Genomic DNA, 495000 nt, shown 5'->3' on the forward strand with positions numbered 1-495000 from the left:
CCACCTCCTTCACTTCTCACTACATCCATCTGCCGCCTACCGAAAGTTCTCACGTTAACTGAACAAGCAAACTAGAACAGATCATTCCATCTACTACGAATATCAAATTATTCAGTTATTCTATCAACTGGAAAGATAAAAAAAAATGATAGAAACCTATAACGCTAAATTAAACTCTTGAGATGAAACTTTGACGATGAGCAAGCGAACCCCACCCCACAACACCCCACCCCATCCCACCCCTCTCGTCAATATATAGTTTACAAAGGCCATAGTCAGGATTTATAAAGGAGACGTGTAACCTCGGGGGCCATTGAAGACGACCTTTAATAATAATTTAAAAATAATAAAAAATGCATATTTAAAGTTCAAAATAGTGCATAATTAGGTCTAAACGTATGGTTGTGCTATAGTAACTCCTTTTGAAAGGTTTGTGTGAAGTTGAAGGCGAAAAAAAAAGTGAGTGAGGATTCACGACACCCCAACCCCCACCCCTTTGATAAACACTTTTGCTCTTTTTTAGCGCTTCTCCTGCTATACCTAACTTACACTTTACAAATTTTGAAATTATTATCGACGGTGAGAAGTTCATATATTCAAATGAACGCTTGCTTTTCATCTCAAGTTATAGTTAACATTCATCTGATGTGATAATGCCTTATACCCTTTAAGTTTCTTTTAACAAACACACACACAGGCAGGTGTGGGATTTCGCCTGGTCTCGTGGCGCTATTGTTAACTTGTAATATACAACCCATATGAGGTCACGCGCCAGCGCGACAACGCATGCTTGCGTCTTCTGGTCTTGTTTTTTTGATCAAATGTCATTTTCAATCAAAGCAATGATTCATCTCCTCCAAGAAAAAGAGAAGGTTGTTTGTATAAATATTGTCTGAATAAGTTATATTAAGTAAGCTATTATGTCCTCATGCATAATATAAGTTTAAGAGAATTACAAATTGCCTTCTTCATGAAAACTGAACCCCCCCAATTTTGTTTTGCCCATATCAACCTCTTTCGCGTCCTTGAGAAAAGTCGTTTACCAAATGGATTTTTATTTCTTAGTATATATCTGTATAATTTGCCGTGTTGGTTTTTTGACTGATTGGAATTTTATAAAAAAAACTAACAAAGTTTTATAAAATAGAAATTTGATATTGTTGTTATTTTTAACATCTATATATTTTTTAATAAATTGGCTATTTTTTTATATTTTCCTTTTTGACATTATATATGAGAGGTTTCGTTGTTCCAAAGTTGTTTCTAAGCTTCTTTTGATCTTTTCTATATAGGCCCGCCAAGATCCTTCAATTGGTCTTAAAGAAAAGAAAGTCGGTGTCCCCTATTAATGGTCAATATGCCAAGGTACGTCATATTAGACCCATCTGCCGATTCGCCAGAAACTGGGGAATGCAGCTCCTACACGTACAGTCATTTTCGTACTACTACTACTACTACTGCGTCCACCGACGGTACATCACCGCTGAACCGCGATAGTGCGAAGCTTGGCTTTCCAAGTGACCTTAGCCAAGATCACGGTCAGTTTACTTCGTCAAGTAATCTGTTTTGTGAAAATCATAAAAATTCCACTTATGTTAATGGAATGTCGAACGGACATGAGAATGTCATGATAGGTAAAACCGTTTTCAGTGCTCCGAAATGTTACGATACCGAAGACGATTTTATCGTGTCTTGTGCGATGCCGGTTGAAAACGATGGCGATATATCGAAAAAGCTACCGTATCCACGAAACGTAGACTCGTGCGATATTGACGATGACAACGGCGTGCATTATTCTACTAATTCTACTATAGACTATACAGCAGATGTATTTTTAGAAGACGATAATGACCTATCTGATTCGCTCTGTCCATTGAATAACGAAGAGAATACCGTCTTTTCCGAGAAACGGCGACTGCTTGTCAATTCAAGGGAAAGAGACCGCATGAAACGGTTGAATGAAGCGATGGATAAACTAAGGAAAGTCGTGCCACATTACCCCTCTCGTAAAAAGCTAAGCAAAATGGAGACGCTGCTGATGGCGCAGAACTACATCCTCGCTCTAACTAGCCTCTTACAACAAGATGACGCAGGCGAGGGATGTTGCAGGGATGCAGAAAAATTGGCAGCTAGTATCACAAAGAAGGCTATCGCCAAGTAGGAAATGAAGGGGTGAAGATAGACGCACAGATACACCGGCTACATCGATACCGTTATAACTACGATAGATACCGGCAATTCACGGTATGAATCATTTGTATATGGCATATGTAACACAACATATCATAATTACATATATATGTATGTATGTATGTATGTATATATATATATATATATATATATGTATGTATGTATATATATATATATATATATATATATATATATATATATATATATATATATATATATATATAGATCATACCATGGGACTAAAGCCATTGGTTACAAACGCTCCCCCACTTGCCTTCAACCTGTCACTTGGCCTTCAACAAGACTTAACTTTCAATTCATTATTACTGTTATTAGTATTCTTATCATTACTATTATCATTATTATTATTACCACTATTACTACTATTTTTATGATTATCATCATTAATATTATTATTATGATGATGATGATCGTGAAGCCCGCATGTGGAATATTTTGCATAGTATCAAATAATGGTATTTTCTCCATGCATTGCCTTATTCCAAAGCGTCAAAGATCATTAAGAGATGGGGGAATATAGTGTACAGCGTTCAAAGTATACAACGGAAAAAAACCAAGTTTTTAAGACTGACATGGAATTGTGGCTAGTTTCATTGTAACTTTATTGAACCAAAAATGACTGCCAGTTAAGAATTGATGCCATCTTTGTTCGTTCAGCACCCCCCCCCCCCTTCCTCCATATTATGTCCCTGTTGAATCTTCTTACAATTAAAAGTTAATACAGCTTTAAGCTGTCGGGTTGTTTTCCCCCCTTCTTTTTCTTTTTCTTCTACTTCTTCTCCTTCTTCAATAACTTCACGTTAGCATGAATAACAGACGTCAAAAAAAAAAAAAAAAAAAAAAAACTCGGCAGACAAAGGATATCTGAGACGTTACGTTAAAAACCTTTTGTCAAAGTAAAATGCAAGCGAAACTTAATACTAGCCTGGGTAATAGGCTACACCACTTGAAAAATATACCTCAATAATTACATGGAAAGTGAAATATAGTTAGGTGTTAAACCAAAGTTGCGGCCTGTAAATCCTTCATAGTGTCAGTTTTAACTAAGTGGCTTCTAGCAAACACGGAAACGACCGACCGTATAACTGAAATACACAGGAAACTGACATAAAGCGAAAACAGAAAAATGAAGCTATTGTAATCTATAGTACAGTGTTATGTGTACACACGCTACTGTTTTCATGTATAAAAGTATACTATATGACTATATGTGTATCATGTACTAGTGTTATAAAAATTATATATGATACAAAGCCAACAACCAGTATAGGCTTTTTCTAAGCGATGTTTTGAGGTGCTTCACCCATCACCCCAAACTCAACCCATATTGGGTTATATTGGGGGGGGGGGAGGGGGGTGGATATACCTTACTTATGTTCCTTAGAACTATTATACACGGATGAAAGTTTGTTTAGGTGATGATATGTGAAATAGATTTGTTGACAAGCTAATAATAACAGAACTCTGAAATTAGATTCCACCACGCTAACATCAGACATACCGGCGCCGTCTCCATGGGAGAAGAACTTGGTTTGGGGGTGGGGGTGGGGATATATAACCCAAACCATCTTCCTTCGCTCATAGACAGAGATTTGTGACGAGCAACTCCATCAAACAGCTAGAGAAAAATCCTTGACATATCCCACATTGAATCAGATTTTTTCTTAGCTGTTTGTGGACTGTATCAGCTGTGTTAGCTGGTTTTTTTTCCAATATAGTTATCTCTCTCACATAGATTAATAACGATAGGCCTATTTGGATTTTTGTTTGATATCTTTTAGTAACTATGTAGAAAAGAGGGTGATTTTGACGGTGGCTCTCTGTATAAGGTTCTGGTTCTACCGCTTACTGATGTAAATGATAACAAACCTATTCATTTTGATGATAGTGGCAAAATGAGAGAGTACGGTGGTTGAAAAGTGCTATACAATCTTCGGAAGTCACTGACACAATTACTGACTCTTTTTGATGGACAGCTTTTGATTAAAAAAATACCAAACATGGATACGGAAATACATGGAGGCGATTGCTATTAGTAATCAAAAAGAAAAGAAAGATGACAGTGACAAATTAAGCCTAATTTTGATACATATTTTACTCTGTTAGTTTTCATATTAGACGGCAAAGACTATTACCGCGCATAGTGATTCAACTACTGCATGGTTATACACGGTAGCATAAAACAAAACGGGTTTCCCAAAGATTCTAACAGAAATAGAAGGAAAAAGAGAGCAATAAATAGTGTTCGAAAGACACTTATTTTGGTACTTCCTATAGCCTGGATATGGATTTCGTCAGGAAGCACAAATAGCCTACGTTTTGGTCATATTATCGTACGGTATTTTGGCGAAATATTCACTCTATGGATGTACCCGGTATATATATTATCATGTATCGTGTTATTATTTTTATTATTATTATTATTTTTATACCGTACGGCCCGAAGAAAATTGATGCACATCCATAATTCTAAACACGAAGTTATACCAAAATAATCCATCAATTGAATAATTATGAAATAATTTTAGTTGATGACCTCATTTAGTAGCTTTTGTAATTATTATTTGTAATTTTTGTTTTGTTTTTTGTAATGCTGCAATGGGGAATGATTTTGTGTATTTTCTTACGTACGGGGTTTCCTTTTATCAAAATAATGTAATATAATCCCTATTTATTTATTTATTTTTTCTTAGTGTCTTAAAACAAATCTTTTTACAGAGTGCCTTCTATTCATGATTTGTCTTTCACTCTAAGACTTCTTTTTCATTGAAAAGACATAAAAGTAAGAACCAGAATTAGAATGTAAAACTGACTGAATTCAGCTATTTAACGACTTTTGTAACTGAGTTAACAAATTTAATGTAGAAAAATGGCCAAACTGTTTCGATAGCCGCCTTGGTTGTATGCACAGCCGAATCCTGTCTGTAGTTAAGTTAATCGACCGTAAACTAAATAGCACATGTAGTAGAACTTCGCAACTATTAAAGCATGCAGTTCTTTAAAGTAAAACTTTTGGAGTAACATTAAGTTTTTTCGATTTTTCGAAGTTATAGAAATTCAAACTCGTTGACTATGCCTGTCATTCGAAAATAATAAACAATGAAATATCTGCGAATTAAGATAAACAGTTATTTGGGTGTGTTTACTTTAATTAGGGAGTTTGCCACAACTCACTGATGTACTAATATCTACAGTGTATTGAAATCTCATTTTTAAGGGATACGTTGAAGACCTGACTACACATACTGCTTTAAAATAAACCATCGAACAAGTTTTGAAACTGGAACACACACACACACACATATATATATATAATTATATATATATGTATATATGTTTATATATATATATGTATATATATATATATGTATATATGTATGTATGTATATAATGTATATATATATATTTCAAATATATATATATTCAAATATATATATTTATATTTATACGTATAGGCCTATATATATGCGATATACATAGACATACTGTCACGAAGTCTGACAGTGCTGCATACCAGACGTGAACTTCCATAGACCAATAGCCGCACGTGCTTGTAGCATTTGATCAAGCCCGGTCACACTTACTGAATGAACCAGTCACACTTACTGAATGGACCAGTCACACTCACTGAATGGACCGTGCGTTTAATCATCGTACCTTAATTGTTTTTCGATGAGAGATCCGTGTCTTCATACTTGAGAATTGTGCCTTTTAAAACAAATTCATTAATATTTAAGAAACGAAAAGGTTTATGTAATATATTCAATCCACTTAACGGCTTTTTGTAAAGCTGTCAACTTTTGCAACACACCTATTAATGCCTTTGTGAGACGGTGGCAGTGTTACAGTGTGTCTCTTTTAAATCTTTCACAAACTCTGGGCTGCGGGACTGAAGAGGTTTCAAGAGCTCTAGTTTTAGCAAACCATATGGAAACAACGCTATTAGCTTCTTTTTTTATAGTTTGGCCTATATATATATGCCGATGATTAATTGAAAAATACTAAGTGTTTTAAACACAAAGTAATTTACTAACATGTGTTACTGCTATGCGTGGTATGTAGTTTCTACGTAATGCATTCTTCCCTCGTAGAGGTTTGATTATATCAAGATCAAATTATATTATGACGTCATGTAAGCTGTTAGTTCAATATTTTCTTAGAGCAACCAACAAGAACGGTTTTCTTATCATTTATCGATAACTAAGTTACCGGGAAATTCAAAAACAAATCTTTGAAGTTAACTCATGCAGTATAGTATTTATGTTTGGCCTGTACAAAAAGGGAAAAAATCGTTGAGTTGATCTTTCCAATGTTCTTTAGAAATTAAAAACAATTTGGAGATGAATTACGTACATTAAAGTGCTATATCATATAGGCCAGCGATGGGGTTCGAAGTGGCCAATGAAATACTGACACATGCCTTATTTGCTTGAAATACTGTTCCAATGACGTCACAAGATGTTTTGTTTTGTTTTGCATATTCATGTCGTAGTAATATTTGTTTGCATATTCATGTCGTAGTAATATATGTCCAGCCATTTAAGACAAGTTTCTAATACTAATACCACTATATGATAGCCTTCTATATCATGCTTCAAATCAGTCATACTGACAGTATGAACAGTTCCTAACCTTGATCTGACTCTAATGCTAATACCACTCTATGCTGTCCTCCCATATCATGCTTCAAAGCAGTCACACTGACAGTATGAACAGTTCCTAACACGCATGCATTTGTGCATAGGATGTTCATACTGCTCGTACTGTCAGTACAAGTGCTTTGAAAGCATGGTATGAAGTACAGTATAGAAAAGCTTGTCCCAAGAAAAGAGTGTATATGTGTCGTGTGAAAGTGGAAGTCTAACTTGCAGTGGGAGGACAAATCAAAGAGATCACTTTATTTGCGCCCGGGCCATTTTTTTTTATACATTTTACTTCATTACTTAGCCTAATGCTTTGTAACAATTGTCAGAAAATGTGGACACTCGGTAAGGCAAAACTCACATCCTCTTCATGCCCCCTCTCCCTCTCCCCTCATCCACTTCCTGTCAACCCACTCCTTTAAAATATATCCACTTGTGTGATTAATATTACATTAACGTTTTCACGTTCTTTTGTTTCATATTTGTAAATTATTAAGAAATAACAGTCATTGTAGTCAAGAACATATCATGATTTTTCTTTTAAATTCAACCATTTGTTTTCTTATACACCTTGATATTATTTAATTTCTTTCTTGTAATATTCTTCGACATTCCATTTTTATTAAACATTCCTTAAATTGTAGCAAATATAAATAAGTGCTGAAAGCCTTTATTCCTTTGTTTCAAACGGTTTATTTTTCTGCGTTTTTTTGTTTCCTCTTGAAAAGAGCTTTGCAATCAAGTGCAGTTGGTATACATCGAAACCAATGTTAACTTGTTGAGGAACTAACCTTTAAACATTTAAAGTTCAATAATGAAAATGGCTGAACTACTTAGTCTAACTCACAAGTCATTATAATTAAGATGCAACACATAACACATAAATAGAATTACAATTAGACCTAAATGAACAAAAATGTACAATAAAAAAAAAGAAAAAAAAATGCGAAGAATCACAAAGTTTTCAAGTACAAATGGTATTAAATACCATCTAGTGATGCATATTGCTGATATGAATGTAAAAGACCCCCCAAAAGGTCTGCTTTAGTTCAATACATCGACAACAATTTATTTAAATAAAAACAGGGGATTAAAATGTTACGATTAGACTGAGATGACGACGTCATAATCAATTTAACATTAAAGGAGCGTTTCAGAGAGTTAACATATCTTAAAGCTGAATATGTTGAAAGCTAGAATATTTCTAGAAAGATTTCTATAGCATTCATTTCCCCCCTTTTACTATGACATATCAAAACTAAGATTGTCTATAGTCTTCCTTTAAAGGTGCCAATTTTTTTGCTTGCAAGGAAGTGCTAAAACTTTTCCAAAGTGCTTTCATGCATGGATTTTCTGACACTCAGTGGTATTCCCAAACGGTTACGATAGACTCCATTAAACAATGAAATGTCTTGATAAGGAAACGTGAATTGCCACGAGAGTAAAATTCAGGTTGATTTGATTTGATCACAGCTGATCATTTTTAACTTTCTAGCTTTGGGTGGGGGTGGGGGTGGGGGTGGGGAGCAATATTGATAACCTCTGACCCAGTGTGATTCTTCTCATCATTAATGGAAATGTCTCGTGAAAAAAGTGATCATGTGACCGAGATTATTGTCACAAGATGGCTTTATTAATAATGATGCGAGGTATTATACATAAGCGCGGAAGACGAGGCTATTGGAGAGTTGAACGGTGTACACCCCATGAACACCCCCCCCCCCAACTCCAACCCTCCTATGATTACGATCGGGCAATGAATTTGGCAAATTCATCATCTTCGTCATACTAAAGGAGGATATGGTGTTGGCTTAAAGATGTTGAGTATTTTTTTCCATCAATGTTAAAAGTTATCAACTTTAACCTTTGAGAACACCAGTCGGGTACAAAAACATACCCTTAACTTTTTCTAGACAGGTTCCATGCAAGACGCTGACAAACCGATATAAAAAAAAATGAAAAAAGTTACAAAGTATAGACGGTGAAAAAGCTGGATTATCTAGGACACCCGCATAATGCCATCAATTGTTAATACCAATAGTTTTATAAATAGTTATACCTCAAGTCATGAATGCTGGCGCATTGTTCGTTCAAGGGAGCATCGATTGTGAAATAAACAGGTACGGTATACTATATAGGCCATTGTTAATGATGGATGTTTGTTAATATGTATGTATCTTAGGCCTATATAGTCTGTATATACGTTTAATTTAACCTACCATCAACTACGAACAAACCCTACAACAGAAAGAGATAGAGAGAGCGAGAGGTGGAGAGCGAGGTGGGGAGAACAAGAAGAAGAAGAAGAAGCATATGGGGGAGAGTAACAATGTAACAGTGGGGTACTTTGTGGGCTGGCACCTACATGGAACTGCTTTCCAAGAAATTAAACATTTGACGTCGCGACATCTGCGTGTCGCTGCATGTATAGTACCGGCATATATACTTTATTTTTTATGTATTTATTTTTTAAATTTATTTATTTTTTATTTATTTATTTATTTATTTTTTTATTTATTTATTCGTTTTGCCACAAAAAAACAAAGTGGAGGGAAGTCTTCCATAAAGCTTAAAAGCTTAACAGCGTGGAAGACTCCCTGAAGAAAGAAAAGAAAAGAAAAAATATATATATTTGTATAAATACATATACATAAATATAAATATATATATACCTTCAACTATAACTGTTCAGTTTTTGTTTCTTAAAACAAAAATTTACTTGTATAGTCCCATATGTCTGAATATAAAGGTACAAGGGTATAAGTTACGTTAGTTCATGTGGTAAACTCTATATTCATGGTGTAAAGGCATTTGTGTGTGTATTAAATCGCGCACAGAACGCACACACAGTTTCTGTGGGTAAGGGGCCACTTTTACACTGCCCTTCCCCATCCCCTCCGCACTTCAGTCCACAACCTCCGCACTCCTGGCCACACCCCCGATGCCAAGACCCTTGTCTGTTTCGGCGCAACAAATCTTCAGTCGGGAAAATGTTTAAAAAGGTTAGCGCTCTCATGTAATCTATATACTGCACCATCATCCCAGACACTGAGTTTTACGTTGCCTCGAGCGACAAATTAATTAGTACCATTAGTGCCTACACTCATTACGTTCTTCACTTGGACCGATATAATAGCTTACAACTGTGTTAATCATTCAACGAAGTTCCTGGTTAATCGTTATTTAGTCGAGTACACGGACTACTTATCGTTTCGTAAACACGCGAGTATAATACTCAACAATCACATTCTATTCGAGCATTTACATCATTATATAGTATACGAGGAATTTGTACATCATTGTTCAAGTCTTTGAATTTGTCACCTACCCCACCACCTTTTCTTTACTTATCACAGCCAGATAACATGTTTGTCTGTCTGAGTCGCGAATCGTTCATAAGCCTACTCATGTTTCAAATCAGATACGAAAGAAAAGAAAAGACAAAATCGACTTTTCGGGAATTTATCCTCTTCTTCCTCTTCTTCTCCTGGTTCGTTGTCTCATGAAACAGGTATTTACCAGTGGTATACACTGATGATGTTTTTAAGCAGGTATCATAAAGCCAGATCGATAGCAACAAGTTACCGAGGATCGATAAATAAAGTCAGTTCTTCCTTTCTCTTCAGACAGCAATTAACTGGTCATAATCACAGCGGATCCACTGTCCACGTGCCCCTAGCTGTTTCACAACTATTGTGTTAGAGTCACCGTGTGATAACGGTTAGACTGCGTCAGAGACTCTGACTGTGTTTCTTCGATGAGATTTCCTTAGTACAAAAAATATATCAATCGCTTGATAAGTTGCCGATATATATAATATATATATATATATATATATATATATATATATATATATATATATATATTTATATATATATATATATATATATATTTATATATATATATATATATATTTATATATATATATATATATATATATATATATATATATATATATATATATATATATATATATATATATATATAAATATATATATATATATACATACTTCCCTGGGGTTACTTTTCATTCCAACACTACATTAAAGTTTTTGTGTTATTAATGTCTGTTATTTTTTATTCTTCGATTCAACTATACGGATTTTGACTAAATATTCTATTGATGAATGAAAAAAAAATAACCCAAGGCAGTCGACTTTGTTACTGGTTGTCAGGAATATAAATTGACAAAATAAGCAACAAGTAATCTAATATGGTAATGTGGTATAAATATATGTATCTGTATGTATGTATTTATGTATATATATATATATTAAATATATATATATATATATTTATATTTATATTTATACTTGTTGATCTGAAGATATCAATAAAAGAGATGTTCATGCAAACCAAATCAGAGACAAACAGCTTGTACAATGGATTTGGCTCTGCTTTGGTACAGTTTTAAGACTGCCCTCACTTTACAATGACCGGGCATCAACTTAGGTGAGGAGGGGAGATAAAGCTTACGTAAAATGCATATATATATACCCTTAACGTTCTAATACAAAGACTTGTTTAAACGCCACAAATTTCGACAGGAATTTTTAAGAAGTATAATAATAACGGAGAAAATGCACAGGAACGCAATCAATCCATCAAATCAAGACAAGATGGTCCTCCGAAGAGACGGGTTTATATTTCGAACGAAAGGAGTAGCTCTTTGTGAGACACAGCAGTAATCACAATACATTTTGTTTATTTCTATTGAAGTCATTGTGTATTGCTTCTTATAATCACAACGAGTTATATGTTAAGTGGTCCCACCCCCCCCCCACCCATGTTATGATAATCTATACATACTTTAAGGCAAGAACTGGCATAACAAGGAGAAGAAGAGGAAAGGGGAAAAGAACATTTCTTTGTCACCCACTGTTGACAAGAATTGTTGACCACTTACTTCAGTAACTAAAATATGCCGTGATAATATCCGAAAACTGTACAATCAATTGGGGTTACAAATAAATGTACCTGTGTGTGAATAATATATCCACTTATGACACAAAATTAACGTTTCAAATAACAGATAATTGAGATAATTATTGGCTGCCAGGCAACGAGGAGGGCGCCACCGATCCCACGCATGATTTTGGACAAAAGTAAAAATGTCACGATTTTGGCCAAAATTTGAATAAATCATAAAGCCTTGCAAAACAGCCAAATTTGGCCGAAAACTGAAACGTTTCACGTTTCATTATAGATGCTTCAATTTGAGAATGTTTTTGTCTGGCGGTAATCATTTATTTACAAAATGATCAAATTTGGCCGAAAGAAATGACACTTCTAAAATTTCAGCTGGGACGCACATTTCGCACTCCCGTAGCTCATAAGCTGCTTTTCATGAAGTTACAATGGGCATTGAATGGAATTTTAGGCCCTATAAATATGAAAATAGTATTCGAATTTCTTTTATAAAAGTGGTCTATTTTGGCAACAAAGAGATGGATTATGAGATTATCATTGACTGACAGGTCATCAGAAGGGCGCCAACAAACCTACGCATGGTTTTGAAAAGAAATAAAAAAGTCACGATTTTTGCCAAAATTGAATAAAAATCATAACCAAATTTAGGCCCTCTAAATATGAAAAAACAGCCAAATTTAGGCCCTCTAAATATGAAAACCTTACAAAATGATCAGAAGGGCGCCAACAAACCCACGCATGGTTTTGAAAAGAAATAAAAAAGTCACGATTTTGGCCAAAATTTAAAAAAAATCATAGCCAAATTTAGGCCCTCTAAATAAGACAAAAAATAGTCAAATTTAGGCCGTCTAAATATAAAAACCTTACAAAATGATCACATTTGGCCGAAAAATGACACTTCTAAAATTTCATTTGGGACGCACATTTCGGTTTCCCTTAGAGCATAAGCTGCTTTTCATGAAGTTAAAAGTGGCATTAAATGGAATTTAAGCCCTCTAAATATGAAAATAATGTTCGAATTCATTTTATAAAAATGGTCTATTTTGGCAACAAAGAGACGAATTATGAGATTATCATTAACTGACAGGCCATCAGAAGGGCGCCAACAAACCCACGCATGGTTTTTAAAAGAAATAAGTCACGATTTAAGCCAAAAATGAGAAAAATCATTAGGGTATAGCCTTACAAAGTGATCAAATTTGGCCGAAAAATGACACTCCTCATATTTCAGTTGGGACGCACATTTCGGATTCCCGTAGCTCATAAGCTGCTTTTCATGAAGTTAAAAGTGACATTGAATGGAATTTTAGGCCCTCTAAATATGAAAATAATATTCGAATTTCTTTTCAAATTATGGTCTATTTTGGCAACAAAGAGACGAATTATGAGATAATCATTGACTGACAGGTCGTCAGAAGGGCGCCAACAAACCCACGCATGGTTTTGAGAAGAAATAAAAAAGTCACGATTTTGGCCAAAAATGAGAAAAATCATAAGGGTATAGCCTTACAAAATGATCAAACTTGGCCGAAAAATGACACTCCTCATATTTCAGTTGGGACGCACATTTCGGATTCCCGTAGCTCATAAGCTGCTTTTCATGAAGTTAAAAGTGACATTTAAGCCCTCTAAATATGAAAATAATATTCGAATTTCTTTTATAAAAATGGTCTATTTTGGCAACAAAAAGACGAATTATGAGATAACCATTGACTGACAGGTCATCAGAAGGGCGCCAACAAACCCACGCATAGTTTTGAAAAGAAATAAAAAAGTCACGATTTAAGCCAAAAATGAGAAAAATCATAAGGGTATAGCCTTACAAAGTGATCAAATTTGGCCGAAAAATGACACTCCTCATATTTCAGTTGGGACGCACATTTCGGATTCCCGGGACGCACATTTCGGATTATGATTTTGTTCGATTTTGGCCAAAATCACGACTTTTTTAATTCTTCCCAAAATTGCACCTGGGATATGTGGCGCCCTTTAGATTCCTTTTCATGTGATCAGAGCAGAATAAACAGTCATATATCGGTGAAAAATGAAATTTAAAAACCATATCTTGACGTGATTTTCATATCAAATTTAAATGACTGAAACTTCGTCGAATTCCACTTTTGTCGCAAGAGAAGCGTTTATTTGGGTTCTGGGAACCCTTATAAGTATCCTGAGAGAAATTTGAGAACTTTCATTTTTGGCCGAAATTTGGCAATTTTGTAAGGCTATACCCTTATGATTTTGTTCGATTTTGGCCAAAATCACGACTTTTTTAATTCTTCTCAAAATTGTACCTGGGATGTGTGGCGCCCTTTTGATTCATTTCCATGTGATCAGAGCAGAATAAACAGCCATACTTCGATGAAAAATATGAAATTTAAAACAACCATGTCTTGACGTGATTTCATATCAAATTTAAATGACTAAAACTTGGTCGAATTCCACTTTTGTTGCGAGAGAATCGTTTATTTGGGTTCTGGGAACCCGTATAAGTATCCTGAGAGAAATTTGAGAACTTTCATTTTTGGCCAAAATTTGGCAATTTTGTAAGGCTTTGACTTATGACTTATGACTTTGGCTTATGACTTTGTTCGATTTTGGCCAAAATCACGACTTTTTTTCATTCTTCCCAAAATTGTACCTGGGGAGTATGGCGCCCTTTTGATTCCTTTCCATGTGATCAAAGCAGAATAAACACTCATATTTCGGTGAAAAATGAAATTTAAAAACCACATCTTGACGTGATTTCATATCAAATTTAAATGACTAAAACTTCGTCGAATTCCACTTTTGTCACAAGAGAAGCGTTTATTTAGGTTCTGGGAACCCGTATAAGTATCCTGAGAGAAATTTGAGAACTTTCATTTATGGCCGAATTTTGGCAATTTTGTAAGGCTATACCCTTATGATTTTGTTGGATTTTGGCCAAAATCACGACTTTTTTAATTCTTCCCAAAATTGTACCTGGGATATGTGGCGCCCTTTTGATTCATTTCCATGTGATCAGAGCAGAATAAACAGTCATATTTCGGTGAAAAATGAAATTTAAAAACCATATCTTGACGTGATTTCATATCAAATTTAAATGACTAAAACTTCGTCGAATTCCACTTTTGTTGCGAGAGAAGCGTTTATTTATGTTCTGGGAACCCGTATAAGTATCCTGAGAGAAGTTTCAGAACTTTCATTTTTGGCCGAAATTTGGCAATTTTGTAAGGCTATACCCTTATGATTTTGTTCGATTTTGGCCATAATCACGACTTTTTTAATTCTTCCCAAAATTGTACCTGGGATGTGTAGCGCCCTTTTGATTCCTTTCCATGTGATCAGAGCAGAATAAACACTCATATTTCAATGAAAAATATGAAATTTAAAAAATAAATCAATAAATATAAATATAAATATAAAAAAATATAAATATAATTCTTCCCAATTCTTCCCAATTCCCAATTCTTCCCAAAATTGTACCTGGGATGTGTAGCGCCCTTTTGATTCCTTTCCATGTGATCAGAGCAGAATAAACAGCCATATGTCGGTGAAAAATGAAATTTAAAAACCACATCTTGAGGTGATTTCATATCAAATTTAAATGACTAAAACTTCGTCGAATGCCACTTTTGTTGCGAGAGAAGCGTTTATTTGGGTTCTGGGAACCCGTATAAGTATCCTGAGAGAAATTTGAGAACTTTCATTTTTGGCCGAAATTTGGCAATTTTGTAAGGCTATATACCCTTATGACTTTGTTGGATTTTGGCCAAAATCACGACTTTTTTCATTCTTCTCAAAATTGTACCTGGGGAGTATGGCGCCCTTTTGATTCCTTTCCATGTGATCAAAGCAGAATAAACACTCATATTTCGGTGAAAAATGAAATTTAAAAACCACATCTTGACGTGATTTCATATCAAATTTAAATGACTAAAACTTCGTCGAATTCCACTTTTGTCACAAGAGAAGCGTTTATTTAGGTTCTGGGAACCCGTATAAGTATCCTGAGAGAAATTTGAGAACTTTCATTTATGGCCGAATTTTGGCAATTTTGTAAGGCTATACCCTTATGATTTTGTTGGATTTTGGCCAAAATCACGACTTTTTTAATTCTTCCCAAAATTGTACCTGGGATATGTGGCGCCCTTTTGATTCATTTCCATGTGATCAGAGCAGAATAAACAGTCATATTTCGGTGAAAAATGAAATTTAAAAACCATATCTTGACGTGATTTCATATCAAATTTAAATGACTAAAACTTCGTCGAATTCCACTTTTGTTGCGAGAGAAGCGTTTATTTATGTTCTGGGAACCCGTATAAGTATCCTGAGAGAAGTTTCAGAACTTTCATTTTTGGCCGAAATTTGGCAATTTTGTAAGGCTATACCCTTATGATTTTGTTCGATTTTGGCCATAATCACGACTTTATTAATTCTTCCCAAAATTGTACCTGGGATGTGTAGCGCCCTTTTGATTCCTTTCCATGTGATCAGAGCAGAATAAACACTCATATTTCAATGAAAAATATGAAATTTAAAAAATAAATCAATAAATATAAATATAAATATAAAAAAATATAAATATAATTCTTCCCAATTCTTCCCAATTCCCAATTCTTCCCAAAATTGTACCTGGGATGTGTAGCGCCCTTTTGATTCCTTTCCATGTGATCAGAGCAGAATAAACAGCCATATGTCGGTGAAAAATGAAATTTAAAAACCACATCTTGAGGTGATTTCATATCAAATTTAAATGACTAAAACTTCGTCGAATGCCACTTTTGTTGCGAGAGAAGCGTTTATTTGGGTTCTGGGAACCCGTATAAGTATCCTGAGAGAAATTTGAGAACTTTCATTTTTGGCCGAAATTTGGCAATTTTGTAAGGCTATATACCCTTATGACTTTGTTGGATTTTGGCCAAAATCACGACTTTTTTCATTCTTCTCAAAATTGTACCTGGGGAGTATGGCGCCCTTTTGATTCCTTTCCATGTGATCAAAGCAGAATAAACACTCATATTTCGGTGAAAAATGAAATTTAAAAACCACATCTTGAGGTGATTTCATATCAAATTTGAATGACTAAAACTTCGTCGAATTCCACTTTTGTCACAAGAGAAGCGTTTATTTAGGTTCTGGGAACCCGTATAAGTATCCTGAGAGAAATTTCAGAACTTTCATTTTTGGCCGAAATTTGGCAATTTTGTAAGGCCCTTATGATTTTGTTGGAGTTTGGCCAAAATCACGACTTTTTTAATTCTTCCCAAAATTGTACCTGGGATGTGTGGCGCCCTTTTGATTCCTTTTCATGTGATCAGAGCAGAATAAACACTCATATTTCGATGAAAAATATGAAATTTAAAAAAAAACATATCTTGAACGTGATTTCATATCAAATTTAAATGACTAAAACTTCGTCGAATGCCACTTTTGTTGCGAGAGAAGCGTTTATTTGGGTTCTGGGAACCCGTATAAGTATCCTGAGAGAAATTTGAGAACTTTCATTTTTGGCCGAAATTTGGCAATTTTGTAAGGCTATACCCTTATGATTTTGTTCGATTTTGGCCATAATCATGCCTTTTTTAATTCTTCCCAAAATTGTACCTGGGATGCGTAGCGCCCGTTTGATTCCTTTCCATGTGATCAAAGCAGAATAAACACTCATATTTCAATGAAAAATATGAAATTTAAAAAATAAATCAATAAATATAAATATAAATATAAAAAAATATAAATATAATTCTTCCCAATTCTTCCCAATTCCCAATTCTTCCCAAAATTGTACCTGGGATGTGTAGCGCCCTTTTGATTCCTTTCCATGTGATCAGAGCAGAATAAACAGCCATATGTCGGTGAAAAATGAAATTTAAAAACCACATCTTGAGGTGATTTCATATCAAATTTAAATGACTAAAACTTCGTCGAATTCCACTTTTGTTGCGAGAGAAGCGTTTATTTGGGTTCTGGGAACCCGTATAAGTATCCTGAGAGAAATTTGAGAACTTTCATTTTTGGCCGAAATTTGGCAATTTTGTAAGGCTATATACCCTTATGACTTTGTTGGATTTTGGCCAAAATCACGACTTTTTTCATTCTTCTCAAAATTGTACCTGGGGAGTATGGCGCCCTTTTGATTCCTTTCCATGTGATCAAAGCAGAATAAACACTCATATTTCGGTGAAAAATGAAATTTAAAAACCACATCTTGAGGTGATTTCATATCAAATTTGAATGACTAAAACTTCGTCGAATTCCACTTTTGTCACAAGAGAAGCGTTTATTTAGGTTCTGGGAACCCGTATAAGTATCCTGAGAGAAATTTCAGAACTTTCATTTTTGGCCGAAATTTGGCAATTTTGTAAGGCCCTTATGATTTTGTTGGAGTTTGGCCAAAATCACGACTTTTTTAATTCTTCCCAAAATTGTACCTGGGATGTGTGGCGCCCTTTTGATTCCTTTTCATGTGATCAGAGCAGAATAAACACTCATATTTCGATGAAAAATATGAAATTTAAAAAAAAACATATCTTGAACGTGATTTCATATCAAATTTAAATGACTAAAACTTCGTCGAATGCCACTTTTGTTGCGAGAGAAGCGTTTATTTGGGTTCTGGGAACCCGTATAAGTATCCTGAGAGAAATTTGAGAACTTTCATGTTTGGCCGAAATTTGGCAATTTTGTAAGGCTATACCCTTATGATTTTGTTCGATTTTGGCCAAAATCATGCCTTTTTTAATTCTTCCCAAAATTGTACCTGGGATGCGTAGCGCCCGTTTGATTCCTTTCCATGTGATCAAAGCAGAATAAACACTCATATTTCAATGAAAAATATGAAATTTAAAAAATAAATCAATAAATATAAATATAAATATAAAAAAATATAAATATAATTCTTCCCAATTCTTCCCAATTCCCAATTCTTCCCAAAATTGTACCTGGGATGTGTAGCGCCCTTTTGATTCCTTTCCATGTGATCAGAGCAGAATAAACAGCCATATGTCGGTGAAAAATGAAATTTAAAAACCACATCTTGAGGTGATTTCATATCAAATTTAAATGACTAAAACTTCGTCGAATTCCACTTTTGTTGCGAGAGAAGCGTTTATTTGGGTTCTGGGAACCCGTATAAGTATCCTGAGAGAAATTTGAGAACTTTCATTTTTGGCCGAAATTTGGCAATTTTGTAAGGCTATATACCCTTATGACTTTGTTCGATTTTGGCCAAAATCACGACTTTTTTCATTCTTCTCAAAATTGTACCTGGGGAGTATGGCGCCCTTTTGATTCCTTTCCATGTGATCAAAGCAGAATAAACACTCATATTTCGGTGAAAAATGAAATTTAAAAACCACATCTTGAGGTGATTTCATATCAAATTTGAATGACTAAAACTTCGTCGAATTCCACTTTTGTCACAAGAGAAGCGTTTATTTAGGTTCTGGGAACCCGTATAAGTATCCTGAGAGAAATTTCAGAACTTTCATTTTTGGCCGAAATTTGGCAATTTTGTAAGGCCCTTATGATTTTGTTGGAGTTTGGCCAAAATCACGACTTTTTTAATTCTTCCCAAAATTGTACCTGGGATGTGTGGCGCCCTTTTGATTCCTTTTCATGTGATCAGAGCAGAATAAACACTCATATTTCGATGAAAAATATGAAATTTAAAAAAAAACATATCTTGAACGTGATTTCATATCAAATTTAAATGACTAAAACTTCGTCGAATGCCACTTTTGTTGCGAGAGAAGCGTTTATTTGGGTTCTGGGAACCCGTATAAGTATCCTGAGAGAAATTTGAGAACTTTCATTTTTGGCCGAAATTTGGCAATTTTGTAAGGCTATACCCTTATGATTTTGTTCGATTTTGGCCATAATCATGCCTTTTTTAATTCTTCCCAAAATTGTACCTGGGATGCGTAGCGCCCGTTTGATTCCTTTCCATGTGATCAAAGCAGAATAAACTCTCATATTTCAATGAAAAATATGAAATTTAAAAAATAAATCAATAAATATAAATATAAATATAAAAAAATATAAATATAATTCTTCCCAATTCTTCCCAATTCCCAATTCTTCCCAAAATTGTACCTGGGATGTGTAGCGCCCTTTTGATTCCTTTCCATGTGATCAGAGCAGAATAAACAGCCATATGTCGGTGAAAAATGAAATTTAAAAACCACATCTTGAGGTGATTTCATATCATATTTAAATGACTAAAACTTCGTCGAATTCCACTTTTGTTGCGAGAGAAGCGTTTATTTGGGTTCTGGGAACCCGTATAAGTATCCTGAGAGAAATTTGAGAACTTTCATTTTTGGCCGAAATTTGGCAATTTTGTAAGGCTATATACCCTTATGACTTTGTTGGATTTTGGCCAAAATCACGACTTTTTTCATTCTTCTCAAAATTGTACCTGGGGAGTATGGCGCCCTTTTGATTCCTTTCCATGTGATCAAAGCAGAATAAACACTCATATTTCGGTGAAAAATGAAATTTAAAAACCACATCTTGAGGTGATTTCATATCAAATTTGAATGACTAAAACTTCGTCGAATTCCACTTTTGTCACAAGAGAAGCGTTTATTTAGGTTCTGGGAACCCGTATAAGTATCCTGAGAGAAATTTCAGAACTTTCATTTTTGGCCGAAATTTGGCAATTTTGTAAGGCTATACCCTTATGATTTTGTTCGATTTTGGCCATAATCATGCCTTTTTTAATTCTTCCCAAAATTGTACCTGGGATGTGTAGCGCCCGTTTGATTCCTTTCCATGTGATCAGAGCAGAATAAACACTCATATTTCGGTGAAAAATGAAATTTAAAAACCACATCTTGACGTGATTTCATATCAAATTTAAATGACTAAAACTTCGTCGAATGCCACTTTTGTTGCGAGAGAAGCGTTTATGTGGGTTCTGGGAACCCGTATAAGTATCCTGAGAGAAATTTGAGAACTTTCATTTTTGGCCGAAATTTGGCAATTTTGTAAGGCTATATACCCTTATGACTTTGTTCGATTTTGGCCAAAATCACGACTTTTTTTCATTCTTCTCAAAATTGTACCTGGGGAGTATGGCGCCCTTTTGATTCCTTTCCATGTGATCAAAGCAGAATAAACACTCATATTTCGGTGAAAAATGAAATTTAAAAACCACATCTTGAGGTGATTTCATATCAAATTTGAATGACTAAAACTTCGTCGAATTCCACTTTTGTCACAAGAGAAGCGTTTATTTAGGTTCTGGGAACCCGTATAAGTATCCTGAGAGAAATTTGAGAACTTTCATTTTTGGCCGAAATTTGTAAGGCTATACCCTTATGATTTTGTTGGATTTTGGCCAAAATCACGACTTTTTTAATTCTTCCCAAAATTGTACCTGGGATGTGTGGCGCCCTTTTGATTCCTTTCCATGTGATCAAAGCAGAATAAACACTCATATTTCGGTGAAAAATGAAATTTAAAAAAACCACATCTTGACGTGATTTCATATCAAATTTAAATGGCTAAAACTTCGTCGAATTCCACTTTTGTTGCGAGAGAAGCGTTTATTTGGGTTCTGGGAACCCGTATAAGTATCCTGAGAGAAATTTGAGAACTTTCATTTTTGGCCGAAATTTGGCAATTTTGTAAGGCCCTTATGATTTTGTTGGAGTTTTGCCAAAATCACGACTTTTTTTAATTCTTCCCAAAATTGTACCTGGGATGTGTGGCGCCCTTTTGATTCCTTTTCATGTGATCAGAGCATAATAAGTAGTCATATTTCGATGAAAAATATGAAATTTAAAAAAAAACATATCTTGAACGTGATTTCATATCAAATTTAAATGACTAAAACTTCGTCGAATGCCACTTTTGTTGCGAGAGAAGCGTTTATTTGGGTTCTGGGAACCCGTATAAGTATCCTGAGAGAAATTTGAGAACTTTCATTTTTGGCCGAAATTTGGCAATTTTGTAAGGCTATACCCTTATGATTTTGTTCGATTTTGGCCATAATCATGCCTTTTTTAATTCTTCCCAAAATTGTACCTGGGATGTGTAGCGCCCGTTTGATTCCTTTCCATGTGATCAGAGCAGAATAAACACTCATATTTCGGTGAAAAATGAAATTTAAAAACCACATCTTGACGTGATTTCATATCAAATTTAAATGACTAAAACTTCGTCGAATGCCACTTTTGTTGCGAGAGAAGCGTTTATGTGGGTTCTGGGAACCCGTATAAGTATCCTGAGATAAATTTGAGAACTTTCATTTTTGGCCGAAATTTGGCAATTTTGTAAGGCTATATACCCTTATGACTTTGTTGGATTTTGGCCAAAATCACGACTTTTTTTCATTCTTCTCAAAATTGTACCTGGGGAGTATGGCGCCCTTTTGATTCCTTTCCATGTGATCAAAGCAGAATAAACACTCATATTTCGGTGAAAAATGAAATTTAAAAACCACATCTTGAGGTGATTTCATATCAAATTTGAATGACTAAAACTTCGTCGAATTCCACTTTTGTCACAAGAGAAGCGTTTATTTAGGTTCTGGGAACCCGTATAAGTATACTGAGAGAAATTTGAGAACTTTCATTTTTGGCCGAAATTTGTAAGGCTATACCCTTATGATTTTGTTGGATTTTGGCCAAAATCACGACTTTTTTAATTCTTCCCAAAATTGTACCTGGGATGTGTGGCGCCCTTTTGATTCCTTTCCATGTGATCAAAGCAGAATAAACACTCATATTTCGGTGAAAAATGAAATTTAAAAAAACCACATCTTGACGTGATTTCATATCAAATTTAAATGGCTAAAACTTCGTCGAAATCCACTTTTGTTGCGAGAGAAGCGTTTATTTGGGTTCTGGGAACCCGTATAAGTATCCTGAGAGAAATTTGAGAACTTTCATTTTTGGCCGAAATTTGGCAATTTTGTAAGGCCCTTATGATTTTGTTGGAGTTTTGCCAAAATCACGACTTTTTTTAATTCTTCCCAAAATTGTACCTGGGATGTGTGGCGCCCTTTTGATTCCTTTTCATGTGATCAGAGCAGAATAAACACTCATATTTCGATGAAAAATATGAAATTTTAAAAAAACCATATCTTGACGTGATTTCATATCAAATTTAAATGACTAAAACTACGTCGAATTCCACTTTTGTCACAAGAGAAGCGTTTATTTAGGTTCTGGGAACCCGTATAAGTATCCTGAGAGAAATTTCAGAACTTTCATTTTTGGCCGAAATTTGGCAATTTTGTAAGGCCCTTATGATTTTGTTGGAGTTTGGCCAAAATCACGACTTTTTTAATTCTTCCCAAAATTGTACCTGGGATGTGTGGCGCCCTTTTGATTCCTTTTCATGTGATCAGAGCAGAATAAACACTCATATTTCGATGAAAAATATGAAATTTAAAAAAAAACATATCTTGAACGTGATTTCATATCAAATTTAAATGACTAAAACTTCGTCGAATTCCACTTTTGTCACAAGAGAAGCGTTTATTTAGGTTCTGGGAACCCGTATAAGTATACTGAGAGAAATTTCAGAACTTTCATTTTTGGCCGAAATTTGGCAATTTTGTAAGGCCCTTATGATTTTGTTGGAGTTTTGCCAAAATCACGACTTTTTTTAATTCTTCCCAAAATTGTACCTGGGATGTGTGGCGCCCTTTTGATTCCTTTTCATGTGATCAGAGCATAATAAGTAGTCATATTTCGATGAAAAATATGAAATTTAAAAAAAAACATATCTTGAACGTGATTTCATATCAAATTTAAATGACTAAAACTTCGTCGAATGCCACTTTTGTTGCGAGAGAAGCGTTTATTTGGGTTCTGGGAACCCGTATAAGTATCCTGAGAGAAATTTGAGAACTTTCATTTTTGGCCGAAATTTGGCAATTTTGTAAGGCTATACCCTTATGATTTTGTTCGATTTTGGCCATAATCATGCCTTTTTTAATTCTTCCCAAAATTGTACCTGGGATGTGTAGCGCCCGTTTGATTCCTTTCCATGTGATCAGAGCAGAATAAACACTCATATTTCGGTGAAAAATGAAATTTAAAAACCACATCTTGACGTGATTTCATATCAAATTTAAATGACTAAAACTTCGTCGAATGCCACTTTTGTTGCGAGAGAAGCGTTTATGTGGGTTCTGGGAACCCGTATAAGTATCCTGAGAGAAATTTGAGAACTTTCATTTTTGGCCGAAATTTGGCAATTTTGTAAGGCTATATACCCTTATGACTTTGTTGGATTTTGGCCAAAATCACGACTTTTTTTCATTCTTCTCAAAATTGTACCTGGGGAGTATGGCGCCCTTTTGATTCCTTTCCATGTGATCAAAGCAGAATAAACACTCATATTTCGGTGAAAAATGAAATTTAAAAACCACATCTTGAGGTGATTTCATATCAAATTTGAATGACTAAAACTTCGTCGAATTCCACTTTTGTCACAAGAGAAGCGTTTATTTAGGTTCTGGGAACCCGTATAAGTATACTGAGAGAAATTTGAGAACTTTCATTTTTGGCCGAAATTTGTAAGGCTATACCCTTATGATTTTGTTGGATTTTGGCCAAAATCACGACTTTTTAATTCTTCCCAAAATTGTACCTGGGATGTGTGGCGCCCTTTTGATTCCTTTCCATGTGATCAAAGCAGAATAAACACTCATATTTCGGTGAAAAATGAAATTTAAAAAAACCACATCTTGACGTGATTTCATATCAAATTTAAATGGCTAAAACTTCGTCGAAATCCACTTTTGTTGCGAGAGAAGCGTTTATTTGGGTTCTGGGAACCCGTATAAGTATCCTGAGAGAAATTTGAGAACTTTCATTTTTGGCCGAAATTTGGCAATTTTGTAAGGCCCTTATGATTTTGTTGGAGTTTTGCCAAAATCACGACTTTTTTTAATTCTTCCCAAAATTGTACCTGGGATGTGTGGCGCCCTTTTGATTCCTTTTCATGTGATCAGAGCAGAATAAACACTCATATTTCGATGAAAAATATGAAATTTTAAAAAAACCATATCTTGACGTGATTTCATATCAAATTTAAATGACTAAAACTACGTCGAATTCCACTTTTGTCACAAGAGAAGCGTTTATTTAGGTTCTGGGAACCCGTATAAGTATCCTGAGAGAAATTTGAGAACTTTCATTTTTGGCCGAAATTTGGCAATTTTGTAAGGCCCTTATGATTTTGTTGGAGTTTGGCCAAAATCACGACTTTTTTAATTCTTCCCAAAATTGTACCTGGGATGTGTGGCGCCCTTTTGATTCCTTTTCATGTGATCAGAGCAGAATAAACACTCATATTTCGATGAAAAATATGAAATTTTAAAAAAAACATATCTTGAACGTGATTTCATATCAAATTTAAATGACTAAAACTACGTCGAATTCCACTTTTGTCACAAGAGAAGCGTTTATTTAGGTTCTGGGAACCCGTATAAGTATCCTGAGAGAAATTTCAGAACTTTCATTTTTGGCCGAAATTTGGCAATTTTGTAAGGCCCTTATGATTTTGTTGGAGTTTGGCCAAAATCACGACTTTTTTAATTCTTCCCAAAATTGTACCTGGGATGTGTGGCGCCCTTTTGATTCCTTTTCATGTGATCAGAGCAGAATAAACACTCATATTTCGATGAAAAATATGAAATTTAAAAAAAAACATATCTTGAACGTGATTTCATATCAAATTTAAATGACTAAAACTTCGTCGAATTCCACTTTTGTCACAAGAGAAGCGTTTATTTAGGTTCTGGGAACCCGTATAAGTATACTGAGAGAAATTTCAGAACTTTCATTTTTGGCCGAAATTTGGCAATTTTGTAAGGCTATACCCTTATGATTTTGTTGGATTTTGGCCAAAATCACGACTTTTTTAATTCTTCCCAAAATTGTACCTGGGATGTGTGGCGCCCTTTTGATTCCTTTCCATGTGATCAGAGCAGAATAAACAGCCATATTTCAATGAAAAATATGAAATTTAAAAAATAAATCAATAAATATAAATATAAATATAAAAAAATATAAATATAATTCTTCCCAATTCTTCCCAATTCCCAATTCTTCCCAAAATTGTACCTGGGATGTGTAGCGCCCTTTTGATTCCTTTCCATGTGATCAGAGCAGAATAAACAGCCATATGTCGGTGAAAAATGAAATTTAAAAACCACATCTTGAGGTGATTTCATATCAAATTTAAATGACTAAAACTTCGTCGAATTCCACTTTTGTTGCGAGAGAAGCGTTTATTTGGGTTCTGGGAACCCGTATAAGTATCCTGAGAGAAATTTGAGAACTTTCATTTTTGGCCGAAATTTGGCAATTTTGTAAGGCTATATACCCTTATGACTTTGTTCGATTTTGGCCAAAATCACGACTTTTTTCATTCTTCTCAAAATTGTACCTGGGGAGTATGGCGCCCTTTTGATTCCTTTCCATGTGATCAAAGCAGAATAAACACTCATATTTCGGTGAAAAATGAAATTTAAAAACCACATCTTGAGGTGATTTCATATCAAATTTGAATGACTAAAACTTCGTCGAATTCCACTTTTGTCACAAGAGAAGCGTTTATTTGGGTTCTGGGAACCCGTATAAGTATCCTGAGAGAAATTTCAGAACTTTCATTTTTGGCCGAAATTTGGCAATTTTGTAAGGCCCTTATGATTTTGTTGGAGTTTGGCCAAAATCACGACTTTTTTAATTCTTCCCAAAATTGTACCTGGGATGTGTGGCGCCCTTTTGATTCCTTTTCATGTGATCAGAGCAGAATAAACACTCATATTTCGATGAAAAATATGAAATTTAAAAAAAAACATATCTTGAACGTGATTTCATATCAAATTTAAATGACTAAAACTTCGTCGAATTCCACTTTTGTTGCGAGAGAAGCGTTTATTTGGGTTCTGGGAACCCGTATAAGTATCCTGAGAGAAATTTGAGAACTTTCATTTTTGGCCGAAATTTGGCAATTTTGTAAGGCTATATACCCTTATGACTTTGTTCGATTTTGGCCAAAATCACGACTTTTTTCATTCTTCTCAAAATTGTACCTGGGGAGTATGGCGCCCTTTTGATTCCTTTCCATGTGATCAAAGCAGAATAAACACTCATATTTCGGTGAAAAATGAAATTTAAAAACCACATCTTGAGGTGATTTCATATCAAATTTGAATGACTAAAACTTCGTCGAATTCCACTTTTGTCACAAGAGAAGCGTTTATTTGGGTTCTGGGAACCCGTATAAGTATCCTGAGAGAAATTTGAGAACTTTCATTTTTGGCCGAAATTTGGCAATTTTGTAAGGCCCTTATGATTTTGTTGGAGTTTGGCCAAAATCACGACTTTTTTAATTCTTCCCAAAATTGTACCTGGGATGTGTGGCGCCCTTTTGATTCCTTTTCATGTGATCAGAGCAGAATAAACACTCATATTTCGATGAAAAATATGAAATTTAAAAAAAAACATATCTTGAACGTGATTTCATATCAAATTTAAATGACTAAAACTTCGTCGAATGCCACTTTTGTTGCGAGAGAAGCGTTTATTTGGGTTCTGGGAACCCGTATAAGTATCCTGAGAGAAATTTGAGAACTTTCATTTTTGGCCGAAATTTGGCAATTTTGTAAGGCTATACCCTTATGATTTTGTTCGATTTTGGCCATAATCATGCCTTTTTTAATTCTTCCCAAAATTGTACCTGGGATGTGTAGCGCCCGTTTGATTCCTTTCCATGTGATCAGAGCAGAATAAACACTCATATTTCGATGAAAAATGAAATTTAAAAACCACATCTTGAGGTGATTTCATATCAAATTTAAATGACTAAAACTTCGTCGAATGCCACTTTTGTTGCGAGAGAAGCGTTTATGTGGGTTCTGGGAACCCGTATAAGTATCCTGAGAGAAATTTCAGAACTTTCATTTTTGGCCGAAATTTGGCAATTTTGTAAGGCTATATACCCTTATGACTTTGTTCGATTTTGGCCAAAATCACGACTTTTTTTCATTCTTCTCAAAATTGTACCTGGGGAGTATGGCGCCCTTTTGATTCCTTTCCATGTGATCAAAGCAGAATAAACACTCATATTTCGGTGAAAAATGAAATTTAAAAACCACATCTTGACGTGATTTCATATCAAATTTGAATGACTAAAACTTCGTCGAATTCCACTTTTGTCACAAGAGAAGCGTTTATTTAGGTTCTGGGAACCCGTATAAGTATCCTGAGAGAAATTTGAGAACTTTCATTTTTGGCCGAAATTTGTAAGGCTATACCCTTATGATTTTGTTGGATTTTGGCCAAAATCACGACTTTTTTAATTCTTCCCAAAATTGTACCTGGGATGTGTGGCGCCCTTTTGATTCCTTTCCATGTGATCAAAGCAGAATAAACACTCATATTTCGGTGAAAAATGAAATTTAAAAAAACCACATCTTGACGTGATTTCATATCAAATTTAAATGGCTAAAACTTCGTCGAATTCCACTTTTGTTGCGAGAGAAGCGTTTATTTGGGTTCTGGGAACCAGTATAAGTATCCTGAGAGAAATTTGAGAACTTTCATTTTTGGCCGAAATTTGGCAATTTTGTAAGGCCCTTATGATTTTGTTGGAGTTTTGCCAAAATCACGACTTTTTTTAATTCTTCCCAAAATTGTACCTGGGATGTGTGGCGCCCTTTTGATTCCTTTTCATGTGATCAGAGCATAATAAGTAGTCATATTTCGATGAAAAATATGAAATTTAAAAAAAAACATATCTTGAACGTGATTTCATATCAAATTTAAATGACTAAAACTTCGTCGAATGCCACTTTTGTTGCGAGAGAAGCGTTTATTTGGGTTCTGGGAACCCGTATAAGTATCCTGAGAGAAATTTGAGAACTTTCATTTTTGGCCGAAATTTGGCAATTTTGTAAGGCTATACCCTTATGATTTTGTTCGATTTTGGCCATAATCATGCCTTTTTTAATTCTTCCCAAAATTGTACCTGGGATGTGTAGCGCCCGTTTGATTCCTTTCCATGTGATCAGAGCAGAATAAACACTCATATTTCGGTGAAAAATGAAATTTAAAAACCACATCTTGACGTGATTTCATATCAAATTTAAATGACTAAAACTTCGTCGAATGCCACTTTTGTTGCGAGAGAAGCGTTTATGTGGGTTCTGGGAACCCGTATAAGTATCCTGAGAGAAATTTGAGAACTTTCATTTTTGGCCGAAATTTGGCAATTTTGTAAGGCTATATACCCTTATGACTTTGTTCGATTTTGGCCAAAATCACGACTTTTTTTCATTCTTCTCAAAATTGTACCTGGGGAGTATGGCGCCCTTTTGATTCCTTTCCATGTGATCAAAGCAGAATAAACACTCATATTTCGGTGAAAAATGAAATTTAAAAACCACATCTTGAGGTGATTTCATATCAAATTTGAATGACTAAAACTTCGTCGAATTCCACTTTTGTCACAAGAGAAGCGTTTATTTAGGTTCTGGGAACCCGTATAAGTATACTGAGAGAAATTTGAGAACTTTCATTTTTGGCCGAAATTTGTAAGGCTATACCCTTATGATTTTGTTGGATTTTGGCCAAAATCACGACTTTTTTAATTCTTCCCAAAATTGTACCTGGGATGTGTGGCGCCCTTTTGATTCCTTTCCATGTGATCAAAGCAGAATAAACACTCATATTTCGGTGAAAAATGAAATTTAAAAAAACCACATCTTGACGTGATTTCATATCAAATTTAAATGGCTAAAACTTCGTCGAAATCCACTTTTGTTGCGAGAGAAGCGTTTATTTGGGTTCTGGGAACCCGTATAAGTATCCTGAGAGAAATTTGAGAACTTTCATTTTTGGCCGAAATTTGGCAATTTTGTAAGGCCCTTATGATTTTGTTGGAGTTTTGCCAAAATCACGACTTTTTTTAATTCTTCCCAAAATTGTACCTGGGATGTGTGGCGCCCTTTTGATTCCTTTTCATGTGATCAGAGCAGAATAAACACTCATATTTCGATGAAAAATATGAAATTTAAAAAAAACCATATCTTGACGTGATTTCATATCAAATTTAAATGACTAAAACTACGTCGAATTCCACTTTTGTCACAAGAGAAGCGTTTATTTAGGTTCTGGGAACCCGTATAAGTATCCTGAGAGAAATTTCAGAACTTTCATTTTTGGCCGAAATTTGGCAATTTTGTAAGGCCCTTATGATTTTGTTGGAGTTTGTCCAAAATCACGACTTTTTTAATTCTTCCCAAAATTGTACCTGGGATGTGTAGCGCCCGTTTGATTCCTTTCCATGTGATCAGAGCAGAATAAACACTCATATTTCGGTGAAAAATGAAATTTAAAAACCACATCTTGACGTGATTTCATATCAAATTTAAATGACTAAAACTTCGTCGAATGCCACTTTTGTTGCGAGAGAAGCGTTTATGTGGGTTCTGGGAACCCGTATAAGTATCCTGAGAGAAATTTGAGAACTTTCATTTTTGGCCGAAATTTGGCAATTTTGTAAGGCTATATACCCTTATGACTTTGTTCGATTTTGGCCAAAATCACGACTTTTTTTCATTCTTCTCAAAATTGTACCTGGGGAGTATGGCGCCCTTTTGATTCCTTTCCATGTGATCAAAGCAGAATAAACACTCATATTTCGGTGAAAAATGAAATTTAAAAACCACATCTTGAGGTGATTTCATATCAAATTTGAATGACTAAAACTTCGTCGAATTCCACTTTTGTCACAAGAGAAGCGTTTATTTAGGTTCTGGGAACCCGTATAAGTATACTGAGAGAAATTTGAGAACTTTCATTTTTGGCCGAAATTTGTAAGGCTATACCCTTATGATTTTGTTGGATTTTGGCCAAAATCACGACTTTTTTAATTCTTCCCAAAATTGTACCTGGGATGTGTGGCGCCCTTTTGATTCCTTTCCATGTGATCAAAGCAGAATAAACACTCATATTTCGGTGAAAAATGAAATTTAAAAAAACCACATCTTGACGTGATTTCATATCAAATTTAAATGGCTAAAACTTCGTCGAAATCCACTTTTGTTGCGAGAGAAGCGTTTATTTGGGTTCTGGGAACCCGTATAAGTATCCTGAGAGAAATTTGAGAACTTTCATTTTTGGCCGAAATTTGGCAATTTTGTAAGGCCCTTATGATTTTGTTGGAGTTTTGCCAAAATCACGACTTTTTTTAATTCTTCCCAAAATTGTACCTGGGATGTGTGGCGCCCTTTTGATTCCTTTTCATGTGATCAGAGCAGAATAAACACTCATATTTCGATGAAAAATATGAAATTTTAAAAAAACCATATCTTGACGTGATTTCATATCAAATTTAAATGACTAAAACTACGTCGAATTCCACTTTTGTCACAAGAGAAGCGTTTATTTAGGTTCTGGGAACCCGTATAAGTATCCTGAGAGAAATTTCAGAACTTTCATTTTTGGCCGAAATTTGGCAATTTTGTAAGGCCCTTATGATTTTGTTGGAGTTTGTCCAAAATCACGACTTTTTTAATTCTTCCCAAAATTGTACCTGGGATGTGTGGCGCCCTTTTGATTCCTTTTCATGTGATCAGAGCAGAATAAACACTCATATTTCGATGAAAAATATGAAATTTAAAAAAAAACATATCTTGAACGTGATTTCATATCAAATTTAAATGACTAAAACTTCGTCGAATTCCACTTTTGTCACAAGAGAAGCGTTTATTTAGGTTCTGGGAACCCGTATAAGTATACTGAGAGAAATTTGAGAACTTTCATTTTTGGCCGAAATTTGGCAATTTTGTAAGGCTATACCCTTATGATTTTGTTGGATTTTGGCCAAAATCACGACTTTTTTAATTCTTCCCAAAATTGTACCTGGGATGTGTGGCGCCCTTTTGATTCCTTTCCATGTGATCAGAGCAGAATAAACACTCATATTTCGGTGAAAAATGAAATTTAAAAACCATATCTTGACGTGATTTCATATCAAATTTAAATGACTAAAACTTCGTCGAATGCCACTTTTGTTGCGAGAGAAGCGCTTATTTATGTTCTGGGAACCCGTATAAGTATCCTGAGATAAATTTGAGAACTTTCATTTTTGGCCGAAATTTGGCAATTTTGTAAGGCTATATACCCTTATGACTTTGTTGGATTTTGGCCAAAATCACGACTTTTTTTCATTCTTCTCAAAATTGTACCTGGGGAGTATGGCGCCCTTTTGATTCCTTTCCATGTGATCAAAGCAGAATAAACACTCATATTTCGGTGAAAAATGAAATTTAAAAACCACATCTTGAGGTGATTTCATATCAAATTTGAATGACTAAAACTTCGTCGAGTTCCACTTTTGTCACAAGAGAAGCGTTTATTTAGGTTCTGGGAACCCGTATAAGTATCCTGAGAGAAATTTGAGAACTTTCATTTTTGGCCGAAATTTGTAAGGCTATATATACCCTTATGATTTTGTTGGATTTTGGCCAAAATCACGACTTTTTTAATTCTTCCCAAAATTGTACCTGGGATGTGTGGCGCCCTTTTGATTCCTTTCCATGTGATCAAAGCAGAATAAACACTCATATTTCGGTGAAAAATGAAATTTAAAAACCACATCTTGACGTGATTTCATATCAAATTTAAATGACTAAAACTACGTCGAATTCCACTTTTGTTGCGAGAGAAGCGTTTATTTCGGTTCTGGGAACCCGTATAAGTATCCTGAGAGAAATTTCAGAACTTTCATTTTTGGCCGAAATTTGGCAATTTTGTAAGGCCCTTATGATTTTGTTGGAGTTTGGCCAAAATCACGACTTTTTTAATTCTTCCCAAAATTGTACCTGGGATGTGTGGCGCCCTTTTGATTCCTTTCCATGTGATCAGAGCAGAATAAACACTCATATTTCGATGAAAAATATGAAATTTAAAAAAAACCATATCTTGAACGTGATTTCATATCAAATTTAAATGACTAAAACTACGTCGAATTCCACTTTTGTTGCGAGAGAAGCGTTTATTTGGGTTCTGGGAACCCGTATAAGTATCCTGAGAGAAATTTGAGAACTTTCATTTTTGGCCGAAATTTGGCAATTTTGTAAGGCTATACCCTTATGATTTTGTTGGATTTTGGCCAAAATCACGACTTTTTTAATTCTTCCCAAAATTGTACCTGGGATGTGTGGCGCCCTTTTGATTCCTTTCCATGTGATCAGAGCAGAATAAACACTCATATTTCAATGAAAAATATGAAATTTAAAAAATAAATAAATAAATATAAATATAAATATAAAAAAATATAAATATAATTCTTCCCAATTCTTCCCAATTCCCAATTCTTCCCAAAATTGTACCTGGGATGTGTAGCGCCCTTTTGATTCCTTTCCATGTGATCAGAGCAGAATAAACAGCCATATGTCGGTGAAAAATGAAATTTAAAAACCACATCTTGACGTGATTTCATATCAAATTTAAATGACTAAAACTTCGTCGAATGCCACTTTTGTTGCGAGAGAAGCGTTTATTTCGGTTCTGGGAACCCGTATAAGTATCCTGAGATAAATTTGAGAACTTTCATTTTTGGCCGAAATTTGGCAATTTTGTAAGGCTATATACTCTTATGACTTTGTTCGATTTTGGCCAAAATCACGACTTTTTTAATTCTTTCCAAAATTGTACCTGGGGAGTATGGCGCCCTTTTGATTCCTTTCCATGTGATCAAAGCAGAATAAACACTCATATTTCGGTGAAAAATGAAATTTAAAAACCACATCTTGAGGTGATTTTATATCAAATTTGAATGACTAAAACTTCGTCGAATTCCACTTTTGTCACAAGAGAAGCGTTTATTTAGGTTCTGGGAACCCGTATAAGTATCCTGAGAGAAATTTGAGAACTTTCATTTTTGGCCGAAATTTGTAAGGCTATATATACCCTTATGATTTTGTTGGATTTTGGCCAAAATCACGACTTTTTTAATTCTTCCCAAAATTGTACCTGGGATGTGTGGCGCCCTTTTGATTCCTTTCCATGTGATCAAAGCAGAATAAACACTCATATTTCGGTGAAAAATGAAATTTAAAAACCACATCTTGACGTGATTTCATATCAAATTTAAATGACTAAAACTACGTCGAATTCCACTTTTGTCACAAGAGAAGCGTTTATTTATGTTCTGGGAACCCGTATAAGTATCCTGAGAGAAATTTCAGAACTTTCATTTTTGGCCGAAATTTGGCAATTTTGTAAGGCTATAATACCCTTATGATTTTGTTGGATTTTGGCCAAAATCACGACTTTTTTTCATTCTTCTCAAAATTGTACCTGGGGAGTATGGCGCCCTTTTGATTCCTTTCCATGTGATCAAAGCAGAATAAACACTCATATTTCGGTGAAAAATGAAATTTAAAAACCACATCTTGAGGTGATTTCATATCAAATTTGAATGACTAAAACTTCGTCGAATTCCACTTTTGTCACAAGAGAAGCGTTTATTTAGGTTCTGGGAACCCGTATAAGTATCCTGAGAGAAATTTCAGAACTTTCATTTTTGGCCGAAATTTGTAAGGCTATATATACCCTTATGACTTTGTTCGATTTTGGCCAAAATCACGACTTTTTTTCATTCTTCCCAAAATTGTACCTGGGGAGTATGGCGCCCTTTTGATTCCTTTCCATGTGATCAAAGCAGAATAAACACTCATATTTCGGTGAAAAATGAAATTTAAAAACCACATCTTGAGGTGATTTCATATCAAATTTAAATGACTAAAACTTCGTCGAATTTCACTTTTGTCACAAGAGAAGCGTTTATTTAGGTTCTGGGAACCCGTATAAGTATACTGAGAGAAATTTCAGAACTTTCATTTTTGGCCGAAATTTGGCAATTTTGTAAGGCCCTTATGATTTTGTTGGAGTTTGGCCAAAATCACGACTTTTTTAATTCTTCCCAAAATTGTACCTGGGATGTGTGGCGCCCTTTTGATTCCTTTCCATGTGATCAGAGCAGAATAAACACTCATATTCCGATGAAAAATATGAAATTTAAAAAAAACACATCTTGAACGTGATTTCATATCAAATTTAAATGACTAAAACTTCGTCGAATTCCACTTTTGTTGCGAGAGAAGCGTTTATTTGGGTTCTGGGAACCCGTATAAGTATACTGAGAGAAATTTGAGAACTTTCATTTTTGGCCGAAATTTGGCAATTTTGTAAGGCTATATACCCTTATGACTTTGTTCGATTTTGGCCAAAATCACGACTTTTTTTCATTCTTCCCAAAATTGTACCTGGGGAGTATGGCGCCCTTTTGATTCCTTTCCATGTGATCAAAGCAGAATAAACACTCATATTTCGGTGAAAAATGAAATTTAAAAACCACATCTTGACGTGATTTCATATCAAATTTAAATGACTAAAACTTCGTCGAATTCCACTTTTGTCACAAGAGAAGCGTTTATTTAGGTTCTGGGAACCCGTATAAGTATCCTGAGAGAAATTTGAGAACTTTCATTTTTGGCCGAAATTTGGCAATTTTGTAAGGCCCTTATGATTTTGTTGGAGTTTGGCCAAAATCACGACTTTTTTAATTCTTCCCAAAATTGTACCTGGGATGTGTGGCGCCCTTTTGATTCCTTTCCATGTGATCAGAGCAGAATAAACAGCCATATTCCGATGAAAAATATGAAATTTAAAAAAAACACATCTTGACGTGATTTCATATCAAATTTAAATGACTAAAACTTCGTCGAATTCCACTTTTGTTGCGAGAGAAGCGTTTATTTGGGTTCTGGGAACCCGTATAAGTATCCTGAGATAAATTTGAGAACTTTCATTTTTGGCCGAAATTTGGCAATTTTGTAAGGCTATATACCCTTATGACTTTGTTCGATTTTGGCCAAAATCACGACTTTTTTTCATTCTTCCCAAAATTGTACCTGGGGAGTATGGCGCCCTTTTGATTCCTTTCCATGTGATCAAAGCAGAATAAACACTCATATTTCGGTGAAAAATGAAATTTAAAAACCACATCTTGACGTGATTTCATATCAAATTTAAATGACTAAAACTTCGTCGAATTCCACTTTTGTCACAAGAGAAGCGTTTATTTAGGTTCTGGGAACCCGTATAAGTATCCTGAGAGAAATTTGAGAACTTTCATTTTTGGCCGAAATTTGGCAATTTTGTAAGGCTATACCCTTATGATTTTGTTCGATTTTGGCAAAAATCACGACTTTTTTAATTCTTTCCAAAATTGTACCTGGGGAGTATGGCGCCCTTTTGATTCCTTTCCATGTGATCAGAGCAGAATAAACACTCATATTTCGATGAAAAATATGAATTTAAAAAAACCATATCTTGACGTGATTTCATATCAAATTTAAATGACTAAAACTTCGTCGAATTCCACTTTTGTTGCGAGAGAAGCGTTTATTTAGGTTCTGGGAACCCGTATAAGTATCCTGAGAGAAATTTGAGAACTTTCATTTTTGGCCGAATTTGGCAATTTTGTAAGGCTATAATACCCTTATGATTTTGTTGGATTTTGGCCAAAATCACGACTTTTTTTCATTCTTCCCTAAATTGTACCTGGGGAGTCTGGCGCCCTTTTGATTCCTTTCCATGTGATCAAAGCCGAATAAACACTCATATTTCGATGAAAAATGAAATTTAAAAACCATATCTTGACGTGATTTCATATCAAATTTAAATGTCTAAAACTTCGTCGAATTCCACTTTTGTTGCGAGAGAAGCGTTTATTTAGGTTCTGGGAACCCGTATAAGTATTCTGAGAGAAATTTGAGAACTTTCATTTTTGGCCCAGATTTGGCAATTTTGTAAGGTTGATTTTGTACTTATGATTTTGTTCGATTTTGGGATTCTGGATTGTTCGATTCTGTTAGGTTCTGGGAACCCGTATAAGTATCCTGAGAGAAATTTGAGAACTTTCATTTTTGTCCGAAATTTGGCAATTTTGTAAGGCGCCCTTTTGATTTCTTTCCATGTGATCGGATATGTGAACAGTCATATTTCGGTGAAAATTGAAATTTAAAAACCATATCTTGACGTGATTTCATATCAAATTTAAATGACTGAAAATTCGTCGAATTCCACTGTTGTTGCGAGAGAAGCGTTTATTTAGGTTCTGGGAAACCGTATAAGTATCCTGAGAGAAATTTGAGAACTTTGATTTTTGGCCGAGATTTGGCAATTTTGTAAGGGATTATAATACCCTTATGATTTTGTTCGATTTTGGCCAAAATCACGACTTTCTTAATTCTTCCCAAAATTGTACCTGGGATGTGTGGCGCCCTTTTGATTCCTTTCCATGTGATCAGAGCAGAATAAATAGTCATATTTCGGTGTAAAATGAAATTTAAAAACCATATCTTGACGTGATTTCATATCAAATTGTTCCCGAAACAGACTTATATGATAGAGCGGCTCATTCTTTTACCAACCAGGCAATAAAACTGCGATAATAGGTCCATATCTTATAGGAAAATGATATAATATTGATGTCAATGTTCAAATGTCATTTTTAAGAAAATAATAGCTCAGTCAACCGATTTTTTTTGTTGGATTAAATGACAAGGAATCGATATAATCCATCCTGATCGAAATCGGAAAGATTCGATTTTTGGTCGAAATTTGACATTTTGATAAGGGTATATGACTTTTTAGTATGTCTTTTTCAAATTTGGTCGAAATCGTGATTTTTTTAATTGTTCCCTAAACAGGCCTATGTGATAGAGCGGCCCATTCTGCTTCCAACCAGGCAATAAAACTTCGATAATAGGTCCATATCTTAGAGGAAAATTAATAATATTGATATAAATTGTCAGTTTTAAGAGCACAAGGGATGCACCTTGTACAATCATACCATTTGCGTAATACGCTCTCATAGAGAGTTATTTATAGCTATTCATACGCATTCACAGTAGTTGAATTACTGTGGTCGAGGGTTGCGTTATTCGGTCTGTGGCGAGAAAGTCCGGTGTTCGATTCCTACCTTCGCCTGATAAGTCCCAATAGGACGAAACCGGTCGTGAAGTGGATTTGTTTCTGGTGTGTGAATTTAACATAGCGATTGATTCTTGAGAAAGGAAGTGTCCAATAGAGAAGCAGTGATTGAGAGCCCACAAAGTCGTTGTATAATGTCTCTGTATACTGCAATTATTTTGCCGTAGTTGAGTTTTGACTTGCAACACACTATTCACTGATGACTTGTCGACATTTTTGCTATAAAAAATTGTACTGTACTTCTATCGGATCTTAAACGCTCATGTTCAAACGACCAATTATAATTGTCTTCATACAAGAAATTCAAAAAGGAGATACTATTTGCCGCTAATTTTTTTTTACGCTGGGTTCAAACATTTCTTTATTTTTAAAATAAATGAATAACTTAAAGTGAAATTACATTAATGGAGAATCTGTAATTTAAAAGATTAATTGGATACAAAATGAAAACTTGTCTGCTTTCTATTAACCAGTGGCACATTTATATTTTAACGATTACGCATAATTTGAGAAATGCTGACTTTGGTCTCCGATGTTAACAGATTGTACTTCGTATGCCTCTACGTTAGATATCGTATATAACACCCCAGGATTAGTGCAAACTTAACTAATATCGACATTATTCGAATTAGACGTAAATGAATTTTAATTTGAAAGGACAAGTCTCCGAGTAAAACTGAAAAAGACGCATTGCTAGTCTTTGTGGGAGGAAAGTTTCAAAACATTTCCTAAATAAATGTTCATTCATCCAAAATAAGGAAAAGGATAATATTGTTGTTGTCCATTATCAAATATATAGCAAAACTTTGACGATATGCGTGTAGTATAGTAAAGTAAAGCAGTGTGATTAACTTGATGGTTATATAGCAAAATAAGTAATGAAGTTTGGAAGTGTACATGATGTTTAATGAACCTTTCAGACTTGTCACTTTATAGTTCGCTTGACTGTGCAGCTCGTTGTGTGGAGTTACTTTCACCTGTACGACGTGTCTTAGAGCTAGATTTATTCTTCTCGTTACTCCATTCACTAAGGTAGGCCCTAGTTTTCTTGAATCTATTTACCACCTCTGGATTTTTCAAGCAGATGAAAATGAATAAAATGAATCCTTGAAGGGACGTAAACAGGCAAAACAAATATTCAAATACAACAGACTCTCGGTTAGGAATCATTGCCAAAAAACCAAAAATCCATGACATTCCTAGGAGAAACCAGAATACGACGAACTGCTGCAACCTTGAGAACATCTCTTTCTTCTTGTATTCCTTGGCATTACTTGACATTATCGGACGGAAGACGATGTTACGAAGAAGAAGAATAAATACAACCAAGTTAAACAAGACCATTACCAGTACTTCCAAAATAAGTCCAAAAAGTAGTCCTTGACCCGAGGGCAAAAAACAACTGCGAAGTATGAAACAATAAAATACTTCAGATTACCAAATATTCCTTTTAATAGGACCAGATATGAATCCACATTTATCATGTATCACCAGTAGTATTCGTTAAATATCTTTGTCAAATTGAATTTGTTCTGTTATCACTGCATACTTTCTCTTCCTATTAAATGTTAACAATATTTGAGTAGTTAAACGCATTAAGTTTGCAATACAATTAACAGAAAACGGAATTCGACATAGTATATTGAATTTGTCATCTAATTTAACGCTGCATTTTTCATTCCTTGATATGAAAATAGTAAGAAAAAACACCCGATACCTTACCCATGACAAGCTATTAAACTACTGTTCTTTTTATATTAAATAACAAATAAACATAACCATCTTGAACAAAAGGTCCAATTATATTGATTTTGCACAGTTGTTAGGCAAGATATTGAAGAAACTTTAAGCTACAATATCTCATTCTACATATATTCGAATGTTGTTACTTAAAACAAATTATATAAATGGAACTATTATGATATTTTGACAACAACAAAACAACTTACTATCCATCTACTTCTTGAGATGAAAGGAAGAGCACACTCAAAACAGGGATCAAGCACAGGCCTTTGGAGGAAAATTTACATTTTTTAAATTTGGTCTTGAAATATTAATAATGAAGTAAACAGAGATAAAAAAATACAAAAATAATGTTTCGTTTTACAGCAAAATCAAATCAAAATTGTATAAACAAATTATTCATCAACAGATTCGTTCATTGAAGTAAGTTATCAGAATGATAATTTTCATCAAATATAAGAACACTGGAAATTAAAATTTCGAAGTCACAACCAACTGAATATTGGCACAGAAGCAAGATACTAAAGGGTTTTCATTACCCTTTTTTTATTTATTTATGCTATTATCACTGTGATACAGTGTGTCTTTAGCTATTTCAGTGTCATTCACCCTTGAATCTTTATCACAAAATGTTTATGTATAGAAGAAAATATAGATATCTGAGTAAATTAAGTCATCCACCCTTCCTGTTTCAGTCACTCTCATTCATCCCTCTAGTTTCATTCACCCCACGATAACTTCATTCACCCTTCGGTGAACCATTCACCTGTTTAAGAAGCACTGTGCTTCCGATACATATGATCAATTTATGTGTTACAACCTTAAGCAAATTTATCGCTTCCTAACGATACATCTAATTAGAAATAATTGAATTTTGAAACGGAAGGTGATAGTGAATTCACTATAGATAAGTAACACGACGAAGAGCACACTGCACCCTGACTAGACGAACTGATGAAAGTTCTAAGTTAGTGTCGTTTACCATGTTAGTCAATAAAAATAACACACATTTTAATGTTAAGTGTAATCCAAATCAATGATACAACTTTCATAACAGAAAATGCATCAATTCTGACAATGCATTAGCTAGAAATAAATGCAAAACTTTTGATTGTGGATCACCTTGATATGATATCATTGTCTCCAAGACAAAAGTCTGTTTTGGGACAATTATTTAGTAACGTATTATCAAATTCAATTAACCTTTATTCGGTAAGAGTTTCATTAATTGGTATTCTGTAAGGAAAGCGTAAATTGGTATGCACAGATGATTACAGTGACTCAGCCAAAGAGCGATCATCACCTTTTTTTTCTTCATAGACTGAAAACTAAACTTTTAACAATGCAGTTTGAAACCTCAGAGAACAAAACACGAACTTTTCATTAGCATCAAATGGAAATGTAACAAAATACTTCACACAATACATACCGTATACGGACACAGCAGACACGGAAACAAAATACTTTAGTTTCAACTGAAACAATTTGGGTGTTTTAAATTTGACAAACAGCAAGTACATGTGCAATGCTTCTACAGACATCCACGCTACAGTCGTCAAACATAAGTAGTGTATCGTTGTAGCAATATTATTGCAATGTCTTGGCTTGTCGATGACGAAATCTCCCACCAGGAAAACTACGTAGAAAGCTAACAAGCATAGGCAAAGATTGAGATGGATTTGTGATGCTTGCTTCGTTCGTAGTCCTCTGTAAGAACGGAAATATAAATCAAGATGAATCAATACAATTTACCAAGTCCCGTATGATGACAAAAATCCGCGATTTCTTTACAAAATTAATAAGCCAAATGGAGGATTAAAATGTTTGTTAAATATCGGCGTATTTTAAAGTAATTGATAAGTCAATGCTAACTGAAAATTAAAGTTTATTGTAGGGTCAATACTTTACTACAACAACCTAACAACATTCGATTCATTGAGCTACATCAGACCATGAAATATTCGAGAGAAAAACACATTAACGTAGACAATATGAGTTTCATTCCACTACCGTAATAATTATATATTAAACATCATTATTATCGTATATAATATTCAAACTGTGCTTTTTGATACTCAGTAACCAATTTAAGTATATATATATATGAGATAAATTTAATGAGGAATCTTCTATTTTATAGTACAGTATTGCATGGGATTTGGAATGTTCCTGTTATTAGAATCAAGAAGACGAAGACTGAGTCATTACCAGATTGATACCGGAACATCACACAAATAGAAGGTACTTACAAGCTGAGAAAATAATGCACTTACCCTATTAGTGATAATGATGAGATGCAAAGAATTAAGCCACTTATCGAAAGAGATGACCCTACTACGGTTATAATTGAAAGGGCTTCTGGAAGATCTGAGCCAATTCCCTTTAGACAAGTGTAGAAATAAATACAAATTCAAACTAGTTACGCTCGAATGATTTCTCAGATAAGGTTGGGGCAAAGCATCCTGATTGCCCAGGCAGCGGGGATTATACATTATACATTTGATATGCGCATGAGCACAAATTGTTCTTCATAGACAATCCGTCACAATCCGTAACTAAATTTCATTCAGTAACATATATCAAAGTTATCTATAGAGAAGGGCATATGATTAAACCTAGAAATATAGGAGAGTTATGTTGTGACTTCAGACGTAGGCTAAAGAACGGTTAAATCAAGGTGAATTAAGTATATTACGTTACATTAACTATGGATTAACGTATAAACACAAATTATGTTAAGCTACACGTCAACACAACTCATAGAACGTGTCAATGCCTGCATTTTTCTTCTGTCTAATACGTAACTTACGACGAGCACGGCGAAGCTGGTAAGATGGTTACATGTGCACACTGTCTGATTCTTGTCTTTGGTTAATGTGCAACCTTCAGCGGACCATGTTCCTCCATTGCCTTCCTCTGAAACTGACCAGAAGACGCACTTTTCTTCTTTTACAACTTCGTTTTGTCCAAGAGGCTAAATTTAAAATTAAAAATACAAGATATTACCTCTCTTTTGATAGAGTTTACTTTTCTGCCCTAAATATAACCAAAAATATAATTATACATATTTCTTATTTTCTTTAACATTTGAAGTGCAGTAAAAGATTTGTTAGGAAGAAATGTTTCAGCTTAAACCTGGAACTGCAGGTCCACGTGAACTGTTAACAGAAAATGTGTATTTCTCTATTAACTAAACACTAAAGCATCGCAAACAAGTATGCGACAGAATGTTGGCTGAATATTAGTTACAAGACAAGGATAGAATTCGTTATGAACAATACAAGTGTTTACTTTGTAATTAGTGGACAGTAAATGCCCTATATGGACTTACGGGTGCTATTGTAAACCTGGTAACGATAGAATTTTCAGGCGGTAGATCCTTAATGACAACGTTAGCTACCTCTAAGGTCGCTGCAATAACTTGACTAGCAATTTCTTGTCTGTTCTTGCTTCTATCTTTCTCGGGTGCAGAAGTCGATGAAGCTTGACTCGTTTGAAATAATCGGGAATCCTTGTAAATGAAGAAGCTAATTGGAACGTGAGTAATAGTTGGATCAACTGAAACCGGAGAAAAAGTTAATAATTACTTTCTAAGATGTTGCACGAGGTATATGTGAGTATTTATGATTTAGAAAAATAAAACAAAACATTGGACTCATATTATGACATGTGTGTTTGGTTCGATATGTCATTTCATGCGAAACATATTGCAAAAGGCATCTTCTCAAATGAACAGTAAATTCAATTCCCAAGATTTTTGATTACGTTTTTGTGACAGCCCTCAATGTTTGTCCAATGTACATCGTTCATTGTTAATTCAATATTGTAAAATGATTATTATATTGTGTAATGGGTTTTGAAGAAAGAATTGACATGACTGACGTTTGATTGAAATCGGAGTTTGCAGTGATACTTCGTCGTAAATTAATAGCATAAATACATCGCTTCAATAGTGACCTTTACCTTCCAATGCTAGTTCCAATATCATTGATGGTACATAAATCGATGTTGTGCTGTTATCTGTTCGTACTTCCTGCTCATCGTTATATAGCCGTGTGTTTTCCTCGGCAAGATCAGCATTCAAAGCATCTCGGCCAGTGGTATTACTTGGCGGTAAATTGATAAATGTGACCGCCTTGGTTATGTCTGGGTCTAACTTAACTGCTTGAACGCCAACGTTATGTTGTACGTCCGTAAAGTTGTTAGGATTTTTTTGAACATTAGATATTTGCTGTTCCAAGGATACAATGACACTACTAGATACGACAGTTTGTTCCAAACTTCTTTCATGTACTTCCATTAGGTTGTTCACCGTCCCTACTACGGACTCTGTAACCTTTAAAATGAATACAAACGAATAGGTAATGTTTATTGTGAAATTATAGGATTCTGTAAAAGAAATCCTTTCATATGCTTGAAATCAGAAATACTTGTTATTGAAATACTGATGTTAAATTTCACCGTTGAATTTTAACGATGGTAGCAGAGCCATGTGCATGTAATCGGTGCTACACACTAAAATCGTCGGGCTAATGCCGGCATTATCTGGACGCAAAATATTTCCATAAGAGGCAATTGACATCGAAGTTTATGCAACTGAGCGGAGATTGACAGTGGTAAATGGTTTCTCTTTTGATATAAATGGTAACCTGCGGCGATGTATCTAATGTGTTCAAACTGCTATCTCTGATTTCACAAATATAAATTCAATTCAGCAAAATAAGTCTATGATAGGATACCATTATTTAAGATAAATGTAAAAACAGGTAAAAACGAACATCTTCACAGCTTTACCGGCGTAGACATAAACAATGAATTGCACCTAATGTATAATCAGGCATTACTTACTTCTGGTGAAGAACTATTGACATTAGCAATGTTTCGTAATGACTCGGCCACATCTTCTACCTCTGATACGTCAAGATCTTCCGTCTGAGTTGTTACAAGTGCTAGATCGCTGGCAACCTCATCGACATTTTCCTCGGTTACAGTCGTCTGCGAGATAAGTCAATGTATTGCTATTAAAATGATCATTGTGACTACGGTAACTAAATTTTAATTTAATATTGTAAATAAAAAATCAAACGTATAAAATTATGCCCATCGATCTCTTTCAAAGGCAGCCTAAAAAGCAGAGGACACAACTTCAATTTCAGACAGATGAAACAGTTAATTGGAGTAAGGAGATGGTGGCAAGTCAAAGGGTTGCATGGCCAATAAGACATCATTGACAACAGAATCGATGTCTTATGAAATACACGAGTCCATCTCAAAAGCCACTGTACTGTTTTCATTCTATTCATTTTAATGCAGAGCTGGGGAAATTAAGTGTCCACATCGAGCAATGTAACTTCACAAACTCACATTAGCAATTCTCTCCACCACATCTGCCGCGTCTTCTGGAGTGTAACATGATGTGAGAACTGGTTCCTCCCATCCATCCTCATCGCAAAATCTCATGGCCAAAGGCTGGTATGCTAATTATAAGAGAGAGCCCCATATAAGGCTGGATGAAACACTGCATTAAGTTACGTATTAGCATATCACAGACAAGAGGAAAGGAAGCAAACTCAAAATATGTTGCCAATTTAAACCAATTTCCTTTTTTCTAATAACTGAGAAATGAACCCAAACTTTTCAAGTTCACTTTGCACCTGTTACAATAATCAATGTAACCACCGGCAATAAGCTATGGGAACATTTCTGGAAGAGGAAAGGAGCATTTACCGTTTGAAGATTCTTCACTGCAGTTTTGTATTGAGTTAACATGTGATCCAGGGTAAGTAGCCCGAAATGTAAGTTGCACACCAGAAAAAGAAAGACTTTGAAATGGACACATTGTGGGAAGTATCTCTGAAATTGTAAAAGAGCATGACTACAATAACCATATGATCATATTGAAGTTTCTGATATCACAACGTAACTTAATGTTATAGGTTATACATAATGATGGATAACAGAGTTGTGGAGATCACTCGTTGTAACAAAAAAGGAATAAGGAGTAATAATACAATCCATTAATCAGTGATATTATGTAAATGATATGCAAATGTTTAGAAAATGAATTATATGGTTGGAAAGCAATGAAGATAAATAACACTGCTTCGGTGCGTTATAAAATATGTCGCTCTTACTAACCTTGGCAAAACGCATCTTCAGAAGTCCACTCTCCATAAAGACACACTGCACTATCATTACCGTTGAATTTCCATCCTTCCGGACATTCATACATGATTTCAGTGCCATTTAGATACAACTCCCCGTCTGGTAAATCAGGAATGTGAGAAACCAATTCATCTGGTGGATGTGGTTCAGCACACGGTAAAGCTTGTAGGAGGAATAATACAATCCATTAATCAGTGATATTATGAAAATAATATGTCAATGTTAAGACAATGAATTATATGGATGGAAAGCAATCGATGATAAAAAACACTGCTTCGGTGCGTTATAAAATATGTCGCTCTTACTAACCTTGGCAAAACGCATCTTCAGAAGTCCACTCTCCATAAAGACACACTGCACTATCATTACCGTTGAATTTCCATCCTTCCGGACATTCATACATGATTTTAGTGCCATTTAGATACAACTCCCCGTCTGGTAAATCGGGAATGTGAGAAACCAATTCATCTGGTGGATGTGGTTCAGCACACGGTAAAGCTTGTAGGAGGAATAATACAATCCACTGATAAGTGATATTATGTAAATGATATGTAAATGTTTAGACAATGAATTCTATGGATGGAAAGCAATGAATTGCTGATAAATAACACTGCTTCGGTGCATTATGAAACACGTCGCTTTTACTAACCTTGGCAAAACGCATCTTCAGAAGTCCACTCTGCATAAAGACACACTGCACTATCACTACCGTACAATTTCCATCCTTCCGGACATTCATACATGATTTCAGTGCCATTTGGATACAACTGCTCTTCTGGTAAATCGGGACTGTGGAGCACAACGGTATCGTTCGATAAAGGCTCGCTACACGATGAAGCTTTTGAGAAAAAGAAAAGACAACTTGATATCCTCACTTTTAGTTACATACTGTAGTATAATATAAAGCAATGGATCAAGAAATGAAATATCAAAAGCATTTACATTAAAAATTGGTTAATTTATCAAACTCACCTTCACAGAAAGCATCTTCAGAAGTCCATTCTCCATAAAGACACACTGCACTATCATTACCCTTAGAATCCCATCCTTTCGGACATTCATAGATGATTTCAGTTCCATTTGGATACAACTCCCCGTCTGGTAAATCAGGAATGTGAGAAACCAATTCATCTGGTGGATGTGGTTCAGCACACGGTAAAGCTTGTAGGAGGAATAATACAATCCATTAATCAGTGATAATATGAAAATAATATGTCAATGTTAAGACAATGAATTATATGGATGGAAAGCAATCGATGATAAAAAACACTGCTTCGGTGCGTTATGAAACACGTCGCTTTTACTAACCTTGGCAAAACGCATCTTCAGAAGTCCACTCTCCATAAAGACACACTGCACTATCACTACCGTACAATTTCCATCCTTCCGGACATTCATACATGATTTTCAGTGCCATTTGGATACAACTGCTCTTCTGGTAAATCGGGACTGTGGAGCACAACGGTATCGTTCGATAAAGGCTCGCTACACGATGAAGCTTTTGAGAAAAAGAAAAGACAACTTGATATCCTCACTTTTAGTTACATACTGTAATATAATATATAGCAATGGATCGAGAAATGAAATATCAAAAGCATTTACATTTAAAAATTGGTTAATTTATCAAAGTCACCTTCACAGAAAGCATCTTCAGAAGTCCATTCTCCATAAAGACACACTGCACTATCATTACCCTTAGAATCCCATCCTTTCGGACATTCATAGATGATTTCAGTTCCATTTGGATACAACTCCCCGTCTGGTAAATCAGGAATGTGAGAAACCAATTCATCTGGTGGATGTGGTTCAGCACACGGTAAAGCTTGTAGGAGGAATAATACAATCCATTAATCAGTGGTATTATGTCAATGACATGTAAATGTTAAGACAATGAATTATATGGATGGAAACCAAATGCTGATAAATAACACTGCTTCAGTGCATTATACAATATGTCGCTCTTCCTAACCATTGCAAAACGCATCTTCAGAAATCCACTCTCCATAAAGACACACTGCACTATCATTACCGTTGAATTTCCATCCGAAAATCTTTTTAGTTTAAGATAACTTAAACTTGAAATGAAACGGCATTTAACCTTAGTTTTAAAATGAGAGTTGCTTGTTACTGTCGAGAGAATTCAAACTAATCATATATATTTAAGACAATTCCGCACTGTATTAAAACAGCAACGACATCCACAATTCAACGAAGGTTATCTGAAGCCGTGCCTAAAGTTGATTTTTGAGGACATGTGAAATACACAACAGACCCATGCACCAACATAAAACCTGATCAGAAAGAAATGCAGATCTTTACAATAACAGTCCCCCGATATCACGTAGCATGGAGAAAAGACTAATCCTAATCGAGTATATATTTAACGACCTTTTACGATCATTGAGATTCAATCCTTCGGGTAAGTTACATTATCATTCCATTTCTCCTTTACATGTCAATGCTAAAATCGATGTTATGTAATTACTGTTAACTTGAGTCAACCTGCTTCGTCATATCCATTTGAACAATTGTGTCGCACAACTACGCTATTGATATACACGCCCAGTTCTTACAATTAAAGTTACTTTCCACAGTTTAATTCTGCAGGTAAAGGGAATGAAGTTATTTCTCTCCATCCAGTTTCATCCATCTACGATCTGATCGTGGTTTCTGTTCTGCTGTTATGATAAAATACTTTTATGTAGTATTTTTTTTTTTGGCAAAAGAGTTTGACGACTATAAATGACACATTCTATTATATGATTATCAATCACAAAGAACATTTTGCTGGAATCTATTAATCGATCACAAAACGGGTTTTCTTTCTAAATTTAATATAACTTATATTTTTTATATAACCAACGTTAGGGAGAACATTACTTTTTATAGTTATCAGCTTTCCTGCAAAGTCATAACTTATCATTCGGAAACTTGATGCCTTTGAAACGAGCGTAAAAACAAACTAATAAGCACTAAGACTTTCTTCAAAGGTCACTAAATCTTATATAAGTTACTAATAAACCATATTGCTCTTTTCACGAAAATTGGGACGAAAATGAATTCACTTACTGTCTGCTGTTGCATTTACTGATTTTACAAAACCTCTGAAACCTATAGAATTAACAGAACCGTCCGCAAGGAGTGTCAACCACATCATGGTTCCTTCTGATAATATTTCTATTTCATTAACAAATGGTCCTCCAGAATACTCTCGAAGAAGTCCTTGTCTGATATCATTACCGTTGCCAATTCTCAGCACATCATACAGTTCCTCCGTAAATAGATATTCAATAGTTAGGAGAATATTGAGTCCGTCGGGTGCGATGAAAAACTCCTCTTGTTGCAGCTTGCACGGGTACCCGCCAGAGTCAAACATATACGAACTCACGTTGTAGCTTGTGTTGACATATGTAGTTTCTGTAAAAAGAACATATGTATGTATATAAGTAGCCGTTGATTTGTGTTACAATATAATTAGATACATCTGCTAACATGTTAAGTATTAGTCAATATTTTATTCTTTATCATGGATTAAATAGTTTTTCTTCTCATATTCAAAGTATGAGTTCGCACATGAAATATATAAAGTATTTATATATATTTTTTGATATAAATATATATATATAAATATATATATATATATATATATATATATATATATATAAATATATATATAAATATATATATATATATAAATATAAATATATATATAGATATATATATATATATATTTATATTTTTATATATATATAGATATATATATATATATATATGTATATATATATATATATATATATAGATATATATTTATTTATAAGTGAATCTGTTCATAGAAACCCGTAATTTGATAAAGTTAACATATTTATCGTTTTTGTGTGTTCCAATAGTCAGAGAATAGACAACATTTAAGCGAAATACATTTGTTACGCTGTTAGTCATATAACATGTCGTAATAATAGTGGATACCATGTGAAACTGACAGGGTAAAATTGAACGTCTCTGGTTGAAATGTGAATATGGTAAAATAAAGCTCCGTCTTATCATAAGGCCCCTTGCTTACTAAGCTCCATCCTTTGGCAATTTGGAGGAAATCTCCATTAGGGAGGAATATATCACTTTTGTATACTTCGCCCGGAAAGTACGTGCTATCTGGAGATGACGACTATGGCCTCAATTCGGTATGTTTTTGTAGTTAATGTGGGATGTTACCTTTCTAAATATCCTTAGGGGACACAACACGACCACCATCTTTGGTTTATATGACAGCATTTGTTAAAGGTCAACCGACAGAGAGTAGTCTGTTAATCTAGTAGCATGTTCTGTATTTATTTAATGCATTAAGCAGAATGCGATTTTTTTTTTATTTGATACCCTAGTTTCATTATTAATTCTTGTTTATTTTGATCTTAGCAAGAAAGCAGTCGTAATCGCTTACCTGAAAGGCTAACACTAGTGTCGAGACCATTAGCACAGTTCTCTTCATTGTCGCAAACGGAGCTTTGTGCTATGCAAGCTCCGTTTAAGCAATTAAACTGGTTTTCACAATCTAGTTCTGTTGAAAAAAATATTGAAGGCAGGTAGTATACTGAACGATTCTGCATATCAGTTTTAAACATTAGAAAGAACCTGCAGTATCTTGACAGCATAAATTTGTCATAACGAACTGAAGTCGAAGACAAACAAATCTTATGTAATATTGTGTCTACCGCGTTAGCGAACTTCAGGAAGCCGAAATATCTAAACAGACCTAAATAGTGCGAACGCGTGTTTTTCGTCATCTCTGATACCTTTACGGTTCGCATTGCAGTCCTTCCGATCTTTTTATTTAACTAATATTTTTTATTTATTATAGCGGATATTCTACTCACCATCAACGGTAGTGCTAACTGGTCTTATGAATCCACTAAACCCACCACCATTGTAGTCATTATCCGTGGTAAATCTCAACCACATCACATTTGTTTCTGATAAAACCTTTATCTCATCATTGAATGGTCCACCCGAGTACTTTAAAATGTGTCCCTCAGTTGTGATGTTCCCGTTGCCTACTCTCAGAATGTCAGTGAAATAACCAGTTTGCAGGTAATCGATGGTAAGGAGCAGCCTTAGTCCATCTGGTGCATAGAAAACCTGCTCTTGAACAAGGTTACATGGGTAATCCTTGTTCGCAAAATTGTCCGATGTTATGTTGCGAAGGGTTGTGATACTCCAAACATCTGCACACATAAAAGATGTTTTATAAGAAAATATGTTTATAAGATGTTCGTAAACGTTTCATTGAATTTTACACTCACTAATTGATAAACCGTCATTTGTAACAGTTCAGCCTTGAAAAGTTTATATGATTTTGTCAATTGGAAATAATTACAGTTGTTTATGGTTTCCCGCTATAAAATGGGGGAAAGTTATAAGTCCATATTTTGTTTGATTTACTTACTAAAACTATTGTGTTCTATGCAAACTAATTTTGATGGTAGGGCGGACATTACAAAACTAATTAAACGAGACCAGCAGAGGGATATATTGTTTTAAACCATCACTAAGTGTTATCCACACAATATAACCGACATTTCCCGCAACTGTTAACTGAAAAGTTCTCTGTATGGCTCTATGCAGTAGTATTATTATTATATATTCATTAAGTAAGTTAGAATATACACAGGTAGGCTTGGTACAATACGCGAGTATAGTCAAATGGGCTCGGGCTTTTTACCTATTTTATTTTCTTTCATAAAGCATCAGTGTACAATTGGATGCTCCCAGATTGCACGAATTATATTGGACCATATTTTCAAAATACTAGCGTAAACTTTCACAGCTGACAGCATTAGTTTCATAATAAAATACCCATACCTGACATAGTTACTCCTGTCCTGTCGACATCGTTAGCACAATTTTGACGATTGTCGTTGCAAGTAGATGTATGTGGTATACATGCGCCGTTCTGACAATTGAATTCGTTTCCGCAATGGAGCTCTGTTGGTAAATATTTCACACAGAAGAAACAGGCGCTGTAGTTACTTGCTCATATTTCTAAATCAGTCATCACCTGAATGTGTTGTGAACTCGACATTCAATCAATTGGTATATAATGTAAAACTATAGTAAGAATAATCAGATGACTACGGAAAGGAATTACTTTCAAGTTAAAACATTGGATCGAAATAGATTTACCCTAGTTAACGGTTTTTTAAATGTTAAGAGCATTGTAATATCGTATTCAAGTAAAATGAATGTAATTCGACCGAAAAATACATATTGATGGAAACGCATGTGGCAATGGAGATTCTGAAAGAGCAAACGTACACTATTTATAAGCTGAAAGACAAAATGTAGTTTCAACTGCACAGAATTTTATATAGACGTAATTCAAATTTAAATTTTGCATGTCACAAACTTCTTGTAAAACTATGGTTTTGACACGTTATGTGCAGGACTAACATTGCAATAATCGCGATGTAATAATAGTTTCATATGTTGTAATGTAGTGTGGAGCAAAGTAGATCCTTATAATCAGGTGTCATGTTTGGGTCTTGTTTTGAGAACATATGCATGGCCAGGTATTGCAATTGATATTAAATTGGTAACTTAAAAAGCGATATCTAGGACTTAAAAAATCGAAATAATGTACACGGTAACGATTTCAAAACATTTACCATGAATATTCATTTCCACCTATTTGGCTTGTCACTTCTGAGAAATTGAACAAGAAAGGGAAGTATGATGTATCTTACCTTCTAGCGTCATGTTAACCGGTTCCACGAAACCACTAAATCCGACCTCCACGTTGTTATCATGATCTGTTATGAAGGTCAACCACATAATGTTTTCCTCTGATAAAACACGAATTTCATTATAAAATGGCCCTCGATCGTACAGCAGAATATTTCTTTCGTTTGTTACATTCCCATTGCCAACTCTAAGGTAGTCTCCGTATTCAGTGTTGAAAGACTCAATGGTGAAAAGCAGATGCAGACCATCGGGTGCGATGTAAACCTCCTCTTGATAAAGGTTGCATAGATATGATCCAGTATCATTATTGTGCGATTTTATGTTATGACGTGATGTAACATTGTAAATATCTGGAAAGGAATATAAGGATCCTCAGAAGGTAAAAAAAAGGAACGTATGATTTATCTTACCATATAACGTCATATTAACTGGTTCCACGAAACCGCTGAAACCATCATAACTGTAATAGCTATCAGATGTGAAGCTTGGTCAATCACATAACGTTTTACTATGGTAAAACACGAATTTAATTTTTAATTTCCCTTGATCGTACAGTAGAATATTTCTTTCGTTTGGAAAAATGCCATTGCCAACTTTGAGGTAGTCTTCGTACTCTGTGTTGAAATACTCAATGTTGAGAAGCAGATGCACACCATCGGGTGCGATGAAAGTTGCCCGGATATGTCCTCGTATCGAAATTGTATGATATAACGTTAAAGCGGCCAGTTACAACATAGACAGCTGCATGATAAATATTTCATTTATTTTTATATTTAACAATTCATTAAAATGTTACAAAACGATCTGGTTTGGTATTTGAAAACTGTTCCAAACGTAACACATTCAAATTGGTTTCAGATGTATCCATTTTATTATACTCCAATAATGCGTTGATTGGATTACTGTCATATTGCCGGAAAAGCAAGTAATTTTTACAAATCAATTTCTTTGAAGAGAAATCTAAAGAGGCTATATTTGCATGGGGAAACAAAAACACCCGCTTGAACTTATATACCAACAGAGAACAATCCTGTGGAATAAAGTGTTATATTAACTTAAAGACAGTTCATTCAAACGTTGCCAAAGTATACCGGACTTTAATACCAATAGATGGACAATAGATACAAATTCAAATTCAAATAAACTTTATTAAGCACCAAATATAGGCAAGTACAGCAAACAATCAAGATCGACTAAGACTAGATAAAACAGAATAAATGACAGATACGATCAAAGGTTTAAATCACAAAGAATTAATTTAAACCATTTATTGCACTAAGGGGGAAAAAAGAAAGAAGGAAACGCATATTTCAAAACAGAAATAAACCTGACTACCTAGTGTAAGTACTATTAAATTAATTAAACCTTATGAAATCCCGAATACCTAGTGTAAAAACTGTGACAATATGTGATAGCCATCGGGACGAAGGTATGTTTGTAACGGTTTGTACTAGTAATTGGGATCTCATCCTTCCACTTTAACCAATAATTCGCCCAGAGAAATGATCATGCAACGGATGATCTGGGTCATCCTGGACAACAAAGCTTACGTTGTCCAGCTTGGGCAGATGGTGATTCTCAATTAGATTTTCCGACATTCGGTTATAAACATAATATTGTTAGGTTGGAGGATATCATTTCCATTATTATCTCTGTGTTGCATTTTAAAACTGAGCGGCAATGTTGTAGAGTCACAATTCCAATACCGGGCTTTTACTTTGGTGCGCATTATCAGTTACTACGAAGTATTGTACGGCGACTTTATTTAACATGTCTGCATTAACAGGTTGCATACACCTGCCATACTATAGTTCAGTCTATGATATAAATTATCAGTCAAATGTTACAGTGACTCTTGGTGTACTTTCCCGTTTCGTTTGCAAGTAATAAACAGAAAGTAAACAGACAAAATAACATATTTTGTTATATACTGTATATATAACTGTTATCCTAGTACATGACTCACCTGAGAGGATGAAACCTATCGTATCAAAACCGTTAGCACAGTTATCACGATTGTCGCAAACAGACCTCTGAGATATACAAGCTCCATTCTTACAATTAAAATCGTTTCCACAATCGAGTTCTGATGGCAAATACAAATAATAATACGATATTACTGCACATTCACTTTTAAGACCAACCTATGTGACTACATGAACATTGCACGTACACTATTTATAAGCTAAAACACAGAATGGGTTTCAACTGCACAGAATAACGCTTATAGACGTAATTCAAATTAAAAGTTTGCATGTGACAGGCTTCTTGCTAAACTATGATTTTCACCCGACGATTGACCAACTTTATTTAATACGCTATGTAATTTAACTAATTTATTATGCTCTTAATTTCATTTCATTGATTGTTCCATGTTACAGTTTATGCCGTTATCGTTTATAAATGTATTGTTTTCCCTTTTTATTGCCATCATATCATTCACGATTGTATTCTTATTGTTTTTTCTTTTTCTACTTTGCTTTTGGATTTCAGGGCCTCAGGGTAGATAAGCGTTACGCTAACCGAGTTTACCCTATAGTGTAAAATAAATACATAAATATGTGCAGGACTAACATCGCGATGATCGTGTGCAGCAAAGTGGATCCTTATTATCGGGTGTCATGTTTGGGTCTGGTTTTGAGAACATATGCATGGCCAGGTATTGCAATTGTTATTAATATTAACTTAAAAAGCGACATCTAGAACTTAAAAAAATCGAGAATAATGTACACGGTAACGATTTCAAAACATTTACCATTAATATTCATTTCTACCTATTTGGCTTGTCACTTATAAGAAATTGAACAAGAACAGGAAAATATGATGTATCTTACCTTCTAACGTCATGTTAACCGGTTCCACAAAACCACTAAATCCGACCCTCACGTTGTTATCATGATCTGTTATGAAGGTCAACCACATAATGTTTTCCTCTGATAAAACACGTATTTCATTATTAAATGGCCCTTGATCGTACAGCAGAATATTTCTTTCGTTTGATACATTCCCATTGCCAACTCTAAGGTAGTCTCCGTAGTCAGTGTTGAAATACTCAATGGTGAGAAGCAGATGCAGACCATCGGGTGCGATGTAAACCTCCTCTTGATGAAGGTTGCATAGATATGATCCAGTATCAGTATTGTGCGACGTTATGTTATGACGTGATGTAACATTGTAAATATCTGGAAAGAAATATGAGGATCCTCAGTTTTCAAATTCAGTTTCCTTCAGTGTTGATTTTACCAATACGGTTCAGTCTATAACAATCCCACATGCTTTAAATCAAAACATTATAAACTGTGCTGCCTTCTTTATCTAATTACTGATGCTATAATTTGTTACCTTTGCTATAATGTGTTACTTATGACATGATGTATTTCTGATGACATTATACGTTCCTTACAACATATTGTGTTACTAAGGACATAATGTGTTCCTTATAACAAAAGGTGTTACCAATGACATTATAAAAATTATAATAAAACGTCTTTTTTTATGACATAATGTGTCACTTATGACAAAATGTATTACTTGTAACATAATTCTTTATCTATGAACTAATGTGTTAATATATTACTTTTATGCGATTCAGTTGTATATGATGTATATATAATATAATGTTTACATATCGTTGTCGACAATTCATCGTGCGGAATTTTGAAATATCATAGTACCGAACTAAACGAAAATTCCGAGTTCACTCAAGCTCTGGCCATGTAGCCCAACACTGAGCACCATCCACGACGACTATATGAAGAATAATCATTGATGGAAAGTTTTTCACACAATTTCAATACAATTTAATAGGCTATATAATGTTCTTGATCTTTCTATAAATTAACTTTCTCTGTTGTATTTTGAAATGAACGTTGAATGTGTCAGGGGTCTTGGGACATGTATTATCCTCCTCAACCCACTCCCGTAAAGTGGGGCAATTAAGGCATCAAACGGTGCATTCTGACGTGTAGCTAGACTATAAATTAGGTGTATTATAGGGTCAAAATTCAAACAAGATCTTTCCTTCAGAGGACCAGAAATAGGGTATTGCTCCACTAGGGGACACAAAGTGGGCTGGGGCCACGGCCCCGTGTGGTATGTTGAAAGTAGGCTCTGCTATAATATTGAGGAAGGTGTATTAAAGCATCTTATATTGTACCGGCCTGGCAGCACGGGCATTATAAAGAAAGTTACACACGAGGCTTAGAAAGATCCAAATACAATATTTATAGTTGTATGTCTATGTTCGAATACAATTCGCAAGATTTCATTTACAGAATTAAAAAAAAAATCAACTAGAGTATGACATGTTTCCATGTTGAAAGGAAGTGAAGGCGGTAGTGAAGAACATAGCATGTGTAGACTCCGGTTGTGTGACCTGATTAATTCACTTTGGTTTTGGCTTTGATTACAAAATGTCTGTATCCTGCTGCTTTAGACGAATCTAGCGGTAACAGTAATTACCGACTTCGCGATCCGTGTTAGTCCTCACCGACTTCTCAATCCGTGGGCCCCTTACAGTTGTGCGAGGTCAGTAAGAGTGACCACATAATGTTCCCTATTGGGAAAGCTAGAAACGAACACGATGTACAACTCAGTGACATATGATGCTATGCCATAGTGCTCTATAAACATAAAAAGCGACTCACCTGAGAGGATAACCCTTTCACGATCAGCCCCATTTGCACAGTTTTCGTGATAATCACAAACAGACCTCTGTGATATACACGCACCGTTTTGACAGTCAAAATCGTTTCCACAATCGAGCTCTAATAGGTAATATTGAAAATATACTTGTAAATTAAATTTAAAAAAAAGTAATATAGGCAGATAAACAATGATTTTGATAAAATGGTCTAAACGTTTTCATTCAATTTCGAAATTGGAAATCGGAGAAGTAAAAATGTCGGTATCAATTGCTGTTACTGTTCTGTCCTTAACGGTATCCGCAAGTTTCCTGCTAAAACTCCCGTTGGAAATGATGATAAATGACACATAATCTCCGATCTTTGACAATTCCGCTGACATGCATTTCAAAATTTTGTAAACACGGAAATGGCTTTGAACATTTTGAATATAAAGGTCAGCGTGGAAGTCACTATGGGTGTAGCCATTCCATTTGCGACAGTATAACGAGTATGGAGGCTCGGTATAGATTTGGTAATTAAAAAGGATTTACGAAAAAATGAGCCATACGAATTATTACAGAAAATAAATTCAGATAGAGGCAACAAACTTCGGGTTTTCCATAAATCGTTAACTGTCCAAGAAACTGAACCAACGCCCGGTTTGCAAAACGAAGTGAGGCATCCAGTGGTGTAGCAAGAAACAACAGAGTGCCGTTGTAGAAATACGAAGGGACCCGAAGGAGAGTTCGCATTACTCTCTATAATTACTCCAAGGAAGCACGCGAGAGCATCTTAGATATTTGACTGTTCTAGATACCCGGATATGGTACTCTTAAGTGTTCTCTGTGAGGGATTGGACGACAGATTAAAGAATGAGTCCGTCTTGAAACCTAGATGAATAAGCAATGTGCCTTAAAGAGTAATGGGGCCTACTGGGTTTACTGACTGCACATTTATTATCAATACTATTCGCTTCAAGTCTTGCTTGGTTACGTTCTCTAAGGTTCTGGTCTACGACTCAGCTCAAGCGAGTACCCCGTGGCGGCCACCGTGGCCTAGCTACTGACCATGTTGAGATTGAGGGTTTTTCTCCAGATAAATTACTGCATTTACGGTCAACCGCAAAGAAGTTCTAACCGACCAGGTATTTTTTCTAAACTCTTATTAATGGACAATTCTAGAAAAGTCCCCATCATAAGCACCCTATGTGGTAATTTGGCCAACAGCTATGCTACTTGACAAGCAATCCCCTGAAGTTGGCATATGAAACCACCTGCAACTTGGCAACCCTATTGAGATCTTTCAGACGTATGTTGCAGTGCAAAGTGCATACAAAGTCTTTCCAAAGGTGGTATCGATCGACTGCGAGACCAAGCAGAGTTTTTAGATGGACATTAGTGACTCGTTTTAACAAAATAAGCCCGCAAACGGTCATTTCTTTTATATAGTACAGCAGAAGAGGCGAAATGAAATTAATTCCGATTGTGTACACTGTTATTAGCTAAGAATGCAGGGATGGGGCAAGTGTACATGAAGCTGTGTCATTATTTAGATAGTTTTTGTCCGTTCTTAGTAAGCACCAACACATATGTCAGAAAGAGGAATTGCTCGTAAACGACAGTAGGGTCCGGGCAAACTTCCGAGAGGTGCAACGTATTTCTTGGTCCCTCGTTGAGAGTTTAAAGTACAAGAAAAAATGTCAGAGAGGGGAATTACTGTGATATGTTGATAACTTGGACTGGTTGTTTAGCCCCCCCCCACCCCATGTCAAAGTAAAACTTCAAAATTCACTGAAACAACTACCAGTCTGTCCTAAGCTTGATTGAGAACGTAACTTGGGTAGGATCAACAAATCAATACAAGCGCAGGACCACCAACCATTGAAAAATATGTTTACCGTATTAGCTTCGAATGATACCTCCAACGTAACAGTTACCAGAGCGAACATCACATGTCTTTCAGACCATGAAACAGACGAGAACGTTTTTTTAACATGGGCACACTAACTGCAGTAAGAAGGGAAGGGTCACTTTTTGACCTTCAACATGCATAGGGAAGTCGTAATATCTCACCCCTTCCTAATTCATTGATAAAGTACGGGCGGGGGGGGGGGGAGCAATTGTACAATAGTTTAGACACAATTTCAAAAGTATAATTGAGTAAATTTCTTATACCCCATCATGCCCATTACCTAGACAGATCCAGGATTTTTGTTTCACTTCCATTCATATTTTGTCAGCAAAAATCAAATGGAAAACACGGTTACTCGAAAACAAAATGTAAATTTATGTATATTTGACGGGAAATATGAGGAGCTGAGTTCTGCATGGTAAATGATTATCTTTTTTGATTATCATCTATCGCTGGTTATGCTGTTGCTAGAGGAGCTTCGAGCCGCCGGATGTGGACTGGGCCTCACCAGCTGGTATCATTGAAAGCCAATGTGCCAAGAACCATGAATTTATATATGGTATTAGGAGTCGGTGTTACGGCTCTGAAGAAATAATTTGTAAATAATTGCATGATATTATGAGAAAATAAGAATAGGAAAGTATGATTTATCTTACCATCTAACGTCGTGGTAACTGGTTCCACGAAACCTCTGAAACCGGTAGAACTATATCTGCTATCCGATGTGAAGGTTAACCACAGAACGTTTTCCTCTGATAAAACACGTATTTCATGATTAAATGTCCCTTGATCGTACAGTACATTTCTTTCGTTTGATATATTTCCATTGCCAACTCTAAGGTAGTCTCCGTAGTTAGTGTTGAAAGACTCAATGGTGAGAAGCAGATGCAGACCATCGGGTGCGATGTAAACCTCCTCTTGATGAAGGTTGCATGGATATGTTCCAGAATCATCATCATTGTATGAATTTATGTTACGTCGGGCCGTAACATTCCAAACATCTACAACGAAAAACGGATCCTCTGCTTCTGATCTTTGTGTTGTTCACATAAGGTAAACTTACTTTTCATTGACGTTATTGGGAATATATTTTACTTTTATCAAATTGATTTAAAATTCCTGACATAACTACATTAAAAATGACATTAAGCCCTCCTAAACATCATTTGCAGAACTTATGGGATATGAATATTTCAGAACATTGGCTGTTGCCTCATAATGACTAATAAAAATGTTTAAACTTGTTTTTCAATTAAACCGTTTTTCACAAAATTGCGTATCGCAACATAAATGAATAAAATAACATACTAGCACTTTTTACAAGTGTGTGTAATAGATGAAAAGTTTCAAAATACAAAAATTACTTGATCAGGGATAGACTCTTTCAATTTGTTATTAGGGTAATTTTACTATATGGTGTTCTTTTTTAATTTAGTGTTTGGAATAGCGTATCTCCGTGTTCAGCAGAATAACAACATGGACGCAACATATCATAAAAAAACAAGGAAAATAAATTTAGACATGATTCAATTGTAAGGGGTATACTTATCTTAAACTCAGAGCTACATTAGATTCCTGTACACCAAGGTTGGATACTATATGATCGATATTGATCAAACGTCTTTCAATTTAAGCCACTGTGATACACCGCACAATAGCACGTAGAATGATAAGAAAAAAACTGTAACGACCAGCCAGAGGTGTAATATAATGACGCTGCTTAATTCATTCAGCCAGCACATTTCACTGACACGGCATCATGCATCGTCAACATATGTGAGAGACCTACCAATAATGTAGACACTATGGACAATGCATTTCTACACGGCAATTGTTTCCCCTCTATATTTTTAATATGAAATATATCATCATTTAAGGTTTAAACATGAAATCTGCGTAAACACAAAAAGCAGGAAATACGTCGAAAAAACTATACCTGAAATCACCATTAGCTCAAAATCTTTGTTATTTGCACAAATTGGCTGATTTCGTGAGTCTGTGTCACAACGAGAAGCAGTGGGTATACACGCTCCGTTTTGACAGTTGAACTCATTTCCACAATCGAAATCTGAAGTTAAAAAGAAGACAAAGAAGAAAGTCTAACATTATGGCACCTTATGGCACTAAATTGATCTCCCAAACCACACTTTGCCCTCAAAAATTCGAACTGCAATCGACCCCGAAATTATGCGTTGCGTACGAAATAAATGACAGGGACTTTTACATGCGCAAGGAAAAAGAGAGGGAGAAGGAGAAGGAGAAGGAGAAGGGGAAGAGCTAGGGGGAAGAGGTGGAGGGAGAGGTAGAGGGAGAGGTGGAGGAAAAGGTGGGGGAGAGGTGGAGGGAGAGGGAAAGGAGACAGGGAGAAGGAGATGGGGAAGAGCTGGAGGGAAGAGGTGGAGGAAGAGGTAGAGGTGGAGGGAGAGGTGGAGGGAAAGGTGGAGGGAGAGAGAATGGAGAGAGAAGGAGACAACACTTTTGAACGATCTTACCATCGGATGTTATATTAACAGGTTGAACAATTCCCTTATAACCTTTCTTGGTTGTCCCGTGATTCGTTGTAAATCTCATCCAAATACTGTTTCCCTCTGATAAATATCGTAGTTCGTTGATATACGGTCCTCCTGAAAAGTTCATTGCAGTGCTGCCACCTATGATGTTTCCGTCTCCAATCGCCAAAAAGTCACAACAACTTTCGGTATTGATTTCAATTATGTTTAGTAGAAGGTGGAGTCCTTCTGGGCCTATGAAGATCGTTTCTTCAACAAGGTTGTTCTGATAATCTCCATTCCCAAAGTTCTGAGACTTGAAGTTGTAAGGAGTACTAACGTATACAGTACCTGAACAAATGAACAATTTATCATTTATACATTTTTCATATTCGAACATTCTAAGCTACTAACAAAATATTTACTACACACTGCAGTAACGTCAAAATAGTTACAATCTTGTGTGTACTTTTTTGTTAATTTCGTTGAGTACTCAAAACATGATTGGAACAATCCGAAACTCATTTTAATAAGTAAACTGTGAATACTTAAATGAGAAAATCACTACTTATTTTCAAAATGGTCGTAAGTCATGACAGTTCTTCCATTCACATTACACTTAACATGTCAAGTTTGACATCACAAACACCATTTGTTAAAAAAAAACAATGGTGGCTGTTTAGCGTTGCGAGGTTTTCGTAAATTTTAAAAGAAAATCAACCATAATTATTTCACCCGATACACATAGAGAACACAGTTACTACTGTAAATCTTACAGTTTTGTACCACATTAAAGACTGGATCGTGCTATAATTCAGTAGCATTGCTATTAGGATTGCAGTAAGAACTGAGGATATGTGTGAATCCAACAAATCCAGTTGTTTGGGATTTGTTGGAATTACAAATATCCTCAGTCGTTATTGTAAAGTTAATAGCACCTGCTACCGATTTATCAGCACGATCCAGTAATTACTGTGGTACAAAAATTTATATTTACGGTAGTTACTGTAATCTCTGTGTGAATCGGCTGGTTATTTTGGTAACAGTAACGTTCAAGAGAGCGTTCTATGTAAATGTTTGGTTTTGTTTTTGTAAATTACTAATCATTTGTACAAGTTAAACTTATTTCTATCATAAAAAATACGTCATATTTGTAAATCTAAAAACTAAGAGCGTCTGATATCCTTTACAAGGTTCGTCATACTAATCATATGCATGCTGACACTAACCCGTTTTTAAAAAAAATATATTTCTGATTGCAATGAAAAATGAGACAATAATGTGAAGTGCGTAAGAGCTGCATATCTCGCCGATGGGGATAATATATTCTAAAACACTTGTTAACACAAAGAAACCTAATGGTAATGTATGATGAACTGACCTCTTTAATATTACACTGTTGCACAGTAACCTTTGAGCTAGGTTTACGTGCATACTGTCAAATGGTTAACGCGTTTACGCTGCAAAATAAAGATCGCACATTGCCATATTTACATTACTAAAAGCTAACATTGTCTGGATATGACAGTATGAGTAGAACACTTCATAGCCATTGCAAGGAATACATCTGATTACAAAACGATTTGGACCAAGTAGGCTATCATGTTGGGAAGTTATTTATTGGCATATACACTATAAATAATAGATACATCGCAGCTTTCAGCTTGTATTAGATCGGACGATTAAACATTCATCACTATCGCCGATGCAATGCAAACATACAGTGGTTATAATTCATGATGTAAGACTGATAATACCAATAAATTTGCTTATTTTGGAATGTCGGTAAGAACGACTAGTCAGTAAGAATCTTTTACAAAGTCATTTATTTTACAATACCAACAATGTAACGAAGGGTTTATAATAATGGATTGACATGAATGTCGTAAACAAAGATTGAAAGGTTACTCTTGAATTTGATACGTGGCTTTTGTCATGCCTATAGAAACTTGGCGGGCATCGGTACAGCTGTACCTAGATGGAAAATGTAGTCGTTTACAATGCCTAAATTAATTAAAATTTTAGTTACATTGCCAAAGATATATTATTAGCGTATTCATAATTCCTGGATCTCTTATTTGTTACCTATCCTATACAACCAAACAAACAATTGTAAATTTCAAGACGTTCGAACATGTTCTATACCGCACAATTAACGCTATAGTTGAACTGTCATTTCAATTATGTTACGAGAGAGAGAGTTACGGAAGACTTCTTACAATAACTACATTAATTGTTGTCATTCGACTGATGCAGGCATTTGCATTACACATTTGTAAGCCATGTCACGTTGACTGCTTTAATGGATGTCAACATTTGTCGAATTAGCTAGCAAAAGATGCTAGCAAACGATTCATCGTTAGGAGTTTCGTCTGACAGTGTGCGACAACCGCGAACATAACGTTAGCTATTAGCATTAATTTGGATGGGAAAACAACAGTTCGTAGAGTGTTTGCAGAACATGGCACCAGTTACTTTGGTTTACCGGATGCCTACCGTCCCGCTTAACTAGGTAGACATAGAATAAGTTGATGGACACCGCGGTAGCTAAGTCTTGGAGACAAAAACTGTAAAGAAAAACGTTTGTTATAAATTCCGAACGAGAGAGCTTCTATACATGTTTTACATAAAAGCAACCATTAGAACAGAAGTTTAACCTTGAAGAAATATATCTTCTACAGAAAAAAAGTTAAGTGTACATTTTTAACAAAACCGTGCAAGCAAATGTAGAACGTATATTCCTTTACATGCAAAACAAATGTAAAGTATTCTCTTAGAAATATCCCATGGTATGTTCCCCTCAATTTACATTTCGTTTGATTCTGACTATCTTCATATCAGTATAAAAAATGTGCTTTCTTTTTAGAAAAGGTTAGGATTTTAAAACACGGTTAATATTTTTCCTGCTTTCTGAATTTCATAAAATTGGTTCAAAGATTTACCATTCTGAAAATTGAAAATTGTATAAGTATGAAACAGATGGAAAAAATAAACATATGAATTTAAATTAAATTTTGCATTAACAGCTTTAATTGACCAACCGAAGTAAAACATATCAATATCAGTGAAACTATTTACATTTTGTTGTAAACGTATTACACTAAACAAATTCTTAAAAAGGAAACACACACATTTACAACTCTGGCATATGTGACATTCATAAGACGTTACCATAACTTTAAAGGATACACGATTAGTCAGTGGGTTCCCATTTCACTGTTGATATTGTTTAATAATCAATAATGCTTCAAAATCAACCAATACTTTTTTCAAGATGCTTTCAACCATGCTTTTCGACAGAAAATGTTTTTGAACCTAACGTGCGTTATTTTTTTTTTTAATTCACATGAATTGTTATAATGCCAAAAGACATTTGAGAAGGAAGCTCATAGGAGCATACCAGTGTTCTGTTGAATGCATAGCAAAGTTTTCATATGTAAGTCATGTATATGCCAGTAACAACCAACAAATTTACATACATGGCATGTACGAATCCAAAATCCAAAAGATAAAAACTAAAGATCACAAAACTGAATACTGCTACTCACCGATGGGAATAATATTTGCTATGAAAATCGCACAAATCAAAAGAAAACTTGGATGTAATTTTTTAGTGACTTCCATCTTTAATGTTACGGAGATGCCAAATACCCAATTTTTTCCACTAGGTTAACAATCAGGCATGGAATTTGTACTGCCAATTGTCCCCTGAACAGCAATAAATATACCACTGTGTCATATCGTACATTTATCACATTTGTTTGCAAACGGTTATATTTACAGTTCACTTTATGCTCTTCTTACTTCTTTCTCTGATTACGGAACTCAGCATCATAGTTCCTTATCCACGACAGACTGACACCCCTGGTAACTGCTGTCTCCCATTTCATCATAAATATTGCTTGATAGGGTTGAAATGGCATTAATAGGCATATGCCACACATCGTTATCCTTTTATGCTTATGAAACAACTAATAAGTGTGAACGAAAACGGTGACTTTGGATGGCATTTATAAATTACTTGAAATTAAGTTTTTATTGACAAAATTAGAAAGAAAGCAAAACTTTCCATATCGCGAATTAACGTTTTTTGAAATTGTTAGTTTAATTGAATAAAAAAAAACAGTTTCACATAATATATATATATTTTTGGCAATAGGGACTCGTTAGGGTTATTACTATTAAAAGAGATCAAATCAGCTGACACTCAATTAAATGGCGATTTAGTGGCTAGCTTTGACAAGGTATTGGTGTGGCGCTGCACAGTGGCGACATCCTGTTAGCAAAACTCGGTGTTCAACTCACATTTTATCATGGATATTTGTCGTTTTAATATTTTGTTTGGTGGTAGGTGCTGTTATATGTTCAAAGTGGTGTATGTTGTGTTCTTTTTCGTGCTTTTGACTCTCCCTGGAGCATTTTCTAATGATGTTGGCCTTGTATCGAGGCCTACTTACAGCGCTGCTGAACTCATACGGCTACAGCCTAAGCGGATGCTTAGGCCGTTTGATTACGACTATTACCCAAAGGACATAAAGAAGCGTAAAAGAGGTAGGAAAGGTGGCGTACGAGCTCGTTTAAGACGTGTAAGTCATAACACCCCTCTACCCTCGATTATACTCGGGAACGTCAGTTCCCTTCAGAATAAAATTGACGAACTTTTAATCTCAACGCGAGGTAAGCATGAGTTCCACGACTCCAATGTCATGTGCTGAGACGTGGCTTAACCCGAACATACCCGACAGTGCAGTTGACATTGATAATTTTACTCCTATCAGGGCGGATCATTCTCACAACTCCGGAAAATCTAAGGGAGGTGGTGTTTGTCTTTAATTTAATAATCACTGGTGCAATAATTACGTTGTAAAGGAGAAGTTCTGCTGTGAAGATATTGAATTACTCACCGTCGGACTGCGGCCATTTTACCTTCCCCGGGAATTTAACCAGTTGTTCATCACTGTTGTTTATGTTCACCCGAAGGCGAATAATAGTAGAGCGATTGAAGCCCTTTCTGATAGAATCCAGAATATCAACACATCAAATCCTGAGGCTGTACAACTTATAATGGGAGAGTTCAATAAATGTGACTTTAGTTATCCTAACTTTGTACAGTACATTGACAAATGTACAAGAAGGAATGCTATCCTAGATAAATGTTTTGGCAACGTTTAAACTCAATTCAAGGTCAAACTCTGCTCACCCCTTGGGAATTCCGATCACAATACCATGTACTTACTTCCACTTTACAGACAGAGGGTCAAACAAAAGAAACCGATTAAGACTACATACCATGAGTGGTCGGATGAAGTCACTGAGACGTTGCGTGGGTGCTTTGAAAGCACCGACTGGGGCGTGTTTCAAGATGACGACACCAACAATAGGGTTACAGCTGTCAGTGAATACATTAACTTTTGTGTTGAATCCATTGTACCAACTAAAACAAGATGGGTATTCCCGAACAGTAAACCGTGGTTATCTAAGGATTTGAAGGTATTGATGAAACAGAAACACGTGGCCTACCATAACAAAGATTACGAAACAGCGAGAACTCGTCAAAGGGAAATTAAAAGAGAAATCAAACGGTGTAAATATCAGTATGGAAAGAAACTTGAACGTAAATTTCAGTGCAACGATAGTCGAGCGGCGTGGAAAGTCATGTCCACCATCACTGGTCATAAACTGAAAAAGTCAGACACTGCACATGCTACTATGGACTTCATTAATGAACTCAATCAGTTTTATTGTAGATTTGACGAGATCGATTTTAATGAAGAACAGCTTTCTCTTCGTGCAATTCTATTTGATAAGTGCAATGATTTAAACAGGGTTATTTTATCAGTTGACGAGGTCCATACGCTATTTTCTCGGGTAAATGTACATAAAGCTAGCGGACCGGATCGTATTAGTAACAAAGTAATTAAGTTATGCTCTGCCCAGTTAGCTCCCATCTTTACTGAAATTTTTCAAGATACAATTGATACTGGTGAGATCCCTGTTATTTGGAAAACATCTGCAATCACCCCAGTTCCAAAATCACGTACAGTCATTACCTTAAATGATTATCGTCCAGTGGCACTTACTTCTACCGTAATGAAATGTCTCGAAAAATTTATCCTTAGGACTTTGTTAAATGAGAGTGGCGTTACCATAGATCCCATGCAATTTGCATATAGAGCTAATAGAAGTGTTGATGACGCAGTCCTATTGTTTTTGCGTAAATTTTTCAACACTTGGAAACTCCAAATTCTTTTGTTAGGGCTACATTTGTTGACTTTTCGAGTGCCTTCAACTCCATTCAGCCGCACTTACTAATTAATAAACTGTTAGCTATGGGTGTAAATTGCAGGTTACTGTTGTGGATTTTAAACTATTTAAGAGACAGACCACAGTTTGTTAAATTAAATGGCATTTGCTCTGATGTTCGATCCGTTAGTACTGGTGCCCCCCAGGGATGCTGTCTATCTCCTGTCCTTTTCTGCTTATACACTAACGATTGCAGAAGTAAACACGATGTCTGTTCTATTATTAAATATGCTGATGATACAGTGATAACCGGTTACCTGCACAACGATGTTGTTGCTCCGTATGAGAAGGAAATCGAGGATTTTGTTACTTGGTGCAACCAAAACTACCTAAAATTGAATGGCAAAAAACTAAGGAGATAGTATTTGACTTCAGAAAACAGCCACATGATCATGCTCAAATCAGGGTTAATGATGAGATTGTCGAAAAGGTGCACCACTATAAATATCTTGGTACTATCATTGAGTGTAAACTTAACTTCAAAGACCAGGTTGATGCAATTAGATCAAAAGCTTGCCAACGATTGTACTTTTTACGTAAACTGAAATATTTTAATGTCGACAACACTATTCATTTACTTTTTTACCAGTCAGTGATACAAAGCGTGCTGACTTTTAGTATTATTTGTTTTTACGGGCTGCTTACAAAGGATTCTTCGATTAAATTAGAGAAGGTTGTAAGGCCTGCCAGCCGTACTATTGGGAGGGATATTTGTTTAAAAACTATTTACGAACTCTACATTGATATGGTGCACCAGAAAACCCATGGAATATTAAAAGACCATACACATCCTCTTTTCGAAATCTATGTATTCTGCCGTTCAGGCAGCAGACTTCGCATGCCACGGTCTAAGCATAACAGATTCAGGTTTCCTTTTGTACCCAGTTCTGTTTCTCTTTTCAACCTGAGGGCTGTTAGATGGGTTTCTTTTGTTTTATAATCTTGTTTATATATGTATATATGTGTATATCTTTCTCACATGTGATATTGTTGCTGTTATTATTCTTACCTTTTCATTCAACTTCTCTGTGTTTTGTTTATACTAATATTTTACTGTATTCTGAATGTAACTTTATAACTTTGATTTATATGTGTTTTGCTGCAGGGCGACAAATTTCCATATCCATCCATCCATCCATCCATCCATCCATCCATCCATCCATCCATCCATCCATCCATCCATCCATCCATCCATCCATCCATCCATCCATCCATCCATCCATCCATCCATCCATCCATCCATCCATCCATCCATCCATCCATCCATCCATCCATCCATCCATCCATCCATCCATCCATCCATCCATCCATCCATCCATCCATCCATCCATCCATCCATCCATCCATCCATCCATCCATCCATTGTTCAAATACATTTGATAATATCCTGTATTCATTTAAATGCCTAGTTTTAGAGCTAACAATTACAACTTTCAGTTGTGATACCGTCCTGCATTGAACAAGGGAGTTGTTATGGAAACTCCCTGGTATAACTAGGCAATTTAAACACAGTAAGTTTTCAATGTTAAAAGCGACCATTTGGTCTTTATTCCATTGTGGTTTCGGTCGAGTGGTTTTGCTGAAAAAGAGGAACTTTCATCTGGGATCTAAGCCGTAAAAGCAGACAAAAAGGAGGAAATTCTGTACCCCGTTTCATCCATTGTAGCCTCTCGTTAAGATGTTTTTGAATGCGCTTAACTGTCTCAAGTGGTATCAGTGGCTTAGGCGCGTTAATCTATAAGGCTAACAAAGCTGTCTTTAGATTTTGCTGGGGAAGGAGTTTGCTGATATTGCTGCAAGTTGTATATCCGTTGGATGGGTCCGGATTCCTGTATCATTGGTATCGAGATAGTGATAGCAGTGACGATTAGACGGATATCAATTACACTCGTAATGTAAGCCCGATAGAATGATTAAGAACAATGAAGAAATTATTATTATGTAACAATTATAATAGTTACATTGTTAACGTTTAATAATAATATTCAAGGTAATGAACTTCGTTACATATTTGCCTTCGTGTAAAGGAAAACAATATTTGATCTTGATTCTCTCGTCTGGAGTATTGTCATTATATAGGTCTATGGAGTGGGATCGTAATTGAGCTCAGTGCAAGTATAGCATAAAAATGTATATCCACATGAAACTTTACGTTTATTTTACGTTTATTAGACGTTGCTTTCCTTCTTAAACAAGTAGTCAGTTTAGTACCAGAATGGATACCGACCATTCACCGAAATTGCCAAATATCAAATAGGAAGCACGACTGCATGTCTACATAATTATACAATCTTGCTATGAAGTCATACACAAACTATAACTTTAAAACGTTATTAAAATATCCGGTAGCAGCAACATGACATATTGGGATATAAAAAAAAACTTCCATCTGTAACCAAGGAAGGTATGGCGGGCAACCTACCACAGCGTTACTCATATTTCAGTTGGGACGCACATTTCGGATTCACGTAGCTCATAAGCTGCTTCTCATGAAGTTAAAAAGTGGCATTGAATGGAATTTTAGGCCCTCTAAATATGAAAATAATGTTCGAATTTCTTTTATAAAAATGGTCTGTTTTGGCAACAAAGAGACGAATTATGAGATTATCATTGACTGACAGGTCGTCAAAAGGGCCCCAACAAAGCCACGCATGGTTTTGAAAAGAAATAAAAAAAGTCAGGATTTTGGCCAAAAAATGAGAAAAATCATAAGGGTATAGCCTTAAGAAATGATCAAATTTGGCCGAAAAATGACACTCCTGAAATTTCAGTTGGGACGCACATTTCAGATTCTGGGACGCACAATATCGGATTATGATTTTGTTCGAATTTGGCCAAAATCACGACTTTTTTAATTCTTCCCAAAATTGTACCTGGGGAGTGTGGCGCCCTTTTGATTCCTTTCCATGTGATCAGAGCAGAATAAACAGTCATATTTCGGTGAAAAATGAAATTTAAAAACCATATCTTGACGTGATTTCATATCAAATTTAAATGACTAAAACTTCGTCGAATTCCACTTTTGTTGCGAGAGAAGCGTTCACTTAGGTTCTGGGAACCCGTATAAGTATCCTGAGAGAAATTTGAGAACTTTCATTTTTGGCCGAAATTTGGCAATTTTGTAAGGCTATTATATACCCTCATGATTTATTTCGATTTTGGCCAAAATCACGACTTTTTTAATTCTTCCCAAAATTGTACCTGGGGAGTATGGCGCACTTTTGATTCCTTTCCATGTGATCAGAGCAGAATAAACAGTCATATTTCGGTGAAAAATGAAATTTAAAAACCATATCTTGACGTGATTTCATATCAAATTTAAATGAGTGAAACTTCGTCGAATTCCACTTTTGTCACAAGAGAATTTCAATTTCAATTTTCAATTTCAATTTCTTTATTCCAGTGTAAATGATAACATTTATAAATAGGACACATAAAAAAGTGATACATAAAAGACGTAAACATGTACAAAAATGAAAGCATGAAACAAAAACAAGAAATAAGATAGAGGAATAGAAGTTTTAAAGATTAAAGATTAAAAGGATTATAACAGAGATTCTAAGAACCCATTTTGAATATAAATGGCTGCTCTGTAGATAAATGAGTTCTATAAAGCATAATTCTAAAAGATGGCAAGATAGTAGGATTACGTAGATTGTACTTCCTGATTCTATTGCACAGAGAGATCAACTCGGAGTGAAGTGGGTGATCTTTAGAACTATGTATATTCTTAGCTAGTCTTATGAATTCATTTTTAGCAGCAGTGTTTACTTTACCAACAAGGCTTTCATAGTCGAGATTAAATATTTTGGAGCAGTATTTCAAGAAACTTCTAATTCTTTTCTTGTCCTTTTCAATTAGAAAGTGATACCAGACAGGAACTGCATACACAATCACTGGCAGAATTGATGAGCTGAAAACCTTATCTCTTACATTAGAATGAAAATAAGGAGTAATATATGCCAACGTTGATACAATATAATACACCTTAGACATCGATTTAGATATATGTTTAGTAAAGGTTAACTTGGCGTCAATATCAACTCCTAAGTACATAGTATGAGACACCCGCTCAACAATGGAGCCTTGAACATAAGTTTTCTGATCCCTGGTCTGAATGAGACCTTGATGTTTAATGTTAATGTTTTCAAAAATTATTTCTTTAGATTTCTTTGGATTAAGTAAGAGGTTCTTCTGCTCACACAAATTGACCATATTATCAATACAGTATTTATAGTCATTTTGATTTTCAAGGTGTATCCGCTTTGAAATGTTACAGGATATGGCTATATCATCAGCGTACTTAATTACATCACACCCCATTGAAGAACGTATATCATCTGTGTATATTGTAAAAAGTAACGCAGATAGAGGACCTCCCTGGGGGACTCCCACTGTAATATTTGATTCCTCTGAATAACCTTTCTGTAGCTTGACTTGTCGAGACCATCCTTGTAAAAAATTAGCCAACCAATTTATAAGCCAAGGCTCATTGATAAAACTACACAAACTTTGGATTAACCGATTTGGTAAAACCGTATTAAAAGCACTTGAAAAATCTAAGAATAAAACTTTAGTGACTGTTGTGTCACTCTGATTTAAACCAGAAACAACACAATGTACGAGCTTGAGTATAGCATCTGTGCAGGACACGCCTTTTTTGTAGGCAAACTGATTTTTATCACCGTGTGATACGATGGCCTGCGTCAAGTATGGAAATAATAATTTTTGCATACAGTTAAAACCAATGTTGGACATGTCAATTGGTCTAAAATCGTTTACAGATGTTGGAATAGAGATTTTAGGCACAGGTGATGTTTTAGCATGCTTCCATTGGGACGGAATTGAATTCTCATTTAAACTTACATTATATAAATTAGTGAATATGCCAGCTAATTCTTCAGAGCAATACTTGTACACCCACCAGGGAATTTGATCAAAACCAGACGCAATTCCTATCTTAACAAGTCCAAATTGTCTTTTTACATCTTTCTTTAGTATTACTGGTGGTTCAGCAGTTGATAGGTCTGGTAGTATAAGTGAAATATCTTTGCTCGAAGCATCATTAAAACGTCCGAAGTGTTGACTTAATTTTTGGCCAAACTCATCAGTTACCAAGTTTCTTTGCTGTTCATCTGGTTTCCGTATTGATTTGAGTAGATCCCACAGAGAAGCGTTTATTTGGGTTCTGGGAACCCGTATAAGTATCCTGAGAGAAATTTGAGAACTTTCATTTTTGGCCGAAATTTGGCAATTTTGTAAGGCTATACCCTTATGATTTTGTTCGATTTTGGCCAAAATCACGACTTTTTAATTCTTCCCAAAATTGTACCTGGGATGTGTGGCGCCCTTTTGATTCCTTTCCATGTGATCAGAGCAGAATAAACAGTCATATTTCGGTGAAAAATGAAATTTAAAAACCATATCTTGACGTGATTTCATATCAAATTTAAATGAGTGAAACTTCGTCGAATTCCACTTTTGTTGCGAGAGAAGCGTTTATTTAGGTTCTGGGAACCCGTATAAGTATACCCTTATGATATTGTTCGATTTTGGCCAAAATCACGACTTTTTTAATTCTTCCCAAAATTGTACCTGGGGAGTATGGCGCCCTTTTGATTCCTTTCCATGTGATCAGAGCAGAATAAACAGTCATATTTCGGTGAAAAATGAAATTTAAAAACCATATCTTGACGTGATTTCATATCAATTTAAATGACTAAAACTTCGTCGAATTCCACTTTTGTCGCGAGCGAAGCGTTCATTTAGGTTCTGGGAACCCGTATAAGTATCCTGAGAGAAATTTGAGAACTTTCATTTTTGGCCGAAATTTGGCAATTTTGTAAGGCTATTATATACCCTCATGATTTATTTCGATTTTGGCCAAACTCACGACTTTTTTAATTCTTCCCAAAATTGTACCTGGGGAGTGTGGCGCACTTTTGATTCCTTTCCATGTGATCAGAGCAGAATAAACAGTCATATTTCGGTGAAAAATGAAATTTAAAAACCATATCTTGACGTGATTTCATATCAAATTTAAATGACTAAAACTTCGTCGAATTCCACTTTTGTCACAAGAGAAGCGTTTATTTGGGTTCTGGGAACCCGTATAAGTATCCTGAGAGAAATTTGAGAACTTTCGTTTTTGGCCGAAATTTGGCAATTTTGTAAGGCTATACCCTTATGATATTGTTCGATTTTGGCCAAAATCACGACTTTTTTTAATTCTTCCCAAAATTGTACCTGGGATGTGTGGCGCCCTTTTGATTCCTTTCCATGTGATCATAGCAGAACAAACAGTCAAATTTCGGTGAAAAATGAAATTTAAAAACCATATCTTGACGTGATTTCATATCAAATTAAATGAGTGAAACTTCGTCGAATTCCACTTTTGTTGCGAGAGAAGCGTTTATTTAGGTTCTGGGAACCCGTATAAGTATACCCTTATGATATTGTTCGATTTTGGCCAAAATCACGACTTTTTTAATTCTTCCCAAAATTGTACCTGGGGAGTATGGTGCCCTTTTGATTCCTGTCCATGTGATCAGAGCAGAATAAACAGTCATATTTCGGTGAAAAATGAAATTTAAAAACCATATCTTGACGTGATTTCATATCAAATTTAAATGACTAAAACTTCGTCGAATTCCACTTTTGTCACAAGAGAAGCGTTAATTTGGGTTCTGGGAACCCGTATAAGTATCCTGAGAGAAATTTGAGAACTTTCATTTTTGGCCGAAATTTGGCATTTTTGTAAGGCTATTATATACCCTTATGATATTGTTCGATTTTGGCCAAAATCACGACTTTTTTTAATTCTTCCCAAAATTGTACCTGGGGAGTGTGGCGCACTTTTGATTCCTTTCCATGTGATCAGAGCAGAATAAACAGTCATATTTCGGTGAAAAATGAAATTTAAAAACCATATCTTGACGTGATTTCATATCAATTTAAATGACTAAAACTTCGTCGAATTCCACTTTTGTCGCGAGCGAAGCGTTCATTTAGGTTCTGGGAACCCGTATAAGTATCCTGAGAGAAATTTGAGAACTTTCATTTTTGGCCGAAATTTGGCAATTTTGTAAGGCTATTATATACCCTTATGATATTGTTCGATTTTGGCCAAAATCACGACTTTTTTTAATTCTTCCCAAAATTGTACCTGGGGATGTGTGGCGCCCTTTTGATTCCTTTCCATGTGATCATAGCAGAATAAACAGTCAAATTTCGGTGAAAAATGAAATTTAAAAACCATATCTTGACGGGATTTCATATCAAATTTAAATGAATAAAACTTCGTCGAATTCCACTTTTGTTGCGAGAGAAGCGTTTATTTGGGTTCTGGGAACCCGTATAAGTATCCTGAGAGAAATTTGAGAACTTTCATTTTTGGCCGAAATTTGGCAATTTTGTAAGGCTATACCCTTATGATATTGTTCGATTTAGGCCAAAATCACGACTTTTTTAATCCTTCCCAAAATAGTACCTGTGATGTGTGGCGCACTTTCGATTCCTTTCCATGTGATCAGAGCAGAATAAACAGTCATATTTCGGTGAAAAATATGAAGTTTAAAAAACCATATCTTGACGTGATTTCATATCAATTTAAATGACTAAAACTTCGTCGAATTCCACTTTTGTTGCGAGAGAAGCGTTCATTTAGGTTCTGGGAACCCGTATAAGTATCCTGAGAGAAATTTGAGAACTTTCATTTTTGGCCGAAATTTGGCATTTTTGTAAGGCTATTATATACCCTCATGATTTTGTTCGATTTTGGCCAAAATCACGACTTTTTTAATTCTTCCCAAAATTGTACCTGGGGGAGTATGGCGCCCTTTTGATTCCTTTCCATGTTATCAGAGCAGAATAAACAGTCATATTTCGGTGAAAAATATGAAATTTAAAAACCATATCTTGACGTGATTTCATATCAAATTTAAATGAATAAAACTTCGTCGAATTCCACTTTTGTTGCAAGAGAAGCGTTTATTTGGGTTCTGGGAACCCGTATAAGTATCCTGAGAGAAATTTGAGAACTTTCATTTTTGGCCGAAATTTGGCAATTTTGTAAGGCTATACCCTTATGATATTGTTCGATTTAGGCCAAAATCACGACTTTTTTAATCCTTCCCAAAATAGTACCTGTGATGTGTGGCGCACTTTCGATTCCTTTCCATGTGATCAGAGCAGAATAAACAGTCATATTTCGGTGAAAAATATGAAGTTTAAAAAACCATATCTTGACGTGATTTCATATCAATTTAAATGACTAAAACTTCGTCGAATTCCACTTTTGTTGCGAGAGAAGCGTTCATTTAGGTTCTGGGAACCCGTATAAGTATCCTGAGAGAAATTTGAGAACTTTCATTTTTGGCCGAAATTTGGCATTTTTGTAAGGCTATTATATACCCTCATGATTTTGTTCGATTTTGGCCAAAATCACGACTTTTTTAATTCTTCCCAAAATTGTACCTGGGGGAGTATGGCGCCCTTTTGATTCCTTTCCATGTTATCAGAGCAGAATAAACAGTCATATTTCGGTGAAAAATATGAAATTTAAAAACCATATCTTGACGTGATTTCATATCAAATTTAAATGAATAAAACTTCGTCGAATTCCACTTTTGTTGCGAGAGAAGCGTTTATTTGGGTTCTGGGAACCCGTATAAGTATCCTGAGAGAAATTTGAGAACTTTCATTTTTGGCCGAAATTTGGCAATTTTGTAAGGCTATACCCTTATGATATTGTTCGATTTAGGCCAAAATCACGACTTTTTTAATCCTTCCCAAAATAGTACCTGTGATGTGTGGCGCACTTTCGATTCCTTTCCATGTGATCAGAGCAGAATAAACAGTCATATTTCGGTGAAAAATATGAAGTTTAAAAAACCATATCTTGACGTGATTTCATATCAATTTAAATGACTAAAACTTCGTCGAATTCCACTTTTGTTGCAAGAGAAGCGTTCATTTAGGTTCTGGGAACCCGTATAAGTATCCTGAGAGAAATTTGAGAACTTTCATTTTTGGCCGAAATTTGGCATTTTTGTAAGGCTATTATATACCCTCATGATTTTGTTCGATTTTGGCCAAAATCACGACTTTTTTAATTCTTCCCAAAATTGTACCTGGGGGAGTATGGCGCCCTTTTGATTCCTTTCCATGTTATCAGAGCAGAATAAACAGTCATATTTCGGTGAAAAATATGAAATTTAAAAACCATATCTTGACGTGATTTCATATCAAATTTAAATGAATAAAACTTCGTCGAATTCCACTTTTGTTGCGAGAGAAGCGTTCATTTAGGTTTTGGGAACCCGTATAAGTATCCTGAGAGAAATTGAGAACTTTCATTTTTTCGGCGAAATTCGGCAATTTTGTAAGGCTATACCCTTATGATATCGTTCGATTTTGGCCAAAATCACGACTTTTTAATCCTTCCCAAAATAGTACCTGTGATGTGTGGCGCACTTTTGATTCCTTTCCATGTGATCAGAGCAGAATAAACAGTCATATTTCGGTGAAAAATATGAAGTTTAAAAAACCATATCTTGACGTGATTTCATATCAATTTAAATGACTAAAACTTCGTCGAATTCCACTTTTGTTGCGAGAGAAGCGTTCATTTAGGTTCTGGGAACCCGTATAAGTATCCTGAGAGAAATTTGAGAACTTTCATTTTTGGCCAAAATTTGGCATTTTTGTAAGGCTATTATATACCCTTATGATTTTGTTCGATTTTGGCCAAAATCACGACTTTTTTAATTCTTCCCAAAATTGTACCTGGGGGAGTATGGCGCCCTTTTGATTCCTTTCCATGTTATCAGAGCAGAATAAACAGTCATATTTCGGTGAAAAATATGAAATTTAAAAACCATATCTTGACGTGATTTCATATCAAATTTAAATGAATAAAACTTCGTCGAATTCCACTTTTGTTGCGAGAGAAGCGTTCATTTAGGTTTTGGGAACCCGTATAAGTATCCTGAGAGAAATTGAGAACTTTCATTTTTTCGGCGAAATTTGGCAATTTTGTAAGGCTATACCCTTATGATATCGTTCGATTTTGGCCAAAATCACGACTTTTTAATCCTTCCCAAAATAGTACCTGTGATGTGTGGCGCACTTTTGATTCCTTTCCATGTGATCAGAGCAGAATAAACAGTCATATTTCGGTGAAAAATATGAAGTTTAAAAAACCATATCTTGACGTGATTTCATATCAATTTAAATGACTAAAACTTCGTCGAATTCCACTTTTGTTGCGAGAGAAGCGTTCATTTAGGTTCTGGGAACCCGTATAAGTATCCTGAGAGAAATTTGAGAACTTTCATTTTTGGCCAAAATTTGGCATTTTTGTAAGGCTATTATATACCCTTATGATTTTGTTCGATTTTGGCCAAAATCACGACTTTTTTAATTCTTCCCAAAATTGTACCTGGGGGAGTATGGCGCCCTTTTGATTCCTTTCCATGTGATCAAAGCAGAATAAACAGTCATATTTCGGTGAAAAATATGAAATTTAAAAACCATATCTTGACGTGATTTCATATCAAATTTAAATGACTGAAACTTCGTCGAATTCCACTTTTGTTGCAAGAGAAGCGTTCATTTAGGTTTTGGGAACCCATATAAGTATCCTGAGAGAAATTGAGAACTTTCATTTTTTCGGCGAAATTCGGCAATTTTGTAAGGCTATACCCTTATGATTTTGTTCGATTTTGGCCAAAATCACGACTTTTTAATTTTTCCCAAAATTGTACCTGGGATGTGTGGCGCCCTTTTGATTCCTTTCCATGTGATCAGAGCAGAATAAACAGTCATATTTAGGTGAAAAATGAAATTTAAAAACCATATCTTGACGTGATTTCATATCAAATTTAAATGAGTGAAACTTCGTCGAATTCCACTTTTGTTGCGAGAGAAGCGTTTATTTAGGTTCTGGGAACCCGTATAAGTATACCCTTATGATATTGTTCGATTTTGGCCAAAATCACGACTTTTTTAATTCTTCCCAAAATTGTACCTGGGGAGTATGGCGCCCTTTTGATTCCTTTCCATGTGATCAGAGCAGAATAAACAGTCATATTTCGGTGAAAAATGAAATTTAAAAACCATATCTTGACGTGATTTCATATCAAATTTAAATGAGTGAAACTTCGTCGAATTCCACTTTTGTTGCGAGAGAAGCGTTTATTTAGGTTCTGGGAACCCGTATAAGTATCCTGAGAGAAATTTGAGAACTTTCATTTTTGGCCGAAATTTGGCAATTTTGTAAGGCTATTATATACCCTCATGATTTTGTTCGATTTTGGCCAAAATCACGACTTTTTTAATTCTTCCCAAAATTGTACCTGGGATGTGTGGCGCCCTTTTGATTCCTTTCCATGTGATCATAGCATAATAAATAGTCATATTTCAGTGTAAAATGAAAAAAAAAACCATATCTTGACGTGATTTCATATCAAATTGTTCCCGAAACAGACCTATATGATAGAGCGGCCCATTCTGTTACCAACCAGGCAATAAAACTGCGATAATAGGTCCATATCTTATAGGAAAATGAAATAATATTGATGTCAATGTTCAAATGTCATTTTTAAGAAAATAATAGTCAACCGATTTTTTGTTGTTGGATTAAACGACAGGGAATTGATATAATCCATCCTGATCAAAATCGGAAAGATTCGATTTTTGGTCGAGATTTGACATTTTGATAAGGGTATATGACTTTTTAGTATGACTTTTTCAAATTTGGTCGAAATCGTGACTTTTTTAATTGTTCCCTAAACAGGCCTATGTAATAGAGCGGCCCATTCTGCTTCCAACCAGGCAATAAAACTTCGATAATAGGTCCATATCTTAGAGGAAAATTAATAATATTGATATGAATTGTCAGTTTCAAGAGCACAAGGGATGCACCCTGAACAATCACACCATTTGCGTAATACGCTCTCATAGAGAGTTATTTATAGCTATTCATACGCATTCACAGTAGTTGAATTACTGTGGTCGAGTGTTGCGTTATTCAGTCTGTGGCGAGAAAGTCCGGTGTTCGATTCCTACCTTCGCCTGATAAGTCCCAAAAGGACGAAACCGGTCATGAAGTGGATTTGTTTCTGGTGTGTGAATTTAACATAGCGATTGATTCTTGAGAAAGGAAGTGTCCAATAGAGAAGCAGTGATTGAGAGCCCACAAAGTCGTTGTATAATGTCTCTGCATGCTGCACTTATTTTGCCGTAGTTGGGTTTTGACTTGCAACACACTATTCACTGATGACTTGTCGACATTTTTGCTATAAAAAATTATACTGTACTTCTATCGGATCTTAAACGCTCATGTTCAAGCGACAAATTGTAACTGTCTTCATACAAGAAATTCAAAAAAGGAGATACTATTTGCCGCTAATTTTACTCTAGGTTCAAACATTTCTTTATTTTGAAAATAAATGAATAACTTTAAGTGAAATTACATTGATGGAGAATCTGTAATTTAAAAGATTAAAATGGATACAAAAAGAAAACTTGTCTGCTTACTATTAACCAGTGGCACTTTTATATTATAACGATTACGCATAATTTAAGAAATCCTGACTTTAGTCTCCGATGTTAACAGATTGTACTTCGTATGCCTCTACGTTAAATATCGTATATAACACCCCATGATTAGTGCAAACTTAACCAATATCAACATTATTCGAATTAGACGTAAATGACTTTAAATTTGAAAGGACAAGTCTCCGAGTAAAACTGATAACGACGCATTGCTAGCCTTTGTGGGAGAAAAGTTTCAAAAAATTTCTTAGATAAATGTTCATTCATCCAAAATAAGGAAAAGGATAATATTGTTGTTGTCCATTATCAAATATATAGCAAAACTTTGACGATATGCGTGTAGTATAGTAAAGTAAAGCAGTGTGATTAACTTGATGGTTATATAGCAAAATAAGTAATGGAGTTTGGAAGTGTACATGATGTTTAATGAACCTTTCAGACTTGTCACTTTATAGTTCGCTTGACTGTGCAGCTCGTTGTGTGGAGTTACTTTCACCTGTACGAAGTGTCTTAAGGCTAGATTTATTCTTCTCGTTACTCCATTCACTAAGGTATTCCCTAGTTTTCTTGAATCTATTTACCACTTCTGGGTTTTTCAAGCATATGAAAATGAATAAAAAGAATCCTTGAAGGGACGTAAACAGGCAAAACAAATATTCAAATACAACAGACTCTCGGTTAGGAATCATTGCGAAGAAACCAAAAATCCATGACATTCCTAGGAGAAACCAGAATACGACGAACTGCTGCAACCTTGAGAACATCTCTTTCTTCTTGTATCGTTTGGCATTACTTGGCATTATCGGACGAAAGACGATGTTACGAAGAAGAAGACTAAATACAACCAAGTTAAACAAGACCATTACCAGTACTTCCAAAATAAGTCCAAAAAGTAGTCCTTGACCCGAGGGCAAAAAACAACTGTGAAGTATGAAACAATAAAATACTTCAGATTACCAAATATTCCTTTTAATAGGACCAGATATGAATCCACATTTATCATGCATCACCAGTAATATTCGTTAAATATCTTTGTCAAATTTAATTTGTTCTGTTATCACTTCATACTTCCTCTTCCTATTAAATGTTAACAATATTTGAGTAGTTAAACGCATTAAGTTTGCAATACCATTAACAGAAAACGGAATTCGACATAGTATATTGAATTTGTCATCTAATTTAACGCTGCATTTTTCATACTTGATATTAAAACAGTAAGAAAAAGCCCTGAATACCTTATCCATGATAAGCTATTGAACTACTGTTCTTCATATTAAATAACAAATAAAAATAACAATCTTGAACAACGGTCCAATTATATTGCTCTTGCACAGTTGTAAGGCAAGATATTAAAGAAGCTTTAAGCTACAATATCTCATTCTCGATATATTCGAATGTTGTTATTTAAAACAAATTATATAAATGGAACTATTATGAGATTTTGACAACAACAAAACAACTTACTATCCATCTACTTCTTGAGATGAAAGGAAGAGCACACTCAAAACAGGGATCAAGCACAGGCCTTTGGAGGAAAATTTATATCGTTTAAATTTGGTCTTTAAATATTAATATTGAAGTAAACAGAGATAAAAACATACAAAAATAATGTTTCGTTTTACGGCGAAATAAAATCAAAATTATATAAACAAATAATTCATCAACAGATTCGTTCATTGAAGTAAGTTATCAGAATGATAATTTTCATGAAATATAAGAACACTGGAAAATGAAAATTTCGAAGTCACAACCAACTGAATATTGGCACAGAAGCAAGATACTATAGAGTTTTCATTACCCTTTTCTCATCTTTATGCTATTATGACTGTGATACAGTGTGTCTTAAACTATTTCAGTGTAGTTTCACCCTTGAGTGTTTATCACAAAATGTTTATGTATAGAAGAAAATATAGATATCTGAGTAAATTAAGTCATCCACCCTTCCTGTTTCATTCGCTCTCATTCATCCCTCTAGTTTCATTCACCTCACGATAACTTCATTCACCCTTCAGGTGAACCATTCACCTGTTTAAGAAGCACTGTGCTTCCGATACATATGATCAATTTATGTGTGAAAACCTTAAGCACATGTTTTATTTATCTGACATTTATCGCTTCCTAACGATACATCTAATTAGAAATAATTGAATTTTGAAACGGAAGGTGATAGTGAGTTCACTATAGATAAGTAACACGACGAAGAGCACACTGCACCCTGGCTAGACGTACTGATGAAAGTTCTACGTAATCCAAATCAATGATACAACTTTCATAACAGAAAATGCATCAATTCTGACAATGCATTAGCTAGAAATAAAATGCAAAACTTTTCATTGTTGATCACCTTGATGTGATATCATTGTCTCCAAGACAAAAGTCTGTTTTGGGACAATAATTTAGTAACGTATTATGGAATTCAATTAACCTTTATTCGGTAAGAGTTTCATTAATTGGTATTCTGTAAGGAAAGTGTAAATTGGTATGCACAGATGATTACAGTGACTCAGCCAAAGAGCGTTCATCACCTTTTTTTCCTTCAGAGAGTGAAAACTAAACTTTTAACAATGCAGTTTGAAACTTCAGAGAACAAAACACGAACTTTTCATTAGCATCAAATGGAAATGTAACAAAATACTTCACACAATACATACCGTATACGGACACAGCAGACACGGGAACAAAATACCTTAGTTTCAACTGAAACAATTTGGGTGTTTTAAATTTGACAAACAGCAAGTACATGTGCAATGCTTCTACAGACATCCACGCTACAGTCGTCAAACATAAGTAGTGTATCGTTGTAGCAATATTATTGCAATGTCTTGGCTTGTCGATGACGAAATCTCCCACCAGGAAAACTACGTAGAAAGCTAACAAGCATAGGCAAAGATTGAGATGGATTTGTGATGCTTGCTTCGTTCGTAGTCCTCTGTAAGAATGGAAATATAAATCAAGATGAATCAATACAATTTACCAAGTCCCGTATGATGACAAAAATCCGCGATTTCTTTACAAAATTAATAAGCCAAGTGGAGGATTAACATGTTTGTTAAATATCGGCGTATTTTAAAGTAATTGATAAGTCAATGCTAACTGAAAAATTAAAGTTTATTGTAGGGTCAATACTTTACTTCAACAACCTAACAACATTCGATTCATTGAGCTACAGCAGACCATGATATATTCGAGAGAAAAAACTTTAACGTAGACAATATAAGTTTACTTCCACTATCGTAATAATTATATATTAAACATTATTATCGTATTTAATATTCAAACTTTGTTTTTTGAAACTCAGTAACCAATTCAAGTATATATATATATATATGAGAAAAATTTAATGAGGAATCTCCTATTTTATAGTACAGTATTGCATGGGATTTGGTTCCTGTTATTAAAATCAAGAAGACGAAGACTGAGTCATTTACCAGATTGATACCGGAACATCACACCAATAGAAGGTACTTACAAGCTGAGAAAATAATGCACTTACCCTATGAGTGATAATGATGAGATGCAAAGAATTAAGCCACTTATCGAAAGAGATGACCCTACCACGGTTATAATTGAAAGGGCTTCTGGAAGATCTGAGCCAATTCCCTTTAGACAAATGTAGAAATAAATACAAATTCAAACTAGTTACGCTCGAATGATTCCTCAGATAAGGTTGGGGCAAAGCATACTGATTGCCCAGGCAGCGGGGATTATACATTATACATTTGATATGCGCATGAGCACAAATTGTTCTTCATAGACAATCCATCACAATCCGTAACTAAATTTCATTCAGTAACATATATCAAAGTTATCTATAGAGAAGGGCATATGATTAAACCTAGAAATATAGAAGCGTTATGTTGTGACTTCAGACGTAGGCTAAAGAACGGTTAAATCAAGGTGAATTAAGTATATTACGTTACATTAACTATGGATTAACGTATAAACTCAAATTATGTTAAGCTACACGTCAACACAACTCATAGAACATGTCAATGCCTGCATTTTTCTTCTGTCTAGTACGTAACTTACGACGAGCACGGCGAAGCTGGTAAGATGGTTACATGTGCACACTGTCTGATTCTTGTCTTTGGTTAATGCGCAACCTTCAGCGGACCATGTTCCTCCATTGCCTTCCTCTGAAACTGACCAGAAGACGCACTTTTCTTCTTTTACAACTTCGTTTTGTCCAAGAGGCTAAATTTAAAATTAAAAATACAAGATATTACGTCTCTTTTGATAGAGTTTACTTTTCTGCCCTAAATATAACCAAAAATATAATTATACATATTTCTTATTTTCTTTAACATTTGAAGTGCAGTAAAAGATTTGTTAGGAAGAAATGTTTCAGCTTAAACCTGGAACTGCAGGTCCACGTGAACTGTTAACAGAAAATGTGTATTTCTCTATTAACTAAAAGCATCGCAAACAAGTATGCGACAGAATGTTGGCTGGATATTAGTTACAAGACAAGGATAGAATTCGTTATGAACAATACAAGTGTTTACTTTGTACTTAGTGGACAGTAAATGCCCTATATGGACTTACGGGTGCTATTGTAAACCTGGTAACGATAGAATTTTCAGGTGGTAGATCCTTAATGACAACGTTAGCTACCTCTAAGGTCGCTGCAATAACTTGACTAGCAATTTCTTGTCTGTTCTTGCTTCTATCTTTCTCGGGTGCAGAAGTCGATGAAGCTTGACTCGTTTGAAATAATCGGGAATCCTTGTAAATGAAGAAGCTAATTGGAACGTGAGTAATAGTTGGATCAACTGAAACCGGAGAAAAAGTTAATAATTACTTTCTAAGATGTTGCACGAGGTATATGTGAGTATTTATGATTTAGAAAAATAAAACAAAACATTGGACTCATATTATGACATGTGTGTTTGGTTCGATATGTCATTTCATGCGAAACATATTGCAAAAGGCATCTTCTCAAATGAACAGTAATTCAATTCCCAAGATTTTTTATTACGTTTTTGTGACAGCCTCTCAATTGTTTGTCCAATATACATCGTTCATTGTTAATTCAATATTGTAAAATGATTAGTATATTGTGTAATGGGTTTTGAAGAAAGAATTGACATGACTGACGTTTGATTGAAATCGGAGTTTGCAGTGATACTTCGTCGTAAATTAATAGTATGAATAGGTCTTCTTCAATAGTGACCGTTACCTTCCAATGCTAGTTCCAATATCATTGATGGTACATAAATCGATGTTGTGCTGTTATCTGTTCGTACTTCCTGCTTATCGTTAAATAGCCGTGTGTTTTCCTCGGCAAGATCAGCATTCACAGCATCTCGGCCAGTGGTATTACTTGGCGGTAAATTGATAAATGTGACCGCCTTGGTTATGTCTGGGTCTAACTTAACTGCTTGAACGCCAACGTTATGTTGTACGTCCGTAAAGTTGTTAGGATTTTTTTGAACATTAGATATTTGCTGTTCCAAGGATACAATGACACTACTAGATCCGACAGTTTGTTCCAAACTTCTTTCATTTACTTCCATTAGGTTGTTCACCGTCCCTACTACGGACTCTGTAACCTTTAAAATGAATACAAATGAGCGGGTAATGTTTATAGTGAAATTAGGGGAAATCCTTTCATATGCTCTAAATCAGAAATATTTGTTAATGAAATACTGATATTAAATTTGACCGTTGAATTTTAACGATGGTAGCAGACCCATGTGCATCGGTGCTACACACTAAAATCGTTGTATAGCCGAGCTGTCGGCTAATGCCGGCGTTATCTGTAAGCAAAATATTTCCATAAGAGGCAATTCACATCGAAGTTTATGCAACTGAGCGGAGATTGACAGTGGTAAATGGTTTCTCTTTTGATATAAATGGTAACCTGCGGCGATGGATCTAATGCGTTCAAACTGCTATCTCTGATTTAACAAATAAAAATTAAATTCAGCAAAATTAGTCTATGATAGGATACCATTATTTAAGATAAATGTAAAAACAGGTAAAAAACGAACATCTTCACAGCTTTACCGGCGTAGACATAAACAATGAATTGCACCTAATGTATAATCAGGCATTACTTACTTCTGGTGAAGAACTATTGACATTAGCAATGTCCCGTAATGACTCGGCTACATCTTCTACCTCTGATACGTCAAGATCTTCTGTCTGAGTTGTTACAAGTGCTAGATCGCTGGCAACCTCATCGACATTTTCCTCGGTTACAGTCGTCTGCGAGATACGTAAACGTATTGCTATTAAAATGATCACTGGGGCTATGGTAACTAAATTTTAATTTAATATTGTAAAGAAAAAATCAAACGTATAAAATTATGCCCATCGATCTCTTTCAAAGGCAGCCTAAAAAAGCAGGGGACACAACTTCAATTTCAGACAGATGAAACAGTTAATTGGAGTAAGGAGATGGTGGCAAATCAAAGGGTTGCATGGCAAATAAGACATCATTGACAACAGAATCAATGTCTTATGAAATACACGAGTCCATCTCAAAAGCCATTGTACTGTTTTCATTCTATTCATATTAATGCAGAGCTGGGGAAATTAAGTGTCCACATCGAGCAATGTAACTTCACAAACTCACATTAGCAATTCTCTCCACCACATCTGCCGCGTCTTCTGGAGTGTAACATGATGTGAGAACTGGTTCCTCCCATCCATCCTCATCGCAAAATCTCATGGCCAAAGGCTGGTATGCTAATTATAAGAGAGAGCCCCATATAAGGCTGGATGAAATACTGCATTAAGTTAAGTATTAGCATATCACAGACAAGAGGAAAAGAAGCCTACTCAAAATATGTTGCCAATTTGGACCAATTTCCTATTTTCTAATAACTGAGAATTTAACCAAAACTGCTCAAGTTCACATTGCACGTGTTACAGTAATCAATTTAACCACCGGCAATAAGCTATGGGAACATTTCTGGAGGAAAGGTGCATTTACCATTAGAAGATTCTTCACTGCAGTTTTGTATTGAGTTAACACGTGATCCAGGGTCAGTGGCCCGAAATGTAAGTTGCACACCAGAAAAAGAAAGACTTTGAAATGGACACATTGTGGGAAGTATCTCTGAAATTGTAAAAGAGCAAGACTCCAATAAACATATGATCATATTCAGTGGCGTAGCTACGGGGGGGGGGGCGTGGGGGGTGACAGTCCCCCATGAAAGCCTGTTGCCCCCCAGTGGCCCCCCACTGGGATTTTGGGTGTCAAAAAAAAATTACATGTGCGAAAAATATATCATTGGTCTGAATGGTCTCGAATCTCCATGATGACCACCCATGAACGACCCTTCGACCGGGGACCGGCAGTAGGCTATAGTTGCTGAAAAACCTGACGTGACATAGCGCATATAGGCCGAGAAGTCTACAGTAGTCGCACTGTACTGAAAACGCATGTTAACGACCGTCGAATAATATAATTCCTGCTCTACAAGACTACAACACACATAATGTTTACTAATGAATCTGTGTGTTCGACTGTTCGGGCAAACTTTGCCTTTGTCACTCTTTTTTAAAATATCCATTATCCCTAACATACAAATAAATACTAATACAAACAGCCAATCAGTATCTTGTAACCAGTGCGCATTAACTGATCAAACAAGCTAGTGAGCAATACTATACCCTTATAGAAAGGTGGTTTCCAGGTACTTAAATGCCAAAGAAGATGTTAAAAGGTAAAAAATGCTGACATCATACACATGTTTCTCACATCATTGCTCGCGTCATTGCATCGATACCCTGTTACATTTTCAATCGGGTTTTCACTTCTGGGACGTACCCTGATGCTCTTAAAACCGCTAAAAAAACAAATTTTCAAGAAAGGAGACAACACTACCGCTGAGAACTACCGGCCAACAGTGGCGGAGCGTCCAAACAGTCAGGGGGCGGATGCCCCCCCTCCCCGACGGACTCAAATGGACTGCTGGCGCCCTTTTCAGCTTTTTAGCACTTTTTACTTATTTCGCGATTATTGACTTTTTTATTGCACTCTCATCTACCTATTGACATTTGTCACATTTTGTTGGTGTAGTTTACTGACAAAATGCTCTAACGTACGGCGGTATTTAATTTATCGGCACTTAGTTCTGTTGTACGAAACTCTTTCCAAGAACAGGGGGGGGGGGGGGTTCGATCTATTTTTTCGAAAACATGAGCACTCACAAAGATACTACAAGGATTGTGATGAAGCGCATGTACTTTCAACATCCATATAAACTTCCGACTTGTCACAAATGGCGATGACACATATTTATTCTTCGTTTATCTGCAAATTAGCAAGGCCCGGAAAGGGTCATTTCCGGCGATCTAGGGAATATCTTTACTCAAAAAAATTCTATACGCTCCGCGCCAACCTGTGGTGGCGCTCCGCTTAGATAGTGTCGAAAGCGCCCCTACAGGCCATTCTCGCCCCCCCCCCCTGACCAATACCCCTAGCTCCGCCACTGCCGGCCAATCAGTCTATCACCCTAATAATATTTCAGACGCAATCTTTGATGTCAGTTTGACATATAGTTCGGTCATTTCAGTATGTTATTTGGCTGAAAGCCCAGTCAATCTTTCTTTATTTTCCACGCGTAATTTGCAGATTTGTCGAAAAATGTCAATGCCGGTGTCAAACTCACAAAAGATATGTCATGATATTTCAAAGTAACTTTTTTTCTATTTCACTAAACTATTTGATGACCATATCAAAACATGGGATCTCAAAATAAAGGATGTTGAGAAAACTTTAGAGCAGCTTAGAAGGCCTGGGAAGTGTTATTTCCAACGATCTAGGAGGCCTTTTTAGCTAAAAATTCCTTGTACGCTGCGCGCCAACTCATGGTGGCGCTCCGCTTATATAGTAACAAAAACTGGTCAAGCCCCCACAGGAAATGTTCAAGCCCCCCAGCGCCCCCACTGAAAGAATCCTGGCTACGCCACTGATCATATTGAAGTTTCTGATATCATAACGAAAACGTTATTGGTAATATATTATGATGGATATCAGAGTTGTAGAGATCACTCATTGTAACAAACAAACAAAATTAACTTAACCATATACTTAAATCGAAATGGATATGTTTCATATGTACTCACTAAAATTTTGAGCCTTTCGCTATACTACTAAAAACTAATAATTGATATAAGCATTTCGAGTTTCAACGAGACCACATGCATGTTTAGAATTCGATAATAAATTATATAGCTGTATACTGAGTGACTGAGAAAATGACAGTACTTCAATTGCCGTAAGGCGCTTTGACTGACCTGAGCAAACGGCATTTTCGTTCGTCCACATTCCGTAGAGACACACTGCTTTCGTATTGCCATTTAAATTCCATCCGTCTGGACATTCATACATGATTTCAGTTCCATTTGGATACAACTCCCCGTCTGGTAAATCAGGAATGTGAGAAACCAATTCATCTGGTGGATGTGGTTCAGCACACGGTAAAGCTTGTAGGAGTAATAATACAATCCATTAATCAGTGATATTATGTAAATGATATGTAAATGTTTAGAAAATGAATTATATGGATGGAAAGCAAATGATGATAAATAACACTGCTTCGGTGCATTATAAAACATGTCGCTCTTGCTAACCTTCGCAAAACGCATCTTCAGAAGTCCACTCTCCATAAAGACACACTGCACTATTATTACCATTAGAATCCCATCCTTTCGGACATTCATACATGATTTCAGTTCCATTTGGATACAACTCCCCGTCTGGTAAATCAGGAATGTGAGAAACCAATTCATCTGGTGGATGTGGTTCAGCACACGGTAAAGCTTGTAGGAGGAATAATACAATCCATTAATAAGTGATATTATGAATAAAATAAGTCAATGTTAAGATAATGAATTATATGGATGGAAAGCAATTGATGATGACAAACACTGCTTCGGTGCGTTATAAAATATGTCGCTCTTACCAACCTTGGCAAAACGCATCTTCAGAAGTCCACTCTCCATAAAGACACACTGCACTATCATTACCGTTGAATTTCCATCCTTCCGGACATTCATACATGATTTCAGTGCCATTTAGATACAACTCCCCGTCTGGTAAATCAGGAATGTGAGAAACCAATTCATCTGGTGGATGTGGTTCAGCACACGGTAAAGCTTGTAGGAGGAATAATACAATCCACTGATAAGTGATATTATGTAAATGATATGTAAATGTTTAGACAATGAATTCTATGGGTGGAAAGCAATTAATTGCTGATAAATAACACTGCTTCGGTGCACTATGAAACACGTCGCTTTTACTAACCTTGGCAAAACGCATCTTCAGAGGTCCACTCTCCATAAAGACACACTGCAATATCACTACCGTACAATTTCCATCCTTCCGGACATTCATACATGATTTCAGTGCCATTTGGATACAACTGCTCTTCTGGTAAATCAGGACTGTGGAGCACAACGGTATCGTTCGATAAAGGCTCGTTACACGATAAAGCTTTTGAGAAAAAGAAAAGACAACTTGATATCCTTACTTTGAGTTACATACTGTAATATAATCTAATGCAATGGATCAGGAAATGAAATATCAAAATCATTTACATTTAAAAATTGGTTAATTTATCAAACTCACCTTCGCAGAAAGCATCTTCAGAAGTCCACTCTCCATAAAGACACACTGCACTATCATTACCCTTAGAATCCCATCCTTTCGGACATTCATAGATGATTTCAGTTCCATTTGGATACAACTCCCCGTCTGGTAAATCAGGAATGTGAGAAACCAATTCATCTGGTGGATGTGGTTCAGCACACGGTAAAGCTTGTAGGAGGAATAATACAATCCATTAATCAGTGATGTTATGAAAATAATACGTCAATGTTAAGACAATGAATTATATGGATGGAAAGCAATCGATGATAAATAACACTGCTTCGGTGCATTATAGAACATGTCGCTCTTACTAACCTTCGCAAAACGCATCTTCAGAAGTCCACTCTCCATAAAGACACACTGCACTATCATTACCGTTGAATTTCCACCCTACCGGACATTCATACATGATTTCAGTGCCATTTAGATACAACTCCCCGTCTGGTAAATCAGGAATGTGAGAAACCAATTCATCTGGTGGATGTGGTTCAGCACACGGTAAAGCTTGTAGGAGGAATAATACAATCCACTGATAAGTGATATTATGTAAATGATATGTAAATGTTTAGACAATGAATTCTAGGGATGGAAAGCAATTAATTGCTGATAAATAACACTGCTTCGGTGCATTATGAAACACGTCGCTTTTACTAACCTTGGCAAAACGCATCTTCAGAGGTCCACTCTCCATAAAGACACACTGCAATATCACTACCGTACAATTTCCATCCTTCCGGACATTCATACATGATTTCAGTGCCATTTGGATACAACTGCTCTTCTGGTAAATCAGGACTGTGGAGCACAACGGTATCGTTCGATAAAGGCTCGTTACACGATAAAGCTTTTGAGAAAAAGAAAAGACAACTTGATATCCTTACTTTGAGTTACATACTGTAATATAATCTAATGCAATGGATCAGGAAATGAAATATCAAAATCATTTACATTTAAAAATTGTTTAATTTATCAAACTCACCTTCGCAGAAAGCATCTTCAGAAGTCCACTCTCCATAAAGACACACTGCACTATCATTACCCTTAGAATCCCATCCTTTCGGACATTCATAGATGATTTCAGTTCCATTTGGATACAACTCCCCGTCTGGTAAATCAGGAATGTGAGAAACCAATTCATCTGGTGGATGTGGTTCAGCACACGGTAAAGCTTGTAGGAGGAATAATACAATCCATTAATCAGTGATATTATGAAAATAATAAGTCAATGTTAAGACAATGAATTATATGGATGGAAAGCAATCGATGATAAAATACACTGCTTCGGTGCATTATAAAACATGTCGCTCTTACTAACCTTCGCAAAACGCATCTTCAGAAGTCCACTCTCCATAAAGACACACTGCACTATCATTACCGTTGAATTTCCATCCTTCCGGACATTCATACATGATTTCAGTGCCATTTGGATACAACTCCCCGTCTGGTAAATCAGGAATGTGAGAAACCAATTCATCTGGTGGATGTGGTTCAGCACACGGTAAAGCTTGTAGGAGGAATAATACAATCCATTAATCAGTGATGTTATGAAAATAATATGTCAATGTTAAGACAATGAATTATATGGATGGAAAGCAATCGATGATAAATAACACTTCTTCGGTGCATTATAGAACATGTCGCTCTTACTAACCTTCGCAAAACGCATCTTCAGAAGTCCACTCTCCATGAAGACACACTGCACTATCATTACCGTTGAATTTCCACCCTACCGGACATTCATACATGATTTCAGTGCCATTTAGATACAACTCCCCGTCTGGTAAATCAGGAATGTGAGAAACCAATTCATCTGGTGGATGTGGTTCAGCACACGGTAAAGCTTGTAGGAGGAATAATACAATCCACTGATAAGTGATATTATGTAAATGATATGTAAATGTTTAGACAATGAATTCTAGGGATGGAAAGCAATTAATTGCTGATAAATAACACTGCTTCGGTGTATTATGAAACACGTCGCTTTTACTAACCTTGGCAAAACGCATCTTCAGAGGTCCACTCTCCATAAAGACACACTGCAATATCACTACCGTACAATTTCCATCCTTCCGGACATTCATACATGATTTCAGTGCCATTTGGATACAACTGCTCTTCTGGTAAATCAGGACTGTGGAGCACAACGGTATCGTTCGATAAAGGCTCGTTACACGATAAAGCTTTTGAGAAAAAGAAAAGACAACTTGATATCCTTACTTTGAGTTACATACTGTAATATAATCTAATGCAATGGATCAGGAAATGAAATATCAAAATCATTTACATTTAAAAATTGTTTAATTTATCAAACTCACCTTCGCAGAAAGCATCTTCAGAAGTCCACTCTCCATAAAGACACACTGCACTATCATTACCCTTAGAATCCCATCCTTTTGGACATTCATAGATGATTTCAGTTCCATTTGGATACAACTCCCCGTCTGGTAAATCAGGAATGTGAGAAACCAATTCATCTGGTGGATGTGGTTCAGCACACGGTAAAGCTTGTAGGAGGAATAATACAATCCATTAATCAGTGATATTATGAAAATAATAAGTCAATGTTAAGACAATGAATTCTATGGATGGAAAGCAATTAATTGCTGATAAATAACACTGCTTCGGTGCACTATGAAACACGTCGCTTTTACTAACCTTGGCAAAACGCATCTTCAGAGGTCCACTCTCCATAAAGACACACTGCAATATCACTACCGTACAATTTCCATCCTTCCGGACATTCATACATGATTTCAGTGCCATTTGGATACAACTGCTCTTCTGGTAAATCAGGACTGTGGAGCACAACGGTATCGTTCGATAAAGGCTCGTTACACGATAAAGCTTTTGAGAAAAAGAAAAGACAACTTGATATCCTTTCTTTTAGTTACATACTGTAATATAATCTAAAGCAATGGATCAAGAAATGAAATATCAAAAGCACTTACATTTAAAAATTGGTTAATTTATCAAACTCACCTTCGCAGAAAGCATCTTCAGAAGTCCATTCTCCATAAAGACACACTGCACTATCATTACCCTTAGAATCCCATCCTTTCGGACATTCATAGATGATTTCAGTTCCATTTGGATACAACTCCCCGTCTGGTAAATCAGGAATGTGAGAAACCAATTCATCTGGTGGATGTGGTTCAGCACACGGTAAAGCTTGTAGAAGGAATAATACAATCCATTAATCAGTGATAATATGAAAGTAATATGTCAATGTTAAGACACTGAATTATATGGATGGAAAGCAAATGCTAATAAATAACACTGCTTCAGTGTATTATAAAATATGTCGCTCTTCCTAACCATTGCAAAACGCATCTTCAGAAATCCTCTCTCCATAAAGACACACTAGCACTATCATTACCGTTGAATTTCCATCCGAAAATCTTTTAAGTTTAAGATAACTTAAACTTGAAATGAAAGTGTAACGGCATTTAACCTCAGTTTTAAAATGAGAGTTGCTTGTTACTGTCGAGAGAATTCAAACTAATCATATATATTTAAGACAATTCCGCACTGTATTAAAACAGCAACGACATCCACAATTCCTCGAAGGTTATCTGAAGCTGTGCCTAAAGTTGATTTGTGAGGACATGTGAAATACACAACAGACGCATGCACCAACATAAAACCTGATCAGAAAGGACAAAGAAGTGCAGATCTTTACAATAACAGTCCCCCGATATCACGTAGCATGGAAATAGACTGCATATAAACTATCCTAATCGAGTATATATTTAACGATCTTTTACGATCATTGAGATTCAATCCTTCGGGTAAGTTACATTATCATTCCATTTCTCCTTTACATGTCAATGCTAAAATCGATGTTATGTAATTACTGTTATGCAATTAACTTGAGTCAACCTGCTTCGTCGTATCCATTTGAACAATTGTGTCGAACAACCACGCTATTGATATACACGCCCAGTTCTTACAATTAAAGTTACTTTCCACAGTTTAATTCTGCAGGTAAAGAGAATGAAGTTATTTCTCTCCATCCACAGTTTCATCCATCTACGATCTGATCGTGGTTTCTGTTCTGCTGTTATGATAAAATACTTATATGTAGTATTTTGTTTTGGCAAAAGAGTTTGACGACTATAAATGACACATTCTATTATATGATTATCAATCACAAAGAACATTTTGCTGGAATCTATTAATCGATCACAAAACGGGTTTTCTTTCGTAATTTAATATAACTTATATTTTTTTATATAACCAACGTTAGGGAGAACATTACTTTTTTGAATGTTATCAACTTTCCTGCAAAGTCATAACTTATCATTCGGAAACTTGATGCCTTTGAAACGAGCGTAAAAACAAACTAATAAGCACTAAGACTTTCTTCAAAGTTCACTAAATCTTATATAAGTTACTAATAAACCATATTGCTCTTTTCACGAAAATTGGGATGAAAATGAATTCACTTACTGTCTGCTGTTGCATTTACTGATTTTACAAAACCTCTGAAACCTATAGAATTAACAGAACCGTCCGCAATGAGTGTCAACCACATCATGGTTCCTTCTGATAATATTTCTATTTCATTAACAAATGGTCCTCCAGAATATTCCCGAAGAAGTCCTTGTCTGATATCATTACCGTTGCCAATTCTCAGCACATCATACAGTTCCTCCGTAAATAGATATTCAATAGTTAGGAGAATATTGAGTCCGTCGGGTGCGATGAAAAACTCCTCTTGTTGCAGCTTGCATGGGTACCCTCCAGAGTCAAACATATACGAACTCACGTTGTAGCTTGTGTTGACATATGTAGTTTCTGTAAGAAGAACATATGTATGTATATAAGTAGTTGATTTGTGTTTCAATATAATTAGATACATCTGCTAACATGTTAAGTATTGGTCAATATTTTATTCTTTATCATGGATTAAATAGTTTTTCTTCTTATATTCAAAGTATGAGTTCGCACATGAAATATATAAAGTATTTATATATATTTTTTGATATAAATATATATATAAAGATATATATATACATATATATATATATATATATATATATATATATATATAAATATATATATATATATATATATATATATATATATATATATTTATTTATTTATAAGTGAATCTGTTCATAGAAACCCGTAATTTGATAAAGTTAACATATTTATCGTTTTTGTGTGTTCCAATGGTCAGAGAATAGCCTACATTTAAGCGAAATAAATTTGTTACGCTGTAAGTCATATAACATGTCGTAATAATAGTGGATACCATGTGAAACTGACAGGGTAAAATTGAACGTCTCTGGTTGAAATGTGAATATGGTAAAATAAAGCTCCGTCTTATCATAAGGCCCCTTGCTTAATAAGCTCCATCCTTTGGCAATTTGGAGGAAATCTCCATTAGGGAGGAATATATCACTTTTGTATACTTCGCCCGGAAAGTACGTGCTATCTGGAGATGACGACTATGGCCTCAATTCGGTATGTTTTTGTAGTTAATGTGGGATGGTACGTTTCATAATATATTTAGGGGACACAACACGACCACCATCTTTGGTTTATATGACAGCATTTGTTAAAGGTCAACCGACAGAGAGTAGTCTGTTAATCTAGCAGCATGTTCTGTATTTATTTAATGCATTAAGCAGAATGCGATTTTTTTTATTTGATACCCTAGTTTCATTATTAATTCTTGTTTATTTTTACATTAGCAAGAAAACAGTCGTAATCGCTTACCTGCAAGGCTAACACTAGTGTCGAGACCATTAGCACAATTCTCTTCATTGTCGCAAACGGAGCTTTGTGCTATGCAAGCTCCGTTTAAGCAATTAAACTGGTTTTCACAATCGAGTTCTGTTGAAAAAAATATTGAAGGCAGGTAGTATACTGAAAGATTCTCCATAACAGTTTTAAACATAAGAAAAGAATCTGCAGTATCAGTGACAGCATAAATTTGTCATAACGAACTGAAATCGAAGACAAACAAATGTTATGTAATATTATGTCTACCGCGTTAGCGAACTTCAGAAGCCGAAATATCTAAACAGACCTAAATAGTGCGAACGCGTGTTTTTCGTCATCTCTGATACCTGTACGGTTCGCATTGCAGTCCTTCCGATCTTTTGATTTAACTAATATTTTTTTTGTTTATTATAGCGGATATTCTACTTACCATCAACGGTAGTGCTAACTGGTCTTATGAATCCACTAAACCCACCACCATTGTAGTTATTATCCGTGGTAAATCTCAACCACATCACATTTGTTTCTGATAAAACCTTTATCTCATCATTGAATGGTCCACCCGAGTACTTTAAAATGTGTCTCTCAGTTGTGATGTTCCCGTTGCCTACTCTCAGAAAGTCAGTGAAATAACCAGTTTGTAGGTAATCGATGGTTAGGAGTAGCCTTAGTCCATCTGGTGCATAGAATACCTGCTCTTGAACAAGGTTACATGGGTAATCCTTGTTCGCGAAATTGTCCGATGTTATGTTGCGAAGGGTTGTGATACTCCAAACATCTGCACACAGAAAAGATGTTTTATAAGAAAATATGTTTATAAGATGTTCGTAAACGTTTCATTGAATTTTGCACTCACTAATTGATAAACCGCCATTTGTAACAGTTCAGCCTTGAAAAGTTTATTTGATTTTGTCAATTGGAAATAATTACAGTTGTTTATGGTTTCCTGTTAAGAAATGGGGGAAAGTTATAAGTCCATATTTTGTTTGATTTACTTACTAAAACTATTGTGTTCTATGCAAAGTAATTTTGATGGTATAGGGCTGACGTTACAAAAATAATGAAAAGAAACCAGCAGCAAAATAGCAATTTTTTAATACCATTACTAAGCGTTATCCACACAATATAACCAACATTTTCCGCATTTGCTAACTATAATGTTCTTTGTATGGCTCTATACAGGATTACACTATATTACATATTCATTATGTAAGTTGGAATATACACAGGCAGGGTTTGGTACAATACGCTTGAATAGTTAAAAGGGCTCGGGCTTTTTACCTATTCTACTTGCGTACATAAAACATCAGTGTATAATTGGATGCTCTCAGATTGCACGGATTATATTGGATCTTATTTAAAATAAAATAAAAACAAGCGCAAACAAACACAGCTGTTTTACTTGACAAAATTAGTTTCATAATAAAATACCCATACCTGACATGGTTACTCCTGTCCTGTCGAAATCGTTAGCACAGTTTTGACGATAGTCGTTGCAAGTAGATTCCTGTGGTATACAAGCGCCGTTCTGACAATTGAATTCGTTGCCGCAACGGAGATCTGTGGGTAAATATTTCATGCAGAAGTAACAGGCGCTGTAGTTACTTGCTCACATTTCTAAATCAGTCACCACATGTAGGTGTTGAGACTGTTAGTTGTGTGCTCCCAAGTCACGTGTTTTTGTCATACTATTAACGTTGTAAATACACACGAGTTCGTTAGATCATTCCCTCGGAGAAATGTCGTTTCTTATGTCGCTTCTAAAGCCATTAAAATCACCGCACTTTCAATACAACGATGGCAGATCCAACAGGTTATGGGCCCAGGCGTGATCCAGGAAGTCGATGGCAGAGACTTTGCTTCAACGGGGACGAAAATGAATACGAATTGTGGGAAACGAAATTTCTCGGACATCTACGTATGATGAAACTGAAAGATACCATACTAGGTCTAGACGTACCGCCCGAAGGTGAGGCTGGCAGTGGACAGCCTAACGTTAATGATGTCGTAGGTAAGAAAGAAGAATGCTATGCTGAACTGATACAGTTTTTAGATGATAAAAGCCTGTCGTTGGTAATGAGAGATGCTGCCGATGATGGAAGGAAAGCCCTACAGATACTGAGAGAACATTACTCGAACCAGGGAAAGCCCCGTATCATTACTCTGTATACTGAGCTAACATCTCTCAAGAAAGGACCAAACGAGAGCATGATTACATAATTAGGGCAGAAAACGCCATTACAGCCCTACGTAATGCAAAAGAGACCCTAAGTGATGGGTTATTGATAGCAATGATTTTAAAAGGATTGCCAGACTCTTTCAAACCCTTTGCTATTCACATCACACAGAGCAACGATGAGATTACTTTTACCAAATTCAAAAGCAAATTGAGAAGTTTTGAGGAGACTGAGAAATTCCGAGTCGAGTCGCATGACAAATCTGACAACGTCATGAAGGCAGGAAGTACAGGTACAGTACCCACTGGAAGTAGACGAATTAAGGGGAGGCTTACATGTTATCAGTGTGGAAATGAGGGACATATTGCTAGATTGTGCCCGTATAAGCTTCAAACAAGTAACAAGTCTCAAACCAAATTGCCAAGATGGTGTAATTACCATAACAGTTCCACACACAGTGATGAAACTTGCAGAAGACATAATCGCAAGGACAAGGCAAAGCAAACAGCGGAACAGACCGAAACTAGAGAAGAAGATCACACATTCTCATTCAAGGCTGGCAACAATACAAGCAACATACGTCAAAGAGGAGGGCCAGGAACCTTAATGGTAGATTGTGGAGCTACATCACATATAATCACAGATCTATCAAAATTTGTTTCTTTTGACAATACATTCCATCCAGAAAACCACTACATGGAGCAAGCTGATGGGACAAGAGAAAATAATGTAGCGCTAAAACGTGGAAACGCCCAAGTTACCTTGCTAAGTACAGAAGGCAAGAATGTAGAATCTATGCTGGAAGCGGCACTGTACATCCCTTCCTACCCACAGGACATGTTTTCTGTTAAAGCTGCCACAAACAATGGAGCCACAGTGACCTTCAAGCAAGGATGCAACATACTTACCCACAAAGATGGTACTACGTTCAACATTAAAGAACAAGGAAGATTGTACTACCTGCACGTTGTGGACGAAGAAATAGTAGGTGACAGAGTTAACGCTGTATATGATGTTCATACATGGCATGAAATTTTAGGACACTGTAATTTTGAAGATATTCTTAAATTACAAGATGTAGTCAAAGGTATGAAAATTAAAGGTGTAGTTGATTAGTCAACATTTGATTGTGACACATGCACTCAAGGAAAATTTGTAAACAGTAGGAGTAGAAAACTAGATGCTAAGGCCACCACACCCCTGGAGTTGGTTCACACAGACCTAGCAGGAACTGTTAACCCTGTAGCTAAGGATGGGTTCAAATATGCAGCAACATTCACCGATGATTATTCAGGAGCCATATTTGTTTATTTCATTAGAAACAAGGGTGGCACTGCATTAGTATTGGAAAAGTTTTTGGCAGATTGTGCACCTTATGGCAAAGTAAAGTGTATCAGGTCTGACAATGGTTCAGAATTCACAGGAAATGCTTTTGAGTCAGTACTAAGGAAAATGGGCATAAGGCATGAAACCTCTTCACCGTACTCTCTCCACCAAAATGGTACCGCTGAAAGGCAGTGGAGAACTCTTTTTGAAATGGGGAGGTGTCTATTGATAGACAAGGGTTTGCCCAAGTTCTTGTGGACATACGCAGTCCAAACAGCTGCCCATATTAGAAACAGATGTTTCAACAACCGCATTAAGCAAACCCCTTATCACATGTTAACAGGGAACCAACCTGATCTATCCAAAATGGGGATATTTGGATCAGAATGTTATGCGTATAAGCACGACCCAAAGAAACTAGATTCTAGGTGTGAGAAAGGAATTTTTGTTGGGTATGACAAGAATAGTCCTGCATACCTAGTGTATCATGCAAACAGTGGAAAGGTGTCTAAAAACAGGCTGGTCAAGTTCTGTAAGAAAAGAGGTATTGAGAAACAAACCCAAACTGATGTATTGGATGATGAAGTTGAGTTGTTTCCTCAACAATACACATGTGGGGAGTCTAGTGGTGATGCTCATGTTCCTGAAAACAATAATGGAAGTAAGACAAATGTGTCTCAAAGAGAAATAACAAGGGAAAGTTTAAAGGAAAGTGGTTCAGAGGAAAACCACAGTGAAAGAAGTAAGGGTGATATAAGTCAAGGACGTTACTATTTTGTTACGTTGGAATGCGAGAACTCTCGATAAGTAATTTTTAACGAGACACAAGCCTGGGTTTGTTTCCGTAAGGAACACAGACAAATTAACGAGTCTAGAGATTTTAAATGACAACGTAAACTATATTGAACAATGGATTCCGAACCAACAACAAGTGGTAATTACAAATATATAGAAAATTACTCACAAACTTAACAAGACAGGATACACTTTAAAACACGCTGGTCTCTTCCAACGGCGATATCCCTCAGCGGCCACGACCTTGATGACGACGATTCTCGGTCCGTTGTACCGCGAAATTCACTGGTCCTCGACGATCTTTCTCGCGATCCCAGAAACAGCAGTCACCTTCTTTCCGGCGATGCTCCAAAATAGAAGACGGACTTCCAGCCACAATAGAGTGAAGCACAAGTCGAACTTCTCGCCGACTAAATATTACCAGGGTCAGTCCAAAAATCAGCTTTATAGCCACCAACTCCTGGCGTAACGAACTTCCTCAACGGAGACAGAAATTCTTCACCTTCTCCGAAATAAAGACTGAAAAACTGTATTTTCACAGCAAAGTCCTCTTCAAACTTCTGAATGGAAGTGTAGAATCAATCTTGGTATCGATATCTCAATCCTTCAGAAAATACTGGTAGTTGAGCACTGACGATATATAGTAGAATGATATAATATGTGTCGTCGCTTGTATTCGTACAGAAACTGAGAAACTCTCCGATCTGGGCAGGTTTATATACGATTCGCCATGTCAAGAATCATCTAGATCTCTCTCGATACACCTGACCCAGTTTCTCTATTCTTGGAAGTCCTTTGCATATCTCGCGTACGTTCCAGAGAATCCACGAAAATGTGTGCACACCGCAACGGGACTTCACGTAAACCGACGCTAACCCGAGACCAGGGCGTCATCATAAGGAATATACCAGAACAATCGTGTATTATAACATTGTGACACGGTAACCCGACCTAATTTCTCAAATACTGATTTATCACGTAGGCAATTTCAATTACTCTCCACATTATAACATTAGGTTTCTCACTAGCAGTGACTAGCGTTAGGCTACAATGGGCCCTCGTAACAACCTCAAGAGGGAGAGAAAATCTCCCAAATACTTAGATGAGTATGTATCACATGTTGAAGATGGAGATTCTATTATGACTGGTATTGATTACTGTTATAAAATATGTGGAATTCCCCAAACGTACAAGGAAGCAGTAAATTCACCTTATATATCAACATGGAAAAATGCCATGGAAGAAGAGCTAAATTCATTAAGGGAGAATGATACATTTGAGATAACAACTTTACCTGAAGGTAAACATCCAGTAGGGGGAAAATGGGTGTATGCAATTAAAGAGGATTTTGAAGGTACAAGGAGATTTAAGGCAAGATATGTCGCCAAGGGTTACAATCAAGTGAAGGGGATAGATTACAAAGAAACATTTGCCCCGACAGCTAATATCACATCAATTAGGATTTTAATGCAACTGGTAGTGCAAAACGATCTGATTGTTCATCAGATGGATGTCAAAACTGCTTACCTGCATGCTCTTATTGCTGAAGAAATCTATTTAGAGCAACCAGAAGGCTTTGAAGTTTTATCAGACACAGGAGAAAAGTTGGTTTATAAGTTAAAGAAATCACTGTATGGGTTGAAACAGTCGGGTAGAAATTGGAATAAAGTATTACATGAGTACCTTGTTGAAAATGATTTTGTTCAAAATTCATCAGATCATTGTGTCTACAAGAAGCAGATTAAAAATGACATGATCATAGTCATTATTTGGGTTGATGATCTGATTATGGCAGCTAGTGACACACACTTGCTAAATCAGTTCAAGGAAGTTATGCAGAAGAAATTTAGAATGACAGATTTGGGTAAGGGATATCATATTTTCTTGGAATCCATTTTGAGCAAAAAGAGGGAGAAATCAAGATGAGCCAGGACAAATATATCAACAAAATGCTAGAAAGATTTGGAATGGTAAACTGTAAGCCCAGGTCCACTCCATGTGAACAGAAATTGGAATATAACAGTAGTGAAGCTGTTGATCCAAAGAATTACCGTGAAATAGTTGGTAGTTTGATTTATGCCATGATATGCACTAGACCAGACCTAAGTTGGGTGGTAAGTAGATTGTCACAGCATTTGTCAGAACCTAAAGCAGAGAACATGAATACTGCCAAACATGTTCTTAGGTATCTAAAAGGTACAATTGATCACAAATTATGCTTCAAGAAATCAAGTCAACCCTTAAGGTTACTTGCTTACAGTGATTCAGATTGGGCATCTTCAGTGGATGACAGAAGAAGTACAACTGGTTATTGTTTTAGTTTGACTGGGGATGGTCCACTCGTTTCATGGAAATCTAAGAAGCAACCCACAGTTGTGAGGCTGAATACATGGCATTGGCAGCTACAACACAAGAAAGTTTGTACTTAACTCAGTTGTTGAATGGTATGGACAAGAAAATTTATGACTGTACTAATATTCTTGAAGATAACCAGGGTGCTATTTCATTAAGTAAAGTACCTGTTCACCGACAAAGATCAAAACACATTGATGTCAAGTACCATTTTATTCGTACAATGGTCAATGAGGGTAAGGTTAACATTACATATTGCCCAACAGAGGATATGGTTGCAGATAATTTTACAAAACCAGCAACAAAATCAAAGATCAACAAGTTCAAGCGATTCCTGTTTGGTAACTGATGTATTTAACATTCGAACACTCTGAACACAAGAAGTTACAATATGCATATTGCTTTAAAGTAATTTTCATACAAGATGTTTATTATTATGAGAGCAAGTGGGGGTGTTAGTTGTGTGCTCCCAAGTCACGTGTTTTTGTCATACTATTAACGTTGTAAATACACACGAGTTCGTTAGATCATTCCCTCGGAGAAATGTCGTTTCTTATGTCGCTTCTAAAGCCATTAAAATCACCGCACTTTCAATACAACGATGGCAGATCCAACAGAGACATCGACCGCCAATCAATTGTTTTATAATGTAAGACAATAGTAAGAAGAATCAGATGACTACGAAAATAGTAGCTGAAGTTGTAACATTGGATCGAAATACAATTACCATACCTAACGGTTCTTTAAATGTTAAGAACATTGTAATATCGAATTCAAGTAAATGAATGCAATTCGACCGAAAAATGCATATTGATGGAAATGCATGGAGATTCTGAAAGAGCAAACGTACACTATGTATAAGCTGAAATACAAAATGTAGTTTCAACTGTACAGAATTTTATATAGACGTAATTTAAATTCAAATTTTGCATGTAACAAGCTTCTTTTAAAACTATGGTTTTGACTCGGCGATTGAATAACTTTATATTGTACGTTATGTGCAGGACTAACATTGCAATAATCGCGATGTAGTAATAGTTTCATATGTTATAATGTAGTGTGGAGCAAAGTGGATCCTTTTTATCAGGTGTTATGTTCAGTCGGTCTGGTTTTAAGAAGATATGCATGACCATGTATTGCAATTGATATTAATGTTAACTTAATAAGCGACATCTAGGATTTAAAATATCGAGAATAAGGTACATGTTAATGATTTGAAAACGTTTGCAATGAATATTCATTCCACTTATTTGGCTTAAATTAAAAAACAAGAACAGGAAAGTATGATGTATCTTACCTTCTAACGTCATGTTAATCGGTTCCACGAAACCACTAAATCCGACCCTCACGTAGATATCATGATTTGTTATGAAGGTCAACCACATAATGTTTTCTTCTGATAAAACACGTATTTCATTATTATATGGCCCTCGATCGTACAGAAGAATATTTCTTTCGTTTGATACATTCCCATTGCCAACTTTAAGGTAGTCTCCGGATTCAGTGTTGAAAGACTCAATGGTGAGAAGCAGATGCAGACCATCGGGTGCGATGTAAACCTCCTCTTGGTAAAGGTTGCATAGATATGTCCCAGTATCATAATTGTGCGACGTTACGTTATGACGTGATGTAACATTGTAAATATCTGGAAAGGAAGATAAGGATCCTAAGAAGGTAAAAATAAGGTAAGAACAGGAACGTATGATTTATCTTACCATCTAACGTCATCTTAACTGGTTCCACGAAACCGCTGAAACCATCATAACTGTAATAGCTATCCGATGTGAAGGTCAACCACATAACGTTTTACTCTGGTTAAACACGTATTTAATTTTTAATTGCCCTTGGTCGTACAGTATAATATTTCTTTCGTTTTTGAAATGCCATTGCCAACTTTGAGGTAGTCTTCGTACTCAGTGTAGAAATACTCAATGGTGAGAAGCAGATGTAGACCATCGGGTGCGATGAAGGTTGCCGGATATGTCCTCGTATCAAAATTGTGGGAAATAACGTTAAAGTGGTCCGTTACTACATAGACAGCTGCATCATAAATATTTCATTTATTTTTATAATTATTTAACAAAATCATTACAATGTTAAAAAACGATCTGGTTTTGGTATTTGAAAACTGTTCCAAACGTAACACATTCAAATTGGTTTCTTCTGATGTATCCGTTAGATTATACTCCAATAATGTGTTGATTAGATTACTGTCATATTAACGGAAAAAACAAGTAATTTTTACAAATCGATTCCTTTGAAGAGAAATCCAAGGAGGCTATATTTGCAAGGGGAAGCAAAAACACCCGCTTGAACTTATATACCAACAGAGAATATATCCTGTGGAATATATAGCGTTATATTAACTTAAAGACAGTTCATTCAAACGTTGCCAAAGTATACCGCACTTTAATACCAATAGATGGACAATAGATATAAATTCAAATTCAAATAAACCTTATTAAGCACCAAATATAGGCAAGTACAGATCACTAGCAAACAATCAAGATCAACTAAGACTAGATAAATAAGAATAAATGACAGATACGATCAAAGGTTTAAATCACAAAGAATTCATTTAAACCATTTATTGCACTAAGGAAAAAAAAGGAAGAAGGAAAAACGCATATTTCACAACAGAAATAAACCTGACTACCTAGTGTAAGTACTATTAAAATAATTAAACCTTATCAAACCCCGAATACCTAGTGTAAAAACTGTGACAATATGTGTTAACCATCGGGACAAAGGTATGTTTGTAACGGTTTGTACTAGCAGTTGGGATCTCATCCTTCCACTTTGACCAATAATTCGCCCAGAGAGATCATCATGCAACGGATGATCTGGGTCATCCTGGACAACAAAGCTTACGTTGTCCAGCTTGGGCAGATTGTGATTCTCAATTACATATTCCGACATTCGGTTATAAACATAATATTGTTAGGTTGGAGGATATCATTTTCATTACTATCTCTGTGTTGCATTTTAAAACTTGAGCAGCAGTTTTCGTACAAATGCAATTCCAATGCTGGGCTTGTACCTTGGTGCGCAGAGACAGTTACTACAAAGTATTGTACGGCGACTGTATTTAACATGCCTGAATTCAACAGGTTGCATGCACCTGTCATACTAGCTCAGTCTGTGATATAATTGATCAGTCAGTGTTACAGTGGCTCTTGGTGTACTTTTCCGTTGCGTTTGCAGTGTAAGTAATATACAGTAAAGTAAGGAAGTAAACAGACAAAATAACATATTTTGTTATATACTGTATATATATATTATTGTTATTCTAGTACATGACTCACCTGAGAGGATGGCACCTATCGTATCTAAACCGTTAGCACAGTTATCAAGATTGTCGCAAACAGACCTTTGCGATATACATGCTCCATTATTACAGTTGAACTCGTTTCCGCAATCTAGTTCTGAAGGCAAATAATAATACGGTATTTCTTCACGTTCACTTCAGAGACGAGGAGCAGACCGAACTATGTGACTACCCAGTATATACGTACACATACATACGTACACTATGTATAAGCTAAAAGACAGATTGTATTTCAAATGCACAGAATAATGCTAAAGACGTAATTCAAATTCAAACTTTGCATGTCACAAGCTTCTTGTTAAACCATGGCCTTGATCCGGTGCTTGACTTACTTTATATTGTACGCTATGTGATGACTAACATCGCGATAACCGCGATATACTCATAATTTCATAGCCTATGTTGCGATGGTGATCCTTATTATCGGGTCTCATTGTTGGGTCTGGTTTTAAGAACGCATGCATGCCCAAGTATTGCAATTGCTATTTATGTTAATTTAATATGCGACATATATGACTTTAATTATTGAGATTAAGGTAATTGTAAGTAATGTTTTCAAAAACATTTGCCATGAATATTCCTTTCTTCTTTAGTAGTCACTCTGGAGAAAGTGAAAAAAGTGATGTATTTTACCATCTAACGTCGTGGTCACTGGTTCCACGAAACCGCTGAAACCATCATAACTGTAATAGCTATCCGATGTGAAGGTCAACCACATGATGTTTTCCTCTGATAAAACACGTATTTCATTATTAAATCGCCCTTGATCGTACAACAGAATGTTTCTTTCGTTTGTTACATTCCCATTGCCAACTCTAAGGTAGTCTCCGTATTCAGTGTAGAAATACTCAATGGTGAGAAGCAGATGCAGACCATCGGGTGCAATGTAAACCTCCTCTTGATGAAGGTTGCATAGATATGTTCCAGTATCATAATTGTGCGACGTTACGTTATGACGTGCTGTAACATTGTAAATATCTGGAAAGAAATATAAGGATCCTGTGTTTTAAATTCAGTTCCTCAATAATTGTTGTTGATTTACCAATACGGCGCAGGCTTAAAATCCCACTTGCTTCAAATCAAAACAATATAATTTATGCTGCCTGCTTTATCCAAATTACTTATGCTTTAATTGTAATTGGGAAATTAGTAGCCGAACTTAGAAGAACTTAGCATGCGTAGACTCCGAATGTGTGACCTGAATAATTCACTTTGGTTTCGGCTTGAATACGACAGTTCTGTACCCTGCCGTGTTGAACGAATTTAACGGTACTAGTCTCATTGCCGACTTTGCAATCCATGGTTCCCCATTAACAATTTTGCAAGATCAGTACGGGTGACACCATAGTTTTCTCTATTGGGAAAGCAAAAGTTAGCATGATGTACAACTCTGCGACATTTTATATGCTATGTCATACTGCTCTATAAGCCTATATAGTGACTCACCTGAGACGGTAGGACCTGCATTATCAAACCCATTTGCACAGTTTTGTCGATAATCACAAACAGATCTCTGTGATATACACGCACCATTTTGGCAGTCAAAATCGTTCCCGCAATCGAGCTCTGATAGGAATATTGATAACATATTAGTAAATTAAAAAAAATAGTAATAAATAAGGACAGAACCTCGATTAAATGGTTCAAATTGTTTAATCAAATCTTCGAAATTAAATACAATTGGCCATGTTCCGATATTAAATATCGGAAAAGTAAAAATGTTGGTTTCAAAGGTACTTTTTACTTCCGGCATTGCCGTTATAGTGCTCCCCTTAAGCGTATCCGCAAGTTTTATTCTAAAAAATTCCAGTGGGAAATGATGCAAAAGTAGCGCCAAAGTTCCTATATATCTTTGAAAATTACGCTGACATAATTTTACACTTTTGTAAGCACTGAAGTGGCTTTAAACAGTTTTTCTTTTAATTTGATAAAGGCCAGCAGTGACGTCACATGGTGTAACCATTCCATTTGCGACAGTATAATGAGTATAGGAGCTCGGTATAGTTCTGGCAATCAAAAAGGATTTACGGAAAAAAGAAATCATACGAATTATTTTTTGGCTACCGGCCATGTTGGGGTCTTCCTCCATAACTGCATTTACGGTCATCCGCAAAGAAATTCTTCCGGACAGGTTCTTTTTTATAAAAATCACATTCCTGGATAATTCTAGAAAAATCCAGATTATCTGTACACTATGTGGCCATTCGACCAACAGCTATCCGAATTGACCAGCAATTCCCCCAAATTTGGCATATGAAACCACCTGCAACTTGGCAACCCTAATGAGATCTTTCAGGAGTACGTTTGCAGTGTTCTACATACAATGTCTTTTAATAGGTGGTGCAGATCGACGTTGAGACCAAGCAGCTTTTTTTTTTGAGACGGTCAGTAGTGACTCGTTTGAAAAAATAAGCCAAATAACGGCCATTTGTTTAGTATTACAGCTGTAGACTCGTAAAGAAATTATTTCCGATTGTGTACACTGCTATTTACTGGGAATATAGGGGTGCGGTGGGCGCCCAGGGAGCTGTATCATCATTCCGATAGTTATTTTCTGTTTTAAGTGAGCACAAATACATATATCAGAAAGAGGACAGTAGGATCCCGGTCGAAGTTCCTTAGAGGTGCAGCGTTTCCGATATTTCTTGTTCCCTCGTTACGATTTTGAAGCACAAGAATAAAAGTCGGCGAGAAGAATTATTGTGAAATTTTGATATTTGTTTAATTCCCCCCCCCCCTCCCATGCGAAAATAAATAAATGCAAACTCACTGAAGTTAGATGTTGTGATATCTGTTCTTTGACTAGAAATTGATAAAATAAAGTCGAAGAGGACATTAGATCCGTGATCGACGAATTTTTACACTAAATTTGAAATTCGTAGAAGAAATGTTCCTTTGACGAGTATAGCAACCGATTCAGAATATGACACACCGGTAGCAAGTGATATTAGTATTACAGTAATAACGGAGGATATGCTATGCATAAACAACAGTAACAAAAACAATAGCAATAACAAAACAAAACAAAAATAACGATAACAAAAACAATAACAATAACACATCATCATCATCATTGTCTTCATCATTACCATCATAATCATAATCGTGCATAATACATATTATCATAATCATAATACAGTACATTTATATGGAACGTTTAAAGGAGTTCATAGATGTGCGCACTATGTGATGGTAAGCTGTTCCATATTGCTGGAGCTGCGACAGAAAATGACCATGGTCACCGTAATGCATTGGTACTATGCCGTGTAACGCCTTGTGTGTTAGCAATACGATGTTGTACTTCGCAATGGGTATCCAATGAAGTTCTTGAAGAATTGGTTTGTTATGTTGATGCTTCTTTGTTCTTACTGTAATCCTAATATCACATTCTATCGATTTATTAGCACGGTCTAGTTTAAACTGAGGTACAAAAATTTAAGATTTACAGTAGTTACTGTGTACTCTGTGTGTTTTCGTTGTATTCAGTGTGCGTAATCTGTAGTAAATGATACATACTGAGTAATATACTATACGAAATTGGTTCCACTATACACACGCTGCACTCCATTTATTTTCAATAGTACATGGTGCTCTCATGATTCGTGTGCTTGCTCAGGTCTTGCAGAACAATGATGTACGTGCAGATTGACCAACATTTCGATGAACTCAACACCAGTCACCAAGCGTTTTCACATCAAGGTGTAAACTATAAAGGTAATCGGCTGAGAAATCTGCTTCAAGCAATTCCCTGTTCTAGAGAACATCTACCTGCCTGCTTTAAGCTTGTTTGAGAACCAACCGTTGCAAAATATGTTAACTGTAACAACTTCGAATAATACTTCCAATGCAACAGTTACCATAGTGACCAACACATACGTCTTCCGGCTCATGAAACAGACGAGAATGTTATATAAACATGGACACAGTAACTGCAGCACGAAGGGACGAATCACTTTTCGCTTTCAATACGCATAGGAAAGTCATGTGAAGATCCCATTCCTTTCCTCCTGCACCGTATTGAAAAAAATCAAACCGATGAGAGGGTGAGGGCGGGAGTAGGTGTCGGTGCAATGGTAAAATATTTTAGTCACAGTTTCAAAATAATTTCGACTTAAGTCCTCTTGCTCTATTATGCCTATTACAAAGACGGATCCAGGATTTTCTCTTCACTTCCATCCATATTTTGTCAGCGAAAACCGAATGACGAATACGAGATAATTGAGCAACACGGTAACTCGAAATATCACCATAGTTGATAATTAAGGAAAATGATTCTCTCTCCAAGGTTAAGATACGTGACCGTCTGTCATATGTCAGGGATGGTGATATTATGGTAATTTTCATGTGAATTTATGTACATTTGACGGGAATATGAGAAGCTGAGAAGATCTGCATGATTAATGCGTATATAATAATCTTGTTTGGTTACCATCTATATTGCTGGCTATGCTATTGCTACAGGAGTTTCGAGCCGGAAGACAGGGACTGAGCCTCACCGGCTGGAATCATTGCAAGACCATGTGCCAATAAACATGAACTTATCTAAGATATTAGGAGTCGTTGTTACGGCTCTGAAGAAATAATTTGTAATAATTACATGGTATTAAGGTAAGAACAGAAATGTGATGTATCTTACCATCTAACGTCGTGGTCACTGGTTCCACGAAACCGCTGAAACCATCATAACTATATCTCCTATCCGATGTGAAGGTCAACCACATGATGTTTTCCTCTGATAAAACACGTATTTCATTATTAAATCGCCCTTGATCGTACAGCAGAATATTTCTTTCGTTTGTTACATTCCCATTGCCAACCCTAAGGTAGTCTCCGTATTGAGTGTAGAAATACTCAATGGTGAGAAGCAGTTGAAGACCAACGGGCGCGATGTAAATCTCCTCTTGATGAAGGTTGCATGGATATGTCCCAGTATCATAGTTGTATGAAGTTATGTTACGTCGGGCCGTAACATTCCAAACATCTACAACGATAAAAGGATCATCGGTTTCTGTTCTTTATGTTGTACTTATTTTCCATTGATGTTATTGGGTATATATTTTACTTTTATTAAAATGAATAACAATTCATGACATATCTACAATAAAAGCGGCATGAAACCGCTCGTAAACACCATTCGCACAACCGTTTCGATATGGATGCTTCAAAACAGTCATGGCTATTGCGTCATAATTACTAATAAAGATGTTGAAACTTGTTTTTCAATAAAAATGTTTCTCACAAAATTGCGTAACTCAACATAAACGACTAAAAGAACATACTAGCACTTTTCAGGATTTTGCTACACGGTAGGCAAGTTTGTGTAAGAAGTGACACATTTCAAGAAAATGATTGGGAATGAACCATTTCAATCTTTTACTAGGGTCATTTAAAGATATGCGTATCTTTGTTTTTTAATTAAGCGTTTGGAACAGTGTATCTCCGTGTTCAGCGGGATGCAAGGAAAATAAATTGAGAACTAAATAACATTCCCGTTAACCAAGGATGAATTCTATAGTGATCAAATGTCGCTCTAACATTTTCAATTTAAGCCACTCTGATACACAGCACAGTACGTAGAATGGTAAGAAAATTACTGTAACGACCAGCTAGAGATATAATACAATGAGGCTGCTTAATTCATTAACATGGCACTGGCAAGACATAATGCATCGTGAATATGATATGTATTATCATGTAAGATTTAAACATTACATCTGCGTAAACACAAATACCAGAAAAAAGTCAAAAAACTGTACCTGAAATCACCATAAGTTCCCAATCTTTGTTATTTGCACAAATTGGTTGATTTCTTGAGTCTGAGTCACATCGAGACACAGTGGGTATACACGCTCCATTTTGACAGTTGAACTCGCTCCCACAATCGAAATCGGAAGCTAAAAAATAAGACAATGAAGGAAGTCAAACAATATGGCACCGTAGGTGAATGTAATCGTAGGATCCATACGTAAAAACACATTGGATACATCTGCATACGACCAATATTTTTTTTTTCTGTTTACGACCTGGTGTGGACGACATTGAGTTTTTACTCTAAAATTCTAACTGCAATCTATCCCGCGATTATACATTTCGTACGAAATAGATGACATGGAATATCTACATGCGCATTGTGAGAACTTGGCCATACACACAAACTCTCCAAAATGTGCATTTCATGTAATCATCATCAGTCCTTTGAGTGAGTAGAAGGAGGAGAAGGAGAAGGAGAAGGAGGAGAAGTAGAAGGAGAAGGAGAAGAAGGAGATGGAGACAACACTATCTTACGATCTTACCGTCGGATGTTATATTTACAGGTTGAACAATACCCCTATAACCGTTACTGGTTGTCCTTTGATTCGTTGTAAATCTCATCCAAATAGTGTTTCCCTCTGATAAATATCGTAGTTCGTCAATATACGGTCCTCCTGAAACGGTCATTGCAGTGCTGCCGCCAGTGATGTTTCCGCTTCCAATTGCCAACAAGTCGCAACAACTTTCGGTCTTGATGTAAGTTATGTTTAGTAGAAGGTGGAGTCCTTCTGGGCCTATGAAGACCGTTTCTTCAACAAGGTTGTTCTGATAGCCTCCATTCCCAAAGTTCTGAGACTTGAAGTTGTAAGGAGTATTTACATATACAGAACCTGAACAAATGACCGAAATAATATTAACACAAAACCACACATATCGTTCATGCATTATTCATCTTCGAACATTTAAAAGCTAGTATCAAACAATTTAATACACACTATAGTAACGCCAACATATTTACAATCTGGTGTGAGTATCAACTATAGCATATAGCAGTTGAGTACTAATCGATTACAGAGTTCACTGAAAAATGTTCACAAACATCTTCATTTAGTTGAGTAATAACCATCCGACGGGACCAATCCGAAACTCATTATAAGTAAACAGTGAATATACTTTGATGGGTAAGTCCATTATTATTTTCAGCATAGCAATAAGTCATTACAGTGCTTCCATTCAAATTACATTCAACATATCAAATGTTGACATCACAAACATCAATTTCTAAAAACAATGGTGGATGTTTTAGCGTTTCTAGTTTTCCTTAAATGTTTAGGTGTGGTAGATGCGGTTCAAGTGCCACTTGATTTCCATTCGCTAATGCCATATTTATAAGAAAATCAACCATAATTATTCTTGTAACAGTAACGTCTGTTCAAGAGAGCGTTCGATGTAAATGTATGTTTCGTTTCTGTAAATTAATAAACATTTGTACAAGTTTAACTGCTGCGCCTTCTCTTTGGAACGAACTCCCATTTCACGTTCGTGACTCTCCCTTCCTTTGTATTTTCAAGAGACAACTTAAAACATTTCTGTTTGATTCCAAGTATTTTATCCCTTGATTTCCTTTGTCTCTTTACTACTTTGTAAAGCGCTTTGAAACACTGTATTAAGTGCTATATAAATGTAATTTATTATTATTATTATTTCTACTATAACAATATGTCATATATAAAAACACAGAGCGTCTGATATCGAGTGTATACTTAATAAGTTCTGTCAGGCAAATCATATGCATGCTGACAATAAACCGCTTTTTTAATTTTTTATTGCAATGAACAATGAAAAAATAAAGTATCAAAAACCGCATATCCCACCGATGAGAATAAAATATTCTATTAGAAATGCAAAAACACAAAGGAAACCTAATCGTAATGTCACACGGATGCACAGTTACCTTTGAGCTAGTTTTACTGGCCGCGGTGGAATACATACTGCCAATGGTTTACGCTACAGAATAATGATCACACATTGCCATATTGACATTACTAAAAGCTAACATTGTATGGATATGACAGTATGAGTAGAATACTTCATAGCAATTGTATGGTCTACATCTGATTACAAAACTCTTTGGATCAAGTAGGCTACCACATTGAGAAGTTATTTATTGGCATATACACTAAAAATGATAGATATATTTCAGCTTTTAGCTTGTACTGATTCGGACGATTAAACATTCATCATTACGGTCGATGCAATGCAAACATACAGAGGTTATAATTCATGATGTAAGACTGATAATACCAATAAATTTACTTATTTTGGAATGTCGGTAAGAATGACTACTAAGTAAGAATCTGCTACAAAGTCATATATTTTACAATACCAACAATGTAACGAAGGGTTTATAGTAACGGATTGTGATAAATGACGTAAAACAAAGATTGAAAGGATACTCTTGGAGTTGATACGTGTTTTTTTTTGGCATGCCTGGAGAAACTTGACGGGCATCGGTACAGCTGTATCCAAGGGGAAAATGTAGTCGTTTACAATGCCTAAATCAATTATATAAATTTTAGTTACTTTGCCAAAGATATATTATTAGCGTATTCATAATTCCTGGATCCCTTGTTTGTTACCTATCCTATACAAACAAACAAACAATTGTAAATTACAAGACGTTCGAACATGTTGTACCGCACAATTAACGCTATAGTTGAACTGCCATTTTAATTAGGCTACGAGAGATAGTTACGGAGGACTTCTTACAATAATAACATTAATTGTTGTCATTCGACTGATGCCAGGCATTGACATTACACATTTGTAAGCCATGTCACGTTGACTGCTTTAATGGAATGTTAACATTTGTCGAATTAGCTAGCAAAAGATGCGAGATTACCGTTGGTTGACTAAAATATTTCAAATAATTTCCTAGGAAATTTCAGCTTCATGCAAATACCTCATCCTCCAAGTAAGCAAACCAACGATTCCTCATTAGGAGTTTAATTTGACTAAGATGGTACTACAACCGCGAATATAAAGTTAGCTATTTGCATTAATTTGGATGAGAAAACAACAGCAACAGCAAACAAAAACAACGTAGAGTTAACAGAACACGGCACCAGTTACTTTGGTTTACCGGATGCCTCCCGTCCCGCTTAACCAGATGGATATAGAATAAGTTCATGGACACTACGGTAGCTAATTTTTGAAGAAAAAACTGTAAAGAAAAACGTTTGTAATAAATTCCGAATGAGAGAGCCTTTATACATGTTTTACATAATAGCAACATTTGGAACAGACGTTTACCTTTGAAGAAATAACTTCTACAGAGAAAAGATTTAAGTGTTACATTTTAACAAAACCGTGCCAGCAATTGTATAACTTATAGTCCCTTATATGCACAAACATATATAAAACCCTTCGTAAAGTATTCTCATGGAAATATCCCATGGTATGTTCCCCTCAATTTACATTTCATTTGATTCTGACTATCTTCATAACAGTATAAAAAAAGGTGCTTTCTTTTTTGAAAGGTAAGGATACAGGCACGGTTAATATATATCCTGCTTTCTGAATTCCATAAAATTGATTCAAAGGAATGGATAAGTCTATAAAGATTTACCATTCTGAAAATTGTGTTAGTATTAAAACGAAAGCAATTGTATGGTCTACATCTGATTACAAAACTATTTGGATCAAGTAGCTATAATATTGGGAAGTTATTTATTGGCATAAACACTATAAATAATAGATACAAATAAGCTTTCAGCTTGTATTAGATCGGACGATTAAACATTCATCATTACGGTCGATGCAATGCAAACATACAGAGGTTATAACTCACGATGTAAGACTGATAATACCAATAAATTTACTTATTTTGGAATGTCCGTAAGAATGACTAGTAAGTAAGAATCTGTTACAAAGTCATATATTTTACATTATTTTGCATTACACATTTGTAAGCCATGTCACGTTGACTGCTTTAATGGATGTCCAAATTTGTCGAATTAGGTAGCAAAAGATGCGAGGTTAACATTGAAGTACCTTTCTAGCAACTTTCAGCTTCGTACATATACCCCATTATCCAAGTAAGCAAAAAAGGATTCCTCATTAGGAGTTTAGTCTGACATGGTACGACAACCGTGAATATAACGTTAGCTATTTGCATTAATTTGGATGGGAAAACAACAGTTCGTAGAGTGTTTACAGAACACGGCACCAGGTACTTTGGTTTACCGGATGCCTCCCGTCCCGCTTAACCAGATGGATATAGAATAAGTTCATGGATACTACGGTAGCTACTTTTTGAAGAAAAAACTGTAAAGAAAAACGTTTGTAATAAATTCCGAATGAGAGAGCCTTTATACATGTTTCACATAATAGCAACATTTGGAACAGAAGTTTACCCTTGAAGAAACAACTTCTACAGAGAAAACATTTAAGTATTAAAGTTTTAACAAAACCTTGCCAGCAATTGTAGAACGTATAGTCCTTTCCATGCACAAACATATATAAAATCCTATCTTCGCAAAGTATTCTCTTGGAAATATCCCAAGGTATGTTCCCCTCAATTTACATTCTATTTGATTCTGACTATCTTCATAAAAGTATAAAAAGGTGCCTTCTTTTTTGAAAAGGTTGGAATTTTGAAACACGGTTAACATTTTTCATGCTTTCTGAATTCCATAAAATTGGTTCAAAGATTTACCATTCTGAAAATTGAAAACTGTATAAGTATTAAACCGATGGACAAAATAAACATATGAATTTAAATTAAATTTCGCATTAACAGCTTTAATTGACCAACCGAAGTAATACATATCAATATCGGAGAAACTATTTATCTGTTTTACACGTATAAAACTAAACAAATTCTTAGAAAGGAAACACACACATTTACAACTCTGGCATATGTGACATTCATAAGACGTTACCATAACTTTAAATGATACACGGTTAGTCAGTGGGTTCCCATTTCATTGTTGATATTATTTAATGATCAATAATGCTTCAAAATTAACCAATACTTTTTTAAATATGCTTTTCAATCATGCTTTGCGACAGAAAATGTTTTTGAACCTAACGTGCATAATTTTTTAAATTCACATGAATAAAACTTCAGTGCTTTGTTATATTGCCAAAAGACCTTTGAGAAGGAAGCTCATAAGAGCATACCAGTGTTCTGTTGAATGCATAGCAAAGTTTTCGTATGTAAGTCACGTATATGCCAGTAACAACCATGATCTTAAATTTACATACATGGCATGTACGAATCCAAAATCCAAAAGATGAAAACTAAAGATCACAAAACTGAATTCTGCTATACTCACCGGTGGGAATAACATTTTTTATGAAAATCGCACAAATCCAAAGAAAACTTGGACGTAATTTGTTAGTAACTTCCATCTTTAATGTAATGCAGATCCCAATTCCCCAATATGTTTCCACTAGGTTAAAAATCAGGCTGGACTTTGTACTGTCAATTGTCTCCTCAACCACTCTTGATATTTGTGGCAACAATAAACATACCACTGGGTCATATCGTACATTTAAAGTACTATTCACATTTGTTTGCAAACGGTTATATTTACAGTTGACTTAATGCTCTTCTTACTTCTTTCTCTGATTACGGAACTCAGCATCATAGTTCCTTATCCACGACAGACTGACACCCCTGGTAACTGCTGTCTCCCATTTCATCATAAATATTGCTTGATAGGGTTGAAATGGCATTAATAGGTATATGCCACACATCGTTATCCTTTTATGCTAATGAAACAACTAATAAGTGTGAACGAAAACTGTGACTTTGGATGGCATTTATAAATTACTTGAAATTAAGTTTTTATTGACAAAATTAGAAAGAAAGCAAAACTTTCCATATCGCGAATTAACGTTTTTTGAAATTGTTAGTTTAATTGAATAAAAAAAAACAGTTTCACATAATATATATATATATTTGGCAATAGGGACTCGTTAAGGTTATTACTATTAAAAGAGATCAAATCAGCTGACACTCAATTAAATGGCGATTTAGTGGCTAGCTTACTTTTCTTTAAGCAAATTTATACTAATTGAAAAGTATTTTCTTCGATGGTCTTTCTTTCCCATTGCAAATCTTCATTCCTATCTCATTTCGTATCTTGTTCTTTTTCTTGATTTCTTTCTGTTCTATTTTTTTCCTTTCCTGCTTCACAGTGTTCTAATTTTTTTAGCCATGAGGCTTCTTTCACAACTAAATATGCACGCTGTATATTGAAATTATATCAAGTATGAGCGTACATTGTATATTGTTGTGATGAAAACATATAAATGAAATGAATACGCACATATTCATTCCTGATCATCATAGTGATGATGATACTTCATCTTGATTTTCTTACCCTGAAATGAATTTTAATTCATCTTGCCTAGATGTAGGAATAGACTTTAGAAATAGATTTAAAAATAATTCTCAGAATTCTACCCAACCAATCAGAAAATTCGTTTCATAATAAGGTAGTTGCCTCATAATACTATCCCACGTTTTATTGTTTTCAACGAAATTAACCTGACCACGAATCCGACAGCTGCTCTCAATTTCAGGAAGTTCTTGTCCTGCTATTGGCCTAGTGCGTAAAACTGTAACACGAAAAAGCCGAAATTATAGAGGTGAAAGAAACAATTGGGAAAGTAAAACGCTAAGGGTATTTTTTATCGTTATTGGTTTCATAACCCTATCTTTGAATGAAACCCGACTAGTTGCATTTAAGCTGTTTCTACGAATCGTCCATCTTGTGTGTGAGTCGTAGACCTATACTTGCTCACAACTACGTATGGGTTGGTACATGTAAGTGCGTATTTAATGGAACAAACTTTTTATTTGATAAGTAATACCTTATCCCTCACAACTGTCTGCAGGTGATCCATCAACTTCAGCGATGATGTTGATAAAATGATAAAATACTAACCACTCTTCGTTCATGCAAACACTATGTACTAACAATGAATGGTAAGATTTATACCAATAATAGATCGTCATTGGTATACGCTTTATTGACAAATGACAACATAAGACTATCATAGGAATCATTTAAATAAAGGCTAATGTTTCCATATAGCAAATATTGCAAATGTGTAAAGTGTTACATTGTGCAATATACTGATTGGTACGTTATAATCAAAATGTAAAAAGAAGCATTTGAAGTGATTATTTGCCAGTATTCCGAGGAAACGGCGCTAGGTATTAATACATGTTCATCAACCCTCACCACTCCCCCCCCCCCCCAAGAAAAAGTACAGATTGATGAAACGAATTATGAAAATTAAGTTAGGATTCTAAATTTTCTAAAATCAGCTACTATTTCAACAGATTCTGGAAGACGTTTAACAATTTGTGGATCTGCACTTTGTTGCAACACCGCTCCTAAAAAATGAAAGGGTAAGATTAGGCGATTAATTAGAGTAGAGTAGTCAAATACTTATCATATTTAAATCGATGTTATCTGGAATACTAGTTCCATTGAGACTAGTGACAGACTACGGTAATATCAGACGTCGATATCAAACTGATGCAAATTCAGTGTAGTATAACCGTTACAAAAAAAAACAAGGCGGTGACCCTTATTAAATACATCTAAAACTTCCAGAAAAGGTAACTTTGAAAAATCAATTACTTTCTAGCTGCACCACATTGTTGTGTTCACGAATATCGAATGATAAACTACTAACTTCAGAAACTGAAGCAACTGAACCGCATGTGTCTATAACTATCCAATTATAATACAGCCAATTTAATCCTCCAGATACCGATTCACATCATGAAGTGTATGCTCTTTGTTTTTTTGTGTGATATCTCCGTCATTTTCACAACAATTTTTAAGCATTAAGGTTACTCTCCTTGCAAAACATTAGTTACAATCTCCATATAATGAGCGAATGTCATAAGTCGTATCCTTTTTTCTCGACAAAATTATCCGTTATTATTACGTAAATGGTAATATTAGGTATTGTCAGCTATGTAATGATGGCAACAAACATTATGTTTTGTGTTAAAATTTCAAGACTTGATGTTCAGCGTATCTGTACGAAAGAGATAACACGAGGAAGAAAAATAAATCAAAACTTCGTCTTCTTTACGATCTATTTGACATGTTTTGTGACGAGCTGCTTCCGCTTGTAGGAAGTATTTTAGCTCTGGCTCTACTCCTTTCGATACTCCACTCACTAAGGTATATTCTTGACTTCTTGAATGCTTTCTTCACTTCTGGGTTTTTCGCGCAAAGAAAAATGAATAAAACGAAACCTTCAAGAGACGTAAACAGACAAAAAAGGATTTCAAACGCAAACGTCTTCCGGTTCGGGATAACAGCGAGGAAACCGAATATCCATGATAAACCTAGAAGAACCCAAAACAGTACAAATTGTTGCATCCGTGTGAACATCTCTTTCTTTTTGTTTCGGTTGGAACTACTTGGAACCATTCGACGAAAGACGATATTTCGAAGAAGCAGGCTAAAAACACCAACGTTAAAGACAACCATGATCAACAATTCTATGAGAAGGCCAAAGTACAATCCTCTCCCAGTTGGTAAGAAGCAGCTGTAAATTATGGAAGAAGACAATTAAAGTTGTAGTACGATTGAATTTTCCTATGCTAGTAACGCCCAATATATATATATATAAATATATATATATATATATATATATATATATATATATATATATATATATATATATCGTTGAAATAAATCCGGATGGACGGATATTAAGGAAACATGCTAAAACGCTGCATAATCTCCAACATTGGTAACGACACATTTACGCTGTGTCGTCATATATATGTTGCTCTTATTTCTAACATACCAATATGAAGGGAATTGTTGCTTTTGATCAGTTGATATATCTATTTACATATTAAACATGTCATGGTGCGTAGTCACAAAGCAAGGTACATTAATACCACATGTTCTTTGGTTAGTTATTACTTATGGGTGAACCGACTTCAATTATCAGGCTAATTTTAACCATATTGCTAAATGTTACTCTGTTTAATGGAACAACCTCAATCTTAACCCAAAACGGTATAAAATTGTCAATGTATTTAAATGAATCATTTTATATTGTCGCTTATTTCTATTTTAAATAAAAGCATTACATACTTTAGTATCTTCTTTTTAACAACTGATCCTTTTGTTAAAAATGATTACTTTTTAGTGGGTTACAAAAGACAGGGAATGATGAGCCAAATATGTAAAATAGACTGCCTTCATGTTGGTATTACAGATATTTCTACTACATTATTTGAATATACAGATGTCATTTATTTAACAGTTCAAACGACATTAAATGTCAGTTTTCTTCTATGCCATGATTTAATATTATATTCACTTTTATCTTGTTCGCCACTGTAAGTTGCAAAACAAATATTGAACTAATGTTTAATATTTTAAATAAATATTTACTTACTATCCAGAAAGTTGATCAGTTGAAATGAAGAACACGCACAAAACAGGTATTAAGGAGAGACCTTGAGAGAAACGGGTAATGTGATTATTGACCATTTAATTACTAGTTCACTAAAATGACGAAGTGTAAAAGCGACTATGAAGTGATCAAAATATTAAGTAAACTTCAGTTAATACAACCCAAAGTTCAGTTCCTAAATTAAAGGATTTATCCATGATATTATATGTTTTAGCACTTCTCATGGAAACCTTGTACTGTCACTGACGAAGAAAAATTAGTAGCTAATCTATCACTACGGCAACTTGATATGTATGAGACGCTATAGATTACAAAAATAAGTTGGCTATATTTCACAGGAGAAGCATTTAAATAAAATAACGCAATACTTACTATATACCAATGCAGCCGACACATGAAGAAAATACTTAGCTTTCATTTGTAACACCTTGGGTGTTTTAAATATCACAAAAAGCAAGTACATGTGCACTGCCTCGACAGTCATCCAGCCCATGGTTGTAAGGCAGAAGTAATGGATCGCTGTTGCAATGTTTCGGCAATGAATTGGATTATCTTTGGCTAAATCCCCAGATAAAAATGTCATGTAGAAAGCAATAAGGCACAGGCATAGGTTAATGTGTATCTGTGAGGCAATCGTCTGACGCAATGCCCTGAAAAGGGAAAATTTAATAGCATTGTAGGGAGACGAGAACATTAAACATAGTTTCATAATTTAGGTATAACAGAGAAATAAGAAAGGACTGATCAAAAACTTTCACTGGTACTCTAAAATATTACATAAGCATAAAACTTTCATATTACTCTCATTACTGCTAGACTTTGTAAAGAAAAAATGCTGAGTGATGGAAACTAAAACGTTGTTTCATTCATTCATTCAAAATTCGAATAATTAACCCATGACAAGATTCAAATGTACCACTGTAAACACGTCGTAAATAAGTACATGATTTATGCTTTTTAATTCAATGTCAATGTTTGAAAGGTTCTATGTCGTTTTCTTATTTTTATCGCTTTTTATTTTTATCGTCTTTTCACGCTAGGGAGGATTCTCTCTGAGGAATCACTAATTTTACTTTAACATTAGTACAAGCCGAAAGGATAAACAATGTGCTGACACGGAGGAATAAACTGATGTAATGGAGAAAGTAAACCATTAACTTAATTTCCTTTATGATTATTTTTTATAAGTAGAGATAAAGCAATATGTGCACATAAACGACATCCTCGGTAAACTATCTTTACTGACCCAATTAATGACACAGTTAAGACATATGCCAGTAGACCAGCTATGGATAGAGTTGATCCAATCCACGTGATGATGTTTAGGGTCGTGCTGATCGCAGGTGGAATGTCCAGACCAATTCCCTGTTATTTCAGGTAAAGATATTCCATAGTAATTAGTGATTGAAATTAACTGCAAGATTATAATATATATATATATATATATATATATATATATATATATATATATATATATATATATATATATATATATATATATATATAAGATAACAATAAAGAGAAAAGTAAAGAGACACAAAAAAAAGGAGGATGTCCTGTTGTATCTTTGCAGTATATATAAGTATATTATAACAATATCACAAAGTTACCTTTCGTAAAATTGATTACAACTGCTGGGATTTAAGATATATTTCAGCAATAGAGACTTTAAGGAAGATATAAACTATATCTTCCCTCATTCTAGCAGTATAGGCGTTTACTTTTGTTGCTTACTCTTCAAATTTAATGCACAAGTTATTTCTCAGACTATTCTTTGTGATATCCTGGCGCAACTTACCACGAGCACAGCAAAACTAGTGAGATGGTTACATATGCAAATTATCTCATTGTCGTCTGTCGATAAAGAACAACCGTCTTCAGACCAAGTTCCCTCCTTGCTTCCCTCGGGCACAAACCAGAATACGCATCGCAGTTCCTTGACCACTTCGTTGTCTACTAACGACTATCAATAAAGTTTAAAAAAAAAACATGAATCAATAAAATGAATAGTTTGCGAAGATTTGCAGTGCATATATATTTATTTATATATATATTTATATATATATATATATATATATATATATATATATATATATATTATGTGCAATGTTACAATACAATGCTAAAGACAGAAGCTTGAACTGGACTTAACATATTTTATAGGAAGATAGCTTAGAATCAGTTGCTTTTCTTTAGAGTTTCTTGACCGATAAGGAATACTTTCTTTCAATTCGTGAAAAGATGTGCGTTTCTATTACTGGGAAGTATCTTAGCAAATATAAGCCATGAACTTCGAAATAGGAAAAGAAGATTGTAGGTGTAATAAACATAAGACCATCATTAAGAAGTATTCTGTTTGATGAAAAAATGTCTGAAACTTACAGGGAATACAGAAAACCTTGTTACTATACTATCATCCGGTGGGAGATCTGTAACGTCAACGTCAACTTCTAAAGTGGCCGCAATAACCTGGCTTGCAATTTCTTCTCTGTGTATGTTACTGTCTTTAATAAGTGTATCGGTTGTTTGAAAAAGCCGCGAATCCTTGTAGATGAAAAAGCTAATTGGAACGTGGGTAATTGTCGGATAAGCTGAAAGCGAAACATTGTTAAAGCATTTCATGTATTAGAGTGACGATTCTATGTAATTACATAATATCTCAACTGTTAAGATATATCTGAAATTTTCGGAAACTTTATGATTATTATGAATACATTGATGTAAGGTTTACTAAAACAGTGAATACGGTTAATTGTTTCCACTTTAAACCTACCGTTTATTTGCATTTGAAACGATTACGGGACGAGCCCTAAATGTAAATGGCACAATTAAATATGGAATGTAAGCAAACATGATAGTGAGAATCATTCGTTTATCCTTTTTTTGAAAGAGTACCTTCTATAGCTATTTCCAATATCCTTGATGGTACGTAGATCGATGAGGTGCTGTTGAATGTTCGTACTTCCTGCTGATCATTATATAGCCGTGTGTTTTCTTTAGAAAGATCAGCATTCAATGCATCTTGCAATGTGATATTATTTGGCGGTAGATTGAGAAATGTAATCGCCTTTGTAATATCTGGATCTAATTTTACTGCTTGAACGCCAACGTTATCCTGAATGTCCGTAAAGTTGTCTTGATTTTCTTGAACATTGGAGACTTGTTGCTCAAGAGAGTTTACCACAGAGCTGGTCCCCTGAGTTTCATCCAGCTTGTCCTCATCAACCTCCATCAGATTATTGACTGTCCCTACCACCGACTCTGTAACCTGAAACAAGTAGGGCCAATATTTGGTGTTCATTAACTTTGGGGGGGGGGGGGGTAGGGGAGCAGGACGTACGCGGGTTACTAAACTCATTCGATGAATTTATCACTCATTTTAACAGTTTAACAGAACACACAAATTTACAAGGTAGCCATGTTTTCAAACAAAAGAGTGTTCCTTTCATTTTGGGGCATATATCTATAAACTGGACAACTTTTGTAATACGACAACAATTCTAGGTAATTTATTTCTTTTCAAGTTATTATGTGACAAAATTTGAATCACACTGGTCATCTCTCAATAAATAATGCATATTATGTTGTGGAAGTGTAGACAGATACTGAATACCTAGTTCAATGGTGATAAATATATACCATATGACATTGCAAGAGGTTAAGTCGTTGGAGAGGCTACCGTTAGAAATCCCAATTTCTGTTTCATGTCTATACACTTATGATTATATTTCGTACAACATATTGAGCGTTCGTAACTATTGACATTAATTAAAAATGTTACTTACGTCTGGCGAGGAACTATTAGCATTTGCGATTTCATCTAATGATTCAGCCACATTCTCTACCTCTGATACGTCAAGATCTTCCGTCTGAGTTGTTACAAGTGCTAGATCGCTGGCAACCTCATCGACATTTTGCTCCGTTACTGTCGTCTGAGAAAAGTAAATTCGATTCATATACTTCATTATGGACGACTTAGGAGAGAGTTTCCAGAATTGATGTAGGGTACAGAGATTAACAAGTGAACGTGTCTATTCGAATGTGCGAATGTCTCTATAATGGGAGCTGTAGAAGCAAATTATACTATGCACTATATGATAAACAATTGAGTTTCAGGTACGTACGTTAGCTATTCTTTCAATTTCCTCTGCTGCGTCTTCAGGGCTATAGCAATTTCTTAATACCGGTTCCTCCCATCCATCTTTAGTGCAAAACCTTTCTGCCAGAGGTTGGAGACCTGCGTTTCAGGAACAACAAAAAAGAGCCAACAACATATTTGTTACAGTCTCTCTATAATCCAAAAATATGAAAAGTATTTGATCTCCTGTTTCAAAGAAAGTAATAGCAGAATGCGATCCGATAACACGCTATGCATAAGAACAATGCTATGTGCATGGATGGAAAGAAGATATTAATAATCATCAAATTTATACTCCAAGCAAACGAGGAACTCAGAGAGAACGATTTGGTTATTTAGAGTGATCACAATTCTGAATTACTTCTTTCATTGAAAAGGGAACGAAGATATTAATCATCATCAAATATATATTCCAAGCAAACGAGGACCTCAGAAAGAACAATTTGGTTATTAAGAGTGATCAGAATTGTGAATTACTTCTTTTATTGAAAAGAGAAACAGTATCAACTAACTGTTAATCTACTTCCAAAAAGGTGTTCTGATAAATGTTTCACTTACAGAGCTTGACGTTTCGGTCGTAGCAGGATCTACTCCAAAGGTTATGATTTGCTTTTGATGAAGATCCTACTAGGATCGAAACGACTGGTGGTCTTATTTCTACAGATTTTCTTAAAACATAAACTTGTACTTACAATTTGATGATAATTCACCACATACTTGGGTTGAGTTGACAAATGTTCCAGTAGTAGCAGCTCGAAATGTAAGTTGAACACCAGAATAAGAGAGCATTTCAAATGGGCACTCTTCGATGAAGATATCTGCAAAAAAAGATTAAGAGGAAATTTATTACTACAAAGAAATCATAGCCCTTACTTTGTCGTTACCTCATGTTATGAATTATGAAATTACCGAGCATGGCATCTGTTTTACTTTCTATTCTTATAAAATAAGTTGTGTATTACTCGTTTTAGCATACAAAATCCTGTGGATACACTCAATAGATAAAAGAATTATTTATTTTGCTTGATATTCTTTGATATTTGTACTTCTCTCTTGCGGTTTATCTATGTTGCATTAAAATATTCCATCTTATAACTTAAAGAGCCAGACAAATACAAAATATTATGTGTTAAGATACACACCTGTGTTAAAATCATATGCAGCGTAAAGCTCTTTATTGAGGATGGCCAAGAGTTTAGAGTTCGCATTGTATGAGGATATCACGTGGTAACCTGAACGAACAGTTGTTTCGACCACGACGGATTCTTTGCTGTTGTTTTGCACAATATTCCAAGAAGCTGTTTGGTTATCTATCAGTAAACTCTGATAGTCCTTATTCGACACCCATACTCTCAGATTATCTTCAGACATTTCGGCAGCTTTCACATAAACCGGAATGTCTTTCCCTTTCGCTTTTTCTGTTGATGGTACAACCATAGTCTTGCACTTCCGTTGTGCTGAATGTTCATTTAAAAGGACCATGATGGGTTTGGAAGATGTTAAAGAGATGAAACAGTTCATAAAGCTATTAAAGTCACGTTTCTCCCATGCATTCAGGTAGAATGCTTCAGATACTTGGTTACACAGTTGAACGGCAGGGTCCATCGTAATCGCTGTTCCATCATACGCGGCTATTACTCTGAACGAAAGCAAATTATTTTCCGATGCGGCAAAGGAATATTCGTAGCCCCATTTACTCACAGGAGGAAGATAAAAAAGCGAAGAACACGATAGTGATGTGTCGTTCGATCGAAGGTCCATCAGAATCGCTACATGCTTTGACGATCTAACAAAAGTACCAGTTGGGTCAAATGGTGTATGTACAATGACAGTCTCTAAATCATTTAGAGAGAACTTTAAAGGGACGTTCACACTGTAATTTCTACCTTCTAAAAGATACTGTTCATTAAATAATATAACGACTTCGGTGCCTGCCTCTGTCGCAGCGATTATGAATGTGGATGTATTATGCGATGACGTTGCTATTACGTAATCTGTTTCAAGGTATTCTATTGGAAAAGAAAGACATAAATTGCCGTCCTCTGGTATCGATAAATACAAGTAAATGCCATTTTCGCTCATGAATTCAAGTGAGTGTCGATTTAAAGTGTTGCTATAGTTCCAAGAATGACTATACGAAAGTTTGTTCTGGATGCCTCCGTGATATGTACCGTACATTGTACCAGTTGAATCCTGTATGCGAACTCGAGTAGTATTAGAGACATCGTAATCCATGAAACCAAATAGGTATTTTACAACAACACTCGGCCATGGTGATAAGGCTGGGACTACAAATTGGCGTTGAAAATATCCACCTGAAGGATAAAAGGAAAGAACACCAATGATGAAAATCTTAACTTTAACTGTCACAAGGAACCTGTGTTGCTATAGGCTAATGTTTCTTTTTAGAAAAAAAGTAGAGAAAATACGTTTTATATTGATTTTTGTAGAACAATAAGACTTTTACTTCTATTGATTACTTGTGAGTGCTTATATAAAGAACGTTAAACACTCTAGATGAGGGGATAGAATGTGAATCGTTAAAACATCATGTATAAGATGGGATAGGAATTACATAAAATGTTACAATAGGATTGATAAATTTTCAGATTTAGTCATTCATCATATTCCAATACTTGTTGACTTTGATATCGTTTGGTAATATAACTTAGCAAACATACTTGTCGTTACTAAAACGTCCGTTGTTTGGAAAACATCTTCCGTTGATGTAACTGTCGTTTCTACTTTTGCTGTGCTTAAATCGTCTGGCAAATCGGTTTTAGATGTGATTGTCGAAACTTTCGTTTCGGTGGTGTATTCAAATGCTAGAAATGCAACATAATTAAGTTAAATAAGACTTTGAAAGCGTAATAAAATAATAGAACAAAGACACTCCTGAAAGAGTAAGCATATCAATTTGATAGTTTAGTTCTACTTACGAGCCTCTGTTGCAATTTGTGGTTGATGATCGTTATTTAGTTGGGTAAAATATTACAAAGCTTTCTAACTATCTATCGGTATGCAACCTACTTGATCGTTTTGAAATCTTCTTAGTTGCATAACAGTTTTAAATTTAAATATATGTATAATTAAGACCACTCAAAGCAGACGAAATATGTTACAACTTAAATCCCAAAGCAACTATGAACATGTTTCTACAAACCAAAAATGCCAAATATATCATTAATTTAGAAAAGTGTGATGGATGAAAAGTATTTCCCACAACATAATTATCATCATAATTCATAAAGAATTTCAAAATAAGTTGATGTATTTAAAAAAAAAATACATAAAGCAAACATATGCTAAGCAAGGATAAAGCAAACGAAGTAAGTTCAAAGAGATAAATCTCACCGAAACAAACCTCATGTTCTTCATCCCTTCCGTTTGCACAGTTTGCGTTGTAGTCGCAGGCTAACCGATGTGGTATACATGCACCATTCTCACAATTAAACCTGTTACCACAGTCCATTCCTACAAAACATATTAAAAAAATTATTGTTTTATGTGCTGTATGTTGTACCAGTTAATGAGTAAAATTATGTTGAGCTGCATGGCATATTCAAAGTCGCTGTCATAGGTTGACGAAGTTCTTCGAAAATTAATGTCAATTAGAAATTGAAAATGTTAACCTGGTATGTAATTCGGTTTAACTACAGTGCTCCTACTACGGAGGTTGTAACTATGCTTGAATGTGCTTTCTGTGGTTTAGGAGAATTAATAAACATCACAGCTTTGTTATTTACCTGTTGGCACCATCCACGGTTTAATTTCTGAAGTAGTTTCTATCATATTTTATTCTGGAAGATTGAAACTTTAGATAACCAGCCCTACATATATAGTAATCTACGCATGGTAACTGACATATGGCATGTTATAAGTTACAGTAATGAAGTTGTTTCAGCTCAATATAATTGAATATACTACTTTTATTTGAGAGACACATAACATATAATAAGGATCAGATTTAGTGTGAAAGGACCGTCATTTTAAGACAATACATATAAATTTATTTGAGTACAATACTGCTAGTGGTGTTAGTGAAGTCATCCTTCAATTAGTGTTCTATTCTTTCATGTGTTACCTACTAAAGTTAAAACGGGTCTGATATATAGGCCTAAGTTACAATGGTACTGTTAGAATGATGCATATATGTTATATAAAAAAGCAGAATTTCTCTTGAAATTGGTAGAGTTGGTAGAGCGCTTGGCTTGTAATCCATAAGTCACTGGTTAGCATCCCGTTCAAGTCATAAATGTCTTTGCTCTTATCCATTGTCTAAATTTTCCCACTCAGTTTTCCGTTACTCCATGTCTTATAAAAGACATATTGAAATGAAAACAATTTTTGTGGTAAAACAGAAACATTACTCACTGTGCAAACGTAACTGTTATGCCAAGTGTTATTTACCTTTATTCAGGACTAATCTAAAAAAAAAGGACTAGATTACGTTCTATTAATTACACCCGTTATCTTTATGTGGATGGACGAATGGATCCAAATGAAACAAATTCCGAGATGCAATGAAAATCAAACAACACCAAGTCTCATGAAACTTACGGTAATGCACTGAACCTCATTTTACCACGTTGTGCAAGCACAATAAACGAAGCCATTCCCTAAAACGAAGTATGGTTCAACACCGTGTATTTAGTGTGTTGCTTAGGAATCCAATTCGTCATTAAACTGTCTTCCGAAACGTCATAAAGTGATGACTTATGTTACCGACAAAAGAGACAATTACAGTTTTTTATTTTACATCCATTTCTTAATGAAAAACCAAACAATATTCCATATCAGTTTAAAACAGCTTACCGTCGATCGTCATATTTACCGCTTCGATAAAACCGATCAAATTTCCATCACTTGAATTTGCATCGGATGTAAAGGTCAGCCACATCATGTTTCCTTCTGACAACACTTTTATTTCTTCATCATGTCCTATATAGGAATCTGTGTATTCAACAATGTTCCTTTCGTTTGAGACATTTCCGTTTCCAACTACCAAGTAGTCTCCCCAACCAATCTCCATATGTGCGATTGTAAGTAAAAGATTAAGTTTCCCGGGTGCAATGAAAATCTCCGTTTGAGTTAACCTACATGGATATTCTCCATTGTAAGAAATGTTGTGACGAGACGAGTTGACGTAAGACACATCTGAAAGTAGAGGGCATGATCTTCAATTATCATTTTATTAATGGAAGAAATATCTGAAATATTCGAATGAAACCATTTAAAGCACAAAACTGTGGGAATATTTAAAACTAGCTTTTAATTGTGCGAAATCTCTAGAACAATTAGCAACGTGTTATACACAGAGACCCAAAGGTATACGAGTTATAATTTGATTAAAAAATAAACTCGACTGCTTAAATTCTTCTACATTATTCTAACGATTTTATCGTATGTTATCTTCGTGTGATTGAATGTTTGTATGTTGTATATGATAATGGTTCAGTGACTGTAGCGTGCTCTCGTTAGTGTGCTAATAAGTTTAGTACTATTCTCTTAAGGAAAAACACTTTTTCTACTATTTTGTCTGTATTTTGTCAGATTTTGGAAAGTCTGAGCACGGTCAAACAAACTTTTATATCTTTTTCTAATTTACTCCCATTTCAAACGGATTCTCGATGATCATATATTTACTTAACGGATGTGAAGCCCTCCGTGATGCTTCCAAACAACGACCCGTTTTTCAACGCACAGAAAATGAAAACACTCCCTTAGCAACGTCTTTGGATTCTACTATTTTGCTACAACGAATAATGAAGCTGCACGTATATTATTTGAAATTATTTCATTTCCACTCGGTACATCAGTCTCCAGCAGTGGTCTTACAATGTTCAAGAATCCGCCACTCTCATATCATCACATATTATCACCGGTGGTTTAGATATTTAGTTACTCAACCTACCCCCCTCCCCTCCCCCAAGAAAAACAACACCGTTCCCCGTACTCTACATCATGCTAAACATCATTCCCCGTACTCTACATCATGCTAAACATCAACAACACAGTTCCCCGTACTCTACATCATGCTAAACATCATTCCCCGTACTCTGCATCATGCTAAACATCATGCTAAACATCAACAACACCGTTCCCCGTACTCTACATCATGCTAAACATCATGCATCTGGTCAAATCATCTGCGTTGCTTATAAAGTTAGGATACACAATTCAAGAATACGATCGTTTAATTACAAGTTCAACTCTACCAGAAATATGTTTCGTACCAGGATATTCGAAGAGTTAAAATGTTATATGTGGGTGTGTGTGTGCATGCCCTTTTTTAGCATTCGAATTTGAAGAATATAATATCTAACATCGGCTTAAATAGTTGCGTGTACTGTCATATATTCTGTATACAAGGCCCAAATGCTGCTTTCTTTTTTGTACTTGACCTAGGAGCCTATGACGTTATGAATCACGCAGGCATAACATCCCCTGCCCAGGCACCATTTAGCAATGAATATATTTCGTATATGTTTATGCACGAGAAATGCCTTCATCAATCGACTGATTAAGTGCCGTATTAACGATCCATTACAATAAGCACTAACCCTATATAATGCCCCATTATAGTATTACTTATACCCCCGAAGTGGCCATCTATTTTTAAGGGTATGCCAGCGGCATAGTCCCGGTTAACAAACGAAATGTGCCCGCATATAATATTCTACATTTATCCAAGCCCAACCATGGTTTAAGCTTGGGTAAGCATTTTTCTAAGCATATTTGGCACCTCTTACACCCCCGGATATGGCTCTCTCGTGATTTCTCTTGTGAGGAAAGGATTTTGCTTGAGTTCCCAATGGGTATAGTGCATGTTGAACAGTATTTTAGGGAAACCATATGTTGCATGTTTAATATCAATAATAAACTCTCCGTCGGCTGTATTCAGTAAAAGAGTGTTTATTTTTTCGGTACTTGTCATAGGCGCTCCCTTGCAGCCCGGACCCGGTGCGTTCATACCTGCGTGTCAACGTCACATACTGTATCTATGTCTATTTGGAGATATAGGATATATGCTGAATAACAAGAAAATTAAATGCAATGTTCAGTTACTTACCAGAAGTAAATTTCCGCTTCATGTCCTGACTGTTTGCGCAGACTGGATCTTGGCCACATCTTTGACCTTGTGGTACACAAGCACCATTTTGGCAGTTAAACTCCTTCCCACAGTCAAATTCTGAAAAGTAATAAGGTTTACGTATTCGGAATATGTGTCAAGTGTTATATAATTCCACCAACAATTGCAAACATCAAAGATAAGAATTTCTTACTACATCATAGTGCGCTAGTTTGACTAAATTGACCAAAAATATTGCGTGGAGATGGTTCTAACGCAATATACGTTTGTTAACCTCATATATATATATATATATATTAGTATGTCAGACACATGTATATCATGTTAAACAGTAAGAACAGCATTTGGTTGGTTTCACAGGGCCAACTACCTGAAGTTAACAACTTAATCATGCGACTGAATAATTGATAATGACTTATATTATTATTGAAAACAATCACAGCTGTAAGAACGATTGAAACGCAAATTATTTATATGTGTTATGTCAATCATTTTACATAGCTTTGGCAAAATTCATAAAAGTTCACAGTCTTCCATCAACATCAAGTTGGCATAACCAGGTTGACGGTGTAACCGTGGAGCCTATGTTATACATTTGTAGCTTGGTTTAGTCGATATAACTTATATAACTTATTAGTCAATATATAATATATAAATATTAGTTAGATATTACTTTAATTACAGAGAAACTGTACCATCAGATGTCAAATTGACAGGTTCAACAATGCCATAAAATCCGTGATCGGTGGCGCTTCCATCAGTAGTGAATGTAACCCACAAGTTGGTACCATTTGATAAAACTCGTAATTCGTTCATAGCAGGTCCCCCAGAATACGACAAAAGAGTTCCTTCGTCTACGATATTACCGTTACCAATTGTTAAATAGTCATGTGAGTATTCAGTCTTAACATAAATAATGTTAAGCAGGAGATGCAATCCTTCTGGCGCTGAGAATATAAACTCTTCATAGAGATCGTTTGGGTATTGTCCGTTGCTAAAGTTTTGTGACGTAAAGTTGTAAGGAGAACTAACGATTACACCATCTGAAATGTCTAGAAAAGAATAAGTAATGTCATTTTGTGGTTTGATAAGCAAACTGTTTTGATAAATTCTTCATAATATAATGTAATTTTATGTTATATAATATTAGTTATTACGGAGTTACTGGTTACAAAGAAACAGTGAAATCAGGAATATTTTCCAACGAAAACCATTCAGCATCTTGAATTTTGGTAAGAATATTAATTTTGCGATTAATTTAATGGTAATTTCCTTACACATTAATTATGATCATATACAGTGAAATATTGCAAAAGAGACCATCACAATAATTATTGATCAAAAATATCACAATTTGACTTTCGAGACTACTCTGCAGATATAACGTTCATGGTACAGTAAACCCGGTGGATGCTCTTATCTGATTTGTATTTCAGGTTTTGAGTCTTAGTCGCAAATAAATTACTTGTTTGAGTTTGAGTAAATCAGGAATGTGAGAAACCAATTCATCTGGTGGATGTGGTTCAGCACACGGTAAAGCTTGTAGGAGGAATAATACAATCCACTGATAAGTGATATTATGTAAATGATATGTAAATGTTTAGACAATGAATTCTATGGATGGAAAGCAATTAATTGCTGATAAATAACACTGCTTCGGTGCATTATGAAACACGTCGCTTTTACTAACCTTGGCAAAACGCATCTTCAGAAGTCCACTCTCCATAAAGACACACTGCACTATCACTACCGTACAATTTCCATCCTTCCGGACATTCATACATGATTTCAGTGCCATTTGGATACAACTGCTCTTCTGGTAAATCAGGACTGTGGAGCACAACGGTATCGTTCGATAAAGGCTCCTTACAAGATGAAGCTTTTGAGAAAAAGAAAAGACAACTTGATATCCTTACTTTGAGTTACATACTGTAATATAATCTAAAGCAATGGATCAAGAAATGAAATATCAAAATCATTTACATTTAAAAATTGGTTAATTTATCAAACTCACCTTCGCAGAACGCATCTTCAGAAGTCCATTCTCCATAAAGACACACTGCACTATCATTACCCTTAGAATCCCATCCTTTCGGACATTCATAGATGATTTCAGTTCCATTTGGATACAACTCCCCGTCTGGTAAATCAGGAATGTGAGAAACCAATTCATCTGGTGGATGTGGTTCAGCACACGGTAAAGCTTGTAGGAGGAATAATACAATCCATTAATCAGTGATAATATGAAAATAATATGTCAATGCTAAGACAATGAATTATATGGATGGAAAGCAATCGATGATAAAAAACACTGCTTCGGTACATTATAAAACATGTCGCTCTTACTAACCTTCGCAAAACGCATCTTCAGAAGTCCACTCTCCATAAAGACACACTGCACTATCATTACCGTTGAATTTCCACCCTACCGGACATTCATACATGATTTCAGTGCCATTTAGATACAACTCCCCGTCTGGTAAATCAGGAATGTGAGAAACCAATTCATCTGGTGGATGTGGTTCAGCACACGGTAAAGCTTGTAGGAGGAATAATACAATCCATTAATCAGTGATAATATGAAAATAATATGTCAATGCTAAGACAATGAATTATATGGATGGAAAGCAATCGATGATAAAAAACACTGCTTCGGTACATTATAAAACATGTCGCTCTTACTTACCTTCGCAAAACGCATCTTCAGAAGTCCACTCTCCATAAAGACACACTGCACTATCATTACCGTTGAATTTCCACCCTACCGGACATTCATAGATGATTTCAGTGCCATTTGGATACAACTCCCCGTCTGGTAAATCAGGAATGTGAGAAACCAATTCATCTGGTGGATGTGGTTCAGCACACGGTAAAGCTTGTAGGAGGAATAATACAATCCATTAATCAGTGATAATATGAAAATAATATGTCAATGCTAAGACAATGAATTAAGTATGGATGGAAAGCAAATGCTAATAAATAACACTGCTTCAGTGCATTATAAAATATGTCGCTCTTACTAACCTTCGCAAAACGCATCTTCAGAAGTCCACTCTCCATAAAGACACACTGCACTATCATTACCCTTAGAATCCCATCCTTTCGGACATTCATAGATGATTTCAGTTCCATTTGGATACAACTCCCCGTCTGGTAAATCAGGAATGTGAGAAACCAATTCATCTGGTGGATGTGGTTCAGCACACGGTAAAGCTTGTAGGAGGAATAATACAATCCATTAATCAGTGATAATATGAAAATAATATGTCAATGCTAAGACAATGAATTATATGGATGGAAAGCAATCGATGATAAAAAACACTGCTTCGGTACATTATAAAACATGTCGCTCTTACTAACCTTCGCAAAACGCATCTTCAGAAGTCCACTCTCCATAAAGACACACTGCACTATCATTACCGTTGAATTTCCACCCTACCGGACATTCATACATGATTTCAGTGCCATTTGGATACAACTCCCCGTCTGGTAAATCAGGAATGTGAGAAACCAATTCATCTGGTGGATGTGGTTCAGCACACGGTAAAGCTTGTAGGAGGAATAATACAATCCATTAATAAGTGATAATATGAAAGAAATATGTCAATGCTAAGACAATGAATTATATGGATGGAAAGCAATCGATGATAAAAAACACTGCTTCGGTGCATTATAAAACATGTCGCTCTTACTAACCTTCGCAAAACGCATCTTCAGAAGTCCACTCTCCATAAAGACACACTGCACTATCATTACCCTTAGAATCCCATCCTTTCGGACATTCATAGATGATTTCAGTTCCATTTGGATACAACTCCCCGTCTGGTAAATCAGGAATGTGAGAAACCAATTCATCTGGTGGATGTGGTTCAGCACACGGTAAAGCTTGTAGGAGGAATAATACAATCCATTAATCAGTGATAATATGAAAATAATATGTCAATGCTAAGACAATGAATTATATGGATGGAAAGCAATCGATGATAAAAAACACTGCTTCGGTACATTATAAAACATGTCGCTCTTACTTACTTTCGCAAAACGCATCTTCAGAAGTCCACTCTCCATAAAGACACACTGCACTATCATTACCGTTGAATTTCCACCCTACCGGACATTCATACATGATTTCAGTGCCATTTAGATACAACTCCCCGTCTGGTAAATCAGGAATGTGAGAAACCAATTCATCTGGTGGATGTGGTTCAGCACACGGTAAAGCTTGTAGGAGGAATAATACAATCCATTAATCAGTGATAATATGAAAATAATATGTCAATGCTAAGACAATGAATTATATGGATGGAAAGCAATCGATGATAAAAAACACTGCTTCGGTACATTATAAAACATGTCGCTCTTACTAACCTTCGCAAAACGCATCTTCAGAAGTCCACTCTCCATAAAGACACACTGCACTATCATTACCCTTAGAATCCCATCCTTTCGGACATTCATAGATGATTTCAGTGCCATTTAGATACAACTCCCCGTCTGGTAAATCAGGAATGTGAGAAACCAATTCATCTGGTGGATGTGGTTCAGCACACGGTAAAGCTTGTAGGAGGAATAATACAATCCATTAATCAGTGATAATATGAAAATAATATGTCAATGCTAAGACAATGAATTATATGGATGGAAAGCAATCGATGATAAAAAACACTGCTTCGGTACATTATAAATCATGTCGCTCTTACTAACCTTCGCAAAACGCATCTTCAGAAGTCCACTCTCCATAAAGACACACTGCACTATCATTACCGTTGAATTTCCACCCTACCGGACATTCATACATGATTTCAGTGCCATTTAGATACAACTCCCCGTCTGGTAAATCAGGAATGTGAGAAACCAATTCATCTGGTGGATGTGGTTCAGCACACGGTAAAGCTTGTAGGAGGAATAATACAATCCATTAATCAGTGATAATATGAAAATAATATGTCAATGCTAAGACAATGAATTATATGGATGGAAAGCAAATGCTAATAAATAACACTGCTTCAGTGCATTATAAAATATGTCGCTCTTACTAACCTTCGCAAAACGCATCTTCAGAAGTCCACTCTCCATAAAGACACACTGCACTATTATTACCCTTAGAATCCCATCCTTTCGGACATTCATAGATGATTTCAGTTCCATTTGGATACAACTCCCCGTCTGGTAAATCAGGAATGTGAGAAACCAATTCATCTGGTGGATGTGGTTCAGCACACGGTAAAGCTTGTAGGAGGAATAATACAATCCATTAATCAGTGATAATATGAAAATAATATGTCAATGCTAAGACAATGAATTATATGGATGGAAAGCAATCGATGATAAAAAACACTGCTTCGGTACATTATAAAACATGTCGCTCTTACTTACCTTCGCAAAACGCATCTTCAGAAGTCCACTCTCCATAAAGACACACTGCACTATCATTACCGTTGAATTTCCACCCTACCGGACATTCATACATGATTTCAGTGCCATTTAGATACAACTCCCCGTCTGGTAAATCAGGAATGTGAGAAACCAATTCATCTGGTGGATGTGGTTCAGCACACGGTAAAGCTTGTAGGAGGAATAATACAATCCATTAATCAGTGATAATATGAAAATAATATGTCAATGCTAAGACAATGAATTATATGGATGGAAAGCAATCGATGATAAAAAACACTGCTTCGGTGCATTATAAAACATGTCGCTCTTACTAACCTTCGCAAAACGCATCTTCAGAAGTCCACTCTCCATAAAGACACACTGCACTATCATTACCCTTAGAATCCCATCCTTTCGGACATTCATAGATGATTTCAGTTCCATTTGGATACAACTCCCCGTCTGGTAAATCAGGAATGTGAGAAACCAATTCATCTGGTGGATGTGGTTCAGCACACGGTAAAGCTTGTAGGAGGAATAATACAATCCATTAATCAGTGATAATATGAAAATAATATGTCAATGCTAAGACAATGAATTATATGGATGGAAAGCAATCGATGATAAAAAACACTGCTTCGGTACATTATAAAACATGTCGCTCTTACTTACTTTCGCAAAACGCATCTTCAGAAGTCCACTCTCCATAAAGACACACTGCACTATCATTACCGTTGAATTTCCACCCTACCGGACATTCATACATGATTTCAGTTCCATTTAGATACAACTCCCCGTCTGGTAAATCAGGAATGTGAGAAACCAATTCATCTGGTGGATGTGGTTCAGCACACGGTAAAGCTTGTAGGAGGAATAATACAATCCATTAATCAGTGATAATATGAAAATAATATGTCAATGCTAAGACAATGAATTATATGGGTGGAAAGCAATCGATGATAAAAAACACTGCTTCGGTGCATTATAAAACATGTCGCTCTTACTAACCTTCGCAAAACGCATCTTCAGAAGTCCACTCTCCATAAAGACACACTGCACTATCATTACCCTTAGAATCCCATCCTTTCGGACATTCATAGATGATTTCAGTTCCATTTGGATACAACTCCCCGTCTGGTAAATCAGGAATGTGAGAAACCAATTCATCTGGTGGATGTGGTTCAGCACACGGTAAAGCTTGTAGGAGGAATAATACAATCCATTAATCAGTGATAATATGAAAATAATATGTCAATGCTAAGACAATGAATTATATGGATGGAAAGCAAATGCTAATAAATAACACTGCTTCAGTGCATTATAAAATATGTCGCTCTTACTAACCTTCGCAAAACGCATCTTCAGAAGTCCACTCTCCATAAAGACACACTGCACTATCATTACCCTTAGAATCCCATCCTTTCGGACATTCATAGATGATTTCAGTTCCATTTGGATACAACTCCCCGTCTGGTAAATCAGGAATGTGAGAAACCAATTCATCTGGTGGATGTGGTTCAGCACACGGTAAAGCTTGTAGGAGGAATAATACAATCCATTAATCAGTGATAATATGAAAATAATATGTCAATGCTAAGACAATGAATTATATGGATGGAAAGCAATCGATGATAAAAAACACTGCTTCGGTACATTATAAAACATGTCGCTCTTACTAACCTTCGCAAAACGCATCTTCAGAAGTCCATTCTCCATAAAGACACACTGCACTATCATTACCCTTAGAATCCCATCCTTTCGGACATTCATAGATGATTTCAGTTCCATTTGGATACAACTCCCCGTCTGGTAAATCAGGAATGTGAGAAACCAATTCATCTGGTGGATGTGGTTCAGCACACGGTAAAGCTTGTAGGAGGAATAATACAATCCATTAATCAGTGATAATATGAAAATAATATGTCAATGCTAAGACAATGAATTAAGTATGGATGGAAAGCAAATGCTAATAAATAACACTGCTTCAGTGCATTATAAAATATGTCGCTCTTACTAACCTTCGCAAAACGCATCTTCAGAAGTCCACTCTCCATAAAGACACACTGCACTATCATTACCCTTAGAATCCCATCCTTTCGGACATTCATAGATGATTTCAGTTCCATTTGGATACAACTCCCCGTCTGGTAAATCAGGAATGTGAGAAACCAATTCATCTGGTGGATGTGGTTCAGCACACGGTAAAGCTTGTAGGAGGAATAATACAATCCATTAATCAGTGATAATATGAAAATAATATGTCAATGCTAAGACAATGAATTATATGGATGGAAAGCAATCGATGATAAAAAACACTGCTTCGGTACATTATAAAACATGTCGCTCTTACTAACCTTCGCAAAACGCATCTTCAGAAGTCCACTCTCCATAAAGACACACTGCACTATCATTACCGTTGAATTTCCACCCTACCGGACATTCATAGATGATTTCAGTGCCATTTGGATACAACTCCCCGTCTGATAAATCAGGAATGTGAGAAACCAATTCATCTGGTGGATGTGGTTCAGCACACGGTAAAGCTTGTAGGAGGAATAATACAATCCATTAATCAGTGATAATATGAAAATAATATGTCAATGCTAAGACAATGAATTATATGGATGGAAAGCAAATGCTAATAAATAACACTGCTTCAGTGCATTATAAAATATGTCGCTCTTACTAACCTTCGCAAAACGCATCTTCAGAAGTCCACTCTCCATAAAGACACACTGCACTATCATTACCCTTAGAATCCCATCCTTTCGGACATTCATAGATGATTTCAGTTCCATTTGGATACAACTCCCCGTCTGGTAAATCAGGAATGTGAGAAACCAATTCATCTGCTGGATGTGGTTCAGCACACGGTAAAGCTTGTAGGAGGAATAATACAATCCATTAATCAGTGATAATATGAAAATAATATGTCAATGCTAAGACAATGAATTATATGGATGGAAAGCAAATGCTAATAAATAACACTGCTTCAGTGCATTATAAAATATGTCGCTCTTACTAACCTTCGCAAAACGCATCTTCAGAAGTCCACTCTCCATAAAGACACACTGCACTATCATTACCGTTGAATTTCCACCCTACCGGACATTCATACATGATTTCAGTGCCATTTAGATACAACTCCCCGTCTGGTAAATCAGGAATGTGAGAAACCAATTCATCTGGTGGATGTGGTTCAGCACACGGTAAAGCTTGTAGGAGGAATAATACAATCCATTAATCAGTGATAATATGAAAATAATATGTCAATGCTAAGACAATGAATTATATGGATGGAAAGCAATCGATGATAAAAAACACTGCTTCGGTACATTATAAATCATGTCGCTCTTACTAACCTTCGCAAAACGCATCTTCAGAAGTCCACTCTCCATAAAGACACACTGCACTATCATTACCGTTGAATTTCCACCCTACCGGACATTCATACATGATTTCAGTGCCATTTAGATACAACTCCCCGTCTGGTAAATCAGGAATGTGAGAAACCAATTCATCTGGTGGATGTGGTTCAGCACACGGTAAAGCTTGTAGGAGGAATAATACAATCCATTAATCAGTGATAATATGAAAATAATATGTCAATGCTAAGACAATGAATTATATGGATGGAAAGCAAATGCTAATAAATGACACTGCTTCAGTGCATTATAAAATATGTCGCTCTTACTAACCTTCGCAAAACGCATCTTCAGAAGTCCACTCTCCATAAAGACACACTGCACTATCATTACCCTTAGAATCCCATCCTTTCGGACATTCATAGATGATTTCAGTTCCATTTGGATACAACTCCCCGTCTGGTAAATCAGGAATGTGAGAAACCAATTCATCTGGTGGATGTGGTTCAGCACACGGTAAAGCTTGTAGGAGGAATAATACAATCCATTAATCAGTGATAATATGAAAATAATATGTCAATGCTAAGACAATGAATTATATGGATGGAAAGCAATCGATGATAAAAAACACTGCTTCGGTACATTATAAAACATGTCGCTCTTACTAACCTTCGCAAAACGCATCTTCAGAAGTCCACTCTCCATAAAGACACACTGCACTATCATTACCGTTGAATTTCCACCCTACCGGACATTCATACATGATTTCAGTGCCATTTAGATACAACTCCCCGTCTGGTAAATCAGGAATGTGAGAAACCAATTCATCTGGTGGATGTGGTTCAGCACACGGTAAAGCTTGTAGGAGGAATAATACAATCCATTAATCAGTGATAATATGAAAATAATATGTCAATGCTAAGACAATGAATTATATGGATGGAAAGCAAATGCTAATAAATAACACTGTTTCAGTGCATTATAAAATATGTCGCTCTTACTAACCTTCGCAAAACGCATCTTCAGAAGTCCACTCTCCATAAAGACACACTGCACTATCATTACCCTTAGAATCCCATCCTTTCGGACATTCATAGATGATTTCAGTTCCATTTGGATACAACTCCCCGTCTGGTAAATCAGGAATGTGAGAAACCAATTCATCTGGTGGATGTGGTTCAGCACACGGTAAAGCTTGTAGGAGGAATAATACAATCCATTAATCAGTGATAATATGAAAATAATATGTCAATGCTAAGACAATGAATTATATGGATGGAAAGCAATCGATGATAAAAAACACTGCTTCGGTACATTATAAAACATGTCGCTCTTACTTACCTTCGCAAAACGCATCTTCAGAAGTCCACTCTCCATAAAGACACACTGCACTATCATTACCGTTGAATTTCCACCCTACCGGACATTCATACATGATTTCAGTGCCATTTAGATACAACTCCCCGTCTGGTAAATCAGGAATGTGAGAAACCAATTCATCTGGTGGATGTGGTTCAGCACACGGTAAAGCTTGTAGGAGGAATGATACAATCCATTAATCAGTAATAATATGAAAATAATATGTCAATGTTAAGACAATGACTTATATGGATGGAAAGCAATCGATGATAAAAAACACTGCTTCAGTGCATTATAAAACATGTCGCTCTTACTAACCTTCGCAAAACGCATCTTCAGAAGTCCACTCTCCATAAAGACACACTGCACTATCATTACCCTTAGAATCCCATCCTTTCGGACATTCATAGATGATTTCAGTGCCATTTGGATACAACTCCCCGTCTGGTAAATCAGGAATGTGAGAAACCAATTCATCTGGTGGATGTGGTTCAGCACACGGTAAAGCTTGTAGGAGGAATAATACAATCCATTAATCAGTGATAATATGAAAATAATATGTCAATGCTAAGACAATGAATTATATGGATGGAAAGCAATCGATGATAAAAAACACTGCTTCGGTACATTATAAAACATGTCGCTCTTACTTACCTTCGCAAAACGCATCTTCAGAAGTCCACTCTCCATAAAGACACACTGCACTATCATTACCGTTGAATTTCCACCCTACCGGACATTCATACATGATTTCAGTGCCATTTAGATACAACTCCCCGTCTGGTAAATCAGGAATGTGAGAAACCAATTCATCTGGTGGATGTGGTTCAGCACACGGTAAAGCTTGTAGGAGGAATGATACAATCCATTAATCAGTAATAATATGAAAATAATATGTCAATGTTAAGACAATGACTTATATGGATGGAAAGCAATCGATGATAAAAAACACTGCTTCAGTGCATTATAAAACATGTCGCTCTTACTAACCTTCGCAAAACGCATCTTCAGAAGTCCACTCTCCATAAAGACACACTGCACTATCATTACCCTTAGAATCCCATCCTTTCGGACATTCATAGATGATTTCAGTGCCATTTGGATACAACTCCCCGTCTGGTAAATCAGGAATGTGAGAAACCATTTCATCTGGTGGATGTGGTTCAGCACACGGTAAAGCTTGTAGGAGGAATAATACAATCCATTAATCAGTGATAATATGAAAATAATATGTCAATGCTAAGACAATGAATTATATGGATGGAAAGCAATCGATGATAAAAAACACTGCTTCGGTACATTATAAAACATGTCGCTCTTACTAACCTTCGCAAAACGCATCTTCAGAAGTCCACTCTCCATAAAGACACACTGCACTATCATAACCGTTGAATTTCCACCCTACCGGACATTCATACATGATTTCAGTGCCATTTAGATACAACTCCCCGTCTGGTAAATCAGGAATGTGAGAAACCAATTCATCTGGTGGATGTGGTTCAGCACACGGTAAAGCTTGTAGGAGGAATAATACAATCCATTAATCAGTGATAATATGAAAATAATATGTCAATGTTAAGACAAGGAATTATATGGATGGAAAGCAATCGATGATAAAAAACACTGCTTCGGTGCATTATAAAACATGTCGCTCTTACTAACCTTCGCAAAACGCATCTTCAGAAGTCCACTCTCCATAAAGACACACTGCACTATCATTACCCTTAGAATCCCATCCTTTCGGACATTCATAGATGATTTCAGTTCCATTTGGATACAACTCCCCGTCTGGTAAATCAGGAATGTGAGAAACCAATTCATCTGGTGGATGTGGTTCAGCACACGGTAAAGCTTGTAGGAGGAATAATACAATCCATTAATCAGTGATAATATGAAAATAATATGTCAATGTTAAGACAATGAATTATATGGATGGAAAGCAATCGATGATAAAAAACACTGCTTCGGTGCATTATAAAACATGTCGCTCTTACTAACCTTCGCAAAACGCATCTTCAGAAGTCCACTCTCCATAAAGACACACTGCACTATCATTACCCTTAGAATCCCATCCTTTCGGACATTCATAGATGATTTCAGTTCCATTTGGATACAACTCCCCGTCTGGTAAATCAGGAATGTGAGAAACCAATTCATCTGGTGGATGTGGTTCAGCACACGGTAAAGCTTGTAGGAGGAATAATACAATCCACTGATAAGTGATATAATGTAAATGATACGAAAATGTTTAGACAATGAATTCTATGGATGGAAAGCAATTAATTGCTGATAAATAACACTCCTTCCGTGTATTATGAAACACGTCGCTTTTACTAACCTTGGCAAAACGCATCTTCAGAAGTCCACTCTCCATAAAGACACACTGCACTATCACTACCGTACAATTTCCATCCTTCCGGACATTCATACATGATTTCAGTGCCATTTGGATACAACTCCCCGTCTGGTAAATCAGGAATGTGAGAAACCAATTCATCTGGTGGATGTGGTTCAGCACACGGTAAAGCTTGTAGGAGGAATAATACAATCCATTAATCAGTGATAATATGAAAATAATATGCCAATGTTAAGACAATGAATTATATGGATGGAAACCAAATGCTGATAAATAACACTGCTTCGGTGCATTATACAATATGTCGCTCTTCCTAACCATTGCAAAACGCATCTTCAGAAATCCACTCTCCATAAAGACACACTGCACTATCATTACCGTTGAATTTCCATCCGAAATTTATTTTAAGTTTAAGATAACTTAAACTTGAAATGAAAGTGTAACGGCATTTAACCTTAGTTTTAAAATGAGAGTTGCTTGTTACTGTCGAGAGAATTCAAACTAATCATATATATTTAAGACAATTCCGCTCTGTATTAAAACAGCAAAGACATCCACAATTCAACGAAGGTTACCTGAAGCCCTGCCTAAAGTTAATTTTTGAGGACATGTGAAATACACAACAGACGCATGCACCAACATAAAACCTGATCAGAAAGGACAAAGAAGTGTAGATCTTTACAATAACAGTCCCCTATAACACGTAGCATGGAAAAAGACTGCATATAAACTATCCTAATCGAGTATATATTAAAGGATCGTTTACGATAGTTGAGATTCAATCCTTCTGGTAAGTTACATTATTGTTCAATTTCTCCTTTACATGTCAATGCTAAAATCGATGTTATGTAATTACTGTTACGCAATTAACTTGAGTCAACTTGCTTCGTCGTATCCATTTGAACAATTGTGTCGCACAACTACGCTATTGATATACACGCCCAGTTCTTACAATTAAAGTTACTTTCCACAGTTTAATTCTGCAGGTAAAGAGAATGAAGTCACTTCTCTCCATCCACAGTTCCATCCATCCATCTTCGATCTGATCGTGGTTTCTGTTCTTCTGTTATGTTAAAATACTTTTATGTAGTATCTTCTTTGGCAAAAGAGTTTGACGACTATAAATGACACATTCTATTATATGATTATCAATCAGAAAGAACATTTTGCTGGAATCTATTAATCGATCACAAAACGGGTTTTCTTTCGTAATTTAATATAACTTATATTTTTTATATAACCAACCTTAGGGAGAACATTACTTTTTTGAATGTTATCAACTTTCCTGCAAAGTCATAAATTTTCATTCGGAAACTTGATGCCTTTGAAACAAGCGTAAAAACAAACTAATAAGCACTAAGACTTTCTTCAAAGGTCACTAAATCTTATATAAGTTACTAATAAACCATATTGCTCTTTTCACGAAAATTAGGACGAAAATGAATTCACTTACTGTCTTCTGTTGCATTTACTGATTTTACAAAACCTCTGAAACCTATAGAATTAACAGAACCGTCCGCAATGAGTGTCAACCACATCATGGTTCCTTCTGATAATATTTCTATTTCATTAACAAATGGTCCTCCAGAATATTCCCGAAGAAGTCCTTGTCTGATATCATTACCGTTGCCAATTCTCAGCACATCATACAGTTCCTCCGTAAATAGATATTCAATAGTTAGGAGAATATTGAGTCCGTCGGGTGCGATGAAAAACTCCTCTTGTTGCAGCTTGCACGGGTACCCGCCAGAGTCAAACATATACGAACTCACGCTGTAGCTTGTGTTGACATATGTAGTTTCTGTAAGAAGAACATATGTATGTATATAAGTAGCCGTTGATTTGTGTTACAATATAATTAGATACATCTGCTAACATGTTAAGTATTAGTCAATATTTTATTCTTTATCATGGATTAAATAGGTTTTCTTCTTATATTCAAAGGATGAGTTCCCACATGAAATATATAAAGTATTTATATATATTTTTTGATATAAATATATATATATATAAATAAATAAATATATATACATATATATATATATATATATATATACATATATATTTATTTATAAGTGAATATGTTCATAGAAACCCGTAATTTGATAAAGTTAACATATTTATCGTTTTTGTGTGTTCCAATAGTCAGAGAATAGCCTACATTTAAGCGAAATACATTTGTTACACTGTTAGTCATATAACATGTCGTAATAATAGTGGATACCATGTGAAACTGACAGGGTAAAATTGAACGTCTCTGGTTGAAATGTGAATATGGTAAAATAAAGCTCCGTCTTATCATAAGGCCCCTTGCTTAATAAGCTCCATCCTTTGGCAATTTGGAGGAAATCTCCATTAGGGAGGAATATATCACTTTTGTATACTTCGCCCGGAAAGTACGTGCTATCTGGAGATGACGACTATGGCCTCAATTCAGTATGTTTTTGTAGTTAATGTGTGACGGTACCTTTCTAAATATATTTAGGAGACACAACACGACCACCATCTTTGGTTTATATGACAGCATTTGTTAAAGGTCAACCGACAGAGAGTAGTCTGTTAATCTAGCAGCATGTTCTGTATTTATTTAATGCGTTAAGCAGAATGCCATTTTTTATTTGATACCCTAGTTTCATTATTAATTCTTGTTTATTTTTACATTAGCAAGAAAACAGTCGTAATCGCTTACCTGAAAGGCTAATACTAGTGTCGAGACCATTAGCACAGTTCTCTTCATTGTCGCAAACGGAGCTTTGTGCTATGCAAGCTCCGTTTAAGCAATTAAACTGGTTTTCACAATCGAGCTCTGTTGAAAAATTATTGAAGGCAGGTAGTATACTGAACGATTCTCCATAACAGTTTTAAACATAAGAAAAGAATCCGCAGTATCAGTGACAGCATAAATTTGTCATAACGAACTGAAATCGAAGACAAACAAATGTTATGTAATATTGTGTCTACTGCGTTAGCGAACTTCAGAAGCCGAAATATCTAAACAGACCTAAAAAGTGCGAACGCGTGTTTTTCGTCATCTCTGATACCTTTACGGTTCGCATTGCAGTCCTTCCGATCTTTTTATGTAACTAATATTTTTTATTTATTATCAGCCAATACTCATAGCTAGTACAGTAACTACTGTTCATGTTCCACAACCGTGCATCAGTAACTACTGCGCTGTGTTCGTAACACGGTAACATGTGTTCCAGGTGGCACAGTAATTACTGCAAGTGTTTTCTTACTGCAAATTTTTAAAAATTTAAAAATTTAAATTTAATTTTTAAAGTTTAAAATTTAATATTTAAAATATTTAAAAATTTAAAAAATTTATGATTTTTAAAAAAAAAATTACTGCAAATTGTCACCTGTCGGACTCGTAGTTCAACGTGTAACAGCTTTCCAGTAATTACTGTGCCAACTGTAACACATGTTACCGTGTTGCGAACACAGCGCAGTAGTTACTGATGCACGGTTGTGGAACATGAACAGTAGTTACTGTACTAGCTATGAGTATCGGATGCAGCCGCCTTTTACGTCTCTTGAAGGTTTCGTTTTATTCATTTTTCTTTGCGCGAAAAACCCAGAAGTGAAGAAAGCATTCAAGAAGTCAAGAATATACCTTAGTGAGTGGAGTATCGACAGGAGTAGAGCCAGGGCTGAAATACTTCCTACAAGCGGAAGCAGCTCGTCACAAAACATGTCAAGTAGATCGTAAAGAAGAGGACGTCTTGATTTATTTTTCTTCCTCGTGTTATCTCTTTCAGATACGGACTTCAGCAAGTCTTGAAATATTTACACAAACCCTAATGTTTGTTGCCATCATAACATAGCTGACAATACCTAATGTTAGCATTTACGTAATAATAACGGACAATTTTATCGAGAAAAAAGGATCCGACTTATGACATTCGCTCACTATATGGAGATTGTAACTAATGTTTTGCATGGAGAGTAACCTTAATGTTAACAAATGATTGTAAAAATGACGAAGATATCACAAAAAAACAAAAAACAAAAAAACATTTGAGCATACACTTCATGATGTGAATCGGTATTAATGGACGTGATACATGTCTGGAGGATAAAATTGGCTGTATTATAATGCGGTAAGTAAGTAAGTAAGTAAGCGGTGGCAGAATTATTCTTCATTTCGGTTCAGTTTCTGAAGTTGGTAGTTTATCATATGATATTCGTGAACACAAGAATGTGGTGCAGCTAGAATGTAATTGATTGTTCAAAGTTACCCTTTTCTGGAATTTTTCGATGTATTTAATAAGGGTCACCGCCTTGGGTTTTTCTTGTAACGGTTATACTAAACTGAATTTACATCAGTTTGATATCGACTTCTGAATTCTGATATTACCGTAGTCTGTCACTACTCTCAATGGAACTAGTATTATAGATAACATCGATTTCGTTGTGATAAGGATTTGACTACTCTAATCTAATTAATCTCCTAATCTTACCCTTTCATTTTTTAAGGAGCGGTGTTGTAACAAACTGAAGATCCACAAATTGTAAAACGTCTTCCAGAATCTTTTGAAATAGTAGCTGATTTTAGAAAATTTAGAATCCTAAACTTAATTTCCACAATTCTTTTCATCAACCTATACGTTTTTATTGTGGGGGGGGGGGGGGCGAGGGGAGAGGAACGAGGTTAATACCTAGCGCGGTTTCCTAGGAATACTACCAAATAATCACTTCAAATGCTTCATTTTACATTCTGATTATAACGTAACAATTGGTATAATTCACAATGTAACACTTCAGAACATATTCGCAATATTTGCTGTATGAAAATATAAGCCTTTATTTAAATGATTCCTATGATAGTCTTATGTTGTTATTTGTCAATAAAGCGTTTACCAATGATGATCTATTATTGGTATAAATCTTACCATTCATTGTAAGTACTGAGTGTTTGCATGAACGAAGAGTGGTTAGTATGTTATCGTTTTATGTAGGACATCACCGCTGAAGTTGGTGGATAATCTGCAGACAGTTGTGAGGGATAAGGTATTACTTATCAAATAAAAAAGTTTGTTCCATTAAATACGCACTTACATGTACCAACCCGTACGTAGTTGTGAGCAAGTATAGGTCACACAAGATGGGCGATTCGTAGACACAGCTTAAATGCAACTAGTCGGGTTTCATTCAATGATAGCGGTTATGAAACCAATAACCATAAAAATATCCTTAGCGTTTTACTTTCCCAATTGTTTCTTTCACCTCTACAATTTCGGCCTTTCGTGTTAACAGGAATTTCCAAACATTGAAAGCAGCTGTCCGTTTCGTGATTAGGTTAATTTTGTTGAAAACAATAAAACGTGGGAGACTGATTTTATGAGGCAACTACGTCATTGTGAAACGAATTTTCTGATTGGCTGGGTAGAATTTCGAGAGTTATTGTTAAATCTATTTCTAAAGTCTATTCCTACATCTAGGCAAGATAAATTAATTTAAATTCAGGGTAAGTAAATCACGATGAAGTATCATCATCATCATCATCACTATGATGATCAGGTATAAATATGTGCGTATTCATTTCATTTATTTGTTTTCATCACAACAATATACAATGTACACTCATACTTGATATAATTTCAATATACAGCGTGCATATATAGTTGTGAAAGAAGCCGCACGGCTAAAAAAAATAGAACACTGTGAAGCAGGAAAGGAAAAGAAATAAAACAGGAAGAAAGCAAGAAAAAGAACAAGATAGGAAATGAGATAGGAATGAAGATTTGCAATGGAAAAGAAAGACCATCGAAGAAAATACTTTTCAATTAGGATACATTTGCTTAAAGAAAAGTAAGCTAGCCACTAAATCGCCATTTAATTGAGTGTCAGCTGATTCGATCTCTGTTAATAGTAATAACCCCAATGAGTCCCTATTGCCAAAAATATATATATATATATATTATGTGAAACTGTTTTTTTTTTTATTCAATTAAACTAACAATTTCAAAAAACGTTAATTCGCGATATGGAAAGTTTTGCTTTCTTTCTAATTTTGTCAATAAAAACTTAATTTCAAGTAATTTATAAATGCCATCCAAAGTCACCGTTTTCGTTCACACTTATTAGTTGTTTCATAAGCATAAAAACATGACGATGTGTGGCATATGCCTATCAATGCCATTTCTACCTTATCAAGCAATATTTATGATGAAGTGGGAGACAGCAGTTACCAGGTTTCAGTCTGTAGTGGATAAGGAACTATGATGCTGAGTTCCGTAATCAGAGATAGAAGTAAGAAAAGCATTAAGTGAACTGTAAATATAACCGTTTGCAAACAAATGTGAATGGTACTTTAAATGTACGATATGACCCAGTGGTATGTTTATTGTTGTTCAGGGGACAATTGGCAGTACAAATTCCATGCCTGATTGTTAACCTAGTGGAAAAAGATTGGGTATTTGGCATCTGCATAACATTAAAGATGGAAGTCACTAAAAAATTACGTCCAAGTTTTCTTTTGATTTGTGCGATTTTCATAGAAAATATTATTCCCATCGGTGAGTATAGCAGAATTCAGTTTTGTGATCTTTAGTTTTCATCTTTTGGATTTTGGATTCGTACATGCCATGTATGTAAATTTAAGATCATGGTTGTTACTGGCATATACGTGACTTACATATGAAAACTTTGCTATGCATTCAACAGAACACTGGTATGCTCCTATGAGCTTCCTTCTCAAATGTCTTTTGGCATTATAACAACTCATGTGAATTAAAAAAAAAATAACGCACGTTAGGTTCAAAAACATTTTCTGTCGAAAAGCATGGTAGAAAGCATTTTGAAAAAGTATTGGTTGATTTTGAAGCATTATTGATTATTAAACAATATCAACAGTGAAATGGGAACCCACTGACTAATCGTGTATCCTTTAAAGTTATGGTAACGTCTTATGAATGTCACATATGCCAGAGTTGTAAATGTGTGTGTTTCCTTTCTAAGAATTTGTTTAGTGTTATACGTGTAAAACAGATAAATTGTTTCACTGATATTGATATGCATTACTTCGGTTGGTCAATTAAAGCTGTTAATGCGAAATTTAATTTAAATTCGTGTTTATTTTGACCATCATTTTAATACTTATACAAGTTTAAATATTCAGAATGGTAAATCTTTGAACCAATTTTATGGAATTCAGAAAGCAGGAAAAATATTAACCGTGTTTTAAAATCCTCACCTTTTTCTAAAAAGAAGCACCTTTTTTATACTGATATGAAGATGGTCAGAATCAAATGGAATGTAAATTGAGGGGAACATACCATGGGATATTTTTAAGAGAATACTTTACATTTGTTGTGCATGTAAAGGAATATACGTTCTACATTTGCTTGCAGGGTTTTGTTAAAAATGTACACTTAACTTTATTGTCTCATTTTTCATTGCAATCAGAAATATATTTTAAAAAAAACGGGTTAGTGTCAGCATGCATATGTTTAGTATGACGAACCTTGTAAAGTATACACTCGATATCAGACGCTCTTAGTTTTTAGATGTACAAATATGACGTATTTTTTATGATAGAAATAAGTTTAACTTGTACAAATGATTAGTAATTTACAAAAACAAAACCAAACATTTACATAGAACGCTCTCTTGAACAGACGTTACTGTTACCAAAATAACCAGCCGATTCACACAGAGATTACAGTAACTACCGTAAATATAAATTTTTGTACCACAGTAATTACTGGATCGTGCTGATAAATCGGTAGCAGGTGCTATTAACTTTACAATAACGACTGAGGATATTTGTAATTCCAACAAATCCCAAACAACTGGATTTGTTGGAATCACACATATCCTCAGTTCTTATTGCAATCCTAATAGCAATGCTACTGAATTATAGCACGATCTAGTTTTTAATGTGGTACAAAACTGTAAGATTTACAGTAGTAACTGTGTTCTCTATGTGTATCGGGTGAAATAATTATGGTTGATTTTCTTTTAAAATTTACGAAACCCTCGCAACGCTAAACAGCCACCATTGTTTTTTTTTTAACAAATGGTGTTTGTGATGTCAAACTTGACATGTTAAGTGTAATGTGAACGGAAGAACTGTCATGACTTACGACCATTTTGAAAATAAGTAGTGATTTTCTCATTTAAGTATTCACAGTTTACTTATTAAAATGAGTTTCGGATTGTTCCAATCATGTTTTGAGTACTCAACGAAATTAACAAAAAAGTAAACACAAGATTGTAACTATTTTGACGTTACTGCAGTGTGTAGTAAATTTTTTGTTAGTAGCTTAGAATGTTCGAATATGAAAAATGTATAAATGATAAATTGTTCATTTGTTCAGGTACTGTATACGTTAGTACTCCTTACAACTTCAAGTCTCAGAACTTTGGGAATGGGGGTTATCAGAACAACCTTGTTGAGGAAACGATCTTCATAGGCCCAGAAGGACTCCACCTTCTACTAAACATAATTGACATCAATACCGAAAGTTGTTGTGACTTTTTGGCGATTGGAGACGGAAACATCATAGGTGGCAGCACTGCAATGAACTTTTCAGGAGGACCGTATATCAACGAACTACGCTATTTATCAGAGGGCACCCGATACTCATAGCTAGTACAGTAACTACTGTTCATGTTCCACAACCGTGCATCAGTAACTACTGCGCTGTGTTCGCAACACGGTAACAAGTGTTACAGTTGGCACAGTAATTACTGGAAAGCTGTTACACGTTGAACTACGAGTCCGACAGGTGACAATTTGCAGTAATTTTTTTTTTTAAATCATAAATTTTTTAAATTTTTAAATATTTTAAATTTTAAATTTTAAACTTTAAAAATTAAATTTAAATTTTTAAATTTTTAAAAATTTGCAGTAAGAAAACACTTGCAGTAATTACTGTGCCACCTGGAACACATGTTACCGTGTTACGAACACAGCGCAGTAGTTACTGATGCACGGTTGTGGAACATGAACAGTAGTTACTGTACTAGCTATGAGTATTGGCTGTAAAAAGACAAAAAAGGATTTCAAACGCAAACGTCTTCCGGTTCGGGATAACAGCGAGGAAACCGAATATCCACGATAAACCTAGAAGAACCCAAAACAGTACAAATTGTTGCATCCGCGTGAACATCTCTTTCTTTTTGTTTCGGTTGGAACTACTTGGAACCATTCGACGAAACACGATATTCCGAAGAAGCAGGCTCGGAGTAACTCGGAGTTTCACGCGTTAGCGATCGTCAGACAACTGGTAGCTTCAAGTTATGCTATATATATATATATATATATATATATATATATATATATATATATATATATATATATATATATATATATATATATATATATATATATATATATATATATATATATATGAAATGCTTTGGTTTAACATGCATTGTCTTATGATAATGTCTTTAATGATAATGTTCACTTTTGTTCTATAAGCTACCACACTTTGCAGAACGTATCTTCGAAATTTTCTTTAAAAGACTCTATGGGTTGCAGTATGCTATCGGTAATATAAACAGCCCAAAACAACTGTCAAGTTGGGACAAGACTTCCAAAGAATGGACATAACGTTGTGTAACGTTGGTAACGTTATATCCCTGGCACCTTTATACACATGTTTGCCATCCATTCCAGATATTGAAATCCGTGTAGAGAATCACCTTGGGACAAGACTACTGCAGGCATAATGTATGTATCGCGTGTGCACGGCTACAATTTATAAGAAATTTTACACGATTTGGTCACATAAACATGCGAAACTACTGCTGGAGTTTCATAAAACCATAAATAACGTACTATCCAACCATTACGCCCCAAACCATTTCTTTTTTAAGATTGGGGATTCGTATCTATATTAAATAAGTATCGTCCTAATTCTATTCTACATTGCCCCTCAAATCCTGCAAATAACATCGTTTAACCGCCTAGATATATTTCTGAATAAATACAATGCCATTATTTGTCAGACTGGTATTCAGCACGGTTTACGAGTTCACGCGGATTGCTCTGATTCAGACAGTAGTCAATAAGAGGGTTCACTTTTGGAACCACTTTTATTTATTATACACGTGAGTGATATTTGTAATGCTATTAAAAATGGTCGGTCATTCCTTTCGCTTACAACACTAACAATGCTTTCACATAGTATACTGATGATATTTTAAACTCACTGTCACTAATGAATTAAATAATTAGTACGATCGGTTTGCATCTAACAAGCTATCTGTGAATATTGAAAAAAACAAGCATGTTGTTATTGGCTGTTCTTCCACGACTATTACTCTCCAAATCACAATGAATGGTACGCCAGTGCATGTAATGGCAATAGTACCAACATTAGTAGATATTATTATGGCTTCTAAAATCTGATGATGGAATGATCATGTTATCATCTTATAAAACATATTTAAAAGTCAAATGGTATTTTACCTCAGTGTTTTTAGTCAGATTAAACTTAGATATATTTCTCTCATTGATCCACTGTCTTTTCTAAGACAATCATAATAGCCAATCATAATATCCAGTAGATTCGTGAAAGGAGAGTGGTCAGGCAAATCAAATTTTCCGCACCTCCGGAAAACACAAGTCGCTGATTTTCTTCCTTGAAACATACTTACACTTGACTATCTTATTTGTTTTAATATGTTGACCTTTTGTTGAACATTCTTCTTGCAAAGCTGGTCAGGTGTTTTTATTTCTCTTACTTCTCCAAGTATATTACAACACTAAACATTCTAGTAGTTTTAAGTATCCCTTTACGTCATAACGATCGTAGGACAAAAAGTCAAGTGTTTTTTACTTACTGTGGAAAACGCTACTGTTATCCAAAGTAGTTTTTACCTTCTTCATTCAGGACTTATCTCAAAAAAGGACTAGATTACGTTCTATTAATTACACCAGTTACCTTTATGTGTGTGTGTGTGTTCTTTTGTCTTTCAAATTCTCAAGGTTTTTTTTTCAGTCGGATGGACGGACACACAGACGGACGATTGATGGATTCAAATGGAACAAAATACCAAAATGCAATGAACCAAGTCTCATGAAACTTACGATAATGCACTGAACCTCCTTTTTCCAAGTTCTGCATGCACTAAAAACGAAGCCGTTCCCTATAACGAAGTCTGATTCAACACTGTGTATTCAGTGTGTTGCAGTGGCGTAGGAAGGTACTTTTGAGTGGGGGGGGGCTGAAGACTGATGGCCGGCGTGGGGGAGGGGTCTAAGGGGAGGGGGTGTCCCCCTCCCCTTTGGAATTGTTTGCATTTCCAGGTAGCCTCAGATGCAATTTGGTACAATATAGCACACTTCAACACCCACTCCATTTTGTAAACTTAATTTTGTATTTTCACCAGGCCTTAGATGCAATTTGGTGCTCCAAATGAGATTTTTTTCTCATTTGGAAATGAAAAAGGGGTTTTCTGACTTGCGAAGCGGGGGGGCGGAATGATACTTCCGCCCCTCCGCATTTTTCACTGGGGGGCTGGCGCCCCCCCCCCCCCAGCCCCCCCCCCCCCCCGGTTCCTACGCCCTTGGTGTGTTGTTTAGGAATCCAATTATGTTACTGACACAAGAGACAATTACAGTAATCTTCTATTTTTTCAATTTTATATCCATTTCTTAAAGAAAACCAAACAATATGTAACATCAGTTTATAATAACTTACCGTCGATCGTCATATTTACTGCTTCGATAAAACCGATCAAATTTACATAACTTAAATATGCATCGGATGTAAAGGTCAGCCACATCATGTTTCCTTCTGACAACACTTTTATTTCTTCATCATATCCTATATAAGAATCTGTATATTCAACAATGTTCCTTTCGTTTGAGATATTTCCGTTTCCAACTACCAAGTAGTCTCCCCAACCAATCTCCATATGTGCGATTGTAAGTAAAAGATTAAGTTTCCCGGGTGCAATGAAAATCTCCGTTTGAGTTAACCTACATGGATATTCTCCATTGTAAGAAATGTTGTGACGAGACGAGTTGACGTAAGAAACATCTGAAAGCAAAGGGCATGATCTTCAATTATCATTTTATTAATGTATGAAATATCTGAAATTATTTCAAATGAAACCATTTAAAGCAGAAACCTGTGGTATTATTCCAAACTAGCTTTAAATTGTGCCAAATCTCTAGAACAATTAGCAATGTGCTATACACAGAAACCTTAAGGTATACGAGTTATAATATGATTATAAAAATAATATTTCAAACGAAATACAATGTGGAAATTTCATGGAAAATCAGTACTTGAAACACTTAACATTAAACACGACTGCTTAAATTCTTCCATAATTTTCTAACGATTTTATCGTATGTTTTCTTTATGTGATTGAATGTTCGAATGTTTTATATGATAATGCTTCAGTGACCGTAGCGTGCTCTCGTTAGTGTGCTAATAAGTTTAGTGCTAATCTCCACAATGTACCGGCAAGTGTTTACTCCAAGTCTAATACATAGTACTCTCCATTTCAACTGATTTTAAATTACTTGATTCATACTCTTTCAAATAATGTCCTTAAAAGAAGAACATTTATTCGACTATTTTGTCTGTCTTTTGTTAGATTTGGGAAAGTCTGAACACGGTGACCAAGTTGGTTAAACAAACTTTAATTTCATTCTCTAATTTACTCCCATTTCAAACGGGTTCTCGATGAACATATCTTTACTTAACGGATGTAAAGTCCGTCGTGATGCCTCCAACCAAAGGCCCGTTTTGGAACGCACAGAAATTAAAAACACTACCTTACTTCTTTGGACTACTATTTTGCTACAACGAAAAATAAAGCTGCACGTATGCACGTACGGTGCAGAGGAAAGAAGTAATTCAGTTTTTCAGCAATCGGATGTATGGAATTATTTGATTTTCTTTAATTTCCACTCGATGCATCAGTCTCCAGCAGTGATCTTACAATGCTCAAGAATCCGCCCCACTCATTTCATCACATATTATCACCGGTGGTTTAGATATTTAGTTACTGAAACTAACCCCGCTCAACCCCCACACCCCCACCAGAAAAACAACAACACCGTTTCCCATACTAAATACTAAACATCATGCATCTGGTGAAATCATCTGCGTTGCTATCAAGTTATGATGCACAATTCAAGAATGCAATTGTATAATTACAAGTTCAACTTTACCAGAAATATGTTTAGTACCTGGATATTCGAAGAGTTGTCATGTTATACGTGTGTTTGTGTGCATGCGCTTTTTACAGCACTCGTTAATGTGAGTTGAATTTGAAGAATATAATATCTAACATCGGCTTAAATGTTGCGGGCATTGTAATATATTTTGTATACAAGGCCCAAAGGCTGCTTTCTTTTTGGTACTTGACCTAGGAGCCTATGACGTTATGAATCACGCAGGCATAACATCCCCTGCCCAGGCACAATTTAGAAATGAATAAATTTCGTATATGTTTATGCTTTCATCAATCGATTGATTTAGTGGCGTGTTAACGATCCATTACAGCAAGCATTAACCCTATATAGTGCTCCATTTAGTATCATACTTATACCCCCGAAGTGGCGAAGAACATGGATAAATTAAAGATACGAGCAAATCCATCTATTTTGGGGGGAAGGGGGTAGGGGGATGAGGGGTATCTAATATATTATATAGAGTTATGAATTGCCATCGGCATTGTCCTGGTTATTTAAACGAAATGTGCCCGCATAGAATATTCCATATTTATCCAAGCCCAACCATGGTTTTAGCTTGGGTAAGCATTTCTTTTAATATATATTTGGCACCTCTAACACCCCTGGATATGGCTCTCTCATGAGTTGTCTTGTGAGGAAAGGATTTTGCTTGAGTTCCCAATGGGTATAGTTCATGATGAACAATATTTTAGGGAAACAATATGTTGCATGTAAATATCAATAATAAACTCTACGTCGGCCGCATTCAGTGAATGAGTGATTATTTTTTCGGTACTTGTCATAGGCGCTCCCCTGCAGCCCGGACCCCGGTGCGTTCACACCTGCGTGTCAACCTCACAAAACCGTATCTATGTGTATTTGGAGATATAGGATATATGCTGAATAATAAGAAAATTAAAAACAATATTCCGTTACATACCAGAAGTAAAATTATGTTTCATGTCTTGACTGTTTGCGCAGATTGGCTGAAAGTGGTCACACCTTGGACTTTGTGGTATACATTCACCATTTTGGCAGTTAAACTCCTTCCCACAGTCAAATTCTGGAAAGTAATAAGGTAAACGTATGCGGAATGTACGTAAAATGTTATATTATTCAACCCACTTACTTAAGAGTTCCTAACAACATCAGTCTGCGCTAGTTTGACTAACTTGTCTAAGAGTATTGTGTTGAGATGTTTTTTAACGCAATTCACGTTTGTTAACCTTCTATGTATGACCAGTGAGTTGTTATGGAACAAATACCTGGTATGACAAACACATATATCGTTATAAACATTAGTAGTAACAACATATGGTTGTTTTCTTGAGGGCCAACTACCTGTAGTTTACCGCTTAACCATTCGACTACATGTTCTTAAATTACTTTATATGATTGTTGAAAACATTCACAGATGTTAGAACGAATGAAACGCAAATTATTTACATGTGTATTGTCAATCATTTAACATATTTAGCCTCGGCAAAATTCATAAAAGTTTGCACAGTCTTCCATCAACATCATGTTGACATAACCAGGTTGATGGTCTAACCGTGGAGCATATGTCATACATTTGTAGCTTGGTTAAGTCGATATAACTTATATAACTTATAAGTCGATATATAACTTATCAATATTAGTTAGATATTACTTAAAGAAAATTACAGATAAACTGTACCATCAGATGTCAAATTTACAGGTTCAACAATGCCATAAAATCCTTCATCGGTGACGCTTCCATCAGTAGTGAATGTAACCCACAAGTTGGTACCATTTGATAAAACTCGTAATTCATTGATAGCAGGTCCCCCAGAATACGACAAAAGAGTTCCTTCGCCTACGATATTACCGTTACCAATTGTTAAATAGTCATATGAGTTTTCAGTCTTAACATAAATAATGTTAAGCAGGAGATGCAATCCTTCTGGCGCTGAGAATATAAAATCTTCATAGAGATTGTTTGGGTAGTGTCCGTTGCCAAAGTTCTGTGACGTAAAGTTGTAGGGAGAACTAACGTTTACACCATCTGAATAGTTCAGAAAAAACAAGTAATGTCATTTTGTGGTTTGATAAGCATACTTTCTTTATAAATTCTTCATAATAAAATACAATTTTTATTTAATATAATATTAGTTATTACGGAGTTATTAGTTACAAAGAAAAAACAATGAAATCAGGAATACTTTCCCACGAAAATCATTATCAGCTTGAAATATAGTAAGAATATTAATTTGGCGGTTACCTAAGTGGTATTCCTAACACATTCATTATGATCAAATATAGTGAAATATTGCAAAAAAGACCATCGCTATACTTATTGATCAAAAATATACACAATTTGGCTTCGAGACTACTATACAGATATAACGTTCACGTTACAGTAAACGCAGTGGATGCTCTTGATTAATTTGTATTTCAGGTGTTGAGTCTTAGTCGCAAATAAATTGCTTGTTTGAGTTTGACCTATTAGTACGATCTGACCTTTCATCAGTTTTATGAGGGAAAATAGATTAATGACGATATTGATTTTGATGATTTGTACACTTTTTATGAATGCGTTTAGAATACTATATGCAAAAATTAAAGCTCTGCATCTTCAATTGCTCACTGAACAATTAATCAATATCTTTTTTAGGTCTAAGACTAAAATTAAGTTTCGTGTCTCGTTCTAACTATAAATATATTTGCCAGTTTTTCATTATCTAAAATATCTCATCAGTTTTCTATTATTCATTAACCTATAACATTTCAGTTTATCAAATATGAAAGTAATTAATTGACTTTTTATCCAATTGTTCTTATACGTCTGTTCAAAACAACTGAAATGAGGATCGTATGCGCTTTGTCAGTTGGAGATGAAATTTCTAGAAAGAGAAATTATATCTGCAATTATCTGTTCGGATTGCATTTGACGGAAAATGTACGTTCAAGGCATTCCACGGGAAAACGACTTTTTTTTGCAATGACAATGGGAATTATAGACTTTCCTTTATATTTATTTCGGAGAAATGCAATAATGTCCAGTAAAAAGTGATTCTGTTCTACTTACCATTTGGTGCCCAAGTCTGGGCATTCGCGTAATCTGTAAGAGTACATATAAATATCACCTGGTTTTACAATACTTCAAGCATACAAACATGTGATTGAAAGCTTCGTATGATACGCTTACTTCATAGTGATTTTTATGTATGTTCGGCTTGACTGAAACTGCCAATTTCTACATTAAAATCTTCCTGTCAAATTTTGGTTGCGTTATTAATTGTTTATCTACAAAACTTCAATGTGAAAAATCACTATCGGTCTATGTACAGTTAAAACACCTAAAACTTTAGAACCGGGACTGTTTCGGGAAGACGGTGAGTACCATGTAAAAGGTAGTTGAGAATACTAAACTTCGCAGATGAAGGTAAAATCCGTTTTAGAACCGCAATTTGAAGTTTACCTTCTCTTATTTTGCGGTGACTTGATTGCACGTTTGAGTGAAGTTGGAGGAACAGTTTGTGCTTAAATTTTAAAAGTACAGATTTTGTTATTTAATGACTTTCAGCAATGCAACTAAACGTTGCATATAACAATAGAGATGGTAAGTAAATTTATTGAATGTGAAAAAAAATATGAAAATGTTACTCACGAGTAGCTATTACGATAGTCAATAATATCCCTAACACATAGGGAAGTCCTCGAAAGAATTGATTTCGAACCATCTTGAATGATGGCAGATGTACAAGTAACGTGTAAGTACATACACCCATACCGTACTTGTAACAGCCTACTGTACGGTGTTATATTAGAAGTAACCGGTGGCAAAGGTCAACAAGGACAATGAAAAACGTTTGTTAAATGATTAACAGTGAATAAATAGGAACTAATTTATAATCATAAAATGTACACAGACATATGCTTAAGGTTTCCAATAACTGGTACATAATCATTATCAAGCCATGTTCGTCTACTGGGATCCTTGTACTTCGTAGAGGAAATTGAAGAAAATTGAAGAAATTGAAGAACAATGCACCAAAAGCCCTACTGAACTGTTAATTAGTAATAGCATGTGACTTCATGAACGAAATGACAAGTCAATTTGACAGCTAAAGTAATACCAACTGACACTGATTAACCGGAAAAAGAAATTGATATGAAATACTTTGGATCGTTTCTAGCTAAATGATCACTCATGATAAGGGTAAATATTTCTAAAGTACCTATATATTGGCCTATAGCACAATACCTCCGTACATGAGTATCAGTCAAGAGCGTTTGTTAGAACCGTTATCACATATATACACCTTGATTCCATATGGTCACCTGCCTGGCATAAACCAACTGCTGGAGATAGTAGGTAGCAAGACAATAGGAACAATTTTCGTTTCGACCCCGTGCAGTTCCATCTTATGTGTGTTTTCTTTTAAATATCTTTGTCCATTGGTAGCAGATTTAGTGTTACAACACATCTGACCGATATGTCGATTTTCAAACTTATACCGTTAATGTAAAGCCACGACCACAGAAAGTAAATGTAATCATACACTTGAAAACGAGACAGATCTTCTTTCGAGACATGCTCTGCTACTGGTTCTGCGTTGAACAGGTGTGTCCTACCTTACGGCAGTCTGTAGAAGCCTACCGACAGAAGAGCGAAGTGTCTATAGTGACCCGTACGACCGTGTATGAGTTCTTTGTACCACTTTGCCCTAAAACGATGGTTTCATCTAACAGATAAAAGTTTATTTACGTTTCTTTGTCATTCTTTGACAGCAATATACAAGTGGGAAATGACAATAGAAACTGTTCAATGTTGTTAATGTCGACAATCTTCATCGATTTGTATCGATATGTAGAAACATTTTCCTAGTTAGTTTGTGGTGTCAAGTTGCCAATATTTCATAAGAGAGATACTACATTACGTGACAGCAATGGTTAGTCAGCCAATATGTCATGCTAACCCTATAGCAACCTTGGTTGATATTTGAAATATGTGAAGAAGATACAAATTAGCCAAACAGATTTGTATGGGCTTAGTTCTTCTCTGTTTCTTTGTTATTTGTTCCTGTTATGATATCTGCATTGTCATAAATAACTCCAGAGAGACAATGAACCTTACCAAAAAACTTACTAACAATATCACTGAAGTTATCTTTTACAGCCACATCTCAAAGGGCAAATTCCAATATGAGCAAACTTAATTCCAGTCTAAGTAATCAGATTTGGTGAAACAAAAAGTAAGATAAAAAGCATACTGTAATCGTTTCTTTATCAGATTGTAAACATTCAATACATTCGGTGTTTGTATCTTCGTATAACATTGACTTCCGTAAATCGAATGTTCATTTTAATTGTGGTTACATAAACTGCTAGCTTAATACACGAAGCCTTGTTTTATTGTATTTTATGACTCATTGGAAACACGCTTAATGTACACGCTTCATCATAATACGATCAAATAACCTGAATTAAGCAACTAGGTGTGTTTTCAATTAAAGATCATCCAGCAATCAGCGATAATATGAAAACATAGCCAAAGTACATCAATGTAACGTACTTGGAATATTATAATCGGAGATGTAAAACAGAAATAAGTGCATGGTACACTTTACCAACTTTACACTTTACTGTACACTTTACCAACAGATATAAGCTCATTTGGTCCTGTGTTTTAATGGCAAAACTTCATTTAGATTTCTTTTACTTGTTAGTAGTTGTTTGCACTTAAATCCAATTAACAAAACATAATATCAGATTATATGGCAGTGCCTTGATATCTGCGATAAATGTTCTCGGGTTTCTTCAAAAGGAATGCGCATTGCGAAACCGTCACACTAGTTACAAATTGGTATATGCTAGCAGCAAAGAGGTAAGAAGTCCATGAACTGATCTATGTGGCAGCAGCTATGAGACAGATTGCTATCACATTTCATTAACTTACAAAGTAGGTCACTGTAAGGTCAACCTTATTAGCGTGGATCTTTCCAAATTAGCATGGACCATCGTAGTCCATATGTGGGAGTCCCAAATTGATGGACACATTATATACAGTGAATCGTTTTGGTAATTCAAAGTTTATGGATAATTTTAGTCTTGATGAGTCATCGTTTACCAAAACCGTTGCGTACTGCATTTGTTCTGGGCTTTCGGATATCACCATTAAACAATCTACAATATCTGAAATGCTCCTTTAAGAGCTCTCGAACTCTCTCTTAATTGCTAAATAAAGTCGGCTACTCGGCAAAGTTTTATGTGTTAATGTCAGTCCATTGGTCTACGAATTTCAGCAAACTCTTTCTAATTACACCTTGCGTTATAAATTCAAATTATAACCAACTTGCATTTCACTGTAATCAACTTAATTTAATGTGAATTTGAGACAATAAAAGAAGGTTCGATCTTTAGAAAGTAGTCTAATAAGCTGTGTTGTACACTAAAGACGTCCATTCTCGTATGATTGATGGACATGTTCTTACGATAATATTTCAAAAACGAAAAGAGATATAACTCACATGATTCAAATTAAAATATTTTTTTTTATATATTTTACCTATATTAATCCTTTTAACCAAAGGGAAAGGCAGTTTATTTTATTTTTCTAGTTATTTAAATACCATAAGGTGCAGTAACAGTCAAGAGATGTGTACGATTGAATTTTTATATAATGGCGGTAACTAGTAACAGTAAAGATGCTGCTGCCTTCAAATTAACTGATTTAGCAACTCTCGTCTGTACTGGACTCGTCTGTCTGTACTCGTTTGTACTGTCTGTACTCGTCTGTATAGAGCTCGTCTTTTATTGGATTGAATGAGTTGCTACTTTCATCCATAGAGTGAAACACTTACAAATTATATATTTTCTAGTTTACATCTGATATGAATAATATTATTCGAAGGTTTTACATACAAATGGAAAGATTTTATGTAGTTGAACGGGCTAAAACTGAGCAACGAAGGTTGCCCAAGCTTCGATGAACATCATGGAGGGACTAATACACGGTATCGATGAACCCAAAATGTAGCACGTATGGTGTAAACATAGAATCAATATTGTTTCTCTCTATTCATCACTTGATGTCTCAAGTGCAATGGTACTGTCAGTATAGTGCTGTTTACAGTGTAACTCATTTTAGTGTTTGTGATATTCCACTCACCGAAGAAAGAACTTGTTTTCTTTAATGCTTTCTTCACTTCTGGGTTTTTTGCACAGATAAAGATGAATAAAACGATCCCTTGAAGAGACGTAAATATGCAGAAAAGGATCTCAAACAAGTATGTCTTCCGGTTTGGAATAACAGCGAGGAAACCGAAAATCCAAGACAACCCTAGAAGAACCCAAAACAGAATAAGTTGCTGCATTCGTGCAAGCAATTCTTTCTCATTGTTCCGCGTGGCACTACTTTTCATCATAGGACTTAAAACAATTCTTCGAAGAAGTAGGATAAAGACGCCTATGTTGAAGAAAACCATAATCAGAATTTACACAAGAAGACCAAAGTAGAGTCCTTTCCCAGTTTGTAAGAAGTAGCTGCAAAATATCACACAGACAACAATAACTAAAAAACAAACCAATGTTAGTAGGAGCATATTTCTATTTATAAGTTGAAGCCAGGATTTCAACATGATGTACCCTAATCAGAATATTACGAAAATATCAATATGAAGTTACCTTCGTAATTATTGTGAAAGACGAATTTGAAATGGTTTCCAGAATTTCCCAGAAGATAACGATTTAATACAACATTTACGATATTCCTTACATCAACATTAGAAAGCTTCTGACTATGCTTGTGTCAAAAGTCCTTTAAGAGTTCTCGTCAAATGGACAAAAAAGGAAGGTATTCCGATCTATTTTATAGCTATGTTAAGAGCTACTTGAACGTTTTAATATATCGGATGAGCTGTTATGAAGTACGTGTTCAGTCTACGGGTAATAGCATGTATGTTTAGTTAGGATATATTTCCCCTGAAATACATGAAAAAAACACATATTTATGCATTGACGCTTTATTTAATTCCTGTAGTGAATGTAAGTATAACGACTTTTCATTTGTCCGAAATCATATTTCATCTGGCCATACCTACGAAAGCTCTCGGCAAGGAATCAACAACTTTGTAATTAATGATATGTTAACTTACTATTCCATTGATTGATCAGATGACTTGAAGAACACAACCAAGACAGGCACCAAGGAGAGACCTAGGGAAAGAAATGAACGTAAATCTGTTGTCTTTGGATTGATTATGCATAATTTCAATTCTGCCTGGAATAAATAAATGAATGAACCGAATTTGCCACATTATGACATTACTTTAGAGTTTAATTATATGAACTAATGGTTTCGATGACTGGAGGTCAAGACATGAAATATATATAAAATATCCACCCTAAAACAAATGAGACGAAAATCTTACTCAAAGAATGTAAAAAGGATTATGAATTGTATTCGATTCACTAATAATACTAGGATGACAAATCTATGACAGCAATTCAAGACTTCAAAGCAATAGACATGGAACATCATTTAAGTCTGTAGTCATTCAAACAGCAATCGTAATTGTTGCTACTATGGTGTCAAAATACACGGTCAGTATCAGCAGTTAGGATGGACCATTGGAACACTTGAAAGAAGACTAAAGACGATTTATTGAAAGTAGAAACATTGTGATGGCATCGCGGTAGTAATCAATCGGCGTCAGGAAGGAAACTTTTAGCTGCCTACCGTACACCAACGCGGCAGATACAGGAACAAAATATTTGAACTTCAGTTGAAACGCTTTTTGCGATTGGAACTTAAGAAAGAGAAGGGTACATGTGCACCGCTTCGACAGTCATCCAACCCACGGTCGCTAGTCAGAAGTAATGTATTGCTGTAGCAATGTTCCGGCAATGCCTCGGGCTTGTTTTGGCTAAATCCCAGGCCAGAAATGTTATGCAGAAAGCCACAGGCTTACGCAGAGGTTGATATGGATCTGTAAAGAGTGATTCTGCCTCAGTTCTCTAAAAGAGTAAAACATGTTTTGGTTGCAATATATATAAAAATATGCACATATACGGTTCTTCCTGCAGTTTATGTTTTCAATAGGTTTGTTCCAAAATGAATATTATTATCGACTCTTCGACTTACTTTATAAGAGACAATGTTAAGACAGACGCAACGAGGCCAGCTCTCGATAGGGATGATCCTATCCACGATATAACGTTAAGGGTTGGGTTGTCCGTTTGAAATACAAAGAAAAAAAGCAAGCAATATTAGTTATACCATGAGCATTTGTATTGATTTATTACCGAAACATAAATATTGTGTCTTTATTAAAATCTAGTGGAGATTACAAATACAACGTATAAGTACTGAATACGGGACTCCATAAAGATTTACTCTCACAGTAAACACAAGTCACTTTAACACATAAACGATGCGGTAGCTTGCACCAGTGACACTAAAAAAGCAGGTTAGATGTAAAATGAAATGTTTTCTGCCTCTATTGCCTTCAATTTATAAAGTTCTCTCAAGTGAACTTACAACAAGCACGGCAAAGTTAGTCAAATGACTGCAAGTGCACACGGTATGGTTGTTGTCTTTAGATGTCAAACAACCATCATCAGACCAGCTTCCGCTTTCCCTTCCCGGTTGCACCAACCAGAATACACATGTCTTCTCTATTACAACTTCGTTTGAATCGATTCCCTCTAATTGCTGTCAGAGAAAATAGCAATTAGGAGAACATACCAAATTAAATGCGTTTATCTACAAAGATAAGTAGGTTAAAAAATATGCAAAAATAATATGAAACAAAACCCTCCTGTCTGACAATGTTACCTTACATGAAATATTTCGTTTGATTGTAAATATTAATGCATTGCTACAATGTACACAATTAAACTTAACTACGTACAACAGATATACATTCCTTGAATAGAATGCACTGACCTCATTACATAGCTGTAGAAATTTTTTATGAACATATAGATAATACTTTCCAGAATAGTTTCCCCCTTGGCTGACACTTACAGGTGTAATCATAAACCTTGATATGATACGATCGTCGTCTGTCAGATTTTCAATGACAAATTTATCAACTTCTTCTTAAGTCGCAGAAATCACTTGACTAGCGATTGCCTGTCTGTAGGAGTCATTGGAAGCCATATTTGTTTGGAACAGGCGCGAATCCTTGTTAATGATCAAGCTGATTGGATCGTAGGATATGTTTGGATCAACTGTAAGTGAGAAGTGAAAAAAAAAAGAATTAAAATAAATAGTACAGTTTCGACATTATTCAAAAATATTAAAGGAAAATTAGTAAATATTTTATTCCTTATATTGCTCGTATTAATTTACAGGCCGATAACTTTGTAAATTAATTTGAAACATCTCTGCCTCTGGTGAAACTGAAATTAACAAACTTGTATTAATTGCTTTCAAGATTGATTGGCTATACACGGAAAACGCTGTTTCGACAAAAGTCGTAAAATAAAAAATTAAAAAATTGACATAGTTTAATGTCGATATTTCAGTGATTGAAGGAAATACCTATCAGGGCTAGTTCCAATATTATTGATGGAACGAAGATCGATGTTAGGCTGGTGTCTGTCTGTATTTCCCGTTCGTCATTATGCAGTATTGTGTTTTCTTCTGAAAGATCAGCATTTTGAACGTCTTGGTGAGTGCTATTACTCGGTGATAAACTTATAAATGTGATCGCGTTCGTAATACTTGGATTAACTTTAACAGCTTGAACGCCAACATTGGCTTGTACGTCTGTAAAGTTTCCTGGATTCTCTTGAACATTTGAGACTTGTTGCTCCAGAGAAATGATTACGCTACTGGATCCTTGCGTTTCCTTGCCAAGTTCGTCTTCGTCTATTTCGATTAAGTTGTTAACTGTCCCAAAAACTGACAGTGTAACATTTGAAACAAAGATTTAGGATGAGCCTGGTTGAAATTTTAAAAGTTGTTATGCCTCTGATTGCAGTTTAAAGAAGACGCTCATATGGGTAAATAATAGATGATTACGCGATTGGCCCACATAGAGTGCATGGGGCCATTTTGGACTTAAATGATCAACAGTGTGATGTCAACACTAGCCTCTTTGCTGACCTACTGCCTCAGCAGATGAGTGGATGTTTCGTTGTTTTCGGTATTTATCGCCGAGCCCAAGACGACCACAATGGCATAGACTACCATAGTTACGCAGCTGCATGTACATATCATTGTGTATAGGTCTGTATATTACTTAAATTCAATTTAAAAACGAAGTTCTTACTTCTGGTGAAGAACTGTTGGCATTAGCAATATCCTCCAATGACCCAGCTTCATCCTCGATTTCTGATGCGTCAAGATCGTCAGTCTGAGTTGTTATGAGTGCGAGATCGCCGGCAACTTCCTCGACATTTTCCTCCGTCACAGTCGTCTAAACAGATAACAAATAACTTGGCCCAATTTCCCATATGTCAAAGACGACATGTACTTTTCTTAGGGGGTCTTTTCCTAATCGAAAATTTGAATAAAAGATCGCTTACACTGTGCATAGTCATTCGAAATAAGTATTGGTGATTTAACACTGTTCAAATACATTTGATAATATCCTGTATTCATTTAAATACCTAATTTTACATTTAAATACCTAATTACAATTACAACTTTCAGTTGTGATACCGTCCTCATTGAACAAGGGAGTTGTTATGGAAACTCCCTGGTATAACTAGGCAATTTAAACACAGTAAGTTCTCAATGTTAAAAGAGACCAATTGGTGTTTATTCCATTGTGGTTTCGGTTGAGTGGTTTTGGTGAAAAAGAGGAACTTTCATCTGGGATCTAAGCCGTAAAGTAGACAAATAGGAGGAAATTCTGTTCCCCGTTTCATCCATTGTAGCCTCTTGTTAAGATGTTTTTGAATGCGCTTAACTGTCTCAAGTGGTATCAGTGGCTTAGGCGCGTTAATCTATAAAGTTAACCAAGCTGTCTTTAGATTTTGCTGGGAAAGGAGTTTGCTAATATTGCTGCAAGTTGTATATCCGTTGAATGGGTCCGGATTCCTGTATCATTGATATCGAGATAGTGATAGCAGTGACGATTAGACGGATATCAATTACACTCGTAATGTAAGCCCGATAGAATGATTTTGAACAATGAAGAAATTATTATTATGTAACAATTATAATAGTTACATTGTTAACGTTTAATAATAGTATTCAAGGTAATGAACTTCGTTACATATTTGCCTTCGTGTAAAGGAAAACAATATTTGATCTTGATTCTCTCGTCTGGAGTATTGTCATTATATAGGTCTATGGAGTGGGATCGTAATTGAGCTCAGTGCAAGTATAGCATAAAAATGTATATCCACATGAAACTTTACGTTTATTTTACGTTTATTAGACGTTGCTTTCCTTCTTAAACAAGTAGTCAGTTTAGTACCAGAAATGGATACCGACCATTCACCGAAATTGCAAAATATCAAATAGGAAGCACGACTGCATGTCTACATAATTATACAATCTTGCTATGAAGTCATACACAAACTATACCTTTAAAACTTTATTAAAATATCCGGTAGCAGCAACATGACATATTGGGATATAAAAATATAAAAAAAAACTTCTATCTGTAACCAAGGAAGGTATGGCGGGCAACCTACCACAGCGTTACTCATCTTGCAATGACAAGGTATACTGTTGAGCAAATATGTACCGTTCTATGGTTTAATTGAAATCTGCACATTAAGGTCACGTGTGTAGAAAGAATAGTTCCGCCCACTCTACATCTATTTCTGCACTCTCGTAATCAACATGGATACTACTATCTAATTGTTATCTTTTGTTGAATAATTATGGATCTTGGATGCATTTTTCAGTTCTTCGTGGTGTTGGAAGGATTGCAGTTTGACGAGTTCTGAAAATGATGGGACTCCGTCAGAGTTGGTGCTCTTCTTGTCAGAGCTTCCTATCTTCATCCAAACTAGCTTTTTCGTTCCTTTTAATGCCTCGTGAACTTCGGGATTTTTAACATAGATTGTTACGACTAGGATCAGTCCCTGAAGTGAAGTGAATATACAAAAGAGAACTTCGAAAGTGATAGTCTTCCTGTTTGGTATAACTGCGAGAAATCCAAAACTCCAGGACAGACCAAGCAGGATCCAAAATGTTACCAGCATTTGAATCCTGGAGATTATTTCCTTTCTCGGACTCCTTGAGCTCGTTGACATTACTGGTCTAAAAACGACTTTACGGACCACAATTGAAAAAATGATCATGTTGAACAGCGTCATAATTAGTATTTCCAGAAGAAAACCGTAGCAGAGAGAATTTCCAGGAGGAAGAAAACAACTGAGTGAGAACGAAAATAAGGAAAAGAGTTCAGTCGTTAGAGTATATGTGACATAAATGTTGCGCCTAAAGTGAAAATGTGAACAAGTTTTTTATCTTATCATTTTTCAAAACGTTTACATACATATAGGGAGAAAAGGAATGCGAGAGAGGGCGGGAAGGGGGGGGGGGTGGGGATAGGAGATTTGTGATACTGAGGGTTCTGGCTCGAGATCTTTCCTCAGCCAATGATTTCGTTCTTTGCTACACAAGGTACACGTGGCTTCTGACTGCTGGCACACTTAGATAGTACTGAAAGGTTAGTTTTATCACCTAGTTGGTAAGGTGATTTTTTTCAATTTTTGGCCGAAATTGTGATTTTTTAAAATGTTCCCGAAACAGGCCTATGTGATAGAGCGGCCCATTATGTTACCAGTCAGGCAATAAAACTGCGATAATAGGTCCATATCTTTTATAAAAATTTAGTAATATTGATATGAATGTTCAAATGTCATATTTATGAAAATGATAGCTCAGTCAACCGATTTCTATGGATTAAACGACAGATATGAGTTACGGGAATCGATATCATTCATCCTGATCGAAATCGGAAAGATTCGATTTTGGTCGAAAGTTGACATTTTGGTAAGGTCTTTCAAAATTATCAAACTTGGCCGAAAAATGACACTTCTCAAATTTTGATTGGGACTCATTTTCCGAATTCCCGTAGCTCATAAAGCTGCTTTTCATGAAGTTAAAAGTGGCATTGAATGGAATTTTAGGCCCTCTAAATATAAAATAATATTCGAAATTTCTTTTAAAATAATGGTCCATTTTTGCAACAAAGGGACGGGTTGTGAGATTATTGTTGACTGGCAGGTAATCAGAAGGGCTGTTATGATTCCACGCATGGTTTTGACAAGAAATAAAAAAGTTACGATTTTGGCCAAAATTGAGAAAAATCATAAGGGTATATATAGCCTTACAAAATAATCAAATTTGGCCGAAAAATGAAACGTTTCAAATTTCAGTTGAGATGCCCATTTTGAGATTATTATTGGCTGACAGGCAAACAAGAGGGCGCCGCCTAGACCACGCATGATTTTGGAAACAATTAAAAATGTCACGATTTTGTAAAATCATAAGGCATAAATAAATCATAAACTTTCGAAACTGCTGTTGAGAGTTAATTGATGGTTCTTGATGGGGAAAAGGTATGGAGAGAGCACTGGAATTTCCTTTATCTGGTTCACCTTGAATAAGTGGGTCTTAGTAGAATAACCTCAAGGACACGGAATAATTACACTAAAAAAAAAAAACAGTTTATGATTATGTAAATCGGTAATTTGATATCACAATTGATAAATTGCCAATGATATAACTTAGTATGTAAACACTCCAAACCATGATATACGAAACGAAAAATATCCAAATATAGATCAATTTCACAATATCTATCTCTTAATTTATTAATTAATTTCAAATCACTATATTTACCTTCATATATTTCATTATTTAAGAATAAGTGATTGCTCAATAAAGACATTGCAAAGATATGAGAAGAAACACAAACAAACATCTTGTAAAAAAAAATTAAAATAGGAAAAAAAAGAGGGATGCTGCTCTTGTGGGAAGGGGATATTTGTTCCATATTATTACATATTTTGCTGTAGCTAATTTTGCAATAACATCGGTCCACAAACTTTCAGGCCAACGACCCAGGACCTTCCATGAGAATTGATTCATGACCCACCAGACCCCCCCCCAACACCCTCCCCCACACACCCCTCAGAATGCAAGGAAGCTACCGCGGACTAGATGTAAAACAAACTAGCTTAATCGTTCTCTGTCAGGTGGCTTCGAAAACTGTCGATCATTTTCAGACATCCAGCTACACCATTTAAAATTCCTCACGACCCACTTTTGGGTTGCAGCCTATAGTTTGCGGACCACACACATACACACCCACAAAATAATCATAAGAAATACGGTCCAGTGATATTAGAAACTATAATAAGTCTCAAACATGCCTACTACAGTGTTGTATGGTAGAAGAGACTTCACCATCTATGTGGACATTATAAGCTACCGTACTGACGACAATATTGGACGTATTCTGTTCTCAGGATCAAGTGACTAACCATGATTTTACAAAACTTAAAAATGTATTTATAAAATGAAATTTGGAGTTCCTGATCGTTCCAAAATATGAACCGTTCGCAAAGGGACAAGAACACTGGGAGAAACAAACAGTAGCCTGCACAGCAGTCTATAGAGTGCACATATCCTCCACACCTGATATATTATCAGCAATATAAACAGAAGAACAGTGTTACCTGGCACTGCCTGACATGTATATTACTTGCATGTAATATTATTGCCTGCGTGGCAAACTTGAGTATGCCATTTTCTTTCCTTTTAACTTCTGACATATAACTATCAACGTTGTACAGAAGAAACAGAATGCTGGCTGTGCAGGCTGCTGAAATGTTAAACACTGATAAGCTGAATTGTCAGGAGATCAGGATGTGAATAACCCATAAGAAAAGAAAAGAAGAACAGGGACGGGGGAGGGGATTATCCCCAAAGTATTCTTGATAAGGTCGTAAAATGCCACTTCAATAAAAAAAAATAAAAATAACACTAAAGAAAACACAAGCATTATGACATATGCACAATGTTGTCATTTTTTTTCCTTTTTACTCTCAAAATCAAACAAAACAAAATTTTGGAAAAAAATTGAAATAATTTAGAAAAGAAAATTGATGTTGAGGTAATACTTCTGTGTAGGTCCATGTACACACTGTTGTGACACATCACGTGTAATTCAGTCCTTTGGTATCAAGATTAACGATAGTCTCATCAGGAATTAATTGCAACCACCAAAAGCACAACATGAGTTGCAACTCATAGAATTAGAGATTGTCTGACCGCTTGCGACACAAATACATGCAAGTGAATGTGGTATCAATAGCTGACTCCTAATCCTAATCCTTTCAGATTGATTATCTCTCCGACATTATTACTAATGTCCACAGAGTGAGATCTTAAATATTGTAAAATACACAAACCTTAGCAGTTAGGGAGCAAACCACAAATGAACAGCCTTTTTTTTTCTTTCGTTTTTAACGTTTTCTGGGTTGAACAGTTGAATCTTTCTTGCATTTTTCGGGAGAAGTCACCCATTCCTATTTCAGTGTAAAATTTGACTGCGACTAAATTCACTTTTTTTTTGTAACAGAAACTGTATTGAATTCATGCTGAATCAATCATTTCTGAACAGACATAGCAAGAGATTCCAAGTCATGTGCCTTCTCACCTGACATCACCATATATAGTGTAGAGTATATATAATGTAGTATATATAGTGGAGAGTTGAGTCTACATCGGTAGAGGGTAATGAATGAAACCTAGACCAACATGTTGTTTTCAGCAGATCAAAATTTCGCCTTAAATTTGGGCCTCTATTGATAGCTATCAGCAACCTGTTAGGTCAAGAAATAATACTTTCAATAAGTTCACTTGGAACATTAAACTTGTAACCTTTTCAAGTTTTACTAGTCAATAGTGGCATATGGTTATTATAAAAGCACAATAGTGACTCTTAGTAACACATATGCTAGTAACTGTAAGCATTTTACCAGAGACTTAACTGAAATAAATTCGCTTTCTACCATTGGTTTCCATTCATTCTAAGAAAAAGTTCAACAACATAGTTGAATATTTCAGTTGTTTCTACTCAGTTCTCTGATAAGTGACATCTCTTTTTTTTCTGATCAGATCTGGATTCTCATCTTTGCTACAGAAATTGTAAGCATATACCAAGCCGTGATGACTGTTTAAAAAAAAGAAAAATTATACAAAAACAAAAGAGTTGAATTCCCAAAAAGTGCAATAAAGTTGATAACTCCTGTTACATATTATAAGTTAATTCTTTTCTTTTTGAAAACTACACAAAATATTTGAATAAACTTTGTAACAACCATGATGACAAAGTTACATCACCCTGGTATATATTACCGTCAGTCTGGGCAATAACGGGGCTGCTCGATTGGCTTTATTTAAAAACCAAAGCTAAAAATGCATAGTTTCATCTAAACCTATTAATCAATGAAATATTGATTGGGTTTAATGACTGACCTTCATTTCAAGGCTAAAATTTAACAAGACAGCTACCAGGATTAGTGATTCCTTGTCACATTTCATATCATATATAAGCCCCCACCCACCCAAAAAAAATTCTACTTCTGTTGACATGAAGTGATTCAAATTTGGAGTTATCACAAAGTTTTTTCAGACTTTTGACTTGCGTTGATATCAAATGACCTTTAACCTTCATCGAGGCACAAACAGAGATGTTGCATTCACTAATGCCGATCTACACAATGATTATGATGTTCATCCGAGCTTTTACTTTTCGAGCTCTCCGGGCTTTCGACCTATACAGACCGTGAGGGGACAGTTCCTCAGATGCAACACGAAGCTCGATTGGGGAAAATGTGAGACTAACATGGCCTCAAGTGACATGTTTACAATGTTTACAATGTCTTCAAATCTTTGTCATGGTCAAATGGTGTCGATTTGTCATCCAAAGGCGCTCGGTTATTTATATGAAGTCAAAAGAACATGTTCTTGGTTGAAAACACCTGATTTACATTAACATGTTAAGGTGTACACTGAGGAGCTGAAGGACACCATCAAGTAAGCCTAAAAGGAGCATACCCCAGTTTTTAACACGTATCTTAAAGGTGGTTAACTTGCAAACTGTAACAGCTGTAGCAAACTTTCCTAGCATTCTGTTTGTCTCGGACTTAGACTATGTCCAGGCAACAGTTCTGCCTAGAGCGCTCCTTTAATCAACTCCAGACCTATAAGCCGTGTACAACCTGATGACAAGATACACTGGAGCATCGACTCTCTTTAAAAACATGTAACCGTTTGACCATCCTTAGTAAGCTACAAATATGGATCTATAAAATTTGAAAAGAGAACACAATACATGGCATGAAGCAACTAACAACGAAGGGCGACATGTGAGTAACAAAAAATGAACTGTGAGACGACATTGATTCAGACATTAATTTGCTGCTGATTATTACTTTTTTAGTCCATTTTGACTGATAACGTTGATAATGGCCATGCGCGAATTGATGCCCAATTTGTCTTCTCTCTCTGATTTTTTTGGTATAAGAATTGCTATTTTCCTGAGAGATATAAAAACCTTGCTTCCGATTAGTCCTAGCTCTCCGAAGCCGTATCCTAATGGGAGACACCGTTTGATTCTCCCATTGCAGTGTTGTAGCAGGCCGCCAAGTAACCTCTGGCCATTTCAGTGATGATTGACCGATCGGGGATAGCCTGCGCTGTGCCGTAGAGGGCAGCCTGTAAATCGAGCAACGAATGAAAAAAGTGAAGAATGAGAACAGAACTACCAAACTTATAACAACGACAAATATTTTTTATCGATAAACTAGAACAGATTCTCTGATAAATATTTGAAGGCTTTCACCGTGAATGCCACTGTCTGTGACTTGAGTTCTCTCTAGGAGTAATTAAGTGAACACTAGATGAATGAACGAATCAATCAATCGTAATATGTCAATCAATAAATTGAATGTACAAAACTTACTCATCTTTCTTTTGTAATATCTTTCGAAATTTTCCTTTAATTTTATGTAACTTCTTCTAACCCACTCACCACTCTGATAGTCACTATAAAAGCAGGCAATTATATTTGTCAAGTAGCAAAGAATAGCAATATCTGTCATACCGAACAGAACGAACAATAACGCAATTTGCGGCTGTGAATTTCATTGCTTACATACGTTTTTTGTAAAACAAACGAGTATTTAGAAATAACCGAAAGCAAGACAAGCTCACTGGAATAATCAAATGTTGCATCGCCTTATCGTGTTCTATAATGACACTATGGAATACTTACGGCGCCCTCTGCTTTCTTTCCCGGGTCTTTCATGACTTCCTTGACGCAGTCCCTGACATCTTTAATAAATTGGTCCGACACTGTCCTCGTCTGCCGTTGAGTCACACACAAATGAAAGCTGTCGAAAGGATCAAACGAGGGCAGAGTTTAGTCTTTGACCGGTTTTCCAAGTACAGAACACACATGGATTTATACTTGAATAATTTTGAGAGAGTGGAAAGGGAAACCCCTGTCGATGGAGACGATTGGTTATAAAAAACTACTGAAAATTGTCTGCATTTTTTAGGTCAAAAGCACCTCCTGGTATTGTCTAAGACATTATGACTTTGAGCTATAACACAAACAGAGAAATGAGTCCCTCCCTCTTTATATAAGACTGCAAGTTGACCCTGTGATAGACTAGTATCAATTAAGGATCAAACCCTGCAATTTGAACCCTGTGATAGACTAGGACCAAGGAAGGATCAGACCTCATAATTTGAGTCCGATGATAGACTACCGTCAAGGAAGGATCACAGACACAGTGTTAGACTAGGATCAAGAAAGGATCAAACCTGCAACTTGAGCCCTGTGATAGACTAGGATCAAGAAAGGATCAAACCTGCAACTTGAGCCCTGTGTTAGACTAGGATCAAGAAAGGATCAAACCCTGCAATTTGAGCCTAGTGATAGACTAGGATCAAGGAAGGAGCAAACCCTGCAATTTGAACCCAGTAATGGACTAGGATCAAGAAAGACAAAACCCTGCAATTTGAACCCAGTGATAGACTAGGATCAAGAAAGGATCAAACCCTGCAATTTGAGCCTAGTGATGGACTAGGATCAAGAAAGGATCAAACCTGCAACTTGAGCCCTGTGTTAGACTAGGATCAAGAAAGGATCAGACCTCATAATTTGAGTCCGATGATAGACTACCGTCAAGGAAGGATCACAGACCCTGTGTTAGACTAGGATCAAGAAAGGATCAAACCTGCAACTTGAGCCCTGTGATAGACTAGGATCAAGAAAGGATCAAACCTGCAACTTGAGCCCTGTGTTAGACTAGGATCAAGAAAGGATCAAACCCTGCAATTTGAGCCTAGTGATAGACTAGGATCAAGGAAGGAGCAAACCCTGCAATTTGAACCCAGTAATGGACTAGGATCAAGAAAGACAAAACCCTGCAATTTGAACCCAGTGATAGACTAGGATCAAGAAAGGATCAAACCCTGCAATTTGAGCCTAGTGATGGACTAGGATCAAGAAAGGATCAAACCTGCAACTTGAGCCCTGTGATAGACTAGGATCAAGAAAGGATCAAACCTGCAACTTGAGCCCTGTGTTAGACTAGGATCAAGAAAGGATCAAACCCTGCAATTTGAACCCAGTGATAGACTAGGATCAAGGAAGGAGCAAACCCTGCAATTTGAACCCAGTGATGGACTAGGATCAATGAAGGAAAAAACCCTGGAATTTGAACCCAGTAATAGACTAGGATCAAGGAAGGATCAAACCCTGCAATTTCAGCCCAGTGATGGACTAGGATCAAGGAAGAACCAAACCCTGTAATTTGAGCCCAGTGATAGACTAGGATCAAGGTAGGATCATACCCTGCAATTTCAGCCCAATGATAGACTAGGATCAAGGAAGGATCAAACCCTGCAATTTAAACCCAGTGATGGACTAGGATCAAGGAAGAACCAAACCCTGTGCTCGGTGTTATATTTTGTTATGTAAATGCAGCTTGGCTGTTGACCAATGATTTGCAATAATTTGTAATAAGAGTAGCAGGCATTAGTAGCCAGCCCTGCTTGTGGTTTCCAGCCTTGTTTTCAGAGTAACGAAACCTTGACTTTCCATTCGGTGATCGCTAGCATGGGGTGTGAGGGTAAATGCATGGTGCTTCAAAAATCAATTTAATGCTGAACAACGAGCACAGGGTGTGACCAATAATGTAAACGACCGGTATTTAGTCTTACCTTGCTGGGAATTGTAGGGAATTCAGATTCCATCCTTTCTTTCCTAAAGCGGCAAATGCCCTGAAAACGTCAAATTTGTCCGAGCCGACGGCGACGACACTGATCAACGGGTCCCCAAACACGTAGATGTCCTTTATCTTCCTCAGTCTGGAAAGAGAGGAAATACCCCCAAAAAATGAAGTTTTCTTGTTGTTGCTACAAATGCAGACAGTAAATGAAACGTGAGACCTTGTTATCTTTTATCTAGATCTGAGATGTCCATAGCTGCTATGTACACCTGTGTTGTGGGTATTGACCTCAGCCGTGTGTACTGACTGTACACTAGTGTCTAATTACCAGCAGTAGCAAGCTGTGTGTGTATTTTCTGGGATCTATTGTGGTGTCTAACACTTCTGTTACACCTTATTCGAAAGTAGGTCATATTACCGGCATGAGACGTTTCTTTTTGCGCGAGTCTTCACACCCTGTAATGTCTGTTTCAGACAAAACTGTTTCTTCCTAAACGCTTGTTGACCAAAATCCACTTACATTTCAACAAAACCTTTTGACTAATGCAAGAAGGTATACACATAAAATATTATTACGTATGTTCCATATTATAAGCCTCACAGACGGAGTATTACATACTAGAGGATAGGAGGGGGGTGGTGGTGTGGGGGTAGTTTGGGCAACATCTATACATACTTGAAAGGATGCTTATACAATACAGCTCGCCCCCCTCCCGGTATTCAACCAGGATTTTACTTCTAACTTCAAAGCACTTTCTCTCACTAAGAAATCTTGTTTTCTAATTTCACACTCTTCCAAAATACTACCTTTGGAGAAAAAAATTCGAACAATCTCTGGCGGACTCAATTTGGGAGCAACACCGACAAACTTCAAGCTGACTTACGAGAGATAAAAACTTAAAAACAGTTTCACTGACAATGGGTTCTTACTGTTGTGTTATATATCTCGTCTCAGCAATGATCCGTCTGGTCGTGCTAACATATCCTCTTTCTCCAAAATACATCATGGTAGCCCAGCATCCGGCGATGAGGGCTCCTGGACGGCTTCCTGAAGATAAAAGTGCAAAAGAAGACACCGTATTTATACACACTGACTCCGATATTTATCCAGCTCACAAACCTGGGCTGGAGAAAGCCTTGACCAAGTTGCCATCTTACAAGTAGCCATCTTGCATCGTTTACCCATACCGTTTGTGATTACATTATAAAAAAAATTGCACATATCATTCGTGATGTAGGCTGACATTACCATAAGAAACTGTTTGGTCACGACAAGACCTCATCATCACATGTAAGTATGATAGTGTCTGTCAACTTGGGCTATGTGGTTTTGTAAACTGCTTCATCTTTCGTTATAAATTACGAATGAGTGCATTCTTGGTCGCAAGGATTCAGCAGAAAGTTAACAGTTTACTTCAAACACTTCCCTCACTGTGTGTTTAGACAGAGTATTGTAGTTCAAACACAGTATTGTAGTTCAAACGCAGTATTGTAGCTCAAATGCAGTATTGTAGTTCAAACGCAGTATTGTAGCTCAAATGCAGTATTGTAGTTCAAACGCAGTATTGTAGTTCAAACTCAGTATTGTAGTTCAAACGCAGTATTGTAGTTCATATGCAGTATTGTAGTTCAAACAGAGTATTTTAGCTCAAACACAGTATTACAGTTAAAACACAGTGTTGTAGGTCACAAACGTATCTTACTGAAGAAAAACTTCAGAGGCGAAAATGGTGAATTTTGCAAACTTAATTTTGACGGGCTGTATACTGCTAATGAAGCAGCGATCAGATCAAGTTTTAGTTCTATCCCACTGCTTTGACATAAAGCTTTGACCAGGGCCGTCTTAACGCATGGGCCCACTGGGCCCTGGCCCCCGCGATGTCAGGGGCCCCGCAATCGTAGTACCCCCATGTCTTAATCTGGGAGGAAAACTTACTGAATAGGCCATTATGACTGATTGAATTTGATACTTGACAACTTGTGACGAGAATTGGTGAAACACTTGAGAGCTTGACATTAAATATTCAAATCTGAGTTGGCAACCCTGGAATATACAATGCCCCGAAGGTGCTTACAACACCAGACAACTCGAGTCCGCGGTCCGAGCACCAGTCATTTTTTTCAGTGCAATTCTCACCCAGGAGAATATATCCGGTAAGTTGATATTCATTTTCCATCACCTAACATCGATTACCGTCATACTGTATGGTCATAAATAAATGAGCCTTTCGGCACATCAATGATCAGGTGGAATTGATCCTAAATCTTATCTACTGTAATTACTTTGTGAGCTCTTTATAGGCATGTCCATGAATTGTCCTATGCATGATGGTTACAAATTGTACATTCATTTTAAAGGTTAAACATTAAAGGTTAAACAGTTTAAAGGTTAAACAGGTTTAAAGGTTAAACAGGTTTAAAGGTTTAAAAAGGTTTAAAAAGGTTTAAAGGTTAAACAGTTTAAAGGTTAAACATTTAAACAAACATTCATTTTAAAGGTTAAAACTAATCAAGAATAATCTCCGGAACAGAATGGGGCAACGGCGACTTAGTAGGCTCTCTCTCATGTGCATAGAAAGCTACATCCTCAAAAAGATTGACTTTCAGCAAATCATACAACAGTTTACGATCAAGAAATGCTGCAAGTTCCGTTAGTTTCCCCAGTTGAAAGACTCAACACAAGGGTGTTACAAATGGTGAGTCCAGTATTGTTAGGGAAGGGATGGAGGGCAACTGGAAGATTACTCTTCCATAATGTATTTCAGCTTTTAGATATATGACCTATGTTATTCAGCTAAAGTTTTATTCTTTAGGCGCGACATAGGGAGGGATGGTAAATGCAGGCATGTCTATGCTTGAACGATTGTCAAGGATGTCAATTTTTCACGCAACTTTTTTGCAAACTCACTTGATTAAGGGCCATGCTCCATTGCCGGGCCCAGGGCCCGGTGATCTCTTAAGACAGCCCTGGCTTTGACCATAAACCTTCAAACATCTGAGGCTCACCAATTAAAGTGACTGTACACCAAGACTAGCAATCACAACTTTGCATATTGTAGAGCTGAATGTCTTGAAAACTGGACTTAGCTAGAGAAACATATAAAACATATCAAGATTAAAGCCTATATTGAGTCATCCTCTTTAGCCTACTGTGTTTGTTTTAGAGAGTAAGTTCTTTCCTCGACAAAATTACTTGGAAAAGACACTACATTATTAGTTCATTGCATTACCTTCATTCGATATTCACACTTGAAACACATGTTTGTAACTTCACAACAGGCAGACTTCAGCATTAACCTAACACAACTTTTTTAACATAGCAGATGTAACTGAGCCTAGCCTTACTTTCACATTCAATTAAGATGGACATTTTTGTACTAGTCAAGTTTTCTTCACATGCTACCATTACTATGATCTGTGTTTCAAACCTTTCTTGGATCAATGTGGAATTCTGACATAAGAAATTAATCCTTTCAAACTTCTCAAATGCGTTCACATCAAACAATTGGCTATGCAATGTTCCCTAAGGCAAAGTGTTCCCATTCATACCTGCCATGGTTGGAGTGGCATAGGTGTTTCCTAAATGCAATGTGTTCACATTCATACCTGCCATGGTTGGAGTGGCATAGGTGTTTCCTAAATGCAATGTGTTCACATTCATACCTGCCATGGTAGGAGTGGCATAGGTGTTTCCTAAATCATCAATGTGTTCACATTCATACCTGCCATGGTTGGAGTGGCATAGGTGTTACCTAAATATATGCGTTCACATTCATACATGCCATGGTAGGTGTGGCATAGGTGTTCCCTAAATCAATGTGTTCACATTCATACCTGCCATGGTAGGTTTGGCATAGGTGTTTCCTAAATCATCAATGTGTTCACATTCATACCTGCCATGGTAGGTTTGGCATAGGTGTTTCCTAAATCATCAATGTGTTCACATTCATAACTGCCATGGTAGGTGTGGCATAGGTGTTCCCTAAAGCAATGTGTACACATTCATACCTGCCATGGTAGGTGTGGCATAGATACCACCTGACCAACTGCCAGCCACGAAGAACTGGAAATTACGTGTCTCCTTGTCCTTGTACAAGATGACTGATGAACCCTTGGGAGCATATCCATACTATCGGAAGAAAAAATAATGAATTGAGCTGCTTTAAGTACACTACAAAATGAGGGGAGAATATACATAAAAAAATAGTTTGATCTCAGTTCAATAGCAGGGAATGTAAAGATAGTATCCTGCAGTACAACAACAACAACCAGTACGACACTTAGTAGTTTTACAGAAAAATACTGCAATTCAGCCAATCCCAACTCAACAGGAAAGGAAAAAGGCCAAACGTACTCACTTTATGGGTATCAGCGGAGATGCTTGTGACTCCAGGAAGCCTAAAATCGAAGGGTGGTAGAGGAAAGCCAGCCTTCTCCATGAATGGAATTAAAAATCCACCCAGACAGGCGTCAACGTGGACAGGGACGTTGTACCTCTCACCGAGCTGAGGGGTGAGGCAAGAGAAGAAGAAGACAATAGAAACCAAATTTAAATTGTTCAAAGTGGAATACAACACCTAGCAATCGATGGGAATTGTAACCAAAAATGAGGGCAAAAAAAAAAGATAGTCAATACAATACATGTGGTCTCGAAAAGATGTGTCAAAAAACCAAATTTCCTTGTGGTGGAGAAAAAGCTAACAAATTATGCCTACGTTAGAATAGATGAACGTGCTTTGTTGTGAAATGATTATGAAAACGTCCCGAGAAACAGCCCCTCCCTTATGTCGCTATCATATTGCAATTGCACATCAAAAACTAGTTCATATGCACAAAAAACTTGTTCATCCTTTCACGATCAGTCACAACAACCCCTGTCAAGTTGATGTAAGTAACTAAGCTCCAATTCTCAAAGCACATTTAGAAAAAAGAAAAAAAAATCCACTTGCACACCGCCAATTCTCTGTTACCTTGGAAACGGCTTCAATGTCGTCCAACAGTCCGTAAGGGAAAGAAGGCGCTGAGGCAACCAGACAACAGGTATTCTTTGAAATCTTCTTCTTCATAGCCTGTTATAAATCCAGAGAAATAAATTAATAATCATTATTTCACTAATGTTCTAATTTTTATTTTATTTTTATATGTTGTGCCAAACTTCCACAACACCAGGCTTACCTCATTGGTACCTCATTTGCACAAATAGTGGATGAGGTCACTCGATTACTGTTATGAACCTTGGGCTTCAATTTGTGTCATGAATAGAAAGTTTACATGGACTAGTGTAATCAACCTCTTGGTACCTCATTGGCACGGGGAGGGAAGGAGGTCATTACGTTATGGGCAAACAAATCTAGGCCCATCTAGGCAGCTGAGAGGAGTGTAGTCTATCGATAAAAAACTTACCCTGACATCTAAGGTATGAGTCTTTGGATCGTTTGGGACGAGGATCAATCGAATACCAAAGTAATGCGATGCTTTATTGAATGCTGCATGTGCACTGACTGCAGCTATTCTGTGAATAAAATACAGAGAAAGAGATAAAACTATAGCCAAGTGCTCGTTATGTAATGGAACTGAGAAACAAAATGGTGTGCATGAGGAGACTTATATGTACAAATTAGCATTTAAAACAGTTTGAAAGTATTAAAGGCATTGAAGACTCGCCCCAAACCGAGTGCCGCCCTTTGAAAAACTTAACTTTCCGTTGCTTGCAAAGGAAGTTTTTTTCTTGTCACTACAAAATGCAGACAATAATGATAAGTAATACCTTGTTATCTTTTATATAGACCTGAGATGTCCATCGCTGCTATATGTACAACTGTGCTGTGGGTATCGACCGTAGCTGTATGTATTGACTGTACACTAGTGTCTAATAAGGGAAGGTACCAAGCTGTGTGTGTATTCTGTTACACCTCATTCGAAACTAGGATTACAGGCATGAGACCTTTCTTTGTGCGCGATTCTTCAATACCTTTAACCTCAAATATTGATTGGGGTCATGCCATTAATGCGAAGATTCTTGTATTCTCCGTACAGCCTGCACTTTTTAAAAAAAATTCTTAAAGATGTATTCCTCTTTATAAGGTGAAGGCGTGGTGTAGCTGTTAGAGGTATCTGTCAATTCGAGTGGGGCACCTGTTCTTTCCCCACAAACCATACCCCCCCCTCCCTTCCCCATCCCAACTCCTCTCTCTGTCTGCGGCGCAAGCTCATGCTAATAGACCTAGAAATAATTCACCAGCGGAACTGAAATGGGCTACTTACATTTCCGGTCTATCGATGCCTTTCTCCCAAGCTATATCTCTGTAGGTCTGCATGGCTAGCAGAATGCTCTCAGTACCACCACTGGTCATCTAAAAGGAATAAATAGAGTAAAAAGAGAGGATATTAACTGCTGAAAAGCCCCAAGAATGTAGCTTATTACTGACAAGAATAAACTTAAGCGGGGGCTCTCGGTCAATACGTTAAAACCAACATGCAAGCAGTGGGACACCAGAAATGCTAGAATCCCTGACAATTGTAGGAGCTATCGCTGGTATGGTTAAATTAGTAGCCTTATTTTTAGCAAACAATGAGAACGAAAGCAATTATTGTCATATTCCAACTTGCGAGAGTTCATTGAGCAAAACAAATACACCTACACTGTTCTGACTGGGAGAGTTTCCTACCAATAATTCACCCTCTTTTGGTGTAGTTACTGCTATTTACCACACTGTACTCAGAACAGTATGAACTTTTTATCTGATAGAAACATGATCTTAATGTACTGTTCATTCTGTCAGAGCAAGTGGTTTAAAGTGGGACATTAAAGTACATAGAGTTGTCCCAACTGGGTTTAGTTATTTAGGGATTAAATGATTGGAGGGAGGGGATGGGGGGGGCTGGGAGGGGTTGCATTTTCATGAATATTGATAAATCTTTCCATCTCAACTACTGATTGTTTAAATTATACCAACTAATTTTTCTACCGGATTGATCCTCGTTTTTGAGAGAAAATTGTTTATCTTGGTTGAGCATAACAAGTCCAGGTTGGTTTCTTTCGTTCATCATGTTACATTATCTCTAAGGCTACCCTTTTTGACTTGAAGAGACTCGGTTTGTGAATATTTGAAAACGTTAAAACACCTACCGAAAGCGACAACATTACTCACCGTTCCTCCAGAGTTTGGGCCTCCGTGAAATAGTTTAAGGCTCATAGAGACGACCTCTGCTTCCATGCGCCTGACCTCGGGGAAGACATCTGGGTGGAGGGGATTGGTCCAAGCAAAGTCATGGTAGACCTGACCAAAAGAAAGGAAGAAAGATGAAATTCACATATCTCATAAATTGCTTAGATGACTCTTACTGTAAGAGAGAAGCTTGTTATTATACCATGATGAAGTGTGAGTGGTCACTTGTGAGGCTTCCTATTATGCACATGAAGTGCACTGGGCAACAAAGAGATGAATCTGTAGCAAGTGGTATGACAGATATATAATAAATTAATAAAGATCAACACAACACAAAACTTCCACTTCGTGACCTGTTTCGTACTTTGGGGACTCATCGGGCGAAGGTAGGAATCGAACCCCAGACTTTTGTGTCTCTATTAAATGATTATATATAATTGTCATACCACTAGCTACACATTCATTTCTTATTCACTGCCTGGCTTGCCTATTTAAAGTGGTAATTCTGTGTAAATTGTCTTGTGCTTAGAGTTTCACTTTCGTAGGCTCAGTTCATCGGGGTGTGTGTCACATTTAAAACGTATACCGAAATTTACCATTCCTGGAATAACCTTCAAACTTTGGGTAAGCTACCTTAATTATGAAAATCAGAGAATTTTGCTCAGCAAATTTTCTCTTCCTTCCATCTCTACTGAAATGTTTCCTTCCCTACAACAGACTTGACAGCAAGAGGAAACCCATCGATTTATAACAAAGGACTGGTATTTCAGACAGTGTGCTAATTGCACACTGTCTCTGAAGCGGAGTGACGTCCCAGCGGATTATTAGTCTACAATTCTCTTGTATACACAAGAGAATGCCGACGGTTCTTTGAGGACTATGGCAAAACAGCAGCAGCAGTGCTAATTGTGTGCTAATCACAACATGGAAGTGATAAATGATGTTTCCCAGACAACAAAGTATGGTTGTCCAACAAAAGATTTAACGTTCAACGTAAGTAATGACTGTGTGTCCTTACTGTAAAAGGGGGGGGGGGGGGAATGGTCAACTTGGAAAAGCCAGTTGTCATGAGGTAATTATTCCAGACTAGTACAAAGGGTATGGTGTCTGTCTTGGCTATCTGAGAGCTAGAGACAGGAACAAGAATATGCCAGGGCTGGGGGTAGGGGTGGGGTGGGGATTGATATCACTACTTTTATTATGCTCTTCTGAATTTGCTAAGTTTTGCTAAAATGTGATTTCACTTGGAACAAAGATATAAATAGAATATTTGGTTTAGTTTCTTCAACAATAACTAGTTTTAAAGTAGGCTGATAACCTTCATGAAAAATATTTTATTCACAACCAGAAAGGAAAATGTAGCCTGTAGATCTATAAGAGTGCAATCTGTTATCAAAACGACTGTAGAAAGATCCTACCGAAGTTACGTAACAACTATATTAGTAAGATTCTCCTTATCAGAGTTCCTAATCTTTGGTTAGGCTGTGTCGTGTCGTCAATGTTCGGCTCACAATCACCAAAAGCAGAGCAGCGAAAACTAGGACATTAATTGTAACTTCTGATATTTTAGACATTTGACTGCCAACTCTTATCTAAGAAAAACTATTTCCACTGCAATTGGTTTCTCGAATACATCATGTCAAGTTTTACCGACATTTGCAGGATTCATGTAATTCCTATCGAATGACCTTTTCGTAGTCTAAATCTTTCTTCAACCTTCTCACTAAGGAAATTGGCCTTCAGGACAAGACGACTTCATCCTTCGGACCGGACAGAATATAGTCCATCCGGTTCCAACCCTCACACCATCTACAAGTTAACTCTAAAACGGATTAACACCTCAAGTTGGAAAGTGCCAGCAAGGGGGTGGTTTGGGGGGGGGGGAGAAGCTAAATGGATATTTGAGTATGATGTTGTACTCCAGCCTTTAATTAAAACTAAAGAAAGTAAACCGATGATGGAAAACCGACCGCGGCAATTTTAGACAATGGGAAAGAACAAAGAAATTTATGGGCAGAATGGAAATGGAACCAGTGACCTCTGGATTACAAGCCCAAAGGTCACTGTTTTCTTCTTTTTTATGAAAACTACTGAGTGTATTAAAATTCAAGATGACCCACCTTTGCACAGAGGGTTGATAATTCCTCCGTGCCACCGTAAACACAACCAGAAACCTTTCCTCCCTTCCAGTCAGCAAAGGCTACACAAACGAAACAAAAGAAAGAAGAAAGAAAATAAAAAAATCAATATTTAATTTCAAGAAATATTGAGTTTCATAATTCATTGAACATATTACACATTTCAACTTCACATCGGTTACTTCCTGTTATAACTCTCACATCACATCATGATACACGACGCATCGTTGCTCGACGGACTTTTCATGAATGCAGAATTGTTTGGCAAATTAGAGCAGGTATTATGCTAAGCACTGTAGATACAAAAGTCAATGTGATATCAGCAAAGTATATAAAGGAAGCTACTTGAATTACATCTCCTTAGAAAATGACTTTGAACAATAAATTTTAAAATGCTGGAGATAAAAAAAAAAACACAAAAAAAATGTTCAGTCCAGGTTGTGTTTCTAAACCACATTAAATTTGTGAGAAATAACCCGCTTTAAAACACTTGAAATTCATGAATAATGAAAGTGGCTGAATTAATTGAATCTTACACACAGACCTGTAGGTTAGTTCCTCTCTGATGCAACACAACTCTCAATATTTAGCTAAACATAGTCGGGTGCCTATGTCGTAAGACTACTTGTGCCTATTGTCGATAGCAGTTTATAACAACATGATTATTCGTTTCCAGATATAGCTTTATTCAAGAACTCATTTCATTTCATTATCTAGTCTATGAGGTTACTGGTAGACTTTCAGCGTTGCTCGCAAAATTACAATGAAATTTATTGACATTGCTGTCGTCAAGTTTTGCACGAAATTGGTTTTTGTTTTCAGAGCTACAGGTGACAGTCGTTGATTCCTATTTTAGAGGACACGAGAAAGTCCTTTTTATCATAACGATTCATCAAGATACGAGTGAACATTCATAATTTGTTGGTGAAAAGTGGTCGCTATGAGATATTCCATTATCTGGTAGGTAGGCAGAAACCTTTCCTTCAATCTGAATCGACTATATACTTAGAGTTGTGTGTATTCTCATTCTTTGTTGCATGTTATTCATCAATAAATATTATAGAAAACATATCTGATTATCCAAAGAATCTAATTATTGCATTTATTATTATAACATAACCGATATTCACTCAACCTGTTCATTAAATTGATGACTTTGGATGTTTGGATCAAAACGGAAACCCTCCTCCTACACAATGTAATTTCCTCAATCAAACTTTTACTACAGTACAACAATCATTTCAATCGGTCAGGCAAACAGCTTTTTTCGAAGTTAACTGTCCGCATTAACATCCTTCATTACCAACAGACAATATAACCTTATAGAGAGGGTGGCTACAAGTCACGTTACTACATTTCCAGTTTCTCATGACTTTTCTGTGGTTACTGTTCATTGCATTCATAAATCTATGAAACACACACTTTTCACAACATGGATGTCTATTCACAAATCTCTCAAACATCCTCTCCCTACTTAAATATGACAAAACCCCCACATCCCATGTACATTTTTGTAATTCTCGACCAAGGATTAATACATTTCAATCTCACCCAGTTTTGTTTGTTAGAAGGAAATAAGTTGACATCTAATGCAGTCACATTTAAGGGTTCAATATAGATACAAATATAGACCAGGGATGAACCTGGGGTAAAAAAAAAAAAAACCACATTGCAAAAAATGCGGTATAGGCTCCAGTTTGCGTATGCTACCGTGTGTTAGGATAATAGTTTTTGTCCCCGAGGTAGAAAAGAAATCACGGATATTCCTCAAATTCGCGGAAAAAGCTCATGCCTGATAGAAAATTCAGGTTACACTCACTCGCAGTCTTGTACTGCTCCAACCTTTTAAATATCTCATCTGAACTTATCCCGTCGGCAGGCAACCTGTTTAGGAAGTGGTCGCCTTCCTTGGTGGGGTACATCTCCTCCCCTATTTTCTGTACATTCTTTGCTAGTTCTGCCTTCACCTAAGAAATTGAAACAAAGGGTATGAAAATTTAATTTAATTTATAGATTAATACTCCTCTGAATGCAAATAAAATGTTGGGAAGCTAGAAAAGCAAAACCTTGAGTTCCCCAGTGCGTGTTGAGAGACGCAATATTTAAAGCATTTGTAATGAGTAAAAGTTGTGTACATGTTCCATTGTCAACACTTAAAAAACAGAGACCTCTGCACATCTTTCATCCTTCCTGGAACCTTTCCTTTTTTTGTCCTGGGACCTTTGAATCCAGGGTCCTTGAGTCATGGGTCTTATGTGCTTGGACATTTGTAATGAATAAAAGTTGTGTATATATTCCATTGTAAGAACATGGAGCTCTGCACATCTTCCACCCTTGCTAGAACCTGTTTTCTTTATCCTGGGCCCTTTGAAACCCAGGGTCCTTGAGTCCTGGGTCCTATGTGCTCGGACTTTTAGGATCCCACAAAATCTCTTTCCACTCAAATAATAGTGAATTTTTACGCCAGTTGTATATAAGTATGGTTTTGTCTTATATTTTGGTAAGTTTGAGATGTTTATCATATCCCTGGTTGAAATCTGATCTTGATACTTGACAAGGATGATAGGGTTTGGCTGGTTATTCTGTATGTATGTTTAGACATATAATCAACCATCCCTTGAAATCAGTAAACATGATGCTGGTATTCACATAGTGTTATGTTTAAGTATTTACTGCCAGCTGATAAACAGATCCCAGTCTAGTTAGATGAAAGGTCATATATACTGATATCCTGTTTATGATGTGACAGGCTTCTTCGTTTCTGATGATTAGAGCAGATTAATTTCTTAATTTGGTTACCAGGAAGTCGGCTTATAACCTCACCTTTCCTCTGATGATAGGTAAACCCTTGAGAAACGACCAGAAGTTATGTACAACCCTCTGACGAATTGCTGAAAGATATAAACAAAAGAATTAATTAATTAACATACAGTATTCAAAATTAAATACAAAGTGAAGCTGCAGAGATCTGAGGGAGTAGTGGGACACATATAATGTTGTATAATGCCGATGAGTATACATTTAATATTGGCCTGCTGCTACTTCCAGAATTAAAGAAAATGTTGCCATTTAATCTAAATCATTAGGCCATGCACATGCAGGGAAATGCCATGGTGACACTTTATTCTGAAATTTACAAAGGTAAATTAATTTAAGAGCTCAAACTTTGAGTATACAGTTAAAATTGCCACTGTTTTTGATGTTCCACAATAATACCTACAGTAGTGTGATAACTTGTTGTTATAATTAATAAGGCATGACACCTTATAAATTATAATGTATGAATTGAATTGTTTTTAACACAGATGTTGTATGCTGGAGTTTGACACAGTACAATATTGTCAATATTATGCATACAATATCTTAAACAGTTTCTCCAAGCCTGGTTAGCTTCATCTTATATTGTATACAAACTACAGTATACAAGTATATGTTTTATGTAAAAAATATGCCATGGTATAAATATGGTATATTTAAAATATGGTATTCTATAGACAAAATATGGTCAATCCTTCAGAAAGACACCTTCAGGTACTGCCACTTTAGAATTAGACTGCTGTATATAGTAATTTAGTGAATCTAAAATACTGTAACAACAGCTCACTATCATACAGTATGCAGCCTACTGTATAAGTAAAGTGAATCTAAAATACTGTAACAAGAGCTCACTGTCCTACAGTAGGCAGCCTACTGTAGGAAGAAAAGTGAATCTAAATATTTACAGTACTGTAATGTCAGCTCACTGTCCTACAGTATGCAGCCTCTAGATGCATACAGGAATCCTAACTACAGAATAGATTTTAAAGTTGGTCAAGTGGAAATTTTCTAATTCCAGTCATCACTTAATTCTTTTGTGACAGGATTTGTCCTTACTGTACAGTAAGGACAGATTCCGCACAAAGAACTTACCACTTAGTTCAAATACTGTACCACCAATTGATGCTTAAATCACAAAACATCACTGACTGAACTAAATATCTTTTCACAGCATGGACATAACTTTGCAGCACTGGTAGATCTTTTGGTGTTTCAACTGTACACCCCCCCCAAAAAAAAATTAACTGGTTTGGGTATTTACCGATGACTTACCTGTCTCCTACTCACCCCGATCTACCCTAACTTTATGTAGTCTAAGGACCTAGCAATACACTAGCCCTAGCCTACCCTAGCATGTTCTTACAGTAGGCTACTGTACTGTAGGGTGGATCGGAGTGTGTTAGTATCTAGGAGACAAGTTAATAAGGAGTGAAGTCAATAAACTACAGTACAGTATAGTACTGTGCTGTAGCTAAAACAGATTCTTCACAAAGTGTTCTAAAATCACTGATCAATACATGTAAGTACTGTACTGTAAACCTAAGTTACAGTGCAATACAATATTGATGTATTTTCGCAGTCATTGAGATCTATGGACATCTTTCAGCACGCTATCACATCACACTATCACATACATGTACACAAGTTAGGAAAGCTCAAAGAATGTTAAAAACTTTTCATAGCATCGTAGACAATGTATAGCCAGGAAACTTGTATAAGTAAAGTACAGATTTTGTTGTAATCTTGACTGATTTCTTTTACTTGTTCTTTTGATTGGGATTAACTTGTTTTATTAAGTGCCTAGCGCAGCTACCATGCCTGTACTTCTTATTTCGGCGCTATATAAATCCACTGTACAATCATCATTACTAAATACAGATCTTAATAGACTAGTGTGCAGTGTAAGTCTTACTACTGTTCCAGCATTTCTCTGCTGACAGACTCAAGCCACTCTTTTAAACTTCTATAACTTTACAGTCAGTGGTAATTATTCATATTCCAAGTACTGTACAACCTTCAAACAAAACATGCTCAAATACAGCATTCCGCCAAAACGATGTGATACTCACACGTGTGTATTATACCCATCGGGAATTATAAAAATGTAGTGTATTTCGTATTTTTTCTTCATAGTTTTTCACTGATAAATACAATAAATAATCTATTCCCCTGTAATCAAAATCACTAGTTTCATTTTGCTTGATCACGTCTGACTAACAAAAATTGTTTACAACCACCAAAACAGTACACATTGAATTGTTTTCCAAGGTTAAATATTAACCAGCCACTTTTGTTACAGTATTTGCCTTTGTTTTCTAAATCCAGCAAATCTGGAAGACAAAAGTGATAGTCGGTGTAGTCACTGTAGAGCACCAAAATGATTGGGATTCAACAGTTTTTGCAGTGAAATCTTCTCAAATATTTTAACTTGAACGATACTTCAAACACTGGTACTGTACTGTCGTCCAATAACTGCTTCATACACAAGCTGTGCATAACAGATCTTTTAGATAGATATTTTTGACATTTCCGTATTTGTTGGATAGCATTTTAGAAAGTCATTAATCCAGTTATAAAATGAGATGAAACCGAAGTATTTTCTGAATATTTCATGCTGAGCATGCTTGAAGTTTTATGCCCCCCCACAACCTCTCCCCCCCACAAGCCTCCTTGAACCAATGAACAACTTTCTGAAAATGCGGTGCCTAAACGCCTGCAATATTGCAAAAGGTCAAGAGTGGTTTAGTGTCAACACTATATTCTGGGCAATTTTCAGCATGCTAATGCTTGAAGCTACTTACTGTGCACAACAGATTTGAGAGTTGGTTTTAACATTCTCCAACTATTTATTGTACTGCAGGGTACAGAGGAAAGGGAGCTGTTTGTAATTACTATACCACAAACCAAAGCCAATTTAACCACTGACTATCTGAGAAAACTTTATGCAACTGTCCACGTGGTTATATTGGCACAGTATGAACATGTTTAACCGGCAAATATTTTACTTAGCAACCAGAGATGTCCCCTCCAGAAACCACATGCATGCATTTTGTAGCAAACTACTGTATATACATCACGTGTATGGCTGTACAAAGCAAAGGGCATTCTGTCTTGTGATGTGTTACAGGTTGTACTACGATGGGTTAATCTCTCAACTCGGTAAACAAGATGAAATTAACCTAATCCGTAGATTAAACATTAACTAGAGAGCTAATAATACTCTGGTTCTTGGATGGGCTAGTGTGTACAGACTACACAGAGATATACACCACAGAAACCACCGGTATGTGATGCAAGGCTTTATTAAAAGCTCTGACATTAACCAAAGCCTCTCCTCTGTAAGACCTACTACGTAATTTGTACTTAAGTTAATCAATACCTTGTGGAAGGGACTGGTAGTGCCTATGGTTTATAAACAGTCCTGATCAAGTGTTGATCTGAAATGTTGCAAGCGATAATACATCTGAAGTAATATGGGGGGAGGGGGTGGGGTGGATGCGGAATCACCCATATACTGTAATGCAGGTCGAGAAATCTGTACGCATAGAGTAATTACTGTTAGTGTAAATCTTTCATCCAGTTAGTACAGTACCACCGGATACTGTAGCCATGGATACTGTCTGCTCCCCATTTTTAAAGGAGTCATGCATATGTGAAAACCCAAACAGTGTGTGATAATGAGTCCAGTTATGCACATCTCCCCCAATTACGTAACTAAGAAAAGTTGTATGCCCTCTGTGAGATCCATTGCACATGTATCATACATGTGCAATGGATCTCACAGAGGGCATACAATTTTTGGTGTATACATACAGTATGATTAATGTTCCTTGTTTTATTCACATTGAAGATCTTTTTACTTTTAATGTTAACCAAAGTTCTAAGATGATAATAGAATTAGTATCCACTATCCCCTTAAAATTAAGTGAATCAAATTACTCTATGGAAGAAGAGCAAAAGTGAGTACTACATGTCAACAGACCATTCATTATTACTCAATTAACACGTATAATTTGTCAGACTCCCTGCATAAATTGGCAAAAATTATGGAATTTCACAACAAAGACCACTTACTTAATCTTGGATGGTCCAACCAGTTATATAATCTTGTGACTAAGAGAGTGACTCCAGCGGCGATCAAAATAATCTGCCAGCCCTCGAATCCTCTGCAAGCTCCGTTCACAGCAACTCTAGCTTTTTCCAAGTATATGACCGTCGCTTCCTGTTAGGATATAGATCAACAGGAAATACTGCACAGTAAATAATATGAATTAAATGGATTTAAATTATATGCGAGATGGAGAGGGGTATTGCCAGACATTAGAAGTGGGGCGGGAAAGGAAGTGGGGGAGGGGAGGACTTGCAGCAAATGAGAGCAACATTTAAAGCGTTCAAAGAATGCAGTTAATGCAAGTTGGTGCAAAAGTGAGGAGCCCGAATGTGGGAGTGGGCTCCAGGGCATGCCATACAGTAGGTCCCCAATGGGTTGGTGAAGTGGAAGGGGGGAACCCTGAAGGGGGAAACCCTGAAGCTTTGCAGTCAAGGGGGGAAACCCTGAAGCTTTGCAGTTTTCATCATTGTCAGAATTGACAGTATGTAAGCTTTAAATCAGTTAGGCGTAGTAAGTAAATTATAAGTCAGTAGATGCGAATAAGTTGTGAATATTCTTGCCTAAGCAGACCATAACAACCACACTAACAAGTAGTTAACCTCAAATAAATCTAAGGACTTACAGTACTACTTATGTACTTGAGTATACTTTAGTGTGTAGTACTTCAGGTATTGGAGGAGACTATACTGTGCAGACCAACAGTACTACACTTGTACAGTAAACCCCAAGAAATATATACCAGTGGTGTCTTACTACAGTAGGAAGGTGCGTTAGTGTAGTAGGAGATAGGTAAGAGAGGAGTGAAGTAAATATTGTATACTACTGTGCCTCCAAGATATACAGACTTAGCTTGCTACATAGTAGTTTTCAACGAATTTTGTTTTCATACAGTATCTGTTTGTGTAGCAAACAGTAGCTCCCAAGTTCCAGGATTTTCTGTAAAATCATTAGATATTAAACGGAGACTACTGTAATGTAAAGTACAGTACAGTACTTAGGTCATTGTCTCAAGATGCAGAAAGTTTGTGACAGGATGAAAACTAAATGATGGCACAGTATACACTTAGAGCTCTATAAAAACTGAGAGGTCATTTTCCCATACTGTGGGATTTTAAAATGATAACACATTTTATGGCATGATCAAATATATATTGATTTTTGTTTCATATTTGTCTGCATATATATAAGTAGTAAATGGGATATTTGGTAAAATCATTTCAGAAACTACTATACTGTATTTTACAGCAAGTCATTGCCTCAAGCTGCAGAAAGTTTGGTGGTAAATTTAATGTTTTTCCGCTACAGTATAAGAACTTCTCTTCTCATACTGTTGAGGGTTTTCAATTAAACTGAAGGATTCTGTTGATTTGCCTGTTGTCTGACATTGTGGTACACCTAAAACAACTTTCCTTGCTTCAGTTATATTCCTTCACTGAATCATCTAATTCTTGTTGTATGATTCATCCAAACACTGTTCTATCCTTGGAAACAACTGAGGGATCAGAATGAACTCACAGGAAATGATCATTGAAATTTTCTTTTACCCCATCCTATTTTGGACAGTGCCAAACAATTATAGTGATAGTCTTTAGAGGGTTCAACTACAGGTTAGTGTTGTTAACTTGTTTTCCGTCAACTGAGGGACTTCCAAATCCTCTCCTCTGTGGCGTGAACAACCCATTGTTCAGGTTGTCATCAGCTGGCTGCATGACTTGTGGTAGACAATTTAAAGTGAAAGTGAACTTGTGCAGTTACTCAATAATCTGAAGACCATATTTGGCAGAATGTCAATTGAAGACAGAAGCACATGATGGCATTGTTATTTGCTTCCCACATGAACTATTTCTCAGGGAGATGCTAATTCACTGGTAAAATTGTTCTGACAAGCATTGTATGTCCCTGAGTTTTTGAGGTCACCACAGAAATAAATCAATCTCATTGTGATCAAAAAATGAACAATCTATGGTAACCTCCAAACTGTAGTTTGCTCCATCACAGTGTAGTGTATGTTTACATATATTCAACATACACACAATGGTAGAAGGATTCAATAATGCAATCAACAAATTATATGAGTGCTACCCAGTTATTCAATGCGTATTTTCTCGATTGGAAGCAGAAAATGATCTAAACAAAATGGACGAGCACAGTTAATGCAATTGGAGAAAATGTAAATGTGCATAACGGAAATTGATACAACATACTGTACTGTACAGAACTGTATATTACAGTACAATACTGTGCAGTACTTACTGTAATACACAGATAATGCAGTGCACAGCTACAATAACAGTGTTGGAAATAGCCTAACCTTGGAATGATATAAACTACAAAACTGTACATTCTGGTACGACAAGCAGTACACTAAACTGCACTTTACATCAATTGGCATTCATGCAACATACATCACTGATTATATGTACAATAAATAAACATACTTATTTGCCCTTTCATCACACATTCATCCTTGATTAAATATTATAATATAAGTGTTTCATTTTTTGAAAAGTCACAAATTCCATGAAATATTTGTGAACACACACTGTGATTAGTCATTCCCTAACCTCGCTGACATACTGTAGTCTATGGTAAGTCTGTTACCATCTGGATCGACTTTTAACCCATAAATTTGGTTATTTATCATTGAGTCAGTGCTACGGCATACATACATTACATACTGCACATATATACATACACTTACAGTGCTGATTCATCCTATAATATTTGGGGTCCTTCAAATTTAAATGCAGCATTTTGGGTTGTTTTTTCTTTCTTTTTTTCATTTCAAAATTTACAACACAACACTGAAGTTCATTCAATAAGTTTGTAATGTTACTGTTCCTGGATCAATTGTCTTGTTCTTTGCAAGTATACAAGCTACAGTCCATTTTTTTTCAGTTGTACATTTGGTATGTCCTGTAAATGCTTCAGACTTGTCCTGCTACCAAGAGACTGCTAAAAATTTCACCTACAGTACAAATTACCTAATAGTGTGAAGTACCTTCTCTATTGTCCATGCAGTACAGGACATCGCATTGTGTAATTTCCTTAAAGTCAAAGATTGAGTACCTGTGGTCAAACGATATACATGTTAAAGCTCCTTTAATTATTCTACTTCCACGGTCAATTCTGGAAGATAAATTTGTTGGCCTATTGTAAGTTGAGTTATATTGGCTTCCAACATGGCATAAAAGACTGTCAAGGCACTTGTACTGCAGCATGTGTATAGTATCTGCTACTGTATATTAAATGCATACCTGTTCATACAGTTTGAAATTTGAAGGTGAACTTCACAAATATTAATAAATATTCATAGCATCAATTCATACTGTACAGTAGCAGGCAGGTAAAATATCCACAGAAATGTGTGTCCAGCAAATTTATATTTCATTTGCACGATTGATTCAGTATGTACAAATATGGCAAACATTTAATCGACAACCTCTCAAATAAAAAGGCCTACTGCTCGTCCAAATTCATGCTTTTCCATCAAACAATCCTCCAGCCATCTGATTGGTTAAATTATTTACATTTTTGTCAATTTTTTTTTTGGGGGGGGTTCACTGTGACTACTTCATAGGGAACATGATCGTTATTTTCATTACAGTAGTAACGAAAGAGATTTTCATGTTTCTCTTTGAAAATAAAAAATTAAGCAAACCATGTTACCAGAACAAGCTATGATAACACTCACACTAAATCACTAATTAACCTACATACAATTACTATAGCTAAGTGCCTCATTGAAATGTTGCATAGATCTTAAGTGTACAGTGTCTGATAGTCTGCTCTGTAGTCATAGTGATTGTCACATACATTAATTTTAACAGAGCAGTGTACTAGTACTGTAGTACAAATTCCTGTAGTAATAAATCGTACTGTGTTACCTGTCGTACTGCAGTCACTGGCTATCATACATATTCATGAATGTTCTGGACAGAACGATCCATTTTCCTCACAGGTAAAACCAAAGCATTGACAATGCCATGTTATTATTAACTTTGTGGTTAAATATATTCAGCACGTGTATGTACATTATGACTCACACCATGTGACTTAGGAACTGTCTTTGTATCTAGATAGCCACTGTACTCCATATTAAAATAATTTATATTTTACAGAAGAAAGAAAGAAAAACAAAGAATGGACAGTCCATATGAGTACAGTAGTCTATATATGTTCAAATTGAAATTAAAGGTAGGACATAAAAATGAATTCTCTTAAAGCTTGAGACCTAGATTCAATGGTTTGAAACATTATTTAGATCAAATATATTTAGTACAAAAGAAACCATTTGTGAAATGTTGTTCAAGATACAGTAAGGGCAGACCAGAGTAGTAAGTGACAGTAGCTAGGAATGGGTGCTGGATATGATAGAAGGGATAAGTTGCATACAGTTTTAGGCTACAGCCTCATCACAGTCAACGATCTTGGCTCTAAACTTGCTTTGACAAAATAAATCACAAATTTATTAGCAGAATGTTGCACAAAACTGGAGGGAAAAATGAAAAAAATTCTTGCAGCTGTGGCCAAATCGTTTCCTTCAAATGATTGCCTTTCATATTTAAGAATACTATACATTTACTGACAGTACAGTAGTCGATAAAGGTGTGCATCAACTAATTTAAGCTAAGTGCTAAGTTTATTTACTGAAGATTTGGATCAGTTGCCATACTGTACCCATTGGGAACCTAAAAATATCTCAAACTTCATTTAAACCTTAACAGTAACATCTATTGTAAATCTGAAAATCAGATTGAATTCACTTCCTTATCTTGCAATATTATTTTCCATGACAAAGTTCATACATACTGTATGTGGTACGGTACTTTCATGTTAAGTGTATTGAAGAATTGAGACAGTTTTCGTTTCACAATGGCTACAGTATGACAATTGATACAGTGACATGAATAATATTTCAGTACGGCAAGTCATACATGACATGAATAATACTATAAAATACTAAATATAGTATATTCAATATACAATATACACTAACAATATACTCAAAATACTACAAGAATAACAAAATATTACACACCCTACAGTATGCTGCACAGTATAGCTGCAGGATGTTGGATGCTGCACAGTCAGCATCCTACTTATTGACATGGTAATTAGTAGATTCCCTGGCACTGGATAATTAGTTCTGATAGTCTTCAAAGTCTGTAATGGAATCCTCCTTTAAATGGAGAGTGTTTCCTCGACAACCAAGTAATGTACTATACTGTACTGTACACATTTACTAATACTAATTGTCTTACAGAATCCTTTCTATTTTTTATCTACAGTATGGGCTGCTCAAGGTTTTCTTAAAAGCTGAGTTTGATAATTTATTCACATTAATACAAACAAGAACTGCTGTACTTTATTCATATAAATCGCAAAGCAATTTCCAATGGGAACGTAGTATCATACAAGCAGAGCATAAACACATATAGAGCTTGGCAATATCAACAGTTTCACAATGTTCATTTTGAGTAACTACAGTACATGTGTACAATAGAACAGTAAGTCATATAGTATAGTCAGTATTGCGAAGTTCGGCATATATACTGCGAAAGTTCGGACACCCTAAGAAATACACGATTTCACCATGAAAATCTACAGGAAGAGTCAAATTTCACCAAAAAGTACGAAGCTACAGTTATTTTCTCTCCAAAATGACCCGTGTGCAAGAAATTACTTACATATTTGTCAATAAAATGACGAAGATTTATGAAGTCTGTTATAATTACTGAAAAAGCAACTGCGCCACCAATTTTATCACCAGCGCCACACTGTGGGTTGCGTGTCCGAACTTCGCAATACTCTAGCAAGAAATACCAGTTCCACAATCACGAAGAATCTTCTTGGAAAACAACGTGAAAACAGTTTGCAGGAAAGAAAGTTTGGCCGTGTATCGTACTATAACAAAATTCTCCCACCATATGAAGTATATCTTCAAATGATTTATACCAGAAGATTTAGTTTTGGGGTGTTTTAAGTCTTAAGTGGCCGAACTTCGAAGTCACCATCCTACTTTTAAATTTGACAAAAAAGAGTATCCCTTTAAGTGCTGTGTACAGTATACATGTGTACAAACTATAGTTCAAATGATGACAGTAATGTTTACAGTGCAGTACTGCACAGTTCAGTACTGTATTCTAATGTACTGTACTGTACTGTACAGTACTGTAAAGTACAATAATATAAAAGCAAACTGGGATACTTGGTACTGGGGTACTGTTCTCTCCACAAGCTTTGGAAAATTTCCTGAATATGAAAACTGAGCCTAAGACTAAGAGTATTATTGATAATGAATTTCCTTTCCTTTCCTTGGCGAGGGTCAAGTATTTGTGTACTGTCAGTCAGAACTAGTCTAAAATGCAGAATTCTATTCTTATTTATTCCAAAATTTTCCTCCGCGAATTATTATTATTTTTTTTTTGACAAACAAAGTACTCTACTGTATAGTCAATTGTTTTGTCAACGTAAAATACTAATAAAACAAAGGTCATTTGCAAAATGAACCTGTACACATCTCTTTGTCCCTTTAAATTCATAGTACTACTGTACTAGATACTGCAGGCTGTCAACAAGATAGTTAACGGTATCAAATATAATGAGATATACTGTACCGTCATCATATCTCGAATCTAGATCCAAGCCTGATTGTCATCTTGTACCTTGGCATGCAAATAAAGCATCAAAACAAACAACAGCTAAAAGTTTGCATGCACCCCTCTGACGGTTTTAACCAATTGGGTTTATAAACTGTCTTCATCAAGATGTTTCCTATACAGAGTTTTGTATAGTACTGTAGCTTTGGGGGGGGGGGAGGGCTGGTGGGGATTAGTACCACTATGTTATACAGCTGCGGTTTACACTTAGTAACTGTACTGCTTGTGAAATAGACCATGCTAAGACTGGCCATTTTTTTACTTGTTTAGATTAACTGTACACATAAACATACATGTACAATACACATGTTTCGTATCCATTGTGGGGAAGAGGGTATTTGTTCCAGGTTGGTTTGGGACAAAAAAACAATAAATGTGGAATGTATACAGTGTAACAAAAAATTATGTTGGGACTGGAAAATTCCTCATTTGAATTCAATGGACCCCACTGATGTAATCACTGATGGGTAAATCCCTATATTGATATATTGCTAGCACTTGTCAACCTTAATACGAATATCTTTAAATACACTAAATGATTGTATAAATGTCTCTTAAATTGTATCACGTTTGTACGTACTGTCCTGCTTGAAAACCTCCGAATGAACAATGACACAGGCCCATCTTTTTAAGTTTCAGACAATAACACAAAACTATTTATCCTACAATTTGTTGACCTTGAAATGTGACAAACTTTAAGTTACTCTGTACCACATGTATGCAATGATCGTGCACTGAGATACTGCATGCTACAATACAGAATTTACTTATTTCTTCAAAAACGAAAGATTACTAAAATAACCATGTTCTGTTAGTACTTGCGATATTGAACGTCCTCCACTGTGTGAAAATTAAAGTTCATACACTTGTAAAGGAAACATATATTTATGTGATCTATAGAGCTATCCAATTGTCACTTTGTGTAAAGATCTATATATGTCAGTGCTTCTTCTTGGTAAATTGTAAGGGACTTGACAAATGAGAGAATATTTAATAAAATACAGTACTGTACTAGTCCATCCTCTTTGGAAAAACATAAAGTTGAGCTAATTAAATGGTCTGCCTTGGAATCACAAAATAAACGTCATCCTCAGTATGAGATCCACAATATGTATGAGATCCTCGATAACATGAGATCCTCAATATTTATAGGACTGTTCAATGGAAGTATATATATTACTGTAAAGGCCAAGTGACTTGTACAGTAACCCACAAATTTTCTTTTGCACTTGCAACAACCTGCCAAATATGAGAACTCATGCTTACAGAAAAAATTTGTGTTTTTATTTGGAACTATTTATAAGCCACTACATATGTGGTCATCTTCCTTCAGGTTGTGATGTCATAGCGGCCACACTAGTGAAAACCACTGACCAGACTGTAACATACACTGCCTCATAAATGTTTTCACCAGAAGTCTAATTGGCATTTAACTGTACTGTAACAATTTTGATAAAACCGTCTGAACTTCCTGAAATCTTCGGTCTGACCCTTGTCTACCAAAATTTTGTTTCAGGAACGACAAAACTGAAGTTCACTTTGATGATTTTAACCATATTTCAATGTCAAATATGTCTACTGTGTGTGTATATGACTTTGCTCATTAATGTCAAGTACTCTACCTGTCTCAGGTCTCAGTTCAGGCATATCCCTACCTTTGGGGTCAACTGACCAATGTACAATGTACAGTAAAATCACACAAAAAAACACAAAATATTGGCCCACCACACAGCAGTGAGGTTTCATAATTTATGTGTAATATTCAACTTTGCCATTTTGTCTAACTGTCTCACTTACAGTAGACCTATAAATTCTGTCTAATTTATAGTATTAATTGTTTATATTCTAAATAATGTAAGTGCAGTATAATTTGTCCCATTACTGTTGATTTCTCCTGAAAGATCACAGAAAACAAATTCAGTGTTTAAATGTTATAACATAACAGGTTTGAAGGCTCTGAATTTTGTCTCTAAAGCATAAATACTATATAGTTATATAAGTAGTTTACTTTATAGTATAAATACTATATAGAACTATAGCACTATAGTATACATATAGTACTATATAGTATACTTTATAATATATATATACTATATATGGTTCCTGCGTACAAAACTGCTATACATTTTTGCAGTTTGGATCTGCGTTAACTTTTTCTCGAGATCACGGGATTTGTGTAACAGATATGCATTGTTCTTATTGCGCACTGGCAATCTTCATTTATCTTTATTCTAAACGTGGTATCTTCCAGGTGACTCATCTTTGAAATAATTCTTAACTTTAACCATTGTGCCAATGTTTTGACAAGCAACAACAAAAGTTCTAAATTTACAGAGCAAAATATATAAAGTTAAGGAATAATGTGCAAGGTTATCTGAAGGTCAACCATTTCCAGGGATTTGGTTGTCCTTCTGCATTGAGTCCAATGCACAGAACTTTAGCCTTTGAAGGTGAAGAATATGGTCTTGGTTGGCAGGGTCAAATATTAACTGTGGAAGAATATTGTCATTGATGAACTCCCGTTTCTGGGCAATTTGCCATGTATAATGTAGGCCTAGGCTACACAGATTTATATTAATTAAGAAAAACTGAATGTGCAAAAGTGCAAGCCTAGTAATACAACAGGTTATCCAGTATGACGTATTTTGTACTTTGATATGTAAGAGTCACATTCAATTCATATTTCAAATTCAGAAAGTCTAAGATTATCAATTGAAAGTGTTTTTATCGACTTTCGAAACTACACACTCAGTCAGTGACTGTTATGTGTATCGTAGCCAAGTGAAATAAAGTCGGGCGCATTACTACCATTAGCCTAACGTTGTAAATACAGTACGACCATTGCAAAGCCGAAGTTATATAATTGATCAACACTGTTTAGTAATGTTTTTCCAAAGACGAAATGTAAGTCCAAAGAGGAAAAGAGCACAAAACTTACCAAGACGTCACCGGCAATCGCCTGGGCAGCGTCCATCTTGCTAAATACAGTAAGATAAACGGATATTACTAATTTGATTGGGTTCTTCTCTACTTCGATACGTACTCTACTGTGCGTGCTATAGTATTAGTAGGCTATTATTGAACCACGACTTGTTTTGGAATTGCTTTATGGTCATGTGACGTTCATCATTGACGACCGCACATAAACAAAATGGGCGGAGCTTACAGAGAAAGTTGAATGAACCAAAATAAAAGATAAAGGTTCACAGCACGAGATTGAGAGTAGTGATAGCGGTTTCGTGGGTGTAATGTGGGTGTGTTACACAAATCACATTTCCGTACTGTGTTCTTTTTAAACCAAGGACAATTTTTGCTCCAATGAACAAGCACAACTTTATCTAGAACCGTTAATCTGTCAAAGGCGTCCTTTGTTATTTTCACGATTAACGTGTGCCACTGATCAAGATGTAGTTACTGGCAAGTATAAACGGTTTGTTAAAAAGATGTAGCTTACCATGTTATGTTTACCAAGCGAGTTACCAAGATCACCAGATTTGTCACCCAAGATTAAGATTGGGCGCGGAAACCGAACAACCTCGGTCCTTTTACGTAACTCTGAGTATGTGACCATGATGGTGTACGGTAGGGCTTCTCAATCAGTCTTGAATTGGGAAGTTGGGGGAGGGGGGGCTCTTAAGAATGGGGGATCCGCTCGGAACTTCGGAAGAGCACTCTTCGATAGTTCTAGCAAGGAGGTTCTACAAGGTTCCTTGTAGAACCTCCATTAATCATTGATCTGACCACTCGAAACCTACTGCTATTATTCCACATCCAAGGATTACAGATAACGATGAACATTTTATTTTTGCGTATTGTGGATTGAATCTTAACAGTTAGGCTAATATGAACATTGACGGAATAATACTGTTCGCCGCTACAGCGTGTGAAAGAAATTGATTCCAAAAATATATGGTACCTTTTTAGTAGAAACATTTGGGGGAGGGGGTTAGGATAAAACAAACTCCCAGGTGGGGAATCTGAGGGAATAGGTTGAGAAGCATTGGTATACGGTTATGTATGGGAGGATCAAGATTCCATTCGGATGGTTATATATAGATATGATGTACGACGATACTGACTCGCAAAATAAGGCCTTTGCGACTTTTCCAAATGATTATTTGGCGGCATAGACTAACTGTACCTGAACTAGTAAACAGCGATCAAAGTGGTGGCGGTAGACTGAAAGATAGTTCTTTAAAATGTCCAATCTGATCGCATGTTACTTTTCTATAATTTCAAAGATATGGGATGGAGAGATGGAGATGGAGGGAGAGTGGATTATCACTTTGTCGCTACCGTAAGTGACAATGTTAGAAGACAAACTGTTTTTAGTGCACATTTTGATAGGAAACATTCACAACACGTCAGGCGACAATAGGACAGTGTGGATTGGGAGAGAGGGGCAGAAGGAGCCAAATATAGGAATAGTCGGAAGGGCGATATTTACTATCTTTTTCTTATTCTTATAAGTACGGCATGTGCACAGGGATGTTTGGACAAACTAGTGTTTTGGCAACATGTGAACATATAGGTCACGTTTGGTGGTTATATGAATTAGGGGGTGGTGTGTGGGGGAGGGAGTGTAGGACAAGAATGGGCGAGGGCGGCGGAAGCACTTTTAATCTGGGGGGGGGGGGGGCACCGACATCAAAGGGCACTTTGCAGAAATTCGATTGGACTAATGCAGCCTTATATTTAGTACCCTTTATAACAAGGGCGTAGGAACCGGGGGGGCTGGGGGGGCGCCAGCCCCCCAGTGAAAAATGTGGAGGGGCGGAAGTATCATTCCGCCCCCCCCCCAGTTCGCAAGTCAGAAAACCCCTTTTTCATTTCCAAATGAGAAAAAAATCTCATTTGGAGCACCAAATTGCATCTAAGGCCAGGTGAAAATACAAAATTAAGTTCACAAAATGGAGAGGGTGTTGAAGTGTGCTATATTGCACCAAATTGCATCTGAGGCCACCTGGAAATGCAAAAAAATCCAAAGGGGAGGGGGACACCCCTCCCCTTAGACCCCTCCCCCAGCCCGGCCATCAGTCTTCAGCCCCCCCACTCAAAAGTTCCTTCCTACGCCACTGCTTTATAACTCTTATTTGCGTATACACATCACTCCATCAACCCCCCCCCCCCCCCCCCTCTTCAAGGAAAATATGCATACTAGCACTGCAATATCCAATGTGCAAATTGGGAAACAAGGAACAAGTTTCCTTTTGAGACAAAATCATGCCAGTTGCTAATGTAGGAATCTTCCGAATTAGAGTTTATTTTTTGTTATCTAAACATACTTTTTCCATTCGAAATAGCTTTGAGTTTGACCCACAGAAATTCATTAAAAGTCAGTGGTCTAGCCAGGATTTGCAAAGTTGTATGCACGACTATCTGAGCAGAGCGCCACCATCGGTTGGCGCGGAGCGTACAAGAACATTTTTGGTTTTACAAACCCCTCAGATGGCCGGAAACGGCCCTTCCCGAGTGTTCATTCTGGCTCCCTGGCCTCTTGCTAACTTGAGACACCTCAATTTTTATGTAGAAAAAGGGCACATTTTTAACCTGAGGAAAAGTGGGGGGGGCAGGTGCCCCCCGTGCCCCCCGGTTCTGCCGCCCTTGAGAATGGGATGGGGTGAGTAAGCTGAATGGGGGAAATAAGTATTCTTTTCCGTTCTCATAAAGCTGCACCTTACCCTCCCAACAACTTCAATCTTTTAAACTTAATAGTTGCAGGAAACAACATTGGCGTGGGGTAGAAGGGGGAGTGGTTGGAAGACAGAGAAGGTGGGTTTATGTCCACTTTCAATTGCCCTAAGGAACAGGCATTTCCAAAACTGTAAAGAAAGATACAAACATATGTCAAGTGCAACACATCGAGATATATAATGATCATGTGCTCCCTTCCTTCATAAGGTAAACAAATGGGAATTCTTATATATATATATATATATATATATATATATATTAATGTAAAAAACATTTATTAAATTGAATTGAACAAAAGATATACACCCATATATATAATATCTGGTAAACCTATGATAACATAGAAAGAAATCAGTGAACATAAAGAATACACGACAATTTGAAGAAGTTTTCGATGGCAAAACTTCTGTCTTATCATTGTAATGACAAGTAACATTGCAACATACTGAGTAATACGAACAAGATACGGCCATCAATTGATCCATTACACCTTCACCAATTTGTAGACCTACTGATAGAATTCCTGCAATATGACCTGAAATGCAACCTCTCTTCTAGTGTGCTGCCCTCTATTTTAGCCTGATTTTCTCAATCTACTTACTTATGCTGTTTTTTTTTAAATTCCTATCTCACAGGAGCATCTGGCAGATTTAAAACATTAAAATCATTGTCGGATTTTTTTGTCTTTCTTTCCTTCAAATAAAATATGGTGACCCTATACCTACCCCTTCAAGAGACAGTTATCAAGAATAGGAAGAAGAAAACCCTGTGAAGTATTAACCATGCCGCAAGCAAAGACAATTAACTGGCAGTAAGACCAACTGTAAGCAGAACGATGATCTAGAAACTAGATCCTATATAAACTACAAAGACTAACACACCATGAAAGAAAAAAAAAAAACACAAAACACAAAACCCCTTCAACATATCAACAACCAATCAGACTCCTGCAGACTGTAAGCCAAACACGAAACTTTAAAGATCAGAGCAGAATGCTTTGATGCTACGGCCGAACAAAACCGAAACATCTCTAAAATAGACCACACATGTCCTCAGTCCCAAACTGACCCTTTCCGAGTCCAATTATTTAACTTGGTACATCTCGGGCCTCCTCCTTATCTACCTTATCCCTTGATTTCTTGTGGGATTCATCACACTTTCACCATCCACTATTTTCTTGAATTATGTCAAACAATACAATATGGATATTTTTGTATAAAACTACTTTTCGGAATCCAGATAACATCATCAAGGATACGAGTGACTCCTTTGAATGATTCCCATATTAGATCAACATGATAGAATTTACACCAATTTAATCCACTTATTCTGCTTTGTGTGTTTGGAAATGGAATCTTTAAACTACTATTTTCAATGATAGCACTTGTTTCTCAAAATAAAGCGTCCACAAATAAATTGAACATACATGACAAGATAAGTGGCACCACATTTAAAGTACATGTTGGAAAAAGCTTAAAGCAATCAAAATGTTTAAAAATGTATTATTAGGAAATACATTTACCAATATGCCTACAAATAATAAGTAAACACAACTCACCAAATTATTTTACCTTTTTTTGTCTTTGCAAAATGATTCCTCACCCTATTTTAGTAATTCAACATTTTCAGCAAATTGATAAAATAAAATTGATAGATTGCGCATAAACACTACCATATATTGAATTTATAAAATTATGGATTCTTACTATGTAGTGACGAACAATATGACATCGAAATACTTAAATTATGCATCTCATAATTTTTGTTCCCGAAATAATCCGACATCTATACCAATATCATACAAACATCGCTGGAGTAAATAGCTGGAGAGATGTGCAGGTTAGACAGGTGAGGTATTTAATGAAGTAGTATAAAGTAAGGTCTTTTTTGGCCCGGGCTGCTGGCCCACATTATTGCAAGATTGTGGGCCAAATTTTTTTCTTTCCACAGCCTTACATGAGATAACAATCGAACAAACCAAGAAATACACATAGTTGTATTATTCCAAAAATATATAAGAATCACGCAATTGGGATAATATTGCCTGTACTTCAGGATCTGCTTCAAAGCGGGCATACTGAAAGTATGATTATCATGTTTCTATTCGATAAAGCTAAGGAACTGTTCATACTGTCAGTATGAGTGCTTTGAAGCATGATCTAAGAGGACAGTAGGGAGTGGTATTATTTTCCATGTCATCCTAATAATTTCAATGCACAGACAGTTATCACATTAATAAATTGCAAGAATCAAGAGAAAAATAAAATTAAAAAAGAAAACTTTTTCCAAAAATGCTGGTCTTTTCCTACAAATATTGAAACCATACTTAAACAATAAAGTCAAGCTAATAAACTGCATCCGGAATATTTTAGCACCGAATGTTTTTTTTCAAAATCAAAGACGCATCCCCCCTCCCCCCCCCCCCATAAAAACTACTGGTAACAGTGAAATAGAAAATATAGCTGACTCTTTGTATCCTGAGTATCTTGAGAATACATTTTAAGTACTTACTTACACAGCAAGAAACAGACTTGACCTAGAAATCACATTTATCACCTGATTCATTATGCATTAATATAAAAAGGTATATAAATCATGCCGGCACCATGCATACAAATACCATCGCAACCACATTTATCACACATGATCAGTCATCTCTGAATGTTCAAAAACACAGCTAATCAATAGAAATGTTGCCTAGCAACTATTTTCTCTAGCTCCATGCAGAATTTTATTGTTTTTAATTTCCTTTGAAGTTTTTCTTCTCATTGTCGTGATACATTTCTTATACAGGACGGTGCATACGTGAATCAGGTAAATGAAATGATTGCGTGGTTTACTGGTAAAACACATTAGAGGAGGCAAGATTAATGTATGTCGTCCAGTTACAAAGTTGTTGACAATTGAAAATTCATAATCATGGACGTTAAATATGAATCTAAGAGACTGACTTCGGTCAGCTTGCGGCTTTGATAAGCCAATGATGGCTTCTTTGCAAGTTCCTGCTTGCAGGAGGATCTAAAATACATACATACATACACACATACATACAATTCAAGTAGGGAAAAAAACACCAATGATTTAATACCAATAAATGGGATGGATTGATTTTCGACGAGAATTGAAAGAAGTATTGGTTGTAGCAAAGGATCATGATAAGACCTAAAATCTCACTAGACCTATAGAATGAACATGTCTAAGGCCAAAAGACCCACATACCTCAATAGTGTAAAAATGTGGGCCAATTTCTATTTGCTTCCAATTTGAAAGTTTTCACATGCCAGAATTGGCCCAGGACTGTACTCTGACATAAAATATGGTGATATAAATTATAAATTTTATGTATGTGACCTTGGTTTTACAGATGATTTCAGGCCTAAAACTTTTACAATTTCAAAATCGAGAAGGGAAACATTTTAGCTTCCTGAGCTGCAGCACACATCCATTATTGTACAGGCCGCCCAATACCATCTGCTGATAACAAGCAGTAAGGCTGGTAAGTTAGGTACAGAAATCATTCCCAATCTTGGACTGACGATTGTTATGTAACCAACCAAACAAACACGTGTTTACATTTTTTAATGCCGACCGGCAGAAAAAAGCAGGTGCATTTTGCTCTTTACTGGCAAATTGCAAATTCCAATGACATTTATTAGATGACTCATACATGGTAGCAACAAAATATTGCCCATGTCTGTTTGACAAATTTTACCATGTTTTTATATTTTTACTGGACTAGTCAATGTAATGAACTGCTTTCTTTTGCATTTTTTGGCCATTGACAGTGTCTAAAACTCAAAGCAATAAAACTTGTTTCAAAAACACCCACAGACTTGATTTTATGGGCGATATATTTCTCATTCGTAAATTATTTTGCAAAATGTTTTACTTCCATGGAAAAAATTAATTCTATGAAAATGGCAAGCTGGCAAATGGTTATGAATAACATTGCAATATACTAAAGTATTGAACTACTACATTTGTGCATCTCAATTTTCCTGATTCGGATGGCAAATGTTTCAAGAAAAAAATCAACTGTTTCAGGAGCCCACAACCAACCACACTTCATGAGCCCTCCGACAGTTCTTTCTCCTTCTTAACATGACATTATCTTACAAACTACCAGCATAATTGTGGGAATTATATGATTAACAATCATGAAGGCATTGAAGACTCGCCCCAAACTGCATGCCGCGCTCTGAAAAAGTTAACTTTCCGTTGCTTGCAAGTGAAGATTTCTTCTTGTCACTACAAAATGCAGACAGTAATGAAACGTGATACCTTGTTATCTTTTATCTAGACCTGAGATGTCCATCACTGCTATGTACACTGTGTTGTGGGTATTGACAGTAGCTGTATGTATTTTTTGTACACTAGAGTCTGATTACGGACGGTAGCAAGCTGTGTGTGTATTTTCTGGGATCGATGGTCGTGTCTAACACTTCTGTTACACCTCATTCGAAACAAGGTCAGATTACCGGCATGAGACATTTCTTTGTGCGCGAGTCTTTACACCTTTTAATGTACCATGTTGAAATATAGGATGCTGAGGGGGCTGCAGCATCATGCAGCCAGGCTGCATACAGTAGGACATAATCTTTTGTAGTGAGCAGTTTTACACAATAGACATTGTAGGTCTACAGAGATAATCCCTATTGTTTGATATTGATTGGTCCTAGCTGCTTTTCTTTTTGACAAGGTAAAACATTTAATAACACCAATTACAAAATAAAACCATTGAAAATGATAAGACTAGGGATTAAACAAAGAAACAATGTGAAAGAATTGTAATGAGTAGGCAAGCAATAGACATTGCAGGTCCACAGAGATAATCTCTAGATATGGCTTGATATCGATTCATCCTAGCTTCTTCACTTTTTGTTCCTAAACCTGAATAAGCTAACCAATGGTTCAAACATTTAACAACATACCACTACAAAATATTAATGTTAAAAATGATAAGACAATGGAACATTTTTGGTGTGTCGGCAAGTTGTACATCATGTTTATAAAATGGTGAATCTATCTTTAAAGGCTGAAGGTTATTTAAAAGGAGACAAATTGTGTTTACTACCAAAACTGTTTACTTTTTCCATCAGTCAAATATGAATGGGAAAACTATGTGAACTGTGAGTCAATCGGTCAAATGACAAAATCATTGATTGGTGTTTTATTTTTCAACAAGTCAGAAAAAAAAGAAAAAAAAAGCTTTTATAGATATTAAAAGTCTACTGGTTACTCCTGTTTTCCTTTGTTACCTTTCTCCTTAGTCAGAATAAAAGCTCGGACGTAATAATTTGAAAACAAAGCTATCATGGTCAAAGCGTAGAACGGACCGTAAATACAATATTGATGGTACTTGTAGCCGAACATTGCATGTACCATACCCACCATAAACTGAACGATTTGGAGTTGGGTGACGTGCTTCTTCCAGGGAACGGGGTCGTTTGGAAACTGCGCTGCGTAACCGTAATAGAAGTAGAGGCAGACGTGAACGAAGGAATTTATACTGACAAGGAATGCGATGCCTGCCCATGGAGAGAAGTGGTAACCAAAGTCGGTTAACAGAACCATGCTACTATGGTGGTAAATGTGGAGGAATGACAGTTGACGTCTTCGATGGCGTAGAATCATGAAAGCTGTATCCAAGAGCTCAAAGTTTTTTAACGCCCAGTAGAGAAAGAATGCATGCTTTAGCCAATCGTTGCTCTTTAGTACAAATATGCTGTTGGCTTGGTATATCCCAATCAAGAATGCCACTAGTGTATAGAGGTTGGCTAAACTGCATCCGTAATTGTAAACTACCAAAGTCTGTAGAGGACAAAAGACAATGTGGGAAAAGAAGAAAAAGAATTTCTTTTCATTCTAAATGTGAAGAACAACATAGAATAGAGTATAGTACTGTTCAGTGACATAGCATAGAGTTTAGTATTATATATAGCATAGCATACAGTACCATAGGATAGTTATTTTGTAGTGTATTGTACTGTCCAGTAGAGAAAAGTACAGTATAGTTTTGTAAATCTATATATAGCATACCATAGCATAGCAAAGTATAGCATAGCAGTATTGTACTGTACAGTATAGTATACTGTATAGTATCATATAGTACAGTATAGTACAGTACAGAGCAGAAAGTACAGAACAGTACAGCTACGTACAATATAGAACAATATAGTATTGTATGTATTGTATTGTATGAAACTATGAGGGAGGGATCTGTAACATCAAGGCACAAGATCAATTTTGCTTTTTAGATATAATAAATCAACAGTGAAATGTATTGTTTGTTGTATGGTTCAAATGTGTAACATTACAGATAGCATCCATCAATGTAAGTAGTAAATGGGAATGATATAGGTCTATATATGACAATGGTGTCACAGTAAATATGTCAGCAAGGTTGAATAAAATGGAGAAATATATGCATTCTGTAAATATGGCTTCAGTATGTATACATGTACATAGTTGGGCTGATTGCTTAACTCATTCATGAATATACTCCTGGGTTCAATATACAAATTTGAAAACTTATTTTAATGTTCAAATTATGAATTAAGGATCAGTGAAGTAAAGTAAGTTGTATAGTGTGGACTCCAAGATTGATTTCCCAACTATTATATGTAGAGTACTATTTCAATTCAAGTAAACATGAAATAATACAAACTTTGTAATGAACATTTGATGTCATTTTGTGTTTTCCAATTCTAATCATGGTACTTTTCTACAATCAAACACAAAAACAAGTCAAAGAACACTTGTGGTCTAATTCTGTGTTTAATGTCTCTCTCTTGAGCAATTTGTTTAATGATTCATACCATGCAAACAATCTGAGGGCAAAAGAACCCTTTTCCAGTCTATTGAATTAGGGTCATGGAAAAGGTGTGACTTTGACAAAGTTAGATAATTACTGTCAATATATAAAACGTCATCTTTGTTGCTTCCAAATATCAGCAAGCTTAAAATCTTAAAGTCTCTACAAGACTCTGAGCACAAGGTTTAATCAAGATACAAAACTTAAAAACTTAATGATAGCAGAAGAGCTATGAACAATTAAATTCTTTAAAATGATGAATGAGAGAATTTACCTTACGGAGACTGAGTGGTTTAGATATTCTGAAGTAAAGTGATGGCATGCTAACGATGATGAGGTAGACAACCATGAGACCAAACGACTGTAGTCCCATCAAAGTCTTACAAAAACGAAGAACTTCGGCTTGTGCCATGATGACCGCAGTTTATGACCGGGAAGAATTACAACAGCTGCAGACAAAAGGTAAAGAGATGAAAAAAAAATTACATTAAAAGGATCAAGATTAAAGCCTTGTTATGTATTTCATCTCTATGATCTAATTAATCCCTCTTTTTTTTTGGTTCTATTTTGCAGCAAATAATCACAGAATCCCGATGATGTACTTTTTGTTGGTTTTCGCAGACCAAGAGAATGAAAACATCATTCAAACAAAAACATCATTCAAACAAAAACATGTTGTGTTAATGAACAAAAAATTAATCAGAAGCATGTGTGGGTATTTGAAGTCTGTATTGATCTTTCCGATTCCTACCACTCCCAGTACATTATCATCATGCCTAGTACCATTATGCACAGTAAATTGCAGATTTCAACACTTTGGACGCCAACCTCTCTCTCAAATAACATTTCCAAGCAGAGAGAGCCATTTGAAAGACACCTTTAAAACATAACATTGAATTTTCAATTGCCTTGAGCCGCTATATAGTTGAATCCACTTCTTAGTCAAATGACAGCTGTGCATTGTGTACAATTACAATATTATACTACGTACTGTACTGTGGTCAAGACATTTGTCTGCGCATGTGTCTTGTTTCTGCTGTTACTCTTGTTTACAAGCACAGCACACACATTTTTTGATTTGTATTGCATTTGCTTGTTCTCTACAAATGAATCACAACTATGGCAAAAAAGCATATATTATATCCATGACTGGATGATTAAGCAACTCAAAATGGACTTGCCAAAAAGAGATTGTTGGGTTAGCTCAAATTTATAATGGAATGCATAATGAGAACTTAATTTTGAGTGAGCATATGGCTTTTGTCAAATTTCTGGCAACTAGCCAGCAAGTAGTATTGAGATAATAAAGGTAATGTTTTTATCAGTGGAAACTCTCCTCGCCGAAAACGACCGTTATTGCGCAACTTTCACGAATCCGATGCACAAACCGGAAGTGGCAAATCGGAGATGGCGCGGAAATAAGCCGAGTCGTTTCCAATACCGAAGCCCACGTTAAAACATGAATTATGCATGATCTTGATCACCGAGAATTGCCGTATATGGTATTAGAGCATCCTGATATAGTGCAAAGACACATCTTCGTGAGAATTCGGTTGAACTCGTTCTCATCTAGCTTCAATCAATGAATTTCTCTGCCGTTGTGGAACGGTTCTCACTCAATCTTTGGGGTTTCGTTGACATAACGTGAAAGGGTGACGTAGCATTGCATGTGACGTCATGTACATGGTGACGTCACATGCCAAAAGTTCCTAATACGACAATCTATCAAACTTGGGTAGCGCGGGAAATTTTGGGTTTGTCCGGTGTGTATTACACACTACCCCTATATACGTTCATGATACATTCGAAGTTAAGCTATATTTGGACGGGATAATATCTTGATTCTGAACCAAAATTGACTGGACACAAAATGGTGGAAGTGAACTGCGACAGAAGTTTTCCTCCTGGTAAAGAATGAAGAAATGTAGGTTAACTTCTTTAGGGTTATGTTCAATATACAGTACTAGAAAAACAGGGCACCAAAGAGCCGAGTATTTTATCAATTTGTACACGACATTGTAGCCCGCGGCCCTTACTGAAAACCACTGTAAAGTAGGCTATTTATTGCTAACAAGCTACCAACATATAGGCATATAACGATGATTATGTTACAGAATTGATAGAAAGCAATGATTTCTGTTGAGTAACTTAATCTAACTATTTTAAGTCATGGGGTAGCTATAATTGGGCATAGCCTATACTTAAACTTTAAAGAATAAAAAACCCTGATCAATTAGACTGGGTACTTATGTTGTCATGGCATGTATGGGCTAGTCTGCTACTTGGCTGCCCAGCACTGGCATGCACCAATATATTTTTAATACAGAATGAGTAGCATTATGGGAGCAAAATATGTAGATCAGGACATGTATAATTTAAGGTGGAAGAGCACATGTAGAGAGGGTTGCATGGATGCAAGGCATTCCAACATAGTCTCCCTCCCCCGTTCGACCAAATTTACACATCCAGATTTTAACTGGCATTATATAAAGTACCAAGGATAAATTCTGCACCCAAACTACCCCACAGGCTACAAGGTTTGAAGATTTTATTCATAACATAATTTAACCTTATCTTTCATACAATTCAGATGCCCATCCCAAAGAATGGCTACCTCCATTTTTTCAAATGAAGACTATGGGCGATGGCTTTGTGAGTGGTGTAGTAAATTCCAAAGATGAGTTACAACAATTACTGAAGTGTCATAGTCGAGTAACGTTGACATCATATGCAAAATGGTGAGAAAACAATTTAATATTATAAGACATAACACCACTACCGTAAAGGTAAGTTTCTATTACCTATATTGTCCGAGCTGTAAAATTGTGCCCTTACTCATCTTCCCATCTAGATTTTTCTACAATGACTAAGAAAATGTGTTTGAAATTTAAGTAAATGCCTCACATGATTATTCAATCAATCAATGATTTTGTAGCTGCATGGACAGCAATAACATGCCTCTACAATTGATACTGACATTGATAAATCATGCATTTAAGCAATCACATATAGCCAAAATGATTTGGTATTTAAGTCACCCTCAAGTATTAAATTGGCATAATAGTTTTCTAAAATATATACCTTTTTTAGATGGACCTCATAGGCCTACATAATTATGCTATATTATGCACAATAGGGTTGATCTGTACCATAAACCATATGTAGGCACATCTAATTGCCATCCACTGATCTTAATTATTAAAAACAAAATCATCATCTATGGCTCTTTAAGATCCCCCCACTGTAACTTTATTAGTCCAACTATATGTACAGCATGCTATCATTGAGAAATGTTTGTGACTATACAATCGATTTTCTCAGTTAGAAAATGTCATCTGACCTTGACATGTTTCTGCTGCTCCCTCATATACAGGGGTTTTGTTGTACAGACTATTCTAAGCAAAGCATGGGAACCTAAAATATTATGTTGGTTTGAACTAATACATTGTGGTTTGATGATGATATGTCTGCAGCCAGTGACATTGATTAACTTTTGATTTAATATTTGTACATATGGTACATGCTATTTCAAGCTTTATAACTCTTAACTGTTTTCATATCCTATTTATAAATATTCTGGAATTTTTAATAAACTTCAAACTTGAAACAATGAACCTTTCAAATACAGTTTTGGCTGACCTCACACACTCGATTTAAACTCAAATATATACACATGCCACAGATCAGGACATTTTCAAATGAAGTCACATCAATTAGTAGCATGTTGCTATTGCATTTAAAAGTTCAAGTAAATTTCAGCCAAGTCTCCAATGAGGTGATCCTTTCTGGCAGGGGCCTCTGGACAATTAATCTTCTTAGAAATCCAGCATTGGTCCATAATTCACCTCATACATCCATTTATGCCATACTATCTACCCTCATTCACTTTCCTTACAGGGCAGATGACAAAAACAGCAAAAGAAAGAAAGCTGCCAGGAACCGAATCCTGTGGAAAATTGAAGATATTGATGACAACATACCACTGCAAGTAACAAGCAGGGAAATATTGAACTGCCAATATGGGAAACCACCAAAACCAACGAAAAATCCAACAGTGAAGGTTAGTCTGGAAACTGTTACCAATATCATGCAAAGTTATGAAATTTTCCCCCAAAACTGCAATCTTTGACTTTAAATATCAAACAATGTCAGTATGTTGTTAATTGTTGCTATTTATAATAAAGAAAGAAGCCCAAACTAAAACATGCAAGGACTGTTAAATTATAAGAAGGTAGTTTGTCAACAGTTTCCATTCTTTCATTGGTTCTTGGACATTGAGATCGAAGATAAAAGAACCCCCCTAAAAACCAAAAACAAACTTAAGATCAAATGAAAACAAGGTAATATATGGAATATATTGTCTTGCAAGAAAAGCAAGAATATATGTTTGGACAAAGTAATACAACCAAAATTTGAAATAGGTGGTGGGGTAGAGATAGCACTAACGACGATTTAATTGGCAGCTAAACATACAGGTCCTGGCTGTTGCAGTATACAAACTAAAATATATGTCAACTATAGCTATCTGAAAATTTATGTTATGGGTATGATTAGCGGTGCCCTACCCAAAATTTTGTTGTTTGTTTTGGCGTTCAATAGCGCGTATGGTGGGCGGAGCCTCAGCGATTGATTAACATGTGCCTTAACTCGTTACAACTAAAACTAAACTGGTTTTTCCTCTCTCCGTCTCACAGGTAAGATGATGCTTAAATCCCTTTCATGTGAATATGAAAGTATTACTAGGTTGTTGATTAAATATTTGTCGTTATTAAAAGTGTTCCATTATGACGGATGGTCTAGATTTGCCATCGATACATAAGGGTTAATATTCGTTATAAATGAGACCGTCAGGTTTGCATGTAGGATATGTCTGTGTTATCATGGGCCTACGTATATTCGTATAACAATTGTTTGTCGTTAAAGTTCGATTAGTGGTACAAAATCATATTTTACACGAGTCATATCAGTACAAAAGTGATTTATTTCTTGATGTTGTTAATAATAGTATATCATGTATCAGGATGCCGTGGATGTGACATTTTAGGTAATTTCTTTGTACGACGTAATGTTGCTCAGTGACCTAGCGTTATGAATAGGCTATAGCGTGTACATTGGGTCGTTAGAACTGTCATGAGGGGTGACGTCATTGCGTAGTAACAAGAGTAGGGGATTCCCCGAAATGATCCAGATAGAAATAAGTATTTATGGCCCGCCAGATTGATTGTATTGTTATGTATTGAATTATTAGAAAGATTGAGCAGGTTCAGTTTATTATTTTAAGAACTAGAAGTAGCCTTTGTTTATGCCAAAAATCCATTCAGATGCCTTATCCAAATATGCAGTTAATTAACTACGAAACTTAAGTTTAAATGTGAGACTGCATAGTTATTGTATTATATCAGAGATTGAATACCATGTGCCTTAACTCGTTACAACTAAAACTAAACTGGTTTTTCCTCTCTCCGTCTCACAGTGGGATCGAGAGATCCTGGTATTAACATTTAGTAGAATGCACAATTGCATATTAAGGTTAAGGTGAAACTTATTATAATGTTCAACATTTAACCCACCTGTATCTTGAAGCATGATATCTAAAAGACATAAATGCTATCCTTTATCTACCAACAGACCCACCGCCCAAAAAGAGGGTACATTTCGAAGCAACAGGCAGTGGTGACAAATCCAGTGGTGAGAAAATCCTGAAATGATAACTACTTTTTAAGTATCAAAAACAAATACTGTTTTGTGTTTATAATGTGCAACATTTAACCCACCTGTATCTTGAAGCATGATATCTAAAAGACATTAATGCTATCCTTTTTCTACCAACAGACCCATCCCTCCCCCCCCCCCCTAAATTATCATTGTGCTTCAGCTTCACTATGACATATATTTGCAGGAAACTTGTCACATCAAGGACTTTTCTCATTTGAAATATAATGGCCTTTGAATGGCAGAAGCTACCATGTTCAACTACTTAATGTGAAGATGACAGTATATACTAAAATAAAGTATAGCACTGGACATTGCTGCACCATTAACCTACAAATTATGTCAATCCTCAGAGACAGACCAACTCTTACAAGAATTCAAACAATCTGAGACGACCAACCTCAAAAGGATTCACAGGGAGCAACGTTACCATGTGTGTGGGGAAGTGTTGGAATACGATGATTTCAAAAGCCTTATCTACCCAAACTGGCTTAATGACAAGGTAACACTTTCGTTTTACATTTTAAAAATATGAATAGTTTGCCATCAGCTGATGTTGGAAACCAATCCCATATACACACTCTTCACTACTTTGCTTTCGGTTATTTCAACAATAGATCAGTACAATTTTGCACATACATCTAATTTTTGCTTGTAGCAGCAAGATGTCCACTTTATTCAACCTATAAATGGTATTAGCTATCCTAATTCAACGCTTATGCCTGCCCGCTTACAGTAGCTCAGGACACAAGTCTTAGCAATAAAGTTTGAGCGTCGAACCCACAAGAAAAACTATGCCAAGGCCAGCTAGCAGCAAGGTGAACTATCTATGGGATGCCAACATTGTAAATTTTCACTTTATCACAGCAGCTAAAACGAATGTGTGATTCCATGGTCCAAAATAGTCCAACACTAACAGCTAACAATGTGGCCATATTCAGCTGTCCCATTTTTAACCAAAATGTTGCCCATATTGGCTTGGAATGGACTAGCCCATGTGACTGAGGAGCCTAGTAAACAACTTTTGTTCAGAATGATTTGTGTTGTGACAGATACATACTGTACGTGCAAAAAATGGCAACATCTCTGTCTGGTGAAATAAAGTAATATTCTGGCTCAAGACCCTGATTTATACACTAAGCTATACTGAAAGTGACCCTCAGACAAATCTGAGTTGCTTGACTCACTTCAAGAAGTATGTCCAGTTAACCTGAATTGCATCTAATCTTTTATAAAATGAATATATTTGTATTTTGCAGGTAATGAATGCATACCTCTCTGTACTACGTTCACAATGTAATACAAGTGATACCAACCACGTCTTCATCATCCCATCGTATCTGGCAGTTTTATGGGATGCTGGGAGATTTAACACATGGATGATGCGAGAGGTGATTCTTTTTGCATTTCTTTACCCCTTTCTCTGCTTTCCATTTTTCGGACAGTAAGATGTATTCGTTAAATGGATAAGTGCTCTGCTATGTTATTCCTTGCAATGCTCTCCTAAAGCAGCGTTTCTCTATAGGTTGCAATGCATGCAAACTATTAAAACACAGTATATTCTTATTATGCATCCTCTCTATGAAGTTTCCTCTTACAACAATAAACTGGTAAGGCTGGAACCTTATGAGTATATTCCCACCTGCTGAACTGATGTAAGGTACCTAATAATGCTTTTTGTCCATTTCTTTCTACCAATTAGATAAATCTGGTCATGTTTAAATGGATCTTCATGCCCATTAACATCACTAACAACCATTGGATTCTCTTGGCGGCCAATGTTCCACAGATGTCTGTGTCAATTCTTGACTCAATGGACACTGGAAAGGGTCTATCCTATGTAGGAAAATGGAAGTAAGTATTGAGCTGGTTTTGTAACTTGTTTTAAGAACTTGTAAATTTCAAACTCAATAAAATTAATGCAAGAGAGCCTGTAGTACTGTTTCCTCCAAACAAAGGCAGCATATTTGAGACTCAAAAAATGTTAAATATCTGCAATTACAACCTTTCAGGAAGTTCATGCATAATCGCTCAAGGCTAGTTGGAGAGTTTGATGGAGAATGGAAGACTGGACATTTGATGCCAGCCCAACAGAAAGATGGGAACTCATGTGGGCCTTTTGTATTAATGGTGAGTATATCCAATAGAGGTTCTACCAATTTACAAACTCATTTAAAGAAAGAAAAAAATTCTCCAAATTGTTCTCAGACATGAAGCATGAACACAGAAAAAGATGACTGAATGTCCCAGTGAAGTATACAGTACGTCTTTCAGCGTGGTAATAAAGCAGTTTAAGAATTTTGACAATATTTGAAAATCTGGCATTGTTTGAGCCAATACAGTATACCTTAAAGAATTATGGTATATCTTATTGTGATAGAATTAATCTGTTAACTTTGAAGAGATAAAAAAAAAGAAATATGCTGTATTACCATTGTGCCATATTTCAATGATTTTCTTACAGAATGCTTTAGCTTTGACTAGAGACATCCTTTCAGAAAGTCTCACACATGAGCATGTACTGCTGATGAGGAAGTATGTCTTCACCATACTTAAGAAGAACGCAGTGAAACCACCAGGGCAGAGGAAAAAGTGTGACATGCCTGGTTGTCTTCAGCCTGAAATACCTGCAATGTGGGTAGCATGTGATGTATGTGGAAGATGGTGTCATTTCCTTTGTGTGGGAATGAAGAAAAAACCCATGCAAGAGTACTTGTGTCCCATATGCATAGCTCAATATAGATAGTATGGAAGCAGGACACTTCGCCCAACAACCATTTCGCCCAACTGCCATTTCGCCCAACCAGCCTGGTCATTTCGCCCAACCAGCCTGGTCATTTCGCCCAACCAGCCTGGTCATTTCGCCCAACCAGCCTGGTCATTTCGCCCAACCAGTCTGGTCATTTCGCCCACCCTTGATTAAATATGATATTTCAAAACGTTCAGGAATTGTTAACTTTACAGGATACGAACCGAATATTAAGGAAACTTGAGAATTGATCAGTGTGTTAGGGGTTTAAGGTTTGATAGTAAACGTTCGAATATTAAGGAATATTAAGGAAACTTGAAGTCCTGTACTAGTTGTATAACTTTAGTAAGGAAACGTTCGGGAATTTTTAACGTTACAGGATACGAACTGAGTATTAAGGAAACTTGAATCGTGGTTAAATTGATTACATATGTGATTACATATGTGATTACATATGTGGTTACATATGTGGTTACATATGTGGTTACATATGTGGTTACATTGATAAAGTGGTTACATTGATTAAATATAGTCATTCCATATTACGGACGGGTTTTATATATATATTTTTTTCAATTTAATAAGGAAACGTTCGGGAATTTTTAGTCAGTAGGATGGATCAGTGTTTTAGGGGTTAGGTTGGCTAGGTTTTTATGAAGACCGATTCCCCTGTGTTTGTATAATAATATAACTTCCATTGTATGCGTAAACGCCTAAAGTAGTGTAATCCTCCCATTATACCCGAAATAACTGCTCAGACTCCGATCGATATCGAGCGGACCTCACTTTTTATTTACCTATTACGAAGTAACCTAACCCAAAATAAATCAAATTGAACTAGTGGAATAGAAAAAGTAATATTATTCTGACTGAATATTAGCAAAAATAAGGTTGGGTGAAATGACCAACACGGTTGGGCGAAATGACCATGCTGGTTGGGCAAAATGACTATGATATGGTTGGGCGAAATTACCATGCTGGTTGGGCGAAATGACCCGGCTGGTTGGGCGAAATGACCAGCTACAGTAGTTTGGCAAAATGGTTGTTGGGCGAAGTGACTAGAAAGCGATAGTATGATACTACCATCAAAGAAATTATGTTCATGTTATGAAAGTGCTCCTCACAGAACTGAACACTCTTGAATTCCCCACATATGGGACACAAGTACAGATTTTCAGCAGAAAGTTATACTGGAGTTCACACCTCCAGCTGTAGAGCTGGAGGCTTATCACTCTTGTGTACACAAATTGCATGGCCAGGCAAGACCACTGTTTATTATGCTTGGAAAACTTCAGAGTTGGCTTCTTTGCAGATTGCTTAAATATCACGTTACTGTTTAAAAGAAAGATCATCTTCTTATAAAAATAAGACTCATAGGCAGGAATCAGCGACTTTTTTGTGTTTTGTTTAATAAAATGTTTATCATTAGATGCAAGGCTGCACAATTTGTATCATGTATCTAGTGGTCTAGTTGTTACCAAGATTTGTCTTGGGCTTCATGTACTTTAAAAATCTTGTAATAAATGGCCTACAGTATTGAATTCATGTCAGACCATCACCTGCATGCTAATGTTGAGGTTTAACTAAAAATGTTGAGCAAGTCCACAAATATTTGTCTTGGGGCTTCATGTGTATTAGAGGTCCGGAATTGCCTATTAATTCATACAAGCCCATCTCCCTCAACAAAATTGATTAAAGGTTGTTGACGAGACCCCAAATATTTGTCTTGGGGCTTCATGTACATTAAAGATCTGGAATTATATTGCCTATTAAATTCATATAAGCTCATCACCCTAAAAAACTGTATTAAAGGTTGTTGACGAGACCCCAAATATTTGTCTTGGGGCTTCATCTACATGAAAGATCTGGAATTATATTGCCTATTAAATTCATATTTAAGCTCATCACCCTAAAAAAAAATGTATTAAAGGTTGTTGGCCAGACCCCAAATATTTGTCTTGGGGCTTCATGTACATTAAAGATCTGGATTTATATTGCCTATTAAATTCATATAAGCTCATCACCCTAAAAAACTGTATTAAAGGTTGTTGACGAGACCCCAAATATTTGTCTTGGGGCTTCATCTACATGAAAGATCTGGAATTATATTGCCTATTAAATTCATATTTAAGCTCATCACCCTAAAAAAAAATGTATTAAAGGTTGTTGGCCAGACCCCAAATATTTGTCTTGGGGCTTCATGTACATTAAAGATCTGGATTTATATTGCCTATTAAATTCATATAAGCTCATCACCCTAAAAAACTGTATTAAAGGTTGTTGACGAGACCCCAAATATTTGTCTTGGGGCTTCATGTACAGTAAAGATCTGGAATTATATTGCCTATTAAATTCATATAAGCTCATCACCCTAAAAAACTGTATTAAAGGTTGTTGACGAGACCCCAAATATTTGTCTTGGGGCTTCATCTACATGAAAGATCTGGAATTATATTGCCTATTAAATTCATATAAGCTCATCACCCTAAAAAACTGTATTAAAGGTTGTTGACGAGACCCCAAATATTTGTCTTGGGGCTTCATCTACATGAAAGATCTGGAATTATATTGCCTATTAAATTCATATAAGCTCATCACCCTAAAAAACTGTATTAAAGGTTGTTGACGAGACCCCAAATATTTGTCTTGGGGCTTCATGTACAGTAAAGATCTGGAATTATATTGCCTATTAAATTCATATAAGCTCATCACCCTAAAAAACTGTATTAAAGGTTGTTGACGAGACCCCAAATATTTGTCTTGGGGCTTCATGTACATGAAAGATCTGGAATTATATTGCCTATTAAATTCATATAAGCTCATCACCCTAAAAAACTGTATTAAAGGTTGTTGACGAGACCCCAAATATTTGTCTTGGGGCTTCATGTGCATTAAAGATCTGGATTTATATTGTCAATTAAATTCATATAAGCTCATCACCCATAAAAAAGTGTATTAAAGATTGTTGACGAGACCCCAAATATTTGTCTTGGGGCTTCATGTACATGAAAGATCTGAAATTATATTGCCTATTAAATTCATATTTAAGCTCATTACCCATAGAGAAGTGTATTAAAGGTTGTTGACGAGACCCCAAATATTTGTCTTGGGGCTTCATGTACATTAACAATCTTGAAATGTGTTGTTTTTTTGAATTTATATTTAGCCCATTTCTGTTTATCCCTAAAATGGGAGTAAGATTTCAACAGGCAGTATTGATGGAAGACAAATTTACTGATATTAGAGCTGGACATAATTCATGTCTAAATTTCATAATAAATATCCTTTTGAATAATGTACAGTACAGTAACCCCATGACCATAAATTACTGTATGCTGGTTTCACAGCATCAGAAGTTTTGCCTTTAGTGCTTATAATATTATAACAGAGTTGAATATAAACTTCACATGTCATAAAAAACATCTTGCTTACTTCATTTGGATCTTACCTTTTATTTGTCACCTCCAACCCCCCCCCCTGCGTCCCCACTTTGTTTTTATGTATAAATGTATAAATATGAAAGTGCCGGACTGCACTTTGTCTCTTAAAGAAAGTCTTGCAAAGATTGAAACATCAGGCCCTGTAAATGTTGTACAATATAAATGAGGGAATGACTCCAAATAGCCATGGTCACCAAAGACTTTGAAATTCGGATGAAAACTGACCCTTTACCTAGACATATGTTGTGTGCTGTAAATGTAATGCGAGGATTGGCATTTTACTATACTACTGTAGTACTAGCCTGTAGTAGCAGCAGCACCCTAGTATAAGTTTCAGCTAGTCGAAAGTGTTCCAGCCAGGCTATAGCCCAAGGTCCCAAAACCTCCAATTTCAGTAGACAAGATCCCAAAGAAACTACCTTGTCAATCTTACCAGAGCGTAAAATTCCACTCTTATGGCCAGTCAAGTTTTTACCAGAATCGATCGTGCACTAAAACACAACGAACGGTGAGTGGTGGTTCCACTATTCTTGTATATATAGCACTCAGTTCACATCCGAGCCCAGTCAAACGCGTCGTTGATTTATATGACGTCATACATACGCTACGTCACTGGTGCAGCTGGTGTCAACGAAACCCCAAAGATTGAGTGAGAACCGTTGTGGAACGGCGAGGAGAATTTGTAGGTAAGTAACTCTGACTTTTCGGATCTGTAAGGTTTCCGTATTAGAATGTAGGTTATCATAATGATGGTTTCAAAATGTTGGCAATACGTTAAAGCATCGAAGCTGTAAGTTTGGATTATGTTCACCCGTAAAAAGTGTACAAAAATTTAGGTCAAACATCATGCCAAGTTCTTGCTTAATCGTTAGAAACAGTACATACGGCTTAACGTTGTTGTTGCACTGTAATGTCGCCTAACACATTGGCTTCATATACCTAGTAATAGTATAGGCCTACGTACTTTTAGTTACTATTACTAGTATTACTTTTCTACAGTACTAACTACTCTCATACTAAAGCCTTCGACATAGTTGTCAGCAACGTAGGTAGGGCTTCGTCACACCGTAAATTCTTTAAATTCGTTGTGACAAATTTTATATAGTGTCCTAATCGCGGATCGCTCTTAAATTTAAGTATGATACTAGTACTATTAGTATTAGGGTTCTGTTTTCCTAAGTTAGTATAGGCCTAGCCAACCGGCCTATAGTCATGTACTATTTAGGCTAGGCCCAAATATTCATATTTTGATAACTTAAACTTTAAGGCCTCGTTGGTCTTGGCTCTAGTAGTACTAGTTCAAAGCAGTGCACGGCGTAAGCTTCGATATAAAGTAAGGCTATGGCCTAAGTCTGTTTGTATCTGTTGACTGGAGTGTCACTTTTAGTTTTAGGAAATACATTACTTAAGCTTTGGGTGGAGTGCTATTCTCATTCTTGGCTAAAGGTAGTAGGCATTTACAAGGCTAGGCCTATCTACATATTCATTTATTCCTAATAGTTATGTAGAATAAACAGCATTCTATTTTCTAGCTGCAGTTTTGCCCACTAGTTGTAGCAGATGCACTAACCAACATTTCAATACAAAGCAGGGTTTCATTTTTTTGTGAATGATCTTGAACCTTTTGAGACACATGCAGCCTTGGGATTTTGGGATGTGGGTACAACATAGGCCTGCATTCTGCTTGTACTTGTAGCTTAGAAATTTAAATCTCTGCTTACTGACGAGTCCAAAGTTTTGATTACTCAGTGTATTAATTCAATTGTATGTTTAGGAAATTGGGAGATAACAATTTGCATCCTGACTACAATGAGTATGTGCTTATGTGTATCATATAAGTTTCTAATTTTTGTGTGGAACTTGTCATTCTGGTTTTTTTTACTTTTTAACTTTCATGACATCATGCCAAAGAAACAGCTTGTCAGTTATACCATGAAGAGAAAGTTGCTGGACCATGTAATGTTTGTAAAGAGTCCAAGCCACATTACTGGCACATAGCTCAAGCCACTCCAGCTAATTCTCAGTTGGTTATAGTGCTAACTTAAGGCAGAAAAATATATTGGATTATGACTGTGTTTGCTATGCATGTAAACTTAGACTTAGCTCAGTCAAAGATGAAACTAGGCCTCCCTCTAAAAGACCTTCGTGAAATACACGTCAGTTGCCAAATTGCACTAGTCAAGAAAATGTGCATCAGACATCAAAATTTGTTAACCGTAGCACTCTAATCAAATTGTTTGACATTGATGATGCCACAGCTATTGAGCTTTGCTGTAACAAGTCAGGAAGTTTTCTTTGCCATGCTCATTACTGTATTCTAACAAACAAAATCATCTTTAAGGATTGTTCCATATGTCTTTCGACAAGTTCAGTTGATGACATTGGTATATAACTTTGCCTCTACATCAACTGGTGTATCAACTTTTTACTGTTTTTCTCATTCTCAGGTGCCGTCACAGCAGTCATAATGGAAAGTTACAGGTTTGGGTTTTGACATCCAACATTATTATTTCCTTTTACTGTTAGGTACTTATGCCCCTTTAAACAGTGAGTTTGCCAATAAAGTGAGTGCTTACCACTGTTGAATACGTGAGAAATTATTCAAAAATTATCTCCAAAACTACTGTCATCAAGTTTTGTTTAACATGTGAAATAAAAAATCAGACTTGACTTTCAATCCAGAATGTGTTGTGAAGCTTTTGTCAGTAAACTTTAGATAAAAAGAGTACCTTTAAAACTGCCAAGCAATAGTAGTGAGGTTCCTTTGTTTACTTATGATGATATTCGTGGTAGGTTTTTGTTTTTATCAAAAAAGTCTTGCACTATGAATGATGTACTTGCACTATGAATGATGAGTAATTGCTTTGTGGATGAAAATATACACAAAATGAACATCTTTAGCAGCCTTAATCCTTCAATACTGTAGTGATTTATAGTGAATTGGTTTACATGTTGGATGTCAAAACATAAGTCCTATTCTAGACAAAAGTATAGTGTGGTCAAAATTTGTTTCTACTTATTCAAGTTCTTATTTTTTTTGCTTTTTGGGGTGGAGGAGGGAGAGGGGTAGTTGAGCTATGGGGTTCAGTTGGTGGGTGATGGAGGGGAGGGAGGAACTAAGTGGATATTTAGGTGCATTATTTGTGAGAGGTGGCCCTTTATTGGGAAGGGGCTTTTGGGATGGTTCTAAGTTCACCTTTCACCACTTTGTGAAGTTAAGGACATTCTGGTGTTTTTAGACCAATTTTATTACTTATCTTAATATTAGTGCATAAGAGGGAAACATGACACAATTAGAGGGGGAAAAATTAGAGGGAAACATAGCAAACATGAAAAAATGTTATCGCCAGTAGTTGTGCATGGTGGCATTACTACATAACCTTTACATCTCATGATCTATTTTATTTTTTATTATGTATTTGAGAATACTTTATCATCTAGCATTTGGTGCTGCCTTAAAACCTGCCTTCTTGCCACCCAATGATACATTACAATGAATTTTTTTTCTCCATATCTTTTAAATTTCTTTCAGTACTTAATATACCTTGAGCAATTAAACCTTAGGCAAAGTTTGTCATAAACCAATACCTTGCCGTGCCATTTTTAAACACAACACTAATGCTTGCCGATATTATTAAAGCCTTATAAAAGTTCCAGTCATGGAGCATGCCACCTTGTTAATTTTAATTTTCTCATATAACACATATTCATATATCAGCTGATCTTGTGACAACATCACATGCAGTCTTTCACTCCGTCCGATAAATACTTTGTAAAAGACTCCGTCCTTCTTGTGCTGCAGCTGCTGTACGTACCTTTGTTATGTTGTGCAAAAGCTACCATGTATCTGGATGACACTTCATTCCATTATATGGGTTTTTTTCCATTTTTTTCTTTTTGAAAGTTCTTCAGTACTCCATAAACCTTGGGCAATAAGACCTTGTGTTTCCTTGTTACTATAAGTTATTTCATATATCAGCTGATCTTGTGACAACATCACATGACGTCTTTCACTCCGTCCCACATAAACTGTAAAAGACTCTGTCCTTTCATGTGCTGCCTCTTTGTACATACGTTTGTAATGTGTTGTGACTGGCTCATTGATTGCTGTGTCTGTATTCTGTAGATGCTTTCAACATTTACATCACTTCTATTTTTTAGTCACACCTTTTCTACATGTACATTTTTGATATATTCTTTTCTTTATCTTTAAGTTACTCTTTTATCTTTCATTTCACCTTGTGCCCTGTGCTATATTGATTCAAAACCATAGCATACTGAAGTCAGACATCTGGTCACATTAGCTGTCATTTATTTAAAAAAGAAAACTGCCATCTCTGCTGCCTGATAAGCACATTTCATAATGTGATGTGAATGGTTTAACTATCATCTCTTTCTATTTTATAATGCTATTCGTTCAACACTAAAAAGTTCTTTCAATGTGTATATACATGTCTAACTCTACATGCTTCATGTATGGTGGGCTTCTTTCAATTATCGTATATTATTTGCCTTGTCTCCTCATTTATTTAAATGTCTATGTGCATCTTACCTCCGTGTACAGAGTCAGCTGTTTTTGGTCATATACAGTATAATTATAAATATCTCTATATATTACCTTCAATGCCATTTTAATGTTATATGATTACCCTTTTCATTTTTGTGTGCTTTCCTCTACACATTTTTGTTGAAATTTATAAAGCATTGTTACACTTTTTTGGTATCTTTCATTCCACCTTTGTTCAGTGCCCTGTGCTATATTGATTCCACATCATAGCATACTGTACTCATACATCTGGTCACATTACTTTCATTTATTTGAAAAAGAAAACTGCCATCTTTGCTGCCTGATAAGCACATTTCATTATGTGGTGTGAATGGTTTAACTATCATCTCTTTCTGTTTTACAATGCTATACTTTTAATACTTAATAGTTCTTTCACTTTGTATACACCTGTCCACCTCTACATGCTTCGTGTATGGTGAGCTTCTTTAAATTATCATATTTTATTTTGCCTTGTCACCTTTTTTGTTGAAATGTCTATGTACCACATCTTACCTCCAGGTACCTCCATGTACAGTCCAATTATAAATGTCATATATTACCTTCTATGCCATTTTAATATTATATACATAACCTTTTCATTTTTGTATTCATTCCTCTACACATTTGTGTTGAAATTTATATAGCATTGTTTCATGTTAAGTACCCAGAAGTTTATAATAAAGATAACTTCCAAGGATAAATAAGGACTTGGAGACCCTTGATCTTTCTTCTTTATTTGGTCTTTATTTGTTACTGGTACTGTAGGACAGTGGTGATCGCACAGAATGTTACTACCGATGCATTAAGGATGACTTCCAAATGATGAGTTTATTTCCATGTCAACCTCCCCCCCCCCCCCCCTCTTATTCCATTAGCACCCCAATGGGTTAGATTTTTGTGTTGGCAGCCAATAAGCTTTCCCCTCCAATCTGTTCCATATCACCGATGCCCCCTCCCGCCCACCCACCAACAAACACACACATACCTCTCCACCCCATCCCTTTCCTGGATAGTCCCCAACCTTGGCTAGCATGTTTTGATTTCCCTGTCCTTACAATTAAAATTAATAATCCTGATGCCCTAAGTTTGTACAAAACAAATAAACCGAGTGGTTTTTTGCTTTTCTCATGTTCCACATACTTAAAAATGGTTCAAATCTCAGTTTTAACTTAACCAAAGCAAGTCAAAAATATATTCTGAAACACCGGATCAAAAGCAGTGGAAATTGCGTATTCTTCTAGTACCGGGTATGGTTGTCAGTCATCTAATATTTCATGACTATTCATCGGAAAAGGCGTAATTTGATGACGTTTCATTACTATACAATGAATATGCATGACCTTATGAAGCAGTCCGCCATTTTTGTTTTTAAAAATGGACCTTATGTTTCGTACTGACAATAGCCGTCGTAAAACATCTGTAAGTGTCCGTATTAGAACTCGGATGAAACCATAAGAAGTACCTAAATCTGTGTTGGGATTTCAAGATGCTTTTGTGCGGATATCGAGTATGTTCACGCACGGAAAGTTCAATTTTGGCCATTTTTTTTTACTCACGTGTTCACGTTTTGAAACTTGGATACACAGTGCTCGATTCGTTCACGTTGGTCGTGACCCGCCGTAAGTGTGTAATTTCTCTTCGAAAGTGTCTTAAAAGTTGATCATGTTGTTTTGTTGTGTGTGTGTGGGAGTGAAATCATCGTTATGCCACTTCTTTAAGAGATATTCAGCTGTAAAGTTTTGTTGTCTACTTTTCAAATTTAGCGCTAAAATTCAAAAAAGCTTGACGTCACATATCTTGAACATAATGAGGGTCACCAGGTCAGATTACCGACTGTTATGGGTTTGCTTCTCCTGCATTTGAAAACAGATGATACTGTATGATGTGCACTACTATCTCACCACATTACCATATATGCCTGCGAAGTTTAACATTAATAAATTTAATATTCATGAACGTCAGATCTGGGATTTGGGTGAACTGTGTAATCTAAGCCATAGTTAGGTTCTGTTAGTCCTTGCTGGCACTTTGGTTTTGCTGTGATTGTGCAACAACAGTTGAAGTGACTGACACTCTTTCAGTACAGATAATGCCCTTCCTAATCTTTTAGTTAGACTTTACTTCCTATGGCTGGCCTATCAAGACAGTATCAGCTCTAACCAAATACTTGTAATAGTAATCTAGGCCCCTTGCAGCTCTGTACACTATCACCTACAGGTCTCAGCTAATAATTATATATCCCTTGTCAAAGCAAACTCACATGTGATTCAAAGCAGTAAGTACACATTGGAAGTTTGATAATATTATTGGTATAGGACTAGGCCTAACTGGGCGCCTACTGTCTTTATTTGCAGTAACTTACAGTGTTCCTTACATTAGGCTTAGCACTAGCCAGATCAAATGTGCTGTTGTACATTAGCCTTGTATAGATATAATATGCTAGTCAAGAAAGTTAGGCCTATGCTAGACTAAGCTTAACGATGGAATTGGGCCTTCAAACAATTACATATTATCAAGCTTCAGTTCTTTCCGTAACGGAATCTAAAGTGGGATTGGGACAGGCTTCTTATTCTGTTTTTTTCTCCAGAACGTACTTTAAGTTTCGATAAAAATGAACTTACTTGTACCAAAAATGCGGAAATGGCAGCAATTAAAGTACATGCCGGTCACAACACTAAATTTGAATGTCGTCTGCTGTAGGTTATGTAATGCGTATCTGACGCCGATAACTTATTGTCACGTACGTTTGTATACGGTCAGACACTATTCATGTACCGCCGAGGAGTCAAAGCATCTACACAAGGCGACGAAAATCGGCCCAGAAAGTCACAGATTTGGCATCATCTTACATTTTCAACACATTAGAATATAACTGACATATTATGGGAACTGCCATTTTGCACAATGTGCGACGTCTATGACTACGCAACGGGAGTTAGCAGTCCATTGCTCTTGAAAAGAAATATTCACTGAACCGTTCATTGAACCGCGGAGCTGTAAAATCTGAAACGTAATTCTAGTAGGCAAAGACTATACCATGAAGTAAGAACCTGCTCTTAAATGACAAAAAATCACTTAGTTGCGAAATTGCGACAACACCCATATGTTGCGTGATTCGAGCGTCACTGCCGATCAAGCGCGATTGATGCAGAAATGGACCCGAAATTATTTGCTATTTTATATTTGCTGGAATTGTTCAAGGCAAAAGTACTGCTTTGAAGCCGAAATTTCTAGAGCGGATGTAAAAGTGTCGACTTTCTTTTTTAAATCATCGTGTATTTGATTAATAACAATTCTTGAATACATTAAGCCATAATTTAAATCAGAAACGTAATTCTAATCGGCAATGACTATACCCTGAAGTATAAGCATCTGCCAGATCTGGTTACCCTCAATTATCATCAATGACCCCGGCCAAACTATATCTACTTGCTTGTATAAGATTTTTTTGTTCTTTGAAGTTTGCCTCTGTTGATTAATTTGAAGTGACTGCCACATATGGCACCGGTATGTAACCCTGAGGTTCGAACCCTGATCAGTTACTGTGAGGTAGGGCATGAATACTGGAAAGACGACACGCTGGTGTTTCTCAAGTTTTATAGTATATTGTTCTTCTTTTCTGTCTATTTACGATATGTACAGAGGTGGTGGTTGAGTTCACATCAGAATGTCAAAATTGGCCACAATTAGGCCACAATTAACCATAACAAAAAATGGAATCCACAAAAAATGGATTCCATTTTTCGTTATGGTTGGACTGCTGGCAGCAACGTTGTGAAACTATGTAGAGGAATCACGGAAACACTATCTATATTTTAGAAATTTAATTTGTTAAAAGATGACAAAATGTCAGTGTTGATATACTATTAATTCAAGAACAAATGAGGTGTAGTGTCTCATTCTGATATTCACAATAAAATATGCGAAATGAAAAGACACCAACGTAATTAAGGCTTAATCGATACTGACGTTGAATCTTCAGTCCAAAACAATCATTTTTTAATCAATTCCTACGTGTTGTTTTTGAGACGTATTCATTAAAGCAAGGATGTAGAGTCCTCCATTGAAAATGACCAACATGTTGTGTTTGATTCGATCCAAGTCTATATGGTCCGAGAAGCTTGTATTCCATATATTGAACACATTTAATGGGTGAAATCTTGGATAATAAACTTTTGTATAGTTTGTAAACTCTGACATATTAACACTGAAATTCTGCAGACTCGAAGTCATCCATTAGAGGATGTACCCTACTGATAGCATATGCTATCAGATAAAATATTAGCCTAGTTGCAGTCATAATATTCTGAAGAGAGTCACTCTGTTGAGATTATGGAACCAGAGCTTCGTGGTTTAAAGTTATTATCTCTTCCAAGTACATTACTTCTTTTATACGTCATTTACGTGCGTTTAATTAAGTCCCAAATAGCCTTCGATAGAATAACGTCACGACAAGTGAGTAGCGCTCGTGCACGAATCATCCTGCACAATCGCTAAACCAGTACCAATGATCTGCCTATAAGTTGCAGACGTTCCAAAAGTAAACATTTCAGAGACACTCAGAACAGCCTTCCTTGCGAAGAATGACATAATATTCCATCAAACTGTGTGCATGGTATAACTTGGATTGCTTAATTTTGAACAAGTTTGATTCATTTGAAGCCGTGTAGGTGGTGGAAATATTTAATTAAGTAAACTGGGCCTAGGCATATGCCTATCCTAACTTTTGTGCATAATTTAATGAAACCGTATCATTGGCTAACCCACAGAAGGTTCGCAAACCTATAGATACTAAAGTACTGTATTAGGCCTACTACTAGTACCGTTGTATTTCTTTAAATAATAACTTCTGTAGAAAATTCTTTTATGTGTTATGATTGTCCATAACATTCTATTGGTATTTGTGGTCGTCAGAAAGCTTGTCTCATGGAGTGACTGTAGTGTATATATAAGCCTAGGCTAGTTGGCTACGGCATAGGCCTACAGCTTTATACTAGTTTCAGGGTGTTCTGCAGTTAATTCACAGAGGGGAGCCAAAGACTAATGTTGGGCTTGAAGATCTACTTTAATGGCTCCAATTATAGCACACTATAGCTAGGAAAATTTGAAATTACACAATAGACCTGCCACGGCATTAATCGACCTCAGGCTCAACATTTAGCCTGCATAGCTTCTTGACACCATTACGGCACTTTGTGTAAACACTGTTTGGAAATAAGTTCAGTCTACAGTGTAGTTTATCATACAGCGTTCACACAAAGACACATACAAGAAAATATATATGTGACAGGGGTTGCAGACTAATTGGTGAAAAGAGGTAATTTTAATACTAGACCTACAGTAGGCAGGTGGATTATGCAATCTCAATAAACTTTTCCATGATACTTTGATAGCGTGCTTTAATTGGGGTCTCTACAGCAGACCTTAAAGCTGACATTTATAGCATGCTGATGAGGTTATAGACTTTCATACGGAAAGGAAAGGTACATAATTTACAACAAAATTATAATCCATTTGCCATTAAATATTTGGTGAAAATTTATGAAAACTAAAACAACAAACAACTAAAATAATTTTTCTCTGGACAGTTCTTGTAATTCAGGGCTTAAGAAGTGCAAAGAAAAAATGCAATCTGTACTCGATCTACCCGTACTTTCCCATCAACTTTTCATTTCAATTTACTATCACTCTGTAAAAAGTAGCTCACAAATGTTTTCAGGGATTGTGGTGAAGTTCGTAACATACATACAATTTCTGTTCCTCTGTTAAATTAGCTAATTAACTGAGTGTATTGTTGCTTACACTGACCATGTGGTAGACCACTTTGTAGGTGGATAAAATGCATGATATATCACTACATGCTGTAATACTGATACATAATGTTGCACACATTAATTTATGACCATACTGATGAATGACTTTACACTATCAAATCCCTTAAAATTAATTTTCTCAGATGATGTAAAAAAAAGATTTGAATGAGACCCAATCTTTTCCTGCTGAGCCAAGAGGTAAACGGATGTTCTAAAGTATGGCTGAGAACAGCCAAACTCCAAATTCCGCTAACGCCTCGAACCAAGATGGTGTACAGAAAAGTTCACTTGGTGGTCGCAGACGAGACTTGATGAGTTCTTCAGCACGCCTGCCATCAATCAGAACTCCAAGAGATCTGTTGCTCAAGGGAAACAACAAGGTAAACTGTTTATTAGGACAACAAAGTCTGACATTTCATCAATTTATATGTCAATATATATATTTGCCTTTGTCGTTATTTCCGTTTCCTTTTACCAGAATTTGTTCAAAGTATCTCTTTCGAGATCCGGCTTTAGGAATCACAAATGATTTCAAGTTGGTTAGCATCATGTTTGATCTCATGTTATAATACATAGACACTAGATCACAAATTGCAGGTCACTGGAAAAATAGGGACAGATTTTCTAGCTGTTTTCACAAATTATGCTGTATCCGTGCTTGACTAAAAATATTCATCGCTGATCATTGCATCCTCCCTTTTGACTATTATCAACATTCTTTCACATCAGAAAACCTTCAAGCCGAACATTCCTGCGAGAAGAGAAAGAACCAAAGAGGAGTAAGTCAACATAAAATGACATCTTCAGTTTTGATATTACCTGTGTATTTAGGCCTATAAGCAAAATGGGTAGATGGTTTGTCTGTGGAATGAATGGACAAAAATTACAGCAGGTTGTAATTTGTAACCATTTTTAACTTGAATTTATTGTCAGTTGTGCCTCTAGCACACACTGTTGTTTTAGAATTTGGTGGGTTGTTAAAAGAAATTTCAAACTTGATGATTTAAAGGTATACGAAGTTGTCCGTGCTAAGAGTCTGTTTAAAATGTAACTTTTAGTCAGTGAAGATCATGTCAGGGTTTCCAGATCTGAATGGTGATGAAATAACGCTCGAAATTGGTTCAGCAGGTAAAGGTATAATAATGTTTACGACGCTTAAGCGACAACAAATGTGGGAGAAACCTGCAAGGGCTTATGGATTACAACTTACACCGAGTCTAAACAAAATTAAGTTCTCTTGTAGCGTATTCTGCATGATAGGTGGTTCCTTGTCTCAACAGAAGGCTCACTCATTTTATTATTCGTAATTGCCACAGAATGTGATGAAGTTGGCACAGCATGATCTGTTATTCAAAACAAAAACATCGTTGTGATGAGGTATTTTTTCAAAATAAAATAAAACTGTTAGCAAACTGCTTATCCACTAGAGCGCCTGTGTAGGAGAATGTGTAAAAGTAAGTTGGCCTGACGTTTCGATCCTAGCAGGATCTTCTTCAAAGGCTAAATGACAAGAGGTACTTTTTCCACGGAATTTTAACCCTTTTGCAAAGAATGTGCAAATTAAACTTTTAAAGCCCATGCATTGAAAGGTGTGAAGAGTTTGATCAATTGTAAAGTCAGTTTGTTTTGTAAAATATAACTTGAAACTGCAGGGTCCCTGTCACTTCAGATAGGTATGATATAGGTATTTGCAGTAGGCATTGGTTTTGTAGTGAATTCAATTTAAACGGTTCAAAGTTAGTGTTTCCAGCTCTAAGCAATGTATGTACAACTCCTTCTTTTTTGGGGCAGGGGAGATGAGGGTTTGGAGGTAAAGGGAAGGAGGGGTTACTATTTATAAAATAAAGTTATGTATCAGAGACATCATTTTTGATGACAAACATGTTTTAACATTTGGCGGTTACTTTTGTTTCTCTCTCTTTTTTTCTTTTAGCGGAGATGGAAGTTCCAAATCATCATCCCCAGGTCCTTCAAAGAGGGCAAGGGGGAGAGGAAGAGGGAGAGGAGGTTCAAGAGGGAGGGGCAGAGGAGGGAGGAATAGAAATCAAGACCTGATTCAAACACATTCCATCTTTGAAGATGGTCCTGGTGAGAAGTTGGTGAGAAGATGTAAGTAACAGTTTAACACAATCAATGAATTATATTTATTCCAACGTTTGCATTTTATATTGTAGATTAATCTGCTACAAATATCAGTATCCGAGGTCCTAACTACAGTAATAGGAATTGATTGATATATTGATCCCTGGCTCAAGTTAGGACTGAACACATTCCAAATAAATTTTGAACTCTTTAAGACACCCATACCTACTAACCTACTTTTGGACGTAAGAATCTGGTCTGTCATAGTTAAAGACTGATAAAATTTATGTTGGATCAAAGAAAATAAACAATTAATTAATTTTATTACAATTTAACCATGTTTACTCTAGGAAATCTCATGACAAGTTGGATGTCCTTATGATAGGCAACAACCTATCATCTACATTAAAAGATGGTGCAGCATGCACTTATTTTACCATATGCTTTTACCATATGCTTGCTGGGCTGTCTTACTGTAGCTTAACAACTTTCTAACTGGAAACGTTTAGTCAAATTATTTTTACATGTTTCGAACAGATTTATCTTTCAGTGTATTTTCTTACATCTTAAACACAAATCATTGATAAGTTTACTCAGGTTACATTTTGCTTTTTGGCCAAAAAAATTTGAAGATCAGTTCTTCTTATTCCCTCCCTCAACCTTTTCCGTAGCAACGACAGAGGGTTTTGGGAGATCAGGTTCAAGTTCTTTCTCTAAAGACGATCTGACATCATCTTCAAGTCTGGCTTCGTCCTTCCGCAGCCTGAAGCTGAAGAGATCAGAGAGATTGAAAGAAGATTCCAAGAACATCGCCGAACTCCTGAGGGATGACGTAAGTGTAAAATATTTGCTGGATTTTTCTCAATATCTGGACAGTGTCTGGTCCTTATGCATTCCAATTGTCCAGACTTTGTTGTAATTGTAAAGATTCTCTTCTCGAACTACGCTTCTTGGTAATCCGACCAGATTTAAATGGAAAGATCAGAAAAATGTGGAAACTCATCAAACTTAATTGCCACTTATTTCCTTCATTGCAATAACAATGTTTTTCTTATTTATTTTTTGTACTACTGTAGCGTAGAAGCAACAGATTTTTCTATTCCTTGCATTCCTTGATAAAATATATATCATTAGTGATTAATATATTATTGTAACCTCATTTAAATATCTCTCTGTGCTATAATTTTTTATCCTGCTTTTTGCCAAATAATAAATTCAGTTTCTGAAGGATGCATCTCTAGCAGTGGATGAGAAGTTTAAGCCAGTCTGTCTGCCTCTTAAGTTGGCCTCCAAGAGCTCCTCGTCGTCTTCGTCAAACAGCAGTTTGCAGGATATCACTGACGATGCTGAACCATCAAAAGTTAAAGTCAAGACAGAACCTCCGTCACCTGAAGCTACGGTCAAAGGTCAGTCTTTATGTCAACTCTTTATATTTCGAAACATCCATCTCATCTCTCAAACTTGCAGAAGACAAGTTTTGCTTTATATTTTGCTGTATATAGTAAAAGTCTGATGATTTGTCCGTCACTGTTTTGAAGCAAACATCAAGAATTTTATCATAGGTCTGCCCTCTACAACTGTTTTCACAGCAGCTGTTACAGAGGTGTAGCCTACGACATGTACATGCACAAATCAGGCTTCATCATGACTATCGTTTAACTACCGAAGGCCAATAGCAGATAATTGCACCTTTGAGAGCAAGTGGACACACATTGTTACCTTCCCAGTGAACGAAGCACTAGTTCCATCTGATGGAAAGTAGTATTAGTAGTCATAAGGTCCTGAGTTCGAGTCACTCCAAGAATAATGTATGTCGTCCAGTTAAAGAGTTGTTGACAATTCATAATCATGGACGTTAAATATGACTCTAAGAGACTGACTTCGGTCAGCTTGCGGCTTTGATAAGCCAATGAGGCTTCTTCGCGAGTTCCTGCTTGCAGGAGGGTCTAAAATACATACATACATATACATACAATATGGTTATGTAATAAGTTTAGACAAGAAAGACAACCGGTTATATTTATATATATCAAATGTCAAAACTATTTCTTTTCAGTTAAGCAAGAGCCGCCAGATTCAGACGAAGAGATGAAATCCATCGACAGTAAAGACTCGCTGATGTCAAGATTAGCGACGTCGACAAAATCCCCAGAGGCCGGGAAAACTTCACTTCCTCTCTTTTCAAGGAGAGACCATTTGGAAGGAAAGCTCCTGTTCTTCCAGCTGCCGGACTCATTGCCGGCTTTGGCGCCCTCTAGTGATGATGACAGGTCAAGGGTCATGGCTCATGAAGGTCAAGGAACCAGCAGGCAATCAAATGCAACGGGGGATCAACCTGATGATGTAAGACACCTTTTCATATAATACATTTTTGTCCAAAATGTCTTTATCTCAAAAAAAATTTTTTAAATTTTCTTCTTTTTAATATATTGGAAAGTATAGAACAAAACAGTTAAGGCAAAAGGGGGTTTGTTACAAGTCACACAAACATCATTATAATGTCAATAGCTTTATTAATAAATATTGTATATTGTAGAACATTGCATAACTGCAACTTGATAAGACTCTACGGCAGGGTTGGGGACTACCAATCGATTCAAAACTGTTGTATTAAATTTGTTTATTGCCTATATTTATTTGATTTTTCCAAGGAATCTGTCAGTGGTACACCCTTGATAAATAAATTTGCAAAGCTTGCATGATTTAAAAACATTCTTGATCTAATATCACTGCGACTGTTATTGTTTTGTCCACTTTAGGCTGAAAATGCCAAAACTGAATGTACCCTGGAAGATTTGCCGGCTGGATTTCTCGGCAAGCTTAGGATTCGCAAGTCTGGCAAAATGGAGATGAAACTAGGGAATATTACACTGGATGTATCTGTGGGCACACCTTGTGGATTTTTGCAGGTAGATATCTTTATAATATTTTGTTATAGTCTGTTACTTCCAGTAGACAAAAATCATGTCGCTGTACCATTCTTGCGTTAATCTGGTGATTTGAGGTGTCGTGGGCGTTAGGCTTGAGAACCCTACCCCAAAAAAATATATATATATCCAATACCACCAGTTGCTTGTCCCACTACAGATCTTTTGATTAAATCCAGCAAAAACCGCAGAGATCCGCATATATTGCCGAAATACAGAACTCAACTGTACAGGAATTCTTTCATTTATCGTGCTGCAATATTCATCCAGTCTGATCATTTAGAACCTTTATATAATTATTCTTTGTACTCCTTTTATTAAATATTTGCTATTTATACTGGTTTTTGATAGAAGAAGTGAAAAAGAAATATGAATATTACAATTCTACCCTTCACATTGGGCTCAGTTTACGTAGAGAGAGATTTTGGTTCTCTCTGGCAATTTGTCTCAAACCAAAGTTTGTCTGGGAGCCTTATAGAAAAGTAATTTAGAACTTCTACTTTCAACAACATTAAGCTATCAGATGTACGACTGACAGGATTCTGCAGACGAGATGTTGCACTTTAAGAGCTTATCAAGCCATTAGAGAGTTCATGCATTTGATAGTGAAGTGTCGGCATGGCAACAAATGCATTGCATTACAAACACGACTAAATCTGTGTTTAAGCTAATATAGAAATGAACGGTTTGTGTTTTTCTTTCTTAATTTGCGTTCGATGACATTCTGAAGATTTGGGATTTTTGAAAGTTTTGATGTAAAGAGCAAGAATATGTCAAGTACTGTTGTTGGAACCTCAAACTTGGGCCTAAACTTCACTTTTTCTTGAAGTGGTAATCTTTTTTTCATTTGAAAAGTGATATTTATTTTGAGTTCTGTATTGAATATTTTTTGGTTTTTGTCCGCTTGTACAGGACATTGTCTCCATCAGGAAAGCCCAAGATCAGCAGGAAATCGTTAATCTTGGTCAAATAAAACATCGAATCATCTGCACGCCAAACTTACAATCTTTACTGAAGAACAGGTAGCCGACGGCCTCCTTTATGGCGATGCATGGCTGTGTAGCCGAGGGTGCACGACTGGACCATAAGGGTTTACATCCAACCCAATCCACAGACAGCAGATTCATGTCGGGACAAGTCTATGAACCCGGTGCGATGTCGGCATTGCACAGGGTACCGAGTACGAGAGGAAAGAGGGACATTTCTTTTTTCCGTCTAGTCTGGGACGCAGATGACGATGTTAGAATTGAGGGCACCAATCAGAGTTTTGAGTTGCCTTGAAGAATGATGTTAAAAACACATCCCAGGATGGAAGTACCAACAGAGAACATGCTCCATACATTTAATGAAAAAAATTAAAGACAAAACTTCAGTGGTAACATGACTTTATGACTTTGTAAACTGTACTGTTAATCTGTCTTAGACCATCGAAAGTTGAAAACTCAGAATTTATTTTGTAAGTTTTCTGTTAATTTCTTTCATATCTTGAAAGAAATCAATGTTCTCTAGGTATTTTAAAGTCTTATAAAGACCACAGCATCATTGGAGTATATTTGTCTTTAACTAGACACTGATTTATTGCTTGCAGTCTGTACGTTCATGCAACATTAAAGATAGACCGGTGTTAAATTTGTGTGCTATATTTATGGCAAAAGATTTCATTGCCTTGGTGGACACATCAACGTACACTGACCAGTGAGTACATCCTTCAGTCTCATCAAAAAGAGCTAAAAATTCTTTTCCCTCACTGTCAAAAAGTGGGCTGTTTCCTGCTGATTTCCAGCTAAATCTCCGAGATAAACTGATTATGTCAACTTCCTTCTCTTGTGAAATGATAACTTTTTTTCTTTTTTAAACTGCACCTGTTTCATCAGCATCTTTCGAACCTCAGGGATGTTAAATTTGTTTTCCTCGAAGCCATTTCCCTGAATGAATTATATTGAAGGGAAGGAAGTTTATATCATCCCAAGTTTGAGATGACAAATGCGGTGTGAAAATGACAACCACTCAGAAGGGATAGATGTCGATGACAACAGTTTACAACGTCTCGGCCATGAGGCTACGAGAGGGGGTAGGCGTCCAGAGTCATCAGGCTTCAAAATTCTTTCTCCGACTGTCTAAACCATTTTTGTGTCGTCCTCAGAAGCTATGCCCTAGGATATCTTGACTGGTCAATGAACGCTACGTGTCACCGAGGTTTAGCGGTTTTATTTTGTCCGATCAAATGTAATATTGAGATCTTAAATGGTAATATAAATTGTTAAAAATAGCAAAACTAACGCTATTGTAAATATCTAGACATCTCCTACTAGTGGAAAAAGACATAAATCTAACTTTGACACATTCATAGCTCCAAAAAGCAGATACAAATTATCTTTCAATATTAGTGATGTAACCATGACTTGGATCAGCTGCAGGGGGTTGGGGGGGGGGTATGTGGGGGGAGTTGCTAAGGTTACTTCTTGATGCTGACAATTTGTGATATCCTTGATTTATGGAGTATCTTTTTACTTTACTTTATGGATTCAAGTATCATCAGAGAAAAAAAAAACATTTGGTATTGGTAATGACATTTTTTGGGAAAATATGATGACAGTGCTTGCCAGAAGATTTTTTAAAATCTTACCACAAACTCGCCTTTGAAACTACGGTCTGCTTTGTAGAGGACTTGATTCACACGGAGAATAAGTTATCAAATACAGTGACTTTCTCCTGTTTTCTTCATGCTTCACACTACATTTTTGCAATTCAAGATTTATTTATTTTATGAAGCACACATTATGATACTCTAGACGGGGATGCTCGCAATAAATATGATTGACATTATCGGCATGTTATGCATTCTGTTATAAACATGAAAATGATGTCCAATAATAACTCTATAGACTCTTTCTTTTAAGTACTATTGTGTAGTTAATAAAGTCACACGCTCATGGCGATGTTCATTTTTGCCAATTCGCAGAGAACCAGGAAAGTAAACAGTAAAAATTCTGACAATAACAAACTTGTTTTGTGTTTGTCAACACAAGGTCAGTTAAATTGATTAATTGGGCGCATGAATGAGCAAATCGATAGGCTGAGATTCATAATATTTTACCGAAAAAAACATGGAAACAACAAGACAGTGATAAGCTGGTCACAGCTTCGACTGCCAGAGCCAAATCAATGACTCAAGTTATTCATGAATCACACGTTGTAATACACTGAAAGGGGTGGAAGGGGGGGGGGGAGTCCTTGCTGTAAATATGATGTCATTATTAAAAGATGACATAAGGTAGAATTTTAGTCTTGATATAGAATTATCCACACAAAAAGAAAATGTGAGTGCTAATATAATTCTCTAGAGCCACTCTCGGTTTTCAGGGTATTAAAATATGCTAAATTTCTGGAACACTCCTTTAAGGCTAATTTGAAGATAAGGTCAGTTCCAATTCAGTGCAGAACAAAATGTAAATGGTAATCCGTTGTGTTGTTAGAAATTCTAATAACTTAATCGCCAAAACGTGTTCTTTTCAATTTCATATAAACAATAGAATTCATTGGATGACTTTCAATAATTGTAATTCATTTAGAAACCTATTATTTGAGGCCACAAAACTCTTTAATTTTTCTCATCGAATTTTGTGTTGTATCCGAGGAACTGATGTAACAGTTCCATGTATTAGACTATTTACTCCAGTCGTTTCAATTGTAAAACTCACATGTCTGTTTAAAGGGTAATTTTGCAGAATGAAAAGTCATATCTATATACAAGCTGGAATGGAAGCAGTGTGTTCTAATGGTCTATGACAAAATTTTATTTTGTGCATGAAGTCATCCTTAAATGATCTTACCTCTGCAGTTCAGCCCCAGGTCAAAGACAGTAAAACACACATATCGTAGATGCCTTACAATGCATCTTGGGAAATGAGAAGGAAACACTTTGTTCTTTAAATACTCATATAGTCTCTAATTTTCGGTGAGGTTTACTTCATCGGCTTTGCATTATGATGCGTTGAGGGTTCTCAGCGAAAATTTGAAATCTCTTAATTCTCATAGGAAAGTGTCTTTGGCTGCTTCAGCTGTAATTATGCATTCTTTTTGAACAAGGTTTTGATGTCATGACACAGCTTATTAAATATCACTGCTGCCAATTTTGAATTGCTGAATGTTACACCTAAGAATGTCTGTTATTATATAAAAGTTAAACTTGTCGTGGGACAGATTTCTTGAAGAGGTTCCAAAAATCAACTATGAAATAAATCATACTTAAACCTGAGTACTTTCAGCAATTTTTATCTTTTTTTGTTTTTGGGGGATTGATTGTGTAAGTTTTCTCTGGAACCCTTGATATTAACTGGAAAGGAATACCTTTTTCAAGAAAACTAGCCTTAATTTGAGAACTTACTGGGTAGGTGCTTACAGCAACAATGACTTAAAAGCACTTTACTGAGATCAAAGACTTCAAAAATACATGTATTCTATTAAGAGCACAAAAGAAAACGCATCATTCCAGCTACCATCGTGCTCCATTTGTGAAGTATAAACATTCTGGAATTCATTCATTTGGATTAGTGCAAATTGTCCAATTAATTTGTACTGTCACACATCAAATTGGTTTGATATTGTTTTCACTGTTGCAAATTAGAACCCCCTCCATATTTGATATCACTGTTAAATTTTGATGAAACACTTGATCATCAGTGGTGTAGTCCTTCTCAGGTACTCGGTGTACTGCTGGAGTAGTCCTCGAGTACGTTTTTCGGTAAGTACTCGGTACTGAGACTCAATGAAAAGTACACCAATGTTAACTGACCTGTACTCATTATTTAGTACTGGACTTGGATGCTAAAGCACTTGTATTTGATTCGTAGTACTTGGTACTACTCGCTTGTACTTCATGAGAATTGAATATTGCAGTAGTACTACTAGTCTAACAAACCCTGTTGTACATCGTGTCAGGAGTTAATGACGTGTAGGCCTACATAGGGTTGCTAAGTACTACTACTTTGCCATTCACATATATAAGAACAGTTCCTGATATTGAGACACTCTGAATTTGGCAAACGATAATAAGATCCGAGCATCGTCATCACATTCAGGTGTTACATCATTTGATTACAAGGACAATCTGTGAATAAACCAAAGAGTATACTCGCAAAGTACTTGGATGAGGAAGTTCTTGTACTAGGTAGCCTACTTAGATTCTAAAATGCTGTACTCCGACACTGGTACTCTGACTTTAGTATATTACGATCTTCCCTGCCTGTAGCAAATACCACCAGAGTCCCTTGTTTTAGGCCAAAAACGAGAGATTGAACATCTTAGTTCGTAATACTTGCCATACTGAACGCTCCTTTGCACAAATTTCATGACTAAACAGTGTACTATTTCTGTGGTCAAGCCAAATTTGTCTTCACATAAGAAAGTAGTGCTGGCCACAAAAGCACTTGTGTTTACAATCAAACGGTGGCTGGTCAATTAATTAGGTGCGCTCATGGATGAATCCCAATGGCAGTACTTGGGGTAGTTTATGCCATCAAGTAACAAATTATTAATGCTTGAGTGAATTTGAGGACTGTTTTTCTATAGGCAGGCTTGACTGTCATCTACTTGGTACTCAGAACCTCGAGTACTCAGAAGTACTTGGTACGCAGAAATAAAATGCACTGTTGATCGTAACTATTACGAACACAGAATCGAATCCCACCACACAACAAAATGATTTGACAAGGTTTGCCCAAATGCCCTTTATATATCAGCAAAGGAACAAGCTATAAACTTTGGTATTTGGATCAACTTTTTTATTGATTTATTTCACACCTTCTAAAGCAAATAATTTTTTTCTCAATAAATCTTAGACTTCCTGATCCCTTTGACGGCACTCATAAACGGTACAAAATGAAAACAAAACAAATGGGGGTTTCAACTCTTCCATACTTTTAATTAGTTTCTAATTATGGCCAATTACAAACACACAAAAGCTATTATATAAAATAGTTTTACAGTTTCGTTTAGAACAAGAGTTGTTCCTATGATAATTACTAATTCCAACGTACACAAATAAGTCGTCTTGAAAAAGAAAAAAAAAACGAAATTAGGAAACAATAACATGGGACATGTCGCATAAATTATTACTTTATATGTACAAAACGAAAGAGTAAACATACGGAAAATAAATATTAAAAGATGTTGAAATAAAAAGTTAATATTTTTTTGTAATAATAACACATATAATAACAATAATTCTCTTCTTTCATTGTAAAACATCTATTATGATTGTTTTTGCATTTTTTATTCTGTTTGTCTTCTTTTTTTGTTTGTTTTGTTTTCTTCCTCCTTTTGTGTAACCCATTTCTCTCAAATAATTCTAAGCTTTTATCTTTTCATATTTCAAATGTTGAATACATCATGATTTGGAAAACAAAAATTATGCTGTAAGGCAAATTAACTTTGGCAGAAAGTGACAGACAGAAAAAACAAAGAAAGAAAGAAAAAAGAAAAGAGAGAAGACGGACGTGAAAAAGAAACGAGTCTTCAAAACTTTATCTTTTCTTCTGTTTCACCGAGAAGCTTTGAAAGCATGAACAGAAAAACAAACAAAGAAACAAATAACCCCCCAAAAATCCTAAGGCAACTTAGAAACATTTTTAATAGATGCGGTGAAATCAAAATTCGTGATCGACTTTTGTGACTCTACGGGTCAGACCACGGAGCATTTTAATTTTTAACATAAACATATTATAAAGCTGAAAATGTGGTAGGAAAATCCAACTCAAAGGGGTAATTACCAGTTTCTAATCAACTCTTGAAGACAAAAGTATTGTCAGAAAATCTTTGAAAGGAGAATGTGACCATGTTAGATTTTAATTTCAAAGGTACATGCAATAAAAAAAGTGGGTGAAAAAAACTATGATTCTTGGACTAGATGGTTGAATAGGTTGTACCTGATCTCTATTTTGAGGGGAAAAAATGATATTTTTTCCGGGGGGGGGGGGGGGGTTTGAGAAGGGGATGGTGGAATTTTGAAAATTCTTGTAGCCAATTGTTTAACAGGTTTTACCTGGTCTTCTCTTTGAAAATTTTCAACTAATTTTCTGGAATTTTAGAATTCTAAGAAAAAACCCTTTTTTCTTAAAACATTAAGCTAAAGTTAAATGCAATCTATAATCACTGTTGATGTTTACACATACATACACCTGTATCCATTAACGACTGGAAATATATATACGAAACGTTGGTTCAAGTTACACTTCCAAAATAACTTCCTTTTTACCCCCAGGGCCAGGTCAATAAACAAAATTGATCGAAATCCAACGTAAAGTTACAAAATCATACCACACACTTGAAACTTTCTGCCCATATATATTTGATATGCCTCTCAATTTCTTACACACTCCTTAACTTTATTTTTTATTTTTTGCAATGAAAACGGGAGGCCATGTACACTCACAAAATGTGATGGTTGCTTGAAACCATTTTGGTGTTATGACATTCTGCTAGGAATATCTAGTCATTCTCTACAAGGTAACATTTGTCAGTGACACATTCTCATCAACTCAAGAGATATTTAATGGATTTAACCAAGACTACCTTATTTTTCTCATATGAAAATCCCCTCCTTTACCCTACAATGGCACCTTTATATGACTAAGAGAAGAAGAAAGAATAGCTAGGGTAAAGAGATTAAAGTGAGAGGATGTTGGGGTGGGTATAGGGGTTAGGAAGATGTGATATTCATGGGGGGAACTTAATCAGCTTTCATGAATTACTAAACAATTTGACAATATACCAACCTATGAAATAATAGAGGATGGTAGAGAAATTTATTTACATACTCATAATGATAATTATAAACACCACTGCCATCTCTATTTATGAGTTATAAACATTTGCAACGGACCGAAGAGGGTTATAAACGAACTGACATTACTTTATCGACAGCGACAAAATATATAGATAACAAGCCAAATATCTAAATCTGACGTAGACGTTGAAAGCTTTCGAGGAAATAACGACAGACGAAAAAAGTGCTTCACATCGTTTTTATGTGACGGAGAGATTACATGAACATAAACAGCAGAGTTTTATTACATATCGTCTGCATTAATTTGTATTAAGTTTACATGTATAAATCGTAATCAAATGTGGGTGCAAATGTGCTTTTGTGAGATAAACATTGTTCTCATGTTATAAACTGGTGTTTTAGGATAAAGCTTGTTAGCTATTCGTCTAATTTCGTGCAGAGCATAGTTTTTTATTCCGTTGCTGGAAAAAAATGTTAAAAGACCTTGTAAGAAAAAGACATCTCTCTAAAAAACAAGTGGTACGATTAAATGTGTCACAGCTGCTAGTCATTGCAGCAAATTTGTTACAATCTATTCTGAGAGGAACTTTAAAAGTTTGATAGTAATGAAACATGGCACAGAAAAGAACTGGATTGAACGATTAATCAGTGGCTGATTAAGATGACTGAGGAGTACCCGATTGAGGAGTACCCGATTGAGGAGTACCCATTGGGTACCCGAGGTAAAACAAGGATTACCCCAAATTACGAGTAAATGTTACATGCATTCTTCAGAACCACACAAATGTGCAACCACAAATACTCGTCATTTTAAAGCTGCAACTTCTTCTACTATACATGGCGATAAATGCAAGCAAGAGAGAGATACAGTGCCACGGTCCACACAAAGGTTCTATACTATGTCACTAATATTATATATTATTATAAACCAACAAAGTTAATGCTTGGTCCGTCCAATCGGTTTCACCACATGTACGTGTGAATCTTGTAAAAAAAATTGCTCAAAGAAAAAATATAGTCGTCGAAGCCAAAACAAAACTAGCGTTAATAACGATGATGTTGCACAGTGGTCAAATAACAGGTGATATAATTTTACTAAATTTGTCCACACATAAAACCTTCTAGCGGATCATGTTGGATTTTGCATAGAAGAGTACCGAATGTTTAAAAAAAAATAAAACTGACACTCATGTGAATATCCATCCAACCCCCCCATCTCCTCCTAAGGGGGTTGTCATAATATCCCCGTCCTCTAGCCCCCGATTCTCTCGTTCTAATTCACCCATCTTGCCATCCCTATGCTTCCCCACCCCCCACACACATTTAAACGACGCTATAAAAATGTTAAAGGAAAGGACAAAAATCCGAAGGAAAAAAAAGCCACAAGTTAGGCCCCTTTTCCCATCATCATGCAATGCCATTATTAACTGACTTCAAGTTTGACCCGAGATGAAACCATTTAATATCCTGTTTATCCAGATATCAATACTAATGCTAGTTACCTCCCTTGTGAACAGGGAAAACTATTTTTTCTTTTTTTAAAACCCCCAAAAAATGGTGAAAGAATAGGACATAATTTGGTAACATGGAGAAAATTTGAAACACATTTCTCTGGGTCCGAGAGATTTGATCTGGAGGATGTTACCCTTAAGATGTTTGTTGAGTCGTAGCGTAATTTATTTTCCCGGATAACGTTTACTACTGGAGTACGTTCGAGTAACTTCATGCATGTTTTAAGTATAATCTCAGCCTACTGGTTACATTGCTGGTTTTTAATCGTACAAATAGTTTACTACTCGAAGTGACAAAGACGATAAGTTTAAAAAGCGACACTACACATTTACAACTTACATGCAGCACCGAGTAAAGGAGCAAAGTCAACAACGCACACATGAATATTTCATTATCAGTATCGCTACAAATGGATACATATTTTTCATTTTTTCTAAATTAAAATCACTCTTTCTTATTTTACAAACTTTCATAAGATTGTTTTCCAGCTGTGTCCACACTGGAATTTGGCTACAAACAAACTTCTTTTTTTGGCTTTTTTTCCCTCTTCTTCTCAACTTACATGCATAATATTTGTTACCATTTTACACATTTCATATCATTATACAGTATATTTAACAAAAGTCTGTTATGACTTAATAGTACTTTTAATATATTTGATATTTTTTTTTTAGATTTTTTTTTTTTATATTATTAAGGAAAGAATTAAACAGTTATTTTACAAAAGACATAAATTTGAAATAAACACTCTTTCTCTCTCTCTATATCTTGATTCAACCCTTTCTTTCATCTATGATGCTAGCTTGGCAATTTATTCAAGCAGATTTGAATATTCAACATCAACATTTTTCAGTTACAGCTTATAATAGCAAAAGAAAAAACAAAATAATTAATGCATATGAACTATGTTTCCAGATCTGAAGTGACAAAAAAAAAGAAGAACATGATGTTTCTTCACTCTTTGACAGAAAGCAGGGTTTGCTGTGACTTATTTAACAAGCCTATTAACTCTTGTTTTTTTTTTCCTGTTTTTTTTAAGCAAAGACATGGCCAAAAATGCTTTGTACTTTCCAAAAGCTTGCACAGATATGAGAGCAACTTCAAAGCTGATTTTCGTTATGGAGGCTCGAGTTCAGCTCCCACAATGAAATTAATTACTTGGTGACCTTCGGTGAAAATGCAAACAACCGTACTTCCTTCAAAAGGAAGTTTACTGTCGGTTCTTCAAATCAATATCTGTGGATGGTTAGAGTTCTATGAAGGCTTCTACTGGCCAAACTAAATGATCCCAAACGATGACTTAAATGATGCAAAAGAAAAAAGTGACTCTAATGATGTGGTTTACCTATAAACATAACAGGAAGGAAAGACAAGGCTGTCAAATTGTTTATACGCATGCAAATGGGTTAAGCAAGTTTAGCATGTTAGAACTGTAAATAAACATCGTTTCCACACTTCTCAAATTTTCAAGACCAAAACCTGTTTTAATGGTTAATATGGAAGCCTACACACTAAATGAGGATGTAATGTTAGGCAAACTATATTTAATAGGCTCAGTAACAAATGTTTGCTAAAATTGTTAAATCGAAATTTTCAAAGGAAAATCACAAACCACAGTAGATTATACGTCCAAATGTGACTGCCCTTAACAAAAATGTTCTTTTCCCCGAAAAAGAGAAACCTTTTATAAGTTATCTTGAACATAAGAATTGTTCAAAATGAGACTTTTTCCTCAAGTTTTCAGACTAAACTTGAGGAAAAAAGAATTTTCATTTTATTTATTTTTTCTGGTTTTTTCCCAGATCATTTGGGAAAGTTTCTGAAAATGGTTTCTCTGAAGGTACCAAAGTTTTTGCATTACTTCAAAACAAGGCAGCAACCTTCAATGAATTTGGCTTCATGCCAGCATGGATGGAATATATTGGTCTCTAATATGGTTCAGACAATTTCCATAATCAAAATTATGCTAGTAATTTTTTTTTTCTTTCTACTTGCCCTAGATATTTTAGTTGGGAATATGGATCTTAAACTATTTGAAAGCACAAATACACACACCGACATAAGGGATTAGCTTTCCAACTTGGCCTAACTTTGTAGTTATTTTGTGAAATAATTAAAATGGTGGTCGCATTCATTACCATCAGAAAACTCACCCAGAGTTAAATTGCTTTCCAATACCAAAGATTTCTGTGAATTTTTAACATCCTTGTTTTTTCTTCATTTATTTTTTTTATTTTTTATAAAAGCACAAATATCACAATCAATGTTGAAATTGCCAGAGAACTGGACTAGCAAAGGCAAACAAGATGATTAAAATGGCTTTGAGGAGGATTAAAAACATATTCTTGCATTTTTTTCAATTTTTTTTTGTGCTCAATACTAATTTCTCCTTTGTCAAAAGTTAGGGGGCATGTTGAAAGAATAAACAGTTCGAGGCGTATAATGCCATATCGAAATGACATTTCACAAACAGCCCTAAGCATTATGTAAATAATCTTCTCTTCAATATTGAACAAACATTCCCAAGCTATTTTTGCAAAGATGATTTTCTTGCCATCATCTGCTTCCGTTTCCTGACTCCTCCTCCCTCGGTTTTTTAAGAACGATGATGCCTCCGGCAATTTTTGCGACATGACAACCACAGAGATGGTTATTACTCGGAGATGCTCTTCGTAATTCAAGATGACAAATCGACTGTCAGTAATCTGAAGGTTTTATGCATTTCATGAGAAATTGCCGACAATTATCGACTTTGGCAGAAGGTATTTAAGATTTTACTTCAAAACGAGATTGCAATGGACTGAACGAGCAATGATTGGTTGGTTGGTCTTAACGTTTAATATCGACATTTAAAATCATGTGCTAAGGCGGTATTACCTTAGATTGATTTATAACGTACTTGAGTTGTTTCACTTGAAGAAATTAATCTTCACATTCAAATTTGGAGTTGTAATAATTAAAACAGAGGTTCATCTAATCTAAGAATGGTTTGAAAATAAATAAATTGGAAATATTAAGCTGCCACTTGCAAAAGTTCCTGAACACTTCCCCTCCCCCTCCCCCCCCCACACCAGCAGGTACATTCTATAAGTTTACAGAAAGAAATACTATTTACAAGGTCAGAATACAACCCACCAACAACACAAATCTATTCTTTGTATGTATTAACTGAACATTCAAAAGTACAGAGAAAATGGGTGTCACATGTACCATTATGTTAGCGATGCCGGAGCAATGTTTTGTTTCGAATAGCATTAAACAATGTTAGTTGTGATACGCAAATAATGTACACATTGCTATAATATTTATGTAAGTGATGCCATCAGAACCATAACAATGTTGCGTATACCACAATAACAATGGTGCCCTTGCCATGGCTTCTGCTTGTGGGTCAAAATGTCCAACACAATACTGTCTGGTGATGTCACATTAACCAATGTTGGTTGTACCATAGACAATTTCAGTGTTCACAAAACCATTTTCGTGGCACCGTGACCATTTTGGTGATGCCAAAAGCAATGCTGAAGAGAGCATAGCAATACTTGTGGTACGGCAACAATGTTAGTAGCACCAGTGGTTCGGACTCCTCAGAGTACAGACTTATAGACAGACAGACAGATAGATGGACCATGTCAGTGACACTAACAGGATTATCAAGCAGAAGAAAGCAATTTGAACGATGAGTGTCAAAAATATATATGCAAATTAATCTTACTGTATATTAATAATTATTTCCAGTAGTGTACTGCAATTTACTTTAAATTTCAACAAAGTTAAAATTACGACCATCTTTCAAAGACCACCAACCACAGATACTGATTTGTCGATTGCGGAATTGACGCTTCACATACTTCGTCATTATCTGGCCACATAATTACAGATCTTGCTTATACAGTGGGAGCATAAAATCTGTAAATGCGAGACAGTAACACCACTGGCTATATACCTTTCAACTTTTACGAACAATGAATAAATAGAACTTTTGATCTTTAAATTTGCTGTTTTTTACGTACAATAAAAGACGAGAAACTCCTCGCTGAATACATCGACACCCAAAGATACTTGGTTATATAAATCTGGTCTCATTTTCAGAATATTATCAAAAAAGAAAGGAAGTCATAAAAGAAGCCTGCTTGCCCCCACAAAGAACTGGAAACATAATGCAAAACTGTTGGGAAATCAATTTTACATTTTGCCTGAGCAATTTGAGGGGGCAAAAATTCCAAGAAAATTGTGCAATAGAAAAAAGGAAAAAAATAAGGGGGGGGAGGAGAAAAAGAACTGCTTTGCTTTCTGGCGAATCTCAAGTGATCGAGAGATAGGAACGCTGCCGGTTCCTCGTCGCATGAAGGAGTGAACGTTACGACAACACCAACGTAGTATGTACTGGCAACAGCTGAGGAGTACCTTGACGAATCATGAGCACACACTTGGTTTATTAATTTTGGCCACACTAACATATGCACTAGACACCATATACACATCCGGAAAAACAGGTCCTGTGCGCAGCACGTCCTCAGGTCACCCCGTAACGGTGACGGCGCCCTCCCACGGCATCTGGATTCCGCTAATAGTGCCTCTGAGCTCATACTGCAGAAGGGGGGCTGTTCTCCACCACGTCCCGCAACCTCTGGGCGTAGTAACCGGTCTCATCCTGGATGTCGATGGCCTGACTGGTGGGCGCCGTGGACCGTGGACCGTATGCCCCCTCCATGGGGTTGCTGTAGATGCCCATGTGCCTGGGCTGGCCGTTGGACCCCTGGAGTCTATTGCGGGTAGTCCTGTGGGGTGCCTTGTGCACTGGAGATTCCATTCCATATGGGTTCACAGAGTAACCTAAATCTGATGAGTACTCGGCCACCGATTCTTCCGTCTCCTGCTCCTCGATCAGAGCCGGGTGTGACTGTAACGCCTCCAACTGAGGGTTCAGGTCGTCCACTCTGTCCCCCGTCACGTCACCGCTATTACTCTCCATCTCGCTCTCCGTCTCTGTCGAGAGCGGTTCCTGCGACCTCCTCTCTCGTCTCTCCTTAGCCGTCTTGGGCTCTCCTTCCGTCGTCGCGGAGCCACGGGGTATCTCCTCGTCGACGACTTGGATCCTCGGTGTCTCCAACTCCTCTGGGTCGTCCATCGGCACCGTCTCGTACCCAGATTTGCCGGGAGGCTTCTGGCCGACCGAGTTCGCCCTTTCCCCCGACCGGAGACTTCCATTGGATCGTGCGGACTGCAAGCTGGTCTGAGAGACCATCCGAGTGTGGCCGTTGGGCGTGTGATTGTTCTGTTTCAGAGAGCCACTCCCGTAGTGACCTATCCTCCCGTCGACGGAACGACTGTGGACTGTCCCTTGCATCGTACCCAGGTCACTATCGCTCTGGTGTCGTTGGGGGTGAGGCGCCGACGGTCTTCGATACTGAAAAATATAAAGGAAAGAAATAATGTTCAAGAAGTGAATTTCAATCTGCTGATATCTTTGGTGAATAAAATTTCACTTGAATACCGACAACGACAAACAGCAATGTCGTTGCTTTCGCTTAAATCCAAAGAAGGAATTTAAAGATGAAAATCCCTGGATGAGTGCCGCTTAAATCTTTGCGATCGTATGTAGGTGAATCTATCTTCATGGTAACCAACATTTGCGCTCTTTGCCTATTGTTGATGCATATATCTTTTCTACCCATCTGCTGCTCAATGGGGGTATACAAGACGCTAAAATATAAATATTAAAATTACTTCAATTCCAAATACTTTTAGGAAAATTCGGACAGTTACAAAAATTCAATCTTACAAAATTTCCTAATTTCCCACAGACGGGAGGTCAAAGTTCATACATCGGGATGCGAATGTGCCGTACAGTCTGAGATTTGGTCAAGTGTTACACATGCAAGCAGGTCTCAGATGCGTACATAAGTACTGCATTCCTACGAAAATAGTACAAAAATTGGCTTTCTCCACAAATTTCTTTTTTGCATTTCCTTTTGATTTCGTAATTACAAAGATGTAAATTAAGTTTTAATCAAAGTATGCACTCCCAAATACAATAAAAAAAAAAAACAAGGAGAAATTTCATAATCTTTCCATTAAAGGAAGGCATAGGTAGGTTTCTTGTATGTGGTAAACTATCTGCTTTAAAATTATCTTTCAGAACATAATATATGCTAACTATTATTGGAATCGTAAAACGGCTCGATATAACCGCAGACCAGAATTTCAGCATTCAGTCTGTGTCTGGATTTGAAATCTTTTCCCAACGACGAAAACAAACTCCTGAACGACCGAAGCTTGGCTTTTGGTTCGACTAGCTTCCTAATCTCATCAAGCCAATACTTCCAAGTTACCAGCTATAATATACCAAGATTATTCCAAGTTTTTAACAATTTCTTAGAACTACATCAAAACATTTTAAATCATTTCTTATTTGAGCTTTGGCTCAAAACTTTTGGGGGGGATGTGAAAAACTTTGCCACGACTCCCAAACACCAATTAAGACCGAGAACTATACATTTGCGGTTCTAATTTCCCATGAGGTCATGTGATGTGGACGATCTAGACATATTTGATGGCTGTCAAGAGCTTTTGTTATTCGTTATCAAACTAGCCTTGGCCTGGTGAGCTTGAGCATGTAAAAATCGAAACGAAAAATGAAAAAACTGAAGAAAAAAAAAAAGATGTGAAATTTTGGAGGCCCCAAAAATTAGGGGTAGAGAGAGAGAATTAATGTCTGGAAATATACTCTGTAAGATTTGCTCGCTGATGGGAACTGTCGTGGGTATGTTTATATTTGGAGAGTATACAAATGTTTATCGCGAAAGATTATCATGTGGGGGGGGGGGGGTGTCACACAGGATATGTCAGACCACAGAAACTCACAAACATAAAGGGGCTTTATAATACAGTGTATAAAAGTTTTAGGGGACTGTGTCAAACAAGAATAGCTGCAGCAACTGAGAAATCCTGCCCCTCTAATCAGCAAACAACTTAAGTTGTTCGCTATAGTCTTTTCTTTTCTATTTTATTATTGACTCATATGCAATAAACAACATAATTCTCCACTAATGAACTTGGCAGTGGGCAATATATCGCAATTTGCTGCAGATGTTTTAAAGACTATCTACGATATCATCATTTTATGGATCTCGCATTTGGCTTGAAAAATCTGAGATGGTATTATATCGTCAAAGAAGACAAAACACTTCTCTCGTGCCATAAATAGCTAGTCATCGATATGATTGATACCGTTCGTCGTAATTTATACGCTACTACTCCGCAATGAAATGCAGAACGGGGGGGGGGGAGGCGAAACAAGACACAAATTAAAAAACAAAACATTGGCAAATGAGGTAAATTAGTAATTATGGTAGTACTTAGCAAGAGGTACACAATACCCCCGGTGATATTACGCTGACATTTACACTGGCACTGTCAGGATCATGTGAAACTTTTAAAATTTAACCAAGACAGAGGGACTGATATCCAGCTTGCTTTCCTCTCGGGGGGATTCAGTGGACAAGGCAATCAGTCTTTCGGAGCAATGCACGCTTCTCGTTAATTAAAAAAAAAATCTCGTTAATTAAAACGAAAACAAGTAGGCAATTGGATCTCTTAAAGAAGCAGCAATTAATTATGAATTAAGACTTAAACAAGCATCCATCTATCTATCCTCTCATGAATTTGTAGGACCACATCCCAGACACTTGGGGGGGGGGAGGGGGGATTTGAAAGGCAGTGCTTGCTGGGGGTGGTGGAATGAGGTTGGAATGAGGCTGTTAAATGGAACAGGAGGATGATATAATGAATCCATCCAGTTAAAATTAAGGAAGGCCGTTATTAACGTCTCTTTATTATACTATAGCTTTTGCCATTTACTGTGTGTTCTAAAGACATTATGAAACATAGCCATATATAAAAAAAAAAAAAACACCTTGTAACTTTGTCTTTTACTTTTTGATCCAACATGGCAACCATGTACTGGGGCTCTTCCTTTGAAGTAAATATTCTAGAAGGGTGGGAAGTTGGCAAATTGGGGTTGTGGAGAGGATTGAGGAATACATTTACTTTCTACTAAGAGTTAACTACACTTGATTTATGGACTGGCTTGAATCTAAATAACCGAAACTGCAAATTTGATTCCCCCTCCCCACCGGCTTTATGCTCAATATTCAACTATGCAGTGACGGAAGGGAGCAAAGGCAGGGTGGGAAGGGAGTGAAGTGGGGGAGGTAGGGGGGTGACGAAAACAGGTGGGGAACACCGGACGGCAAAAGTTTTCTGTTAACACGAACAGAGTTGTACCAACAGCAAGGGAAATGAGGATAATGCGTCTAGCAAAATGTTTGCGAGAATAGGTAAACAAATGCCATCCTCTCCATCACTCAGAGGTATACTGTTAGCTTCCTCCCCCCTTTACTCCCTCCCCCCCCCCACAACCTCTCTCTCCTTGACACCCTCATCAAATATATACAGTGCCACCTTGGAAATGATCACTATTAACTCAGACACAACACTAGCCTGACCCGTGTCTGATTTGAAAGGCATTTGCAAGTTTTAACGTCTTCTGCTATGTTGATATAAGGGCACAAACTTTGTGGTCGGTTTTGTTGCATTTATTTGAGAGCCTTGACTGATGCTTACTATCGAGATAAACATCAGTTATTTCTAAAACAGGAACAACCACCACCGTCAGCTAGCCTGGGTTAGCAGCACAACTGTCAGAGCAAATACACTAGTAATAATAATAATAATAATACACATCTTAAATATATATTATTACTATTAATTATTTAATAACTATTAACTATTAAATAATAACTATTTAATAACTAGTAATTATTACTAGTAATAATATTATACACATCTTTAATATATAGCCCACATGCTAGGTCTTGTTGTGCTAACTACTGATGCACTCGTTAGCATTTCTATCACCGACATTAAACTAAATTATGGAAATTACCAGCTGAATATGCAACATTAGTTGGGATGAAAGTAACGTTTGTACTGAACAGCAGCAGTAACAATATGTAACAACAACAGTTATAAAATAAGGCTTGATGATATACTGGCATAAACCTAACTTTATACCAACATTACAAATTTGGAATTTTTGCAGGGACAGAAGCGAAGGATGGACAATATGTCTCCAGTTCTGGTCGAAAAAAAAAGGCATATTATGGTCGCATGACTTAAGACTTTTGGTATTAACCAAATGCGACCAGTGACAATTAAAGATGGAAGCCAATATATATATGCCAATTATATTTAAAACAACAGTTGCATGAAATTGGAGAGAAGAATAGGACAAATTTGGTAACCTTTGTGAAAGGCACCTACCTGCTGAAGCTCAATGCTAGTAGCTGGAACTGTGGCAAGACTGAAGTCCTTCGGCCTGGGAGCGCCCATTCTTAACCTGATTCTTTCCTGGATTTCCCGCTCCCGAGCGTTCCTGAAGGAAAATCGGAAACAGAGATCCGTGAAGACAGAGCTTTCCCAAAATCTCCACATTTAAAAAGGTTCGACTTTCTCTTCCGATGGATACTGAAGAAGTTTGTCAGCAGAGGAGGAGTGAGTAATATTGATCAACCGGTGTAGTCATACTCCATCCCACGAACCAGATGAAAATTTTTTTTTTTTACAAAAATCAATGGAAAAATGTGTCAGACTTTTTTTATGACTTAAGCCATAAAAATATTCGTTCTCAAATTTCAGAATGTCTTTAAGAAAACAATTTTGACAATCTTTGACCATGAGGAATGTTAATTACCTTGCGCCCTCGGGTCTCTTTCCTTAATCAAAAATGGAAAAAAAACGAAAGCGACTAGACAAGGAGAGAATGAAAGAGAGAGTGAAGTTGGATCACTTCAAAGTGAAAATACAGTCATTGTGACGGCTGCGACCTTTCGCGGGCAACTGAAATCGATATTCTTGGAGAGAAAGTTTTGGTTCCCGACGGATTACTTCTGGACTCTCCGCAAGGACATGTACGTAAGTAGACTCGTCTTAGATGATATCTTTCGAAATGTCTGCCTGACACAGAGCCAATCTCTGTTCCCTACCGATGTTGATTATGGACTGGACGACTCATCCGCAACTAACAGCCGTTTCACCGAACATCCTTCTCGTTATGCGCAAGCAGGATAATTTCTATTCCTGGGGTGTTCGAGTCAATTTCCTTAGACTTTGCACTTCAAAGGAGTCAATGTGCCGTAAAAAAAAAAAAATAAAATCACCAGTTTAAATGGCCAGAGAGAAAATTACTAATGTGTAAAAAGTTCCGTACAAATCGGAGACTTTGTGCGGAGATGTAATTCCGTTAACTTCACACCCCTACTATCAGGAATGGTTCGGTCCTGCAGGCTCCAGCGCATTGACAGGAAGTCGATGACAGCACAAATGGCGAATTAGCTAGTCCGTGAGATATTTTTGTGGAACAACAATTCTTCAGAGGACAAAAATATCTCTCCCCGTGTAATGGATGTTAATCAGTAGGCATCTGGTGAAAAGTATATTATCTGAGAATTTTAATAACTCCACCTAAGTGGAAAGGGGGGGGGGGGGAAGGGAAGAGTTGATGCAAAAAAAAAACGACTCTCTGATTAATTTTCACGGGATCATTTTACTTACGAAATGAAAACCAAAACCCGCTCGAAAAAATTGTACTCACTTGTTTTTAATATAGGCCAAGAGCAGAAGGCCCACGACGATAAGTAGAGTAACAAAGATGATAGCCATGCAGATAATAATTTTCTTGGAATTAGCGCTAATACCTGCAAGAGAAGACGAGAAAATAGAATTTATAAACAGTGGGTTCATCTACTATTTTTTAAGTGTACTCTGTGATAGATGGATGAATGTCGTTGAGGGGGACGAAGGCGTGTGCGTCGTTATGAGAGCAACTTTGCACGTTTTCCTTAATATAGGACACCGTAAAAGTCATGTGATGCTGCAGCATTGCCCGTTTTCTTTCTCATTTTCCTGCTTTCCGTTATGAATGAGTTAAGAAAAAACGATTGCTCTGTGACCGACACACTCATATGAAATCGCATCGGTCTCAGTTTTTTCAATTTTATCGTATCGATGGAATAATTAATCGTAGAATGCGATGTCAGATGACGAAATGTATGGGCCTTTGTTTGTTATGAACTTTGTTTAAGAGCCATGCCTTGTGAAACAAAAGCAAAGGTTGGTGAAAGTTTAAACCCACAATCCTGGCCAATGGCGGTGATAATATGAAAAATATGTTTTGTTTTCACATATACTGACAGAAACATCTTCAGTTCACTTGGGGGGGGGGGGGTGAGACTAAAGGCATATCTTATCCTTAGGGTAACAGTGCCTTAGTATAATATTCCCGCTTAAATGAAGATTTGATCCCAATTTGATTATTAATATGAAGCTCATGAATATTCATAGAGCCCAAAAGGAATGCCTTAGCAACCGGTAGAAATTCTAAATTCACTGTTAATGTAGATTCGCTTCAATTTTGATTAAACTGTAGCTGATGAATATTTATATTCAGCCTGCAGGGAGCGCAGGTGAATACGGAAATAATTACTGAACATATTCCTACACCGATCGACCCCAAGACACAAACTGGCTGTTTAATTCAGCTATCCTTGTGCCATAAACAGTTCACGACGTAGATACGAAGGAAGTCACATTTTATAAAAAAAAAGGTAATAATGGGGTAGAAACAAGGAGGACACAGGGTCAATACTGAGTGGTTCAGGTTAACAGTGACACAAAAAGTATGCACAAACCCCACCCCCCCATCTCTACCCCTTATTTTCCAAATCCCTCAAGAGGTTCAAATTAATTACTGCATACAAAAATGGCCCCAGTTGGACTATATTCGATTGACAAGTCTGATGACATGGTCCAATAGGTAACACACAACATCTCTTAAATGTTTAATCAGCTCAGATCTGTTTCGTGTCGTATAAAAAGCACTTGATGAAATTTTTGTCTTGTCAAACTAAACGTTGTGACTGACGCTCTATTGGTTCAACAATTTTAGGTTTAACGTTCTGTAATATTTGACGGACATAGTTTTTTGGTTTGGCAAATTCTGATATTTCTCAATTTAACATTCGCTGTGTCTATTTTTTTCTTTCTTTTTTCCTCTTTTTTAATTTTTGGAATCTTGTTTTGAAGACTGAAGATTTATTTCACTGCATTATTCAACAATGCAGCCATGAAATCTATTAAGAGACATCTCCCCTTATTCTATCACTGACAATACATTGTCAAAACCAAAATTCAAATAACTTTACTTTACTACAGTATGGCTCCCGTTCCGGGAAAAAATTATCATTTTAATGAATTTGTTTTCCAAAATGGAGGCTGGCAGCTATATAAGTTTTTCCAGAGATTGTGAATAGTTTTGCCTGCGAGCCAAAACATACCGTATTGATTTAAAAACCTAGCATTTTGTGTCGGACGGTACCACAGTTTTACAATATTTATTTCTTGTATTCAATTTACAAGAAAATTGCAAATTTCAGCCGCTAGTCAGGAATAAAGTTATTAATCATATTTTTCTTTCAATTTCACTTTGATGGACAAAAATTGCTACTTTCTTTTCTCAATCAGATTACATAATTTTGAAATTCTTGTCCCTTTTGGAGTGGGAGGCAGAACAAACTAAGACCTCGTTCTCTTCGCGTTTTTCGCTTTGAATTCCGTGCTTTATAAAAAAAAAAAATGAAACAAAACTTTTTGAATGGCTTAAAAACATCTCGAGTCAGAACCTTGACACTCAAAATAATAATATTTATTTGCAGCATGCATGCTCCCAGCTAATACATATAAACCCATAGATATGTGTGTGGCTAATTTTTACATGCAACTTAATACTAGATTATATATATACATGAAAAGAAAGCATTAGTTTTGACAATAATAGGGAGGGGTACATGTTTTTTTCTTTCTCTAACCTACAGTGGAAGGAGTGTCATGCAAAAAGTACAAAATGAAGGAAAATTGGTAGAAAGAAACTTGAACTTTAAACAGGACTATCTATTTATTTTCTCATGATTTTGGGTTGTTTTTTTTCTCGAAGTTTTTTTTTTGCTCTTGACATATTCAGACAAGATTGACTTGTGAAGGGGTTATGGAATGGTGTGTGTGGCGTGGGGATGGGGGGGGGGAGGACCGGGTAGTGTATAATTCAAAATGATTATTTGTACAATAGATGACCGGTCCTTCCTATTTTCTCTGTTCTATGGCTTTCAATAGAGGGTAAGGGGATGGGGGGTTAGGTGGGTGGGTTGGAGAACTGAAAAATGTCATTCAGAACAACAGCAGTTACATCCAAATCTAGAAAGAAAATTTTCTATCCAAGGTTCAAGGATTGGCAAAGTCGACCAGGGTTTTAACAGATTAGTTTTTAACATAATTTTTGTCGACTCAGTAGTTTACAGAAGAATTGACTCCATGGTGGTATTGCTAAGTTAATCCAGAGGCTGTACAAACCCACCTCCCGTATCGCAGAATCGTTGACAATCAATATTTGCCGACCTGTATTTAGTCACATAGGAGAATGTTAACATATGTTCCACCTATAGCGAATAGCATAAGCCTTTGATTTATTCCATGCGCCTCAAGCAAATTTAGTTTTACCTGTTGTATAATTCCCAAACCCCAATTCTATCAAATTTGTTTATGTTATATATTTTCTTGTATAATATTTTTAATATGATTCCTTCCCCAGATGATGTATCTTTCTTTCTTAATAAATCTAGCACATTTCTATCCACTTTATATTCCCTGAAGACTCTTCCTACGTAATAAGCATATAGAACAGCTATACCAAAGTAGCCAAACATTGCGTGCGTAAAAAAAATTTCCTTTTTCAATCCCAAATTGTAGCTTGGCTCATTTTTTTAACTCCTGGCCAGGGAAGGATTTCAGCGCCATTGATCAATAAATGTAAACTTTCTCTCATCAAATGAAATCATGTTTGATTATAAACCAATCTCCCCCAAGTGTGTCGGGTGCCGGGTAGATCCATCATTTGTCCGATTGCAAGCGAAATAACGTAAACACCGGTGTGTAGATATTAACAATACTAAACGTCTTCGCGGCAGCCAGGGAAAAGTAGAATTCCCAAATGGATTAAATGACTCTTCTAAAGAGATGCACAGCTATGCGTGTTGTTCCGGCCATAAAAAAATTAAGTTTTACCCACTTTATATCAAGGCACATCCAAATTTGGCCTGGTATTCAGGCAGTTTCAATCCATTTTAAGGTTGATAGGGAATCTTGTAATTTTTTTTTTTTTTTACGGCATACAATCAACCCTGATCGAAAAAGGTTATAATTACTATGCAAAATTAATCTAAACGGACCTAAACTAATCTGACGCCTGCATTCTTGCTTTCAACTCGCTCTTGGCTTTGAGATCTCGAGAAGCAACTGAAATTTTAAAGTTTTTGGCTAATTCTTACGAAATCCGATCCAATTCTCGTCATTGCCATCCAAATCTGTGAGATGTAAAAAAAGTCTAACAATCCTGAAATCTCTGCTGACTCTACCTGCTATGCCACTTCCCCCATCCCCTCTCAAAATACAAAATACAATTTGCTGCTAGATATCTTGCGTGACAATTTGAGAACCCCTTCTACACTCCCCTGTTACCTTCCCCCCTCCTTTCCAAGTTTCGCACCTAACACAGATATAAGAGGTAAGGGGGAGACACCCTTGGAATTGTGAGGCGTATACAGAGGTACGAATGGGGGTGATATGGGCAGCGTGTGGTTAATCTTAAAGGGACAGATAGTTTAAGGTGTACATTCATGGGAGTAAAGTAGATGAAGGTAAACACAGGGTGGAGTTTCGGGGGAACATTTGAATTGGACGAGTTTTTTCCAATATGGCAGGGTAAAACGTGACTCCCTTTAAAGTTTGAACATATTTTAATCCCAGTTCCAAACATTTATTTGAAACTGAACTATTGTCAAAAGGAGAGTTTATCAAATTCCCGAAACATTTAGCAAATATAAAATGTCTGAGAACTGACGATAACAGAACAAAAGAGGATTTACAACAGAAAAAAAAAGAAGAAAAAAAAACATAAAAACGGTACGATAAAGAAGGATTAAATAAGTTTGACAGAATTTGCCGAACGAAACGTAACGCAAAACCCCAAAATAGAAAACACAAACCCCAAAATAAAACTGGAAACAGAAGAACTTCAAGCATTAACCAAGACAAAAAGAACAAAAATGGGCATCAGGGAATTACACCCCTACATTAAAAATGAACTTTCCAAATGAGAATAATCTTTGTTTTTATTCTAAAAAATTAGATGCATGCAGTTCTTTACGAGTAATGCAACAAGGTACCCAAACCATTGTTAAGTTTAGACAAAATGCATCCACCTATTATGACCTTTTAAAGGGCGTTTGTCTCCAATTGGTCATTTAAATTCCAAACATATTCACCTATAGCTCTCATTGGTATCTTCCAAACCATATACAAACACATTATAATTCTGAACCACCTCCCACCCTCCTTTGAAAATGGAATCTTCCACTACCCATTATCGACTCCAAATTCATTCTGACTTTGCTACCGTGGTCACCGGCCCCCAAGAAAGGGACGGCAAAGCTGCCAATTCCACAGAATAACATTTTGTGTCATTTTGTTAGAAAAACGATCTGCGAATCTGTCCTTGACTGCCATGCATTCATGCAGCTCCCTTTCAATGAGCTTGTTAACCGCCTCCTCGTTAATTTCATCAGTAAAATTTCACGTCATTTTGAGAGAAATTGCCAACCTATTACTGCTATTTACACTTTAAGACCTTCTGTTGAAGTTAACCTACAAGATTGAAGTTTTCCTTCAAGGAAATTCAAGGTCCAATATAAACACGGTAGGGTTTGCACACGTCAAATTTTTTGAATAAATATTTGTCGGTTTTAACAATTTTTTTTTTTTTTTTCAAAACATTTGGTTTCAAAAATCAGACTGGACATCTCTTTCATTTTTATCTTTATTGTTTGCATAAACAATTGTGTTAGTAGGAAGCAATCGTTTAGAAAAGAAAGTTTCCCTGTGTAGGAAACATGTGATCTTACTTTTGGTTTAAAGCTTTTTTTCCCAAATTTACAAATGAAGATAAAATAACTATGAGCTCACTGCAAATGGAACAAAGAGAGACAGAAAAGATATCAATATTAAAATTTATTAATCAAAACCAGTGAAAAAAGTGCAAAAAGACATGAGGGATAACAGACGAGGGTAGAGGAATGTGACTTCCTGATCAAAATGGGGAACGAAGAATTTCCATAGGGGGGGGGAGTTTTCTTTTTAAAATTATAAATAAGTCCGCACTGCCTGACGACGAAGACTTGGTTGAATGAACGTCTCTCAGAACTGCACATTGACAAAATTTACATAATATTGACATAATATTTTGAACTGCATAATTATCACAATGCTAACAGATTGTGACTTCATATAAATTCAGTATTAGATGATGTTACCCCTGGTAACAATGCTGTAACCCTTGGTAACAATGCTGTTAGCCTAGAATAGTTTCTTGAGTTGGTTGCATTACTTCTATGAGAATTAAAAATGTGAAATTGCTTTGGGGGGGGGGGGGGATGCAAGGAGGGACGCTAATGAGTCCCAACATTTTTGTGGGCACTTTAGAGCAAATTCCTACGTGTAAACACCAAATATTTGATTACTATGTTAAGATAACTGCCACTGCAGGGAAGAAAGGGCTTGTAATTTGAAACTTAAGAAAAGGTTTTCAACCTTCATTGCCTACAGGTTTATCGATAAATTGAATCAAATAGAAACATCATCAAATTGGTGTAAACTTTGAAACGACGCAGATGTCGGAAATACTACACACTACAATTTCTTTTCCGAAAACTGGCGGATCCATTACTCAGTAACCATAACACATCAAGGATTACATGTTGTCGCCAATCCTAATTTTGGAGTTGACTTGCATTCCTAAAAGCATCTTATATTTGCTACATTTATTAACGAGAAAATCTTACAAGTTTTAAAATTGTAGCGATATAAACAAGAGGCAATACTGCAGCCTCAACCACTCAACATAAAAAGATACAAATGAGTCTTTATACCAACGTCAAGGTACGGAAAGTTGCGGGAAACAAATTTCCGTAACGTTGTCAAAAGAGATTTACTGCCGTATGCAAAGGTTCTCGTCGGGAAGGACCATCCACATGCAGGGAAACCGGTCACGGAGATGCACAAAGTTACGGTGAGATGAAGGGGGAAACATTCGGGGTGATTACTACTACCATCGAAACTGTACTACGACAAAAATCCCGTCAACGACGATGAGAATCAAACATGCAACAAGAAAATTGACCATGCTCGGCTCGAAAGAAGAAAAAGAGACGAACTAAAACCGAGATTTGTTTGCTGTAACCAGTGGCAGTAACCATAGTCCATGTTCCCACTCTCTACGCAGAACACGGGAAGTTTTGTTTAACTTCATCTTGCAAAGAGATTCAAGTCTTGGCATAATTCCCACACTTACCGTCTGTTGGGTTATTCCGATAGATTGAGGAGGAGGCTGTGGGGGAGGGGGGGGGGTTGTGTGGGTAAATAAAGCCAATCAAGATCTCTGTGGGAGAGAGAAAACTTTGCTTTCACAGAGAACGAGGGATAACCGAATCGTCTTAATATAACATGTCTATTTCGGTTATTATAAAATACAAACATTTATTTTTTCGTGTAAGATGTGTTAGATTATCGTGTAAAGGTTTTCTCTTCGACCTGATTTAGACGAATCGAACACGAGATGAAAGTGAGAGAGCGTTGGAAAGCCCTCCACATCTTTCCTCTCCTGAATCTTTGCCACTGGTTAAAACAAATCCAAGGAAAACACAGACTGGACTGACGAGAGAGTGAGGGGTGAAGAGAGAGCTGAGACGGTCAAACAGACCGGAGACACAGAAGATCACCGAGATGTGATCCGAAAAAAGCAAAAAAAAAACTATGTGAGATTTCCTGTTTAAAATCAGCTCCTTGCCAGTCTGTATACATCACCCTGATGACATTAATGACAAAGCATGATAATTAAAAACTAGAAGTGCCAGCTAGAACACCAAAAATCACTTTCTCAAAATCAATAAGGGAAACACTGGTCCAAATCAGTGCTCTCCAGAAATACTTGTGGAAATGAAACTGAAGAATAATTTGACTTTTTATGCAGCAATTAATATTTCTACGTCTTCCTTTTACAAACCGAGTATGTTCTTTTCCGTCGCACAAATAGTTTATTCTAACGGTGCTTATGTCCATCACGGCAGAAATTTTTCTCGATGCCAGTGTAGCTTGAAAATCGGTTCGATAATCTGTAAAGACTTAAAAAGACCTGTCCCAGTTTGGCGACATAGCAGCTGATATGATTCTTTTGGTTTAAGAATTGTTCAGAGGTTCCTGAATTACAAGGAAGTATATTTCCTTATTTTACCGACAAAAGTATTGTGGTTAATGGTTGACCAGGCACGGACATTTGTTTAAGTATCTAACAGTTACATAACATCAGAGATAATTGGTTCGTTGTTGTTCAGTTTACGGATGTTAGAGTCCATTACCTGATTTTACCAGAGTTTGCATTTCCAGTTAATCAGAAGTAGGATGTTTGTGAAATAATTATTTCATAAATCTTTAACTGATAACATTTGTTTTAACCATAAACCAATGGAGGGGAAGGGGGGGGGAAGGGGGTCAGGAAGCACAGTCCTAGGCGTATTTAGGGGGAAATATTGAGGGGCTGGAAAAATATTGGATGAAGTATTTTGTTTATATCTCATTATTAAAATATAATTAAGGAAATATGTAAAGTGTAAAACAAGGGGACACAGAGACAAAATTGTACACTGAGCCTGAACGATTTCTTGGCCCCTAGCTTGAATTGCACTTGTGTTAGAGTACCATTTTTATGATTGATTTTGTCCTTAATCTAATTAAACAAATGTTTCAACCATTTCCTAAATAGAGGAAACTTGGAAGGACATGAACTGAAAACTGACAGTTATCTTGGCTTCAAAAATTCCTGAAACTTTGCAATAACCACAACATCTTTGAGGCAATGGAAGGGTCTTTGAACATTTTGCATACTAACATATCCTTGCCAACAACAGTTCAACACACACAATATTCTCTCACAAATCCCTCTGCGACTCTTGCCAAGATCAATGTCTCGATGATGGTGAAATTTTTCATATTGGGAGTCAAAACTAATTTAGTGGCGAGATGAATTTTACAGACAATTCGTTGGCAATGTTTTCACACGACAGGGTCTCAAAAGCTGGCCTCGTTTTTTCTGCTTCTCACCATGTAAAACATACAGACAGACCATTGTGAAAATTTCTGTTATGTATGTGCAGCTCTCTTGTGCTATTCTAAAATTATAGCACACTGTCTGAAGGAATCCAAGCTTTCCTTTTAATAAACAACGTTTTCCTTTACTCACTCGCAATGTACAACTTCCTTAAAAATTTTATTCCGTTATATCGGCTATCAAAATTTGTGCATCTGTTGGACTAAAAACCAATAGAATTTGTCAGACAGGATAAAAACAGTTTCCTCAATCCATTTTTCGCTGCCAATCTCACGACCACATTTGATGAGTCTGACATTTGTTTCGGTAAATTTGATCGTTCTAGGTGTCTGGACGGAAAGGGGGAAAAAAAAAACTTACATCAATTATGGAGGAGGAAGGATCATAAAATTTGCCTTTGGAAAACTTTTGGCAGACTAGTGGATGGAATTTTAGAGTAAAATTCGGAGAGGGACCTTCCAGGGTTCATAACAGAACTTTGAAATATCATCAAAGGTCTCACTGGAAAACAAGTTCACACTTAGTCGCGAGTCAACAGAGAGTACAGTATGTGTAAGGAAGAGCCATTAACTAAGTAAAAAAAGAGGATATTTATCATCTAGCGAAGGCCCTGCCCTTTAAAGTGTTTGTTCCTAGCTGTGTTGTTGAATAGTGACATTTATTCACGTTATTCGCAAATTGTGCAAATATATGGGAGATGAAAGGGATATAATTGAGATATTCACCAGCATGCAGCTCTGTTTGTGAATTGCAATGTTTATTACAGAGCATTCTGTAGCCAAATCAGAAACTAATATCATGTTTTTTCCCTTTTTTTTTCTCGTTATTGGCATCTGACGCAACCTACATTAATTCTTCACTGTAGTAGCCAAAATTTTCTTGCATTATGGATACATAATTCATTTTCCATTTTTTTATAATGTTTTAAGGTGTTCTAGGTGATTCCGGGTGTAAATTGGCAACTGCAATTATTGTTCCATTGACGATGGCTAAGCTGTACCGATGTCGAGATACATTTCTACATGACACTAGTAACAATTACAGTATGGCAGTTCTCATTCCACATCCCACGGACCAATACCGTCAGTGCACTCTAGATGATGTAAAACTACTGCTGTCATTTTTTTCGCGGCAGTTGACAAACATTGCAAGAGGGAAAAAAGTTACGGCAGAAACGGGGGCCGGTTTAACTTACGTTTATTAGTTACTACCCCTGATGTGACAGGGGCCTCTCGACCGAAATCAAGACTGTAAGCTTATACCGCTGTTAAGAGCGACTCAAAATTGGCAGCAAACAGAGAAGTTAGTCCATGTGACCTTCAGGATATTGATAAACTTTAACAAAGGGGTGATTTCCTAAGTTGACAAAAAAAAAAAAAAAAAAAAATCTTTGCAAGTTTCATTTGAACCGAACATGAAAACCAAAAACACTAAGACAACAATCACGATGATGACGATGATACGACCACTTCTCCAAGGCTGATGGACGACAGAAAACTTATACTGTCTTTAAAACAAATTTTCACGGTTTTCCACTTTTTCTTTGCTTTCCGAATGTAGGAGAATTTCAACGGCGTACCATCTTTGACGTTACAGCAAAATTGGTACACGCATCTTATTAAATACATCAAAGAACAATGAAAGCAGGGCTCACCAATATCTAACAAAATCACCAACTTTATCATAAAGAAAAAAAATACCAAACTCTCACGTGAGAAATTTTCAGGGGGAAGGGATCAACTCTCAATTAAAATGAAGGTAAATGAGGTTTGGGGGGAGGGGGAAGAGGGGCACAATGCATAACAATTAAATCTATTGTAACAAAGGGTTCACCAGAAGGACATGCAAGAAAGTCCAGAAGGATTTTTTTTTTTGAAAACTCCTAAGCCCACTAAAACAAGCTCTCGCCCTATTGAACATTCAACATGTATAATAAGCTAGCACGTCAAACCTGGAAGGAATACACCTATGGTATATGGAGGGTCTTTAAACAGAGAACAGACTAATAAAAAACACAAAAACACAGAGGTGAATTTGTTCCACATCCAATAATCTTTAAAAAAAAAAAATTTTTAAAAATTAGAATAATTAAAACTAATTCAAAGCTTACTCTGGCAGATATAGCACAATTTTATTTCCTTTTGCAAATTGTCCGGTCAATCTCAATATTTTAATTAAATGTATATCCACTTTGCCCACATATTTCCCTCCTTTTATGACCGATCCCACCCAAGGAAGCTGCGTTTTTTATTTTGAGGAGACTTTCCGGGATATGTAGTTAAAAGAAAATCAACATACTTCTGTTTTATTTTTCTCTTCCAATGACCTTATGAAAAGTGGCCTCTTATCTCATGCATCAATGTCACATCATTTTTGCTTACCCTATAAATTTACTCATGAATAATCACATTTATACAAATAAGTCTTTGCATATTCAATGATACTTTCAATTGCCCAAATTTAAGACACTAGTTAGTTACACTTTTTGATAAAAATTTCAATAAATTCTGAATTAAAAAGCAAATCCAAATTCGGCAATAATCGATAATTTAATTTTTGTTATCGAGTTAGTTGGTCTTTACAAATCAAGCTTTTACAAGATTTTAAATTTGTTTTTTTTTATGAGATTCATTTTTTTTTTTAATAAAAAATATGACTGGTTCAGTAAATTCATTGATATATATATATATATCTGTGCATGCTGAATAGAGTGCGTTGCAAAATTTGGTTTGGTTTGGTGAGCGATATTATTAAGTCAAAAAAATCGTTTGTAGAATTAGAAGCACTTTTCTGTTAACATGAGGTCATTGGAAGCAGCGATATTCTTTCGTGCATCTGAATTATATGATGGTATTACCAGGGGGGGTTGGTATCCCTAGTGATTTCTGAGATAATGTTTCGAGTAAGCTTTGAAAGAGGAGTTTTGATTATTCTTGGGAGGAAACTAGAGCACAAAATAGGAGATGCGACTTAAAAAGAGCGATGAAAAAAAAAAAAAAAAATTATAACAATAACTACTGAGGAATATAGGAGGCTGCACAAATAGACAAGTGAAGTAATATGTGTGTGATCTCTTGGGGGGTAGGGGGCTACTTGTGGCTGGGAGATCTTCTAGTCCTTCGTTAATATTTTAAATACTAGTTATCTCAAAAGACGAGATGGCATAAACAAGAGTGTCTTGCTTTTCGAGGCAATAAGAAGCCAACTGTCCGTTGCTATGACAAATCAAAAAGTGTATAAACATTCTGTTTTCTCCTTTTTTTGTTCTGTTTTGGAGAGGGGAGGGTGGGGGGGAGCGTACATTTTAGGTCAATTTTAAGAGCATTTTTTTATCGAGTCGATACTAATATAGAAAGGTATCAAGACATTGTCAGTCCACAAGAGGAATGTCTTTTCTTGTCTTCTTTTCTAGAAATGAAACATGTTCCCTTTACTATCACGATCTTCCAGCCCAAAAATTGCAATTTAAGCACTGGCTGAACGGGTTATTATCATAAATCTGGTATTTTTTCATTTTCTTAAATTTATGACAAAACAAGGTCAACTTTCAACAATGCCAATAAGTTGTGTTTTTTATTTTTATTTGCATATTTCCCAAACTCTTCATAACCCTGGGCAGAGAGGAGGTGGTGGACCTCGTCTTGTACCTTCCGAAATGGGAGCTTGTCATATTTCCGGTTGAAAGAAGAATCTACCCACAAAATTCAAGATGGAGACGGGTGTGGGGAGGAGAAAAAACACCACCCCCAAAAACATGACGAGTATTCCAAGCAAATCTAAAATGAATGGCCATGCTGTGACCGTGATTGGCTAACTCGCTCAACTTTTTTGACCAGAGCGTGACAAAATTCTGTGCCATCATGAATGAACAGCTACGCGGGTGAGAATCTGATGATAAAAAAAACAGTTGTTTGGAGCGTGTTGCTTTTGCTACAGAGAAAGAAAAAAAAAGGTTGTTTTTTTCTCTACGATTAATTATCAAACACAGCCGTGTTTTTTTTGGGGGGGTGTAATGTATACTTCACTTCGACTTCTATGAAGACGAACGTACGTGTGTGATGTAGAGAGAGAGAGAGGTTGAGAGAAAAAAAGTAGCAAAACAAATGGCAAAAGTACATAGAAATGAAGAAGGTATTAAGATGCAGAACACGATGGTTAAAGGAGACAAGTCCGCCGAAATAATTTTGCCACCAGTTACTTACTGGCCGTGGCTTCAGAGCGAATGAATTTGCATCTCGTACCCTGGAACCTGGCAGTACAACTGCGGAGAGAAAAGGCACATGTAGGATAGTGAAACCTCTTTCTGGCTAAACTTTGTAAATCAAAACGGCGCCCCCGACCCCAACAGCACCACCGAAATTTGGCGCTGGAGGGTTCAGGTTTTTTGTTTTGGCCCCGATGTACTTACTAAAGTCAATTTGTGGCGGTTCCTCCTCGTCTGTGGGTTTTTGTTTGTGAAGGGAGCATCTCGGAGAGCCCCGATACATCGGCTGGCAGCTAAAGGACACACATAAAAAATGCATCAAATGGTTGTGCAGATAATTAAAGAAGGAATAAAAAAAAAGAAATTAAGGGGGGGGGGGAGGAAAAAGAACAAGAATTAGAAAGAAAAATGTCTGGGAGAATAGCCCTCCCTTCATACTAGGTTCCTCTCTCTTTTTGTTTTAATTTGAAATAATATCAATCCTGACAGTATATATAGAATTAAAAACATCTCCTTTCACTATTATTCATGGAGAGAGAGGAATGGGGATTAGAGAAGCTCACTTTTACACTAGGTATTAATTTTTAAGGGATTACATTTTACATGAAAGCAAAAAGCAACAAAATGAAGAGGAGTTTGGGGAGGCCAATTAAGGTGAAGAGGGGGAGGGGGGGAATATATACAAAGTTATAAGTCCTAAACAAATTTTGGGTTATTAAAAAAAAATGCTTATCGGGAATTTTTTTTCTCCAATTTTATTAATGGAAAAAAAAAAAAAGACAAATAATGAGGGTAAAAAAAAAACACCACAATTTTGGTTAATTTGATATTAGTATTAAAACATAACACTACAATCCCGTGCAGGTAACGATTTGATTCATGCATATTGATATCATGCATAAACATTAAGCAACTGAAAGCATAAAAAATGAGATCCACCAATCAGAGGCATCACTAATTTGAATAATTCAACAACAATGAAACATCAACAAATCAGAGTGCAACATAAACAAACAATTACCTTTTTATAACTATTGTGTCACTTATTTGACTTGCAAAAATAATTTGGTCTGAATGATGGTTCAACTTTCCATATTTCCAACTTACTTTGGTTTCTTTTTTTGGTGGTTTTTAGCACACACCAGGACTGGAAAAGTACATCCGAACCTGGTTATTAAAAGTTTTCTGTTGTGTTTCTCCTACCTACAATATTTGTTACTTAAAAAAAAAAATATTTGGTTGAAAAAAAAAAAAAAAAATGTTTGCTGAAGACACCTGCAGTTTGCCCCGTTATTCCATTTCAAAGTTTACGGAATCTCTCACACAAGTGAACGATAATTCTGTTTTTTTTTTCTTTTCTGGGAAAGTAACGAGTAGAAACGTAGGATGCCTTTGCTGGTTACGAGAGACTTGTGTTCGGCAAACAGGACCAGAAATGTAGAGTGGAGTTAGGTAAAAGGCTCTTCAGAGCGGGCAAAATAGAGAGAAGTTTGAGATGATCACTGACTTTCTGGTTAATTGATATTGCTAGAGGAAGATGAATAATTATTATTAAAAGACGAGTAATAATAATAATAATAACAACAACAACAATAATAAAAAAACAAAAACCGGAGAGAGACACATTTTTTGCAAGTGTGACTAACTTCAGGCCCAGCCTTGGTTCACATTTCTCTTTTCTTTTTTTTTCTACTCTAAGTTTGTTAACCGTATGGAAAAATTGAACAGAGCGATTTTATCCGCCTACATTCGATTCGGGCGAAACATTGAACAAGGAATGCCGGGAAGGACAAAATGCAGGCGGCTTACATCATGCAAACTCATGCGTTTGATACTACTCACATGCACTCAATGCGATTCTCTGAGGCCACAAAATTACAAGTGCCCCCATTAAGGCAATAGTTGGCCCCCTTTTCATGGCATGGGGACTCGAGGTCCAACTGTTGGCATCGTTGACTACTATAGCCAATGGGACACCTGTGTGTATGAGGTAGGCGGAGTCAACTGAAATTATTCAAGCATATGATCAGGGGGCGGAGGGGGATGTAGGACAGTTGAAACACAGCATTACCAAAAAAAGAAGAACTAAGTCACGTCAAAATGGCTTTCTAACGTGTGACAATGGATATATCATATTCATTTTTTTTTTTTTAATTGTGTTTCTTCTTGTCCTTTTTAAAACTTGTTTTCTTCGGGTAAAGAAAATTGCATGGACATGAAAAAGGGGGGAAAAAATGGAAAAATGTGTAATCTACGCTATCTGAATAAACTACTATGTGTGTCTTGTGCAGAGAAACTGCTAATGAAGGCGCAAGACTACAAAGATAAATGGCAGAGCACAAGAGAAGAGTTACAAGCTTTGGTTTGCCCCAGCAACTCCACTGGCAGCAGTTAATTATCCTCAAGTTTCCCTGCTGAAGAAATAAAAAGCCCCCATTGGAATGAAAAGGACTTGTTTTAGCTCTGAAATGTGATGTGTGAAACGTGATCAAATCTGTAAGAGCTCTCGCTATCGCAAGGATTTTTGCTCAAACATTTTCCGGCCACATTTTCGTGCAGGTTGAGACTGACCCATGTAAATGGTGTTCAATGTATGGGATGATAAGAATGAACAGCTAAGCGTGAATCTTTGGCAGCCGGCAAGATCAAACCGACATCGTTACGAGAAACGACATGTACTCAAACGAACCGACACCATGCTGTGGTAGAGGGCAGTATTAAGTATCTACCACCTCCTTTGCCCTAGCTAGCATTTCTAACGGAGACAAAACTTCACAAGGTTTGCAAAGTGCCAAACATTAACACAGATGCATTTTCCATTTTTCATACACACCTATAAAAACTAAAAACTAACTTTCTCAAATATCTCAGCAATACGCTGTTGCGTATGTAATCACCACACACAGCGTTCTGAAGTTGTCAAAGATTGACACATTCCAAGTTTACAAGGCTCAAAGTGTGGATGTGTGTTCTCAATTTTGGATGCATTCTTATCTGCTGCTACTTTCTATAACTCACTCGTGAAATCTCGAACCGTTTGTAGCAGGCTACACAGTCCATAACCACTCGGGGCAATTACAAGTATAATTAGTGAAACCGAGTTCTGAATTATTAGTTTACTTCCACCGATACCTACTTCTATGAATTAATTTGATCTACCTGGCAACAGACAAATCAAGGACTTCATTTGCATGACAATGTCATTTGCATGACAATGTGAAACCTCAGCAAGCTAAAAAGCATGTATGTCATTTAAGTAGGCAAATTCCATGTTTTGCGACCTATATTTGAACAATAAATTATAGTGTTGATCAATGAATTTTTACACAAATTGTGTTTTTTCTTTTTCTGCAAGCCCCAGAAACTTTTGCTGTTGATAGCTTCCATATGACCTCAAACTTTCCATACAACTGTACTAATAATAAGTAATTAGGTTTTAAGTTGCTTTAAATTCGTCTGCAAGCTGAGCTAAAGTGACAATAAAGTGATTTCAATTCGATTACATACAGTGTCCCCCTCCCCTCCCCCCCGAAAGGACAAAATATATAAACCAATTAAGTTAATGTTTAATTTCTCGAAACTCAGTTTTCATGGCCAGATATTTCTGCCCTAAGCATGGAATGACTTCTCCATTAACTTCAAAGTCAGAACTTTTATGAAAAATAAGGATTTTTAGGAACTTTGTAAAGATCTGCTGATACAATAATTGCCGACCAGAAACTGAATTACTGAGACGTTTCTTTTTGTTTCTTGTTTTGGAAGATGCATGCTTATATTTCATCTTTAACTTTGATGTTATACATTTCCCCTTAAGAGGCTCATCGAAGATACATTCTATGCCGAGGGCCAGAAGAACATAACCGTTATCTGAGAAGTGAAATGCAATTCCAAATTTTGAAAATTTCCAATAATAAGTTTCCTTCAGCCACGAGGCAGCCCGAGACCTTGCCGGATCACGTCTGAGCAAAAGTCGCGTCTCCCACAAGCACACTTTAAAAAACTACCGATTGATTTCGTCACGAGCGAGAGACAAAGATGGGACGAGACATTACTTGAAACAGGAAATATTTGAGATGGGGGGGGGGGGGGAAGAAGCCTGCGACATTTCATCTTTTCAAAAGTAGATAAGAGGGTAGATCTCTCGGAGATGAAACTCAACCTTCGTGAATGTTTCTGGCGTGACTTTTCCGTCTTTCTTGTTAATGGAGGGAACAGAATACTGTCCTCTTTTACAGCCAAGTTAAAATCAGACTATTTGCCTAAGGACCCACTCTGATTTGTCATGTAACAAATATCTCTATTTCAAGCACTTTTCCACAAAAAATAGAAAAAAAGGCCTTTTGCTGCCATTAAATGTTATCTCAACTTATGAACCTGCAACCAATTTGAGAGTGGAAACCTAGATCCTACGAATGGAATGTTATATGCAAATGGGCAAAAAGCCAAAAGTTTAATACTACAAATCTAACTTCAAAGTAAAGTAGTTCATTTTGGTGCACTTCATGGGTGAGCCAGTACTGGCCAAGTCAGAGGGTTTGTTGAAAGGGGTGCGAGTGGGGGGGGGGGGGAGGAGGGCATGGGAGCAACAAGGCTGTTCTCTTCTCTTGTCAAATTAGCTTGTGGATTAAGACCATATTCAAAATCATCAGATGGCCATTCAGAGAAAGCACCACAATGGTGATACAAATGAAAAAATAAAGGGAAATTTTTTGGGTCACATTTTGTGAATTAAAAGAGTGATTGCATCTGTGTTGATGATGTTTGCATTCATAATTGTCTTGTAAGAAAAGAAGGATCATATAAATTATATTTTAAATTACCCCCCCCCCAACCCTAACTAAGTGACTGTGGAAATGGTGTATTCAGAAACAGTGTGTTGGGTTTCTAATAAGATGAAACAACAGGGTTAAACTCTGAAGAAGTAGAAACTTCTCTAAGTACCCGGGTGATGCATATCTCCTAAATTTCGGTACTTTTTCAGTCTATCAATGGTTGTATACTAAACACAATGCCACGAGCAGCTGAATAATAAAACGAATAGGTCAAAAATATATAAAATAAATGTCATCCTTCTTTATCGATACTTTTCTGAATATCGGGTCACGCCAAAAGTTGGAAGAAAATCAAACAAATAAAAACAAATTAAATTTCTCTTTCAGGACTAAAAGTGGCAAGGACATACCACATACTCCATGTGAAGCAATTTTTGTTTTTTTTAAATATATATATTTTTCTTAATGGTGAATGAGCGATGGTAGTAGGCAACCCTTATTAGTACCAAAAAACCTGCAAGCCCACAGAGATATAGCTTAATATGCAACTTTTGTGAACAGCGATGCACTTATTATGAAAGTCGGCCCCCACATACCTTTGGAGTTGGCTCTGACAAGTGATCTTGATGTGTCGGTGGGGGGGGGGTTATGGAGGGCCTATATTAATGCACGAGGTAGTATCCTCACTGACTGCAACCAACAACAGCCCATCCCACCACCACTTGCATTGTTGACCTCGGAGTCACACTTTGGGTGACAAGATCCCTGTTATCATGCATCCATGGTTCCAGCACGGTTTCTAAGGTTTGAACCCATCCTAGTTTGCTTGTTTATTATATTGCAGTTGTCTATCAGCAAACATTTTAATACACGAAATTGACGGGGCCAAAAAATTAAAGGGAAGACAGAAAAAAAAATATATATATTCTTCCCCACACAAAAACGGGGCAAATTTTTAACATGATTGGCTTTCCATACTTGTGTCAATGACGGAACCGAAAAATCAATAAAAATCCGGCTAATTTCAACATCAGTCACACCCCAGCTAATATTTTGCCCACTCGAGAAGATGTGTACTCTGCTCGGAGCCACTCCGTCCTGGCCTAGTTTTGAAGTTGACGTAGGTAAATGAAAATGGGTTTTAGACCACTTGGAAAATTCATTCGGTTCCAATTTTTCACCTGCCAGGCACGACAAGAATCAATTTTTTCTTTTTTAATGCCAATAAGAAAACGACTATTCTGGAAGATCTAAAAATCTTTTGAATAAGTTTCTGGACCAGAGCATGTCTGTGCTCCCTTTATAGGCAAAAATAAAACTCAGGAAAGCAATGAGTGTATGTTTGGAAACCAACTGATAAAAGTATGTCTGATTTTTTTATTTTTCAGTTTAGCAGCATGTTCAAAATGGATATGTATATATTCAATATAAATATGTATATTTAACATGGTCATCAATATTCATATATTTTTGTTGAATGATATATATGGGTATGGATTAATTACCCAGACAAAGTTATAATTACCTTCTAATGATTGATGATGCAATATTCCCAACAGTTACCCATTAGCCTACCGTTTTAATGCCTACCGTTTTACGACAGGACATTTTGAACCTTTGAGCCACTTTCTCAAGACATTTGCATATTTGGTGAGCAGTATGCTTGTACATTGAAGTCAATACAAGGTACAGTGTAGGTGAAACAACAAGCTCGGCCAGTCTGTTAACGTTTCAATTTCCAACCTATTACCCTTCACAGTATCATTTTATAATTTTAAATTTAAGTTTTCTCAAAGTGTTAATGTTCAGTTTACACATTTGCTAAATTTTTCTTTATACAAAATAAGAAAACAAATTGGACAAGTACTGTACGTCTGTCATTTTTGGCTGCATAATGCAAAAAATGTTTTTTTTTTTTTGTGAGATTAAGCCTTCTTGTTTAGTTAACATAAAACTCCCTGCCATTTCAACAGAATTGTTAATAGCTAGCTTGCAGAATGCGTGGCTTTTACACAGAAGTGTGTTAGTATAATGAATGCTTTTTTACAAGCTTTTGTTAGTGCCATGAGTGCGTATTAATTATAACAAGTAGGTAGTCAAAAGGTGGGGTGTGGGTGGGAGTAAGGGGGTGGGGGAGAATGAAAAAGCATTAAGGTCAACGTAGGTCACTAATTGTGCATATTCAAATATTAGCAAAACCACACTCAAAAACATATGATAAATAAAAGACATTGGTGAATCTAAATTCGTCCATCATTCAAAAAAAATCATAGATCAAAAATCATTGATGGCAACATTTCAAATGGAAACTAGTTCAATAATATCGGCATTAGAGTATTATGATGCATGATATACATGTACACATTTTTAATAAAGATTACATTAACATTCATGCATAAACAAATAAATAAATCAAGAACAATAAACAAAGATAATCTCTTTGATTGGTTAACAAGAAATTTCATTATTATTGCCAAATTCCTCAAAACCAAATTAATACCTGCTGCCAACATCTCTTTGACCCCCTTTCCATTTCTTTATGATTTTCATGAATTATTAGAATCATTTCCCTTTTGCTTCGCATAAGCGGCCACCCCACGTAACCCATGACAATCAACAACAACGACATTTATTCCCCCATGCCCACGCCCCCCCCCCTCCACCTTCGTATGCCATAAAACAAGCCGGATACACAAGTTCATCACCCAAAGATTGTATAGTTTTGCTCTTTACCCACAAAAGATCTAAAAGCTGATTGACAGGTTTGATGTCGAGCAACGCTCATAAAGAAATAACTCTTTTTGTTTGTCGGCCAAACAAAGCCTCTTCTTCCTGTCAGAAAATGGTATAAACCTTTCTTTTTTTTTTGAAAACCTATCTTGTATGTCTCTGCACTACTTGCACTACTTTAAAATCATCGCTATATTAAAGCAGGCCGATGTTTTGGCAGTCTAGCATCATCCCTGACGGTGTCAAACAAACAGAACTGTAAATGTTTACAATTATTCATCATCCTGCGTGAGTCAGTTTCGGAATGAAGGCCAGATCATTTCTGAGAATGTTTTGCGTCGTAGTAGAGGCCGAGGTATTCCTACGGCACTGCATGTTTCATTTTTGAATAAATTATGCAACGGCCGAGACGAGCACTCGGCTTGTTAATTTTTGCTTGTTTTTGGTCTTCGTCTGTTCTGGACAACCTCCCCCCCCCCCTTTCCCTATCATTGAATGGCATAGTTTTAGAAGGATTGTCAAGAATTTTTAACATCTTATCCGTCGTCACCTGTTCACAAAGTCTCAATCTTGGCACTTTTTAACTTTACTGACTGTTGTGATGGGCGACGTCATTATTCTTGAGTCACACAAGATAGTACCACAATCTATCTATGCTATCAAATTTCGCCAACCATTATTGAGTAAGAAAGTTCCAGCCAAATAATCAAACGGGGGGGGAGGGGTAAAGGATTAACTGGATTAACAAAGAATTAATCTTCTGTCTCTGTTTCGGATTCCTTCCAGCAGGCGATGGAGCAACCAGCAAAAAAAACACCAAACTTAAAAAACATAAAAAACAAAGATAAAACATAATAAAATAAAACTAATCACACAAAAAACATAAGAGACGATGAAATGGAACACCATAAGCATAGCAGCCGTCGTTGCTTCTCTGGACATGCGACATGCATCAAATTATTAAAAGTTTAGCGTCTAACTGACATCAGAATCATCCCTGAGTGTGGGCGGAGGGGGAGTCTGTCGGAAATTCCTCTCACATATTTCAAAGTTAACAAAGAAGATAATGACGAGTGAGATACTGGGGGTTGGGGGTTGGAGTGGGGGTGGGGGTGGGGGGAAGAGAAATAGAATATTGCAGAGAGTCAGCGGTTCACTTACAAGCAAGAAGGCTCCGCGAGATCCGTGATGTAATGACACGTGCCGCCGTTCAGACAGTAGTCCCTATACCTTTCGGGGCATCCGTCTACGTGGGTGTCGACCGGGGCTGAGGGCAGCAGATATAAACAGTTGTTGGGTCAATGTCAGATACATGATTCTCGGGCAAATTTGAATGCAATAAAAGAAAAAGTCATCCCTGACCAGTCCACCCCCCCCCCTGCCCCCTCCCTTAATTAATCTTGTACTTCACAGCATTTTATTCTGAGAAAGATTTTTTTTAATATATATATGTATATATATATATATATATATATATATGTATATATGTAATCTATATATGTATATATCTAATGCCAAATTTTCAAAATTTCAGAGATATTGCAAAGGACAAGAATAAATTTTAAGTCCATTACATCAAATTTGAAGAACAAAAAAAAATTTCCCAATTGGATTTACAGCCTACTGTAAGGACAGGTCACTGAATGGAAGCCCCGCCATAAATGGGGCGTACGCACTCTCACCCCCCCCCCCCCTTCTGCAGGTATCTTACTCCTAAGGATTACGTGTGAAATCGTGTCGGTTTACGTGGTAGCTCATTGATAAGACTACTCACTCTGACAAGTAGATCCAGTGAAATTTGCCTGACAATCACAGGCGCAATTTACACTGTCCAGAGTCCCATGGACGCAGACCTTCTCACAGAGAGTTGTTTCACATCTGGGACCGGTCAGGTCTCTTCTACAGCTGGAAATATCAGGTAGGAGAATCAGAAGATAACATTACATCTCATCTATAAACATATATCTAGGGTAGGGGAGGGGAAGGGGAGGAGAGGGGAGAGGGGAGAGGAGGGGAGCGGAGAGGGGTGTGCGATATTACATGGGGTGAAGGCACTTAAAGATCAGTGCAGGTACTGTGTTACTTGGACCAAAAGTCACCTAGCCAGTGTATCCAGACATGAGCTAAAAATTTAAACCTTAAAGGAACCAGGGATTAAGAGGGGGGGGGGGGGGGGTGATTGGTCGATGCTTATGGCCTTACAGATAACTCAGACATTACAACTTTCGTTATTACACCCAGACAGACAGCAGGTACGTGAAACTATTTTGTCAATAGAGGGCGACAAAATGTTTGGGTGCCTGCCAGTGAATAATCAATTCCAGTGGCCTGACGTTCTCATTCTTCGGGTAATTGCGATGCTGATCAGGAAGGAGGGTACTAATAATATTGTCATTTCCGAAAAAAAGATGATTTATAGGTCTGAATAAAAATGAAAGAGAGGTGGGAGTGGGAGGGTGAGTAGGAGGGGAACGCCTGGTGTGGGACGAAGAGAGACGAGTAGCAAATTTTGCTAGAGGTGTGTGTGTTACGTTTGATAGCAGAAACTTGAGGAAGCAATGTGTGATCTTTTACCCCCAACTTCCCTCTTTTCCTCCTCCCCCTTCCCCCCCCCCTCCCTTTTCCAAAGTGACACCCATGAAATCTAGACGTGTGGGTTAAGAAATACCTGCATTGATATGATGAACTACCATCTGCTTCTTGAACTTCTCTGCATGTTCCTCCATTTTGGCAGGGAATGCCCGTTCTGCACGAGTCATCTGGAGGAAAGAGGAAAGATGAGAATAAGAGAAAGTAGGACAAACCATCTTCATCCAGTTGGTTCGAACAACAGGGATAAAAAGATACTCTAGTGAACAGATGTATCGTGCCGGATATGCTGAAAACTCATTCGATCGCATGTACCCAGTGTAAGGGAACATATTTTTTTCCCGTTCCTCTTTGGAACGAAAGAAGGAAAAAACGTTTCACGGCAAGCACTTCAGGGCGATATTTTTTTATTTTTTTTATAGGACATTTATAAATTTGGATTTATTTAGCCGAACTGGTTAATTGCTGTAACTGATGGTTCTCAGTGCATTGCTTGTCACAACAGACAGCAATCTTGATCCAAAGGTTTCCGGTCGGCATCAACACTGTGAAACAAAATGGTTCTACGCCAGCGAATCTTTCAAATTATCCAAGTCCAGTTAAAAGCTGTTTACTCTTTCAAATTTTGTGTTATAAATTTGTCCATAATTTTTTTATAATATATATTTACCCTTTTTACATAAAAATTCTGTCGTCAATAAACCCAAATATTCACTTTGCATTCAGAAGCATTGAATAGACTCAAAGTCTCTTGGGTATTTTTTTTAATTTTATTTGTTTATATTTTTTATATATATATATATATATATATTCTTTTTCTTTTCCCAGTCAGGAATAAATACAGACCTTTTCAATTTTTTTGAAAATATCTAAATAGCTGAAACTCATACAGAATGAAATCCTGAAATTCTCCCCTGGGTTGCACTTTAGTTACAGCAAAAAAGAATTGTAAGCACAATTCTGTCGGGATGATCTTTGAATTCTTTATGAAGAACGGGTGGTATTTGGTAAAAGGCAAGATGATTTTTAGTTCTCCAGGGATTTGATTTTCACGGGAACAATATAAATTGAATGAACGCATGAACGAGACGAGACATTAATAACTCTGGCAAGTAATATTAAGCTCAACAGAAGCCCTCAGCGTTCTAAAATGAGACTAATTTCCAAACGATTCTAGACAACAGACTCCATCTGTCAGACATTTTGTGATGTTATCTTTCATATCACTGATAGAAGTCATTTTGCTGCAACCAATTTTTAATTTTTCACTTTTCACTATGAGAACAATTTGACGCATGAGTCTTTGCTTTTGACCGATAAAAATTTAAGCTGCAAAAACAATAGTAAAATTACAAAAGAAAACTATTCCTGGCCTTTTGTTTAGCTACTAATTGATGAATCCAACCTAATTCATACAAAGTTTTGTGGCCCACGAAAGCATTATAAATATTAAATCAGTCAACGGGCGAGTCAGAAAACTTCAGACTTTCCCGGCATACAGGGTTCTCCTTTCAGATTTGAAATGGGATTTCTCGGTTTGGGTACGTATCGGTCTCGGATGAAACGATGGTGTAAAAGAGTTGCTGAATTTGCGGTGGTTACTTACCGGTAGCTGGCGTTGTCACGGGAACGCACGTTCCACTTTCTAGGGAGAATCCGTCTCTGCACTGACATTGACAACTGCAGGGAAAGGAAATACGATAAACGGTGGATAAATTGTTGATGACTGTCGCCCTCTGTATCTATCAATATATATATCGCTTTGATAGTTACTCATTTAACTTCAAATTAACAAGAATGCCCCCTCTCCCCATTCCCCACCCCCGCCAAAATATAATTATTCTTGACCCAGATAGCCAAGGGGTTTAGTGGTTCCTAATTGCCATATTTTACAGTTTTGTATTCATGAGAACATTTCATATAAACTATATATGAACAGACAGGTCCTAAGCTCAACAAGGTGGATGCACATACACAGTGTGAAGTAAATTCAAGCCATCCTTTTTGGAGTTACAGCTTAATCCACAAAGTTTTCATACTTTGAACTCTTGTTGACCTCAACAATTACATTTGACCTCAAAAGGGACATTTGACCTCCCAAGAAAAACACTAGGGATCTTGTATGCAGTACTTTAGGTGCAGCAATCCATATAGCAAGTATGAGGTAAAATTCCAAGTTTTGAACATTTGGAGACTAACTAGATAACCACCTCACATTTCGACCTAGCTTGTACTACTCCTCACAGCATTTATCCCTCATCGTGTCAATAAAGAGTCACAATGTAGAATCACAATGTCTACCAATGACTTTAAAAAGGTTACTAGAATTTAGCTGTTCAACAGTTGTGGAAAATTCTTACTATTAACAACATCCTAAGCAAAAGTCACCACAACCATGCACCAAAGTAGTTCTTTCGGGTTTTTTTTCCCCATTTATTTATATCGAATCAACATCTAAAGACTACTTTCCTCTCTCTGCAGTTGAACAGCAAACAATCAATAAAACAAGAAGTTTCTTTTGTATGTGGGTAGGTGGGTAGGTGGGTGAGTGTGTCTGTCTGTCTTTTTTTGTAGCTTACCTGTCCCTGTCAAAGGTCTCCCCGACTCCGCACTCTAGCGCGCACGTCCTTACGTTGCAACTTTCTCCTTCCCACCCGTCCTCACATATGCACCTGCAACGTTTCTTGTTTAACTCCCCGTTCTCACATGGCAAGGCACAGATATCTGCAAGTAAGATCAGAAATGAGAAAAGGAATGAAGAAAGGAATGAAAAAAAAAAAAAAAAGACAAGAAACGAAAAAGACTCAAGAAAATGTGAGAAACTGGGTCATTCCTGTAGTTTAATAGGGTTCAGTTAACTTCACGGTTTCCCTCATCATGTCGTTAATCTCCAGATGAGATAATGCAATATTAATTTCAAATGCTATTAATCTGTCAAAACAATTACTACACGCTGCTGATGCCTGTTCATGTTTCCCCCGTTCTCCGAGCATTTATTCATTCGCACGTTTTCTGTTAACATCGCCGTCTAACATGTATTTCGACAAGATTCATGACTGCGGTACACATGTTCGATAACAGGTAATTTCGAGACTGTCGACGTTAATTACCGACGTCATGAATTTGAATTGGAAACGCTTTAGCAAAGACAATCCTCCTCTCCTCTCGTGGGTGAGAGGGAGAAAACGAAAGAGCAGACAATGCATTAAGGATTCTGGCTAGACGATATGCCACGATAAATTTGTACATCATTATCGTCAGATAACATCAAACCTGATCAAAAACAGAGACCTTCCAAGGAGCTCAAATCTTTTCCAGAGAAATAAAAATGTGATCCGCGAACAAAATCAAGTGTTAAATCGTACGGTATGATGAAATATCGCTAGTGGGAACGAAACACTCGACATATGATGGATCAAAGTGGCGGAAAACATGAGCCGTAAAATTAGATCTAAATCTACGAGAGATATTGTAGACTCGTGAGTCAAAGTTAGAAACATCCGTTAAGTCGCTTATGAATGCAAAAGGGCAAGCATTCAGAGCCGGACATTTGAGTCGGTAAATTCCCAGATTCGTTCTTAGCATTGTACAGAAAAAAGTGTACTTTCAGTGTGTGGAGACAGGTAGATTAAAAAGACCATTGCTACATTACCATCCATCTAAAGGCACTATTTCATTTGGTTCTTAAGTTACAATGATATGGTCATAACATTACCAAAATCACCTATCCAGATTATGGCCAAAACTAGACATCAGTTGGCAGATTATTATTGTGCCAAAATTCCAAATATGCTAGAAAATCAAAGAAATGGTCATTCATGTTCAAACTTCAGTAACTAATGTGACCAGCTAGGATCTCAATTTGTACCCACTGAGAAATTCTGTTGTGTATCATGTACAGTAACAATCCACCGAGTCTGAAAGAACAGTATATGAATCGAATGATCCTAATACATCCAGAAATTACCTCTGTGTACATTCGGCAATTTTCAAGAATGCGGAAATATGCACAAAACTTGTCTCCAGAATTAGGCTGTTTTTATTTCACGAATGAGATTTGGAAGAGGTGATGGGCATTGACTCAGAGGAGGGTTAATGGGGGGGAGGGGAAGGGAGAGGGGGTGCAGTGCTCAAAATCTTACTAGAACTTAACTAGACTGGTAGATGGGAAAAGTGATATAGTTGAGTCGAGACAGATGAGAAAGGAGGGCAGTAAACTACCAATAACTTTTGTAATATTTAAACCATCTCCCTCGATTACTCATAAAGAGTTTAACGACCTTCACCGTTCATTAACACCGTGTAATTTATTAACCGTTCAGACGACAAGGCTGCCAAAATAAGCCTGCCATCCTTTCTCACACCACATAGGAAAGCAGCTGCTTAGGGAAACATCCATGTACTCAAGACCACAAAGACCACTTTTTTCTTTTCTCTCACTCTTTCTCTCTTTGTTTTCTTCCTCGGCCACGAGATGAGGAAAACCCCGTAAGGATGGTTTACAGGTTTTGTTTGTCTAATCTCACTATCCAACCAGCTGATTAAAAACTCGTTTGGGGTCTGAAGCCCGGTTGGAAAGGTGAAGCGAGTTCAAGATTGGGAAGGAAAGGATTGTTTTATAGTTGATGAGACGACGAGGACGACGACGACCACCGATTCCCGGCATATTCATCATCTTCTTCTTTTTACCCCAAAGGCGCTCACTGGACGAGAATTATCTACGCACCGGAACTGGAGTGCCCCACAGACCACTGATCCAACGATCGTTGCACTTGAGAACTAGTGCCTGCCTGGTCTTAAAATGTGGTTCAGAGTTAGAAAACGGTGCGTGGATCTCCAGCACGGAAGGATATTTCGTATTAAATTAATTAATGTCACTTTATGACCAATCGAAATTGATGACAGAAGGTATAATAGCAAAACGTTAATTGTGATGCTCGTTTAGGTCGTCGAGTTGAGAGACAGAAAAGAAAACAGAAAATGTAAATAAAGGGCACAAAATAAAAAGAAAACAGAACAATAACAAAAACAATAATAACAACAATAGAAAGGAAAGATATTATCCTGAAGAGTTTACACTAATTTAATGTCTTAAGTTTGTTTTAATTTAATTAATTATTCAAAGTCCATGAATGAGCACATCATGTGTGTGTGACGAGAAGATTAAGGGAGTGAAATCCCTTTTATTGCTCCTAGTTTATTACCCGTTCTTTTTTTAACCGTATTTTAAAACTCTGTTCCGACTAAAAAAATATATATATACAGTAATGAATGCAATGTTGTAAACAGAAAATTCCTCAATTTGTGAACATTACTGTACCTGACAATTTGTTTGTTTTGACTTGTTTTTACAAAGCAAATTCTTTCCAACCTTTTTTTCATATTTATTAGCCTACCCTATGATTGAGGTAGGAACGACTATACCACTAGGCCGCGGAAAGCAAATATTACGACTTTTTCATTCATTCTATCGCTGTTCTTACTACGAATTGACTTTCTATCCAAATATACAACTTGATGAATGCCAGCATGTATGGATCGATACAACCCTAGTAAAAACTTTTCAAAGGCAACAAGCAAGAGGAAGTGATCTTTCTCTGCAACAGTTTGAGAGGCGATAAATCACTACAGTGTATTAATAATCTATCGCCTTGGTAAACAGTCCTTCACCGATTATGCCCCGGCGAACAGGATATCAGAAAGATCAGGACATTTTATCTGCCATATATTACGGGAGACAGACAGACAGTGGATTATTTTCCAAGAGTCAAATTGTGGTAATTTATAAATGAAAACAAATTCAGAATATATTTTTCCTACTACTCAGATCCATTCATTAATGTAGAACGGAGAATCTATGACTGGTCGTTATAATATCTAGTTGGATGTATATGACTTCCCAAACACGCACAGAGTCTAATCGAGGCTAGTTTTGTCAGTCAAATATTAGTCTCATATCCAGATAGATGAACAAATTAACTAACGAAAATGCAGGAATATGTTTTACTATTATAGAGCAGTTGTTAGGCAAGTTTACATGAAAGATTTCTAGCTGTTTTTGCACTTGGAAATTGGCCGCTTATTAATAGGCCTATAATACTCAGTGGCACACACTGACTGTACTTGTCTTCATATATACTGTAGTCTTGTCAGATGGTTAGGCTTCGAATCTACATTGTGACAGATTGAAACGAATTAACAGCCTAATTGGTGTCACAGTGAACATCAGAATTGCTAGAAACTGAGTCAGCTAATGGCAATGCAGTCGTGCTAAACTTTTAATATTAACAAGTTCTCTACACTGTCCCAACAAGTTTCAACAGTATTAAAATTAAGCTCTATGAAAGAAAGGGGCAAACAAATGTATTGTCTATTATTAAAGTTAACAATTCTGAATTATTTGGAGACTACACCTCTGCAAAGATGTTTTCAGAGTAGCTAATTTTTTCGGTGGAGACGTTCATCACAATAAATTAATGGTCTTTAATTATCATCACAATTAATTGACGGTCTTTAACTATCACACACACTGGTTATGGTTGGGCTACAAGATGAGGCACATGTACTGAAGAAACTTTATTTTCCTAGAATGCATCTGTATGTGAACCACATATTGGAGCTTAGAATTACAAAATTCTCTTTTTCTTTCTCTGCATTCAATTTTAACAGAGTCACATGACATCAGCCTACAATGTAGAATGCTTAAGTTACTTAATTCAGTGTAGAATTTGATATCCCAAAGGATTCTTTTAAGCAATATTAGTTATTGATTATCATGAATTTCTTCAAAACACACAAATAAAGATATAATTAATGTAGCAGGCTTTAATGTATTCTGTGCCAAAACTGTTGCACTGTTGTTAATGTAACACAGCCTTAATGTTGATGAGTAATATATTTATATTACTAAAACCAAATTAATTAAAATTCCATCTTAAACAGCTCACTGTTCATAATTATTATAGAAGTTTAATAGTCTTATTATGCAGATTCATGGGCATGCACCAGCAAGGTTGTGAATGTTTGCTGACAAATCTTTTTCCTAGGGCTTGGGAAATTGTCACGGTTACGTGCAGAGCAGAATATGTTAGCAGAACAACCTCTGTGATGTATCCATCTTTTGCTTCTGGGTACGAACAAGAAGAACATGGAAGAAAAAACATGAAAAAAAAGTGAAAAAAAAACGCAGTGATTTTGTTTGCCCTAGCTCTCTATATATAGCTGACAAAGTATTGGTGCGAATAATATGCCGATGTTACAAATTGAGAGTTTTTTAAGCTACAAGTAGACTTAATGTCTTCAGTTCCCAGGAGACCAGAGAAAGCTTACGTTACTGCAAGGTGTGTTCTAGTACATGGCAGATTGCAGCATCGGCAATAAAAAACCGTCAACTAGCTAGCTCGATCAGTCGTCAGAGATGTTTAATACAGAAAGTTTCAAAGATGAGAAAGAAAGAAAGATTTTCACGAGAGGTGATACTCTTGATTTCACATAAAAAATGAAAAGGATACCGTCTCTTGTTTCTAGTTCATGTTCTTAAACCCTCGTCGCTTAGCGTGCCAAAAGCACAAATTTTACACACACAAAAGAACAACAGGGAGAAGATGCAAACTTGAAAAGGTAAATCACGGTATGTTTTATTAATTGCTTTTTGATCAATTTTGCAGTGCTATATTAAAACTGAAATTAAAGAGGGAGGGAGAGAGAGAGGGGGCGCGTGGAGGGGGGAGTGGGTGGGTGGAGGGGGGGAGGAGAAGGAGGTGGTAGCAAAATGCTTATTCGATGCAAAAAGCCGTGGAAGAAAATTTCAATCAGGGAGGGATGGGGGCAGGGGGGGGGGCTGCTGACAAATCATACATAGCAAGCCTGATAATAAGGTAAACTATTAAAAGATGTTCAGAGATTACAAATGTATACAGTTTCAGTTTATTGGAATTAATCATTATTGCAGATTTGACTGAATTATTATGAATTGTATATTATGTAATATATCACTACACTTTAATATAAATCTGAATCATCCACCTAAAGAATAAGTTCCCTCCCATTAACTTACATTATCAACAGATGTGTCCAAGTTTTGTACCCTTACAGGTCCATGAATTCTTATTACTTTCCCCTTGTAAACAAATGACGCTGTCTTTTCCACTTAATACTCATCTTTTTTTAAGTGTAAATGTCTGTCAAATATTAAATTGTCCATGCTTTCTTTAAAAACACAGTCAAACAAAACAAAAGGGAATAGGAATATGGGAAAATATGCACTTTTCATTCAATTAATTTGGCAATCATGAAATCAAATGAGTTTTTTTTTTAAGCTTCAGGATCCTACATAAACAAAAACTTGAACAAAAGAGAAGAATTTTCACATCTTCAATTAGTGTTCATCTCATCTTTGTGATTAATAAATGCATGATGTACTACATTAAGGTTGAATAAAGACTGAATCATAAACTCTTCATAAATGAAATCCTTTTTTTTTATAATTAAGAGCACATGGATTAAATTCATAATCTTTGTAGAAAAATGCTCTTCTAGCTTCTGTATGCACATAAATTATTTTATTAAAATTTTCGTTTTTCTCATGCATTTTTGTTTCTTCATTTTTCTTGTTCATTTTATGTTTTTAAATGACCAGTTCAAAATCTCCTCTTGAGATATTCTTCATCCATTGAGATGATATTCACATATATCTCCGAAGATATGAAAGTCTCCACTCACAGTCCAATTAATTAATCTAAACCATTACTTTATGTTCGTCAGACCACACCCGCCCTCCGTATGGGATTCACCCAATATTTTTTATCCCTACCCACATGATTTCTCCCGCTAATAAACCTCTCCCTTGGCACATATTAACAGTAGGAGTGGAAGCATCCCCATTGTCATCTATGACAAGATGATGGATTACGTACAAATGGCCTGCATCTGCTTTAGTTTTGAGCAAATAACAAGTTGATAAGTAACTTGATCTATTCCCTGACAAGATATTACCAATCAAATCGCACTGTACCAAACTAACGACAACTTTGCCAGCCTTTTCCTCTTCAGTAATTTACGAGGAAGTAGGGAGATTCTAAATGAGGGGCACGTTTTCCAGAGTTTCACAAATGGCTCTGATAAACAGAGTAAATGGCCGTTGGAATTCTGCTAAGAGCTTGGCAAATTTGCTGATCAACTCAACGATTTACAATGTTTTTTAGCTGTCTATCTTTTCTGCTCTGTAAGAAAACGTCAAAGTCTGTAATTATATGGTAATGTGAAAGAAGCGAAAGAGAAAAAAAATAAAAAATACATTTAACACTTTTAAGAGATTATAGTCTAAGATATTGAATGTTCTCTTGTTTTAATTACATGTTTCTAGCAATTACATAAAAATGACATCCCTGGATAAGTTGGTAGAGATTTTTAAGTTTAGAATTGAGTAAGACCTGGTAAAGGATCATGAGAAATATAGAACATATTCAGAGCGGTTGGCTCCTGTACTTTTGTGTTCTAGTGGGGGCATATTCAGAATGACATCACAGTGTTGTGATTGTCTTGTGTACCTTACCACTTGTGAGTTAGGAATAACATGATCACTATACATGCAGTATGCTACCTATCATAGTGTAACAAAAAAATTACCACTTAATTTTTCTCTCAAAACTGTCACGAATTTGACAAGCATCTTCTAATGTCACTATATCTGAACTATTTGCATGCATATTTTTCGACACTCTTTTACGACTACCTTTCTGATCCAAGTTAACTCGTTTGAGAAAAACTGACTGTTGGGTACATGAAGAGATCTAGACAGAGTTATGTCTCGTTATATTTCAAATTTAATATGAATATTAAACATGTGACTCCAATGACAAATTACATGATTGCCATTAAAAAAAAAAAACTATTATTAAATTACAGTTAATCAGATTAAAGTTATCGGCCTCCTTGCTGGGTGTACTCTCGCAGCATTAAAGACAAATATCTTTTGGCATATTAGTTAAATTATAGAAATTCCTAACTTTAAATGGGGACCGTGGTCACTTGGTTTGTTTCACCACCATTCATGTGACTTCAACATCAACATATCCAGACAGACATGATATGTATCGGAATATGTTACTACTCTTTTGGTACATTCTAGGCATCTTTTGAAATATATATTGCTATGAAGCTTACATTTAAACCTACAGTACACTATTAAATATACTCTAGGTTTTAACGTCGAGACGACATACAAGTCGACCAGTGTGCATGTCGTCTGTTGAATGAAAATAAGGCATTTGTATTTAAGTGGCTTTATAATAGCTGGAATCTCTTTCTGAGAATATAAATGTAAGCGACTTGACGTTGCTGTCTCTGTCAGAATTCTATATCTTGTGACGTGACATCACAAAATATCCAAGAATTATATGACAGATTTAACTTTAATATGCAGAAGAAAAATAGGAATAAGATAAAAAAAAAATATATATGACATGTTTTAAACTTGACAGAAACTACAAGATAGCAATTGGCTATTTATAATTGTTTCCCTTGTTCATGTTAGTACAGTTAAATCATTCATGTAACTTATCAAGTGGCCTAAAGGTATCTCTTTGTCATCTGTTTAATATCTTTTAACCAATCCTTTGGGTTTTAAACCAATCCTTTGGGGTTTAAATCAATTATCAACAGACTATGATTTGTGTTTATACAGCGATGTTGACTCAGTATTATGACAAGACTGTTCCCGTCATGCAATGTCCGTCGAATTGGTAAAATATCTCAAAGCAATGAGAAAAGATTGCTCGTACAGATGGGATATAGCGTAATCACACACGATCCTAAGCCGTCGGGCAATGTATACAAGTCTTTAATTCGTAACTTTCTTTTGCTCTCTTGGGAATCATAGGCAATCTTGCACCACAAGCCCATACGGAATTCTTCTTGCTTTGGTGTTAAAATCGAGACTAACTGGCGTTAAAAAGTTACAGCTCATCAAAGCAACCGTCTGTGTTTTGTGAGGACAATTTTTTCGAGTGTGGGATCGAATGACCACCGTTTTCATTCCTCTTCGAGTATGTCAACTTCTTAGCAACTACCCTTGGAGTATGCTCTTGAAACAAGCCCGAGGGAAATTGTGATAGCCAACTGTCCACTTTATTGAATAATATCAGGAATCTTTTAAACGCTGAATAATAAATAAATATATGTGCTTAGTTTTGCTTTTAGCTGGCTGGTAAAACTAAGAAGCCAAAAATCACTGAAGTCCAGTTTAATGTTTCTTCAGGTGGTGTTAAATTTATCTCTTCAGATTCGTTAGATGTCGTTCGTTTGTCTGTCTGTCTGATAAAATGGTTGTTCGTTCTTTGTCCATCTTCTTTACCACTGTAAATTACGTTTTGTCCTCGTCCATCAATCTTTGGAGTTCTGCTCCATTTAATAATTCATCTGCTGTTCCTTCATTTAAATTATTATTTTGTTTTATCGCAACTTTTTTTGGACAAAATTTTCAAGTTCTTGTGCAGTAATCATTCATCATTTCTTATACTGTATCTATGATCCTTTCATTGTCCGCGTATTTGACGTTTATTTTTCTTTCTTTTTTATTTTAATTTTAATAGCTCTTGATAATTCATCCCTTTCTTTTTAATTGACCATTTAAATCATCTTTAAAGCTTTTCTGTTGACTTTGTTGCTCCTTTTCAATCATATTTTCACATAAATACTGTGCTATTATACTTTCCATTTTGTGTGTGCGTTTGTTCTGTATTCTGACCGAGGACTTGAACAAAAGAATTTCAGGTCCTCGGTTGTGATTTCTAAAGAATCACCACGTCCTCAGAAGAATTCTATTGTATGGGGTATTGTTAAGGTTAGGGTACGTGGATTTGAACAATGGAAAATACAACAGGGTCCTCGGTCTGAATGTAATAAAAACATATGTGTACATGTATGTGTAAAGCTTTTCATTCATTATAATTCTTGATCACCTCTCTTTCCTTTTTCATAATTTCTATCATTTTTCATTTTATCATCTTTAAGCTTTTCCAATTATACTTTTGCCTTAAAATAATCAATTTATTTTTCTTTCATCTTTTCATTAACTGTCAATGCTAGAATATGTATACTTTTGTTTTAAACTTGTTTTTTTGTTCAATAGTCCAAATAGCTCCAATGAAACCGGAGGGGGGGGGGAAAAAATTTATCATCCCGTTTAGATCCACTCTTGCATGACGCCTGATTTTCGCCACAAGTGAATTTATTCACGCCTTGAAAGAGACCTCACCCATGACACTCCTCAATAGTGACTTTCTCCTCTTTGGAATTTAAGAGTGTGAATCAAAACTGCTTCTCAAATTACTTTGGATATCTCTGCATTATTATGCTTTTACTGATCTCTTTATTTGGGAATTATTGTGCTTAATTCATCTTGTTATGCTATTGTTTGTTTCATCGCGACATATTTAGCGGGACTGGTTGAAATTTTCGTCGCCACCGTGGGCTCATTTAGCTGTCGTTTGTGCATAACGTTCTGGTTCTCATAGATGGTATAAAATCCTGTCTGTTGCTCAGCAAGTCCCTCCACGCTGAATAATCTTATGCGTGGAATGAATTATATACTTCGCCCAACCTTTTCTGCACAAAATACTATTAACGTTGAAACTCCACGTTAAAGATACCATTTATCGATACAAATGTGTGATTCACTGAAAAAAAATTAACCACTTTTGGACGGCAGATTTAGATCGTAATTGAATCAATGCCGGTTAATTAGAAGGCAAAAATCAATCCAAATGATCTAAAAAGGGCCCACTTATTCCTTCCCAAAAAAAAGGTTCTTGTCAAGTCACCGCAAAATATGTATCTCATTGTCTGACATTCAATAATACTCGAGAAATAGAATGTAAAATATCTATTTATGGGAGGAAATTAAGGCAATAATGCTCTTTATGCGGAAGGCAAATCCAAGCTTACAGGAATTTTGTTGGCAAATGTTTGACAAATTGTGAGAATTAGTAGTATATGGGGTAGAATGTGGTTTCACTGTTGTTTTGCTGTTTAAATGATGAAATGATAGTGCAGCAGGTCCTAAACTCTGGAATTCTCTTCCTCATCACTTGAGAAATATCACATCTATTGACACTTTTAAGAAGCATTTAAAAACTTATCTTTTTAGGCTTGAGTATGGGCATTAATCTTATTCGTTGTTTTATTCACATTACAGTGCCCATTTTTATGTATATTTATATTTTAATGTTCTTTATTGTGGTTTATAACCCTGTCTTATATCATTTTTTACTTTTATTGCTGTTGTTATTACTTTTAAGTTTTCTTAAGTTTGGTAATTTTATATTCCAGGTATTGGTTCTTTTGTACAGTGCTCTTGAGCATGTTTTATTTCATGATAACAGCACTTTAATATATGGTAATTATTATTATATATTATAAAAGAAAAAATAAGAATCAGGAAAATAACTGGAATGTTAAAATGGCAATAGCCTTTGCATCATGAAAAGTTAATGTCTCACCATTTGTTTAATTTGCTTACGGGTTGTTAAAAAGTCATGTATTAATTGCTCCTACATTTTAGGCCAAAAAATAAACTTGATCAAAAGCACTTTCCACTAAGGTTCTGACCTCCGTGCGACCCTTCCCCACACATTGTGTAAGACCAGTGTTAACCCCAAAACTTTCCACTTGTGTGGATTCTTTTTTACAAATTTATCAGTGAATAAAATATTCCCAGACTTGGAACTGATCTAAGTACGAAGATGCAAAGAACAAATCACAAGATATGAAAAAGAAGGAAAAAAATGAAAATTAACAAAATAAAATCACTTTACACTTATGATCAACTCGATGGGAAACAACGCATGATATGGTTGCCAGGCAACCATACATTACGAGACCGACTTGATTGAAACGAATTCTCCTTACGGGAATGATCAATACCGGAGAACGATAAAACCAAAGTTTTTAATTTCAGGAAGATCGGATCCCTAAAAGCAAAGTAAAGTTCGCTTGCGATTGCCGTGCGACTGTTTAAGTGGCATTAACATTTGATTGGTCAGGTCTCCTATTTTATGTTTGATATATGTATCTATAACATCTACCTGAATGAAACGTTTCGACACTTTACTTGAGAGCAACTTGAGTTAACTTAGAAGCTGTCCTACTGCAACGATTGCCGAGAAAAGCTCGAGTTGGTTTGATATGAGTATTTATCATCCTCTCGATTCCAGAATGCTTATTAAATATTTCATAACCTTCAAGCATTGATCATAAAACATACAAACTGAGGGACAGACTTGGAATGAAGGTTAATTTTTTTTTGTTTAAAGATGAGCATAAATATTTCCTGTCACATATAAATATGGAGCAGTCACCATAACTTACTTATAAGCTAAAATGAACAACGGAAAACTGATCCAAAAAAAAAAAAAAACCAGTAGGATTTCGGTTTGTTCATTTATTTTACATAAGTTATCGATAACAAGCTGTTATTTCTTTTGAAAAACCCTTCCCTGACACTTTCTAGGTAAGCTCACAAATTGAAATTGAGGATGTTATATTATCCCCATAGTTACATGGCATGGATTCTGCCTGGAGAACCTAGCAAAGAACGAAATAATCAGCCTGGAAAAGACTGTAATTTTATGACTAGCAGCCACCACTTGCATCTGCACTTGGATAGAAGACCAAATGATGGAGCTTCTATCCAAATGAAGCTATTCCAATATGACTATATACAGTAGGTATTTGCCACCAACTAAGGGCTGGATTGTATCGTGGTTAATTATGTCAACCCATCGGGTCAATTCAATTCTAGCCAAAAATTTCTTTTGCTCTCTAAAATTTCTACAAGATAACTTATTCAGTTGTTGGCATTGGTATACAACCCTGCATGCTTTTAATATCTCGAGAAACGTTTGATACTGTTAGAATAGCAATATAAATGTATTGCAAGGTTTCTGGAATCGGCAATGAACCACAAGGCTCCAGTGTGTTTTTCTTTGTTTTACCAATGCGATGTTTTCGTTTATAAAGAATCTGGCACTAGGAATACTGTGTTTGATTTGTGGGAATTTGGTGCGAAAAAAGGAATCAAATTTATTCATGATATTCAACGAGCTGTTGTAGAAGGATTCCGTGTGAATTTTACAAACATTGACATAACGATATAGTCACCATCTGAAGACATCCAAAGCAGTTAGAATTTCCTGAGTTCCCATTACCATGGAAACTGCAGCATGGCAATAGTAGTCCACAACTGCAGACGGATGCATGATAACGACATTTCGAATAAAAAACACACAAAAAAAGAAAACAATCAAACAAAAAACGAAATAAAATCAAAAACAAACGACGGTACAAAAGGTGTAAAGTTCTATCCGAGCTCGTCTTTTATTTGCATTGCTATGGTAACATGATTATGTATAGTTCAACAGATGAGAATAATACTCTTGAAATATGATCCCTGTCCTCATGCAGCCAGTAGTTGTAGTAATTGAAAAATTTCTACCACTGAGCATGATTTTAAAAAAAGACTGGCAAGAAACGGAATGCTGCTTAGGCCATTCCTTGATTAGTTTTTAATCGGGAAACACTTGGACTACATGAACCGGTCGGGACGATAAGTGCTCCGGGTTTTCTTTCCTCCGAGGAAAAGAGAAAAAAAAGTACTCTGCGGGAATATTGTATTTTTATCGCCGAGATAAAATGACTTCGCAATCTGTCACACCGACAGAGAATGGGGGGGGGGATGGAAGCAATCTTGTGGTGTACAGTGTATGTTAAAATACTGTAATACAGAAAAGAAAAAGATAAAGGAAAAAAAAACAGAGACAGAAAGATACTGGCATTTTTCTGATCTCATTTCGGCAGAGAGTGAAACGTGATCACGAGACAAAAGGGAAGTATAAAAGCCGTGGCAAATTGGCAAGGGTGGTACATGACGAGAAATTGATGCCAATCTGTTGTGTACATTCTTTCCATGTTTTGTAAAAATTTAATACGCGAATGCACTTTTAAGGTTGTGCCCTTCACGAATAGTTCACACTCTTTCTTTAATATTCCCTCGATCCTTTTGAAATTCATGGAAATTTTTCATGTCCTCGTTTCAATATCATGTTTGGTTTCCCAAATGGGAGAAGTGTGGAGTCACTCTTACCGACCTTGCAAAATTGCGAGGGGACCGCGGGTTGCAAAGTCGGCAATGACTATAACGCTGATCGCAAAGTTGGTAACTACTATTACGGTTAGAGTCGACCAACATGGCAACATACAGAAACGTTGTACTCAAAGCCGAAGGCAAAGTAAAATCACACGTCTGGAGTCTATGCATGCTAAGTTCTTCAATACTGCCCTGATTCCCTTTTGGGAAACATTTCATACTAGGTTTTGATTAAATCATTTATGCTTGAGTACCCTGATCCCCCAATAATCTTAGATAGTAACATTTTCAAACTATTATTTTCAGGACAAATTGTTTCTTATCTCCTTTTAAATGTTATTGCACATATTACTCATGAATTATTGTTTGGTCAATACCTTGGCCTATCATACTCAGTTTCTTAGACCTGGCTTGAAGAGGATCTTTTTTTTGGGGGGGGGAGGGGTTGCGGTGAGAGGTTGGGAGAGGGTGAGATGGGATTAGGGATCAAGAAGGGCAAATGTTGATCAACCTCAGAACAAACTTGATGAACATGTATAGTGAAGAACTAGAGAACCATACAGTGAATATTTGACCAAGCAGATAATTAAAGGCTTTACTGATTTCAACATAAATTATTATTACATGTTTCCCTAAGAACGTTTTACCGCCGTATTTGAATAATGCTTTAATAAATGCAAATTTTGGTTGTTATCAACATTTTTTGTATATGATATTAACTGGGGGATGCCTGAGAATATTGACGGAAAGTTAATTATGTGGCAACATCAGTTATTAAACAAATATCCCTTTTCATGACCAAATGTGCTTTATCACGAAAGCAGCATGATCAGCGCCTTAGAAAACTTGCAAAATTTACCTCCATCAAAATGGTGGAGCCCCATCACTTTTTAACACAAAAATTGCAAAAGTTTTATTCCCAAATCCTTAATTGACAATATGGTAATTTCTACGAAAACTGAGACACCCTGGCCCCAAAAGTCCTCCTGCCTCTTGAAAACGATCCGTATCGGTTACATATCTCTGGTCAACCTTAAAATCGCAAATCTAGCGAGGCGTACTTGGACAAAAAAGAGTTATTTCATTCCGATGTACACGTGACGCATCGCCGAAACTGTTCGCATATTAACTCAAGTGTGCCGATATACATGCAATTGTGTGGAGAAGACTATAATAAGACTGATGGTATAGTTAATAATACTAGATGGAGATGATGATGATGCAAATATCTCTCACCCAACCTTCAGAAAGCTTCTCATGGCATGATGATAAAACAGATGGAGATTTCAAACATCGGAAATCTCCTTCATGACTGCGAAATTCGAGAGACTCCTCGTGAAATCAACTCGCGCTTGTCAATGGATCAGGAGACATCTCCAAGTACGATCCCCGAGAAGGTAATGAAGCAGTTTCGTACTTCGGTTTGATATCGAAACGATACAATACATCCGGAAAAGAACAGAACATATCAAAACTCTCAAAATCACCTTATCCTTGCATGAAAAACTCCGCAAAGGACGACACTGATGATCGCCCATGCAGCCAAAATAAGCTGAAGTGAAATTTGAATATCTTTCTCTCAACTTTTTTAAATTGACATTTTTTAACCATTTGTGGTAGTTTTTGAACATGTCAAGTACAACAGCCATAATAAATATGATGCTACCCAACCCATGCAGGAACAGGATAATATTAAAGATAAAAACCCAAATAGCGACAAAATTTCAAACTGCAAGGCATTTTCAAGAGCCAATGGGAACAAAAAAAATCTTCAGTGTGAACATGTATCACCAATGATCGTTGCATGCAAATGATTCCTGTTGTAATGACCGAAGCTTTTGCAACTCTTAAGAAAGACATTATTAAAAGCAATATTTTTGAGGAATTTTATATCATATCTCTGCCAAAATTGTCTTTTTCGCTTTCAGTGCAACTAAAATCACAGCGACTGGATGTATAAATGGTGCATTTATTTGAAACTGTCAAATTAACATTGTCATATGTGATAGATTTGTTTCACTACTTATAGATCTGATCCAATATTTATAGATTGGATCCACTGTTTATAGATTCGATCCACTGTTTATAGATTCGATCCACTATTTATAAAACAGATTTCAACTAGGATTGACTTCATTTCATCTGAGAAATTTCTAAAATTTTGTTATCGATGCAATATGGAATTTTCTCAACCATTGTTACGACTCTAAAGTCTCAACTTTTTTCTATGATCTTAATCGACTTTGCCAAGGAAACATTTAACACAGTCTGCAAGTATATTGCACCAAACATTTAATGTAATATTTAATATTTAATGTACTGATCTTTCTTGTAATATATCTCTTAAAAATATTGATGTTTTCATAGACTCGCCTTGAAAGTGGTTCTTCAAAGTCTGGACAGCTGTTCAGTATTCTATTTTTGTAAATTTGATCAAATTATTAATGTTTGGGGTTGGTGTTATAACCAATATAATTGCCTGTCATAATTGCTTTGTGTTGAAATGCCAGTGTGTTCATCAATGGAAAGCAATGATTGTTTAGGTTGAGGATCAGTACAAGCAACAAATGATTTAAACTTGATTGTGTGGCGATAAACTTTGGAACCAAATGTAAGATCGGAGACATTCCTTCATAACACACTCGGTTTAATTTCTAAAAAAATTGAACTCATCTAATCAATCTAAGACAACTGGCAACCTGCAGAGGAATCAAAATATCTTTTGGCAGGGTTACTTGTGAGAACCATGGTTTGGGGTGGGGGGATCAGGAGTCACTATTCTCACTGCTAGGTGAATTGGAGGGACAAGCTTTAGACTTAAGACAAGATTAAAATTATGTTAAAGATGTGGTTTTAAATTTATATCCTTAACTAATTCTCAAGTACTGACATGTTTTCTTTCTTGAAATGTGTTAGGCTCCCCATGAATCTGTCCAATTTTATCTGCGCAAGTTTTATTCATTTCTTTGTACTGTGGTAACATAGCATGAGTGCTTCTCACATTGATTGCACCTGTTGAACAACAACAAACGTTACGTCGCAGGCCGACATTCCCGGAACAAAAACCCTGGAAATTAGGTATTATCAGGATATGGCTGCTAAAATTATCCCCTTTATGATTTACTCACAAGATACATATTTCTGTGGTATTTACAATTTACCAACGGAACATATAAACCCCATCATTTAACTTTTAGTTTGTGTTTGTGTTAAGACAGCAGGCAGTTTCAATCACCATTGAAGCATAAGAAATAAAACCCAGATAGTAATATGGCCTGTGGCTGCATAACAGACACCAATTTGCATGCCACTTTCAGCCAAAGTAGTGATATGTCTTTATTTCTGGGAATATAGAGGCACCGACCTAGAAATAAAGAGCATCACACATGGCTCTGTGCATCCTGAAAAATATAAAAGAGCAGCTTTTTTCCAGTGTTCAACAATTGTGGCATGATAACGTTAGGTGGATATTCTACCGGTTAAAGATTTGCAAAGAGATTTTTAATACATTTCGGTGCAGATATATTTTTGTCATGACTTCTTTCTTATGTAAAACCTGACTTGTTTTTATCATTTTTAAAAATTTAATTCATTAGTATACAAGCTTCCAATCTTCCATTACCATTACCAAGGGAAATGTCAACTGCACCGTGGGTATTTTATGGATTGTGTCTGAACTTTAATTAGGGCTATGCGCTCGCTTCCAAGGTCTTCCCGCAGGCTGAAACCATAGCTCTGAAGTGTAATTATTACAAATAATCCCAATAATTCACCAGAAATCACGAAACTAACTATACTGAATATGAAACATGATATCAAACTGTTATGGTCAGGTTAGGATACACTTTCTTTAATATACCTTCTAATCCATAGGGAATTTCCTCTTAAAAGTACTATAAAAACCAACATGTTTAAAACAAATGAAATCTAATCACCTAAAATCCCCCCTAAACAATCCTTCTGATTCCTACAGCAACAACATCAAGCTGAGAAACCAAATTTTGAGGAAACAATGTTACCTTAAAATAAACTATTAAGTCATACTTGTTTATCACATTGCTCCCCATATCCTCTTTAATGCATTGGACACAACATCTTTCTAGAAGATCAATGAATTAGCCTAATATGATGCAGGTACAGCTCAAATTAGCCTAGTGTTAACAGAAATGTGTATGATGATGTCTGTCTAGGGGCCACATGAAGTTGGAAGATTTAGATACTTATAACGCACTGCATATAATTGATTTTCTCAGATCGGTACTTATTGATTACATTCTTTTTTTTACCGATATGTTAACCATAAAGAGTGAAGGATACATATATATGTAACAAACTGATTACAATCTTGGTCAAGCCCACAACATTCAAGCAACTGTTAGTTATCACTACTTCAACGCATGTTTTGTGTTAAGTCACCAATTTTGTTAATTATAGCCATCACTTTTGAGTAAATTACTCAAACTAACACTACAAACACATCACCAAAACTAGACACCATTCCTGCTTATTCTTCTTCCTATGAATTAATCTAACACACGTAGTCACACCAAAAACAAAAACAAATTAAAACATTTTACTTCCTGATCATCATTTCGAAGAAACTTGACGATCCAGTCGAGTTAACTGAACTGCACCGTTATGGGATTTTTGGTATCAAGTTTTTTCTTGAGTTTCACAAAAGACCGAAATCGACACCCAGAAGCTGTTATAATTAAGGATATTTATGTATTTATCTTCTTCTTCTTCTCGGCTTGAGTCTGTCTATCGGATCAGTTTGCAGGAACTAAATACAAACGTTTGAAACGGTAGAAGACTGTTGAGACTTGTGACCATGTCAAGTTTGGTAATTATATGCATTTTAATGTATTATTTATCCACTCACCTTGACAGTATAGTTTTAAGGTACAATTTTTGTTTTTACCATTTTCTGATGAGATGCTGAGCAAGAAGAGATATACAGTATAGGCCTACATCATTTTTGGTGCAGACAACCTTGTAGTGTTGGAATTTTCTGTTTACTTTGGATCAGGAGAAAGCCTGGTTTTTTATGTTGATCGCTAGTATACAAATCTGTCAAGATGCTTTAAGATTAAACTTTGATTACAAAATTACTGCTTGATGTGTGGGCAGTAAGAGGAAGCAGATAATATTAAGTAGATTAATTTATTAACAAATCGCTTGAATGGAATCATGTTGAGACTGAGAGTAACATTTAGGGGTTCCCCCCTCCTTCTTTTTTTATTGACCACATGTGACACAGCTGTACATAGTAACGAGAATTCTCAATTTGCACAACAAATCAACAATCGTACACTACCTCTTTGTGGGTGCCTTAATTGACAGATCATTCCCGAAGGCTTAATATAATATAATAGGTACACATATGTAATGGCCTTGTACTGCAGGTGTCTTGGTGCCTCTCATGTGTCTTGGTGCCTTTTTTAAGTGTCTTGGTTCCTTTTGGTGTCTTAGTGCCTTTAACATGTGTCTCAATTGGTGCCTTTCATGTGTTTCGATGCCTATTTTATGTCTCTTCAGTGATGCCTTGTATGTGTGTCTTGGTGCCTTTTATGTGTCTTGGTGCCTTTTATAAGTGTCTTGGTGCCTTTTATAAGTGTGTTGGTATCTTTGGTGTGTCTTGATGCCTTTTATATATGTCTCTTCCCTGATGCCTTTTATGTCTTGGTGCCGGCATAATATCCAACAGACTTTATAACATTCCACTATATACAATCTAAAGTGATAGCAAGTTTGTGACACCAGATCGCTACATGAATACTAAACGACATTGTCCACCTATGATAGTCGTGGAACGGTGTGGTAATGATAATACAAGCTAGCGCCAAACACACTCGAATACTTTCTGCACATTTTGTGAAATTATTAACTACATTTAACAAAGCATGTTGCATTAGACTCTCAGCAAAAAGTATTGATTTCAGGGAGATAAGCATAATCCCTTGGACAATGGTTTAGTAATTAAACTTCTTGGATGCACAGTTTTCTCATGTTTCTTAATTGGTTGTATATGTACATGACAATTTATTTATGTAAATAATACAGCAACATGGGTATAATATTCCACTCCATCATGCCCCCCTCCCGCCCACCCCCCTTTACTGACAGTTGCTTCTGATAGCAATTAGACCATGGTATCTCTAACACTTACAGTATATCTGTTGGCTTAAATTGACACAAGGAATATAAATAAAAGTTGACTACCATCTTATTAAGAATGTATTCTTTCCCCCTTTTAAATACACCAAATAGCTGCTACTTTCCTTTAACCTGAGTTATCATATTGCTTTCTACCATTTGACGAGTGTGACCGGACTTTCTACCTGTCCGTCCTTACTCGTAGGTCAGCATAGAGTGCCCTTAATTGCTCCGGTTGTACTCAACTATCGCAACCGACCAGAGGTCGAAATTTACAGCCACTGGGTAATCCCTTGGGGGTGAGAGTGGAGGCTGTACAACCCCTTAAAAGTGTTTTTTTTTTCTTTTTTCCGATGGCATGGTTGCAGTCAACGCATCCATACATCTCTTAAAGATCACTGCATGAGAATGCCTCCTCGTTGGAAGGACTTCTAGAGTAAGTTAATTACCCTTCCGATCAATTTATGGAACTAAAACTGGTCCAAGAGTACCATCTCCTTCTCCGAGATGGATCGATAAACCGCGTAACAAGTAATGAGTGAAGGAGAAGAGGTATGACGTCAAGCTTTTTTGTTTTTTTTTTAAATTGAGAAAGGAAGTCAACTTGTTAAAGGTGCCTTTAATAATAACAAGGTTAACCTCTGCCCAAAGATAATACCCCAGTTTGGTCGTATATGCGAGACAGAGGAACCAAGTCCACTGTTCAGTATATAACGCTGATATTCTACTTTTCAATGCATGGGTCTCTTCCATTAACTATCCTTTCGCAACATGAATGTACCACACAGAAATCAGATCAGAAATTAACACACAATATATTGACCTTTTCAAAAATTGAACATTCATGATGAAAACAATTACCAATGCCACAGATTTCAACTTTAACTAACGATCGATTAAGCACTGGGGGGAGCTGACGAGCATAGCAAGAACTGTCTGGCCTTGTGAACATTACATTCACATCGAGAAAAATGAAAGAGAGAAGAAAATATGCATATGGGGGAAAAAAATGAATTAAATTACTTCACAAAAGATGAGAAGTCACAAAAAAAAAAATTTTAGACGAAAAAACTTGGGAATCAATTTGAGCTAGTTCCCAATCAATACTTTGCCGTACAGATGTAAGAAACTATGAAATATTATTACCAATGATTCATTGAACTACTACTACCGCTTGCTACCCGACGGCCTCAGTGGTACATGAGATGGGAAGCTGATTCATAATTAGCATATAGGTACCATTTGCCCTGTGGCCACAAAAATTGACAGTCATATTGCTGGCACATTGATCATAAGCAGCAAAGAAAAAAGAAGCCAAAAATTACTCTCGGGGGGGAAAAACTGCATGAAAACACGAGAGATGGTACTTAATTTGATTGCATTTCAGTACATATACCCTCCGCAGAATTAGTCGACAAAAAAAATATATGTCACACAAAAACTCTTCTTTTTTTCCCTCTCCTTGCATGTGTATATGGTGTGTGTGTGTGCAAAGTTGTTTAATGTACACTATTGCTTTGGCATTGCTTCTATTTGCAGGTCATCTAATGTTAGTTCAGAAAAATGGCTGACGGTAGGAAAAATCTATAGTTCATGTATGGATGGGAGCATCATATTCCAACTAATTATTGATAATTTAATAACTAATTAATATTACAAAGTTCACCTGTTTAAAGGAGAATTCAACTTTACCAATGAGCTAGGGAAAGAAAATCTGATTCCATTTGGGATGATGTCATGGGGCATAATATTATTAATATAATATTATTATAAATCTACAGTTCCGATAAGATAAACAAGTGAGTTTTCCTGTTTATTATGCACGAATTATTTCCGTGTCGAATAAAAACAGGTGGAGTTCAAAACCTTCATTTAGAATATCAAATACAATGTACAAAAGGCAGGCTAACAAATGCGTGCCCTTTACGATCGAACCTTGTTTGGAACAGGGTTTTTTTTCTATGAATTTTTTGGGAGTTGACTAAAAATGGACAAGTTACAACCAAGCTGGTAGGGGATCATTATACAGTATTAAATATACTTGGAAATCCTGGTGTACACTGTGTACAAATCAATCATCTTTGTGTTAAAAGGGAAAAAATATTGTGACACATGCAAAAACTTAGAGATCTTGCTAAAGTGGCTTAAAAACAATTTGCCAACGTATTTTGAGCCAAATTCTATGACCGTCGAAGTGAACATATCTATTTGAAGACTATTCACATTTTTGGGGCAAATATTTGCTTTCACAAATTGTTTGGGCTGATATAAGCTGAGTGCACTTAAGGCAAATTTTTCAGACTGCTGGTAGAAAATCAAGCAATGGTTCTCTTTACTTCCATTCATAGTCAGGCCTTTAAGCAAACCATTCCCATCCTTGTTTCCTTGAGAAAACCAAGATTTAAGTCTAGAAGAGTCTAAGTTTTTTGGGGGAAAAATAGAAATTACATGTGTATCCCAATTAAGTGAATTCCAAGCAACAATTTGACAGCTGCACAGAACGGATAGGACATCCACATACGTAAAGCTTTATCACAAAGCATCTTTGTACAATAATGAGTTATGTTAAAACTAGTAAATTTAACTCTTGATTTTTTAATAAACGCTATTTTGGGATACTGAGAATAATCTGTAAAAGTAGTCTCGTCTGATCGCGGGATTTCAATCTCAGGAAAAATTGATGGAGAAAATGGGGGGAAATAAAGTTACTTTAATACAAAAATATTTAAAATACTTGTATAACTAAAACTGCTATGTATTCCTGCAGAAGAGGTTGAATTTCGTTAACTCGCTTGGTAAGAATTGACTTGAAGAAGAACATGAATGTCTTCTACTCATATATGTGTCCAGCATTCCATTACAGGAAATTTTATGTTATAAGTTACTATGAGTTGTTTGACTAATTATGACACAGCAAAACCATGATCAACTGGTGGTTTACCATAAACGAGACAGATTTTTACTCCTTAATTCATTTGTAACTGAGAAATAAGAGCAGTATGCAATTTATGTATTAAAGCCTTGTGTATATATGTTCAGAAATGTTCACACAAGAAAAAAAAACATGGAAAAAGGAACAGAACAGAAAAGAAAAATAAATAACTAAGTTTCTGATATATATATATATATCAGCATGTAGAAGTTTGGCATGGCGGGGGTGGGGATTGGAGGAGGGGAGGGGGGTTGGAGTAGGAGTGGGGGAGTGCTTTAGGTATAGTGTTGATGGACTAACATCTCCATTGAATAAATTAACTTTCAAGGTTGCATAATAATATGTCTTACAACATGCGTCACACTTTTCCCTGACAAAATGTACCATTGATTTAATGTGTACATGTGCCATAAACCCCATTCTCCCATTCAGGTACATACATATATATGTATGTGAGGGTGGACACGCACCAATCTTTGAAGCATTTCGCTACATTAAGGGGCCACAATTTATCGACATAAGTCTTTACATGTCGAAAAGGGCCGATCAGAAAGCATTCTCAAAGGACAAAAAGCAAACTTACTTTTCATTTCACTCTCTGACGGTAGCAGAACTTCCATATACCAGGGACGACACCAAGTGACAAAACTAAATATCAGAGCCCCGCATATGGAAAAAATCAGGACGAACCAAATGGCTACGAGGAGGGTAACCTCCAACGAATCCCTCCAATTTTTATACTCCATCTTCCCGGCTCCACTGCAAGCGACCTTCATCTTAACAGCTGAGATCTTCCAATTCCAGAACATGAAAAGGTTATGAATGAGTTTGCAAGCACGTAAAACTCTCTACATTCAAAATGCTGTCACTAAAGAGTAGGATATGTTTTATAAATTAAAAAAGTCCACAATTGCGATAGCATCCAGATTTCCTTCTTCTGTTATTTTGCCCCCTTCTTCTTTTGAGTAGTTCTCAGAGCGGAGGCGTAAGGTACGACTGGTCTCTTGAGAATCAATCCTCTTTTCCCCGGGAAGTATGCACTTGCCTACAGTAAGAGACCTCGTGCATCTGAAACATTGGTGGTAGCCAGACCCTTGTACTAGTAGTGTGTTTGCATAAAAGCCAAAATATGAATTTTTTAATGAGAAGCAAAAGAGGCCCCTGTTACACCGTAACGGAGCTGCTCCGAAAAGTTTTGAGTTACACGCAGAAAGAAAACTCTAAAGAGAGGACTGTTTAAAAGCGACGTTTCTTCGAGCGAAGTCCGATATTATTAATGTATATATTCAGACTCGTATTTAATCTATTTACGAGTGAAGTTTTACAACCTTAAATTCCCTTGTGGGGCTGGAGAAGAGAATGAAAAACTTTTTCATAGTATTTAAGTTTGTTTTTATGTGTTTTCTTTTTAAAAGTCTAAAATCCTTTTCCCTTAATCATCAAAATTGACAAAACATTTGGTAGGTCTTATAAATCAACGCTGCAAATACCAAGCTAAAAGTTCCCCGTTTCTTTACAAAAAGTTTACCTCCACACGAACAGGCGTATGTGAAAACCCTGTGAAGCGAAACGAAACAATTATCAAAACTTGCGATTGAAGCCGCTGGTTTTTTCGAAGGTTCTTCCAAAAGATTATCCCAGTCAACACATCATTTTCTTCCACTCACTACAAAAGTTCTTCCGTTTACTTTTGTCCACAAGAGTTTTTCTTTATTTCCTTCTTCGATCAACATCAGAATAATCCTTTAAATAAGCTTAATGATGAGATCTCGCACAGTCGGGTGATCCGTATGTCTACTGCCCTCGGCCCTGACACTCGCTCGGTAGGAAATTTCTGCCCAGCACTCTCGATCTAAGCTCAATTTAACAATCCTGACAAAAAATTTCCAGCTGTTTGAACGAATAATAAGTTGTGACTGGAGCAAATTTCTGCTGCGTGACTGGCTACCGATTCCGCTAATGAATCAGACGAGATTATGGCCAAATTTCTAGCTCCCACGAAGACGTTGACAGAGCGTTCACACTGATGGAGGGAGGGAGGATGAATTTTAGACGTCGAGCCTGTTGTGCTCTTCAACAGTTTGCAGAGGAAATGAAAAGTCAACCGCAGAACCCAAGAACAAACGCGCCCGTTGTGTTATATAATAGGATAATTTGAATGGAAAATTTTTTGGTCATATGTGTTATATATTCAAATTTGCAAAACACTCGACAATTCTGGGTTGTTTTTTTTGTGTTTTTTTTCTTTTAATATTAATACAACAATATTATTCAACTACCTTTGTTGGTTCAACATTTAACGAACAAAAAGAATAAACAAGCAAATACGGAGCGTGTGTGGTAGATAATTACGTGGTGATACAAAAAAGAAATTGTGAAAGAGATACTTTAAGCATCAATTCTTTAGACTATCACACTCTAATTAAATATTCCAATTTCAAAAAGACAAAAAAAAATCTTAAGTGTTTTGAGAATTCCAAGGAGAGTTATATTTCACTGGAAAGAGCCTTATTTGGCTCGTTACCAAGGCAACAGCTACAAGGGTGGAGAAGCTTGCATAAAATGTCGTCATTAAGAAATTTCTACGACAATTGTCGAAACCCATATATGTGATGCAGTCACTACCATAGGAAGAAATCAGCATTAAATTCAAACATAATTAATGCACTAATTAAAGTGAAAGACATTTCAATTGTTTAAGGGCATCTTTTTAAAGTAAAAGTAATAGTTTATTGTCATGCCTTTAATACCAAGTGGAGGAAGGGGTTTGATGGACTGGTGGGGTGCAGAGAGGGAGAGAAAGGGGCCAGCAAGGAATGTAATTATGAGGTGCTTTTTCATTTACTTGTTTTCTTCATTATTGATGTAGAGTCAACATATTTTGTTTCCACATTTTCTGTAGCAGTTTTAAAGTTCATGAATTTGGTTTCTCTAATGAAATGGGATAGTTTTCTACTGCATGGTTCTGTTAGTGGAAATCGCTATGTGTGCATTGACAATTTGCAAATACATGTGTATTAATTTGTTTAGCTTACTGCACACCTGCAATAGATATGACATGTCTCTCACCCAAGGATCCACTACAACACATATAATTTACCCTTTCTTTTTTTTTGGGGGGGAGGGGAGGGGAAGGGGGCAGTTAGTTTGCTGCATATTAAGTTAAACATATTTAAACACAACCTAACTGGTGTAGCCTAATTAAACAATGCAACACCTTTCTGATAGCTGAGGTTTGTAGGTACTAGTAGGCCTAAGATGCCTAACATTGCATATTGGAGCAGAATATTTATTGTTATTAATGATGTCTAGTTTTTATCTAATAATCAGCTGTAGTTGCACCTTCAGCTATTGTGACGAGAGAGAAGAAACACGTACAGCGTTCCTTTGGGACATTTGCAAAGTAAATCCTCAAGATTAAAACTGGTGAATGATGAAAGAAACGAAATTGCACGAACCAGCTGCTGTTTAATTTACAACATTAATGCGTCGACACAGGGGTGTTTAAATCCACGGGATCAAAGGTCTCCATCCAAGACTATATCTTAACATAGCTAACTGTATTGCAATGTGCAAGCTAGGAGGTGGATGGAACGTAGGGACAACAAGAGCGACAAATGCACTTTAAAGGCCATGCTAATAATTTATTTTTAACCAAAGTGAATGAAAAGCAAAAAAATTAATGTATGAAGGACAGCTTTCAAGCTCCAACCCCTCCCGCTCCCCCCCCCCACGGTCCCTCTCTCCCACCTAAAAACAAGTCTACCCACGCACTCAAGGCCAATTGGCAGATGTCCGAGCTTTTGAGTGACATCTGGAAGCTTTATTCTTTTCCAAAAAAAAATAACACCCTCTCCATTTTAACCAACATCGTCGTCCGGAAAGTTGTCAGGTATCGAACGGAAACGGTCAGAGAGACTCGATTAAAAAATTGGAGGGAGAAGTGTCCACTAGAAGATGTTGCAGGATTGGATGGGAAATTAAGCTAACGAGCAATATCATTCGGAAGTGACCCTTCATGGAAATTGCCAATGCCAACACTTCGCTCGATTTTTTTCTTTTCTTTTTTAAGTCGACAGGATTCTTATACGTCCAGCAAATTAAAGGGACGTCTAGGCTATACAACGGTCATTCCCCTAGCTGCTGCACTTTCCCAGAGTCAATACTTCGGGCGAAATTTTTTTGGCATTGATTTTGATCAATATTTGATACAATATTTGTTGATCATAAAAGCCTCAAAGCAAATGAAACTCATTACTTTGATTAATATGACAAAGATTTCTATCAGAAATAAAATTTGCTATTTTCTTCTGAGGAGGTACAACTTGTTTTATAGTCGAAGAAAGTCCAATGGGATCTAAAACAAAGTGATTAATATTCAAGAGGCGAGAAAAAATCGGGGGGGGGGGGTTAGGGGTTTGAGTTTGATCAACTGTAATCAACTGTTGTGGAGCACCCACCAGGTTTATTTCATTTAATATATTTGCTTCTCCACGACAATATACTGTAGCACATAAATATATTCTAGATTAAAAAATCGTGATGAAATTTGTGGTGAAAGGAATGGGCTCTAGACCTTTGGCTTCACAAAGTACAACACCCACCCCATTTCATGGAAAATGAAAAAAAAAAGGGCAAAGAGCTTCTTTCAGACAAGAATTGTTGTATGAATGTAGCAATTGAGTTCGCTGTCCGTACCCTTCCTTCGATTTTAGAAGGCAGACGAGGGAAGGGGGTGGGGGAGGTTTGTCAAGGATCTTGTATAATGTGTGCTTTTTGCAATCTTTTGTTGTTTTTAACACAGACTGTTTCATGGTAAACCTCTTCAATTCACCTCATCTCTTTTCAAGAACAGTAATCAAGAAACCTTAAATTACAGTAGGGTGGGGCGGGGGTGGGGAAGAAATATCATAACCACTGCAAGAGCTGCTTTAATAAAAACCTCAAGGTACCCCCCTCCCCACCCCATGGACAAATTATTGTAGCAACATTTACTTAATCGATAAAGCAAGGTCGAATGCAATGTATATAGAACATTTATGTCCAGGACTGCCAGAAATTCAACGGACGAAATATTACAACATTATTGCAAGATGGAACCGATTCACCTCACCTGACGACGCAGCTTTTCTCCGACGGCTTTGTTTTTTTGGCTCTTGTCTCTGACTCAGCTCATTTCCTGATTGAAATGGTAATTTAAATAACTGGGTCAAGAAGGCTTCATTTGCATAAAAAGGAGGGACCAAGTTACTTCTTCGATACGGTTACGAAAATTAAAGACTGTGATACGAGCATCTTTTGGTTAACTTTCAAGCATGCCCCAAAAAATGGATTTTTCTTTCGTTTTTTTTTTTGTTTCTTTCTTCCTCCCCCCCCCCCCCCTTCTTCTTCTTCTCTTTATGGGTTTTGGTACGGACGAGATGAAAATTGGTCCTGGCAATCAGAGAGAAGAAGTAGATCAGCAGAAATGAAATGGAGACTGCCAGTTACTCGACTGAGCTAACACGTTCTGTCATCAGAATTTAATCAGCCAGGGTCAAGTATACTGCTGTATAAACTGACTGAGAGATAGGGATACAAGAATGGATTGAGATTAATTAACTCGGCAGAGTACCGTGGCGGTACAGAACGCAGCATCACGTTAGGTAATGAGAGGAGGACTGTGGAGACGATCGACCGAACAGTTCGAGAGGCACTCACACCGAAGCGGAGAGAACCACGAGTCGCAATCGACGACGACCTGGTGGGAAAAGTTTAGTTTCAAGACTCGATTCTTGAAATGTACGTTGTTGCCGATGCACTGCTCGGTACATCGGCTCTGGTTAGAGACATCGTCGGGATATGAGTTCCTTTGAAATGCCGCATTTCAGAATCGGATTGGCAAAACTTTGCAAAGTCATGACAATCATTACTTTCTGGTTTATTAAAAGTTGTATGAGCTCATGTTACAAACAACCAGAAAATCAACCATGTTATCAATAAACCAATGAGGTCAAAAACGAGAACAGACAAACAAACAAAGTAACACAATAGCAAACGTGCGTACTACAACGTCTCTTCGTTAATTATTTTCCAAGAAATGGATTTCTCTGTTAACTGCAATTTGTCAATTGACGTCGAGAGACGAAAGTATCTGGGCCGTATCGTGACCATACCAAGCAGATATATATAGGATGGCAATGATCAAGATTGACTGAGTTTTAACAATTAGACCTACATATTTATGATAAAGCTGCTGAGGAACAAAACATATGAAAAATATTTAAAAAAAAAAAAAACCCAGAGGACATTAACTTCTTAAAAACGTTCTTCAAACTTAATTGCAAGAACACATTTTGCTGGTGGGGAGGAGATGTGGGAGGGTGGGATGGGGACCACTGACAAACTATACAATTTTACTAGAAAAGCAATTAAACAAACTAGATTAATTAGGTCGTGATCATCGCGGCATAGCAAAGTGTGAATCTTACCCAAAGTGGCACTTGAAAGGATGGGCGGATCCACATGGTTGTTGACGACGCATGTGTAGGTCCCTTCATGAATGGCCTCCTTAACTCTCTTGATTCTTAGTTGACTTGACGACTTCTTTCTGGTTTTTCGTTTTATAAAAAGAGAAAGAAGAAAATAAAATATGAAGTAAAAAATACCCTTATTCATATCTATAAATTGCTGATTGCAAGTTCCCCAACATATTCAATAATCACACCTTGTAATTAAGAATTTCTGTTGCATATTTGTGTCTTGTAATATTCACCAACATATCAAAATCATATCGATGTAGCATTAAATTTAAAATGATGAAAATATATATTGAAAACTTAAAATAGGCACTATAATTCAGAAAGCTGACATAAAGTCATACACATAATTAAGATTATTCCGAATCAACAACATGTCAGCAGATCAGTTGGATGATCTATGGCTCTGTAATCCTCATTCCACTAAAATATTGCAAGAAGAAAACTATGTTTGAGGACTGTCCTTTTCTTAAACTTATTGGCCATGTTTGCTCTTATGTAGTTTGGTGGAGACTTTCCGCAGTAATATGCAAAATTGTATACAAATAATATTTACCCAATACATGCTCATGTGTGATACACACCCTTCCCCCATCCTCCCCACTCCCACCCCCACCAAAAACAAGAAAGTCAAAGGAGTCGAAAATATTAAAACTTAACCCTTCCAGATGTACACTTGCCTATCTGCATTATTCAAACTGCTATTTTTTTTATCTCTCCAAGTTTAGCTAGTCCCTTTATTTCCCCCCAAAGTGTAAACAGTTGGTGGTATTTGTCAATAAATCATTAATGTGTACCTGTTTAGTTTATGCATGATAAGACATAGTTGTATACAGCAATTGTGGCATATATGTTACCTGTCCTTGTTTTGCAAGGTAACAGTCAATAAAGTGGAACTTTGTTCATCAACAAATACATAATAGAGGGCAGCAGTCTCAATTTCCCTTTCATGATAAAGAAATAAACTTTACCAAATTGAGGGCAGTATCCAACTTTGGCCTGTAGAAAAACTTTTAACTGTTCATGGCAAACATAACCCAAACTGGCTGCTTCAATTAACGTGCCAAATCAATGCCTTCAAAAACAATGGACTGCATCGATGCTCTCAAACACAACCAGCTACTTCAATGCTCTCAAACACAACCAGCTACTTCAATGCTCTCAAACTCACACTACACCAATGCTCTCAAACACACACTACACCAATGCTCTCAAACACAATCATCTGCACCAATGCTCTCAAACACAACCACTATATCAATGCTCTCAAACACAACCACATGCACCAATGCTCTCAAACACAACCACTATATCAATGCTGTCAAACTCAACCAGACACACCAATGCTCTCAAACACACACTACACCAATGCTCTCAAACACAACCAGCTGAATCAATGCTCTCAAACACAACCACTATATCAATGCTCTCAAACACAACCACATGCACCAATGCTCTCAAACACAACCACCTGATTCAATGCTATCAAAAGTCAACCAGCTATGCCAATGATCTCAAACACAACCAACTACATCAATGCTCTCACACAACCAGCTAAATCAATGCTCTCAGACACAGCCAGTTGAATCAGTGCTCTCAAACACAACCACCTGCACCAATGCTCTCAAACACAGCCACCTGCACCAATGCTCTCAAACACAACCAGTTATGCTAATGCTCTCAAACACAACCAATAACATCAATGCTCACACACAACCAGCTACATCAATGCTCTCTGTATGTGTCACTGCAGTCTTAAACTCGATCCATTCAAATACGGTTTTCATTCCAACTTAATTCAACTACACAGTCAAAGATCTCATCTAATTTGCCCAACCTCACCTCTACCAATTTTGCAACTTTACACCAACCACGGTCCACTTTCTACTATGGTTGAAAGCAAAAAGACTTTTAAGAAACAGCTAGATACACAGCCTCTGCTTCATACCAGCTAGGTGATGTATCATATCAACTGTCAATGCCTTAAATTACATCAGCATATAAATATATTTGTAAAAATCTAAGAACGGCAGGTGGGATAGAAAGGTTGTATACATCTTCCCCATTGTTAAACTTTTTAAAAAACTCCTTTATCCTACCACTAGGAAGTTTCCTATATTTGATACACCTTTAAACTTATTCAGTCGTTTCCCTTAATTTTCCCATTGTTCAACTTTTAAAAATCCTGGTTTGGGCCACTGGGTAATTTCTAATATTTGATACACCTAAAAACTTATTCAGTCTTTTCCCATGTTTTTCCTTCATTTTTAACTTTTTAAAAATCCTGGATCAGGCCACTAGGTAATTTCTGATATATATTTGATAAACCTTAAAACTTATCCACTATTTTCCCTGTGTTCCCCCCCCCCTCCCATTGCTAAACTTGAGACATTCGCTGACAGTTCACAGGCGACGACTCTTGCCGTGTGATACCATAGTAACATTCCTTGATGAAGTTTCCCACACCTCACAAAAGTCGTAACAGGGTGGTGGTTCCTTTCAGAAATGGCTTTAATAACCTTCCATACTCTTTTTAGCGTTCACCGTACCCCCTCTTTAACCACAAATGCTTGTCATCCCTGATCTCTGTTTGTTATTGTCACCTGACTTAGCTCTGCCAATCCAATTGACCCTCTTTTCATCACCTGCCTAATCGTTTCCTTTTCTGCAGGGGGTGGTCCATTCACCAGTTCTTTTCTTCTCTTTCTTTCTCACTCGCGACTTTCAACTCTTAGGCAACATTTATTTTCCTACCCACTTCTTTGCCTATTTTCATGCCCTATAAAATGCCGCTGATACCCGTCCAACAAATAATCCACCCGTGTGACCTTTCACCCCTGTCCTGTACCACAATAGCAGCCAGCAGCTAAAGACGACTTTTCTGGCTGATTTAGTCAGAAGGCAGAGGGGACTTGCAAAGACATTCCGATTGCTGCTATCTCAATTTTTTTATTATTATTATTTTTTTATCGAGGAACAGAATTGAGGTGAAGGCTCCCCAGCTACCTAATTCACAACATGACTGATCCACTGCTCTACACTACTGCCAAATCCTGGTCTTATAACCACTTTTATCAGCCCTTCTTCCCCTTGACTTTCGATAAATGTTTTCCCTTCGATGACACTTTTATCTTACCCAGCCAACCGTTTAGGCTACGTGAAAATGTGTAGTTATGGCGACTCGAACAGTAAAAAATTGTATGTGACTATGTGTTCTGAGTGTGTATGTTCTGAGAAATGTTCATAAACCTGAAAACATACTCCACTTTAAATAGGAAAGGGTAATACACCAGAAAACATACTGCACTATTGTAGGGAAGGGTAAGAGTACACTAGCCAACATACTAACAAGTTATTGTAAGAAAGGGTAACATATCAAAACACATGCTGCACTTCCGTAAGAAAGGGTGAGGCACCTGAAAACATATTGCACTATTGTAGGAAAGTGTGAGAAACCTGAAATCATGATACAATATATAGTAAGGAAGGGTGAGACACCTATTAACATACCAAACTATTGTAAGAAGTGTTAGGTACTTGAAAACAAACTGAAATATTGCAAGAAAAGGGTAAGGCCCTTGAAAACACACTGTACTATTAAAGGAAAGACTGAGACACCTCAAAATATACTCCACGCCTGTAGGTTAAACGTTAAGGAACTTGAAAACACTCTTAAGTATTGTAAGAAAGGGTAACTAACACATCACAACACATGCTGCACTTCAGCAGGGAAAAGTGGGGTTCTGAAACCATACTGCACTGCTCAAGGAACGTTTTAAAAGGCACCTGAAAACATTTGTCAGGTTTAGTAAGTAGCAGAATGTTAATTTGACTCCTATTTCTTGTTTGTCTCTCTGACACTTTTCCTCGTTAATCTCTTCAGCCTTGGACGATTTCTCGACCAAAATCAAGACACATGCAGGGAGAGAGAGAGAGAAGAGAGAGGGAGGTGGAAGTGGCAATCTTCAAAACAACTTACTTTATTTTCGTTCTTATTCTGAGACCGTTGAGGCTATTGTGCACTACAGTTTGATTGTCTTTCTTCCACGTTATGTCAGGCAGGGGGTTGCCCGTCGCGGCACACTTTGCTAAGAACTCATCGTTCTCCGCTAACTTTTTAGGCTTGACGATATTTGTTAACTTTGGTGGACCACCTATGGAGAAAACAGAAGAAGAAAATATGTTAAGCTGTGAGAGAGCATAACTTCACGTCTCGGCTGGGAATTGCCAAAAACTTGTGGAATGTGCAGCGTGATGGAGGACTCCGCAATAAAAAGTTGTACCCGGGTTTACAACATGACCAGACAGTGAGAGAGTAAGGCACACTTCAGTTTTAACAGGTGACATAAAGAGTACCTCAGTGAAGGTACTGTACATTATAGCTACAACCAATGTAAACCCAGCTGACAACATGCACAATGTTTGATCACTTCAACTTTGAAATTTCGGAACCCCCCCCCAACCCCAATTTTTTTTCTTTTTACTTTGTATAACAACACGTCTGATATTATTACCAGAGAACTTCTTCTATGAACACCCAATAAATTTGTATATAATTATAAATAAAGGCACTACAACGGAAAATTGCGAACACTTTGCTATTAAATTAAAATCTCTGAGCTCAGTCATATCAATGTTGACTTAGAATCACAGAGCCAGACTCCGTGTAAAGTCAACAAGTTATTCAATGACCTCAAGTAGAGAAAATTTCAGCACAAATATTAAATCTTATTTTATTTAGTTTTTTTTAAAGCAATCAATTTTGTTCAGAACAGAATAAAATCTTGACTTTTATAGGGCCATCAGCCCTTACAAAGGCAGAGATTCAAGTATTCATTTTCCCCCACCTGCCAAAAGGATTATGACATTCATGTGTAGCGCCCTCTACAAGCCCAACTGTTTCATTTGGCTGTACAAGCAACTGACAACTTTTTCCTCAGTTGACTTTTAACACATTGCAAACTCTATTGAAGCATTTACCAGTGTTTCTTCCACAATATACTTTGTTCCGTGACACAGTTTATTAATCCGTAAAGCATGACATATTTTGAAAGAAAGTTTGACAGCATCACCATAGGGATTTAATATTAATGACATTTCCCTCACATAATCCCATCACCACGGCAATGGTATCGCGACTGATGAGAAAAACCAATGGATACTTCGGGAAAAGGTTTATTTTCTCATGAACATGGCATCCGTAGATTACTTTTTCTTCTCTTTTTCTCTCTATATTTCTCTTTTTTGTCTTTTAACTCAAACTTCTTCAAACAAGGCTGGTTTGATCATTTCCTTCAAAGCACGGAAAAGCACTTGGCCATGTTTATAGTGACAGAAGTTAATTAAAGGAGCAATCGCTTGTATTAATTCAAATCTGTTTTTGAAAGGGTGTGGTATGGGGGGGGGGGGGAGGTGGGCAAGGTGTTGCCATTATCATATTGGATTTTGATAATTTCATTACCATTATGGTGGCAGTTTACAACTTGATAAGATTTTGGCATTTTAGATTAGTTTACCAATGAAACCTCAAGGTTAATACCATCCATATTATTAGATAATAACTGACATTGCAAGTGAAAAATATATATATATATTAAACATATCTTTGCTGATATTTACAGTTCAGGAAAAGTTTGTCATCAAGGAAGCTGAAGGTTGTTTTCATATTTAATGATTCAGCAAAATCAAAAGAATCCACTTTTATTGACTTTCCTGGTTATCTTTCCTTATATATATTGTTGGTGCTCTTTTAATTATTTTAATTAATTTTTTTCTTTTTTTTTGGCACTTTCAGTAATTTGCAACATCCTTTCTGTTTCTCCAAGAATTATCTCAAATGCTTATTAATCTTCATAAATCTTCTTCCAAGGTGAAAACCCATACTTTGAATTCAGTTGGAATAGAATTATATAATAGCCTATTAGCAAAAAAGTGGTCCCTTGAAAGATTTAAGTTGTGAAGCTGTTGATCTGACGTAATTTGAGGTTCTTTGAAACATTCTAAGAAAATGTCTGAGGAATTTCCCTTTAACTCTCAGCATTATTGCTAATATTACTCGTACTGCCTCCCCAGCCCTTTATGTAATATGAACGAAGTGCGTCTGTGGTGATAATTCTTAAAATGTTACTTTCGTCCCAACTCCATAAATAGGTTTCAAAGTTACTTTTCTCTTTGATCATTTGCACAAATGTCAAGCAATCTAGGTTAATATTATATATGCACAGCAGATAATCATGAAAAATTGGGACAAAAGTTATAAACCACAAGAGCAATTCGGAATCCCCCTCCTGGTTCCTTTCCTACCGATCCGCTCTGGAATACACCGTTTTGCATCGGGTTTCCGTAAAGTCTGGAAGTTAAAACGGACGTTCAAAGCAGTCGTCGGTTGGCACAGTCAACGGAAGCTTTAAGGCCAAATATCATTTACAGGCATTTCCTGTGTATATTAGGAGCACGTCATATACCGAAGCTGTGCTGTCCTGTGTGCACGCATGGAGAAACCATTAGAAGCGGTCGAGCCTGCACACAGAAATATATATGCTCATATTTTTGCCTCCTGTAACAATTCTCAAAAGTATGAAAATCTGACTTCCCATACAGATACGTTTGGATGAGCTCCAACAGGAAATGACCAAATTGTTTTAGATGGCCAGTTAATCCACCCAATTAAGTCAACTTATAATCCTACAAGTGTAATGGATGCTTATTACATTGGGCTGACTGAATGTAGAGTCACGTACAAGTTTATTTACATTGAATTTAGTGTTGCATGAAATGAGGTAATCCTGATGGCCTGGTAGGGCATCCAAGATATAAACCCCCAAAGTGGGAGAGGGGGAGGGGGGTTATATGGTGGGTGGGTGGGTGGGTGGGGAGGGGAGAGGGATTGGTATTTTATGATCTTTCATAATAAGTGCATTTACAGCCACAAATCTGCAATTGAGTATGTGTATGTACATTTACAATATAAAAAAAATAAAAAAATGTGCCGTCCAATTTTCCATTTCAGATTCTCTGATATAAGAATTATTCCACATGATATGCAGGATTATCTCCTATGATGTCAGAGAATATGTTCCCATTTGATAAATCATTGACTGAAAACTGCAATACATAAAAAATATTTACATGATACTGACCACAACTTTGCACAGCTATGTTACATCGTTGAAAACAACCAACTACCAGAATCATTTTCTTTCAATCTGGATGCACTGCTGGAAAATTGACCAATTCAAAAGTGTCACACATTATTTCTAAGATGGGGAAATTGGACAACATCATGTGTAGGAATATATGAAGAGTTGAAGACATTAATACTTCAAAGACTATGCGAACTCGTGTGGGACGTGACATTCCTTGCAGCTATACAAAAATAATACACCATGCAATATTAACACCTCCACAACAAACCGTGACTTTTATTCCCGACAGCGTTTAGAGAGAGTTATCAACCAGATAATGCGATAAGCCAAGCATTTGTTTTCTTCGATAACGCTATCAGAATTAAGACATAGTTGCGTTTGGTATTCCACCAGGGTCACAGCTCAAACAACTGAAGCAAAAAAATCGCCAAACCTCATCCAATCAAATGAACGGTTGCACAAACTCAAACAGATACGGTCAGACTCTGCTCTGACCAAGATTTTTTGTTTTTTTCAATATTTGAAATTGAGAAAATTTAAGTGTTCTCTCAGCAAGTTTCTCTAACAACAGAATTTTACTTCCACAAATTCTCCAACAGTTTTAAGTCATTTCATGATAAATAACATTTTTATAGCCAAAAAAAGTTTTTAAGGCAAGCTTGAACTTTTCCATTTAACTCTGTACAGTCATATAAAACACGCATGTACACAGGATCGTGATTGCGAGGAACGTGTGATTGGTTTCTTCTGCCTTTTATGAATGGAGGGGAAAAGTTATTGATACAAATAATTACATATTTTTCAACTTTCACACGTGGCTTCATACAAGCAATATTACATTTTACCCTCCTCACAGTGATAAATCCCTTCATATAAAAGTAGCAGGCACTGTGGAGCTTTCTAAGCTATTAAGTGCCTTGAGATGCTGAACTGTCAAATTTTTACGTTCATGAACACACCGTGATTCAACATATCTCTACGCATTTAAATCATCATAGACCTGTTTATCCCTCTGTCTTACTGCACGCTATAAACTTTCACCTTCATGTTTAAAAACACAAATTACGGCTTTTACATGAGATCACATTTTAACCATCTCCATGTTTCATGTACAGCTGAGACTTTTACTTTTGACAAATATGTGAGTATATACATACATTTCACTCACTGTTCATGTCCCACAAAGGAATGTGTTTATTGCACTCACTAGAATTCCAAAAGCTCACCCATTTCGCCCGGTAGTTGTACCCTCTCTTTCCCCCCCCCCCCTACACCCCAATTTGGCAAAGAAAATATCCTTGACTACAATATTGTGTCAAACCAAGTAACATCTGTCAGATTTAACTTTTCTTTTCTTCAATCAATCAAAGGTGGTTGTATAAATATTTCTTGTACCTTTTGGCGGGGACGACAAAAAAAAATAAAAAAACTGGCTGCAGTTTAATCAATTTGATGCAATTATTATATATATCCATATAAATGTATTTTGAGGGATCTTAAATCAAAAACAAATATATATATGTCTACTTGGCAAAGTCACCAAACTTGAAATCTAAGTATACACAGTAGACAAATATCTAGTTGGCCAGATTTCTTTTAATAATCAACCCAATTTTCTTCTCACTTTTATTCACAAATTTATAATCCACACAGTCCAAAAAACTTTCTACAAGTTCTAACTTCCAAAGTGACCATTTAGTGTCTAAATATATTTCCGGCGAATTCTCGTACAGTGATATATTCAAATGATTTGAAAGCTTACTGGCTGAGGGAGACCAATCTACAGCAGAATCACAGAAACTTTAACAACTTTTCTTGATAATGAAGTAGGGTGGGTGGTGAATTGATGCACATCTGCGAGTCTCCCATGATAGGGCCAAAAATCACAATCTGTTTATTTTCATTTAATCTTAAAACAACCACTGTTCAAATTGTTGCGCAGAAGGTACATTAAAGCGATGTAGTGTGATATAAAGTAATATGATTAACAATGTATAACACATATTATATTGCACATCTGAGGGGAGAACAAAATTTGCTTACGGAATTGCTGGTGTGGGGAGGATGAGCCGAATAGGAACATTAGAGAAAATTTGAAGGGCATGAGGGAATGGGTTGGGTAGGGTGAGTAAGGGGGGGTGTTAGGGAGGGTCAGAATGTTGAGGGAAATCCCAAGGATACAAATGCACATGCAATTTAGGGAATTTACAAGACTATTCTAAAAGATATTCCTGTTTTGACATCATAACTGTGATGGGTGCAGTTTTTGTTGAAACAGTTCAAGGGTGAGATAAAGAGAATTAATATCCATTCGTATTAACTAGTTGAAAGTTTGTTTTTATTTTTTTTCTTGGTGGGGGGGGGTGGGGTAGTGGTGTTGGGTGGGGTGGATTGGAAAATACATTCTATGATCTTTAAGACACAAATTTCAAAGAGGGTATCATCTTCAAGATAACTTTCATAAAGTGACCAGTTTTCAAAATGTTATTTTTCCGTGAGTTACAAGGAAAATAAAAGATACTGCTTTAAGTAAGCTACCAGATAGACCTAGGGGTCATGCTCGGTCCAACCATGGCATGCCAAGTATTTTTTCACAGAACTGTATTTCCCAGCTATGTTTACTCCTTGATTTATTTCTCCTTCCAAATAAAACAATACAGATTTCATTCTAACCTTCTAAATGGATCTTGAACCTCTCCAAGAGTTTGCAATTTTTTTTTTTTTTACATAATTTGTTTTTTTCCAATTGTCTTTGGATGGTGCTTAAAGATGGTAAGTTAACTGTTATTCGAGTCTATATTACAGTAGGTGTGTACAAAGCTTATGTTGTACATATACACCTCAATTACAGGTTAAATTTGGTAAACTCCACACAGTGAATGAGCATGGAATGTAAATTATGATAAGACCACCGTTTAAATTGCAGACCTCTTTCAAATTCCTTTCTTTAAATGAATCGAGATATTTCACAATCACCTTTTTCACCATTTCATACTGTCTTTTATACGATCTTAGTCATTAACATGAATGGCTAAACAAGTCCCTATTTGTAAAGAAAATGTTCAATTACATTTATAATGTCTATAAATATGATCAGGATAACAGAAAAAATGGATAATAGCCCTATGTTGTCAGAGTATTAAATGTATACAGTTCCACCAAGAAATGACTATAAATACAGTTATAACTGTTACCTCACTCAGCTGGTCTTGCTTGAACATTACTGTACCTCACACGGTCGGACTTACCCAGTGGGACTCCTTACAGTGGGACTCACCAGTGGGACCCACCAAGACTCACCCAGTGGGACTCACCATGAACACCCCCACTACACATTCTCTCCTTTCCTTGTATCAATCTTTCTAGTTACCTTTTCAGTTCTCCTTTACACTCCCACACTACATCAAGAATTTCACTCCCCCACAACCCCAACAAATCCTTAGTCATCAGAGATGCTCCAATCTTGAAATTAATTCACAGACTGTATAGATATGTATATTTATATATATATCTAAAAACAAAGTGTTATGCTTGTGGATAAACGAAGCATTACCACTTTCGTCTTTTTGTCATGACATGATATTAGGTGAAAGTCCCATTGTCTTGAAATTTTCATACTACTTTAGATCAATTGTTTTCTTGTTGTTTTCATGTTCAATAATATTTTTCCCTCCAAACTAGTGGCGCTAAAGCAGTGTATAAAGAAACGATGATCGGATTAGAACTTGAAACTTTTTAAAAAAAATTCAAGGAACAGGCATGTAAAAGTATCCTGGTGGCGAACAATAGGTATTGAGGATTCCATCAAATTGATTAATTACTCAATTACTCGCTCACTATAACTTCATTTTGGTGTAGAAATTTTAGGAAGGTACCATTTTTCGACCAATCACAACTTCACTTTTAAAGTAAACACGCTCGGAAACGAGAGCTGCTTTAAAACACTCGGTTCCTTGATAAGAGGAGTTATTGACGAAACCGCATTTTACCGGAGCACGCAGAGATGAGGAGAATACACGGGAAGAGATTGTCTAAAAATTCCACAATTCCTAAATTTAATACAAAGCACTTTCTCAAAGTGAAAGAAGAAAAAGAAAAAATAAAGGACGCAAGAGTTGTTTGTCAATCTACCATCGGGGACATGATGTCACCAACTGAGCAGCACACGTTCCTGGCAACATCCTAGACACAAGGCCTGCTGGGTCTTAAATGAATCGGGCAACCTCTGGACCGAGGGGGGTCGATAAATACTAATTTTGGCATCTCGGAAGGCGGTCTATGAGAGGTCGTAACCGGTATGCCAGGATTGGATAGAGAATGAGTAGTCTATATACAAAATAATACACTCACTGTGGATAAACAAATCCCCAAAAAACAAAAATCACTATGGGATACCATACAGTAGTTTGTATAAAGAGACTGTGATGTCAGAGGGGAGAAATAATGGGAATTTTAAAATTGGATTTCATACATATTCATGAAGGCAACTTCATGCATCCCATTGGCATCCCATTGATCATATCACATGATAAATTATAACTTATAAATTCCATATTCTACCCAATTTATTTAAATTTAAAATGCTAAATTTCATGCCTCAATAGGCACACTTTTAATAATAGCCCCTATATGTATCTATAACCCAAGTGGCACTACTTAACTTTATTAACCAAGATTCTGATATTACAATGTAGGTTACATGCCTTATATAATGGTGTAAATATCCGGTTCAATGTTGATGACATACTTGTGTTGAAAAGTAACAATCTTTGTATCCAAGTTTGAGTAGAGACAATTATGGAAACTAATGAACCTGAGATTTATTTTTATTTTAAACATTATTTCAGCTTAATAACAATTGCTCGATAGCTAGTGTATGTTGTTTGAAGAGTCAAACAGTCAATGCAATTACTTTAAGAAATTAATTTGTACACCACATCCAGGATCCCCAGAAATTCTTTTTCCAAAGATGACAGGGGTAGCCTACTGTATTACAGTAAATGCTCCCAGGAAGAGAACACAAACAAACAAACAACAAACAAACACTCAATCAGAGCTTTCTCAACTTTGGGACCTTTCAACTGTTATAATGGTTGCTATGGCGACCACATCTTAATAACAAAACCATACCTTGAGAATTTGATTGGCTACAATCAGTAGCTTCTCTCAACCGTGAAAAGTGACTTTTTTTCGAAGTCTAGGCAAGATAAAGTTAACAGACTTAACGGGGAACATTGGAAGAAGGGAAGGTCTTTTTTTTCTTTGCCCGCTTTTACATTTTTAGAGACATAAATAATTCATCTCTGACATTTACTTGTCTCAACAGTTTTATTGAAATTGTTTAAACTGCTCTGACATGAACTCCAAGGCAGGAGAAGTATAATTGCCTTTTTATGGCTTTATCATTATCTGCCTGAATAACTCAGGAAAGGATTGATGTGAGGCACAGGCATGGACCAGGACAACCAGTTCTAAAAGCTGACGTTTTATAAAAGCCGAGTCAGATTCATCTTCGTATTGCACTTTCATGTTGACTTAGGACGCCAAAAAATGGAACGTACGGTCTTAACTTCTGCATATTGAGTCAAAGTTTTATAGACTAAAACCTGAAATTATGTTCCAATAAATCTCAAACAATTGATAGAAACTGCTGTTGACGGAAGCTTGGGATGTCCAGCGATCATCTCTGATACTTGGTAAAGTTTCAAAATTTAACTCTCATACTTAAATTCATTCATTCATTCATTCTTGCAATCATTCATTCATTCATACATTCATTAATCCTTTCATTCATTCATTCATTTGTTCATTCATTCATTCATTCTTACAATCATCCAGTTTTATAATCATTCTTTCTCATATTCATTCATTAATTCCTACATTCATCCGTTCATTCATTATTACATTAATTTATGTATTTTTGTAAACAATTATCAAAGCTTTTCCACTAATGATGACAATACTGCCGACAATTTGCTAAGAAAGTTGCTTTGATTTTTCTAATCATTCGCCACTTCCACTATGTTGAACTATCTAGGTTCCCTCTTTCATCCTTCATGAAATCCTCTTACACAACAAACCTCCATGTTTGAAAACCCTTGAAAAGCAAAATCATAATTTGTCTACAACATATTTAATATTCACATAAACTTAAAAATACCACAAGCTCTTTACCCCTCTCCAGGTTTCCCCAAGCTTGAAGTTACGGTATAGGACTCTCTCTCTCTTTTCTGACATAAATAATCAATTCCAAGGGTCCATGCACTTTCCTTCTAACAGCCAATGATAACTAAACTTGACAGGAATATCTTGGCACTGTAGAGAAAGCATGGGCTTTGTTCTACAGGACACACCCCCCGTAGCTCGACAAATAAACAAGGCACTGTGGGGAGTGAATGGAACCACAAAACAATGTTATTACCCTCATACAATGTCACTTTTATTCCCTACTTCCTCATTCCAAATTGCTTCAAAATTCGGAAAAATGATTGGAAATGAAAACCAAGACGACCAGCCCCACTCTATTATAAGTTTGAAAGAAGAATTTCGACATGAATTTCGACAAGCGAGACGATGGAACTGAGTCCCGTTTAAAAATAAACAAAATTTGCTCGACCCTTTTGGAATGTTTGGTAACTTTGTTTATTCTTTTTGGTTCTGTTTTCTTCTGAATTTTTTTTCTTGTTATTGTTTCATCTTCATTTCTTAATCTTCATTCATGGGAAGTTTCCGAGAAGAATAAATTTGCAGATTCTGTTTAACAACTATGGAATCTCTCTCATAGATAACATACTGGAATTCCTTTAAAAAACACACAAAAAAGAGGGATAGTTCTTTTAAGATTTAGAGATTAATACCTAAAGGCATCTTTTATATTAATATTAACAACAGATATACTCTTTAAAGATCCCACTCCCTGAACCTGTCCATACACCTGGAATTGGAAACATAAATAAATGGAGGTATTTTGTAAATGACTTCCTTTCGAAAAATGAGACTAAAATTAGAAGGCAGGATTTCCTTTCCTGAGAAGTCTAGTTTTGGAGATCAGACGGCTGAGAGAACTTTCCTGCTCAGGGATATTCAAAATACAAGTTGACATGCATATATATATATCTTTAATAATAATAATAACTAATGAAAACATGTGGTATTTCAGTCTGCCATTTCCTCTTGCTACCCCCTCCCCCTACCATATCCAGGCACTTAACCCCCCACCCCTCCACTCCCCCTGCCCATTTATCACCCTTTATGATCGTCACTGTTTAAACAAACATACTAGTTAACAGTATTCAAGTCTGCTTTGCAGGTCAAATTTTTAATAATATCCAAGCAAAAAAAATTTACCTGAGAAAAGCAGGGCCATGTGTGAGAGGTTCTTTAATATATCTCCTCAAAGAGTACCAAAAACACAAGGAAATTGAAATATTTTTTACTTTTTTTTGGGGGTTGGAAATTCAAAAGCATTTGCACCTCCACTGGAGCTCCTTTGGGTCATGCTGGGGTTCAGAGAAAGGTCCTCAAAAGCAGTTAAAAATGTCAATTGGACCAGGCTCCAGCTATTCAATTAAAATGACATTACCTGTCTACTGTGGTCAAATGCTGGATAACCTCTATTAAATGCTAAGTGTCCCCCAATGACAACTTGTTTGATAAATCGTGGAAAGGTTTTCTTTTCTTTTTTTTTCTTTTTCTTTGTTTCTACTTTCTGTCAGAGTTAAGGGGAATATGTCACCTTTTTCTGCCTTAATCATGACCTCCAATATAAAAGTGGGCTTGTGGAAGTCCTAGCTATTGGATTGATTGATTGAATGAATGAATGAACAAATGAACAAGCTTATGATTGAATGAATGAATGAACGAATGAATGAACGAATGAATGACACAACTGACTATGAAAAAGCCTGAAATTTTGGCAAATTTCTAATTGAAATTGATAACATATCCCCAAGTGCTTAAGGATTCAACAAAATGTGTTCTTCATGCTTTTGAAATGGAACAAAAGTTGAGAATGAAAATAATTTACAGTTTAAGACTCAGTATTGGTCCGATCTTTTGTAAGAAAAGGCCCCCCCCCTCACAGTATTATCAACACACACAAAAATGATCAAAGAGGAGACCTGAAGTTGTTTCAACTCAGCTTATTGGCTTTATGAGATGTACATATAGCTATCATTTCCACCTACAGTAGCTGGACTCACTGGACTCATTATAAAACTCTGACTGGTGGCCCCGACTACGAAGCAGCGATACAATTTCCGTGTTCAGAAAACATATCAAATATTTCTTTTCAATTGTGAAATGTGTAATGTGTAATAGTCGATGACTATTAACTTTAGCTACAACCACTTCATAATACCCCCTTTAGCAACTTATAAATCCCATCCAATATTCTTAAATATGTAAATTAAGAAACAGTCAACAACTAATCTTCCTTAACAAAAAGCGACAAGATCATTAACCCACACACCTGTGGACCTGACTGCCATGATGACGAATGTGTGGTACTGTATGTATCACTATCAAAAAAATATCAGACAACAAAAGAATAATATACAGATCACCTCATTCATACCCCTTATATATGTCTTCCTTTCCTGTTTGTTTCAGTACACCCACCCGCTCTCTCCTCATTATCTGAAATTTCACCCACGTTCGGACTGATCGCATTGCACGAAGCAACTGTGATGGCGTCCCACCCCTTAGTAATTGCAACAGTATCCGTACCAAGAATGTAAGGAATTTCGAGATTTGTTACACAATATTGGTTCGGTTTTTTGTTTTGTTTTTTCTCAAAAACCATATATTCTTTCGTAAGTCAATATAAAAAAATGTTTTTTACTATACAGTAGATATATGTATGGTAACCATGTAACATGACACATTTTATCTAGTGATCACAAACCCATGTGAAGTATGACTTTGACTACTTCCATTTAAAAAACGCAAGCCTGGAATCTCTTTGTGGTTCCTGGCCACAAAACAATACACTTAACACATGCAGCTTTGAATTACGGTACAGGTCTTCATTGATAAGCTAGCGAAACCACCAGTTAAATTTTTCCCCAGAATTTTCAAATTGCGAATATCATCAGAGATTTCTACTACCCTCCACCAGAGCAGAGTTATTTTATAACTCCATCGCTCGTGTATGACACAAACCAGTATTTAATTCCTATGTACAGATAACTAGGAGGATTGTACAATATAATTCTTGCTAGGAGAACAATTGCCTGTAAGCGCATTGGCACAAAAAGTCTTCCTGCAAGCCGCCGCGGGAGCTAATGCCTGAACTGACAAATGCTATTGCCATCAAGCCCTCAAGCAATTGTCAGTAATCAACGAAAGCTACATGGTTTGTACATTTTTAAACCACAAAACACTGGCAAATTTCTAGGCTTATACCCCCATCCCCCTAGACCTCCCTGGTCTCCAGTCCTCCTGTTACCTCCCCCCCAACTCTACCCACAACTTTCTTCTACACTCCCTCTTCAATACGCTTTCAAAAGCCTCATCACTTCTTACGAATAGATTCAACTGATTATAATGTACAATCACATCTCTAGGGTAATTTGCTGCATTTCACACATCACCCGGCCTTTGTAACAAAATTCAAATTGATAAATTATGCATATTGCAATGAACGTTGTGATTTTAAGGTAGTTAAACAGTCCCCCTCTTTAAACTAACATCCACTTTGACTTATTAGTAACTCAGACATCCCTAATTGAAGATATCCTCCCTTACAGGATTTTTTAATTTGTTTTTACACAACTTTTTCATGGATGTTTTATCGTGGGGTAAATAAGATTATCTATGCAGTGATTAAACCTAGGAAAACATATATATCGTATCCTAATATTTACACAAACAATGTGACTTGTGTAGGTGTTAGAAATGACAAAATACTGTTAGCTAATTAATATATATTCTCTTTCCGGGTAATTATAATTGGTGATATATCTCATTGTGTAATGAAGTAACTATGTATGATGTATTTATGTATTTCAGAGATTAATGTTACAGTAAATACTGTTTGTTTGCATATAGACAACTTTTAAAAATAAATGAATTCCCCTTATCAACAAAAAGGGGGGAAAAAATGACTAAAATAATGGTTACGTATGTCTATAGTAAACAAACACAACGGTGTTTCAGAGTATCGCGTAACCAAAGCACAGAAAACAATTATAGACTTTGCCCGTTGAATTGACATTGCCAAAATTTATATTGCTCCATGCTTATAACACTACATGCCCACATACTTCCCACCTGTTCCCTCCGCTTAGCAGCACTATCCTCTTCCTGAAAATACCAATGTTTCATAAATGTAAACACATTGGTCAGATCATCCATACACATATCGCAATGAGGCAACTATTGTTCCAAGAAGACAATATTTTTGTAACATGATTTAATAATTTTAAGTGATACTGGGATTTATCATAAGAAACTATAGGATGTGATAATTGGCTATAAGTATGATTTAGGCAAGGTAGTTGACTTCTGACTGCTCTCCTCCCCCTCCACCCTCCCCTTCCTCTTCTACCTTATCTCCTTCACCCTCTCCCACCCCTTCCCGTCCCCCTCTCCCACCCCTAACCCCACCAGCAATGGTTACTCAGGGATCATCACAAACTAAAAGCTAGTCTATCAATAACATCTATCCTAATAAAGTATTCTTGGGGTAAGTGCAAAGTACATTACTTATAGGGAATAATGCAGTACAGTACAAGATTTTCAACACATACCTTCTCCCCCGTTTTTTTTTTACAATTGATGCAATATGAATTTATAGATATTTGTGGGGAGACAGGTAAGCAAGGTACGAAGTAAATTTTCTAGATATTTAACAAATTTGACCAATTTTTGGTGATATCAGGCTATTTGATTTACATAATTGATACATAATTTCAACTGTTAATCGAGTTGAACTGCACTCATTCATGATTAAGACTGTTGAGAATGTGACGACCGATCTTGCCCGTAGCTCCAAACCAGGTTCCGGAAGCATACCTTACTTATCCTAGAAGCATCTTTGGCACCGTTATATGGCCGTGGGGGCATGTTGATAGACCATTAAAGGCTTTTAACTGGACAGAGACGATGATGTGGGGGTTGGAAGAACCAGGCATGGCTGGCTGATACCATATGAGTTAATACCAAATCAGTGGGTAAGTACCTTTTGGGGCTTTTAATCACCGATAATGATTAACGAGAGTACAAGCATGATGAGTACACAAACAAGTGAGGTTGTCAGTTGCGAGCCAGTCACAGGGTCCCAGGAGAGATGGGGTCTCGTCACGATACACCCTCCAAGAATTTCAATTATGATCCCCAGGCATAGTTGAATAATTAAGTAGTGTCTATGATAAGATGATCTTGTAATTGTTCTAAGTCAAGATATGACTAACGGAGCTACAAATAAGAGCCCTTCACGGCTGTCTCTGTTGATATACATCAAAAGGTAAAGACGACCGCAGTACAAGCTGAAGATTAGATAGATAACAGTATGTGTGTGCTTGTGTGTATGTATGTGTACTGTATTTATATACACGAATGTACACATACAGAATAGAAACTTCCCACACAGTATACTCGTAACTCTAAAGGAAAATTATGTGCAATTCAAATTTGAAACAACAAATTCTACTGATTGAAAATTATTGGCTAGCACATTAAAACATTGCCGATTTTAATGGCCCATTTTCTTTCCGTTAGAATATAGATTTGTTCACAAAGATAATGTTAGCATATTCGCAGATGTATACATACCTTCTCAACTTGGGAAGCAAAACTCGAGGTTTACTATATTAAGCTTTGAAACAACTGTTTCAAGTTCTTGGTATTAAGAGACAAGTCTAAGCAGGTAGGGAAGCATTCCGTACAATGGAACCTATGCAGCATATTGCAAAACCTTATAATTTTGTCATAAAACAACAAGGCTTTGAAGCTCATTTAAGACATACCTCCATAACTGTTTATACCAGTGGCTTGTAACAGGGCTTGGGGACAGAGCTATATGGACAAGAGGCCTTCATGAACAACATAAACTTCCCCCTTCTTCAGCAACGAGCAACATGACTTGATTAGTGATACCATGTCCTGCATGAGCTAGCACTGGCTGCCAGTACAATCCTCACTTGCTCCCTCTGAGCCCCTCCTATACCATCCTCTCCCTACCCCCTCCCCCACCCCCTCCCCTCCTTATAATATGAATCTGATCATTTCCAATATCAAACAATGGAAGTCTTAAAAGTGAAGCATCATACAGTAAGACATACTATGTTACAGTGAGCGTTTCTCATGCACATGTACAACACATGAACTTATAGCTCATAAACCCCCTTCTAAACCATACAATTCAGAGATATTTACAAAAACTGGAGGTCTTTTTGCTAAACACCCTCCAAAGAAAATGCTGCTCATATCTGCAATTGTTTTTACACTCCTCGATGGATATGTTGTGCTAAAATTACATTTGATTACACCAGTAAATGATTTTCTGGAAGGGCTCAAATTTTTAATGTCAGCTTCAAGATTTGAGGGAATGCCTAAAGACCGGAGGACATAAATCACAACCCGCTCATTAAACATGGAAACTCATTCATCATCTTTCAGCTATTTTGAACTTCTTTAATCGATGTACCAGTTTTCAACCTCTACAACACACACCCCCATCCCTCCACCCCCCACGACTTCCACCTCTGAGGTCACAAACCTAGACTGCCATGATCCTCAACACATTAACCAGGGATGATAATCATGATAGTTTTTTTTCAAACCTCATGCAAACCTGCTCCTGTGACAGAAGTCCTTCATATACACTTTCATACACTTGAACAACAATATGGATATATATTTAAGCTCTCCCAAAACAAGTTTTACATTGTTACATCACTTGGTCATGTTCACAGGTTGTCATTTTGGCTGTGATATTATTCGATATTTACAATATACAAATAAACTTTGACTGTTTCTTTTCATTCCAAATTTTCTTTCTTTTTTAAACAAGAGAGATGTGTATTTCCAACTTTATTAGTGGACAAAAAAGATTGTTGAAATTTCTCCTTTTTATTTTCTTTTGATAACAAATGCTTAGTGGCAATCCATTATTATTCTTGCTGGAAGCCTGCTGTTCATTTACCAAACAAACTTGGCTGTTATAACCTTTACTTAAAATATATAGTATCTGTCCCAAAAACAGAAAGAGATAAATCACAACAAATTCTTTTTCTCTTCTTTACTGCCACCTCGATCTTTTATTGTTTCTATCCAGGTGAGACGTGAGGTGTTCTGAATCAATCGGCAAACGCAGAGAGTCGAGCCGAGGGGCACTTTTTCGTTTGCGTGATAAGATACAAAAAGCTTGGATGATTACGCGCCAATGACGATAACTGCATCCCCGAGCCCTCGGTCATCAGTTTCACCTGACATTTAAAAATAAGATTCATTTTCCAGCCACAATAAAAGAAAAATCGGAAATAGAGCATCTAGAGGATGTCTCGATGCGAAGGAGGTGCCTATCTGCAGCCTGCCTTCGGGAAAGTAAAGGAACTCTACTTCCCAGATATGTCATCGCTATGTGAAAAACCTACCCTGCCTCTAACGGCCCGTGGAATTGCCCCGTCTTAATACCCAACAAACATGATTAATTGCAGTTTATTAACTTGCCTCGAGGAAAGAGCAATTTCCTTTTGGTTCGGCACCGTATCAGGAACGATGACGGGTGCCGCGCGTATATATAACCTCAGTGCGTGCGTGTGTCTGTGTCTGTGCGAAGATTATATGATGATGGGCCTCCCCACGAGGGGATACTTTGGTAATTTGGTTAATCTCAGGTGTGCTGGCAAGTTCATATCCAAGCAAGAAGTATTTTGATGGAAAATTATCATTTAAAAAAACTTTTTTATGTCGGTACTTTTCAAATTAATGGAACAACATGATTCGATCCTTAAAACAATTAGCATCGATCTGCAAGGATTAAATACAGGGTATTCAATGTAATTGCCACACAGAAAATGCATGAAAAGGAAAAGGGTTAGCTTTGGCAAAAATTAAAAAGGATGAATTGGTATGCCAAAATAGCTCGGAGGATTAACAGGAGTTTTATGGTCAAAAAGGATGGAGGGAGGATAGGGGTGCGTGACTGATCATGAGGATTGAGGAGATTATATATTGTATGTTCTCAACATAATTTAACATTATAACACAGACACAACCAAGTCATCTGTGCATCTGTTTTATGCACTATTATCATAACTGTATAAAGAGGTAGAGATATACAGTTTCCCAGAAAAGGTCTGGTCAAAATCATAGCAATATGTCGGTATAGAAAAATGGGATATCTATCAATATTACGGGAAGGCAAAATGTATTAAGATCCTTAAATATTATGTTTTTAAAACAATTAGAGCATATCCTCCCAGGAGGACATATATATGGATAATGGCCATCACATGAACCACAACCAAAACTGTTTTTGGAATATATTATACTTATCGTTATGTAATAAAAATATACTTTGTAAGTTTAATTTACAGTTTATATGAAACGAAAATGTATATATGCTGACAATTGTAGTGTGAATTGTCGACTGAAATCAGCATTAGAGTGAAACAGTTGACTGAAATTACCATTAGGGTAAACTGTGGACTGAAATCAACATAAGAGTAAACTGTCAACTGAAATCAGCATTAAGGCCCGGTCACACTATAACGATTTTTTATCGGAATACTATCCAATTTTCCCGGAGGAATCGAAACAGCCTGTTTTACGTTCGGGTCTTCTAGCCACAGTGATAAAGGACCTGATTTGCTATCTGTTGAGCCATTCCGATGTGGAATAGCCCTCTCCTAACTTTTGATATTGACTCCGTTTCCTTTTATCGGATAGCTATCCGATTTCTCTTCCGATTTTTATCGTTTTTCGATGTGACGTCACTTCAGAATGTAGTCCGTTCCAGAACCCCTCAGATTTGGAATAGGTATTCGAATATTCCACTGCATTTATTACATTCACTACCACAAACCTCACTCTTCGGCCTAAAATCGGAAATATCGGACCGTATTCCGATAAAATATCGCTGTAGTGTGACCGGGCCTTTAGAGTATACAACTGACAGAAATCAGCAGTAAAGTCAGCAATTGGCTGAAATCAACATTAGAGTAAACTGTCAACTGAAATCAGCATTATAGAGTAAACTGTCAACTGAAATCAACATTAGAGTAAACTGTCAACTGAAATCAACATTAGAGTAAACTGTCAACTGAAATCAACATTAGAGTAAACTGTCAACTGAAATCAACATTAGAGTAAACTGTCAACTGAAATCAACATTAGAGTAAACTGTGGACTGAAATCAACATTAGAGTAAACTGTCAACTGAAATCAACATTAGAGTAAACTGTCAACTGAAATCAACATTAGAGTAAACTGTCAACTGAAATCAACATTAGAGTAAACTGTCAACTGAAATCAACATTAGAGTAAACTGTCAACTGAAATCAGCATTATAGAGTGAACTGTCAACTGAAATCAACATTAGAGTATACAATTGACAGAAATCAGCAGTAAAGTCAGCAATTGGCTGAAATCAACATTAGAGTGAAACAGTTGACTGAAATCACCATTAGGGTAAACTGTCAACTGAAATCAACATTAGAGTAAACTGTCAACTGAAATCAACATTAGAGTAAACTGTCAACTGAAATCAACATTAGAGTAAACTGTCAACTGAAATCAACATTAGAGTAAACTGTGGACTGAAATCAACATTAGAGTAAACTGTCAACTGAAATCAACATTAGAGTAAACTGTCAACTGAAATCAACATTAGAGTAAACTGTCAACTGAAATCAACATTAGAGTAAACTGTCAACTGAAATCAGCATTATAGAGTGAACTGTCAACTGAAATCAACATTAGAGTAAACTGTCAACTGAAATCAACATTAGAGTAAACTGTCAACTGAAATCAACATTAGAGTAAACTGTCAACTGAAATCAGCATTATAGAGTGAACTGTCAACTGAAATCAACATTGGAGTAAAGTGTCAACTGAAATCAACATAAGAGTAAACTGTCAACTGAAATCAGCATTATAGAGTGAACTGTCAACTGAAATCAACATTGGAGTAAACTGTCAACTGAAATCAACATAAGAGTAAACTGTCAACTGAAATCAGCATTATAGAGTGAACTGTCAACTGAAATCAACATTAGAGTAAACTGTCAACTGAAATCAACATTAGAGTAAACTGTCAACTGAAATCAGCATTATAGAGTGAACTGTCAACTGAAATCAGCATTATAGAGTGAACTGTTGACTGAAATCAGCATTATAGAGTGAACTGTCAACTGAAATCAGCATTATAGAGTAAACTGTCAACTGAAATCAACATTAGAGTAAACTGTCAACTGAAATCAGCATTATAGAGTGAACTGTTGACTGAAATCAGCATCAGAAAATTTCATATAGTTTAAGATGGATGGTATTTGTTTCATGTCCACATTGAAAATCACATCAACGAGTCAATAACATACAAATTTGATTCAAATTTAATTTATGGAAGGAATTTCAGGAAAATCCGGACACGACGTTACGAAAATTACTCTTCATTAAGTAGCCAACCTTCTCCTTGAAGATACAGTATGTGAACACCCTAGGTACAGTATTCCACAAAAATTCAAACTCTGCATTCCCATATCACATCATCATGCCTGCCATCATCTCACCTATACCTATAACGACCGAACATTCCTTCTTCTAATTTCTGTCCCACTGACGAGACCCGGCAAAGCATTCCTCGCGCCCTCATTTCGTAATGGACTAATGGTCTGCCACAAATGTTTCTTGGATCAAAACTGATATTCCCAAATCGCCCCAGACCACACCGTCTGCTACAGGTAGCGACCAACCGACCGAAGAGCATCTTGCATGCAAATGCCAAACTTCAAATACTGCCGCGGCATCCGATGACCTTTGAAGTCTGTCAACGTTATCTCGAGCATTATACCTGCCCTGTGGGCTCTCACGACGTCACGACGGAGAGCCCAAACGATTCCTGTCGGTGTGTCTGCGAGCATAGATAAATCTCATCTCCAATGATGACATCACGGTATCACACACGCACAGACAGACAGACAGACGACTGTATCATCATCATTCATCATGCACTGCCAACGATACACCTAGCTGGTATATCATACTGTGTGTGTACATGCGTGTATATTATATTTATATATAAATACTGTACACTCATATATGTATACACATATATATATATATATATATGCACATGACAACCGTCATGATGGATCTAATACCATTAGGCAGATTATACAACAAGATCAAGTGACTTGGGACCCTCTCTTCTGCTTTCCTTTCTCACTACAAAAACTGGATAATTAATTCACGTGTGCACGACAGACTGTATACACTCTCTTCAAAAACCCTGTCACACTATAACATATTATGATTACCAGATATCGGTCGCTACAAAAATAAAAGTTTTAACAAAATACATGATACGACGCTTTGATATCATCTTCAGAAAATGGAAAAACTACTGCACATATTCAATATCTGGTATTTTATGATTAATGAATTGCTTTCAACGTTACCAAATTCTTATACAAAATTCAACTTTTGAGGCACATAAAATGATAGGTCATAATGCTGTCAATATCAAGAAGCCAATATCCTTAATTACATCCTCACACCTACTCTACTCTCAAAACTGTTGTGCTCTGATTGGGCTTACAAATGGTTTCTCACACCCCTATATTGTTTTGATGTTACCACAGCCAACCCTCACTAAATTTGGCCTAGTTGGCCAAGCCATTTAACTTGGCATGCTGTCAAATAGTAAATGCAAATTACATAGTTATGAATTGAAAAAAAATAAACATTTCAGGCATGACTCTGCTCTTGATCACAAGAGAAAAGCTTATTGCTTGGACAGATTGACCAACTTGACATGAAAGAATTAATTTACATCGTTTAAAAGTGCGCTGCTTCCAAAGGAATAAACTTTACAGACTATCATTGACCAATCAAACTACTCAAACCAAGAACAGTTCAGCCAAAAATGATACATTTGAAACATTTCAAGGAAAAAACAAAAAATTTCCTCAAAACGTTGAAAACTTTTGTTGTTGTCGTTGTTGTTCTAATTGTTTGTGTTTGCAAGCATTCCTCAATAACCTGTTTTTGTTTTGCATTTTGGTATTTCCTACTTTGGTACCGAAGACAGGAACAGCTGTGTTGCTTTATAAAGTGTAGCTAGAAATAACTCTCATCTCTGCCTATCGAGGAAGTTAAAATTTCACGACAACTCTTTTTTCCATCTCGCAGGGATCTTTATTAACCTGCTAAAAATGATGAAAACATTGTGATCAAATCCCTTCACCTTGGTTTAATTTATCCCCAGATCTGAATACAGAGTGAGTTAATACGCAAGTACGTACTTATCTATATATAGCTATAACTAGCACTACGACTGCACCATTCATCAAAACAGGTACTTCCAAAATAGAACCACAAACAAACTGCCGCAAATGACGCTCGTGCACGGCGCGTTCTTAAAATTCCCCAAATAGACAATTTGCCGATCTGCCTGTGATGGGATCGAAGCATACCATCATGCTCCTTAGCAGTGTAAACCATGCTGGCTTATTATGAAATGCTGTGATGAATCAGGGCAATAATTAGCAGACTAATCCAAAGAAAAGTACATTAGATTGGGGAGCTGTTGGATTCATGGTGCTGACAATTATAGTATTCCCACCTCCCAACCATCCTCCTCCCATTCACCCACACACTTAAACATGATTCTCCATCAGAAATAACTCAGCAAGCCCTTAATTTATACCAATAAAAGGCACAAAAAATAATTATAGTATATATATTCAACTCACTACTAATTAATTAGTCTTGGAATAATTAATAACAATTACCCCAGAAATTTACAAAATACCTCTATCACCACCCTCTCCCCCACCCAAAAAAAACAAATTTCCCCTATCATTACTGCTATACAACATTCAAATAATAGCCATAAGTTTGATATAATGACACTATTTAGCATTTGATTCACATTCCAAAATCTAAATGTTTTCTGTAGATAAAACTGTGAGTATCATTCGAAATAGCTCTCACAAAATTCCATTTCTTCTGTCGTATTTCTTCTCTTTTCTTGTTTTTTTGGAATGGGCTGTAGGTTTTATTTTTAGATCTATCCCTCTTATATAAAGCAAAATGCAATTTTCATGACCAAACCAACCCAATGGAGAGTTTCAACCAATCAGAGGCTTTATAAATCACCAGTTACCATCAATTATCATCGTATTCCATCTCTCTCCATCTCTCTCGAGATCTCTCTAATTCTTCTCTGGCGATGAGGGTTCTATGATCAGTAAAACACACTTTCTGAAGTGTTAGTTTGCGGTCAGGTCTATTTCCAAACACTAAGATGGGGGGGTTATATAGTTGGTTGCTCCCTGCCAGGGATACATACCCTTGGCATTCTTTCAAAAATAACTCTTACACCTCCTCCTCTCCCTCTTCCTCCTCTTCTGGAACTTTTTTTTTTTTATCTTCTTCTTTCCACCTTTGAAACTGGCCTGCTTATTCCGAACATACAAAGGATATTATCTTCCCAACGTCACTGTGCATACCATCTCTACTGGACAGATACGGCGAAACATTGCCTCATCTCCCTGCCGATCCGAGACGCTTCATCTTTTCTCGCTTTTCAAACGGGAGTGTGGAGACTCCCGCTATCATCTCAAACATTGCTGGCAATTTTCGTCATTAAGTGTTTACTATCTGCGGGCTCACACAATAACTGAGGCAGCTGGGAGCCTCACGGAAACCCCACGTGGGCTTGGAATGCTCCGAATCATCTCGTTGTATATATGTACGACAAACGACAAGAATGTAGTACTGATATTTATCTAATAACAGCTAAGCTTGAGATTCCTTCTTCCCTTACACAGTAAAAGTATTAACGATGATCTCTTTTGTAGAGATGCCTAAGATGTAACATACATATCCCATCATCAATATTAGAGGGCTGTGGCTAGTGTACCTTATATGTACCTTAAAGACCATCAAAATTGCCAGCCATCTTTCTACATTCATGCAAAAAGAAATGGATGAACATTACAGATGATTTTAATACCAAATTCAAAGACGAAGAAACAGGAAAGATTCACAGTTAAGTAGAAGATTTGGCCTTTTCTTTTTAAAGTTTTGGGATCAGCAAAAAGCACAAACAGTTTAAATAGCAACCATCACCAAAAGCCATAAATTATATGTGTATTATAGTGACAGTAGCTTTACATGCCCATCTCTTATGGTCGGGGGGGTCACCTTTTATAGGAATTAAACTTTGAGCAGAAAGTTATATCCGACACTTTTTAAAAGCCGCATGTTCCCTGGGTTTTCAATACTTTGACCTCTATCGACCTCAAATGAAGCTTGACCTCAAGAAAAAGTAATGTTCATTCTTGCAACACATATGAAATAATTGCATGTATTAAATCATGTGATAAAAAAAAATCTTTTCAAAGCCCATCAACGATTCAAATCTACAGATCTTAATGAACATAGAAAAAAATTAAGCTGAAGGAAGGAAAAAATGGTGCGTTGTAACAGCATACAGGGTTAATTTTTAGACCATTCCACATCAGACACGCTTGCGGGGGAAAATTCTGCAACGGTGGCTTCCGTAACAAGCGAACAGTTGCATATATCAGTTCTCCCAGTTAGCGGCAGATGGCACACGACAAGTCCTCTCAACGTCATTATCCATGGAATGCACAGGTATAAGGAAACTGCTGCTTCCAGTTAGCGTGATTGTAACCATTGGACTCTGGTAGAGCTGATAATACCTCGCTCGCTCGTCCCCGGAGGAGATGGCCATATTACGTCAAAGTGACGACCCGCAGTGCTCTGTCACCGAAGGAATGTACAGGTAAACGTGTCAATAGTTCCCCCTTTACCGGATTTTTGGCGCTATAAATAGTATAACCTTCATTCCAGTCACCCAAAGGACACTTTTGAGGAGATGGCGATGACGATTTCGAGGATGTGTACTTTGCCGTGCGGCATCCGCTTAAAGGTTATAGTGCACGAGACGCAGGAGCGGATCGGCTTTATCGATACAGCAAATGGATAGTAAAACTGTCTTCAGCATTGCCAGATGAAACCACTAATACGATGGGGACATAATCTGTGATGCATCTGAACTCCGATCCGAGGTCTCCAAGCATATCATTTATTAATCATCTAGAAAGTAAGTGCCTCGATATGTATCGTGAAATGTATTTGCCGTATCTTGAATATCGAAATATTCTATTTGCTGAGATCGTTCTCCTCCATCCCACCCACTCCCCCCTCACCCCACCATCCCTACTCCCTTCCATCCTCATCCTACCTTCTCTTCACGGACCGGTCATTGTGGTATATCAGTCAATGTAAAATGAGTTTTGGTATCTACTTTCTTTATGGGTGGGGGGGGATGGTGAAAGTTTCACTTTGACCAGCTGCAAAACGACACATCAAAAAACAAAAGTTTCTACAAGAGTATATACACTTAATCAAAGTCTTGGAAAAGCAAGTTCCATTTCTGTCTGTTTCAACAAGGAAATCCTGTCATTACGACACATGCATGGTTCTCAGTGTGATCGAGAAATTCAAACCAAAAGTTGCAAAAAATTCCAGCAAACATTTCGGATACAGTTTCAACCTCAGAGAACGAAGATCACGGTTTACCCCCATCTGAGAGACGGGACCTTTGGCAAGGAACGGATGAGGCCGCTTATTTTTGGAAAGAGTCAAAGATGAAGTGCTCAAAAGCTGAGGTCTACACACTCTGATCAATATGGGTTTTAGTGACCATGACAGGGTAAGATCATAGCCCCACCCCAGGTGATCCCAAGTGTATTAAGTTGTCCTAGTGAGGGGCTCTAATTATCAAATCAATCATGCATTCCTGACTCCCTTCAAACTCAGCAGGCCCGACCAAAATCAATGATCGTTTGTTGCAGGTTGATTCTTCTCCCGAAGGAATTTGCACAATTGAATTGTTTTGAGAAATTGAAACGAACATTTTGAAGAGCTTGTTTTACTGGTTAAAATAGAAAAGTATTTCTTCTGTGATTTTGATCTCTGTTCTTATAACTCTGAGGCCAATTTAGGTTTCTAAGAAAGAGAAATATAACTATATATCTTTTTTTGCCTATGTAGAGGCCTTGAGGGAGGGAGGGAGGGAGGGGGAGGGAGGGAGCCGGGCAGGGAAGAAGAAGAGGGGGGCTAATAATACTCCAAATGTCAGCTTGGTCCTTATGTAACAGTTCCCAGGCTTCTTAAATAGTTGTATGTGTTGTACTTGTGTGTACAAACACCTTCAAAGTGAAAAGTAAACCCTTATGCACCCTCCTATAAATACAACTTACAATGAGTATCTAGCTTTAAGTGTTAGTGGACCTACAGTATCAAATCTATAGACGGTAAAGGGATCCATATTCTGCTGTCAAACGGGGTGTCACAGAACTTTGATTTTATGAATATTACATTTCCATTGTGGATGGATCTGATCATCATTTAACAACAAAACAAAACACTCAACTCAACCCAACCCAAGGTAATTAAAATACTTCAAACTCTGCTGTTAGTTGCCAGAAACAATTTTTTTTAAAATTTTTATCAATCCTTGTTTCAGGAAGTTGCCCACATGCAGCTCATTTAACAATGTATGATAATAATTAATAGTTGAGACTTTCATATCTGCCGACAGTGCATATCACCCATAAGGTCCTATTCAGACAACGCTATGAGCTTGAATGGGTTGAACCATTATTTAAATGGGTCAAATCTTGTTTAAAATGTTTTAACGACCATACTATCTATGTACGTAACATCGTTTCATGTGGCAAGTTTATCCATCCTAATCTCCATGGAAGCATAGTTTAAATACAGTATATATTCAATGTGGAAATACCTATGTGTGCCTGACCGACTATAGGCTTTGATCAGAATTACACATACCGTTCCAACATTTTGAGTAAACCTGGAATGCAGAATTATCTATCTACTACTACGGATTCATTCAAAGTCAAAATCAAGGGTGAGAAAAAGAAGGTTTATGAGTTTATAAAAATAAATTAAAAAATAAATTAAAAAGGACATTTACATGTCTGGCCCGTAACTTTTTTTTTGGCTTTATTCCAAATTGTCATGTAAAATTGGGTCACACTCCATAAACTGGAACTATGTGAAAATAATAGGTATAATTCACACAGGTAATGTATAAAAGAATGCTTTTACATTAATGGCAGCAGATAAAACCCATCTCCAGAAAGGAAAAGGAGTGACTGAATAAGTTGCATTCGATCCACTTTTAGAAGAGCTCCCCCCCCCAAAAAAACTAAACGACACTATGTCCACAAAAAATATACATACATATATATATATATATATATATATATAGAAGAAGCGAAGCTACGAAAATTGGGTCGACTCTCAAAATTTGGAGGTTTCCCTTGGAAACATTCGGTTGGGATGTGGTTCCTGCCAAAGAGGTGGGAGCCAGGAAGCCAGAATTATGTTGTTAGATATCAATCAAAGACATATAAATGGAGAATGATTGGTATGAATGTATATAATCGAGCCATGTGACCACAGACACCAGACGAAGCATATTACAAATTCTTTTCTATGATCTGACATTATCTGTTATTGGTGTAACATTCAATTTTGCACCTGTGAGTTCCATTTGGACAAGCGTAATATATTCTCTTCGTACGACCTTGATAAATTTACAAAAGGGTTTCTTTATTACGGGCCGGGGGGGGGGGGAGAGGGGGAAGTAAGTGGCTACCAGTCAAAACAGCTTAAATGACATATTATTTTTGCTCCTTGTTTGTTGAATTTTCAACACTTTTCAATAGAAATATATAGAGAGAGACATAGAAACCAAACGAGATAAGCCAAAAAAACAAAAAACACCCAATTTTTTTTTTTTTTAATAATGACATATTCAGTCTGTTATGCTGTAACATTAACATTTTGCACCTGTAACATATAATTCTTGACAGCCAAATATTTTTCTCTTCTTCAAACCTCAAGTTTTTGTCAGGTTTCCTCACGTGGCTGCAAACAGCTCTTTTTGTGCAGATAATTGCAATGGAGAGAATATATCTCTGGAAACAATAACAACACTGATTTATAAATAAAAATCAAAGTGGATCTCAACCTTCCTCAAAATCTTACAAATGAATAAAAAAGGGGGACAACCCTTTCCACTTTCTCAAATCATCGGTTCAGAAAAATAGGAGCTCTTGAACTCTTCAATCAAAACTTTTGCTGAGGGCGGCGACCAATACCTGTTAAACTGACTTCACATCCGACTGCCTGCGGCGCGGTGACTTTCAGACTTAGCTTTAGGTCCGTATTTGCTTTACAAAACCCTTGTTTTAGGTGTCAGTTCACTGCGACCGACTCTTTTTTTTGAAATTTTTGGCTTTGGCTTTGGCAAATTGCTCCATCAATGACTAAATATTAAAGATCTTTTACGAAGTGGTCGGACCCCGATCAGTTTCAAAAGCCTTGAGGCTGTGACAATAAATCTGGTTTCTATTTCAAAGGTGTCACTTAGGTGTCAAGTGCTCCCACAGTCTTAATTCTTTCCCTGAGAAGTTTCCTGATTGAGAGATTAAACTCTACAGGGGTAACATAACCTGTTTCTTTTGACAGAACAAAAAAAAAAGGAAGGGAAAAAAAATCTCCTCTCCTCTGACTTGCTGAGCTGTGAAGTGTTATATTCACCAAAATTGATGTTCACCAATTGATCTTTTATTACCTCCAATTTTTTTCCACTTTTGCCCTTTTTTTTCTATTCTATTTTTTTACTTTTGAGGGGAAGAGCATTTACTCGACCCCTGGAGGAATCGCCTCTTCCCAAATGATCTCAGTTGTAATATTATCATCCAGTTATTGTGTTAAAATGCCTTTTGGGCTTCAAGGTTTTAATTTCTTCTTTTTTTTGGGGGGGGGGGATCTTTTTCAATGAAGACTGAGGGGTTTCCTGCAAAGGATGATCTCTCTAAAACCACAAGTTCAACCTGTTGTGGTTTGATGAAGCACAATGCTGGCCAGAGACAGATGATCATACCACAGAAGAATTCCCCTCTACCCCCGCCCCCCCGGCCCCCAATCTCTCCATCAAATGATAACTCAATGTCAAATTGTACTGTTAACTGGGGACGGGGTGTAGAATAAAGTACTAGGAGAAATTAAGAGGTAATTATCTCACGAAGATTACCACATACAGGATTAACCCTACATGCTGAACAAGTGGCATAATTTGTTGCTTTAGTATAGAAAAATCCATTTATAGAGAACGACAGAGCAACACACATGCAGACATGAATGTTGTGAAACAAAACTGCTGCTTTCCTGTTTGTTTAATTAGGTGCTCTTTGATTTGATTTGAATCATTTATTCTATATTCATGACCCTCGCTTGCCCTTCTCTAACTGCTCGTCCCTCCTCTTTCCTCCTCCTCATTCCTCCTCATCCCTCCTCATCGTCCTTGACCTCCTCCTCTTCCCCTACATCCCTCCTCCCCTTTTTTCCTCCTCATCCCTCCTCTTCCTCTTCCTCCTCGTCAGTCTTTCTCCTCTTCCTCCTCATCCCTCCTATTCTTCCTCCTCATCTTTGTCCTCCTCGTCTTCATCTTCCACCTCTTCCTCCTCATTGTCCCTCCTCTTCCTTGTCCTTGTTGTCCTAGTCATCCTCCTCATCCTCTTCCTACTCATCAATGTCCCTCTTCTTCTTCCTCCTCAATCCCTCCTCTTCCTTGTCCTCTCCCTCTTCATCCCTCCTCTCTTTCATCGTCCTCTTCCTCCTCATTGCCCCTCCTCTTCCTAGTCCTTGTGAACTCCTCCTCAATCTCTTCCTACTCCTCTTCCTCCTTCTACTCACCCTCATCCTCCTCCTCCTCACCCTCATGATTTCTCACAGCTGCATCAATTACTGTTTTTTTGCCTTCCTAAGCAGTTTGTATGGGGGGGGGGGGATACAACTATTACTTGGTTCACTTCACCTGTTTCAACGTGTACTGCTTTGAGAGCAAGAGAAAGTAGCAACCAGAATTTCATTTCCTTCTGACTTTCCTGTTTGTCCTCTCAAGTTTAATATTGTTTCCTTCTATTTCCATGATTTTTTGTCCTCCCTTCAACCAAATACCTCTGGGGCTCTCCACACTTCATCATCACCAAGATTCAGTTAAGGAAAAAAAGGTCTTCCTACTACCCGTGGGCAAAAGAGTGTGAGCTTGCGAATAATTTTGGATGAAGATATTGATTGTTTCTGTCATATAACCCACAAATTCAAGGCCATGGACAACAAACTACAAGGATTAAATTACTTTTATGAAAATACTGCCTATTGCAGGGGGGCTCTTGGGGGGGGAGGTTGATGCTGCAGCTACTGTCATGTGACTGACTTACTAAAAATATCAACGACCTGCCTTTCTATATGGATTGATGGTGTAAACACAGGCTGGTGAAGTACTTTTGTATTTGTAGATGTAAATGAGTTGTTCGATACAGAGCTAGCTATCAAATGTGTGTAAGTAGGTGAGTGGACTTTACACGTACTGTGCATACACACAGGCAAGCACACACAGAGGAGTGACTTACATTAAGACTGAGGACCCCATTGTTTTTGCCATTGTTCAAATCCACGTACTTTAACCTTAACAATACCCCTTAACGATAGAATTCTTCCGAGGACGTGGTGATTCTTTTGAAATGAGGTCTGAGGACTTGGAATTCCATTGTTCAAGTCCACAGTCAGAATACAAAACAGGTGCACACGCACACCCACATACAGCTTTAACATTACTGTAACAGTTCAAGTTTAATATGTTTAAACGCAGATTTCTCAAGGGTATACAAATGGAAAAAATCATTCCTAATATTCAACAACAACAAAAACAGCAAATATATAGTTTCATGAAAATGACCCCCGGCTTGCCAGCCTGTCATCAACTTCAGCCATCGAAAGTTGCAACACTTCCAAATACTTATTCCGCTGCACAACAGAATTGAAACCTACTTGGTAGGTTTTACGAAGTCAGAGTAGAAACAGACTGCTCTAAAAAAAAGGATTGTGTATGAGTATGAGATAAATAAACAAAGGGAACAAATGAATCAAAACAATGATGAAACTTTTACATCCTTTATCAAGAAAACTGGAATACGTGAAATTTTCAAACATACAGATTGTCATCGACAAACGAGCAATTTCTAAGTAATCAGCTGATATATCGAAGCTAGATCTTAGTAACAATGAGGGGGGTACCTAATTATGCGTGAATATTAAACTGAATAATTATGTAAAGCTTGGTAAGATTGATACAGCTGCCATCGTTACAGACCGCTGCAAAAATGAAGCTATAAAAGGGATCAGACCCTTGTAGAGAAACAAACCAATCCACCCTTCCGAGAATTACTCCATGATTAAGAGTAAAATAGTGAAATATTAACGATCCATACGCCGAGATGATTGATGGGAGCACCATATCTTTAGGCAGACCTATTTGCGTCCGTTCAAGCATAGCCGAATTGCTGATGTACTAAAAAACAACTTTCTGATATGATATATTTATGTTGAGCAAATGCACTTTAAAGCTGCAATCTCACATATTAGTGTATTTCCCTGTAACAATTGACTGTAGCTGGACTAGTAATGCATTTTAACTCTAAATAATAAAAGCCATCAATTTAACTTTATTAATTCCTGTTGAAAAAAAAAAATGCAAAAGTTAAAAATTGGTACTCATAGTTGATATAAATAAGTTCACCCTCCAAAATGACTCCACTTTTTTCAATTTTAATCAGCTTTATACATAGGAACCACAAAATCATCTGATTTCACCACTTCCACACAAGAAACCATTACTACTGTACTGTACACGTGTTAGTAAAAAATCATGTAAACACCTTGTAGGTTAAAAATAACAAACTGGATATTTGACACAAAAAAACTTTTTTCTGAGAGAAAGCATCAAACCAAAGCAAAAATCTCCTAAAAAGAGAGAGTTAGCTGTTCATCAAAGAAAGCTGCAAAAAGAGAGAGAGAATAGGCCTCAGTCCACACAACCAAACTCTACAAGTTCTGTAAATACAAGCATGCCCCTAAAAGTGCAACAGCAATTCGACACCCGCCACTCTGTCACGCAACGCATTGTTTCACCCCTTTAAAGTACGAATGTAGCTAGATAGACACCCCATGCTGTGATATTGAAGCCTTCTGCTTAGGTATTTCATCACCTTTAACTAATTAATACTAGTAGCTAAAGGGAAGAGGGTTTTCAACAATTTGATCATGACGTTGTGAAAGATTGCTATTCCCCCCCCCCACCTTTTTTTTTCCCCTCTCATTTCTGCTGTTTTGTTTCCAAGCAAACAGAGAAAAAGGTCTAATCATGTTGAACCATTAGCGAAAAAACATGTCAACACGTTAACCTGGCCTTTTCCGAGACCCTTCTGTCTTCTAATCAACGTCAAGCGTCTTTACTTGGTTTCCTTGGATTCCAACCACAATATGTCTGGGCAGGAAATTCAAGTATATATTTTATATACTTTACTGAATGTGTTTGATTCGCTTGTAAGCCATGGACATAAACCATTCAAATAATTCTATACCTGTGATACTGCAGCCGAGTGTCCATGCCTCCATCGAAGCAATCCAAAACCTACAAATCTTACTAGTAACCTTTCACGACCAAACGCAAATTTTCCCAAAATCCTGCGACAGTGTTTGCAGTGTCAATTAGACCCTGTGATTACGGGGCAAAATGGTAACGGTACACCAGTAATGTATCGTAGGGAAGATAACATCGTAAATTGAGGGGAAATGATGACATCACAGCAGCGGGGGGGGGGGGGTACATGCTGCCCTCTACGAAATGTCATGTCACACACACACAGTTTTTTATCATGTATAAATCACAACCCACATTTTCAACATTTTTGGCAAAATAGGCTCCTCTTAGTTTATATGTCATCAGCCTTCCAGATTGGTTCTTCATTCCTTGACATTCACTCATTACAAGATATAAATCTTCTTTTTTTTATCTTTTTTTTTTTATTGTGAATGATAAAAAGTTTTGTTTCGGTATTTCGCACTAAATTTTTGAATCAAATTCCTTATGTTCACTCCATAATCGCAATAATGAAATTTTGACTAATATATTATTCCTATCCTTATCAGAGATTATGAGTCAGAAACATCGAAACTGGCACCCCTCGAGAATGATCTAATGAAACCAGGCCACCATGCATGAAGGAACAAGGGTGGATTCCGTCATCGCAGCCTTATCAGCCGACGTAATATATCACAATTTACGGCTATTTTGTGGCCAGCTAAGCAGAGTCATGAACCTAGAAAAGGAGATTGGGAGAAGGGAAGCAACATGATGTTCACATTGTTGTTTATTTCACAAAAATTGAAAATACTGAAGAACTAGCATTTTTTTTTTCCAAAATATAGTATGTATCTAAAATTAACTGAAGTAACAGTGTTTTCCCACTTAATTAATGACGTTTCCCAGTGATTATCTTATTTTTTAGCAAATTATACGCAAAGTATAGCCATCCATATACCCTGCAGACTGCCTGGACAATACTGTACCTTGCTTGCATTATGTACAGAAGAACACAAAAGCACTCAAAAGAGAGTTACACTTAGTGCCAACTTCCAACAACTGTCAGATGTATACAACGTATGACATACATACCTACTTTAACACTAAGAATCCACAATTTACCAGAGTGAAGGGAAAAGTCGGTCACTAATCCAAACATTCCAAAAACCTACTGTACTATAAATAACAAACATAAAGTACTATTCAAACTCTCTAAACTGTTCAAACTGTTTAATTAAAGTCAAACTAGGATCGAGATTTCAGGTATAATTGAATGAAGTCTGCAAAACTTGACATCTACTCAGGAAGCAGTAAAATAAGCGTGAATGATGGTAACCAAACGGCTAATTAGATGTACTACACCAAAGATCTTGAAATCTCTGTTATAGAAAACACGACTACAGTAGACTATAGCGGAGACTTGGGTGGTAAGATGGCTGACCAGAGAAGGTGACCGGTCACCATAGGGAGTCGGTGTCAAAAGGTTACCAGGTCATGTAAATATTTAGATATGGCAGAGCAAGTATTAAAGTGTGTGCAGTGAGTCAGAGATAGCAGGTAAGTGAAATTTAAGTTTGTCTGACTTTAAAGTTCAGGATGATCTAGCCATCTCTTCTTCCAATACTGTACCTCTTAGTTTTAATGGATTTGTGGTATGGTAACTACTATGCATACAATACGTCCGAGCCCGGCCTCGGCACTCTTTCAACACACCCCCACTCTAAGAATGACAGTACTTTACAGAGAATATTTCCTCATAAACACGTACCTTGCACGGTCAGGCTTCATAGTTTTGAAAATCCTAATTAGACTTGAGTTAGTAATTGAGTATAAAGACAATGATCAATTAACATACTGTGAGCAAACAGATTATTCCTCTACTCGAGGAAGTTTCGGTAAAACTGTGCACAAGCACATTCAATACAGGTATCTGAGTCAAATTAACAATCAAGCGAAGTTGTGATTGGTGGATTGTGCTGTGGCTGTCCATACATATTCATATTTGAAACTTTGAAACGGAAACTAGATGTCAATTACAGCAATGGCTCTAGAAGTGGTGTCTATCACAGATCTATACACCCTCACAAATGTATTCTGCAAAGCATGGTTCATTACCACCATTAAGAACATGTATCGGAATAGTGGGGGCACAGGTTTACAAAACAGAGTAAATATGCAATTAAAATATATTGAGTAAACAATGTGTCCTGAATTTGTTTTCAGTAATATGAATAATTTGGCATTTTGTTGTGGTTGTTGCTATTTCCCAATTTCTTGGCAACTCCATAGCAAATATACTTGTTAAATATTGTAAAGGAAAAATTTAACCAAAATATGGGTTACACCCTTACCAACCATAAAACTTAAGAAAACTACAAACAAAGATATTTGGTACTTTGTCTGAAATGAAAACAAATTTTGGGCTTCCTATCTTGTTGATAATTGGGGTCAACGGGAAAGGCGTTCTGAAATGTACCTTCCCTCTGGGAGGCGATAATGACACAAAAATGAGTTTTACTGCGGGGTAATGTACACGTTTGGACGTTATTGACCTATATTGCAATGTGGCTTAATATGTAATCTGCACGCACACCACAATTCCAAATACAAGGTAATGAAAACCTGTATACAAGAAGATTAAATAAACACCTGTAGAATTATAAAACCATCTTAAAATGTGTATGAAATCCTTCCCCCCCCCCTTTTTATTTATGGGAACGCTGCAAATCGGTACATGAGCAAAATGATTTGTTCTACAGTTTTGCCGCCTTGGGGTCATGCATAAACACAACAAGATTCACAACAGGGAGAGAGGGAGTGAGTCTGAATACAGATTTCCAAGTCAGATGTCTAAACCATGCATGCAGCCAAGTTTTGTATCATAGTGCTAATCAAAATAATTAATATTGTTAATTTGTTTAACATTCTGTATTTGTTTCCTTGATCGGGAACACTGTGTCGTTACTTTCCCTTTGGTCAGACGGTTAATTATACTCAAAAAATGTTTCCACGATCTTATCTTCGGCAACAAGCAACTTTATCAATTGAATAACCCACGCTTTAAGGATCACATTAACCTCCATCGCAGGGTATTCAAGTGCAGGCATCAGCACCAATCAATCTATAAATAAAATAATTTGGCGAGACATCCACTGGGCTTTAAGTGGAACTTTTACTTGTCACGAAATATACATTGGGACAATGATTTGTATTAACCCTTCCAATCTTAATGGCGAGAAATTTATCAGCCTATAATCCAACTCTACCGATAACCTTGAACAGAAGTTGCTCTCTTGGCAGTCGGTAACCTGCATGCCGTGACTAGTCAATGAAACGGCCACCGGTACCTCTCACTTTTTTTTCCCTTCTTGTTTTTAATCTATTATCTTTCCAGGAAATCTCGGTGTATTCTAAAATGAATTGCTATCTATCACACAAATATGATACTATATCTGCATGTAACAGCTCTTGGGGAACAAATTTATCAAAGTTTCTCCTCGATGGGTCCAACCTGTTGCAAGAGGGGAGACCCAGTTCATCCTAGGTGAAATAGGTTGGAGAATTAGCAAGTCAGCCAGTGGTGAAGGCAACCAACCGAAGGTTTAAACATCACCACCCATGCAAATGGGATCTTAATAAACACCAAATACATCATATATGATAATGACAGGCATAACGGAAATTATATATTGATAACAGCCTACTCAAGTCCTGGTACTGACTTAAACCCTAAAATGGACAAGCGCTATAGATGGACATCATTTTCTACTAGCGGATAGACTAGAAGGTACTGTTACCTACTTTGAGAGAAGACATGTTTATCAATACAACTGATCTTTGTAGTTAGATCAATTATATATTATTTAGTAAGAGTTCAACAAGAAACAAGGATTTGTGGAGATTAACAGAGACTTTGGGAGACAGAATGAGGGTTTGTGGGGGGGGGGGGGTGGGGGGTTGGGGCTGTGTCCGGAAGTGACAGCTCTAGGTCGTCGCTAAGGGTGTACTGTACAGCGCTAAATATGTTACCAGTGCACTCTAGACTCAGTTGAGCATCAGTGCTAAGATGGTGAGGAGACATGTAGGCAATGATGAGAAGCAAATACTAACTCGACTGTCCCTTTTGTCACGTCAATAAATTCAGAAGAAATCATAAATATATATATATACAGAATATTTCATGGCTGTATTGTTGTTGGCATTGAATGAATATGGCGAAAAGTGTAGTCACGTAACAACCAACACAACCAGCAGCAATGAATTTTAATCAAATGTCCCTAATTGAGAGGTTAAATTCTCTGTCTTTCGATCATCTCTGTTTCTTTCACAAAGAAATTACAACTGAAACGGGAACCTCCCTGTCAATTTTTCACACAACCAAAAGGCACTTTAGTTTGAAATACACTACTCCAATAGGAAAAAGATCACCATATAGCTGTACCATTGCACCACAGTCATTTGATAAGAAAACCTTGCTGTGCCAATCCCCCTTACCACTGATCCCCTTCCCGCTTATCCCCCCCACCTACCTAGCCTTAAGTTTCAATACAATTAAATTGCTTGATTATCGCATGCAAAACAGTACAAGTGTCCTTTCATGAACCCTACGAACATTCTCCATTATGCAGGCAGAAAAAAGTAAAACAAAACAAAATACGCATGTGAAAATGCTAACAGGCTCAACATGAAGTTTTCTATAGTTCTTTCCCCTGTTCTCAAAATTTAATTTTTCAAAAGTCAGTTCATTCCCAGCAGGATGAAAGAACATTTATGATGGTATTTAGAGCTCTTTAATTCTCACTGGTGGTGAATCTTGACCTCATATCTTGCACTCTGACATAATGCATTGCACTTTTGATTCTACTGTATAACAGTCTACGCAAACTTTCATTGCGAATATCCTCGTAAAACAACGAGGAGTTGAAAGCACTTTAAAAAAAATATGGAACCCAAAATATTCCAATTACAGTATCAGACATTCACATTTCTAATTCCAAGGTACCATGTCATTACACCCTGCACTATGCCCTACCTACAAAAAGCCCTGCCTATATGTACCCCCCCCCCCCTCCCTCCCAAGGTCCCATATCAGGAAGGCTTGGACTTTGACTATCACTTGATCTGTAAATAGCTAGACATCATTACCATGCCATCCACCGAACATAATACAGACCCACCCACCCTTAATAGCCCTCCCTGTTACCATGTCATTACACCCTGCACTATGCCCTACCTACAAAAAGCCCTGCCTATATGTACCCACCCCCCTCCCTCCCAAGGTCCCATATCAGGAAGGTTTGGACTTTGACTATCACTTGATCTGTATATAGCTAGACATCATTACCATGCCACCCTGAACATAATACAGACCCACCCACCCTCAATAGCCCAATAAATGATGCTCAAAAACAACTTTTTGTTTTTATGCTTGTTGAGTTTAGGAAGAAGTGGGTGGGAGGCAAACAACGTTGTGGTTATTGATCCAAGCCACTTAAATCAACCCTATCACATTCACTAGTGATGCATCTAAATAAATGCACACTGGTTTCAAATCCAAAAGCTGATGGCCATTTTAGTGGGGCTTAACTTAACAGATGTAACAGTGATGTGAGAATGCCACAGGGTGGGGTGTAATGTTCAAGTTATACACCTGCCTTAAAGTTGCAGTTTGCATTTTAAGAGTTGTAAAAAAAAAACAGTTTTGATAATTCAAGCCATTTGACTTACACAAGTCATTGGAAAACTATCAATTGTTTTGATAGGACATTTGAATTTCCTCTGAATTATCTAATACAATTTTTTGGTAGACCACAGTCCACTGTAAAACAAGGAAGTTTTTACATAAATTACTACAATAATATGGTGTTTTATCAAAATTTTGAGATAAAAAAAAATAGCAAAAAAAGGGGGTCATGCACCTTTACAAATAGCTAATTAATTATTAACTAAACAATTCAAACTTCCGCAAAGGTCAAATTACAAAAAAAAACAAAAAAAATAATTGTAATACGAAAGTCATCCGACCGAGTTGATGATTTCCAGGATTTATCACATGATCGAAATATTTCCCCAGCGACCACTTAATTTTCACGCCTCGTCGGACTTGTATGGCCGATCTAAACTGCGAATGACCTAACAGATGACTTTGGAAGGGAAATCCGGTCAAAACATCAGCTAAAATATCTGACCAACTAGCCTTTTCCTGAATGGTTCCAGCTAGGAGCAGAGACTAAGCATTCCTAGCGTGCACAGAGACTGGATACTCACCGTGTTAAAGATGGGTCACTAGTGATTAGTTTGGAATGCCAAATTTGTAATTTTAGCCGCGATCATTAAAATTAATCACTGTTACAAGTATGTGAGATGAATTGAGAAGATCAGTACAGTTCCCGTAATGTCTGTCCAGAATATATAACAGGTGTTTAGTGTATATGTACATAATATACTCATGCGACCAAGATTTAGTAAGACTTCAAGAGCTGGAGATACGCAAAAGTACAAAATGTAAGTTACACAGATGAGGTCATATAAAAGGAATTTATATTCCTGGGTAAAATACATCTATCTGCATCTTTTATTTTTTTTTTTCCAGAATGGTGACCAATGAATTTCGGTTTTGCTATCTAATGATATGCAAGTGTAATGTACACTAAGTTGTACGAATTGTATTTGTAATTGCTAAACTATACACATGCAATAAACACATCCTTTTTTCTTTTTTTTTTTAATTTTTTTAATTTTTTTAAAATTTATTTATTTATTTATTTTTTTCTTATTTTTTTTTCTTTTCTTGACAAAGAAAGTTTCCAACTCACCAACCACACGCACGACCTGTAATTTACACACACATCAAAACATTTCAAATGACCTAACGATCTCCTCTCGTTGTTGTCGTCGGACGTGTAATTAGTCAACAGATGAGTAGAGAGTGGTGACACTTAATTCTTTCGCCAGACATAGAAAAGATAATTCTTCGGTTGTTGATTGCATATAGGGACACTTAAAAAGGTAAAAGATATATACTATCTATATGCAAGCTCTTGTCATATATATATATATATATATATATATATATATATATTTATATATATATATATATATATATATATATATACACATATATATACACATATATATACATATACACAAAAGGTCACGAGGATGCTCTACATTCTCTCCGGATTACTTCTCAATAAGTTCATGTCCCCCCTTCAAATCCTCATCACCCAATCAGTTTACTGGCTTTGAGAAGCCCGCCCTTGGATACATTATCCCTGCTTCAAGTTTCTTTTAACAACCATTCAAAGTTACACAATGACAAGTTTCTGACACATTTGCTAAACAACTTATCATACTTCTGCATGCTCCATGTCAGCTATCCATCCATCAACATAATTTAGTGGCGATAGAATTTTTTCTCTCTCTCCCTCTATATTCTCCTCTCTCTCTCTTTCTGTTTATAGGAATCTCAAAATTCTTCTCTTTAAGGTTCACAGAGCATTTCCCTGAAAACTGTTTTCTTCTTGGCATAGGACGAAATGCCCATATTAGGTCTGGCAGTAGAACTCAGCTCCTAACGACGATTCCAGTGGCTTAGTGGGGTGGAATTTGAGCAAGTCATTTGTGGAGGCTAATAGGGGTGTAACAAAATCCATTCCAAATGGTCTCTTCCCTGAAGAACTAATACTCCCAAAGAACAAAAATGGGACAATTTAATTTTTAATCCCTGGGTATTTTGTCCCATCATCAAATCACAATTTTTTTTTCCATACGGTCTATTTTTCGGGTCACCTTAAGATGGCATTAAGAGCACACGAGCTCTGCTTTTCCAGTTATTTATTTCTTTAAAGTCTTTCCTCCATTTTTTTTCTGCACATTTTTACCTTGAGTTGGTAGAAAAATCACTAAGACAGAGAAAATGTGTGGAATGCGCACTAGCTGAGCCGCCTATATTGAACTTGACATGGCTTTGAGCTGCCACCTGTTTGACTGATGCACCAGCCACCTGCGGAACACCATTACACTCCCATTACCTCTTAATGAAATCACAGCAAGTGGCCGTAGAGCTGGTTGGTACATTCCAGAGCAGTCCCAATACAAAAGTCAATATTTTGGAAGGTGAAATAGTAGCCTTTAAGTCCCTCCAAGAGGGCTCATTGCCTGTCACTACAATTACCCCCTACCCAAAGATTGGTATTTTGAGGTCCAGACTTGCGGTTATGATTAATAACGTAACAATGTCCAGGTGATATGCAATGTAACCATTAAAAACCTAAAAGAATTTATGTTGTTTTCATCTCATGCAAACTATTGCCCATAAAAGTCCTTTTTTTGGGAATGGAACAACCTACTGGATGGGAAGCTACTTTCAAATTCTGGTATTAAATAAACTTTAAAAAAAATATAACAATAGTGTAACTATTTACCTCATTGAGGTACTGTACACATTTTACCGACATGAATATTTTGTTTTGCAGATACTAACTGGAGTATCCAATGACACATGTGTCAATACTACACTGCTTCATCAGAGTGTCCTAGAACTTACAACTTTTCATACCACTAGAATTTTATTAATCAAGAAAAGATAAAAAAAATAAAAAAAAACACACACAGAAAGAAAGAACTACCCTGTTGTATGTATGCTATACAGTATGGACTCAAATTTCGTTTTGTATCCCACCAATAAGGGATCTGGTCAAATTTCAAAAGAAATGCCTCCCGAAACCACACCAAACTAATAATAGTCCCTTATCAGCCCTTCCAAATCATTTTACTAATGAATTATCACTTTGAGTTATATCAAACTTAAAGAGCAAAATGGGAAAACAATACCATAAGGCAAGGTGATGGAGTTTGAGATAATGTCCTTACCACTATTAAGTTTAAAACACAGCACACTGTGCCCTCGGGGTCAACGACATGGGTCACACAAGCGGGGTCAAGTGGACACTGAGGAGGGACCATGGCATTCTAGACTGTCCTGAACAATTAGCCATTACCCTTTGAGAACTGATGAGCTAGTAGAGATCACATGCTGCCATTGAAGGTAACTCCTCCTAATGAGCCTAAAGGTTAAGTCAGGTCATACTGCTAAAGTGGCAATTCTTTCAAAAATTGCTTGCCCCCCCCCCTTTTTTTCCTTTTTTAAATTGATTATTTAGACTATTTAAAAGAGGTTAAAATGACCTTGCACCTCTACCGAAGAGCAAGACTGGTCACCAGTTATATTACCCTTTCTCAGGAGGAGGGTAAAGAGAGGGTCGGATTTAATGACTTATATACCTCAATGCTCAATAACTGTATAACTGCTGGAAGTATTTTGCCATAGTTAAATTTATTAGCATTGTTAATTAGTTATGCTACATCTTGAAGTAGAACTTCAAAATCTGGTTATCATCAGTGGTGTAAAAGGATTCCACAGGTGGTGGTGGTGTGGGTGGGGGGAGGGAGGGGGAGGAGAGACAGAGGTGAATGAAGGAGTTTATAAAGAAGATGGTCTTCGCTGCGGTCATTGAAGAAGACTGGTATGGAGGGGTGGGAAGGTACAGTCGGAGTTCAAATATTCAGACTGAACCATTTTCCCTAAAAAACTAAAACGAGTCAAATTTGTTTCATCTTACTCTCACATCACCCTCTTTCTTACTCGGTGAAAAAATCAAATGTAGCAAAATTTGTCTATATAAATTTGATTATTAAAATTAAAATTTTTGGCTGCATGCTAAAAATCACACAAATATTATTCTGAGCAAAATTTACACGACGGGATTCGCTTAAGTTAGTCGACCAAAACTCGACAAACGTCAGAAAAAAAGTTTTACACACTTTTTCTACAAAGATCCATACAACTTTACTGTCCTCAACCCAAAAGTACATTGCTATTTGATTTTCGATCCCTCTCTATTTTTTTCATTTCTCCTTTCTTTCTTGTGTTTGTTTTTGTTTGTTACCTGATAGTTACTACCATCTAAGGTCAACTACAGGACCAAAAATATCTCCAACAGTTCGACAGCTCCCTAAGGGTGCTAGGCAACAGTTTGGACAATGATCCTGACTTTTCAACTGGAGAATTAAAACCCAATCCTTTTTTCTTTTTCTTTTTTGGTAAATGTCCTCATTTCTGCTCCCCCTTTTTCTTGTTTTTAAAATTTTTTTATTTTCCTTCTTCCTTCTCCTTTTTTTTTGGTCTCAGGGAAGAAAAATAAGATTCTAAAGTTGCAGCTGGCAATGATATTGTGAGTCCTTATGATTGATGGCCTAACTACATTCTTGCATACCTTTTGTTTACACCATGACAAGAGAGGCTGGTCCCAACACAAACAGTGCTCCCTTCCGAAATGTCACCAGAGGACTCATATTTGGGGCATGGTGCATCCCATCTGGAACCGCCACTATCCCCATGTGCTTTATTTGAACGGGGAGAGCAACCAAACATATCTATCTAGCTATAAATATAATTGATATGTATACAGTATATATACAACAGAAATTTCCCAAGTTCAAAGTGATCTGAAAACAAGTATGCCAGATCCTTCCAAAAAAAGTAAATGAGCGAATAATTTCAAAAAGCTGTTCCGAGTATGTAAACAAGTCGTCTGGTGTCCGGGTGGAAACATAAAAATTGATATCAGTAATATTCTGACCAAGTGGTTATAATCAATAACTGGTTGAATATTATATACTCTTAAACGGCAGAACTATGGGCTTATATTGCATTTCCAACCAATTTCACTGGGGAACAATTTTGGGGGGTACATAACTCAACAGGTAGGCTTAATTAAATGGGTTGGTTGGTGGTAAACAGTGTCATGCATTAGGCCTTGATTCGTTCTTGAAATTTACACTGATAAGTAATTAACCACTTAGGCTTTATCTTGCTTCTCATCTACCATGGTAGGGTAGGAAGAAAGGTCAATGTTGCTTTAATTATCCGCAGTGACGGAAGTGCAAACTTGTAATTAACCTCCGAAAAGAGAAATTGTTTACCTGTATCCGTAGGGTGGGAGACATTATCATACAATGCAAAGATACATACAGATGCTTCTTTCATATATATACTAATATTGCTAATATTGATCAAATAAGTTACTCGATGACAAAATAGAAGTAGATACTTGAAACGAGAAAGTCAAACTCTCCAAATCCTAAAGCTAACAAACAAATTCACTTCTCTTACACTGAAGTAAGAAAATATCTCAGTTTATGTCAACTAATGACTTAAATGCTATATCCTGACATTTGTAATATTTACGTTAAAACGCAGATCTATGTGATATCATGGCCATGTAATGTACAGTACGTACGTAGAGTGTGTTTGTGTGTGCAACTGTGAAGTGAACAAACAGTTGATACTTTCATTATAATCTGTAGGAACTTTTATTTGTAAAAGCATGAAGGGGGGGGGGGAACCAAAACATGAAATATGAAAAAACATTTGTATAAATCTTTCAGGCCTTTATCTGATCTAGGCATGTGGTCAAACAACTTCTAAGGTGCCCTTTAGAAGTTTCTGAATACCTTTAGGGTACTTTTATTTCCATTTGTGACATGAACACTTCAAAAACAATGAAACTTGAGCAATCACAACACATAGTTGAAATATTTAAGACTCATTTTCCATTTTCTACCCTCTTGATACAAATCTAGTTTGATCTCTTGGAATTATGCCTTCATGTGCTCCTTAATCATGTATGCACACAGTATATACAGTATGCACACCATGTGTATATGGAAATGAGAACTGGAACTTCAGATACCAATTAAACAATCACAAATCTTTTGTCTCCAGTTCTGCTTAAGTTAGGGGGGGGGAGTAAATGATGGAGTACCTTGGGAGCCAATTGCAGCAACTAAATACTATGCCCTCCCTCATATAAAAAAGAAATATTTTCCTTTGCACTTTTTAAGCTGGGTTGAGGTTAGTTCAATGAGGGTTCAAAGAAACACACCATTAAAGGAGTGATTCTCTGTTTATTATTCTTCAACTTTTTTTTCTTTTTCTGTTTAATAGAAAAGTAGAAAATATTTTATAAAAAAAAGAGAGAAATAAAAATACCCAGCTAGTCCACTTTATACCCAAGAGGCCTCAACAAAGAATGGACCTGGCTGATCCTAAAGTGCCATAAATTGAAGGCGACATGATACAGGTGTTATACTCGATGAGTGAGACACCATGTTAGGCTGTTAGCCTATACTACAGAGCTATTAAATGTTGGCGTCTCTACCTACTGTAACACCTGTTGTCACTTTTCTGTTTCTCTCTCTCTCTCTGCTACAAAGCTTAAGGTACTGCCATAACAAATTTTAAAAAAGTCAGCTACCATTGCTAACTCTTCCCGATTTAGGTTCAACTAGATGTCTGTGAGTGTCAATTTGTATACATTTAGATGTGAAACTCACTGTGCTATTAAAAAGAAAAATTTCATCAACTTTAGGAGTGGAATTTGATTGCCCATTTTAGCTCCATGCTTCATTGCATTCTGTTTATATTATGCATAGAAGTACAGTTTGTCAGGGCTAACGCTAGACCAGCTAAATATGATCTGTCATAGAAGGAACTTATATATTCGTTTTGCTTACCCTGTGAGAGTAAGTACGCAATTAAAATGTTCTAACACTCCACTGTGAATCAAGACTAGTTTAACGATGCCTAACAAGGTAACTGCCCCCCCCCCCTCCTCCAACAAAACAGGGTTTCTCCAAAGGAGGTGCCTGTGGGCCAAATCCTACCTGTGAAAGTTTTTAATGTGGCCCTGATGACAAATTTTCGGATGATAATACTGCGCTTCTTGGGTACGTCCGTCCCTGTTACGACCTTAGTCTTTAAGCACTCTTATATCCTGCGTATTGGTTAGGTACAGTGAGGGCCTTCTCTTTAACCACAAGCATGCCTATCGCTTCCAGAAATGTTTCTCTCTGGGCTTAGAAGGAAATAAATTGAGAGCCCATCAAGTATGGGCAGCGAGAGTTTGAAAAAGAAAGTAATTTAGTGGATTCATGTAACTGCTTCAATGGGGTTGTCTAAAAAAAAATGAGTTCATTTCAGGATAATAACCCAATTTCTGCCATAGATACATAACATACCATATTGATACAATACACATATATGCTACAGAATGCAGACCGATTAAAGTTCTGTGCAACTTCTGATTACATCAATCTTTAATTAGCTGTGTAATCTCCACTGATAAATGTTATATTGAACAAGAAATCAAGAACTATATATTTGTCTATTTGTTGATTTTACAAAGGTAATTAAATAAAGTCAACAGAGGTATTAACATCCCTCCTGCTTATGTACCTCAGTGGAGGCTGTCTAAATACCAAGGACAAAGCAGACCAGGTGATATTCCGAAAAAAAATACACCAACTCTCGTTCATAGACTTTCAACTGCTTGAACAGTTTGAGAGAACTTAGACAAGAAGGTAGTAAAAGGGGAGGAAAAAAATTATCCAATTCCAACTTGACCTTAGTTTGACATTGGTTCATATTAAGTCCAGAGTGGTTTTAGCATTTTAATGTCACTACACAGATGTTGGAGGTGTTTGACAAACTTTTTTAACCTCTTCACACACAACACATTTCAACAGACAGACAGACAGACAGAGAGACTGACAGACAGACAGACAGACAGACAGACAAGAATCCACGGACAGTTCGTTTGTTGTGATGTGTTTGTTTACATTTTACTGATAGGATATCCCCTATAGAACAAAGGGAACATCTTGGGCCAAATTGCACGGTTTTAGGTAGTATATGATGGTATTTCCTATTTCTTTTTTTTTTGGTCCCGCGTAAACACCTCGATTAACAGCTGTTGAGGGGATTCAAGGTACTAGGTGACAGGTATATATGTGACCTGACATGCACTATTAGCTGTGAATACAAGAAAGAGCAAAGTTGGCCCATAAAAATAGTTGCCACCCCAGGTAGCTTAAAACGCTGTAAATAACAAAGAAGTTAAGACAACGTTACATTCTCGGTGGAGAGAGAAAAAAAATGTTGCTTGTATGCAATTACATCCGACGTTTTACGCCACATTCCCGCACTTTTCTCTTTGTCTAAATTTCCCAGGTTTTGGTCAAATATGGCAAGACGGTAACAGGTGTATGACAGAAGCGAAGCAAACCGAAGCAAACCGAACCAACGGTTCATTTGGAGATGATATCTTGAATGCAGCTGAGGTGAAATCTTTTACTCTGCCCAGGAAAATTTTCAGGGCAACTTTATTGTACAGTAATTCACAGAAATAAAAGGTTTATGAATTGATGATCATATGAAAAGATACTGTAGTCTCTCAACTGATTATAAACATAACCTTAGCGAGTCGGATCTTGTACATGAATGTGTGCTTGTGATAAACAGGATTTATGCCAGTGGTGTTGCACCATCCTGCACTTGTATCCATCGTTTCAATATTTTCTGTCTTCTGGGGTGAAACTGTGCCAAGAATCCGTACAAGTGACAAAGTAGTCAAATTATTTTTTAAGCATATAGCTGTCTCATCTAGTGAGAATATCTTACTATGTGTGTATACTGTGGACTTCACAATTAGCGTGAGTACTATATTCAGTACATCTGTTGTGTGTGATAATCTCATTCAAACTCTGTTGAATTTTTTCGAAAAGCTCTTTTCGTTTCCAAGATACATACAAAATTGAAAGTTTTGATAAATCTGGGAAAACTTGTTAAATATGTGCAAACTATGACGTGGAGTGTTGCACTCATCAAATTTAGCCAAAAAAGTTCCACCAAATACAAAGTATGCTATACATAGTCTGTGCTTTTAATGTGTTAGGATATGAACAGAGTCGGAAACCTATACCTACAGTTAGCTCTGGTTTTTGTAATATCTCAGGAGGGGGGACAAATTATTACCGATCTACAGAAACAGGAAGCGAGGAAAAGGTTATGTCCCTTGAAAAAGATCGCAGACCTTTTGTTTTCCTACCTGTTACCGGGACAACAGACCTCTGAAGGATTAATCACTTTGAATTATACTAACAACCTGTTTTGTCTCCTGATGACAGCATTCCAACAGGTAAAAATAATCTGTAGTCCTGAACATACTGTACATACATACCACCGTCACCAATTGGGAGAATGGTTGTCTGCACACAGACCTGTACAGACCCTTATGATCTAACCCTAGGGATCTATTAGAAAGGGTAAAGGGAAGCTTGATCAATTTACACACCTGCCTACTCATGAAGGTCACATCTATACTGAATCAAATATTCTCAGAGATAGTAGGAAAGACAGGCAAAAGAACCCAGAAAAACACTATATATAATATCGGCCTACATTGGCATGGAGGAATGTGGGAAGAACATATAGTAAATAAAAAAAAATAAAAAAACCTTGGGATGTCACCTGTGGGGTTCATGACCTTACATATCATCGCTGGGTAAATATCTTGCTTACAGTAACACAGTGGAGATAGGGGGCTGCATGCATGCTCAGCTAAGATGGAAAAAAAAAAATTGCTATACAGTACCTTACTTTACAGAGCTATAATTCAAGATGTAAAGTGGACATCACACAGACAGTAAATAAATCGTCTCTATGTCAAATACCTGACACTGGTGTCCCAATATATTTATAGCTTCAACATAAAAGTTCTGATGAAATCCGCACAACTCAAATACATTTAGTCACGCAAGGAAACAAAACTTTCCAATAATCTGCAAATTGGGGCAAATTGCAGCTCACATGCACATCTGGTATACAGTACCAATATATAAAGGGAAATATATATCTTATAGATTTCACTTATCATATCATATCATATCATATCACATTTCTAATTTTATATTTGAGAAAGACAAAAACTGACCACTATATGTGAAGGAAATAACCTTTTTTTTTATCTTTGTCGTTTTCACTCTGCCATTTTTGTCACAAGGCGGTTTCTACAAATATTTGTTATGATATTAGCCATTTAACTGCATTTAACTGCAAAATAACTGCATAAAATCAGAAATTAAGCAGTTGCCTAACGTAACAGACACTTGCTCCATGGAAGGGGTGAGTACGGTAGTTGGTGGACCAAAAGTCCTGATAGATCCCAAAACTTGCCTCAATAGGATATTACGACCCAACCATCTTATCTCTAGAACACTGGCTTAATCATTTACTATCACAAAGATCTATCTATCTGATATAATTAGTTACATCTAAGCCCATGTGTAAATCCTCTAGCCTTTTATGTGATTGACCTTTGGCACAAACCCTGCTGTATGTACCACCATGCAACATTCATCTAGAGGAAAATTTGGACCCACTGTATCAGTGCCAGCTGTGAACAGCATCAGGTTTGCGAGTGAAGCGAAAAATAACTTTCACATTTTTATTATGAATGCAACTCTGCAAACACACACTGCACTGTTGCTTCTCCTAGAGGTGTGTGCATGCTTACATTGTTTCTATGGTAACCAAAACTTGTATAGAGGGAGTTGTCACAAGAACTGAAAAGTCGAAGGACAGCAATAAGATTTTTTTTTTGTCACAGATGGTCGGATCAGAGGTAACATTTTTTTTTCTTCGGAACGGGGGAAAACAAGTTTAAAGGGAACAATGCTCAACAAACTGTCGGCTTTTCCTACGATGATGCAAATTCAGCAGGCTTTCAGTTTTGTCCTCCTCTTCCAGCATGAACAATGTGCAAACAGTATGAAAGATACTTTTAATGTAAGTTACACAGTATTCAGTGTGGATTGCAAGCGTACGGTCATTTCAGTTGTCAGCTCGTCATGTAAAGAGATAACTGAAAACATCATAAGTTGCACGGCTCTCAGATGAAAATGCACTAAATTACTTTCCCATACAAGCCATTATCCAGGCATATCTATTCCTTTGATGATTTTTTTTTTTTTTTTTTGGGGGTAATTTTTTGGGTACTTTTTGAGATTTCAAATTCTCAAATCAATTTTTGTAGGCAGATGCTGATTGTAAATTGATCATGAATTTATGACATCCATGCCCAGGTAGGAACGGGACAGATGGGAATGAGGTGATCATTAGGGTGTCAACTGTGGTAACCCCGGGTAACCACGTACAGGTAATTTATGGGTTATATAAGGGTGTGATGCAGGTTCCACTAATTGGAGGGTATATAGCTAGTGATAGGTACCTATATCCTTGCAGATAAGATGTGAGTGTTATAAATGCACGTTTGCTGAAACCTTAATTGCTAACATATGCTGTTGCTGGCTTTATCACTGGTTGAGGTTTGAAGCGTCTACATGCTTTAGATAGCTTACAGAAGACGACGATGACTATTGCTAACATCACATCTATACAGTATATACTGTACACTAATGTGACTTCACACAATACAGTACACATAAAGTATGCTGTAAAACTTTACTTGTGTAGAGCTAACCTTACCTCATCAATTGCAAAGGTAACAAATTGAAATTTGGGAGCAAAAACTTCAAACATGAAGATTAACATCCATCTGCCTGATGGTTTAACAAGTTACTGTAACTAACATGTTTTATAACAAATTATGAGATAGGTGATCAACAACTGTTGGTTTTAGAAATTGCAGATTTACATTTTGAGAATTCAGAAAGTGCCTTATAAAATGGGTCAAATGTGTGCAGAAGTTTGATTCGAATGAAATTTTCAATTCGGCAATGTGCATACAGTAACTTTGTACATGAACACCAAAGAGGGAAACAATTTTAATGGGATGTACAGCCAACACTAGAGGTAACTGCTTTGACTACGACAAGGGTGGTTGGCAAAAAAAAGTGGAAAAGTAATGTGGAGACAGATGAGCTGAAGAGACGGCTAAGTTGACACTGTGACATCACTTCCTGTCTAACACACTGTGACATCACTTCCTGTCTAACGCACATAAACCTTGTCGAGTTAAAGTTCTGATGTCCAGAGAAAAATCTTACACCATATATGTCAAGGTTCATCAACAATCTAGAAAAACATATTTTTGCCACACCATTTGTTGTTCTTCCCCCTGGTGCGGATATGGCATGCCTCCTTTAAATTCGACAGTTTCCCAGTAAATTTTTTAGCGGCCACACAAACTATGCAGGAGGTGAAACAGGCAACCGTTTCTTGTCTGCTAACTTCAACTTGTTTATCATTTTCTAACCAGTGGAATGTTTTTCATTACTTCACTTCCAGAAAAATGATTTATCCTGGAACAAAACAACTAGTGCATCAAAAGAATTCTCTTCTTTTTTTTCTTGTTTTACTAAGGAGGGCCTAAGAAAAAAAAACTTGATGAAATGTTAAGAAAAACAAAAAAAAACAGTTTTGCTGCAGAGAACCTGGAAAAAATCGGGGAGAACTAAACGTTATAAATAGGGTTCCTCTGTCATGTGTACACCTCATACATAGCACAAGCTTCCTGTCAAACTAAAGGGGATACCAATAAAACTTGCGAGAAAATAAACATCAGTAAAAATTCCTTGTCCTCATCCACAAACAAAATAAGTGGTTAAAGAGAACATACATATCACATTGGAAAGCAAATTTATCTTGCATCTAGATAAAGGATGCCAGTGTGCCACGTTATTGGTTAATCCCTTAGACGAAACCGAACTTGTCAGGTTTCTGAATGGTCGATTTCGAACAAGAGGGCGGTGACCTTAGAGAGGGCTATTTGGGTGGGGGAGGGGGGATGCATTGCAAGAACTATACCAGTACATTGGCTAGGGTAGATCGAAGTGTGTATGGAAAGGAGACAGGGTGGGTGGGTGGGGTGGGTTGGTCGGTGGGTGGGTGGGTGGGTATATTGGAGGAATGAAGTACAGTAAATCTCTCTATTTTGTTCTTCATTGCCTTTTTTTGGTATCCTGCCTTTTCATTAATCTTTGTCAAAACAAAAAAATGTAGGAACTGAAAAATGGCATAATTTATTCCCAACTTCCTCCTCTTCCGAGTGATTTTTAGATGAATTGCTTTCCCTCTCCAAAACAGTGCTCAGTCCTTAAACTACACTTATTTTGCCGACATCTACAACTGTCAACAAATTCCCAACCAAAGCCTTTCCTGATTGATTCTTATCTAGATATGTTCTAATGTAGAGCAGAAGATGATCCTTTCCAATTTAAGCAAAAAAAAAAAAAAAAAGACGTACAATATATATATAGGTATGCCACTGGCAGACGGCAAAATCAACTATCAAAGTAACAGAGAGAAAGCTGCATTAATGTTTTATTGCACCCACGAAGCCCTGCTCTTCTTAATCTCCGCTAACAGTGTCTGTTTATAATCACAGTTTGCCCTCCTTCATTGACCATAAAAGTCACTCCTTCTCTGTCAGTGATAAATGGAAACCGTACCCTCCGATTCCCTCAATCTCGGTGTGAAACCTCGGGAAAGACTACGCAGCCTTCCCAGTCATCTAAGTACGTATGGCCTACTGAAACTAGGTCTTTGTTACCTACACATACATGTTGGGTGTTTTTTGTTTTTTTTATAATACAAAGCTTTGCATAACTACCAACAATTCAACGACAAAAAGTGCAATGTCCTAGCTTACCAGGGTAAAAAGAACAGTTGTTAATGGCATGTTTTGCCACTTTTTTGTTTTGTTTTTTTACGTAAATTATTCTCTCAGTATATATTGTAGCTGACAGCTCGTACAGATATTCGGTACCTGGAGTTTGTTTAAACGTGGAAATAATCAATGTGGAAAATAATATCGTCATTGATTTCTGGACAGTATAGAAAAGAAATTATGGAATATTTGAAAAACGAACAGCTTAATGGCAGAGGTGGCTGTGAACCTAGGGAGATGGGAAACGCGAAGGCTCGGAGGAGCGAACGCACTCTGCATTACTGTACCGTATTTTAAGCTGCACACCCCAGTAATGTAAACAAACTCTCAGGGAAAATAGACTATTTCCATCAAATCATTACTGTACCAAAATGATATATCACTTTAAAGCAAATGTGAATTTGATACAAAACTTGAGGAATTACATGTTACAGTTATTCTTAGGCGATCCATAGGATTAACGGCAAAACCTTTCTGGCTCAATTAATTAAAAGTCCTCGAGAGAAGAATTGCACTTTAGGAAAGGGGGATGGAGGGTTAAGAGGGGGGAGGTGATGAGGGAGAGGGAGTGAGGGAGATGAAGGTGGGTAGAAAGCAGAATAATACCAAAAACTGACTGAGTTATCAGGAATATGTATTAAATCCTGGGAAAGATAACCAAGTGTAAAATGAGGTTCAAGTGTTTATAGTAGTTTTGATTATAAATGTCTAAAGTGTACTTAACTTCATAAAATAGCATTTTTTTACAGCCCTTCCCTTGTGACACTGACCTCTTTTATTGAATATATAGCGATCAGTATTACAATTAAACTAGTCACAAAAGCTAAGCGTTTTTGTCAGACTGATTTTTTTTTTGTCAGACCGATATGAAGAGAAGAGTGCATTTGTTCGGAGAAGACAGGTATGAAAAAAGAGGAATAACAGATCTATTATATAGACTGAGTCTATAGAAAGTCTCTCTTTTTTAGAAGTTCAACATCAGAGAAGTACTTCAAAAGTGTCAAAGGGATATATAGAGCTTAGTGTGTGCAGGAGAGTTTGCCATAGTTGGTCTCCAGAGCAGTAACTGCATTTACGTTTCAACATGGAATTGCCCTGACTTTACACAAGGTACACACGCATTGCCATGCACAAACCGTTCAATTTTGACAGCTTAATTTTCAGAGATATGTCTGTGTATATGAGACAATGAGCTAATTGTATGGATTCTTTTGTCTCGGTCATGACCCTAAAAGAAAACAAAATACTTACATGAAAACAAGAAAATGCCATCATGTTATGGAAGGGGGCATTAAGGCACAGAAGGATCCTTATTGTGCAGGAAAGAGCTGTACATAGAAAAAAGGGGGTCAGAGTCGTTTATTTACAGTGCAAAAGACTATCCCGAAGACCACCATCCAAGATGTACCAAGTGGTTTATCTACAGACTAAAAAAATTCATGACAAACCCCATCGCAAGACCCCCTGTGACATCAACGACTTGTTTCTCTTTCTGCGGTTGTCTTCCACGAGATGAAAACACCAGTTGTGAGTTCTTCAACAAAGAACATGTCTGTTATTGAAATGTATTTCAAAGAATGTCAACAACACACTAAAAAATTCTCCCTCCCCTCTCAGACTTCTTCTTCATCTAAAAAAAAATTTAACTTCAAGAACATTAAATACAGCAAGCATTCGAACTTGCTCTATATAGGTATACAATACAAATAACCCACTCTTCTATTTCCCTCCACACCCCCGCTCCTGCCCCTTACCATGTAAAGACACTATGAAACAATCTTTCTACAGGTACCCATCACAGCTAATCTAGCCCTTTGTAGTTTTTTTGGTTTCTTTTTTATCATTCGTATCTCAGATATTAGATCTTGTTTCATTAGAGCGTTTTCAAACTTCCAGGTAGCATTCTGCCTTTATCATGATTTTGCCTTTCGTAAATACTACAGTATGAGCACTATGCCATGCTAGATGCTACTGTATACTACATAGTAATTAGTACCCATTTTAATTTCAATTACCTTAATTGTTACCTGCCCCAGTTAAAATAACTATGATTGCCTTCATCTTTAATGATATGACTCTTCTATGGGCCTGGCGTTGACGCAACAGAAAAATATTAATTACTGAAGCTGTTCTATAAAATACAAAGATGCCGGTGAATGTACAAAAAAACAATTAACCTACATTCCTCTCTCCATCTCTCTCTCTCTATCTCCTCCTATTCCATTGGAATGATGAACTTTCTTTTAAGCCCAGTCACAATAAATTCACAGATCTTTTTTGTTTTTTCTACCATGTAAACATTTCATCCCCAAGCAAAGGATCATGAATCTTGCCTTCACTTACTTGCCATTTACTGGTGTAAAGTGCTGTAAATTCTGCCCACTCTTTGAGATAAAAACAACAAAAAAATTGTCCCCCAACAATGCACAGAAAAACAAAGATTTTTTTTTTTGTTTCCCTCGGAAAAGAGAACGACTGCTAGCGATCTCGTACTGTACCTGTTACGTCCTCTCAACGTTCAAAAAATCGACTTTTTTTGCCGGTAGCTACTGTAGTTTTAAACCATCAAGGGCAACGGGCAAAACATATCCAATCATCCAGGTACGGTACGTAGCTCGGTTAAAATTTCCCACAAGAAAAAAAAAAAAATTGCGGAGGCCTGGGCAAGTCTCTCATCAGTTTTAAATGACCGCCTCGAGGCAAACGAGGGATAATATTCACTTAACATGACTTAACGGATGGTTTGGGTCTGGATAATGAATCGTGAAAATGACAATTTGGGTTTGTCAGCGTGTCAAAAGATTACTATGCATTACGAAGCATGATGATATACGGTTTTTTGAGTATTGGGAGGATCTGACCCGACCGCAATGAAAATTCCATCTTCGTCCGTCGTCCGAGGTTTACAGAACCGGAGATCCGGGGGGGATACCGTTCTGAGAATGTAAACTGACTCGGTTCGAATAAACAAATGTGGATATCTTTTAGGAAACCCTTTTGATCTGACGGATGAGCTAATTGTAAACACATACCTCCTGATGAATAATTGTTAGTTTTATGCAACGACGTACACAATTCGTTTTTTGGGGTTGGAATAGCGGCACAATCTAGACAGGGGACTTGGTATATAAACGTGTGAAACTTTACCGTATGATTGCCTCTGTGTGATTAAATATAAGTTTAAGGTCAAGTTGGTCCACACTATTTCCAATCCTTCATCTCTACCACCCTCTGCCTCACCCCACCCACACCCTCCAACCAAAACCAAATTATATTACAGTCAAATATTAATCACTCATGCTCAAAACTTCCAACTGAGTGTTTTACTGCTACCATCAAATCATTTTAGATTTAAATTGAGACATTTAACTACCTAATTTCAATCTTCATAAATGTTCGAAACATGCCGTTACGTACATATTTCAAAAACCGACCCCAAAACAATACGTTCAATCAGAATTAGTGTAACCTGACCAAATGCAGCTATTGAGGACTGTATTGTAATTGGAATATGTAGGACGAAACTAAATCCTCAAACTTTGATGTGAAAACAAAAGCCTGCTTTTCAACTTCAAAAGCTGATACTTGCCTATAATCATTACGTCAACCGATAAGGAGCGAGATCCCTAGGGGTACCCCCTGGATTTGAAGTTGTACCACGTTTGCCTAGGATACCAAACAAAGCACCAGCAAACTTATTGTCTTACAGTTATATATGTTCTAATGGGCAATGTCTGCCTTTGATGTTTTTTAATGTTATATAGTGCTTGCGGTCTGATTACACAGACAAGACTTAAACTGGAGGGCACGACGCCTGGGCTATACCCATTCCCCCGGGGTAGGGTGTCAACTTCACTTCCTATACAGTCAGGAGAATCTGTAAGGGACAGCAATATATTGTAGAGAATATGTTTTGAATAGTTTTATGTATTTTCATGCAGTATGCCTGGATTGGCTTATATGTCATCTTCACCCCCCCCCCCCCATCCCCTCACATTACGAATTGTGTCTTTGCTGGATTTCTGGCCTATATTATCAAGGAACATTTTTGATAATACTTTGACAGTCAATGAAAGATTTGTACTTGTGGTCAAACAACTGTCTCAGGTACTGACTGCAGCCTGTCATTTTGTGTTTGTGTTTCTTCTTTGACAAAGGACATGCATATTTTATATGCAAGAAAATTCCCTTCTCACAAAATTATACTTTCCCCACTTATATTTTTATCAGAGTTGAGAAAAACATTTTGAGAATGGAACAGTTTATGACAAATCTGTAACTATACACACAATGAGCATACACTTCATTAATTACAGGGCTCTATATGCAAGCTGTTTGCCTGACATACTGTATCTAAATGATAACCCAAAGGTCAACGGTAGCACCATGATGGTAATATCAAATTGCTCGACGTAGAGCGGCCCGTTCTCAAATATTCCTCGGCCGATGCTTGACATTTGCCTTTTGCATAATTTGCTATTTTTCATCAGACTTCAAAACAATCACCAAACATAACTGGATAATCAATGGCGATTATTTACAGATAAAATTGTGTCTTCAAACAGACTATGTTTGAATATTGGGCTCTCATTCAACATTGCTGTTCCAAGTCAAAGACAAGCTTCGAATCCGGATGCTGCAGTCAGTACTGTGACTAAATACGCCGGTTGGCGAGAACGTTTAAAGGAGAACAGCGCATTTTGGTTTGGATGGTTCCCAACGTTGCATGTGCATTGGACAAGGTGGGGGTGGAGTGTCCAAATGTGACCAACTTTAATCGGCAGCTACAGTGTAGTGTGGCTGGACAGGAGATTAGCGGGATTTAACCTGTCGTTTTTCTATTGTGATTGTACAAGGAGAGGAAAGTTACTAGCAATGAGTATAAAATCACCTAAACTGCATTAATGTGGTCAATAACCTACATGTAGAAACAGGTATACGTGTGATACGATGTGAACCCGAGAAGACGTGCCCCCGATCGCAACTTCCGGAGAGACCAGTCGCAGGTTTATCTCATGAATGGTAGATTCCAAGAGAGGAGGCAAATGGTATATATGGTATGAGGTGAAATATTCTCAACTTTACTAAAGTGAAACAGTGAGAAATAAGTTAAATAAATATCATTAGTAACTTCATATATACAAATAAATCCCATTAAAATTACCTAAAGACCTCTGCACTTAATTGGAACTATTGATATTAAGGTTTTCCCTTTTTTTGTTTTTCCTTTCCTTTCTTTTTTTATAATTTTCACACCTCTAGGGACGTCACAATATTTTTTCCTCTCCATTTTTAATCTAATCAAAAATATCTTTGACGTACACTAGCCCTTGAGGGGGTTTTTGCTTTTTTTTTGGAGACCTGTTACCTGAGAAGAGAGCATTCTGGGGGAATCCACTCCAAAGAGTGTCTGTCAATAACAGGACGGCAAACTTAGCTGCCTCAAAAAGATGTCAAGAAAAGCTAGAAATGGCTTCGGGCAATTACTCTTTGCTGAAATTTCTAGGCCTACTATTCTTGGTTCATAGATAACATGATCAATGCTGAAACAGGCAAGTTACCTTTAAATCTCCCCTTTGCTTAACTTGTCGTGGAGAGTGCAGGATTATAGATATATATCTCAGTACATTTTAGCATGAAGAATGCAGGTAAATTTGGTCACTCCACAGGTATACATGATGTGTGCGCTATTACCTAAAGGAAATGACACGACATGTCCTACAAATTGACAAAAAAGTTTTAACTGTGCAGTACTTTTTGGTATGCAGCATTAAACTTAATTAAAATAAGAATTTATTTGAACTATTGGTACATGTATTAAGTACTTAGCAAGATAGTGCATTTGTAGTGAGTAGACAGGTAAGAGAGTTGTTAAAAACAAACATCAGAGAATCAGTTTTGTCACTACCGTGGTGCCTGTAGTTTTCCACATATCAAAATTCCAGATTTTTTTTTTCCAAGACTAAACCATGTGTTAGACAGGTTACAATTAAACATGCATTCTTGAAGTTATTTCAGCCATACTGAACATAGTAAGCCAATATTAGCAACTATTACTCTTTCAAACTGTGTGCTGATTCACCTCAACTTTGAATTTGCATAATCAAAAGGAAAATTACAAATCAGGAGAGGTTACAACATTATTATACTGTACACATCCAAAGAACACCTGTTCAAAAATGTCCTATTTGTCAAAAAAAGGGCCTTTTATTTAGTATACTCACAAAAGTAAGAAAAGGTGTAAAAGAAGAGGAAAAAAGAAGGATTTTCCTCGTTTCTCTAGACTAAAAAAAAATTCAATGTTCCATGGACATTCAACCAAAAAATTTTGCCTAGATACTTTTGGCCCGGTTTTCCAGACTGCGCGGAAATCGTGGGGGAGGATGCCAGAAGTGAGCGAGGGCACTGTCCTAAATGAAGTTGTCTACAACTGCTTTAAAATAACAGTATGCAGACTTGCAGGAAGAGATTTAATTGGTGAACGATGCAAGGTTTCCCATCAGGAGATCACTTTAACACATTAATGTACTGTAAATCACATTTTTTTCCCAAGGGGAAACTACTGTAACATACTGTATATGCGTACATGTACTTTGGAGGTTAACTTAAAGTTAACAAAAAATGCTGTAACATTATAAATGGCCCTAATACCTCATTTGGTAGATTCCACCACAAGGGACGTACCCCTCTTCCAAATTTAGTTTTTAAATAAGTCAGAATTTCCCCAAGCTTTTCAGCAACGATGCTGCTATGCGTACTGTACTGTACAGTACTTAGTAACACTATTGGGCATTAAGACTACTGACATACACGTCTATTTCTTGTTTCATTTCCTTGTTTTCTTTTGGAGAATAGGATCGAGGGGAGAACGGGAATGGAATAATACATCCGGGTAGTAATTTTAAACATTTATATCTTTTACAGGTTCCAACTGAGACACACAGCTGGTACAATACAACGTATATCTATACCTTGGCAAATTATTTTTTCTTCGCTGTCTGCCAAAATGTCCCCGACTGGATTCTCAAGCTGTCGATTAAACTGCATTGCCATCATTTCTCGACCTTCGCCTCGCCACGAAAGACGAAACGTCTAGTTTACTCTTAACCCTTTAATTTAGAAAAGTTATTTAACAACTTCCTCTTGCACGCGCCATAGTTCCTTCCTATATGTATATAATCTGTTATCCCTAGCTCCTAATATTAGCCACTGAATGCAGCTATATAGCTCATGAAATATGTATATCTATACATATAGATATATATATATATATATATATATATAGATATATATATATATTTCCAACTATATATATTTTCCAACTCACTACGATTTCAATTATATAAATATATACGTATATATATGTATATATATATATATATATATATATATAAATATATATACAGTATATATACATATATATATATATATATATATATAAATATATATAAAATTGAAATCGTAGTGAGTTGGAAAATCCAGAACAGTGAACAAACTTCCAGTCTCCACCAGGATTCCAACCCGGGCCTCCCGCTTTACATGCGGACACCCTAACCACTAGGCTATGGACGCTAATTGTATGTCCAGAGGTTCGAAACCGGTAAGGAAGGTCGTAATTCCACTGTAAGCGATTGTCACCTGTATCGAACAATACTAGTTCTGTTTTGGTGACATATTTGCCTTACTCTAGAGATAAAACATGATGCTAACCAACTCGAAAATCATTTGTGTGTATATGTTTATATATATATATTTATATATATATATATATATATATATATATATATATATATATATATATATATATATATATATATATATATATATATATATATATATATATATATATATGTATATATATATATATATATATATATATATATATATATATATATATATACTGTTTGTACTGTATATATATGTATGTATATATATGTCACCAAAGACAGCTATAATGCAACACATCTATATTACCATACATTTATCTAATATGATTACAAGGAAACGAAATATATGTCAGAAAGTTCTTATACACATCAATCTTTTGTAGCTACTTTATCTTATAAACGTAGACACATCGGGCACTGCCAGCTAATCAGTAATTGCCACAGACAATATTTAGTCTTCGGTGCATGCACACCAAAGAAAAACATTCTGAAAAAGACAAATCGGTTGGTATTTTTGGATGTGAAATATCAACGTTTCAGAAATGTTGTTAACCAAGATGAAATATATATAAACTTTCACTCTTTGATGACCTATTTCCTTTCCTTCTTTTTGTTTCTCTCTTTCTTCCGTTCTTTCTTTTCTTTTATCAAAATGGACCATCACAAAACATCAAATAGGAAATTTTCAAACATATTTCCCGGAGTGGATCTTGGCATAGAAAGTTTAGCCGAGACTCTTTCGAATATTAAAGCCTAACGAAGCGAAAAGCCGTCTCTGCCTCATTACCCCTCGGTGGAGTGCCTTAATCAAATCCTTCCATATTTCATTAATTCTTTTCAATGGCTTCGACTCTTAATTTTGCCGGATAAATTAGATTATGTAAATAAGTGTACAGCTGAAACAGGGCAAACATATTCACGTACAGTCTAAACTTCTAGTGAACGACTGGCAGAGCATTTTAGAATACAAAAGAGAGAAAGAGGCGGGGGGGGGGGGGGGGGGTGGAGGAAGGAATGTATCCATTGACAATTATCAAAATACAAATTTAATAAGGAAAGAGAGTTACATTTATGTGTGTTTTTGTCTTTTTAAGCCAAGTCGCTTCAATATGTCAATAAACCAACAGTCTATGCAAAACTGTATTTTGTTCCTTATCTTTACACTGACTTGGTCAATGTCATTTGGTTCACACAGTCTGTGGAGAGATTGCACGCCAAATGCTTCACTTATTCTTGAAACATGTATGGCAATATCATCCATGATATGCACATTCCATTCAAGAGAACAGAATTAAAGAATGGACAAATTTGTCACATCTTCTTCTCCGGGGAAAAGGTGTATATATGTTTCATTCTGGGTCTGATAACTGTATCAACTAAAGGACTTATCCACCAATTTTTTCAACCATCTGACCACCTTCCCTCCCCCTTACATGTATCCCCTCCCCCTTTCCATGACTGATCAGCCTTCTTCTGAACTAAACAACAGAACCAATCAGTCTTAATCGTAGAATAGAATAAAATTTAAAATGAAATTTGAGCTTCAGATGGCTATCCAGTTAAATGTGCATACCTTTCCCTCTTATTTCCCCTTCTCCCTCCCTTCTGTCTACCCCCTCCCCCAACCCCTCCTTAGCATGATCTAGCTTGGTAACTACTTATGAAATTAACAGAAGGAAAACCACACATTTTTAAGGACCAAAAATAAATTTTAACAAAAAAGGCCAAAAAGAACAGAAAACAAGTACAAATACGACACTATTGTGGGAAAATTCAATGATGCAATTTGTTGTTAATTGAGCCGTGTCGGTCTGTTGATAGGCATCCATCAAGCTATATATATACATCTTGGCATCATGAACTATATCAGACTATAGTTTGAGATCAAAGATTTCCCGCACCACGTCCGGTCCAACCACAAACTATACAATTCTACTACGTCGTCGCAGAGCGCACACTCTTTTAATTTTAAACACTACCTTAGGCTATGAACATGTAGCTTTATTGTACAGTAGGTTACAAAGAAACCCCATCTCTGTAAACCCATGGTAGTTTTTCCCATTGTCAAGAACTTGGAAAAATATGAAATGTAACTAAACAAGGTAAGTTACAAAGTCACCACTACACTAATAATTCAAAAACTGTGATCTACAAACCTTTGAACATGTTTTCACATACATGTAAATAAAATACTGTACACATAATCATAATATCATGAGCAGTTTCCTAACAACATGGAAATCAAGTGCAAAACTCTTCTTTTTTTTATTACACTTTTCCCTTTGTTTTCAATTAAACAGATCCGAACTGTTGTGGTATCTTAAAGGCAAACCACATGCCGCACACTTTGAGTTATTTCTGCATAGTCCCAGCCCTTCGTATCAATGTATCTTGTACTTTTGGTAAGCTGTCAATGTATGCTTTCAAGTTACCAGTTCTTCTTTAAATATCCTAGGGCTCAGTGAAATTCTTTCTTCACTTAAAACTCTGCAAAGCTTTGATAAAGTGATAACAGTTATTGCAGGGTATTCAGTGTATATAACAGGGGAGCTTTCCCTAGTAGAAATTCCAAAACTTACTGGTTTGGATATTTACGAGTGACGAGCTTACCTGTCTCCTCACAACCTTAGCACTTCATTCTACCGTGCCTATAAAGTCCTGGTAAATAAATAACACTGTGCGCCCTCTATGACCGGACCCCCCTTCTGGTTCCTCCTTTTTCATTCTACCATTCCAAGTGCCTACACGCATATTTTTCTTGTGGATAGTTTCCTTGGGAAATTGTCTTGGTTTTCTTCGACGATCGCCAGAAGTTTTTTAGCTTCGGATCTTTAGAAGTTTGACAGTCCTTTCCTGACCGATAAGTATCCTTTTTATCAAAAAGGGAGGGTTTTTTTCATTCTACCAGGACTTTATAGGCACGGTAGAATGAGGTGCTAAGGTTGTGAGGAGACAGGTAAGCGAGGAGCGAAGTAAATATAATTACATTACAACCCTCCCCCCAACCCCCCCCCCCAAAAAAAAATACTCATTTTAACAGCAAAATCTCTTGTTTTACCAGATATGGATTCAGATGTACTTTATCCTAAATAACAAGCTATTTTGGATTCTTATTGCACTCAATTCACGATCCTGTTTACATTAATTACATTATTAACAATCTTCACCCTACAAGAAATAGTGAAAACAAAAGAACAAAAGTAAATACAAACACAAAGAATTAATTGTTGAAAGAATAATAGGAGAAGATCAAAATCATGATAATTTTTTTGGTGGGGGAGGGAGGGGGAGGGAGGGGGAGGGAGGGGGAGGTAGGGGATGTAACAGCTATTATAACATACTTTCAGATACCTTCTATTCCCCGACTTAACTGTAATGTCTTCTCTACCGTACATCTTTCCCATCACAGAGGTGCTGTGTGCGCACTTTTGTATTTAAAAGAACCCTTAAATGGCGGCGCCTTTGTAAAGAATTAAATAGTTTGTAGCACAATAGTGGAAGAGGCCTTATTCACACACAGGAGGCAAACAATTGAATGTTTGTACAACCAGCACGGTAAATATTTTAAAACCCATATTGGATGCCTGTTACCACACTGGGTGTATGTAGTATTTAGCCACAGGTTACGGCTATCAACCTGTACGGTACTTCTCCCACAGCCCTACCAGTGTCAACCAAGAGGGTATTAACATGTGTAGTATCTATTCCCTTTTGAAGGGGTTCGTGACTTGTCACTTGATGTAACAATATCATCATCACATGGTCAAAGCCACCTTGTGGGAGGGGAGGGGAGGGGAGGGGAGGGGAGGGGAGGGGAGGGGAGGGGAGGGGAGGGGAGGGGAGGGGAGGGGAGGGGAGGGGAGGGGAGGGGAGGGGAGGGGAGGGGAGGGGAGGGGAGGGGAGGGGAGGGAGGGGAGGGGAGGGAAGGGGAGGGAGGGGAGGGGAGGGAAGGGGAGGGGGACTGAGGTTGAGACCAGATCAAATTGTTTAGGTTTCGGGCCCAGGCTCTACTGTACATTCGGTGACTTTTCTAAAACAGCACTGGTCAATGATTATGTGTAATAAATTCATGTTCCTCAGAATTTATTCAAATTTTATTTTTTGGGTGGGTCAGAATGACATGACCGCATGGACACAGCCCTGATGTGGAGGTTGCAAGCAGAGAAATGGAAGGGGGGGGGATCATCTAGATTTTTCTTGTGGTTTCTCTCCAGAGTGAAAGTTGTATTCAAAATGTCTGGTTGAATACTGAATTTGGTTGCAAATGTACAGCATGGCAAATTGAATGAAATCCATTTTTCCTTTTTCTTTTTTTGGACACTTTCTTATTCATGGTTGGAATAAACTGTGGAATAACGCACTTCACGTCTCTTGCTCGCTTGCTTTCTCAGCCGGGGTTAAGACTTGCCCATGATACGGTACCGAAAAGAGAAAAGAAGTGAGCTAGCAGTCGTCAAAAATAAAACGGCAGTTATTGACTCAACGGTACGTTCTGAGCTTAGGCTATACTTAGCAATCACTCATTGATTACCCGAGGATAAAAACATCAACTTCAAAAATGAAATAACATTTGTCAATTGGCACCTTAAGCTACGCTAAAACTCACTTTGAAAGACGTTTATAAAACATTCCCCCAACCTCCACCCCCCAGGTGACAAAATTTTAACAAGACATGTATCCATATGACCTCATCCTAGATTTTGGGACATGAATTGGGGATTTTTTTTTTTCCGTATTCACATGCCATATAAATACAGGAAAGAACTTGTCTTGCTCTATTATTATTTTACAGAAGTTGTCGGGAAAGAAGTTTTAGAAGAAAGAGATTGCTATAAAACTGATCGGAAGAGCAATACGCCAAAACTGGTTAAATTTTCGGGGAAACAAGAGAACTTAATCCACTGCGATACCTGTATTTAGGGAATTACGTCCACAACCCAAAGGTTACAACAAACTCTTCTCTTTCATATGACTTCCTGACCTAATATAACTTTAAAAAGGAAAACTCGACTTTAGAATTCAGTTCTAGTCGGTACTTCAATGCCAATAATTTCCTTTATCTTTATTTTTATTGACTAGTGAGCACAAAAGCTATTTCTGTAGTGTCAGCGACGACCTCAATAAAATGGTTTTCTATTTTTCCTACAATTAACATTCATGTGAAGTGTAGTGGAAAATAGGTCATTCATTATTCCTCTCTGTATCTATATATCTATCTCTCTCTCTCTCTGGGTTGTAGAGACCCATACTATTTGGCTCTTTTAAAGGAGATAAATATACCTATCTACTGTACCTTAATATAAATATCAATGATTTTAATCTTTGCAGATCTGCAAGTAGGTAGGTAGAGTTCCAATCTTGAAAATAAAAATGTCAACGTTGGAATCATGTGTCAATTATCTTACTCTGGTTTATTCAGATTTAAAAAAAAACATTCAACTTTATGTTTAGAATACCATTTTTAATTTTCTTCTTTTTTTTTTTTTTTTTTAAGGAAAGTGGAGCATGCACACCCTTTAAGGCTTGAACTTGGCTCCTCCACAGATGTCACATGTGTAAATAACACAAAAAATACAGAAAGACAGATAAAGAAAAACCAACGAAAAGAAAATTGTGATCCTCCATACTTGCACTGAAAAGGGTCAAATGGGAATAAAAGTTGACCCCCCCCCTAAAGGCTTACAAATACTCTTTTTTTTTAAACTAAATAGAAGGATACATTTTTTTCTTTTCCTTTCTTTTCAAAAGTGTGAAATATTTCTGCAGGCAGCAAACAAGACCCTGGCCTTGATAATTATAGGTCATTACCGGTAATGATGCGGAGTGATTGACAGCGCAAAGGACCGAGAGAGTGAAATATGCCCCCTGTCGTGACGAGGCATAAAAGCTTCTTTCAACATCCCATCGAACTATCCCGCCCTCCGCTCTTCTGTATCGATGACGACTTTCTCTGACATCGGCTTGAGAGCGTTTTCAACGAGAGACTTAATTTCGAGGGGGCAGGCCAAGAGTTTCGCGATAGTCTGGCATTCAAAAATACTGTCGTATGGTAGGAAATTCTGACAAATGATGCAGAAAACTTGACACAATATAGAATATTAACAGTTTTGCACGGAAGTCAGTGTAAATGCCACTATTAATCTACTGTTTCCATTCTCATGCAAATTCTTGTAAATTCAAAATGTTTTTTTGCTTTATTGGAGGGGGGGGAGGACGATTTTGGTTGGAATGCCGGATGAGAATGAGAATGAGAATCCTATATCTCTATATTAGATGTTCTTGACGGTGACCAAAACCACTTTGCCACCGAGCTGTTTTCCGCACAGGGATCACCCGAGGTCAATAAATTTCACAGGATTTCCTGGAAAATCTCTTATTGGTATGGAAGTCATATTAAAGGGTCATTATTACAGCGGCTTTAATGCCAGAATTAGACAGGTCTTTCCTTTTCCCAGTCTGCCAAAAGTCTGCTTCGTTGGAGACAAGCTGGTGGAGTTATTCCCGATAAGGAGAATGAACCCTTCAGATGATCTAGTGCTTTGTCAGAGTCCTTGAGATAACCGGTGACAGATAGAGAGGCTGGGCTCAGATGCAAAATGAACAGAACTGATCCCACTGCCAGAGTTAATCCAAATGAATTCCTGGGCCGTAAACATGCCAATACCGGACCGGAAACACCTCCAAGTACCTTTAAACAGGCTCTCTGGCAGAGTGATATTAATGGATTCACTTGGGCAAACAAACAACACCTCACAGAACCAAAGATTAAACACCCAGTCTCGAAAAAACACCACAGTGAACAAAAGAGGTCTTGAGAAAAAACACTCTAGGAAGAAGATGTTTCCAAAACTGATAATTTACAGAGAGAAACATGAAATACGGGTGTGTTGTTTGTGAGAGAGAAAGTGAGGGGGAAGAGAGGAGGGGGCGGGGAAAAGGGAGGAGGGTGTACATGTTAGCCATATTCAACATAAACTATAAAGCATGCTATCATTCTAAAATGTCCTTATATGTAATACATATACGATTCAGTATTTCACTTAAATATGGGTAATTTTGGGGGGTCCTTCTGAAAGAAAACTGAAAATTTTACAGAGCTGTGTCATTTAACAAAGTTCACAGCTGTCAAGCATATCATCTAGCAAAATATCGTTAAGGTTACTAAATCTATTTGTTCAGAATATTGATGCAACTTTCACGTTAAAATCTCCGGCGCATGTCAACACGACTGAAGTCATACAGATTCATATATACAGTATGGTGTATCTTACAATATTGTGCATTTATAAATATCTATAATATACATGTAAAATATTGTACTATATATACTGTATGTATTACAGGATACACATGTATGTGTTGTACTGTGTTGTGTGTGTATGCATGCTGATACAGGGTGCGCACAGATTATGCCATGTGGGTGTCCAGAAATTTGTAGATATGGGTATAGATAATGTGACCCGTTAAACTGTTCTTTTTGTCTGTGATTATTTTATTAATGAAGCGTTTAGCCCTTTTGGATATTTGTGTATAGACCGTGTTAATAATGTGTGGGTGAGTGCAAACATACAGATGTGGAAGATAACAGCTTCAAAACAAGTACCATACCATGAAATGGAACATGCTACTGTAATTAAAATAGCTAGCTTGCTAGGAGTAACAAAGAAAGTGTGCTTTCGTAGCTGCTACAAGGGGATAGATTAAAACCAGAAAATGGGCAGTACCCTAGGGTCAGATACTTGGGTCTTCCTAAAAATGCTTCCAAGTTTTGTATTTAATGGTAGATCAGAATGCGTAAGTTGAGGGGAGACAGGTAAGTGAGGTTCAAGTAATACTCATGATATATTTCCTTCTAAAGACTAATCTTATACTCTAACTCAGAAAAAAGTACCGCACCCTACCAGGACATCGCAAGAATTTCCGCTCTCCGTCAGAAGTTGACAGTTTCCTGGAAAAAAGTCAGTTTATAGTCCTGACTACTCTTTGCTTTAAAATATTAGAACCTGATTGAAACATATTAGCCTAACAGCTAGCTAGTACTCCAGAGACCACATATATATCTCACTGCCTGTCATTCAAAAAATGCTACGTCTCATATCCTGCCCAATAAAAACCATTTTAATCTCGTAAAAGGCTGTCAACTCCTGTATTTAACCTACTCTACCCCTTTATATGATTCCAGTGTGTAGCCTCCAAAATTAGACAAATGAAACATTACCATGCCACCACTTGGATGATTTTGAGATGATAATATCAAAGTCATAAATCCGTACCATTAGAAATCACTTTTTGGTTTTTCTCCTTTTTTCCCTCTCTCTTGATCTGCCCACACCTGTCACCGAAAGAGAGAACAGCGAGAGAGGCGAGGAGAAAGCTAAGATGGAACCAAATCTAATTGTTGTTCTGGCATTGGGCTGATGGTACCTGTCTTGAAATAACTCTTTTTTATTTATTTTTTTCTTCCTTTTTGCTTCCTTTATATATTCCCTTCTGCCAGGAATCCCAGGATATACATTGGCAGAAAGATCATGTGATATCTCGCCCTCTCTATTCTTCTTCTAATTTTTTTTTTCCTTCTATTCTATCTCTCTTTTCTCTCACTCTCTCTCTCCAATTTTTATGGCTTTTCATAAAGTATATTCTTTTTTGGGGGTCTATGGTACAAAATATTTGGCCTTTAGAGATTCCTTCCTAACAGTTGTGAATATCTGACAGCTGTAAAAACAATGCAGTAACACTGGTGACTGTAGAGTAGTTGTTTATCTAGGGGAGGCTTCTGAAACTATATAGGGACTATATATGCTACAAACACAGTTTGCTAAGGTTCAAAATCACAACAGGTGTGTGCGTGTGCTTGAGTATAGGTCTGTTTGAAGATAGGCAATTATAAGCTTCTACTATATATCTTGCTACATATTCTAACGCTGTACTGTAGAAAATAAGTTATCGGCAAAAGTGTTGACCTATATGGTACTATAAAAAAATGATCATAATAATTATAAATAAACAACTTTTTTTAAATGTAAGTGATTTTTGCCAATTTAAGCAATTTAAAGTGGATCTATAAAATAGGGTAAATATTAATACTACTTCATTAATGTTCTAGCTGTCCTCTGCAACCTCCCCTCTCCCCCCTCCCTCCCCCCACCTCCCACCCCAACCACATGCCCCATCCTCATCCTACCACCCTTCATATCTAACCTTTCCTGGTCTGTATTACCCTGCATCTGGTTGTTACACTCACTATAAATTGTCCACAGTTGTTTACACTGATAAAAAAATGTCAGGGCTGCAATTGATTAAAGCTGTGTCAGTTTGGTTTCAATGCAAGAATTTGGTTTAGTTTGGAAATGCTTTTATTTGCACTATTAAAAACCCCTTACAGACAGACCTACAGTACACTAACTACTCCTGAGCTACATGCTTGTATTATTTACAGTGTGCAGTGTAGCAATAGATCAACAAATGTTATCTCACTGTTTACAATTTTCACACCCATTGACCTGTAAAATGCGTCGTACACCTATGCACACAACACGCTGACCTATATGTACAGATCTATATATAACTGTAACAAAGCTCTTTAAAGACACACTGTGTTATAAATACAACAGAGGAAAACAGTATAATGAACACAAGATCTATGTATTTGAAAAGGCAACGTGTTGGGAGATCTAGAATATTTAATGACGAAATCTTTCATCCTCCAGCGGGATTCAGGGGCCGCCTGCTGCATACTGTATATGCGGACACCCTAGCTAGCTAACCTACTACAGTAGGCTATGGATACTGATGTTATGTCCAGAGGGTTGGAAACCCAGTTAAGGAAGATTGTCATATATCACCGAGGGCCCCGTCACCTGTATTGAACGATTTTACAGTACGTAGTCTTCTTGATGACATAATTGCAATACTCTAGGGATCAATCATGACTCTGTATGTATAGAGCATATAAACCTACCAGCATCCACCGGGATTCGAACCCGGCCTACCAATTTATATGCAGACATCCTAACCACTAGGCTATGGACGCTGATGGTATGTCCAGAGGTTCGAAACCGGTAAGGAAGGTCGTAATTCCACATAGGCGCTTGTCACCTGTATCGAACAATACTAGTTCTGTTTTGGTGACATATTTGCCTTATATGCAACTATTATAATGTACCATATTGAACTACTATATACATGGTTCTACCTTGTACTACACATGACACTATATATACTGTACATGTACTAGCTGTATTCCTGTAAAGCATTCCTGTTTATTGTGCAGACTCTGTGACTATATAAAAACAGTGACTGAATAAACAACGTACTGTAGGCTGCAATTGTCAAATGACAGAACAAACAATCCATTATTGTTAAAAAATTATAATTACCAGCTATTGTACTTAAACCTTACAAGTATTTCATAGCATCCACCTGAATCAATAACCCAATTTTTCCATAGTTGTGAGTTTTCAACAAATTCAATCTATCTTCCCATTTTTTCACAGTTCGACACTTTAAAATGTGTCTTAAACTTAGTGAGGAATTTGACTGAGGGGGGAGACCAAAGAATAATTGATCGTTTTCACTGACACCACCCTTCCCTCCCCCTACCCCCCCCCAAAAACCATCCCCCACTATCACAATGCCTACACCTAATTCCTTATGTAAACTCAAAGTCATAATTAAACAAATCATGACAAAACTGCTAGGGAGGAACAGAGAAGAAAATATAAGCAAGTCCTAGCTGGTTACAATTTCAACGATCTTGAGGGAGTTTACTACATACATCTAGATAGCAGAGGGTAGATGTATCATTGAAATTAATTTTCTTTCAACCACAACAAATCATTTGGCATTATAACACAAAGACAAATTAGTAACAAACAAATTAGGGCTTAACACATCCTCTAGTTTCATCTTCTTCTTCTTTTTTCAAATTATTCATATTTTTGCCCTCGTTTTCGTAAGGTAATTCAAACCAATAACGGCAAACAAAAATACCAACCGAGAGAGAGAGAGATTTTTGGTGAAGCTAAAAAAAAATAATAATAATAATAATAACTCAAAGCATGAGAAAAAAAAATTTCCACAAAAATACCAAAGGATTACCTTGCAAGAATTAGACCATATTTGGCATTACTCAATCGTGGCTCTTACCAGGGGGTTGATAAATTACCTTTCTACCTTTTATTATAAAATCGATCTCAAATATTCAGATAAATGTCTCACTCAAAATATTACTGTTCAAAACAAGTTGTTTTGACAGTCTGTGCAGCCAGTCAGAGGAACGGGTATACTGTACACATGAGTGGGGTAGAATACTGTATGCAACTTTGGCGATGGCCGGCATTCTGAGGGGTCACACGCTTTGCGTGTTCCAAATGTCGCCTGGAGGAAAAAGTTCGGAGATAAGCTTCTCCCCAGAGAAATCCAAAGTCAAAGACAGTTAGGCAAAGTGTTCATGATTTATCCATAGCGCCTGTAAAACTTGGACAACAGTCTAAACAAAAAAGTTGTCCAATTTACACCGCCTAGCGGAGATGACATTAGTAGGAATTTCCTATTTAATTTATTTCAAATTTGGCCAACTTCTCTTGGGACTTAAAAACTAAACTCATTCTCCAGAATGTTACCTGGGCAAGAAACCAAAAAAAAACTTTTCACACATTTGTGTTTTTTGTTTTTCTTTCTTCCACAGCAGTTATAAGAAGTTCATCAACCGGAGGGGAAAACTTCTTTCCCCAATTAAAAGGTGGAGGTCACCAAAGTCAACCAGACTTTCGTGGAGTGAATTCTAAAGAGCAGACTTAATTATTTAATTGCATCCTGAGATACATATTAATGTCTGTGAGCTAGGGGTCTTTTGAAACTCTAAAAATGTCACTGAATTGCAAAAATGAAAGGCTGACAACAAATTGAAAGATTGAAGCAAAAATAATATTCACAGCCACTGGGTTGTTCTATATACAGTAGCCAATATTATGGCTGTACTAGTGAATGCTATTGGAGGCTAACTGTATATAGTGGCTTCTAAAGTTAATAAGACTTCATTCAGTTTCAGTGGCCAGCTATTAATTACATGTTATTTAAAGTCTTTTAGTGGCTTGGTTATTAAGAGAATAAGGCTAAAGTGGCTATAGTGGCTATTATAACTAGGCCATAGTGGTTTTTGAGTATTAAGATATTAAGCTTTAGTGGCTATTAAATATATTAGGGCTATTAAGTCTTACAGTGGTTCTATTAAGGCTATAGTGGCTATTATGGCTATTACTATGGATTATATATTAAAGGCCATAGTGGCTATAAGCTAGAGGATGTTGCATCTTAATTAATTAATACATTACGTACATTACATATACTGATCACCAGCTTATAACAAAACTAAATATTGTTAAATAACGATCTAATAATTTCCTCAACTGGAGTGTTCAGAGAAACATGAGGTGGGTGTAGTCAATTTTGCTCTCGTTCCTACAGTACATCAAGATCCGACCCATCAAGTCACAGCTCGACTGATGGTTTCTTTCGACAGTTTCTGCAGTTACAGTATACAGGGCAAATGGAGGTTTACTCTGGCACTCATCAAATGGCAAATTGCAACAAATCTATACTAGTACGCCCACAAATCTGACAGGACAAAATCCAGACAGTATGTACAGTAAAAGCTTTCACCATATACTGTGTTTAGCACCAAGGATGATATATATGTCATCATAAGAGATGAATGAATATGCAGTGTTCATCACAAAAGATGAAATGAGATCATAAGATAAGAATGAATATGCAGTGTTCATCACCAAGGATGATATATATGTCATCATAATCTGAGATGAATGAATATGCAGTGTTCATCGCCAAGGATGAGATGAGATCATAAGAGATGAATGAATATGCACTGCTCACCACCAAGGAATGTATGATATGTCATTTAAGAGATGAATGAATATGCAGTGTTCATCACCAAGGATGAGATGAGATCATAAGATAAGAATGAATATGCAGTTGTCATCACCAAGGATATATACATCATCATAAGAGATAAATGCATATGCAGTGTTCATCACCAAGGATGATATACATCATCATAAGAGAAGAATGAATATGCAGTGCTCATCACCAAGGATGGTGTATATCATCAAAAAGGATGAATGAATATGCAGTGTTCATCACCAAGGATGATATATATATATATCATCATAAGAAAAGAATGAATATGCAGTGCTCACTCAACAGCTGCCTATTATTCAGAATGCATGGGGGTCATGAACCTAGGTAACAAGTATTAGCATGCATGTGTGATACAATAAACATGTACCCACATTTGAAGCATACAGTTGATCAGTGTTCGCAAAGAGTGGAAAAAAGTTGCTGGGGGGGGGGGCGGAGGGTACAGACCAACTTGTAACACTTCAAACAAAAAATTAATTGGAATGGATGAAACGTATCTGTGAAGCAGACAACGTTTTGCGACAAGGAGACGAGCTAAGAGAGAGGAAGAGGAACTCAGTTAAATTGGGCAAGAAGAGGAAGTCATTCTATGTGTTGTATTGCACTCTTAGTAATTTGGTGTATTTTAGTTTCGTTTAGTTTGAGGAATACTTCCGAACCTAACCAACTTGCCATTAACCAATTGCTTTTCTTGATATAAAAATAGATCTTCAGACTTTATTTTTAAGCAATTTTTTTTTTTTTTGTAATCATCAATTTTGTAGCTGCAACCTAACTTTCATGGGGTTATTTATATATATATATATATATATATATATATATATATATATAGATATATTAATATATACAGTATCACTTCAGTGCATATTTAAATGAAGCTCCTCTTTAAATTGTAAAGTACCTACCCGTTGCTTATTATCCCTTGAAAGAAAAGCCATGAATTAAATAACGTATATTCTAGTACAGAGACCTAAAACCATCATGGTTCATCTGCAAATTTTATTCATAACTTATAGAACTTTAGGCCAGTTTTTGAAATATAATTTTAAGTGCATACTTTGTTTTGTCTACAAACACAGGTTAAACATGTCTTCCAATTGAGGACGGTAGCACAGTCATATTAAATTGCCCTTTATAGATCTAGTAGACCATTGGGTCCCTGAACTGAGGTCCTTCCCTCCCAGGGATGCAGTTTCCCAGGGACGCAGAACGACAGCGCCCGTTTAATCGTTGTCTGATATTCCTAATTACCAGATGAATGTTGAATGTTTCACTATGAACCACTTAAGTCACATTAGAGAGTAACCCATCTCTCTGGAGTATATTAACGTCAATTATCCTTCTGAAGAGGTGCCCGTCTGTACCCACGCTCCACAATATACATGTCACACTGCCATCAACGGAATGGATGGGGCCAAGAAGAAGAAGAAGAAAAATCAATGTGACACCCCCCGAGATCAGGATAATGGTGATTGAACGACGTTTGATCTATTTTGGTAGGACAAAGGCTGCCAGAATTAAGCTGGTTCAATGTGTCTCTTTCAATGTCCTTTATTGAGTGGCAAGAGTACGTCTCGAGCCTGCGGCGGAGGAAAGGAGGAGAGCAGGAACGTGGGTGGGGGATTAGGATCAATATCCGCACAAGAGGTTCTTTACTTTGCTGATTAAATCCATGCTGATAGGGTGATGTCGCTTGCCAGGGTAACAGACCCTCGCCTCCAATCAAACAATCCAGAGACTCAAATTGCACAAAACCAATCATGGCTATAAATGTACTTTATATAGAAGACGGTATGGTATCTAAGGTGTCCTATAAATTTATGGAACACGGATATGATAACGGGATGATGTGAAGAAATAGCTATTAAACAGTACATACTTTCAATTGCGCCCTAAGATTGCAAAGAGTTAAACAATATATATAAACATGGTTGTGGTTAAACTCAACTTTTGTGGAAAATTTTAATATGAAAACAATTAATGCAGCTGAAAGGAATTCAAGAGAAATCATTATAATAGATCATAAATTATGCAAATTTTAACATTTCTTTTTAAATGTCTAATACAACAATTTAATTCTGTACATGGCATTTGGTCTGAACTGTAATATCACACAAATTATCCAATCATGGTGATTATATAATTTGAAATATAAAATATCATCTTGAGACAAGGTCTATCAATCTGTACCATTTAGTATCACGGTGAGGTTTACCATTCACTCCTATGGTATGCTGTACTTGATGTATGTATGCACATTATACAGGTACTGCACTCTTAATACTTATTTAGACCAAAAGGCTGAGAATCCACGGAATAACTCATTAATTTCACACAAAAACAAAACAAGGAAGTCTTAGACTGTCTTATTCTGGTTTTAATGTTTTTTCTTCCCCTCCTTTTTCCCTGCCTAGGAGATTCTCTTGTGATCGGAATTTATAGGCAAATCATGCCTACCGATGCGAACATGGCTCCGAGGGCGTAAATTACTGGCACTTTCTTTCGGTAACATAACACAAGCACTGCCACCATTTAATCTATCCACAAATTTTTTTTTGAAACAGGATTTGTAGGCTTTGATAGCAAACAGATATAGTGTCACTTTGAAGGTTTCCCTTGCTCCAACCATGGAGGTAAAACAGAACTTAACTGTTCCCTTTCCACCAATCGCTATGGCAACAGCAAGATCATTGTCTCCAAATAGTGCAAATGTAATCAACTCTGCCAGCCAGGTATGGCACATTCCCCAAGTGGAATGTTAACCACTGCTGTATGTATGTAAATACCATCAGAGATTCATCTATGAGGCTGGCTGGTACACAAACCGTGGACACCAATTAGTTACATACTTCTGTTTTTGTTTTTTTGTGTTTTCTTCCAGCTCCAACCAGAAATTTATTTTAGAAGATTATAATAGATCATAATTACCAAATATAAGTCAGAAAAAACTGACATTCCTTCACCAACCCCAGTCTGAACGATTTTGTTTGGTTGCATTGTGATAAATTGAAAGTTAGACAGTCTTGTGTGCGAGCGAGACAATAAGAGATCATGCCAACCTTATAAACATAAACTAATACGAGGGAACAAAAAAATCCCTGAGTTGTGACCGACTGAACTTTTTCGCTGTACCGTTTAGTGTAGTAGTTATGTGGCAACATTCTACTTAAGAGCAAAGACTCTGTCTTTAATAGTAACTAGTGCCAGGACATTCAAGAGTGGTACCTTTAGAGCAACCTGTCACTAATACGGTGGTCGTCGATGGCCCTCCTCCTTATTAATAAAGTCCACTTTAAAAATTCATGATCTCAGTGCACTGTGGGTGGTATAGTACCAAGAGTGCTTCTTTAAAGTTCCCAAGAGACTGACCATGGACACAGTAAGTATGAAGTGCAGTAAACACTGCAAACATAAAGTTATGTATATTTACAGAGCTCTCAATTTTTCTGCTTTTTTTGGACTTGTACAGTAAGTCTTATATGGACAACATCTGTTTACTCTAAAGCAAAGCAAAACTGGCTGGATTTGTCGGAAAGTTCTGCTCCGATTACAGTACGCTGCTTTAAGCCAGCAATTTCCACTGGATCCACAATTTTGAGTGAATATTCTTAACCTTTGCTACTTTTCTTCCGTCGAAAACAAATCTATAGGACAATTTTAACAGATACGAAAATACTCATATGAGCACGGCAGAATGTTTCTTCCGTACATATGATAATGGGGAAAACAGCTGAGGTACGTAGCATAGAATATGTTTTACGAATTGTAAATTTCGGTTTTGCCACCTTGCTTCTTCCCTCCCCATTTCTTTACCCATTTGCTGACTTACTCCTCCCCCCCTCCTCCCTATCCCAACACCCTTCTGTGTGAACCCCACACCAATTATGGAACGCTGATTCTAAAAAGTTTTAAAAAGATAATTAGTAATACAAAATTCCTTAAATATAATTTGCGGAACTTGCCAATATATGCAAGACATGATAAATTAAAATATATACCATTTTTCTACTCTTTTCAGATCATAACTGTCTCACTACAGTTTACATTGTAGTTCACACTAGTGCACTACTTTACATTCAAACACAACATCATTTTCATAACCATGCAGCCAAATTAATAATTCTTTTTTCTTCTTTGAAGGAAATTAAAAAGTTAGTTTCATATCACAAATTAATATATCTCGAAGAAACGATACACCAAATGAAGATTGTCAAAGCGAGCTGCTGTTTCGTCAGAATCATTACACGAATTGTTTTCTCAGTTTACAAGTTAACCACAATCTCGAGTTATTTGAGAGCGAAGACCGACTATCTCATTGTATTCTGCTGCACATTGTTCAGTAATTGTAAGTACACTGGCTCACTGGTCGACTTGGTGGGTGGATGAGGAGCCGTAGAATTGATCTCATCAACGTAACAAACAAAAGCTGTCAGAGATAATTATCGTCTATCCAGACGAGAGACTCAAGGAAGATAAAATTATGACCAAAAAATTGATCATTGTCACAGTAATGTCATCTATTTAAGGAAATGAAGAAACTGTATCACCTACCAAAGTGTACAATACAAATACATAGCGTGTTATTAAACAAGCGTAATAATTTTAAGGGTACACATGGTTTGGATGTGCATACCATTACCTAATATGCCAGCAATAAAACTTAACAATTTGAGGTAAACAATATTGGAAACATTTGTTAACTTTGATAAATGTGCAATATTTTATGCTTTGCCAAAAAAGAAAAGAAAAGCAAAAAAAGGGCACATGTAAACAGTTTAAGATTCATTCTTCATTTTTTTTTTCAACATTTGCTTCGATTTGGAAACATTTGTTCAATGTTGAACCAAACGTTGTTATTCTTTGTTGGCATAAAGTCGGATGTGTGAAAATATTTACAACTCTTGTTGCAGGCAGTTAACTGTGTGACCTGCCACCCTAGTAGAAGTTTTACTGATATACCAGAAGTAGTCGACCATTAAAATAGACCATTAAATAGAGATTAGATAAGGTTATAAAATGCACTTGCTGAATGCTACGAGGTGGTTCACATTTCACAGGTGGGACTAAGGTGGTGACCATAAGCTGTTAAGAAATATGCCAGATCAAGAAATTTCAGACCAACTGAAATACTGTACTAACAGTACTATACTCAGAGATCTGTATTTACAGTACAGAGAATTATAACTAATATCAATTTATAGTATGAAACCCAACATACTGTAATGATACTGTTTAAATGAAATATGCTTTATGCCGTTTGTCTGTCGAATAATTCACTCTAGGTAGAGAGGGAGGAGGGGTAGGGAATAAGGGGGGGTGGACAACTAATGATCATTTAACCGAGCTTGGCCACTTCTCGTTTTTCGATCCTAGGACCACAGGTGATAATGTTGTGTAGTGTTTATATATTGTACAGTAAGGTATAGTGTGTATGATTGCTGCCCACCTCACTCAGCCAATCATCAATGTCTGCATGACATCATACCTGGCTCTGAGGTAGAAGTATTTACAAGTTTTTCCTTAATATTGACAGAAGAAAAAGCAACAAAAGAACTGAAAGAGCGGAAGATAAACAAAAGAACAGAAATTGGAGACTTCCCACAGAACTATTATCACCTGGTTTTAGATGCTGAGCCTGCACAATAAAAATACTATATATGCCTTCGAAAAATGCCGACACTATTTACTGTACCCAGTGCAATAGAACACAATGGAAAGCATGCGAGGAATTTCTGGAGTTGAGCATTGCACAACAATAGAGCAAAGGGCACATTGCTTTTATCGACTATACATACAAAAGCCAGTCTAAAATCCTGTGTGCATACAACAGTCCAGTTTCCGGTTGGGGTTGTTAGCCCACCCGTCGAAATTTTCTAAATTCTCTTACCAAGATATATATATATATATATATAGGTGTTCATATTTCTCAATAATAGTGTAACTTTACATGGTTGTTGACCAATTAGTGATGAGACTATTTCGCATACTCATCGCAGGAATTCCCACGACTGATACGACTGATTGACAGTGTGAATTGTCTTGTGAATTACACACTATTGCATAACTCAACTGCTTCGTCATTTTGTCATTTCACAGCTCTTGGAAGCAGTTCCCACATTCCAATCCACACTGCACATAGATGAAACAATAAAGGTTGCACCATGCCTCCTTAAATAGGGAACAATTGATTAAGACTTGGTTCCTCCTGAGCTTCCAAAATTAAGAAAAATGACCTTACTGTACATGTCATGTATGCTAGTGTCAGGCCAGGCCAAGGAGTAAGTAACACTTGTAGAGTTTGTATGAAAAATCAGAGCTTCTCCAAGAAGAAGCAAATAGTTTTGATCAATGGTTGCTATGACAACGAAGTTGTTTTAAAGAATAACACATATAGGTCACTGTTTGGAATTTCTTTGTCTCCCAGTTTTGATATACTTGAATGAGACAAACAAAAGTAAACATTTATAGAAAATTGCCAAAGTTCTAACCATATGAAATTCCAGATCAGACCATAGATGAAAGGAATGTTTCTCAATATGAACTCATCATAAATTAAGGATTACAATACTTGACACAAACTGTGGGAGCAAAATCTACATTTCAAAATTGACCAATGAAATACAAGCTACAGCTCAGCACTGCTGTACATATAATGTTCATTAATATGATAAGCTTATGCCAATTCTTATTGAATCCCTTAGCCAAAAAAACAAGGAGAGGTTTTAATCACAGATTTGTGTGAAGAAACAGTCATTAACGTCACATGTACTAGGATTTAGCCTCCAGGACGTAAATTGTCCAGTGTTTACAGTTTGGCAACATGCTATGCCAAAATGGTCAAATTGCTACACCAAGTCCAAAGCTATAGCCACAGCAGTTAGTTCCATATTCTGTACTAATGAAACCTTCATGCCCCAAAGGTACAACAGCTTTTCAATGAGTGTGGAATAATACAAGAATCCCTGTAGCTGTACTCCCTCTCCCCATTCCCCCCCCCCCTTCACATGTAAACACTTTCAATTCTGGTTTATCTAATTAATTACCGGTGTAGTTAATGATACTCCCAGTAATTACAGCACCACCATTTTTTTTTTCTCATTCTTTTAAGCTGGTTCAGACTTGGTCCTCCATCTGTTGACATTTCTGTTACTACTATTCTGACTTTGTTCTCTCCTATGGGAAGACCCTTGAAATACCCTCTGTGATTAGACTGAGAGTTTACAGTAAGTATACGTACACAGGCAGGCAACTGTCTTGCAGAGCTACTGTACGTATTGCAACAGTCCATCACCTGCATCCTAGAGCTTAGATGACGAAACAGAATTGAATCTGGTCTATATATTTCAAAGCAGAGCCCCTCAACCCCCTCGGGGTGACATCATCGACTTCTATACCTTCACATGTTTGTGACTATCCTCTCTCTCTATCTCTCTCTCTCTTTGCATTGCGTTTGTCTGCGATCTACCTGCAAACTGCAGATGGTAAGATAGATTACGCACACTGTGTAATGCAGTGCTATTTTTAAATGTACGGCATGACAATTACCGTCAAGTACTGTTCATTCAATTACCGAAAATTAAACAGACAAAAAAAAATTGTCTGCACATGTATGAAGAAAGCAACTCTTTTTGTGTGTTTTTGGAATATATATTTAATAAGGACAAAGTTCCTTTATCTCTCTCTCTCTCGAAGATGTAAGGATGGTGGAAAAAGAATGCTTATGAATGAAGTAGATAGAAACATCCACGAAGAGAAGGAGACAAGATTTCTCTCCTGACAGAGGAATTGAACATCTAGTCACCCCACTGAGGGCCAAAGCTGCCCAAGTTCAATGGGAGAGTACTTCACATGTACACAGCTAACTACATTAAAATAGCCATGGATTGCAGCCACACACAGTTTCTTGCTGATTATCAACTAAGAGAAAGATTTTTGAACTGCATATCAACCAAGGTCCCTGACACAAACACACACAGGGTTACTATTGATTATCAGTACTTCTGGCACTAAGACTGGTGTGAATTAAGACACCAGACACACAGCACTAATCAAACGGCCAACCATAATAGTAATTGTTAACCACTGCTAGTACTTAATATCAAATTGTAGCCATGAGGTGCAGTATATACGGTTTCTCACAATTTTTGTGTTGGACCGTGACAAGCTTTTATCAATTGATGTAAATCGCACTCTTTGGGTATAAATTTGATTCCAAAAATTCTGGATATATATTGAACATTACATATGTGTGTTGTACCATATAGAGGAGAATTCTTCCAATCCACAAGGTTTCTACAAATAATTCTGATAATTCACTTGGGAGAGGGGAGGGAGAGAGGGAGGTAGGTATGGAGGGAGGGTGGGTAGGAAAGTAGTGGTATGCCATAACATGTATACAGATCCAAGATTACATTTGACACTGACACTGACCCTAATTTTAGACAATGTTTTCTTTCTAAATTCTTATCTTCTGATGTTAAAGGTCATGCACTCTCCATGGAAAAGATATAATATACTATGTATTTATACACTGAGACATCTGAATTTAACAATGTGCCCTGAACTACATTCAGTTTAAATTGTCTCCAAAAACTAAAATGCATACTGCTCAATAACTCGGGTTTTTTCATCAGTCAATATCCATTGAACAATAGGTTGTCTACATTAATCATTTCGAGAAATCGCCAGAAAATATGTCAACTCCAGCGCAAGCGAACTAGAAACAAATTAACTGTCCGAGTAATTTATCATTCAGTCTCATGTTCTTAAATTATCAGTACTGTATGTCTTACTGACACGCTCAACTCTTGGGATAAATTTAGAAAGAGCAGCCTTAACTTAAAGACATTGTTCAATATTGGTGACAGACAATGTAAAACATACTGTGTACATAAATGTACAGTCCTTTAGGTTACAACAGAATTCAATCGCTAAATTTTGGAGGTTAACACGGACTAAGAAGGCCAAATTAAGAAGTTCCCTTCGTTTTTTGTCGTGCACACTGTACACGAAGAACAAATAATTTATTGAAAGGCCCCCTTGGAGATAAAAAACATCATGATCGTGATGACCATACAATCCAGGTTTCAATGCAAGAGAGGAACCAATTCACTTGACGATGGTATTTAAAGGGAAAGCCCAAAAATCCACACAGATTGCGGGGAAAGGGATGGAATGGGAATATGGATTTTCAAATTTCTGAATGAAATGAATTCAATAAAATGGAAGAAAAAAACCCCTAATAATTGAGGAAGCTACTGCATGTTTTATAAAACATTTACTCCACACTCTGATAAAGATATATCTTTATCAGAGTGTGGAGTAAATGTATACAAACTACATTACAGCACTGCGGGGAACAATATATTTTGTCACACAGCCGACCACGATCAAATTATACCAAAATTCCTCAAATCGTCAACCATCGTATGAGATCACACGATGTTGTACTTACTGTACATAATATGATCCACAGTATAGATAATTAGCAAGTCTTTTGTTTTCTCTACTATTAAATATCAAACTTGGAACGTTTAACAACAATTTGTTACGGGAAGAAACTTAACCACATATATTGTCAGATTCGTTAAAATACTAATATTAAAAGATGATCATATCACTTTAAGCACCTCAACCTGGAGTAGTTGAAACAGTAGGCCTACTTAGACAAAGGCCAAATGTCTATAACTTACATTCTTTCCGATACAGACAGATAATGTTTTTAACTTCACAGCATCAATCGAGAGCCTTCGATATTACTTTTCAAGATTATTGCACCTATAAATTACCAAATTCTGATAAGTCACTTGAAGCAATGTTGAAAGATCAGAACAGCTCTCGTCTGGTAGTCCAACAAGTGATTATCACGAATGATAGTTAGTCTGTGGCATAATAACTACAATATATGTATGCCAATAAATTGAGGATGGCAATCACTGCCATATTGCGAGTAATAGCCTATAGTGCTAAGGGTACAGGGCCCCATCCACATGGCACTAGCATTATGTCCATCCTACAGTGACAATATATTTATATCAGGCTACACATAATTAATGTGCGCATATATTGGACATGTACAATTTTGAAGCTACAATCGTGAAATTTACAATATTAAATAGAAAATAAATATTTTTTTTTTTACCTTTTTCCTGCAAATTCTTGTGTATATGAAAATGTAGGGTTTCTAAAGCCAAACCAACACACCAGTGTATAATGATATGTAACTCTACATAATGAGCAGTCAAAGACAGAAATAGAGCTGCATGTTTTAAAACTTTACAATTGTTGATGTACATTGGCTAAAGAAGACGAAAAGCATACTAAGTTGTAGCAACATCTGACTCTGAACCTTGAGAAATGACAGAGTTTGACCAACGCCATGAACAGCTTTCATACACTGTTAAGTTCTACTGGTCAGTACAGTTGTCTAGATTTGATATGCGTTTTAATAACAGTGAACTATGTTTGGCTAGAAAGGCCAAACTATAGGATGCAGGCTTATGGCTAAATTAACTTTAAGAAATACCTGCTAGGGTTAGGCACTGTGGGACATGTGATCTAGGCATACCTCTGTTGGCCTACCAGTTTTATCAAAATTCCACCGCACTTTCAAAGACCTGTAGGACCCTAGAAAAGCATAAGACTGCCTGTCCTGTTGCTCACAATTATGAATATGACAGGCCTAAGACAATCCAACTTGTCAACATCATTAATTCTTAAGTCTGTGTGTTAGGCCTCCTTAGTAACAACAAATATGCCATAACTTAATTAGCAATTTTAGCACAGTTACACAACTATGCTTCGAACAACACTTTACTGTCCAATGTATAAACTTGCTATGCCTAACCTTATACTAACGTTACCAAACAATTTTGTTAGACTTTTCAGACATTTAGTCTAACTTAATGTAACGTTGGCCAAACTTAGCCTAAGGGGCCTATGTCTTACTTGATGCTTCGTTAATACAGTTGGCCTATATGCTACTGTAGCTTCCTATACCCCCCAGCAACCGTTGTACCTATATTAGTAGTATGCTGTCTATGAACATGTTATTTCTTCGGTTGACTAGTTTGTTTTCTCTTGTCAACTGTTTCTAGTTAGGCTACCTGAATGTTTTACTTACCGTTATTGGCTGTACTTTTCACTATTTTCCTGACTTTTTTGTCAGCTGTATCTGGGTTTCCAGTCAATTGAAATTCGGTGTTAACTTCCGAATCCGATACGTTAATATAAAACATATAATTTGTTCCAGTGTTAAATTGACTTAACTCCTCCACACAAGGATTAAATGATCCAAATCCGCTTATTGTAATCCTTTCACCTTTTAGCGCATTGTCCGAGAGTTTTTTACAATCCCTTTTAACTTTTATTCTTACCGATGTATTATGTCTGTCTAATATCTCCCCTTCAACAACGATCGGGGCTCTGTAAGTCTTGACATCAGTAGCTTCCTGAGTTGATCTACAACTTTGTGATTCCACAAAACAAGTTCTGCTGCACAGTAGTAAAATCATTAAAAGGCACTTATAAAGTAACGGATTAATTATTAATCCCGCCATACTAGCTGCTCTCCAGATCTGCAGCTTTTTCATCGAAACGAAACAAAATATCGCACGAAAGGAATGATTATTGAAAGTTCAACCGGTTTACCAACTAAATTAGTACTCACTTATACACGTGCGTGCGTGCGTATCAAGCAGAAGTTTACAAATGATCACTGGTATCGAAGTTCAGTACAGTTAGTATAGTACTAGTGCTTGCCGCACAATATGAATATTCATATATGGAAGGAAAGAGGTCCTACATGTTATATAGCTCATACGTACATATTAACTGATGATAGGATTTAAAGATAGCATAAATTCATAGTATACCTTTTGTGGTTTTGCTTTATATGGGGGGCTTTCGTTTCTCCTCTTTTTTTTCTTCAAATGTACTCATTACCGTCTGCCGCCCCGCCCCTCCCCCTCCCGGTGATCTCAGAGGCTTAACCACCTAATGACGACAAAAACAATAACAACAACAACAAACATTATATTAGTGGATTTCAGTATACCATTCATGAACGTTTCCTAAATGAGGGGGTAGCAGTTGTGAAAAAAAGGGGCATGCATGATGAAAGCAATTTGGAAATTAGATAACTGTGTACCCACTATTTTCATATTTAGATAGACTAAATTATTCCTTCGTACTACATATATATTTTTCTTTCCTAACTTGACGATCATAGGGTTAACAGGTCAGTCTAAAAATACTTGTAGGACGACCCGAGAACCTTACTGCGAATAAATAACAATTAAGTGACGATTTTGAGTTGAAAGAATTCCAAGAGCTTCTCGATGAACCTGTTGCTATGTATTACAGCCCTGGGAAAAACTGGCCATGAACAGGAAGAAACTTGACAAAATTGGGGACTAGACAAAGAAAGTAAATTAATATATATATATATATATATATATATATATATATATATATATATATATATATATATATATATATATTCGCATAAACTGAATCGTGAGCAACTTGACGCGCAAAGTAGAGCATATTACCAGACGCCCGGAATCGCAGCGTGTAAATGGGTTGTCTTGAGTCGCGCACGATTTATCACGCACAGTTAGAAAGTTGTTCCATTTCAACAAATGGTCATTTACACGACACGACATTCGTATGCGATAAACATGTGCGTTTGATGCTATATGGTTGAGGGTATGAGATACATATGTGGTGCCAGAAGCAAGGCATCTTGCGGGATATCCGTATTAAACCATTAAAATTTAACCAAATCACTAAAAAACTGAAAAGAGAGAGAGTAAATAAGACATCTTTAAGTTCGTTAGTCCTAATGAAAAATTGTAACTGATATTACATAATAATATGAAATCATGTTATCTTTTTAACCCAATCAGCATCCGATATTTCACTATCTGCTACAGGTGATAGATACTTCAGGAAATATGGCAAAGGGATAACCAGGGGTACGCTAGCAAGCCAATATACATAGGGGTTCCTTACATTTTTATGAGAACATTTATTACTTTTAGAGACAATGTATTCTCAAGATTTCACACTGCAAATTCTGTCGACCTCAAATTAGATTTAACCTCCGAAAAAAGGGTTCTTGTAGTTAATAAGGTGGATCCACACACCAAGTTTGAATTTATTTTATGTACTTCTGGAATTATTGCCTTCGTAGAGGTCACATACACAGTCTCATGCATGCATGAACACAAGGAATTAAAAAAGTAGAAAAAGAAATTAAAGTTTTTCAAAGCAATCAAATTGAGATCATCATTCACAATGACAAAGGTGTTCAGTCAGGGACAGAGGGAAAGAGAGAGAAGTGGAGACAGACATTGTAAAACGATCTCAACGAGAAACATTAGAACAATTATCGTTAAATGTGCTAATAGTTTATACGTGGAAAACGTTTGTACAAGCATGCCTCCATGGTACAAGTATCAAGCGTGGAAGTTTGCACCGTTTTACCCAACCTCATGTAACTAACATGAGCGCGCGTGTGCGTATGTGGGAATCAGGGATGCGTAACGGCGCTACACAACATCATGGCATGAAAGCGTTTGCGCTGTGGGGGTCGACCAAAGTAAAGGGAAATGAGTTTATCCATTAATATATGTGAGAGAATACTCGTTTAGGCTAGATCTGGGCAGTGGTCCCCTTTAACCTTCGCTAATACGATAGGTGATGAGTCTATGTAATGTCGACTATATGGTGTGAACTAGTCACAATGTGGTATATCAATCAATTTGTTATGTTTAGGATATTTTTCATCCGTTGAGCAAATCGATACGTCTAAGAATATAACCATGGAATGAGATGGTTTGTATTTAACCATGTTTTGGTAGCCATTAAGTATAACATTTTCAAGCGTCATATAATGACTTTATACAGTCTAAAAACTTGTTTATCCTTCAGGAAATGGATTAAGATGGAACCATTGTATCTGCATGTAAATGTCAACTTGTAAAGTAATACGTTATAGGGATGTTTCCTTCGTCTAAATCTCGTCACCGAGTCATAAACGGCTGATACGGATGTGGTAAATCCAATATATGTGTTGGTGTATTATCATATAGTAATCTGGAGATACTTTTCGGCCTGCATGCGAGTTGCGAAAAATAGCAAGCGAAGATATATATATATATATATATATATATATATATATATATATATATATATATATATATATATATATATATATATATATATATATATAATTGAAATCGTAGTGAGTTGGAAAATCCAGCCTCCACCGGGATTCGAACCATGTTTAAAAACTTCTTGAATACAATATTTTCAATTTGTTCCTTTTGCGTTTAATATCCCCCCCCCCCCCCCAACCACCATTACCTTATATTTACAGTAACATATTCTCTACCAATGTTGAAATACGATCTACTGAATTATGAGACAAGGGAAGACGTGCGTATGGTATTCCGAGACGCATGTTGCCATGTACCGTTACTTATTTCACTGCCCATCTCCATCTCCCATTACAACTCATACCCCAACCCCCGCCTCCTCCGCACCCTTCTCCCTTCGTATGCCTATCAAGTGGTTCGAAAGTTGTATTTTCTTTCTGTAAAACGCGAGGCATCTTTATAAACTTTCAGTACAAAAGCAGGTTGCGTGCATAACAGATTACAAGTTTACAATTGATCGGAATTCAGATATTTGTTTCCATAACAGGTAGATTCGCCGTCATACAGTAGCCTATAAATGCAATAACACATACCATCCTATATACCGTTTGAGAGTTGCACATAAAACCGTCAAATCTATAAATTATACCACAAAGGAACACTGTTTTATCCCAAAGGAGGCATCGAAGTCCAATGCGCGGCAGTTTACACTCGATTCGAAGTCTGCTCACGGAGCTAAAAAGTTCAGTCTGAGGAGCGTCCGAATCACAACCGATTTTAGTCTCTACAGGGTCAAAAACAGAACTTCGAATCAGTATACTTTAAAACGCTCATTTGAGGTCTCTAGTCCGCGATCGGTTGGATATGAGACTAGAATCAGGGTGCTTCCACGCCCAACTCGAATCATTCTAGCCGTTCAGGAGATCCACTGCCTCCAGGAAATATTTAAAGGTCATTGGTGTTGCCTCCAAACGTGCTTGAAACTAGACAGTTAACTCTGGTCCCTATACGATGTTCAAACTTCAAGAGGCATTTCTCCCGCTAACTTCAAAGCATTTGTCATGTTGAAGGCGACAATCAGTCAATATTTGGGATTATAACTATGAAATGGGTCAGATCCTCCCGGAAAGTAAAGTTATGAAAAGTCTGGGTAACTTTTATCATACAAACTTTTGCGGGCTATTCTGATTGCAGATTAACCCGTATTGCTCATTCCAAAACGATACCATGGATACACTCCATTCCACCTCCCACTCCCCTCCCCGTCCCCTCCCCCGGCCAGTGCCGGGTTAACCTAGTAGCAAAAGTATAGCAAATGCTATATACGGGCCCGCACTTTCCGGGCCCCGCGCTAAATGCTTGCAAGCTATCAATTCCGATTCAGTGACTATATGCACTTGTTCTATTACTACAGTAACATACTGCCTTCAACTTTTATGAACGACTGGATGTTTCACGTTAGCGAATTTAGCCAATTTTCACCTCCAATTGGGGTTATCATTTTAACACATGTGTCATTAATGAGAGTGTGGTATCTGTGTGATACATATTACGACGCATAAATACGGAAGTACACTGCACACAGATGAAATAGAAAATGGAGTTCGTCTAAGCTGAATGCTACAGGCCCCGCACTAGCTTAATCCGGCCCTGAGTAAGCCGTGTGTGTATATGTTCAAATTTACTCCAATCGGACGACCCGTTTAAGACACGTGGCCGAGTTATTACTCGTTACGTTACGACATTGCATGAGAGTCACCTAACTGTACACCTAACCCTATGTTTCCACTCATTTAAATGCAGTACGTCAGCTACACTGAAGAGGGACGGGTTATAGCGATCAGAAGAAGGAAAGAATAGGGCCAGTGGACCTCTTCATTTCAGTCCCCTTCGCCCCCTTCCCCGATTTAAAGTATTCGCTCTATCCTGAGGTGCTTCGCAAAGTCAAATTTGAGTTTCATGGCAGTTATGCTAGACGATGAGCTATAATTTCACCAAAACAAAGAGAAAGCTAAGTTTCCATCCGTCGATTTCCTCAATGGTTGGAGGACACTGAAATCCTCTGATTTGTAAATGGAAGCTTTCCCACTGTTTTAAAGCTTTTGCCACTTTTCTTTGCGTATATATGTGTAAACGCTTACTCTTTATTGATCAATGATTGTTTAACTACTGGCACCGTTTTTAAAAAGATTCCTTTCATTCTGCTAACAATCAGTTCTTTTCTTAATCTTTTATAATTTTGCCCCAAAACATTATAAAAAGGCAATCATTCAAAAGTGCATGACCCCCAAAAAACGTTAAATTGTTTATCCTCGCAGTTATGAAAATATTCGGAAGAAGAAACCGCTAGTAAATTGCCAATATTCTATTTTAGTGTTCGAGAGACCCTGGTTTGGGGATATAGTTCTTACGCTATATGCATTGGAATGTGAGTTGCTTCCGTTTTCATAATCCGACTCATTACGAAACCGCATATTTGTCCAGGAGAGTCTAATGGTCCAAAATTTATTACAATAGTGTGAAAACGGGATCTTGTCTGGTTTTATATATTGTGAATAACTTCTTCGTTTTTTTTATCCTTTACAAGGAAATGCCTGCGTCTTCCACGGATTTTTAACTAACCGGAGTAGACTTCTTTGTGGGTGGGTACGAATCTACGGAAATAAGCCAAAAACATATTTTGACGTGTGAAAATAAACAATGGGCTAGAATGTTCCGCCCGCAACTCGTCGTAATCTACGTAAATTGGTTTACCACAGGCAACATGCACGCCGTATAAGATTCAATGAGAAGATTCCACAGAGAAAAGAATGTCTTATTACTTCTATAGATATATATTGTTTTTTTACATCGAAACTTCTTTTGTTTCTTACAAGTGGTGTGACATGTGCACCATACTAGGGTTCGGAGCAAAGGCGTCAATGGGTTCCCGCTGATTTGTGGTAAGGATATTATCACCCCCGTGTTATGTTGGTATATACTGTTCCGCGAAGAATGTGTGGGATTGCAGGACCCGTGGCCAACTACAAAAGACCTATTGTCTATAATATATGAGAATCCCATTGCGCATCTGCTTAAAGCTTCCACGATCCATTCATGTGGTCGGTAACAGTGACACCTTCCTAAACAGCTGAAATATTTTAGGTCCAACAAATACACTGAAATAAACAACAACAATAACTATGGAAGTATAGAGATAAAGAGATTCGACCCCTCTCGGCTTGTACTTTGAGTTTTACCAGTAACGTAGCCATTGAAATTTGAATGTGTAGATGCATTGATACGAATGATACGAAATGAAGATATTCCATCGATCCATCGATCCATCGATCCATTCATATATATATAGGCCTATATATATAGGCCTATATATATAGGCCTATATATATATATATATATATATATATATTATTATTATTATTTTATTCGAAAGGAAAATATAGATACCACTCATGATTTCGGTAGAAAGTGGATGAGCGTGGTACCGTTTACTGTGTACTCAAAACAAACCATTAAACGGACCATCCCATATAATTTCCTACCTATGGACCTGCAAACGAAAACGTTGTCCCAAACTGGGTGGCCAAGTGTTACAGTTAAAATGAATATTTATGTTCAATATACATTTGGACTCATGTTTATTCATTTCGAAGCCGAATTCGGAGAACCACCGGACCTAAACTCGTCGTGTATAGGTCGGCCGTTCTGCGGTGACTGGGAACAAATGAAAGCGAGTACGAGAGGTGGAGAGAGAGAGAGACCATCGGATCAAAGGAACAGGCTAAAGACCATGACGAATGGAATTCAAACTATGTAGACTTTTGTCGCGAAATCATTTCATATTTCACACCTTGAAGAACCCCCCTCGAACCCTGCTTCTAAAAACCCAGTGGCTTAACAATTTTAAAAATTCATTCCAGACTATTTCGGGTCCGGGGTGATAGAAGTAAAAGGGGATGTCTTAATAATATTTCATTAGGAATTCCTGAAGTGTGTAAACGGTTGGATAGAGTGACAGTTAGCCTTTGTTTGTCTGTGTAATTAAACAATGAAATTAATGCATCGATCGCATTACGTATTAACAGCGATCAGGAATGCAAAACAGACAGTTAGATTTATCTGCGTTATGTTGTTATTTTCGGCACGTACGATTGACGGTCTTAAAATTCCATTGGTCGATTTGAAGCTTAAAGTAGATCTCCTCGGGTCATTAAACATGACAAAATCTTGACAGTGATGTATTCATGTATATAGTGCACATACAGGTTAAAATTTGATCATTCAATCTATTTAGAAACATTCTTCATCTTTTTTTTTTCTTCTCTCTGTCTCTCTCTCTTCATCTTGATTCGTTTTAAATAGATTCAGAGTGATAGAGTCTATAACATGAAACACAACAAAGAATCAGAATTAACTCATTGACAGTAAAGGGGCGGATCCAGAGATGGCTGCAGGGGGTGAGAGGGGTGCAGGGGTGGGGGTAGGGGGCGAGGGACTCGGTCATCTCCTATACTGATTGCCTTTTGTTTGTTTGTTTGGGGTCTTTATGTGCACTTCAAATAGTTACAAATGTAAACATTTTGATCACAAGTAGGTGGGTAACATTTTTTTAGGTCGATTCGAGAAATTATATTCCTTACATTTTAACGATGTTTTCTTATACATCGCTCTCTCGGGAGTATTATTTCAAGATTGACCAATACCTGCCTGAATCCCCACCCCCTCCCCACCCACCCCACCCGGCGCTACCTGAAGTATTTCACAATAACCACTCTTTCGAGAGGTTCCTTAGTGCTCTCCAGAAAGAGAATTCCCGAAATTTATATATTAATAAAGGATAAACTCATAACTGCCAAAAGAATCTTCCTCTATATACATTATCCAAGAACATGCTCTCACTATTTGAAACAAAGAATTCAGAGTATGGATGAAATTTGTTACAAATCACAAGTTGAAGTCTTACTTTGGTAAGCTAGAACTGAGGTGGGAAACAGTAAGAGGTTGGATATGTTTTGGGGCATATTTTAGTGCTTGTAAGCTTCATTTATACCCCGTTGCTAAGGTGCCGTTCTTGAGATTAATTCTGTGATGTACCGCACTATAATACCGTACGTGATCGGCATATAGAAATGTAACTATATAGGCCAACATCCATCCTGTTCGAGGGTGTCTGATGTTATGTAAATTTAATGTATGTCCGTACATAAAGCGAAAGCAATAAGTCTCATGTGAATTATTGAAAAGACTAGCCTTATTGAGCAGAAATGCGTTCAATACATTGACTATGGTATACATATAGCCTATATTATCAAATGGATATTTCGGTGGCATGCAATGTGACACAGTGGGAAAGAAGGAAACTATTATAATGTTATAATATGTCGCGTAGCAAAGAGCAAAAGGGCCCGGTTGCAGCAATAGAAATGGAACCACATTCATAAAAGCCCAAACTATATGATCGGGCTTAGATGAACTGTTTTTTTAAAATATATTTGGCAGCGTATGGAAGCATTCGAATTGTTTGTTTATAACACTGAGTGCATATAGTCTACTAAGAGTTCAAGATTCCAAGATCCAAATGAAAGGCGAATGCTACTTATTTCGCTGCTTTCTGGAATTATACATTCAAGAGAAATGTAGGCTAAACAAAGTATAATATCTGTTTAATTGTCACACGTATCACGGCGTGGTGTTGCCAGATAGAATCCTAAAACGCCACTGTAGCATTGACTTGAGTAATGTCTTCACCATATAAAGATCTTATATCCAGGATATGATTATCACCTACACACTATAACCATATAAATAGGCCTAGATTGAGGCGTATACCCAATGGTATGCGTGAATATCATGGTGCATCGACATGTGTGAGTGACATGAGGTCTGTACCTGATTGAAATTGCAGCTTCGGAAGCCAAACTCCCTTCTTTGTACGCGATGTCGAATAAATTAGATGTGGTCCACTTTGGCATGTTTAATATACGGGACCCCGAACTAACAAGTTGCTACTTCTTTTCTTGCATGGTTCGTTCGTGTGAATCCACCTTCTCCACTGCACTGCACTCCATATTCCTCACTCACATAAACTGCATTGAGATTGCAACCTAATTGACGGTATGAAACTCTTTTCGTCACGATATGGATCCCCCCCCCCACACCCCTACCTTACAAAAAACACCACCATCACAACCTGCCCGTCGCAGGGAGACAGTATGACACAAATTACGCGTAGCCACTTTTACTCGAAATGAAGATAGTAGCTTGCTTAGCTTTATAAGCTACGTTTTCTTTATTTTAGTTCAGATCAGATCTTTGTAATCTAAGAAAGAAAACTTATATGAGAGGAAATCCGTGGTATTCTCTTGACTGTAAAGTCTATAAATCTCACTCTATATCTGCAGACTTCAGGTAGGCCTATAGAGTTCTTGCTGCTACAGACCAGGACAAATGAACTATTAACATCACAGATTATTGATAAGTTATAAAATTACATTAAATTCCATGGCAGCTTATACCAACTCCTCCATCGTACTGGCCTCTGGCGCGGCGAGTCTGCTCGATAAAGTCCGAAGGCAAGTCCCAGCGCTCAACCCCCCCCCCCCCCTTCTGTATGATGAATCAGGAGTGAGGGAACAGCGGAGCAGCCATTCATTGGGGCAGTGGGAAGTATATAGTAACGTATTGTAAGTTTGGTATCATATTCACGTTGCCTAGGAATACGCCAATTTAGTCTATACCTAAAGAGAATTTCAAACTGTCTAACAGAATGTTAAGAAAATCCGAAGTTTCTACCTGTACCGTACTACATAGTTTTAGTCCTAAACTATCCTCTCCCAGGCACCGAAAACTATTAACCTATCGTTAGTAATTTCACTTAGACGGTTGCTGCAACTGTGAAAGTGACTGTAACGTAGTGACCACAGCTCGCCAAACATGGGATTAAAGCCCCACCCCCCCCCCTCCTAATATATATTCAGTGACTTTTGTGTTGAACATATGTTCTAGTAACCTTATATGGGAAACAAGTTGATGTTAAAGTGTTTCACTTTTTTAACTGCTTAACTGTTTAACTGTTTTAACTTTTTAACTGCTCAACTGTGTTAACTATTTTAACTGTTTTAACTGTTTAACTGCTCAACTGTTTTTACTATTTTAACTGTTTTAGCTGTTTTAACTGTTTCACTGTTTAGCTAGTGCTTTAACTGTTTAACTATTTAACTATTTGACTGTTTACCTGTTTAACTGTTTACTGTTCAATAACTGTTTACTACCTTTTTACTAACTGTTACTAACTGTTTACTAACTGTTTAACTGTTTACTAACTGTTCAACTAATTAGAGGAACATAAACAAAATTCCATAAGGTTGTTACCATGAACTTGTGAATAAAAATACTTATGGTAAACTGTCAACTCTAATTTCAATTCTTCACAGTCCTAAATTCGGTTCCTGGGAAAGGGATGCTTTCCAAAAGTTTGTATCAACTTGAAATAAGACCATGCTCTAATCCTTTTAGAAAATTGGGAAGTTTAAAATGATTGATCCTTCCAACTTGATTTCTTCTTAAAAACTTCCCCTGCCCCATCAGTCCCTTCCCCTCCAAAAAAAAATAAGAAACATGCAAGTTACTGCCTGTCATTCCTATAACGATACATGCACTTTTAGATGAAAACCATTATAATTTTTTTTTTATTATTTTTTTTTTACGAAGAATACTTCCTAGTCGTATCTCTTATATCAGGCTGCACTGACAGCCGTTTTTTCCCCTTTAAAATCTACCTCTTGGATAATACGGGAAGTTATGCAAAACTGTCACTTTATACAGCTGATTCCAACGTACAAAAGATTTGCATTACGTGAAAGCATGTTTGCGTCATAAATGAAAAGCACAAACAAACAAAAAAACAAAAAAAATGTTCGAATAGGAGAAGTAGAAAGAAAACAAAACTACGTGATTACCTGTACGACATCGATGAGAGAATAGACGATGTCGTTGGCAACGCAACAATAGAACAAACATAGCCAACAACAATGTATTATACAATACCACTAAACTGGTGCCATCGCTTAAAACGATATTTACTCCATCGCAATACCTATATAGATACACTACACAGAGGCAACAACACCATTATTACTCTAACAACAACAACACCCATCTTAGAAACCAACACATTTAACGGGTTGCAGTACTGTATACCACTAACGGTACAAGGAACAACAACACAACATTTTACTAGCAACAACATCCGGAAACCAACATTTTAACAGGTTGCAGTACCATCATAGTTATAGCACAACGATTGCAATAACGTCAGTGGAATCAAAATAACAACAAGATAACTTAATTGAAGAAAAAAATACATCGGTTTGGGAAAACCATGGCAACTACCTTACGGATAGTATCAATCTCGTGTTTTAAGAAGAGTAAAAGCACAATCCTTTCCCGTTAACAATTCAGCATGGATCAGGGTCGATATGAATATTAATTTTACTATGATTATTCATTACTAACATGAATATTCATTTATTCAATGCACATTTATTATGCATATTCATTTAATAAATACTAATTATGCAATTAATATTCCCTATTAATATGAATGGTCATTATGAAACATAACAAAGATATAATTAGGCATATAAGATAGCCAGAAAGAAATTTTTTTTTTCGTTTAGTAATCATGTAGAGAAGTCCATGAAATATGAATATATAATGATGCCTACACATGACAATATCTAATCGTTTGGTCGTTTGTTTCTACGCAAGATAAGCATATGATAAGAATATGAGGGCTAAATAGCGAACCCTTTCAGTATTCATATTTGTAATTATGCAATGAGAATGGGTATCACAGTTCTAATGTTACCGACATCGGCAACATAACTAACTGAAGATGGCAGATAGCACTATAATGGCTATATGCTTCTTCACATCACATTATTTAAACAAATTTAAAACCATACTACTTTAAAATTGAAAAGGTGCGCAAATTCCTCGGCAGAGGCCAATCAGATAGTGGGAAGGGTATGACACCGGTTAAGAATGCCTTCTTTGAACGCCTTATCCACCTATAACTGCAATCCAGGCGTTACCGAACGTCAAGCATTCGTTCAATTATTGTGTCGGCCTTTCTTGTTTTACTCAAGGACGATGGGTGAAACAGCAGGGAAGTGATGGCTTCATAACTATTAAAATGAAAAGGGACACCGTTACCGGTACGACTTCTAAAAATATATATTTATAATTCTTCCGTCATTTTGTGAAAACATTAAAGGAGACTTACAAGGTTTTTAAATAGACAAATAACAATTTAAAAGAAATAACAATTTTTCACTCAAGGAGGAAAGGAGGCTATGGGAAAAAATAGGAACGAAGGGACCGGAGATAAAGGGGTTGCGAAATAGAACATTCTTATATTTCATTACGCATAATTAATAAGAAACAATTATAGTCAATTATTTTGTTAATAAATTAATTATTAATTAATAAATTTAATATATTATTTATTCCAATAAAAAAATGATATTAGTCAAGATTTCCACCAGAATATTGTCTTGGATACCGGGGGGGGGGGGGCGTCTACGGTTCCTCCTCGCAAAGGAAAACCGTTAAAAGGGTGCATTCCTTTCTTTCTTACTTTCTTTCTGTCAACAGAGTAACAGACTATACCCTCTACATACTACGATATAGTTATATATCGCCAGCCATTCTTTCACGTTCCTAAGTATAACGTCGATGCAAATTTGTTTCGACAGCAATCTGATGATATTAATAAATAATAACATTCAACATAATGACACGTCATCAGTATGAAAACACTAAATTGATTGTCTTCATCCTACGTTTCCTACGTTTGTCCTCAAACTGGGTTTATAATCCCGGTCCTGGGAGGATTGTTATTTGGTATGACCGTGGGCAAGCGGTTTCCGGTATTATTTTCCGATATTTGTCAGAAATCTGAAGAAGGAGGTAGGGCAGGGGGAGTTGGTCAAAGGACCCCCTTTGGCTTTCAGAGCCCCGTTCATGCATTTGTTATTGCCTCAAGTTCCTTTGATCTAAAGTGCGCAATCAATGGAAGCAAATTTACGCGTGGATGCAAGTAAAACCATCTCATATACAACGCGCACATTCTTTGTCACTTGTGGTTCAAAGGTCGACAGTAGTGTCCCCGGATATGCTAAAAAGTCAACTATTGGTCACCCATGCCCGTAATCTTACAGACCTTTTACAGCCACTGTCAAAGTATTTTTTCTTCCTTTCTGAGATATTTAATAATCGATTAGAATGCTACTTGAACTTCTCTGAATAACTTGGCGGGTCAAGACCTCAAGGAAAGTAAACTTTTCAATCCCCCACCCCACCCCCTGCTATTTAAGCGTGCTAAAATTGAGAGACAACAGTGCTGATGAAGTTTAAAGGATAGGGAAAGACAGGCTAGCTAGATCATAAGAAAGAAAAGAAAAGCTTCTATAGCTAGATCATACATTATCGGCTAGATTCATGAAGCTCTTTGTTGTTCCCATTGCAAGAGAGGCGTCAAGAGCCAGTTCGGGACCTGGGAGAGTTATTATGATACCGACGTTTTCCTGAAGTTTATTGAACATGAGACTTAAATTTTCACCTACATTTTCCGTGATCCTCTCGTAGCCTATATGTGCCAGTATAAATGCTACGTATCCACCACCATCGAGGATCCTCATTTATAAGGGGGTATTAAAAAAGGACGAACGGCTGCTTTAAGACTTCTCAAAACATTCCACGAACCTGGACCAGTGCGGCATCGCGTGCATGAACTTAATTCAAGAAATCGTGAAGACTCGAGGTAAATTACAGCTAATAACTTGCTCGAATATACAAGATTGGAGGAAACAGAAGTCTTGCCACACGCAGAGAAGGGTTTCATTCAAGCTCATTGGTAAGATCGCGTATGGGAAGACACATATGAATAATTGTGACAACTATTGGCTTCGACAGCATACCTCAGTGCCAAAAAAAAAGAGTCCCAAAGTAAAAGTAATCAATAAAATTTTATTTCCGAAAAGGGTCAAATAAATGCCCTATAAGTAATTTCCATTCTTATTAGGAATGTTTAATGCCCGTCTAGACCAAGTTGGAATATTTACCTGTATACCGGTCGGTCACTGGAACGGTGAGAGTATATATATACATATATATATATATATATATATATATATATATATATATATATATATATATATATATATATATATATAATAAACTGAAAGCGAATATTCTGTGCAATAGCTGTTACTGAGTGAATGAAGACAAGCTCCACGCCTATGGCAAGCCATGTGGGACAAACACTGCATAATATATCCGCGTATTAATTCGAATATACATGTGTTGTAGCCTACATGTGTAAAGTTTCGCGTTTTGAAGCGATCTCGCGAGCCCGCCAAAACATTTATCTTTGGTACATGTACACAGCAAGAGCGGAAAATGTTTTTTCGTGTATATTCTAATCAATCCGTGCATATATTGGATTTAATCCCCATATGTATTTTATTTAATACGTGCATATATTCGAATTAATACGTGTATATATTCGAATTAATACGTGTATATATTCGAATTAATACGTGTACATATTCGAATTAATACGCGGACTTTTTTAAGCCACATGATTGGCTAATAATATATACGCGTATATATTCCAATTAATACGCGTATAAATTCCAATTAATACGCGGATATATTATGCAGTGTTTGTCCCACATGACTTGCCATACACGCCTGTGATCGCGTGTGGGTCGTTTAATCGATATAGCAGGTTAGCAAATCAAATGAGAATAACCGAAGTCTAAAGAGAGAGAGAAAGGTGGAGAGAGATGAAGCGAGTCCGTCTTGTGAATGCAACAGGTGCTCATGTAATACCCAAGAACTGAATCATATTCGTATAGAAAAGAATTATTCCACAGGAGCAGACTTTATAAGAATGGACGGAGGAGGGGGGGGGGGTAAATGTTTTGTGCCAACAAACACTTTACGCTACATGCAACACTCAAACAGCTATATGAGACATTTAGGTTCAAAATAGTTCTAATCGAGCGTGGACGATTTGACACTTCATCTAGAAGGGTAGGTTATGTCTCTTCCTAAAATAGCATTTATATGAAATTCATTGTTCTTTCATTTTCTTGTTAAGACACAGTATCAAACAAACAATTCCCAAAACAACAAAATTTAGAAGTAGGTCAACAACATTGACAGCTTACAAATACTGTAAATGTTGGATATATCTCAGAACGAACGTGTGTGACTTTTACCCTAGCAAATTGCTCGCAAGGTTCAACCATCTTGTGTTTTGAGTTCCTCAACGTAGACTTCGACATTCAAGATAAGAATGTTTACATGTTTTGCCTTGTCATTGAAGTGTTAACATTTTGTGTCTCATAGATGGCTTAACGTGCCTTATGCTCATTGTCGTCACGAAATGTCGACAAAAACATCCGATAAGCTGTGAGGTTTATAGCAAGGGATCAGATGAGGACATAGGGTGGGGGGGGGGGGTGGGTTCCACGATTGTCTCCGAAATGAGGGCCATGGACACAAATATCGGTAAACACCGATTAATTACCGTACTGTCCAAAAAGTGATCCATAAGGCATAAAAAACATCAGTGAAAAACCTTCGGTAAAGTGCAACGAATATATACCCCTGGAAGAAAGGTGCTAAATTTATGCTCACTGTGTACCTTGTTCTGATGATTAAAACGTACGTATATGCATGTTTTGCAGCTAATGTTTAGTGCCCAAAATATTCAAATGAAAGGGCTGGGTAGAAACGGACCACCTCCCTGAATCCGGTACTTGCTGACATGAAGGTACCAAAACTTCAAAACGTGTAGCCCCCCCCCCCCCTCCACCCCTCCCTCCTTACTTCATAACAATGGAACAGCTAACTATTAGAACCTTATTTTCTGATGAGTTTTTATTTATTTCGCACTCCTCCAATTTTCAGTCGATTTCAAAAAATATTTGTTAGATTTAAAAAGAATTTTTTTACGGAATCTAAACTGTGTATAAGGTTACTCAGTACACAGGTGGGTGATCTACTAGAACTCCAATATCACGGGATATAGTGGTAAATATTTCATAAAGCAAACCAATAAAGCGAGACAATAAACAGTTGATATATAGATAGTATAAGATATATCACGTATAGGGAAGTAATGAGATAATATTTTATAGATAAATTATAAATATTCATTTACATAAAGACTTTACTCCGGATATGCGATTTGATGGCTTTTTATGCACAATATATACAGTGTTATGAACCAATGTACCTAACGTTATCAATGTTATTTTGGTATGTCCTTTGATGTGATTACTCTGATAAGTTTTATCACTAAATCTTCTTTAGGTTTCAATATGCTTTATCAAATTATTTACCTGTCGATACAATCTTTATCATTCTCCACTAAAGTTCCTAATCTTTAATCTTTTCATGAATCACATTCTCCGAAAATGCCAATCATACTAACTAAAACACATAAGAATTCAATATTAATATACAGGTTGGCTATCTGGCGACAAAATATGTAATATCGTGAAATCAGTCAGATAAACAAATGCTATCAAAATTATTTACATATCTATAAACCTTATCAATCTCCTCAAACCGGTATTATAAATATCTATCATCTGAGTCATATGTCCTAAAATGCAAACCTGTATCGTGTGATATTGACATAATATTATACATCAATAAAACATGTGACGGGAATACATATATATATATATATATATATATATATATATATATATATAAATATATATATATATATATATATATATATATATATATATATATATATATATATACATACATACATACATAATTTTGGTAATAAAAAGTTTTTTTCCATGTTTTGTATTGAAAGGAGCCTTTTTTTTCATTGGAAATGGTCCCTTTCTTGACTTATTAAGAAAATATAATAAGAAAGCATCCTGTCTTTAAAAAAAATCATCAATTAAGATAGTGCGGTTTTGCTTGAAAAACATTCATATACTGGACTTTGTGATATATACGTAATGCACAGAGGGTCCATACGGGCGGGGTAATAGCATATACGTCGTATACAATGGAAACATAGTATCGCCCGTATGGGAGTCCATAATTGTGCATGGTAGTGAAACCAAAATGGAGCCATCGAAGTAAGGATTTATTTTGCGATCTGTGCATACATTCTATATGAAACGAATATATAAAGTATGAACCGGTATCGAAGCAGATGCAAAAACACACGAATATTACAATAACATGGTTTTCTTCAGCTTGTGCAGTCACAAAAGCAAAAATGACAACAACAAAACTTTCTTTGTGAACCACGGGTTTTTAACATTGTCGTCAGCATGCAGAAGGGGGGTAGTAGGGGGTAGATAGGGGCCATGAAACAGAGTATTGGCAACAACAACGACTGCAACAACAATAATACAACCACAAATGAAAGAAAACTGTCCTCTTTCGAAAAAATTGATATAATCTCAAATCTTGAGAAATACCACAGATTCCGACACCCGACATGGCGAGAGCTAAACACTACAAAGATTTTTTGTCCTTCCAAATTCCTTACCCTGATTAAAACACATTGTTTCGATCCGCTCTTTTATGCCAAAATTTGACTTAGTCACAGATTAGGAGTAAATCAAAGTAAAAGCGAGTGAGCCTCTCAATCCTATATTGATTAGTTACTGGCTAGAAGAACCGATAATTCTCTTCATTTAGTTAATTATACTTCGCTTGACTTCCGTAAGGATTCGTTGTAAGTCACAGTAATACATAGGCTGCAATAGTGATACTACATTTATGCAGGTATAGGCTATACCTGGTCTGAAATATTGTTACACTGTAATGCCTTTGAAGAATTTTTTTAAGGAAACAGGACCGAGACATAGTGGTCCAAGAAATAAGCTGGGCTGTCTGGACAAAGTGAACCAGGATCTTACTGTAAAATAGGCCTCTGAAGGGGGAAGGCTTGCGGTAAGTTTCCATCGTAATTTCCTCTCAACGTGTAAACCGGATAAATGTATATGCTTTGGTGAAGTGGTATTATGTATGTTTCGGGTTATCTATGATAATTTACTGTGAAAAACCTCTGAACAATTCTCTCTTTTTAAGGAGAAAAGAGAAGTCTTCAAAAATGGGAGGGTGAGTGTGTGTGTGATAAAGTTGTCCCCAGGACCCGACCTATATAGCTCTCTGTACTCTCCTGTACAGGGGACCATAGATGCATACAGATTGAGGTACTTCTTTTACTACCACGGGTTTCCCAACTGTATAAGCGCTTCTCCACCATGTTATTCACTTTGCTATTTACATGCCTTACGTATACATTTGTCAATGAGGTTTAAGCCAATTCATATATCACTTTATCTGCTGAATAAATACATTATAGACGTTATTATGTACACCAGTCTGTGATCGTTTCAGGAATGTACGGTTTTTCTGTTGACATAAATGATTTGGTATGTTATAACTGTGACAAATCAACACACCCTTAATTACCGAGGTAGTTAATAAAAAAAAACATCAATTTAACACCAGATATCTAGCGGAGACTCAGTATAAGTTAGACACGGTATGTTCTTTTACGCTCAAAGTGAACTTCTGGAAGTAGTGATATACGTAAATAAATGGCTTGTACACTTGGGTTTGAATGAATATATAGGTCAGGTAGGGCAAGGTTTATACACCATAGTAAACCTCCTGTCGTAGACCTATACAAACTTGAGTCGGATACTTACTATGACGTCACACGTTCCAAAGTTCGGCAGCCACGCCTGTTATCAGGAGGGAACTTTGCCCTATACAGATAAGAAAACAACAAAATCGAACGAACGGAAGTTCACACGGCCAATGTGATATGTCATATGTCATATTTTGGGGGCATGGTGCACGACGTCAAATATAGCATTGATGCCCCTAAAAATAGTTTAGAATACCAGACCAGAATGGTATTTATGGTATGCTGATGCTCAACAGAATACTTAACTTAATCTATATTTTATACAATATCAATATTGTGACACCCTTTGTTTCTAGTACAAACAATGAAGTTGCATTTTCTTTTCGTCAGTATAGCCCGTATGTAGTAATCATTTCACACACACACACTGTACCCGGTAATTTATTCATCTTAGTAGCACAGAGTCCATCCAATAGGACCACCGTATTAATTAGCAGACTATAGTTTAGCCTATACTCAATTCCGTACATTGCGGCCCAGTATGGTACTGTGTTACACAGTATATTAGCGGGAAAACATGGAACAACCAAATATAGGCTTTACTCAAGGAGTAAAATCACATTACTTTAATCAGGTAAACCCTAAACATTATAGCTTCAAAAACAAAAACAAACGAATTTCATGATCTTAAAATCATGCCGTAAGGTTAGCATACGCGAGTGGTTCTTTTTATTCATATTATAAGACGGTGTAACAATTGAAGAAACAAAAGAAGTAGATAACGGGAAAGAACAATAGAGGGAAAAGACAATTGATCGATACCATTTTAGAAAAGAATAAACCCTTTCGGCGGTATCATGAGTTTAGAGTACACTGCACAAATTCCTCAACTATATTCAAAGGGATTTTCTTTTGTAGTGTTTTGGTTCTGCCATTCAGAGGTTTAAAAGCTATTGTTTGCAGTTCTCCGCCCGCAAAATTACTTCCGTGGGCGGAATGTCAACATTTCGTCATTCTTTAAGAGTACCGAAGATTACCTAGCACATACTTGAGATACCAATACTGTATTCAATCTCATAGAAACGAGCCAACACAGTATTGTTCTTCCAAACCGTTCAACTTCCTACGATCAAAACAAAATAGGAAAAAAATTAAATAAATAAAGAAGTAGGGGTAATAGAAAGACCACTTCAAAGGAAAAACATCCGAAAATTGTCACTGTGAATGATAACGTCACAAAGAAAATCCCTGTTGTTTTCTTACTTGAGTTTTAAGAGGTCGGAATATGCGCATGCAGACACTTATAAACGATTGTATACATCTTCAAATGTAACAGAGAAAAACACATGTCAAGTCTAACATCAAAATTATGTTGTTGTTTTTATGATTCTAAATCAAAATTAAAAAGTTTGAAATAGTAAAAAAAGATTTCTTAACACCACAAATTCAACGATGATTTTATTTTACATTATGCACGGCATCTTTGAACGCCATATGTGCATTAATACATTTCTTTGTACACCGTTTACTTGTTCTGTCTCCTCAAGGAATAAGTAACCACATCAAGGTTTACTTATGATGCAAGGGAAGGGGTTCGGTCGGCGGTAAATCTTTAATTGCAAATTCTAAATGTGCTATGTTATTTAATTTAAAGAAAAAGTCGCCCAGGAAAGAACCTGGGCACGTAACCAAACTACCGAACGACTGATCCGCTCTCAACCCCAGTCCCCTTGCATCGGGACTGTGACTGTGTGATCATCGTCGGGTGTGCATCACCATTCCCCTCGAAAGGGAACAGATACTACACATATGCATGATCTCAGCCAAAAAGCCAAGAAGCTATGTGATATACTTTCCAATGCATTTACACCATTGCATTCATTTCAAAGCAAAGTCTACCTAGATATTTAACAGTTTTTTTTTTTTATTTAGATATTTAACTGACTAAGTGGAAACTTATACAGAAGATAAAATACTGTTAAAAACAACTGTTTATTCAAGCCAAAAGCCAATGAATATGTAAATGAATGAAAGTGATAAAGACCAAGACGTTCCATGCATCTTATGGCAGGATGATCATTCCTCAGAGGCGACCTGAATCGAAAACAGACTGAGGACACAGTTCAAAGACACAGATAGACAATGGTCAATTGTCTATCTATCTATATATGATAAAGGTGTCCTTAGACTGTTTCGATTCAGTTCGCCTTCTGTGTATAGGCTAAAGCAAGCTTCTCGGTGCTTGAGAGTAACTTGCAAGCAAGGTGAAGACCCCTGCCAATAAAAAAAAAGTTTTTTTTTGACAAATTTGAGCAAGTTTAACAGGCTGAAACTTGGAGTCAATATTGATTACCTTTAAGGTTTTCATTTAGTTTTATAAAATTTTCTGTCACTTCATACACGGATTAAGTTCTTGCTTGGTATTCCCATCATTGCCTTTTTTCCTCTTAGTTTGATTCTTTAGGTTGCATTCCTGCTTCAGTCTAAAGTTATCTTTATTGTTGATCCTTATACGAATGGGTGCTAGATATACCGGATGTTGGTTTTGAAATTCCATCACACCCCTGCAGAGGATGGTAATGGTATAGTGTATATATACGTGTAGGCGTGTACTTGAGAAGGATTCACAACTGATAACAAAGGTATAGCTTGTGATGAGACCACATGACCCAGGCAAATGTGTTGCCATACCATCGTCGATGGATTGATTAATTGATTCTTGTATGGATGAATGATCTTCTGCTCGGAGTTTTGTATGCATGGACTAAAAACATATTCAGATAAATGTACTTGGAAAATTTGGCAAAGCAAAGTGAAAAACAAAAGTTTAACAGAAATTGAAGATGTATTCGGGTTCCATGTTGCCATAAGTAGCTGCAACACTTGTATCAAATACTCGTTTCCCGGCCTGTTGGCTAATATCATGTGTAGCATTACGTTCCCCTTAGAGGGGAATCGTGATACACACCAGACGATGATCACACAGTCCCAGTCTTGATGCAAGGGGACTGGGGTTGAGAGTGGATCAGTAGTTTGGGTTTTGTTGTACTTAGGTTCTTTCCCAGGTGACTTTTCATTAAAAGTATACCTGTAGCAAATACTCGGCCTTTTGGCTACGATCATATGTAGCATTACGTTCCCCTCGTAGGGGAATCGTGATGCACAACTGACGATGATCACACAGTCCCATATAGTCTCGATGCAAGGGGACTGGGGTTGAGAGTTGAGAGTGGATCAGTAATTTGGTTGTTTGTTTCTTTGTGCCCAGCTTCTTCCTTGGGTGACTTTCCTTAAAACGTATGGGCGTAGCAAATGTATAACGTTGCAATAATGCTTTTGTTGTAATAATGTTGTTTTTATTTATGAAGACTCAATCCCAGCGATCATAATTGGACTATATACGTAACAGAGAAAGCCGTGACGAACAGCGTTCACAAGCAGTTAAGGAAATATCTGGATAAGGACTTGATAAAGTTAAAATACGACTTCATCGAGCCACATATATGCTCAAGTTATTGAGTCCCCCCCCCCCCTTATTTATTACAAGAAGGGATTTTTGTCTATAATGGAAGTGGGTTCTGGAAATGTTGAATCTAATATATTGAAGCTCCTATAGTACGATGCGTATCATCGCATTGGTTTTAGTGTCAACAATGTTAACATTCTACCATGAATGGAAATATGAGGAGAAAAACAAATAGACAGTAACATGTTACATCAGATACTATTGGCATTATATGACATCACATATTTACAAATGACAGCTCTCAGACACGACTTTTAAACTTCAAACGAAGCAAGATTTATCTTAGTTTTGTGGTTTGTGTGTTCATTACAACGGATCTCGATTAAATTGGCTGTAAACATGATAGTTGGATTGATGTCTCCTATATGTCTCCTATAAGGTAGTTGATGTTTCCTATAAGGGAGCGCTAGCTCAGTGGTTAACGCCGGTGCCTTTCAATCATAAGGTCCCGAGTTCGAGTCACTCTAAGATTAATGTATGTCGTCCAGTTACAGAGTTGTTGACAATTGACAATTCATAATCATGCATGGACGTTAAAATATGAATCTAAGAGACTGACTTTGGTCAGCTTGCGGTTTTAATAAGCCAATGATGGCTTCTTCGCGAGTTCCTGCTTGCAGGAGGATCTAAAATTTCATTTCATTTCATTTCATTTATTTTTCCATTTCCTCACAATATTTATATAATAATAGGACTGTGAAGACAATACCATGCAAAGAAAATATAAGTAATATATCATATAAAAGAAAAATAATGGAAATTACGGAGAGAAAATGGTGGAAGGGCTTGGAAGCCGTAGCTTGTACAAGAAGCCCACCAAAAAATACATACATACATACATACATATTTAAGGTTCTACGATAAACCAAATATGTGCACCTATACCTATATGTATATAACAACCTAAAAGCTGTACGGCGGTATATCACCTCACTCATTACATATCCCACTTTTCTCGGGCGCAACTGAAGCACTGTATATATAAGGTACAAACTGTAACAAGTGCATAACGTATTATTTATTATACGGTACAGAAAACCCATCAACTTTCTCGTCTGTTTTATCGAAATATGTTACAAGTTTCAGTCCTTAAGTCTTCGGATATGATAAAAAAAGGAAACATTCTGCTATCATTTTTTCATCTGTAACGGAAGAGAAGCTATGAGGACAGGAAAGATATGGATCTAAAACACAGCACGAGCTGCTGGTTAATCGAAAACCTGTAGGAATGAACACCTTGATGTACATATATAAGCAAAGACATTTAAGGCCGACGTCTTTGTATTGTGTATGTATGTGGCGCTCTGGAAAAAAGCTTGAGGGTAATTTAACACATGCAGTCCCTATAATTGTATACCCATGATTCTAAACTATATGTGTGGTTACACATCATTCTAAGTAAGATATATATGGAGTAACCCATAATCCTCTCTAAGATATATTTGGGGTTACCCATCATTCTAATAACGGTATATCTTTGGGGTTACCCATCATTCTAACTAAGAATCTATGGGGTTACACTTCACTCTAATAAAGATATCTTTGGGGTTACCCATCATTCTAATAACGATTTCTTTGAGGTTACCCATCATTCTAACTAAGATATATGTTACGTTACCCATCATTCTACCTAAGATATCTTTGGGTTACCCATCATTCTAAGATATCTATATGGTAACACATCGGTCCAAATAAGATATCTATGAATTAACACATATCAAATAAGATATCTTTAGGGTTACACATTATTCTAACTGTGATATCTATGGCGTAACCCATCATTGTAACACAGATATCTTTGGAGTTACCCATCATTCTAATAAAGATATAATTGGGGTTACCCATCATTCTAATTAAGATATATTTGGGGTTACCTATCAATTTCTAACTGTGATATCTATGGCGTTACCCATCATTCTAACAAATATGTTTACGGAGTAACCCATCATTCTAACTAAGATACCTTTGGGTTACCCATCATTGTAAATAAGATAACTTTGGGTTACCCCATTCTAACTAAGATACCTTTGGAGTTACCCATCATTCTAACAAAGATATATGTGGCGCTATACCCATCATTCTAACAAAGGTATCTGCTTCGTTACCCATTATTCTTACTAAGATACTTGTGGTAATGACGCATCGTTCTAACTAAGATACCTGTTGGGGGGGGGGGCTACCTGTATACGGGGTTACCAATTATTCTCAGACATCTGTAGGTTACCAATAGAATGTTTCAAGCTGACACATTCAGACTTGCAGGTTGGGAGGGATGACTAGAGAATATCTGTTGCTACGGAATTGCCTATCTTGTTTAACTGTCCAGATCGAATAATCTTATCCAAAATCCAGATCGGTTTCATGGTAATCTAAATGTAATATCTTAATTCCCGAGATGAGATTCTATCTCTCAAAATCTGAATCTTCTTTGCAGTGTAAATTCAAGATCACTTTCAAAGTTGAGAACCACGCATTGCATGATAAGCGGAATGTAATAGGTTCAAATGTTCAAATAGGTACAAGGATTAATTTGTTTGATTAAAGGGAGTTATGTTTGGTTGACATCCTGAATGGTGGAACAAATTTTCATTTAGTTACGTAAACAATCTAGTAAACGGAAGTTCTCTGATAGTGGTTTACTTTTCCTCTGTGTCAAAGAGGATGCGCAAAACTTGATTAATGAAGGAACTTGTCAACATTATGCCAACCTTTACAAGACCAAACTTGAAAAAAAAAGATATTGAGTTAATATATATTATTGACTAAACATTGCCATGGGTTATAGTTTCGAACGTGGCGATATGAACTGCTCAACACTATATAGTTGGAAGAACCTCTCGGGATACAAAAATTTAACAGCGATTTAACTTTAGTAATGAAATCATACACTGTGATATAAAACTGTATGTAATATATTTCATTAAACGAAGGTTTTGTATTGGCAACTATATGGTTTAACAAGACATCCGTAGAATACCAGTCAAATAATCATAAAATGTCACATTGGACGGGTACATCCCAAAATAAATGTATTTGATCAGTGCATTATATCCAGTCAACCAATGACAGTTCGTGCTCGTGTTCGTCTGCTCTCTTTGTACAGGAGATACACCGTGGAAACGACAATAAATCACATCATAGTTGATCAATTTGACCGCCAAATTGTCAAATCAAAGATTTTGCTTTACTTTCTATCATTTTTGCTATAACATGAAATATTTTCGTTTTGATCTATAAAACACCCTCTTTTCTTTTGTCTTATTTTTAATATATATAAGAAAAAAAGGGGAGAAAAAATACTCACATAGTTTACTTGACATGAACATTTTCTCGTTCAGCTATTTTCTGGCCTAATTTATGGTTTCCGATGTCTCCGTATATATCATACTCCTGTACTGTTCAGGAGCTGTCAATTACACTGTTTTAAGTCGTGTATGAAAACATTATTTAAACACGTTGTTTCCATACCATGGCATTATTTATATAAGGAACGTATATCATTAAACACTGTATGTTCTATATAGTCTGACTTCCTCGAGAATGCAGTAGTTTCGGGTGAGTTGCACATCAGACATCATAATATTGGAAAGAGAAATAGGTTAGTGTTAAGGTTAATGCAAACAACAGCGGAAATAACTTTTTGTGTTGAAGTAATGCATACCTATGCACAATCCTTTTTGTGTCAAATAAAAATGTTAAGGTTCTGCAAGAGAGCTTAGCCAACTGTCTTGCACGTCAACGGAAGTAAAACTTCCCAATTCAGCTGAATCTTAGATTCCCCCACAACCCACACGCCCCACCCACGACTTCCATATTGAACCCCGGTGATGAGAAAAGTTATGATTCTGAAGTTCTTGTTAAATACTCAAGCTTAATATATGTAATTTATGTCGTTGCTAAGCACACATAGTGGTTATAAGATTGAACATCTTTCTGTTACGTATGTGTGCAACGGTAGGCTATTTGGCCTAACCGGGACACCAAAAAACAAGATAGGCTACAACATGGCAAATATTATATCTCACTGTTTACCTTTTCTTATCTTATCTTGCCATACTTTTCAAATACATATGATAAATAGAGTGTTGCATTGTTGGTAAAATTATAACTTAATATTTATAATACATATTCATAATAGACATTATTGCCTTTGAAATATAACCACTATGGATATCCGTCCGACGAACTTCCATGAGGATACCGTATCGACAATACCGGCTCGCCTCTTTTGCTTCCTTTGTCACATACCTGTATCAGTTATAGCAATTTTCGTGTCGATTTTGGCAAAAACTAAATACTTAATTCCGGCCAGGCAATATTATAATACTTCATTAGGTTGATTGGTACAGCAATATATATCATGAAGTAATTATTACTAAATTTCAAATTTATCGATTTGTGTAATCCATTTCCTTAGTCAATGAACAATGTGAATAGTGTGTGTGGGTAGAAATTAAAAAAGAAGAACATATTCAAATTTTATTATGCACCAATTAATGTTCACTTGGTGAATAAATCTGGGGTGGGGGAGGTGACCCACAGGGTCGGATTGAGCTTTTTTTTGGGGGGGGGTGCACGGTCAGGTGATTGTGGGGCTCCTTCAGCCTAAACCATTCTGGTCATCATAGTATTTGTTAGTTAGCTAACATGATAGGGTCACGTGAACACATGAATGTAACGACAGCGCTGTAATATATACTGCTAGGGATAACTGTTGTGTTATACCTCCTATATACGCTCATATAGCGGCAGTGTTTGGTAGTCATTCACCAACTGAATATTAGGTGAACATATCTCAGCAATTCTATCGCGTTTAGACTGCAGTGTTGCTTATCTTGTACGGTTTATGTGACATGACCCATCTTCAATAGACGGCGATTTTTCAGGTTGAAATATGCATTGACATGGTGTGTGTGGGGGGGGGGGTGGAGGGGGGGTTTAGTTAAGCCCTCGGCCGTGGCTCCGTTGAGCTCGCCATAAATCCGGCACTTGGTGAGTCTGTACGCTCAATTCAAATCTTAGTAGTATAATCGTTGGAAGTTAATGAACAAAAGAGATGCACTTTACGTTTAATAACCAATGTGATTAAGGAATTAACCAACGTATTATTCAGTGTATCGGTAAAGTCGAGGTAATAAATTTTTAGTCACTGACAAACATTGCATGGGATGTCGAGAGCTAATTTACCATGACGAACAACAGAGTTTACTAAGAGGAAGCGAACTTGACGCAAACAGGCGTACATACCGTATATCGTAAACAATAAACGAAATGAAAAAAAAAAAAACATCTCTCACGAAGGAGTCTCTGACGTCATGAGCACAGGAACCATTTTATTGACCGAACCATACATTTATCTTATACTGACAAGCTTTTAATGGGGAGTATATTTATAACTTCCTGTAGATTATTTTGAAGTTATAGCATATCCTAATTTAAAGCTAACATCAACAGATCGTCAGACATTTTAAAACGGAATCGCTGTAGACAGATCAGTGAAAATACTATACGGGACGAGAAAGTTATCGTGATACGCGGTACAGGAATATATACCTTCATTCTCGATAAGGTCGCTCTCGAACACTGTATGTGACACAAGTTAAGTTAAAATCATAAACACAGTTTAAATGTATACTCAATGCTCCAGACCTGTTGACTACGAGTATACAATCCCATGATTACAAGTATACAAACAAGTAGAATTTCCCCAATGTTCTTAGTACGAGAACAAGGCTCTAAGCGAGAATATTTTGCACACGTATTGATACTAGATTCCAAAACGCCCCCCCCCCCTCACCCTCCCCGAATACGAGTACAACTCCGTGAACGTGCGCAAAAACAGTGAACTATTCTAAAAGATGATTCCGAGTAAGGACTCACTATATACATATCTACAATGCCTATGACACAGTCTTAACATATGACTTTTGCATCCAGCGGAAACGAAACCTAAAATTGACCGATGTTAGTAAGAAAGGAATTTGGAAAAAAGTTACTTACTTCTAATATTATCTCTTAAAGTAAAAAATTTCGATCAGAGAACAAAACTTTAAAAACTTCATAAGAATAAATAACCAATTTTGCATCGAATTGATCCCATTCTTAGCCTCAATTCTTTTACTTTTCATTCAACGAGTTGAACAGATCAAAATTTACTATAAACTTTCGAATAGTTAATTCAAGATACGACGTCATTCTGTGATATGGTCATCACATGGCAGGTGACAGTATATAGGCTATATAGTTTCGGTCAAACTTTGCTAAATTAATTGTAATGGTTGGTCGAGTTGTTATGACGTCATGGACCTGTTCTCGGTAGCAATGTTAATAATTTTTTTTTATCAATATTCTGTTACAGTATATATATATATATATATATATGATTATTAATCTCCTTCGGTTTGTTGCGGGCAAAGACCGTACCATTAAACAGTCCATCATACAGGATGAAGCAGCACATTTAAAGTAGGTCCGAAATTCAATTCAAGCACAGTTAATAGCTTGACCTGACCTTGCCCCCCACCCCCTCCATGACTTTACATTGCTTTAAAAGGTATTAAGTGATAATAATAATAAGACGATTATTGTACAATATGTCAATATAGGTAATGTATATAGGAAGTTACCTGTTAGGGGAGTTTATATGTAGTTGAGCTAGAGGACACTGACACTAACCGCATCGTAACCTATATAGCCTATCCATATATAAAACATATGTAGCCTATCCATACATAAAACATATGTAGCCTCAATACATAAAAAATATGTAGCCTATCCATACATACAAAATATATAGCCTATCCATACATAAAAAACATGTTGCCTATTCATGCATAAACAAATATATAACCTATCCATACATAAAATATATGTAGCCTATCCATACATAAAAAAAATCTCATGTGCTCATGTATATAAAAGCGTCTTGACTTTGAATTTAGTCAATGAAAAGTTTTGAAATCCTTGACAAAGTATTTTATTATCTTGATATGTCACATTTTCATTCAAATTATGAAGAAAACATTCAAATATTTGAATAAAGAAAAAAGTTTAGAAAAGGGGAGTCTTAATTTGATTAATTGTAATACTATTCCTTGTATATTTTTGAAAGGTTGATAAAGATGCAGGGAATTGCTCTACTACTTGAAAAAGAGGAAACTGCTTTCGGACAACTTACGTCACAGTTGAAAGGTGGGTAGCTCGTGTGTAACTGTACCATACAACATATTTATAACTAACAACTATAACTTCTAACTAAAAGTAACATTCTCTCATAGTGGAACTACCTATCATGTACAAATGCAGTAAACAATACTGAGAATCCATCCATTGTCATCTGAACAACAATCATTCCATAGTTATATGTACAGCAACCATTCCATTGTTATATGTACAACACCCATTCCATATGTATATGTACCGCATTAGCTCCGGCCCGGAATCGGTATATGCAGCGGAGTTCCTTGTGGTGGAGGCTGAATTCCTCTTGGTAGTACCAGAGGGCACTAATGTCTTCCAAAGTCCCAAATGCGCCTCTTGGTTCGAGGCCCTACGGGCGCCGTCGGTTGGATCACTCAACTGCCGAGTAGCAAAGTTTTGCCACAGTACGCCTCTGTAACATTCCTCTCTATCTGATTAACAACTTGTTGTAATGTAAAAAGAAAAAGAAAATGACGTCATATGAAGGGGGGGGGGGTTATAATAAACAGTGACTATACGATAATAATGTCGCCCGTAAGTTTATTGTTGGTATGAGTTAAGGAATAGTTTAAATCAGTAAACATTGCAGCCTGATCTGTAGAACATAATGATGCATTATAAATATATCGTGACGTCACATTCAGAATACGCTACTACATTATATGAACAAAAACAAAAGTTCTTTCTAAGAGTTGACACCCTTATTTCAAACCTCGTGGGTGTTTTCTCAACAGAAAAGAGTTCGAAAAGTGACTAAACCCACCCTGTAAATCTCATTATTGTGTGAGACTTCTTTTTAAAAAATTATACAAATACACACCCCATCAGAAAGACAGAGCTAATGAGGTACACATATATCCTAAAGTCACACAGGTTTTAGTTCCTTATATATATTATATATATACTGTTGAACATACATAACGTAAGACCACACTGCAGGGGGCCTCAGTGAGCTCCTTCACATTATGTGACTTTTACATTAAACACCTGCAGACCTATACACCCCAGCAGAACAAAGAACCGGTTGGGTATAAAACAAAACACGCATATAGTAACAGTGCCATAGTTTTTACATGCTTTGTTCATCTAAAGATGATAGAATCGGCTGCAATTTATTGATTAAAAACACGTTTTTTTTTTTAATCGGTATTCTTATATGATATGAAGACCAATAGTTTTAACGTTATATACTTTAATTTTCGCAGTATTGTGCAACGAATCAGTGTTGAAGAAAAACGTTGCCATTATTCTGTGTTAAGAGATAACTTTTGATAGAATTGTAATGTTCGTATGTCGTATTCTAAGAAAACAGAACATTCGCTATAATAAAGTGATGTTTCTGTAATTATTCCGGATTTCAAAAAATCCTGGGATGCTTCTGTAAAAGCATATAGTCCAGAGGAGTTTCAAATTAATCGCAAACAACCCGAAAATACTTAACAACATTTCACCAAAAGCATATATACACTCAGACCAATAATATAGGCTAAAACGGTACGAAAGTGGTTGTGACGTCACAGATTCACTCTGTGTCCATATATCCAACCTAGGTGGGCGGTGGACCACGTACCCCATATAGAGACACTGTACAGGTGGCTATTTGCAAAACGTAGAGTTGCTGAAATAAGGAACTCAAAAAAAAAAAGATTAAAAAAAGAAGAAGAAAACAAAGAACATCGTAAGAAGATTTTGCAATTCCAAATTCCTTACTCTGATTAAACCGTGTATTATTTTAATCCACTCTTAATCCTCGAAAGTTATTCGCTTATTATTATTCAGACTTCGTAACAGATGTAAGGAGTAAATAACTTGAAGTAGAGGTGAGCGAGCCTATAGCAATCCTACACTGGTTACTTGGTTGCTTTTAGCACCCGCCGATAATTCTCGCATATTTAGTTAGTTATACTTTGTTTGACTTCTCTATAACGCTACGTTGTAGGCTGCGATACTACATAGTAACACTACATTTATGTATAGGTTAATAGCCTTATATATCGTTACACTGTAAAAGCTATAGGAAGTTTTTTTTTTTTAAACAGGACCTAGCAGATTATCCTAAAAATAATTTGAGCTGTCTGGACAAAGTGAACCCGTGACGTCACGACCATACACTCGAACTGTATACAATTTGGAGGCATGTGGTAAGTTTCAAATGTCATTTTTTTCTCAACTTGTAAATCAGATAATGTAGCCTACATAAATAAATGCTTTGGTGAGGTGATGTTTTGTATTTTCCGGGTTATCTATGATTAATATGAAAATAACCTCTGAGCTATTCTTATAAGGCTAAATTGATGATGACGTCATTGCATGCAAATTTTTAATGTTATTGTAAACATGGTGCCATGTGATGACGTAAAGCTTTTGGGTTTTCCTTTGAGTTTTGTGTTACAACATGCAGAGAAACTTACCTAATGGTTTACGCGTTAGACCCAGTATTCCAGTCACTATACTGAATGAGCCTCAAATGCTTAGAGAGACTATTCGCAAAATTAAAAGTGGTACAGAAATCAACGTTGTTATAATAGTCTGTAAAGGAACTTTAAACTAAAGCAACACGAGACGTCGCTCTTGTTGTATAACAAAATTGAGTCAAGACTGTATTGGTCAGTTTATACAACCATGTTGCGAAGTATTGAACAAAATGATCGATTTTTTTTATATATTTTTTTCATGAATATCATTAAATTACAATATTGCCAAACAGCAATATAAAGTTAAACAGTTATATAAAGTTTCAAGTTCTGAAAATGGCTGGTGGCCCTTTTAGGATATTCAGAAATTGTATATAGTATTTCTAATAACATCACATAAACGTTACAGTTCTCACATTTTGCGCAGCAGTGTTTAATTGTACATACTATGTAAACTGTTGTAATCTGATCAGGAAGTAAATGGAAGGATAAAAAAACACTAGTTTCTTGAAATCGGTTAGTAACTGATCGTGGAGTTAACAAATCCTAACGTTGTCCAAAGATCTTGATTATATATATGTTCAATCGATAACGTAAATTTCAATATGAAATCTTTGTTAGTGTATATAGGACGCCGTATCTATGTAGGTCTATAAACGCTTTCGACCGTTTAACGAATAATGTTCCTAAGTCAGAAGATTAAACTATACCGCCCACGGATACGTCTGGGCCACAACTCTTGGTGTTTGTACGACCTTCGCAGGAAACAGAGGCCTTCATTCCTTCTTAAGTGTAACATGTTTATTATTAATGTGATGATAAATCATTTTAAAAGCTGCTTAATGAAAATCACAAGTGGGAATATATATATGTATATGTATATCTATATATATATATATATATATATATAAATATATGTATATATGTATATATCTATATATGTATATAAATAAGTGGGAAGTGGGAATATATATATATATATAGGCTATATATATAGGCTATATATATATATTGCACGTGCATTTATACATTCATTTCTTTTAACATGTGTCTATATATTAATAACTAATATCGGTTAAAAAAAAAACACACCCCTAAGCATACGACATCTTTAATCATTTGTCTGTTGATTCTATTAATGGTTTTCGATCTATAACATTATTGTTTCAGCCAATTTGGCGTCACACGAATGTGATTTGGACTAGATTAAGTCTACCACTAGGGATGATATCTATACTACATATATAATATGACGGTAAGTTTAAAACAAAAAAACAATTATAATACACGACACTATTTATATCGGCTGTATAAGTTGAATATTTAACGGTTTGTTGTTATTGCCTTGTTGTCGTTACGACAATTAATTTATCGCCCCTTCATGACTGCTAAAAATATCTTCGTCAAAACATTTTCAATTGTGAAAGGGGGGGGGGGGAAGGTTTCAACTATGTGACTTATTACCGAGCCGTTACGTGGTATACATTACACATTTCCGTCCAGTCAGTCAAGATACATAACAACTTCAAAATTAATTGCTGATTTGATTCATATTCGTCCCATTGCTATATATATTTATATGTATGGTAAGTCATGTTGTACCGTTGTTACACTCAATGAAGTGTAAACTCTTAATCTAAGAATAAACGCACCTCGGTTATAACATACGCCTGATTTACGCATGATCACCTTTGTGAACTCTTCAAATGTTATATATCTATTAACAAAATCGTTCCGATATCTGGAAGGGGATACTGGAAAGTGGATACTGGAAAGTGGAGGGAAGGGGGTGGAGGAGAGGGGGAAATTGTGAGAATCGAGATGCAGTTTGATTTGAAATAGGAAAATGATTTTTATAAATGTGTATTATTCTGTTCAGTATAGGCCTATATTTGTTGCATCTCCGAACTATTCATGCCGTACTTTACATGTCGTTAATTGAATGGTCTCATGTGAATGTTTTTTTTTTAAATATTTTTTATATATATATTTTTTTATAGTTATGTGCTTCTCTTTGGTTGTTCAAAGTGGTGGTTTATTAGCTATTATTTCCCCATCCTTGCTCCAATGGAGTAACGCAAGGTCTTGTATGCATACTTTTTAATTATGCATCAAATGAATCTCCTTCCTTCCATGTGACACACATAACACAAGTATATCAATACAAGTGAACGCAACATATCCACATCCCCCACCCCTCCCCCTTTTGCTCCACCCCATGCCACAAACACAACTGAAAGAATAACAAATTTTTTTTTTCCCTCGAAAAATTTGATGGTCAATGTGTTGTATTGATGTGTCAGTAATCTATCAATATTTTAATTTAAAACATCTTCTGCAAAGTAAACGCTTCACAAATCGTAAAATCAATGTAGGTTTCCCTTGACCGAACTATCCCACACCAGCAAACAATGTACCGTTAAATCGAAAACTAAATATCTCTCTCCTCCTCTCTCTCTCAACCGTTGCTATATCTGATGAAGTAAACCCATACAGGTTTACTTTGTGTTCCCTTGGCGTGCCCAGAATTTCGAAGGTGTGGGGAGGGGGGGGGGGAGTGGGGTTGTATAAACTTCCTCCGACTGATCTAAATATGGACTGACCCTATACGAAAGGGCCAGAGGCGAATGAGGATTTTTAATAGGATAGATTTGCCCCATTGGTCGTTGAAGCCAACTCTAGTGTAGAAGTGATCTATCTCTTTTACCGTTGGATAGTAAGGAATTCCCCGACTGAACGAAATTTCCCCGACTGACAATGGAAGGTGGCGCCATCCCCCCACCCCTCACCGCCACCCCCACGTAGGCGCATTTACTCTGTTTTGTCCGGCAGTTGTAAGCTAATATTTTGATTAACAAATATCGGTTAATCAGTATAATCATATTGTCAATTGTATCTATTTACGTCTCCAGAACATATTTTATATTAACTTTATTTTTCTATACGGTACATTTCCAAATTTGTATCATGAAAATGAAGATTTATTTTTCTTCAGTTTCAAACTCTGATCAAATTATAAAGTTCCCTCGACGAATATTCGATTCGGACAAGCGAAAAAAAAATAGCATGATAGGATCCCATTCAATCTTTAAAAGATCTGAAAAACATATATAAAATGAAAAAAAAAGTTTTGTAGTTGTATCTTTTGTTGAAAAATTTCGTTTTATTATTTTAATCATATTGTCAAGTAGATCTCAACTTTTGAAGACCGTAAAAAAAAATTCTCTCCTTAAAAATTAAAATGTCTTTTTTCTTTTATTTTATACTTTTTTCATTCTGTGATCATTGTGTACATCTCATAGCACGCTTCTTCAAACTACGGCTTACTCAAATATCCCCCAACCTATCATTATTTGTATACTTGATAAATGTTGTTGAGACTGGGATTATCAACCTCCCGTTCAGCACAATATACCATCACAGTGACCTGCTCTTGATGACCAAGATGGAAGGTCGTTCCATTGTTACAACATTAAGGTAACCCTGAACTTTTCCTACAGGGTCTCTGTATGGCCGTCTTAGTACATGGTCCGAATAATCAAACCAATGTAAGGCAAGCTTAGTGACGTATCATGTAAAAAATCAATTATAGGGCAATTCCGTTGAACAATGGTGATGAAAATTAAACAATGGTAAAACAATATTGATTTTTTTTTCTTTTTCGACATGGGACGACAGGGATGAGATTTTAAGTGTGCCGGGGGTTTGGCGATCCTATTGGATTTCTCTATACAGAGAACACAACAAGGTCGATCGATGATAGATGTTCAATGTTGGCACTTGGAGATTGTAGTAGTGCAGCCGCTTCATTGAAAGGTATAATGTAAAGACGGGATACTTAAAGAGGAATATATAATTATATATATATATATATATATATATATATATATATATATATATATATATATATATATATATATATATATATATTTATATATATATATATATATACATATATATATATATATATATATATATGTGTGTGTGTGTGTGTATGTGTACGGAGACCTTGAAATCCATTATAGAGATTAAGACGAACAATTAAACTGAAATACAACATCGAATTGCTCTGGAAATAAAACTGTGACATCGAAGATATAGACCAGAGCAGGGGCAAATCCAGGAATTAAAATATAATAAAAAAGAGTGGGTGACTCTTGGGTCACGTGGAAGATCGACTCCCATGAAGGCGGTGGGTCAGTTTCCTCCAGACCAAAACAAAAGAAATTGTAGACGCAAATGGGTTCATTCTGAGACATATTTAGGCTACAAATGAGGTTTTTTCATTAGGAGTAGTGCTCATAACTACTTTTGACTTTTGTTTTGGGTTGGAAAAGAGTGGGTAGGGGAGGGGGGGGGGTTGTACACCTCCACACTGCCCATGGATCCGCCCTGCTGAGCCCAAACTTCATGAACATTTGAACTGCTCAACGAGTATTTACAGTTATATTGGTGGATTGTTTTTAATCACCGTTGAAAAGGATGAATAACATTTAACAAATCAAAGAATACAAGTCAATTGCCATTGTTTTTTATACTTTGATTGAAAAGAAGATATTTTTTAGCAGCATCACGATTATTAGTTTCATATATGGTGTCTCGAGGGCAAGGTTAAATTTATTTCAAGCGCACTTCCATCTTTCATTGATTCATCTGAAAATGTTCTTTAATTTTTTTTTTAATGAAACGTGTCAAATCGATTGAATTTTTGAAATTAGGTGCATCAAACGAATAATTGCTTCCTCTGTATGCAGAACGCATGAAGTCAGAACTGAGTTATACCTTATAGGACTGGTTTCCGCGTTATATTTTAGTAGGTAACGACATGATATCACATAAAAATAAAGGAGTAAGCTATGGCACTCCATACAATGTACTTCTGTTAAAACCGTTGCAGACAGTTGAATATATATATATATATATATATATATTTATATATATATATATATATATATATATATATATATATATATATATATATATATATATATATTTATATATATATATATATATATATATATATATATTTATATATATATATATATATATTGAGACATTTCACGTTTAGACAGAAAAATGATAACTTGATGACAATAAAATTAACACTTCCCTGCTTGATCTAAACCGTGATAAAGTTACTACATCCCAGAAGGACTATTACATTTGACTATATCATGAAATTTCATCGGATCTTATGACATTTTATTCCCCTACCAATCTTCAAAAACAGGAGAAGAAATAAAAAACCTGTCGCGGTTCTTTTTATGTCACAGTCATTTCCGGGTGAAGTTCTACAGACGCCTCTATGTCTACACAACACAAGAACAAGTTTAGGGAGGTTTTTTTTGGAGGGGGGGGGGGGTTGTTACTTTTTCTACATCATTTCAGAATCTTGTATTTGATGATATCAAACCCGAAACATGTGCCCTAGTTTTAAAACATTTCTCTTTCATCTTCCTAATTCTTAGGATTGATCTTCGGTAACCTACAGAAGAATTTCCCTGAGCACCTGAAAATATGTTACAATGGTTTATGTTTCCTCATGTACAAAAATACCTGATATTGTCACAATTCGCAACGATAGGCGTTTATGGGACTTTGGGGAAATGAAGGAACATGTGAACAGCTGGGAATATAAAAATTGTATAAATACACCTTTGGGGAACATTCTCATTTTATATTTTTTTTTCTTAAACTATGCGCACTATTTTTGACCCAGAAAGCGTTCCATGCGATTGACAACACAGTGGCCCTAATATATCATGGGATTAATAAAGGCATTTATGGAAGAGATATGTTTCATACATACTCGTTCGTATTGATGATAAAGCCAGCTGAAACCTTTCCGGCCATGAAACACTGTTCATCCGTCGACCTTATAAGACATATTGACTAAACTAACAGTCATAACTGGGAAAACCCAATATTAAAGATTATATGTTAAGCCAATTATTTCAAATGAAAGGCGGCAATCAAAAAGAATATTGTGTGTTTCATGCTATAGTTCTATTCAAGCTATACGTAATGACGGAACTCAGGAAGTTGAAGTCTCGAAATAGGAGGAAAATGGCGTAAAAAAAGGGAGAGGGGTGGTGGCAGAGGTGGAGGAACATATCTCTTCCATGAATGCTTTTATTATTCCCATGATATATTTCATATACAGCCTATACCGGCATTATATTTCAAACATTTTAACCAGGTAAATCAAATGTTTGATATAATTTTGGTCTGAACATCAAATAAACCATTGTACATGTACAGACTTTATCGTCAAACTTCCAGGTAATTGAGTGAATACTGTACATGTGATATCAGACCTTAGTTTTTTTAATTTCTAAAGTTAGTTTCATTTTGTTTTAAAGTTTAAAAAGAAGTTTAATATCATTAACTGCCAAGATGCGAATTGCATAAGAAATTTGTGAATTTTTGTCAAATTGGACTGACAATGGGCGAGTGCCTTTATTTATTACCTTTTGTAATGTTGGCTAATCCATTCTAATCATGTTACAAATTCATACACTGTAACCATGTAATATACATTGTAGTAATACATTGTAGTACGCAGTGATACATAACAGTATTCACATAGTGACATTGTAACCATGCAATACATTGTAGTAATCATGTAATAATTACGTGGAGGCGTCCCATATGAAATCCGACGATGTGTAAGAGAAACGAGAAGAAGAAGACCTCGTCGATATTCATCAACCAAGTTGTTGATTCGTCCACTAGGCTTGGGATTAACAGATTGGCTTGGCTTGGGATTAACAGATAAACGTATTAACATTTAAAGAGCGTCACCAAAACCATCCTCCCTTCTTCCCCACTATAGAAACCAGGGTAGACGATTGTGAGGGGAAAAGGTGATTATCATTTGATCTGTTAATAAGTGAAGAAGACCTCAAGGTTTTGCTGTTTCAGAGAATGAACCGTCGATTAGACAAGACAAGAGAAGACAAGAAAAGATAATATATTATTATATAATATAATATAAGAAAGACAAGATCGGATCAGACCAGATAAGATAAGCAAGATTACACTAGAAATGATAAGTTTCAATTTCACAGGGGTTTCCCTTTCTATATATATATATATATATATATACATACATACATATATGTGTGTGTGTGTATATTTATATATGTGTGTGTGTGTATATATATATATATATACATACATACATATATATATATATGTGTATATATATATATATATATACATACATACATACATGCATATATACATATATATATATATATATATATATATAAATATATATCTATATATATACCCAATTGTTGCGAAACCTTGGAGAATTATGGCAATGCCTTTGTAATCTGACCAATATAAGACGCGAAGGCTGCAATAGGCTGCTTAAATAGAACAATAGACTTGGCAATTGTGTTTTCATATTTGTCGATTGAACAACACATGCTTATGATTCATACCACTTGTTTTTGCCTTTTTGAGTCAATTCAAACAGAAGTACATATTGGAATTGTTTTTAAAAGTATAAACACCTTCCTGTAGGTTATATTGTGTTCATTGGTCTTGTAACTCTGAGTAAATTTTGACCTTGTGATGTCTATTTTAACGAGAACATTTATTAATATTACACCAAAATATCTTATATATGAAGTGGCCAACAGTTTGGGCTGCCCCAAACTCATATTTTTGTGATATTTATCGTTTAATCCAAGACAGAAAGTTTCCCTCGCAAGTTAAATGTTTCAATTTTCTAACTGTTTCACAGCGGCAATCCATTTTCGTCCACGGATAGTTTCCAGTGTCCTATATGTATAGTCTTATAATAGTCACACGTGATCATGGTTTTAAATACATATGATTCGACGCAAAATTCAGCTCTCTGCCAGAGGAAATTTACAGAGATAAAACAAACAGAATTATATATAGTGTATTTATAAGAAAAGATGCCTTTGTGTTTACCTATCAGACAAATTTTTTAATTGAAATGATGAAATTATCTGGGCTTTACTCGGACTTCTGTGACTACAAATAACATCTTTGCAATACATAACAAAATTCGTGTAGGACAAATTGTGTATATAATATCCTCCAGAATTGCCTTGTTGTTTGCATGAAGTTTAAAACAACATAGTTTGCTTGAGTTATTGGAATTTAAAATACAATGACGTAACAGTAACATTTAGGCCTTCACTGAGGAGCCGACCGACGTCATCAATTTTATCCTATACATGAACATTCCAGAAATATACGCATAATTTAATGGTGAACTATCTTGAGAACCAGAATTAGCGGTACAAACAATACTCACAATCTAAATGTTTTTTATTCTTCATATATATATATATATATATATATATATATATATATATATATATATATATATATATATATATATATATATATATATGTATATATATATATACATATATACATATATACATATATATATATATATATATAGATAAATAAACATATATATATATATAAATATATATATATATATATATATATATATATATATATATATATATATCCTCCATATTTACAGAACTGTCCCGTCACGCGTCTGGACAATTTAAAAAGGACACATAATAATAGAGTGAAGGTGTTCAATGCTTTTGGAATTATGTCGTAATGTAAACACAGGTTTGGACAGACGGAATGTGCTGAAAATAGAGTTGGTACTTTGTCAAAGTCTATAAACCCCCAAAGAACGATTTAATGTAAGGTTATCAAGACTATGCAGGTACATTCCAAGTAAACAAGAACCGTATCTCATAACACTACTATACGATCGGTTGTTCTCAAAGAGACGAATTTTCGTCACGGTTTAAATGGCAACAAAGTAACGACAGTGTGGGTAAAATGGCGACATGCAAGGGCGTAGGGACCGGGGGGCTGGGGGCGCCAGCCCCCAGTGAAAAATATGGGGGGGGGGGCGGAAGTATCGTTCCGCCCCTCCCCCGCTCCGCAAGTCAGAAAACCCCTTTTTCATTTCCAAATGAGAAAAAAAATCTCATTTGAAGTACCAAATTGCATCTAAGGCCAGGGGAAAATGCAAAATTCTTTACAAAATGGAGTGGGTGTTGAAGTGTGCTATATTGCACCAAATTGCATCTGAGGCCACCTGGAAATGCAAAAAAAAATCCAAAGGGGAGGGGGACACCCCCTCCCCTTAGACCCCTCCCCCACGCCGGCCATCAGTCTTCAGCCCCCCCACTCAAAAGTACCTTCCCACGCCACTGGCGACATGAAAGCTGTGATATCTCCGAAACGTAGCAAAATATTTGTTTTTAGCTGTTGGTGGGAGTTTTTTCGTCACAAATAATTCCGTCATATCAGCTAATATTGATGGTTGGGTTTATGTCCCCTTTAATGTCGAGCAGGTCAGATGAAACATGAAAGCAAAATCTAGCCGTAGGTAGAACAATATAAATACCCCTTGGATTAATTTCAGTCAGTGGAAAGCAAAAAAGGAAAGAAAAGAATAAAAAATGCCGGATATATCGTATCCCTCATGTCAGATGGGCCGTAAAAGGGAACCATCCTTCCAAAACTTGATCAACATCCGAATGTTCGGAAGTTATTGCAACCGGTCGGAAAAGAACTTGCTTCACTGAAGTGATTTGAATCACGAGTGAGGGATTAAACCTGAGTCAGTATTCCTCAACACGCCCTCGCCATCCATTAAATAAGCAATATATATATATATATATATATATATATATATATATATATATATATATATATATATATATATATATATATATATATATATATATATATATATATATATATATATATACATATATATATATATATACATATATATATATATATATATATATGTATATATATATATATATATTTATATATATATATTTATATATATATATTTATATATTTATTTATTCAAGGAAAGTTTCTCTTACACTGATATATTATGATCGTCGAACGTCCTAAAGTGTTTCATAGCAAAGGCAAAAAATGGTATCAATATCGGAGATCTTTTTATATACATATAATTGTTGGTTTATGGGTCGATGATTGCATGTAATCCTTTCAGGAGGAAGACGAGCTGTAAATAAGTTGAAATGATACATGTGGCTGTGGTAGGTAATGTTGACCTCCACAGGGTTATTAGCCTTCGTTGACATCCAAAGGAAACTATAGTCCTTTTTGTTGTTGGGGGAAATCGTCTGAAGTATATGTATTTTATTTGTTCTTAAACGTCTAGCTGTGTGTGCATTTGTGGAAGTCCGTATGCGTGATGTTACATGTGAATGCAACATCACATGCTGAAAGACACCAAAGGAAAGTATGAATTACCTCCTGTAGAAGTCTGCAGTTACTTGTGTATCTGGGGAAGTATACATAAGAAGACAAAATTACAGGCTGAAGACACCAAAGGGAAATATGAGTTCCATTCTGTAAACATCTATGCCTGCATGCATGAAAATATTATTATTTTCTTTATTATGAAATAACAGCCCCTTGACACGACTTTTATACAAGGATATCTCACAAATGGAACCCGATTTTTCTTTGCTATTGGGGGAGTTGTTAAAGACAAAGATATCTAGTATAAAAGCTGTATGTGATGGTTGCGTTGGGGTTTCTTTTAAAACTATCAGCGTGTCAGAAAAAAAAACAAGAGGGGGGGGGGAGATAATAGCTGGAAAAATACCTGAACAACTCGATAGAAACTCAAGCACTAATGTTGTATAGATCTACATAATGGTAAAGAATTATCAGTGATGACGTCATGCAATCGTTATTTCAAATATTGCATGTTACTTATCAGACGATTCATATTTAACGAGAATTTGACGACAATCAGGTCGCCTCCTCCACCAGGAGAAAGTAGGACATACCATAGTCTGGTGATATTCCACAAGAGTCCACCCTGCAGCATACCATTACAAAATACCCTCACGAACTGATATACCAAGAACATCTGCGTAATCGTACACGTTGATCTTAAAGACTTTGACGTCATCAGTTTTGTGACGTCAATTACGCTCGATTTTTTTATATATATATTTTTTTTACGGTGAACTGATACTTCGAAATGTTTTCACAATAGGTTATAATTAAAACGTATATTTAATGTCTATGCTGAAATAGGAACAGGATTCATTACGTTTCGAGGTTTATTAGAGGTTTGTTAGTGTATGCGTGGGTGTCAGTGCTTGAGTGTATATGTGTGTGTGTGTGGGGGGGGGGGGGGAGTTTCAGTCCATATAAGAACACAACACCGCCCTCTAATAGTTCAAGCCTCTATGAAGTTAACAAGAAACAGTTAACGATAAGGGAATCCCCCGAGAAGGGTTCGTTTGGTATTGCTGTATAAGTTTTCACAGATGTTACAAGTTAGGCTTATAGCTCGTATCACTATCAGCTGGGAATTTACTGGTCTTTTCCCGTGGTGTTTACGTCGAGATTTGATATGTAGATAAGTGTCAAAGGTCATGGGCATGCTGAATTAAACGTAATGTTACTCCCAAATCTTCACATCCCCTTTTCCGCTGTTGATATCGAATTCGAAGAGGAAGGGTTCGATTTCCGTTTCCAAAAGTTTATTGGAAAAATACTTTTTATCATGCATTCAGTCTATAGGCTATTTTTAAACGTTTATTGTAAGAAGTTCAGCGTCTTGAATTTTTTCTGCGTTCTGTTTTTTTTTTTTGTCTTTTTTGTTTTTGCTAATTGTCTATCAGTGGATAGAGGTTATGCCCATCATTTGATGATATCATCGTTTTGTAGAATCGAGTTACGAGATACGAGTATGGTTCTTTGCTTGATACTTAAATATTACAACGAAAGTCTGGGATTTGATCGAATATATACAGATAGTGTAGAGCGAGTGGAAGTTCAGCATATCGTTACGTAAGTATGTACCCTTACAAAAACAAACGTACGTACAGCAATACACTAACCCGCAGTTGCAAATTAAATAATTTGGTCTTATACTTTTAAAGCTTATTATTCATCCGTTCCATATTGATACCCTGAAGCCAATAGTTTCATACAAGCATGAAAACAAACCCTGTTGCTCTTCTACGTTACAAAATCAACACAGTTTCATGTTGCGAAGTCGAGCTAAAAATAAGTCCACTGGTATATGCTAATACAAAGCATAGCACGGATGAATTATGACCGTGTTTGTATAAAAGCAGGAAAAATATTTCGACGAAACGTTACAGAAGTTATTTTAAATGTTATAAACTGCTTGTCCACGAGGCTTCTTAACAACGGATGTTTCGCGTCAATCTGGAATGTTTCGGTTGACAGGGAATATGCCTATATGCAATTAAAGTCCTTTTCATGTATATATCATAACGAATAGTGGATGTCTCTGAGTTTAAAATACTTTCCTTTTCTTTCCAGAAACCATCAAAGTCATGATGTGTGTTGCTGTTATAACGTTTAGTATTCGTGAAACTATTTTCAGTTAGGATTCGTTTCATGAATCCTTTCGGAGCTGAACGGCTGTATAGTGGCTGAAATGATGGTTGCTTTCGAAGGAGCAGGTGTGTGTGTGATCGGAAAAGAAAAGAAAAGAAAAGAAAAGAAAAGAAAAGAAAAGAAAAGAAAAGAAAAGAAAAGAAAAGAAAAGAAAAGAAAAGAAAAGAAAAGAAATGAAAAGAAAAGAAAAGAAAAGAAAAGAAAAGAAAAGAAAAGAAAAGAAAAGAAAAGAAAAGAAAAGAAAAGAAAAGAAAAGAAAAGAAAAGAAAAGAAAAGAAAAGAAAAGAAAAGAAAAGAAAAGAAAAGAAAAGAAAAGAAAAGAAAAGAAAAGAAAAGAAAAGAAAAGAAAAGAATAGATATAATTTTACCAGTTCTTCCTCTCTGTGTTACAATGAAGGGAAACACATTTTGATGATGAGTGGGGTTATTGGTCTGATATCTCTCATAAAACGTAACTTAGAAAAGAAAAGATATAATTTTACCAGCTTTTCCTCTCTGTGTTACAATGAAGCTGAACACATTTTGATGATGAGTGGGGTTATTGGTCTGATATCTCTCATAAAACGTGTCTTAGAAAAGAAAAGAAAAGAAATAATTTTACCAGCTTTTCCTTTCTGTATTACAATGAAGGAAAACACATTTTGATGATGAGTGGGGTTATTGGTCTGATATCTCTCATAAAACGTAACTTAGAAAAGAAAAGAAAAGATATAATTTTACCAGCTTTTCCTCTCTGTGTTACAATGAAGCTGAACACATTTTGATGATGAGTGGGGTTATTGGTCTGATATCTCTCATAAAACGTGTCTTAGAAAAGAAAAGAATATATATAATTTTACCAGTTCTTCCTCTCTGTGTTACAATGAAGGGGAACACATTTTGCTGATGAGTGGGTTCTTGTTTGATATCTCTCATAAAACGTGTCTTATCTTCTAGTCATCAACTCCTTCTTGTAAGGGGTTGATCGACATGTATCCAGATAACCACACTAAGGTCGTGATAAGTCGTATGTTACTTGGGTGGTAAGCAAAACAGAGGTCATAAAAAAATGCACATTCTGAATAATCGCTAACATATTTCATCTGGGACTGCCTTCTTGGAACTGTTAGTCTGGTTTTACATAAAGTGCGTGTAACCTATTTGTCTTGTTTTGGGTGACACCATGTGTACTAATTTTACTCCCGGACATCAACATGGATCTACTTTGCCCAAGCTGAGTAAAAGAGGAGACAGTTAGTGATTGGTCAGTTTTGGATATTTAGTTCTTTAGCCGAAGTTTGAATAATAATGCTATTGCAAGTGAGAGGAGACGGGGAATTCAGAGGGTCCAAAAATTGTCGGCTATTCAAGCGTCATTCTCAAACAGGACCCGAAGATAGGCAATGATAACGGGGGGGGGGGGGGTAGGTTGTAGGAGGGGAGGTAAGGGGAGGGAAGGGGAGGTTAGGGGTGGGGAGGGGTGGGATTTGTCCAACCATTCAGGAAAAGTTGATGATCAAGAGCATTTTCAAAAGCAAGATCTGAGAACAAAAGATAATAAAGACTATTACGAGTGACCGGGGGGGGGGGAGGGGTGTGAAGGGTTGGGGTTGTCCAAACAAATTCAGCTATGTCAGTGATCACAAGTCTTTGTTTGAAATCAAGATATGAGATTAACACTGGCGTTTTTGGAGTAATGTATAGCGGAAATAGATAGCACCTTATTAACTAATAAATCTATTTGTCCCTACCAATGTAACGAATATTAGTATAAGCTCTTTTCTCAGGTTTCTGTTTATACAATTTACTTCCAAATGTAAAGATCTTTTCCCCCTTTCATAGTAGGCTAATGAATTCTTGTCTGTGTTCGTTTTCCATGCACGGTACGATAATGGTTTAGACTTGTACATTCAACATTAGTATATAGGTAACGTTATAAATAACCAGAGGAAACACTTATTTGTTTATTTTGATGCAGCGTTGGATATCTGAGATAGCTTTCTTTTAGCCAAAGGGGTCAGGAATATCATAATTCGTGACTTCTCCTGCCTTTTAAAGCCCACAAATTACGTCTAAAGTGGATCTTCACAACATGGGGTAGAAAATTGCATGTAAATATAGACATTTTCCAAGCCTTAAGGGAGCCAAATTTATGCCACAATAGAATAATATGTCGTTTTTAGCAGTAAATTATCCTTGAAGAGATGTACCGAGATACAACAAAAAATATGTAGCCCAAGGATATATATATATATATATATATATATATATATATATATATATATATATATATATATATATATATATATATATAAGCCTATATTAATATGTAGCGCAAAATACTTTCCTAATATAGATGCCGTGCAAGTTTTGTTTATTCTATGACAAGCAGGCAACTTGAGCTGACGGCGCTATTCAATATTATAGTTGGTTCGTCCATGGACGGCACGGGTAATTCTGACGCCCTAGTTGCAAATTGGAGATAGTTGAGACTAACAGACGTAATATGACATTCTATGCGATGGATGTACAGTTACATTTAATTATGTGCTCAGCTTCATCTCACTAGGAACAGATTTAAAAACAAATGGCGGATGTACATTACTTTTTAAGAAAAGTCAGCCAACTATAGAACCTGGGCAAGAAAAACCGAACAACTATATAGATCCACTAGTCTCAACACCGGTCTCTTTATAATCGAGACTGTAACCGTAGGATCATGATGATGTTACGTCAAGTGAAGTTTTACCAATTCCATGGATGGTATAAAAGGGAGTGGCGAATATAATGATTTTAAATAATACGTTTTTTTTTCGAACAACACTAATCAGTATTATAGGCTAGCTCTTTTATCCTAAGAAAATGTGACAAAACTAAAATTAACTTCTCGATCTTATTTTGATGCTGTGATTCAATTTTAACTCACTCTCCAAAAGGTGGTGCTGCAGTATTGGAACGAAAGACCACCATTACTTGATCGTAAAAGGGAGACAAATATGTTAAAGTCACGGGATGCCATTCCTACAGATATTTCCTTCTCTCCATCCAGGTACCGTATTTTTGAAACCCAGAAAGGTCACTTTAAGGACATTCCTAGAGTCAAGTTTTGAGAGGGTTTTTCTTTTGCCAATTTGGCAAGTTCATAGACACAAACGCACCATCCCGAGTTGCGTATATCATGGTATATGCCTATGGAAATGTATTTCAAATGATTCACTTCCCGGGGTACAATTGTTAAAAAGACGAGAGGAGAGGAGAAGATAGGAGAGGAGAGGAGAGTAGAGGAGAGGAGTATACGTTTACATTTTTAACATTTTGAATGACGTTATTGGTGTATAAGGCTGTTTCATATTTCCAATCTGTCGTTTGGTGTAGGGGAGGGGGAGGGAGAAGGGGAGGGAGACAAGGAGGGCAAGAGTTCTCACTATGGAGGCCCTTGGCCCATACCCTTTCCTCCATTATATCCACCACAAATATTTATAACGTTGGCGCTACACGGGGTAAAAGCACGGCTCCCCTGTACATCTCCCCATTCATACGCTTATATACATACATAGGAGCGTCTACGCAGCAACAACGTTATATCACCAAGCATTTTTTTCTTGCCGACATAACGCATGTGGTATACATGTTTAATGGAAGTACAACCTTAAGGAGTTAAATTTTTTACAAATCTATATTCCCAGATGGAGAGGTAAAAACATATATACTCTTATATTACTTATTTGTCTAACTCTGAGTGACTCCTTATTTGAGAGAATAGATGACATTATCAGGCATATTGAGACAATATATTATAATTGATCACTGCATAATCGATTTCTGTATGGTGTTGATACTATGGTAATGTCATTTCACCCACATCCTGGGCCATACATACATATGTATATTTATACAATATTTACCTTGGAATATATCCAAACGCCTTTTGTAATCACACGAATCCCGCCGCTCATGTTGAATGCAACAAGACGTAAGTATGCTCGATTAATTACAGAAGAAGAAGGAGTCATGTGCTGCTGATAAAAAATAACATTTAAACCATGTGAACTTAAAGTGTAACAGCTGCTGAAAAATATTAGTCTAAGACAATGTGATCTTATAGGGTAATTGCAGGTGTATCGTGCTTCATCTATCAGCTGAAATGGTGACGTCAGACAATTGCACATCCGAATGGTTTCGTCAATTTGCGAGAATGTGATCGGTTAGTCGATTAATTACGAAAAATCGTGCACGAGGACCTCGCTTAGAAATTACACATTAGTTAGTAATATTTAATTATGATTAATTATTCTTCACTTTCTAGTTATTCCTCGGTTTTCCTCAGACAGTTCATTAATATTCATAAGTAACATTTCCAATATGGAGTCCGATTTCGGAAAGGAGTGCCCAGACATGATTACACCGTCGTAAACTAACATGTAGTCCTATACACGTGAACACCGTCCATAGTATCAAATGTCTTCTATCCTTTTTTTCGTAAATGTCGAACGCCGACACAGGAAATAAATATCAGGCATGAATACCGCCTTAGTAACAGCTATCACATGTTGGTTGCAATCTCCTTCACCCCCTATCCTTCCTTCCACCCCAAATCGCGATAACGAAGGAAGATAAGTCAAAGTCGTTGTTGTTGTTATTGTCTGGTGAATAGTTTACGGTCCAGAAAGCAGTCGTGCCGTCACAAATAATATATAATATATATATATATATATATATATATATATATATATATATATATATATATATATATATATATAATATAAAAAAAATTACAGAATGAAGTCCGGACCCAGATCTCAATCTCTTTTTGCTCTCGTTTCGGTCCTTATACTCGGCTCCCTACCAAAACAGTGAACAAGGAAAGTAAACCAAGACTCATATAATGACAACCTTTTTATAACCTATCGAAGTACACGTAGCCGTTACGTCACGAATTGCTGACTCAAAATGCGTTATGTTCCAGACTGTATAGTTGGCCTTCTGAAACTTGGAAATTGAATACAATATATATGCTTATTGGTTACATCTATAGTGAGCCGTGCTAACTGTTTGTTTGGTACCATTTATCATATATAGCCTACGACATTGACAAAGTGCTACTGCACCTTTAATATGCTAAAGGTTTGTTTTCTTTTCTAAAGGAAATTCATCTCAAGAAATACTCCTTGGACTAAACTCGTCCTTCGATTTAACACAGTATACCATGTGGTATCGATTTAGACATAATACCAATGTTTGGAAAAGGATAAACAATTCCTGCCTCATCAATTTAAGAACCAGAAACATACAAGTTACAGTTGCTTGGCAATACCTGTCGTTCGCGAAAATATTTAAGTGCTAATGTCCTACCTGTATAAATTTGGATTATTTGTATTACGTCAGCGAGGGTTAGTATTACGTCACTTTCGGAATTCATCTCTGTCAAAATAATAATATATATGTACAGGGAAGTGCTCAGGAATATTTGACTGCCGGGCAGATTGTGCGGTAGTGTGATCCACACCCTGGGAGAGGGATCTCATGGGTGGGGACCCCCTCCCCACTGGACACATTTTGCACATGAAGTATGCTTAGGTGGTGCTATTTTTCCTATTCTGTGCCATGTATTCTCCCAAATTTTGGTTATGGTAAAATTTGTTAAATTATCATCAAAAAAGTGCCGGGCGGAAATGTTTAAAATACTGTTTGTACTGGGCGGCATTCAGAACTGCTGGGCGCAGCCGCCCGGTGCCGCCCAGTGTGAGCACATCCCTGTTTATATATATATATATATATATATATATATACATACATACATATCGGCCCCTTTCGTTTATTAATCCTTTAAATGGAGATCTGCATTCGTCTCTATGACGACACTGTCACATCATCTGATTCCAATTCTCTTCTTGTAATATTGGATCGTGTCGGTAATAACTTGCCATATCCGTCCAATCACTGAGGAGAACGGGGAAATGATACCTAATTGTTACACCTTTAATGAAAAGAATCTGGTGCGTAAAGAGAAGATGGGTGACACGAAAGGAAGATGACATTTTAGTTGTAATGAGGGAATTGGTAGAAGGCGGTCTGCTTAAAAGCAGCTTATTGCGTAATAATATGACGAAAATTATATGTAATGTACCCATTTAACGGTAACTTCCTATATACAGATATCGTGTACATCGTCCATTATAGGATAAGTAGTTAAAACTAGGACCCCGGCAGCGAGTGGGTGGAGGGGGGGGGGGGGGAGGTGTCGAGGGCACAGTAACCTTAACAGAAGTGGATTTTTTTCACGAGTGCATTCAGTTGCGTTGATACAGATGACAATTTCAACTCAACTGAAATACTGGTCTGACTGCTTCCATCACAAAGTGTCCAGAAAGAACCAAGATCTCAACCGCACCTTAATTGAACAATGTGCAGGATAGGCCAATAGAGCGATCAAGCCTATTTACGCGTGCATAGCCCCCTACATCTATCATTAATCAGGCGGGAAAAACTTTCAGTCGGGGAAATTGTTTTTTCAACATTCAAATGTATTTCTATTTTACTAAACCTAATAATAGACCTACTTTCAGGTCTAAGTGTGTCTCAGAATGCCCCGTTTGACGTTTAAACTATTTGTTTCTAGAAGATGACCCCTCCCCCCCCAAAAAAAATCCACTCTACAAGGGAGCCGCATTCAACGACTCCACAACCACAGCCCTCATTCCCAAAAAATATTGATCCGCCTACAGTACGTCCATCAAGGTTCAGACACCTTACCAAAATCATTCCGGATGGTGGGTGGGGGGGGGGGGTTGAATTTGCCACGACCCACCTCCCCCGGTATACCATTTGAAATCCTTTGATATGTCACTGGCCATCCCTACTGTATAACATTCTCATGGAACCTGGATGGCACTATATATACGTAATTGAATGAATCTTTTCGGATGTGAAACATAATGATCTCATTTTGGTAATTTAACACAATCTACCGCTGTTTTAATTATTGGAGGATACGGTGGATGAAGATACCTTAAAGTGTGATTATTACTACTTCCGATACTGATAGTACATTGTAGGTTACACATCTATCGGTGCTTAAAATATACACGTTTATTTTTATACATGACTGCCCTAATTATATAAATGCTGCATCATGTTCCCGCGAATGTGCACTCCAAGATTCTAGACAATCGACCTTGTACCATGGAACAATGATAATATAGCTTCATGCAGTAGTACATATGGTAGCTCCATGCTATAGTACATATGGTGGTATAGCTCCATGCTATAGTACATATGATGGTAGCTCCATGCTATAGTACATATGATGATGGTAGCTCCATGCTATAGTACATATGATGGTAGCTCTATGCTATAGTACATATGATGGTAGCTCCATGCTATAGTACATATGATGGTAGGTCCATGCTATAGTACATATGATGGTATAGCTCCATGCTATAGTACATATGATGGTAGCTCTATGCTATAGTACATATGATGGTAGCTCCATGCTATAGTACATATGATGATGGTAGCTCCATGCTATAGTACATATGATGGTAGCTCTATGCTATAGTACATATGATGGTAGCTCCATGCTATAGTACATATGATGATGGTAGCTCCATGCTATAGTACATATGATGGTAGCTCTATGCTATAGTACATATGATGGTAGCTCCATGCTATAGTACATATGATGGTAGCTCCATGCTATAGTACATATGATGGTATAGCTCCATGCTATAGTGCATATGATGGTAGCTCCATGCTATAGTACATATGATGATGGTATAGCTCCATGCTATAGTACATATGGTAGCTCCATGCTATAGTGCATATGATGGTAAAGCTCCATGCTATAGTATATATGATGATGGTAGCTCCATGCTATAGTACATATGATGGTATAGCTCCATGTTATAGTACATATGATGATGGTAGCTCCATGCTATAGTACATATGATGATGGTAGCTCCATGCTATAGTATATATGATGGTATAGCTCCATGCTATAGTACATATGATGGTACAGCTCCATGTAATAGTATATACATATGATGTTATAGCTCCATGCTATAGTACATATGGTGGTAGCTCCATGCTATAGTATATATGATGGTATAGCTCCATGCTATAGTACATATGATGGTAAAGCTCCATGTTATAGTACATATGATGATGGTAGCTCCATGCTTTAGTACATATGATGGTACAGCTCCATGTTATAGTATATACATATGATGTTATAGCTCCATGCTATAGTACATATGATGGTAGCTCCATGCTATAGTACATATGATGGTAGCTCTATGCTATAGTACATATGATGGTAGCTCCATGCTATAGTACATATAATGGTATAGCTCCATGTTATAGTACATATGATGGTACAGCTCCATGCTATAGTACATATGATGGTAGCTCTATGCTATAGTACATATGATGATGGTAGCTCCATGCTATAGTACATATAATGGTATAGCTCCATGTTATAGTACATATGATGGTACAGCTCCATGCTATAGTACATATGATGGTAGCTCTATGCTATAGTACATATGATGATGGTAGCTCCATGCTATAGTACATATAATGGTACAGCTCCATGTTATAGTACATATGATGGTACGACTCCATGCTATAGTACATATGATGGTAGCTCCATGCTATAGTACACATGGTGGTAGCTCCATGCTATAGTACATATAATGGTATAGCTCCATGTTATAGTACATATGATGGTACAGCTCCATGCTATAGTACATATGATGGTAGCTCTATGCTATAGTACATATAATGATGGTAGCTCCATGCTTTAGTACATATGATGGTATAGCTCCATGCTATAGTACATATGATGGTAGATCCGTGCTTTAGTACATATGATGGTATAGCTCCATGCTATAGTACATATGGTGGTAGCTCTATGCTATAGTACATATGGTGGTAGCTCTATGCTATAGTACATATGATGGTAGCTCCATGCTTTAGTACATATGATGGTATAGCTCCATGCTATAGTACATATGGTGGTACAGCTCCATGCTATAGTACATATGGTGGTAGCTCTATGCTATAGTACATATGATGGTATAGCTCCATGCTATAGTACATATGATGGTATCGCTCCACGCTATAGTACATATGATGGTAGCTCCATGCTATAGTACATATGGTGGTAGCTCTATGCTATAGTACATATGATGGTAGCTCCATGCTATAGTACATATGATGGTAGCTCTATGCTATAGTACATATGATGATGGTAGCTCCATGCTTTAGTACATATGATGGTATAGCTCCATGCTATAGTACATATGATGGTAGCTCCATGCTATAGTACATATGGTGGTAGCTCTATGCTATAGTACATATGATGGTAGCTCCATGCTATAGTACATATAATGGTACAGCTCCATGTTATAGTACATATGATGGTACAGCTCCATGCTATAGTACATATGATGGTATAGCTCCATGCTATAGTACATATGATGGTAGCTCCATGCTATAGTACATATGATGATGGTAGCTCCATGCTATAGTACATATGATGGTAGCTCCATGCTATAGTACATATGATGGTATAGCTCCATGCTATAGTACATATGATGGTATCGCTCCATGCTATAGTACATATGATGGTAGATCCGTGCTTTAGTACATATGATGGTAGCTCTATGCTATAGTTCATATGGTGGTAGCTCTATGCTATAGTACATATGATGGTAGCTCCATGCTTTAGTACATATGATGGTAAAGCTCCATGCTATAGTACATATGATGGTATAGCTCCATGCTATAGTACATATGGTGGTAGCTCCATGCTATAGTACATATGATGGTATAGCTCCATGCTATAGTACATATGATGGTAGCTCCATGCTATAGTACATATGATGGTAGCTCCATGCTCTAGTGCATATGAAGGTATAGCTCCATGCTATAGTGCATATGATGGTATAGCTCCATGCTATAGTACATATAAGGGTAGCTCCATGCTATAGTACATATGATGGTAGCTCCATGCTCTAGTGCATATGATGGTATAGCTCCATGCTATTATGATGGTAGCTCCATGCTATAGTACATATGCTGATATGCTGTTTCCATACATATCTATGATGAAACGAACTTTCAGTTTGTACAAATGGGAACAATATTCGTCGTCTATATTAATATCATTGAAGGGGATAATCCCAATCGAAAAGAAGAAAAAGCGAAGCAACCCACCAAGCGTCGCTTATTACGCACACAAACACCCCCACACCCCACACACAAACAAACATACAGGCCCATAGCCTATACAACCGTGCCTAACCCCGTGCATACCCAAGGTGAAGACCAGGTGAAACCATTTGCGGTTTATGTCTAGGATAATCTTTTATATTTAGCTGTTGACAAATCGCTTTCAACAAGATCTAAAGTACTTTATCAGTCTAACTTTTCACTATTTGATACTATAGCATTAAGAACATGATTCAGTAGGCCTATTAACCTCACATTTCTCTTCTGCATTTGACTACAAAATCTCATAATAAAAAAGAAGTGAATGGGCATACAAAAACAAAATGAGAAGAAATCAAAATTCAGTATTCGTAAATGGTTTACGGGGAAGAACATCCAGTATAGTGGCGCAATATAGATGTGTTCAATTGTAGTGGACATATCACTTATCAGAATGAAGAACAAAATCTCAATAAAAGAGATCATTACAATCTATGCAGCTGGTCTGCGTGCAGTTGAGCAGCTACTCACGGTGTACCTGCAGCTGTAATCTGACGTCACGGAATAATTTAACCTTACGTGGTGAGGGTTGGGTTATCTCCCTCCTTTCGGGCCTAGTTTTAAGAATGATATATTCATTCACAAAATATATGAAGTTTTGTTATTTTAACCCAAATGTTTCATCAGATTCATTTGAACAAAATAACATAAAAGAGATATTAAAATGCTTCCCTTTCTTGCAAGTTCTTAACTTTTGTTTTGTGTTGTTTTGGTTTCACAAATACGATCAATCTTTGTCTTATATCCATGTTTATAGTGTATGGTTGTTTGTTCTGGATGAGTGGGAAGTTCTTTTGGCGCCAGACGTGTAGCACAGACCATATACACTTCCTCCTTAAACCAACACGGAGTGTTTGAATCAGGCGCCAAGGACGTTAGGGACATAATCTGCCAGTTGCACTTTAAAGATGGTTTTTAATTGCTTCACCAGTTTGGTCTCTTTTACGTACATGTACTTGAACTTGTTGAAGTCAACAAGTGTAGGAAATTGTTTCTTCCTCACCTTAAAAATTTCTAGCGTAAACTATGATCGCAGTTACTGTAGTATATAAGTTGTTTGTTTTATGTGTATACAGTATACTTTGTGACTGTGCAATGCATTCTGTAAGACTGTGTTGTTGTATATCATTTATCATTGTATATATATATAGTCATTATAAATAACGATAAATATGACATCCCTGTTGTAGAAAATAGTTCTTAGGGAAAATGACACAATCAATTGATATAGGTTTCAATTCTTTAAATTTCACAAACAATTATTAAAGGGATTGATGTTTTTGGTAGTCTTTTGATCACATTGAATAGGTAACAGTAATATTTGCAATGTTATTTTAGACTGAACTGTTAATAGAATGGCCGGTGAATGTATGGTTGGTTGGACAGGGCGGTAAAGCAATGGGCGTTTGGCCTTACACTTGTCTAATACTAGTAATTGATACAAAAGTTACTACTAGAAAAGCTTTTTTTTTTAAATCATGCGAGGAATACACTGGTACTTTTATGGTTTAACAGACTCTCGGTGGCATACCCGAATTTGTTCTTCCGTTAGAAGGTGCTGATGGAAAGTGTAAAAGAACTATCGTGTTTGTTGGCAACTGTTAGGACATTTGTTTTTTTTTTATAAAGTAATTGTTTTATCTCACGCAAAAGTTCAAATATGCACATAATGCATTGAGTCATCTGCAAGTTTGTCATTTTAGGATAAAATGGTTAAAATTCCCTAGATGATATTGAACTTTACGAAACAACCAAATAGGCCCATCTTATAGTCGCGTTTGTAATCGTTCTACTTAGTCATACAGTATAAATATTATAACAGATGTGTATTGGACAACAAGAATGCACGTAGCTTCCTTCTTTGCGGTAGAAAGGTGGGTTTATCTTGTTATATGGCAAAATCTTCTTCGAAAGCGGTGGGACTGGACTATAGCCTACAATCTGATTTTGACTAGGTTTGTATACGTCAACATGACCTATCGCAGTCGTGGAAATTCTACCTGAAAAAGTTTGATAGCATGACCAACTTGAAGCTAACCCTATAGTTTCATCCTAAGATTCATTCATGCCTATGCATGTTTATCTCGAGATTCATGAATCTGGATCTGTGGATTAATTTCGGAATATAGATTCGTAGTGGTAGAACATCATCCGTTATATAGTTTCTCCAATGACCAATGCGTTTAATTCATGATAAAACCATGTGTGATTGCCAAGTCTATAAGATGTGTCCCTCAATAAATACCGTACAAGGTTAGATTTACGATATGGAATCATAACATTATATACCATCAAAGATGATCCCTCGCTTTAGTCCACTAACATTCTCCAACAAAGATGACAATAACGAATATATTTGTTAATGGCTTAAACAGTTACGGATATACATCATGCTTCAAGAAATAACAAGACAATACTTATAAGAAATGATACCAAAACTTTCACAGTCGGTTTTCAAATATTTTAGCTCTACGATAGCCATACTGCGGTGACCGTTATCCTAGCCATTAGCCTGAGATACGAGGGAAGGGATGTGTGAGGGTGGGGGGGGGGGGAGGGGAGGAGGGGGAGAGGGTAGGGGTAGGGTGGTCAGGGGATAATGCAGAGCGAAAAAATAGAGAAAAACGGGGAAGCAAAATGGTTGAGGGTGGTGTGGAGTTATGGTATTTACCGGTGTTTCTTTAGCTAATATCATGACGTTGGAAAAATAGTAAACAAGGAAAAAAACATTGAAAGGTAATCAAGTGCGAGCATAACAATAGAGTATTCAATGAGAGTATTCTTTATTTATGAGTACGCATGTACGATATTCCAAGTACCCGGTGTATACGAGTGCGGTACATAACCTTGCATAAGCTTATATACTTTATATTTCCAGTATGTCTCGAGTACGACGAGTTCACGTCCTTGAGAGCGAGTTTACGTCGAGTACAGGCAAGTCCTATACGCTATGAGTATGTGTGTGCGGGACCAAGAAACGTCTGGTGAAATGTGACAGGTCAATAAACTAGTTTGATAAGTAGTTGACCTAATCAGAACAGACTAATAACCTAACTTTTCATTTAATAAAACAAAAAACAGAGTTTAACTTGACCCCTAATGAGAGGTCTGCAAAGAAGACGAAAGGATTAATACATATTCCTTAAGTTAGTAAATCGATTACCAGATAATCCGTTTGCGCTATTGATATAACACGCTTCAATTTTGCTCGTGGAGGTGAATTTTTTGACAAAGATTTTAAACGTCCGATAATCATGACGGTGCCACCAGCTTCACGCGGGAAGTGGGTTCTTTTAATATAGCATACGACATCATAAATATGGTGTTTAGATATAGTTTTTATATAATGATGATGAAACTACAACATTGGAAATATATATATATATATATATATATATATATATGTGTATATATATATATATATATATATATATATATATATATGTGTGTATATATATATATATATATAAACAGAAGATTGCATCATTTTTGGTAATAAGCGACTTCATACTTAACACACGTTGCATAAAACATGGGTTTTCATGTAGAAAACGGTTCAGTTGCGGGATATTTTTACATCCAGCCGGGGAATAGAATATACCACTGCTATAGGCATGTACAACCACAGACACAAACAAACATTGAAGAGTATTTTATCAGCACAACCTTGGGTTTAGATGTATAGTTATCCTACTGTTTATAGTCTTAATGTGCCTCAGAATGCACTATGTGACGTTTAAATGTTTATTATTTGTTTGGGGAAGACCAGACCCCCACCATCCCTACATGTGAATTGGCTTCAACGACCCCATGCAGGGTCACACCCTCTCTCTTATAGAATCCCTCATTCGCCTCTGTCCCTACCATATTGGTTCAGTCTCTGCCTAAATCAATCTGGGGAACTTTACCAATTGTCCCCACCCCCTATACCCAAAGCCACAAAACGTTAAAATCATGTGCACGTCACTGTATACCGGCAAAGTATGCATAGGCCTTTATATAAGGCATTACTATATATTATTCAAGTTCTGTCTGCCTAAATAAATGATACATCATGCCGGATATTGACATCAACCATTGGAGAAAGTATAAGATCGTCAATGATCAATGAAGTAAAGGTTTTATATCCTATACACCTTTGTTAATAACTTCCTAACAATTGACGAAAAACATTGGCTTATAATTTTGTAGGTAGAATTGATCGCTTTGATAGCTTTTATTATACGTATAGAGTTCACCTTAATCACCTTTTTAACAAACATCGTTCCCTGAAAATTGAAATGTCACGCACTGCGAATATCCTTTATCGGTTAACTGATACGAGCAGAAGAGTTCAACAACTTTTTCCTAGGAAACTCCAAGGACGGCGAGTCAGTTGCTACGTTTGTTTGATTATCGTACGCTATTGTTACAGGTGTACGGCGCTATGCAAATCTTCCATTAATCTGTGCATAACACAAAGTAAACCAAAGATGCCTGCAGTTAAAAAAAAACGGAAGTATATTATTGTTGTTATTATTATTAATATTACTATCATTATTAGGAGGAGAGTAGTGGTGATGTGTGTGTGTTTGGGGGACAGTGTGTGGAGAGGGGGGGGGGTACGGGTATGAAGGAGAGAGTCTGTTGTATCTGCAGTATTTCAATACGGCGAGTTTATGACAAAGTGGAAATCAAATATGTATCGGTCAACAACATGTCAAATTCATATATTTATAATCCTTACGACGATACTGTAGTACATTTAGTCTCATTTGATAGTGTCATTAAAACGGTGTGATTAATTTGACAGATTTGCATTATCCAATCCATGCTTCCTTTAATGTCTACACAATTGTAGGCCTATATGTGTCATTAGTACAATCAAATCTCGCATTGGAAACAGTCAGTAGACATTTACAAATCCTCTTATTGAGACATGAAATCGTCACAAAGGGACTCTATTAACTCAGAACTCTATATATTCAAGACTCTATAAACTCAGAGCTCTATATAATCCGGACTCTATAAACTTGAACTCGCTGTACTCAGGATTCTATATACTTAGAGCTATATGTTCAGGGGCCTGTTTCACTAAACTCGACTTACGCACACAGGACTTAGTGCTGTGCGAACTCGACTTACACTAAGATGCGTCTTAGTAAAGTACTGTTTGGATCTCGGTTTCACAAAACTGTTCTCCACTAAGACGCGTCTTAACATGCTAACATTTTATTTTTGTTGACATGAACGAGGCTGTGACCTTTGACCGCGAAAAGTTTTAACAGTTCATTGCACGAACGAACTTTACAGTTGCGAGAATGGGAAAGGTAAATACCAAGTAAAATGCCTTTTATAATCACAATTTTTGGCCAAGACTTATGTACTATTAATAGGTTGACGTCAAGTAGACGGAGAGCCTCTGAAGAAGATCCTGCTGGAACGAAGCATCAGACCAACTTACTTTTACACATTCTATTACACAGGCTCTTCAGTTGATAAGCAGTTTGCTAACAGTTTTGTTTCATTTTTACTTTAGCATTTAAAAAAGAAAATCAAACAAATTGTTTGATACCCATAGTAATCCCAAATTTCTTTTTCAGGCATAAGTTTCAGCAGGTGTTGGGTGAGGGTAGGGATGGGAGGTTTTGAGTGGAGGGTGGGCTTATAGCTGGGAGTTATATGGGTAGGGAAAGGTTGGAAAATTGTGGCAAGGGGCAGGTGGTTTTGAATGTGGAGACATATCTTTATGTATATTTTCAAAGTTAAGCAGGGAGTGCACTACTCGTTAAGCCATAAAGGTTTTTTTTAGAACACTTCCTTTCACAACTCTTTGTATTTGTTTTTATTATTATCATTACCTGAATTTTGTGATAAAACAAATAAATACATTAGCAGGTTAAAATTGGCGCCAATGCGATCACATGACTAGAAATACACTGAGATCAGTTCCTAAGTCTCGTCCATACGAGACGTAGACTAAGTCCCGTTATGCTACTTAGTGAAGAGTGGACTAAGTCTTGTACGCGACTTAGTGATCTTTGTGAAACCGGCACTAAGTCCTATTCACTAAGATGCGTCTTAAGACCACTAAGACGCGACTTAGTGCTTTGTGAAACAGGCCCCAGGACTATATACTCAGAATCCTATTCTCAGGACTCTCTTGACTCGGGACTTTATTCAGAACTTTATACTCACAAGCAGGAAATGGGAGGGGGGGGGTGGGATTAGGTAGGGATGGTGTAATTTGGACATTCAGAGATCTTTAACCCGCAGGTCCCTGCTGCATCGTGGTGGATAACTCCTATAGTGTGGGACTATTGTTAACACCATCTATAACTAGAAAAACAATACCATATCTTACCATATTCTACAAATTATACCACACGTTTACCGTAGAGCCAGTAGTTTATTCCGTTTTAGTTGAACTCTGGTAATATTCAGCCAGGCCATATACTTAAAATGCGAAGCCTACATCATTTTATTTATTATAATTCACCCGTGTTGTGTAGTAATGCCACAGTAGAACCATCCATCACCCATCGACAAAGCCTGTTTTCTCGTCTGTCATGTTCGGGGTTTATCATTCTTAGGTTCTTTGACATTACGATTGCTTCCGCTTTCATATTCATTTCGTGCAAGCGACATTAAATGATACCCTTGGTGTTTATGCCGACTACTTCCGGATTTTAGTTGAACTATACCAACGACTGGCAGATTATCGGCTTCTATATACTAACAATTACATATAAACGTGACATGGTTGAAAAGAACTGCATACCAGAAAGTCGAGAACGCAGTAACCGTCTGTTGCTAGGCAAAATCCATCGCGGAGTGGAAATTGCCTATAGAGGGCGCTATTCATCTATCCGCAGTAACTTCAGATTGAACTTAATTGACTTACACACTAAACCATCAAACTAATGCGGTTATCGGATTACTTCTACAATTCCACTATGTAAACACTACCCCTCAGCCGATAGCTGACACGGTGGCCATTCATGGGACCTTCAAACTTTCGTATAGTGACCATGTAGGATTTTTAACAAAGAGATTTAAAGTATTCGTCGTTTGTGAACAAGCCTCTTTACTCACCGCCAAACGAGATTTCTACGCTGCTCCGTGAAGTCCTAAGTTGGTCTAAAATTGCCCCAACTGAACGAAGTTTTCTCACCAAGAGTGCTCCATACATGCATTTCAACATATATACAAGTCAAAACCATATTCCTGTTTAATGCCACATTTAAAACTAATTTCCTCTTGTTGCCTTTTGTCGGACAACAGTCGGGCGGATTTGTTATCGACAATTTATGGACTATATATGCAACCATATAGGGTCAATGTATCGCAAGAGATTTGATAAATCTGAATTGCGTGAGACTGCTTTGTTGTCTAAATTACTCTATATTGTTCTTTCGTCTGGTTTTGTACCAACTAGTTGCCTTATTTGGGCAAATAATGCCGATTTAAAATGATAATATAGGTTAATTCGAGGATGTTGTTATCAACCGTTGTATAGTACCGTAATGATATCACTATTAGTATAAAAGCAATAAGTTTGACCTTGAAAGCACCGCGTCTCAAAAATGTTATATTTGTTATCCATGTTGTACTCCGCACTTTAGTGCTATACAGGTTGTAAATACAGCAATCTGTGCATATGTCACTCTTGTCATGCATTCAATATGCTTGCCTTTGTATTCAATGCATACTTGAACTGTGCCTTTCGCATTTTTATTACCTGTTGTATTTTATGCATACTTTAATTAAATGTCTCTTTTGTATATTTGGTATCTGTTGTATTATGTGCATACTTTAATCGTCTCTTTTGTATTCTTTGGTATCTGCTGTATTTTATGCTTAACATGTCTCTTTTGTATTCTTTGATATCTGTTGTTTTGTATACATACTTTAAATGTCTCTTTTGTATTCTTTGATTTCTGCTGTATTTTATACATACTTTAAATGTCTCTTTTGTATTCTTTGGTATCTGCTGTATTTTATGCTTTAAATGTCTCTTTTGTATTCTTTGATATCTGTTGTTTTGTATACATACTTTAAATGTCTCTTTTGTATTCTTTGATTTCTGCTGTATTTTATACATACTTCAAATGTCTCGTTTGTATTCTTTGATATCTATTGTATTTTGTGCATACTTTAAATGTCTCTTTTTATTCTTGGGAATCTGTTGTATTTGATGCTTTAAATGTCTCTTTTGTATTCTTTGATATCTGTTGTATTTTATACATACTTTAAATGTCTCTTTTGTATTCTTTGATATCTGTTGTATTTTGTGCATACTTTAAATGTCTCTTTTTAATATATCTGTTGTATTTGATGCTTTAAATGTCTCATTTGTAACTTTGGTATCTGCTGTATTTTATGCTTTAAATGTCTCTTTTGTATTCTTTGATATCTATTGTATTGTATTGTATTGTATGTGTTGTATTTTATGGCTACTTTAAATTTCTCTTTAGTATCTGTTTTGCATGTGCCGTTTAATTGGTAGTACAAGAGGGGCGGTGATTGGATGCGGACCCACAATTCATGAATTCAATCATCGGATCGTAACCCTCACTGATTACTTGTCTACACTCCTCCTTTACCCCCGTACCCGTGACAATATAGGTTACAATCAAGTATAACTGGAGCAAAAAGTAGTAGTTCACATAATTATTCTTTTGCCATCCAATCGAAAAAGGCACTATTGACCAGGAATTTCGTAGCGTAAACAGTTTGTGGCCAATGAGCCTAATGATCTCAGCCCAGATTCGTATATGCAAGAAAATCGAGACTTGTACCCCTGCTACGAACACTTGATAAGTCTATCTGATGTCTGCAGGCTTTCTCAAGATTTCAATCGTCTGTTCTTACGTTAAAGGTACAGCGATGTCTAAGTCCGGAAGTTTTGATGACATCTTCATTGTTCTAATTATATTTGTAATGTTATTATAAATATCATTTATCCAGTATTTGATCTCTCTTTCCGGAGGATATTTCGAGGATAAAGTGACAGTTCTGGTATTAATATTTATTTATTTGTTTGCCACAAAAGTACAAAGTGGAGGAAGTCTTCCATAAAGCTTAAAAGCTTAACAATGTGGAAGACTCCCTGAAGAAAGAAAAGAAAAGAAAAGAAAAAACAAAATATATATATGTGTATATATATTTTGTATATATATGTGTATATATATGTGTATATATATGTGTATATGTGTATATATATGTGTATATGTGTATATATATGTGTATATGTGTATATATATGTGTATATATATGTGTATATATATGTGTATGTGTGTATATATATGTGTATATGTGTATATATATATGTGTATATGTGTATATATATGTGTTTATGTGTATATATATATGTGTATATATATGTGTATATATATGTGTATATGTGTATATATATGTGTATATGTGTATATATATGTGTATATGTGTATATATATGTGTATATGTGTATATATATGTGTATATGTATATATATATGTGTATATATATGTGTATATGTGTATATATATGTGTATATATATAACAAAATATATATATGGTATAGACCCAGACAGCACCGATTACCAACCACCCCAACATACTTTTGATTACTTCCTATACGTCACTGTAGAATAACATCCAGTCAAACAGTTGAATATTAATTACTAAGGTTAAATCATCATTCTAAGTTTGCACAAGCAAACAGCAAATAGGTTATTCGACATTTTCTCCCGAATTTGACGAAGTGGTAGTGGAATTTTATTTAAAAAAATAGATAGGCTATCTATTCAAGACTGGACCCCAAAAAAATTTCGTTATTAAAAAAAAAATTGAGGAAATTCACTTTGAAGTTGCGTACAAATAATACTTAATTGTTTAGAAAGAACATAAGCTCGCTTTAAACATTATCCTAACAAGGATGGGTTCATTTATAGGAATAGAATTATCTCTTGCAGTGATCACAAACTGTCATATATGATTTATAACTTCCCCCTTAGAACTATGCGTGATCTTGGTTTATTTATATATATGATCGAAATTGGATCCTAAATAGATATAATAATATCCTAGATGCACGTTTCCTGTCGTTTTTCTGCGGAATGTCACATTTGACTTCACCCAGAACCGGCAGAGGAAACATATTAAACTGTCGGGAACCGGTTCGGTTCCCAAGCTATGGGTACTCTTTTTACAGACGTCGAAAAATGTTTTCTTCGGTTTTCGACGAATGCCGACGGAGATGTATTAAAGTTGTTGTTGTTATTATTATTATTTTAATCAAATCCATAGTTCAAGCAATCTTTCAGGCATTCAGTTCGATTCTGGGAAGGGCTACTGGGTCGTGACTTAGTCCTTGTGGAATATCATTAGTCATAGGCTTACCAGTTTGCGGATCGCCATTATCGGTACCATTCTTTACTTAATGTTCATATCGTAAAGCTGTAAATTAGCTTGAATTTCTAGCAAATTTCATTTGTAATAATGTAGGCAAAACTTCTTTACCTCAAAAATCGCTGCAAAAATATTCTCGATTTGCAATTTGAATCGGCAAATAAAACCTTGTACATATTAAATGCAGTAATATTACGTACTTCTCGAAACCTGTTGTACAGATTCCATCAAGATTGACTTTTGCAATATATTCTAAAACTGCTCTCGAATAATAGGTATATAACGCCCTCACTTTCCAAAAATCGTGGGCGTCAACTTTAATTTATGGTTAAATTTCGTTACAGCGCCCTCCCGTAAGGAGGAGAAGAAGAAGAAAAAGAAGAAGAAGAAGAAGAAGAAGAAAAAGAAAGACAATTTCTACCTTGGAACAGTGGCCTATAGTTTGAAGAGGATCGACCCTTTCTCGCACCCACTCAAAAAGATTTAGTATCCCCCTAAATTCAGAACAACATTACCGATCATTATTTTCCTCTGATGCTGTTCGAAACAAAAAATCTACTAACAATATGGATCGTTCGCTTCATTTCAAATAGTGACGTCAATTGTCATGTGCACCTTTGTGGAACACATAATCCTAAGTACATAGTGATATAAAGACCACCCCCCCCCCCCTATCATCTCAGTCTCACCAACCTCGAAGCCAGTCTTCTTCGAGCGGCTTATGACTACCGTTATTATGCAAAATTGTTGCTTGAATTGTTACCCCCCCCCATCACACCCCCACACATACCCACAATAAAGAAAAAGAAAAGAAAAAAAAGAAGTGCTTTCGGTTTCAGATTTTCCTTAAAAGTTTTCTGCTTATTTCACTATCCCAAGAAGTCCTTGTTATATCATGAAATAAAGGCCATTTCTTTTATTGAAGCTTAAATTGCATTGACGTATGTGATTACGTAATACATTTTCTCTTCAAATTACCACGTTTCCTGTTCCCACGTTCTAAACCATGGGATCTATTAGTTCTAAAGTTTTGCAATTTCCTCGTAGGCCCCTAAATAGATCAGATTCCTTTCTCAAGGAGAGCTGTAAACTTCACAGGTATACTCGTAAGTATATTCAACATGTGTTAACCGTGTTCCCTATTATAGATCAATGCGATCATTAATACGTTTGTTGGGGTCATTAGAAGGGTTTTTATTAAAGTTTCATTAAGATAGTTTATGCGCCATTGTTCTTCTTTTTTGGTCCAAACGATCACCCAGTGAATGTAACACTTAAAGGCCTATATAATTCAGTTGAATGACGTTCTTAGCTATTTTTAGTCACTGATTGTCATTAGTCACCGGTGTTGATCGAGAAAGTATAAGGAAGCGTGCAATTGACACCTATACATGTTTAGTTTTGTATGTAGTATAAGTTACCTGTCGTAAAACTTCGTAGCATGAGCAATCCTCGCTTTGACGAACATAACTGAAAGTAAGCCGTCAAATGTACTAGTTCAAATGTGAGTTAAAGGGATACTTTTCCTTAAAGAAAAGTCACCCAAGAAAGGACTTAAAGGCATTGAAGACTCGCCCCAAACTGCGTGCCGCGCTCTGAAAAAGTTTACTTTTCCGTTGCTTAAGCAAGTGATGTTTTCTTCTTGTCGCTACAAAATGCAGACAGTAATGAAATGTGATACCTTGTTATCTTTTATCTAGACATGAGATGTCCATCGCTGCTATGTACGCTGTGTTGTGGGTATTGACCGTAGCTGTATGTATTGACTGTACACTAGTGTCAACTTACCGACGGTAGCAAGCTGTGTGTGTATTTTCTGGGATCGATGGTGGTGTCTAACACTTCTGTAACACCTCATTCGAAGCTAGGTCAGATTACCGGTATTGGACGTTTCTTTGTGCGCGAGTCTCCACACCCTTTAAGCACGAAAACTAAACTACGTAACTGATCCACTCTCAATCCCCAGCCCCCTTGCATCGAGACTGTGATCATCGCCAAATGTGTATCTCGAGTCCCTTAGGAAGGGAACAGATACTTCACTCGATCTTAACCAAAAGGCCAAAAGGGATATTCCGGTGGCAGCCAATGAAAACACTTATCCTAAAAAAGAGAATTATTCAACAACGTTCGTCGAAAACACCAACTCAATGTATATTTCGTCTTTCGACATTTCTCAAATGTATAACCTATTTTGATTGGATAAGAACCTACTATGTCATCCGCCTGGTACTAGGATCAATTGCCATGACGACATCATTCACCCTGCTGTTGCCAGATGCCATCACAAAATATTATCAATAATCAATATGAAAAATATTATCAAAAAATATCACGAATATCCAATATGAAAAAAATTACACAAAATATAGCCTATCACTAATATCCAATAAGAAAAATATTGAAAAATTGCTCAAAATGAGCTGCTGTTCAATGTATTCTTTTAACAGGCGTGAACATTTAATTCTATATCGAATACTTTTGAGGCTGCAAATTTCGTTGCACGAAACAGGTGATATCAGACCAATAAACATGCTTATAATATCAAAATCAGATATCCTTATGACTATTTTGCTTAAATAAACCTTGAAAAACCAGTTCGCGAATCTATAACTATAAACTCTTTAGCCATATTTCAGAATCGGAAATTGTGCAAAAATGTCTCTCTCTTTCCACTCCTCTCTCTGCCCACCCCCTCTCTGCCCACCCCTCTATATATATATAGAATCGTAAATGATACCGTATGGTAAAGGCATCTTGGCTGTTCACCTCGGGGAGACGTCAACAACTCGAGTGTAATTTTGGCCACCATCAGTTTCCCTGTCAATTTTATGTCAGTTCTTGCTAAAATAGCTCTAAATATGGTTTGCAGCCGGGTTATAAACCATCTTTTTGTTGCGGCCTTTTGGCTAAATATATGATGGATTCTAAAACGAGGTGTCATTGCCATAAAAGTCAATAAAAAAGCCAATAAAATAGCGAAATGAATGTATTTACGTTCATATTTTGAATGTTATATAGAACAGGGTAGTTGGTTGTTTTCCAATTTCGGGTTCATTGCCAGTGTGTAAAGGGGGAAAAAAAGGATATTTAGGAAGAATAGAACTACAGACTAGTATATTTGTGTGGTTCAAATGAAAAATTATAAAGGGTTATAACCAATCATAAAACCAGACATGTTTAACCATTCTTGAAGTTTAGAGGTTTTTGCGGCGAAGGCAAGAGATGTTGTTGTTGTTATTAACACTATTGAATACAATTATACTCGTGTGTGGCGATATAGATTAGGTCCAGCGTACTTTCGTTTTTACCACGAAGGACAATTGCCCTCCATTGTTTTACACTGCAGTTGCTTCAGCGATGACGACTTCAGTCACTCTGAAGTACAGCTACATCGGAACCATAACCCTAATCATTAGCCTTAAACCCTCAATCGTTCCACTATACCCCACCCCTTGTCATATCTCTACCCTTCATTACACTCTGACTGGAACAAATATAGAAAGTCAAATTATGATCGACTTTATTCTTTTTAAAGAATAGAGGGAGAACTGAAAGATTAGAGGGAGAGAGGAGAGCGAATTATAATTATAATAATAATTTATAATTTTAGGTTTACAGTCTTGTAAAGGGCCAAGGCCCCCTCACACGACTTTACAAGTTAACCCTGGTCATTGGTAACTTGTCACACCTACACACCAAAGTGTGCACAATTCAATCAATCTGTCCTGGGGCACCACCGTGCACCACAACCACGTGTCCCCCGTGGGACTCCCCATAGGGTGCAGCCACAAACCGGCGCAAACAGCTATATTTACAAGTTACCTCCCAAGTCCCCATTTATACACCTGGGTGAAGAGAGGCAGTGGAGATAAAGCGCCTTGCCCAAGGACCCAACGCAATGATATGGCCAGGGCTCGAACCTGTAATCCTTAGATCACAAGTCCACTGCCTTAACAACTTGACCACAACGCCCTCACATCGAATACCCCCACCAAGATACGATTTCCGACATAGCCCGACATCACATACCTCATTCACTGCCCCCCCCCCTTCCTCCCTCACCCCTAACCTCTAAAATACCCAGTGTGTGAAAACTAAAACTCGATATAGCTTACACAGGATGCAAAGCTCTCCACTTATAACAATATAGTCTGTAACAATATGGTGAAATGAGGAAGGATGGGGCGGCTGCTGGGGTTGGGGGAGGGGGCTGCGAGGGGTGTGGAGGGAGGGGGGAGGTGTCGTTGATGCAAAACATAGTTCGAACAGCTCGATAGTACCATTGCAAATGATCACCATATGACAGTTATCAAATACTTGTATCGATTTTTCCGCCTATTTACAAAGTACTCGATTAACTTTAAAATCAAATGAATAAAAAAGTAGATTTTTTTTTAATTTCACAATGTTCTCTTTTGATTTCAGGCCATATCATTTTAACTCATATCAGTTACTACTAACGGTAATCTCCACATCATAAACGTAGATTATGTCATGCTTGTGATTTTGTTTTCATATTTACCGCCATATGTTTTCAATGTCAATGGATGTATGAAAAACAAATTGACAAAGCGTAACCGAAGGAACAATTACAGCGATAATCCGGAGACGGGGGGGGGGGTGGGTGGTGGGGGGTTGGTAAGGACTGGAGGTAAGTGAGGGGTAACTGCTATGGTTCATTACCAGCTTCTGTATATTCATATGATGTTACTTTCTCTTTCATAACAACCAAGGCATTTTCAAATCCTACATTCGTTCCTCTCGTTTTTCGAAAGTACAGATAATGGTTCGGAGTGTATTAGTATTAGCTAGGAGCTGGGAGTGTTAGCTCAGTGGTTAACGCCGGTGCCTTTCAATCACAAGGTCCCCGGTTCGAGTCACTCCCAGATCAATGTATGTCGTCCAGTTACAGAGTTGTTGACAATTAACAATTCATAATCAATGACGTTAAATATGAATCTAAGAGACTGACTTCGGTCAGCTTGCGGCTTTGATAAGCCAATGAGGCTTCTTCGCAAGTTCATGCTTGCAGGAGGATCTAAAATACATACATACATTAGTGTAACTGTTCTGTGTGTGTTCTCGCGTGTTGAATCGAAATTTTTACAAAGTAGCGGAGTCGATAACAATTTATGCATTGTTGAGTTAAATACTTCATAACTAGCTTACGAGCCTCGTTGGAGACTGCAGCTTGTTTCTATAGTGCTGTTGAGTCTCAGTCTAACGGTTATGGTTTTGTAATTCACAAAGTAGAATGGAAAAAAAACCCACTAGAGTAAATTTATTGAAGCCTGACAAGGCTAACAGATTATAACCATATTTAAAGAAGGCAGGAACTTAAACAGGTGCCCAGTTTGACCATTCATTCTGTTCAATAATGTGAGCATGCCGCGAGTTTCGCTATTCTAAAGCCCTACAATACTGTACAAACTAAACACTCTTTTTTTTGTCCTTTATCAAGTGGGACTATTAAAGTGTACGTTTAACTTATGTCAATGCACCTGTCAGGAACAGTCAACTGGCAGTGTTTACATCACCAAATTGAAAAGCAACGGGAGAATTTACCTAAGGATTCCAGCTGGCAAGAATTAGCCTACATAACGATACATTAGCCTACATCTGTGTACTGTCGCTGTTTTGTTCATGTTAGGATACACGGAGGAACTCTGATAGGATCTAACCATGAGGGGATGTGCGAATGTTGGTAAGTAATGAATTATCTTAAATTAAATAATATACCTTTTTGGAAGACAACTTTTCTACAACCTGTTAAATGTCTCATCTCAGGTGACTATATTCTTCATCGGTGTCGTCACTGGGTTAGCTTTGGCAGTAGTTATAACCCTATATAGGCAAGTGTTATGTTTTAGATAGCTGCACTTAAAAGAGAAATATCCGTTTAGATACAGATTTTAGTAAGCCGACTACCAGAGCAGTCCTGTCCTGGTAGCTCGAGTACGTCCTGTGAGCATTGCTTTCTTCTGCTGGCGACTACGTTAATTTGACAGAAAGGTCTTGCGTTGTCAGAAAATAAAGGAGAAATAGTTCCACAGGACCTCCTGCGCGTGCCACTATACTGTCCTAGGGAGTAGTAGCGGTACTTCGCTAAGTGTCACAGAAAATCTTAGTTTTTCACTTGCGCATATGAGTGAACATTTTTCGCAGGCATACGTCACTGATATGTGCAGACAAAACAATCACTCCTTGAATGTCAACATTTGCCTAACAGGCTACTACAGTGACGAACATGAGGTGGTGGTGGTGGTGTGTGGTGGTAAGAGGGGGGGGGGTGGGAGGGGGTGATGGTGATGTTTACTCACATCTTGTATCCCAACTACGGCATATTAACCATCGGGTCTGTCAATATTGGTTCAACATGTTCATCCTTACCCATATCCGTGTATCATTCCAACTGCGGGATAATGTGCGTTGTGTGCTGTGTGGGTATATCGGGAAATTTTCGTAGTTATTTAGCAGATTTGCGATTATCATCATGCTAGTTTCACACGAACAACGGAAAAGAAGCATGTAAAATGACAAAACTCTGCTCTTACCTGTCTCTCCCATACATATGCACTCCTTTTAACTAACTTACCTAACGATAATTGCTAACATTCTTGCACTGCGCCCCCTCCCCTGACCTTGCCAGTTCGTGAATTTCGTTCTTACGAACTTTGAAGCTCACAACGTGATTCACCGTGTAACTTGGAAGGGGTAGGAAGGGGGGGGGGGTGGGTGGCGGTAATGTATAACGCCGTAACAGTAGGTCCTACTTGCAGGACTAGTCACACTGTTGGTGGACAATCACGGTATGTATACAGTCCTCAGACTGCATTTGCCGGTGACACAGGAGTGGCGGGTAGGAGGTTTAGAGGTGTATGGCAGGTCCTGTACCTATATCTACTGTCAACCCGTATTGGTGCTCCATATCCATTTAAACGAAAGCTGTTTTCATGCAAAGGTTTGCTCTGGTATAATATTCGTATGATTCAAGTTCACCAGTATCGTCCCCCTTAACTCCCTCCTCCCACGTTAAAAAAGTAAAGGGAGCCTTAAATGTGTAAAAAACAAAACAAATAGGTGTATTTAACATAGCCTATCCTTTGTTGAATGAAAGTTGTTTGATTTCATAGAAACTGAATTTGCATCATAGCAATATTGGGAAGCATCAACTTCATTAGCATTGTCCTCACTTTAAGGCTGTTAAATCCTGCAGAACTTTCCAAAAAAGTTCTCTCCCGTGGAGTCTTACGTATAAAATTGCAGTAAACATGTTGGCATGTGGGTTTTGTTTTGTCACGAGGGTTGTTAAATGTCCACCATTGGAAATCACTTTTAATATTCTCTGTATTAAGCAGTAAACACGTTGCTTTTTTTGGACACCTCGAAATATGACAACGAAGAAGATGAGGACAAAACTTCTCTTATGAGTACTAGATATTTTTTTACCTTCTGATATTGTCCTTTTCTGATATCGTTTTTCCTTGCTCCTAAAAGTAAGATGTAAATGTCATATTTGACCCACCCCAAATGGATGCGAATATTTTCAAAGATTTCAACATTTCCGCAGTGTAAACAATTCACGACAATACGTTTGGTGCAAATACAGATGAAATTAACATTGGAGCGAAAATCGTAATGAGTTGTATATATATATATATTTATGTGTGTATATGTATATATGTATATATATATGTACATCTATATACATATATATATAACAAAATATTCGGTTTTGAAGCAACTCTGCTCATGTATGTCTTCAACGAGACGCAACAGATCAACTTTAAATACGCCGTCGTTCTGCTTGAAGTGACGTAGTTGTCCTTCAGCCCCCCGAGCTAAAAATGAAGACGTCATAAGTGACTTCAAGCATGACGTGTCATGACGTTAACTGACGTGCCATAACGAACACGTCTGAAATCGGCAACACTAGACCATGGACGGCGTAGGGGATTCTATTTTGACAGTTTTCTTTCTTTGCATGTAGTACGTTGTGTTTTAAAAAAAGAAGAAGCTATTTTGATAATTACTGACTGTGGTCCTATATGTGACGTCGAGAGAGAGATAGAGAGAGAAAATTAGTTCTGTGAATTTATAAACTTGTTGCTTGATATACGAAGAGGCATTCTGCTGTAGTGCGACCGTGTTTTAGAGAGACATCTGTACAAAAATCTCACGCAGCTTTTGAGTAAAGTCTGTATCGGACAAGGAGAAAATAATTCTACTATTTCCCTTAAAGAAAATGACAAAAACACAAAAGTCTGTTTTACTTTAATACATAAAACCTGTCAGATTATACTATATACTTTAGCCTCGTAAATAATAGTGTGGTGGTATATAGAATAGGGGCTGGTCATCACGTGCCAATATCACTATATTTCGGGATGGTGCAAATTTGAGGGGGGGGGGGGGAGGGGCAGAATGGACGGGGAATGGGGGAGGAGAGACACGAGCCGGCCAGAAATTGATCAGCTCTGACACTTGAAAGCATTTTGTATGTCTTGACTGAGTCATTTTGTATATTTGGTGACATCAGAGCAATCGACATGTGGAATATTTCCATCGGAAGTCGCATTGAAATGTTCAATCAAACATCTAGACACTTTTATCAATCTATGCAATTTTTAATCCGGAATTGTGAATTTTTCCCCCCAATTTGTCTTCTGTATATGGATCCTCTCCTTGTTTTTCTTGATCCTGTTCCTACAGACTGTCCTGCATGTAATTTCAGCAAGTATAATTATGCGCATTCGCTAAGTTTTGGTACGCAAATCCTTCTATAGTAGAAACCCGATATTCTCTGCATGCCTTCATATAAACCGGAAAAGACGGGACGGGATGGGAGGGGGGGTGGGGTGGGAACCCTTATACCCCTATTTCGTAGTTTATCGGTAATTTCCCTGAAATTGCTAGACTACGAACAATAATTATCAGTCATGTTATTCATGTCACCCAATAATGATTTTCTGATTTAATAACTTTTTTGCGTTGAAGCATGTTCCCTTAGTTGATATATCACTGTATATTCTAAATGATATTCATCAATGCCAGGAATACCTTATTTTTTGTTATTATTGCTTCCAATTTTTTTTTGCTTATTATTTATATATCTTTTTGCCATCTCATGCGTATAGGATTGACGTATAACTTAGTTTGGTGTTGTTCCGTCTAAGGCACCCATTGTGAGCACGCATAATAGACCTACTCAAAGGGGGGTTTCACCAATGTATTGCCCGCTAAATCATCAACGTGCCTGGCTTGTCAACAACTTCGACAATAAAAACTGCAAGCCAAAGTTGGTAAACATCTTTATCATTTTTGAGATTTAAGTTCCCGAATCCGTAAGCATTGGAATTCGTTATAATATAATATATAATATAACATATAACATAATACATATAACATAATACATTATACATAACATATAAGATATAATATAACATAATGCATCACATAAAATTTAACATATAATGGAACATGATATAATATAACATAATATAATATAATATTATGTAGTCTTTATATAAATGATCCGGTGACGACATATAAATTGTGTACAGTGCGATTTGAGTTGAACGGTCAATAGATAATAAATACAATGGATTTCACAGTATAGTATCGTATTATGCTGTATATCTTCGAGAAACTGAGAAATTTGCATTTCATGTAGGAAGTATAAATCAGGGGTGTAACCGCATTTTTGTACTGGGGGTGGGTGCTATAAGCTGTTACCGTATATCGTCCAGGTTGAGCCACCTCGATAGTTTCCGGGGTGGAGGGGGGGGGGTTTAAAGCCCACCAGAAAGATTGCGTGGTTGCGCCCTTGGTATACATAATGCTCCGAGAGCGCGCAACGATTGCGGCTATGAGAGAACAGGTTCTGTTGGGGGGATGGGGCAGGGGGCTACTCGTGGCTGCAAGGGTCTGTACTTATTAACCAAACCAGAAGCATGATTTGGTGATGCTATCGTATATTCTAACATCTTTCCAAACTAATTGAGCAAAATTATCACTTAAAGGAATATTTATGAAAATTGGTGCTCAACTTTGGTATTTTCAGACCTTTGGGGATCTATAGTCTGGGGGTGCCGGTGGGGGGGGGGGGGGTTGGATTACATGGTGGGTGTTGGTGGTCCCTACAGTTAAACCTTGCGTGATATCGTTTCCATTTCAACTTGGATATTGTACGTCAAGATACAGTGTGCTCTTTAGATATGTCTGTTTAGTTTAGGCTACTCCATAACCACCTTCTCACTGCCGACGAATTTTTCCAAGAAGGCGTAGAAATTCCGTTTCATATATCGCCGGTTTGCGCACATCATGCGCGCACATTATATGCGGGATATAAATATAACGGAATCAGCGGTGACTGATGTAACCGTTGTGTTATTATTATGATGGAAATAACACGTCCATTATACTTCATTACGCTGGCTGTAGAGACGTCATCTATAGTTCGCGTAAGTGACGTTTTCGTTAGTAACCTTTGACCGCAAATTACAATATAAGGAACTATTTAAAAGCTTAATTAGGTCAGCCTACCTACAAGCTAATTAGCAGCGGGAATCATGCGTATGTTTTTCCTTTACTGTAGATGGCCAATATTAACTTTTTGTCATGAAAAGGTTGCCCCCCCCCCAAAAAAAAACAAGAACGTTCGATTGCAGTGTAGCCACTATAGTCAACAACAGTAAAATTATGTACGTATTTTATTACTATATGCTTTCCTTTTTACGTGGCGTGTTCAGTAATCTGTAATCAATGAAGTGACCTATTAGTCACAACTTTCGATGAAACTGAAATGGCTCACTGGATTTTTTTTTTTTTTCTGTGAGTGTTTATGATTGCGAAGAAGACAAAATGTTCATAAACCCGGAAATAACTTTTGTCAGTTGTATCCGCAGAGGTGAGTTTATATCTAACCTATCCGTGGGACTGTGTGTACATTGTACACTTTGACCACGTGTAGTGTGTACGGTTTATAGCCTGCAGTGGACAAATACCTGGCTATATAAATACAACTGCAGGGTTTGTTGCCATTTTGTATTGTGATGTAGTGGACATTCTTACGTCACGAAGTGGTTTATTGGATATTTTATAGCGAGACGATTGTAGGCCTATTTATACTGTGGAATACTTCAAGATTCTGGATAACTCCTTGGACATTTTTTGGCGCACAGGTATGACGGAATGTTTGTTTACTTTTATTGTAAGTGAGTGCCGCATTTGACTTTTCTTTGATACAAATTTCGCAATAGACATTTATCACGAGTACAACAGCGTGAGTAAGAAAATAAGTCGAATTCCATCGGTACTATACGAGTACCAAGGCTTATCAAGCACGAAAACGAGTACTCAAACTTGCACCTATAGTACCTATGCTTTATTAGATATTCCAATATGTAAATATGTCATGAGTTCAAATCAATGGGGTCGAGTACGAGCAGGTATACATATAACGATGTTGAGTTCTTGTGCGGACAAGTTTGGTTCGAAAGCTAAGTTGGAGAAACTCCAATTTATAGCTAGGTCACTGAATATTAAAAGTAGTTTCTTACAACCCCCCCCCCCTCCCCGTCGAATTTCCGTTATGAATTGAGGAGATCTTATTACGGAGCGACATTTGGACCTCTTATTGGTACTATTGCTTTTCACATATTCCCAACTAAAGCCGTTGTGTTCTAATTATCAAGATCATCCTCGCAAACTGAAATACCGTGTACCCTAATTATTGACTCTTTCCAGTCACGGCTATCTCATACCTTTACAGTGATGACGTATGTAAGCCTGTGTATACCCCTGCATGATCAATAATGAGTACCCCGTGTTTGACATCATCGTACAGGGAATTACAGGGATATGGGCTAGACACTTTGTTGGTAGAAAAATGAAGGAAGGCCATTAGGGCCATTAGGGTGTACAGTGTTAAAAGATTACCAGGGCATTCTAGACACAGTAGAATGTGGTGCTAAGGTTGTGGGGAGACAGGTAAGCGGGTCACTCGTAAATATATAAACCAGTAAGTTTTATTATATTGGCATGTGTATAGTCATTTGGGGGGGGGGGGGAGTGGTATATGGTGGTGAAGGTGGTTGGGTGAGGGTGATGTGGGAAGGCGCTTACGGTGGCGATGGTGGTGGGGATGAGGATGTTGCGGGTGGGATGATTTCTCTGTTAGACGATCAGCAAATAAAGTAAAGTTCAAGAAAATACCTCCAGTAAATGAATAAGTATTCCTAGGTCGTCTGATAGTGTTAGTGCGACGATAGCAACATAAAGCTTACAGTAATATCGCTGCCCTTGTCTGACAAAGAAGCATTGTATCATATTCATATACCGTATCGAACCAATTGATATGCTAAGCAAGACGGAAAATAGCCTATACATTTCACAGTAATGTCTAGACAGTAATAGGCCTATACCTAAAAACGGTTTTGTATAGGTACAATATTCTCTTCGTACAGGTACCAACATTGATTGTACAAGCGACTATATACAATGGAACCCGTTTGACGTATACACGTTATTGTCAATCATACAAACCAGTGGCGTAGGAAGGTACTTTTGAGTGGGGGGGGGGGCTGAAGACTGATGGCCGGCCTGGGGGAGGGGTCTAAGGGGCGGGGGTTTCCCCCTCCCCTTTGGAATTTTTTGGCATTTCCAGGTGGCCTCAGATGCAATTTGGTGCAATATAGCACACTTCAACTCCCACTCCATTTTGTAAAGAATTTTGCATTTTCACCTGGCCTTAAATGCAATTTGGTGCTCCAAATGAGATTTTTTTCTCATTTGGAAATGAAAAAGGGGTTTTTTGACTTGCGGAGCGGGGGGGGGGGGGCGGAATGATACTTCCGCCCCCCATATTTTTCACTGGGGGGGGCTGGCGCCCCCAGCCCCCCGGTTCCTACGCCCTTGATACAACCGTCTTGGGAAAGATTACAGAACAATCATTACTTGAATGAAACGTAAACATTAAATCTTATCCTGCTGTTTACCGAACGAGAGCTTTCCTCATGGGTTGATTGGTCTAATGTTTTCGCAGGATGAGGTGAATTATTAGCTTTCAATATGTAGAACCGACAAAAATCGATCACGGTTCTTGCAGGAAGAGGTTTCACACCAAGAAACCGAATAACAACGTTGATGCGATTATATTTGATCGTATATTATGTTCCGATACGAGGTGTCTATACGCATTACATTCATAGGTGTAAACATTCATTGAACTATACCGGTATACATTATGACTTATATATAATTATTATATAGTAATACTCATAGTTACAGTCATGTATTAAGATATTTGAACCCATTCCATACATATGTATAATATAGTGAGAGAGTTATCACAACCCATTACACATATGGGTATAGCCATGCAATGTGATATATGGCGACACTTCACAGTCCCATGTATGACCATATATCGAGCTTTGATGACCCATTACACACGTGGGATAGGCCTATAACAATGCAGTGCGGTATTTGACGACACGTTAAAGACATTTCACTGTATATGCAGTCATATACTCATAAGTTTTACAGATTGAACAAAAAAGCGTCAAATGCCGTTGTTGATGATAATTAAGAAGTTTTTTTATTTGAGCTTTATTGCACACCTCACTGCTGTCATTTTTGTATTTAATTCTTGTAGTTCAAACGTCAAGTCATGTGACACTAATTCGCTGCATGGTATACATAACCTTTGTAGTGTAACTGACCCATATTTACATGGAATCCTGTCGTGTCATTCCGTGTAACAGGAAATAACTTTTTTTTAAGCAATTATATTGTTGATAATATAAAGTGACTTTAGTGTTGTTGGAGAGAGAAATGTGCTACTTATTAATCATAATATGACTCATCCCAACCACCTGCGATATTTTCGAAAATTTCAGTTGGTTAGCACTCCGTGCATAATTAATCGACGAAATTGTGAGTACCGTTCTTACTTCAAGAATATCAAGAATGTCTTTACAACATTACATTTCCCGCCAAAGCAACAAAACATAACCTTACATTATACGTAATATAGGCGCGGATCTAGTAAGGGGAGGGGGGCGGGAAGGGTACAACCTCCCCTGTTCGACCTAATTCCCAAATTAGTTATTAGCACATCCTTGCATTTCTTCCTGTATCTAACTGAAAACCTAATTCATAGTCGAACTATGCATCAGAATACAACATTTGAGGTCTGTTTATTATATTTTTCGGGAAGGGGTGGGGGAGGGGGAATAACACCAGGCCACACTCCACCTATATAAAATCCTAGATAAGCTCAAGTAGTACGATCGTAAAGTAGACGAATCCAGTGTGTTGCCAGTCGATTAATATGAACGCTTGTGTTTGACAGCTCTCGTCGCTTTCTTGTCCAACTTTTAATGATAACATTTCAAGTTCTTCGCTTTCGGGACTTTGGTCCGTTGTCAAGAAAGTTTCTTTATAACATTTTTGCCGAAGTTAATCGAGTTTACACATAAATAACTGACACATAAACGTCGACCAGACTAAATTGAAGTAAGAAGAAATAATAATTGAATTTCAATTCCCTGGAAACATAACAGGCCAATAATTTAGCATACTACCGCCTGTATACGTGACAGTTTAAAGACCGTACATATAGGACGCAATTCTGTAGCACATGCTGTGTGTTAGGCTATGATAGGTCGAGAATGGTTTACTGATGTAGATGAACACGTGTTGGTAATATTTTATAATTTAATTACTCCTGCATAAGTTTACGTTGTCCCGCAGGTACCAAAAACGTAAAACCCTATTTCCCGTTAGGCTTGACTAAATTCCGATTTATGTTTAAGCTAACATACTTCAGAATGCGTTATTTTCAAATGATAGAATTACTATTCTTGGCTACAAAAGCAACTACTTTTGATATTATTACTTTTCATGCCTTTCATATTGCGTCAATGAGGGGAATGATTTCAATTAACAAATTTAAGTAATATTTGATGATTATAACCCCGCAGTTCGACGTGTCTTGCGATGATTAAGTACCGGCCCTTTCCTGTCGCAAATAGTTTTGATAGAAGCTTTAACATTTCATTATTTTGAAGTGTTTTGCGTGCAACATTTTGCTAATAGAAATAAAAACACACATGAGACAAATACATGTATTGGGCAATATAATATAGCAGTTCCACGAAATTTATTTTTATCATTTTTGTAAATTTACAATATAGCAATTCCATGAATTTATTTCTTTACTTTTTTCTTGTATTTATTGAACATAATATCAGTAATTCCGTTAATTATGTTACCTCTGGTATAAATGGAAGACATGCATGGAGTAAGTTAGTATCTGGAAAGCAAAATGGACTAACTCAAACTACATTTAGGCTACTTTATAAAGTAAAAACAAAAACTGTTCGTGTTCAAAATATGCAATTGTTACCTATACTTTTGTTACAAGTTACCTAGATAAAAGTTAAATACATAAACAATCAAAATATCTAGTTTTTGATATGGTGGATTGCATCGTGCATTTTTATCTTATTATGCATACATAGTTTCTTTGTGGTAGGTTTCTTAAACAAACTTAAAGAATGAGGAAAACATTTACGACCCCTCCCCCTCCACCCTCCCTGCCCGAAAAGAACAAGAGAGATATATATTGATGGAATGTGTATTTGTTCAACATAACTGTCCAAATTATGAAGACCTGTTCCACCACCGATAAAAGTAGACAACTGAGACACTGCCATATTTTCTCCCATATTTTAGCAATACAATACATAAGTCCCATCTTTGCTATTTTATTCTAGGGGTCTCCATATTTAATTCGTGGATGAAGGACTGATTCAACTCTTCAATTATTTTGATAATAATTCGAAACGATAGGAGACAACGTCAAGGGTATATGAATACTTACCGAATATAATGAAATGAGATATAAATTAAAGCAAGAACTTGATGATGGCATTTACTTACACGAATGATTTTTGTTTTTCAACGAGTTTTGACGGTCACCGAAGCCGTATCACATGATCAACTCTTGTTCAACGATTTTAATCTAAATCGAAAGCTAGAACAACTCTTGAAGAAAGTGGAGCTAGATTTGAATGTTGATGTTGGCATGGCAACTGTAGATGTTTATTAATGTGATAAGTTGCATGAACCATTTTCGCTCCATGGTGGTTAAGTGTCCTAACAAGATAGGTCCCTGGACGGACGGATCTTTCTACTAACCCGATATCCAAACAATTTTACTAACAAGCGTATCTTTCATAAATTTGTCCTACTTTCAAAACGAAGTATGTTTTCTTTCCATCAAATTACACAGACAATTTTCACTAGTGCCACATGCTGTTTCGTGGAACCAATACCCCGTATCTTATTAGCTGCTGGAGGTGCATTTCATATTTACATAATATCGTGTTCTGATACTCTGATCATATTTGATTAATTGTTTTTGTGTTTAGATTTTCTCCATTTCTTTAAAGCCTTAACTCGACATAATCAATTCAAATTAATCTTGTATCTTCAAGTAGTATCTGGTAACCAGGTCGTATTTTGTGATTCCTTGCGCAGCAATGTCTAAGTATGTTTACTCTCTGCTTAGGCTGATCTTCCCTTCAGAGTATAACGTCGATAAATATCGGTATGTGTATAGCTATTCCATATGCAGTATATTTTTGACTGTTTTCGGTCCGTATAGCAAAGTTTAATAGTACTGTAACACTAGGCCTGCTGTACGTTCTATATAGGCCTGTTGATTTCTGCAGCATATTCAGCCAGCCCTTAAGTAGGTAACGGAAGTAAATAAACACAAGAACGGTAAGCAAATAAACAATGATTGAAAGAGGTAGTTATAGGTTTCATTTATTGTATGATACATATCACCGTGTCGTCAACTGGAAGGGATACAGATGGCACACAGAAGTGTAACAATATGAATTGTATTGGAATTAATAGTTTGATCTATGTCACAAATATAAGTCTTATTAAGGACAAACTTTGCGAACTTTCTGACATGTAAATGCCATGGTCACATGGTAGTACACCAAACTGTCAAAGGTCAGAACACCATACAGTGATATACGGTGGTACACTCTTTCTTTCATACGACGGTACACCATAGTCATACATAGTACACCATGCAGTTAAACGGTAGCACACCATACATTCGTATATGGTAGCACACCATACAGTCATAAACAGCACACCATACAGTCATACATAGCACACCATGCAGTTATACGAAAGCACACCATACATTCATACGTAACGCCCCACGCAGCTAAACGGTAGCACACCATCCATACATTCGTATATGGTAGCACATCATACAGTCATATGGTGGTACACCATACAGTCATACAAAGCACGCAATGCAATCATACGGCAGCACACCCTACAGCCATACGTAAGGCCTCAAACACGCAGTTAAACGATAGCACACCTTACAGTCGTATATGGTAGCACAACATACAGTCATTTGGTGGTACACAATACAGTCATACATAGCACACCATGCAGTCATACGGCAGCACACCCTACAGCCATACGTAAGGCCCCAAACACGCAGTTAAACGATAGCACACCTTACAGTCGTATATGGTAGCACACCATACAGTCATTTGGTGGTACACCATACGGTCATACATAGCACACCATGCAGTCATACATAGCCCACCAAACAGTTACACGAAAGCACACCATACATTCATACGTAACGCCCCACGCAGTTAAACGCTAGCACACCATACATTCGTATATGGTAGCACACCAAACAGTCATAAACAGCACACCATACAGTCATACATAGCACACCATGCAGTTACACGAAAGCACACCATACATTCATACGTAACGCCTCACGCAGCTAAACGCTAGCACACCATACATTCGTATATGGTAGTACACAACACAGTCATTCACAGCACACCATGCAGTAATACGACAGCAAAGCATACAATCAATTATGGTAGTCCACCATACAGCATACGTTAACGCACTAATCAGTCATATGGTAGTTTGTAACTTATTTGAACTGCAGGTGTCTCTGTTATAAAAATACGAATATTTACTGATATTTACTGAATAATGCATCGCTGTCGGTTTTAAAAGACCGACATTTGACTGTTTGATCGTTCAAACACTTTTGTTATATATTCTTTACATAGCGTACCGCAGGATTTACTGACGGTAGCGCCTTACATTGCTTTTCCTGTAACAAGGATGTTTACCCAACTATAGAAAACAAAAATATTGTCCTAGATATTAGAAACGTTTACATTCGTAAATTCCTGACAGCTTTGTGTTTAGTGTAAACGGATTGATTCTTGTAAGTTATAGACTCTTGATAAGACAAGCTACTTATGATATATGAAAAGAAGTATTTTGTTATAGCAGGGCCGGCCACTTTTAGCCCCCTCCCCCCCCCCCCCCCTTGTAGATATGGTGTATATGTACCAGTAGGGAAATGTTTCCCGAAAGGAATATGAACTTAGCATGCATAGACTTCGGATGTGTAACCTGGCTTTGGCTTCGGCTTTGAGTACAACGTTTCTGTATGCTACCACATACAACAACAGTAATTTACTACCGGTACTTTGCGATCCGCGTTATATTCACTGCCCACTTCCCATTTTGAGGACCCCATCTCACAATTTTGCAAGGTCGGTAAGAGTGACTTCATAGTTTTCACTTTTCGGGTGACCAACAAAATCGTAAACAAAGCACGTTTACTGCTGCCATTTCTTGCCGGTTGGCCATTTTAATCTTGTTGTCATAGCAACAGTAAACCAACCACAGTGTTAAGTGTTCAAAAATACTTACGATAGTACAGTTTGATACTGTAAAAACAAAATGTTAGTAAACATAAAACGTTTCAACTTCGTGTAATGTTCAACAATTCTCTTGGGAAATTTGCACACATTTTTGTTATTGTAGTGCGCGTGCGCGCTACAATATTCGCATTACTGGCCAAGTGACCGATACCTATACATGACTGGACGTTGAATTTTAAAGTTTCATTCAGTCCCTGTACATTTGCAGTTTCAGATGCTAGCTGCGTAGCCAACTTATTCTGAGCCTGTCACGGCGCTCACAAGCGCCCTCATTTTGTAGGTACTATACTTGCTGGTGTGTTGTCCGCCCAAAAAAATAACACCATGAACAACCGAAAAGTTCTTCCTAATACTGCAAGCACTCCACGCGCACTACAATACTACTTATTTGCAGGAAAATGCAGTTCTCGTTGCAGAAATTGGGTTCGCGTTTATATATGGACGGCCATTGTTGGAACCTGTGCCCTGAGCACTTCCGTGTATGTAATTACGTGTATAATGACTGCTTAAATTTACTCGGCGTACATAGTCGCACTTAAGTGTTTGTCTGTCGGAACATAGAATAACTGGTACGTACAATACGTTGCACATATCCTGCATATCTACATAGTTAAGTTTTTACTAACGATAGTTTTTTACATTGTTTTTACCCTTTCAAAGCTCACAATGGCTAAAAATCAATTCATTTGTAGAAAAAAAAGAGGAATGGCTAAGCCCGCGTGCAATTGGTTCACTGGTTACAATATTTTAATCATTTTGAAAGAATCTCAAGGGATATGATGGCCTTCCATATTAATGCCAACAATACATCCATGTTCTACTGTACTGGCGGCAACGTCAGTTGACAATTCTGGTGAAGTTCTTTCGCATCTGTCATGAAAAGCGCCCTCTATTAAACGTAACTATGTACACAGCAGTTTTATTATCATAATTATCATGATTTTCCCCCCGCACTGACAAAGTTCACGAGAATCAAGGTAAACTGCATGCGACAGGTGTGGATTAAGGAAGTAGCGACAACAGAAAATAACAGATTCTTTATGTTAGGGCGTTGGGTTAATTAATTATTATCAAACATTGGCAGGTGCAAATTGGCAAAAGACACCCACTTCTTGTTTCTGTAGCGAGTGATGTCTGAATATGGCATTAATTGTGCCGGAAAACAATCTTTATATTTTAGATAACTCTCTATTAAGGAGAATAGTGAAGTGGAGATATATGCTAAAACTTTATAGAGGCGTATCCCAGTTATTTGCACATTACATATGACTGGGTTAATAGTAACGCAAAACGCAACGTTAATTTATCGACAAACTTCCATTATAGAACATCCCTTAATAACCCCCACCCCCTCTGCCCCCGCCTTTCCCACTTTACCCACTTCTACCCACAATGTTGAGCTTATTTGTTTTCATTTACAGCCACCTGTCTACGGGCAACCAATGTTATCCTCTTTTCCCCTTGATGTATTTTCTATATTTGAAAATATAATAATAATAATAATAATAATAAATAATTGAAAATAAACACCAAAATATCTGTACTCTTCATAGTCATGGACCAATCATAACTTTCAAAATATACAAAATTATTATTATTATTATTTTTCATTGAAAAATATAATCGATACAGATGTCCCGGTATACTGCAGCTGTGCAGTAAAAACGATTTGTGAGACATTTATACCTCCTTAACGTTTTGACAGTCTTGTAAATTAAACTCGGTTAATTTATCGCACGTTTGTTTCAAAAGAATCATAAACCATTGGAGAAAAATAGAAAGAAAATATGAAAGGACCCGGATCGACGAAGATCTTGCATTCAATGGGGTCAATTTTTATCGTATGAAATCCCCTATAATACGCTCTAACGACGCGAGACTGTCTGATACAGTTGACCTATGACCGGTAAACAAGTGATCACGTGAACCGTGGTAAACTTTGCTGTTACTGAGGCCACACACCCATGAATGAACCCCACTTGATCCTAATACATAAATGGGCCTGCATTCCCAATTGCAAATACTTGATGCAATTATTGTCTATTTTGAAAATGTTTTAAAAACCGGATTAGTAAACTGCAAGTGAGTTATGATATCTGTACGGTTACAGTTACGATGTCAGGGGACCGGGTATTGAGAGTGGATCAAATAAGCTGCTTGGTTTTCGTGCCCATGTTATTACATCTTGGGTGACTTTCCATAAAATTTATGATTTCTATATTTGAAATTTGTGTTTATCGTAGCTAGAAGGTTGGAAGAGGTGACGAGAGTTGGCAAGAGGCGAGGATGGGTCACGGGGAGGGCGGAGTGGTCAGCAAACGGCTCGAATTTCGGGTGGATAGATATAGCTCTGTACATGTTTTGCTCGTTTTGGTGGTTATTATGATTTTGATGGGTCTTCACATGTGTCATGGAAGCCGGAAGTCAAAATGTTTACGTCACTGAGTTTCATGTGATGATTTGGATGTTGCAATGTTGTAACGTTACAGTTATATACATTATGTACTTATCATACTTTCATTGGTATAGAAGTAAACATTTTTAAGTGTTTTTTTTTTAATTCGGAAATAATAAAAGCTTTTGAGTTAAGAACAGAACATTTAAACATTAACAAAAATAAAATGTACTGGAATGTTCCTATGTCATCTCTGTTAAGCTTATGGACGATTCCACAACATTATACGAAAATGAAAATAATTGTTTTCAAAGTAGGTGTTATTTCCCTTTATCAATTTCAGATAATGAAAATAAGATTAATGACAATACACTGACTATGCTTGCTCGCCAATCGACAGGAGACTTGTAATATTCCATCACTATGTTCGTACGTTGTTAGGATATAAACTTGAGAGATGAATGATTATATCTCGACTAATGAGCAAAACTGATTTACCAACTGTCGGGCTGAGCAACATATAACAGTAAAAGAATGTTACATTGATGTAATTATAATAGGTGATGTACGTTGGACAGAGGCAACAGTCAAAATGGCTCATCAGCCTCTTTCCAAACAAATTCTTTTGCAGTTTACTGAAAATATGTGATAGAAGTATAATAGAAAATATTCATCAAAGCTCTCAATTCTGGAGGCTAATTTTCCGTAAATGTATTGGCGAGAGGTGTGGCGGGGAGGGGGGGGGGGGGGCTAGCGTGTGGTTATCTTTCTCATCTCTGGCACATGTAGGATAACGATAATCTTTCGTTTCGTCCCTCCCTTAAGCACGTCGATGCAGTTACAGATGTTATCGATATTAAACTGTAGCTATTATGCATGATAATATTACGTGATATATATAAGTGTCATGCATACAGTAATATACATTTAATAGGCTACTATATCAAGATATCAAACTAAAATAGTTCAACATGTGTTCATTTGCCTCTTTTCTCACAGTAACAGTTATTAAGTTATCGGAAGCCATTCTAACCATGTGAGTGAGCAACTGGTGGCGTTAGGACACTTCCTAATATTGGGGGAGAGGAAACGATCGGGGGTGGGTGGGGGTGGGGGTCGGTCGGGGGAGGCAGCTAGGGAGAGCTTTCTGTTCCTCGCTACCTACCAGGGCTGGGCTGGGGTTTCTCCCTTAGAAAAAAGTTAGACATGAACAGTGCATGCTGAGGCACATTGTGGGCTACTTTTTCTTTGTGAAGTTATAAAATGGGTGGGATGTTCACCCCATTCCACCCTGGATCCACGATTGTGGTGTGATTATATCATATACCTAAACACTATCAATATGCTTACGATACCCATCTCAACTATCCCAGGTGCAGAATCCTTTTATGAGGATAAGATTACACTTTATGTTTCATAAATTTTTATAGTCTCCTATTTATAAATTGTATTTTATGCTATATATCCTGGAATAAAGAAACTGAAAGTGTGTGGATAGGATTACACACTAGGCTTGCATTGGATTACACTGTGTATTGGATATAGGATTTCACACTATGATTACATGGGATTACACTGTGGGCTATGATTACATGGGATTACACTGTGTGGATAGGATAACACACTATGATTACATGGGATTACACTGTGTGAAAACAAATAACTCTGCACATGCACGTACCCAGACTGTCAGTTCATATACTGTGAAGAACATGTTATAAATATTGCTATAGTTAAGAAACATTCTATAACTGGGTCGGGTCGCACAATCTTTCATCTTGAGAACATTTCTATACACCGTAAATATTAGACATGTTGACGCGGTGACATGGTTATTAAAATTTAAAAATCGGATTTGAATGAAAACATATGAAATTGTTTTTATTTCGTATTCCAATAAATAAAATCACCAAAACAGAAATGAAAAGAAAAGGGAATAAAATGTTATTTTTACATACTGGTGTGTAGGGTTCATTGAAATCATTAATTTTATGGTTCACTTCTAAGGATAATAACCTCTCACATTGTTTTCAAACTGTGACTGAAATGCAGCTAATATTTACATGACAATACCTGAATTAGCCAAAGGTTTGTGAAACTTTTAAACCAGACAGAATATCGAATGGTGATTACACTCTGGTGCAGCAAGGGCGATTCCGGTTATTACGATCGTGCGAAAATCACGGCGCGGTGATAAAAATCGCGTAAGGTATCAGGTTTATTTGTGTGGACATGGGAAGGGATTGATAAGGGTTACGGATGGGGGTTGAGAAGGGTACAACAGCAGATTGGATTCAAGTCAGGCTCAGTGTAACGTTAACTTTCGTTACTAATTAAGTCAAGCAGCCATTTCGTGAAATCCTGTGTTTTATGAGGGTGGTTGTGTTGGTAGGGCTGGGGAGGGGGGATAGTGGTAGGGAACGGGGGATAGTGGTAGGGAACGGGGGACAGTGGTAGGGAACGGGGTGGGGTGGTGAAAGGTGGGTGAACTGTCAGTTAACTCAATGATCTGAAAGTATAAGTCCAAGATGGTGTCTTACTATAGTCGCTTATTACTAGTCGACAAGTTTGTTTTGGTTCTAGTACGCCTGTCACAAATCCCACCAAAATCACCATAAGCGTTCAAATGGTTGTCATTGGAAACAAATCCGTTCGGGCGAGCTGGACAACACGTATCCTGCTATACATGTGGACAGCTTGTTCTGGGCTAGCAAGGCAAACCCCTCCGTAGAGCATATATGATGGTGGGAACACTTTGAGCTGTATACAGGACAGAAGCCATAAGCTTCACTAACCGATTAACAAGTGTCTATAAACTTTTATTATTCATAGATTGTAACTTTATTGCCCATGGTAAGATAAGCTGACATTTTGACCAGCTATAAACTAGATATTTTCCCCAATGGAGACGCTAAGAATGACTCTGGTGAGTCGTTAGTTACTTTATCCTAATTTGGGGTCAAGGGAGTCCACGGACACGCGTAAATGTAAATATATGTATAGCAAGTGAATGTACATATATCTATATATATGTCTATATATATATCTTTATATATATATCTATATATATCTTTATATATATACATATATATATATTTTCTATATATATATATTCTATATATATATATATATATATATATATATACATATATACATATATATATATATATATACATATATATATATATACATATATATATACATATATATATACATATATACATATATATATATATACATATATACATATATATATATATATATATATATACATATATATATACATATATATATACATATATATATATATAAGATGTATATATATGTATATGTATATGTGTATGTATGTGTGTATATATGCGTGTATATATGTGTTTATATATGTGTATATATATGTATATGTATACATATATATGTATACATATATGTATGTATATATATATGTATATATATATATGTATATACATGCATATATGTATATATGTATATATATGTACATTTTATCGTGGACTCATTTGACCCCAAATTAGGACGAAGTAAACAACGACTAGCCAGTGTTTTGTATTTCTCCGTTTGTTTGGCACCAAACATAATATACTCGAACGGCAATTGTATTTGTTTCTTCTGTTCATTTCGGACAATGGACTTTCCACGGTCACCTGCTCCCTTGATGCACTTTTAACAGGAAGTTTTGGTACCTGAACTAAGAAACGACGATAAATAAAAAAAAATGGAATTTTGATAATTTATTACATGGCTCGAGAGTTTTGATCCGAGGCCGTTGACTGATTACTTTCATGAATTGTTATAAATATACATATATATATACATTATATTTCGGTACTGCCCTCTGTTATCTTGTATTATTTCCTGCAGTCCCGCTTGTACATGTATTCTCTCGTGACTGCCATCTGTAGTATTACCTTATTGTATTATCTCTCTTATTGTTGCATTTATGTCTCTTTTACCTCTTTTGGTTGATAAATAGAGAAAAAAGGGAGAATTTGGTACTCAGTGTCCGCAAGCGATTCGTCTATATATATCGCGATTATACTATATTCTCCAAAGCATCATACCTTATAAGAACATTGCACTATGATTACTGAAATAAATCTGGCAAAATATGGAATATGAATAATAATTGAAGTACGCTAATGTTGAGTAATGAAAGACAACGGAACTACGTTACATTTTGATTTCTTTGCTTTCGACATATTCCTCATAAGTTTCAATGAGATTTGACCACAGACGAACTCAGTCCTACTTTGTCTTGGGTATATTATATCCCATGGCCTTATCACATGGCGTTGATGATGTCTTGCGGGCACAGACCTTGAGATAAGCTTATGAATATGCTTATGAATATTTATAAACTGGTCTGGAGATAAAACAAGTCCTTCCTTCAGGGACATTTGTCTTTAAGATCATATCTGTTTTT

General features: G+C 36.4%; 11 protein-coding genes and 2 long non-coding RNA genes across 26 annotated transcripts in view; 5 read left to right on the plus strand and 8 right to left on the minus strand.

Moving 5' to 3' along the window:
* The window catches only part of LOC139969105 (uncharacterized), a 10270-nt gene extending 2743 nt beyond the window's left edge, over positions 1-7527 (plus strand). Inside the window, exon 2 of the mRNA XM_071973885.1 lies at positions 1293-7527. Within this exon, the coding sequence (XP_071829986.1) occupies positions 1349-2161 (813 nt within the window). The 5' untranslated portion in view covers positions 1293-1348 and the 3' untranslated portion in view covers positions 2162-7527. The remainder of the gene's footprint in view (positions 1-1292) is intronic.
* Positions 7528-37288: 29761 nt separating this feature from the next.
* Positions 37289-45811, minus strand: LOC139969108 (adhesion G-protein coupled receptor G2-like). Its single transcript, XM_071973891.1, has 11 exons — positions 45689-45811; positions 45278-45403; positions 44915-45027; positions 44399-44545; positions 43514-43886; positions 42882-43108; positions 42360-42524; positions 41824-41930; positions 40980-41257; positions 39757-39817; positions 37289-39209 (listed from the first exon to the last, which is right to left on the minus strand). Exons 1-11 carry the CDS (start codon positions 45780-45782, stop codon positions 38738-38740), a joined length of 2163 nt encoding a protein of 720 aa, XP_071829992.1. The 5' UTR covers positions 45783-45811; the 3' UTR covers positions 37289-38737.
* Positions 45812-48663: 2852 nt separating this feature from the next.
* LOC139969106 (uncharacterized) lies at positions 48664-162527 on the minus strand. Of its 3 annotated transcripts, XM_071973886.1 has the most exons (16): positions 162344-162527; positions 161762-161794; positions 160391-160738; positions 159653-159775; positions 157223-157564; positions 61476-61823; positions 60920-61051; positions 59640-59984; positions 57094-57213; positions 55282-55629; positions 54414-54533; positions 52450-52797; positions 51569-51691; positions 50584-50931; positions 50151-50267; positions 48665-49132 (listed from the first exon to the last, which is right to left on the minus strand). In XM_071973886.1, the coding sequence occupies exons 1-16, from the start codon at positions 162462-162464 to the stop codon at positions 48777-48779; spliced, it is 3672 nt and encodes a 1223-aa protein (XP_071829987.1). In that variant the 5' UTR covers positions 162465-162527; the 3' UTR covers positions 48665-48776. The 3 variants fall into 3 exon arrangements, with proteins under 3 accessions (XP_071829989.1, XP_071829988.1, XP_071829987.1); XM_071973888.1 differs by lacking the exons at positions 157223-157564; positions 159653-159775; positions 160391-160738; positions 161762-161794; positions 162344-162527 and adding an exon at positions 65277-65703 and having other exon boundaries at positions 48664-49132; XM_071973887.1 differs by lacking the exons at positions 157223-157564; positions 159653-159775; positions 160391-160738; positions 161762-161794; positions 162344-162527 and adding an exon at positions 65021-65174 and having other exon boundaries at positions 48664-49132.
* On the minus strand, positions 80185-90351 carry LOC139969261 (adhesion G-protein coupled receptor G7-like). The gene is made up of 13 exons (XM_071974176.1): positions 90258-90351; positions 89922-90110; positions 89586-89774; positions 87274-87399; positions 86914-87026; positions 86397-86543; positions 85513-85885; positions 84879-85105; positions 84363-84527; positions 83827-83933; positions 82985-83262; positions 81798-81858; positions 80185-81254 (listed from the first exon to the last, which is right to left on the minus strand). Exons 1-13 carry the CDS (start codon positions 90349-90351, stop codon positions 80783-80785), a joined length of 2541 nt encoding a protein of 846 aa, XP_071830277.1. The 3' UTR covers positions 80185-80782.
* LOC139969107 (uncharacterized) lies at positions 95029-119623 on the minus strand. Its single transcript, XM_071973890.1, has 12 exons — positions 117741-119623; positions 112944-113291; positions 112407-112544; positions 111287-111631; positions 108097-108216; positions 107284-107628; positions 106628-106747; positions 104620-104967; positions 98110-98232; positions 97103-97450; positions 96667-96783; positions 95029-95739 (listed from the first exon to the last, which is right to left on the minus strand). The coding sequence occupies exons 1-12, from the start codon at positions 117814-117816 to the stop codon at positions 95384-95386; spliced, it is 2784 nt and encodes a 927-aa protein (XP_071829991.1). The 5' UTR covers positions 117817-119623; the 3' UTR covers positions 95029-95383.
* Positions 162528-165366: 2839 nt separating the features above from the next.
* LOC139969110 (uncharacterized) lies at positions 165367-169925 on the minus strand. Its single transcript, XR_011793651.1, has 5 exons — positions 169226-169925; positions 168218-168912; positions 167822-167879; positions 166833-166893; positions 165367-166221 (listed from the first exon to the last, which is right to left on the minus strand). It is a non-coding gene; the product is annotated as an uncharacterized lncRNA (long non-coding RNA).
* Positions 169926-173433: 3508 nt separating this feature from the next.
* Positions 173434-205902, minus strand: LOC139969109 (sphingosine-1-phosphate lyase 1-like). Its single transcript, XM_071973892.1, has 15 exons — positions 205743-205902; positions 196106-196253; positions 192038-192105; positions 191034-191181; positions 189197-189276; positions 187059-187187; positions 186172-186260; positions 185311-185419; positions 184878-184976; positions 184266-184412; positions 183916-184036; positions 180838-180955; positions 179900-180046; positions 177942-178059; positions 173434-177382 (listed from the first exon to the last, which is right to left on the minus strand). Exons 1-15 carry the CDS (start codon positions 205776-205778, stop codon positions 177260-177262), a joined length of 1680 nt encoding a protein of 559 aa, XP_071829993.1. The 5' UTR covers positions 205779-205902; the 3' UTR covers positions 173434-177259.
* Positions 205903-208652: 2750 nt separating this feature from the next.
* On the minus strand, positions 208653-234679 carry LOC139969113 (very long chain fatty acid elongase 5-like). Of its 2 annotated transcripts, none has more exons than XM_071973901.1 (3): positions 234381-234679; positions 215587-215761; positions 208653-214309 (listed from the first exon to the last, which is right to left on the minus strand). In XM_071973901.1, the coding sequence occupies exons 2-3, from the start codon at positions 215722-215724 to the stop codon at positions 213734-213736; spliced, it is 714 nt and encodes a 237-aa protein (XP_071830002.1). In that variant the 5' UTR covers positions 215725-215761; positions 234381-234679; the 3' UTR covers positions 208653-213733. The 2 variants fall into 2 exon arrangements, with proteins under 2 accessions (XP_071830002.1, XP_071830003.1); XM_071973902.1 differs by lacking the exon at positions 234381-234679 and adding an exon at positions 227647-227789.
* On the plus strand, positions 215837-225108 carry LOC139969114 (uncharacterized). 4 transcript variants are annotated; one of them, XM_071973903.1, is made up of 8 exons: positions 216461-218050; positions 219210-219372; positions 220941-221000; positions 221378-221526; positions 222284-222415; positions 222727-222878; positions 223037-223154; positions 223489-225108. In XM_071973903.1, the coding sequence occupies exons 5-8, from the start codon at positions 222287-222289 to the stop codon at positions 223768-223770; spliced, it is 681 nt and encodes a 226-aa protein (XP_071830004.1). In that variant the 5' UTR covers positions 216461-218050; positions 219210-219372; positions 220941-221000; positions 221378-221526; positions 222284-222286; the 3' UTR covers positions 223771-225108. The 4 variants fall into 4 exon arrangements, with proteins under 4 accessions (XP_071830007.1, XP_071830006.1, XP_071830004.1 ...); XM_071973904.1 differs by having other exon boundaries at positions 216461-217219; positions 217903-219372; XM_071973906.1 differs by lacking the exons at positions 222727-222878; positions 223489-225108 and having other exon boundaries at positions 215837-217219; positions 217903-218050; positions 223037-223449.
* Positions 227870-232481, plus strand: LOC139969115 (uncharacterized). The gene is made up of 2 exons (XR_011793652.1): positions 227870-227899; positions 229661-232481. It is a non-coding gene; the product is annotated as an uncharacterized lncRNA (long non-coding RNA).
* Positions 234680-236219: 1540 nt separating the features above from the next.
* Positions 236220-255486, plus strand: LOC139969112 (DNA-directed RNA polymerase III subunit RPC4-like). Of its 2 annotated transcripts, none has more exons than XM_071973899.1 (9): positions 236220-236374; positions 237716-237952; positions 238302-238351; positions 239506-239681; positions 240326-240486; positions 240874-241060; positions 241711-241997; positions 242414-242563; positions 243494-255486. In XM_071973899.1, the coding sequence occupies exons 2-9, from the start codon at positions 237791-237793 to the stop codon at positions 243605-243607; spliced, it is 1287 nt and encodes a 428-aa protein (XP_071830000.1). In that variant the 5' UTR covers positions 236220-236374; positions 237716-237790; the 3' UTR covers positions 243608-255486. The 2 variants fall into 2 exon arrangements, with proteins under 2 accessions (XP_071830000.1, XP_071830001.1); XM_071973900.1 differs by having other exon boundaries at positions 236222-236425.
* On the minus strand, positions 248807-404964 carry LOC139969111 (uncharacterized). 5 transcript variants are annotated; one of them, XM_071973894.1, is made up of 13 exons: positions 404383-404964; positions 321234-321408; positions 317207-317325; positions 288084-288228; positions 287111-287184; positions 285584-285674; positions 284690-284820; positions 284077-284182; positions 277256-277390; positions 275412-275470; positions 262537-262639; positions 261207-261318; positions 248807-257289 (listed from the first exon to the last, which is right to left on the minus strand). In XM_071973894.1, exons 1-13 carry the CDS (start codon positions 404849-404851, stop codon positions 256465-256467), a joined length of 2544 nt encoding a protein of 847 aa, XP_071829995.1. In that variant the 5' UTR covers positions 404852-404964; the 3' UTR covers positions 248807-256464. The 5 variants fall into 5 exon arrangements, with proteins under 5 accessions (XP_071829995.1, XP_071829994.1, XP_071829997.1 ...); XM_071973893.1 differs by lacking the exon at positions 275412-275470 and adding an exon at positions 275618-275706; XM_071973896.1 differs by lacking the exon at positions 277256-277390.
* A 69699-nt stretch (positions 404965-474663) lies between these two features.
* LOC139969116 (uncharacterized) overlaps positions 474664-495000 on the plus strand; it is a 66187-nt gene continuing 45850 nt past the window's right edge. Inside the window, exon 1 of one of the 3 annotated variants that reach the window (XM_071973912.1) lies at positions 474664-475062. In XM_071973912.1, coding sequence (XP_071830013.1) covers positions 475041-475062 — 22 coding nt within the window. In that variant the 5' untranslated portion in view covers positions 474664-475040. Of the gene's footprint in view, positions 475063-480346; positions 480542-495000 lie in introns of those variants that run through there. The other 2 variants (XM_071973909.1, XM_071973911.1) reach the window with 2 other exon arrangements.

The sequence above is a fragment of the Apostichopus japonicus genome, chromosome 6, assembly GCF_037975245.1.
Source record: "Apostichopus japonicus isolate 1M-3 chromosome 6, ASM3797524v1, whole genome shotgun sequence".
Taxonomy (NCBI): Eukaryota; Metazoa; Echinodermata; class Holothuroidea; order Aspidochirotida; family Stichopodidae; genus Apostichopus; species Apostichopus japonicus.

Excerpts from the sequence above, each read along its gene's own strand:
- LOC139969108 (XM_071973891.1), bottom strand. The coding sequence starts at position 45,782 with ATGTATGAATGTCCGGAAGGATGGAAATTCAACGGTAATGATAGTGCA. Across the intron at positions 44,546-44,914 it reads TGGTGGAGAGAATTGCTAAT|ACGACTGTAACCGAGGAAAA; the intron begins GTGAGTTTGTGA and ends CTTATCTCGCAG. Across the intron at positions 41,931-42,359 it reads CCAGCTTCGCCGTGCTCGTC|GGAATTGGCTCAGATCTTCC; the intron begins GTAAGTTACGTA and ends ACTTGTCTAAAG.
- LOC139969261 (XM_071974176.1), bottom strand. The coding sequence starts at position 90,351 with ATGTATGAATGTCCGGAAGGATGGAAATTCAACGGTAATGATAGTGCA. Across the intron at positions 89,775-89,921 it reads TGAAGATGCGTTTTGCGAAG|CTTTACCGTGTGCTGAACCA; the intron begins GTTAGCAAGAGC and ends TACTCCTACAAG. Across the intron at positions 86,544-86,913 it reads TGGTGGAGAGAATTGCTAAT|ACGACTGTAACCGAGGAAAA; the intron begins GTGAGTTTGTGA and ends CGTATCTCGCAG.
- LOC139969107 (XM_071973890.1), bottom strand. The coding sequence starts at position 117,816 with ATGGAAGTTACTAACAAATTACGTCCAAGTTTTCTTTGGATTTGTGCG. Across the intron at positions 106,748-107,283 it reads AGTGACCACGACGTTAGATG|AACTAGATTGCGGAAACGAG; the intron begins GTAAAATACATC and ends ATTTGCCTTCAG. Across the intron at positions 97,451-98,109 it reads GACAGGAGTAACCATGTCAG|ATGTTTGGAGTATCACAACC; the intron begins GTATGGGTATTT and ends TTCTGTGTGCAG.
- LOC139969106 (XM_071973886.1), bottom strand. The coding sequence starts at position 162,464 with ATGGGTGTATGTACTTACACGTTACTTGTACATCTGCCATCATTCAAG. Across the intron at positions 61,052-61,475 it reads TGTTAATATAACATCCGATG|ATTTCGATTGTGGAAATGAG; the intron begins GTAAGATCGTTC and ends TTTTAACTTCAG. Across the intron at positions 50,932-51,568 it reads GACAGGAGTAACTATGTCAG|ATGTTTGGAGTATCACAACC; the intron begins GTATGGGTATTT and ends TTATGTGTGCAG.
- LOC139969109 (XM_071973892.1), bottom strand. The coding sequence starts at position 205,778 with ATGGACGCTGCCCAGGCGATTGCCGGTGACGTCTTG. Across the intron at positions 185,420-186,171 it reads GGCATCGATAGACCGGAAAT|AATAGCTGCAGTCAGTGCAC; the intron begins GTAAGTAGCCCA and ends TTTTATTCACAG. Across the intron at positions 180,047-180,837 it reads ACGAGATATATAACACAACA|ACTGAGGAAGATAAAGGACA; the intron begins GTAAGAACCCAT and ends CTCTCTTTCCAG.
- LOC139969113 (XM_071973901.1), bottom strand. The coding sequence starts at position 215,724 with ATGGCACAAGCCGAAGTTCTTCGTTTTTGTAAGACTTTGATGGGACTA. Across the intron at positions 214,310-215,586 it reads AACCACTCAGTCTCCGTAAG|ACTTTGGTAGTTTACAATTA; the intron begins GTAAATTCTCTC and ends TGTCCTCTACAG.
- LOC139969114 (XM_071973903.1), top strand. The coding sequence starts at position 222,287 with ATGAATGCATACCTCTCTGTACTACGTTCACAATGTAATACAAGTGAT. Across the intron at positions 222,416-222,726 it reads ACACATGGATGATGCGAGAG|ATAAATCTGGTCATGTTTAA; the intron begins GTGATTCTTTTT and ends TCTACCAATTAG. Across the intron at positions 222,879-223,036 it reads TCCTATGTAGGAAAATGGAA|GAAGTTCATGCATAATCGCT; the intron begins GTAAGTATTGAG and ends ACAACCTTTCAG.
- LOC139969112 (XM_071973899.1), top strand. The coding sequence starts at position 237,791 with ATGGCTGAGAACAGCCAAACTCCAAATTCCGCTAACGCCTCGAACCAA. Across the intron at positions 238,352-239,505 it reads AGAGAAAGAACCAAAGAGGA|CGGAGATGGAAGTTCCAAAT; the intron begins GTAAGTCAACAT and ends TTTTTCTTTTAG. Across the intron at positions 242,564-243,493 it reads CACCTTGTGGATTTTTGCAG|GACATTGTCTCCATCAGGAA; the intron begins GTAGATATCTTT and ends CCGCTTGTACAG.
- LOC139969111 (XM_071973893.1), bottom strand. The coding sequence starts at position 404,851 with ATGAAAAAGCTGCAGATCTGGAGAGCAGCTAGTATGGCGGGATTAATA. Across the intron at positions 284,183-284,689 it reads CACTGGATCTACTTGTCAGA|CCCCGGTCGACACCCACGTA; the intron begins GTGAGTAGTCTT and ends TGCTGCCCTCAG. Across the intron at positions 261,319-262,536 it reads TTGGCCTATATTAAAAACAA|GAACGCTCGGGAGCGGGAAA; the intron begins GTGAGTACAATT and ends ATTTTCCTTCAG.